Raw genomic sequence first — 576,716 nt, 5'->3', positions numbered from 1 at the left:
AAAAAAATATTGAAATGACCTTTTTAAGGTGTAGTTTGGTGGATGAAAAAAGAATCTCATAAGTTTTCTCAGCTCTAAAAGAAGCAAGGCTCTAGCCTGAACTGCTCTTTCAATTGTTGTCAGGAGCACACGTACTCACTAGAGCAAAACTTGTCATGCGGGCTGCATCAGAGTGGCTGGTGGAGAGTCTATACGGAAACCGCTCAGCCTTAGCAAAGACAAATATACACTATCGCCGGCTGTGTTCTGGCTACCCTGGGTAAACTGCGTGGAAAAACAGCCCTTGTGCAATATTAATTCCCTTGCTAACCTCTTCCCTTTGTTGAAATATTGAACAGAAATAGCTTCTCTTTATGTTTGAGCCAGTGGGAGTGGATTCATTGCAGATGAAATTCTGCAGACGTGACTCAGATGGTGGAAAGATCAACTTAGCCTAAAGCTGCATTGACATCAGTACAACTCCATTACAAGTTTTCATGTTTCTTAAAGTTGGTGCCTAGTTTAAAACATGCAACAGCGCTCTCTCTCTCTCTCTCTCTCTCTCTCTCTCTCATTCTCTCTCTCATTCTCTCTCTCATTCTCTCTCTCTCTCTCTCGTTTAATAGATGCCCTATAGATACTGCTTTCTGTGTGATAAAAAGAGAGAAAATAATAGTTTTTCCCAGCACTACATTTCTCCCACAGGATTCTATAGTTGTCCCCTATGCCATTTTGCATTTACCTGAAACTACAGTCATACCTTGGGTTACAGATGCTTCAGGTTGCGCATTTTCAGGTTACAGATGCGCCAAAACCCGGAATTACCAGTACCCAGAAGCACCGAATTGCAACCCGCATGTGCGCAGATGCAGCGCTGCAGGTTGCGGGCAGTGCAGGTTGCAAACGTGCCTCCCGCACAGATCACATTTGTAACCTAAACGTCCACTGTACTAAGTTAAGTCACTTGGAGTGTCATCAATATGTGGTTGACACCCAACTCTATTTTTGCTTCTCAGCAAATTCATGTGATATGGTAGAAGTGCTAGATCAGTGTCTGGTCACCATAATGAACTGGGTGAGAATCAATAAACCAAAGCTCAGTTCAGACAGGGTGGAAATGCTGTGGGTGGGTTGTTCATTTGACCGAATAAGCAATATTCGGCCCATCCTAGATGGGGTTGAACTTCCTCTGAAGGAACAGCTTTGCAGCTCGTGTGCCCCTTGTTGAGATCTCCTGGTCATGGGTTTGAGCCCCATATTGAGCAAACGATCCCTGCATTGCATGGAATTGGACTAGATAACTCTCAAGTTCCCTTCCAACTCTACAGTTCTATGATTCATTTTCTTGGTAGGGCCACAGGTTGCTTCTGTGGTACAGATAGCCTTTTACTAGATTTTGGCTGATTTGCCATATGCAAACTGTCCTATCTGGTCAGTCGTTCCTGCTCTGGCAGCTATAAGGTTAGACCACTGGAATGTGCTGCACTGGAGGATGCTCCTGAAGACTGTTCAGAAACTGGATGTTATGCTCATATTACACCAAGCTATGCCAAGTACATGTGCTCCCGGTCATTTCCTTTCAAAGGGCTGTTTTCACATTTAGAGTCCTTCGTGGCTTAGGACCTTGATACTTAAAGGACTTCCTACCTCCACATTAAGATCTTCAATCGTGAGCTTCATCATTTGAGGAGAGGCAGGTGGCTACAACTAAAATGTTGATAGCAGCTGAATGGTACACTCGTATTATCCCAACTGAAGAGAAGTATGGTGCTTTACCACTACGTCAAAATTTAGGGATACAAAGACAAGCATTTGAGAGACTTTGGCCCCCTTTTATTGATTAAATGCAAATAGTGCATAAACTACAACTGTAGAAGTTATCACATTCACACAGACACATACACAAAGAAAGGGAGATCAAAGCCAATATTATTTAGATTATGAATGCGTGAAAGATATATGTTATAAATTTAACACATATTATCATATAATTTGTAAATCGGGGTTGAATTCAGTGATAGTCTTACTAATAGTAGACCCATTAATTGAAATGGACATGACCAATGCACGTACTGAGTAGTACTTTTAACCTTTTTTTTTTTTAAAAAAAAGGATTCTATATCCTGATTTCCTCCTATAAGAGTCTAGGGTGGGGAAAAACAAAAATAAAAAATAGATAAAAAACGATTAAAACAGTATCAGCAATAAAATACAATGTAGCAGATAGTAATCAGCTCTATGTATTTCTACACTACAGTGGTACCTCGGGTTACAGATGCTTCAGGTTACTGACTCTGCTAACCCAGAAATAATACCTCAGGTTAAGAACTTTGCTTCAGGATGAGAACAGAAATTGGGCAGCCGCGCAGCAGCAGCAGCAGCGTGAGGCCCCATTAGCTAAACTGGTGCTTCAGGTTAAGAACAGTTTCAGGTTAAGAATGGACCTCCGGACGAATTAAGTTCTTAACCTGAGGAGGACTTCCGGGTTAGCGCCATCGGCAATGGCAGAGTTCCTCTGACAGAGAGGACCCCGCTCCGTGAGAATCGGGTCTTGCCGCCGTGGCGAAGGCGGGGACCCCTTAAAAATCCCAGGCGGAGGAAGTCTGGGAACGTGGGATTCGGCGGGCACCAAAAGCACCTCCCCTACTTGCGGGGAAACCCATTTTGGGGCTCTGAAGCAAAGTGGGGTGAGCGGCGCGGTGCTTCGAACTGATTGCTACTTTCACGGAGTGAAGCCGCACAGCTGTTGCCGGAGAGCGCTGACTTTTTCCTGTGGACAATTGGATTTAAAAGTAACTACCTGTGAGTAAAGTGAAGAATTGGAGTTTTAAAAGTTGAATTAATTTGGCACTGAAGCGGGAAGGTCTAAACAGGAAGTCCGCCTTCCGCTTTTGTAAATAGATTGAAGCAAAGACATTGCAAGCTAAAGTCTGGAAAGTCGTTTGTAAAGGACTAAATTTTCATCAGCTAAAAACACCAAACCCCCCTTGGAAGCAGGAGAAGAGGGGGGAAATCTTAGATTGTTTAAACCTGCAGGAGAGAGAGTAAAGAAAGATAAATTTCCACCGTCCTGAACCTGGGAACGGGGTGTCAGAGACAGACGCTTTGGGGAAGTTCATTGACTGTGAATAAAATGTTTTTTGACAGATAGTTAAAAAAGAGAAACATATTGATTCCAATGTTTCCTTCTGCATATAAAAAGGAATAAAATATCTGGAAAACAAAAGTAATTTTGTTGCTGGAGCTGCTTTCAAAAAGACGGATACAAACAGAAATTGTTTCCTCTAGAGGGAGCTTGTGATACTGTTGCTGGAGTCGATCTGGGGAATTTTACAGCTGCAGAGATTAAAGATCGTGGGAACCTGACATTGACCTTGAGCAAGAATGTGTCTAGAAGAAGTTTTAGTGCTTGCTCTTTGCAAGACAAGCGCTTTACTGGAACAGCTACATGAAAAGATGGATTTGATGACTGTTGCAGTTAGCAACTTTGGACAAACGGTGAATACCTACATAGAAACTACTCAGGAACCATCTCAGGAATTTGCTTTGACAGGGCAAGTTGTGCAGAAGACAAAGGAGGAGGTTGTTGCTGAACCTCAAGTAACAGAAATGGAGAGAGCCGCAGCCTTGCAGGAAAATAAGTTGTTGTTTCTGACGACTGAACCTGGAGAAAGTCAGATTGGGAGAGATGGAGTACGGTTTGGTTTGGAGATGGGAAGCTGGATGGATCCCCCTATGCAGGGATGTTCTGACTTTTGGGATCTGGTTGTGGGCCAGGGGGAGCTTGGAGTTGGGGGGGCTTAACTTTGGAGGGACTTTGAAACATGCCTTCAAATATCTTTTGGATTTCAGTGCTAACTGTGGAGAGTGGGCTGACCTGTCGAGAAGGGATAAAGACATTGTCAAGTTGGAGTCTCCCTGAGATCTACCCCTCAGTGAGAAAGGAAGGAAATTAAGAATAAGATCAGCAGAAGATAAAGTAAAGTGCAGGTATAAACATGAAGAAGACCTGCAGAAGGGACATGGAAAAGACTTAAGAGCCTCGGATAGAAGGTCACCAGGTTAATGGACTAGATGGAAGGGATAGAAAGGACTGACAAAACCCGAGACCAGGAAGAAGAGACGATGGATGAAGATTGGAATTTAAAAATTCATTTGGAGAATTAGTGTAAAATTAACGAGTGTTAGAAAAATGCTGGAATGAAACTATTTGGCTTTAGTAGAAATACTATAAGGAATTATGTATAAATAAGTTTTAAGTTTTAAGCTCTAGGGCTTTTTATGGTAAGATAAGGTTAAAATAAATTAAGGTAATTTAATGATAGAATATAGTGAAAGATGGAAAGGATTTGCTGAGATAATTAATAATTAGAATACAAAAAAAGGAGGTGTGAGGAGGTTGATGAAACAAGTTAACGAAAGATAAAGATTTGGGAATACTGGATTTGTTTTTAAATTTTTTGTTTTTCCTTTTTTTGTTGTTGGTTTTGATGTATTGTGTGTTTTGTATTTTTCTTTTTTTCTTTTTATTGACTTGTATTGCTGACTTGTGTGTGTGTGTGTGTGTGTGTGTGTGTATTCTTTTCTTTTCCTTCTTTTCCTTCTTCTTCTTCTCCTCTCTTTTTTATTCTCTGTAATTTTAAACTTTCAATAAATATCATTTAAAAAAAAAAGTTCTTAACCTGAGGTACCACTGTATTCGGGTAAGAAAAAGCTACACAGGTTGGAAGACTACTCTAAAGACTACATTTGCTTTTCAATGCCCTGTTTGCTATTTAAATGCTTCTTGGCTTAAAATGGAGCTTTGAAGCATGATTCTCTGTGCAACAACTTAGGCCGTCCTTGAGACTACTTGGCTCAGTGGGCTGTGTTTGAAACATATGGTCCTGGAGGGAGACAAAATTCAGAGAATTCTGAAAGAAGGGAACACCGACGGCATCGAATGTGAACTTCCCATAATGAAGTATGGAAGCTACTGAACCCTGTGAGTTTCACGGAAGATGCATTTTATGTGTCATATTAGACTGCATGCCAATCAATTACAGTACGGCCTATATAAACACATCATGTGAATTGTGACAAGGAGCTGGGGTGAAGCAGGGTGTCAGGGTAAAACAGAGGATAATAAAACCGCTTTAGATTTATTTCTCTAAATTGGAAACTTCATGCTTACACCTGACTAAATCATCAGCCTGAAACTTTAGCTTGACTCCCACAGAAAAAGCCTGAAACCTTATCCCATCTTTGTTTAACAGAGGCCAATCAAGGCTGCCTAATGAATTCCACAGATGGCAACCCCAGGCCTCGTTTGGCTGCTTAAATTCTATTGGGCTTTATCAGGCTCTCTTAGAACCTACCCATCTCATATCTTTAAGTCCTCCTGAAGGAACTTAAAGATTTGCCTCACAGAGCTATATTTTTCCTCTCCCTCTCTTGTCAGCTTGGCAGCAGGCATGTAACGGCAGCGCCTTCCTTGTCGAACCCTCATGCGGAACTGCGGACACGGTGTTTGTTATTCTACATTAGCCGCGGCCTTCATAAATTCTGGAAAATATTAAACAAACGTGGCAGGTGGTCAACAAATGGTCCAAGTGGACAGCAGAGAGCTTTCGGGGGGAGCTGCAGCACAGGCCCTTGCAACTCCCTCATGGAGCCTGGTCTTACTTTTGTCGAGATAATCCCAATTGTCATTTTACTGATAGTCAGCAATTTTCCTTGTGAAGTGCTTCTTGTCTTCTTACTCTCTTTCTCCACCCCCAATCTCCTTAAAGTGTGCCATAAGGAGCTGGTTAAAACACAATAAATCAACAGTGAAATGTGGGTAACAACCTTCTCTGTAAAATCAACATGAATTGCGTTCTTGCCGGGAGTCTTCTGACAGCACTGTTGAAGTCTTAGTGCTTGCAGCCAGACTTTACAGGCAGTGGGGAGTATCTCTTCCTTGCTCCCCCCCCCTCCCCAGTTTTCCCCTTTTCTCCCTTCTTTTTGCTATGCTTGAAAATTAGTAAGCAGGGCCTTGACCCTGCTGTGACTTTTTAGGTATCATTCACAACCCTTTTGTATCTCTCTCTCTTTCTATTTCTCTCTCTCTTTTAAAACACACACATAATGCTCCAAGGAGGTTGGGGGACGACAGCAATCTTGATTCAAGATGTGTTAAACTTGTTTGCAACAATATCCCTTGACAGGCAAAATCAAATTAAAAGATGAATGGTCCATGGGGCCTATAGAGCTGGGAGAATGGAACAGAGCTGGGGTTAGCTAAGGTAGAAATGAAGCAGGAAATCCTTAAAAAGAAACCATCTGGTGCAGGAAAGTCCTAGAGATTAATTTGTGAAATGTCATTCAGGTAAAAATAATTAATAAACAAGAATGTTCCTTCAGTTGTTTATTTGTTTATGTGTTGCGTGTTTGAATTTTGTTTCCTCCCCTCCAGGTCCTTCTTTTCCAGCACTGGGCTGTTTTCTGTAGGGTTTCTTTCTTTCCTTTTTTTTTACTGTGTGGCACAGGTTTTCCCTTCAACTGACTCCTCAGGCTGTCTAAATTGGGTGATTAAAATTTCGGACGGCCTCCAGTTTCCCCTCAGGACTGTATTTAATATCTGTAAAACTGCCACTTTGTCTTGCCAAGGTAAACATCATCGCATTCAGTTCAAAGGTGAGCAGGCCTAAATGTTTCCCTTTGCCTGAAAGGAATCTGTCTTGGGACTCTGCACACCAGGCCTGAGAGAGGCGAGGGAGCGGCCCAGCTCCACAGCATGGTGGCCAGCACTGCATCTGTGTACACAATGCTCACTTCTCCCACACAAATACTAAAAATTTCTCATTAAAAATTATTGCTATGTCAACATGTGGGGCCACCAGCCCCTGATCTGGAAAAGACGTTCTGGGGTTGGGTGGGTGGGTGGGTGTTTTCCGCCCTCCTTTCTTTCTCTTTCCTTTGCTGGGAAAGCAGCTCAGTAGGAGGGAGGAGAAAGAGATGCAAGACTGAAGGCAAATGCTGCTGGCGCTGGATCTCCACTTCCTCCCTCCTTACAAAGACTGAGATTTCCAAGTATCCCACCCCACCTATCTCAATTATTATCTAGTCATTTTTTAAAAAAAACAACAACCACATCCCTGTACACAGATGCTTCTGCGCAACAGTTTTTCATGTTATTTAATATCAACGAATGGCCTGTCAGCCTCACATGGCCCTGGCTCAACTTATATTGGTCATAGTCTCAAACACCTTTAAATCCTCACCTCAAATGGGAACAAATATACATATATATACATATATGTATGTATGTATGTTAAAGGAAATGTAAGTTGAACAACTGGTGCACATAACAGCTCGCCATTGTGCACATTCACTAGGCCTTGTGGAGAATGTGCACATAATCTTTCCATGTAGGGGATTATGCACATTTCACAAAATCTCCCAAAGGCCTTAAAAAATCTGCATGTAGCAACTGAATTTTGTACTATGTATTCTGGTCAGTATACATAGTTTCCAAGAAACATGCCTTTTTTCTATGTCTTACTCAGAAGTGTGCAAACTGTGTGCTCTGGGCTGTTTTTCACCCACTGTCTAATCTTACATGGTTCAGAGCAGCAGGGAGGGGGTGCTCCAGATGAAGAAAAATCCAGTCCAGCCCCCTTTTCACCATTCTCACTTCATGGGGGGAAACAGTATAAGCAACTGAAAAATAGCAAGGCGCTTTGGATCACCAGCATTTCATTTGTATGCCACCTTTCCACAGATAAAACCAGGCTCAAGGCATCTTACAACATGAAAAGATTTATATAATTACAAACATAACAAAAGTAGTCTTAAACAATCAATAAAACATCAAAAAGTATACAACCGTAAATGAACAATTTCCACATAAATTATAAGATCTAAAAATAAAGAAACAAAAAATTAATATCAATAACAGCAACAACAACAAAAACACTAAACAAAATCCCAAGCCAAGAGTATGTTCAGCAGTCTCAGTGTTTATAGCTGGAGTCTGTCAGGACCCCTCCATCCTAAGCCACGTGGGAAACGGCCTGCAAGGCAGGAGGGAACAGGTCTACCAGGACTGAAGGCCAAGACTGAGTACAATGTAACCAAATGGGCTAATGAATATATTGATTGCATAGGCTTGTGCAATGGGTATGTTGGGTGTGCCCAGGTACCCCAATGTTTGTTTAAAAAATAAAAAGATTGGGGATCAAAGGAAATCAACTGAGAGAGACAAAGGCAGAGTAAAAAGGCTGGAATGGAACTTGCATGGATCTGCAGCTACTGCCTGAGCCTGTCTCTGGAAGCAGCAGTGGGGTGGAGTCAAGGGGCAGAACCATTCTGGAACTCGGTGGGTCATAGTAAAGTTTTGTAGAATCTGGCTGGTCACACATGGAAGCTGCAGCAACACATATTTACTGGTCAGCTCAGTAAAGTAATGGACTGGCTGGCAATCTAACCAGCAACCACATTGTACATTCTAAGTGGGTGGCCACACACTACCACCTTGGTTGTCATTCATGCAACACCTGCTATGCAAGCTCAGCTGCCTTTCAGATTATAGATGGCATGCAGTCCAGCTGCTCCAAATTCGTTAGACTTATTACTGAGACAAGATAAAGTACAGCAAAATTGAGAGGGGACTTCAGCAGCGTTAACTGGCAGCATTCAAATTCACTCATGAAGCCAGCAGGAATTTGGGCTATCTGTGTTCTTTAGTCCTTTTTTTTTTCCTCCGGGGCTGTTTCAAATTTACATTTGAAGTAATAATCCCTGTGTTAGATTATTGCAAATAAATTTCACCAAGCCCCTTAACTGTAGTTAGCCACCTTCCATGTTTGCGAAAAGGATCTAAACCAGTTTTGTATGAAATGCCACATAGAGACATCATCATCTCTTGGTGTTATACCTACAGAATCTTATTAGACTTAGCAGGGCCCCTGTTATCTGTGTTTCCTATAATTCAAGGTGAGCTAAATTCATTTCATGCCCCATCACCTGGTGTCTAGATAGCATTGTTAGCATTCCCGTTCATCCAAACTATTAGTTGCCTTAAAATCACGTCCATGATCTTTCCCCAAAAGGCACAATCAAGCAAAGCTTAAGAGATTCCTCTTCTCTCCTCCGCTTAGCACATTGCTCCAGACCATTATGGGAAATTCTGTACCTGCCCGCCAATCTTTGTTCAATCCTTTCCCTCAAAGAACATGAGTTCAGACATCACTTTCCTTCACTGAACAGAGGAGTGGATTGGAGAGGGATATGGGAGAGTTAATATTTGACTGCCCTATTATTGCCTGCTAGCTTTAGGTTTAATCATACAGTATTGTTATTTTTTAAAGAGCAGACTGGGAAAGAAATACATTGGTACCTCGGGATACATACACTTCAGGTTACAGACTCCACTAACCCAGAAATAGTGCTTCAGGTTAAGAACTTTGCTTCAGGATGAGAACAGAAATCATGCTCCGGCAGCACAGCAGCAGCAGGAGGCCCCATTAGCTAAAGTGGTGCTTCAGGTTAAGAACAGTTTCAGGTTAAGTACGGACCTCCGGAATGAATTAAGTACTTAACCTGAGGTACCACTGTACTAATAATGATGGCATGCCCCTCTTGTCCCTTAACAGCCCGCTACAGTGCTTGCACATGCATATATCAAGCTTTGGAATTGTTATACCAACTGGGAATCCTTCCATGGGTGAATAATGTATATTTACCCATCTTTATCACAGGATCAGAAGTTCACATCAGTTTGTTCATAGAACAAGTATAGGTGGTAATCTGAATCAGCCTGTCTGGTACCCAGAAGCCACTGAGTGACTGTGCTGGTTCCCTGCACTGATTGCTGCTGGGACATAGACAGTGGAAGAATTTTGCCCTCAATGAATTATTCTAATTCCAAATATTCACTCTGGCTGGTGCCTCTTCTCCCACTCCCAGAGCAGGAATAGGGAATCTGGGAACGCCAACTCCCATCTGCCAGCATGTGTGGGATGAGTGCAGATGAAAGCCAGCTACATATGTTTGCATGTCTGTGCAGTATACAATCACTGTCCTCATGGGCATAGTCGGCAGGGGCAGCTGCCCAGCTGCAGTGGTGGAGTTAGCTGCATGAGTGCCCAGAGTGGTGGCCATGCCATGCACACCAGGGAGGGCTATCCACTGTGCAGGGGGCGAGGCGATCCCCAATCCATCATGCGCTGTGGCTGCGGTGGGGAGAGCTGTGCAGGGGAGTAGGGGGAGCCCTCCACAGTGTGCCTTTTTGTCACCCCCCCCTCAGAGGTGACACCCGGGGTGGACTGCTCCCACTGTCCCCCCTTCCTACGCCCCTGCCCAGCTGCCCAGCTGCCCCCTAAATCAATAAAAATACATAGCTAACTGGGGTTCTGCCCCCTAATAATAATCATAATTTATTATTTATACCCCACCCATCTGGCTGGGCTTCCCCAGCCACTCTGGGCGGCTTCCAACAAAATATTAAAATACCATAATGCGTCAAACATTAAAAGCTTCCTTAAACAGGGCTGCCTTCAGATGCACCCCCAAACAAAAATCCTGGCTATGCCCATGACTGTCCTTGAGGTACCTTGTCCCCAGCTCCCATTTAGGATTATTGTTGCTGAGGGAACATCATATCTAGAAGTCCTTACCCTATCTAGAAACATCTTAGTACAGTGAGATAAAATTTCCATTGCACTTTTTTTTTTTCAGATGGGACTTCTTTTTCTTATAGGTTTTTTCCCCATTATTGCTCAAACAGAGCTGAAGGGTTTGTCCAGTTTTTTAAAAAGTCAGTTCTTCAGAGACATGTTCTCATGATAGAGCTAAGGGATAGGGAGGTGCACTGGAGCATGAGAAAGGTGGAGGGTATTCTGGGTAATGGTAACAGCCGACACTTAGCATTAACTCAGGGAGGGAATGACTTGATTGTGGGTGGTCAGCTAAAAATACAAAACCTTTGAAACAGTAAATGTTTTCTGATCCATCAAACTGTGTTCTGTATGGCTCGTGCTGGGCTGATGTGAAATGCTGCTAATTCTAATGAACTTGATGTAATGCAATATATCAATAAGTTGTTTTTTAAAAGAAAGCTTTCTTTGAGGTCAAGAACTTGAACACACAAAGAGAGAGTCAGATTCAAACAGGGGATACCTGATCCAAATTATTGGCCTTTGTAACAGCTGGGTTTATGCCTCTAATGCCATTTTAAGGGGCTCTTTTAATAGTGAATTAAGTGTGCCATTTGTTAGCAGAAGTTGTGAGTATATTAAATGCATAAGCGGGGGGGGGGGCGGATATTCAGGTTTCTGACACAAAAGCTGGATGGCTGAACAGAACATACTAAAATATTGTTCTCTATGATTAAAATATATATGTATGAACTAGATGTCTGTTAAAGACCCACGGCAAAGGTGACTTATGCATTGCTTAAATGATATTCCTGCCACCTTTATGCACCTCAGCTTTTATACTGCAGGAAGCACTGAGACAAAGTAATCTACAGAGCTCTCCAAACCGCTATTCATCTGCCTGTTCTTCAAGCCTCTGTCTGCACATTTCCAAAATGTTCATGTCATTTGGTAGATTCAGAGTATGCACATATGCCACATGGGCCTATGTTCTGGGGGTGAACATATTGATCTATTTCTGGTCCATGTCAATTCACAGGTGCCGTTGCTGCACCAATCTGTAAATTTACAGTGGTAACTCAGGTTACAAACACTTCAGGTTACAGACTCCACTAACCCAGAAGTAGTACCTCGGGTTGAGAACTTTACCTCAGGATGAGAACAGAAATCGCACAACAGCACAGCAGCAGCGGGAGGCCGTGTTAGCTAAAGTGATACCTCAGGTTAAGAACGGTTTCAGGTTAAGAACGGACCACCAGAACGAATTAAGTTCGTAACCAGAGGTACCACTGTACTTAAGTTGCACTACTTCTAAAGTGTTTTTTAAAAACAAAATATACATTTTTTATACACTTTACCCTAAAACATATGCTTTGATACACCTTTTGAGCCAATGACCATATAACAAAATTCAGAGATGTGCAAACATTGAAGAATAACCACATTCCAATCTGCATATTATGCCAGTAAGACAGGTCAGTTTACCTAGGTGGAATCTACACACATATTAAAAAGCGCTGTGGAAATGTTTTTTTAAAAAAAGTTCAAAAAATATGTTGAATTTGCCATAGCTCACCATCGCCATCTAGTGTCACATGTGTATTGCACTTTACAACACACTTAAAACGTTTTATTTGCAGCTGTAGAGTTGAGTCCTTCAATATGCAGACTGGATTGAATCCTTGAGTATCCCTACTCTGAACCCCATCCACTTTAAACTATGTAAATAATAAAATATTATATTACAGTGAGAGAATGTGGCTGGGAGATCTGAAATAAGGACTGAGTCTTATCTACCCCTGATCCAATACCTTTTTCTCCAGTGGACATTCCAAAAGTCACTGAGACATACATAGACAGCTGCGTTAGATTACAACTCAGAAAATCATCTGCATGGAAACATTTTTGCTTCTAGGAGCTACTGAAAATTAATTTCTATTATAAATATGCAGAGGCACTATTTTGAACTGATTTTTATGATGAACTGGTTTTGAATTGCTGATTTTTTGTGGTCAAACTTAAATTGAAATTGAACACCACTAAGGCTAAAGAGGTGTTGTTGTTGTTGTTGTTTTTAAAAAAGGAGCAACACACTCACACACACACACACACACACACACAATAGAGATGGGATTAATATTTGTGCATCATGAAATATACCGGTAGCATCAGTGGAACATGAATAACATCCAGATGCTATTCCGAAAGTGTGCAGGTGATCAGATTTGGTACTGGGAACAACAGCAGCATCAACGAAAAGGGCAATCATTTCTTAGTTTGAAAACTTTTGTGTAATATATTTTTCTGGCAATCCAGTTTAGTAATATTCTGAAGAGATGCACAGATCTACAGATGTAATCTTTGTCTTGAGCATGACCAATATCATACATTTTCTGCACTTGCTAGAGAAGGTGACTTAACTGTCTGCTCGCAGTTATATCTTACAGGAATATTACAATGAATGCATACAGTGCCTGCCATCTATAGAGAGTAGCCTGTATTGCAGATATTCTGAAATCACTTACACTAGAGTAGCTCCTTAGAGAGCATTAATGGATTTAGGCTTATGATCCAGTGGAGACTGTGTGAGAGCTGGGAGAAAGTGTTTTCAGCAAGTAAATAAATAACAGAATGCATTTGAGCATGTCTGCAATGGATATCCTTCATCTTTCTATAACCAAATTTTACCCCCCCCCCCAAAAAAAAATTAATAAATATGGGATTAGGGAAATCTGGCTTCATAGAATCATAAAGTTAGAAGAGACACCAAGGGTCATCTAGTTCAACCCTCAACTAAAGCATCCATTACAGATGACCATTCAATCTCTGCTTTAGAACCTACAATGAAGCAGAGTCCACAATCTCCAGAGGGAATCCGTTCCACTGTTGAACTACTCTTAGTATCAGAAAGTTCTTCCTGGTTTTTAGCTGGAATTTCTTTCTTGTAACATGAAGCCATTGGTTCAAGTCTTACCCTCCAGAGCAAGAGAAAACAAGCTTGCTCCATCTTCCAAGTGACAGCCCTTCGGGTACTTGAAAATGGCTATCATATGTCCTTCTCAGTCTTTTCCAGGCTAAACATACCCAGTTCCGTCAACCGCTCCTCATAAGGCTTGGCTTCCAGACCCTTGGTTGCCCTCCTCTGCTTCCAGGTGAGAGGTTGTGGTTTTCCACTAGGTTTGAAAACAATCTCACCTATTTTATTTTATTTATTACTTTTTCACAACATCCCTGCAAAGTAGATCAAGCTGAGAGGTAATGACTGGTCCATTCTCAAAATCTAGACTGTCCCTCCACACACACCCCAATTGCAAATGCCATGTTTAATACTAAACATTTGTAGCTATTGCCTAGCTTCAGCTTGCTCAAAGGAGTTCTATCCCAGTGCAGTTTTCAACACTACTTGGGAAAGCATTGCACCATAAATTAAATTCACTCTATTATCGTGCTGATATGATCTGCTTTCTGACAAGTCATTTTTATCTTGGTTCTGTCCAATTTCCAATCAACAGTTCATTGTATTGTAGGGCAGACGTGAGTTATTAATGTTGACAAGCCTTGTAATGAGATCTCTTTTATCCAACAAGATATCATTTGTATCATTTCCTATTATTTTCTGCCCCTCTGGCTACTTCTGAAGGTTGAGCCAAGAATGAAGCAAACTGCATTAACCAAACTTTCTTGGAATCGTTATGAACCTGGATTCTGGGACTTTTCTTTGTTCTACAGTACATAGGCAAGTGTTATAGTCATACTGCACAAAAGGACTCACACAATTACTTATTAAAGGTTAAATACAGTACAACACTGGTGGAGAGCCAAGCTTTGATAAAATGACATAAAGCAAGCACATATTTTTACATAATTGAAGTGTGATGTAAGTTAATGATGTTAACCTACCATGAGTACTTAGGATGAAAGTTAGCAAAGCTGAAAGCCGCTGTCCTGAGGTTGAGACAACAGCAAAGTGATCCAGAGGAAAACAACCATGAAGTCTTTTATCCTGTTCCACAGCAGTCCTATCCTGTAATTTTTGGCTTCCTTTTTCTCACCCTTTATAAAAATATTCAGCCTTTTTTTTTGTCCCAAGCTTGGGTCCTTCCAGACCTCTCTTTTAGCCATGCTAAAAGTATTTCAAAAAGTCTTAGGAGGAAGCAGGGAGGAGGACAACTAATCCCACATCTCCTTTTCAATGTCCATCACCATGACAGAGCTGTTGGGGGGGGGACAGACAACCCTACAACCCCATTTATTGTCAGCCCTTACACTGCCAACCTATACATGTCCCTTCATGTAGTCCCACTTAATTTAATATGGCTTATTCCCAAATAATTGGGTATAGGCATGGGCGTAGCCAGGGAGGGCGAGGGGCAAATGCCCCCCCCATCATGTTAAACAATACTTAACTAACTGACCAGTCGTGTCAGTTCTGCCCCCCCACCCACACACACACACAAAAATCCTGGCTATGCCCGTGGGTACTGGATTGCAGTCTTGGCATGCAAACAGCTAATTTCAATTATCTGCATGTGGACCACAGCAGGGGACACACTCTGAGTATGGAAAGCTAAACATTCCGCAGGTTCAATTTTTTTTTTATGGTGGTGGTGCCAAGGGCAGGGGAGGGTGCATCTGGAAAATATTGGTTATCAATATCATCCTGCAAGTGGGATGAGAATCAAAATGTGCTCTGTATAACCCCCTCCCCAATAGGAGTGCTCCTGTTCAGAGTTCTAGCATGGCATGTTCCACTCTCCCCCCACTTTCCCCCCACCCCAGTTATCTTCCCACTGATGCCCAATATTCTCCATCTCTAGGTGTCCACTGAGCATGCTCAAAGCTCATTGGGTTGTTGGGTGAGGATGGGGTCAGTCAGATGGGCAGTCAGATACTCCTACTACTATTAACAATCTATTCTTGATCAACATATATGTCTCATGAACAAACCAATTTATATTGGTAAAGCAAATGAAGTTCTGGAGGGACTTATCTGCTGTATTAGCACCAGGTGCAATTACAGTCCGGGTCTGCGCAGACACAATCTCTCTTTCCCTCTTTTGACAGTTTGTGGTATCTGATGGCCATTACAAAGTTTCAGCAAATTTCTTGTGACGGCCAAATGGTCAAGCAGCTTAATTCCAAAGGCACTACTGAGTCCTTTCTTTTAAACTAAGGACCCCTCCACATTACCTTTTGTGTGCGTACATGACTCACAGCACCTCCATGCCTTAAGGTTTGCTCTACACCACCTCTACTTGCTTTCTTGATGAAAAAATTCGCATTCAGTTGTTCTGCAATACATTTGCCACTCTAATTACGCAATTTTCGAAGAGTCTTAATTTGGCTATCAGTCTGCTGTCAAAACATGAATTTTCAGTTTGCAAGATAAAAGGCTCCCTGGCTGCAGAATGTTTACTTCTCTGGGGCAGAATTTTTGAGGTGCTCATTGTCTGTGGGACAAGAGATTGAGCAATAAGTGATCAGTACTACAGGGTGAACAGAAAGACAAAGTATTGACTGCCTGCATTCTCTCTTACAGACTCACAAACTAATATTAAACAAATGTGAACATTCTTATGATCCATCAGAATGTTATAATAAAACAGAATTAGGCACCTCGTTTTCTGTGCATCTGTGTTTGCAAACCAATATCATATTGCATATTCAGATATTAGAATTCTACTCAAATTTTGTGGTCTCCAAACTTTTTCTTAATCAGAGACATACACCCTGTAAGAAACCATCGATGCTTCAGAATTTCCCTTTGTTCAAGATCTAAAGGCATCACTTTTACTTACAGTGAACTGAGTGTCCTGTCTCAACAGAAGTGGAGCCCAAACAGGGCTGCTGGAGACGGGGACATAATCAGCATGCTTGGGAGAACCCAGTGGCTGGACTGGACGATGGGCATGGAGACGCTCCTTCAGCTATACGAGGCTGAGGCCATTTAGCGCTTTAAAGGTCAGGGGATAGCACCCTGCTTCCATAGAGGGAGTTGCACCAAGTAACTCTTGCTTTCTTTTTTCAAACAAAATTTCCTTTATTCTCTATTTTGACTTGGCATCATTCCTTCTATTTCCAATGTTCAAGCTGTGAGTGCCATTGCTGACATACCTAAAATACCTCCCTCACATGGGTAGTGCTATCATCAGACTCAGTGGGGTGTGGGGAAGTATAGGAAATATTTATATATTTAAAAAACCCTAATGTTGGGGGGCACAAAGAACTGTCCAAAGAGGGCTACTGTTCAGCGGCCCTAGAATGCTGAGTGACTGTTGGGGCAAATGAAAGGTCATGGGTGGGGAAATAATAGAATGGAACAGGTGGAATGCTGAAAGACTCCATGCTGCAATGTTTTGTTGCAGCCCCCACCTTTCAGTTTTGTCATTAGAAGCCAGTTTTTTTGGCACAGGAGATGAAGCAAGTATAGTGGTCTACAAAAACCATTAACAGAACAATTTTTCATTAAATTGGATCCTGTGGAAACTCGGGTACAATTAAAGGATTTTTTTTTCACCAACTAACCTGATTCTAACTTAAAGAGCAGAGAAGCAGATGTGTGAATAAGTAACCTCATAATGCAAATATAGGGACCCAGAGGGTGTTGTATAACTTTATTGTCAAACACTGAAATAACAAGGCTGTCTAGTGAAATGACAAAACAGAGTTTGCTTTAATTAAAATCAAGAATATTTTATCTATCTCACTTTAGCTGTAAACTGGGGCAGCTCAGAAATCAACGGGAAAGCCATGTAAACACAGCAGGGGATACCATCTATAAACAGGATTACAAGGTATAGCTTGCTGGGCATGTCTGGCAATCAGAAAGAATTTCTTGTGAAACACGAAGTCTTGAGCATGGGGCAGAAATTTAGCTGTGGGCTATGATATCAAGCAATAAAGCCATTATTGCTGCAACATCAGAGGATAAAGTAGGGTGTTAATGGCAAAGAATAAACATTGTTTACAATCGCAACAAACAATTAGGAGCGCTTGATGCAGAATGGAAACCTGAGCTGAACCAAAGAACTCCTGTACAGTAGTGCCTTGGTTCTCAAACTTAATGCGTTCCGGAAGTCCGTTCCAAAACCAAGGTGTTCCAAAACCAAGAAGCTCTTTCCCATAGAAAGTAATGCAAAACAGATTAATCCATTCCAGACTTTTAAAAGCAACCCCTAAAACAGCAATTTAACATGAATTTTACTATCTAACGAGACCATTGATCCATAAAATAAAATAAATAAGACAGTATTGTAGATGACAAAAATTATTATCCACAGTCACAAAAACAAATTAACCGAAAAGTCCTCAAAAACAAAAACGCAAAATAAATAGCAAAAACAAAAGCACCAAACTTAATCCATTCCAGAAGTCTGTTTGACTTCCGAAATGTTTTAAAACCAAGGCGCAGCTTCTGATTGGTGCAGGCACCCCAAAAACAATAGCTGACAGCCACACCAGACGTTTGGCTTCCGAAAAACATTTGAAAACCAGAACACTTACTTACAAGATTTCGGTGTTTTTGAGAACCAAGGCGTTTGAGAAGCAAGGTACCACTGTATTATGATGAAGAATGCATGATGAAAAGCAATGAGTAGATTGTGCTGAAAACCCACTAGGTGCAACTCTGTGGCCTGTAAAAAAAAAAAAAAGAGGCCAGAATAGATTATCATGGAGTACCATGTGCTTCCAAAAATCTTCATAGACCAAAATAAGAATGAATACACAGCTGAGTGATCCATGCAAAGGGCTAGGAAGAGAACTATGGAACAAGCCTAGAACTTGGAACTATCAAACCATATGGCCCACTTTAGCCATATTCAGGCAGAATGCTGGGACCTTTTTCTTTCCCCAGACTTTTTAGAGGTATCTGGGTTGCACTGAAGGCATTAACTGCTATATTTTTATGTTTGGAGTGATATTTTAACTTTTATTATATATAGTGGTTTTTATGTTGTTGACTGCCCTGGGAGAAAGGGTGGGAAGATCTATGTCCAATGAAATAAATCAGTGGTTCCCAACAAAATTTCCCCCATGGGCCATTTGAAAATTGCTGATGGGCTTGGCAGACTGCTTAATGAGTTTTCTGCCTGTTGTAGAAATTGTAATATGTTGTGCTATATGCTGCATGATTTTTAATTGTATTTTATTGCTTCCTTTATTTCTTATATTGTATTTTATTGTACTGCAGTTTGAATGGAATTGCAATATATAAAATACAATATAAGAAATAAAAGAAGCAATACAAATACAATTAAAAATCAGAATGGATTTTTTATTGCAGACATACTGCAGATCACTTGAATTAAGCTTATGGACCACTAATGGTCCAAAACCCACAATTTGAGAACCCTTGAAATAATTTCCTGCATCAGCAGGAGGTTGAATTAGATTGCCTTTGAGGCACTTTCCAACTCTATGTTTCTATCAGCACTGAAATAATACTGTACTCTCCACAGTTTTCAAACTGAACAAATGGTGCAAATTAAGAACTCTCTGTGAAAAAAATGTTCTCCCAAGGTAGGCTTATTTCTTTTTTGTACCAAGTAAATACTCTTTTTATGTGTCCAGGCTTTAAAATATTTTAAACAGTTTAGCTATGACTTTTATGTTGTGATACTTTTATTGCTCTCCTGTTTTAACATTAATCTTCTGTTTTTCTTATTGTTTGTTTTACTTTCACCAGGAGACTTGAAGCCAATTATTTTCTCTGGTGACACACAGCTGTATCTCTCATTTATCCTCTGATTTGGGAGGCAGTGGATGTGGTGAATCAGTATCTAAGATCATTTTGGGAATGGATGGAGGTGGATAAACTGACATTTACCCAGATCAGACAGATATAGTGGCTGGTGAAGGTTTCTGATGAGCTGGAGGAGGAAACATAGCGTGTTCTTAGAGGTTGCACTGCAGGTGCACATTTTAGTCTTGATCCAGCCGTATCTGGAGTGGAGTGCTTTTTACCAGCTATGACTGGTTCACCAGCTGCAGCCTTACCTGATGAAGACAGGCCTGGAGACAGTTTTTATACGTGTCTTGGTCATGTAATACCTTCTACATAGGACTGCCCTTAAAAAGTAGTCTGGAAACTTCAAGTAGTACAAAACATGTCTCACACAACCTGGAGATCAAAACATATATCTCTAATCTTGTTCCATACATATTGACCGCCACTTATTTCTAGTAACAATTTAAAGTGCTGGTGTTGACCTTCAGTGCAGTTGGACTTGGTTAGGTCAGAATCCACCTACTCCTGTATGAAACCTGCCTTTAAGGTTGGCATTAGAACTCCAGCCATTTTTATGTCCCATTTTTATTTACTGTTGGGTTGGCAGGACCTTTTTGGTGGTGGCACCAACTTATGGAGCAACCTTCCAGTGGAAAGCCACCAGGCTCTCTTTTTTTACTTTTTTTTTAGTGGGAACAGCTGGTGAATTTTATTTTATTTTTTAATTCAGCTAGCTTTTAATGTTTGATCTGCTGCTTTTATGAATGGGTAAGTTTTGTTCTAACCTTATTTAGAACAAATTTAGAACATACCCTCCTGTATTTATTTAAGTTCAATAACTAGTAATATGCCCTGGGAGCTCTTCAGAACAAGAGGGCAGGTTACAGAAAAGATGAAACAAATAATATTTTAAATAACGGGTGGGTGGATGTGTAAATTTGGTTCCAGCATTCTGTCTGATAGCAATATTTTGAGTTTTCTGGTCACAGAGTTTGATGGTGCATTTTAAACATCAACTTCCAGATCCACTACCTCGAGTCCAACAATATTTGGATTCATGCCTTCATGTTAAATTTAAGAGGAATGTCTCCAAGCACACAGAGGAAAGATAAAACAGGAAAGGGGATGAGTGGGAAGTTTCCAAGAGAAAGAAACGGAATTATAGTTTTAAAATAAAGAATGTGTGCACTTGATAGTTCAGTCTAATAATAATCAGAGATATGTGTTTTTACAACTATCAACTTGTAATACTAGGGGAAGCCTAATTAAAGCCAATGATAACAATCATCATCATCATTAGATGATCCAACGCTACTTTTGTTCTTCCTCCCAAATTTCTATTCTCCTTCTGTAATCTCTGCCTCAAATAATACAAATAAATCTCTGCAACATAATACGACCATTTGGCAGGACAGGATTTGGCTTTCCACTCCTCAGAAGTAGTGATTTCATGTCAGGAATCTTTCCAAGTCAACATGGTGGAAACATTAGGGAGGGAGCCTTTGCTCATTCAGCCTAAGTGCAAGAAGGGTCAAATGGAAGCACCCCAGCTCATTTCAGCGGATTGGACTTGGAGGGGGAGAGGGAGAGGGTGTCTCTGCTTGCTTCTAAGTATTAAATAAGAAAGAGATACTTAAATTTAGGATTACAGTGCACTGTCACAGTGGTATAATGGAATGTTAACTAGAAGAACCTGTCAAAATATAAATTAAGCACAGTCTATGTTTGAGTCAAGCAGCATCGATTTTACATGTTTTTGTGCCCTAAGCACAATGCAGCTCTTTCTCCAAATCTCACCAGTCTCTCTTTTGTGGAGGACTGAGCTGATTTGCCAGTTATAAAGTAGCTGCCATCTGCTAGCTGTATATTGTAACATTGCATTGAGTTTATGGTGGTGTTCTTAGTTGATGCTGTGATTTTTACTCTTCAACCTGCCCTGCGACCAGGAGCTGATGAAGAGCCAAATTCAAATTTGAAAGGAAGTCGAGCTGGTCATCTTCTGCATTTGTAATGACCACTCTGTTCTCTAGGTAATGAACTGGAGGGCAGGAGTATGTCTTTTCTGCCCCACCTGAGCCCTTTATGGATGATCAGTCTCCATATTGTTTCATGTGGGATGGTGTATAAAAAAGCAACATGTGGGGGGTCAGGTTTGCCTTGTGCTCTTTGGTTTCTCCTGATCTAAATAGCAGCTGCAAGAGAGATTGATCCAGATTGGGACCACACTGGAATCAAAGGGTTAAAGTCTCCCTCCCCTATGAACTACTATTATCATCTGTTTCAGCCCCCCTGTCTACTGCGCTTTTCTTTAAAAACAACATTCACACAATTATTTAAGTAATGTTCTTGCTTCTTTTCCCCCTATGCTGCAGGGTATGCCAAAATGTGAAATAGCTCGGCTAGAGAATCTGTGTCTTTTGAATTGAAGATGTGGTGATTCACTCATCTTATGTTAAAAGTCATTGTTTATCATTTGAACTAAGATGCTCACCACCATCATATTTGGAAATTCAGACATAAATATGTGGCCATTTTCAGTCACGCACAGGAAACTGAGTTTATGGTCCCCATAACTGAAGACATGACTCATTCTCTGTGGCTTGAACAAATTTGTCATAGAGACTCAACAAAGCACATAGAATGAGATGAACGGGGGGGGGGGAGAGACATTTCATGTTGTTGTGGGTGTTGCCAATATTGTGGAAGCAATGGGACGCTGGGTGTTGAGGAGGACCATAAGTGAGGATGAGAAAAAAGTCTAGATCGTAGCATATGTTGCTTATCATTCTGTAGTTTGTACATCAGATTATAGAGAAATACTCAAATTCAGGAAACATGCCTCTGTTACCACATACAAGCTTAGGCACTTACCTAAAGGAATACTTTTTTGTTACTGGTATTGCTGCTATTCAAATTTCTCAGGCCACCCAATGTTTATCAAACATGCGGGACTTTGCCAGATTTGGTGCATGGGGTGTGGGGTTGTATCTAATGCTAACCTTATGCAGAGTAGACCCATTGGAATTAAGAGCTATGAGTAGGCCTTAGTTGGATACAGCCCACAATGTCTTTGGCAAAGAAGACCTATTGTTAATAAGTTGTCTTCCAATTTTACAATCATAGGTAAGAGATGTTTCAGATTTCTTCCGCCATTCCTTATTCCCAGGCCTTATGCCTGGGAAGAACCAACATGGCAGGATTGGGGAGCTTGTGCCTCTATGGTTGCTCCTGAACTCCAATTCCCATCATCCGTGACCATTGGCCATGCTAGCTGGTGCTGATGGGGATTGAAGTCCAGTAACTTTTGTAGGGCCACAGGTCTCCAGTCCATTCAACAGGCTTTGGTTACTTCGATCTTATGACCAACAGAGTTGGTCCCATATTAGGAAAAGCTGATCAGATTGTTTTCCTCAACTCTTCAAGGAGAATAATTGCACTCTGCCACCTAAGGAAATGTTCATCGTTGGGAATGTATCTCGTGCAATTATGGCCAAAATTAATATCCCACTCTATTTAGATGTCATAGGGCAAATCTCAGTACCTCCTAAGGTTCCTAAGAAGCTTTGGTTGGCACTGGCTTCCCCTCATGCCTCCTCATGTCAGCTTTGTTAAATTAAAAACATTCCTTTCTAGGCAAATCTGTGGGATCTGTGAGGGCTTCTGTGGGGTCCGCAGAACTTCAAAATGTTAAAATTCAGCACTATATAAAACATTGGGTAATACTTTCCTTCTCAAATGCATACGTACATGTATATATAACACTTTAATTCACCCTCTGTTGACTAAGAACAAAGCTAAAGGGGATTTTGTTCAAACGTGCTGAAAAGTAAATTGCTTTGGGGACCAAGATCAGGCATGGAAAAGTTTTGCCTGAAGATGAATGTTTTGAAAAGCCCAGATCATGTAAAAACTCAAATATTTTTTACCAAAACTCCCTTGAGTTTGTTCCAGCCCTGTGTTTAGGTTCCGTTGCATCAGGGCCCAGGTAGGGTATACTACTGAGTGTCCTGCTGACCTTATGATACTCCTTTAGGGACAATTTAAGTCCCTCATGAGGCAGAACTGAGGCTTCCAACCAGCACAGTGCAATGAAATGAGCCTCTGGAAATTAGCCAGTCCCAGGCTGCCTTCAGAATCTGGGATCTCAGCCACCTTTGCCCTGTCCTCCTTGCTTTCTTGTACTTTGCCAAGCTCAACTTGGCCACAGCCCAGAACTGGGGCCAGTGTTCTCATTGTAAATCTGGGTAACAAAACTGAGAAGCAAAGAGTGGGGTGGGGGAGGATTTAGTCAGGACCATGTGGTCATTCAGTGGCAGGGCGCAGCTTAGGCTTTAGACATCTCTGTTTCGTTGCCCCACAGTTAATTTATCTCCAAGACCACCCAGCTGCCTCTCAGACCACAGTGCCTCTGTGAAATGTGTGGAAATTTGCAGGCATTTTCTCCGATTTTTACAGGGATTTCTTTTTTCGCCACATTTGACTCACAGCTGTTTGCCAAAATCAAATTGCGGAGGTGTTTCTGCCTCTTTAAAACTCTGTAAACAGACACTTGTTCCAATGAAGAAGAAGAAAAGTCAGCCAAGTGCAGCAAGACTTAGAGGGATTCGCTGTAGCCGCGATGGCAAACTGCAAGCAGGAAACCTGAGATTCGGGGAAGGGAATGTGCATTGGGCTGGCATAAGTCAGTGAGGGCAAACTGAGAGTGCAAAACAGCAGCACTCCAGAAGGACAAAGAAGGATCACAAAAGAGTCAGACTTTGGACAAGTTGGGTTGTATCCAGCTAAGTTCTTCTCAGAGAAGAACTAACATGGAATACAGCCTGTTGTTTATGTTGTTCACTCCATAGTGCTATAACAATCCTCAATTATTATTATTATTTATTTATTTATTTACCACCTCCTTGACCAAGATGGCTTTTTAAGCCGTTTCCCAATATAAAACTGAATACACACACACACACCTCATTAAAATGTGCAATAAAATAATTTCATTAAAATGATGAAATAAACATTCACAGTTAAAACATGCAATAAGCAAGCTCATCAAAGCAGTGTAACAGTTAAAGCAGCAAATGAAACAATTAAATCATTAGCTTCAGCTCAGGAGATCAGGAGAATGCTCTTCTTAAACAGGTGTTATCTTCAAGAGCCAGGGAAATGCCAATATCAATAGGACCTCTCGTATTTCAGTAGGGAGAGCATTCCAGATCACTGCTGTCATCAGGGGAAAAGCCCACCTCCATGTTTCACAAGCCAGTGATCTTCAGGCCATGGCAAAGCTAACTGGCTTGAGCACTTACTAGTAAAATTAAATGTGGGGAGTTGCCATGTGGACACGCCACTGAAAGCTAAGCAAACTGCACAGAGGCGCCAGCTTGCAAGGGCCAATGTTGTGTGTGTGACATCACACATGATGTCAGGAGGAACTGGGGGTGGAGCCAGACACAGTGGCCACATGGCTTCAATGGTTGGCGGCTCCTCCATTGCTGCCTCCTGGCACTGCCACCAGAGGGAGGTTGCTTCCACACTCCTTCCCCTCTGCAGCAAGAGGAGGAGGAGCTGGCCATGGATCCACACCATGCTCTGCTCCACGCTCAGCCCCTTCTGCCCTCTCAACACTAGGGGAGGCGCCACCTCCCAAAAGATATTGAGGTAGCCTAAAACACCTCAGCCCCCAGGAGGTGGCACCCCTGAGGTTGCATAAAATCTAGGGATAATCAATGCATTCAATGGATAGTTGAATTACACCCACTTGCCCTACTTCTTACCTTAATCAGGTACTGTATTTTGTCCAGAATCTCCATATAGAAGCATGCTCACCTGGTGCCCTCCATCTGTTGTTGCACCACAATGTCCAACCCTGATCACTGATCATGCTGGCTGGGGCTGATGGGAATTAGAATCCAGCAACATCTGTAGCAGCCAGGATTGGTCACTCCAGACGTAGAGGTTCTCTCTAACCATTCAGTACATTAACTGTATATTGCACGGAGAAAGCCTGTGACTTGTGTGGGAACATAAGCGGCATTATACTGAGTCAACCATTGGTCTATCTAAGTCAGTATTTCCTACACTGACAGGCAGCAGGTCTCTGGAGTTTCAGGCATGCTGGGAATTGCCCTTCTGCATGCAAAACAGGTGTTCTACCACTGAGCCCTACTACTGAGCTACAGTAGAAGACCCAATCAACACATGGAGGTCAGAAGTGGCAGCAGCAGGGCACAACCCCTCTCCCCATCCCCAGTTTTCATGTTGCCTGCTCAGGGTTTTTTGAGTCTCTCTCAGAAGTGGTATTTCTTTTGATTCCTTGCTTACCACAAAAGTCTGCCCTTCTCATTTGCCCCCAGATGGTTTTTACTCGTGGGCTGTAATTGCTGGTTATGCATGACTTTCTGCACACTTTTTATTTTTGAAATCCATTCAGAAATCTTTTTTTTTTTTTCTCCTGCCCTCGCAGTATTTTCGTGCTTGCTCAGCAGCCAGCACTCATCTCCATCTGGGTAATATGCATGTTCCAAGTGCGATTTCCTTCCTGTTGCATACACCTGCTCCCGAGACCTCCTTCGATTCAGCCACCGCCCCCATATCACCACACAGCTCTCCTCTAGCACACAGAGATAGCTTCAGGGCAGATAAAAAAAGAAACAGAACTCAAACTCCAGTGCACTCGGTGATTGAGCGAGAGAAGAGATACTAAGGCTACTAGGAAAGCATGTGTTTTCCAGATTACTTGATCCACAGCATCCCATGACAGTTTCCCTGGTAAACAGAAGGTTAAACAAATGAAATGTGAGTGACGAATCACACTGTCCAGACGCAGCAAGTTCTCAGCCAGTTATGTTTCCCCTTCTCCAGCTGTGTAAGTTCATACTTTTAATTAATTTAGATGTTATACATAGATATGTTTTGGTGAATGTCCAAAGTTCACCAAACGTCAATATTCACATGTAAGAGTTAGGAATGCCAGGCAACATTCTGTGAGTGTTTCCATACTCAGGGAAGGGATGGTGCAAATCTAGTCGCCAAAATGAGTGTAATGTATATAAAAATGTAATCTGTGTTTCCACTAGTTTCTAAAGGCTGTTGTCCTGCACCCACGTGCCTGGGACTAAGCCTCACTGAGCTCAGTAGGGCTTACTTTTGAGCAGACTTTCTAAGATTGGCCTGTCAAAGGTCCAGATGTTGGCAGCTAATGGACCTTGATGCCACTTTATCCAATTACCATCCTGAGGGCTGTGGTTCTGAGAGATCACAAAGTCAAACACAGGTTAACACACTGGATGAGAATATTTCATGTTCTCTTTCAGCTCCTCCCTTACAACTGGCTCTTCAGCTAACAGTGATTTGAAAGATCACACACATATTCTTCCGAATCATTACCCTGGAAGGGAAACCTTTGAAGTACAGCTTCCTTTTCCAGTATGGGCTTAAGGAGCGAGAAGCCAGAAAGAGACTAATGTGGCACTCAGGACTTTTCACAAGCAGCATCTCTGCCATGAAACAGATTAGCAGTAATTTCTGCTATTATGTATGATCTGCTTTAGGAGCTAATGACAGTCAAATCCTATTAAGTAGCTGGCACAGCTTGCTCTCTTCCCTGGAGATTCCTTCTGCCTGGGATGTAGGGATCTTTATCCCAGAAAAGACTCAAGGCACAGGGCCGTGACAAAAATATGCATAACATTTACATGTGCTAATTTGTGTATATATATAAATTAAGCAAATTAAGATACTGCGCTCAGCAGCCTTGAAAGCAAAGAAGGGGAAATTTAGATTTATTTTTTTCAAGGGTGGGCAGAAGATCTGGGGCCCAGCACCATAAAAGTTTGGGTTTGAGCCCCCTGGGTCCCCCCCCAAAAACAGTGTCCCTGCTGGGATACCAGGTTTGGGGGGGGTATTTAAAAAAATCACAGTGGTAGCTTTTTGAAGAGATGTTGACTCAGCTCCTCTAACAAAAAGAAAATGTTTAACACCAGCTTGACCGTGACATGAGTGGCCTGGCTGCAGGCTGCAGTCAGCTGGCTGCAGGGGGCGGGCAGGATCCTTGGTGGTCTAGGAGAAAGGGAGGGTGAGAAGATGACTGGGGTGGGCTGAAACAAAAATGGAAATATTATCAGAGTGGCAGGGGCTGGCAAGAGCAAGTGCTGGCCTATGGAAGACTGGAATGTGAAGTGCCAACTTGGATTTCATTGAGTAAAATCTCACTAAAAAAAAAAAAGGGGGGGTGAGTGTGGCCATTAAATGTCAAGAATGGTCCCAGAACCAACTGTAACTAATGGGAGTTTTGGTCCAAATGAGACAAGAAAAATCCTGAAGAAAGCAATTTATAATGAGTGAAGTTCCAGTATGCCTTTAGAGATGGAAAACCAACTCCTCTGGATACCTGATCTACTTTTGTATCATCCTCATATTTCTATATGCTGATTGTTCCATGGTAAACTCTGTGTACACACACATATACACACACACACATGCACACCCCACTTCCCTCCTGTTGTGGAGCAGGATACTTTCCTCAAGTTACTATGGGAAGAATGGGTTGTGGCATCAGAAATTACTTCCTTTTCTCATCCCCAGCTTGTTTATTTAACTTTTCTTTTCTTTTTAAAGACTTTTGGGAGGGTACTTAGTTGCATGTGTCTAGTACATCATGAAGCTGCCTTTAACAGATCTGCTGGATACATTGTTAGATAGGTTTGAAAGACAACATTAAGAGTGCAGCTTCACCTCAACGTGAAAGTGCTGTTTATTTATCTTTTTCATTTTGTATGGCTATATAAAAAATGTGTTCTCTGGGCAGCTCAGAAAAAAATAAACAAAATATAAAACTGCAATACAGAACAATGAACCTGGTGGGGTAAGAATATTATAAGTCAAGGGAAAGGCAAATACAATCCAGTATTTGAGCCCATTGAGTTGAATTAGCTGACACGTTGCCTAATTCTGCGCTGTGTTGTGGCCAAAAAGTTAAACAATTATTAAGAAAACTTGCCTGTCATTGGATTTACACTCCTTCTCAGAGCTGGTCTATATGTTAAGGTTTACCATATGGATACTGACAAATATGCTACCCCAATGCCAAACTCTTCCCTTCCCTAAACTTGGAATGTTGCAAACTCGGAACATTTGCAAGTTTGCCCCACATGATTCCATCCCACCATGCACTGAGCCAAGTCATGTGACAGGACTTGTAAATTTTAGGGCAGGGAAAGAACTTGCCATAGGAGAAAGCATTCTTAAGTACACTAGCGATGGAATGGCTTCACTAGCTGAATACAATGAGGAAACATAATCTCTGTGACTTTTGGACCAATACAGTGGTACCTTGGGTTAGAAATGCTTCAGGTTACAAATGCTTCAAGTTACAGACTCCGCTAACCCAGAAGTAGTACCTCGGGTTAAGAACTTTATCTCAGGATGAGAACAGAAATCGCGCAGCGGGAGGCCCCATTAGCTAAAGTGATACCTCAGGTTAAAAACAGTTTCAGGTTAAGAATGGACCTCCAGAACGAATTAAGTTCTTAACCAGAGGTACCACTGTATATGTATTTATCAGGGGTTTTGTTTGTTTGTTTGTTTGTTTGTTTTAAATTACACATCTCATAATACTTGATCTCAGGGCAGGATAGATAATTCATTTTAAATGATTCTGTATATAAAATAACCCACATGATCAATGATTAACCAACATTAATCTTAGAACACTAAACAATAGTAGGCGACAGATTTAACAGCACCCACATGCCTGATTAAATAAACCTGGTCTTCACCTGGTGTTGAACCAAAGCTAGAGCTGGCACCAAGTAGACCTCAGTGGAGAGGGTATTCCATAGGTAGGCACCATCATGGAGAAGCCCTTCTCTTGGATCTCCATGTAAGGTGTTGCTCCTAAAGTTGGGGAACCCACAATAACACAAATCATGTGAGTTCCCTGTACACACCAACACTAACTTGAGACAGGGAAGCAGCACACCACAGTGTCACTTAGAAAGAGCATGCAATGAACAAGAAGTATTAGGAATGTCCAGAAAATCATGATGTAATAGTCATTCCACTGGAGGCAAACCTATCTTTCCAAATTTGTGCAGAGGTCCTAGCCAAGACAAAGCCAGAGAGCTGCCACCACGATCCTTGTTGCCTCTGGTCCAGCCCCTCCAAGCATCAGTGAACAATACCATACATGTGATTAAAATAAGGGCCAGACATAGGAACTAGAAAGGGAAAATGGAGGCACGGTGGGTGAAATATTTTTAAAGCCATATTCTGCAAGTTGACTGTGGTCTGGACTAAGAAACCAACCTGGGGGGGCCCGATTCCATCTTCAATTACAGGGCACATTCCAGCCAGCCAGCTATGTTCCTGCATTAATTTTACCCCACATGGTGAAGGCTGATCTGCAGTAAGAACAGCAGGAGAGAGGAACATACCAAAGGCGGAGGGGTGGCCAGAGGCAGCAACCTAAAAAGTTGACAGTGGCCAGGGAGCAGATGAGGAACAGTGCAGGCGCTGGAATCCAGGTGCTCCCCAGTGAGCTGTAGAATTGTATTCTTCCACTCCTCGCATCAGGACATAACAATTTCTTTCTGTTGGCAGGAATCTGAGAAAGGGAGAAGTCTAGTGGGGGTGGGGGGAAACCCAACCAGCTTCCCAAGCGCCACCACATGAAGAGATGTACTCTTCTGAAAATAGCATGACAATGTAGTCAAACCTCGAGACCAATAAATTAAAGCAGTTTGTATGGAAATTAATAGCAACATGTTTGATTCTGTTGTTTGACCTTTTTTTCTCTCCTTTTTTCTTTTTTGCTTGCTGTTAACTTTTCCATATATAACACAGACCTCCCATTAGGTGTTGCAGAATGAACTGCCTATTCCTCTGCCAACATTATTCCAATGAAATTAAAATCGCCTTTAGTCTTAATGAACATTTATTGTTTGTCTAAAGTGATTATTAGATCCAGCTGCAGTATTTGGGGGGTTGTGTGGGTGGAGGTGATATTTCTTTCTCCACTGAGGGTTTTAGGTTCCCCCTCCTCATACAGTTCCTAAAAAAAGAACTGTATAGAATTGTGTATACACTTAAGAGTTGGCTCTGTTGTTTTATGAGCAAAAGGTTCACACATACAACAGGCAGCTGACCATTGCAAGGATGCTAGGAATGCTTATGAGTTATTTGCACATAGTGGGGTTTCTCCCCAAAGTCCATGCAAACACTCAGTAGCAAAGTTCACATGTCATGGGAAACCATAGTTCATGGTTTACCATGAATATGGAGATCATTCCCACTTCATTTCTCCACTCTAGCCAGCAGAAGCAAGAAGCCATGCTCCCTGTCTTACTCTTATGTTTGAACTGGGGATTGTGGTTTGTTTTGCTTCAAAGAAACCATGATGCTAAGCCAAGGTTTGTTCATAACTTACCAACTGTGGCAAGGTGTGTGAGAGAAAATGAAACAAAGCAGTCTCTGGTTCTGATGTAACACCAAGCCAGGGATCTTGGTTTGACAGTCTGGTTCACACTAGGGAAAGAAGCAAAGTGGAATCCATCTCCATGTTCACAGTAAATCCTTAACTATAGTTTACCATAATGTGCAAACTGGGGCAGCACATTAAACAACCTAGGCATATTATCCCCTCCTTTTTTTCATCACACAGAATAATGCAAAAACGCATAATTAACTTATGGAATTTGCAACCACAAATATGGCGAACGCCACTAGCTTAGATAGTTTTAAAAATAGATTCATCTGTGTTGAACCATACAGCTCTCAAGCAGCAGTGGCCAGCCTTCGGGCCTCCAGATGTTGCTAAACTCCAACTCTCATCATCCCTGACTATTGACCATGCCACTTGGGGCTGATGGAAGTTGGTGCCAAAATCAGGCTGAGAGCCACTGACTGGCCCAGGTGAATTTCATAGCCCTGGACATGAGCCTTGGCCTCCTGGATCCTAGTCCAATATGCCATCTGCTACACTACACTGCTTTCCCCTCTTTTTTCCTATTCCACTTTTTCCTTCCTCACTTTTTTATAATTCCATTACTCCATCCCAGCCCCTATTCCTGCACCTGGGGAATGGCACCAAATTTTATCTGGCTGTATGGTAAATGGAGGTCTCAGATCACAACGCCTGTTGCTTCTTTCTGGGAAGCTAGAAATCATTCCTTGGAATCCCGAATTGTCTGTACTATCCCTCTGCCTCTGGTTCACATTGGAGGAAAAACTGCCCCAGGAGTCTTTGTTGCTTTCTACACACAGCACATGAGTCAAGGGCTGTGCTCCAGGCCCCCTGGCAAGGTTAGAGGATGCCACACAAATTACTTATGCTGCACACTGCACCCCTAAAAATAGTGGAGTGGCACTTTGTCAACCACTCTAGCTCACTCTGCAGCTGAGAGTTGGGTTATGTTGATCTGTTTCAATTTGTTGCTGCTACAGAATGATATTTCAATGTTGATATTTTTATTTCTGTGTTCTTTTGTGTGTGCTCCCATGATGTTCTTATTTATTTTAACCTATGAGTTGCATCGGGTTTGCCTTCAGCTAAGGAAAAAAGCAGGATGTGCATTATGAAATAAATAAGCATCCCTCCCCTTGCTCCTGTGCCCTCTCTGACAAACATCTTTCACTTTCATTAGCCTATGGTTATCATAAGCATGACCCACAGTTGACAGCCACCTCAGGACTGGGATAATTTATTGCCTTACAGATGCAGGTTGTGTGGCTTAAACTTCACTTCCTTATCCTTTACATGGACTGCCACAAATGCTGTGCCATGGGCATGCTGAACTCATTCATAAGCCAATACCAAAAAAAATCACTCATTCTGGAAAAGTCCAACCCATGGATTTAAGTGATATTAAGATTTCAATAAGAGTAAATGGCTTGTGTCTTAGATGGCCTCATACTTTGCACATGCATACATGATAGCACAAGTGCGAAGGCTTCTCCCTGAGTGCATTCATGCCCTCCGCCCCCTGGATATTCTTTGAAACTCTTTCACTCAAAGTAAAGCTCTTCTTTTAAAGCACTGCTTTCAGGCAAGGTTGGATTAATGTTTCCCTCCCTTATTCTGCAGTGCCGCTAATGTATCCAGCAGTACCTGTTATTACACTCGCTGTTATCTCCCTCCGCTAGCTTTATAATTTCCTTCAAGAGGTGGACAGTATAATGAGAGGATTCTTTTGTTAACGTTGCAGCTTGCAGTGCTTTTCAGTTAAGTTTCCCCATTCAGCTCTCCGGTGCTGTGGCAGCCGGAGGATTTTTTCCCCCCTTTTCCATGCATTAATATCGCGTTCAGTTAAGCTAGTAAAACCCAGACCTGCAAAGAAAGGCTTGCTTTTTGCATAGCATTCCACTGTACCCTACTTAAATATCACTGACATGTATAATTAACACTAGGTCAAACATACCAATCAAACATTATAAAGTGTCTGGTTTCAAAATAGCTGGGCTGCAGTACATAGATACGTGCCAGATACATGTAACAGATACAGGAGTCAGGAGCAGGGTCAAGGAAATCCTCTTTTACAAGGCATTTTCATCTATATTTCAAGAGAGAACTCACAGCAATCTAAGGGAAGGTCTTTGGCTGCCCTCCTATGTGCTCCAGACCTGGAAGTAATTCCTTCTTAGCTCTATGACACTTGCTTCTGAGTAAACATGTATACATTTGGAGTACAACAAAGGGAAGCCATCACTGGAGGAGGGGGGGAAAACAGTTTACTTAAAAATAGTAAGCACTGATTTGATTTGAAGGAGCATCTCCACCCCCATCATTCATCCCAGACACTGGAATCCAGCTCTAAGGGCCTTCTGGTGTTTCCCTCACTGTGAGAAGTGAAGCTACAGGGAACCAGGCAGAGGGCCTTCTTGGTAGTGGCACCCACCCATCCCATCAGATGAGTAACTATAGGGATGCCTTTGAATATGTAATGTTTTGTTATTTTTATATATGTTGGAAGCAGAGTGGCTGGGGAAACCCAGCCAGATGGGTGGCTTACAAATAACAAAATTATTATTATTATTATTATTATTATTATTATTATTATTATTATAACACAGACAAGTAAGCTACAGTGATAACATAACCATTTCATCTAAGGTCGAGTGGGGCCTAACATGTAGCCCTGCAGATGTTGCTGGACTACAACTTTCATCATTCCTGGTGGTTGGCCATACTGGCTGCAGCTGATGGAGCTGAACAACATCTGGAGCTGAACAACATGTTCCCCACCCCTGACCTAAGCCCATACTGTCCCATGCGCAGCATCTGACTGCTCTGTCCCATCTGTCACTTCCTCTAGCCCAGAATGCTATGGATGCTCCTGCAGCTGTAAGGCTGCAAACAGACTCTACCTTTAAAGCACATCACCCCAAAGAATCCTGGAAAGTGTACTTTACCTGCTGACAGAGTTACAATTCCCAGCAGCCTTTACAAACTACAGTCACCAGGATTCTTTGAGGGGGCGACCTAAAGGTACAAGGTGTCACTTTAAGTAATATTACAATACAGTGGTACCTCGGGTTAAGTACTTAATTTGTTCCGGAGGTCCGTTCTTAACCTGAAACCGTTCTTAACCTGAAGCACCATTTTAGCTAATGGGGCCTCCCGCTGCCGCCACGCCGCCGGAGCATGATTTCTGTTTTCATCCTGAAGCAAAGTTCTTAACCTGAAGCACTATTTCTGGGTTAACGGAGTCTGTAACCTGAAGCGTATGTAACCTGAAGCGTATGTAACCCAAGGTACCACTGTATTAGGTTATTGTCTTTCCCTGTCAAAGGAAATCACATTTGCTTAGATGAAAAATGGCACTGGATCCCACACACACAAAAAAACCCATATTCCCCAGGTGTGTTCTCTTGAGCTGTGCAGCCCGCTTTGACATGAATGGGAGCTGTGCAATGTGTTACCTGGAACACAGTCTTTCCCAAAACCAGAGGTGGGGAGTGAAGATTGAACCCTGCAATCAGGGGGCACCAGCATTTAGAGCTACAGGAGAGGGTTTCTCCAGCGGCTCAGCAAGGTGGTACTGAATGCCAAGTCACAGCTTGGAACAATAGTTGTGTGGTTTGGCTTCTCCAGTTGACCTTCATAGCTGCAAGGATGATTGGAGGGGTAAGCGGCTCTCTTCTCTGCAGTCTCTGGAGTAACCAAAGCCAGGAGCTAGACAAGTGCCTTGTAATTACAGAATGAAATCTGGGGCAGCCTGTTCTTCTTGAGCTGGCAGTATCTTGTCGGTATTCCTTTTCTAGTTTAGAAATCAGCACAATAAACCTCCTGGGGGAGCAGTACAGAGGCCAACATGGAGATCCATCCAACCAAGGCAGTTCACAGTCGACATTAACCATGAATGCTTTCACTGTGGGCTCTGAAGCCATAGCCAAACATTTTGTTTCCAGCAGGCAGAGGAGTCCAAGTCAAATTCTTCTTATCTCAAGTAATTTAACAGATGGGGATTTGGATTGCCAGTCAGAGTTGACACTTGGGGTAGACTTTGCTAGTTGACTTTTTTTTCCCCCTCACCTGAGACAGTTCAAAACTTAAGCCCAAAATGGATTTGCTGGCAACGCTGACTCCTTGCTGTCACATATCTCTTGCACCTAACTATGGTCCTGAGCAATAAAACCAGACAAGTGCCAAAAAAGAAAACAACTAGACAGCCTCATGTGGAAGCCTATAAAGCTTCGTATAAAATCCATGCAGTTTGTTTGAGAATAGGATTGATGTACAATAATCAATCCTAAAGTATGCTTTCGTCTTAGAGGAAGAGAATGGCTTGCAGATTTCTCCCCATTGGAGTGTTTTTCTTCTATTAAACCCTTTACCCACATGCCTGTTATTTCTAAATAGAATGTTGTTACTCATCCTAAATTATGTGTCTTCAGTGGCAGCAGCTGCCAATGAAACAGCCCATTTACACCATAATATCAACATTGAGATGCTTCAGAGAGTGAGCCACCTGCTCACTTTTAAACTTGTGTCTTAATGGTGAGTACTGACAGCAATTTTTGATGATCTCTGGTTTAGGTTAAGCCCTTTCTCAGCTTCAATGGATAAGGGACATATGACTTTCTACAGTTGTTCCCCGTTGGCATGAATTAATTCAAATAGATGCACACAGGTTTAAAGATGCCCACTCATTGCCCTCTCTGGCTGACCTAAGAAACAAAAATCCATCTGAGAGCCAAGAATCTCAGCGACAAGAGTCAACTCTGTTTGAAAATAGCCCTAGTTGTTTTCTTTCATTGCACAGAGTAGGTTTTAGGACCTAAAATGGTTCTCTTTCCTCCGTAGGTTTGTTGAATCATAGAATTCTATGGTTCCAGTGGCTTCTTTTCCACTGCTTAAGTCTGCTTCAATGTGTGCCTTCAACACAAAAAGCCAAGAAAATTAAACATGAATATAGCAGCTGGTAAGGCTTTCCAATTCTCAGCTTTTCCAGGGCTCAGGTTCCCTGCTCTTGATTTTCATGGTGCTCTTTGCATTTCCTCTTATTCTTTCCTATCCTGTTCCTGACCTGCTCATTCTCCATTTCCTACAGCAGGAAGAATAGTGTGCGCAGGGGTGGGGGAGAGTGGTCAGTTTCACTCTGCTTTCCATATAATCATGGTGGAAATCCAGCTGTCATTCCAAGCTTCTGAGTCATTTGCTCATACCTTGAAATGTCCATTTGCCATCAGCTTCTAATTCTTTTCTCACTTCAGCCGAGGCTTTTTAACATGTGAAATATGAAAATGGCCATGGATTCACACTGTAGGCAGGAACCTTTTAAAATTTAAGTTTTGTACAGTGTCCCTGCCTAGTACATTTCCTGATGCTTGAACGTTCTAAATTATGGCCAGGTTGTGATGGTAGTTGTCACAAAGATCCTGGCTTTGAAAATGCAAGAAGTTATGGCACAAGGGGCTACCTGTTTTTTTATACTATCTTTTATGTATCTTTTGGTTTTGAAGCAACTATTGCTTCTGTGTGTGCAGATGGATTTCCAATACTTCAGACTTCTAGCTATAGAATAAAATCATGTTAAGTGTCTTCATTTGATATGACCACTTTATCTGTGCTGCCTTTATATTATAAATATGTCTTTGCTTTGTGTAAATGTGAGGGATGTAGAACAGTCTCCATGATATTCCTGAGGTTCCCTGGATCGTATTCATTTTCAGTCATGCTTGCTCATTTGCAGAGGTCCCCCCCCAGCCGTCGCACCTAACTACTGAGTGGCAAATGAGTGGACATGACAACTGTCTGGGGTTTAAAATGGCCGCAGCTTTATTTATTTCAGTTGTAGGAAGCCTTGGCATAGGTACTGGGTGTGTGTCCCGCTCAGCGCCCTCTGCTGGTGGGGGACTGAGGTATGACAGGGTCTATCCAGGAGCGGTTCCATCGCAAAATGCACGTTTACACGGATGGCCCCCCCAAACACTGAGGGAAGTTCTATGGCCTGCTAGCCCTACGCAACTGGCTCTTTGGACAGAGACTTCCCTCCAGACCCCTCTAATGGGGTACCCTGATATCGCCATTGCAGAGAACAAGGGGTGAAAGACTGTTGGATTCTGCCCAAGGCCTAAACCACCAAAGTTGTCACTAGCACTATGGGGAAGACGAAACCTGCAGCGCAGGAGAAATTCCTTCCTGGCTCCAAATACAGCAACCATCCACAGACCAAGGCAAAGCCTTCATAGCTGAAAAGGAAATGGTTAGAGCGGTAATGTACTATTAATGAAGGAAGGGGAAAGGGGTGGGTGATGCTCCCAGCTGACTGAATGCTGCACTCGGGGGTCAGCCGGACTAAATAGAAGGCAGCAGACTTGAGAGAAGCCTGCCTCCCTCAGGTCCGCTCACCATGCCCTGCCCTCCCCTTAGGGCTGCCGCGGATTGGCCAATTTGAAAGGACAGGTTTGGCAGGAACTCGTAAGCCTCTGCAGCGGCTAAAGGGGACAGGGAATGTCTGGACATGCCTGGGCAAAGGAGTAGTGCTGCGTCAGGCAGCAACTGCTGCTCACAGGACGGTAAGCAGCCATTATAGCGCACGGGCAAAATTTGCCATTAAAATAGTGGTGCCAGGGTGACTGATAATCAGTGTGTGATACAAGTTCATTCCCCACATGCCAGTCACACCCGCATCTCCCTCTGCCATAGATTTTCCTGCCTGCAGAATACACACGCTGGACCAGTGCTGATTATTACTTCAAAGAACCTTTGCCTGTAGGATATCTTCCCCTGTTGAGACTAGGAATGATCTTATCCAGTTTAACAGCCTCATAGCCTGGTCTGCTTGTGTGGTCTCTTTTCCAGAGGTCCCAGGGTGCAATGTGCACTCTGAACAGATGAACGGGTGTCAGGTGCAGTAAACACCCCCATTGTCTTTCCTGCAACCTTGAAATGTCATTAAAGGCATTGTTGAATGAGAGGCATTCTGTCACCTATAACTGGATGGATCCAAGGGGAGTCTTTTGAGCATTGCTGTCTTTTAAAGAAAATCTGTCATTCTATAGACGAAACGTAAAGGAACTATAGAAATTACATACTTGGTGGGAATGGAGGGGGTGTTCTGGCCTGTCTTTAACATTACATAAGACCACAAATTGGGACCAGCCGCTTATGCCTCCCAGAACCAGTACCTAAGGGCACGTCTATAGCAAGAATTTAAAGTGGGGGTAAATTTCCACAAAATACAAATGAGAATTTATCAACCAGAATATTCAAATTCTGTATGAGATTCAATTATGCTGAACTGAATAGTTTGACGTGTTTCTAATCCATTTTTGAAAGGTATCACTTCTCCGTTGTACTACCTAGGGGTTTGATTCACTGATACTATTTTGAAATAGTATAAGTACTTACAGTGATACCTCGGGTTAAGTACGTAATTCGTCCCGGAGGTCCGTTCTTAACCTGAAACTGTTCTTAACCTGAAGCACCACTTTAGCTAATGGGGCTTCCTGCTGCTGATGCCGTGCCGCTGGAGTACGATTTCTGTTCTTATCCTGAAGCAAAGTTCTTAACCTGAAGCACTATTTCTGGGTTAGCGGAGTGTGTAACCTGAGGCGTATGTAACCTGAAGCATATGTAACCCGAGGTACCACTGTATAAGTAAAAAGGTGCAGAAGGACACAAGGAGAATCCTGTTGGATACAACCAAAGGTCCATCTAGCACAGCGTCCTGTGCTCAAAGTGGCCAACCAGATGCCTACAGGGAACCTGTAAGCAGCACCTGAGTGCAGCAGCACTCTGCCCTTTGTGATTCCCAGAAACTGGCATTCAGAGACACATTGCCTCTGACAGTGCAGGCAGAGCATAGCCTTCATGGCCAGCAACGACTGATGTCCCCATCTTCCACCCTGAATTTGTCTTATCCTCTTTTAAAGCCCACCAGGTTGGTGGCCATCACTACAACCCGAGGGAGCAAATTCTATAGCTGAATTAATTGTGTGAATTAATTGTGTGAAAAAGCTCTTTCTTTGGTCTGTCGTGAATTTTCAAACAGGAATCGCGAGCCATTCTAATGCACAGCACACAGGGCAGAGGAGAGGGTCTAGGGGTTCACATGGAGGGGAAGGAGATGGGCAAAATAGTGCAGGAATCCTTTTCCCTGGCCAAAGCAAACTTCACAGATTAATTCCTCATGTCTACTTCTTTTTCCAAACACTAAATACACAATCTCATTCTTTCTGACAGCTTTCAGAGCTATAATTTTTCCTTCATATTTTGAACAGTTTTTCAGTGCTTCCAGTGCATTCATGTTAAACAGCTACAGCATAATGGAAGGTGCCCTAATTCCTCTAGTTATAGACCCCCGTTTTACTTCTACATTCCTTGGTATACCAGGGTCATTGTGTGTGGTTCTTTGTTCATATAGCAAGATGGTGTGGTGAAAGGGTAAAACAAAATGGTAGGCTACGGAGGCAAGGTGAAGATCAGTGCTGAACAGGATGATGAGGTGAGTGCAGGTAGAGAAGCATGAGGTGGGTTGCCAGTGAGGAAAAAACAGAGGGGAATTCACCAGGGCAGAGTGAAAACAAACTAGGTACACACAGAGTCCAAGCAAGGAAGCGGCTGCCTACTGATTGCTATCAGAAAGGGAGTGTTCATATTATCAGCAAAAGGCAGTGGCCAATCACAGTGGAAAAGGTGGAGTAAGGCATGGATCCAGGAAAGCTACTTGTGCCAGAGGGACCCTTTTAAATACAGAGATGCCCTGCTTTGAAGGCTACTGCTGGTCTGTTTTAATTGATAGCTTCAGCAGTATGGAAGTGAGGCAAGACTTCGGTGGCACCCTGGAGAAGCTCCGTCCACAGCTCATGCTGGAGGCTCAAGAAGAGCAGAACTGGAATGTTGTTTCAGCAGCAGTCATTCTAGAATAGAAATTGCAGTACTCGGGGCGGTCCAACCTCCCAGACCAAGTGAGCCGCTTCAACACAGAACCCACAGGTTGCCCACTGCCTTGTTGCGTGGGGTGGGGACAACAAGGTCAAAATTTGATCCTCCCCCACTTTGCGCTGCCTTCCCAAAGCTAGCTAAGCGACGCCTTGGGCTTTGAGAAGGAAGCACAAGTCTCTAGTAGGGTTCCAGAGCCCTCACACCTTCTTCCCAAAGACCAACACCTGTCTTAGCTGGCTTTGGGAAGGCAGCATGAGGGCTGAGGGTGTGTGTCAAATGTTGTCGAGGGCCACCAATAAAGGCATTGAGGGCCACATACGGCCCTTGGGCTGTGCATTGGACCACACTGCAAGTAGTTAGCCCTACCTTCTGTGAGAGCAGCTTCTTTCTTACAAAAGGGTCCATTTATACATCTGGGGCTAGTTTCCTTTTTAAAAAACATATTTTTTATTAAAGATTTCTTGGTTTACAAAAGTATGTGCAATGTCTCTTTTTTCAGGTTACATTTTCTACGGATCAGTTTCATTTGTTGAAACATTGATGTTACATTAGGAAGAAAAGGGGGAAAGAGGTGGAGGGGGCATGGTGAGTGGGTTGGGGTCGGGTGGCAATGCTTCTATTCTACTTAATGTATGTGTGGGGCTTTGTGTCCACGTCGCTTGTACGGGTTCTCTTTACTATTCGCTTGTGTTCCTTTGGTGGTGAGAGAGGTTGGGGTTGGCCTAGGGTGTGTTTGTTTGTTTGTGATTGGCTGTGGTGAACTTTGTTTTCATGTGTGAGTGGGGTGGGTGGGTGTTTTTGTATTAGGTTAGCCATATTGATTCATATGCTTCTGGCGGATTCTTGTCGTTGTCTTGTTGGGCTGTGTATGTGATAAAGGGGAGCCATACTGGGGTGAAGGCTTCTTCTATTTGTCCCCATGTAAGTTTCATTTCATTGGTTAGTTTTTTGAGTAAGGCTGTTTCCCATTCTATTTGATACTGGGGCTAGTTTCCTGAGGACAATTCCCTCTCCCCTGAAGATGGGGGATCTGATCCTGGGGCCATGACACCAGCCTACTTCTAGGAAGGCCTGGGAATTGGTTCTAACCATAGCTAATGAGTCAGGTTAAAAGCAGAGTATGAATAAAGTATTATTATTGTTATTATAATTTATCAAATTTATATACCAGGGTGGTTCACAAGATAAAAGTAGATGGTGAGGAGGAGTAGCACTATAAACCCTGCACAGCTGTGAATAACTGAATTTTTTTCTTGTAGAAAAGACATGTGCTGTACAGTTTCACACATACACAGGGCGGGAATGCTTCAGATGTTGCTAATTTAACCTTGTTTTGATGCCTTCATTTTCACCCAAAACCTATTTGCCTTTCCACACTACCCAGCACTATACCCGTAAACAAGTTTCATAGTTCAAGCAGCTATTTGTGTGAATGAGCCAGGAAATGAAAGATGTTCACTTGGTGGCAGTGGTGGGGCTCTCATACAGTAGGAGGATTTAAGTTATCTGGTTTGCTCGGCTGCCCTGCTTCTCCTGGTGCAGGCTACAGTCTATGCCTTCAAAGTCACTAATGATATGGAATTGATTCATCATGAACCAAAAGGATATTAATCCAGATCCGTATACAATGCTGTGGGTGGCATCCAATGCTCATGAAACAACAAAATAACTTGCACCATGAGGCTTTCCTGGAGCATTCCCCAATCTACCTGGCAGGTATTGGGAGTGCAAAAGAGGTTGCAAGGGGGAGGAGAGGGAAGAGAAGCCCGTTGCATGAGCAGACACCTGTTCAAATTGCTTTGTATCTCATCCTGTATCTATAACCATGTTTGTGTTACTTATAATTCTGAGGATCTCTAAGTTTTCTTCGTGGTCATTTAAAATAATTGCAGATGATTTGCATGCCTTGTTATAGGGTTGGGATATATGGGAGCCAGTAGACTTTGGCAAGAGATTGTGCTTGCTTGTATCACTGTACTTCCAGACATAGTAAAACAGAAAGATATTGCTGGATGTGGCTACTCCTACACTTGAAACAGGAAATCAGATTTCGAATGGAAAGCATTCCAGCTTTGTCCCATTCCCTTCTAACGTTTTTATTAGTCGGGACATAAGGACAACTGCCGAACAGACAGACAAAACTTGGCCCATCAACTTCCCTCTGGCTACCATATAGCTATTTTGAAAAGCTGCACTGGAACAGAAGCTGAACAATCCTGTAAAAATATTTGTTTTTCATTCCGCTTCCCAATACTTTCTGCTTTGTGTGCTCTTCCACCCCCTCTCCCAGATGCCTATCAAGCCATTTGTCCCCCCCCCAAAAAAAAAAATCATTTGGGAGGTGTTCATAAAATGAAATGCAAACCAGGGTGCAAATCGGTTAAGTTGCCTGAACAGATGGGACATGACAGGGTGTCAGCGCCATCGCCTGCTCCGCTCTGAGCTGTGGTGCTGGTGTGTGGGAGGGCGCTCCTAAATTGAAGACTCAGCAAGCCGGGAGATAAATTACTAGGGACAGCTGAAGACGAGAGGCAAATGGCATGGCAGTCAAACTGAACAAGCCTCTCTATGCATGCTGTGCGATCCCAAATATTTGGAGAGCAAAGGTTAGGCGAACAAGACACTGTTCTCAAGGAAACCCTCCTTTGTCTCCCCGAGACTGCACAAATGTGTTGACCCTCCATCATAACTGAAGATCCTTTCTGGCATCCCAAGCATTCTGAAGGACTGGGGCTGTTAAAATAATTCTCAGGTAATAGTTTATCCAACAATCTAGGTCCCTCTATCCAGTTACACTAAGGTTGAGGGAAGATTGCATTTGGGCTATAATCAGTACAGTACTTAAATAACCTTTAATTAACCTTAAATGATTTGTGCCTGACCTACTGAAAAAGCCACCTTCTCCTGGGTTCTATGGCTATCCTAAAAGACCAGCTGAGAAGATCCTTCTAGTGATAGCAAAGGCATTATAATACCCTGGGAATACCCTTTTATAATCTAGCCTAGAGTTTACCAGAGCATAGACAGCAGTAGTTAGGTTGTCCCTGCACAGATAGGGGCACAGCTGGCCTGTGATTTTCCTCTTTATGAAGCAATGTGCAGTGATTCCAGGTTCTATGTCCAGCTATACTTCTCTCTAGCAGGCTTTTTCATGGATGGGTGGTCATATTTCTTGTATGATTTAGTTGAGATTCTTGCATTGCAAGGGATTGGACTAGATGAGCCTTGGGGTGCTGTCAAATTCTACAATTCTGTGCTTCAACAAATTATTCAGTTAATGTCACTTGCAGCTGAAACATAACAAATGCCACAGTCTTAACCCAAACTTATAACACTAGCTGAAATGAGGGGTTTGAAAATACAGTAATCTTTAAAGGTGACTTGATACCACCGACTCTCAGCCTAACCTACCTCTCAGGGTTGTTCTGAGGATAAAATGGAGAGAAGTAGAACCCAGCAGGCCACCTTGGATGAAAGTCAGGGTGCAAATGAAATCATCAAATTAAATAAATAGATGGGGAGAACCTTAGTAGGAGGATTTTTACTACAGCCTGCACGCCCATGTGGACCTACAATTTGAAAACCTATTCCAAGTAACGGAACATTAAATAACAAACTAAATCCAAGATTAATGCTGGGTTTTCTTTGAAAGAAAGAAAGAATCACAAGGTGGGGAGTATGAGGTAAGTCAATATTTGTACATGAAAATGGGAGTGGGGGCGGGGAGACAAGCTGTTAGGACAAAAGAATGTGCGGGAGGAAGACATGCAGCTGAATTGATCATTATTTGTCTGGCAGATATTTGAGAGCTTTCTTTACATTGCTCCATGCTGCACCCACAGATCACGCTGTGGAGGATGAGGATTTGGATGGAGATGACGGCAAGAGAATAATTGTTTTCTGCCTGCGCAGAGGCACACAGATCAGAGTGAAGGAGCCCAGCCCGCAGCAGAGATGGGGATGGTGGTTTTATGGAGGTTGTGCCAAGCCTGTGACAAGGGACGGTTCAGCACTTTTTCAGATGCAAGTTTAAAGCCAAATATTTACGTGTGTAAGGGGTCAGTGGCTGGAATGTGCCCGCTGTGGTGTTTTAAGTGTTGAAGACATTATTCAAGAAAGTGGATGGGCAGAAGGTCAGCAGGAGCATTAGGGCTGCTATATGAAAGCCAGGAAAGGGAGCAAGAGGGATTGCCTTGTTGTTTTTGAAAGGGGAAAAGAATCAGATTTAGTGGACTCCCTAGTTTGGGTTTGTTTTTCAAGGTGGGGAAAGGGAGCTAGGGAAATCATTTATAAGTCCAACCAGCACTCGGCCCAACTTCTCAGAAGGGCGGAAAAAGAACCTCACGGGTCACTATAGGAATCAACAAACTGGTGAGCCAGGACTGTGTGCCTTTGCAAAGCACACTTCTAGCGAAGCAGGAAATGGCTACTATGATAGGCTGGCAACAAGAGGCCTCAGGATTCACCACCCCAGAGAAGTATATTAGAAGCCTTTCCTCCTTCACCAGTAAAGTGGACAGGCATACTGCTCTCGCAGCTCCCCAAAAGGGCTCATCTCTTCAACAGACTACCTGTAGCCTCCTGGTACCAATCTATGAGAAGTACCATAGGAGTCTGTGGGGGTCAAGGATAAACAAATGAAGTGTGCATACCTTAATGGAGCTGCACAATCAGCTATTTTCACAGCCTGCTTCTGAGACCATTTCCTGAAAACTGCAGAAAGGCATGGCCTTGTGCTCAGGTCCTGCTTCCTGGTTTCGCACAGGCATCTGGCTGGGCACTGTGACAACTGGATTCTGGACTAGATGGGCCATTGCACTGATCCAGTAAGCTCTTCTTATGTTCCACATCCCTAATTCTTCCTCTCCTCTGTTTTTTCCCTTATATGTTTGCAGAACTAGGTGGCATTTCCAAAATACAAGAACATATTCTTATGTTTTTCTTGTGATAGGGAAATGCACTGGGAAAGGTGGACTAACCCTTACTTGATGAGCACATTTCATAACCTGCAAAAAAATCAGAATGTGATTTGCTTTTTGTTTTTGTTTATCAAGATTGGCAAAAAAAAAGCAGCTTGTAGTTTCCTGAGAGTTGTGAAACTGCATGTGCTTGGGGAAGTCTACAGAAACCTGTGCCATTATAAATGCATTCATCTTTAAGTTGCCACAAGACTTATTTTGTGCTACCTTATTTTATTGGTTACTTTTTCTCCCAAAAAATGGAGTTGTTTTACCCCTTTTTTAAGGAAAATCCCCCCAAAAATCAATACTTCTGATATGGTCTGCCATACGCCCAGGTTTTCCCAGACATTTTAGGCACTTTTTGAAAATTCCACCTGGATGCCAATTTCAACGGGCGAATCCCAGCTACGTACAGGAAATTCTGGAGTACTGCACCAGGGCCCCTAAGCACCTTAATCCATAATTCACAGTTATGGAAAGGCTAATGAACTCTTAGGGTTTTGTGAAAAAGTGATGAATAGCAACAACAACAGCAACAATAATAATAGAAAAGGAAGAGGAAGAGGAAGAGGAAGAGGAAGAAGAAGAAGAAGAAGAAGAAGAAGAAGAAGAAGAAGAAGAAGAAACATGGCCCTCCCTCTGCAATTCTTCAAGTGATCATTAGGCAGTGCCTTCCTTCGCATCTGCACTGAAAAGTATGCAACTCTGCTATGTTGCTTTAATAAGATGTCATCTCCAGACATGACAAATGTGAGAGCTTCATAAATAATAGGTTCGACATACAATCACATTCCAGCACCAACTTTCCATCTGCTGTACTAATCACTGCTTGTGTGTCACCTGCCACTCTCGCTCCGCTGCCCCACACTCTTGGCAGGCGCAGCCTTGTCATTCCCCTGGGGTTGCAGGAGAGGTTGCCTTCACCAGCTGCTTAGGAATCCCTCTAGCAGCTGTTCATTATGAGTCACAGCCTGGTGGTGGCCAACCGTTTCTTGCACAGGAAGACATTAATTTTAACATGCAGGTAGACACGAATAGTGTTGTGGTGTTTGTGTTTCAGGGTATGGCAATCCAGCAGCAGAGCGATGTTGTTTTCCTTGGCTTGGTGCATCAAGACCACAATACAGACAGTACTGCTTGATTGGGGATTTGAACTCAGGTCTCCTTGGTGGAAGACTGACAACTTGCCCACTACACCAGGCCATCAGGTCCAGTGGCAGAAACATGTTATGAAGGCAAACCTGAGATAGAGATAGTTGAAGAAATTCTCTACTGCATTCCCCTTCTGGTTGGGGAGGAAGGGAAGCTCCAAAGACAGCAGGGAAGCCTAGAATGAACAGGAGGGGCTAAGGAAGAAAGTTCCCATGGACCATGTGGAAATCATCCCAGGGCTGCATCCAGCTTGTGGGTCAGGGCTTCCCCATCTCTGCTGCCGCGTGATACTTCCTCAGCATGCTACTGACATTTGATACACACCTAGGCCCCATCTGCCCAATACATTTAAAGCAGTATCATAGCACTTTAAACAGTCATGGCTTCTCCCAAAGAATTCTGGGAACTGTAGTTTGTTTGGGGTACTGAGAGTTGTTAGGAGAGCCCTGTACCTCTCACAGAGCTCCTGTTTGCAGAGTTCCTTGGGGGAAAGAATGACTGCTAAACCACTCTGGGAATTCTAGCTCTTTGATGTGGAGTGAACAGTCTTCTACTCTCAGCACTACAGATCGTTTGGGGGAAGACATGACTGTTTAAAATGACATGGTGCTGCTTTAGATGTATAGTGCAGATTTGGACCCTAGTCTCAGAAATCCTACTGCTTTATACCAGAAAATTGAGTTTACTTGTGAATTGTTTTATCCACAAGGCTATATATATATATATATATATATATATATATATATATATATATGTTTCCCAGTCCCATCAGTTTCACCTGTACCCCTCCCTGTACTGTTTTAAGCAGCAGGTGAAGAAATGCTGTTCCTAAAGAGCCTTTGACTAAATGTTGCCTTTTCTGGTATTTTGATGTTTTGATTTTGATGACTGTTTTGTGACTGTGGTTTTGGGTTTTCTGCTAATATTTTGACTCAAGATTTAGCCTGTGGTTTCTGACTGTGTTTGCTATCTTGAATGTCTTTGAAAAACAGGATTATATGTTTTGAAAATTAATAATAATCCAAGATAGACCATTCATGGAAAGTAAGGCTATTAATAGCTGCTAGCCATGATGACCATAGGACTTGGGTGGCGCTGTGGGTTAAACCACAGAGCCTAGGACTTGCCGATCAGAAGGTTGAATCCCTGCGATGGGGTGAGCTCCCGTTGCTCGGTCCCTGCTCCTGCCAACCTAGCAGTTCGAAAGCACATCAAAGTGTAAGTAGATAAATAGGTACCGCTCCGGCGAGAAGGTAAACGGCATTTCTGTGTGCTGCTCTGGTTCACCAGAAGCGGCTTAGTCATGCTGGCCACATGACCCAGAAGCTGTACGCTGGCTCCCTAAGCCAATAAAGCGAGATGAGCGCCGCAACCCCAGAGTCGGTCACGACTGGACCTAATGGTCAGGGATCCCTTTACCTTTTATGATGGCCATGTGTTACCTCCAGGATCAGAGGCAACATGCCTCTGTATACAAGTTCCAGCAAATCACATGTCCTCCTTCCGGGCTTCCCACAGGCATCTGATTGGCTTCCATGAGACTAGAACGGGCCTTTGGATTAATCCAGCAGGGCTCTTCTTATGTTCTCTGTTAATCATCCCACACTTCCTCTTGTCAATCCAAGACCCTTTTGTTCCACAGGAGATGAGGGGTGAAAATATTGAAACCCATTTTTGAAAACTATGTTTTTCATTTTACAAAGAAATAAAGTCAGAGGGGAAAAATATAGGAGTTTTTGGCAAGAGTTCTTGGAATGGGATGCCCTTGCCCTGTGCACACAAAGAACTTCTCATAAGGTTCTAATTTCCTTTTTATTTTTATGTGGCCATTAATAAGATTCATAGCCTTAATGTACCGTATAGATCTGAGTAAAAAATTCAGGAGAATGAACCTAGTGTGGCTTAACTCTTTGGACGCTGCAGGCTTCTGCACACAATGCAATGTTCTTTTGGGCAGCTGAATCAGCGTGCATAAGAAGATCCCTTCTGAATCAGACCCAAAGTCTGTGCTGTCAAGCATTCTGCATGCCACAGTGTAACAGGAGTTTGGCTTTGCCCAAGTATCACTTCCGCATTGTTCCTACAAAGGAAACAGCTACACAAGAATATGTGCAGGTTACCATTTTTGGATAGTTGCCCTCCTATAGCAACCACATGTACCAAATGATGAAAAACACATGTGTTTCTCTGTGAACTATCATCCATCAGAGATAACAATCCTTCTATTATTTACCTGATCATCCAAGGGAAAAGTTCAGCCCACTTCAGCCTCAGATTTACCCCTTTGAACATGTAAGCAAATCAGAGGTTGATGGGAGTTCAGGGGTTGTTACCTCAAGGCAAATGACTGTTTGCACCAAGTGCCACATTTAGAAAGCCCTTTGGAAACCCCTGTCCCAATGAAAATTAGTACTAAAGAGAGAGTCACAGTATATTCATGCAAAACCATATGGAGTGACTGCAAGGATTCTACCATCGTTCTTATTGTAGCGTCCTTTAGGTGGAAAATAAGTTTTGGATCTGCAAGCACTACTCTATTAGAGAGTCTGGGTTTTGTTTTTCGACTTGGTACGTCGGTTCACCCACTCTTCCTGGGCAGCATATCAAGAAATATTCCTTCCTTCCCGGCAGTCTGAGGGGTGTTATGAAAGCTTGATTTATGCTGAACAGCCCTGGAGGGAAACGCGGGCTGCTGAGTCAGGCCCACATGGCCCAAGTGTCAAGCCAGGAATGGCTTGCCGAGGGTTGACAAACTCTTGCTGTGCATGTTGGTTTGAGATCCAAACAAAGCCTTGATGTGGTGCTGCTGCCTCCCCAGTGTTATGCTGCCTCCGTGTTAAGCCATCTTTAGCATCATGTTCTAAAATACACAAGGCAGGAGGGCAACAATAATTTGATCTCACTTTTCTTCTTCTTCTTCCAAAACCACAACTTGTTATGTGGGGTCAACAGCCTGCTAGCAGCTGGAGTTGTGAACAATGGACTTTTTTTGCTCTGGAACCAGGGAGTGGCGGGCAGGCGGGGGGAGGGGCATCCATCCTTTAGTAAAATGTTTAGGAACTACAGGACTAGGAAAGTCAATTCCCCCGGACAGGAGATTATGCTCGATTGTAATATGGTGTGAATTGAGCTCCTTTTGTGATGACTGTGAAAATGTCAGTAGTTGAACTCCAGGATGCTAACACCTGTAAAGCAAGCATTATAAAACCTGCCTCGACTGTTTAAACCTAATTAAGAAATAAGTTGCTCTGAATTCTGGCAGGGAATATGAGATGTCACAAATGAGAGCTATGGCGATGGGAACTGAATAGGGCTAGCTCTCCCTGAGGGCTCTTTGAAGCCCATTTACACAAGGAAGTCCCTTGCTGCTAAGAAATGAACTCTGCCACTATAATGAATAGATTCCTTTTCCCAGGATGAAGTGTGCATTTGAAAAACTGATGGAAGGCCTACAAATGCATTTGGGACAAAGAAATCCTGTGTTGAGGCAGACAAGGCAATGAAGGATACACCAGACCACTGCAGTTACATGGGATGTTAAAACTTCCAGGATGTGTGCAGTGTGTCCAAAGCTCTGAGAGAGTCAGAGTCAGACAGAAACATTTGGAAACATTTTGCTCATTCCCAAGTCTTCTTACCATGTGTAAATCTCTACTCAGCTTGTTCCTGGAAACCTACACTCCTAGCGTGCTCTTCGAAGACAGACAACTGGGAATATTCAGGTTGAAGGGTGCAATATAAATTTCAATAGTAATAGTAATAACTTTCTAAAGGTTTGTGCAAGTTTATTTTTTTCTTGCATTTCAGCTAAGCAGTAGTTCACAATGTGGTAAAAAAACACATGGTGGTCATCTCATTTTTTAATACTTACTTTAAAGTCTTTGTGTACTTTGCATGCAAATTTCAAATGTGGTTTGCAAATGCAAAGCGAAAAATAAAACTTCAAACTTAGTATGAAACTCCATCATGAACCAAGAGGCAGCACGGGGGGCGGGGAGCAAAAGTGCTGTTAATACTTGAAAACCAGGGAGAGGAGGGTAGACAAGCTTCTCTAAAGGATTGTAGAACGTTGCGGCTGCTACAGGAAAGGTTGGTGGTGGCTCATGGCATTGGCATTCTCATGGCAGTAGGACTGCACTCATTGGGATGGGGTGAAGCAGTAGCAGCAGCGAGGTCAGGGTTGTCATGGGTTGGCAGTAGCAATTCAAGATAGGGAGAAGTTCACATTTAAAGGCGAACCAACCAAATTCACACTTTTCAAATAACATTTGACCTGAAACACAGCTGTTCTTTGGAATTTGCAGTTCTCTGACCAAACGACGTTGATTGAAAATATGATAAACTTATTTTTAAAAATTGAGAATTAGATAAAATTAGAATTAGAGACAAAACTGTCTCTACTGGAATCTCCCACACACACACACACACACACACACACTTATGTGCATGTTACTTGTGTGTGACCACGTATACACATGGTATCAGTAAATAGATACAGTTTTCTAACGTCTCCGTAGATGAACTTTTCGGTTTCCAAATGCCGTAAACCCAGAAGTAAATGCTTCAGTTTTCGAACACGCCTTGAGTTTTCCGTTTTGAGGCTTCCGTATTGAGTTTTCAGTTTTTGAACGTTTCAAAACTTGAACAGTCTTCCGGAATGGATTACATTCAAGAACCAAGGTAACATGATAGATGATAGATAGATAGATAGATAGATAGATAGATAGATAGATAGATAGATGATAGATAGATGATAGATAGATAGATAGATAGATAGATAGATAGATAGAGATAGATAGATATAGATAGATAGATGATAGATAGATAGATAGATAGATAGATAGATAGATAGATAGATAGATGATAGATGATAGATAGATAGATAGATGATAGATAGATAGATAGATAGATAGATGATAGATAGATAGATAGAGAGAGAGAGAGAGAGAGAGAGAGAGAGATGATAGATAGATAGATATAGATAGATAGATGATAGATAGATAGATGAGAGAGAGAGAGAGAGAGAGAGAGAGAGAGAGAGAGAGAGAGAGAGAGAGAGAGAGAGAGATGATAGAACCATACCAGGAAATGGCAGGAGAGAGCTGGAGAGTCCTTGTGGCTCTCAAGGAGACCCTCCCCAGAGCCCGAAGAGGATGTCCGTAAGGGAGGAGGAAGCCCCAAAAAGACTGTAGTTGCAGCAGGGCTTTGTTTAGGCTGCTCGGTCTCCACACCTGACAGCTGACATGCAGGGTAACGCAGTGGCAGAAGCGGCAGGAGCTTTCCTGCGCAGCCTCCAGCCAGCCCCTGAGCTACAACTCAAGTTGAAGAGAGAGTTCTGTGGAGAGTGAGTGGGAGAGGGAGCTGGAGAGCAGGGGGAAATAGGCAGTTTGGGGCTTTACAGAGGCTTTTTAGGGGAGTGTTCCCCACTTTATGCAATTTCACTTATGCGCATGAGGGGGTATGCCTGTAAATTTACACAAAAATGCTGGATGACCCCAGATCCTAGCATTTTGGGGGAAGAAGGAAAAACCTATCTATCCACTTCCTTAACAACACGTGTAATTTTATACATGTCTATCACTTTCCTCCTTAGCTTTTCTTTTTTTTTTAACCCACTAAAAGTCCCAAATTCAGTAATATTTCCTCACAGGAGAAAAGCTCCAAAAAGGTGAACATTTGGGTTGCCCTTTTCTGCCAGAGCTGCATTTCACTTTCTCTCCCTCTGCCCTCATTGACATTATGCTGGGTGTTGCCATTGACAACACTGAAATCTTATAGCACAGTACTGACATCAGCCATGGTGAATGCAGAAGTCCCACAACACTCTTTATGGTTTCTCCACTGTTTTGCAAAAAAATGACTACCTATGTTTTCAGGTTCCAAGCTAAAAGAACAAGAAACTTATATAAAAAAGAGAAGATAATATTCTCACAACTCTGTAGAAGCAATGAAACCATTATTCACACATACTGCTGGAAGGAATTTTTGTTTGCAATTTTCTTACTTGGAGAACAGCAATCTCTTGATTGGAAGGCTATTGCTTATGCTGTCAGACTATCCCAAAATGGCAAAACTGACCGGAAAGCTGAGAAACCAAGAAGACCAAAACTTTAACAAAGAATGGGGAAATTTTATAATTTATCTTGGAGACCACTGTGAGCAGATGAAAACATTAGCAGGATTGCAGTAACACTTGTAATGCAGCAAATATTATGGAGAAAATGGAGTGATATAAAATAGGGACTACTGAATAACACGCAGTTGAAAAGATTGACAATAGGACCCATGGAGAGGAAGGTGGGAAGTCTAGCGATTTATGGATGTGTATGGTTGTATTATTATAATTTTATATTTGTAAAACCAAATTAAAATTATTTTTTTAAAAAAAGAAAGGCTATTGTTTATGGGCTTCAAGGGATGTTTCCTAACTGAGCAACTCACTGATCTCAATAACAAACTTTGTTTTAGCTACATGTGCTTATTTAGAATTTAATGTTAAGCTTTATGAGAATAAGGACAGCTGTGTTCTGCCTCCACAGCTAGTGGCAGTAATGCTTCTGAATACTTGCCGGAAACCAGGCAGAGTGCTGTTGTGCTTGAATCCTGCTTGTGAATTTCCCACAGGCCTCTGGGTGGCCACTGCGAGAATAGAATGCGAGGCTAGTTGGGCCATTTGCCTGGTCCAGCAGGCCCTTGCAGGGGCGGAGGAAGGGGGTGCAGTGGGTGCGGGCCACCCCAGGTGTCACCATTGAAGGGGGTGACAAAATGTCGCGTGGCACTCACCACGGGGCCTGTAGCGCACCCAAGCCACGTGTCTCTCCTGGGAGCACAGGCTCTGCGCTGCCCAAACTGTCCACCTGCTGCCTTCCCCCCCCCAACTGTAGGGCTGCTGAGTGGGAGGAGGAAGGCAGACTCCAGAGGCCTGGCAGTGCGCCCCGTCCCTATGGGCAGCTCACCCCGCCCCTGGGTGTGCCGCCCCAAGCGCCCAAGCAGCTTCCTCCATCGCTTGGCCCTTGTTCTTTTCTTAGGAGATGTCAATGCATTAGAAGGATATGAGAAATGGAGGAGGTAGGCAGAACTGACTGCTTCAGCTCACCATGCTTAATTATCCATAATACCCCAGAAATAAGCTAGTTTACGATTTGTTTTTGAAACACATACTCCACATTTCAGACCCCCAGGATCCTTTCGCTGGCCTACTGTAAAATTGTATTGCATTTTCACTTGAATGTCTGTAATGGAACAATGCCTTAATAAAATCTAATCAGAAAGATGGGCACACTTTTGGGTTCTTAATTGGTACCGATATATTTAGATTACTCCTGCGTTTAGTAATCGCATCCATCAGCGAACCGAGCAAAATGCAAGGGCATGCACCTAGCATTCCTTACATAGCCCAAAATCAAATGGATGTTTTAGGGCGAGATTTAATTCCGCCAACCTCCATATGCCCTAAGTCCTGAAATGTGGGAATCATTTAGCACATGCTTATGCTGGTTTCTTAAAAACAGGGAGAAAAATGTATTTCCCCAATACGATGAAAACCTCAATAACGGCAGTGTTTTTTCTCTCAGCTGGATATAGCTGTGGAATCCAGCAAACTGTTGCTAGAGGCCAGCCAATTCGAGATCAGAATGTGCCAATCTGATCCAAAGGTAACAGTGAAAGGTGGGGGGACTGGGAGGAGGAAGGCTATCAAAGTGCTCGTTTTTCTTTTCAGGTTCATTCTGCGCTAAAGCTGACACCCTGCACTTAAAAAAATAATAATGTAAAGGCTGTGAGCACGCCTCATACATGTTATATACAAGGGATGGTTGTCTTCCTTACAGAGAGAAAGGAACATAGGAAAGAGATCTTTAAAACCTGCATAAATGGACCATAATGGACCAGTGAGCAACAAAATTTGATGTTGTGGTTACGATTATTACTTTCAGCCCATATTGGTAAGATGAAGAACTTTAAAATCTGCCAGCAGTTACTGTAGGAGTCCCAGAAACAGAATTTGTTTGTTTGCTTGTTTAACAAAATTTACGTATCGCTTGATTGTTTTTTTAAAAAAAACTTCTTCATGATTTACAACAATATAAAACATTAAAAATTATTGATAAGGAAACCCAGTTCAAAACAGGTATTAAAATATTTAAACACTGGTTAAAATCAGCAGTGGCTATAAGGAAGTTTCTGCATGTATTTACTTGTCAAATTTGAATCTTGCCCATATTCCCAAAAAGGTGTGGTGGGTTTATTTTATGCTTTAACAAATCTATCAGGTAAGACAAAGCGTATCTCACCCCTCAGTGCTCCAGAGCCTCTCTCTGTCTCCTTCCTCCCACTTTGGTACCTTTACTTCTGCCAAAAATAGCAAACTTTGGAGTTTAACGCAAAAAGGAGATCAAAATTCCAGTCCCATCATTCCTGATCCTTTTTTGTCCCAGCAAATCTCACCAAGGAACACATTACATAGCATATCCCTGCCCTGTCACTTTGATCTTCAAGAAAGACACCCTCAGTAGTGCTGTATGCTCTTGAGGTCAGAGACTTTAGTGTGGGGGCCCCTGGCCCCTGGAATGTGCTCCCAGTGAACACCAGGCTAGCAACCACAGGAAGGAAGCTATTGGTATGGCCAGTCTAGGCCATGCAGCTCCTGTTCAGCTATACAAACTGGCAGCACCCAACCCTACTAAGCACCCCACATACCAGGCCTATAGGGTGGGGAACCCTTTTAATTCTGAGGGCTGTTTTCGAAACCTTCCAGGGGCCACATGTCAGTGGGAAGGCAGAGGTAAAAGTGGGAGGGGTTAATGGATGTACTGTAAATTTAACATGTGAAGAGTAGGCTAGTTTCTGCATGTACCCCCACTCGATCCTCTATCCAGGCAAGCAACAGGCATGGTGAGAGTTCAAGGACATGCCAGGCAAAATGCTCAAAGTAGCTGTTAAATGGGGCCAGGGTTTGGGTGTGGCCTAGAGCCCAACTAGAGAGATTTGGAGAGGCATATTTGGCCCTGGGCCTCAGGTTCCCACCCCTGGACCTTCTGCCTTTAGGCATAAAGGTAAAGGTAAAGAGACCCCTGACCATTAGGTCCAGTTGTGACCAACTCTGAGGTTGCAGCGCTCATCTCACTTTATTGGCCAAGGAAGCCGGCGTACAGCTTCCGGGTTGTGGCCAGCATGACTAAGCCACTTCTGGCGAACCAAAGCAGTGCACAGAAATGCCGTTTACCTTCCCACCAGAGCGATACCTATTTATCTACTTGCACTTTGACGTGCTTTCGAACTGCTAGGTTGGCAGGAGCAGGGACCGAGCAACGGAGCAACGGGAGCTCACACCATTGTGGGGATTCGAACTGCCAACCTTCTGATTGTCAGGTCCTAGGCTCTGTGGTTTAACCCACAGCTCCACCCGCGTCCCTTGCCTTTAGGCATACCTTGGACCAAATTTGCCTATTTGGTGTTGCTGAGCTGTAAATCTGGCTGTGGAGAACGTGTCACATTTAGCCTTTGTGGCTAACATGTGTCTTGCGCTGGCTCATTAAAAAGCAAAAACCTCTTGTGATTATCAGGAGAAATCTAGAGGTATAAATAGATACTTTAAAGTATGCAAGCAGAAAACCAAATCAAAATGTTTTGGCGTTCACCAAAAGCACAGATACACGAAGAGTTCTGTAACATTGTGATAAGGGGGAATTTGCTGCTTCTCCTTTGCCCTGCTTGCCAAAATTTGCCCTGTTGAGCCATTGGCTCTCAGCCTCGACCTGCCATCTGTACAATGGCTATATTTATTGGTCTCTTTGTATGACCATTTTAAATATGAATAATTGTAAAGCTCTGTATATGTACTGAAAGCAGAACAAAAGCGGTGAATAGTGGTAGCTTTCCGTGGCTCCTAGGCCTTGATTCAAAGGGAGCCATCATGTTTCCCCACTCAGAGAGGTCCTATGCCCTCAGCTGCTGCGTGACCTGCAAGAGTTCGGTGAGGTTTTCCTGACAAATGATGTGGGGAGCTGCACCCACTGAACTTCTTCTGTATTAATGATGCACAAGTCTTCCTATTAAAAAGGAGACCAATGCCCTTCATTGCTGTTCTTATCCTGATAGTGTCCCTCTTTGACCAAAATGGGGACATAATTTCCACTGAATTACTAGTCCTTAAAAATGGTTATCAGTTTTAAAACACTAGGGTGCTTTATATAAACCATTTTTTAAAACACCCTTAACTGTGAACAAAATGAAAAACAAGGGCTAATTATTTTGTCAGGCTTGTTAACAGCAGTTATCACGCAAGGCTGATTTTCATTTGATTTTGAAGTATTTGTGTTTCTATAACCTCCTCAACCCAGCATTTCACCTCAATAATTCCGGATATTGTGAAAAGCTCCGTCCACTTCAGGGTCTGGCATTTAAGATTTTGTTGACTGATCCAGCTAATTGCGAGCACTTAATTGCTGTTTCCAGCCCTAGGATGAGGGACAAGCATACTTTTTTTTTTAATGAATGAAATAAAATCACATCACTTCTTAAAGGCGGAACACTTGCTGTTGATTTAAGCTGCCTCTGGAGGAGAGAATCTAGCCAGGATTTAAGACTGCCGATCTGCATATAAATAAATCAGGGCAAACATGACCTGGGGTGGGGAGAGAAACTCTCTGGAGGACTGGGAGCTGGCGAGGGGTTGTGCGGATCTTTTGGAAGCGGCCTTGCCTTTTCCCAAACCAATTGCATCCCCCTTCCTTTTGTTGGCTAGATGCAGTCCGGAGAGAAGAACTCACAACCTACTGACCGCTTCAGGCTGCAACCCTAATACCTACTTTCCTGAGAGTAAGGCCTATCCAACTAACCTACTTCTGAAGAGGCAGGCCTACTATCATACGGTTAAAAGCCCCAGCTTGCTGCCTATTTCCAAAGTCTCCTCTCTCTCTCTCTCTCTCTCTCTCTCTGCGCACCCCGCGCACCTACTTCCATCCGAGACCTCAGGGGTGGAGAGTGTTTGAAGTCACGCCCACAGCATACATTTAAACCATACATATTACTTCCCCAAGGAATCCTGGAAACTGTAGTTTGTTAAGGATGCTGGACTTTGTAGCTCTAAGAGGGGTGAACTACAGTTCCCAGGGTTCTTTGCAAGGAGCCAGGGCTTTTTAAAGTGATATAAATGCGCCTCTAATGGACTGTGTGAATGTGATCTCAGAGCATTCCCTTTGCCCACCCCCATAAAATAGAGGGGGTAGAACCCCCCCCCCCAGTCGATGGGCATTGACCTTCAAATGGTCTGCGTGTCTTGTGATCAGTTGTGTGGGGCAGGGCTTACCTGTCCCCCCACCCCAATATTTTATTCTAGTTGGCACCCCTGTCTGAAACTCACAAGGAGATCCCAGCAGCACCACTGGTCCCTGGCCACGAAAAGGAAAGCAGACGGGTTCCAACAAGAGCATGTTGAGACAACAGGGGAGAGGAGGTGTGCGTTGAATGCCGCCTGACGCTTGGTTTTTCAGGTACCCGCCGAGCAGATGAACGAGACTTCCCCGCTCCCAGCTCAGGAGAGACTTGCTAGCCATCCCAGCAGACGAATGGCGTTCATGCTGTGGGCGAGAGCAGCGTTTTGCCTTCGAAGCAGCAGAGAGTCCAGAAAGCGGCCGGAGGCAGCGCCAAGTGGGGCAGAGTTGAAGTCCCTGCTTTCTTCCTGATTGATTTGCCTGCTGGTGTATTCCGGGGGAAAGGCTGACTTAAGACCAGGATGGCGCTCGCGTGTCATGCAGTGGGGAGGCAGGGGGCTGGCTGTTAGGAGAAAAGGTGGGGGACTTGGCCGGCCGAAACCTCACCCGCTGAAACGCCGCCGCCGCCATCGACGGCTTCTTTGGAAAGGAAGGGCAGGGGCGTGGGCCTGTACCATAGCGCAATAGGGAGCGAGCGCCACCTTGGAGAAGGTGGGAGGCTTGGGAAAGGGGTAGAAGTGTTTGTCTATAGCTAGAATAGCGCTATAAAGCCACTCTTCTGAGTTGTTGTTAGCACGCAAGGGGTGGCTTTTTGCAGGCGAGGGGAGTCCCTTGACACCCCTATCCGACCTCGCGCAGGTAGCTGGGCTGCTGCATAGATAAGAAGGGTTACTATGAGGATGGAGAGACTGGCCTCACAGGGTGGCGTTTCCCCCGTTGTGCTCAAAACGAGGCTCCCGGAACTGCAAAATTGCGAATTTGACAGCGGCCAATAGGCAAGGCTGGCTTTTGTGGTCTGGAACTGATACCTACAGTAATGGGGGGAAGAGAGGGTAAGGATGGTGGTGAAAGGGACTGAATTCAATTTCTGGTGGCTCCGAAGACATTCGTGTTGCGAATTCGAGATGAAGCGAGCGGTGTCGCTCAGAAGCTTGCAGAATCTCCCGTTCGGAGCTGATGCAACTTTAAAAGGAAAAAAAGATATAAAGAAAGATTGCCTTACCGTATTAGGTATCCTGAGAAGGGATTCGGATTTAGAACAGGCAAACAAGATCTTGCACAGGTGTTTTTTTTCCCCATTACACTCAAGCGGTATATAAGTGTTATGAACGAAATAAATAAATAAAAATGTCGCTCCAAATTGTAATTCTAATCATCTGAATTCCTCTTGTGGTGATTTGTTTTTCTAAGGAAGTGCGGGGTGTGCCATCCTCCGATTCATGTTAACTGCAGCCACAATAATACACTCACATTTTAAAAGAGTACCGTAAATTAAAGAGGTAAATCTATAAATCAGTTGCTATTGACCATTGGAAATAAATTATTGATCTGTACGCTGCCATTATTTATTAAAATTATAACTGATAGTGCCTCCCCTTTTTCATTGCATGTTGTTTGAGAGTATCTATTTGCCAATAGAATGTGGTTTTGTGTGAGTGTGTGATGGCAAGTGACGTATACTGCATAGATTATTGCTTGTGTGAGAAAGGCGCATCATGCATCCAGATCCTGGGCATTTTTACTCGGAAGTAAGCAATTGCCAAAAGTACCGGTTCATAAATACGGTACCCGGTTTGGCAGTCCTTCATAAATTCCTCCCCAACACCCACACACAATCTATTTATCGATCTATGTATATATCATACTGCTCATTCAGGTTTGCATTTATTTATTTATTGAATTTAGAGGCTGCTTTTTCACTAAAAGGCCCTCAAAAAGGGGTTAAAACAGAATAGTTTTAAACACCAACAGCATCCTAAACCAATATTTAAATTCAGCTTATACAGTTTGAAAATCTAAAATAGCAACAAAAATGTAACCCTCCATTTCCTGGGTGCAGCTTTGTTTATTTGAATAGTTTAAAAATTAAATAAAAGTTGCGCAGCCCACTTCTGTGCCTGTTTTATTCAGAAGTCCGACGGAGTTCAATGTGCAGCCTGGCTATTTCTCTTGTTCGTTGTTGTTCTTTTTAAAGCAAATGAAACTGACAAAAGGCTCCCGCTGCCTTTGTCACCAGCTGCACAGCTTTGTCCTTAGGGATATTTGTAAACCGAACACGGGATCTTATGAACTTTGTAAGATCTAGGAAGGTGGGGAAGAGTAAACTTAACTATTCATACTAGGCCCGATTCAAAGACATGTTTACATTATTCACAATCAGACTACTTTAGCGACTGTGATAAGTGCTGCAGAATGCAATATGTATCATGTGTCTATATGGTATAGATATTTATACCAATTAGCTCCAAGTGAGGCTCTTTTGGTGACCAGAGACTGGCTCCTCCTAGGCCGACCACCCAGAGTTCCGTCGCCCATTCTTTTTTGTGGCATTTACTTTGGAGTAAGTGTGCTTAGTGTAAGCCCTGGGGAAAGAGGCTGTAAGCTGACAATCTATATATCTCTATCTATTCAGTTATAGAAGTGTGTATTTCCTCAAGAGCTTTGGTTTCCCTTCATTCCTTTAAAGAGTGGAGCTTTGCAGGCAGACTGCATCCATGTTTAGTTGGAAGAACGCCTTGCTACCTTATGCCAAGGTGAATGTAAGTAGGATTGCAACACGAAACAACCTCCCTAAATAAGTGGATTTCCGAACCTTAACTGATTCCCCAGGCGAAGAGGTCGTGATGGTTGAAGGCATGAATCGACCGGCATGGTCGCCTGAATGCCCTGAGCTACAACCAGGGAAAACTTTGTTGAAAGGAGCACTGTGTAAACACCTATGTTTAGCGAGGCCCGACATCGAAAAAGACGTCTCCACCCATTAATTAGCCATGCGCTGCTGTTTAACCGAGAGGAACTACATCGACCTTAACGCGCATTACATGCATGCGCACGTCTGAATCGGCTAATTGCCTCCTGCAAAGGCGGCGAATCGGCAGCTTTCTTCTCCCGCGGCATTTCCAGGGCCCCCTTTCGGCGCGTCAAAACGCCGCGCGGCTCTCCTGCCCTTCAGCAGCCCCTGTTTGTTGTTGCAGCATCCAGCATTGTCCGCGCCTTGCTTAGACGCCCAAATAATGCGTAACGTGCGTTCCCCCACAACACACACACACACACACTGGTTTCAGTTACGGCTTCTCTCTAGTCATAATATCCGTCTCCCTCTCACGCACACACTGTGCTTGTAGTTCAAGGGAAGAACGAGGAAGGTGCTCCATCGCGGGGAGTTTCAAGGACTTCTATCAGCAGCGAGGCAAAAGGCGGGCGGAGGGAGGCTCATTGTCAAAGCCTGGGATCTTTCACATCAGCCTCTTCAATCTTACCCTGGAAAAGGGGGAGAGAGAGAGAAGCAGAACCCAGGCCTCTGTTTTGCCAATACTTCACAAAGCACCTTCTTAATCAGAGTCCCATGGGGGTGCTCTTTCAAAGTTCAGCATTTCTTTCTTTCTTCTCCCCCGCCCTTTCCCTGTTCCCTCATCCAGAGCGCGCCTGCAGACACACACACATTTATAAATATAGATACTATGTTGCACAGATTCTGCCACACTGTTCCTGCTTGGGCTCTGGTGCGTATGCATCTCGCAGGAGGCGGATAAGCTTCGTTGACAAGCCCATTTTAAGAGCGGTCATCCCTCGCCGGGGTCTGCGCTACGAAAGTGGAGTCCGAGTAGAGCTAACAATGTGGCCAAGATGGTTCCTGACATGAATGGTTTCTACAAAAGGTGAGGGAGGGAAGGGCAGCCAGCTCTGTGGGAAAGGACTGGGCCTTTTCTGTTACTCCAGACTTAAGGCCAGTGCTTTTTCTCCTGGGGGGAGACATACCCCTAAATATTTTGTGAATCTAAGTTTCGCCTCATTGAGTATTTCAATATGGGTAGGGAAATGAGAGTACCCCTAAACATTTTTTAAGGAAAAAAGCACTTCCTAAACTGCAGCTCCCATAATCCCTGGGCATGCTGGCCACGGGTTCCCCAACCTCCCCACCCTTGTTATCGGACCTCACTGTGCGGCTGAAGTCCAGGAATGAGGAACTTCAGACATGGGCGTGGCTAAGGGGGCAGGGGGGCAAGGGGGCAGGGGGGCAAGGGGGCAGCTGCCCCCCAATTCAATAAAAATCTATAAAAAAAATACTTAACTGAGGTTCTTCTTGCCACTAACAAAATCCTCCCCCCCCCAAAAAAAAAAAAAAAAATACTGCCTCCGTCCATGACCTCAGGCACAGGACCGAATGCGGTCCTCCAATCCTCTCAATCCGACCTTCAAGGTTTTCCCCAAGCCACACCCTTCAGGGGCCTTGCTCCCCGCCTCTTTCGAGTACTTTTGCCTGGCTAGGGCGGGTGCTTCAGCTGCGATCCTGCTGTAGGATGGAGAGATCTGGGGGCGGAAGAATCCTCTGACTTTTGCCTGGCGCGTAGCTTGCCGTACAAAGGTTAAGAGTCACATCCGTTGCTCCATCTACTTTTTCTGCCTCTGGCCCCCACACACGGCTGGCGTGCGGCCCCCGGAAAACTGTCCCCGGAGGGGGCTCAGACTTCGGGCTGAGAAAGGTTCCCCGCCTGCGCTACGGGCTGTCACGCGCCTCTTCTCTCTGGTATTCAGTTCAGAATGGCAATGCTGAAGCAAGCCAAAATTGATGGCCCCGGTATCAGCACTGCACGTCCAGGAGGGTTAATCCAGGGAAAACCATCCTGGAGCGGTGGACTTTTCTTCCTTGGAGGAGGTTTTTAAGCAGAGATGGTTTGGCCATCTGTCTTGGATGCTTTATCTGAGATTCCTGCACTGCAGCGGGTTGGACTAGATGACCCTCGGGGTCTCTTCCAACTCTACAATACTATAAAGTCACAAGCAAAGGATGAACTCGGGTTACGACCTCCCCTGATTTTGAGATTCCACATGTCGAGCTGGTGCGCTTTGCTCTACCTGTGCACCTGCCCTCGGTTCACTAGTTTGTTTGTTTTTTAAAGTCTTTTTTGGGGAGGGGGGTGCCTGTCAGTCAATTCTATTAGATCCGATCCCTCGATCTTGGTTTACATTTCTACTGCAAAGCGCCACCTTGCGTAGCCCACCAAATGCGTCGGTCTTGAACGTTTGTCGAGAGATCTCTATCCTGCAGCTGTGCTATCCCCGCCGCAAAGTTAACATTTTGATTACAAAACTCTCCAGCTCCAAAAGGGTCGAGGAGCCTCGCCTAGTGAGAAACCTCTGAAGCAGGACAGAAAAGCACAGCTCGCCATTTCTTGAAACCTCCCAAGGATTTCAGGAAGCTGATCCAAAACAAGCACACTGGGGAGCTCATGCCGGGCCAATGAATGCTGCTTTTTTCTTTTCTTTTCTTTTTTTAAAAAAACCGCCTGACTTTTCTTACCTTGTATTTTTCAACCTTGCATCCTTAACACAACCAGCAGTTTCTAATGGAGAACATGTGCCTAGGCTTGTCATGTGGTTTTTCTTGGGTAGGCGATCTGATAGAAATCCCTTAGAAAAATCAAGACCCATCCCCTCTCCCTTCCCACCCACCCACCCCTGGGCTCCTGCCGGTATCTGTCACGCTAGGGTTGGTGATTGAAACGTCCAAGAGCGGCGGCTGCCCGCGGGAGAAAAGAGACAGACAACTGTGGATAATTTCGGGGTCGAGGAGGAGGAGGAAACATTTACGTCGGGCCTCCAGCTACGTTCAAGCCAGAAGGAGACGAGAACTTCTGCAACCCCGCCAGGGGCTAAGCAAGATCCTAGAGTGGCCAATCTTGCCAAGCGCCCTTAGTGGCTTGCAAAGGGGCCTCGTTTTTCCGAAGAAGCCGCTTTCCACTATCCCGCAATAGAGAGTTGTAGGCAATACTAGCCCTACTCAGACTAGACCTCTGGGGTTAATGGGCACGACTAACTTAGGTTCATTAATTTCAGTGGGTAGGACAGGCGGTGGCGGGTGAGCGGTGTGATCCAGTACTCGGAAGGAAACGTCGCTGGATTCGATGGCATTTACTGCCAGGAAAGTGGATATAGGACTGCACCTTAACACGGGGTTAAAGGGTGAATGCATACGTTTAAAAGTATTTGTCCCTTCGCCCTAGAAGGAACACTTCTCATGAACACAATGCGGATTCAGTTCTGCAGAATATTTTTTGTTCAGCATTGGCTTAAAATATCGTGTGTGTACAATGCGTTTCTCTGGGTATCTGTAGAAGAGGAATATTTTAGCAGAAAAGTGGTTCTCAAACTTTTTTTCCTGGGCCACACTTTCAGAATAAAACTTTGCTCGTGCCACACCGATTTTTTTTTATTGGTAATAAATACATTGGAAAACAAAAAACACCGGCTAGCAGTACCTGCATTATAACATAGAACACAACACGATCATGGGACGTCCAGAAAGCATAAAACAATGCAGCTACATAAGAACATGAATCATTCCCAAAACATAATGCTGATTGTCCTTGAATCTTCCAGCCACACTTGCCATCCTATCTTGCCACAACAGTGTGGCGTCCTTTTGAGAACCACTGTGTATCAGGGGTGCCCAAACTTTTTTCAAAGAGGGCCAGATTTGATGAAGTGAACATGCGTGAAGGCAAACCAAAGTTGTTGAGCTTTTTTTAGGACTGAAGTTACTGAGCTTTTTTTTGGGGGGGGGGGGGTTTACTGCCACGGGGACCGGATTAAATCGACCGGCGGGCCGCATTAGGACTTTGGACATGCCTGGTGTAGATGAATAATGTCTAATCGTGACTGTTCTGTGTTTTTTCTAAAGCTTTTCTTTTGCAAAATATGTCCCTTAAAAGGTCAAAAGTAAGGAACTCTATTAGAAAGCTGGTGCGCTTATTTTACTCATTTGTTGAGACACTTGGAAAAGCAATGGAGAAACTCGAAACGCGTTGGGCCATTGCATCTTTATGGGGCATGTGATTTTTCTTTTTTCTTTTTTTCTCCCCCCTCCCTGCCCACAACCGCAAAGCCAGCCGTATAGAAAAGGGATTCTCTGCCTTTTGTTTAGTGTTCACAAGTAAAACCTTCCTCCCCAATAGTCTAGGATTTCGCGTGCAGGTTTGCGAATTCCAAAGGCTGAGAGTAGGTAGCAACACGGCTGGAGAGGAAGTGCAAAAAGCGAACGGTGAGCAGTGGCGTAGCGTGGGGGGTGCAGGGGGGCCGGCCGCACCGGGCGCAACATCTGGGGGTTAGGGTTAGGGGGCGCAAATTACTTGCCTTGTCCCGGGTGCTGACAACCCACGCTACGCCACTGACGGTGAGTCGGTCCATTTCACACATTGAATTAAAGTGGCCTTCAAATATTAACATTAGAATAAACAGTAGAACCTCAGATTTAGGAGTTCTGTCTTTGGCGGGGAGGCATAGAACAGGGACACACATGTACCTCCCTTACCCTTATCCAAATTAGATTTCCAGGTTTATTGTTGTTTTAAACCATAAATCTATAGCTCACGGGAAAGTTGAGAGTTTAAACCTCGCCTAACTTCGTTTTGGTTTTTTTATTCGAAAAACTTTTTTAAAAAAAATCTCTTCAATGCAATTCGAAATATCGGAGTGGGACTCTGATTTAAACCGAGTTTGACACATTGAAGTCAGGGGCAAGCCCCGGTCTTCAGTATATTCATTAACCCCGATCCAGCTAAAGTTAGCCCTGCCGTGAAACCCGATGCTCTACATACTGAGACAGAACGCCCAGTGAGCTCAGTGGGAGCCGCTAAGTAAGGGAGTGTGCATATAGTTGAATTAAACTGAAAGCTGTCTTGGAAGTTATGAGCTAGAGGAGCGGACACCTCATGTTTTAAATAAGTAAAATTGCAGCCCTGCAGCGCGATCCTAAGGACGTTTCTCAAAAGTAAATCTCATCATTAATACGCATGCGTAGGATTGCAGCCCGGCTCAAGCCGGATCGGGGCCCATATGTTGAGGATGGGGGTTGAATCCAGTCAGCCGCAGCTTTAGCTACTTAGGGGGTCAAGTATGTTGCATTAAAATTAGTCTAATACCCCATTCCTTTTTAAAAAATGAATTAAATCCTATTATTTCAGTGGTACTTGCTTCTGGCTAAGCGACCTACCTTTCAGGGATGTTGTGAAGATTACTAAAATAATGGATAGGGATTGCTCAGGACACTCAAAAACCCTACCTGAATGGTGCGCCGTTGTGTTTACAAGCAAAATAGCATGTGGGCAAAGTGGAATAGTGATTACAATAGGCAACTTTGGATGGGGAAAACCTGGGTTCCAATTCCCATTCACCCCTGAAGCTCACCAGGTGAAACTGGGCCAGCCACCATCTTCCAGCTTAGCCAACCCAATAGGGGTTTGGGAAGGATAGTGTGGTGAGGCGAACCAAGAAACGGGAATGCTGTCCTTGGAGATCGACATACATGGGACTTTGCTTCCAGGACGCTGAAAGGGATTGGGGCGAGGGGAGAGGCACAGAACAAAACTCCTGCGATGGCTCGGTGAAATCACCGTTGGTAGGCACCGTCGATGGGATCTCTCCAATAATAATAATAACAATAATTTATTATTTATATCCCGCCCATCTGGCCGGGCTTCCCCAGCCACTCCAAGACCAAGACGGCTAGTTCCAGCGCATCCAAAGGGAAGGCGATCTCTCTCTCTCTCTCTCTCTCTCTATATATATATATATATATATAATATACGAATATATAGCTAGAGAGACTGAAAGGTCAATTTCTGGGCGGGAGGTCCAAACGTGCGTTCTCCGTTGGGATTAGGGGCTTGCGCCCGCGGCTGCAAACAAGAAACCACTGGCGCAGTAGAAGAGGAACCGGAACCTCGACGGTCAGCCTGGCGCTCAGTTTTGTTCCTTTCCCTTCCTTCGCTTTGCCGACCTACCTCATCGATCTTCTAGAACGAAGAGGATTGGACTTTGGCTCGCAGCACCTTATGTTCAAACGTAGCCCAGGCAAAGCCGTCCCCGCCCCCAGCAATGCCAGGACTTTTCTTCCAGCCTCCCCGTCGGGTCTCTCTCAACGCTGATTATCCCTTGCTGGGTCAAGTTACGCGGTGTTCATTCCTAAACAAACCTAAATCAGCCACACACGCGTTTTGTTTTTTGGGTGAGTTTTGGAAAGCGCTTTGCCGCTAGCTCCCCCCGTCCTCCCTCCTCCCTCCTCTCTCCTCCTCCGAGATCCCTCTTTGAACAGAGGATTTCTGAGCGAAACGCGGAGCTTTTTTGCGGGGGGGATGCGTCGCCTTCCTGCCCGGTCCCCCTCGCTCCGGTGGTCCTTTCGCGGCGCGCGGGAGTTTGCTACGGCATGTCTGCAAAAGCCATTAAGGATCTGGCACAGGGGCACAGGCAAAGCAACGCAGACACCACTCACTTTTCTAAATAAACATTAGTCTTAAAAAGTTTGCACTATTGACCCCCTGCAGATCTGATTACTTGTAATTCTCTGAACCATATTTAAAGACGTACAAGTCCCCAACCCCGTCGGGCTGGAGGGCCAATCTAGACACCGAAAAGTCACTGTCCCTCTTTATGTGATCGCGGCCATCGCTGACTCTGGTGAGAACGGATCCCACAGTTTGAGGAGGCGCTGTGTGAGGATGGTCTTCCATTTGTCCAGAATCTTCCAACATTCAGCTTTGTTGAATGTCGCCAAGTTCTATTGTTATGAAAGGGGGGGGTGTATTTTCTCTATTCACTTTCGCCACACAAGGCGTCATTTTATGAACCTCTATCACGCCTTTTCGCTAAATGTGGCTCTAGCCCCTTGATCCTTTCGGTACCCCTTTTCTGCTCCTTTTCCAGATGCCCAATAGCCTTCTGATCTTCAAAGGCGCTGCTTTTTTCCAGTTTAAAGCTGGAAATTCAACATACTACGAATTCTCTCTCGTCCCTTGGCAAAGCGGTACCAAAGCGCTTTAGGATCAGGATGGTGTTTTTGCTATAGTAGTTACCCCTTTTCTAACTTTTTTCTCCAAATAAGCACTTCTTCCCTGACCAGTTTATGTGTATGGGAAGAGGGGGAATGTTGTCATAGTTACACGTTGTAGTTATTCACATTTGCCTTTCTTTAGACGCGAAAATTGTCCCGTTCCAGCTTCCGTATTTAAAAGGTCAAGGCCTCCGCCCTCTCAAACACGTTACTTTTACCTCGTACCCTTCACTGCCATGTGGAAGCTGTTATCCAGCGTAGTATTGGGCATAAAATATATTTAACGTGCAATCCTAACCCCACTTACCTGGGTGCTCTATTGGATTCAATGAGACTTACTTCTGAGTACAAATGACCATTGATTTCAGCACCACGTCCTTCTGAAATGCTGCCTAAGATTGTGAAAGCTTTTCCTTTTTCCCCTTCCGCAAAACCTTCTTGGCTTAGGTCGAGATGGAAAGCAGAAGAGAAGAAGAGTAGCTAGTTCTTGGAGCCCGAAGAACCCTGACATACAAAGTGAGGCTTAATTCTTTGAAACAATGTTTGCATTTTCGTAGACAGGCAGTCAGAAAGGTACTCTCCTACGAACATTGCCTGGATTAACAGACACCCACGGACGAGATCCTCGCTTACCATTGCGGTTGCCATTAACCGAGAGCTTATTCTGATTTACTCTTTTAATGCTCACCCCGAGCGGGCTAGACTGGTACCTGTCTCTTGCACACGTGCATCCAAGTGTCGAGTCCTCCCTCTGCGGTGTATGAGAGACTCCTCTTTACCTGCTCCATGTAGTTCATATCATTATATCGAACTTACACACGGTGTATTCCTTGCGTCAGAACAGATGAGGACCAGCACCTTAACTCACCAATGTGCCCTGAATGGGTGGAAATAAACATCCTTTTATTACTCTTTAACATCTAATCGGGCACATCTTAGGAGGACGCTTTTAGTCACTAAAGGAATAATTCATCCGTGTTAAGTGGTCCCCTAGAGACATATCCCCTCCCCGCATAGTTTGCAAAGGTGCATAAATATGTTTGCCAGTTTGTATGGTTCGTGATCATTCAATGTGTCCATATCCTGTCAATGCAGTCCGAGTTAAAGAGCTGGCGGGGGTTTTCAGCCCCCTGACACCCGGGCCAAATGCCCACCTGGCTCGAGTGAGGTACAAAATTAGTGAACAAGCATTTCTGGAGACGACTGGCGGCCACTGTAACCACGAGGACTGTTGTTTCCGCGTTTATGAGAGAGCCCCGTCGGTAGGCTGGAACATAGCTGGGCATCACACACGCTTTCAGGCATGGGGAAGTCTCAGGTTTCTTGGTCTCAAATCTGTCAGCAGACGAAGAAGGGCTTCTAAAAACAGTTTGTAGCATTTCTTGCCACGGGGAGATATTGGCATATGTCCTGAAGCACTAATTGTATCACTAGGGAATGGGACGGGGGAGGGGAAGAGAGTATTATTTTACTTGTGAAAATCGCAACCCAGTTTTTAAAGGTAGCTGTGGAGTGGGAGGGTGATAAATTGCGTGAGGATGGAGCGACGAGTCTGACCACGTTCAGACAGTTGCTGCAGATTAATTTATCGGGATTGGGGGGACCAGGATTGTAGGCAATGGTGTAGGTATAAGCTGAAATTACAAATACATCACCCCTGGAACCTTGTTGATGTTTAAATCTTTTTGACATTCAAAGAACGTGCCCTGCGATCTGAAACATGGTCAGAGTAAACTCAATGTGAAGGTCAATAGAAGTTCCTTAGTGTGTGTTGAAGATCACAGTCCCGGGTTTACTCCCGACCCTTGCAGGTATATAGAGAGACCTGGATGCGGGACATACCTGGGCTGACAGAGGCGGGGTGCTTGGAAAAGGCTTTCACTTATTCCCCGAAGATCCCCCAGACGGAAGCACGAATTATGTTCTCTGGAAGTGTGTCTGCTTCTGTCGTTATGTTGCTTTGGTTTCTGGCAAAAGGGGCAGGTGGGGGGTGGCTAGGATGACGCGGATTTTCCACGCCTCCCTAACGGACGCTTTTCCAGGGAATTAGCTTTTTAGTTTCTATTTGCTTTGCGTCCCCCCCCCCCCGTGGCCCACAATGAGCACGAAGCGCCCAGTCGGTGAACAGAACCTGCTTTAAAAAGAAAGGGGGGAATCTGCGCCCCCCTTCCTCCAGTTTCCCCTCCTCCTAATGCGCACAGAACCAACATTATCTCAGCGTGGCAGAGGCAGCTGCGCCAATGTATCATCAGTCTAATTGGAGAGGTCACATGTTAAACCCTCGCTGTCGTTCAACCTAATATATATGTGTCCCTCTGCTGCCCTTTTACTGATTTCCCTTAAACCAACCATTTTTGCAAGGTTCATTCCAAGAGCAATGATCCAATGGGTTGCCAAGGCAACTATAATGACATTAAAATAGAGTCATCCCACCCGCACCTTCATGGTTGGGCGGAGGGTGAATAGAGAGACATGACCAATCACGACTGTATGTTTCCCCCCAACAGCTTATGACAAAGACTTGGGGAAGAGGGGCTAGCCAGTTCCATCCAAATCAGTTAAGATTTATTTTCTGACTGAAACGCGACTGCGTTTAATCGGAAATATGTTCCGTTGATTTAAATGGATCCGTCCCAAGTAAGTGCATTCTAAAGATTTCAGCTTTAGTCAATGGCACAGAAGTGATTCAGGCCAGGGACCCATCTCAGTCCGCTTGTGGATCGCAGCACTAGCCCTGCCGACTCTCGGAGAAACCGGCACCAGTCCCACATCATTGAGAGGTGTAAATCGGCAGACATAGTTTCATTTCAGTACCTCGATCAAAAAAGTTATCTGTGGGTTGCGGAACGAACCTATAGAAGGAACCCGTTTTAGATCAGTGCTTGGGGAGAAAGTACAGAACTGAAAGGTGTAGGCAGACACCTCGCACCCCAAGGTGCAAATTCTAGCGAACCATGGAGGAGTACTTGATCTAAGCTTGCGATAAAATTAATTCGATTTTATTTCATTTCATTTCCCTGAAGAAGTGGTTCCCTGGAGGAAAACTGTAGATTTTCCTTTTCGGGATACTTGTGTGTGTTTCTGCCTCATCCGCTACAAAGCCACGTACTGACGGCTGGGTGGATTTTGTTCCAAAAGCACGCGCCTGGTGTCTGTGGTGGAGCATTGCAGAACAGAATGGAGAGAGATCGAGAATGGAGAGAGATCGTGGTTCCTGGTCTGATCTCAAAGTAAAATTCGGGAAAGTCCAAGAGTCCCTTCGCACCTGAAGAGTAACAAATTAACAGGCCACAGTTCCTTTCGCGAAGGGTTATGTATATATCGCACATGGTATCGATACAGGAAGTTATGAACATGGGGTGGGTGTAAAGGGAGCCGAGAAGGAAATGAAAGGCAGGGTGGGAGAAAAAGTGTGCTTCACCCCCTGGAACCAACAAAGTCCTGCCTTGGAAATTGGGTCAGGTCGGGCCAGGCATAATTTGCAAAAATCTCATATAATGACGACCTATTGTACAGTATAAAAACGTATCATTGTTCCGCATTACCTTAGATAGCTGTGTGCACTGCTAGAATGTGTGTTTCAGTGTGTCTATATGTAAAATGCAGGGTAGAAGTCAAGGTTGCTATTGTGACGTTGTTGTTTTTAAAAAAAACCTCATACCGCCCCCCCACCCCACCCACACACGCACACTCCCTTTCGGTATCTCGGAAGAACGAGCCCTTTAGTTCACTGAGTAATACTTTCCTTTGCAACATATAAATACATGCAGCATGTTAAGGGTTAGTAAAATTCTTTTCCTGGTTTGCCGATTCGAGTTTCCCGCCGGCCTTTTGTTGGTCTTCTCAGAAGAAATCTCTTGAAGACAGAAGGGAAGGACAGAATTAAGGAACCACCTTCCCGAAATCGTGAAAATTCAAACCTCTACCTACCGGCTCAAAAAATCTGTTAGCCCTATAAAGGCAAAATAGCATTGTTGTTTTGTTTTTGTTTTGAAAATCACCAGTGAGACATCTCAAACCCAGATCAGTTGAAAATAAACCTTTAGTTGATCCACCTGTGTCTTTTAGAAACACTGGAAGCAAGCTTTCGCACTGCAGTATTGTCCTCCCAAAGCCCGATCCTATGCACTGTTACTCGGGAGTAATTCCCTACTATGTTCAACGGGACTTATTCCTACTATGAGCTCTTACATGTTCAGAGGAAAACAAAAGCACAAGACAAGGCGCCAGTCCTGGGGAAGGCCCCTTCCAATTAAACGGAAATAGAAGTGGGGTGCATGGAAGGGGAGACTGGAGTAAAAGGAAGTAAGTTTTCTTTCTTTTGGTGAGAGTTGTTTCTGAGTAATTGTGCGTGGGTTTGGACTGCCAGGTTTCCCTCAGCCTAAATGCATCGACTTGGAGGCTAAGTTCATGGATTCCAGCAGCTCTTACCTCCCCCACATAAACCGGTTGTAGGATAGCAGCCTTGCGTCTCTATCCACTTTCTCCTAATCAGACCATGTAGGGTGTGTGTGTGTGGCTGGAGGCCCCAGATGGCTTGTTCTGGGTGAGTGTCATGGAAGGAGAACAGTTTGTCTCGGAATAGAGGCCACGACGAGCGTAGCAGCAAAGCAGCACGGAGATTTTCGACGTCTCGGGTGGTCCAGAGCAAAGGAGAGCAGCTGTGTGCGAGAGAATTTCAGCAGGTGTTGCATGCACGACATAAGTTTATACACTACAATCTGAAACACATCTTGGGGGAACTAAGCTCCATTAGCACCAGTGGATATATTCTTTTAGCTGAACGCGTTGAGGTCAAATCAGAGAGATGCGCGATAGGGACCTTTCTGCCTGCCCTGCCCTACCCGTATTCCCCGCCCCATGTAAAAGCTCTTAGGGGAGCATATGCAGCAAAGATTACTCAACCCGCATTAGTTAAAACTCTTCTCTCTCAAAGTCTGCTCTGCTCACAGACGAATTCCAGCTTCTGAGAGAGAAAACACAACTGCAAACTGGGCTCTGCGCTGATGCAGGATGAGGTTGATGTGGGATGTATTATTACTAGAGCAGTCAACATTTTCCTGTTACCTAGAATGGACACGCAGGGGAATGTGGCTCCAGACAGGGAGGACTTCCTGTCACATCTGCTCTGGAGCTTCCTCCCCCTGTGTGTGACCAGGTAGGTGGGCATGACCCAAGTTGACCAGATAAAAGGGCTGGCCACGCAACCATCTCTCCCTTGGACTCTTACTCTCTTATTCTTACTCTTGGACTCTCCTGGCTCTTAGCCAGCGCATGGCTCAACCTTCATAGGATGGAGCCCACAAGCAGAAAGTCTGAGATGTAGCTCAGACTTCTTTTCACTGCAACCACAAGACAAAGCCTGCCTTCAGATCAATGCTGTGAACTGAATGTGAGTAAAACTGTATTCTTACTTTTAAAGAAAACTGTGTTATGTTGTTATTATTTTAAGAGGGAAATAAAGGGGGAAATTTCCAGGAACAATCCAGACTGGACAAGCCAGACTGGATCGCTTAATTAAAGGATTTTAACGCATCATTAGCTTGCTTCCAATAAGTTGCAAATGGAATGTGTTCTGCTGTTTACTCACTAGCATGCGTGAAGAGGGATAATATCAAAACAATATATCCTTTCCTATCTTTCTTTACATTCCCACAAAGGGTTATGGGCCCAGAGTTGAGTGTTTTTGAGTATTTTTGGTGGATGACACTGGTTTGTGATCCTGAGCTGAAAAGTATTTTTCTGTGTCTACTTCCTGGTAAGAACATGACCAATTGTTCCATTCTGTGAGGGGTTAGCCCCCTCCCCTTCCCTCAGAGTTCACAGTAGCTGTGGCAGTGAAGAGTTATTATTGACTTTTGATATTTAGGGATTTTGAATTTTGGAAAAAAATTCTCAAGTTTTGAATTTTAATTTTTTTCCCAAATTTTGTTTTTGAGATGGGAAGTGGAATCTTTTTGGTGATGCAAGCTTTAAAATGCCTAAATTAGAAGAAGGAAATTTTATTTTGTGAAAAAAGTGTTTGATAGCAATTCTTCAGGCAAAGAAAGTTTTAAATGCAATTACTAATCAAAAGCCTACTGGTGAAGATGAATACTCCATTGCAGCAATTAATCTAAGGGGAAATCAGAATGACCAAGCAAGAGCTACCATTTTAAGTGAAATTACAGATGTGCCAAGGGTGCAGGTTAATACATTATATGATCACTCCAATATCCTTAAAGATATGGAAATTGTGTATGGAAGTACTAGCAAAAGGCCTCACAAAAAGTTGATGTGAAGCATCCTCAAATTAAAATTAGATTCAAAGACAGACATTCTCAAACATGTGAATGAATTTACAACAATCATTCAGAAACTTGAATTAACACAGTATCATTTAGGGACTTAAACAGGCTGCTAGAGCCTGGAATCAGAAGCTACATCAAATGCTAACACAGCATGGGTACAAGCAAGGCCACACAGACAAATGCTTGTACACCAAGTCTAATAATGGACAGCTTTCTTATATTCTTGCCATCGTTAATGATTTGATCATTGCCACAGTAAATGACAAAGATTACACACAGGTTGTGAAACATTTAAGCAAAGATGTAGAAGTCAAGGAACTGGGAAAGATCCAGTACTATCTTGGAATTCAAGTGAAAGAGAAGGAGGCGGTTCATTTCTGCTTAGGCAAAAGCAAAAGATGTCTGAACTGATCTAAAGCATGCACATATAAGAAGCATACCCAGTCGCCATACCCATGACTACTGACTTTTTTAAAAGAATAAAGATTATTCAAAGCCATTGCCAGACAACAATGAGTACAGGTCAGCGATTAGAAAGCTTTTGTATCTTGTTACTACATGTAGACCTGACTTAGCCAGTGCAGTGGGAGTTCTGAGTAACATAAGTGAATGCTCCCACTGAATATGATTGGGCGGGTGTAACAAGGGTAGTTCGGTACTTACGGAGTACGATAAACTGTAAATTAAGTTTACCAGCTGTTAGTAATCCTAAAATGATTGGTGTTACTGATGCAGATTGGGCTGGAAGTACAACTGATTATAAATCCACAGGTGGATATGTATTTATGTCTGGAAATGGTCCCATTTCATGGGGCAGTTATAAACAGAATTGTATAGCTTTATCTTCCATAGAATCTGAATACATTGCAGCTACAAAAGCATGCAGAGAGATGGCCTGGCTTGATCAACTAACCAAGGACTTGGTGAGAAAGGGGCCTATTAGTCTGATGGAGGACAACCAGAGCTGCCTAAAGCTGTCCCAGAGTGAGAAATTTCACACAAGGACAAATCACATTGGGGTGAAGTACCACTATGTGCATGAGGCCATCCAAGAGGGACTTATGGAACTATCTTACTGCCATACCAGGGAGATGAGTGTGGACATCCTGACAAAGCCCCTACCAAAGGAGAGTTTCCAGAACTTTTGTTCCATAAGTCCCTCTTATATACTCACAGTATATAAAAAATCTGACTGCTATTTCAGCACCACACTTCATACATTTGATGAAGTAGAGAGTGGGCAAGGAAAGTTCCCGTTAGACTACATCTGTCAGCCACCACAACACTCTTTTTTTGTGGACACCTGGAGGGGAAAGCTGGGACTCTGGGTGGTTGAATAAAATTTATGTGTATGTTGTATTGCCTGAGAAGGGGTATGCAGGATGTATTATTTACTAGAGCAGTCAAGTACATTTTTCTGTTGCCTAGAATGGACATACAGGGGGATGTGGATCCAGACAGGGAGGACTTCCTGTCACATCTGCTCTGGAGCTTCCTCCCCCTGTGGGTGACCAGGTAGATGGGCATGACCCAAGTTGACCAGATAAAAGGGCTGGCCATGCAACCATCTCTCCCTTGGACTCTTACTCTATTAATCTTACTCTTGGACTCTCCTGGCTCTTAGCCAGCACAAGGCTCAGCCTTCATAGGATGGGGCCCACAAACATAAAGTCTGAGATGCAGCTCAGACTTCTTTTTACTGCAACCACAAGATAGAGCCTGCCTTCAGATTACTGCTGTGAACTGAATGTGAGTAAAACTTTATTCTTACTTTTAAAGAAGTTAAAAGTTATTATTTTAAGAGGGAAATAAAGGGGAAACTTACCAGGAACAATCCAGACTGGACACTTAAAGGATTCTAACGCATCATCAGCTTGCTTCCAATAAGTTGCAAATGAAATGTGCTCTGCTGTTTACTCACTAGCATGAATGAAGAGGGATAATATCAAAACAATATATCCTCTTCTACCCCCCTTAACATCCCTACAGTTGAGACTTCGATCCAGGTCTCAGAACCAATTCCCTTACCTTTCCTCCCACAACTAATATCAGGCTTCAGGGCATAGGCTTCCTTCCCCCCCTTTGGCAGTAGATAAGCAGAACAAAGAGAAACAAGTCTCTTACCAGTTAGAAACTTTAATGATCACAGCGAGAGAACAAAGAATCCATTCCTAGGAATGAAGGTGCTCCCAATTAAGGGTCCGCCCACTTCCTCTCTAGTCACCCACATCACTATCGCGTACTGTAACCTGATTTCGCAACCGGTGTGCTTTTTGTGCTGCTACCTTATCTGCTCTTCTTGACTATGGGCTAGGCGGATGAACACTTTCAAGCAACAGTGAGTCGGTTAACTCTCTCTCCCCCAGTTCTTCTTCTCCTAGCTATTCCCCACCCACTACTTCTCAGCTTCTGCCTGAACTATGTCCCTCTACAAACCACTGTTCCAAATCTATACTGTCCTCCTGCTCCTGGGTAGATCCTGGGAAGATTCTGGGTCCTGATCAGGAGCAGGAGCAGGGGGAGGGGGAGGGGGAGGGGGAGGCTCCCACCATTCCCCTTCAGTGCAGCCCTCCTCAGCACAGTCCCTGACAATTAACGACTTTTACTAGTGCTACACTGCCATCGACCTCCTGTCGAAATAGGGCATTATAAATCTAATAAGATTCTCCTGTTTCTATTTTACTTGTTTGTTGCTGTTTGTTTTTTAATTCTATGCTTGTTGTTGTAGTTTTCCCTTCTTTATAAATTTAGCTCTTCTGCTTGTCAACCCTTAAAATAAGGATAAGGCTGGGCTTGGTTTGGTTTGGCTTGGTTTGGTTTGGTTTTTTTAACTTGTTAAGGAAGGAGGAAGAGACAAACCCAAGACAGTGAGAAATTGACAGGACATAGGCACTCTCCCGTGCAACTTCAGTTTTTATCCTACCTTAGAAAACTCACAATCCCCACCCCATGTATCCCAGAGTAGCCCATTTCAATTGTTTACTATAGACAAAAAGAGTAGTTCCAACTCCCAATAGGTGGGATAATAAAGTTACAATATTCCCTCATGTTAAGTTATACTGAGCCCAAAAGATCTGTATTTGGTGCCCTTTTAGTTTTATTTTTGATAACCATTTGATTAAACACACACACACACAATGTGAAAGAGAAAGTTTGAAAGAAAGAAGGCCACCATTCAAATTTTTTAAAGGAAATGAATTCCCAAACAGCAGCGTTTGCATTACAAAGCCACAGTTTTCTGAAATGTCAGTCATCCAGAATGTAAAAGGGAGAGTGGATTTCTCTGTTAATGGGCTGTTCCTCAAAACAAGGTATCCAGAAGCCTTAAGTGGACGCAATGTTAAAGTTGGACATCCATAAACTAAAGATTAGCTAGTCCTTTAAAGAGGCAATGCCCATGACCTTGTGATTAGTGCTTAAGGTGAATGAAAGCAAACCTTACACCAAGAGAAAGAGATTCCCCACCCCACCCCTAAACTGAGCTTATTGTGTTCAGCCAGAGCCCAGCTTTTCCCTCCAGGTGTCCACAAAAAAAAGAGTGTTGTGGTGGCTGACAGATGTAGTCTAACGGGAACTTTCCTTGCCCACTCTCTACTTCATCAAATGTATGAAGTGTGGTGCTGAAATGGCAGTCAGATTTTTTATATACTGTGAGTGGTTGGGAGGCTGCGCACACACACGCAAGATGGGGGGTTAGATGAGAACATGAGTGGATTCAGAGGAAAATTAAATGATGTAGTGGTTAAGAGCAGTGGACTCATAATCTGGTGAACCGGGTTTGATTCCTCGCTCCTCCACATGCAGCTGCCGGGTGACCTTGGGCTAGTCACACTTCTCTGAAGTCTCTCAGCCTCACTCACCTCACAGAGTGTTTGTTGTGGGGGAGGAAGGGAAAGGAGATTGTTAGCAGCTTTGAGACTCCTTAAGGGGAGTGAAAGGTGGGATATCAAGTCCAAACTCCTCCTCCTCTTCTTCAAAAGAAACAGTGACAGAAACTGTACGACCTTGTTAACTGGTCACTGTAACTAGTTTGCTTTCAGGTAATGCTCACTGTTTTTTTCTGCATTTCATTTCCCTTTGATCTCACTCCTTTATAGACACAGACACACACACACACACACACACACAGTATATATGCTTGCCAATTTAGGATTATGCGTCATTCACCCGATGAAGCGGACGTTGATCCAGAAAAGCGTCTGCCATAGGAAACTGTTAGTGTGCAAGACCCTTTTTTGCTGGTTTTCCTTACCCTTCGGCAAATGCAAGCATCTAGTGGCAGTGGGAAGGCACTGCATGCGTTCTGAGGCATCAGAAATATTTCACATGTTTCAGCCCTGGGAGATTTTGACGGATATTTTATTTTTGGCAACTTAAAACTGCAATATTCCTGCTTTGCATTTCCCGCCCGAAGTTCACATGCAACCGCAGCAGCAGCTCCACACCTCAGCTGAGCTGGTTGGCACCCCTTTCCGCACCACATTGACCATAAGTAGCGACGTTGCGTCCCACGGGACATATTTGCATGGAATGGGCTTCCTAGCTGAATGTCGAGCCTTGGGCCTAAGCGCAGTTTGTGATGGGACACAAGCAATCACAATGAAACCCTAAGACAAAGACTTTAAAAGATGCACATTTATTTAGCATTAACCAAGCGCAGGGGAACCGGAGGCTGTTTGGATGTTATTCGCCTCCCAACTCCCATCATCCCTAACCAGCTGAGGCTGATGGGAATTGGAGTCGAGCGGCTTCAGGAGGGCCACCGAGTCCCCACCCCGGAATTAACCCCATCGATTTCGACGGTATGTTAGGCTTTGATCTTTGACTTGTTTACTCCGAAGTAGACCATTAACGCAAACTGGATTGTTTCAGCAAGACAAATAATCTTAAATATTCTCAACTGCATTCCGGAACTCCAAAGAAAGTTTAGTGATCGAGTTTCTGAGGGGATGAGTTTCGTAGTTTTAGCGCATGTGTGTTAGAACAGTTACGATATTTAAATCATTATTATTGAATTCTTTTCCTGCCGCAAGTCTCCAAAAAGCTTGTGCTTCCTGCAATGGGAGAAAACACACTCGCTTCTCTACTAACATCTGAACAATTTGGGTAAGAGTGAGTGTCTGACGTTTGGAGTCCTGAGTTGCAGGCCTTTTGACTGCTTCCTTGCGCCGCTACCTTCTTAGTCCAGCTCTTCCGCCATTCAGACCACGTAAACCCAGGCGAAGGTCGACAGCTAGAGATTAAGGAGCCTGGGGGAAAAGTCAGGACTCTGGTTGATGAAAGTGGGTTAGGTACATCCATCCTCCCTCCTTTAGTTCGTTCACCTTAACGATTGAGGAACAGAACGCGGGATCTGTAAAATCGTTCAAGTTACTGGACCTGTTTGTGGAACCCCAAGAACGGTTAAGAGAGGCATGACTCAGATATGCCCCAAATGATTCAAGGAAGGATAGCGGCGGTGAGGTTACACTCGGAGCTTGCGTTTGACTCCAGATTTCTCCCCTCAAGTGAAGCTCTTAAGTGCACGTTCTTGTGGGCAACCACCTCCGATGAGGCTACCAGCCCGGTTATTAAACACAGCACTTTAAAACGAACACATTTTGTTTCCAGTGAAACTTTCTCCCGGTTAAACAGGCCCAAACTTAGCAGCCATCCCCATTTACCACCACCCTTGCTTGGCCCGCGAAGAGGACTTTATTGGAATATCAACAGACACGCACACACGTAAATCTCGCAGAGTTCAAAAGTGCCCAGCGCACAGGTAAAGGCTGGTAGTGGACCCCAGCTTGCTTCTGGCAGCAAGGCACAACCCACTCACAGTTCAGGGGTTCTCTCATCTTGTCTAGGGGATTACTCGGGAGAAAAGTGATTGTGCTTCGCAGCCACAGAGCTCTAGCCTCCAGCTCAAAAGTTGGAGGGGAGTGCATTTCCGCCCCCTTTAAAAAGCACATTCATTTGAGAACCGGGATTGCCATCCCAACACTTGCATTACTGGGAAGTGCCTCCTATTGAATTCAGTGGGGTTTGTGCCCCAGTAGACATGTTTCGGATTCTTCTATACGTCCATTTACTTTAAAAGTAAGGCTGAAATATACGGTACGTATAAAACATGTTTGTTCTGTCTGACCCAGCCCCACTGTTCGAGTAGGAAAATTCGAACTACAGCACAGGAGTGAATCTAGTCAACATTGGAGCGCTGGGAAGGCAGGTGATGAAATTTCCTACCTCTCACTGTTTGTTTGGGGGGTTTTTTTAATAAAAAAGTTGGTTTTTCCTGCGACTAGGTTGAGAGGAGGCATTCCACCCAGAGGAATACGTTTTACACGGCTCCCCCATCATATGATCAAGGAAAAGGGAGGGGGGAGAGTCACGCGACTGAGATTTATAATTCACAGAGGAGAGCCATTATGGACATTTAAACACTGGGGGATATTTTATTTGAGAGTGGAATCCTTTACTGGGTTCTGATCCAAAAACTTCAAAAGTCGGCCGTAGCTAAAGGATATAATAATGGTGATATCAAATACTGGGCCTCCTCCAGAGCAACCAACATAGGCCAATCCGCTTTCCAACAAATAGCCACGATTGGAGCTTGAACGCTTTTCTGCTGCTGCTGACATTCACCCTACATGATTCGCAACCATGTATTGTATGGCTCTCCCTTTGCCTTCAGATAACTGGGAAATCCGAAGCCAAGTTTAGACAATTCCAGGATTTCCAGAGATATAAACTGAGGAGCCCCAGCACTGATTCTTTCCTCATGCGTCTGCGACAAATTCCCCAGGGCGCAGGGGTGCCAATTTGAATAAAATATTTGGAGGGGGAAGGTGAGCCCCACCCCACATATTCGATCGCAAGACGCTGAACGCGCACACCTTTTGAATGGTAATAGCAATCAACTTTGGTGGGGGACCCGACCCCTTCAAATATTTTAGGCAGTGGCGTAGCGTGGGGGGTGCAGGGGGGGCCGGCTGCACCGGGCGCAACATCTGGGGGTTAGGGTTAGGGGGCGCAAATCCACGGGTTAGGGGGCGCAAATCTACGGGTTAGGGGGCGCAAATTACTTGCCCCGGGTGCTGACAACCCACGCTACGCCACTGATTTTAGGGGGGGCGGAGGGGCCTCGGCCCCTGGGAGTTGAACCCTATGCCAGGACGCTTCGAGAATCTTGCAACCCCAGCGCCCATAGCGCGTGAATACACCCAGAAGCAGTGTAGTCTAGCGGATAGAATGGTGAAAATCCTAGAAATTCCCCCGAAACATCTCACTTCGGGTGCAACATGCGGGGGTGGAGGGGCTGATGCAAGATCTGAGTTCGAGGCCCAGGTCTGTCAATTACTCTCCGCCTGGCGTTAAAACAAGCGGCTTGTGTCTGAGACTGGGTTCCCAAGGGTAAATAACGAAGACCGACCTGCCTGACCCAGGGACCCTGAGAGGGTGAGAGGATGGGCAGGGTTAGAGCCAGACAGACAGCATCAATGGGGGCTTTGAATGACATAACTGGAACCTGTTTCGGAAACCTGGCCAGGGTTGCAGCCTTCGTTCTCCGTCATTCAGGAGGACACGTTTGCAACAGGAAAATGCAGTGAGAGGCTGGAAGTCCAGCACTACAGCAAGTGACGCAAGATGAATTGCGAGAATAAACGCTTGGCGGATATTAGAAGTATTGTCCCAGAATCAGTGTTAGTTGGCGAGGTGTGTGTGTGTGTGTGTGTGTGTGAGAGAGAGAGAGAGAGAGAGAGAGAGAGAGAGAGAGAGAGAGAATGAAACGAGGCAGCTTGAGACGAGGGCATCTTTCTTAGAAAGGGCAAGTTATTATTATTAACCTCTTGGCCGGATCATGCGGGCCATGGTCCATCTCCGGGGCTGCAAAGGGCGCGGGGAGGAGGGCAGCCTCACTGGGCCGCTGATTCTTAAGGGATCTTTTCTATCCGCGGCGGCGGCGCAAACCAGCTCCTGCGAATCTGACAAGCGACTTTTCGCTGGCCCTTCCGTCCCACCCGCGGGCGCAGTTCACAAGGCACTTGAAGAAACCTTAATCTGTTCAAGTACTAAATCGCCGTGTCCAAAGGGACCCCGGACACCCGAATGCAGGACGCAGCTACTCGGAAGAGAAGGAAGCTGCTGGGTTGGCATCCGTGGGCCTCAACATCTCCAAGGCCGGGAAATGAGTTGAATCAAGCCCGCAGCGGCCCTGCAGCCGAAGGGTGTAGAATAGATGCATTACATCCCTGTATAGTAAATTCTGAAAGAGAGCCAAGCTCCAATAAATACGGGGTGAGAAAGAACTCAAGAACAGGATCGCTTTTGCGAAAACAGATTATTTTGAAAGCCATCAAGCGAGATTATCGCCGCCACCTAATGTGCCCACGTGTTTTTTTAAAATTATTTTTAAAAATAGGATTAGACCAATTCATAGAGGACAGCTAAATAGAACCTCCATGTTCAGCAGCTGTATATCCATAAACTACCAGATGCCAGGGACAATGGTCCCTGCAGGTTGACCGGTCGCCGGCGACTGGCCGCTGTTACATGCACTCTGCTCTTGTTATCATTATCAATTTAGGGGGTGGAGTAATTATCGTTCCACAGTCTTCATTTAGCAAGCTGAATCCTCGACTAGAAACGTTTTCTAAAAACCTGCAATCTTATCCGCGACGGGGTGGGAGTGGGAGGCTTCGGAGAGGGAACAGAGAGCATCTTTCAAGTGAAGGATCTCGGCTGTCTCCTAAAATGGCGTTTTCCACTGCATTTTACAAGACGGGGCTTTTTTGGGGGGGGGGAATGGGTTTTGGAAACCAATTCCCCAAATATATATATATTTAGCGCCTAGATTTAATATATTTCGCGCCAATAGCGAAGTAAATGATCTGCCAAAGCAAACACCACGCAATCAGAAAATTAAGCCAACGGGTAGTGACGTTTATTAAAGAAAAAAATTGATTACTTAATTTCAACACTGGAGAAAAAGTAGAGGTTGGGGAAGCAAACGCTAACTTCAAATTCCATTCCGTTCTAAAGGGTTTTGTTTAAAGCAACTTAACAGCTCCCAGGCTAAATTATTTGATCGATATTTCTCTCTCTCTCTCCCCCTTGGGGTTACCAAAGGCGATCACGAGCCATTAGATCTTGCATTTGAATTAAGCTGGGAGATCAAAGGCTCTGTTACATACCATAATTCCTCTTGGCACCTGTTGCCACAGCTAGGCAGAGGGCGAAAATTAAAAATAAAATAAAAGTTAAACGTGCTGCCGCTGCTCACTAAAGCTACGAGTCACGGGCGGAGAACAGGCCAAGTACTTAGGTACAAACTTTGCAGGTTTAAAAACGGAGGGAGGGGAGAGAATGTAATAGCCCACCCTGTTTCATACTAATGCCCTTCCTTGATAAACTTGTAAGTTTTCCACCCTCTAATTAAAATACATAAAATTGAATTATTTTTGCCTGTAGTAAAAAATAACCATTCTAGTTTCCTTTTTTAAATCACTCCTTCCTATTCAATATAGCTAGTCTGGAGTAACGAAAAGGAATCCGGGTTCGTAGCCCGAGTTATGCAAATATTAAATTAGAATGTTACTTTTATTTTTCTGAGCCAACTACTCTTGCATATATCTCCCAAAAATCAGGTAAAAGCCTGCACGCTTTGGGCTGCTGTCCCACGATCACTTGAAAAATTAGCTGATTCATAGGAGGTTAGAATCTACACTACCCGTTTAAACTATTTAGAAAATGGTTCCATTATCGTGGTTCCCGCTCCCTGGTAATTCTAGCAATCGTCAATTGGTGTGGTCCTGGGAATTATTTGTTAGAAATCATCCCCCCACATCCCTTCCCTCCGAAGAACTGCACTTCCCACGACCTCCTTCGCGGGGAAACTTGCAGGTTCTGAAATAGTTTAATACCAGCGGTGCAGACGACCTCCCAAACTAGAAGGTGTCTTGCCATATCTTTAGGACCGAGGCTCCTCGACACGCATGAGCCTTCCCCTCCATCCCGCTGGAGAGGAGCTATTTCTCCGACTATTCCTGAAGACCACCGGGATGAGGTCTGGGATTTAGAGGCCTTCCCCACCCCCAAGGAGCAGGACGGCTGAGCCGTACAGAAAGCATGCACGGCTTTTTTTTTAATCCGGTCCTGCGTTTGAAACGAATCTCTCAGTAATCAAATTCACATGTTCACAGCTCAGGTTCTACCCCGGACAGAAGCGTTTGAATTTAAGCCTTTTTAAAACTCCGCGTCAGCTTCAATGCCACCAAGGCAGCAGCAGCAGCACTACATCCGAGGACTTCTGTCCCACTTTGGGCTGCTTGGTACAACAGGCGTGGATAAAGTCAAGGAAGGTGAAACAGTCCAAGAAGATCAAGTCAGAAAGTGTGGGTTTGGGGGGCGGGGATGATCATCCCCTCCTAATTATCTTGTCAGATCAGAGGAGGGCAGCTTTATATTAGTGCCACACTTCAATTCCTCTCCAAGGGAGGCAAGGTGAAGCCCTGAATCGTATGGAAGCGACTAAACACCTCCACACTCCAGTCTTAAAACACATTGAAGACTATGGGATTCCACCCTAGGGGCGTGAGGAATCCTTGATTTACGACGGGCCCTTCCAAGACACCTGGAAGGGAGCCTCGTCGATTTCGAGTGAACTTACTTCCAAGTAAGAGCTCTTGGGACCCAGGCAGCAAACACTCAGAACAAACATTTCCTTTCTAGAAACACCGCGGGCCTTCACTCCCACCCCACCCCCTCCAATCTCCTCAGCCTGGCTGATGCTCTGGAAAAAACAACAGCACTGTGAGAATGGCACAACCCTCTTCGCCATTGTTTAAATCCGAACTTTATTGGGTTGCAATGAAGGAAGAGAAGGACCTGTAGCTAAAGTTTCCACTGGCCGTGCCAAGAAGTCCACCTATTTTCCATCTGCTTTAGTTGCATAAGAGGGAGGGAGGGAAATCGGCAAATGCGCTAGGGATAAATATGAGCACATCTACTGCAGAACCAACAGTGCCCTGGTTGTCCGAGGTAGCTTGCAATTTAATCACCACCTGACTTGACTTCAGTCCGCAAATCAATTGTTCCGAATGGTCTCCTTGATGTTATTAGAGACATTAGGTGGGGTATATGGGGCCTGCGGATCTGGAGCAGCGAGAACCAACTTCGCTTGGCCCTGACCAGGGTTCTGTGCTGCCCAGAAATAGGCGAGATAGAAGCGGATATAAAACCATACGATTGCTATCCTAATTCTTTGATCCGTAGTGCCTTCCTCCAAAGATGCCCAAAGATGGCAGTTGGGTGAAAAGCCAAATGGGGATGTTTGAAAGCAACTGCTTAGTAATCTACACATGCTCAGGTTCACCACGTGCCCAGGACTCAGATTCTAGGACTTTAACTGTGGTACAAATTAAGGCTGGCCACACTGGAGTCTGCTAAGTACAACAATGCTGTATTTCGTTTTGTTTCTGTCCTGTGTTCTCTATGCGTTTCCCACAAACGATAGCTTCAAGTGCAATCCTGTGACTACATGTTTACTCGCAAGGAATTCCCGTTAATACTAACGAAGCTGACCGCCAAGGGAAAGTGTGTAGCGGTTTGCAAGCCTACTTCCTCCCAGAGGACAAGGGGCAAAATGAAATACACTGTTATTATCAATAAATACCCTGGATGTGGTCCGCACTGGTATATTTCCCTTGGTCCTGCCCAGCTAACTAATTCACATCCCTCCCACACGGACAAGCCCCTCTCCTGAGCAATCCAATAAAAGCTTCACCACCATCCAGCCTCGAGGTATGAAAGAGCTTGAATCCAATCGCTTGGGAAAGCGGTTCTCTCATCCGGGATGCCCTGAAGAAGCACCCTTCAGTTCCCCCTCTCCTTAAAAAATAAATCAGCGAAACCGGTCCCTTAAAGGCGAACGCCTCTGCATCACCACTCCTGGGGGAACAAGCGCAGCAGCGGAATCTCCTTTTCCCGGGATGAAAAGATGCCCTGGGAAATAGCCAACTCCGCAAAACTTTCCTGCGCTCTCCCCAGTCACTCTCCCCTTTGTATCATTTTTATTCAACCCAGCTTGTCCCGCTTCCCCGCTCCGCCCTGCCTCAAAAACTGAAGGGGGAAACGACTGCTTCATCCTCTCTCAGCTACCGGCTCCACCCACCCCCCGAATCAGTGTTACAAACTTCCCTTTCAAAGTCTTCCTGGGAAGATGGACCGCATTTTAAAAGTTCTCTAAGTGGGTAATAACCCCCCTCCCCCGTGCGCGCACACACACCACACTTCCTAAGCCTTCAACCAAATCGTTAGGCATACTGAACCAAAGGGAAGAATGCGGCTTTTGATGTTTCCATTAAACATACACAGAGAGATTTTTTCCCTCTTTTAAATGTCCGCGATTTACTATACAGATGGAGATAGTGGGTGGTCGCCCTGCAGTTCCGCCCTCCCAAAACATCGTCGCTTCTCAGGCAGTACCTTTCTGAGAAAAAATGATCGTCCTTAATTAACAGCCCATCCACACTCCACTGAAGCTGAAGTACTTTTAAATCGGTTCATCTCCCTCCCCCGCCTCGCCCCGCTGCAACTTGAAGAATTGTTGCTGAAGATGAAGAGCTTAGAATTTTCTGGAGCAGTTTTCGATTCCTTCTGCGGCTTTTGGAGGGTGCCAAGTTACTGACTCCCTCCCCTGAACCTAATCTCCGGGCAGCACCGCTTCAATTTCTCCACCCCTGCTTTTACACCCCATGCATCCTATCCACACACAAATTTTTTTAAAAAAAAACAATAGGGTAGAGGTTAACATCCAAAAGACTCTAATTATGATGAGTTGATTTTAATTGGTTCTGAAGTGAAAGAATTGCACAAAAATATTCCAGAAGTGAAAAGAAAATTATGGTGAGGTGGTTTTGTTGTTGTTGTTTTTTACATACCCTACCATCAACAACAAAAGTCCTAACAACAACATTGTTATGCGGCAAGTCGAATGTAGTGTGTCCTTCCAAAGGTTTGTTTTGGTTTGGTTTTTAGGGGTTGTTGGTTTTAATAAACTGTTGGCTAATATAACTTTTCTCACTTGGTCATTAATGAGGATTTCTCTCTCACTTGGTCATTAAAGAGTGCGGGGTGCGGGGAGAGAAGCCTGTTCTGTCTAGATATCTCTTCAAGGGGAGGGGGGTCTATTGATAGGAAGAAAAATATCCCTCTCTGGTAGTGATTTTAAGAGTCCCAAGGCGAAGTGAAATAGCTCCTATAATTAAGGCCTTAAATGTACCGTGAAGATTTCTGCGCATTATGAGCGAAGGAGGGATACCGCCGGCTTAAAAAGAGAATGCATTCACTGCGTAGCGATTCTCTCTCACACAAACACAAACACACACGAGTCACGCTCCAAATATTTTCGTGATGCTGGTTAGAAACAAAAGATACAGTCAAGGGGGCTGCGATCCTGACCCTTCCTAATTCCCCAAGTCACTTTCAAACGCGCCTGCGGGCTCCTGGTGGTGGCAGTAATGGGAACCAGAAAAGGGCAAAAGATGATCATCCACTTAGGAGGGAGAAGGGCCCGATTGTGAGGAGGAGAGGCCGAGGCCGAGTTTAGCGCCAGAGCGGGAGAGAGGAAGAAGCACAGAAACCGCTCTCTCACATTTATTATTATTATTATTATTATTATTATTATTATTATTATTATTATTATTATTATTATTTATTATTATTATTCAGACCCGGACCGAACAAGACGATCTCTCTCTCGCGCTCTTCCACACGCCCTTCTCTAACTCAAGGCAAGATCGTTTCACTGACCTGTTTTTTAAAGCATCCTGAACAGCAACAACAAAATATTTCTTACCACGTTCGTGTTCCCGGTTCCACTTTAAAGGAGAAGTCAGTGAACAATGTGTTAGAGTTTGGGCATCCCATGGAAGGCGGAGTGGGGCAACAGAGCACACCTTAAGTCCGTTCTACAATATTCACCCAGCCAGCAGGAGAGTTAAGGGTCTGCGTCCCATTCAATCCACTGGAACCCCCAAATCCACAGCTTGGCAACAGTTCAAGGAAAGCGCTAGGAAGGAATTGGTCGAATCCAGGGTGGTTTCCTGGAGGCCAGCCCGACTAAGTTTTGGGGCCGTGGCTCGAGCACGAACGATCTTGAAGATACAGGTTCGTTTCGTGTACAGAAAAAGTAACCAGAAAGATACGACAATGCCCGCCAAAAATTCCAGCAGACTGGAAATCGTGGGCCTGGTCTCGGATAAATTTTGTTGGGCCAGGGTTTTGCAGAAAAACGATGGGCTGCGCGTGCCCGCTGACATGAAGCCCACCTCCACGCAAACCCTGTCACTGGATCCCACCGTGAGCAGCGCCTAGAAAGAACAGCAGCCCCTCCAGGGCATACAATCAGCACCTGGATCTTAAAATTTGCCCTTGGGAACGGAAAACGGAGAGCGAGGGAAGGGATGGGAGAGCTTTATTCGCCTTTCCCAGGTACCTTCTCTTTTACCCATCTAAACGCGAGGACCTCTTAAAAGTCCTGCGTTGTTCTCTTATTTTTAAGGCGGAGAAGCAGCTTATTCCAGGGAATGGAGGGGGAGGGGCTGCAGTTGCCTATTTCGCGCTGGTCCTCCTGCGTGACATTTAAATAGAGGCAACAAAGGAGAGAAGGGCGGTAAAATAAAACCTGTCGTACAACAGTCAAGAAATGTTTCAGTCTTCTACAAAACAGATCTATTCTGCCCCAGTGGGAAAAACCGCTACCGATTTTCTAGGAAAATATTTCGAGTTCGAGATGTTCTTCCACTTAAAAAAAAAAAAAGGAGAAACCAGAAAAATCCCCAGCGAGGTTCTCTCGCCGCGCTCACCCCGACCCGCTTGGAGATCCATCGGACTTCGATCCTGAGGCCGAGCCAGCGATTGTGGTGCGACGGGAAAATGAAACCGACTCTGGGTTCTTTACACGCAACGCGCTACTCTGCCTACATACTCCACGCGTCGATTAGGAAACTGGCACACTTGCTGAGAAGTTCACCTCGTGGTCCAAAGGACGGACATGCCTTTTCCCACGCCATCCTCACACCTGGCCTTCTCTTATCAACCAAGGGGAAAACTTGGACGGACTGGAGAAGAGGAAAGAAAGAGACCTAACAGCTCCCCTAAAGCAAACAGCATCACCTGATCTTAGGGGATGAGGGCGAGAGAGAGGAGCCTGGCCTCTTTTGTGACTCCAGATCCACCGCATTGGTTTCACATGCAAGGGAGAAGGACTCACACGCTCTCCCTGGCGCCGCACTCCTGCCAGGGCAGGAGGCAACAGATGCAGGCCAGGGCTGCTGCTGCTGCTGTTGCTGCTGCAGTCAGCCCCTCGGGCTTCTTACTTTGCGATTGTTCTAGTGGAGGCTCCAGCTCTGGAATAAGCTGCTTACGCATTATAACCTTTAACCTCTGAACTCTGCGCCTCGGTCCTGCCTTAACAGAGAGGAGGACTGTGCAAAGTTCGGTTTAATGTCGTAGCCGCGGGAAAGAGGCCAGGCATTTTTACGCCGCGGGATTCCGCCCTGAGAAATACGCGGAACTGCTCGGGAGTCCTTCGAGATTTCAGTCCCACGGAGGAAAGATTTGACACGGATTTGCCGACTTCTCTCCACGCGGGAATAGACGCTTTTCAGGGGCGCCGGTAGCTTGGAAGAGATGATCCAAACAAACCACCGTTGCGGGGCGGCTACACTATGTAACCCGAGGCACACACTGAGCGGCAAACCAGGGGCGCATTTCCGTGGGATTCGTTTCCAAGCGTTCCCGCAAGCGATGGAGTAAGCTCCATTGAAATCAATGGGATTTTCTTCGCAGTTGACCTAACCTAGAGAGTTTGATCCGGCCGACCATCCGCATAAAACCGAGCGCTTCAGGCCTACACGCGCGGCCCTTGCTAGTTTGTTACTCGTCCCCCACTCCCTTCCCCCCCTTTTCTTTGCCTAATCCGCAATAAATATCTGCACATTGGACCCAGAAATTGATTTCACGTGGCTAATGAATCAGATTCAATCCTATCTGCATCTTTGCAGCCAGCTGTTTGCAACTCAGGGCCTAATGATGGAAATATTCCCCTTTCGCCTTGTGAAAAGGCGCACTGTGCGGACAACTTCGCGCTCAGACTGCCCCCCAACCACGCAGTTACGGACACGCACTCTTTATTTACAACCCGAAGCCTATGCAGAAAAAACGAGAGCGCGGAAGCTGTTTACCCAACAGAAAGTATATCCTAACGTCATCAAAGCTTGCCTCTGGAAACGGGTAGGCCACCCTTTTTGCCGCCCAGGTTTACACAGCAGTTTTAACAATTTGGACAGAAGCGCAGGGTCGCAGGGTGGCGGCGGCGGGGGGAGAAGATGACGCGTCGCGGAGGTGGCGGAGGAGAGTAGAAAGAGCTACAAAGCTCCTTCGATTTGTAGCCATGTGCTCAGCAATCTGGAAAATAGATTCATTTTGCCTCATTCTCTTCTCCCCGCTTTCCACGTCCTGCCTTGTAAGTCTCTTTTGTGGGGACCCGCACATGAAAAGGGACGACTAAGTGTCTGACAGGGGATCGCTTTTCAAAAGCAAATGTGGGCCAGAGGGAGACGCGAGACCGCTCGCTGGGCCTGCAGGGAGGGCAGGACTCCTTTCAAGGAACAACATCAACAAACTCCGCTCAGGGCTTGTGGCCCGGGAGGGGTGGGGGGAGCGGCGGCAGAGGCTGGATGGAGAGACAGATGGAAAATGCTACAAGAATCCGCCTCTTTTCTCTCCTTCCCGCTCCCCCCACCCCACCCCTCACGACCCCTTTCATAAACCCACCTCTATGGGAGTCTATTAAAGCCGTGTAAAAGCTAGTAAATGAATATTTTAGAATGGGGCTTTAGGCCGATCCTTTCACTTACTCCTTTCAGGGTCATTTAAGTCATGGGCGGCGGGCAGAAACTTGACAAGGCAGTCGCTGCCTGAGCGATCCGGGCAGGATTTTGTTTATGCAAAGCGGCGCATTTTCTCATTTGGCCACAGATATGAAGACATTTCAGGGGAGGAGGAGGAGGGGAGTCTGTTTACTTTTGTAGCTTTTTTCTTCTCCTCAAAATTTAGGCAGGGATCTCGGGTTTCAGACGGTCAGTTCAACCCTTCAGGCTCAGGGGTTTCTCCGCCAGCCCCCACTCCACCGCCACTTCTCCGCACCCGCCTCCTCCTTCCATGTGTCAACATTTCCAACCAAAACAAAAAGGGGAGTGGGAGTATAATTTTCCTCCTTTAGGAACTGCCTTGGCAACTTCCAAGTATTTTCCGAAAACAAGAGTTCAATTGGTTGCCAAGTGTAACACCAGAGTTTAAAAGTATGATGTACAACTCATGGTTTAACACTTGAAATTTCAAAGAAACGCAGGAAACACTACCTATGTATTTGGAAGAGTGAAAATGATGAATTTAAGAGGGCATTAGCAGCGGGATGGGAAAAGTTTAGCCTCAAGTGAGCTTGCAAGGACATACCCTCCTCTCCCAACGGGAAGTTCAGTTCCTAACGTTGTTAACCTGAACTGCTCCTACTCCACTGATCTTACCCCTACTTGACTAGAACAATTTACTACATGTGCATAAGCATAGGCCATAATTCGGTTGCAGACTACATCCCTGTATTTTGCGGAAAAGCCAAATACCTCAGTTACAGCGCTATGGTAGACTGCTGCTCCAATGCATAATCTATTATTATTACTAGTAGTAGTATCACTACTACTACTACTACTACTAATAATAATAATAATAGATTGTACACTAATATTGTTACTGAAAGTACAGTCGATTAAGGCCCACCAAATATAGTTATTAGTTAGCTCTCCAGAGTACGTTTAATAGTTCAGATGCATTACTTTTTAATATTTGTATTACTTAAAAAATATCACCCAAATATAAAAATCACCGGACGCAGACACTCCTCGCTTAGGAGGACCTCTGGAGTCCTAGCTTTAGTCGTTAGTTTGCATTTCTCTCTCTTCTCTTTCTTGTGTTAAGAAAGCCGATAGCGAGACCCACTGGGTTTCTTTAAAAGACATCACAAACATTTATTAATTTACACCAAAGGTGGACAAAAAAAATTACGTTGCCTTTTCCACATCAAATTATTCACAATTCTTTCAATAAAATAGAAAGGATGAACAGCTATTAGGGAGAGCTAAGGAGGCTCTGGTGGGCGCACAATATATACACACACAAATAAGTCCAGATACACAAGAAACACACACGTTGAAGGGGCGGAGAGGAGGCGGGTGATTGGATAATAGGGGACTTCCTGATGTAGCACGGTCTTTTGAGATGTGCACTTGAAATCTCTCAACTTCTTTTAGCATTCCGGTTTCCTCTTTTGGGGGAACAGACTTTCAATGTTAACTACGTTCAGCAGACATTCTCCTTAAGCAGTTCCTTGGGGGCGGAGGAATAACAGGGGTAGGAAACCATATGGGGAATTAATTTTTGTTTAAGAGAAATGCTACTAGTGGAGTATTTCTGATGCTCCAGCCACTTAAGACGAAAGGTTTACGGTTGCTGACTACACACCTATCCGAGAGCAAGTCTCACTGAATCGCGGGACTTGTTTCTGAGTAAACATGCCTAGGATCTGCCCATCGTATTTGGATGGCGGAGCGGACTGCTAGGAAGCTACCGCCACCCTCCTGGGAGATCTGCACCGGGAAAGCACAGTTCTCCAGCAAGCAGCTGCACAGAATGCGGCAGAAAGACGATCTAAAGATCTCTAAAGAAGTATTGGGAGAAATAGGGCCATTCTGACCCCCACAGAAAATCCACCTGGGTAGCTTAAGATCCCAGCCTTAATAAAATAGGCCCTGTTTTTAAAATGAAATCAAGCTGCCAGAAGTCATTTGATAAGGAACACTACTTTTTAAAATAGATGCGTGAGTTGGTCGGTGGTTCTTCTCCGCCCCCCCCCCGTCCTCCCTCCACAGCAACCCTCCTCCTAATACACACTAAGAATCCTGAACACGCATGGAGAGAGAGAGAGAGAGAGAGAGACATACACACAGAATCGATCCAGACGCCCGAACAGTTCTCAAAAAAGGAAGAGTTCCTACCTTTTAAAACACAACGGGAGGGCAATTGTGAGAATGGAGGGGAGGGGGGCAGAGAGGCCAGGAGGGGCTGTGGGTTAGGATCTCGGGGGTGGGGTGAGTAATGGTGGCTGGTCGTTGTCGCGTTTTTAAAAAGGACAACTGTTGAGGTTTGTGAGTTTGCTGGAAAAGTTCTGTCCGGACTGCAGGAGGGACTCGTGGGTGAGATTCAAATGGTTCGGTAAGGGCGTCAGAGCCGGAGAAAGCATCGCCAAGACTTGCGCTTGGCCCCCGGCGTGGCCCGCCGGGAAGGGCGAAGCGGGGGCGCTGCTGGTGGAGCTACCGGACGGCGGGGGGGCCGCGCCGCCACCGCCGCCTCCGATGATGTTGTCTATTGAAAAGGAAGGCCTGCTGCCGGCTCCCTGGTCCGCCTTGAGGCTCTGCAGGAGGGAAGCGGTGGGGCTGAGCTGGCCGGCGGGGTAGAAGGCTTTCCTGCAACTCAGGTCGCCGCCCAGGAACGACGAGAGGCCGCTGGAGAAAACGGACGGCGCGGCCGCCGAGGCTCCGGGTCCCGGCGGCGCCGGCAGGGCGCAAGGAGGAGGCTGGAAGGGGAACGTCCCCGCCGCCCCGCCGGCCCCCGCCGCGGGGTGGTGGTGGTGATGATGGTGGTGGTGAAAGCTCTGCAGCTGGAGCCCATAGTTGTAGCCGTAAGGTCCGTAGGCGAAGCCGGGGAGGAAGGCGGCCGGGTCGGCGGCGGCGGCGGCGCGCAAGAGGAGCTCGGGCGGCTGCGGGTGGAGCTGCTGCTGCTGCCGCTTGAAGCGCTTCCTCCGGCGCAGGAAGGAGCCGTTGTCGAACATATCGGCCGACTCCGGGTCCAGAGTCCAGTAGTTGCCCTTGCCCGGGTTGCCCGGCTCGCGGGGGATCTTGACGAAGCAGTCGTTGAGCGACAGGTTGTGGCGGATGGAGTTCTGCCACGCGGGGAACTTCTCCCGGTAGTAGGGGAAGCGGCCGCTGATGAATTCGCAGATCTCGCTCAGCGTCAGCCGCTTCTTGGGGCTCTGCAGGATGGCCATGGTGATGAGCGCGATGTAAGAGTAGGGGGGTTTCACCAGGGGGTTCTTGCCGGACCCCGAAGCGCCCGACGACGACGAGGAGGAGGAGGAGGCTGGCGCAACTGGCGCCGATGCCGCCACCGCCGTGTCGTGGCTGTCCCCCAGCGCGGCCTCCGGGCCTCCCTGGGCTGGAGAGAGGCTCCCGCGGGCCGCCTGCTTGGGCAGCTCCTCGTCGTCGTCGTCGTCGTCGTCGTCCTCGCTGAACTTAGCCTGGCCGTGCTCGTGCGGAGGCCCCACCACGTCGATGTCTTCCACGTCGGACAGCGCCTCGTCGTCGTCCTCCTCCTCGGGAGAGGGCGCCGCCAGCAAGCCGCACGGCCGGCTGCTCCCGCTGCTGCAGCCCAGGGTCATGGCGACGGCGTTGGCGGGGTTGCTGCTGCTGCTGCGCTCTCTTCTGCTGCTGCTGCTGTTCGGCGCTGCCTCGGGCTCGGGCTGCTCGCCTTGGCCACCCCCTAGCGGCGGAGCGGAGGAGGAGTCCCAGGAGGAGGCGCCACCGCCCCGCCTCCCCCCCCCCCGGCTCAGCGGAGGGCGGCAGGCGCTCCCTCGCAGTTCCCGCCCCTCAGGCGAAGAGCGCTAGGTGCGGGGTGGGGGAGGCCATGGGGGTGGGATCCCTGGGGGTGGGCAGTAAGGAGAGGTGAGGGAGGGGGGACGGGGCAGAAGGGAGGGGAAGGGAAGACAACCTCCCTTCCAGCGCGGCTCCCTCCCGCCAGAACTTCTCACAGGCACTGAACGGCATCGGAGAGTGCCAAGAGCCTTTATAGCGCGGCCCGTGCGTCACGTGCTGGCGCGCGCAGACAGACCCTCGGCGCTCGCTCTCCCTCGGTCCCTCCCCGCCCGCGCGCGGTTATAACTCGCGCTCGGAGCAGCGCGCGACCTCGGACTCTTCCCTCCCCCCTCCTCCTTCCGCGCCGTTGGTTGCGCCTGGCGGGGTACCTGATTCGCAGTCCCGCCAGACGTTCCAGAAGGCGCCCTGTGGCCCGGCCGCCGCGCGCCATCTTGACTCCTGTCGCGCGCCGCTCTTCCCGCCCTAGAGGGTCCGAGGGTCTCGGAGCAGTGACTAATAATAAGGACAGTAGTAGTAGTAGCAGCAATGATGATACAACAACAGGGGCGAAGTCAACCTTAGAGTTGCCTGTCTCTTTTGGGAAGCTCTCCCTTCGCTTCCAGTCGCACGGAGGTTTATTCTCCCCTCAGATACGTCCTCCTGCGCCAGCCCCTCAACAAACAAGCGGCAACAACGCCACGAAGTCTTCCTCCTTCGGAACAGCCATCTCTTTCTGTAGAGATTGCCGACGGCGCATGAAAGGCCAAGGCTTGGAGAGCTGGTGTCGTGAGGCGACGGCATGTCTTCTGGCGGCGGCTGCGTGTCAGGACGCTTCCCCCCACCCACGGCAGTGGGCCCAGGACAGCCGCCCTGGTTCCATCGCGGGCTGGAAAGTCCAAGGTCGAAAGCGCTTCACAACAGCGTCCGAAACCAGGTGGACCAGGAAAAGTCTCGCGCTTTTACGCATTGCTGAATGTTCAGTGGAGATGAAGGAGATTTGCTCCCAGGGTTGGGGTACATAAGGGGTGTTCGTCTTGTTCAACCTGAACTAGTATGTGAACTGAAAGCAGTCTCAGAAACGGTACACAAACTGCAAAAGAATATTTTTAATTGTTTTGGAAGACACGTGCTTGATGCAGATCCGGGACTTCTTTATGCAGGGGAAGGTTCTCAAGAATGCAATCCAGAATTTATTCCCAGCGATTGTTCTGAAGGAATTGGCGTGGATTAACAGCCAGACCTGTAAAGCCTCCTTTTTCTCCCGAGCAAATTTTACTAACTTGGGTAATTAACTCCAAATAAATAAATAAACAAACCCAACTTCGCCACAAATGACAACTAAACGACCGAATGACAAATGACAACTAAGCCCGGGGGAAAAATCCCAGCAGAAAGCGATGCCTGGTCAACTCAGGCAATTGAGCCCTAAACCAGAAGAAAGTTCCTTCTAAATGCTTTGAACTTCTTATTTTCAAATCCGTTTAGGATCTGGAAGCACTTTCCCACTTCTTGGGTTGCCACGGAGGTAAGCAGGGCTTCCAAGCAAATATGTTAAGGATCCAGTTGTCACATCATCTGATCCGATCTGCAAGACTTCGCCGTAGGGACACCTACCGCGAAAAATAAGCACCCGCCAGACCCTGGCTGGATCTCAAACATTTCTGCATAGACAGAAGCCCGGCTGGCTTGGACAGAACTTAACTTCCCAAGTAACAAGGTCTTTTGAAAATGAAGCTGCGTCTACCTGCTTATAAAGGCCTATCAGCACCAGAATGTGAGAAGCAGACGATGCTCTTGGTTGAGCGAACCTAATGGGTCCCCCACGGGTGCTACTCAATAAAGCAGTGGCAAATAAGCAATGCTCGAATTATGGACAAAAGCAGGGCGAAGGTCGTTAATTATGTTCGCATGTTTCGCCCCCAACGCCTTCCACTTTATAACTAAATCATGCCCCCTCCACCTGAGGAAATTTGCACATTGCCAACTCGAACGATGGAATTTTACATAAGAAGCGAGCAGTTCATCAGTGTACGTTGATGTCCTTGCAATCTTCTATGGGCGCTGGACTAAGGGACTCCCCCTGCCCATGACAGGGCTCACCCGCCCTACTGCTTTCTATAGGTCTTAGCTAGCACAAGGCATTTGAATATTGCAGCTGCTCTTTGTTTATATCCAGCCCTGCATTAAAAAGCGTGTGTGTTGCGGGGTTGGTGTTCAAATTGCTCTGGGAAAGGGAGAAGCGAGCTTTGCAGAACCAGGCCCCTAGTGCGGAGCTGCCGACCACACACATCGCCACGTGTCTGCTTTGTTTTTCTGGGTTGGCTTTTTCACCAAGCGAAATCGGAAGACTCGCATATAGAAGCCGAGGTTAGGCTGAAATCCAAGCGAATCTTCGGCCAAGTCAACTTACGGCCCCCACTTAAATCAATGGAATACGCTGTCTGGTTTACTTTGGGGGTAGATCACATTGAAATAAATCAAAAGCTTCACTAGGTCGCAGCTTCGTTAGGTGTGGATCATGAGGCAGCGTAGGCACATACATACATAATATTATTTGTATGCCACCGTTCAAACCATGCTCAAGACGCCTTACATAACATTTAAGAATGCACAACCAAACTGAACAATTTCCACACAAATTATGACAATATGTAAAATAAAGATACAGAAGCCCAAGATTGTGTTCAGCAGCCTCAGTTTTTCGTAGCTGGAGTCAGTAGGGACCCCGCCCCCCCCCAAGCCAGGTAGGAAAAGGTCTGTAGAGCAGGGAGCAGGTATCCCGTGAGCCAAGAATGTCCACTTACACTCTCGCCAGACAAAAAAACCTCAGGCTTAAAGTCAGGACAAAGGCCAAGTGACACCCCCATTTTGCATCTTTAAAAGAGATTCTCCCACGTGTGGCTAAACTATGTCTTGAAGAGACAGCTTCAGAACACCTCGGATCGGCCTCACCAAAGCGTTCCTTTTTGGAGCTTGAGTCTCGCTGAATTCAGTGGGCCTTATTCCCGCATAATCCATAAAAGGACAGGATAGCAAGGCGACAAACTTTGTTGTCGCCTTGGAAGTAATGGACCTTCCGAATAAAGAAGGCAGGGTTGTTGGTGCTGTAGAAGAACGCTATTAGCACCTGACATGGGATGCCTGGAGAGTAGGGTGGGGCAAACAGAAATGGAAAAAGCGCCATCCACTTAAACCTCGAGATGGCTGATGCAAGGCTGGACTTGCCGTAGAGGTAAGCTCTAATGGGGGCAAATCCCCAGTTTCCCCCCCCCCTCATTAATTTCCTGACACATGAAAACCGTTTTCTCCTTTTGAGTTTACCTAGGCTAGAATCCGCGTTGGTGGATTAGCTCAAAGGCCCAACATAGTCCAGCATCTTCTTCTCACGTGGGTCAACCAGAAGCTTATTATGGGAAGCTGGCAAGGAGGACCCGAGAGCCAGAGCTCTCTCCATACTCGTGATTCCCAGCCACGGTTTTTCAGAGACATCCCAAAGGGCGGAAGCTAATAAGGCATCCCTAGACCCTTCAGACAGCCGAAGGCATGGCATTGCCGCAGAAGAGGAGCACGTCTGCATCCCATCGATTTCCGGGGAAGAGAAATAATACCGGAAGGCTTACCTCTCCCCTTGAAATCAATGGGTCACTGGGGCGGGAGATCGTGCGTTGAGGATCCGAAGGAAGGCTCTCATTAAACACAGCTGGTTCCCATCCACGGATGATATGTTCGGAAGTAAGATCTAACCAGAAAGACCCACAAAATCTACTTCCCAGAAGAAGTAGAGAGACCTTCCACTGCGGTGGGTCGGGGCTGCCCATCAGGAGTCCTGGGGGCTCCTTTTTTGTTTATTTGCAGCTGGGTCAATCTGGGATTGCAAACTGAATTTAGGTAAACCGGAAAGGTGAAAGAGGCTGACCTCCCGATCCTAAACAGCCCTGATACACTGTTGACAAGTAAAGGATTTAGTATCGGATAGGGTAGACATGTTTTCCCTCCTTCCCATGTACTAAATGCCAGCGAGTGTGCGCTAGGCGCTGCACAGAAAACGAGAGGTGGCAGGTGCTCAGAGAGCCCTTATAAACAGCTGGGCATAACTGGGATGATAGGTGGGAGGGCGAGGCTGCTACTGATTTGAAAGTGAAGCAAAGTGAAAGGGAGAGCCTAAGGGATTGGTTAGGTCTTTTTCTGGCTCTTACTAATACTAATAGAATCACAGAGTTGTAAGGGCCCCGAAGGTCTTCGAGTCCAACCCCCTGTAATGCCACCCCCGAGCCTTTACAATAGTGATGGGTTATGGACTGGTGAAAAAAGAAGTCATCCTCACTTATCAGGTTAAACCCAAGGATGGGCTTTATAGCCTGTTCCATAAAATAATTAATTCAACTGAAGGGATGAAATAGGTCATAGTTGGGGCCGATTTAGCCAAACCCCGTTGGCTTCTCTCCTCATCATGTGCCTGGAAATAGAGCAATTTCGTTATGTCTGTCTAATAGGCCAACTTTTTCATTCCCTTCTTCTTCTCCTTTAGCGTAGGAATAACATTTCAAACCAAATCCCAAAGAAGCTTCCTATCCATGCTCTGTCCATCTTTCCCTGTTGTGACACTCCCAGTCCAGCCCAGCCACAAATTGAGGAGAAGGTTCCCTATAAACGAGGCAACCTGGAGTTCAGAGCCCCTTTTACTTCTCTGTTGTTGTTTTTTAAATTTTGCATACATGGGAGGAGATGCTAATATTACCGCGCACACAGTGTGAATATGTCATGATAAAAAACCGAAGAGTGCTCCCCACAGAAGTCGGCCCTAGATGTAGATGATGCAAAACAAAAGCGAGTTGCATGCAGTATAGAGGACAGGATTTAAATACAGAAAGATATTGACGAATTGATTATTTGTCTTGAAATAAGATTCGATTCAGCAAAGATGGTGCTTTACACGTTGCAAGTAGGGATCACTTGTCAAACACCGGGCACTCCTGTTGTTCCAGAGGTTTGTATAAAAACATCCTGGTGTTCCCTTTCCACCGTTTGTGAACATCGTTCAGGATGAGCAGCCGGTACTTTCCAACTGACCGACCTCCCCTCATCTTGATTCTTTCTGCAAAATCTTTAAGGGTTTGGGTTTTTTTTAAAAAAAAAAATAATCATCATCAAGCGGTATATATACATTTCATGAAATATAAATAAATAAACATTGTTCTTGCAAGTAAGTGTAATCGATGTCCATTTAGCTTACTGTCGCGCTTATGTTTACTTGGTGGTACTAGGCAATGTCCCATGGTAGTGCAATACAATAGTAACTCGCCAGGGACTCAACCTTCATGTCCCTGGTACTTTGCTCCTTGTGCTAAAAGGAATGGGGGCTCTGTTCTTGGGAGTGTGTGTGTGACTTTTGTCAGAGCAGGAGAAAATGGTCCTGGGATTTAGGATACGGTTTTCCTCACTTTTTATCAGTGCCTTATAAGAACAACTTGGGGGGGGGGGGTGTCAATCCTCTAGCTGAAATAAAAGTCCAGCTCATCGCACGTGATGACTTAACTCTCTCTGTGTGTGCGTCTCTCTCTCTCTCTCTCTCTCTCTCTCACACACACACACACGGTACTGACCCACAAGCGGCGCTTGCGTGGGAATCAAGTCAATACGCAGGGATCTCAATTTTAAGCAGGCGCATATAGAGACATTAGGCACGGTATCCTGAAACAATTCAGATCTGCCAATGTTCCTGCAGCAGTTAAGATAATCGGATCCTCTAATCATTTTCGAAGCCTCATTTCTCTCAAGCCAAGCCGATCTCCTTCGCTAGCTAAAAGCCTACTCAGAAGTCCCATGGCATTCGCTGGCACTTGCTCCTTGAGGGTGTTTGGCGGAGTGAGGGTGGGTGGAAATTCTCTTAAACGTTTCCTCTTTTTTTTGTTGCTTTGTTTGGTGGGGCGAAGGAAAATGCGGGACTAGAACATAACCCAGCCCTTTGGAATGTCCAAAGTTGGTGATGATGAGAACAATAATTAATAATAATGCTCCACCCTATCCTTCACCTTTCCGTCAGGAGGGTGAGAAAGAGAATGATGAATTGCTGGTGGTGCCGCCGCCGCCGCCGCAAACAGGTGCTGGCGTTTGGTGATCAAATCACCAGCCCTAATAGTGACAAACTGGGCCAAGGCAGCTGCAGAAGCTGCTTCCAAATACCAAGCGCAGCTTTCCAAACGCTTAACGATTTCGGGGCAGGGGCGAGCTGCGCTTAGAGGGCTCTGGCAGAAAATCATCACCATCCTCTTCCTCCTCCTCGTCTAAAATCCCAGCGTTCGGAGATCAAAGTGACATTGACTTTCAATGGGACATTTTAATGCGAACATGCTAAAGGCTGGTTTAATGTTTACGGTTTGAGTTGCGTTTGCATTTTGTGTATATTGCTATTTTCCAAAAGGGAGACTTCTGCTGGTTATTTGCGGGGCATTCTTCCTTCGTTTGAAAGCAAGTGCTATTTCTTTATAGTTTCCAGCGAGGCAGCTGTGTTACAGCAAAAACTACCAGTAGTGCAATCCTATATGTGTCTACTTGGAAGTAAGCACCGTGAAATCCAATGGGTTTTACTCACAGGTAAGCACGTATGGGAGTGCACCCGAAGAATCTTGTGGCACCTTAGAGACTTCACTAACCCCCACCCTCAGCCCCTCTGCCTCAACTCCACTGAAATGTATGCTATAATAAATATGTTGCGGTTTGAAGTGCCGCAAGGCTCTTTGTTGCAATAATTCACATTATATTAACATTTTATTATTAACGCTGGCCTCTCTGCAAAAACGCATGCCGCGAAACAGCATTTTAAAACATGGTATGTATTCTCTCTTTCTCACCCGCGGTCGCTAAAGCCAATATCTGCCTCTCTGAGAGTAAACTCAGCACACCAATCCTTACTTGGAAAAAATGCGTCGTTTGGTATTCCAATTAATTTCAACACATTCCAATTAGGATCGGGTCATAAGAGGCTCCCATCGTCAACGCAGCCTTCGAGGCAATTTCTCCCGAGGGGCCTCTGTTAAAAGGAGCTGTAGAGCCGGCGTTTCTCCTGGAGCAAAAGAACAGAGGCAGGCGTCGCATCTTGGACCGGCGCGCCCCGTATCTCACTCAAGGCTTGCAGGCACAAGCGCGTTTGCAGGAGAGAAAGAGCGCCTGCCTGCATTCAGTAGCTCTTACTTCCGGGTAAACACGTTTGGGGATCGGGCAGAACTGAATAGCCGTAAAATCAGTGGGACTTACCTTCCACCAAACCCCGTAATGGGCGCGCGTGAGGACCCTGAATGGGGGGAATAGAGATGAGCACGGCGTCGCGTTTCTGTTGCGCTCTCATTCATTCACATCCATCAGAAACAGATAGTTTTGTTTTCAGGATAGGGAGCGATCGCCCTAAACTAGCAACAGGGCAAAATAACGGGTCATTTTTAATTATTATTTTTTTTTATTACTTTCTATAGATTCCTGACAGATTAAAACGAATCAGGTCTTTGGAAGACTGATAGGGAAATAATCAAGTGGCGCGGGTGGGGGGAGGGGGGAACGACGAGCAGAAAGTTCCCTCTCTCTTTGTACGTTTATTGCGTAAAATAATAGTTTGGCCTCTCTGCATAAACGCAAGTGTCATTAAAAAGAAAAGAAAGAAAACCCAGCCGCGTCTCGAGCAGCTGCAGCAGCCTGCGATTCCCGACCACACGCAGAAGGGGCGAGATCGAATTTCCACCTTGTGTATTTCAGGACTCCGGAGTGAACGGCCCCCTTGTGCTCCGGCGGCTGGGCGAGGGGCGGCTGTGGAGGTGGGGTGTGTGTGTTCATTTTGGAAGGGCGAGGGATGGCTACTGATTTACTGGAAAATCATTAAGCGAAGGTGAAAGCCTTTCTTTGTTTAAAGTCACCCCGAATTCGTTACCCCTGATCTGAAAGGCGGGGTGGGGGAGAGAAAGAGAATGGGCTCTCTCGTCGAGCAACGGACCGACGGAGTAGGCTGTGGTTTTGTTTATGCCATTTAAAATAATAAAAGCCCCTCCCAGCTAATTCCTCCCTGCTGCAGACACCTCCCCCCGCCTCGGTTCTCATAGAGATGTTCCCTCCCGTTTTATTCCGAAGTGGGGATGTCCTTCTCTCTTTCTAAAGCGGACTGAAATGAATGGGGGCTACAAAATGCAGGCAGCAGAATTTGCCTGGGGATCAGGCCCTTCCGGTCCTCTCAACAGGCCCCTGCAGCTCCATAAACACGTGGCTGCCGGCTACTTGAGGAGAGAGGTGTGCTCAGGGTGTAAGCGGGGAGGTTGTGTTACGACGGTCCAGTCTAGCAGTTGGGCAAAGAAGAACCACGACGTGGGGTTCCAGGCGCTCTCCTCCGCCGACGATTGTTGAGCCTCGCTAGTTGAACAATCGCCCACTCCAACAACAAAACTGAATAAATCCCAACCACATCCTGAAGTTAGCTTGACCTAATCGCACCCAGAGCCAGCAACAGTGGCGCTGTCCTAACGGTACCTCGACATTGTAATTCAAATGCACGCAGACGTGTGCGCGCCTAAGTGTATGTATTGCATATATTCCCCAAAGTATTCTGAGTGACACACGAAATATATAGCACTCTGTATACTAATTTTGTGTATGTGTGTGTTTAAAAATTACTGGCGGCAGGGCCTGCTGCGATCCTAATATTCCTGGGTCTCTGGTGTCACAATGTTTGACAGCAGATCGATCTGGTCCTTGCTAGGCATTCATTGCACTGGTTCTCCTGCCTCCATCTTTCTTTGCTTCACAAAGGCTTTATAGAAACCCACATCGGCATGGCTTTTTAATCCCATCCGGGAGGCTGCACTCCTAAGCACATCTTTACCTGGAAGTAAGATGGTCAGAGTTAGGCTTACTTGTAACTAAACATAGCTAGGAATTCTGTAAAGACAATTTAGAAAATCAGGTTGACTGAACAGGATTAGCCAGTTACATCTCACATCTCCCCCTCTAATATAGAAACTCTGATGATGAGCGCAGGCAGGATTGCAGCCAAATGGGGCCAAACTGGAAAAAAACCCACACACCAAGGATTATCGGTGTGCCTGGTTTTGGGGATTTTTGCAGGAGTACAAAGCATCTTGAAGGATTCAGTGTAAGCGGATTACTCTCCCTTCCCCAAAGTATGGGACTGTACATACTCAGTGACCACAGAATATTGAGTAGAGATGGAATGGGGTGGAAAGCCCGCTTGAGGTCCTTGCAGTTTACAGGATCCTGATAGAGAATATTAGCTGGCTGGTTGGCAGGCTAGCACCTTGAACAAGAGCACTCCTGCTAAGAGTTTTATTTCACCCAGGTTAAAGACCCAAGTTTGGCACCCCACCCCACCTGCATTTGTGTACACACACACACACACAGGCTGGTTGCCTCAATGGCACTCCTTGGAGGCTTCACCAGGGACAAAACACTCAGCTAGCTGCTCCCAGCTACGGCGCTGGTTGAAGGTAGAATCACATTCTGTTGCAGGTTCCTCTTCCATAAAATGGATCAACATCATGATATGAGTATCCCCCGGCTTTATGTGCTCAGATAAGGACAGCTACCGGTTTGGAAAAAAGAAGCTAAATATAGAATTATTCCAAAGGCCTCCTTTTCCACCCAGTTGATATGAAAACAAGTGCAGTCATTTTCATGGGACATGAGGTTCCAAAGTCTCCTGTGCTAGTAGAAAGCTCTGCTCACGTGTTCCAGCCACAAAGGAAGTTCTGATGAAACAGCTCGAAGCTGCAGATGGCCAGTGCTTCTTGTTGTATGTTTGAAGAAGGGAGGGAGGGGGGAGAAGAGTGCTTGTGTGTTAGTATCTTTCCAAAGGCCAATCTCAGGCCAAATAAATGTTGGGGGGAAAGCGTACTGACATGCCCCCAAAGGGTCTGGAAAGAGGGCATGTTTGAACCACCAGCATATATATATATATATATATATAGAGAGAGAGAGAGAGAGAGAGAGAGAGAGAGAGAGAGCTTAATTATGACAACTGAAGTAAGTAAATGAAATTCCTTTTAATAGGAAAAGCCTTTGCTTCTTTGGTCCAAGGTAGCTTCATTAAGTTATTCATAAATAGTTCTAAGGATATTTAGAAGTTCTATTCCTGCAGGGGTTGGCCACATGAGTAGGATGAAAGTTTGAAAGAACGCACTAAGTTTTTTATGGATCACTGAGAATCACAGCGTCCTTCTAGGCCAGGTATGAGAAGAAGGTGGCTCACGCCTTGGACCAGTGGCCCATTTCTAGTAGGCTACCTATTCTCTGCTGGCAAAGAGTACTGAGCTATATTGACCTTGATCTGATTTGGCAAGATGTTTTATGTTCTTAAGCAGCTTAGTAAAGTTTACTTAGTACATATTAGTGACATTTTAACTGTTAATATCACCTGCATATATACTCTTTCTTACCTGTAAGTACAGGCCACGTAAAACTGAAGTCAGTGCTGCCCTATGGAGGGCTGAGTTGCCATGCTTTTCGCCTGCTGCAGAGATAGTGGTGGCCATAAAAGTGGGTTGAAACAGCAGCAAACCTGTTACAGGTTGTGGCAGTGGTGCTCATCAGCATTCTGTGTTGGAAGTTTGGGTGAAATTCAGCTTGCACAAGATGGGTCTGCATAGGGTTAAGAAAGATAGAGCGAGGGACTGCCACATTCCTAGACAATCCCCACACTTTAACTTATCAGCTTCTTGTTTGTTTAGACTAGGGGTCAGCAAACTTTTTCAGCAGGGGGCCAGGTCCACTGTCCCTCAGATCTTGTGGAGGGCCGGACTATATTTTGAAGGAAAAAAATGAACGAATTCCTATGCTCCACAAATAACCCAGAGATGCATTTTAAATAAAAGGACACATTCTACTCATGTAAAAACACGCTGATTCCTGGACCGTCAGCTGGCTGGATTTAGAAGGCAATTGGGCTGGATCCGGCCCCCAGGCCTTAGTTTGCCTACCCATGGTTTAGACTTATACTGTCTTAAGCTGCATCCTGTTTACAACTTCTTCCTCCTCACATTTCTTTCTTGGACCTCCAGATGAGAGGTCATTTTTAACTATCCTCTGAGAACAAGCAATTGCTGCCTTTTTCTTTTCTAAACTAATTAGTCTGGAATGAGAAACTTTTCTATTCAAGTTACGCATTCTGACAATAAACGACTTTGTTATGTTCTTTACCTACAAGCATGCGTTTGTGTGTGATTGCCGCCAGTTACTCTTTAACCAAGATTCAGTAGCTGAGTGCTGCTCACTCTGGAGTTGGCAGCCACCATTCCCACTCACTTTCCAGCAGGCTGCAGGCTGAAAACAGGAATATGAAATGAACATGTGTTGCTTCAACTCCCCCAAAATCTCACTGGACCTGTCCAAGCAGGATACTGGCCACTGGGTGGGCTGGAAGCTTCAATGTGAAAGTTCAACCTCTTGCATCCTTTACAGAGATTAAGCTGCCTTATTGGTACTATTGCCCTCAGATGCTTTTCATCTTGGTTATTATGGTCATTTTATTTAGAACTGCTTCCTTTATAAGTGGGACACATAATTACCCAGGTACAATAGCTTGGAAGGAGCAGCATGAACATAGACACCTAGACACATTTATATGATCAGCCTGTTCAAATAGCAATGTATTTCCTCCTTTGTTTTCCCCCCAAATACGCCCACCACCTATGGCTCGCTGTTTGTATGGAAACATGCAGATATAAGTCTGAGCTGGAAAGCTGTTATTTGGCCAAGTCTAGAGATCATCAGCACATATAATGCATAGTCCTACTTAGAAGTGGGAGAAGAAACCATTTGCATTTCAGAAATATTATGAACCAACAGTCATCTATTGTTTCCTCCATGTTTTCTTCTAGAAAAAACGGTGCCGGTACTGTGTACCCTTCTGTTCAGTTTTGAAACTTAATTTCCCTCCACTCCTGCAAGCTTCAAAAATAGGATAAGCACTTCAAAACAGATATCCAGAAGGAACAATTTGCTCAGATGCAGGATAAAATAAAAATAGAATGCAATGAATTGGATGCAGGAGAACTGAATGGGGCAGCGAAAGGCAAGCCTTCCTCCTTGCATTCAGCAAAGGACAGCAGAAGTTATGCTCTTCCATCCAGGCAATGCGCTATGAGAAATGACTTCCAATGTGTGGGACTGCAGAATGTTGTTGTTGTTTAGTCGTTTAGTCGTGTCCCCCATGGACCAGAGCACGCCAGGCACTCCTGTCTTCCACTGCCTCCCGCAGTTTGGTCAAACTCATGCTGCTAGCTTCGAGAACACTATCCAACCATTTCGTCCTCTGTCGTCCCCTTCTCCTTTTGCCCGCCATCTTTCCCAACATCAGGGTCTTTTCCAGGGAGTCTTCTCATGAGGTGGCCAAAGTACTGGAGCCTCAGCTTCACGATCTGTCCTTCCAGTGAGCACTCAGGGCTGATTCCTTAAGAATGGATATGTTTGATCTTCTTGCAGTCCATGGGACTCTCAAGAGCACCATAATTCAAAAGCATCAATTCTTCGGCGATCAGCCTTCTTTATGGTCCAGCTCTCACTTCCATACATCACTACTGGGAAAACCATGGCTTTTACTATACGGACCTTTGTTGGCAAGGTGATGTCTCTGCTTTTTAAGATGCTGTCTAGTTTTAAGACACTGTCTACCTGAAAGGAAATAAGGCAGGAACTCACACAGGCTTAAATGAGGCAAGGCAGGCAATACAGGTTGAGGACAACACACAGTCCATTAAAGCAGGCTAGATGATGACCTTCTTGCACATAAAAGCACTAACAGGAAATGCTAGGGCTTTGAGACAACCAGGGAACAGGGATGGATTGACTAATGAGAAAGGTACGGCCAGAACAGGATTAGGATGGTGGTGCCCTGTCCAAACATGCACCAAGACAACAGTTCTTGTGTTCCACTATGGTCATCTCACAACTCGGCACTGGCTTTGAGTTCCATAGATCCTGGCATCCCTAAAGCATTAAGCCTTTCAGGATTATCTTTTTTGTCCTCTTTTTGTTCCTGCTTACACACTTGAATGATGGTTCTTTCTCTCTCCATCCAAGAGGTGTTATTAACCTGATTACAAATTTATGGGCAGAAATTCTCTACACTTTTTGGCTGTGATCCACCAGCCAATTAAGGTAGACCTTCCAATCCACATGGTACTTAAATGGGCACACTTGTATGTAAATTGGCTTAAGTCCATTGACTTCATCACCATAAAGGAAACACTCTAGCTTAAATAACCTGTTAACCCCCAGTGTCAAGCATTGCAGGTGGACAAACTAGAATTGCTACCATAATTCTTCCCCTGCCTTATGAGGACCTTTCTCTTTGTACAGTCCCCCAAACGTCTGTGAAGAGATGTTTGTTCACCTAGGTGGTAGAGTGGAACTTGGTGATCTCAACTCATAAATGGCCATGTGTATTTTTTTTTTAAAAAAAGACCAAGCCAGTTCACTCTTTGCCACTAAAAACATGTTAGCCAAATTGCACAAGGCCAATTATGACTTGGCACCCACACAGGCACACTGAAGGCCGTAGTGTGGGAACTGCACCTACCACAAAAGAAAAATAGTCTTGTGGACATCAATTGGTTCAAATTATTATTTTACGTCCCAAAATAAAATTAGAATATCGGGCAATGTTTTCCAAATGTAAGCAATTAAATTTGGGCTGTTAAAAATATGGCCTGGACTCTGCCAACCCCCCTCCAAAAAATATTGTCACACTATAACTCAGTCAGAATTTTGGCAAAGCTATCTAACAACTTGTTCAGATTTATGCAAGACTGTTATATGCTGATATTGGAGATATTTGTGCATGTGTTAGCAAAGGGGTCAACCGCATGATTAGGAGTATAATCTGTATCCTGTGAAGGCCCATAGCAAAACTTCTATAGAAAAAGCTTTGACGAGTTTTGGATTTTAATCCATGGGTGTTAACTTTTTGTTGTTCAGTATTTATCAGATCCTTCCAAAGCTGCTATTAACAGACAGAAGAAAGCAATTAATATTTGTAAAGGATCCTAACACAACAATTAAACCCAGATTAGATCTTGTCCATCCAAGTTGCACATGAATAGCAAATATTCCATAGTTCAGCAACCGAGTTGTCAAAGTGCTTCAGCTGACAGGCATCCAAATAAAGTAAATATGTGTTATTCCTGGATACATTATATATGTATGTATGTATGTATGTATGTATGTATGTGGTGTCTAAATTTCTGTGATCAGAAATTCTTGCCATCAAAACTTTTGTCATGCATATTCACAGTTCTGCATATATTTAATTTGCATATTCAAATTTTCTTTTTTTGCTGGGGTTAAGGACGGGACTCAAATATGTAAAATCAGGGATTTAGTGAGGATTAAGGAACAACGTGGAGGAAAGGAAATCCCATTATCTGAGCATGACAGTAGCCCAAGCACTTCTTTCGTTTGACGAAAGTATGAGCATACATTTAAAAAATAATAATTTTGTGTTAACGAGGAATATGAAAACCTCTGTCCCCCTCCCACCCTACGAGAAAGAGATTAAAGATAATTGGTATTGCAGTGTGTGTACCTTTGTGGTAGCTGTTTCAGTGACAACAAACATGAAATTTAATTTTGCCAGTTCAGTGATTTAATCATTGCACTCATATTTTCATTATTTTTTAAAAAAGAAAACTGCATATATCCCAGTACAAGAGTGAAGCATTCAGTCCTTACGGTCTCATGAAAATGTGTCCACCTGAATGTTTTTAAAAAGCCAGAAAACAATCCATTCTGAATCCCTCCACCTTTTATAGTAGTCTAAATTGCATTCAGAAAAATAACTTCAGACTCAAGTACTTGGTAGAGATTTGCATGCCTCCCCGCCCATATATTGTTAGTTCAGTGCTAAGCGTGCCATCTAGAGGCTATAGTGTTAGTTGCTAATGAAAGCCTTCAAAAGTCAGGGTGAAATTCAAACATTTGGTACAGTATCTGCTTTAGAAATGCAAGAAACGGAGTAAACAATACGTCTTGTGAACTTGGACTGGCCAGTGAGCATTTGAAGTTCCGGAAAGAAGTTTTAAAATATAACAGGAGTCTTCTTCAGGTTGGATATTTAAGTGGGGGAGAAGATGCAGCCAAACTAATTTACTGTGGTACAGGAGACTCTTAATCTCAGAATTGTAGGTTTGAGCCCCATTTCCTGCATTACATGACCCTCATGGACCAGATGACCCCTCGGTCCCTTCCAGCTCTACAATTCTATGAGTCATGAGAGGAAAAGGACCTACAGAGCTGTGGTCATTATTTACCCACCACATTGTCAAACTTTGCTTCAATTCACCACCCCCATCTGGTGCTGAAGATACGGAGGACCGTTTTGGACAAGTTCTGACCCCTACATGATGATTAGTTCTGTGTGGGAAATGGGATGTACCTCACATATTGCTTCACATGTTGAGCACATACATGTGTATTTGTCAAATGCCTAGGAAGCCCTGATTTTGTGGAGGGAGGGGGTGGACAGTCAGGTTCCCATGACATGTACATGTGGCAAAATAAGCGCATATGTGCTTATCACATGATGGTGTACATAAAATTTACTATGCACAAGGGATGCAAACCTCAGATAAACTACAAAGAGGGAATGCTGGAAAGCTTTCTAAGTATACACAAGGCTTTCAGGGACAGAGCACTAAATGAAATAGTCAGATCAGGAATAGGCCTCCAGATATTTTTGGACTACAATATCCATAATCCCCAATCATTAGTCATGCTGGCTGGGGATTGTGGAAGTCTAGCAGCATCTGGAACTTACAGGTTCCCCGTCCCTAATTTAGATATTGCCTTTCGGGAAATTTTAAATCATAGTTTATAAAATTAGATTGACTTAAAATGAGTGCTTGTTCTATGCCACTTCTGTGAGTAGGGTAGCAACCAAGGAATTAATACAATGAAAAATGTAGAATGGTGTACAGAACTTGGGGTTAAGCAAAGGTCCTCACTTTCAGTCTCTTAGCCTTGTGCTTTTAGAGTTTTCTATTATTATTTTTAGATCACGAAATGGTACGACTCACTGCCCACCACTCAAGCAGGCCCTTAATTCTTTTTATTTCTAATCCTCTAAGCATTTGGAGTTATTTCAGTTTCTCATAGGATATTATTTCATAGTCTCTTACAAAACTAAAATATTTGTTTGGCAACAGTATATAAGGAAGAGAATTTCAGGGACAGGTGGGCAAATCAGTGCAGATGATTTAAAAAAGATTATCGGACTATCAAAGACACTTGAAATATGAAATCTAATTGTCTAAATTTGGATGAAAGCAAACTTTGTGTATTCCAATTATATCCCATTTCTCAAAGACGCCTTCCATCTCCATGGCAGGATTCAAGTTCACAGGTAAACTTTCTGCATTGAGTCCATTAGTCCTAGAACAAAGATACAGGAGAACAGGAATCTACCCTATAAGGTCTGCAGTCGAAAGAACATTTCTGACAATTTCAGCCCAAGTCTTAAGGATTGAGGAAAGGGAAACCACCCACCTCTGGTGATACAGGTCAACGGATGCCTTACAAGTTAAAGAGATTATATAAATCAGGTCTTGTGAAAAAGCTGATCAGAGTGGGATGCTTATTCTAAGATGAAATTTTCAGTCCTCCATGCTAATGAAGGCTAGGTCAAATTCAGCACTTCAGCAGGTGTTGCTGGACCCCAACTCCCATAAAGCCAGCATGACCAATGACTAGGGATGATGGGAGTTGTAGTTCAGGAACTTCTGGAGGGTCACAGGTTCCCCAGCTCTGCTATACAAACTCACCTATAAGGCTGATTGAATTCAACAGGATTTACTTATGAGTAGACACCCATAGGCTTGTATTGCAAACCTATAGTCCTAAGCACACCTACCTGGGAATAAGCCCCACTGAACAAACTGGGACTTAAATCTAAGTAGACATGCATAGGAATGTTTGATAAACATTGAATTGTAGCACAGAATTTATGCAGATACTTAAGGCCTATTGAGCAATGGGTAGAAAGGAAGGAGAGGTCAATGCAACTACTTAGGCAGCTGAAAATCGACACACACAGCAAGTATGATAGACAAGCACTGCTGCAGGTTGCACTTGGTAAGGAAGGCAGCAATGTCAAACATTGGTAGCAGCCATGGACAAAACAGGCTGACTTCATCATACATGCCTATTTAAAATTCAAGCCATTTATCACCTCTACAGATGCTGAAAGAGGTTACAAATCTTGCTGAGTCCTAATGACTTTGGGTGACTAAGATCGCCCTCCTTTACATATGTACCTGGGAGTAAGCCCCATTGAGCTCAGTGAAACTTACTTCTGAGTAGATAGTTCACCTGCTGCATATTGATTCTTCTTGCAAAGCCTAAGATCAAGGGAAACAATGAAAGCACCTCTTCTTTCTAGATTCAGCATGAGGCACAAAGTATGTGGTATATGGGTGCCAATCCAATAATTTCCACCAACCAGTCTGTGAAAATTGTAAATATAATTACAGGAGAGCTCTTCAAGGAGATAATTTACATAGCCATAGCTCAGTGGTAGAGCATCTGCTTCATATGCAGAAAAATTCCTAGGGTAGGGCTGGGAGACACTGGCTGAGGAATGGGAGTGCGGAGGAAGCAGACCACCCCCGGCACCACTATTCCAGTAGGGTGCCATCATGGCGGGCCCCCCAGACACGCACCATGCGCACACACACTGCGCCTGGTGCCATGCCTCCACAGGTGGCGCACCAGAATGTGTGCCATGCCCCTGCGTGCAGCACGCCATGCCCTCGTGGGTGACTTGCCATGTCCCCGGGATGCGCACCACACCCCCGCCTGTTCTCTGCCCTGGTAGCAGAGCATGCAGCTTCCCCACTGCTGGGAGAGGACCCTGACTCAAATTCTGGAGATCCCTCTAGCAACCAGTGTAGACATACTGTGCTAGATGGTCCAATGGTCTGACTTAATATAAGGAAGCCTCATTTGTTCCTATCCACAGTTAATGCCCGCCTTTCCTTAGACCTCCAATGTCTTATAAAATGTTATTGGTGAAATAATTGTTGCATAAAGGGTGGGAGAAGCTCACAGACTGAGCCAAAGAAACAATGAAACATGATAATTCTGAAGTCTTCCTTCTAATGTGGAAGCCATTTCTAGTTTACACAGAAGCTAATAAAGCCCTCACTAAGAAGTCCCAAATGTTAACTCAACACTCTAATGGGTTTTAAACCCTCATTTTGGCTAGCATCAAAGCTGGATCCTAAATTGGTTGCATACAGATGTGGCGCTGGAAGCCTTAACACTAAGCGCCTTTCAGATTAATTTAAAATATTGCAAAGTGTTGCTTTAACTTTGCTTAATTTGTGTCACTAATTGGTTTTCTAATCATGGATTACGCATGGAAATTTAATTTGAAACGTCGTTCATCCAAGGATCTCTCATGAGACAATCTGGCTGTGTGCCTTCTTGGAAAAAGAATATTGGGAAACTAATGTGGTGGAGACTTTTGGACGAGGACCTGGGAGGCTTCCTCACGCACTGGGTGGCCTTGGGCCGCTCATTGTCTCTTTGCTTCACCTACTTCATAGGCTTATTGTGAGGATGAAATGGGGAGGTGGGAACCACATATGCCACCCCAAGCTCCTTGGAGAAAAGCCGGGGTCAGGAGCAGCTGGTGTACAGCACAGCCCCCTCCCAGCAACATCACTGCTGCCGCCCACCTGGATGGCCCCAGCCTGACTGCTCCCCTGCCCTCATATCACCCAGGAAAGTGGAAGCAATGCTGTTGTTGGGAGGGTGGTTCAACAGCACTGCCCTACCATGCTGGCTTCCCCTGAATAAATATAACGATAGGTAGATAGATCTGCCACTGTAATTTACCCATATTCCAAACTCCATTCTGGAGAAGGGCTATTGCTGGCTGAGCCAGGGGAAATGAGTGGGACTCATACACCCTTTTTGCCCGTGTTGCTTCCGTTGGGTTGCTAGGTCATGTGACTTAGCTGAATAGAGGTTGCTGTAATAAGCAAAACACCCTTCTTCACGTTGGACTTTTGCTATTATCTTACAGTGTGATGCTGAGCAATTTTGTGCCCAGTAGTGCATTCATTCTCCTATTAACAGTTCAGTATTTCTTTTTTGTAGGAAATGTATCGGTGTGTAAATTATTCTTTAATGAAACATCAGAAATAGAAAGCTAGCTGGCTAGCTGCACAAAATGAAATAGAAGAAAGTTGAATATATTTTATGTAAATATATAATAATGGGAAAGTCCACTAAAAATGCCCTTTCTTATTCATGTTACCAGGATTCCATTTTTTCTTGGCCTTGGTGCCATTCAGTCTTGCATATTCAGTTCCAGTCAAAATTATGCCTAAGGCACATTTCAAGAAGAAAAGGAAGCTGCTTAAAGATGGATGAGCTCACTGCCTTGTTCTAAAAGACAAGTTATTAACACATGACTTTTTCACTCAAAATGGAAACTTCTGCACTGTATCCAAATGCAAAACTATGCTCAGACACTGCACCAGCCCTTCCAAAGGAGTCACAAAGCTGTCTCCTAGTGTTCCACTGACATCATCCATTTGTGCAAGGAGTTCTCTTAATCTGGTGGTAATCCAACTGGTTTGCCACCAAAGATGTTTCTGGCCACACAAGAATTCCTGGACGAAATCCCAGACTATGCTCCTCTCTCTCTTAGGACCAGAGAAGAAGAGAGTGGAAGGAACTACTGAAGCTATTGGCAAGGTCTCTTTGTGTTTGCTTGAAGGGTTGGTTATAGGAAGTCTGGCTCAAATGTCTACATTGTGCAGAATAATGGAACACCAGCAACTGTGACACACTAGCAAGAAGCATGGCCAAACATGGTGACGCCATGTGCAGCCTGTGATGCCCTCTATTCCTTGCAGGGCTCAAGGGATGTCATAGGAGCATAGGAAGAGCTTTATAATAAATTTAATACAAAAATTTTTATTTATACCCCACCATTCCCGATTCAGGAAACCGGGCTCAGGGCGGCTAACAACAAATTTAAAACACTTAATTGATGCTTAAAAAAAAACAAACCAGCATAAAATATGGTATAAAGTGTAAATTACAATAAAATCAAAAATCAAAAATCAATTTAGGGGGGAAATCCATCCAATAAACATTAGATGATCCCCAGGGCTAGCTGGCTAAATTAGTCCCACTTGGGCCAGCGAGGAGACCAGGGGAGAACCAGCTGTGGGATCCCAGAAAAGGCAATCTTCACAAAAAGGGGAGGGGGAGGGAAGAAAGGGGAACAAAAGATCAGGCCAGGTTCAAATTGAAAGCCAGGTGGAATAATTCTGTCTTACAGGCCCTGCGGCAGGAAGTTAAATCCTGCAGGGCCCTGGTCTCATGGGGACAGAGCATTCCACCAGGTCGGAGCCATCACTGAGAAGGCCCTGGCCCTGGTGGAGGATAAACTAACTTCCTTAGGTCCCGGGACCTCCAAACTATGATTATTCATGGACCTTAAGGTCCTCTGCGGGGCATACCAGGAGAGGCGGTCCCGTAAGTACGAGGGCCCTAAGTCACAAAGGGCTTTAAAGGTCAAAACCAGCACCTTAAACCTGACCCGATACTCCACCGGGAGCCAGTGCAACTGGTAAAGCACTGGGTGAATATGCTCCCATGGCAGGGACCCCGTGAGGAGCCTCGCTGCAGCATTCTGCACCCGCTGGAGTTTCTGAGACAGTTTCAAGGGCAGCCCCACATAGAGCGAATGTCCGTAGTCAAGCCTATTGAGTCCACTGGTCCATCTAGCTCAGCATGTCTACACTGGCTGGCATCAGTGGCGTAGCGTGGGGGGTGCCAGGGGTGCCGGCCGCACCGGGCGCAACATTTTGGGGGGCGCGTTTGGCCGGCCCCCCTCGAGGAAGCGGGAACCTCTCCAAGGCGCAGCGCGCCGTCGGTGGAGGAAAAGAGCCGCGCAGCAGCAGCAGCAGCAGCAAAGCCGGGAGGAGGAGGAGGTGGAGCGAGCCTGCTAATTGCTTGCTGGGAATTACCGTAATTTTCGCTCCAAAACACACACTTTTTTGCTCCTAGAAAGGAAGGGAAAATGCCTGTGCGTGTTACAGAGCGAATGCACTCATGCTTGCTTTACAGCCAGGAGGAGGGGGTGGAGCTGAGGAGGAGGGAGGGAAGGAGAGCCATGCCAGCAAAGCGGGCAGCAGCCGCTTACACGCGAGGAGGGACAGACGGGAGCCATAGCGAGCCGGAAAAAGCGCTGCGTAGCCAGCAACAGCTGCTGCAGCCTCAGCTAGCAAAGGTCCGTGCGCTCTCTAAACGGAGCAATGAGGCTGCAGAGGGACGGCAGGGCACAGGAGGGCTCTGAGCCACGAGCGCAGTGAAAACCAGTAAAAAAGTTTTTTAAAAGGCTGCTGGGGACAGGAGGGCACGGGATGAGGGAGAGGGGGAAATTACAATTCTCCCAGCGTCTCAGCTGATCCGCTGAGCAGGACTTGGGTTGCAGGGGATTCACCATTAGCTGTGTAAAGCAGCAAAGAGGGAGAGAAGGAGCAAAGCGGGAGTGGAAAGGAGCTGCTTACACTGCTGTAAGTGGCTGCTGTCCGGTTGGCTCCTTTAAAGCAACAGTGCTCTTTCCCTCCCCCCTCCCCGCTCAGCTCTCCGAAAAGCTCCTTCTCCACCCACCCCATGCGAGCTCCTTTTCCCCTTAGACCCCCCTCCTGCATTATTAGCCACATCCTTCTCCACCCACCCCACGCGTGTTCCTTGTCCCCTTAGCAGTGGCGTAGCATGGGGGGTGCAGGGGGGGCGGCTGTACTGGGCGCAACATCTGGGGGTTAGGGTTAGGGGGCGCAAATCCACGGGTTTGGGGGCGCAAATTACTTGCCTTGCCCCGGGTGCTGACAACCCACGCTACGCCACTGGCTGGCATGATTTCGGACAGAGATCTCTCTCTGACCTACCAGGAGATCCTGGAGATTGAGCCCAGGATCTTTTCAGTGCAAAGCAGATGCTCTACCACTGAGCTATGTCCCTAGCCTAGCAGTTCTAGGGAGTAAAGTGTGATATTTTAGCTTCCATACAGGCTAGATTTCTGAGTGCCACACACACCACCTCAACATCTATGTGTCCTTCACCTCTCTGTGACTAAACTCTGATTGACAGCCTGTATTCTCACTTAGAACAAGTGAGTTCCAGTATTGGGGATTGTGGCAAAGGCGTTGCTCCAGATCTACATCCTCTAGAGTTCCGTTTCCATCCCACAATACTGATTCAACCTCCATTTTGTCAATGAAATGAGAAAGAAAATCACGGAAGCACAAGGAACTGCTAACGTCAGTTGCCAAAGAATATTACTGGAGGGCAGCGGCCTTTGAAGGATCAGTGCCAGAAGGGAAATCTCAGGTGGTTTGTTTCCATAACCAATTCATGTGACCAAATCAAGGGTAAAAGCCAACCAATTGATGTAGGAGCATCAAAGGAAGAGAACAAGATTCATCCAAAAACAAAACTATATGAAGAAATCTGCAAAAATTGGTGGTTTTGTTGTTGTTTAGTCGTTTAGTCATGTCCGACTCTTCATGACCCCATGGACCAGAGCACGCCAGGCACTCCTGTCTTCCACTGCCTCCCGCAGTTTGGTCAAACTCATGCTGGTAGCTTCGAGAATACTGTCCAACCATCTCGTCCTCTGTCGTCCCCTTCTCCTTGTGCCCTCAATCTTTCCCAGACGCTGCAAATATGCATTGTTAGGTTGCCACCTTGTGGCAATGTGCATGATGTACAAATGACTAAAGATGGCTGACCAGCGTGAATTAATTGTTGCTATGAAAAGTATCAGACAGACAATTCTTGTGCAATATATGTATTTTAACAATCCCATGAAAAGAAGCAGATATTTTGAGTGAAGGAAAACCATGTTTAACCCATTTCTTGTTCTTAAATATACGGACTGACAAGCTGCACATTTGGGGGCAAAAATGTTACATAACTGTTTTACCTTCTTGATGTGCTGAAATCACACAGATATCATGACACAGAAATAAAGAGATGGCAAAGGATGTACTTGAGCATTAAAGAAAACAAACCCACAAGAGTAGGGATGGCAATGATTTAACAATTTGGCATAGTCTTTCCAAGCTTTGTGCCCAGATACAAACAAACATAGATAGGATTCTAGGTGGTTGAACCTTCCATGTATTCAGGCAGTTTTCAGCTCAATATACACCAATAATGAAGTCAAGAAGGGTATGTGCCATTCAAATTCAAGATCATGCTGCCAGTTTGCAGAGCTTCTATTCTCAAAGGATATAAGTTGCTATAGGGTGTTGCCAGACTGTCACTCTTTTTGTAGTAGGAATTCAAGTGCATACCATAAAATTAGGCTTCCACAATTAAAGTGGATTAATTGCCCTAGAATGAAAAAAACCAAAACAAACCTCTACTTTTAAAAACTCCCGATATTTTGTGGTTTGGCAAATGACAGGCAAATGCATTAAAAAGTGTGGGATGAATGAGTACCATCATGGGAGGGGTGTTTTCAGCTACCCCACCCTTTGCCCTTGGAAGCCTTTAAAGAAATTGTTACAGGAGAGGGACACTGAACAACACCATGGGAGGAATGTCCCAGGGACTAAGGTGAAACTGAAGCTCCCTTGCTATTTTTGTTATTGGCTTCTGCATGCCATTTACATAATCTTGATATATTTATAGTATTGGAATGTGGTTTTTTGGTATGTTGTTATATTTGCTATTGTTTTGCTGTGTTATTATGAAATTGTTTTTGTAGTGTTTGTTGGAAATACATCCGTTTCTTTTTTTGTAGGCTGCTTTGAGCATAGAGTGTGAGTGTGGGTGTGTGAGTGGGTGTGTAACAGCAGCATACATATAAAATGAATGAATAACATGGAGAAGTGTTAACACCCTGCAAGCATTCAAGATGAATGCTTGTTGCCATATCACTCCATAAAGAAATTAGACAAAACGCTCCATAAAGACCCACAAAGACCCAACCCTTGGCTAACAAATGTAGTTTTCTTCCCCTCTTGCACCGAGGAACCAGTTTCCCCTTGACATGTGGTTAAATTCAGCACTGGATGTCTCTTATTTTCTTTTCTGAAAGAAATATGCCACATCGCCATACAAAGGAGATACACAGCACATCAGGGCTGGGGGCAGTTGATTGAAAGAGTGGTGATTACAAGCCAGATCAACAGGAAAAGGTCATAAACATTTAGCATGTATTTCCAGGACATCCTTCCCTCTGGCTATGATCTTGATGATAATATAAGGGAAGTCCATTATATGCTAGCACCATCTACTGGATATCAAAGAAGAAGCAGGTTAACCAGTCTCTGGCTGCAAGCTAAAAAGCTACCCTTTCCCAACCTTGGAGAGAGGACACAAAGGGCCAAAGCACAGCACTGGAGCATCTACTTTGCATGTAAAATCTCCCAGGTTGAACCACCAGCATCTTCAGGTAGGGCAAAGAATGACCCCTGCCTGAAACCCTGAAGGTCACTGCCAGTCAGGGTAAGCATTACTGAGATAGATAGATGATAGATAGATAGATAGATAGATAGATAGATAGATAGATAGATAGATGGGCTGACTGGCTATAAAACAGTTTCCTGTGTTGTTTTATTTATTTTATCTAACAAAAAATATAATCCACTCAACTGTAGTAACATCTCTAAGCAGTTTGCAGGAGATGTTCCGGAAGCCCTTTCCAAATTTGAGAATTGGAGCACTTGGGGGGAGGGATTTGCCAAGGGTGCCTTGCAATCATGAAGGCCAGTGGCAATGCCAAATGCAGTAACAGAACCTTCCTCCTTTTCCCCCCCAGGGGCTAAATGATTTCAGAAATGTATTATTTCCCCTTGCAAAAACAAAAACAAAAAACCAACCCTAACGTAAGATTATCTATATGCAAAAATCAATGATGATGATGATGATGATGATAATACCCCACCCATCTGTCTGGGTTGCCCCAACCACTCTGGGTGGCTTCCAACACATATAAAAACATAATAAAATGTCAAACATCTACAGTCTGGCAGTGCCTTTATTGTAGAACCAACTGAAATGTCATGAAATGGCAAGCAAGCTTACCATTTCTGCAGTTTTCAGCAGCCTGGATGTTAATTAAGCAATAAGAAGAACTCAAAAGCTTGCTCACTTTTTGTGACATTTTGGTTGGTCTTCATAAAAGTATTGCCTGCAGATTTTGTGTGTGTCCCCCCCCTTACTGGACCAGCATGACTCATGGCTTCTTACGCTTAACATCAGACAAGGAGGGAGAGTTTAACCCTTTCCTCCCTGGCTGCAGACTTGACAAAAACCACTCCTTTGAAGCCGCCATGTGCATTGGAAGGAATTTCTCCATTGGTGCTAATAAATGGAGCAATGAAATCTGAGTTATTTCTCTGCCCTTGCTTCTCCCCATCCCAACTTCTGACAGATCTACATGGCCTGTTCAAATCATGTTCACATAGCACGCTCGTTTTCAGTTCTTTGCGCTTAAGACGTTACCTGAGGCTCTTGGGACCAGCAAAAAGATGAGCTTGCATATTGCTCCAAAACTTCCACGCGTTCCAGCCAGCACAAAATGTAGGGTGTGCAAAAGTGTAATTTTCCATGTCTCTGGTACAGTTTCATTACAAACAATGGATCAGGGTGTGAAACGAAGGGAATAATGGGGTAATGGTGCGGAACATGTAGCTGGCTCCAGTGTGACACACTTCATTGGGCCCAGAGTCAGAGCCAACTTCCATGTAACCCTTTGTGGCTTAAACATTGTAGGGGGGGGGGAATGTCAGAGCGAGGAACATTCAATGCATTCATGCCGTTGATTTCCAAAAACCATGCTCCCACTGAGAGATAGTAGCTCAGTCAGTAGAGCACGAGACTCTTGATATCAGAGTTGTGGGTTCCAGCCCCACGTTGGGCAAAAGATCCCTGCATTGCAGAGGATTGGACCAGGTGACTCTTGTGGTCCCTTCCAACTCTACAATTCTATGATGTGTGCTTAGCACCATCATTTTACTTTGTTGTAACTTCTTCTTTAAGCAGCTTCATTGGCTCATCTACCCACAGCCACACCATCAAATTAGGCAGCAGGCTTAGGCTCCCAAACTCCTGGTGGTTCATTTGTCTTCAGCATACGCAGCGATTCCAGTGATTTGTGCAGGAAGGAATAGCAACCCTATAGAGTCCACATCAGAACAATCCATGGGCATCCATCCACATTCAACAACAGAAATGAGAGGAACTCAATACCCCAAACATAATTCCAAAACTGGCCTATGAAGGCTGGACTGTTTCTTCAAACTGGAAAACTTTGCTTTACCAGATTTGCATTTCCCCCAACAGTCATGAGGGTACATAAACAGGAATGGACAGGTCATTAGCAGGTCTGGCATTGAGGTTCACAGGCCATTATCACCTGAATTGCCACATGCCAGTTGTCTGATACTATCGGCCATCCTTTACCAATCTGGTGCCCTCCAATGTTTTGGACTATGATTCCTATGAGCCCCAGCCAGAATGGCTGCACTGGCTGAGGCTTATGGGATTTGTATTCCAAAGCAACTGGAGGGCACCAAGTTGGTGAAGGCTGCTATTGGTCAAAAGCCAGGACTCTGCCTTGAAAATGTGTTGGGGGTGGAAGAGATGTGAGTAGATTAAACTTCAACTTTCTTCATTCACAGGGGAAATTTTAGCAATCATCCTTTCAGTGCTCCCCCTGTAAGACCTAGCATAGAGGTGTGGACTACTTTTAGCCCAGTCTTCCAAGGGCAACTGTCTTCATCCCTGAACAGATCTCTCATTTAAGTGGCAGTGAGCACCCCTAATTCTACATTAAGCCCACAGATTAATTTGGGTTTACCATTCACAGAATAACACTAAGAGTGACAATGAAAGAAAACTAGTCCAACTAAATGTGGGCCAGAGTTCATCTTCCTTGACGGTGGTGACAAGAAAGAACTTATTTCTCCACCAACATTGCATTGCATTTTAGATCACATTGGGATCTTTTGATTAAAGGCAGAATGTAAATATTTTTGAGGAAATGAAGTGTTTGGAGTTTTGACCAAATGCGGTCGTACTGTGTTAATTTCTCTTTTCATACATGTGTGCGAATACCTTTCTCAGGGTAACAATAAAAATTAATCCTTGTTGGAAGAAATCCATCCATGCCAAAAGTTTATGAAATAAGATGGATATACCTTCAAAATACCTGGATCTATAGGCAGAGATAACGCAAAACTGCATCTTAATTGCTACTTTGCTACACAACAGCAGGGGTTGCACTTGAGCTATTCAGCCTCAACACCCGCCTTTTTAAGCAGTTAACCTTTCAGTACACATCTTCCTTCATATTATTTGAGCTTTTAGAATAGCAAGGGTTGGGTCGGTGAGGAGCAGAGAGAGAAAAGACAGGCAAGTCCTGTAATTCATTTTTGAGCTTGCACTTTGGAAAAGCAGATGCAGCCAGGGATGCAGTAGAAATTTGATAATTCACATGTATCAGAATTATGAGATGCTGTTCTCCAACCATCCTCATTTATAAAAATGCTGAAAAATGACTAAATAAATGCATTACAGTATATTATGGGAAACTGCCTGCACTAGTCAAAACTGCATAGAAAAATGTGTATTAGAAGAGGGCCACATTAAAATGTGGACAAATTTTCATGAGGGCTCTTTGCTTTTTAAAAAGTGCACATGCAATTGTAAATGGCTGCAGAAATGTGGAGAACTGAATTTAAGACTGGAAAAATGAGAAACTGAGAGAACGGATTTGCTCATCCCTAGATGAAACTCTTCTCCTGTCTAGATGCCCCTGGAAAGAGATGAATTTAGGTCTTTACATATATTGTCACCAAGGAATTATTAAGAAGTACAAAGAGTAGAAATACATATAATTTCACAATTTGTGATTATCAATACTGTACACAAATGAGGAGCAAATCATGCTCAAACACATAGATCAGTTACAGAAGAACCAGACTGTAAAGGGGATATTATTTTTTGCCAAAATCACTGGCGATACAACTAGTAGCTGCATACTTTTGAGCAGCTACTGATACTTTTGAAAATACACATAGATTGGGAAACGTTCTCCCTTCTTTATCCCACTATTTTCTCACCTTTCATTGACCACCTGGTACTCAGCCTCTCCCCTTGACAAGTGCCTAGGTCTTTCAGTACTGGACAAAACACCCATCATCTCCAAAACACCATTTATTAAAGCTCCCCACAAGATCCTGCTAGCTGCACACACCCTTTTTTGTGTACTAGATGAAGCTGCTCATAAAATACATCCCTGAACTAGAACCAAATTGTTCTAACACACATTCACGCTCAGCCACCATACATTGTGTTAGTTTCTGTTCATATTGCTAGGGAGAGGGATGAAATTCCCAGCATAATCAGGAGAGACATCCCATGTATCTGCACCAAAATGTTGGGATGAACTGACTCACTTTCTATGTATTCATTCAGTAAATTTGCTCCATTACATATCTGCTTGAAGAGCTCTCCAATGGAACCTCATTAAAACTCCTCAGGACTTTTGGAAGGTCATATCTTGCAGCAACTAGATACTGCAGGTGAATTGCAACCTGTTGGTAATGGCATCTGGGGCAACACCTTTTTTGTTCTTCTACGTCTTCACTTTTAGCTACACCTAATATATACATTTCTCATTGCCCATCAGGAACAGAAAGTCTTTAGGTAATTTGCTGTTGCCTCTTATGATGAAAGCTCAATTCAGTCCTCCGTAAGTATACCATTAGTTAAAACAGACTACATCACCTTCCTGTTACTAAGCAAAGGAAGGCTAACTATATATAATTTGCCTTTTCTTCTTAACAATAATTGCTTACGCTGGAGGTTCACCTACCTGGGGAAGCATAGCTTTACCCTACCAGCAAGGCAAACATAAACTTCCCCCTTAACCTAAATCCACTTTGGGCCTGCTAGGCTTTTGCCCCTCACGACACTTTAATCCAACTCATTTGCTTGATTCATCCCAGCTATAAACAAGCTTTTGAAACGAAAGCTTAAAAGACTAGTTGTGATACATTAAGATAATCATGAAGGAACTCCCCACAGGAGTTTAAGAAGGCCACCCAAAATATGTATTACTATATTGCTCACCTTCTGATTGTGCAGGAAAACTTACAACTTCTCCCACTTCAGCTTTCATCCTGAGTCTTTTTCATAGGTCCTCTGAATTCAGCAAGGCATATCTCTTTATTATTTTTAATTGGTTTGGATTAGCTTCATGGCGGATGCGCTAAGGATGTTTCTGAATGCACTCAGATTGTGAACAGAACCAAGTAAATAGGAGGCACCCACTAAATTCTTTATTTCATCAGCTCCTTAATTATCCCCAGCCCAGATTTCAGTGGTGATGTCTGTTGTGCAGATGTGAAAGCTGGCAATCCCGAAATGATTTAAATAAAAGCATTTACACTGAAACAATATAAAGTCCATTAATTAAGTATGAATACGACAATTAAGTGCTTTGTGAACTTTAGTCTTAACTTGTTGATCTCTGTGGTAAGAACTGTTTAAGAAGCAGTAACATATTGCCAATAAGGCTCCTGGTTACTATGTTGGTTTTGGGTGTGTGTGTGTGTGTGTGTGTGTGTGTGTGTATGTGTGTGTGTGTATCTCTGTGTGTGTGTGTGTGTGTGTGTGCGTGCGTGCGTACACACACACATACACACACACACACACTCCCAAAACCAAATCCAAAAGGCAGGTAGCGCTGTGGTCTAAACCACTGAGCCTCTTGAGCTCTTGAGAAGGTCGACTGTTCGAATCCCCGTGATGGGGTGAGCTCCTGTTGCTCAATCCCAGCTCCTGCCAACCTAGCAGTTTGAAAGCATGCCAGTGCAAGTAGATAAATAGGTACCGCTCCGGCAGGAAGGTAAACGGTGTTTCCATGCGCTGCTCTGGTTTTGGTGTTCTGTTGTGCCAAAAGCGGCTTAGTCATGCTGGCCACATGACCTGGAAAAACTGTCTACGGACAAATGCTGACTCTCTCGGCCTGTAAAGCGAGATGAGCACCGCAATCCCAGAGTCATCTGCGACTGGACTTCACTGTCTGGGGTTCTTTACCTTTACCTTTATATGTATGTATACGGTGTTTGAAATTCCCCAGGCGCATTTTGCCACTGGCGCAGGTCCAGTTGCGACTTTGTGGAGATTTCTGGGCCTCAGGTTGGCAACCACAGTTAAAAAACCTCTGCCTTAGTCCATTGTTAAAGCCATTTCCAATTCCACTGTATGTATTTCTCCTTCTTGCCTACTGAGACAAGTGATTTGTTGCAAGAGCAAGCTACAGCCAAGCAATGTAGTTGAGATCATAGAATCATAGAATTGTGGTGTTGAGAGGGATCCCAAGGGTCATCTAGTTAAACTCCCTAGCAAATAGAATAGACATTTCATAGTGGCAACTGTAACCTAGGTTTAAGGTGCTCATTTGGTGCCTAACTTATATATCTGAGTTTCTACACTGTTTGTGTGTGTGTGTGTGTGTGTGTGTGTGTGTGTGTGTGTGTGTGTGCACGTGCAGGTGGGTAGATATATAGTACTACAGTCGTCAGGGCTAAGTGAAGCTTTGGGAAATAAATGCTGCAACATTCCACATCAGGCTATGCTTGAAAATGCTAAGAGCCTATGAAGACAACTTTAAGTGCGCAAAGGAGGAGCCAGCTAAAAAACACCAGAGAGCGATAATGCACCTCTTCAGACAACCAGAGCCCTGCTGGCTCCAGGCACACTTCAACGGAAACCAAAGACTGCAGAGATCTTCAAGAGTCTTCTGAGAAGTTTCCCAGGCAGATCAAGCTTTCTTCTGACTGCCAGGGAACTGAAAAAGGCTTGAATAGTCAAGCACCATTTCCCAAAGACAGAGATAGGTACGTTTCACTGGCCTTAATGACACTGCCTAGCGAGAACCGTATCAAATGCATCACAGTCTCCCAAAATGTCATAAATGTATATTTATCTGAGCTAGAGACAAAGGAGCCCCGCTAAAGATTAAAATTTGCTGCTGGATATACTAACCTTCTGATCATTTTCCTTAGGTGAAAAAGCTCACCTGTTCTCCCAACAGCAACAGGTCAAAAATGAAGAAATGAAAGTTACTATTCTGACTTATCTTCCTCCCACATGTTTAAACCATTACAACAATTCTACAGTTTGCTCAGGCTAATGACTCTTAAAGGGAAGTGGGCAACTGCTTCCCACTTAGATCTTCACACAATCCCACTGGCTAGAGGAGTAAGCAAGTCTGGACCAAGATGAGTAACCAAGGACTTAAGGAGAACTCTTCTGATCAAGATGCACATGGTGTCATGCATTCACAGAAGTGGAAAGCATGCACTATATAGTTTAGAAATGCAGTAAAAATATTATAAACGTAAGACTTGATTTTTAAGAGTTTTTAGCTTTTTCTTGTAAAATGAAAATTATAAATAATCTGTTTCAAAAAAAGAAAGCATGCACTATTGCTTCTATTTGTGAAAGGAGACTAACATTCCAGGGCACCCCAGCCCTGCATATGCTACGCTCCACTATTTCAAAATGCAAAACAGAAGCCAAAAAGCTTCCAAAACAATTGACAGAAGTCCAGATTTGTGCTCCATTGACAATCCTTTTGATCTGACCATACATTTGGCTCTTCCTTTCAATACTTTTCAAGGCACAGGAAGGAAGGATAGTCATGTTTTAAACTATCACACCTTGCTGGCAGGTCACACGATCCACTATCAACTGAAGGGGATACACGATAGGGGAATTTTGATACACTGAAATTAATGGATGTGAAAATTCTGTATCCAAGTATTGCAATTTCACTGAGGCGGCAATCCTAAACCCACTTCCATGGGAGAAAGCACCACTCTGAATTCAAAGGGCTAACTTCTGAGTAGTGATATAGAGGATTGAGCTGGCAATTATTTATTTACATCTTTTGCCAAAATTATTTTACCCAATTTTATTTTATTTTACAGATTATGGACAGCCCTGTGCCATGCCTATTTCCTCAGAATTTAGCAATACTTGCCCTAAGGCTGTCACTGCAAACTTGCTTGTCCTGTGGAACAATAGATGTGTACTAGATCAAGCAATTAACCTCAAAGCCTTTGCCAGATTGCAACTCTGTATAAAACAGAGTGCAAGACTTGGTGTAACAGGACAGGGTTACTGTGTTGCAGAAGAAATTGTAGCTTAGACTATTTGGTTACTCTAGCTAGATCTTCCAAGCATAGCCTTCCAAGCACAGAACTTTCTGAATAAGCCCAAATAAGGTTGCTGGACACAACTGCCTTTTAGATCATTTCAGCAAATGAAACAGTGAAGTACTTAATACTTCTCTTTCCCCTAACGGAGACCACTCACTGATTTGACATACAAGACATGGGACATGATTAAAAAAAACAAAAACGCTTAAAACTCACTGATTTCAATGAGAGAAAGATAAGCACACGCTTAACTATCCATAACCGTCAATGAGACTCTACTGCAGAGCTTTCCCAACTTTTCACATTGGTGCCAACCTTTTTAGACAGGTATCATTTCGCGACACAGTAATTCAGTTTTAGTAGCAAACCGGAAGTTAAACTGACCCCTTTCCAGCTATTGGAAGAGTACGGGGAGTATTTGTACAACACGGCAACACACATGTCGCGACACACGGTTTGGATAGCTCTGCGGTACTGTGCATCAGTGTGAGTAATCCTTGCCTCCCAGCCTTTGCACAAACCACATGGCCCCCTGTAGTGCAGGAAGCTCTGCATGTATACTATCACGTGCAAATGCTTCCTTATGACCTGCCATCCCTGATCATGAAAAATTCCACTGTTACCAGGGTTCATGCACTTCAAAGGAAGACTAAGGAGCTAAGTGACTCCCCTGTTGACAAATAGGGGAGCAAAAACACACAGGTAAAGCTCATGTCACAAACAAGATTTGAAAAGCTTAAGAATTGTTCTTCCTTTCTTTTCCTTTTAAATAATAAATCATCTATTCAAGAGGCATATTCAAAACAGGACCAGCACACTTAAGCATGTCTAAAATGAGTATTTAATTTTTTTTCCTAAGTTAGAAAAATATAAATTTCTCCTACTTACAAAAAGAATTGCTTAATTTAATAAGCAGGACTAATTGTCACTGGAGTGTTAAAACTTGTACCTAGAACGTACCACTTTCCTACTGCAGGTAAGGAATGCTTCTCCATACAAAACAAAATATGTGTCAGGGAAGAAGGGTCCCAACCTTGCCTTCTTCCAAACATGCCACCTTCCTATGTGCAGCGATTGACTGATTTATGGTACATGGTTGCATCATATGAGACCTCACCAGCAGTATGATGTGGAATGGACCAGATAAAGGTTTATCATCTCAATGAGAACCAGGCTTTAAATGTATTAAATATTAATATTGAAATACTTAATGCTACTAATTCTTTAAGCATCACCAATGAATCAACAGTCCATTTAAGAGTTCAGATTTAAATCAATATAGGCTTTGATCCCAAATATATTTGCAATCTTTGACTGAAATCAGTGGAATCAATAGTATCCTAATTATTTTAATGAAACTGAATTTTTAAATGACACATTTTTATGACTGCATCTAAATATGCTTAAATCAAAATACACTTAACTAAGTTATGAACTGAGATATTTGGTTATAGGTTATCAAGAAATGCCACATCCTGGGATATTTAAATGCATTATACATGCAAAGCACTAACGTGCATTATTCCGAAGGCATTCTTGTTCATTATGCAATATGCACTACAAACTATGCTAATGCTATATATGCAATATGCACTATATACACTGTACATTTCATATGCAGCATGACATGTTGGTGTTGTAACATGATACAGTAGCCTAGCGAGCAACACTGCATAATGCATGCATCGTGCGGCGTGATGACGATTGTCCATTACCTGCACGTTATGAAACATTACTGACGGGGAAAGCAAACCACTTTCATACATAATGTATGGTAAAAAATGGAACTGTTATACATTTGAAATGTACTATACACTGCCTACGCAGTGATAAGGAGATACACAGGAAGTAAAAATGGTATGTCGTTGGCCCAACCCGTTGTGTAAAATTTGCCAGCTTTGAAAACTAGGCAGCTGTTTGTCAAGTGCAATTATTCACTGCCAGGATAAAGTAACATACAATCATATAACTGTAGAGCTGGAAGGACTCTAAGGGTCATCTTGTCCAATCTCCTGCAATGCAGGAATGTCATCATCCAATCTGAAACCATACCAGACTTAGCTTTGCAAATGGGCTAGCAGTTTTATTGCTGTGCCACTAGGTGGTCCGTAAAACCAAATGAGGCGCTACATACCAGCACATTACTACTGGCTCTTGGTATCTCCAAGACAGTGCAGTGTTTAGAAGATATAGCATTGTAGTTGACTGGAGGAAAGCTGGGATCAAAGCATCACTCAGACACGAAGCTCACCAGGTGACATTCAGTCAGTCACCGTCTCTCAGCCTAACTTTATCTCACACCAGTTATTGGGGGGATATAATGGAATTCTATCTATCTGACAAGGGAGGGGAAGCTGCCACCTTCCAGGTGTTATTGGACTACAACGGCTAGGATGGCAAGGGGTGATGGGAGCTGGTGCCTAATGACACCTGGAGAGTCACTGGTTCCCCATCACTGGTGCAAAAGGTAAAAAATATATATAAAAATACAAGCTCAGCCACAAAGCTTCCTGGTTGATCTTAGAAACCACAGGCAGCTGCTAAACATGGGAATCAAATCTCTGGTCCATTTAGCTCATTACTGTCTGCAATGAATGGAAGCAGCTCTCCAGAATTTGACAGGGTTCATTCCTGCCCTACATGGGACTTTTTAGATGCAAAGCATGTCGTCTGCCATTCTCTTACATAAAGGACTGAGAATGTCAGAACAGAGCCCACAAGGAGGAAAGCTCTGTAAAACCTGTCAGAACAAGTACTTCTGAGGGCAGACAGCAGGAATGCCACCTCAGCACTTCCCTCAGCAGAAACAATGGCAAGAAAGGGCCAATCTTAGTGCCAAATCAAAGAGGCTAACCTTTGCCAGCCCTGATCAGCTGCCTTCTTCTCCCCCTCCCTATCCTGGCTGCAGAAGGCTGAACTAGCAGGTGGCAAGTTCCTCTAAGCTGCCAACCCTAAATTGCAGGTCAAAAGTGCCACCTGAAGAGGTGGGATCTTAATTCTGTCTCATGATTCGGCTGCCACTGTGGAAAAAAAGTTGTTCTTGCCTGTGACCTGGAAATGGCACAATTGCAAACCTCTGTGGAACATGGGAATCAGATGACATTAAAAGCTCTTTAAAAATAAATAAATCACAACTTATTGGGCCAATCAACACATCATTTAAAAACAAAAAGCAAAACACTGTTCAGTATCTCCTATACTGTTGGACTAGCCAAACTGCAAGACTTGGATCTTCAAGCTCACTGCTCAATGTTGCAGCACATTTTCCGGCGCACTGGGCAACACCCAGAATGTCTATTCATGAGGGGCTCTGTTCCTCTCAAGCGGCAGAGAGTCTCTTATGTAAAAGTCCAAAATTGCAAATCCACGGATCCTATTGGAGGAGGGGAAAATATGTTACATATGTACAATATTCTCAAAAGACCTGTGGCAGTCCTCACTTTTTGCAAGGGGATGCCCCACCGCATGTTCCTTTGGACACGTGGGGTGGGGAGGCGCTGGGTAGACCCTTCCCTTGTGTTGTCGGCATGCTTCACGTGTAGTTTCCACGGGTTCCAAACCACGCAGATGCCGTTCAGACGTTGCTGTGGGCGCCCCCGTCGTGGGCTTCCTCGCAATTCAGGGGCACACGCGAGAAGGTCGCGCCGACAAGAGTTCCATTCAAGTACCAGGCGCGCAGCTCCCTTCCCACGTGACGATTCTTAAAATGTCCTAGGCGATTCACGTTGTGGCTTTGCCCGCCTGCCCAGCCAAGGCCGGCTTCCCTCCTCGGCTTCACAAGTATCTTTCCAGGCCGGAGTGGAAATTGGGCTGCCTCATGTATGAGTTGTTGGCGGCGCCTCCGAACTGCCCGAGCCCGTTGAGCTGCGAGGCCGCCAGGCCCAAAAGCTGCTCGGCGTGGTCGGCGCAAGAAGAGGCGGCGGGCCGCCCGGGCTGCAGGGCCAGCCTGTTGGGGGCGCCGTAGAGCTGCGCGCTGGGAGGCGAATAGGCGCCGGGCGGCAAGGCCAGGTGGGCGGGCGGCGAGGTCGAGTACGGGTAGGCCATGGCCGGGGGCTGCCGGCCCAGGAAGCCGGGGCTGACCTGCTGCGTCTGGAAGCAGGAATCGGCGTTGCTCCCGGGGCAGCTGCCCAGGTCCCCGGCGCCGTTAAGGCCCAAGGGGTGGTGAGCCAGCTCGGGCCCCACCGGGGAGCCTTGCAGGGCCGCCGCCGCGGCTGCTTGCTGCTGCTGCTGCTGCTGCTGGGAGCTAATGAGGCTGTCGATGCTGAACATCCGCGGCGGCAGCGCCGGGGGCGCCCCCGGGTACTGCGGCAGGCCGGGCAGCTGCGCGCTGTAGGCGGCGGCGCCGCCGGGGGAGTAGAGGGAGGCCCCGCCGCCCGGGTAAGCGGCGCCTCCGGAGCCTCCGCAGCCGGGCCCCGCTCGGGCCACGGGGCCCGGGTTGGGGGTGAAGGCACTGGCGCTGTGCACGTAGCCCGGGTAGGTGGTGAGGTCGGTGCGCTTGAAGCGCTTCCTGCGCCGGAGGAAGCTGCCGTTGTCGAACATGTCTTCGGCGGCCGGGTCCAGCGTCCAGTAGTTTCCCTTGCCCGGGTGGCCCGGCTCGCGGGGGATCTTGACGAAGCAGTCGTTGAGGGTCAGGTTGTGGCGGATGGAGTTCTGCCACTTCTTGGGGTTCTCCCGGTAGAAAGGGAAGCGCTCCGTGATGAACTTGTAGATGCCGCCCAGCGTCAGCCGCCGATCGGGCGCGTTGGCGATGGCCATGGCGATCAGCGCGATATAGGAATACGGCGGCTTGCCGCGCTGCACCGGGCGCTTCCTCCGACGGCCGCCGCCGCCTCCCGCGCCACCACCTGCGCCAGGGCCAGGTGGTTGCTCCTCCACCGGCTGCTCCGCTGCTCTCTCTGCCGGGCTGCCTCTGGGCTCCGCTTTGATGAGCAGCGGTTCCACTTTGCAGCCCGACGGGGAGGCCCTCTGCAAAGTGGGGGAGCCCGGGCTAGCCCCCTGACTAGGCGAGTGGAGGGAGTCCGCTGTCATGGTGCATATACCCGAGAAAAAGGAGAAGCCGGCCAGGTTCATATACAAGGGAAGCTCCCGGGAGGGAAAGGCAGATGAAACAGCACAGCTCCCTCGGGGACCAGGTATTGGACGGGCGACCTGCTTTATATAGATCAGGCCTGGCGCCACCCTGGTGCGACCCCCTCAATGGCTCGGCTTTTGCCCACCCACCTGAACGCTCCCCCTCCTCACTCGCATGCATTCTCTCTCTCTCCCTTCTCTCTCTCTCTCTCTCTCTCTCTCTCTCTCTCTCTCTCACACACACACACACACAGCTGTCGGAAAACAGTGTTCCACAAGCCAGTGCCAGCATTTCGTATGTGAAAAACTAAACCGGGGTTCCTTTCTTCGTCTGCACCAGGTAGAGGAGGATTTCGTTTCCAGCCCACGGTGTAGCGCGAGCCTATGCGTGCTAACTCGGAAGTGCGTCGCACCACGTTCAAGGGGACTTTTACTGCAAGTAAGCATGGCTGGATTATAGGATTGTAGCCTTAGCCCATAGCAGCTACGACGAGGGGATTTCTTTTCAGTCAGACGTTTGCGGACCGCACCAGCAACTGGCTCCTAAGGACAAGACTGTCCCCCGCATGTCAAGAGAACTTACTTGGAAGGAAGTGTGCTTTGCAGAAGCTTTAGCCAACGGGATGTAGGAAGACAGACGCGCAGACTCGGCCAGCAAGTCCTTCTGCTGCTGCTTCAGTTAACAGAATGGAAGTTGCGCAAGAGGGGGGCGGCGGCTGGCACAGTTCCCATTGATATTTGCGCAGGAGAACTTCCCGGTGAATAATGCCAATGGGCAGAAACAAATCTCATGGGATTCGGCGGGATTCGCTTTTGTTTCAGAGCCGGTAGCCACGGGAGTTCTGGTTCTCTGCTCGTCCACACATTCAGTTAGAGCGCGTATATCATTCTTTTGCGATGTACATACAGACTTCTCTCACACACGCCAGAAATGTTTGAAGGATGAGATAGGAAAGGGTGACATTAGTTATGATAAGCTTTTCTTAAGCAACACGCGGAGTTGTTCCAGCTGCCTCCAAATTACTTAGCACACCCTCTAACTCCTAGATCAAGGGACGGAGATCCTCCTTAAAACGAAAACAGAATGTATTCAACTCGACAGGCTTGCCAAGGGGATTCAGGATAAGGGAGGGGCGTGGAGGAAAATAGGCAAAGGAAAACCGCGATTTTATTTTTTCTCTTGTGTTGGATTATGAACACGTTTTCAAAGTTCCCTTATGCCATTCATGGGCTTCGTTTTCCTTTGCGAGTATAGCAGGGATGTGCTCCTTTTCTCAGTGGTACACATTTAGGCAGGAGCTTCCTCCTTCCGACCCAAGTCCTCCCCACCTGATGTCCTCAGTTAGCAAGTACATAGTACACCTGACTTAGTGTAGGGAATTCCGTGAATTCAAGGCACGCCTTCCTCTTTTTGCCCCTTCATATGGCGAAAGGAGAGGGTTGGGGGCATCGTCAGTAGCTGTCACCGCATCAAAACTGGGCTCGACTTTCCTGCTTATTTGAACTGGTTTGCTTGAACTGGTTGGAGATCATTATCTACTATCAGCATCGTTTCCAGTCCGCTCCATCACCCACCCGGTTTTAACATGCATCCTCACGTTCTGACATACTCGGTATCTTGCTCGCTATTATGTAATAGGTGGTCCTGATATGGGTGTTGGCCTAATGTGGATCTAGGTCATAGGAGCCAACTCATAGGGGCCGTGGGGGTTTCCGCCCCACAATAAAATATTTGAGGGGGCCGGGGCCCCCAAAATTGATGGGCATTCCCATTCAAATGGTGTGCGTGCACCGCGTTATGTGATCGGTTATGCGGGGCGGGGCTTACCTGGGCGCCCACAATATTTCATTCAAGTTGGCACCTCTGATCTGGGCCCTCCTGCGCTCCCCGCGTCCATCCCGCTCCCGTGGGCCAACGGAGGCTGCTTTCAATTTTTTATCTATAGGGAACCATTGCTTGTTCTTGGTCTAGTCTCTCCTGTCCTCTTGAGTTTCCCAGAATTGCCCGGTACCAAATCAAATATCACAAAACTGAGGTACGTATGCCTAAAATTCTCTAACTAGGATTGACTTAATAGTCCTAAACTCCCAACGGTATCTCGGTGCCTGTTGGTAGTACATCTCGGTCTTCTCAGTGATTCGTTTAGGATTGGGCTGGTCTGTGAATAGTCCAATCCCGACCTTGTGCGCTCGAAACCAAGCCCCACTTCTCCTCCCTCCCCCAGAGGGGCTTCCTTGCAAGGAAGTATGCTAAAATGGCCATCCTAGACCCATTTGTAATAGCACAAGGCTGCAACCGGAGAGCCACTTCTCTGGGAGTTAAGCCCCATTTGATTCAACAGGTGACTTATTCTGCGCAGTCAGTTCCAGTCCTGCGTACGATAGAGCTGCGCAGAGTTTGTTTTACGACCCACTCGAGGTTTCCCTATTTCAGCGCTGCTGAAGTCAATTGGGAGCTGTCCAGAGGTGCGCAGTTCCCCTTCAGATCAAAGATTTGCTCAGGAGAGCTTCCTAGCTGCTTACACACCGAGGCTGTAAATTCTATGGACAAGCGTTCGCGAGCAATTCGACTTCTCATTTGCAACGCATACTTGCAGTGCGAATCGAGGAGAACTGTATTTGCAACCGCTGGAATCCCATAGGATGGCAGCCTTAAGGGGCGGAATAGGTAACAGCCAGCTCCTTTGCAAAGCGCGAACGGCCGATGTTAGAGCCAACACGAGACCGCGGAGATACAAGAGGCGGCGGCGGGTGGGGTGGGGGTGTAAGCAAGGAACCCTCACATTCAACAGCAACATCGAAACAGTCCACGCGCAATAGTACCCCGAAATCGGGCTTGGCTGGCTAGTTAGAATCCAGAACAGAAACACTTCGCACAGCTGCGCTGCAACATATTGCTGCAGGTTAAGTCTAGTAGTTAGTGTGTCAGACTGGGACTTGAGAGAGCAGGGTTCACATCTCCATTCCTCCACGAAGCTCACCGAGTGACCTTGGGCCAGTCCCTGCCTCTTAGTTTAACCGACCTCGCAGGGGTGTTGCGGGGATTAAATGAGGAGGGGGAGAAGAGCTCCTTGGTGAAAAAAAGTGGGATACGAATGCAATAAATAATAAAATAAATAATCTACCTACGCACCTGCTTATCTACCTTTTCTCAAAGCGTTCAAAACACCTCCCACTGCTTCTTTAATGCTGGTTTACTTTTGTTTTAAACTTTTGCAAACGAGGGTGCTTAGTTAGGACACTACAGAGAGATCCTGCACGGTGCAAAACTGAAATTATTTGGGAGCTGTTTTAGTAAAGTTTGTTCGGGGTCGGGGTCGGTAAGTGATGGTCATTTCACTGCTCCAGAGAGGAGAACCGCCGCCACCAGGCGCGCTTAAACCTGCCCCACCACACTAAACCCGTCCCTTTCAGAAGTAAACGCCGCGGATTTCAACTGAAATGACTCCCCGGAGCGTAATTTGCTGCTCGGGGTTTCGAATCCTAGACTGTAGCTGCAATCCTACTAGAGAAAGCCCCATGGAACCCAGTGTGCAGGATTCCTTTGAGCGGGTTTCGGATGCGCAGGTCCCTAAACTGCTGCTCCAATGAGCAACAAGACTTCGACCTGAGCGACAGCCCCACATTGATCGGGACGATTGTGGATTGGAGAAGGTCCTCGGCGCTGCAAATGTTACTGTAAGAAGCATCCAGGCTTCTTGAAGCTGCAACCGTGTGCAGACTTCCCTGTGAGTAAGCCCGCCGAATTCAGTGGGACTTCTTTCTGAAGAAACTATTTGGAGGCTGAGCTGCAGCAGAGAGCGCTGCAACGCTGTTCAATGTCAGGAAACCAGGCGAGGGAACCCGGTCCCGTTGCTCCTCCTTGAACCATTCCTCACTTTGCCAGTGGTCGGACTTCTGTGTAATATCATGAAAGCGGGCAGGGGAGCCAAGGTGAATAAAATATTGGGGGAACCCAGGTAAGTCCCTCCCTGCCTAATCTATCACAAGACGCGGCATTTGCACACCATATGAATGGCAATGCCTGTCACCTTGCTGGGAGGCTGGCCCCTTTAAATATTTTAGGGGGGGCGAAGGGACCTCAGCCCCTAGGAGTCGGTCCTATGAAAGAGGGAAAGGCACGATAGTTTAGATCAGGAGTGGGATTTTTTTTGCAGCCGGAGAGACCCATTACAGTGGTACCTCGGGTTACATAAACTTCAGGTTACATACGCTTCAGGTTACAGACTCCGCTAACCCAGCTTCAGGTTAAGAACTTTGCTTCAGGATGAGAACAGAAATCGTGCTCTGGCGGCGCGGCGGCAGCAGGAGGCTCCATTAACTAAAGTGGTGCTTCAGGTTAAGAACAGTTTCAGGTTAAGAACAGACCTCCGGAACGAATTAAGTACTTAACCCGAGGTCCCTTTGTACTTTCTGGGGATCACGTGATACCAGTGATGATGCCTGATGCAAAGGCAGGTGGCGCAATGAATGTCAATATTACCTTTGTACAATAGGCTAGTAAGTTTCATACCCATGCTGGCGTCTCCATCGTTTGTGGCTCCAACAATGTCCTTCTCGGGAATGGCCAGTAGAACCACACGCACTACTCCAGATGTGACTCAGTGTATAACAGTGTTGTTGTGATAAATGCACTTTAATTTCAAATAAATATCCGAAGTAATTCCGTTTCTCGTTTCTCACCCCATATTTGCCATCGTGCCAACTGCAGCAAACAGTTTCCGAAGTGATTGCCAGTTGGCAACCCCCGTTGCGCATCGCCTTCCACTTCCTCAGAGACGAGTTGGAAAGGAGCTCCTTCGGGGCATCCCGGCTGATATGCCTGAGCTGTGAGCACACATTTATTTTAGGACGTAAAGAAAAGCTTCCATTCGGCAGACGATTTTATTTAGACTTCCACTCATGCACAGAAAGCATGGCAATCGTAATGTAAGGCACCTGCTTTAACTTCCGCGTACGGGCGCGAAGCACAATCTGCAGCAGGGGTTGCCGACCCTCCGGAGTTTGCTGAACTACAACTCCCATCATTCCTGACCACTGACCATGCTGGCTGGGGCTGATGGGAGTTGTTTCGTTTCCAAGGCTATTCCAAGTCCTCAGGCCACAACAGCTGGCTTTCACCCAACAAAATAAGGACCAGATGCTTCTCTGGACTCATCCGCAGACCGAAATGCCTAACCGGTGGTATTCTAAGTCAAGGTGGATGCAAGCGATTTAATCTTCGAAATGCTGTGCAGAAGAGTCATAGGGTTGTAGCCAATGCTAGCCCTACTCAGAGTAGACCTGTTGAACACCACCAATTTAAGGTCATTGATTTCAATGGGCCTACCCTGAATAAAACATAGTTGCCTAAAACCTAGACGGTGGATTGCTCATGTTTCCTTCCACTGCATTCCTCTGCAGACCAAGGCTCACTCAGGTGAACTCTCTTGGGTAGCACAGAGTGGGCCTGATGGTTGCAGACAACTATTGCTTCTTTGGCATGATCAGCACACATATAAAAAGACTCATTCAGTGGTGAGTTTTTACCTCTGTTTGCCCAGATTTTCACCACCACTTGCCGTTTCTTTGTCTGCTTCATTGCTCCCAGTTTCCTCCCCTCGTGGAAATGCAGAAGTCAAGGTACAAGGGGAGGGAATAGACTCCGTTCAGATGGGAACATATTTGGAGATTTGGCCATGGTGTGACCCTCCAGTTTTCTCAAGATTTGATGGGATGAAAAATATGGTTTATAACTACTGTTTCTGCTGTTCAGGACTTTTAAGGTTATCTCTTTCTACTGCTGATCAGAGTACCTGTTCCTCCCTCCCTCCCTGCCAGAACCTCCAGGGGGAACAGGGTAGGGTCTTCATATGCCCGGTTGCTATCAGTTACTGAATTAAGCCTCTTGCCATCCAAAGGTCCTGATTGGGAAGGAATATATTCTAACACATGCAGGGTTATGGACAGAATGGGATGCCCACCTGCAAAATTCATATGCAATTTATTTCAACTGGTCTACTCTTTTTTTTATTTGGTTTTATAAACAAGAACAATGTTATACAAACATTGAGCTCTGAGTATGACTGTTTGAGAACATCTCCAAGTGTTTTACAGTTCAGCAGCTAGACATATAAGAGACTGGTAGGCAGTCTAACCATTTGTAAGTAGCACATTTTATAAGTTTGCTTATTTGAAATAGTATATATAGCCCACACTTCAAAACTGAAACAGCATTCCAGAACAGGTTGACAATAAAACCAAAAGAAAAGAAAAGAAACAGCAAAAAAGGGGGGGATTCATCGCAGAAAATTATCCATAATAACTCATCTAAAGGCATGGGTGCACAGGAGGGTTTTTAACTGGTGCTTGCCTGCTGGAGAAGGAGGGGTGGGAGGGGCACCTGCACCCTTGGTGGGGGCCAAACTGACCAACCCTGAGTGTAATTCTTTCAATGCAGGTCTAATTTGTCCCACACCACAGACATACCACTGAGTTCTGCACCAGCTGAAGCTCCGAGACCAGCCTCAGAGGCAGCCCCATAGCAACCTTACGAAGCAGGTCACTCATCACTGTTTCGTAGATGGAAGCTGAAGTTGTTACATGGCTACAGTTGTGAGCAAGGGCTATCATTCCAGGTGTGTGTTTTTTTCATGCAAAAGCTTCTTGGTTCAACACCTGGCATCTTCAAGTTGGGCCAGGAAGGTCTCCTTTTTAAAATCTTGGAGAGCTGCTGCCAAATGTATAGGAGGCTGCCTGATATTTAGCCAGATCTTTGGTCCAGCCGATTCTGTATTGTCTACACTGACTGGCACAGCCTCCCCAGAATTTCAGACTGGGATTTCTCTACCCAGCCCTACCAGGAAATGCCAGGGATTATATCCAGGACTTTCTGCAAGCAAGGCAGATGCTTTGCCCAGTGTACCTAGATGGACCAAGGTTTGACTTAAAAAGGTAAAAGTAAAGGGCCCCTGACAGTTAAGTCCAGTTGTGAACGGCTCTGGGGTTGCGGCGCTCATCTCGCTTTACTGGCTAAGGGAGCTAATGTTTGTCCGCAGACAGTTTTTCCTGGTCATGTGGCCAGCATGACTAAGGACAAGGGAGTGGAACTCAGGTCTTTAAGAATCCTAGGTCACTTTCATTTTTAGTGGATTGATTGGCATATGCACATTACAGCATGGCCTCCTGATGATGCCAACACTCAAGTTTCTGGGCAGTTAGGCTGCTAATTAAGATATCCTCCATTGTCATCTTGGTCCTCCTTGTCTCAGTTCTTTGTCTAATTGTCTTGACAGTAGCGATATAGTTCATTTGTAACAAGATGGGCTCTTCCTGCCCCCAAGGCTGTGAAAATCTGTGTGTCAAGGTGCATTTCCTTCCCCGTCTCAAATCTTAAATGCAGTAAGCATGCAGCGAGTATTTTGAAGCTTGTATTGACATTGCTCAATGGTTTAGAAACCAAGATCCCAAAGCCCACCTATCTGGCTAGGTGTCTCTGTTGCTCTGTTTCCAATTGCGGACAAACAAAAACTGCAGGGGGAAGTTCGTTTGCATTAAACAAAATCCCCAAGAGAAGACTGGGACTTGCACTGCTTTGCAGTGGATAGACGGAGCTGTTAAAATAATACTGATGGGAAGATGGAACGCTTCCAAATTCATTTACTGCTCTGTAGAACAGTGATTGGCAAACGAGGATCTCTAGGATTTCATGGATTCTGTTCCACAAAAACTTATGCTGTAATATATTTGTTGGTCTTTCAGGTGCCACAAGACACACTATTCTATTCAGGATCTTCCACAGAGCTCTGTGTGTACCCCTATGGAGTGACAGAGGGGTACATCCTTCCAACTTTAATCATTTTAGCTTAAGGTTACCAGATTTTTCTCAATGAATCCGGGGACACTTTTCAACTTCCTACTAAATAGATGGATTTCATCAGGGGGCTGATTAGTAAATCCGGGGACTGTCCCTGGGAAACAGGGACGTCTGGTAACCTTATTTTAGCTCCTCATTTTGGGCAGCTGACAATAGCCCCAAATGAGTCTGGTGGAAATTACAGTGACTGCCCATCACTGGCAACATGGATTAAAAATTAACCTACTCATATTGCACTGGAAATCTGCTAATCTGTTCAATTCACCAGTATTCAGTATTGATATGTAAACAGGACAGGGTGTCCTTTAGATTTTACCAAACTCACAACTGATAGCATTGTTGAATTTTGAATTTCCTTAACAGGTAATAATAATAATAATAATAATAATAATAATAATAATAATAAATTTTATTTATATCCCGCCCTCCCCAGCCGAAGCCGGGCTCAGGGCGGCTAACAACAATAAAACAGTACAAAAGTACAGCATAAACAACAAGGTAGCATGGAAATTGCCCTAACTTTGTGCCTTAACCTGCCTGACCTTTTGGTAATATTTGTTCCAGACAGCAAGTACACAAGTGTAACTTAAAGGGAGGGCAATTAAGGACAAATAATAAATAATAATACTTAAGTGCAAACTTAAACTATTAATAATTTTCAGACAATGCATCCACTTTCATGTAAAGTATTACGGTACCCTGCATTGGGACAAGACATCAGTTCATATTTCATTTCTCTGTTTTCACTCTATCCCACTCTAACCACAGTTGCCCATTCTACTCTCCAATTTTTCCCCTTGTTGCAAACAGTTCTCACTTTTCTCCTCTACTCTTCTCAATACCTACCTTAGGTAACAGGTCCATCCCCTTTCGGGTGTTGTATTGGCTCTTTCAACGCCTTTGCACCAGTGTCACTGCAGCTTACCTGGACAGAGGTGGGGTGGGGCAGGGTGGGGGTGAAGTCAGGGCTGTGCAGATTGGTTCTGCCGTGAATCTGTTGGTGAGGATAGTGGGGTGCCACAGGTTGTATGATTCTTAGGCATAGCTTCACCCTTCAAGTAGGCAGCCAATCCATACTTCACATTCTTTTCTTCTACATGAGACCATATTCACTGACAGCAGTGTAGTGGACTGAGGAATTCAGTAGGTAGTGATGGGAATTAGGCAAGGCTTCATGAACAGGAGAGCCCTGGAATCCATCGTCCAATGTTTCATCAGGGGAGAAATATTTCAGTAAATAGAATATTTTTGAGCCATGAGTTTCTAGGAACTAGAGGTATGAGTTCCTTATAGGTTCTAAGAGTACATAGGAGCTGGGCTGGTGAGATTTAGTGAAGATGCTAGACTCAGAAGGACCCAGATAGCTGGGCTGGCTTTTTGCCTAGGGTATCAAAATACTTACAGACAACACTGCACCAGAGGTGGTTTTAGGGTAGCGTGACTGGCGCGGTCTCCCTGGGTGTCAGGCTGCAGGAGGCACCACAACAATGCACCACAATGGAGCATGAGGTGGGGGGCACCAAATTCTAGTGATGCACAGGGCCCTGCTGAAATTTGAGAGCCCAAAGTCTGCCACTGTCCACACCCCTCTTATTTCCAGTCTGCCCCCCATAAAATCTTGAGAGCTATAAACACAATCTCCTTTTAAATGAAAGAGCATGTTATCACATTTCTTTGTGAGCACCCAGATCCTTTATTAGATGGGCAATCTCTTGTAGCACCATGTTATTGCAGTTCCAGGCATTTTAGTTCCAGGCTAACCTGAAATTGGAAACTGAGAGAAGAGCTGTCTCAGGCAGCAGGAAGTCAGCATACAGAAACGTAACAGTAGATGGCCAGAATATTATTATCTGCTCAGAGCAAGGAAGCCTTGCCCTCTTTGTATTTGGCTGGATGTGCGCTGCTGAACGAGGCTGCCATTCACAATGTACCAGGTCCATGTCTCCTCTGAAACAAAGCCTTTGATTAGGCTGCCTTTGCCTGCTGGAAAATGATAGAGGGCTGTGAATAAGACTGGCTGACCTTCAAGTCAGATGTTAACAGCTTTGGACAAGTGTGGGATTTTTATACTCCTATCTGCAGGAAAATCTGGTGTTTAGTGCCCTAACCGCGAACAGGTCATCCTTAAAGCTCTGAACATCCTAGGCAAAAGAGAGAGAGAGAGAGAGAGGCCTGGGGGGAATTGTACTGGTCCTAATCCCTTCTGCCATTCTGCATATTCATGGAACATTGTCATAACACATCAGGCAGTTCAGTCGGACAAAAGATCTGTCGGCACCTCCCTCCCCATTCCTCTGATGAGCCACGAGACAAATGCTGAGTAAACACTTGGAAACCATTCACTGGGCCGTTCTCATACTGATGAGAAAGGCCTGGGTCTTTCTTGCAGACCCAGAGCTGCTCAACCTAATAAAGTACGGACCATGGCTTGTGAAAAGAGTGGCCTATGAATGATGAAAACATGGATTATCTCGTTGCACTCTCCTTGTAGCCAACAGTGCTTGCATTTGGAGTGCACTTGGTCTGACACGCAATTACAAAAAGGGGGGGGGGAAGGAAGGGGGGGAGAGATTTGGAGGACATAGTAATTATGCCTGAGTTTTCACACTGACATTTACCTAGTGGACAAAGGGTGTTTCTTAAATGGCATCCTTTCTGATAGGAAGTTGTCGTCCAAAACCGTCCTAGCAAGCATTGTTCAAACGGGAAGATTTCTCGGTGGATAAAGAACAACAGTGGTATTTCCTAATCCTAAATTGCAGGGTGTTTTACAATTTTCTTTTGCCGTGTCTTTTGCCTCCAGAAGAACCAGTGGAGGCTGCTCACTGTCATACTTGTTTCACAGATGGGAAAGGGAAGCAGAGAGATAGTGAGTTGCCAAAGCCAGTCAGGAAGTTCCTGGCAGTGATGGCATTTGAAATCGGGTTACTCCAACCCCTTCCAAATACAATGCTCCTAATAGTTGAAGGAGAAGGAGAAGGAGAAGGAGAAGGAGAAGGAGAAGGAGAAGGAGAAGGAGAAGGAGAAGGAGAAGGAGAAGGACGAGCCCTACAATGCTAAGTGCACACATCTGGAATGCTGCCTCATTCAAAAATATCTCTTCCTCTACAATCCTCTTCCTGTTGCTCTTCGGATCTGACTACAGATTATGCTCAAACACATGTAATAAGATCCTGAAGCATTATTATTTTTTAAAAAAGAAAAACCACTTAAGAAGTGCAATTTAGAGCAAAGAAGTAACAGGCAGGCAGGCAGGCAGGCAGGCAGGCATATGGCTAAGCGTTCCCTGCTTTCTCAAGCTGCTTTTCTTTAAAAGCAAAACACAAAATCTGGGATCTTTGTGTTTGTGTGGGAGAGATGCATATTTAAACCCCTTATATGCCCAATAACCTCAGTGTAAACTGTCCAGGTATCTTCTTCGGACATGTCCAGTGATGTGGGCATTTCCACTGATTTTTCTCCATGCATGTATGTGTGCGTGTTTTACAGCCCACTTCCATGGCATATCACAAACTTCAAAAGCTGTTTGCCATGCAGCATTCAGGGCAGTTTGGTAAATAAAAAGGTAAAGGGACCCCTGACCATTAGGTCCAGTCGTGGCCGACTCTGGGGCTGTGGCGCTCATCTCGCTTTATTAGCCAAGGGAGCCAGCGTATAGTTTCCTGGTCATGTGGCCAGCATGACTAAGCCACTTCTGGTGAACCAGAGCAGGGCATGGAAATGCCATTTACCTTCCCACTGGAGCAGTACCTATTTATCTACTTGCACTTTGACGTGCTTTCGAACTGCTAGGTTGGCAGGAGCAGGGACCGAGCAACGGGAGCTCACCCCGTCACGGGGATTTGAACCACCAACCTTCTGATCGGCAAGTCCTAGGCTCTGTGGTTTAACCCACAGAGCCACCCACATCCCTAGTTTGGTAAATAGGCAAGCCCAAAGTCCCATCGGTTCTGCAGGGCTAGCTGCATCACAGCTCATGAACTTACCCTCCTTCCCTGCAGACCCTCAGCAGAGAGGACCTTCTTGGTAGTTCTACTGCCCTCAGAGGTTCAGGCAAGTGAGGGTGGCCCAGGAGATGTCATCCCCTACAGCAGCTCCTAGGCTATGGAATTCTCTCCCCATAAAGGTGGGTTTGGCACCTTCATTAGTTTCCATTGTATGCTGAAGACAGACTTGCTTACCCTGGCCTTTGACACCCAAGATATGTATTTACAGGACCCACTCTATTCTAGGGACTGGAATTTGTTTTAAACTGTTTTTAATATTGAATTTCAAATTGTCATAATCTGCCCTGAGTGAAGTGTGGGTAAGAAATCAAATGAAGGAATGATAATGCCAGCAGCTTTCACTGGGCAAAGCTGGTAGCTGTGTATTTTAGGCACCATTAAGGAAAGCTACACCTGTGTCATCTATCCATACTTTGGATAACACCACGGAAGGCTACTACCATTCTCTAATTGGCATCCTTCTTCAAGGCTGTGTCTCACACTGTCCTCTTTACCCCAATGTTATATCACATGACAAGACATTTAGCCATCTGGACAGTTCTGGAGAGGGTGGTGGTGGAATCTACATTTATTAAACAAAATATTCCAAAACAACTTGGAGAATTCGCATGAGTCATTTCCAAATATGTTTTGAATTAATTTGTGGCTAGAGTTAACACTTCATTTAACAGAGGAGCAAGTCCAAAGGGCAGTTCACACCAGGTATCCATCAAGGCTTTGTGGTATTGGTTGATAATTTGTGGCACAATCCTATAAGTGTTTACACAGAAGTAATGTATGCTTTCTTAATGCAGCGTTGTGTGTCTGTTTGGAAGACTGCCTTGAGTTCTATGCAGAAAGGCTGGGTAGATATTTTAGAAAATATAATATACTATTGCTTAAGACATGTTTGTCACAGCCTTTGACTAGAACATTAAATAATAATAATAATAATAATAATAATAATAATAATAATAATAATGTAATGATAGCAATTTTTTGAAATGCAACCAAGCAAATAGCAGAGGAGAGGTTCACTGACAAATGAAACCTGGGGCCACAGTCCCCATCCCACCCCAATGCTACACCACTGTTCTGATCCACAGACCAGTGCATCACTCTGCCTAATGGTAGGGCCAGCCCTGAAGGTATAGGATTACAGCCTCAGTTAGTCACACATCATTCACATTGAAATCAGTGGGGCTTCACATTAGTCATCACCAGCACTATTTTACTATTTTTCTAAAAAAAAGAGGTGCTGGAACTATGAACTTCTCCCTTGTTTCCCTATAATGGCAGTGGTGCCCACCTGAAAGGTGCCAGAAATCAGTTCTGGTGAGTTCCTGCTGGGAAAAAAACCCCTGGGCATTATTAACTTTTCTCATAGATTTCCATGTGGCATAATTCAGTTTGGATCCAACCCTAATATTCCCACAGCTTTGAGCAGGGGTGCCAACTTGAATAAAATATTGGGGTGGGGGCAGGTGAGCTCTGCCCTTCATAATCAACCACATGACATGGCGCACACACACACCATTTGAAGGGCAATGCCCATCAGCTTTGGGAAGGCAAGCCCCCTCAAAAAATTTATTTGGTGGGGCCAGCCCCTAGGAGTTGGCTCCTATGGCTTTGAGACAGATAGGACAGAGAGGCTCTGAAGGTAAGCAAAGCATCAAGTCAGTTCCTGTGATGCACTGAAGTTGCAGCTCCCAGCGTAGAGCCATTAGTAGCATTAGCAACCATTCTTGTTTGCTCAAGGGAACCAGAGTTGTCTTAAATTCAATTGCCTGACTGTGAAGGAAAATAACATCCAAGTGGAGAGAGTTGCATTAAACACACACTTGTTACACACTGGTGTATCTCCCCCGGAAGGCTACCAACGCCTGAAATAATAATATTTATTTTCTTAAATAAATATCCAAATGGCGGGCTTCTCGTTTCCACAAACGTAATCCAGAGCCAGAAGGGGAAGGCTCGCGCTTAGCTTGTTTCCTGTCCTGCACCATGAATCACTTGTTTGTGTAAAAGATACTTCGCAGTGCAACAGGATTTTTCAACTATAATGGGGTCAACTTAACACGAAGCCGTTTTTGCATTATGTGAAAGCAATGGTCGCAGGAGAAACAAAGGATTAAATGGTAGTTAGTGAGTGTGTTCAGTAAGAACGGAGGGTTGGGAGAGAAACAAATGTGGCCTGATCTACATTCCCAAGCTATTAACAAGAGAACAAGTAGCTTAGTTGATAGAGCACAATGCTCTTAATCTCAGGGTTGTGGGTTCAAGCCCCCATGTTCGGCAAAAGGGACCCGCATTGCAGGGGGTTGGACTAAATGACCCTCAGGGTCCCTTCCAACTCTACAATTCTATGATTCTATGACACAGGGCTTGCTTGGAATGTGAAGACATTATACGTTTTATTGGAGTGGCATCCAAAGTCCTACAGATGACTGGAGATAATAATAGTAATAATAATAGTAATAATAGTAATAATAGTAATAATAGTAATAATAGTAATAATAGTAATAATAATAATAATAATAATAATAATAATAATAATAATAATAATACATTTATTTATTTATACTCTGGGTGGTTTCCAGCAAAATATTAAAATACAATAATTCATCAGGTAAGACACCCTGTGGCCACCAGCAGTAACTACAAATACAGTGGTACCTCGGGTTACAGACGCTTCAGGGCTTCAGGTTACAGATGCTTCAGGTTACAGACTCCGCTAACCCAGAAATATTACCTCGGGTCAAGAACTTTCCTTCAGGATGAGAACAGAAATCACGTGGCGACGGTGCGATGGCAGCAGGAGGCCCCATTAGCTAAAGTGGTGCCTCAGGTTAAGAACAGTTTCAGATTAAGAACAGACCTCCAGAACGAATTAAGTTCTTAACTCGAGGTACCACTGTAGCTCCTTTAAAACACATATACCTGCGTACAGTAAATGTATCAGGTCCTTCTTGATGTTGCGGGGAGCCATCATTCATTGTGTCTCAGGGATAGAGAGTAGCCCAGAATGGCCTGCAGTCTGTCAAAACAATCACACAAAATTGATTTGTCCCTTGATGAGGGTTGAAGTTGCCAACTTGAACACCGAGTGATAGCCACAGACAGTGGCGTAGCGTGGGTTGTCAGCACCCGGGGCAAGGCAAGTAATTTGCGCCCCCTAACCCGTGGATTTTAGCACTCGAGTCTCTTCCGCGCCCCCCCCAGATGTTGCACCCGGTGCGGCCGGCCCCCCCTGCACCCCCCATGCTACGCCACTGGCCACAGATACCCTGCTCACAGGCTTCCCCACTAGGAGGAGATATACAAATGTGCCGGTAGCTGTTATTGTTTTGAAACCTTGTCTTGGAGAGATATCCCAGCCTCTACCTCCATCCCCTTCTTCCACAACTCAAGCCTGTCTTGAGTCATCGGAATCACATTACTGGGCAGTGTGCCAATAATTTAGTGGGCATGAGTACATCTGTTTCTGCTTCTTCCATTTCCTGGGCGCGCATCACCAGGACCAGCTGTAGCACTTGGCAAAGTGGGGAAATGTGATTGTTTTTGGATGTTAATTGTTTTTTTAATGTTTTCAGATGCTTCTAATTCTTAGATTTTATTTTTAACTGTATTGGTTTGATTTTTGTGTGTGTTTGCTGCCTGGGGCTCCATTGATAGGAAAGAACGGATACAAATGTAAGAAACTATTAAATATTGCATATTGAGACAATCCCAGGGTTGTCATAACAGACGTCTGTCAAGACTGTCAGGCAGTGAGATCTCCCAAGACTAACAGCTTGTAGGTCAAGACTGCCTCTGTTCCCCCGCAGATAAGTTGCAAAATCTCTGCTGATATTTGGGGGGCAAAGCTTAATTGGAAGCAATACAGTGGTACCTCGGGTTAAGTACTTAATTCGTTCCGGAGGTCCGTACTTAACCTGAAACTGTTCTTAACCTGAAGCACCACTTTAGCTAATGGGGCCTCCTGCTGCTGCTGTGCCGCCGGAGCACAATTTCTGTTCTCATCCTGAAGCAAAGTTCTTAACCTGAAGCACTATTTCTGGGTTAGCGGAGTCTGTAACCTGAAGCGTATGTAACCTGAGGTACCACTGTACTGTCATTTCAATGCCTCTCTTGACCATTAACTGTTGTGCTTGATGCTAGCCCATCTAAGCATTGTTCTCAAGGACCTATAACTGAGGCCAAATGGCTATTATGATGCCTTAACTCCGCTTGGTTTCTGATACCTGAGCAAACATTTACAGCATGAAACGTAATAGACATGGGCATGTCTGCTATATCTCAGGTGGATCTTGGATAAACAAGGTCAGCTAATCTCGAATGCTGAAGTTAAAAGCTGCCAGTCAACCCAGGAGGTCTTGTTACAGGGTCACTTGTGTTCTAAAGGCTTTCAAGGCTGATTTTGACATGTCAGTCTCCTGACATGCAACAAAGCATTGTTTTCTCGTGTCGGTGTCAGATATCTAACATTTGGGATTAGTTGCCAGATACCGTAATATGTTATTAATTACTTTTACATCTTACAATAAAGTAAACAAGTAAAATGAGGGCATGCGCCTCAAGGAATATTCATTACACAGGAAAGCAAAGTTTGTGAATTGATTCCAACACTGGTTTTGATTGTATTTTACCTCAACATTGTATAAAGACGTTCCAGTTTGAATTAAGGCAATACACCTCCTTTTCCATTCCTAAATATGGCATGAATACAGTTCATCTTAGTATCCCATACTCATGTTAATAAGTGTTAGCATTCCCAATTCTTCTGTTTATGATCAAATTCTGTTCTTGCAATGATTCTGAGATTAGCTGTCAATTTATAGAGCTCATTTTGAACAACCAACACTGTCAGTAAATCACTACAGCCATACCACAAGGATTAATTTCCGCAGGAAAAATATATGACCTATTATCAAACTTACTTTCTTCCAGTATTTAATAAATAATAAATTCCATCTCAGAAGCTATTGTTTTCATTACTAGCATTGTGCCACCAGAAGTAATCTATTGATTTTACCCCCCTTCACATTTTTCTAGGGGTAATCTGAAACTACAGCTTTCAACACCCTCTGGAAGTACTCTGATAAATTTTAGTAATCCCATGAGTGACTAAACTGAGGTCCATTCTATCTATAAATGTGCAGGTACACTTTCCTCTTCCACATATCCCTTCTTTTGCTGCTCCCTCTCTCCTTTTCTCCCTCAGTCCCCAATAAGTTCCCTCCCTATACAACTAAATTGACAATTTCCTCCTATAATAAAAAAATCTAGACCTACTTTTGGTGAGTCAAGAAAGCAAAAACTTCTTTACAGAGCAAATTATGCCATCTTGGCTGTGAATCCTGGAAGACCTGCCCAGTAGCGTAGCGTGGGTTGTCAGCACCCGGGGCAAGGCAAGTAATTTGCGCCTCCTAACACATGGATTTGCGCCCCCTAACCCGTGGATTTGTGCCCCCCTGCACCCCCCACGCTACGCCACTGGACCTGCCCCCCTACTTTGCAGGTATTTTCCCACCTGGCCTGAGAAGCTGTGGCCCTGACTAACTCCAGCTACAAAAACCTGAGGCTACTGAAGATATTGGGGGGGGGGGATGCGTGGGTTTGCTGTTGCTGCTGCTGCTGCTGTGTCCCCCCCCCCATCTTTATTTAAGATCTTGTTGTGATTTATGTGGGAATTATGCCATTTGGTTGTGTATTTTTTAATGTTTCTGACTACTTTTGATATGTTGTAGTTATGTAGTTTTTCATGCTGTAAGCCATCTTGAGCATGGTTTGAACTGTGAAAAGGCAGCATACAAATAAAATTAAGTACATATGGATCGATGTATACAAAAGAGCATTAAGCTATTTGTCTTTTCTAGTACGTGCAAGATTGCAGTTTTTTGTCAGTCACCTTTTTGACACACATTTCCGAAGTGTCTTCAAGTATAAAACTAGAATATTGTGGCGGGGGGGGGGGGGAGACTTTTAAAAAGTGATCACAAAAAAGAACAAGCAAATAAAACAGCACAGCAGCCTCAAACTTCTAAATACATTTTCCCTATTAGAGAGAGAGACACTTGGCAGCCGAACCAATTCATCCTGCATCGAGACATGTGGGAATCCCTTGTTTGTTTTATTTTGTTTCTGTTAAAATAAGCCGTTCAATCAGAAATTTTGTTTGACAGAATTACCACAAGCAGGCGGTCAGGGAAAATAGTAAAAGAACAAGCAGCCCACCATAAAAGAGAAGGGTGACCTAATGCATAGCTCCTATCCCTCTCTCTCTCTTTTTTTTATTAAGCAAGAGAGACGACAAGCATTGAGGCAGACTTAAAAGATTCAGCAATGTGATGACAGCTCTCTTTCTGGAGAAGAAAGGAGCGAGGTGATGGGATTTGGGCCCAGACTAAATCTTTATGGCAGGTAAGTCTTCAATATGTACTGAAAGGTCAAAAGCACAGAGCAACTCATTTTAGAATAATAAAAAGCTTTTGACTTTATTAGGCTTTTATGGCATTTTTCTTCCCAGACACACAGCTAGAGAGAGCTTTGGTTTCTTCTTTTTATGGAATTTGGCTTGTAGAAACATGTGGCTCCATATTTTGAGATGGAGAAACAATTTTGCACTAGGGTCGCATCTTTAATTCCGTACTGGAAAGTTGGCCATACCCAGACCCAACTTGGCAGCCGTAGGGAATCAAATCCACAAGAAAGGTTGGATCTAAAAGCATTGGCATCATGTGAACTGCATCTTGAATGGGTGAGATACAACCTCATCTTGATTGGGATGGAGAACATCTCACCGACCAACAGTAGCTTCAGTTTATTAGCCTTTGTTCCGTCTTTTACTTTGTGAATTTTTCCAGGGCTTACAATGTGACATTTTGATTGCATGAAATGAAAAACAGAGTTGGGTTTTTATCAACATATTGACAGCACCTTACAGCAATTCTCCGAGTTGGTGAGGCTCATTTGACAATGAGAAAGCGAGCCTTTAGCGTTATCAGCCCAGTCCTGTGGCAAACCCTCCCAATAGAGATTCAGTGGGTGCCTCTGTGCCAACTCTTAAAAGCCTGCTGATTTTCTATCTATTCTGCCTGGCCTAAGCGGGCAGTTAAAGAGTACATGCCCCACATCAGTCTATTGATGTTCACTTTTTAATTTATTGATTTTAACTTCTTTTTAACTTTTATGATTTTATTGTCTGATTTTGGTTGTATATTGTTGTTATTTTTGTGATATATTTTTATGATATACTGGTATATAATTTTTTTAAATACAGTGGTACCTCAGGTTACATACACTTCAGGTTACAGACTCCGCTAACCCAGAAATATGCTTCAGGTTAAAAACTTTGCTTCAGGATGAGAACAGAAATCAGGCTCTGGTAGCGCGGCAGCAGCTGGAGGCCCCATTAGCTAAAGTGGTGCTTCAGGTTAAGAACAGTTTCAGGTTAAGTACGAACCTCCGGAACAAATTAAGTACTTAACCTGAGGTACCACTGTAAATAAATTCCAGAGCCAACCACATCCAGCAGCTTCATGTAGGTGCTAAACAGCATGAGGTGATGAGATACAACCACATGGAATGCCGTAGTTTAATGCCATGAGCCACACAAGTTTATTGGAACATGCAAAACATGGTGATCTATTCTACCCCCTGCCCCATGTTGCTGTATATATATTAAACCAGACAGCAGATGCACACCAGGAAAGTAAAAACAAGTGATGTAGACAGTGGCCCTCACATGCATGAGACATAAAGCAACATTACTTTTTCGGAATTGGCAGCAATACAGGAGGTAAAAATACAGCCTCCTGTCTCTCATGCAAAGCACTCAACAATAGCTTAAGTGGATCCTGGGATCAGTGGATCCAAGATGTTTCTATACCTAAGCCCATTCAACCACAGTGCTTGTCCCCCAATAAACCTCCATGTCCAGTCTAACCCTACTTGTGTTCCTTAGCCTGACTTGCATCAAATATAATCTCATATAAGAGTAGTTGAAGTTGGACTAAAATAATACAGCAATAAAAGGAAGCTGTACTGGCACATAAGGGGGGGGGGAATCTAAAATGGGCAATACCTTTAACAGGCCAATCAAAATGGCACAAAATAGGGCTCAAATTTTGAGTTTCCTTGAATTCTTCAGGTACCGGGAGAGCTTTAAAAGTCCACATGTCAGCAAAGAGAAGGTTCAGTGTAATCTCTGGTCACAAATTCCTGTTCTAAGATTACTCATCATTTTATTCCTCAGTAGCACTCACTCAAGGCAGTATAAGGGGAATAGTCTGTAGCAAAAGGCGCACAGGCGTGTTGTTGAATAACTGACCCAGTTGAGAGAGATTGCCATTATCGTGATTCATATATTTAAGAGCAAAAAGAAGAAGATAAGTTTTTCTAATGAATAAGGTCAATAACAAAATCCTTCATTAATGAACAATTGTCGACAGAAAAATAACAATTCAGTAACTGCCCTTATTAATAGAATCATAGAATAGAATCATAGAATCATAGAGTTGGAAGAGACCACAAGGGCCATCGAGTCCAACCCCCTGCCAAGCAGGAAACACCATCAGAGCACTCCTGACATATGGTTGTCAAGCCTCTGCTTAAAGACCTCCAAAGTAGGAGACTCCACCACACTCCTTGGCAGCAAATTCCACTGTCGAACAGCTCTTACTGTCAGGAAGTTCTTCCTAATGTTTAGGTGGAATCTTCTTTCTTGTAGTTTGGATCCATTGCTCCGTGTCCGCTTCTCTGGAGCAGCAGAAAACAACCTTTCTCCCTCCTCTATGTGACATCCTTTTATATATTTGAACATAATAGTTCCTTTGTGTTTCAAACTTCCATGCAAACAAGGATCTGGTAACCAGTAACCCACTTCAGCACTGTAGAAATCAAAGGTCTGAAACTCACAAACATTCAGTATTACCGTGAATGATCTCTGGGAGAGAAGGTCACATTCATCCCTAAAATGAGTAATTTTACCTTAATATTGATGAGACATTTTATTAAGGTCACCTGTGCCTTATCACTTTAATTAAGAGAGCCTTTTTAATTAACTTTTAACAAGCATGTCATCCAAACTATAATAAATCTTTCATTTTCATGCAAAGTAAAGCACTATATTCGCAAAGTTCTTACCCTTCCCCCATCCTGGGCACAATGTCTTTCTCCAGACACAAAAAGGAAATCACAGCAACAACAAAAATGATACTGTCTTTACAGTAACACTGACATTTCAAGTTCAAAGCATCCTTCTTCAAGCTTCCCATCCTAATGTCTCATAAGCATTACAAAAGAAAAGACTCTCCAGATTCATCAAAACTAATATTGTTAGTGACTGACCAAATTTCCTTTGCCTAAGCAGATTATTGTAGTGGCTAATGACCCTGAATGGGTGGGTTGAAATTTTCTCAATGGGAGCAAATAGTTGGGAAAAGAAAGGGCTATAGTTCAGTGATAGATAACATGCCTTGCCTGCAAAAACGTTCCAGCTTCAATATCTAGAAAAGGCAACAAAGTGAGCTCCTGGCTCCAAGTGGTTTACAAGCCCCGAGTTGCTACAGTTTACTGCAACAGGGCTGCACAGATGTAATGGCAGAGCCAATCTGGGATTCCTGCTGGTGCATCTGTGCAGCCCCAACACATCACTACTACTGTCCTGCCTGAAACAGATAAACTATAGTGGTCCTTGTGTCAGGAGGTTGGCCCTGCAGTGCTGTCACACCATCAAAACATAGGCGTTCAAAGCATTTCACATCCTAGGTAAAGGTAAAGGGACCCCTGACCATTACGTCCAGTCGTGGCTGACTCTGGGGTTGCGGCGCTCATCTGGCTTTATTGGCCGAGGGAGCCAGCGTACAGCTTCTGGGTCATGTGGCCAGCATGACTAAGCCGCTTCAGGCGAACCAGAGCAGCGCATGGAAATGCCGTTTACCTTCCCGCCGGAACGGTACCTATTGATCTACTTGCACTTTGACATGCTTTCGATCTGCTAGGTTGGCAGGAGCAGGGACTGAGCAACGGGAGCTCACCCCGCCGTGGGGATTTGAACCGCCGACCTTCTGATCGGCAAGTCCTAGGCTCTGTGGTTTAACCCACAGCACAACCCGCGTCCCAATATCCTTTTAAAAGTGCTTGTGGGAGAGGAAGGTTATTACAAAATCATAGAATTGAAGAGCTGGAAGGGATCACGAGGATGATCTATTGGTTTGTTTTTGCTGTTTTATATTGTATTTTTATGCTGTGAACTGCCCTGAGATCTTTGGATAAAGGGTAGTATACAACTTTTAATAATAACAGCAATAACAATAATTAAATTGTCTTACTGTACTTTTTGCAACAGCTTTGTAAGGTAGGTCAGTGTTATTAGCTGTGTATTGCAGAGAGGGACTGAGGTTCAGAGACATATTGGCTTTTAAAAAGATGGTAAGTTCATGGCAGTGGCAAGACTCAAGCAAGGGATCTTCATTTGAAGCTCAGTCTCATAAGACATGCAACACAAGATCTCTTATTGATTCATCACTCTGGTTGATGACTGCTAATAACACGGGGAGAAATTCAACATTGTTCTGATTTGATCATTCTGCATGCACAAGCATTTCTACTTCCCAGACAAAACAACACCCCCTCTCTGCTGCTCTGGAGGAGGGTTTGGAGGAAGTACTTGTACCTGGCCTGTTGCATTTGCTCTTGCTTGCTGCCGCGTAGTACACCAATGGATTTGGAGGCTCTGTAGGATGGAAGTCTTTAGAGCTTACACTGAAGCACTTGATTCTTCTTACTGATCTTGCATTTCTTATCTAGAGACTTCTCGCAGATTCCACAGGCAGCTTGAAAAGTCCGTAAAACCATAAAAAATTGTTCTTGGCTCAGGAAATTCACCCGCTTTGAACCACATGATTACTTTGTGATGATGAACACTTAAGACAAACTTTTGTTTAGCAGTAATGTACAGAGCCTAAACCTCTCACCTGTGAGCTTGAGCCATTCTATACAAAACAAGCACTCCTCCTTGTGGCAATCTGGAGTAATGAAGATGAGTACGGCCACATTCTGAGTCTTGTCATTTAGCAGGGCTTTCTCCCAAAATGCATAGCTACAAGTCAAACACTCTTCCCTCCCATCTGTAGTCAAGTACAAATATCACTAGGATGGTGTTTGGATTTTCAGACAGCCTTGCCCTACTTCCCCCACATGTCTTCCTACAAAAAACAGTGGTGTATTTTAAAGTAGAGCCGCTATGTTTTGCAGACACATAATGGCAATGATTCACCAGTAGGTTACTTGAGAACAAAATTTTATTTGTGTACACTTTAGAAGTTTTTTTTACAATTTGCTGCTCCGTGGAATTATACAGTTTTTTTTCTGGTTGCAGAAAATGGCGCTGGGAGGGGGGTTGGAGAGAAAAACACTGCATTCATAGCATCAGTAAGAGTGACAAAAGGAATTAATCCCAATTGTTTAAACAACACGATTAAACCCCAAATTCAATATTGGTAGCATGTTTTTAAAAAATAAAAAATACAGTTGTTTCAGTTTTCAAACAGCAGAATACATAGCAAGAAAACATACTCACTTTGATTAATATTCGTAAAATTCAAACACCGCAATATCACTACAATGAGGATTCTTATCTAATGACTAACTTTACGAAAGGACTTTCTAAAAGGTTTTGTTGGTAACACTTCAGGTCATTTGATACTATGTTGGCTTATTTGATAGCATACAGACAGGATCAACATACATAGATCCATTACCCCCAGCACATTGAAGTGCAGTAAATGCCACAATCAAAGCATGTGAGGCATTCTGCACACAAACTATGGTTATACAGGTTTCCTATCTGAGCATTTGAAGAAGTCCTTTGTGCACCATCCATCTTCAAGCTTCCTTTGACTCAGGCCTGAATTTAGTTCCACTGAATCCCTTTTTTGTCTTCCTGCTGTAGCAGACAATCACTACAAATAGATTACCTTTCCTTTTTGGGAGAGACAAATCCAAGAACACAGCTTGCTTATAAACACCAGGTTCATCCCCACTTCCAGGAAATGATCACTAGCTAGCTAGCTAGCTACCAACAAGAAGGATCCCAGCTCCCAAATTCACTATTTTAGGCCATAAGCATGTCTACTAAGGCATAAGCAAATTGCAGACATTGTCCTTCACAGCAGGAAGGGAGAGGAGGAGATTTTCCAATTTTCAAAGATGTATATAGAATGATTTTTGTGGGGGAAGGGGGGAATTGATGATGATTTTAATCAGCTTTAGTGATTGTTACTACAAGTAGGAGAAGTATGTTAATTTATAACAGTGGTTCAAACTATGGTCATAAGGAACCAAGAGTTCCATAGATGCTTATTGAGGGATCCTCAGTAAAACTAAACAAAACTGGTAACAATGGATCAGGAGAGGGTTTCCTGGAATGTGTGTCCTGCATGGAGTACTCAGTCTGCAAGGAGTAACAGCTGGGCTGCAACAGACCTTCCTAAAGTCCTTATGTGAGTGCACACCAAAATACTCCCCAGAATCCTGTGCAACAAGCAGATTCTATGGCAGATATACAGGGCTCTCTTTGCAAACAATCAAGGTTTACCTGTGGGGAAGTATCTGAAAAGCCAATTCTCTAGAATAAGACTATGTGTTTGTTTGTACACGCTCTGAGAAAAGTTGGCCATGATTCCCCCCACAAAGTAGCTGCACCTTTCAAAGTTTTTGCGACTAATCTTAATAACATGGTGTATTTTAATGCAAAAAACCACACATTTTCACTTAGGCTTCCTACTTCTTGTGAACACCAGTGAAGTCAAAGCACAAATGTTCAGCTGGCCAAAGTCAATTGCAGTTCCTTAATTATATTTTAATTAAAAGACAAAATATATCACTAAAAGCTATTCTGTGTGAGACAAAAATAGGAAAAATAATAGTTGTAAACATAGTTAAAATGGTAGCTTATGAAGCAACCACCACAAGAAACCTTAATGAGTGTAGTAATAAGTATGCATCATCACGTTTCTCAGATCCTATTCAATGGACATTTTAAGAAAAGAAAAAAGAATAATAACCCCACAGATTTAAGTAACCAGCCCCATATTTTTATGCCATTTTTAAATTAAAGAAATGTGCAATTAGAACAGTTGTGCAAGCATTTCAGTATGTTTTTGTCATCCAAATTAATCAAGTTATTAAAAACTCATTTCTGCCACCAGCAACACATTAAATTTAAACGATACAGATCTAGTATGCTTTTATGTTGGTCAAACCATTTCAAACGTATAACTGAGTCGAAATGTTCAAGTTATACAATTTTAGCGGAAAATATAATCATAAGAATTTCCCCTCCAACCTATCTCAAAACATACACTTCAAATCACTGAATAAATAATTTTGTTACAAAGCTTCTAGATTAATTTTATCATGCAGCTAGAGTTGTGTGGCAAGTGAACGTTACCATAATAGCTGCTTTCAAATATCTGATTTCTTAACCCTTGTGGGTACTGCAAATACAAAATGCCCATATTACTTGCAAATACACAGACACCTAAATGTGTGCAGCACCTACATAATCTGAATCCTCAGTCCTAAATGCACTAGGCTTGACCCAACTTAAGTTAGGCTGCAGTCCTAACCCTCTGAGATGGTATGTATTTGCCTGGTTTTACTGTGGTGGAGGCTTTTGCTGTGCTCAGGGGGATAGACAGTGCAAAACTCGCAAAATGGGATTATCAGGATGGATCCTGCAGGAGCTGTTAAGGATTGCTCTGCTGATTGCATTCTCCCATTAAAATCAATGGGATTAAAATTAATCATGACTAAACTTTTCAAATTGATTTCAGTGGGACCTAATTGCAACGTAGATTGAATCCAACCCACTGATTATAAACTATAAAGTATGCAATTTCCAGATACTGTTGCTCCTCATTATCTTTGGAAAAGCATGTGTGGGATACAGGGAGCACCAAAATGTGAAAGCAACGGGACAACTTCCAAGTAGTGTGGTTAATATTGGGGTGCCTCATAAGGGTCATTGCTTTATTAGCAACCAAATAAACAAGAACTATTCAATACAAAGGGGATACTCTGTTTAAAACTTTTGCTTACAGCAATTGTCTGTCATTTAAAACAGCAAATATCATTATTATTTTTAAAAAAACACATACGATTTCCCCATATTTGGTCCAAAACTAAAAGAAAAAGAAACCGAAAAGAAATTCAACAGGCCCTCTTACTTATATTTACAATTTCAGTATGCGGGATTCTAAAAAATAACATGGCTTTGGGCAGTAAGAAAAGAAAAATTAAGGGGATCACCAGATGCTTTCTGAAAATAGCTAGGATTAGCATTTAATTACTATTTTTGTTCTGCAATTAGGGTTCTTTACCAGTTGCAAATCTTTTTGACTGTATCTATCTTAATGACAAGCCACATCTAATTCTAACTCATATTTTAAACCAGGTTTTTGAATTAACCATTTTTAAACTGTTTTCAACACAAAAGTGTTTAAAAAGGCATATTTTATCACCATTATAAAATGAACTATAGTAGCAGCTCTTAAAGCAAGATTTAATCAAGTTTGAAAACAGTGTTCAAGTAGAGAACTAGCCTTCTTTATCAAAGATCTTCACAACTTTGCCAAAAACCTGCAAAAGAAAAGACATTGCATATTTTTTCTACATTATACCAACAAGAATGTTTCATGAATACTGCAAACAATTATTTATTGCACTTATTAGCTGCTTTTTAAAAATGAAAAATAAACTCAAGTGATGTATCAAAAAAGCACACACTACACATTAAAACATAAAATTAAAAGAGAGTAAAAGCTAAAAACGCATTCATAGTATAAAAAGGCAGGACAAACACTAACACAAAGTGTTCAGAGCCTTAAAAGTAAAGCAGGGATGGAACTGTGAGTTTCTTATAATCACTATGTTCAACAGGCCTATTCAAGTTACAATCTACCACCATGCACATGTAGCACCCAGCCTAAGGCAATTAGAGGTGATAACAGACGTAAACATTTTAGAGCAGTGATGGAGGCAGCTTGGAAATCAGGTAGTCAATGAAACACAGAAGAGACAGGATTGACAGTGAAATCAGTATTTTCTAACTGATATATCTGCCATTGAAGTTGATGTGAGGCCTGTGGACGATATTAAGTGTTGCACAAGAAAACTTACACTCGCACAATGGGACTTCTGTCCCCTCCTATTTATCTGCTCAAGGGTCCCCAATCTTTTGCAGATTTTGGGGGTGCATAGAGGATTTAAGGGGATAGAAGGATACTAATGATGTCTGTTCTCCTGACAGAAGGCCATAGTTGTATTTCAACTGCCTGTCTTCACTATATAAATTGTCCCCTTGATAATAATTTTTGGTTGCACTGATTTGAACATTTGAATGTCATCTGCAGTACAAAAATCAGAAACTATAATGGAGGGTCTCAAGGAGCTTCCAATCCTGGCAATCAAATTTATAGTGTGATCCCTGGAGTGCAAGCTCAGGATTCTGCAGCCAAGTCACTAACACTTACCAAGAAGAGGAAGGGCAAAGTGGCAAGGGAGGTCAGGACTGCATGGACACACTGGCAGAGAATCCAGCGCTCATGTCAATGTGCTCTCAAAATTCCAATCTCAGTGCCACCTCAGTGCTCCCCCTCATGGTAAGTAGAAGCAATGCTAATGCTATTGCTGCAGCTCTGTCTCACTGTGCCAACAACATCAACCATTGTGCCATCCTGTCTTAGACAATAAGGGCATGCCAATTGTAGGATGAAGTACACAGCACTTGGATCCATGCCCTATTCCTGTACGCATGGTGCCCTGAAGAAACCCCCTGCACACCTTCAATCTTATGTGCAGCCATGCTTGTGACTGGGATCTGGGTAGCTGTTTTGAATTGATGATCTGAAAATAGGTGTAAATTGCTTAACTGTTAAGACATTTCTGTTTTAACGCTGGCCACAGATTTACCTGGTATCTTCCCCATGTAAGAGAAAGAAGATAATTTAAAATGCAATGAAGAGTTGGGATATTTGAGCCCTAAGGAAATCCTGGCACTTGTGTGTGGTTAATAGGTCATGTAAAGAAATTCAAAACCAAACCTTCCCTCTTCACAACTTACCTCATCAACAGATTTAGAGGCATCTACTTTCCTAACTTTGCCCATTTTCTCATAGAGGTCTATTATGGGCTTGGTAGACTCTAGATACGTATGGATTCTAAGGGAAAGAAAGATACAGTAAAGTCATGAAACTGAAAAGCATGAGGAAGTCTAACACAGAAATTATGTATGGACACGGTACCTCTTTTCCAGACTTTCTCTGTTGTCATCACTTCTGCCACTGCTCTTTCCTCTTTCAAGGCAACGGTTAATACATACCTTCAAACAAAAATAAAAGGGTTATTGAAACATGAAGCCACTATCAAAACATGAAGCCACAAGAAGTAAACAAAATCCTTTGCTTTTTTAAGGTACAAGACTAAAACTATGTATTAAACATTTTGCATGAATATATTCAGCTTACGTTTCATTACTTATGCTGTATATCGATAACACCACTTTGGGAAACTTTTAAGTGAAATAAGAACTTAGACCTTATTCCAGCCACGTGAAATCTAACATTTCACAATCAGTAGAACAGAAAGGCATCTCCAAAACGGACCTAGCATATTGTGGTAAATGCCCTTGAAGTCTGATTATCCACTGAAATTCATTGTACCAGGCAAAATTAAACACATATACTGAACTATCGTTTATGTACAGCCTTCAAGAATGTATGCAGTCTTTTATTTCCTAAAGAGAATACCCTATCTAATGCAAAGGACAAAGTGATTTTTCAAGATGACAGAACTGGGGGAAAGAGGTGGTTGGTATAAGAATTAATTTTGCCTGAATACTGTAGAATATCAGTGCTCGCAAAGACTTCTTCACTGCTGGAAGCAAAAGAAAAAAAGATATCTCCCACTTTCTACAATTCTAATTGTGCTCTGGTAACCAATACTTCTTTCTGCTATGGGACAGTTCAAAAGAACTTTTTTCCACCATGTCAGTTAATTGTAATTGCAAGACAATTTTGCCACAAAATTATCTAGGCTTATTGTGGGAAGGAACCAATTAACACATACTGTAATTAGTATCAAAATGTATAGAAGGGAAAAGAGAAATGGAACAATGGAACATTTTTCATTGTCTCTCTTAATACAGCACAGAGGAAAGTTGCAAGTGTCTTGATATTGTGATTACCTCATTGTCACAATCAAAAAAGAGAACAAACAATACATCTGCTTTTCCATCCATGGTTTTGTTCCAGCCCTGAAGATTGTCTTCATTTCTGGGAAATCCATCAATTAAGAATTTATTCTTCTGTGCATTGGCTTCCATAGTTTCATCCATAGCCTGATAGGTAACAGAGAGCTTATATTAAACATGATTTTCTACAAGCACGGTATTGTGACATCTAAGTAATAATCCCCCTGTACTACAAATACACATGTGCTTTTCATGTGAACTGTTACAGGTGTACCAAATACATTTCTTGCAACCTTAAAGTTAATTCCATACTATCTTAATACCAATATACTTATGGTACAACTGGAAAAGCATTTAAATGAACAAATGTCTACCACAAAAATAAAATAGATGGGACATTCACACAGAAGGAAACAGGGGAGAGACAGTTTTCACTCATTCCTTGTTCACTCTGCAGCTTGGAGAGAAGATGTTCTGAAAGGCGGAGAATTTCATAAATCAGAATAGGAGATGGCAGTGAGAGCTACAAGAGGGATGAAAGAGAATTGCTTCTCCCTTTCTTTTCTCCAAAGGGAGTCCTTGCAGGATCTCAGCCACTTCCATTCACAGAATGGCAACTCTGGATCCAATCACAGAATTGGGACTCAGCAATACCCCTGCAATACAGGTAAATGCAGCTGTCCCTTACAGGGATCGAACCTGCAACCTTGACATTATCAGCATCATGCTCTAGCCAAATGAATCCTAAATATATACAGCCCATGTAGTCCAATTACTTGCAGCAACGGAGTACAGAACTTATTAATAAAAAACATACTTCGTAGATGAGTTATTTGCCTATCTCTGGGCTTCACAATCACACAAGACATAACCAGCTGTGCATTCACATAAACAATACTCTTCTGTATATTCTTATCACAATAGCAAATGTTTGTCTTGCACGTAGACAACACATAAAGTGCAATAATATAGAAGGAAGCCCCAATGGATCAGTGCATTCATAAAGACCAAATATCTACTGGTTTCTGTTCCACATAGGGTTCTAGCAACCCTAAAAAGCATTGTTTTTTATGAAAAACATACAGGTACAAAAGTAATTCATCTATCTGTCTTGCACAGCAGTGGGAAATCTCAGGCCTGGAGCCTGAATGTAGCCCTCCAGGCCTCTCTGCCTGGCACTTGGGCCTCTTCTTCTTATTAGTTCCGCTCCACACACCCCTTGAGAGTTCTTTTGCCTGACTGGAAAGTCCTTGAACCATGATGTCATATTGTCATCTCTTGCTTGTTGGGATGGAGAGATGTGCTTAGAAACTTCTGACTTTCACATGTCTAAACGTACCTTACCCAACAAAGTTAAAAGTCACGTTAATTGCTCTGGACATTTTTTCCTCTGGACATGCCCACAAACAGCATGTGCCCCTCCCTTGAAGACTACCCACAAGGGAATGCAGCAATCAGGCTGAAAAAGCTCCCCCCCCCCCGGCCTTGCATGTTTTTGTTAGCTACTAACAAAGGGAAAGCAAATTTTTATCTAACCACACTAAAGTTTTGTTGTAAGCTGTTTTGTTTTATTTTGTTTTGTTTTGTTATAGCTCCCCATGGAAAACTGTATACTCAGCACAGTGTTAAAATCTTACCCTCTTTAACAAGCTGATGGTTATCTCAACAGGAACAATTTTTCCATCTTTAATGTAACTTTCAATGAGCTCTCCATACTGAGAGCCCGGTCTCTTCCTCTCATCTCGAAGCAGGTCACCTGCTGAGAGGTGTGTGTAACCGTATTTCTAAAAGAAAAATATACATTTAAGTATCTTTTAATTAAGTATAAGCAACTTCTTAAATGAAATTGGTACGTATTCTTTTTAAATGCACCACATGCATCACTAAAAGACAACATGCAATCCACATATGCATAGAACATTTTCCTTTAGGCTCCCTCACCAAAGTTTAATATGTAACTTTGTAAGAACTCTAACATTTGTTGGAGTTATTTCCTCCATGGAACTTTGCAGAAACCTATTAGTTAATGTGTCTTCCATTTCCTCAACACCTTCACATAATCAACAGGATTTTTAAATACACTGAATTTCCCTTATAGCAAGCTCACTTGGACAAATGACTCACACTTCAACCCAGGTGCCAAGGAAAGCTGGAATATAAGGGCAGCCCCATCAGATCAGACAAGGGACCTATCTAGACCAGTATGCTGCTTCCCACAATGGCCAACCCACAAGTACAGTAGGAAGGACAATATAGGCAACAACTGTTTTGCACAAGGGTTGTGTTCCTGACTCCCCTGCTGTTGGTGAAGCACACATTAAGCCTGCCCCACTCCCTTTCCCAGCCACTTCCAGGTTGTGGGGATGCACATGTGCAAGGTCATGTGTCAACTGGACGCGCATCAATTGGCCTGTAAACCTCTCCAACATTGCTCTCCAGTGACTAGTATTCAGAAGCACTGTGCCTCGCAATTTGAAAGTAGCATGCAACAATCATAACTGTTAATAGCAATTGATAACTTCTGAACAATTAACTGAAAATAAGGTTATCATTTTGTTACAAGTGTTATCAAATACAACTGTCACCTGAACAGAATCATTCCATCAAGCTGTAGCAGAAAAAGAGAAAGGATGCAAGGCAACGGAGAGCAGTAGATTTTGGTTTCTCCTCTTCCTGAACTGCTTCCATCCTAACAAATCATTACAGTGGTGCCCCGCAAGATGAATGCCCCGCAAGACGAAAAACTCGCTAGACAAAAGGGTTTTGCATTTTTTGAGCTGCTTCGCAAGACGAATTTCCCTATGGGCTTGCTTCGCAAGACGAAAACGTCTTGCAAGTTTGTTTCCTTTTTCTTAACACCGTTAATACAGTTGCGACTTGACTTCGAGGAATAACTCATAGAACGTGGTGTGGTAGCCTTTTTTGAGGTTTTTGAAGACTTTGGTGATTTTTGAAGCTTTTCCAAAACTTTCCCGACACCGTGCTTTGCAAGACGAAAAATTTGCTAGACGAAGAAACTCGCGGAACGAATTAATTTCGTCTTGCGAGGCACTACTGTATAGGAACTTGTAACTTAGAATTGTTATCCAAGCTTGCTTATTTTCTCCTTCCTTCCTTCCTTCCTCTCCATTTTCTTTTTCTGATGCATCTTTTACATTGCAAGCCTGAGGGCAGGAGTCTACCTTGGATTTGGATTTGATATCCCGCCTTTCACTCCCCTTCAGGAGTCTCAAAGCGGCTAACATTCTCCTTTCCCTTCCTCCCCCACAACAAACACTCTGTGAGGTGAGTGGGGCTGAGAGACTTCACAGAAGTGTGACTGGCCCAAGGTCACCCAGCAGCTGCATGTGGAGGAGCGGAGACACGAACCCGGTTTCCCAGATTACGTGACTACCACTCTTAACCACTACACCACACTGGCTCTCTGCCTTGCTTTTACTGCTCTGTAAGCTACCTGGCTAAAGAGCAGGGTGTGTGTGGGTGTGTAATTGCACCATAAGTTTCTGCTTGTTTATATAATTACTGTTTACTGCTCTGAATTTAGAATGTTAATTTGGCTAGCACAATATGTAGATGTTACACCAACCCAACAGATGCCAAAGCAGGAACAATTTCATTGTATTGCTGTTCCACCAACAGAAGACTAAAATAAAGTTATGCTAGAAGACGACGTTAGGAATACTGTACACATTCACCTAAATCCCGGTGAAATGTATGTTACTTTGTAAAACATCAAGGCAAAATTTTGCATACTGATATCTCTCAAAGAATCCTAGTGGTGTGCTCCATAGCCTTACTATGTATTTTAAACTAATGCTGTATATAAATATTAAGTCCGTTATTCCAAATATTGCCTACAGAAGCTATAACCTAAATCAAAGCTTTTCATAAGAAGTTTTACCCTGAAAACCCTCACACCGGCATGCAGCTATTTCTGTCTGCAGTTGAGGATTATGGTTTTAAAAACATTTTCTATAGAAGAGAACGGGCAGAAATAAATCCCTATTTGGCACCCATTTATGTATGTGTAAATCTAACCCACAACTCAGTTAGCATATTCTGACTTAACTGCTTTGTACTATACATTAAACTTTTTTTTAAGAAAATCTTAAGATGCAATTTTATGTATACTTTCTTGAAAGCACTGCACTGAAATCAATGTGCCCTACTGCCTGTATAGAGCCATTTACTCAACTTCCAGAATTCCCTATATTTGAAGAGAGTGCAACTGTGAACCTCAATTTTTACAACCACCCAGATAATTGTAATGTGATGACTGTATGATGTACTTGGGTAAGTAAGGTAACAATCCTATATATACATAATCACATTTTGTGCAACATTTACGATAGGGCTGTAAAGGCAGCTAGGACTGAAATGAAAGATATGACATAGTTGTATATGGAATGTCTTGTCCTTGCTTCACTTATTTCAAAATAGTGATGTCATCCAAAGCAGGGAACAGATTGTATTCCAAAGTGCATCCCTTTACTTCAGGCATCACCAACCTTCGGCCCTCCAGATGTTTTGGACTACAATTCCCATCATCCCTGACCACTGGCCCTGTTAGCTAGGGATCATGGGAGTTGTAGGCCAAAACATCTGGAGGGCCGCAGGTTGGGAGTGCCTGCTTTACTTTATTCTATATACATCCAAGTTTTTTCTGGTCATACCTATTCAGACAAGTAAATTATTGCCCTTGAGGGCACTTTTGCAAGAAGGGCAAAATTGTGCTCTCTCCTTCATATACTGGATGGCAAAATCCTCAGTTACGGGGATCTTAAAAGGCTGGGGTAAAATGTGTACTGCATTTCTTGCCTTGTAAGACAAATCTTTTCTGGTCAGCATTTTGCCAATACAAATAATGGATTTTAGTGACGCAATGAAAGTACCAGTTTTACAGTTGGGAGCCACACCCAAGCTGTGAGTCATTACTAAGAATCATTATGACATGTGACCTATGCCTTATTCCTTCCTTTGCTCACTGTATGTGGTGTAAGATTACAAATGGTAGTACTGCAATGGTACTGAGAAACTAGTCAAACTCATAGTGCTCACATGGGGGTTGGCAACATAAACTTGGCTACATTCCGCATACAGTGGCAATTCGGTTTACAACTTAATCCGTTCCGGAAGTCCATTCTTAAACCGAAACAGTTCTTAAACCAAGGCGTGCTTTCCCTAATGAGGCCTCCGCCACCAGTGCCCTTTCACTGTTCGGATTCCGTTCTTAGACCGAGGTAAAGTTCACAAACCAGGGCACTACTTCTGGTTTTGTGGAATTCGTAAACCGAATCGTTTGTAAACCGAGATACCACTGTACTTGTGCAAAGTTCAAAAATACAATGGCAAAGGTCTCCAAAACAGAAGGTGCCAAAATCCATTATTTTTTGTTTCAACTGATTAAGGTGAAAGCTAAACTGAAGGATTAAGCACTGAGCTGCAATGTATGCTGTCATCATCACCACAGATTACACAGAAAAGATTACATTCAGAGTGGAATAAGGTATTAGAACACATAACTCAACATGCATTTATACCATTTATGACTTAATTGTGTTGCCAATTTGATTTCAGCATGAATTGGACTTTTAAGATTTTATATAGTGCCAGAAAATTTGTGACTCATACCACCCCCTATTTTTAACAAGTTATGTTTGTGGTCTCCAATCCTGCAAAGGAAACCCTGCCTGCCTCAAGAGAGAGAGGCTTAAATAGACCACTCCTTGGTTCTTTCCAGCAAGCTTTCTAAGGCAGAAGTGCTGTGTGTACTTGCCTCAACGTGTAATTGGAGCCTTGAAGTTGGACATGGTTTTGATGCGAGTGTCTAGAACTTAGGGGCATACTTATATTACAAACAGAAGTCAGTTTAAACCCAACAGCATCTCCCAACGAATCTTAAGACCAGCAGCTTATTCATTATGAAGATTCTTTCAATTAGTTGGAAGCCATGAGAGTTGAATAGCTCGAACCATTCCCCAGTTAAAGAATGAATGCAAAGGTTCACAAAATTGCTTCCCCCCCCCCTTTAACCTCCAAACATAAGATCTTCATAAGTTACTAACAGAAACAATCACGCCGGAGCTTTAGATGAGCATTGAACCCAAGCTTTTTCTAGCCCGCAATATAACCACCACCTCCTTCCATAAGCACCTGCTTAGTTACCGTGCCTGACTGTGGAATACCTTCCCCTGAAGCATCCCTGAGACGTCTACAGCTTTTGCTTATCTATTTTTTTTTCTGTTGAAAAGAAAAGATTCTTTTATTATCACGTGTATCTTATAAGATCCGTTGCCCTGCTTACCGTGCAACTGCTATTTCTAGCTCCGAGCCTCAACACCAGACTCGTAGCATATTTGATCCCACCGGTATCAAGTCGGGTCCAAACCATTTGAGAATCTCGAGGGCCACAAGCCAAGTCGGTCACAACTACAACCCCCATCATCCTCTGGGCGCCGGTTGACAGGGACTAGGGCGCTTCTACGGGCGCGCTGCTTGCTAGGCATGGTAGTTCTATCGCGGAGGGGAGAAAGAGGGAGAAGAGACGAGGTGCCCTTTCCGTCCCTTACCTCCACAACGCGGGCGCACTGGGTCCCCTTTCCGGCGCCAGGCCCGCCGAGAACGAACACGACCACCGGCTTCATGAGGAGCAGCAAGCGAGGGGAAGGGGCGGAAGAAGCCAAGGACGCCGCCGCCGCGCCCAGCCGAGGAGCCGAGGGACCGACACGAGCCGCGGAAGCCAAGAGGCAGCGACAGAACATACGCCGGGGGGGGGGAGCGCCGCGCCGGCAGGGATGGTGGGCTCGCTAACTGTCCCGACGCCACCTCACTGCTCCGGCTGAGGTGGCTGCTGAGGTGTCACCGGGAAGGGAAAGCGCTTCCGGGTTCCCGCCCGGTCACTCTCGCTGCTGCTGCTGGGGGAGGGGCGACATGGCGGGCAAGGAGGGCGGGGCCAGGGGAGAGGGCGGGGCTACGCGCCTGTGCCCGCGCGGCGTCCCGTGAAGGGCTCCGGAGGAGAGGCTGTTTTAGACGGGGGTCGGGTCGTCTTGTCTAGGAGGGATCCTACGTGGATGAGGAGGGGACACTTTCAGGAACAACTAAAAAAGAAACAAAGAAACGCGTGTGTGTGTACGCGCGCACACCCACACATATACACACACAGAGATAGACATCTATAAATACCTATTCTCGTTTGGAAGTATATATGGATTTATGCATGCGATACGCGCCCGAAAGGAGCTTCTTGTAGGTCTCTGTCCTTTCTGCGATTGCTTGCAAACTTTTGGCAGCAGAAATGCTACTATGCTGCCATTGTTTGGGAAGACAAAGCACCACCACGCCGAAGCATTGTGGGCCCCTCCTGCTTTTGTAGACAAGAGTCCACTTCCTCAGATGCATAACTAGTTGGCAGGTGAGAGTGTAGTAGAGGGTGTAGTAGATCTTGCAACCGGGGATGACATATATCAGCTGAAAGTAGACCAGTCTGCAGATGATGTCACTAAACCTGTTGTATTTAGGCTTCCATCCTCTATCCGCTTACCAACTGAAAATAGGACTTCGCTCTGAATAAGACATGCCGAATAGTTCTACCAACGACCTTCGGAGGTACTTACTGGGGCGAATCCCCTGAAATATAGCGGCATTTACTTCCAAGAAAACGTATACAAGATTATATGTAAGCTTGACTTGAATAGACCGTCCCCCAGCTATGTTTACCCAAGCACTTTCTGAAGCATCGCTCGAAGCTGTTATCACTAAGGTAACAAAAGGAATCACGCCCCTTCCTTTTTCCACTTTCAGACTCTGCGCTTGCGCAATGGCTCCCTAGCTGCGACCGTTTAAAACAAAGCCATGTTTTTTTAAATATCCCTCCCACAAGAGGTCCGCGCGCGCGCAACGGGCCTTAGTCTCATTTAGGGCTTTTGGATTGGTTACGGAGACCTGCTGGGCGGGCGCGACGGTTTTGATTGACGCGATGTCAGCGATTAATAGAAGGGGTCGCGAGCCACGATTGGCTGGGTGGACCTCGCGGGAGAGGGATCGCTGATTGGCCGCCCGTGCCGCCATCGGAGCCGCCACAACAGGGAGGAGGTAGGAATTCGGTTACAGCTTGGCCGTCGCGCCAGGCTCTCGAGCGCCGGGAGTGCGTTGGCGGCGCGTGGAAAAGGGGGCTCTGGCGAGGAGTCGTGAGGTAGGTGGGGAACCGCTGCGCCTGAGCTGGGTGGCTTTTCTCTGCCCGCGTCGCCCGCCGTTTCCTTTCCGCCCCTTCGGTTCCCTGTGCGCTTCCCTCATAAGTAGCTCCCCCACCCGCGCCTGTCTATTAGACCAGGTGTTTACCTTTTCAAATAAGTTGTCCGCCCCCCATCTTTAAAAACACAGAGCTGTGTCCACGAGCAAATCAGCGTTTCTGTCTCTTCCTGTCACAGCTTGTGGGCCTCGTGGACGTTCAATAGGTGAAGTCCCCTCGTCTCCCCACCTGCCCTCTGCCTGGCCGTGAGGTGCAGTAGGGGCTGGGACGCGGAGGTTGGGTTGGGGGAAACATGGCTCAGATCCGTGTTTTTCAGTGTATCGCCTTGGGAAAAATCCAGAGCCGCAGCTGTTTTATCTACTATTAAGGTTTTTCCCCCAACATCATCAACATCATTATTATTATTAGGTATAAACGGCTCACCGTTATGAAATAGCACAATAGTATACAAAAATAAGAATAAAAGCATATGCCAAGAATACTGGCAGTTGTAGCAGTGCACAACACCAGAAGGACTAGCACATGGGTAGACAAACTACCCAAACCTTGAATTAAATAGGTTTGGCAGGGGGCAGTCATAAAAATTGAGGCAGTTAATATTTGAAATTAGGGTGATGTTGCCTACCACCCAGTTATATAAAATGCTCATAAATTAATATTCCTCTAATACTGATCACTTTTGATTATGAATTGGCTCAAAAAAATGCCACTTTAGCCCATCTTTTGGTTGCTGGCTACCTATGAATTTAATAGGATTTCAATACCGGTAATTCACCACATTAAGCTGATGACTGCCAACTAGTATTTGACCTGTGGGGGATGGTTCTGGTGACCTGGTGGGAGGGAAATCTGAGAGCAGTGGTTTGAACTAGCATTGCTGTTTGCTTTCTTGAGTGCAGTGCTTCTTTCACTGGGCAAAATAGACAAAGCCCCCAAAGACCACTGAAGCACAATAAAAAGTGATGGTGATCTTAAAAAGTAGAAATCTTGGGCAGGCAGAAATGAGCAGGTCAGATGGATGGAGTTTTGACTACCAACTCTTGGGGGAGTGTAGAATCATTCACCGCTGATTTTCAAATACAGATATCTTTCTATTCTGAAAGCAAACTCTTGTTTGCTTTAAACAAAAAATTTTGTTTCATAAATTTTAAATTATGACTGTTAGTCACCTTAACTGTGATTTTGAGCAGTTGGAAGAAACAGTAGAACACAGTAGCAATAACTTATGCTGGGGAATGAGACGGTTATTGAATTTGTGCCTTTAAAATGGTGTTAGCCAATGTGCCCTCAGGATGCTGTTGGACTACAACTTCCATCAGCCCCAGCCAGAATGACTAGTACTAGTCATCAGGAATGATGGGACTTGTAATTCAAGAACACCTGGAGGGCACCACATTGACTACTTGTTATTTAAAAGTTCCATGGTCAATAATAGCCCTTCCACAAAATTGTGATAACCATGATAGAGGTGTACTGTTCATCCACTGTGAGAACAGGATGTTGAACTAGATGGCCCATTGGCCTGATTCAGCAGGCTCTTATGTTTTTATGTACGTGGGTATTATGTACATGGGCATACCAGACCTAGCACAGGAATAGTGTAAAAGTAAAACTTGAGAGCCAAGATACAACTATTTGACTAGGAAAAAAATGTTGCTGGTAGGTTGCAGATTATAGATGTTGCAAGTTAGACAATAAATAACTTCCCTTGATATATCAGAAATGGAGTATGCTAAAATACTGGTATCAGACATGATTACTTCACGGTACTTAACTGTATCTTTTATCTTATTCCTGTTCTTGCATTTTCTCAGAGGGTGAAGTGATCAAACGGATGCTTAAAGCCTCATGGAACTAATTTCACCTGTGTCTCAAAACCAAAGGTATTATTGTAGAAATTTTGATCTCTTCCAATATGAATATGATTTACAGCCTGTCACATGAGGGATCCAAGTCACACGTCAGCAGCGTTTCCTATTTGTTCAGGTGTTTTTATGTTTATTTCCTGAGGCCCTGATTCTGACTCAGTCACTGTAAAGGCAAATAGAACAGAGTACCCTGAAGACGTTGAAAAGTATGGATAGCTAGAAATTGTATCACTGCTTGTTAATTATAATAGTTCAGTCCTAAATGTGTCACTGATATTTATTTTATTTTTATTTTTTAAAGTTAGGTTCTGCCCTACCATCTAAGGAACCCAGGACAACATGATATGTTCCAGTAGCTTGGCTTTGTTTATGTGTGTAACAGTAATATGTATCTGGTACATGTTTATTCCTGATAGTCATACCTCGCGTTAAAGTAGCTTCAGGTTGAGCGTTTTCAGGTTGTGTTCCAGTGACCCGGAAGTAACAGAATGGGTTACTTCTGGGTTTTGCCGCTCATGCATGTGCAGACGCTCAAAATGATGTCATGCACAGAAGCGGTGAATCGTAACATGCGCAGACGTGGGTTGCGTTCTGCTCAGGATGCGAACGGGGCTCCGGAACAGATCCCGTTCGCATCCGGAGGTACCACTGTTACTATTACTTGCTGGTGTACTCCCTCCTCCTTTCCCCTCTACTACACCAGTTTGCCACTGTTGCTTGGGAAAACCAGAGGTGTGGGCTGTTTTCCTTGAGATAATCATATTGATATTCATATTGACTGTGCCACATGTGTTTAAAGCCTTGCATGCACTTGTAGCAGTCCAGAGCTCTCTGCAAGTTAGCTCCCAGCCTGGCAGCATTTCCTGACATGACCATGTGGGCAACTCAGGAATTGTTGCTAGTGTGGAAGACAGCATTAGAGCGCTGCACTACTTAAACATAGTGTTTAAAGAAAAATAAAGCTCCCCTCAGGTAACTTGTAATGTAAAATAAGGCAAACACAACCCTCTACCCCACAAAAAAGGAGAATTGTCCAAAGCTTTTTCCCATTGCACTGTTTTTGAGGACCTATTTGATTTCCTCAGCCCTTGAATGATTCTTTAAAAAGACTATTCAGCTCAGTCCTAGTATGCCCTGGAGTTTTAAGTTGAGTTTGTGTATGAAACATTCAGCGCTGCTTACACCTGGGTTGAATTAAGCTGAAAGTGTTCTGTTTGAAATGGCTTCTTTTGCAAAATACCATAAAAGTAGTTAATGGGTGGTATTCAATTAAGTCAGAGTAAGCCAATTGAAATTAATGCACATAACTAATTTAGAGCCATTTCAGGAGGTCTACTCTGCATAAAGGTTAAGTGAATACCACCCACTGCTTTTGCAATACATATATTTAAAGAGAATATGAAAAACCTACATTTTCCATCTTAAAGGAGCACACTCCTACCATGTTTAGGGAAACTTTTAATGTTTGATGGATTACTGTGTTTTAATATTTTGTTGGAAGCTGCCCAGAGTGGCTGGGGAAGTCCAGTCAGATGGGTGGGGTATAAATAAATTATTATTATTATTATTATTATTATTATTATTATTATTATTTTGGGAGAATTTGGTAAACTTGTCTTCTGCTTATCACCAACTGTACCCAAATAAAAAGTAGTAAATTTGTATGTCTTTTCAGAGGTGTTTTGGGGAAAATGGTGCCTTTCAGCTTTCCTGCATCAAAATGTTCACTTTGGAATCCAGCTCCTGTTGGAGAAAGCATTGTCTCTCACCTGTGTTATAGGTATGGCGTCTCATATAGATTAAGAGTTTTTCTTCCCTGAACTGTTTACTCATCTATCAATAACTCTTCCTCCAACTCTGAATCCAATTGTTATAATACCATGGAGGTCATCTAGTCCAAGTCCTGTTTAATACAGGATGCAACAGCAGTATTATTGACAGATGGATGACTACCTGCTGCTTATATACTTCCAGTAAAGGGAAGCCCAGTACCTCCATATGCGGTCTGTTCCATGTTTGAACAATTTTGTATTGTAAGGAAGCTTTTATTAAAGTTTTGCCAGTAACTGCTTTCCTTCAGTTTTACCCATTGGAACAACAAATCATACAGCATCCCAAGAAAAGACATTGGGCAAGTACAAATTGTATTTAGGGCGGAGAAAAAGGTGTCCCTAAGAAGCCACAGCTAATACTGTAGTTTGCGCTTTCTGTAATGTGGCGCAAGAGTGACATAGTTGATTTTTCTGCCATACATGGAGCAAGATAATTTCAGTGAAGTGTAATGGTTTTTTAAAATCAATAAACAACTCAGAACCGATTGACTCAACTATTTTCTATGTAGTAAAATAAATCCAAAATTTGAGCTTGGGAAAATTACTAAAAATAATTACAATGCATCATGGTTGCTTTTGGACTAATAACACATAAATGAACAATTTCAAACCTAAGCAACTTTTTCAAGGTGCTTCTCCAATTTTCTCCACATCAATTCTTGCTTTCCTTTTTTTTTGTAACATGGATCATTTGTATTTTGTGGCAGTAGTGAATTATTCTTTGAGATAACTATCAGTCTTTGTATACTTAGAAATAGTAAACTCAAGTACTGAAACTTTAATTTGTTTCTTCAGAAATCCTAAACTGATAATGCATGAGAAAACACTGCGACTGACCCATCGTCATGCTAGGCAGAGTAGAAGAAAACCCTTCACATGTTTTCTGATTGGAAATCTTGCAGTAGATGAAGGTAGGTATCTTGTTAGAGGCCATTGCCATTCTATTTGACTCAACAAATAAGCCTTACAGCAGCGTGTCTTTATAACATGATTATTTTGTGAATGATACCAAGGGGTGTAAACATGAGCCTGCCTTACATTGTTGGGCTATTGATCCTTCTAGGCCAGTGGAATCAGCATTGCTTTCTCCAGATGTTGCTGGACTACAACTTCCAATGACCCTTGCCACTCACAATGTTGGTAATCCAACAATATTGGGGGTGGGGGACCCTCTTGGTTACACATGTTCTATCTAAATACTGTCTCTCCTGACGGGCAATGGCTCTTCAAGGTCTGAGGTGACTTTCCCAACCCTGCTGCTTGAGATCCTTTCAACTAGAGATTACGTTCGACAACTGAGGTTGCACTGTACAGTGATGGCATGTTGATGACTATTTCACTGAACTGTGCATTTTGATGTTTGTGTTACTTTAAGTACATGCAAACCTGTTTACAGTGTTACCTCAATGGTCTACTAGTCTATTGTAACTGGCAGTGACTTTGTAACCTCAGGAAAATATCTTCTGTTCTGCTACCTTATGTCCTTTTAACTGGAAATGTTGAACCAGCAACCTGCTGTATGCAAAGATGACTATCAGTTAAATAAGACTTCATCAAAATTACAGCTGTCTAATTACTTTGGGCAGGGTTTGTGTGAACCTTGAAATGTGAGTGAGCATCATAGTGCTGGATAAGTCTAACAAACGGTCTTGTTTTAAGCCTTGGTGAAATTTGGGATCAGTGAGCCATCTTCATAGAATGCATTCTAACTTGCCTAACTTCTCTGGCACAGATGGTGAAGGTGTATCACTAACAATAGATCGTTTTGATCCGGGTCGTGAAGTAACTGGTGGCTTGGGGAAAATACCAACAGCATCGCTTCCTGGAGATTTTTTGATTCCATGTACTGTTAGTGCTTGGGGATTTTCATCAGGTGATGTCATAGTGCACAATTCTGAAGATTTCAGCTTGGCTTTTAAGGTAAGAAACTTGGGACCCTTATTTTAACACAAAGGTTGTTTATTGAATAGCTGCTGTCTTTCTATGTTAATATCCATTGGCTATTCTCAGTTTGTCCCGGACAGTGGTAGATGCTTAGACATGAAAAGCTGTATCTGGGTGTAGCTTTTTTATTCAGTATAAGTTTGGAAAGGGCGACTGTTTTTCTTTAACATTCCCTTCTGTTTATTTCTGTTTTCACTCTCTCACATCTTTTTCTCTGGAGCACTCTTATAGGAGAGGGGAAATAAAATAATTCCATATATCACAGCTCTGACCAGCTAAGTTTCTTTTCAGAAGTTTAGATGCCTAGCCTAAAAAGAATGCCATTGCTGTTCTTAAACTTTGAACAAACCCTGCTAACATGCTTGTGTCTGAGACTAATCCGGACATAATTTTCCCTATAGATACTGCAACAGAATTTGAACAGTCAAGATTCTTTGGAACCTTCGAAATTGCTGACTTTAAGAGTTCACATTTATTCCACAGAAGATATGGACAACCTAAACTTTGACTTTCACTGGGCAGCTGTTACATTTGCCAATGCCTTAAAATACACTCCTGTGAATTCTGTTCCAATAATTCCTACAGCTCTTGCTAGAAATCTGAGCAGCCACATGAGCATTACACAAGTTCAGGGTACCTGCAAATGTGGGTATGTTAAGCTTCATTGCTAGTCACTTTGGCAAATTTCAGTTGTCTGTATTGTTTCATTTGGTCTTGGAGTAAGATATATCAATGCATAATTTCTAAGGAGACATGGAAAGTAGCTTCCAGTCTCTTTAAATCATCCAGTATGATTTCCAGGTTTTCTATATAATTGACTAGGGCTAGGGGAGTTTCTTTGTTTTGAATATAATGATCTGGCACTATTTATAGACTCTCTTCATCAGTCACAGCTAAACTGTGCTGTATTACACGGACTCTCTTTTGTATTATTAACTGATGCAACCTTCTACATCTCACTTTAAATTACTGGCCTAGCATGAATGGATTTATTTATTGTCATGTGGAAGCTGCTGAAAATGCAGCTTAAGACAGTGTCTGTAACACACTAATATTGTCTACTGTGTAAATTGCCTGTTGCCCTGTGAACAGTTTGCTGGTCAGTATAGTATGTTGACTGGTATTGAAACTCCACACAGTGGGGAAAATACACTTAATAAGTCACATGAAATGCAGCTTTTACACATTGTGTCTCCACCTCGCGGAAGACTTCTCAACAGCTCTAGTGTAAGAATTGGCCTACACAGAGGACTCTTAGTTTCTATTGGATTTTGAAATTAAATCTGATGCTATACAAACAAGTTCAGTTATTTCTTTCAATTGATATATAAGTCAGAAGTTGAATTTGTGTGCCTACTCTGGTATTAGAAATCAGGTTTTCCTTGACACACATGTCAGAACATACCACCTATAGTTTTGTGTATCATTATAAGAGATGTCTTGTGTGTTAAGTTCTAGTATTACACTGTGGATATAAAATGGTTTTAAGATAGTGGAAGCGCTTCCACAAGACACCGTATTTTCACCAATCCCCTTTCTATCAATTGCAACCCTATGCTGAGGGTCCTTTAAACCCACAGAAGATTGGTGGGAGAAGGCACAGGGGGCTTTATTGTGTAGGATGGGTCAGTGAAAATCAGGTGTCCTCCTTTGCAGAAGCACTTTTTCTAGCACAAGGGCACCATTGGATACAACCAATATTTTAAAAGCATTTCACAAGTTCCGTGCATCAGTAACATGCCTGATTGTGACCAATGAAAAATGTAATCCTCAGAAGGATTTTATGGGGTTTTTTTAAGGCTAGCTTTTTGTTGACTCAAGTGACTGAGACAGGTTTTCAAACAGTTTGGATTTTTTTCCCTTATTTACAGCTATCTTACAATGGACCAGACAAGAAAACTACTGCTAGTTCTTGAATCTGATCCCAAAGCTTATACTTTGCCACTGATTGGCATGTAAGTATTTAGATGAAGTATGAACCTTTCCTCTGTTTTTCTTTGAGTTTGGCATTGTCCAGAAAAGCAGAATGTTTTAATATGTACTGCAGAAATATTAATCTTAAACTGGATAACTCAGTTTGAGTAAAATATATATGCTACATGAGAATGCACTGGCTTATAGCATCAAACCTATTTTTTTCTTCCTTTAGTTGGTTGAGCGGAATCTCTCACATCAACAGTCCGCAAGTCTGGACTTGCAGCCTGCACTACTTATTCAACTCTTCAATTCAAGAAAGGTGATAATAATTAAAATGAACTTTTCTCAATAAATGATAAGTACACACAGGTCCCACCACCTGCAAGCTCGCTATCAAAAAATCATTTATCCACATTTAGAGTTATGGCCAAACCTCACTATATGCCCCACAGATTCACTTATCCAAACAACTTCTTTACATCTTGGTTTTTTTGTACTTTGCTGGTCGGTGGCAGCCATTTTGGAGCAGAAACCACAGAGAATGGGTGTGTGAGAGAGAGATTAAACAAATCAGAGAGCAGGACAAATCAGGGAGCAGGAGATTGCTTGATTGTCCCAGTCAGATCTAAGTAGATTAATGTAGGAAGAGATAATGTTTAAGATAACCTGACTCAAACCATTCAAAGATGATCAGCAGCACTATCAATTGAGCCTGGGTTGTGAATTGGAAACTGTTGTACCTGCTAGCCCTTATAGCTTCTACAACAGAATTACATGCTCCCCAGAACTAAGTGAGCAATATGATTTTCAGGTAGTGAGCTGGGCAACTTGCTGAAGATATATGAACTGGACTTAGTTTAACAACAAAGCACAATTGCTGAATTATATTTGAAATATGAACTACCCCTTTGCTTCTTGTTCTTGTAGGTGATCTGATGGCATTTGTTATATTAAGCTTTACCATTTGAATTCAATTTAAAAAAAAATATTTATTTCCTTTGAATTCAGTACATCACATTGCCAAATGATTTTTTTATTTATTGTTTCTGTTTAATGAGTGTATTTTAATTTATTTTCTTCAGGGTACTTTCAGAATCAGGAAGTTTCCTTGTAATTCTTTATTCTCTGACGCATAAAGATCCAGAGTTCTATGAATGCCTTCCTTGTGGTGGACATACTAAACTAGGTTTCCAGCTACTTACAAGCAAAGAAACATTACGTTGCTTCAAAGTAAGTTGCTTGATTTCCCTACTTAAGTTGGCTGTGCAGCTACAAGGGGGTGCTTGTCAACGGTTGTTTATCACAGGGGCAAAGGTGGCCCAGCAAGCCATTCCTGACTAACCATTCCCCATCCCTGAAGTCATATGTGATGTCAGGTGTAGGCCAGGTACTGGCATGGCTTTAAAGCAACAATCAGGAGTTTATAGTGAGAACAGCCTCATAGGACTAGGAAGCAAATAAGTACTCCAATATCTCTGCCCATGCTTTTTGTTCAGGACTGTGAATGTGGTAAGCTTGTTCTAGCAGGCAGATTCTCTTTGTGAATTATTGCTCATTTCTCTGTGCGCCAAAATACTTGTGTACACTAGATCTGGTGCTATAGCTGAGGATTTGCTGTATCCAATGATCCTCTACCTCAGTGGTTCTCAATCAGCTAAGTACTGTGTACCCCCTGTTTTTCAGAAGCTAAGGCATGGACCCCCTACTTTTGAAAATGTCCCAGCACCAACATGTCCCAGAAGACCAAACATGTGTCTTCTGGGCTGTGCTCCCATGTGAGTCGCATGACCCATGTAAGAGCACAGTCCCCAAATGGGATGTCCTGGATAGTTGATGGGTATGTGCCACAGATGTCCGTAGACCACCAATTAGAAACCACTGCTCTTAACCTCTACTCTTAACCTCTACTAAGTACCTGCCTGTTTAACATTAATCTTTACTCCAGTCAAGGGTCCCCTGAATAGAGAAACTCACAGGAAGCAAGAAGGTAGCACCAGCACTAGGGTTTGTTTGAAGAGTTCTTACATGACTTTGGTTAGGATAAGTTGTGTGGTAATTGTTAAATGGAGCTTACTGACTACATCTACTTCATTTCAGAACGTGGAGCCATCAGATAAATACCATATTCAATTTGAACTAAGTTCAGAAAATAAAAATGCAGAAGTGGAGTTCTTCAGTAAAATTTCAAAGAATGTTTCCTTTAGCAGGTGAGACTTTTTTCAAATACTTAAGCATTTAATCAGACATTTTTGTTTTCTATTATGCAATCAAAACATTTTCTATGTAATACAAAACTCAAAACTTGATTATTATTTTTTAGCCCATCACAAGGTTCCTCAGCTAGTAAACTTTCTGTTAGTGATCATGACTCTGGTGTGGAAGAGGATGCATCCCCAAGACCATTTCCCCGTCCTCACCCAGTGAGTCAGCAGGTATCTCCAAGATTTAGTATCTTCAAGTTTTTAGAGAAAATATCAGTACCTTTGTGTAGTTGGTAGGAATTCTTAAGCACTCAGCTTCTGCATCAGTGCTGCCGGGATAGTTGTATTCCATGCTCATACCACCAGGTTGTGCTGTGGTGCTGTTAACCCTTTATTGCTGCAAGTACATGTTTCAGATTAACCTTATAAAGAAACCTCTTAAGGAGACTTCATATTCTACTGTGGGAAGCATGTAGACCAAATAAACCAGCTGACCCATAGCCCCATTGTTTGACTTAATTTAATAGGGAGGTCCTCTAAAAGCACATTGAAGGAGGGAGAAGAAATAATGGTTGAGCTGTACAGATAGGCTTCTTAAGAATGCAAATGTTGATTGCCTTCAATTTTTCTGCTTCCTAAGCTAAAGATGGAACCAATGACTGTCTGTTGATGTAGACAATAACTGTGCTGGTAGTGTTTTTATAGAGAGACTTCTATGCACTTTGACAAAATAGAAACAGTGTTTTTCTGCAATAGCTTTTTCTTTCCATTTGAAACACTTGCACCTGTGCATCTGCCTACAGTACATGTATAGTATCAATATTTGAGGTTCTATTAACATGGCACAAGGACTCCTATTTTGGCAGGACTTGGGATAATATCTTATTAAAGGTCTCCTGGTAGAAGTAGGTTTCCTTTACAATGGGGTATGACTTACATAGTGATGTCTGCTTTCTCCTTCTCCATAGTGTAGTGGAAGCTGCTACAACAATTTCTCAGGTGGGGGAGGAACATTCCAATTAAATTGGTAACATAAGAAATGCATAGATCAACACGTATTTTAAGTTTATATTGTCCTCGTTTCCAGATGACAGAGATCCAGCCTTCGGTTCCTGAACTGTCTATTGTGTTTGATGGCATCTCTACAGAATCTATGTCAACATCCAAAAATTTCATGGTGATGGATAAAAAACCCCAACCTTCATTGGGACATCAACCTGCTAAGATGGCATGTTCCATAGGGCATCCACCCCACCAACTTCAGAGCTGTGATTCTGGGAAACAAAGCTTGGGTTTCTGTGCCCGAGAGCCTTCTCCAAGGCAGTTACCAAACCAGATAAAGCAGAGAAACTCAGTTTTAAAATCTTCCAATGGAAAGAAACCTCCACTACAACAGCAGTCCAACTGTGGTGTAGTTGGATCTCAAGCGAGAAAGAGCTCTGGGTCTTCTTCCTCTTCTTCTCCTTCAACTCCTTGTAGCGGGTTCTCTCCCAACACCTCTTCCCACCAGCTTGGAACACCAGAACAACATTTGGCAAATAATGAGCCTACACAAAGCAAAGGAGAGCTTCCTTTTAATGGACCCTCAGGATCTAACTCTAAACAATCTCATTTAGTTTCCCAGCCTTCCTGGCACAGCTGTCCTTTGTCATCTCCACACATGAGAAGACCCATGGAACTTCGGATACCATCTCAGAGCTCACCTTGCTGTCCCCATTGTGTCTGCAGCTGCCAGTTACGTGACCATATGCAATACAGTCCAACAAATGTTTGGCAAGGGATGTCTACAGTGGGTTCCGGTCACACACCTGAAATCCAGTCAAGTAGTTCCCAGGAGAGTACACAATTAATGTTTCATCAAAATACAGAATATATAGATGCTTGCTGCAACCCAGTGTGTCCCACAAGTAGCCCTATGAACCTTGGCCATCATGGGATAGTGGGGAAGTTTTGCCCCCATAATGATGACATGTCAGCTACAGTAAAGATTTCTTCTTCAGACCCTGGCAGTGCACAATCACATGCAGTGTATCCGGCTTGTGTGCACACTCATGCATCAAAGTTGGGACCCAATAATGGAATAATGAACTTACCTTCAGATGTTTACAAAATTCTTGCTGAACAAGATAAGCAGATCAAACTACTACAAGCTCAGGTTTGTTGGGTTAAATCTATTGTGTACGTGCTTAGAATTTACTAGGTTCATCACAGGAACATGGTCTTTACACTCATGGTACTTATGATATTATCAGATTACAACTTTGGTCTTGTGTACTTGTCTGTTAATAAGTGGCCTCTTCAGAGCCTAGTAGAAATATGTAGTGGGTTAATACTATGTCTTTTAACAGTTTCACATAGCTCGTTAGCTATGCTTTCAGAATTAAGCTGGCTGGTTTACTAGTCAATTTAGTGAGCCATTAAGTTGTTTGGAATTAAGTTCAGTGCAGAATAGAAACCAACTAGGTTTTAAAACAATGAAACTCAACTGTTTTAATAGCAATATGTGCTTTTCTCCGTTCTACAGTTAGCAATGTTGCATTTTTATATAAAGAGGACTTAAAGATGCTGCATTTAATCATCTTAAAGAAAGACTAGTTCTGTATTCATAAGATATGAATGTGATATTGATATGACAGTGATATTTACTAATTACTTCTCCCACTTTTATTATCTTGGCAGTATAATTAACACTGATCTTACATGGTTACAGATTCAGCGGCTTTTAGAAGCACAAACTCTTCAGCCCTGCTCAACCAAAACTATAGCAAACAGTAGCATACAGTCTGAGAAGCAACTAGAATTTGTTGCCATGGAAACCCAATCATCCACAGGGTTGCACATGAAGAAAAGTGTCAGCATTGCAGTGAGCACAGGTATTGGTTTATTGTACACCTTATTGAAGTTACACTGGTATAACTCAGCAGTGGGAAAATACCTGACATGGGCGCCATTTTAGCTGTTCAGAGTCTGCTCTGCTGTCTTCCTATTTGATCCAGTAGTGTTGTGCTGTCTTCCTATTTGATCCACTCTGCTAACAAACTTGGGTCCTGTACCCAGACTGTTGTATCATGGTAGATTCCAATACAGTATAGTATGAGAACTGAATATTAATTGCTTGAAAGACTGTAAATTTTGTGGAATAATTAATGTGATTGAGTTGGTTTGCTCACAGCAGTGTTCAAATGTTAAAGTTGGGGGGGGGGGTTAGTGCAGTGGATCTTGTCTTGCTAAAGAGAAGTTACTAATGTGATCGTCACAGCCTCAAATCACACTTCAGTGTGTTGTGACTTCAACTACTTTTGTTTTGATGGCTGCTGCTAGAGTCCAAAACTGGTATTATCAAGATTACCAAATTTGTATGAAATGCACAAGCTCATCATGTTGTGAAACTGCCCATGAGAGGACTGCTAATATTTGTCATTTTCAGTTACTTAAACACTGAGTGTCACATTAACGAACTGCTAGTAATTGCAACAAGCTGTACCAGTGATTTGCTATAACGCATGAAGTTGATGGACATCTGGGACTGGGATAGAATACACAATACATGCAGAGACAGAGAGTGGTGCCACCAGCCTAGCTAAATTCAACCAAGGCTTTCTTCCTGTTTTACTTTAGGTGCTAGCTTGATGTGGAATGCTACTTTGGAAAATAAAAATGAGCATGTGAAACAAGATGATGTTGAAATATCCAATGAAGACATTAATATTTCTATGAACACTGAGAAGAACAGGAGTCAAGCAAGCATTGCCTCTTCATTAAATGCTGTTGATATACCCAGTTTTGTGGATAGTATTCATCTTGTAGAAGGAGCTAGTCAACCCTCTGGACTCCGGTAAAAAAACAACCCTCATTTAAATTCCCCATACTTTAATAACCTACATATACTATGTTGTGTGAAACCCATCTGATCTTTCAGGAGTACACTGGTGGAGGCATACAGTTCCACATTGGTTTGCCTCAGTTCTCTCCCTTTGCCTTCAATAATGCATATTTGTAGAAGAAATTGACCACAGTTGGCAGCCTTGTTTGCCTGAGCTGAAGTGGTTTGTATTATTCACTTAAGTTCAGTAATCTCTCATTAATGATTGTTTTGTTGTACATCTGTATTTCTCTGCTTAGCCTCAGAACAAGCCATTTTATGTGTGTTTGTCACCTGTCAGAACTAAAATGTTAATTCTAAGAATTTGGGTTGGTTTCAAAAAGGCTATTTTCATTCCTCCCCCACAAAAAAAGTGAGTCTAATTGACTTTGTATTATTTTCACTGTTTTAAATAAACAGTATAGCAGCTAAAACCATGTAGAACACTGACTGTAGCAATGAATTAATCAGCAAAGATTCTACAATATATCTACAGCCACTCAAAGTTGTGCATCTATAGCAGATGTTTTCCTCCTATATGACCAGATACTGCAGACAACTTGCTTGAAATGCTAGTGACTGAATTAAGTGGCAGCTACAGTGCAGCAGCCCCATTAATCAACCCTAACTTCACTTTTCATGGGTAAAAATGGATTGCTTATTTGTGGAGGCGATGAATTAAAAAAAAAGAGCATGCCTGCCTCACTGCATCTTCATGTGCAGCTTTACTGATGGCTAGGATCTCAAACTATAGAAACAAGTCATGGGCATACAGAACTTGATTTAATCAAGCAAGCAATCTCTTGATGAAGCTTGCATCCCAGTTGCTAAAAGCGATTTTTCACATATTGAGCTTTCAAAAATTTTCTGAGTGATGAAAAATCACTTCTCTGGCAGTAACTGATAACCTGTAATGACAGTACATGATTTAATCTTATCTCTTTCAACATACACAATTGATTATTTTCAGCTGCATTATTTGAATACCATTAATACCTATGTTGCTCTTCAGGTCATTTGATGATCTAGCAGGCATTAATTATCCATCTTTCTAGCCTTAGCTGTTAAAATAGCAAATCTTGTTGTGATCTGCAAATATGCATTAAGTCTTATTTAATTAAGGGACTCTGCATAATTCTTTACTGTGCAGTAAATGTACAGGTGTTGCTAACTTGGTTGCTTAGGTCGAAACTTCTTCATCAAAGAAGTGCTTGAGGTTTGGGAATGACAAGAGTATACTTAAGCGGCAACGTAGTGCTGTTTTTTCCTCCGTTATTGAAGTTATTGCAACTTGCTGTATAGAATATGGTTGAATACTCATCGTAATACAGCTTTTGCATTTTGCCATGGCATTGCTGATAATGACCATCCCATTTTATAGCCTTCACACTAGTATTGACCCACTTTCCCACTTCTGTTCAAAATCAACTCATTTGAATCTTCTCTACTAATTCACTATTCTCTACTTCTAGTAGTGGACCAGATGCTGACTCAGGACTTCCCCCAATTTCAACAATGAATGAAAGTGTTAGCATGTGCATGCAGACCAGCCCATCAGAGAGAGCTGACAGTCATTTGGTAGCAGTTAATGAACAAAATATTGAGCATGTTATCACTTACCTTCCAAATGCCCCACCAGATGACCAGAAGTTTTACCAGGATATATTGGTAAGTTATTTCAATGTATCATTCCTTAACCCAGTGCTCCTTAGTGGTATTAGCAGAGAAGCTACTAGGCTTTATTTTTTAAAAAAATGCAGTTCTTAAAAAACAGATTTGTGTTGTCCAACTGTTTATTGAGCCTTCATGTTTCGTTTACAGTCCATAGTAGGCATTTCTGATATTTTGCATGCCAGAATCGTTTTTCAATATGTAATTCGTGCATCTTTTAATTCAAATAGTATGTGGCACAACAATAATTTAAGATTGCAATGATTGGGGGTGATATCTAAGTCGTACTTTGCCAACTCTGAGTATGACTTAGTCAGATGTCACTCTGAGTATCTAAAATGAAGTTTCATTATGAAAAAAGTTCTGATCTGTGAATATTTGATTGGCCTTGACATACAAAACTATCCCCAAGCATGCTAAGTATAAGACTGCTAATATCCTATAGCTTTGATTAGCTTTTTCTACAGTTCTCTGTACCTTCCTTTCTACGTTTCCTTAGGGTCAAGTGAACCACTTCTTGAAGGAATCTTCTGAAGAAAACAGTTCCTCAGTACAAAAGGACATTACCAGCAGTGAATGTACCACAGCTTCAAAAATGAGCAAAACAGAAAGAAGAGGCTCAGTCAATCCTGATCCACTCCTGAGTGATAAAGATATTGTTCTGAATGCAACCTTGAAACAACTGAGGAACCTTGGAGTAAAATTTGACTCTCCTGACAAGATGATGAACAGTGCACACAAAGTAGAGAATGCCAGGTAGAAAGATTGCTCTAAATAAAGAACAAAAAAGTCTGACTGAGCTTATAAATGGCTTCATCCCTCTAAAGTGGGGATGGGAATCGGATATTCTTCAGCAGCACAGTCAGTGTTCAGAGATGATGGGAGTTGTAGACAACATCATCTGGAGGGCTTCCCATATCCATACTCCAAAGGGCCAAAAATATTGACTTTTGTGGGTAGGGATGGATAGATCAGTCAATTCATGTTGGTGTCCTTTTCGTGCTTGTCAGTTTCACATGTGTATGTTCAGAGGTCTATTCAGTCTCAATCCCACAATAATCTAAAGTCGTTTTAATCTGCATGGAGATTTTGGTTTTTCTCTTTCTAAATATGCATTTCTAATTGCATTGTATCCTAAAATATGCATTGATACACTTATGTATCATGTAACTCAGCATTTAGGCAAGAACATAATCTAAAGCAGGAGAGAGAAACCCTTCCACCTGTCAAAGTTGACCTATGTGGGAGGGGTCTGCTTCACCAATCCCAGTCCTACTCAGAGTGGACCCATTAAAGTTAGTAACTTAATAACATGAGTAACTTAGGTTCATTAATTTGAATGCTTCTACTCTGTGTAGGATTAGCATTGGATATAAGCATTGGCAGTTTGAATTGGCATGCAGTCTGTTTCCAAAGGACCCAAAAAGCATTTATCAATGTTGTCTGAGTTAGTAAGCCATAGTTAGCAGCTACTATATCTGTAGGTCAGAACTAGGCTTCCAAAGACTGACTTGTCAATCTAAGCTTTAAATACTGTCCTCAGCTCCTTAGCTAGTAGATGGCATGTCTTTAACATTGACATTTTGTGACCTGATGGCTACAAGCAGGTAGAATAAGGTACACCCTGTATACTTACTTGCATCAAGTTAAAATAACTTGTTTTTCTTTGTTTTCTTCTAGCATATTGGCCTGTATTAATCCTGAAGCTGTAGTCCCAGGTCTAAACTACATCTCTTTTGCTAATGTTGGCATGAGTGGCTTAACTCCCAATGGAGTAGATCTGAGTATGGAAGCAAATGCTATTGCACTCAAGTACCTAAGTGAAAGTCAACTGTCACAGCTTTCTCTGAGTCACACAAGCCAAAAAAATTCTATGGCTTCATCTGTACAGACTCTCTTGCACACTAATACTGATAAGACTTTGGTGGGCTTTGGCTTAATTTCCCCAAGCAATATGTCATTTGCAACCAAGAAGTACATGAAAAGGTATGGACTATTGCAAAGCAGTGATGGCAGTGATGATGAAGAGGAAGAACAGACTGACTACAGTAGAGGAAAGAACATAAAACCGGTTCTGCAACTCAATCTAAACCCTATTTTAGATGGCTTTAGCTGCCAGAAAGACCCCTATGAAAGAAGAAGTGAGAGACTTTCTTTTAATCCAGCAAATCATGAATCTGAACTATCTAGTACTCATCTGTCTAATCCAGAGGGCCCCATATTAAGAACTGTTACAAATGCAGTCATTCCACTTCGAATCCTTCACCAGTCAGATGAGAGTTCGTATCCATTTTTTAAAGACTTGAACCCCCAAATGAAACTTCTACCTGGAAAAGCAGAGTTTACTCAGCATCCTGACAAAGAGAATCTAGATAATCAAATTGTATCTGAAACTCATCCAGCTCCTATTGTTGATAATTTAAAGCAAGTGGACAACATGAATTCAGTGGGTACTTTCCTTGATGTACAAAAACTCAGACAGTTACCCAAGTTATTTTAACCTGTCTGATTTATTGGCAACCAACACCTTGCAGGACTTTTCAATACAAGTTGAACCAGTTTTCTGTAGTTCAATTTAATCAAGAAGCCACCAACTCTTTTCAAGTGGTTTTGGCAATAAACTAAATGGGAGGAAAGGGTTCAATGTGTGCCTGGTGTGATGGCTTGACTGTTATCTCAAATATAAATATTTGCACCTTTATGTTTATTGATGTGTCTTTATGCTCTTAAAGGTCAGCAAATATATACGTAATGGGACATACTTTTTAAAACATATGTATGAATTTTGTAAAATGGACTTTGGCAACTTAATCAATGCTGAAGTGGAAAGGGGGTTTAGGATGAGATTATTTTGGTTACTCAGTTTAAAGCATTAACCTTTTTTGAGTCCATTCAAGCATTGGAGTAATGCACTTCATTAGACAGCCCCAATTCTTACACAAATTTGAAATAAAATTTCATAATGTTTACTATGATCATGAAACAAAAACAAGGTCAACCAATGTCATCCTTATCTTTTTTTTGTCTTGTAGTATGAAAATAAAGAACAAATGCTGGATAAATTGCTGAACTGTTTATCTATTATTTGTGTTTGAAATCCTTAACATTTTTTGAATGTCTAAATAAAATGTACTTTACACTTGTAATATGCAGACTTGTTATACTCAGGGTTTTTAAAAATTAAATTTGGTTTATTTTATTTCTGTGTGTGTTACCATAATAGTTTTAATTCATTATCTTTCATGAAGGCCTTCAGGTCCTTTAGCCTGTTTTACATTGTTTTTTCCAATAAAAAATTTGGAATGATATCCATCATTATTGCACAGTGATGTCCCTCACTTCATAATATTTTTGCTGGTATATGCAGAGTGGGGACTGCTGAATGTGGTGGGGAAATCCATTATATTAGCTTAGCAGAAGTTACATAGGACTCTTGGTAATTGCCTAAAACAGGGTTCTCAAACTTTCCTAGCGCCACTTGAGAAAGTTGAAAATTACTGAAGCCCACTAGGCACAAATTGGCAATGCAGGGCCAGAACAAGCTACAAAATTTAGGTGGAGTTTGACATACAGTGGTACCTCTAGTTATGAACTTAATTTGTTCTGGAGGTCTGTTCTTAACCTGAAACCGTTCTTAACTTGAGGTACCACTTTAGCTAATTGGGGCCTCCTGCTGCCGCTGCACGATTTCTGTTCTCATCCTAGGGGAAAATTTCTTAACCCAAGGTCCTACTTCTGGGTTAGCAGAGTCTGTAACTTGAAGTGTTTGTAACCCAAGGTACCACTGTAATTAGCTGTCAACTATTGATATCCAGTCCCTCTGGAAATTACTGAATTCTTTGCCACAGCAATTTCTCTCTGGCAGGGAGTTCCATACTTCAGCTTTCCTCAAGCTAAATACAGACATTGGCTGTATTTCCCCCCTTTTCTGCAAAATCTGTTCCATAAGCTTTACCCCACCAGCACATCTCCGTCTTTTACTGTTCCTTTCCTTCATGCACTTTTCACATTCATTTTTCTCCTATGGCAACTTAATTCTCCTCTCCTTCCTCTGTATTCCCCCATATTTAAAATATTTTTTGAGACAGTGGAGAAATACCGTATCTAAGGTATCGTGTAAAAAGAACCTTCCTTCTCTTTTTCTAATTTCTTTCACTACTACCTCTGGCCCTGTATTCCAAGTTGTGTTCCATAGTGCAAAAAAGTGAGGTTGCCCCTTTGGGATGGGGAGCATGGATGTGAAAAGGACTGAAGTCTCTGGCAACAACATTTATGCACCTGAGATTCAGCCCTATTATGGCTGAGACTGGAATATTGATGCATGAAACAGTTGTCTATGGTTGAGGGGTGTGAGAGATGCTTTTTCCATTAAGACTGCTGTTTGCCATCTGTTCTGGCACTGACATTGCCTGTTCCTCTACCCCAATCTGTGCTGTTCTTAGATGCCTAATTGCCTTTTTCTTGCATATTTCCTGTGTCCCAAGAAATGTGTAGTGAGTGTTTTGTAGAGTGTAATGGGAGCTTGAAGACCCTGCCAAAGGGAAGTTTGGCAGGAGGTCAGTTAAGATGCCAAGTGTTTAACCACTGATTAATAAGCTTAGATTATGCGTTGATTATTCTATCATGGCTTCTTGTGGATATGCTGACAGACCCCACCCTACCTCTGCATCTTAAAGCTGAAATATTACTGCATACTGTACCAGCTCACAATTCTGGTGATCAGCAAGTCACCATGTGCCAGCTGGTTCCTTCTGTATAACAAGATATAGTGCAGCTCCAGGCGGTGCAGCCAAGTTCTGGGAGTGCCCAAATGTGACTTTTCAGGGACAAGGCTGCAGCACTCTGCACATGCTCGGAGCACTACTTTTGCCCATTGTGGCTTGTGGGATTATAGCCGAATAAAGTATTATCTATCTATCTATCTGCCCATTGTGGCGAGGTCATACGGGAGCGCAGACACCCCTCCGGCCTAAATGGAGCTCTCTTAGGATCTGTGCCGGGTTAAGGAGGGCGAGACGTGACTCTTAATTCATCCCCATCCCGCGATCGCGTCCTTCTGCCGCCTTCGTTTTCTCTCCTCTCTGGCGAGAGGAAGTGGCGCTCGTGTTTCCCGGATGCAGCGTGCAGGACAGGCCTGGCGGACAAGTCGTGACTGCTCTGAGGCTGATCTTCCTGGCTTCCCAGCAGCGTCGTGAGCGGCCTCCCTGGGGAGGGGGAAGCTCTTCCTCGGCCTCCTTCCTCCGATCTTGGAGCCTGGGTTAGAGACGTCAGGCGGCGGCTGAGTCCCCTTGAAGCAGCATCATTAGGGAAATCCTCGCGTCTAAAGGAAGCGGGCCTAATCTGCTGATCGGGCTCTTTGTACAGTATTTGCCTGGATCACGAAGCCCTAGTTCCCCCTTGATGTCCGGATGACTGACAGACGGACTCCCGCGTTTAACGTTTGCTCATTGCTACTTCGTCTTCCAGTCTCTCCCCTTTCGGTCAGCCACTTCCAGAAAGATAAGAAGCGCGATAGAAGTGGGAGGAGAGATTGCTGGCTTGTTTCTGTTCTCATTACAGTGGTACCTCGGGTTACAGAAGCTCCAGGTTACATATGCTTCAGGTTACAGACTCCGCTAACCCAGAAATAGTACCTTGGGTTAAGAACTTTGCTTCAGGATGAGAACAGAAATCGTGCTCCGGCGGCGCAGCAGCAGCGGGAGGCCCCATTAGCTAAAGTGGTGCTTCAGGTTAAGAACAGTTTCAGGTTAAGAACGGACCTCCGGAATGAATTAAGTAGGTAACCAGAGGTACCACTGTATTATTATATCACCATAGAATTGTAGAGTTGGGAGGGTCATCTAGTCCAACCCCCTGCAATACAGGAATCATTTGCCCCATGTGGGGCTTGAACCCACGACTCTGGCATTAAGAGTCTCATGCTCTATCAACTGAGCTATCCAATCCAATGTTTTTCCTTTTGTAATTTTATGTTGCGAAAGATCTCTCAATGTCTGAGATCTACAATAATACCTGATGAAAGCATGATAGCAAAGTTGTGGCGTGCTTCCCTGGGGAGCATTCCAAAAACGAAGGGGCTACCGCAGAGAAGGCCATAAAAACCACGCATTATAGCATAAGCTTTAGTGGACTGAGTGCATCTGATATGATGAAGTGGACTGGACTCCACCAAGCCTTATGTCACAACCAATGCGCTCGCCTTTAAGGTGCCACAATAATCTTCATTGGCTTTTGCGGCAGGAGACTGCCCCGCTAGAAGCTGGAAAGTAACAATATATGTTGTATTAAGAAGGACAATGGATGATTTCCAGCCAATCTGGCTGAAAGCATATTTTTTACGGGGCAGACGACCATTCTTTTAAGGTTGCTGCCACTTTCGGGTTTAATTTTCATGGGGGACCCAGTCGGAATCGGATTCACAGGACAAGGGCGCCTCTAGATTCGCAGCATAGCGCCTGTAGTTGGTGTGTCGTGTGGACGTAAATAAAAGGCCAAGAGGTTGTATTTCATACGGTGGAACTCTTCCAAACTGAATCGTCTGAGTGTAAACAGCATGATGATCTCAAATACATCATGCAGAACAGTCTCCTAAAACAATCAGCCTTGCCTTCCTGAGTCGCACCGTGTAGTCCAAAATAGTCTGAGGAGAGCAGGCTGAAGCCAGCTCCCCAAAGCTAAGTGGCAGAACACAAAGTAAGTCTACTCCTGCTCCTGCGTCGTCCCCTACCCGCTCACCCCGATTCCTGGACTGATTTAAAGAGCCCTTGTTCCGTAAAGGAGCTGCGGCAGCCTTAAAAAGAAACCTTGAGCGCATCCCTAAGTCATGTCAACGCCTATTAATGACCCCCGGAGTCACTTCCACTTTCCATCCTTTTATTTCAAGGCAGCTGGGACGGGAATGCTATATCTGCATCGATCCCGAAGGGAGGTAATTACTCCGCAGTAGTTAACCGGGAGTACACTTAAACGGCTTCCCACCGATTTGAGATAAATGCACCGACACAAAAGGGCTTCCATGTATTCCAGATTAACTGTAGCTGCTTTTCGCCTGGTTCGATGCAAATGAGAACGCGCCTTGCACACATACGACTCTATTGAAAGGGGAGGAAATTTGGTTTGGAAATGTGACATTTATTGCTCATCGATGCTCTGTTAAAAAGAATGGGAGGCACATCCTGCTAATACGTGCTTAGGATCCGAGAGGATAGACGGGAATAAAAAGGCTCTATTTGCTTTTCTTCCATCCATCAGCGCCTCTGAACTTTATGGATCTTAGCTCCGCCAACTCAATTCTGCATCTTTATCCAGTGATCGTTCTGAGTCCCTTCCCCAACCGAGCGCCTAAATGCCCCCCCCCCGGGATATTAGCCCATCTCCTTCCCATGAAAAGGTTACATATCTGACGGGTTATTAAAAAATAACCATAACTGCGCACTTCAATGAGCCTTTATTCCTAAATAGCACCCCCACCTCTGATTTCCTTAATTGCCCCCACTTCCCTCCGTCGAATATCAAATTAAACCAGCAAATATCGCTAGTTTATGCCCACACATTTTATTTAATTCTTTATTTATTGGCTAGGGAAGGATTTTTTTATATCCCTTCCCTTTGTTTACCCAGTTGTACCAGACCTGCTGCTCCCCTCAGCCATTTGGTTACACGCTCGCACACTCCCCCCCCCCCTTTTCAATATCTCGATCCATTTTATTTTGGCTCATTAAATTAAATTAAGAGCCGAGTAGGTGTTCCATATTTAATGCCGGGTGGGCGGTGGAGGCGGGTGGGGGGGTGAGGGGGGGCACGCAGAGGAAGCCGGTGGGGGAGAATCGTAACCACCAAGAAAGCTGAAAGAAAAGATCGTTATTCAAATGTGGGCAGTCCTGGCGAATATTTTATTCCTCCTCTTCCCTCCCACGTTTTTTTTCCTCTGTCTCTTTTTAAAGCGCATCTGAACGCGCGCCCCTGCGCGGGGGCGCGCGCACACCCGTCTAAAAAAGCAATCCGGCATGCATTCCAAAGTCCCTCTCTCTGCATATCCCTGCAATAATTTTCCGCTTTCCTTCGATAAAATTGCCAAATAATAATGAATCATTTCATAAATAATGGGTTTAGGGGCTTATCAGGGCAGGCGGGCCACTGCGAGCGCCTTATCTCTCTTGGCCACATTGCTCCGGTGTTCCGCTCTCCATACTAAATAGGAAACTGGACGTGATGTGGGAATGAGATCCCGGCGCTGCGAAGCCACCCAACACTCTCTTTCTCTTTTCTCCTTTTTTTTTTTTTCTTTCTCTTTTTTCTTTTTCTTTTTCTTTTTTTTACGGTAGAGGGAGGCGGGGAGAAAGGAAAAGGGGGAGAGGGGAAAAAAATTGCATCCATCCGCCATGAATAGGCCACAAAATGGCTCCAGTCATTTTCACCAATGAAAAGCAAATGGTGAGTAAAAGAGAGAGACGATCGAGACGCGCTCGATATTGTTTTCTCGCGGGTTATTTTGTGCGTGTGCGTGTGTTTTCTGCGGTATCTTCGCTCCGCAGCCGGCCTGCCAATGGGCCTGGATTAGGAAGCCTTGCCTCAGAGAAGAGGGATGGGAGGCGGCCAGAGAAGTAATAGAAATACATACATATATATAAATCCCCGCGCCATTCCCAGACTCTGAGGTCGCTCTTGTGTGCACGTGTGCATATATGCACACACACACACACACACACACACACACGCCCATATACACACTGAGGAAGGGAGGAAAGCAGGATGAAAGAAATATCAAATTATATGGATATGTATTTTCACTTTATTTCTTTGCCCGTTCGCTGCCTCGCCTTTCCACTACAAAACCCCTGGATGTTCTCAGGTTAGCAAATGAAACGAGCCAGCTATCCGTCAGGGCAGTTGCTGTTCGGCTGCTTTTGCTATCTGGGAGTTGTGGTTATTTTAAAAATTCTCTATTTTTCTTTGTGCTGGAGCCCGTTTCCACCCAGCAAACGGCCTGCTGTGAGTCCAGAAGCAAATGCGGAATAAACTGGAAGCGGGAGGCGGCTGGCTCCGTGCGAACCCGGTCCCGCATTCTCTGCACGTCTGCTCCCCGGCACGCGTGTACAGAAGACTGCAGCTGGACTTTATCCCTGTTACTGTAGATAGCCAGCACTAAGAAGCTCAGGCTTGGCCCTGTATTTTAAGGCGGGGGAAATGTCTACGGTGGTGCCTGCGGATCGGTAAAACAAAAGAAGCCAAGCCGGTCCGCAGGCGGCAAACCGAGTTAGCCGGCGGATTCAGGCGCTCAGACCCCAGGATTCAGACTCGTTTCCCGCTTCTCGTCGCCTCTCTTTTCCCCTGAGATACTTGGATTTGCAGGGATGGAAATGAAATGCGTTTTTTGCGCGGAGAGGTGCGAGGTATTAATAGGAGAGGGATGGGAAGCGTCCAGGAAAGACGGCCTGCCTGAGAAGGCGCAGAATCTCTCTTAAGCGGATACCGAAGTGCGTGGCAGCCTAACAGGCCGCGAAGAGAAGGCTTGGGCGGCCCTCTGTGCGCTGTTGTCCATGTTTTTCACGAGAAAGCTAAAGATTTGGGAACAGACAAGGTGGATTCTTTAAGAAAGCTCATTTGGAGCAGTGCAATTATTATTATTATTATTTTATGATTGTTATTTATTAACTTAAAACAGAACCTATTTGCAGATGGGCAATATTTCAGAGGGTGGGAATTTCGTTTCTCCCAATTCAGATGCTGTCAAGATCTACAGTGTTACAGTATTCAGCTAATGCACGTGTGCATTAAAAACAGCGGAAGGCTGAAAATGCAACACATTTCGAACTGGAATTTGTCGCACCCTGCTCCCTTCTTCGTCTTTTAGGAATTCCGATTCTGAATATTTCCTGTAAAACGGGTTCCTTAAAATAAAATTTAAACACTTCCCCCCTCCCCCACACGATTTTTAACTTAAAACGGTATTTCTGGATAATATAGCCCCAAAAGCCAAGGCGAGGCGCTAGCCTGCTCAAATGTTTCCTTTCTTTTCCTTTTTTCTTTCGGTTTCCTGAAGCCAGCATGCTGGTGCATACAGTCCTCTAATTCCTCGTGGTGCAAAGAATAAATAAAATAGACTATCATCTGCCTACTAATACAGGGAGCGTTGTGTGTCATACAGTAGGGCAGAAAAGTGATATATTTGCATCCTTCAAAATATGTACAGTACACCACAATTATGGCATCTGCGCGCTTAGGAACTGAAAGCAAAAGAATACATTGCATTTAGATGATAGATAGATAGATAGACGTTTGTGTGGGAATGTAGAAAGGTCGCCTAGGTCCAAATCGGGGGGCGGGGCCTTACCAACCAGCTCCTCCTCCTTCCCTCTGCGTGTATTGGCTTACACGCAAAAAAATTCCAGATCGTGTAGAAGCCGATACTGAGGCTTCCTCCCTGTAGACGTTTCCACTCGCGCTTCCGCCCTTGATTTATTGACAGACAGATCAGGTAAACACACAAGCAGGCTGAGCGATGTCCTGATGGTGAAACCCGCATCTCGCTTGAAATGCGTGATAACTTTGTAGGAGAGGACGTCCGCGGCCCCTCAAGGCTGCTAAGCTATGCTTCAGAACAGAATGACCTTTACAAGCCCATCGGCTCAGCAGCCTCTCTGCAACTGTGGCCAGACACATGGCGCAGAATATCTCAGAAGTAGGTTAGATTACTGCAATGCATTATACGTAGGGCTGCCTTGAAGACAGTTGAGAAACCACACCGGTGCGAAATTCCGCGGCCGCATTGCTGACAGGCGCAAGATGATCTGAGCGTGTAAAGCTAATTCTGACACGACTGTAAAGGCTGCCAATTAGTTTCCGAGCTGAATTCAAAGTGCTGGTTCCGACCTGTAACGCTTTGTGTCACTCGGGACCCCAGTACCTCAGAGAACGCCTCTCCCCAGGTGAACCAACCCCAGCCCTGTGATCATCACGGGAGCTCTTTCTCCATGTGCCCCCTCTGAATTAGGTCTGCGGGTTGACAACACAAGAAGGGACCTTTTCAGTGGTGGCTCCCAGTTTATAGAATGCTCTCTCCAGGGAATTGCGCCTGATGCGATTACTGGCTGCTTTTAGGAGCCAATCACGAACGTATCCCCGCCACCCGACCTTTAGCTTGGAGACTTTTAGCTATTGCGGCCCTTTTTAGTAGGTCAGTTGTGTTAGAATGCTTTTAATGTATATCGGTGTTGTTGTTGTTTTGAAACTTTATATTGGTTTTAGTTTTGCGATTACATTGTAAGTTGTTTTGAGTTTACAGTCTGTAAAAATGACTAATAAGTCCAATAGTAAATAAATAGTTAATGCAGCTGGATGCTACTCTAGTTTTCAACTCTCGTTTAATTCAATTTAAGCTTTAAATAGTGTCCTCTGCCATCCTTATTATGCCTTAATCATCTTTTTGTACCTCTTTTATTTTGTCTTTTAAAAGCAGCCCGTGCATGTAAATTTTAAATAATTAAATTTGGCACTGGTAATTTATTGTTAGAATAAAAGGCAAGACGAAAGAGTACCGCTCTCTTGCCTTTTGTTCTGGCATCCGGTTACCAGGGGTAGACTGCCTCCGAAATGGAAGCTCCGCAGATAACCGTTAACAGACGTCATCTTCCTCCACAAACTTGCGTCTCCTGGCCACCTCTCGATTTTGTAGCTGCCGGTGAATTCAGTATGGTGTGTGCGTGTAATCTACTTCTCTCGAACATTTCTCTCCCTATCCCCCAAACACACACATTTTCGCGTTTCATACATTTCTTTCTGGATACAGCGTGCGTACAACAAAACCCCAAACGCAGCTCACTCCTCCAGACCCTGCTAAGACGTACGCCGGACTTTTTCCGCCACTTATCTGCAATTTGCTGGTCGCTCGCTTCTCCCGCAGTTCCGTTGTTGGACAGACTTAAGGCTATTGGAGATCCAGGGCTTGTGTCAGGAGCAGAGCGAACAACTACCGCAGGGATCGTGGCTTCCTTCTAAGTAAGAGGAAGAGCCCCACACCTCTCCCCCACAACGATACAATGGGAAGGAAGCGTCGAAGGAAAGAAAACGATCGTTTCCTTTGCGCCCAAGAGCGAATACAAAAGGCAGGGTACAAAACAAGCTTCTGAGTCTCACAGGAATCTTCACCAGGCCTGAAGCTGCAAATAATAATAATAATAAGAAAATTGTGGGTACGGTTTTTTTTTGCCTACAAAAGCATACTCGATTAGAAGGAGGGGACGGTAAGAGATAGAAGCTATCCCGTTCCTTCAGGCTTTTCACATCCCAAAATGTGGTTCGGCAAACATAACATAAAGCGAAATTAAATTGTCATAGAATCATAGAATTGTAGAGTTAGAAGGGACACTGAAGGTCAACTAGTCTAGCCTCCTTAAATCCAGGAATCTCAACTAGATCATACATGATAGATAGCCACCCAATCTCTGCTTAAAAACCTCCGAGGAAGGAGAATCCACCACCTCTCGTGGGAGTCTGTTCCACTGTCGAACAGCTCTTACTGTCAGAAAGTTATTTCTGCTGTTTAGTCGGGATCTTGTAGCTAGAAGCCATTGGTTCGGGCCCTAGCCTTCGGAGCAGGAGAAAACAACTTTTTCCATCCTCAGTGTGACAGCCCTTTAGATATTTGAAGATGGCTATCATATCTCCTCTCAGTCTCCTTTACCAGGCCAAACATACCAGTGGTAGAAGAGTTCTCTCTCATTGGTGAGACTGACTTCTTTGAGACAAGATTGTTTAGTGGCGTGGGGAATGGAGAGATGCGAGTGAAGCTTCTTCCCCCCCTTCCTGCTGGACTCCTGAGGTTACTGGTAGGAAAGGCACTTCTCACATACACATGATAATTGACGCATGAACCGGAAATAGAAACCAGACTGCGAACCTTAACATTTCCTTCGAAACTAACCCCATCAAAATCAATTGTACTGTACTTATTTCAGACCGAGAATGCGTTTAGGATGTGAGCATTGATGTGAAATATTATGTTATGGCCCATTTGCACAGACACTCATTTCCCCCTGGCTTTCTAGTTAAATATACCCCCTACCCTGTCCAGATCTAAATATCTCTCCTCGCACCCCACTTCCTCGGCCCCATATCCGGGACTGATCCCTCCTGATCCGAGAGGCTTCTTCCTCTGCTTAAGCCGTGGCAGGAGGCAGCATCCTGGGCTAGCCCCTCCCTAAATGAAAGCCCCCTCGAGGTAGGAGGAGGAGGAGGAAATGTGGCCTTGACAATGAGAGGGGCTTTGTGGAGGCAAGAGGCGAGGGGCTGCCGCTGCTTAACATCTGGCAGAGGCGAATTCTACCTCCTTGTACAGTATCAGAAAGTCCAATTAAAAGGAGGAAGGAGGCGGCCGGATTGGGTGGGTGCTGCTGCGGAGGCAGCTGAAAGCAAGGGAGGGGTCGTGACTGGTCAAAGATAGAGTCGTGCTATTTTGATGGCGCTTCCCTCCTTCTCCACGACGCCCCCCTCCAGCCCCCTACTCTCTCCAAAGCTGCCATCCAAAGATCTCCTTCTTCCAACCCATCCCGGCAGAGGCCGAAGGAATGGAGAGGAAAGCCCCGGTCCCAAACGGAGATTCTGGCAACAAGGAAATCCTGCTGGTTTCGCGGGCGTTTAGGGCATTGTTGGTGGCGTGGTCCTTCACTGGTAGGGTTGGGCCTGGCTTGGGCAGGTCCGTCTGCCTACAAAGCCTTGAAATCGGCTTCAGATCCCTTGGTTTAAATGATGCTTTGCTGCCACAGCATACGAACTGATTAATTCCGAGCAGCAAAGCGGCAATCGCATATCTAAGCCACTTGTCGTATTCGCTGCTGGGTCAGCTTCAGGGTCTTTGTATTAATTCCCAACTTGGGTCGGCCCAGAGTATCAGGGATCGCCAGATCCATTATATCCCTGCTGGACTACTGAGGTCTTCAGGGAAGTCACTGTTGGGGGGGGGGTGCGTCCCTGGTGGCTGGGATGATGCTCAACTTGTAACCACAAAGAGTCCCCCTGCCTTCAACGTTGCGGGGCCTTATTTTGTGCAGCTCCCTCCCAGTTTAGGCCAGACAAGTCCTTCCACCCCTGAACTTACTGAAGATTGTCGTTTTTCCTGCAGGCTTTCTAACTGAATTATGATTTTATAGTTTTAACTCGCTTTCGTCTTTTTATGATAGGTTAGGTCTCCTGCACACAGAGACAACCGCAATCAAGCGCCATACCAATCGTTGAGATAAATGATAAAATACTATCGAGTTCATGGGTCTTATGGGCTGCCGCGTAAGTCTGGGGACAGTCGGGCAGGTCTGAATGCTAGATATGCTAAACGTTCTCCATGCTATCCTTACGGGGTATAAATCCCGGGCGGGATATAAATAATAATAATAATAATAATAATAATAATAATAATAATAATAATAATTATTATTATTATTATTATTATTATTATTATGCACTAGTAGCCAAGGCGTTGGGAATCCTTCTTTATGTACTCGAGAAACTCAGTGTGGTGTTTCGGCCTTCGAGGTCCAACAAGCGTAGGAGTTGGGTTAGGCCACTCGCCCTTACTAGTCTTGGGCTCCCCGCGTTAGCCGCTGGCCTTGCTTGCCTTTCGACGCGCCCGTGTTCGGAGGAGAGCCCCGCTGGGTGGGCAGAGACAACTCCTCGGCCGATCCCCGGGGGCTGTTGTGGTTTCAGTTCGCCAGCAACCAATTTAAGCCTCGGTTTTTCTATGCAGCCGAGCGAGGCGCTGACCGGATTTATGCTCGAGGCGTGAAATTAACAGCCCGCAGCTCAGCCGAGAAAGCCGGACGGGAATAATTCCGCTGCATTTATGCGATTTAAACGAAACACCATAAAATATGGATTTCTCCAGGCCCCTTCGCCAATCAGCCCCAATATATATTGCGTTTCAAACGCCTCTATTTCTTCGTGCTTTGTTTTCTTCTTGCTTTAAACGGGAGCCCTGAACTACTGCTTGCTTAAACGAAACCAACCCGTTCACTAACTAACCAGGACCGCCGGTTTGAGGCTGAAATCCTGAACATATTTCACTCGGTCCTCGGGAACCAATCTCCTTGGACTCAGAGGGACTCCGGGAAAATCACCCCAGCGATGTGTTGTGTGTGTGTGTGTGTGTGTGTGTGTGTGTGTGTGTAGTGTTCTAGGGCTGTATATTCGGAAGATAGCACCCCTTATTCTCGTGGGACTTGCTTCCAATTAAGTGCATATCGGATTGCCATCTGAAAGGGCTACATGGTCTTAAAAAACAACCCCCCCAAAAACCCAAGTATTTAAGCTGAAGCTTATGCCATAATAAATTTTAGTTTTTGAGGTGCAACAGTACTCCTTTTGGGGGGGGGGCGGGGAGAGGTGTCAAGATATCAGCACGGCTACTCCCTCTGCAAGTATTAAATGGAGATAGTTGGATAAACCGAGTTCGGGCTTATATCTCATAGACAGCTTCCTGTTGTTTGGCGTTTCTGGATCAAACCGGAAGCCATTCCCCACCCCAGCAGCAGTCTGTGCCACCAAATAGCCTTAGAGTTCATCGCGATCCCCAGAAATCTGATGGCTGCAAAGCGATCGAGGGGGAGGGTCTCCGTTCGTTATAATAAAACTGTGTTGGCGGCGGACAGAAGAGTTGGAACTGAGACACGTTTGGTTCTGCTGATCACAATACTATCGCCGATCGGAACATTTACTTGGAGAAAGGCCTATTGACGTAATCGGGAGAATTAGAGTTAAAATGTGTTGTGAAGCCCAAATATTCGAATTTAACTGGCTGTGTGTGCGCGCCCCCCCCCCCCGTTCTGGATAATTCATCTATTTCGTGGAGCGCTTGGAGGTTAAGAAATCTGGCTCTGTTCTCAGAGCCTGGGCGCAGCCGACTTTTGGAAAGTGACTTTAATTCGCGCTTTGTTGCAGCGAGGAAGGCAAGTGTTGGCTAGACGGAACATTAAGGACCAGAGTCCTATTAGCCCCCCAAAGTATTATTAGTTGAAGGCATCGATATGGCTATGCAAAGTTAATTTAAAAGCTGATATCAACCGCAGAGTCGTTCGCTACTGGAGTTAACTGTCAGGGGTCCTTTACCTTTTTATCCGCAAATACACCATAACCGAATACATTAGCACTGCGATTCACTCAAGAAACACCCGAGTTTTCATTTCATTTTAATTTTGGATCGGTAGAAATAAAAAAGGAGATGGGAATCCAGTTACAGCGCTGTTTTTTTAGAGGTTATTACAGACAGGTGAATTCCTTCCTTCCTTCCTTCCTTCCTTCCTTCCTTCCTTCCTTCCTTCCTTCCTTCCTTCCTTTTCACTCTTCCATTGTGATATGATTTCTTATTACACCCCCCCCTCCATTATCCCTGGCATTAATGTGAAATGAAAAAGTTTCTCTTCCGCGCAGACTGCTTCAGCGAATGGTGGCGATTTTCTTTTTATTTCAGCAACAAAGATGCTTTGCGGGCTTCCCTTCGTCTCCGTCCCCTTCTCCCCACTACACAACTCCTCCTCTTTTGGTTGACACTGTCACTCTGCCACCGTCCTCCTCTTCCACCAAATGGTAGATATCTGATCCTCCGGCCGCTCTCCCCACCCACCTCATATCTGTTAGAATGACTTCCCCGAGGCCACCTCACTCTCTTAGGAAACGCCACGAAGTCCGAAGGGTGCGTGTGTGGAATTAAAAAGCAAAAACGAGATAGGGGCAGGGCAGGCAAAGAGTTTTCCGCAAGAGGATGGAGGGCAGGTTGAAGAGAATCCTTTCGCTTTTCTGGGGCACAGGGAAGTCTCAGAGCCGGAGGTTGGGGAAGGGACCCCCTTTGCTCTGCCCTCTTCTCCCGTCTTAGATTCGCGTGGGGGTCCCCGCCCGAGCTTGCCCGGCCACCGGGCCACACAAGGACCGCGCTCTACGCGGCGCTCCTTGCTAGCCGCGCAACTGTCCTCCGCGGCTGCGGAGCGGCCCTGCGCCGGTGCCCAGCCCCTCTGGGCGCCCGCTGCGCTGCCAATGACAAGCGGGCGACGTCGCGGGCGGGGAAGGCGTCGCTTTCTTTCCCGATCCTTCCTCCAGCCAGTCTTCCAGCCCTTTTTTGGGTTGGAAGCTCGTCTCGTTCGCCCTTCTCCTTTCTTCACCCTGCGCGCAATTTTCCTCCCTCGTCTCCTTCCCCATTTCATCTTCCTTCCTTCCTTCCTTCCTTCCTTCCTTCCTTCCTTCCTTCCTTCCTTCCTTCCTTCCTCTTCCTCCACTTTCCCTTCCTCCTCCTTTCCCTCCCCTCCCCCGGCCCCCCTCCCCGCGCGCCCCTCCCTCCCTCACGGCTCTCCTCTCCCTCTTTCTCCCCAGGATGCTGATGGAGAGGCCCCCCAGTGACCCGCCGCGGGATGCCGTGCACGGAGCCGGAGCCGCAGCGGAGGGCGTCGGCGAGCCGGACTTGGGCTTGGGCTCGGGCAGCCACAGCGTCGGCGGTGTTGGCGATCGGCGGCGCGGGGGGATGGCCCTCCCGGGGGAGCCGGCGCTGCTCAATGGGGTTGCCAAGGAGACAGGCCAGCCGCCCCCCTCCCCCGGCCCGGCGCCCCCTGCCGCGCCGGTGCCCGTGATCGAGCTGGTGCGCGCCGGGCGCCCTATAAAAGCCGCGGACGCGCCGAACGGCGCCAGGCAGAGCCAGCGCGAGCGAGACGGAGGCAGCAGCACCACCACCAGCAGCAGCAGCAGCCGAGCGCAGCGCGCCGAGCCGGCCAGCGCCCTTGCCCTCGCCCTCGCCACCGCCGCGGGCACAGGCACGGGCACGCCCCCCGCCGGCGCCAGCCTCAGCAGCAGCAGCAGCAACGCCAGCAGCGACGCCCGCATGGTGCAGCTCAGCCCCACGGCAGCCCCTGCGCTCCCGCTCCAGCCACCTGCGCGAGCCATGCTCTACGGCCTCGGCCCCCCGCTCAGCACCGCCAGCAGGTCCGCCGCATCGTCGGGGGAGGGAGAGGGGGGGGAGGGAGGGACTTTTCTGCCTGTGCCATCCGTTCTCGGCTTGCTTTGCTTAGGGTCGCCTTTGTCATATGCCACCATTGTCGAGGATGTCCTCCGGTTTCACAGAATTGTGGAATTGGAAGGGAGCTCGATGGCCCTGCAGTGGAGGAATATTTCGCCCAGCGTAGGCTTCGAACCCACGACCTTGAGTTTAAGAGTCTCGTGCTCTGGTTTGGGGGCTTTGCCTTGCCCCCACGCTTCCCCTCTCTCCTTCATTTTTCTTTTTCAAACCAACATCTTTTTCTTTCCCGCTCTTGTTTTTCTTTCTTTCTTTTGTCCTCTCGTCTTCTTATGCCCCCTGAGAGCCAAACCTGAGCTGTGTGGGACTGTCTGCCTTTCCCTTTTGTCCGCTTGCCATAGAGAGAATTGATTTTTTTGCCGTACTTGCTACGAAATTAATAGCCACCACCTTCGTCTCTCTGGTGGATCGCCTGTTCTCTATTGACAATCAAATTCAGTGGCCCCTCTGTATACGTCATTTTCTAAGCCACAATTATGCATCATTTTTAAAATGCCAGGTCTTTTTTTTTTTAATGCCATTTGTTAAGTGTACGGGCTAGAACTGTAAAACAGGCTGTACCGTGAAATGCCATTGAACTAACTAGCATTACTAACTAGCAGACGTTGATAGCCTTAAAGTAACAAAGGTAATGCTAGCGCTCTGGATCCCTCTCCTACCCTCCCTCGCCGAGAAATTGTCTACAGTGGAATAGATCAAAAACAGAGAGAAAACATTTCCTCCCAGGGATTATTCTGAGTGTTTAATCAATGTGTTGCCTCCATTAGTTAGGAAATTGTTGAGGTTCCTTTTCACTGCCTGCAGAAATGCAATGCAGTTTAATCGCAATTCATATGTATATTAAAAAGCTCTGCCATGCCAGGGCCAAGCCTTCTTTGAGGTTAGTAGATGCTTCCACAATGATTCCCCCCCCCCTTGTTACACAAATCCTTTAACCCTGGTAAGCATCCCTTGGGCTTAAAAAAAGGTGCTGTAAAGTATACCTTAATTCTTCCATTAGAAGCACTCTGAAAGTGCTTCAGGCCCATGTGTAATACATCTGAATCCCAAAAGCATCTTATTTAGAAGGTGAATGGGTTTCAGGGGAACTTACATCCAAATAAATGTGCTTAGAATTGCAGCTCAAGGTTTCTCGGTGTGTGTGATGAGCATCTGTAATATGTGCATATATGTGCAATGTTATGAATGCTCATCACACAATGCCCCCCTTCCCACTCTCACTCTCTCTGCATATGCTCAGCTGAATGGAAGTACATTCAAAGACTGCCCAGTGTCTTCAGCAGAGATCTGCCTTGCAGTACTGTACTCTCTCTCCTCATTTTGTCCTGTATTCTGCCTCTTGCTTTGCAGTGGTTTCTTTGGAGAGCCAGATAACTTCTCAATGTACAGCAACAACCGAGTGAAAAGAAGACCGTCCCCCTATGAAGTGGAGCTCTCTGATGGTGAGGAAGCTTTTTAAATTTGAGAGTCTCAAGAACTGTGATCTGCTAGTTGATTTCCTGTTATTTTTGTGCTGGCAGGGGGACGGGGGACGGACAGATTATGATCTACAGGTGGAACTTGCAACGAAACGTTGCAATAGCGGTCCTTCTGCTCAGCGTTCCAGCCAGCCACACCTCCTGTCATGCTTCCTTTACTCCACAGCATTCCATAGCCATTCAACAAGCTGAGTTCTGCTTGGGTTGTTGTCCTGCTTTCAGGTTTTCTTCCCCCCTCCAAATGATTTTTGTACCTAGCAAACATTGAGGTTCTCCCAAGCCTGCTATCACTTCCCTCTTGTATGTGGATGGTGTGTCATTTTGGCGACTTAGGGATCTGCATTTGGTGAATATACGATGCCTAAGTACATAAATCGGAGGTAATTAACATGGTTGTCAGACTCCAACTCCCATCAGCCCCAGCCAGCATGACTAATGGTCAGAAATGATGGGAGCTATAGTCCAACAGCATCTGGTGTTGGCTTCATAGTGGTGATGATGATGGTGACAATAGCAATAATGAGAAAATGTTGGGATGAAACCAATTGGGTGGTATTCATTAAAGTTTTACTCAGAGCAGATCCATTGAAATGAATAGGCATGACTAAGTTAGGTCCATTAAGTTCAGTGGTTCTTCTACTCTGAGTAAAGCTTAGTTGATGACCACCCTAGGAGGGAGAAGACAATATTTGCCTACTACATTGCCCTATTTATTCATGTATTTGGGCAATATGCACTAAGCAAAACCAGTTTTTGGAAATCAAAGGAGTGTAGCCATCAGTGTTGGATGGGATTTGAGGGGGTGAGGCCTTTGGACCTTCAGCTGGGTCATGTGCCCAGATATTCTGGAGCTTTCAGGGCTGGACTTGGGTGCAGAAGCCCAGGGCCTCAATCAGCAGAACAAGAAGGAGGGTCCTCTAAAGCAGCAGGACTGGCTTACCACATTCTGAAGTAATACACAATATTGCAGCTGTGAAAAGTGCAAATTCCATGGGATTGAAAATAAAGCTGCCAATATTGCGATGCTGTTATAGGAACCTATTGTGTCCACTTCTGGCTGCCTTACCTCAAAATGGATATTATGCAGCTGGAAAAAGAATAATGAAAGGACAGCCAAAACGATCACAGGACTGGAGGAAGGGTTACAACACCTGAGACTTTCTTTGTTAAAAAAAAAAAAAAGATGAGTAAGACAGGTGGCAGGATAGAGGTGTGTATGGTGTGGAGAAAGTGGAGAGAGAGAAGTCACACTCCCTCTCTCTTCATCCCCTGAAACTGAATGTTGGAAGGTTCAGGGCAGACAAAACAATGTACTTGATAGAGCCTCATTGAACTATGACACTTGCTTCCACAAGAGGCATCGATGGGCACCAACATGGATGGCTTCAAAACAGGATTAGACAAATTCATGGAGGAGAGGGCTTATCAGTGGCTGCTACTGATGCCTATGTTCTACCTCCACTATCAGAGAAGGCATATGCCTCTGAGTACCAGTTGCTGGAAACTATGTATGTATATATACTGGCCTTGAAGTTCATGGAATAATTTAAAAGTTGCCCATGAGCAAAAGGTTGATTTTAGGCTTCTTTACACCTGAACCATGTGAAGCATCAGTGTATACTTGACTGGCGAGATGTTCCTTCTTGGTTTATATATACTTAAGACCCAGAAGTACTATTAGCCTGTCTGGACTGTGTATAAACTGGGCATGTGTTCTTGTAATCACCAAGCTGAACACAGCCCCATCCGTCATGTCCAGATTCTCGACAGCCCTTTTGTAGCCTTAGGTAGGCAGCAATATGACAAAGAGGGTTTGCCTTAGTGGGGCACAACTTGTGCAGGTCGAGAATCAAAGAAGCCAAAGTGAGGACGCAGAGCAGGTTTTATTGATGTGGCATAAGGACATGAAGTAGAAACTTTGTTAAAAAACCCCTGGAACTAATTCCATGAACGGGACACATGCTGTCAGCCATACCTCATTTGCTCAAGAACTGTTATGGAGAAATTGGGTTATTATGACCATAGCAGCCTGATAATCCCAGGATAATTTACTGGCAAAATGCCATTTGGAGGTCAAAACTCCTTCCCAGTGAGAGGTCGCCACTTACAGAACATGGTGAGGATTTGTAATGTATTTCAAAGCAATAGAAATATCTAGTGGTCATGATCTTGCCGCTTTTTCAATCATTTATGTTTAAATTAGGGATCAAACAAAACTAAAAGAAAATCACCTGAAAAGATTGAAATATATCTCCCCCCTTTTAATATTATATCTTAAATATCAGATTTGACATTTCCTCCATCCATATTGGCAAAGTGGTTGCTTGCTTGCTAGCTATGCTGCTTTACATATGCTTAGTAATCCTCAATATTCACATTAACAGTCGCGCTGGCTCTATTAATGAGTCCATTTTTATATTTCATCAAACATTTGACTTTGTCTGTTACTAGCTCAGTTGTTCAACTATTGATATTTCCACAATTTATAGAAGGACTGGATATAATTTGGATGCCTCATTGAAAAGACACAGGGACAAGCTATTTGACATGACAATGCAGCTGGACTAATCTTAAATTGTGGATTTCCTCAATTTAAGATTAGTCTTGCCTCACCATCTTCAGTAGGTTTGCAAGGATCCTCTGTCTTTTAAATGAGAGTTATCCTGTGGCAGTGAGGGACTTAGCTTCTGCCAATGTGTTCATTTAGACCAAACCAACAATTTACATGGAACTGCTGCCACACTGGTTCTAGAGCAGCCCTCATTGAGGCAAACATGTAAAGTGGGGACATGCAGAGGCATAGCCCATCTAACTTCGTATTGACATGTACACGGACTGACAGCATCTCTCCAGGGTTTCAGATAGGGGTCTCCTCCAGCTCTTCCTGGGGATTGAACCTGAGACCTTCTGCATGCAAAGCAGATGCTCTGCCACTAAGCCACAACCCTGGGTTGGGAGGCTGCTGGAAAAGCAGTACAATGAATCCACACGCTATTGAATTATTTTTACAGGCGTTTTCAAAAACTGGGATTAATTTTGTGATGGATTAACTCTGTGTGGTATTTCTGTGGTTCTGTCACCTGAACAAGCAAAGAAAACAAAGCAGAGAACGATCAACCCCAATGAGCCCTGTCTACAGAAGCCCAAACCAACAATGATCCTAATATATTTGATTTAATCCATTATAAATGCAGTTTTGCATTATGACAAGGGTGGCCTGTGGGCTGCTTTGACCTCTGGGGGACCTCTCCAAGGGCCTCGTGCCAGTGACCTAAAAAGTGTGGGGGGTGATTAAGAGGCTGCCCTACATTCACACCCACTCTCTCCAGTACACACCCACACACCCAGACCCACACACACCGCTGAGGTTGGGTGGGATTTGAAACCATGACCCTAGATAGCAATCTCAGGACAATTTTCCACGACTGAACACAATTTTCCCTGTACCCTCCTTCTTTTCACCCCTCTACAGCAGAAACCTATGGCGGGTACTCCTCCATGCGACAGCAGAGTCCCAATGCTGGTGAGGACATCATCATCATTTTTTGTTCCATTGCTGCCGCCAAATTCTCAGGGACCATAGGGAAGAACTTGGGGGAGGGGAGCTGGGCTTTTGGTGAACTACCCCTGCTTTACGTCCTCAAAGGCAAGACTTGGGAAGTATTTTTAGTCTAAAAGATGTGCACCAGTCAACTGGCAAAACACCAACTTGTTCAGGGACACTAAGGTAGAACTTTGTGATCTCTGTGATGCGGTAGATTGGATGTGGTACACTGATGGGACCAGGACTAAAAAGTTGGATTTGTATCTGTGGGATGAGAGTTTATATTCTATCTTATTTATGAACTGAGATTACTTCAGATGTGCCTGCAACACATGACTTTCTCCAAGGCCAGGTAAGATGGTTGGGGTTCCTGGAGCAGTTCTCCAAACAGAGACCCTCTTTCACCCCAAAATAAATGCATGAAATCAAGTCCACAGGATAAGGCTTCTGGTATATTAAAGAAGGTGGGGAATCTTTTTGGCTCAGTGGGCCAGATCACTATCTAGCTGCAACCCAATGGATCAACTTTGACAGTTGGGTGTGGCTAGTTGGGAATGGCTTTGCAGGCCAAACTGAGACCCTTGCTGACCCACCCTAGTTAAGTTTGTGGGCCAGAGATTCTCTACTGTTGCTGCAGTAGGTTAATCTGAAGTATAAGGTCTGGGGGATAGAGAGTTGCCTTCTCACAACTTTTTCACAGCTACCAAGTTGGTGATCCAATGAAAAAAGCTCAGTGCCATCACCCACTTTTGTCAATGCCCCTGTAACTTAAGAAAAATGTCTCCACAGTCGAAGAGTTTTTAGGGCTTAGTGCTTAGTTCAGCTATCAAAACTCAGGATATAAAATTTAGATTGGCAGATCAATTTGGATATTCTAGATTTTTATTTCTATTTTTTTTAAAAAAAGAAGTTTTGCTCATGGGTTGCGAAAAATATCCTCTCAGTTTGAGCGCTTCAGTGGAAGTAGATGTAATATTTGTTTTCTCAGTTATGACATGTTCTTAAGATAAGCCCTCAATATTTTTAAGCCATGCATAAATGGATCTGGAACAGGGCCAGTTTCCAGTTTTACTGCCACTCTTCTTGTCATGAAAACTGTTAGGCAGGTGGAGCTCCTTCTATTGAACCTCCTGCAAGGAGGGATTTATAATCTGTATATGCACAAGGGCACAAGGATCTCAAATACAGGGTCGCCATATTCCCAAAAGTTAAAATCCGGAAAAGTTGTTGACCTTTGGGGAGCATCTTCAAAAAAATAAGTGTTTTTTAAAGCATTTTTTTAAAAAAATATATTGCTCTAGTTGCCATACATCTGGGTTCCCCCCAACATTTGGCCGATTCTGTGAAAATCCACCCAGACGCCATTTTGGCAGTCCAATTCCTGGACATATGGCAGCCCTACTCAGATAGGCACCTCCTGGATTCCCAGGTCCTAAGAAATCCTTGACACATGTCTGCTTTTCTCTGCAATTGCCCATCTCTACCCCTAGTAAAGAGACAAACTATGTAATTTTGTATGCAGAGATGGATGCACTGGGCTATTTCTTCCTTGCAACATATACATCAGGAAGCTGGCCCTTGCAGAAGCACCCAGGCATATGTACAGGGTGGTCTGCTGGGGGAGAAGACAGCCACTCCAGGTTTCAAAATAATTGTATATTAAGTGTGGATTGTCAGGCGGGAATTGGCTCTTGGTGTGACTAAAAGCAGAGTGTCTGTGAGCATGTGAAGAATTGTTTTCCTTAAGCATTAATTCATCTCAGTCCAGGCTCGGTGTCAGCACCAGGCCACTGCCGAGGCCCCAGTACTGCATCAGAGGTCACTGACAGTGACGTCTGCCCTGAATTTGGCATTTTAAAATTTCCCACAATGCTGCCAATATAGCCTGACAACCACCATTTTGTGATTCCTTTAGTGGCCCATGACAATGTTCTGTCAGGGGCACTGTGTGAAATTTAAAATGGAGCCTCCTAGCAGGATGTCATTGCCACCACGTAAGTCTGCAGTGCCCACTAATGTAGAAGACCCGCCAGAGGGCAATTTGCAGAGTGCTCCTTGAGTCCTAGAGTTGACCCTGTCTCTGTCAGTTCCATTCACCTGGGACAAAGGCTTCTGGATCAGAGGGCAGGGGATCCATTGATAAGTTTTTTTGCCTTGGTGCTTATCCCTTTGCAAACTGAGAACCAAAGCCAGCTTTGAGCAACAGCTTCCTCCCCTTAATACCTATTGATTCAGATTTCCCTATTGCAACAGTTGACCTCATTACATCTCCAGCCCCCTGACTTGAAGAGACCCTTGATACTTGACTGCCCACTCAGTCCAGTTACCCTTCACCACTGCCACCAGTGCTGCTCATTAAAAAAAATGCCAAATTCATGCTGAAGTAAACAATGCCTATTAAGTCAAGTATGTGTAATCTCCTTCCTCTGCACAGTGCATAATTCATGCAGAATATAAGGGTAAACATTGCTTATGGAAAAGACAGGGGAATGACACTTGCTACTGCCTTCTGCTGTAACATGTGGTGATTCTTGCTCTTATGCACAGGGTTTTCCTGGTCACCTGGGTTGGCATCGGGAAGGAAATTCCCCCCGCGGCACATTGGCAGACACCGGGGCTTTTTCGCCTTCCTCTGGAGCATTGAGCAGGATCATCTGTTAGGATCAGGTGGGCGTATCCCACACGATCAATTTCCTGCTTCGATTGTTGGGTGGACTAACTTGTGGGGAACTGCTGGGTCCTAGGCCCCTTTCCCTTGGGAGGTGACTGCCGACGGGCTTTGCACTCAACTAAATCCACATTATTATTTTTAAAATTCTGCTAAAATTGAGTATGTGCAAATTGCTGGAAATGGGTTGTGAATTAAAGTTATTGGTCTATATCCATGGCGGTTTTGCACTAGTGGAAATCACCTCTGTTTGCCCAAGATGATTTTTACTGATCTCCAGGAGAAGCTGGTCTGTTTCAAGGAATGGGGCAATGCCCCATCAGCCCAAGTCGACCCTTAGTCAGCTCCTACCTGCCTGCCATCTTTTGTATAGTGAGTCCAGAGATGGGCAGTGTTGGTTGTCAGCTTCCTCCTCCTTACTCTCATGTGGACTCTACACATATAAAAAAAAACACACACTGCGAAAATGCTTTTAAAAAGTTTTGAAAAATACATTGAATTTGGCATAGCTCACTTTCGCCCTCTAGTGTCACATTTGTATATTGCACTTCACAACACATTTAAAATGTTTTATTTGCATCTGTATAGCCGAGTCCTCAGTGTCACGATTATGGAACTCAGCAATGAGGAGGATGGGGCAAAACTAGAATTAGTTGGCTCTGCCTGTTATTGGGCATGGTTCCACCTACTGTGAGCCACTCTGCCTTCTGCCATACCAGTCTCAATGGGCACCTCAACTGATCTCTCCTACCCACTGTAACCCAGGTGTCCCCTGAAAAGTTGCTTCTGATGGTTAGGAGACCCTCCTGATCAGTATGGAATATGAACCAGAGGGTTGCAGTAGATGGAGGTCTTTTGTGTACGTGTGACAAAAATTAGGGGCCCTGCCTTGCACAAGCAGAAGCTTTTTTTCACTGGAACAAAGTCAACTTGGGATGCATTCTGTACCAAGTTCTCTTTCTCTCTCTCGCTTGGCCCCCTCCTCAACACTGGGCCTCAGTTATAAGAGTGTTTGGACCCCAATACACATAGCATGTGTCATATCATGAACATCAGACTATCCAACTGGGTGTTATGAGTTTTTGTAAGATGAAACAATTCACAGTCTGCATAATATTTGTTTGTTTGTCTCATTTATATCCCATCTTTCCCTCAAGGAACTCATATAGCTTTCCCGCCTCCCCAGCATATCCTCACAACTACCCTGTGAGGTAGCTTAGGCTAAGAGACAGTAACTGACCCAATGTTGAAAAGTGTCAATTTAGCACCCACCACCACCAACATGCTATAGATGATAGATAGATAGATGATAGATAGATAGATAGATAGATAGATAGATAGATAGATAGAGATAGATAGAGATAGTGTCTCCCTGAAGTGCTGTATGTATATTCCTTTCTGTTAAGGATTCTCTGATTAGTAGCTAGCCAAGTTGCACTGTAGGATGAGGCCTCAGGTTATGTTGCTGCAGAAGAGATTGGGTTGAAATACAAACTGATTATAGTTTGTGTCACACCTTATGAGAAGAAAGAATTGGGCACCTGTCTAATTTCTGTCTCCTGTTCCAGTGATGAAAAGTGTACCTGGCTGGCTCTGCCAAGATATCTACAGTTTGTACTGTAGGAATGAAGGAGAAATCCAGTTTTTATGCAACCTTATCTAATTCACACTTCTGAAAAAATACACAAACTGAAACATGGCTGTCCTTCAAAATTTGCATACAGAGAAATGTATTTTAGGGGAAATGTACAGTAAAATGCTGAGTAATTTTTGTGAGGTTTTTTAATTCAAAAAATTGCAAACTAATGCAGAAATCTGGTGAACTGAATTCAAGATGGGAAAAATGAGAGATTCATCCATCCCTACTTGAAAGCCACACTTTAATAAGTTGTTTTGATGTGTTCGTGTTACTGTTTCCCCATGAATTCTGTCACTGCTAAACTTGCATTTCTCTTTATTTTTAGGTCCTCACACAAAGGTGGTCCGTCGAATATTCACAAATAGCCGGGAGAGGTGGAGGCAGCAGAATGTCAATGGAGCTTTTGCTGAGCTCCGCAAGCTCATCCCAACTCACCCACCTGACAAAAAGCTGAGCAAGAACGAAATCTTACGCCTGGCTATGAAATACATCAATTTCTTGGCCAAGCTGCTCAATGACCAGGAAGAAGAAGGAAACCAAAGGGGAAAAGTCAGCAAAGAGAGTGGCCTCGTGCAAGAGGACCTTCTTCAGGACATGTTGTCTCCAAACTCAAGCTGTGGAAGCTCATTAGATGGAGCAGGAAGCCCAGACAGTTTCACAGAAGAACACGAACCATTAGACCCCAAGCAGCACACAAGAGCTCTCCACCATTCTATTCTTCCCATTGAAAACAGTGCGCAGCGATGATGAACCTGCAAAGAGGCACAGGCAGGCCCTTGAATACATGGTATCTGGAATTTATGCATGTCCTTCACCCCCCCCCCCTCTTGAAAAGAAAATGGGTACTTCCCAAGTTTTCCTGTTGGCTTGAACAAGAGAGCTGCATAACAAAACACAGATGGATCAAGCACATCTTCACTGACAGAGCATTGATGGCCTGGGAGGATTGTCTTGTTAACTCTGTGTTTTTGAAAGAGTTTAACACTCAAAGGTGGAAATATGCAGCCATCTCATCTTGTATTCATACAAGGTTTAAAAGGGATTGGCCTGACACTCTGTCCTTCTGCAGAGTTATCACTGTTTCAGTATTGTGTTGCCCCTCGTTTCCTGTCATCTGTTCCAAGCATCTTCCATAACATTGTGCATCCGTGTGGCCATGAAAGCCCTTAAAAACCATCCTTGCAGTGTGGTTTTTCTCCAACTCACTTTGAGAAAATGTATGCAACTTGTCTGCCTTCACTCAAGAGCTTTGCCTTTCTTTTGGAAGAAAGGAAATAATCCCTTGCGAAGGAACAGCTGACTTTGTGTTGTGGGTTTCTCTGATTTTTTTTTAAAAAAATTAAATCTAGCTCAGTTTTGGGTTGTTTGAGGTCTTGTATTTATGATAGTGGAAATCTTTTTGTTTAATTCCAACCTGCAGTATCTGTTGAACTAAAAAGGTACATCAGTGAGGGTTTGTTTCCCAACGTCTGACATTTCATCACAATGATGATTTCTTCTAACCTGGGTGAGCAACAGCATTTCCTTGGAGTTCTTATCTTGGGGTTTCCTGGTTTTATTTTTCCTGAAACAAGTGCGACGAGAAATTGTGTGTGTATGTAAATATATATTTATATACAAAACTGGTATAAACAATGTTTCAGTAATGCACTTTGACTTGTTTGGATTTACTTACGTAAAAGTCAGGGGTCACATGAGCCACTAGGAGCTTCTCCTGCACAAGATCTGTGTAAATGAATGGGAGTTGCACAAAAGCATTTCCATGAACCATATTCGTGGTTCATGCTGTTGGTCATCAGAGTCAGGTTCTTGCTGGGAATGGCAAATGGCCAACTGTGCTATGTGCCAGACATGCTAAGGGTGCCTCCAGATGGAGTATTCACCCTGATTTGCTTGTGGTGAGGCTAGACAGCGTATCAGTGCATCCCCTCTACCACAGGTGGGTAGCTGTGTTGGTCTGCCATAGTTGAAACAAAATAAAAAAAATCCTTCCAGTAACACCTTAGAGACCAACTAAGTTTATTATTGGTACGAGCTTTCGCATGCACGGACACTTCTTCAGATACCTATGCATGCACGCGAAAGCTCATACCAATAACAAACTTAGTTGGTCTCTAAGGTGCTACTGGAAGGAATTTTTTTATTTTGTTCCCCCTATCACTTATTGCAAAAAGTCCAATATTTGGGGGTTTGTTGCACAAGACCTCCCAAGCAACTATAGTTGTGCAGCCTGCATTTATCAGTATGTGACTGAATCAAACCCCAAAATAGCGACAGTCTGGAAGTGCCCTAGGAGACTTTGCAGTAGAAGCCCCAGGAGGACAATGCTCAGGGGGTACTATTCTCAGAAGTTGTAGGGAGCCAGAGCTGGTGTGCATAGCCCTGTGATGTTATTTTTCCGATATCATGTGAGCTCTTTCCTGGGCATTTCCCCAATGCCAGTACTTTGTTCAAAACCTCTTCCAACTACCCCCCATCAGAATCTGCCCAACTCTCTGCAATCTCACCAAACCACCAATAAAGCCTAGGACAGTGTTTGAGAAATACTTTGAGCTTTGAAGGTTACAGGCAATGATTCTGTGGCGATTGCAGATCCAGGAAGTTTTTATACTTCTCAGGGCCAATTCATATACTGTACTGCATGTTCAAGACGAGCGTAGGAGATCTTCTAAGTGTGCAGATAAAAATGTAGCATGTGAATGTGCACAAAGCAACATGTTTGCCAGCACACCCATAATTCTAGGATGCACATTGGGAAGCTATAGTTGCTAAGACTGCTTCTGTTTTATGCACTCTCTGGAGCTACAGCAGTTTTACAGGTTCAAGGCACGATTCAGAAAACTCTGGGTGCTTCCATGACTGAAGGACAGAGCTTTGCAAACAAATGGAAGTCTACCTTTAATGGAGAAGGCCTTTTGGGTTTCTGTCTTAAGTCTTGTTTTATTTTTTAAAAAAACATCTCATAGATATCCAAACAGCTTTACAGAAGGCTTTTGTTTTGAATGCCAAAGGGTTTCTGATTTTGAGGGTTTGTGTTTTTTGGTGAAAGTTAAAGTATTTCTCTTTTGGACGATGTGCTTGCTTATGCATATGCGTGTGGACTTCATTTCCCCATTATCCCATTAACAGCCAAATGTATTTGTAGAGGTGGAATAAATAGCTTGCTAAACACTGCTTGAAAAAGTTTCTGTTTAAACAGTTGTTATGAACAGGAAGCATTGGCAGAAATCCATAGATAGGAAATGGAATCTGAAAGTCAGATTAAATGAACTGCAAAGCACCAGATTCTGAGTTTTGGGATGTCATCCTAACACACACATACTAGGGAGTAATCCTCATTGAACACATGGGGTTTACTTCTGAGTTAATACATATAGGATTGAGCTCTTAGTGTGTTTCATTCATTCACTAGTCCTGCACAGCCACCGTAGGTCAAATTTTGGGCATGTTCATCAGCCCCACATTTACTTTCTCCTATTTCAGTCTTTACAGTCTCTTTTCCTAGGTTGATAGTTAACTAGGAAATGGGATACAGCCTTCTCTAGTCTTTTGACCAATGAAAACTGTGGCATAGAGCTGCCTGTTCCTAAATAAATGACTGGATTTCATAGAACTGCTAAAAACAGGAGTGGCTCACCTGGTGAGTGGAGCTGCAGGAAGAGCCTCCCAGGACCAGTGTCACTGCTGCCACGTACTGTGTGGCATGAGGCCAGGGCTGTGTGGACACTCCAGTGGGAGCCTCTGCACAGCCCTGACCTTGCCACTGATTCATCTAGCCCACCCCAGTAATCATCAGTGAGGCCCCTGCCTCTGTCCCACCAGGCAAGCCCCTGAGATACCGCCTTCTGTTTTCTGAGGAAATGAACATTAACTATTGCTATGTTAAAATGTCTGTACGTATGTTTGTGTTGAGAGGTATATTATATGGAGAAGTATTTTCAAGTGAAAACGTTAAAAAAATAAATCCCAGTTTTTGGTATTATTGTTCTAGAGCCCAAAATGGTCTTGTTTGGTTTAGACTTGGCTTCACCCTTAGGCATGTCAGTTGGCTTTGGGAGATGTTAGCATAGATTTAATAAAGTTCAGACGCCCCCTCCCCAGCCACTTCCACTTCAGAATTAACTTCTGCAACTGATATTCCACAGGGGACAAATTCCTCTGACTTCACAATATTGTAGGTAAATGTTTGTGTGCGTCTAAAGAACTGTGCTCGGGGAAGTTGTGTGAGGAGCTCTTTAACCTCATTCCACGTCTTGCATTCTCTAGACCTCAACACCATTTCCGTGGAGCTCAATACCAGCCCTTACCATGGGTTAACATTCAACTGCTCCAAGTAAGTGATCCGTCCCCTTATGCTCTTGGTGGTACTGTCACTCTGCAAAAGTGTGGCGTGTCTCCCCTGAGCTGTTGAAGTAACCTATATTGTGTGAGCTTTCACAGTCTTCCGCAAAGGAGTTATGTGGGCAGTGTTGCATTTCCTAATGATAAAAATCCAAATGTACATTGTTTGATTTCATGTACACATTGACTTTCACATTCTCCCATTGAGACATTATAGGCAATGGGGTGTGTATGTTGAAGAAATTCCTCACTCCCAGGCTGCTTCCAATAGTCAGTGGCTTGCTACTGTTTCACAGCAGAGATGAGTGCAAACTGTTGTTTCATGTACTAAAATAGCAACTGAACTCATCTGATCAGTGAATGTCTGATCTCGCCATCAATGTGAATCTATTTGGTACATTTCACTGGATTTGCAAAAAATTAATAATAACGATGGCAGCTCAAGTCTGTGAACCACTAAGCCTATTGCAGCTCACCAGGTAGATTTATTGAGACCCTGGTGAACTGTTATACGTGTATGCCATCTCAAGAAACTGATTTTTTTCCTGCTTTCCTCACTGCTCATAAAAAATAGCTGGTGCTCAACTTGCTGGGTCCTGTCCCTCACCTAGATATTTTATATGTGGGAAATAAGGTAAAATAATGTGGTGTGAATTTCTTTAGACATGCAGAATGCCACTCTAGGTTGGAGTCAGACTAGGGTGAGTTTAGGTTCTATTGTAATCAACAGAATTAAACTAATGATGACTTGTCCCCTAGATTGTAATGGGAATGAAAAGTGCAGTCTTCTGCATGTCTGTTCAGATGTAAGCCCATTGAGTTCAATGGGATCTGCTTCCAGTTAAAGGCTGTAGTTATAGTGAAACGAGCTTAGTATGCATCTAACCTTCTTGTGTTTAACTTAGACAACAGCAATCTTGCATTCCTTTGTAATGCCTCATAGAGTTCCAGGTCATGGAAGAAAACAACAATATGGTATCTACTTCTATGATAGTTATAAATGTGAATTGTCGGGGAGGGACTAAGAGTGAGACCAATAAGTAATTCTACACCTGAGATGGAGATTATCATGTAGCCAATGAAGGTGGGGCAGGAGGAGGAGGTCTGGGTGAGAATGGAGGAAAGAATCACTGTGCCTGATCTTGAGTTTTGAGATGTGAATGGCCTATTAGGATGTTGATCAATAGTATTGCCCCCCCTAGTTAAACAGATGTCAGACTGTCTCTAGGTCACAGGATCCAGCCTTTGGTCTCTCTCCCTCTGCTTACCTTGCCTTCCTTGCATCACAAGTCATCTGAATAGTGCTGGTGTAACTGGGAGGGTCACTACGGATCGATGTAAGCTGCTTACATCTCAATTTCTTTAGTGGGTTCTGTTGCCCAGAAATTGGGGAGAATAAAATGTTAGGTGCTTTCCACACATCACATGCATTACTCACACTCTTCGACTGTTTTAATCCATATGGGAGAATGGTACAACTCATATCTTTTCAGCACAGTACAATTTCAGTATATCTGAGGTCTGTTCATGTGTACTTTAAATTGTGATTGGAATGGTACAACTCTGCTTCCCCATGCCTCTCCTCTCTTGCCTGCTCTGTGTCTTGGTGTACATAACACCCACAAAATTTAGGTTCCGAAGAAGCAGCACTTTCAAGTCAGTGTCGTACTGTGTGATGGATTCTTTTTGCCCCCTTTTGTTGTTGTTTTTTTCCTGCATTTTACAGCAGAAGTAAAGTATAACCAGACTTGGTACATTTTTATTCTGATTACCTTTGTAAAAGCCCACAAGGTGATGTGCTACTTGGAAAACACATTTGTTGTAATGTGTATGTATATATATATATAAATATATATATATATAATGACTATATGAAGGATATTTCTAAATAAAGGTTTAAAAAAACAACAACACCGTCCCCATGCCATCTTCTTTTGCCAAAGATTTTACTGTACTTCCACATAATCCAGATTATCTGAACAAGTCTGTTAGTAAGGACTGCAAAGCATACTTGGAGTGGTTGGGTTGGGATATTGGTATAAAAATATCTGTTTGGTTTGGTTGGGTCTGGTTGTGACTGATAATAAAAACAGGCAATGCCTCACCTATAGGCTAGAGAAAAATAGCCAAGTGATTTAGTTTTGTGCTTGCCCACACCCTTGTTACAGAACTTTCACTTACCATGAAAGGAAGAACTTGGTTTGGTGCCTGGGGAATGCTATGGTGCCCATTGAGAGACTACTATCTCAAGAAGGGATGCCTTTCTGAATTTGACAGATGAAGCTCCTTCACTAGGAACTTGACGGCTCACGTGTTTGCTGAATTTATACTGCGTTTATACCTGATACCTGTTTAAGTGCATTAGTCATGATGACTGATAAATACTATCTCCAGGCATCACCAGTTGCTGGGGAAAAGAATGGATGGCGACTCTTGCTTGTGGTTTCCCATAGGTATCTGGTTGGCCATTGTGGGAACAGAATGCTGGACTTGACAGGCCTTTCGTCTGGTCCTGGTGGGATCTTATGTTCTTATGCAAGCAAATTGTTTTTTAAAAGCAAAGAAGCTCCCCCCACAACCCTCCTAATTTTTATTATACTGAGACAAAGTAGGTGGGTTAAGGACAATTTGAACTCACAGTGTCAATTCCCATTCAGTTTTCCTTATCTGTTTCATTAATGGAGCTGCTATAGTCATGCATTAAATTAGGCCCCCCGCCTCCAATCACTCCCAATCATAATGACGCAAAGTGCTGCATCTCCTCATTAGTATACAGGCTTTGCAATGGGAACGGGCAATTTATTGCTTTCCGATCTGCTTAGTGCATCCCTCTTGCCATATGCCGGACAGAGACCTGCCAGTTATCTTGCCTCGCTGTGCTTATTCTCACGGAAGGACAAAAGCTGCTGTGAACCAACACCAGGCCCTAGGGAGAAATTGTGAGTGATTTCCTGGGTGAATCTAGAATACGAAAGAATTGGCATTATACACTGCTTCTATTCAAGACAAATTGGCTGGCTAATAAAGAGAGGGTAAAAAGAAAATGATAACATTCCATTTTTCGGACAAATAGGAACCGATTCTCAGGACTCTTTCATACAATGCATGAAGCAACAAAATGGGAAGTGCTTGCTGCATGGAGAGCTCAGATGCCTGATGCGTCTGCGGTGGGTGAGGGCAGGTGCTAGAAATGGGCAAATATGATGCTGGAGGTTAGAGCATTTTCCATGTTGATTGTCAAAGGCCCTTGCTTCCACCTGTCCCTTTGAGCACCTCAGTTTATGGTAAATTTTTCATTCAGTCCAAGGTACTGAAAATAAAACAGGAAGATGCCACCATGAATATCCAGGTAGACTGAATTTCTCAGGAGAGGCTTCTTTAAAGTTCCATGGGTATACTGACTAGTGCTGGCTCCAGGATATTAAGGGCCTTGGAGTACACAGTTTGGGAACTCCTGCCCTAGGCAACTGCAGATCTCCAATATATACACAGGTAGCGAAAGCATAGCTGTCAAGTGTCCCTTATTTGAAGGGACAGTCCCTTATTCCAGCGCCATGTCCCGCTGCTGTCCCTTATTGACGGATGTCCCTTAAATGTCCCTTAAATGATGTCCCTTATATTTCAAAGGAAGCAGCCGGCCAGGGAGGACAGAGGCTCCAACTGTTTTGCTTGGCTGCGTTGCTCACCCAATAAGAAGTCTAAGAACGACTGACGGGTGGAGCTTGCATGCCTTGTGTGTGGCTAGTTAATGCAAGCTGAGGTGGTTTTTGAATACTGGATGCCATTTTGTTGCACGTGCTGCTGCAAACTTTGCAGTGCAAAGCCAGGCCGGGGAGCCATCTTAAGTTGAGGCTGCATAGGCCTTGTGGTGCATGTGATTCAGATTCAGATTCTATTCAGTTGAACCTCTGGTTACAAAGTTGGTTGGACAGTGTTCGCGAAGCTACCAGCATGAATTTGACCAGACTGCAGGAGGACAGGAAGACTGGAGTGCCTGGAACAGGTGAGGCTGCAGGTCCCTTATTTTGGCTGCTGGTCCCTTATTTTCAAGGCTGCTGGTCCCTTATTTTCAAATCTGTAAGTTGACAGCTATGAGCGAAAGTGATGTGTACACAACAGGGGCAGCCCATCACATTTTGCCACCTGAAGTGAAACAGGAAAGAGCCCTGCACCCCCCACTTCTGCCCCATGCCCCATGTAATTTCATAGCATTTGTAGAACCTGATAAGTGAAGCAAGATGTACAAGAGTTCTCTCTCTCTCTCTCTCTCTCTCTCTCTCTCTCTCTCTCTCAACTAGTCTGCTCCCAACTTTCAATGCTTTACTTTCCCCCGTCCTTCTAGAAAAATTCTTGCAGATGTGCAGGCATCTGACCTGGTATAACCTAACCCAGTAGTTCCCAAACTCCCCCTCTGCCCCCATGGGCCCCATGTGGACCACAGTTTGGGATTCCCTGGTCCAGACTATGTTCTCATATCAGACTGAGTGGCAAGCTCACCTGCAACATAGCATGGAAGCACTAGCGGAGGAAGAGGAGTGTGGGGGGAGCACACTGCCCCCGGCAGCGTGATCCCGGTGAGGTGCCATCATGGCTGCTCCCCCACCAGCGCTGGGTGTCATGCCCCTGCAGGTGACGTGCCACACCCCCAGGACGCGTGCCCCACCCCGGGATGCATGCCAGCCCCGCCTCCGCCTGCTTTCCGCCCCCGGTGCCATAATAATAATAATAATAATAATAATAATAATAATAATAATAATAATAATAATAATAATTTATTTGTACCCCGCCCATCTGGCTGGGTTTCCCTAGCCACTCTGGGCGGCTTCCACAGAGACCAAAAAATACACTAAAATGTCACACATTAAAAGCTTCCCTGAACAGGGCTGCCTTAAGATGTCTTCTGAAGTTCAGGCAGTTGTTTATCGCTTTGACATCTGATGGGAGGGCGTTCCACAGGGTGGCCGCCACTACCGAGAAGGCCGTCTGCTTGGTTCCCTGTAGCTTTGCTTCTCGCAATGAGGGAACCGCCAGAAGGCCCTCGGCTCTGGACCTCAGCATCTGGGCTGAACGATGGGGATGGAGACGCTCCTTCAGGTATACTGGGCCGAGGCTGTTTAGGGCTTTAAAGGTCAACACCAACACTTTGAACTGTGCTCGGAAACGTACTGGGAGCCAATGTAGATCTTTCAAGACCGGTGTTATGTGGTCTTGGCGGCCGCCCCCAGTCACCAGTCTAGCTGCCGCATTCTGGATTAGTTGTAGTTTCCGGGTCACCTTCAAAGGTAGCCCCACGTAGAGCGCATTGCAGTAGTCCAAGCGGGAGATAACTAGAGCATGCACCACTCTGGCGAGACAGTCCGCGGGCAGGTAGGGTCTTAGCCTGCATACCAGGTGGAGCTGGTAGACAGCTGCCCTGGATACAGATTTGACCTGTGCCTCCATGGACAGCTGTGAGTCCAAAATGACTCCCAGGCTACGTACCTGGTCCTTCAGGGGCACGGTTACCCCATTCAGAACCAGGGAGTCCTCCACACCAGCCCGCCCCCTGTCCCCCAAAAACAGGATTGTCAGGATTCAACCTCAATCCATTAGCCGCCATCCATCCTCCAACCGCCTCCAGGCACTCCAGAGCATGAAGCTCCACCACTGCATGGAAGTCAACCAGGGGTCAACTTTAACCACCACCCTCTCATCCTCTGCTCTACCAATTTAACTCCATTTGGCTCCCCTTTGGCTTTATCCTGCTATGGTTTATGAACTAATGCAATAAATGCTATTCTATTCTGTTCTATTCTATTCTATTTCTTTGGCTCTCAGTGCACACTTTATATTCTGTATTTCTAATTTCACTCATTGATCTCAGGAACAAGGGCATCCAGCCATCCTGCCCCCCTCCTGCCCCAAACTGCAGGACTTGGACATCACCGGCTTAAGCCTCCCTAACCCTAAACAGGTTGTGCTCTGTTGCCTTTGCATGTGATTGCAATTCTGTTGGTGACTGGTGGGATCCTGGCAGAGCTGACATTTCCACAGCTCCCCAGGGGGGGGCCCTGCCATTTGTCAAAGGGGCTTCAATTATCAGTTCATTAAACATGGCCTGAGAATCTGACTATAGGGACTTGTACGCTATTTCTCAGCAGGGCAAAGTGGTGGCAGCTTATGATTTTCTAATCAGAAAGGCTCTTTGGTCCTGGAGGTCTGCCCTTCTCTTCTCTCCCAGGCCGGGGCAATCCCCCAACGGAATGCTTGTTCCCAGCCCCCACTTGAGAAAAATCCAATCCCCCCCCTGCCTTCATCACTTGCTGTCTGTTCTCAGGACTTGCCATCAATCTGTCTCTCGTTGTTTTTCAAAGGTAAGAAGCTCCCTTTAGAGGGTTGCATCCTTCAAAGATAGTCACACTTAGGCAGGTACCCTCACTATACTCTGCAGAAAACATTTTTGTTTTGGCAAGCCTATTTAGACACTTGATTCAGTTGCTTACATGTGTTTCAAAAGTTTTGTCGATATTATCTTTGATGTTAATGATGATGATTTTATGCATCCTTGGTTTGTGGATTGCTTTTAATTGGGTTCTGGATTATAGCCAAGTGTCATCTATAATTACATTTGGACACCGTTGGGAGAAATTTTTGATCAAGCTGTTTATCAAGTTTTGAACTGAATTAAAAATAAGAATAAATACTTGTTGGACTCAATGCAAAAACCTGTTCTGTAGCTCTAACTCCTCACTGCCATCCTGCCTGCAAAAGCATCAGCACATAGACTTGCACATAGTTTCCACTGGTACCTGCAGCTGCTCACTTGGGCTTTGGCCAGCAGCACAAGAACTAAAGCAGTTATGTGCCTCTGTCTCATTTCTTTCTTGTCTCTCTCTCTCTCTGTGTTGGTTTCTTTTTTTGATGGAGGCAATCAGACCAGTTGTTGTGGTGCGTTTGCCTGAGTAGCCGGGCCAAATCCCACCCCAGTGTTCTTATGGTAATGCAAGGAGCCCGTTGCCACTGCTAAGCAGATGCTGGGTGGCAAAGAAAGAGCTTGTTTAACAGATACCAAAGGGGAGAGGAAACCTTTTGTTAGGCACTTGCTGGGGTTTTGAGTGCACTTGTAAGGGGAACAACAGCGTGGAACTGGAGCTCGTTGAATGGAAGTGGAGGCGATTAGATTCATTTCACTGCCTTCTGATGGGTTCTTCCCTCCCCCTTCAGCTTCATTATGGAAGTGACTTGGATGTAATGTTTTGACAATCAGCTCTCTGGTCTAAAAAGAAAAAAGGGGGGAAAAGGAAGACGATGGCTGCCTTTCAGACATTGATCTGGGTGGCTGCTGGGGAAATTAATGGCTGCTAATGCATCCATGCCACCACCAGCTTTTCTGAGGCGATATATGTGGAGGAACAGATCTCAGAACCTTCATGGCTGAAACCTGCCAGGACAGGCCTGTTTAGCAGACACCTGGTGTCAAATGCAGAAATCCGGAACTTTCTCCTTACTTGCCTTTCAAAAATCAGGCTTTTAGTTCTCATCAGGATTAGTGGTAGGTGGAGCTTGAAAACTTACAAACCTTAACCAATTTAGGGGTTTTGCAGATGACCCCTCTGAATGCATTTATCACTGTTGACACTCAAATATCCTCAGTCCTCCTCAGACAGTGCTGGTGCCGCTGCATTCCTGAACCTCCATAATGGAAAGTGATGGAGGAATGGTAGCGTCACTGCCAGGGGTACCTTTTGTGAAAGAATACCTTTAAAAACAGGTTGAATTGGGCTAGTTGGGTTTGGGATGCAGAGTTTCACTGAATCTGGTGTGTATCCCTATGACATGCTGCCTTGTCTTATGCCAGACAGCCAGAGACATGGGTGTAATCCAAGGATGGGGAATCTGTGGACCTTCAGATATTGCTAGGATTCAGTTCCCATCAGCCCAAGCCGGTATCCACAATAGTCGGGGGGGGTGGGAGTTGTAGCCCCCCAAAATCTGGGCTGGGCCATAGTTTCCTCCTCCCTGGCATAGTCAAAGGGACTTAAAGAAACTAAAAGAAGACATCAGAAAATAATCCAGTTTTTCAAAATGGGGGAGAGAAGTCATGGGGAAGATGAGGGCCATTCTACAAGTTCTTACCAGGCATAGAGAAATTATTCAGGCTGCATGTCTATGTTCGACCAAACCAGGGCACAGAGACCCAAGATAGGCATCTAGCTGCCTTTGTGCCACCAGGTTGGTTCTCGATAGGTGCTGCTCCATATTTCTTTAGTGCCACATGATTCCTGCTTTCTGCCAAACATGTAGAAACTATTTAGAATTATTTTGCTAAACTAAGGAAGCTAAGAGTGTTTGCACTCTGCTTTATTGCCAACAATTCCTCTTTGGCTTCCACCTGCAACATGAACAAAGTAAAGCAGTGAGGGAGAGGATAAATTAAGTTTCCTCACCTGTTTAATTTTCAGAGATCCAAGGAGAACAGAGCTGGCTTGAATGATGTTGTTTCTCCAACGGTAATGGTTTGAACTACAGTCTACCCCCCCTTTTATGTCTCTCCTTTTCTCTGCCACAGGGTGGCCTCATTGAGCAAGAGAAAGGGAACACTCTAGTGGTGGCGAATCTTTGAGAGATCAAGTGCCCAAAAAGCAACCCAAAACCCACTTATTTATCACAAAGTGCCAACATGGCAATTTAATATGGGATAATAATGATTGTCTGAATGCGCACATACAGATAAATAGAAATAAATAAATAAACCCAGCCAGATGGGTGGGGTATAAATATTGTTGTTGTTGCTGCTGCTGCTGCTGTTTGATGAGAGTTTGCCTAAGAGCCCCATGAATGCTAACCTTGAGTTCCATGATGAATGAAAGGCAGGCTATTGGTGTAGGCAGGGGCAGCCAGATGTTGCTGGACTCCCAACCCCACCAGCATGACCAATAGGCAGAGGTTAGAAGTGTTATAATCCAGTAGCATCTGCAGAGTAACATGTTGGCTACCCCTATATTAAAGGATAATGCCAGCTGAAAGAAGGTATATGTCAGACCACATAGGTCACCTAGAGAAGGAAAAGCACAGGTCCAGGAGGTTTTGCCTTTCCAACCCGTTATTCAGCTCTAAATCAGGATAAGCATCATTCCACAGAAAACCCACTTGACTTTGCTCTGATCCAGAGGGAAACATTGGGTTCCCCCCTGGGGAAAGTGGTGGGTCAAGCGGATAAACCCTAAGTCAACCCTAAGTCATAAAGGGATGGAATCATTGCTTGCTAAACCATTTTAGCCAAAACTGTTGGATTTGAAACTGGTCTGTAATTTCCAAAATCACCAAGTTGAGAGGTGGCTTCTTCAGTAAAGGTGTAACTACTGCCCTTCTCAGAAAAAAATTCTTGCAAGAGAATGCTATCATTCTAAATTTTTGGAGCTGGTTGGCTAGAGGTACTGATACTGATTTTGGGGGCTGAACTTGCTTGGGAACTAGTAGTACCTGGCTGGCTTTATTTAATGTGTGCATCCACCTTCTGCTTATTATCTCCATAACAGCTAACAACCTAAATAGCCATCTGCCTCTTACCTGCACAGCCTGTCTGTTTTAAATTGCAGCGTGGGGGGGGGAGCTGGTTGGTGGGCACACAACTCTCCCCAATGCTGCCGCAGGTGGCACACACTCTAGGGAGCGTTTCCCGCTTGCAGGGGCGTGGGAGAGAGTACCTGCCCATTTTGCCAGCCCCCAGGAACGGCCCTGCTGGGGCTATGGTGCGCGTGCCCAAAGTGTGGGCCTTCTGAGTGCCCACTCTGGCATGCGTGCCATAGGTTTGCCACCACTGCTCTAGATGAATGCTTCCCAATTAGCTAATTACTGAGGACCCCTTATTTTAATAACTCTATGGTAGTTACCTCTGCAAAGCATTTTTTGAACAATATGGGGTGTAGCCACTAATAAACAAAGGATTTTAGGTATACTAAAAAAACAACAACAACCCATACTAGGGGCTGAGCAATATCTGGTTTTTGACATCACGATCTACCAGCAGCTAAACATCGCAATATTCCGATATATCACAATGTCAGAAATTGGAGATCTGGCATGTGGATGAGGGAAGGAGCAGTCACGAAGATCAGGCAGGTGGGGTGCCCTGCTCCCTCCCTGTGCTCACAGCAGCCCACCCTGGGCGCTACAGGCTCGTGCAATGCCGCTGGTGGGAGGTAATGGACATGGGGGTGTGTGCATCAAGCCACCCCAGTGGGGCAGCCAGCGAAAATGCATGTCCACTGTGGCTACTGCTGCTTTTCTGCTGGCTGAGAAAAGCTGCTGCACCTCAGTGCCAGGGGAAGGTAGTGCCACAGTGCCTTGAGGTGAGGGCAATCAGCTGCCCGGTTTCCCCTCAGTGTGAGGGAAGGCAGCTCAGATCAGCAGCATTATTGTCTGAGATTATAGTGCGATATCGGCGGTGCCTTGAAATCAGCTGCCTTGCTCTCCCTCCCGTGAGGAGCAATATATTGCTGCGCATTGCCAGGTCAAAATCGTTATCACGGTATGATTTCAAAACCGATTTTGGCCAATATATTGAAAAATCGCCTAGCACTAAAACAGACCATAAAATCTGTGATATTACCATGCTGAAATGACAAAACTTTAGCTGGAGAGAGGCAAGGGATGAGAACCCCCTGGATGTGTCCGCTGGACCCCCTGGAGTCTCCAGACCCATAACTGGGAACTACTACCCTAGACAAAGGAATGCAGAATAAGGCTTTCAATGGCTACCAGTCAACATAGATATGTTCTGCTTCCACAGTCAGAGGCAGCATGTTTCTCAAAGCCAGTCACTGCAGTGTTGCTGTTCCCAGGACCTGCTTGTGGGCTTCCCAGGGGCACCTGGCTGTTCACTGTGAGATGCTGGACTAGTCGGGCCATTGACCTGATCTAGTAGGGCTGTTCTTAATCACTGGCTGAGTGATTGCGCAAGGAGCGATTTTGGCACTGGAAGCTTTGAGTAACATGTCACTCTATTAGGACTTCTGTGTGTCCCGCTTTAGAAACAAACAAAGTACGCTGGATGTGCTTGTAGTAGGCAGATGTTCATTTCAGAAACTGGTGGCGGGAGCCGAGTGCTCATCTGCCTAGGGTGTGAAAGAATCATCAGAAACAAACTTGGCTTGTAGAAGTCAGTGGAGGGAAGTCCATCAGTAAGGGATGAGAAGAAACAGCAGTGAAGCATTAGGCTATGCCAGTTTGATCCTTTGCCTGGCTGCCTCTCTGTGTCCCTGCCATGCCCACATCATCCCTGTGTGCTGTCAGCCCCCAGCAGCCTCTGTTAATGCAACCAGCTTGCTAAGAACACTGATCCACCATCTCCAGCAGAAGCACAGGCATGCAATCCTTCCCCACTGTTTCGCTTGGTGATGTTAAATCTCATTAATTATTTTCTATCCGAAATTCAAATAAATAAGAGCTAACTCTTATTTATTTGGTTGGGGAGTACAATATAATTAAGGGATTTGACACAACCATGTGTGAAGGGAATACATGCCATCCAAAAATGAAGGCAGCGGTTCCAAGGGGAAAGGAGTCCAATGTCTGACATGGGAAGACCTTTCCAAGGTGAATGAAACCCCAACAAGCAAGCTGCTTCTTCAGAGCATCTTTCTAATGACAGAGAACTGGGAAATGGCAAGGCATCGCCCAATCTTCAAACTCTAAAGAGAGCTTACTGGACAATTCTGTTGCCAAACCTACAAGTGAAGTGTGGAAGGGTTCCAGGTCTCTGCCTTCTTGACATCTTATCTAGACCATTTCCTGCAATATTTGTTGTTCAATTTGCTCTACTCAGTTGCCTTCAGCTTTTCTTTTTTAATAATTTTTAAAAATATAAACATACAACAAAAAATAATTCAAGATCCAAATATCGAGATTACTCATAATCTCCTGACTTCCCCCCATCTCTTCCATGGATCCTAGTGATAATATTTACAACTGCATATCCAAGATTTATCCTTCCAAATTATCCATACTTTCCTTTAATTTACAAGTGTGATTAAAATCCTGCAAATGTTTTAAACTGCTTATAATGGTCTTGTAAATAAATTGTAAACTTTCCCCATTCTTTTTAAAAGTTATTGTCCTCTTGATTTCTGAGCTTCCCAGTTATGGTTTGCCATTATTCTTTGGTTCCGGTTGTTTCTTCCTTCCATCTCTGGGCTAGTAGGATCTGTGTGGCTGTTGTTGTGCACATAAACAGTCTTTTCTGGTCCTTTGGTATCTCAGTACCTGTAATTCCTAATAAGAAGGCTTCTGGTTTTTTAACAAAAGTTATTTTAAACATTTTTTTCCAATTCATTATATATAATGTCCCAATTTTTAAAAATTACTTTACACGTCCACCACATATGGTAAAAGGTACCTTCCTTTTCTTTACATTTCCAGCAGGTATCTGAACTCATTCTATACATTTTTGCTAACTTAACTGGAGTGAACTACCACTGATACATCATTTTCATATAATTTTCTTTCAGTGAACAACATGCCATGAATTTCAAATCTGTTTTCCATAGCCTCTCCCAATGTGAGTTGTCTTCAGCTTTGACCTTACCTTCCAGTAACCCAATATCACAGTCAACAGGATGCTCTAAACCTGAATTTCTTGCCTCTAGGATGGACTAGATGGACTACAACCCTGCCTCTGGCTCTATGATTAAGCCAGCACCATATATAAAAGCCTAGAAACCTTTTGCAAAGACAGAACACTATGAATGTATTGGCTTCAACCAAAGGCATCATAAGATCTCATAAAGCATTACTTTGGAGACCAGACATCTCCTTTGCAAGGCATAGACTTGGCCGGCCCCTCGCTGCTCCACCTTCCTTGAGCATCACCTACTAGTGGCAATCAGTAGACTCATAGACCCTCCCTCTTTTTGGATCTCAGCTCTCTGGCCGAGACTAGCCACTGCTACTGGAAAGATTGCTAGAAGAAAGAAGAAGCCTTCAGCATTAAATCAGCCTGCTATCACACAAGTCATGTTGAAACAAGTTTTCCGAGAGGGCAATGATGCTACTAGTTCCCAGCCTTGTCACTGTGGACCACTGCAGGATAAAGTACAGCAACCTAATCTACAAGCACATTAGAATGTGAAAAAAACAATAATCCTGCAAAGGAAACACATTATCTGGCCTTGTTACTTCACAAAGTAATTTGAATTAATTTTTCCCTAGAGTGGTTAGGGACCACTGCTGCCGGTCCTGTCTTTTCTCTTTGGCTAATGAAGCTTTACCAGTGACTGTGAGTGAATTTCTATTAAGACCTCATTTTAGAGGTTATTATGGGGCAAAACAATTCCTGCTCCTGGGAAAGATGCCTATGAATTTGTAATTGTAAGTCCATGTCTGGTAGGGATTAGCATTTGAAAGGAAGAGAATTTGTGTGTGAACCCAGTTGGGGTAAGGGAAGATAATTTCAGTTAGCAGCAGCAGCGGAATAAAGCATCATAATATTTGATTATAGTTTATCCATTTAATTTCCCCTTGCACAGACCTCCAACTGTGTACCTTGAACTGTGCAAATCAACAAGTGTACACTCTTTCACGCATACACTTTGACATGTGCGAAGACAGCTTGTAGCTGTGTTTAGATTTTGGGTGAAGTTCTGGATGAAGATGCAAAGGTATTGTGGTGACTGAGAATTTATTGGGACGGTGCCTGGGTTCATATTTACATCTTGGACAGCAGGAGTTGCCTGCCATCTCTCTTCCAACTCAGATGGAATGGGATAAACCAATAGGAGCAGTTCTACAAGCAGAGATGGCTGCTCGACTCTTCTTGCAAATGCAGAAACTGCAGTTCTGCCCCTGTTGTGCTTTGGTTGAAATACCAGTCGAATTGATGCTTTTGAATTATGGTGCTGGAGGAGACTCTTGAGGGTCCCATGGACTGCAAGAAGATCAAGCACATCCATTCTTAAGGAAATTAGCCCTGAGTGCTCACTGGAAGGACAGATCGTGAAGCTGAGGCTCCAATACTTTGGCCACCTCATGAGAAGAGAAGACTCCCTGGAAAAGACTCTGATGTTAGGAAAGATTGAGGGCACAAGGAAAAGGGGACGACAGAGGACAAGATGGTTGGACAGTGTTCTCGAAGCTACAAACATGAGTCTGACCAAACCGCGGGAGGCAGTGGAAGACAGAAGTGCCTGGCGTGCTCTGCTCCATGGGGTCACGAAGAGTCGGACACGACTAAACGACTAAACAACAACAACAAGTGGAATAGATAGGGATGTGGGTGGTGCTGTGGTCTAAACCACAGAGCCTAGAGCTTGCCGATTGGAAGGTTGGCAGTTCTTATCCCTGCGACGGGGTGAGCTCCCGTTGTTCAGTCCCAGCTCCTGCCCACCAGCAGTTCAAAAGCATGTCAAGTGCAAGTAGATAAATAGGTACAGCTCCAGTGGGAAGTTAAACGGCATTTCCGTGCGCTGCTCTGGTTCACCAGAAGTGGCTTAGTCATGCTGGCCACATGACCCAGAAGCTGTCTGCAGACAAACACCGGCTCCCTTGGTCTATAGAGCGAGATGAGCGCGCAACCCCAGAGTCATCCACAACTGGACCTAATGGTCAGGGGTACCTTTACCCTTTACCTTTAAGTGGCATGGATGGCATGTCACCGTGTCGGCTGTGCAAAAGCTCAGCCTTCAGCCTGAAATATAGAGACTACAGAAGGGATTGGAAGTTGAGCTGTGTCTGGGTTTGGCAAGTTGCAACCATGTGCAAACCAAGTCCCCCCCTCCCCCCAGATGTGGGCAGGTGGCTTTTTATATGCTATCACACCAAACCTTCTGACAGGCAGCACTAGATGGCATTGTACAAGTTTACTCTGCACTGAAAAATTGGAAGTTGTCACAGTGCCCCGCGTCTTTGCACACTCATCAACAATGACTGAGCCCATGTTTCTGCCCATTCCCCAGCTTGAGGCTTGTTTGAGGCAGTACTGACCATGGGTTTTCTCTGCTGCTGTTTTCACAACAGTGCCAACGCAGAGTGTCACAGGCAGCAGATTGTCTTTGCTGCTCCCTCCCATTTGCAAATGATAAAACTAATATCAATATAAGAAGCCAACATTTCTCTCCTTTTTCTCCTCCTGTGTGCTCGCTCTTTCTCTGCAGTGGCCCTGTGTTCCTCCTCATTGCTTTAGCCCCACATCTGCCACATAAGTTCAGGGTGTTCTGGAGCTTCCTCTGTTAGGAGAAGATTATAGACACCAAGATGGAGAAATTGGGCACTCAGTTGTGTCCAACTGCTTGCTCTCTGCAATATTTATTACAGTTTAAAACCCCCCCCCCCAAAACATTTGTTTACACACATTACTTTGGGAGCTTCATTGTGTGTGTGTGTGTGTCTTAAAATGACATTCCTGTTCATTTAAACTTTGCTTTATTTTATTGCATTAATCCATTAAAAAAGGCAGTAAGGCCCAATGGAGTGAATGATACGCTGATTACATGTTAAAGCAGGCACTTGACCGGAAAATCCCTGCAAATACACGTTTAAATAAAAATAAAGAAAGAGCTTTTACATTTCAGTGTATCCTCTGAGTGTGATGTATGGTCCCCTAGCTATCGAAAGTACTATGCAATGTCTTATGGCAACTGTCATGTGATGCTGTCAACCATGTGACAGCTGAGGTTGGAGGTCAGCACATGGGCAATGGAGAACAATGCAAGGCCAGAGAGGCCCATAGGCTCACGTCTGAAGTAATCTCACACTGCCATTTTAAAGGACCCCTTTCTCCCCTGCTTTGTCTCAAAGATGTCCCCACATGCAGGTTTTTGAAAGGCGAAAAGGCTAATTGCAGGTGGTCAGCTCTGCTGCCCAGTGGACACCAAGCAGAATGAATAATTGACTATTTCATTGTCCCTAATCTTCATGCTGCATCGAACTGGCAGTGAGATGGGAGCATATTTCTGGCTGAAAGCTGCACTCGCTGATAAGTTGCCAGGCTGATAGCACTGGAAGTCACATGAAAGTGATAATCTGTCACGGAAGCTGACCCACAGGAGAATTTTCTGCCCTCCTTCCACCATCTAGAAGTGACCTCAGATGAAATGGGCGATCTGCTTTTAATTGTAACAAGATGCTTGGTAGGTTCCCCCCTGCTTCTATCTCTGTGGCATTTCTGCTCATAAAAATCGCTTGCAGATCTGCCAAGAAATGGCTAAGCCCATTTTCACAGAGAAAACTGTTTAACCACAGGTCACGTTCTGAAGTGACTATCATTTGATTCCTCTTGAGCTGCCTGAGCCTCAAAGGTTTGGAAAGCAAAAAAAGCACCATCAAGATGATCCTCACCATGCTGGTTTAGTATGAAACAGGAATGTCTTAGGAAGCTGTTTCTACTGAGTCAGAGCCATTGGCCCATCTACCTCAGTATTGCCAACACTGACTGGCAGTAGCTCTTCATAATTTCAGAGAAGGTTCTCTTCCAGCCCTACCTGGAGGTGTTAGGGTTTGAACCTAGGATCTTCTGCATGCAAGACTTCTTTTTGTTTTAAATCCCCACAGGCAACAGGCAAATCCTTGAGCTGCTGGAACCACACCTATTACTGTAAATGACAGCCAAATTTTTAGGTTTAAACTAAACCTAAATATAATTATGGTCGTCCCCCCCCCCCCAGCAAAATGTAATGAAGCTTCCAGTGAAGCTCTGTGACATATTCTTGATCCCTTGTACATTCACGTTTCCAGAGGAGTAAGATGGCAGTTCCCATGCAAACCCAACAGCCTTGTTTTCATCTGAGAAATGGATGAGATGGATCCTGACACAGAGAGGAAGACATTTCTTTAAGGTGGAAGAGAATTCTCTAAAGTAGGGGTTCCCCAACTCTGGTCCAAACATGTCAGTGAAGAACACTTACAATTTGAATTCTATACAGTTCCATGGAAATCAAACTGTAATACAATAAAACACAATATAAAAATAAATATAAAAATAAAAGAAGCAATAGAAATACAATTTCAAGTCTTGCAGTATCTAGCACAACACACTGCAATAGGCAAACTAAACCAAACCAAACCCCTATGAAGTGGTCCACCAAGACCCACAACAAGTTTCAAGTGGTTTAGGGTGGGGAGAAAAGTTTGCTCTAACCCCTGCTCTAAAACTCTGAATTGTAATTTATGAGGACCTGCTTCATTTTTCAAAAATACTTATTACTATGGAAAGAACTGTGAAATCATAAATCAGATGAAGGGGTGAGATTTAATCTTAAGAGATAGCACTTCCTGGCATTATAGCTGCTCACCGCTTACTTCACAACTTGAAAGATTAAATAAAATAATCACATGTTTTACTGGACTAGTTTGTGTCAGTCATTGTAGCTTAAAGAAAATTTTCTTTAAGTACTGTTTCTCCACCACCAGAAAAAATTGTTGGTACAGTTCAGATGACTCAGCTCAGGGTTCAATGGATACATTTTAAAATTTGCTTTAACATCACAGTTATTAGCAAGCAACAATGTGTATGCAATCTCAGCCATCTAGAGCCACAAACCAGTGAAACCAAGACAGTTGCGTTTAAGCAGATGAAAACTAAAGATTGTTGCTGTTAAGAGTCAAGAGCCAATTCACATGATGATTCAGCTCATAGGTGGACTGTTTCATATCAATGCTTGGCTGTAGGAATGCACAGTGGACTCCTGACATTTCACATTACTGACCAACCGGGTCTGATTTTTACAAGATTATTAACAGATCAATCAGTTAGATGCAGGTGGTGCGGCAGTCTAAACCACTGAGCCTCTTGAGCTTGCCGATCGGAAGGTTGGTGGTTCAAATCCCCATGACAGGGTGAGTGCCCGTTGCTCTGTCCCATCTTGTGCCAACCTAGCAGTTTGAAAGAAGACCAGTGCAAGTAGATAAACAGGTACTGCTGTGGCGGGAAGGTAAATGGCGTTTCTGTGTGCTCTGACACTCGTCACAGTGTTTCATGCGCCGGAAGAGGTTTAGTCATGCTGGCCACATAACCTGGAAAAGCTGTCTGAGGTCAAATGCTGGCTCCCTTGGCCTAAATGCAGAGATAAGTGCCACACCCCATAGTCGAATTCGACTGGACTTAACCGTCCAGGAGGCCTTTACCTTCACCTTATTAACAGATCAATCAGTTAGAGAATGATGTGACATCTCTTTAGCCAGCTTAAAGCTCTTGCCTTTAGGTTAGTTTAACAGGGGTGCCCAAACTTTTTTCAAAGAGGGTCAGATTTGATGAAGTGAACATGTGTGAGGGCCAGCAAAAGTTGTTAGGATTGAAGCTGTTGAGCTTTTTTAAGGATTTTACCCCAGGACATATACTGCCACGGGGCTCGGATTAAATCGACCGGCGGGCCAGATTAGGCCCCCCAAAACGGACTTTGGACATTCCTGGTTTAGAATTATTCAATAAAGAATGAAGTGGCCAAGCCATTGTGACCTACATGGTTTGTCCATCAATAAACTATCATCTGTACCAAATAGAGAAGCAATTACAGCTCATTTATAAGGCAAGACTGGTAAAAGGAACCCTAACACCTGATACTTAAGAGCTATACTGGTAAATCAATGATACTCAAAGCACATAATAACAACCTTTTTTGAAATAGCTCCTCAAAGATAAAGAGCAGAGTCTTAGAGATAGCAAATAAGCCATTCATGCTTGACCAGAGCAAATAAGCCAAATTCCCATCCCACTTACTCCAGGTAGTTCAAATTAAGCTGCTTAACTTCATTGTGAAGCGGGTTGCTACCTAACAGCACAACTCTAAGAATTTCTACTCAGAAGTGCCCCATTTAATTCAATGGGAGTAACTTCCATGCAAGTATGTGTATGATAGCAGCATAAAGCAAGGAAAACAGTGAGGTGGCAATCCTGTACACAGTTGTGTAGAAGTGAGTCACAGGTAAGTCCACTGCTGTCTCCTGTGAATTGATGTGGCCTTTGAGTCAGCACAGAAATCCCGTTCCCAGAAATGACCCTTCCCCATTCCAGGGCTTTGGCTGTTATCTCAAGAAAATAAATAGTGGTTGTGGGCATTAAGGAACAGGAAAATGGCGCTGCTTTGTGAATGTTCCTAACATAGATCTTTGCAATGTCATAGCTGAGGCATGCAATATATGACCAGCTTTCCTCGTGTTTATCTGTGACAATCCACATTGTTTTATAATGCAATTTGCTTAATTGAAAACAACACTTACTTCTTACAAATTAAAAAACAAAACAACCCCTCCCCCCACCTCATTATTTCTAGGTAGACGTTTCTAGGCGTTTACCAAAAACTCTCTTTTAAATTTAGCTTCTGTTTGATCATAAGAAGCAATAAAGTAGTACAAGGTGTCTTTTGAGTTTCTTTTTTAAAAAATCCTAAACATATAAAGGTAGCTAGATAGAGAGTGAGAATACAAGTAAGAAGTATGTAATTTTATTTATGCATTAAAGCCACAAATACCCCCCACTCAACACTTTCCTGAGTGGAAACACAAATGAGTCCTGCTAGTGGCACCTTGTGCTATGCCTTCCACCAGCGCAGTGGCACTTGCCCCTCTCCTCCCCCCAAGTGTCCCCATGCCCCCACATTGGCTCGGGAAGTTGTGTTAGGAGAACCCCCAGAAGAGGGGGTACATGGAGGGGGGAGCAGGTGGGGGGATTATTTTGTCTGGCAAGCAGAAATTCCAGTCTTCAGAGGGGCTGATCAATCAGGTAGATGAATCTGAGCAAGTCGTTAAACTCACATGGGAAAACAGCTCAACGATGTTCATGAGTACTGACAAGAGAACATCTAGACACCAATACTTTATCATGCATGGCCTGTTAGAGCATCTCAAATGTAGGGACTTCTGCAGCTAGTCTTTGGGTCTCCCTCCCAGTCCCTCTGATGCAGTGCCAGACTCCTCTGCACAAGGCAGTTATTATCACAGCATGTTCTGCTTTGAGATAATCTGCCAAGCTGATCAATAATAAACCAGCACTGACAAAAAGATGCTGTTGCTGAGAACCAGAATGAGCAACTACGGAATTCAGAGCTGACCTTCAATGCTCTAAGGCAGCTTCCTATATCCCCTCCCACACCTGTCACTCAGGGGCTCCACAGCTGAGCACAACTTCAAAATTCTCTCTGCTCTGAGGCCAAACTGGTTACCTTGTCGCCTGCTTATTTGTTTATTGCATTTATTTCACACTTCTTTCTCCAAGGAGCTCAAGGCGGAATGGTTCTCCCCACTCTTATTTAACCCCCACAACAAGCCTGTGAGGTAGATTAGACTGAGAGGAAGTGACTGGCCCAAGGTGACCTACATGCCCAAGTGGGGATTTGAACCTTGGTCTCCCAGGGCCTAGTCCAGCACTCTAACCACTACACCAGACAGGCTCTTAAAGCCACTGTGTTGACCAAAGAGTTGACTGATTTGGGTGCACTGGAGGGATCATCATGTGTGGCCTGAAACACAGGTGCCTCTGATTCAAACTTTGTAGGGTGGGAGATTGGACAGCTACTTAAGTCACTTGGTTTTGTTGCCCTGCTGCTCTCATAGTTAGTAACCTTTCCCTAATGCCTAACCTGAATATCTTCCTTTAACTTAAGCCTTGTAAGTCCATCATCTGCTCTCCCAGTCTGGAAGCAGAGAACAATGCTCACTTGTCTTCTTCCGGCAGCTTTTCAAATATTTGGAGGTGGTTACCAAATCTCTCTATCTTTCTCATCTCAGTACACACAATAGCTGGTTTCCTCGTTGAGCAGCAAAGGATGATTTATCAGCACAAAGTTAAATACATGAAACAGTTTCCTAAGCAAGAGTAGGGTAATATTGTTGGTAGGGTTGATGAAAGTGGCAGAAGGCTTCCCCCATTTTTTACTCAGGCTGCAATTTATTTATTATTTTATTTTTTAAAAGCGGGGGGGAACAACAACTTGAGGAGAATGTGCTGGATTAGGCCAATGATGCATCTAGTGTCCGGCATCGTCTTCTCACAGTGGCCAACCAGATGTGTGTGGGGAAACCTGCAGTTTGTGTGGTGGGGAAATGGTGACACACTAGTTTGCAGTTTGGACTGGTGGAATGGAGGAGAGATTCAGTTTGATCATAAGCATGCTTGCTCAGGAACAAGTCCCACTGTATCCAGTGCAAGTAGCTAAACCAAGCATGCTATCTCTGGTAAATGGGTCAGATTACTTTCCTGCCAAAGGAAACCCTGACCTGCTTTTTGCAGAAAGGCATGTGCAAAGTGATGTTTACCTTCTTCATTCCTTAGGGGCTGGATAGCTACCAGAATGCCAAGTGGCAAGACCATTGTACTAGTGGAGGAATTTTGCTCCTGATAATCACTGAAGCCATGTACACTTAAAATGCAGCTACTGTATATTATTTTTCTCCATTTGGATCCAAGAAAATGCACCAAAATACACAATTTCCTAAGAAAGATGATAGGATATGGATTGTGGCTAACGTCACATGTTTGCTGCTTCTCATACCAGTGGTGGGAGCACACTGGATGCAGAGTAAATGGGATGGTGTACACAGCCTCATTCAATGATAGGGTACAGAACAGCAGGAGAGACTGGAATATGAAATGGTTGCTTTAACATCCCCTCTCTTTTGAAAATGTGTCAGGATATGGTCTGAAGGTACACAAGGACACGACCTTACTGAAGCTTAGCAGAGTTGTGTCTGATCTGTACTTGGATGGGGACTTTATCCCTGGGCAGCACCAAATGGGGGCATTGGGGTATGGGGCAAAGAAAGAGCCCCCTTTCTTTTTTTCTGGACTCTTTCCAAGCCATTAATGAGGTGCTGGAAAGTCAAGATGAAGTTCTGTGAGCTGCATAACAACCTGATGCGTGATGGAGCAAAGAGGCAGCAAGTAAAAACAATCCTCTCCCTCCTTAAGTTGCTAAAATGCGCTGGAATTGCTCCATTTGCATAGCTGCTGGTGCATGGCAACCCTCCAATTAATGGGCTTGATCATCCACCAGGCTTATTACCCGGGAGGGAGGCGTGCCCAAATACGCCTTGGGTCTTCGGATTTCACATTTTGCCTTCCTGCATTCCTCAGAGAAGGAACAAATCCACGGAGCCTCTGCTTACAGCAAACAAATCAAGGCGCTGATCAGCAAAGTCTCTTCCCACACCACTGAAATGAATGCTGCTCTGGCTGTGACCTTTTGTCTCTTGGTCGCTTTGGAACCTGTGAACTGCCAAAGAGGTAACAGATTTCTTTTCTGGCAGATGCTGATTCTTCTTCACCTTTCCCAGCTGATATTTGACCTCATTTGTTTTGACATTTATTCTGCTTCTGCAGTATATACTTGAATTTATGCCCTAAGTTTGTTTGCTTTCTATTACAACAATTATGACACCATGAAACCAACACCAGCATTGCTTAATGCTAGTCGTGTTTATTTGGACAAAATCTTCCATTGCTACATTCACTGGCCTGCTTTATTTCCTCCTTCATCATAGGCTTTTGATTTTTTAAAAAAAATCTGAATGTGCATAGCTGTCTCTTCACCCATATTCCCCTCATCTCATCTCTTTCCATCTCTTTCATCCATCCTTCTCCTTGACTGTAGAAAAATAGAATTTGCAGAGTTTTCTTCCCTTCCTTTAGTTTACCACTGAATTTCCACAGCCAGCCTCCACTCCACTGGAGTTTGGGGAAGCTGCTAGGGCACAACAGACCATGACTTCTGGGCAGGCATGAGCTAAGATGTCTCTGTTAAGTAAACCAAAAGGAACTGTGGTTGTCCAGCATGAACTAATGAAGTAACACTGGAGCATTCAGACAGCCTTATGTCCCTGGGCATGGTCTGAGGAGGGCACATGATGCAGCCACCTGCTGAACATAAGCAGCAGTTGCGGCCAGTGTCATGGGGGGGCAGAGCTGCAAAGCCACCCTCCCAACACTGGGCTCACTATAGCTGGGCTGGGGTGGAGCAGGGTGATGGCGAGGTCAGAGCTGCTGCAGCACAGCATTGGGAGTGCCAGATTAGTTCCACTGCCATTTTTGTTTGGTCACTTGCTCTGTGCATTTGTCAAGCAAGCGGAATCTCCAGGGGTGAGGCTGCTTTGCGACACAGGTGAACAATACACCACCCATGCTTGTCTTCTTCACCCATGCCTGACCTCCCTAACACCTTTGAATGTCAGCACCCTTCATGTTAAGTGCAAAATTAATATGGGAGGAATTTTTTAAAAACCCCAAAACCTGCAGGAAGAGTATTCCCAACATCAACGCAGGCAGACTTCTGTCCACTTCTATTTTGCACTGCTGAGTGAAATGTAAGGATCCCTGCAAATACTTCTGAGGAAAAAAAATCTGCAGATATATTCCACCTGACCATGAAAGCTCTCTTCTTTCCAGCTCTGATGCATGTGTGGGCTCCTTTGGGAGGAAAGGTGGGATACAGAATTAATCAACAAATAAATGCATATGCAAATCAAGAAGGATGCCACACACTATGAAAGATGTAAGTCAGAAACATCAACTGCAATTATGTATGAAAATGTTTTGCTGACGCCATGTCCTGTCCAATGAAACAGCTAGAATGAAGCTGTGGAGTAAGACAGCTTGCACTGAACACAGCCAGGCTGCAGTCTTTGTGCAGGATGTGTCCAAGCAGCAGTTTCCCATGCAGCTGGCTGGCTGTGTGGTTGAGCTCCAAACTGGAAAGGCAGGGCGTTTTCCTGCTACAAAGAACTGCAAGATTGCACAGGTTGTGGCTCATTAGTACTTCCACAATCTAATAGTCAGACTGTTGCCAATGCTGGTCTTGACAGGGCTTCTAAAGTCCTCTTTGGCTAAGAGGAATTTGGCATAGATTTTGGCGGGTCTGCAGGTGCTAAAGCAGCACATCACATAGCTTTGTTTATTGCACTTTTTCACCTACCTTCATTATGAAGGAGGTCTTTGCATTCTTTGCCTTGTAAATGCTGTTTCATTGAGTAGGTGGGCTGACACTGCCAACCCTTAAAAGGACTATTTACCTGTGTGCACTAATCAAGTAGAAGGCAGGTAGCTGCAGAGCCCACACTGCAGGGCACATGTCATTCTCTGGTTTGCAACTCCGGAAGTTTTTCAGCTGTATTTTTGCTAGAGTTGTGCTAAATTTACAAAAGGTTCTTTTAAAAAATAAATAAATGAGACAGTCTATCACAAATGGCATTTCATTCCACCCTCCCTCTCTCCCTCCATTGCCATACCCCATGCCTGCTCGAAGTCAATTTCTGTGACTTTTTAATTGTATGATCCATTCCAGTTAGGGATCACAGTGTGACATGATGACACCATGGTGCCACATAGACAATCAGCTTTAGCTGCAGGACAGTGTCACTGAGAGCAAATGGATCCCTCTCATTGTCCTTACTCAGAAGGGGGCAGGGGATGTTTTCTTGTTGCACAGATTGCTTGGGAACCCCCCCCCCGCCCTGCTCTACCACAATGTCAGTTTCATTCATAGCATCACCAGGAAAGCACACAGCAAATTTTCACTTTCTAATCAGACCTAGTTGCACATAACTAGTTGGGGAAAATGAGGGTGGGCAGACCCATGTAGATGCCTATGCAGATGCACATCTAAACGTGTTCTCCATCAGCATTCTGGTCTGCTGCACATGTCTAGGCGAGAGAAAGGAATTCTTGATTTGCTTTGCCAATGGTGGCATGTTCCTCATCTTTCTAGGCAGCCACCCCTCGCAGATAGCTTGCCACCCTTTCCCAAAAATATGTGGGAAATGGCCAAAAAATGGACCTGATTCACAATAAACTTTCATAAAAGCACCCCTCATTTCTGTTCTATATTTCCCCCTGCCCAGGAAGTCTTTTGCTATTGTAAACCATGAGACCTAATTCCCTCCCTGTTTTCTGTTTTCCTCATGTTTGTCTGCTGCTATCTTGGGACATTGTGGGAAAAGTAAATGGTGGGTGGGGGCAGGGGCAGGTTATCCAGGACTGGCATCAGTAGCGAGTGCTGCAAGGAAACAGCTGCCCAAGGATACCAGGTGTTGACACTAACTTGGTGCCGCCTGCCAGTCACATAGCTGTTAAACGTATATGGGCTCTGCTAGAAGCTGGCAATCCTGCCACTGCTTCCCTTTAGGTGCATTTACTCAAAACCCAGCTGTTGTCCTACAAGCACCTCTGACACAGTGCACCTTTTCCTTTCCTGTTGAACATTATCTGGACATTAATGGATGATCTGTTAGAACTGTTGGGAGACAAAACAAGAGGGTAGGATTTCTATAGGATGGTGGTGAGTGACGAATACCCCCAATGCCCTTTGATTTAATTCCAGTTCTATAATTCTGCATAAGGTGGTCAGATGCCAAGGAGAAGAGCTTTCTTTATTGCAGTGCATGTGTCAGTCACAGGGCAGAATGATGTTCTTCTACTTTCTAAAGGAAGGCAAGATGTAAAATGGCAGGAGAGACCTTTGGACTGTCTTTCATCAGCTGCTGTAGTCCAGCATTAACCAAGGGAGAACACCAGTCCTCACGTAGCCCTGTTTGGAGTTTTGAACCTCCTCCCATGGAGAATTCCACAGATGTTTGAGGACTACTGAGAAACCAGGCTCCTGAAATCTGATTTCAAACATGGGAGGGGAGGCCTTTGCCACTTCAGAAGGTATTGACTTAACTGAGCATTCAAAGCTCAGCGGTTCCAAACTGAGGAGAGTCAAGTGAGTTCTGTAAGGAGATGTTTGCAAATTTTAGTTTCAGTTGAACATTCCAGTCTGGGAACATTGGCCCCACTTTTGACAGGCCTATTGTGTACCAAGTCACCATCCTCCTCTTTGGAACAACCTAACAATTAGTGACAGATTACAGCATGAGGAGAACACAGTCTGATTTCTATTCAGGGTGAGGCAAAGGTTGGGCATTTTCTGTTCCAGGGAAGTGGTTTTGAGAGGGCAGCAAAACACGAATGGGCTGGGACATCTAGTCATAAGAAGCTTGCGAAAGGGCCACCTGCCCTGTTAGAGAAGAAAGTGTTTGTCAACACTGTCAGGGCCGGGGTTTTACCATAACACGGAATGCAAAGCACTTCCTTTTGGCAGAAAATTCTAGAGGAGGGATTACTTCCCTACCTCTGATCTTTTTATTTTCCTTCTGTGGCTGAATGGCTGCTTACCTGGGATATTGTAGTTGTACACTGGCCCCATTTGCATGAGCAATCATGGGGTGGAAATCAACTTTGAACTATGATGAATGTTCCAACTGTGCAAGCATTGCAGCTTGCCAGGCTGAATGATCTGCCCTCTCTTTCCCCTGTGTGCTATTCTGGCAGATTCTCCCAACACCCTTTAGCCAATTTCGGGGGGCACACATAGGGAAGAGGGGACAAGCCTGTTGCTCAAGCAGGGCTTCTGATCATGGGGCTCGTTAGATGAATCTCACCCACAGCTTCCTCCAATGACTGCTGTGAACTGTAGTTTGTTAAGGGCGATGAGAGTTTTTCAGAGACACCTAATCACAAAGCTACAGTTCCCAGAGTTCCCTGGGAAGAGGAATTGGCTACTAAAGCATTCAGAGAACTGTAGCTCTGTGAGGAAAATAGGGGCTTCCTAACATCAGAAGGTCGGTGGTTCGAATCCCTGCGATGGGGTGAGCTCCCGTTGCTCAGTCCCTGCTCTTGCCAACCTAGCAGTTCAAAAGCACGTCAAAGTGCAAGTAGATAAATAGGTACCACTCGGCGGGAAGGTAAACAGCATTTCTGTGCGCTGCTCTGGTTCGCCAGAAGCGGCTTAGTCATGCTGGCCACATGACCCAGAAGCTGTATGCCGGCTCCCTCGGCCAATAAAGCGAGATGAGCACCGCAACCCCAGAGTCGGTCATGACTGGACCTAATGGTCAGGGGTCCCTTTACCTTTAACAACTCTCAGCAACGTTAAGAAACTGCAGCTCCAAGGATTGGGAATTGGTATGGTGTTGTTTTAAATGTACAGATCAGATGGGGCCATGGGAGCTGCATTGCCATTGCTCAAAACGCTAGCTTAGATGACCTTTAAGGTAACTTCTATGATTTATTTATGTGAAATGAATTTCTATGGCCAACACTGAAGGCCAGCCAGGATTTTTATTTCTTTCTTTTTTAAAGTAGATTTTGCTCCTGCACAAATTCCCCCACAAGGCACTTCACTCCGAAAGTGAAGAAAAGCCAAATGAACACAAAGTGTGCTGGGGTCCTTGCTTGCACTCTGTGTTGGTGCTGCTCCACCCTCAGGCAGCAAGCCCTGAAGCAAGATTCAACTGCCCATCAACTGTTTCTGTGCATGGAGTTGGTGGGGGATGACCTTGTCCTTCCTCTTAATCAACAAAATACCTTGGGTCAGCCTGACTCTTACATACTTAAATCAGGGGGATGTAAATTTGGCTTTCCCCATGAAAGTCTGACCCAAGAGAATTTATTTAACACTCCCCCCCCAAATAAATGCTTTTAGTTCTACTTAATATCAGAACTACTGGGGGAAGGCTGGGGGAGGGGGGAGAACAAACACCTCACAGGTTGATTCAGAATTAATAACCAGGTTTCTTGATGAGCATGATACCTGGTGGAAGATGAGATGTGGCTGCTTCCTGAGAGATCTCTGCCAGCTTAGAATATGGATTGCATGTTGCCACTGTATTCACCATATTCAATTGCCTGGGGACTTGTCTAGGGTGTGAAAATATAACAAGGGGAAGAAATGCATCTATGGCAGAGGAAGCATAGATTGTAATCTTTTTGATTTATGCACATATACCGCTATTTAGATACTGCTACTTCTATTTAATTTGATTAGGCAGCAGCAGTAAGTTTGTTGCTAAACAGAAACAGACCCTGCCCAGATAAATTACAGTTGGGAACATAAGAAGCTGCATTATAGCAAGCCAGGCCAATGGTCTATCTGGCTCAGATTTGCCTACACTGGAAATGGAAAGTCTTTTTCAACCCAGGGGGCACGTTTTTTCTGGCCAACCTTGCAGGGCCCACATGGTGAGTGAGGATTTAAAGTGGCTTGGACAAATTCATGGAGGACAAGGCTAGCAATGAGTCCTAGCCATAATGTCTATTCTCTCTGCCCTCATGGTTGGAGGCTGTAGTGCTTCTGAAGACCAGTTGCTGGAAGCCACGGGTGATGTTGTGCTCAAGGATTTCACACAGGAGGGTGGAACGCAGGGCTGGTGAGGGAGATGGCCTGGGGAGAGTCCTGAAGGCCAGAGAAAGAGGTCCAGAGGGGCCACCTTGGTCCTGAGGTTTCCAACCCCCTACTCTACACTGGCTGGCAGGGACTCTGCACGGTTTCAGATTTTGCTAGAGATGACAGTAATTGTACTAAGGCTCTTCTGCATGCAAAACAGATGCTCCTTCAGTCAACTACGAACCCTTCCCACCAAGTTGGTGAGCATAGTGTTGCATGCCTAATACAGAACTAGCTAGACTACCAGTACTGGGAGCCACAATAAACTTGTTTTAATCTCTTTTCTTGACAGCTCAGCGAAGCCTTCAGCCATGGGTGCAGGGCACCATTGCAGTTACTGTCTTCTTGGTTTTGGCAATGGTTGCCTTTGTTGTCAATCGGTTATGGTGCCAGGACAACGAGTAAGTATCACCACCACCATCATCATTCCAGCCAAATATGGTTGTATGGCTTTCTGTGTTGATGCAACCATTCTGTATCGGGCTGCTTTGGGACCAAACAAGATGTGGTGCCAGTAGATACCTGACTGGATTTCACCCTTTTAAAAAATATGTAAAAGCAGGTGCATTTATCCCCCTCCCCCCCCAAAAATGTGTTGGGACTGCAGTGCTGATGGAGTAGGGTTGAAATCTTCCTTCTACTGTCCCCACTATGTTTAAATTACACCAACATTTATATTGGCTCCTTTGGGAGGAAGGAAGAGACAAAAAGTTAACAAATAAATAATAGTCAAATGTTTCCTTCCTTAAGTACCCCTTACCAGTCTGTCTGTATACTGAGATATTCCTCTGATACTTTTCTTCAGTAGTCCACGCCATCCAAGCTGAGGTGGGCAGTTACATGGGAGAAATACTTTCAAGTGATGGCCCCTGGCCTGTGAGATGCCCTCCCCAGAGAAGGAAAAATCTTTTCTACTTTGCAAGGCTTTTTAACCTTGATGTGTTCTTATACTGATGATAGTGTGTTTTCATTGCTGTGCCTTATTGTGATAGCTGCTAGACTTTTATTGCTGTTTATCATTATTTTATTATATAATGGGGATGCTTTTGGGTCCTGAAGGTACAGGTTAAATCTGAGAGAGAGAGAGAGAGAGAAAGAAGGGAGGGAGGGAAGAAAGAAAGAAAGAAAGAAAGAAAGAAAGAAAGAAAGAAAGAAAGAAAGAAAGAAAGAAAGAAAGAAGGTATTCAAGTGTAGGATTCGTGTGTTTGAATTGTGCACAACACCTACCCTTCTGGTCTCCTAGTGCACCTTCTGATTATTTCCACAGTGATTCCTTTGAGGAGAAAAACAAAGCATTCTCCACGAGCAGCAACAAAGAAGAGATGCCCATTTCAAATGGGTCAGAAGGGAGGTATTCAACAACTGCAGCAGACTTCAGGTTAGTTTCATATATATATATATAGCATAACTAAAAGCGGGATTCAGATTACTCCTTCCCCACATTTGCAGATTGCATGAAGAGGTGAAGAGGGGCCACAGGGTCACCAGAGCGAACTCCTCCACCACCAATGCATGCAGCAGCCACACCCTCTCTCTCCACCTGTACATTTTAACAGCACGTGAAAGGGGTCTATGCACACGCTCACCACCTTCCATTTGCATGCAGCCTTTCCATAGCAGACCATGCTCATGGCAGTTCACAGCAGGCTCGCATAATTCACTCACAGTTACAAGATGTAACGCCTTGCAAATAGACATGGAAAACTGGCCTCTGAAAATGCTCCCCACTTTCTGCTCCGAGGTGCCACCCATTCTCATTGTGCTGCTGAAATCTCTCCACTGATCCTAATTACAACCCTCCTGGCTCACTTCTGAACACTTGGTGTTGACAACTTTCCTTTCTCTTAGCTCCTGGTATCAATGGAGTTTTCTGTGTGATGCCACCTTTGTTCCCTTGCACCTAGTATGGTGCCATAGCACAAGGATGTTTCCCAGGGTCTCTGGTGTCTGAGAAACTGAAGGACCACCTTCCCCTACACAGACCCAGTAATCATTAAGCTCATCAGAGGAAACCTTGCTCATAACACTGTGTCTTACTGAGTGTCATGTGGCAAGTGGAAGTGGCTCTCATGCTGGTGTCTGCCAGTGGCGTAGCGTGGGTTGTCAGCACCCGGGGCAAGGCAAGTAATTTGCGCCCCCTAACCCGTGGATTTTAGTAGGGGCAGAGAGCTGCGAGTGCGAGCGCCCCCCCCAGATGTTGCGCCCGGTGCGGCCGGCCCCCCCTGCACCCCCCACGCTACGCCACTGGTGTCTGCATCTGAACATCCTCCTCACTATTATTCAGAAGACACTTCCACTGTTTAATAAAAGCTTTTTTGTTGTTCAGGCTTTCTTGGAACTTTAGCACTGTGCCCTTCTGCCCTATTATCTCTGTGTTGGTTTAATATGGATTTTACTTCTGCAAACCACTCTGAGAGTTCTTTTAATTTAAGAACATTATATTAAAAATAATAATCCCCATGTGTCACTGCTTTGTCTTTCAAAACTGTGGCCTCCTCCACCCTGCAAATCTGAAACAGCTCTGTAATCCATCTTGCCTTTCCCAATAACAAATCACCACACCTTTCCTCGTTCTCTTGTTTCCTTGACACGTGCCCAGCCAGTTTCAAGAACATGGAAGGAAAGCACACAGTATGAGCCACTTCTGACTCATTTTCTCTCTCTTTGTAGCCTGACTCCATTGGTTGACTCTGGACATCTGAAAAGAGTTTGAATAGCTTGGGGTGCAATAGGGGTGCCGTAGGCCACACTGGAAGTGGAATCCCAAAATGCATTGCTTGGCCTATGAGCCTCTTGTTTGACAGCCCTGCATTAACACCATTGTTTCTAAAAAAGGATGAGTGTGCATAGCCATCCTAAGTGCACCTGTGCATCAGACTTCAATTTTATAAAACAGATGCTTCAAACATCATGAAAACCACTTTTACTTGGCTCTGACTGGAGATGTAACAGTTACTTCAAGGGTTCAAATCCCTGCTCTGCTAGAAAATTTAACTGTGTGAACTTGGGTCTGCTGGGATCTTTCAGCCTGACTGACTGCACAAAATTAGGATAAAAATAAGGAAGAAGAACCATGCGTACTCTGCCATTCTCCTTGGAAGCTGGGTATGATTCAGTGAAGTATATAAATAATATGTATTTTCTGTCCCTTAATATTTCAGGAGTGAAGAAGGCCCCCATGTTTACGAAAACAAAGTCGAGTTGGAGTGCAGGAACACAACTGAATGTCATAGTGAAAACAATATTCAAGTTCTAACCACTTGCATGTAGCATCTTTATCACCACCATCCTCACTTCTTGGTCTTTTCTTATCCTGCCCATATTATAGACTCCATACAAGATACCAGTTCTGCACATCAGTTATTGTGCATGGATTTAATCACTTTACTACAAGGCAATGGCTGCTGGCTGAGTGAAGCCTATGTTTCATTTCTTTTTATGTTAAAATTTTTCCACACCAGATTTCATGTTGCTGTTTTGGTCCTGTGCTAAGTTTTGAGGTCATCTGTGCACCTCTCTTGGGGGGAATAAACTGGCACATCATGTCAAGTTCAACATCAGAATCTTTACCAAACCTGATTGTTAATGTTTTTCCATAATCAGCAGGGACATTCAGGGGGCCTGAAACCAAGTCTCTTGCACTAGGCCCTGGATCTTCTGCCCCTCTCCCTTTTGAGCCCCCCCCCCCCACAAAACAACCCATTTAGCTTACAGGGCACCTAGTTTTGCTGCAAAGTCACTCACCATCATCTGTGAAGACCTACAGGGTCCTCGGCCCAGAAGATCCTTCCTGGAAACCCTTAGAGCAAAGCAAGGGGCTGTGACACATGCAAACTTCATACAGACTTTTGCCCCAAGTCTTCTAAGTACCCAGCAATGCCCCTGAGATTAATTATTATTTCTTCTTAGCAGCTATTGCTGGATTGCCACAGACAGCAAACACAGACCTCCTTGAAAGTCCTCTGTAGCCCACTGCTATGTCCCACCTGGAAATTTCCTGGTGAGAAACTACTCTTTCTTCACAATAAAGCATCTACATGGGAACAGTAAATAGGTATTATCAACTCAAGCCTGTAATGCTCCACCAGATTGCTTCATTTGATTCTTGCTCTGCTATGGAATTGCCACAAGGACACACCAGCTACTAGGGCATGAATAAAGCCTATGTGACTCAGATGCAAGTCTTAGATGTGAATCATCTGCTTTTCTTTCCATGTATGTATCAAATGAGTGGAGGATTTGTTACCCGCAAGTGAGTGTTGGCTGATACTTACTGATTTTTTTAAAAAAGTCAACAGTTTTATTGTGGGAACAAAATCCCAGGTATAATTTTCCAATGTAAAATTGATTACTGTGTGTATTTTTAATTGTTTAAATAATCAATAAAGATATTTTTAATTACAGTATGGGTGTTCAGCTAGTCACACCAGCTAGCCTGCAAAGCAGAATGTAACAAAATCCTGTGTTTCAAAAGTCCGCAGGATTTCTTTCACCATTTCTTCCCCAGCAATTCAAACCCAAACCTAGTTACTATTCCTTCCTCAAAATGACTACAGTTCTGGCAACCCTACCAGATCATTGCTCTTTGGGTTGTCTCCAGGTTATCCCATAGTATGGGTGATTCTCTCTTCCTTAAGACCCAAGACTCTGTTGGTGCTGTCCACTACTTCTATCCTTGTGTGAAGCTGGGAGAGAGGGCATATAGATGGAGATGATGGACAAGGCTGCTGCCCATTCATACTGGGGGCTAGAAGTGCCCTTAAAGCCTCTTTCATTCAAATTTTGTGCAGCTGAAAATGCAGTCAATGCAGGCTAGACTATGGGAGAGAACTATTTCTAAAGTCAAAATCACATTGCATTTGAATTAATGATGTGGAATCTATTAAAAATTGTGTTGGGGGGACTTAAAATAGCTCAGGAACTACAGTCCTGCTCTATCCACTCCTACACTATAGCCTTTTGAAGACATGGCATGTCCCATTTTATGGGAATGCATGACCAAGATTCACCCTCAACTCATAGCCTGCAATTCAGCAAATTCTTCTTAAAGTGTGTGCTTAGCTGCGCTCTGTCAGAATAGCACTTCTGACTCCCCTGTCCTCCCTTTTGTTACAAAAGTAACACAGGATGATAGGTGAGAGCCAGAGTCAATTACTGCAAACAATTGATTTCTGTTTTGGCAATCGACACTTTTATGTAAGAAAAAATGTTTCCAGTTGTCCTTGGTTCAAAGTTACACTTGGAAATGTTTCAGTGGTGCATGCCAAAGCCTCAGAAACACGACAAGGGGTAGATGGAAGAAAACTAGATGCTGTAGAGCAGTGTTTCCCAAACGTTTTTGGGCAACGGCACACCTGTTTACCGGAAAAAAATCTCGCGGCACACCACCATTAAAGCCCCGCCCCCGTGACGTCATTCGGGGAGCCGGCGGCCCGGGCCTGAGCTGGAAGGAGAGGCGGTGCTTTTCGGCACAAGGCAATCGGCCTGGAATTGTTTCCCGCGCGCTGCGAAAGGGAACAGCTGCGGTCGCGCGAACCCTCCGGCGCTGGGAGGGGAAAGGGCGGAGTCGCAGAGCACCAGCTGGCCGAGCGGTTGCGCGCAGTGTTGCGCTTTTGGAGAGCGTGCGGCTGCTGCTAGGGGATCCGGGGACGTGAGCAGGCCTGGCCCGACCCGGGTTGAAGGAGGACAAGCCGGCAGCGCGCCAAGTGAGTTCGGTTGCGTGCGACGGCCCCCGCTCCCCCCACCCCTGCCGGATCCTCGCCGCCGCCGCCTCTCGCCCGCCTCCCTCCCACGGCACACCAGCCGATGTCTCACGGCACAGTAGTGTGCCGCGGAACACCGGTTGGGAAACACTGCTGTAGAGTACTCAGTTGTTGATTTGGATGGGAGGGTAAACAAGGTCACATTCTCTTACATTCTGTGTATTCTTGGTGGTGAACAAGGGTGGAGGGATCAGCCTATTTTCATTCCATGTCAGTTTTACACACACCAAATCATGGGTCCTTTGATTCAATTTTTGTGGACTTTAAAAAAAAAAGCATTTAAATTGCACCTGATAAATCTGATAAAAAATATACTTTTGTATTCTTTGCAGCGCATTGCCCCCATAAAATGTGCATTTTGTGCACACTTTAAACACGAAACCCATGCTTTTGGTCATATTTTTAGAGGGATCCAAAACTGCATCACACAATACAAGGAAGCGCATAAGCCAACTGATAGCTGCATCCCAGTCTACTGTACATAATAGGTTTGCGACCAGGCATCTGTTTGGCTTGCTGCGAAAAGTTGGCAAAACAAATTTCTCCTCCATCCCTAGCAACATGACTGACCTTTCCCCAGTCTCTGGAGTTTCTAACAGGCACTTTCTACTAGGCTGTTTATTAACCAGTTCTCCTATGGGAGACGTTTTATTGAACGCATTATGCTCAAGGGCATACTAGACATGACGCAGTCCTGGGACTAGAATTCCCAATCTTTTTTCTTGTCCAAAAATCAGCTGCGGGGACCCAAGATTTGCACCAGTACAAAGGAGATGGGTAACCCAGGGGCATAGCTAGCTGCTCCAGTACCCCAAGCAGTGGGAGTGGGGTGAGCTGCCCACGGGGGCACCGTGGTGATCCATGTAGGGGGGCGCCATGGCGATCCGCCCAGGGAGGTGTGCCATGGCGAGCTGCTCATGGAGTCCGCCTGGTGGACGCAAGCCCCATGTTGCCATTTTGGGCAGCGCGGGGCCCTGAGCCACTGTGTCACTCCCAGGAGAGACGCGCGGCTCGGGTGTGCCACAGGCCAGGTCCTGCGGTAAGTGCTGCCCCCACAGTGTGCCATTTTGTCACCCCCTCAGGGATGACACCCGGGGCGGACTGCACCTCCCTTCCTATGCCCCTGGGGTAACCTTTAGCTCCTATGGAGATCAGTCCCCAAATCTGCAAAGGGGAAAACATACAGGCACTTCCTGTGTCTTTGTGTGAGCTATATATCTGTATCTTCATTGTGAAATTGGCAAAGGAAAAAAATGTTATCCCCCCGCAACATGCTCTTGACCTAATTCAAACCAGTGAATTATGTGATATTTCATAAGCAATTTTCAAAAAATCTACAAACTTTGTGCACATCCCCGCCAGTCAATAAAGCAGTCAATACTGCTTTAATTGCCTTGGTGCTGTTTTGCCCAAAGGGGCATACAAGTCTGTTAAACAAGCAAAAGAGTACTCTTCTCTAGCCCATGAAGTAGTTGGTTCTACTCTAGAGAAAGGAGCTGGGTAGACAAAGAGGGTTCAAGTACTAAGGTGAGGTGGGATTTGCATCACAAATCACCAACTTTCATATATTTAGCCAGTTATATACAGAGAATGAATTGTCACGTGAAGCTATGAAGAGGCCATATCTCTAAAGTTTTCTTTATTTTTTGTAATCCTATGAGAAAGAGTGGGAGGAAGTCCAAAGTTCATGGATGAAAATATATATATATAAAGAATATTGGGCAGCCCCAGCGACAACACCCAGAATCTTAAAAAGAGTGGGAGTGCTGCCCTCTAGAGGCCAGAAAGGTGACTCAAATATCAAGGGTGTTGATAGATAACATAGTTCATAGAATCATAGAATCATAGAGTTGGAAGAGACCACAAGGGCCATCGAGTCCAACCCCCTGCCAAGCAGGAAACACCATTAGAGCACTCCTGACATATGGTTGTCAAGCCTCTGCTTAAAGACCTCCAAAGAAGGAGACTCCACCACACTCCTTGGCAGCAAATTCCACTGTCAAACAGCTCTTACTGTCAGGAAGTTCTTCCTAATGTTTAGGTGGAATCTATAAGTTTATAAAAGTCGCAGGACTGAGACTAGGTAACCCGAAATGACTGATCATATATGTAGGTCAACTGTGGGCTGGGAATCTAAGTAAGTGTGAAGTGGGAGTTCATTGTCTGAAAGCCACATGCATGAATTTTAACTAACCAGCCAAGGTATTTGGCTTCAGGATTGATCTCTTTATCCTTGCTCTCTCGCCACAACACGTCTTTTGAGTGGGGGTGATTCCATGCCATTTCCTCATGTGACTCCATTCCCAACCATTTCAGAAAGTGGAAGCCAATGCTGCAATGCAGGTTAAGAACAATCAGAGAGGATCACGCAACATAGATACATTTACTTGGGGTGTTGGGAGAACTTGGCACATAACTGATTTTAGGCTCCCGAAGTCATTTAATGGCATTGGTCAGCATCTACATACATATTGCTTTTCTTTTTCTTACATTTAGATGAAGAAGCCATTTAAATAAAGAGGTTACAGATAGACTTGCCTGTATGTTATATTGCAACTACAAATGCCACTTGAGGACTGTAGCTGGAAGCAGTAAAAGACAGCAGAACTACATGGCGTGGCTGCACCACACTCCTCTCATCCCAGTGCTGTGTGCCAGTTACTGAGAAGAGAAAGGGAAGGCATGTGAGGTTGCAGCACTGAAGCCAAACCTATGTTCCTGAAGCTGTGCTCACGGAAAGCCCACGCCCCTCCCGTTTCTTAACTCCCTTGCCCTTCTCCCTCTTGGTAACAGGCAGTGGTCCTTGGAGGGCAGGAGAGACAGGCAGACCCATCCGTGCAGCCCTGCCTGCTGCTACTGGTTGGAAGTAGGGATGAGGGAGTTATTTGCATTCTCAAGTGAACCCTCCTTACCCACACTTCCGGAAACAATGCACAGACCAAAACGCAACTATCCTTTGAAATTCATACTTCTCCAAATTTTGCAAAGCAGTTCTCCGACCAGATAGCATGCCTATAACAATGCTAGCTTATTTTTTTTTTACCTTGCTTAATAGGAGAGAAATTGGTGGTACAATATTGGGGCATTTCTTTTTCTTTTCTTGAAGATGTCTTCTGACATGGCTAGGATTTTACATGCTGCTATACCTTAAAGCAGCTGCCATTTAGAACATCCCTCTTTTGTCCTCCACTGCAGTATTTGTAGACATAATGACATTAATATAATAATAATATAAAATAACAATACTGCAATAATAATTTATTTCTACCCCGCCCATCTGGCTGGGTTTCCCCAGCCACTCGGGGCGGCTTCCAACAAAAGATTAAAAATACATTAAAACATCAGTCATTAAAAGCTTCCCTAAACAGGGCTGCCTTCAGATGTCTTCTAAATGTCAAATAGTTGTTTATTTCTTTGACAGCTGATGGGAGGGAATTCCACAGGGTGGGTACCACTACTGAGAAGGCCCTCTGCCTGGTTCCCTGTAACTTGGCTTCTCACAGCGAGGGAACCGCCAGAAGGCCCTCGGTGCTGGACCTCAGTGTCCAGGCAGAACGATGGGGGTGGAGACGCTCCTTAAGGTATACTGGGCCGAGGCCGTTTAGGGCTTTAAAGGTCAGCACCAACACTTTGAATTGTGCTCGGAAATGTACTGGGAGCCAATGTAGGTCTTTCAAGACCGGTGTTATGGGGTCTCGGCAGCCACTCCCAGTCACCAGTCTAGCTGCCGCATTCTGAATTCTGAACCCATGGGGGACATGTTCAAGAGGGGGGGAGAGCCCTAATATTGTACCACAGATTTCCCATGGAACCCACAAACCCAAACAATAATTTATTCACTAGATTTGAAAGTTGAGAGCTTTCCCACATTTTAAAAACAGTTAATTTAATATTTTAATGGAAAACATTCAGGTGGTAACTGCGTTATCACCAAAATGTCATGTTTGCCTACCTAGTCTTAACACTGTGCCACCTAGCAAGCATGGGGGATCCAATTGTCTCTGGTACACCAAATAGGAAAATCAGTTTGAACGTTTGCGTCTTCATAAACAAAAAGAGCAGTTTTGCAGCTGTGTGTGGTTGCCACTTTGTCAGAAAGCCTCTGCTGCTGGAGGCACATGAATCGCTCCCCCCCTGCCCAATGCCATGGAAATGGGCAAGACTGCTGGTGGCCCAGGTGGTCTCTGGGCAAGAACTTGGCCAGCAGCAGTGTGTGTTTACAGACACAGAGTGGGCATGAAAGTTTTCCTAGTTTCTGCTCGTGCCAAGGAAAGACAGAAATAAAATGCCATCCTTTGTAGTTTGTACACCCAAAAGCAGTCAAACAAACATCCCCTGAGCCTCTCCTTATCACTTTATTACACCTGCTAGAATGAATAGATTAAAAGGCAGTGGAGGGAGTGGAGGCATAAGAATCCTGCAGAAAGACTGGCTTTTGGGATTGTTAATTATTCTCTGGGGTCTCTAATCTTTAACTAGCAAACAGCATCACTAACTGTCTTAAACCTCCTCCTGGAAGAGACTGATAATAAACCATCTGCATGAAGGCACCCAATTATCTAGCCCTCTGCAGCCGCCTCTGACATGGCTGCAGCAAGAGATAATAAATGCACAGTATGTAATAATGACACGCCGCTGACGATTATCTCACTGATACACGACCTTTTAGCTCTATTGTTTGCACCTCTAAAAAAATGAGAGAGAGAAAGAGAAAAATTGGCGCTAAGCACTCACACACGCACATCCATCTTCCTCAATCCTGTGATGTAACCTTGTCATGAATGCAACTGGAACCTAGCGAGCTTGTTTAGCTGGATTTATGGCCCACCCCCTCAGACCTCTGTGAAAAATGGCTGCTTGAGTTGCAGCCATCGTTACCATGGTGATGCAGGGAGAAGGCGAAGAAGGTACAGAAATAGCACCAACCATGCTAAAAGGAGCCATTTGGGCCTAACACTTGAGTGATTAAAATTAGATGTATATCTCCCATTCCAACCACCTCAATCTCTCACCCATTCCTTGCCCACAATAAGCAGAAACTTTCCCCTCAATTCTATGAGAGGGAAGGGGAAGGAGAGAAGCATTTTATGCCACTTCTGGGAGCAGAGGCTAGACCTGACAATTGGCTCGCTCTCATAAATTCTAGACTTTCAGCAAGGTAATAATAATAATAATAATAATAATAATAATAATAATAATAATAATTTTTATTTATTTATACCCCGCCCTTCCCGGTTTAAAAATCACGCTCAGGGCAACTAACAGCAAATACAAAACATTGATTAAAATGCGACTTTAAAACAGCATAAAACAAAACATAAAATGCAGCATCAATATCAATAGAATTCAAAAATTCAGGGGTCATTTCTTTGGGAGGGGGGGCGAACAAAAACCAGTCAGTAGACATCAAATGATCACCAGGGCTAACTAGCCAAGTTGGTCCTACTAGGGCCAGCAAGGAAACCAGAGAAGAATTTAAATGTGGGGTTCCAGAAAGGGTTTCTTCATAGAAGAGGAAAGGGAAAAGGGAATAGAGGATCAGGCTAATTCAAATTGAATGCCAGGCGGAATAGCTCTGTCTTACAGGCCCTGTGGAAAGAGATCAAGTCTTGCAGGGCCCTAGTCTTGTGGGACAGAGCATTCTATCAGGTTGGAGCCGTCACTGAAAAAGCCCTGGTCCTGGTGGAGGATAGTCTGGCTTCCTTAGGGCCCGGGACCTTTAAGCTATTATTATTCATGGACCTTAGGTGTCTTCTGCGGGACATATCATTTCCTAATGGAAATGACCCTCAGGATCCTCTAGTCTAATGCAGGAATATCCAGCTCTCCCATTACAGAGATCAAACCTACAACCTTGGCTTTATCAGCACCACCTTCTAACCAACTGAGCTTGGGTTGCTCAGGTTTTTTGTTTTGTTTTTTTTAAAAAAAATATTATTCTCCATCAACTAATGAGAAAAGACTCAGCCAGCCAATGGCCAGGTATAAAAGCTAATTTTCTCATTAGACAAAAGGTATGGATGCACAGCATATGGGTGAAGGACCACAGCTTGGCATCTGTTTTGCATGAAAAAGGTCCCAGGTTCAACTCCCAGAATCCTCAGCGAGGGCGTGCCTTAAACCCTGGACAAAGGCAGGTGTTGCCCACCGCAAATTGTTAATCTCTCATTATATTCTTCCCCATCAGCTTTTCCCAATGCTTCATTTTAGAAGTAGCCAGCACTGCAAGTCCTACTGCAAGAAGGAATTCCTGGCTGCAAATTGACTTCCTTATCGATTTGGGAGCTGGCTTTTGGTATTCTTAAAGGCATGAATGTACCCCATAAGGTAAGGTTTGCTTGTGAGAATTTTCCAGCACCTGGATTCAAAAGAGCCTTTTCAGAAAGTCATAGTGCAGCCTTCAGAGAATGTCTCCCCCTCTGAGGTAAAAATTATCTTTACTAATATTGGTCAGCAATTCATGCCTCACATGAAATCTGAGGAAAAACAAAAAAAGATACCCTTCAAAGTTATTGGTTTTGTCGATGGGATTTGAAAGGAAAAACAGTACATTGACAACAACAACAACAACATAATAATAATAATAATTTATCATTTATACCCTGCCCATCTGGCTGAGTTTAAAACAATACAACATTAAATATTAAAAACTTCCCTAAACAGGGCTGCTTTCAGGTGTCTTTTAAAAATGGGATAGTTGCTTATTTCCTTGCCATCTGAATACATACTGAGGAACATTCTCATGCAGTACAATCCTATGCATCTTTATTTAGAGGTAAGTCCTATTCAGCTCAACAGGACTGATTCCTAATAAGCATTTTTAGGATTGCAGCCTCAGCTGAACAGTGTATTCTAGTGGGTTGAATCCAGAGATCCAGTGAGCAGGGGGAAAGAGAGATTTTGGCCAATCCCGTTTCCCCAACATTCACTCGGTGGCTGCCCTAGGGAGCTGAAAGGGCAGCAAATTATTATTTAATTTGTTGGGAGAGGTGCTTGTGGGATTTCCTGCCTCGGGTGCCGAAGCAAATAAGCCAACCTTGCACTGTTATTTGTGGGGTAGGCTGCGATTCTCTGCTCTGCCTCAGGGAGCAAAATATCTTGGGACAGCTCTGTTTGATTGACTAGAAATGAAAATGTAATAAACCCAGTTCCTCATTTGCATAGGTTTGCTTGGATTTGTCACTTATTAAGAGATCCAAACCACTGTCAGATTATAATATTAATGCTACAAAGAAGCAGCTGAGTTTCCTCTGACTGCATTTCGAATGTAAATCACAGGATTGTGCATTTTTAAGACAGCTGTATGTATCGTAGGCCTTCTGATCAGATTTTTAAGGGTGCTGAGAGTCGCTGGGAGACCCCTATTCCCCTCACAGAACTGCAGTTTCCAGAGTTGACTGGGATGAATGATTGGCTGTTAAACCACTCTGAGAGTTGTAGTTCCGTGTCTGTGGTGCAGAAGGGGTCTCCTAACAACTCTCACCACCCATAACAACTACAGGCCCAGGATATTTTTGAGCTTGCCAAGCCATGGAAGTGTAGAGCATTTAAACCTCATTTTATGCATGCAGGTATGTATTTATTTAGAGCATTTGTGCCTTGCTCTTCAGCCAAAATGGCTCCTAGAGTGGCTTACATACAATAAAAAACACATATGTATAGTACAGTATATACCATGAGTAGGCAAACTAAGGCCTGGGGGCCAGATCCAGCCCAATCGCCTTCTAAATCTGGCCCGCGGAGGCCAGATCCAGCCCAATCGCCTTCTAAATCTGGCCCGCGGACGGTCCGGGAATCAGTGTGTTTTTACATGAGTAGAATGTGTGCTTTTATTTAAAATGCATCTCTGGGTTATTTGTGAGGCATAGGAATTTGTTCATTCTTTCCCCAAAAATATAGTCCGGCCCCCCCACAAGGTCTGAGGGACAGTGGACCGGCCCCCTGCTGAAAAAGTTTGCTGACACCTGTACTAACTAATAGTATATATGTTAGTAAATAAACACAGAACAGATACAGGCAAGTTAGAAAAGAAAGCTAAACCTCAGCATTGGAGAGAGAGAGGGAGAGAGAAAGAAAGAGAGAGAGCCACGCACCCTGACAAAGAAGGCTGAGAAATGAAAATAGTTAGCCACATGGTTAAGGATCATTGCAGGAAGGAAGCAGACATATTTAGCTGTTTACTTAAAATATTTTAAAGTCCAAATTTAAAAGATTATAGCAGCATTCCTGCTGGGATTTTGAGGTTAGATAGGAACAGCAGTCCTAACTATTAGGGCGAGAAGGAGTGGAGTCTCCATCCTTGGAGGTTATTAAGCAGAGATTGGATGGCCATCTGTCATGTATGATCTAGCTGAGATTCCTACATTGCAGGGGGGTGGAATAGATGATCCTTGGGATCCCTTCCAACTCTACAATTTTTTTTTTTATTAGCCTGGCTTTTAAAAAAATAAGTCACATTATTTAGCACTACCTGTATCTGAAAACAGCTCTGAGTTTTCTGAGATTAACGTATCAAAGCATATTATTTAAAACTTAACTTTTTAAAAAATTGCACTGCCAGCTGGTGTGTGTATGTTGATAATGAGTGTAAATAAAAGCCATGCAATTTACAATCATCTTTGTTTATGGGGCTTAACTGGATTTTATATAGCAGTTATTATAAAATCTAGCCCAGAATTCTTTAAAGGGGAGAGAAAGGTGATGTGTGTGCTCATTGTATGGATCAGTCCAAATAATTTGCACAAACAGCAGGAGAGATATCTTCGTGTCTATACACAGAGTGTGGATGCAACAGAACCAGATTTCTCTTTATAAAAGAACTATATGTCAGACCTCTTGGGCTACATTTCCTCTCCAAAGCAGCTCAGCAGGAATATATCTTCAATAGCCCGCAGTAACGGAAATCAGTTGCCCATGGCCTCTGACTATGAAGCTCTTTCAAACACCTATCAGCCCCATTATGCCTTGCTGCAGGAGTTGGGTACCATGAAAATGAACCAGGGAGGGAGGAGGAAGAAAAGGAGCAGCAAAGCCTGCAATTGGTCATTCTGTCACCAGGGAAACCACTACTATCTGGCGAGTTCAGTGTGTTGGAGAGTTAACACACTCATGTGGCCAATCTGAAAACAGGGAACTGGCAGGAAAGGGTGGGGGGGGGGGAAATAAGTATGCAGTGCTGATATGAAAACTCTTCTCAGTCTGAATAAGCTAAGAGCATCTAGACCAGAGGCCAAGATGCGATGAGAGGGCCGAATGGTGATAATCATGGCAAGATGAGTGATGTGTCAAGCCACTGCACAGGAAAGCTGAAGTGAGAACCTTGATTCCAACCTCAAGCTCTGTCTCTCGACTAAGCCTGAGCTGCAACCAAGGTCTTGGTTTACAGCTCCTGATTAATCTGGGAGAGCTAAATCACAAGCCCACATTCAGATGACAAGCCATGGATTGACTCAGCTGACCAGCAGAACAACTGGGAAGGAGCAAAATGGCCACGATCCCCCACACCCCGAGAACCTGCCGTATTTTAGTAAGGTGTGGACCAGGCCGCTATCTGATTGCTTCTTTAGTTTGTATCTAGCTCAGGAGCAGGGAACTTCTGTTCCTCCAGGCAGGGCCCAAACATAATTTTGTGCAAATACTTCTGTTTGAGGGCTGCTACCAGTTTGAACAAACAATACTGTGAGAACCTGGTTACTGGACAGCTTGCTATGTTCCACCATCTCTTCCTCTCCCACCCATCTACACGGTGATTATAATTAGGAATGGCCTAACATGCCAGATTTTTGTGGTGCGACTCAACTTGCTAAGATAAAGCTTTGCATGGGGCAAAAACACACAGGGGAGATGTCCATTTCTAGACTGTCTCTGTTCTTTGATCTGTGCTGCGGACCCTCTTGCATCTCTCTTCACTGCCAAACCCCTCCTCACTTCTTCATTCAGATCTCGAGATGAGAGGTTATCTTGGGGACAAAAGAGCAAGAATGGCTTCCTTGGATTCTGGCTTAGCAGGTTAGCTTAGAAGCAGACAACTCTTTCATATCCAAGTTATGCATTTCCTATAATAAGCAGATTTGTTACCTTCCCGCCTACTTTTCCAGATTCACAAGCTGATAATTTCCTGTTTCAATGGCTCAGTAGCAGTGCAGTTCTCTTATAATACTCTAACTCCGACATTATATCGGGAATGACAACGGGATGTTGTTACAGGAAAAGCATCTTACTCTGTCAAAGGTTCTGGAGTTAAAGAATAAATGAAAGGTAGAATGCAAACCCCAAATATATTTTAGGCTAGGGCACAGAGCATTTCATCGCCTGGCTTCACTAATAAACCTCGTATATTTTTGAAATCCCTTTGCTGCCACCTTGTGATTTGATTGAACATAACCACAATTCTACCAGCTGCTGGAAAATTAACTATGAAACTGAAATTTTGGGATCTCTACTGCCCCTCCTTCCTTCTCCCTCTCTTTTTGACAGGAGGAAACATAGAAAGCTGCTTTATACTGAGTCAGATCATTGGTCCAGCTAGTTGAATATGGCACACAGCCTGGAAGCTATTTTTCAGGGTTTTGGAGAGGCGACATTCCCATATCTATGTGGAGATGCTGGGGATTGAATTGGGAATCCTCTACATGCAAAGCAAATGCTCTGCCCATGAGCTACATCCTTTCCCTCCATTGACCTGGAGCACATTCACACAGAACTTTGGAAATGCATTGTTCTGAGCACTCTCTGAATTATTGAATTGCTTTCAGCTATTACAGAGTGTGAAAATGCAAACTTTACATGCTTTCAGACTGAACTGAATAAAAGTAAAATTTATTGTGGGAGAGAAACAAAACAAAGAAGCTGTCCCATGTGAGCTGACCCTTAAGTTTTCAGAAGCAGGCAGAAATTCCACAGCATGACAGGGACAGACCTTTTCCCCTCAGTGACCCAGGATCCTATGAGCAAACATGGGGGTTCCAAACGTGTGGGGCTGCCAAGCCTCTTCTTTGACATCCGATCAACCCCTCCTCTCATTCCACATGACTACCATTTATTTATTTATTTATTGTTATATTTACATCCCTTTTAAACCGATGACAGCCAATCAACCGACAGCACATTACTGCTGAGTCTTTCTGACTCAGCACTTCCATAGAAAGTATTGCAGGCCGATTGTATCAGCCAGTTGCATCAGCTAGCAAACTCAAGCCTGCAGACTTGCTATCTCACACAGCATTCTGTGAATCCCGACAAAGTGGCCCAAGGTCACCCAGTGAGTTTCATGGCTGAGTGGGGACTTAAACCTTGGGCTCCCACATCCTAGTCCAGCACTCCATCCATTACACTCCACTGGCTGAAGTGCATTTGCTGGATGTACAGAAAGCTTCCTCCTCCCCTACACCTTACCTTTCACACCCAGCTCTGGTTTAATCCTTCATTAAATGACTTTTCCCCATATTGCCTTCTAAGGAGCTATATTCTTCTCTTGCCTTTGATGAATAGACTTTTAAAAAACGTTTTAAAAACAGGTGTGCCAAGTATTCCAATAAACTGGATGAGTAATGCATACAGGGGTGGAGGCTTGCTTGGAACAAAGACACATTGACAAAATGAGGACATCAACTTTCACCTAGAAGAACATGAAAGATACATTGATGTATGACTATAACGGCCTCACCACAGTATCAGGGACAGCCTAGGGACATGGACAAACCATGCACTGGGCATATTGGCTTAGATGGCTATAACAGGGAATTAGACAAATTCATGGAGGGTAAGTCTATCAGTGGTTAGGTGTCATGATGGGGTTTCCAACTTCAGGTATGCCACTAAATATGAATTGCTAGGGAGCAACAGAAGAAGTAGGCCAGTGCTGTCATCTCCTGCTGGTGGCCTTCCCAGAGGCATCTGGATGACCACTGTGGAGAAATAGGATACTAGACGAGATGAACCGTTGGTCTAATCCAACAGCGCTTTCCTTATATTTTTATGTACTCGTTCTTACAGCCACATCGTAGTGACTGTTTTTGCACTGGTAGATTAAAATGCGTTTCACATTTAATTAAGTGCACCAGTTCCAGGATCAATACTGTAGATTGACTCAGCAACCCACCCACTTTGGAAGATGAGGAAACACCACACTTTAATCTTCTTGATTGTTAATCAAGATGCTAATTATCATTATGTGAGCATGTGGACTCCACGCAACCCAACTGTTAGGGCTAGAAGAGTTGGTTAATTTATGAAAACAGAAAATAGAGTTTGTGGAATCGAGAAGGTACTGTTATAAGTGAAAATTGTACAAGGCCCTTCGTATAAACCCTCAACAACATGCAAACTAATTGTGGGTCAAGAAAGGCACTGGAAAAACTGGCATGGGAAGGAATGTACATAAATTCCTGCTCTGTTTTTGCAGGACTCTGCTGATTTCAAACAACATCTGATCTTCAGGATCTTCACTACAACAATAAGCCCTCATAGTACCATCAGCTCTGTAGCATGAAGGAATCACAGCTGATGCAATGCTACATTTTGTCAAGTTACAAATAAAGTAGGACTGTGTACTAGATTGGGTAAGGGAAGCTGGATTGGGTAAGGATGCAGGTTGCGCTGTGGTCTTAACCACTAAGCCTCTTGGGCTTGCCGATCAGAAGGTCGAGAGTTCGAATCCACTCGACGGAGTAAGCTCCCGTTGCTTGGTCCCAGCTCCTACCAACCTAGCAGTTTGAAGGCATACCAGTGCAAGTAGATAAATAGGTACCACTGTGGTGGGAAGGTAAACAGCATTTCTGTGCACTTGCCATGGTCCTCCATGTGCCAGTAGTGGTTTAATCATGCTGGCCACATGACCTGGGAAGCTGACTGTGAACAAGCGCCAGCTTCCTTGGCCTGAAAAGTGAGATGAGAGCTGCACTCCATAGTCACCTTTGAATGGACTTAACCATCCAGAGTCCTTTTACCTTTTACCTTTTACTGAACTGGGACAAAACTGGAATCCAAACTCAGTCGGGGGACGCAGGCTTGACCCAAGTTGGGAAGGTGCTGGTGAAGGAGCAGGATCAAATCCTCCTCACACCAGCTGGCGATTGGACGATTTGATCCTGCAGGCTGCAGCTCCTTGGCTAGGGCCTTCTCCATTCACCAGTCTTCCTTCTGTGAGAAAGAGAGAAAAAGACATAAAGAAGCTTCTTCCCATCTGCACCCCAGGTAGCAGCTCTCTTTTGCGCTAGGGCGAAGGGGGAGTCATGGCAGCACTTTCCTCACTACAGAAGCTCTTTTTGCTTAGGTTGTTTCTCACCTCAGAGTCACTGCTGTTTTCCTAACAGAGCCAGGAGTAGGAGTGGTCTGATCATGCAGGGTGCTGCTCCTCCACATGAAAGGTGCTTGTGAAGCAGCAGCACCCTACAGGATTAAACTCTCCTGCTCTTAGACCGGGGGGGGGGGGGGGACAAAGGATACACAGCGTCTCCTCCTTCCCCTGCTACATCCTGACCGCATGTTTAATTAGGGTTTTTAAAAACCCAACTTAAACAAATAGCCTTGCTCCCAAATTGATTCAGGCCTGTTCCATATGTCAGCTGGTGGACAGCGACTCCCAGGAATGAGCATGTTTTGCACTCCAAGGAACGACCATGCTTTCCCCTTCCCTTTGCAATGCATGCAAATGCACAAAGAAACTCTGTATGTGTCTCAGGGTGACTCAGTTTAACAGATTAATTCAGGCTCACTACACACATGCCATATTTGTGGATCTAGGAAAACAAGCAACCCAAAGGTCAAATGTTGCAATTTTCCTTTAAAATCCTGACTCAGGTGGAATACTTATTGGAATACTTTATTGCAGTTGTTTATGAGCTGCTTTCCCACAGTTAGAATTTAAATCCTATGCAGTGGAATGAAAGTTACACAATATTATTATCATTCAAGCCAACACAAGATCCAAGGTTGATCCTTGGGTTGATCTCTCTCTCTCTCACGCACTTGCACGCACACTGATTTCATATATACCTCTTCAAATGCTCTTGAGCCTTTCCCCTCAGTTAGTGTGCAGGTGTGAAAAACATAATGATCCTGTTCAGTTTTTTAAATTCAGTTTCTTTTTTAACTGAATAATGGCTGTAAAGAATGTTGGCTCCAGAACCCAGCTGCAGCCCTCCTGCATATTTTGTGTCACCCATGAACAGATGCATTCTATCCGAAGCACATTTTTAGTCTTCCAACCATCAGTTTTTCATATGGCTTTTTCATGTCTTAACGTTGTCTTCCTTTATAGAAATAAATTTAATTACCACTGCTAACAGACAAATCTACTTTACCCAATTTCTCCTTCTGTCTATTTCACTGACAATATTTTATTATGTTTTTAGATATGTTGGAAGCCACCCAGGCAACCCAGATAGATGGGTGGGATATAAATAATAAAATTATTATTATTATTATTATTATTATTATTATTATTATTACTATTACTATTGAATAGGACACCCCTGTTTTCATCAGAGAAATGTTGGAGGGTATGAGTTCTGGCAAGCAGAATTGAAAGCAAAAAATATTTTCCCCAAATCAAAGTATATCTCAACACAGCGCTCTTTACTATCCTCAAAACACTCACACCCTTCCATCTGAAGTTAGAGAGACTCCTGGAGATATCTGAGACAATTTCTTCTGGCTAATCAGCTTTCTGTACCACTCAAACGATCCCAATCCAAAAGTATACTGCTATGGCCAAGAGGTGCATCCTATCTATCTCCAGACATTAAAAAAAAATATTTCCAAAAGCTTGGAAATTAACACCTGTTCAAGACTGCAGTCTATCAGTGCTATGGTCCTATATACTCTCACATGTGTGTAATTCCAGTTGAACTCAGTTGGACTTTCTTTTGAGTAGACATTAGTATGGGGCTGCACTGTAAAACTACCACCCTTAACGCACTTATAGTGCAGCCCATATCATGTCTATTCAGCTTTGTTGAATTCAGTGGCGTAGCGTGGGTTGTCAGCACCCGGGGCAAGGCAAGTAATTTGCACCCCCTAACCCGTGGATTTGGGCCCCCTAACCCTAACCCCCAGATGTTGCGCCCGGTGTGGCCGGCCCCCCTGCACCCCCCATGCTATGCCACTGGTTGAATTCAAAGCGGTTTACTTCCAGATAAGTGGATTTCAGCCTTACTAAGGAATATATTTCATGAAAAACAGTGGGAGTTGCTTCCTTTAAATGAACAGATATGGGATTATGCTGCAAGACTGAAATCCTATGTACAATTACCTGGAAGTAAGTCCCATTGAAGTTACTCAGTCAGACATCTCAAGCTACAGTGTGAGACAGCCAGTGTGGTGTAGTGGTTAAGAGCGGTAGACTCGTAATCTGGTGAACCGGGTTCGCGTCTCCACTCCTCCACATGCAGCTGCTGGGTGACCTTGGGCCAGTCACACTTCTTTGAAGTCTCTCAGCCCCACTCACCTCACAGAGTGTTTGTTGTGGGGGAGGAAGGGAAAGGAGAATGTTAGCCTCTTTGAGACTCCTTCGGGTAGTGATAAAGTGGGACATCAAATCCAAACTCTTCCTTTTCTTCTTCACAGATGGAGATGCTTAAATATTTCAGTTCAATTGATTTGCAGATTGCACCCTTTAAGTATTTCCCTAGGGTTAAATAACCACCTACTTATTCCATGCAAGTCATCACATGGGTGTCTAAACAAAGAACAACTGTTTTGACTATTGGACACACTTGTATGAATCACCACTTTCTCAGTGTTATTACTTCAATGAGTTGCGGGTACAGGTTGAAAGCACACAGTTTAGGGTTGTAAGGCAAGAAATATGGGCCTATCTTTATAGCCTTCTGATAGTAAGTTCTTGTGGCACATAGACTCCTTGCTTATTGAAACCCGTGGTGTGACTGGCAAGCGGATCTTTTGCTTGGAAGATATCTTCTAGAGCACAGAGATGAGTTGTTACCTGCCTTGGAAGTTATGGCATGTTGGCTACTTTTAACAAGTTGGATGTTGGAAAAGTAGCTTGCAAGAGTCAGGACATGGGCTTATATTACATTTCCAGTGAAACACATTCATAGAAATGAAGCAAACACATCAAAGGATTGGGAGACCTAATGTAAAAATCTTCCTCTGTCACTGGCTTATTGTATGGTGTTGGACTCATTATTCTAGTACCCTTTCAATCCAAGCTACCTAATAGGTTGCCCACCAGTGATCCAGATTTCAAACAGGAGGTAGGGGATGATCCTTGAGCTGGCACCAACCCTCAAGGAAGGACCAGAAATACTGTGAAATGGTTTATCCTCTGCCCATTCCCATCATGAGAAGGATAACCTTGATTATCAAGTATTAAACACAGCTGAAAGGTCCAGCAAAACCAAGAAGGAAGTACTCTCCGTGTTCAGATCTCTTGGTGTGGATTGTCCAACAAGGTGACCAAAGTTTATGTTAGTTCCCAAATCAAATTTGAATCCAGATTGAAATGGATCTATGTGCTCAGCTTTCAACTGAGATTAAAATCTGTGACCTGTAAGAAGCCAAGGGAAGCTCAGTATTCCAACTGGGTGAAGGTCCTCCTTGTGAATCCTAGAATGTGATTCACAACCATGGAATGTATACATATTTCTGTAATTGATATCCAACATACAATGAAGTTTCACCTTTACTCGATTTAATTAACTCTCTTAATTGAAGCAGGTTAAAGGCTAGATGAGATGGTAAACTGAAAATTTTCCTTCAGGGCTTCTTCAAGTCAAGTATTATGAATGGGGTGATTATTATGGGAGAAACAGCAAACAAGGTTGCAATAGGAGGCTTATGCAATAGCAAGTGTGTGCTTGTCATCTCCCTGACTATTGGCTGCAGTAATTATTCTTGGAAGAATAAGAGGAGAAGGTGACACAAGACATCTCAAGCCACAGCTCTAGAGACGCTACCACCATGTTATTCACAACAGAGAAAATGGCAAGTCTCACTTTCCAGATCGTGCAACTATGTGCTGGCTTCTGTCTGGTTTATGTGGTGATTAAATCCACCCAGTTATATTTCAAGAGACAAAAACTGCTCAAAATTTTGGAGAGTTTCCCAGGTCCTCCCAGCCATTGGCTCTATGGTAATATCCACCAGGTAAGCAAAAAGATACAGTATATGTGCGTGGACAATTGAGCTTGGAAAAGATGCTAGATTTGGGTGAAATTTGGGTATAATGGGGACACAGTTTGACTTGTGTTTTAAAGACTTTTAAATTGGTCTCTTTTTAATGTATTTTTTGGTTTACAAAGTGTGTGCAATGTCTCTTTTTTCAAGTTACATTTTCCGCAGGTCAGTTTCATCTGTTGAGACATTAGTGTTACATTAGGAAGAAAAGGGGGGAAGAGGTGGAGGGGGCCATGGTGGGTGGGGGTGGGGCCAGGTGGTGATGTTTCTATTTTAAATTGGTCCCTTACATTATTGGAATTGTTGTTTATGAGTGGTTGTGGCTTCCCTGAATCTATCAAACGGAGAGGCTTCTTCAAACACTAGCAAGCATTTATGGAAAAAAAAACACCCGTATACGGAGAGACTGTGCATGGAAACTGGCAGACCTCTTTGAGATGTGCTTGGCACCCCATTCATTTCCTATTGAAGAGAATTAGGTAGATGAAAGGTCTCAAATCATTTCCCCAGCTTAGGTCACGTGTCACACTTGAAAGAGACAGGAGTGCAACTAAAAATGGAAATCCTATCACTGCAGATCACCAGTCATGCAGAGGACCAGAACATGATGGAGAAGTGGGCTGAAAAATTCCCTTACGCTTTCCCCAGATGGTTTGGGGGTTTTGTTCCTACTGTAGTTATCACTCACCCTGATTACGCCAAAACTTTATTTAGCAGAAACGGTAAGTGTGTTTCATTGAGGATAATTCATTTTTTATATGTAGGGTGGCCATTTGTGCATCAACAAAAATGATGACATGCATAAAACTTGCATGTGCAACTTTAGAAATAATTACTATAATTTAAATAGAAATACATTTTGTCATAGTGGGGGAAAATTGTGACCAGGAGAATTATGTGTCTGCTCAGTCTGCTATCCGGGTGCCAACTAATTCTCAAGATTCTTTGTCCTTAAACCACATTTGGACCAGAGAGCTGTTTAAACAGAGCTTGCTTTCAAATTAGGACTATCCTCTGTAAAGGTCCACGTGGCCATTTTATTAATAAGTTTTAATGTTTGTTGTTTTTTATTATTATGTTTTTAGTACTTTGTTGGAAGCTGTCCAAGGTTGGCTGGGGCAATCCAGTCAGCTGGGTGGGGTAGAAATAATAAAATTATAATGTTGTTGATGATGATGCACCTATAGATATAGAATGTTCTAGAGAACATGCTCCAGACTCTGCTTCATTTTATGAACATGTGTCTATAATACTAATACTAATAATTAATTTATACAGTAAACACCCCATTTATGCACATTTGATATGTGTGCAACTGTTCACATGCACACTGCACCGAACCTAGAAGTAACCTGAGAATATCACAAAACGGTCACAAAAGGGGTGGTGTGGAACGGGGTGTTTGCTGTTTCAAAGGTACACAATTTCACTTAATTGCACAATGCCTTGGAATGTAACCTCCATGTAAATGGGGTGCTTGTGCGTGTTTTGCCTGTACCCCACCTTTTCCCCTGATCAGTAAGTTCAAGGGGACTTACTGATAAAAACAAAATCCGATATGAATCTTAATCACAGATAAAAGATTTCTAAAACCTTTCTGTGGTTAGATTAATGGATGTGGAATTCCCATGATAAGGAAATGTCTCACAAGGCAAATAATGAAAGGTCTATAGTTTCTTGTGGTATCACAGAGGAGGAATACCACAGGCCTTAGACATGGCTTGCCGTAGCACATAAAAAGGTAAAGGGACCCCTGACCATTAGGTCCAGTCGTGACCGACTCTGGGGTTGCGGTGCTCATCTCGCTTTATTGGCCAAGGGAGCCAGTGTATAGCTGGTCATGTGGCCAGCATGACTAAGACGCTTCTGGCGAACCAGAGCAGAGCACGGAAATGCCATTTACCTTCCCACCGGAGTGGTACCTATTTATCTTCTTGCACTTTGACATGCTTTCAAACTGCTAGGTTGGCAGGAGCTGGGACCGAGCAACGGGAGCTCACTACGTCGCGGGGATTCAAACTGCCGACCTTCTGATCGGCAAGCCCTAGGCTCTGTGGTTTAACCCACAGCGCCATCCGCATCCTGCCATAGCACATACATACATCTAAATAATACTGATTGCCATGCGAAACGTGTAAATTTTTGTGGCTCAAGTTTACTGTATCTCTCATCTTTTCATTAAAAAAACACACAATTTAACAGATTTCCAACATGAGTGCTGAAAATGTTAACTCTTGCTGTAAATTTAAATTTGTGACACTGATTGTTATGTTTGACTTTTCTAATTTTCTAGATCCTAAAGCTAAAGATATCTATGAGCCCTTGCTTCCTTGGATTGGTATGTGTACGAGTTACTTGTCTACACATCATTGTCATTTACAGAATGCAAATCATGGCACCACAGCCTAACATTAGCTAATACCAATCCATTCATCTCTTTTTCTGCATAATAATAATAATAATAATAATAATAATAATAATAATACATTTATTGTAATTGTACAACCTGTGTACAATGAAATTTAATGAGCCTCCCCGCAAAAAACACTCAATCTCTTATTCAACAACACACCACCTTGCAAGTCAATTTCGCTATGTTATTTTTCATTCAACAGCCTAACAGCCCACGGATAGAAGCTATTTTTTAGCTTGTTGGTACGGCTGATTATACTTCTATATGTCCTGCCAGACGGTAGAAGATTAAAGAGGTGATGGCCGGGGTGTGAGTCTTCCCTGAGAATTTTTCTCACTCTCCTAAGGCAACGATCCCTTGCGATGTCATCTAGCGGACTCAAGGGACAGCCCATGATGCATTTTGCATAGAACATAATGGATTTATGATATTTGGTATCTCTTCTCTCTGCAATTTTTTGTTTCATAGCTCTTATTGGTATTTTGACGACAAACCTAAGTTTCTTTCTTCTGGCATTTCCTACATCTCTTGTTATTGCTGTTATACAGTTCTTGGAGTCATTGGCTTTTTCCCACTGATGAATTCTATAGCAATTAAACAGTATTCTACAGATCAGTGGGAGGTTCTTGCTACTTAGTACTATGCACTGCATAAAGGTGCAAAGGAAAATGACATTTTCTTTATGTTAACGAAGTTCTCTAGAATCAATCTGTGAATATGCTACAGCCCACAAATTGCTTTCTTAGGCTGTGATCTCATGCACATTTCCCATGAGTAAGACCCACTGAACACTTTGAATTATGGTGCTGGAGGAGAGTCCCATTGACTGCAAGAAGATCAAACCTATCCAAGGGGACGACAGAGGATGAGATGGTTGGACAGTGTTCTCGAAGCTACTGACATGAGTTTGACCAAACTGTGGGAGGCAGTGGAAGACAGGAGTGCCTGGCGTGCTCTGGTCCATGGGGTCACAAAGAGTTGGACACAACTAAACGACTAAACAACAACAACAACAACAACAAACATACTGAGCTTTGCACTGTGCAAATATCTTTGCAAGAGGATTTGAAAAATCAAAGGGGACAAATCATGGCAAGAGTCGGTGTAATAACATGAATCCTTTGCTATGTACACTCTAACTAGTCTATTGCTATTTGTACCCATAGGGAGAGGACTGCTTGTCTTAAATGGACCCAAGTGGCACCAGCACAGGCGATTGCTAACACCAGCTTTCCACTATGACATTTTGAAACCCTATGTGGCACAAATTGCAGATTCAGTCAAAGTTATGCTGGTAATTAACCTATTCTCACATTGCAAAAGAAATGATATTATAAACACTCAATTCTGTATCAGTTATTACTGGGAAGAATTACCCCAGTCCAGTTTGTGTGTGTATTCAGCCAAATGGTAGCATGTTATTCAAAATACTGAGCTCTGTCAATGAAATAATGGAGACTATGCCTTATCACTTCCATCAGTTCTGTGCCCAGGCACCTTAGACATGACCCGCATTCCTCCACATGGTTGCCAGCAGAGAAGTCTGTCTTTGCTTTGAATTTTCAAAGACTCATCTGTACCATGTGTATTGCATGATTCCCCCCCCCCCAAATACATTTCATATACAGTGCAGTAGCAATTTGTGCACAAGTAGCCCCATGGTCATCCTGAAACATAGTTGCACAAAAGAACCTAGAAATCTGTTGCACACATATATAATGAGAACTCAGCATATTGCATTTTTAAAGCATTAGGAGTTGTATCCCATGAGATTACCTTACAGTGCTCCTGACATGATATATATTATCATAGCAACCACCAGTCTCACTCATCTGTGGCACAAATCCAGTGGCATTGCTGTACACTAGCGCACAGGCGCATGGCTTGGTGCATGTTGCACAAGGGCACTTCACATTGCTACACAGGCGCAATGAAACTGAAGAAGGGATTTGGGAAATATCAGATATGATGCTTTCAAAGCACTTCCACCTTTAAGGAAAAGATACAGAGCTTTCAGGCGGTGGGTGGTACTCAATGGAGTGCAAAAGCAAATATTCTGCCTACACAAGGATTTCTCCTAGGGCAATGGCACATTCTCATCCTCTCCACCCCTGCCTTAAATTCCTCCAACCATTTGTAGCAGACTTGGGGATGATTCAGGGAATGTACAGGGGGAGGATAGTAATTGTTGTTCTAGCATGATTATTTACTTGAATACTGCCCAAAGCAAGCAACTTAAGCTTCCTCACCTGTTTCTCACACCAGGATAAATGGGAGAAGCTGATTGCAGAGGACCCCACAAAGTCTTTGGAGATGTTTGACCATGTCAGTTTAATGACTCTTGACAGCATCATGAAATGTGCATTCAGTTACAAGAGTAGCTGTCAGACGGACAAGTTAGTACTGTCAAATTAATACTATTAAAGGTTCTTGGTGGCATGGCCCATATCTGTTTGTCCGAAATATTCCTTTTTTCTTTTTCTCCAGAGAGCAGGATTATTATGTCAATGCTGTGCAAGATATGACTCTCCTAGTGTTTCAGAGAGTCACCTCAGCATTTCTGCGGAACCAGCTCATCTATTTATGCACCCCGTCAGGACGGCGCTTTAAGGAAGCCTGCAGCTTGGCACATCATCATACAGGTATCTTACAAACAATGGCAGGTTCTTCTCTTCTTCCTATGTGAGCTTTACCGAAATGGACTACTATAAGCAAGTCCTTTGGTTCAACAGGATATCTAACTGATAATGAGTGGCATAGGAGCCAACTCCTAGGAGCTTCCAATGAAATCTCTGAGCATCACCATTCAAGTGGTGTGCGTGAGCCACATCATGTGACTGATTATGTGCAGCGGGGCTTACCTGTCCCCCCCACCAATATTTTATTCAAGTTGGCACCCATGGTGAGTGATGCCAAGGGTGGTCCCAACTGTGCAAGAGCTAATAGTTCTGTCCTGTATCCATTGCTTGATGTTGAAAATCAGTAGTGTTGGGATTCAAGCAAACCTGCCTGAGAGCATCTAAGCTGAAAGTTCTGGAATCTCTTCCTCAAATACTCTTCCGTATAGGGTCACTAAGTGCAGGAAAAGGGTCTCTGCTGGTGTTCAAGAGCACCTCTTCATTGTTGCTTTATAAGTTCTCCTCCAAAATTATGCAGAAAGACAACTCAACCTTTGTAACCAGTATAAATTATGCAATTTAAGGACATTGCCATATTTTACTTCTTTTGCATAATTTACACTGCAATCCAGTACATGTCTACTCAGAAATAAAACCCATGGCATTCAATGGGATGCTATCAGGTAAATGAATATAAGACTGCAGCCTGATTTTCCTTCTGGTACTCATGGGACAAGCCTTGCTACTCCTTGATACACACCATGACTATCTAGCACCCTCTGTGCTTCTTCAGAGGCTTCAGTGTCCAGGGTGATTATCTGCAATCAGATGGCACCTGCTAAATTATGATTGGACCTAATGGAACATTTTAGGGTGCAATCCATACCCTCATGCTGGGAGAGCTGGATGGGACAGAGGCCTCCCTCCACCCTTGGAGGGGTGCAAGCATCACTCCACTGGTATGAGGTTCCCTGTTCTGTCCACTGAAGGTCCTTCTGCCACTCGTAGCCTGTGGTGGGGTTGAGCTGGCATAGAATCCACAGGATCCCATGCCAGTCCCACTTGCTAGCCTCAGGCCCAGTCACTAGGTCAACTGCAGTCAGGTGTAACCCAAATCAGGCTTCTGCCTTGTGCTTGAAAGACGGCTGTGGATACCATGGTGGCTACATGACTCTCTCATGCCCCTCCATTGCCTGATTGCACTGCCAGTTGTATAGTAGCTGCATTTTAAAGTAACCTTCATTTTGGATATTTTAAAATATTTGCCACCTGCCCTGAACTCAAGGGGTAATATGGGGTTAAAGAAATAATGAGAAAGAAATGTGATATGTTCTTGCTGATGTAATTTTATTTTGTAATGTAGAAAAAGTAATTGCAGAGAGGAAGGAATCACTTAAGAATGAAAGGGAACTTGAAAAGATCCAGAAGAAGCGACGCTTGGATTTTTTGGACATTCTTCTTTGTGCCAAGGTAAGAATTTATATGAGGCAGTTTAGCATCCTCTACCTTACACATCTTTTACAACTGGCTCACAAAGCAAACAGCTGGCCAGATATTTGATTAAATATAGTTCACCTTGATCTTCTCTTTACAAATTGCACAGAAAGGACATCTTTACCAGGTCCACTACTGTAGTACTAATGATGAGAAAAGGTGACAACTCTGCCCCTACTTTTCAGGGGACTACAGAAGTGTCAGCTTCCCCTTTGTCATCCTTTTGTATCATTTTATGGGCCTTTTGAGTCCATAAGAGTTACAGATTAGGGGGGAAATGGACAGTGAGGTTGAACTGCAAAATTGTTAATCATGGCAAAACCCAATGGCTGTGGTCACTTCCTGCTCAAGACACAGAGGAATAATCCACTATGTGGGCCACTGAAGCAGAAGCCAATCTGTAGAACAAATCTAAAAATTCCATTACTGTGACACTTTTTGGTCTGGTGTTTTCATTTACATTTCCTCTTCATGTCTATTGATATAAAACACAATCACGCTATTTTTCTTTGAATTCTCGAGTTAGCTGCTGATTACCTATCCCCTACTTTGTCAGGATGAAAACGGAGTTGGGTTGTCTGATGAAGACCTGCGCGCTGAAGTGGACACTTTCATGTTTGCAGGCCACGATACTACGGCCAGTGGAATCTCCTGGATCCTACATTCTATGGCTCAGCACCCAGAGCACCAGCAGAAATGCAGAGAAGAAATCAAAGACATTCTTGGGGATCGAGAGGACATCCATTGGTGAGATCAATATTGTTTGCCTTTGATCCCCCACCCCCGAGTGACTTAAACTGAGGGTCAAACTTGAAAACCTTGAGAAGAATGTTATGGAAAGTTTTCCTACTCTTTTTAAAAACAACAACAGCAACAACAACAACAACAACAACAACAACAACAACAACAACAACAACTGAAAAGCAGCTGGGGGAGGCTGCCAGTTTCAGAGAAGGAAAGTTGGGTGGGAGGCACTTCTTAATCCATGGGTGGGGAATTTCCCACCTATGGGCTTTCCAATTTGGCTTTTGAAGCCATTCTGCCTAGGCCAGATCAACCTGTTACTCACCTGACATCATCCCCCAAATCCCCAAGAACCCAACTAAGATATGTGATATGAACTCTCTCCAGTGACCACTTGAGTTAGTGGTTTTTATTCCTATTATACAAGGTGGCAGACATAGCTGCCAACTCCTTGGGGCCCTGGGTGCCTGATCAACCATAATATTCCCCATGAAGGTGCCAGGCACCCACAAATTTCGGTACTAGGGCCATGCATGCTGCATGGCACCCATGGCCATTGGCACCTATGGTCACGGGGCCAAGCTGCCACTCCTGGTGGTAGAAGGGAAAAGAAAACCCAAGCCTGGACATTTGATAAGGTTAACAGAATGCTTTCCAGATACCCAGTGTTTTGCCAGCAGAAAGATGAATGGCTTTATTTGCAACTTTCAGGGATGATCTTGGTAAGATGACCTATACCACAATGTGCATAAAGGAGAGTCTCCGACTAAATTCTCCGGTTCCGGTAGTGTCCCGACAACTGAGCAAACCCATTACTTTTTTCGATGGACGCACTTTACCTGAAGGTTTGCATATTTTCTTTAAGAGTGAAGTTCTGTTTTTCATTCCCTTTTACTCACTGTAGAACCTCTAACCCTGAAATTAGATTGCAGCTCAGAACTTCAGTATAAATCCAGGGTGACTAGGCTGTGAGCCTTCAGATGTTGCTAGACTGCCAACTTCCATAAGCTGCATCCATTATGGCCAGCCATGATAGGGGTTGCAAACCAACCAGAACTGGAGGATCGCAGATTAGCTACTACTATCATAGTAATACTGACTGAACTTCAGCAATTCCAGCTGATTTCAGATATCCCCAAGAAGCACCAAAAGAGGAAGTGCAAATAAATATAGATCATTTCTTCAATCACCACTTGGCTGGGAACATAGCAATGGACAACTTGTCTAAGGCCCTGTCATGGACTGGGCAGAGGAGAAATGGTGGAGACCGCTTCCCCATCCTGAACCTTCCAGGGAGGAGGAAGAGGACCACAATCTAGATTTACAACAAGGGTTTGAGGGAGGTCACAACTAAGAGGCAGATGAGGGTAAAAGTTGGGAAATCATGGGAAGAGCCAGAGCAACACCTGGCTGACACATTGTCATTAGAAAGCATTCCAGACCCACCATCTTCCAGAACCCAGAGAGCCTTAAAAGTAGGAGAGCAAAGAGCTCATAGAGGAGATGATGAGAATGACAAATGAGGAAGTGGGGGTAGGTGGGTGAAGAGTCACTCGGACACCACCATTATCCAAGAGGCTGGGTTCTATAGCCTCTGTAAAGATTGAAATAACAAAGATCTGTAAGAAACTTCCTCTTGTCTTTATACTTTCCTGGGCAACCAGCTGGCAGCCACTGACAGCATCCTGACAGTCCCTTGCAGGGGGATATGTGCACATACCAATACAATGGCAGAAGAAAGGTGGCAGAGGCAGGTGGCTTCCTTTCCCTGGAAAGGGGCAGGGATGCCTTCAGCTACACCACCATCCTCCTTGTGAGGAACCATATATGTGAAGCACAATAAAATGAGGTTTACCCATATTTATTAGTTTGCACTTTGATTGCAGATTTGCTAATTAACTGCTGATCCGTGCAGTTTGCATGGGAAATCCATTGCTGAAACCACTGTATGCACATATAATCATCAACAACAGAAACATAGGCAAGAATCTGAAGAGCTATTTTAATCAAGCCCCTCGATGATATAAGGTCCAAAACTCCTTGGGTGCATTGCATTCGTTGTTGGTCTGTGATCTTTTGGTGAGTTCCAGTTTACTCACAATTCTAAAATGATGTAGTCACTGTATTCTCCTGTTCTTTCTTTTACAGGATTTAGAGTTTCAGTTGCCATCCATTGTGTTCATAAAAACCCAAGTGTATGGCAAGACCCTGAGGTAAATAATTCCTTTTATATAAGGGAAAAGAATAACCACAAAACCTACCAATGTCTGGGGGGAAAGAGACATCTTGTTTTTCTCTGCAAGAGCACAGTGGCCATTTTGGGCATGATCTCGCACCATTTCACGCTGAGATCTTGCACCAAATAAGCATTTTGCGGGGCTGTGATCTTGTGTGGTGTCCCAAAATGCATTTTTGGGGAGCTGTGAGAGCACAGCCCCCCCAAAGCACATCTTTTGGGCTCCATGGTCTTGTGAGGGTCACGTGACATGCATGGGAGCACGTCCTGGTTTGGGGTCTCAACCTGTTGGAGGGTATGTAACTATATAGTTAAATTCAAGCATCCAACTATGTTCTGAAGTTCTACAAGGCTCTAGGATGCACATGGGCCTCTGTGTGATGCGGCAAATGCCCATTCACATAGATCTTCTTGTATAGTTTAATTGTGGATGGTTTGATTTTAATGTTTATATAACTGGCTTTTAGTCTCTGTAAACCATATGGAAGCCTATATTGCCATTAAATAGTGGGCATGTATTTGGTATCTACGTGCATTTCAAACTGCACTTCCCACAAGCGTGCTCTCAATTCTTTTTAAAGGTAAAGGTAAAGGTAAAGGGACGCCTGACCATTAGGTCCAGTTGTGGATGACTCTCGGGTTGCGCTGCTCATTTTGCTTTATTGGCCGAGGGAGCCGGCGTACAGCTTCTGGGTCATGTGGCCAGCATGACTAAGCCGCTTCTGGCGAACCAGAGCAGCACACAGAAATGCCGTTTACCTTCCCACCGGAGCGGTACAGTTACCGGTAATCACTAAAACAATAGGTATGCTGCTGTGATTAATGAAAGAGATTTATGTGGCAAAACATTTTGGCTTCCACCTTAGCAGCTGACAAAGGCAGAAGCTGAAGCATTTTGCCACATAAGTAAACCTGTTTTGTTAACCACAGTAACATATATCTAGCTGTGGATATAGATCATCATAAATATGGGGAAGTTCTGTGTGTTTACTAGCTTTTCAGATCAATTGATCTTGCTCTTATTTTAGGAAGCTCCAACAGCTGCCTACAATGGTGCAATGGAAACCTAGAGGATGCAAATATATACTCTTCCCCATCGCACTTGGAACAATGGTGTTTCTTTTTTATTGTTCCCTGAACAATATGCATTGTTTAGCTCTCCTGTAAATCCATCTCCTCTCATGTCAAAAGTAATGCTGCAATTTAGCAAGCAACAACCATTAATAAGGTACCCAAAACCTTGTATACTTTAGGTATTTGATCCTACAAGATTCTCTGCGGACAACCCATCTCAAAGACATCCTCATTCATTCATCCCTTTTGCAGCTGGATCAAGGTGAGTCTAAAACACACCCTTTTTAATAGCATTGACTTTTTTTGAAAAGGAGAAGAAAAGTTTGTGTTTTGTCCCCAGGCAAGGTCTACCAAGCATGACTTTAAGAATTACAGGAAGAACATGTGTGCAACAAATATAGAGAACGTTTTGTCTTTCAGAAAGCTTTACAATTCATACAGCTCTTTTCTCAGGTTAAGTGTGGGATTCGCAAGTTAGGCAGAAAGTAGGTGTCACCCATACTCAGTGTGCAAAAATCACGGACTACTACTTTGACCTCATTTAGTATAGACAGAGATGCATTTGAATTTGATCACTTGATGATATTCATAGCCACTTTCCTTTTCCACTCTGATTAGGAACTGTATCGGGCAACAATTTGCTATGAATGAGATGAAAGTAGCACTTGCTCTAACGCTGCTTCGCTTTGAAATCCTGCCAGACCCATCAAAGCTGCCCATTCCTATCCCTCAGATGGTCCTGAAGTCTGAGAATGGGATACACCTCTTCTTGAAGAAACTTGACTGATATTTCAGAGAATTCTATCAGGAGGTGCTTCTCCCCCCCCCTAAAAAATGATCTTTATTGGTTTTAGATATTTTCCAAATTTCGCCATCATAATACATAATACATAATACATAATACATAATACATAATACATACCTTATTTCTTTTAACCTTAATACTTTAACTCTAAACAAAATTGTACTTCCCTCCCTCCTTCTTCTAGCTTCTCTATATTTTCTTTATATTTGCACATTTGTCATGTTTACATTCTATGTATACTTAATACTATGGAATAATACTATTCAAAATTTCATTAATGAAACAAAAGACGAGGAGGTGAAATCAGTTATGATTAAATGGGCACAAGATATAGGCCATAACATAATGTTTGAAGATTGGGAAAGACTGTGGAAAACTGACTTAAAATTTACGGATTGTTCTTTATTGAAATAAAATTATATGAAAATAATGTATAGATGGTATATAACACCAGTTCAGATAGCAAGAACGTACAAAACCGGCTCAAATGTATGTTGGAAATGTAAGGAAAAAGAAGGAACTTTTTATCATATGTGGTGGGATTGTAGTGAAATTAAATTTTTGGGGGAAATAATATATAATGAATTGAAGAAAATGTTCCAATTAACATTTGTAAAAAAGCCTGAAGCATTTTTGTTAGGGATTGTAGGAAAAGACCTGCCAAATAAACTGAAGAACATATTTATGTATGCGACAACGGTGGCAAGAGTCTTAATTGCACAAGGCTGGAAGAACGAAGAAATCACAACAAAAGAACTGTGGCAAGAAAAACTGATGGACTATGTGGAACTGGTGAAACTGATGCATAAATTACACGACAAGGACAACTGTGATTTTAAAGAAGAATGGGAACCTTTTACAAAGTACCGGTAATTAAAGAAACAACAAAATGAACTGAACTCATTGGCAGGTTTTGAATAAACAAATCCAAATTTACTATTGGTAACATATAGATAGATAAATTAAGGATCATTACAATTTTAGAATATGCAGAAAATAACATGTGCTCAAAAACCAGAGAGAGGAACTGAGGGAAGTCAGGGAGGGTGGGTTCTTTTTAGGGAGGGGGGAGGGAAATTTATTGGGGGAAATAAGGTTGATATGTTTTTGACAAATTTTTATGCTGAAATGCTTAATAAAAATTTATAAAAAACAAAACAAAAACAAAACAAAACAAAATTTCATTAATGTACATCCTTCAATTGTTGTAATATGTTTGTTCAATATTCTTAAATACAAAACGAATGATTTCTTTATTTGTGTATAGTTCTTTACTATGTATGTTGTAAATTTCATCCAGTCTCTTTGGAATGCTTCGTCGCCCTGTTCTCTGATTTTTCCAGTCAATTTTCTTCGTACTCCATGAGTTTCCACTGCCATTCTTCAACTGTGGGTATTTCATGTTTCTTCCATTTCTGTGCAAGTAATATTCTCGCCGTGGTAGTAGCATAAAGGAACAGTTTCTGGTCACTCTTTTTTATATCATCTCCAATCATACCTAGCAAGAATGCCTCTGTTGGTTTTTTTTTTGAAAGTGTATCTAAAAATCTTTTTAAACTCATTATATATATTTTCCCAGAAAGTTTTAACTTTTTCACATAACCACCACATGTGGAAAAAGTTTCCTTCCTTCGATTCACATTTCCAACAGTTCTTATTTTTCATTCTATACAACTTTGCTAGCCTGGCTGGCAAAATATACCACCTATGCATCATTTTTAATATAGTTTCCTTCAAGGTCAGACAAGCGGTAAGTTTTAATCCTATGTTCCATAGCTTTAACCATTTATCCTTTAGCAGACTACCCTTCAATATGTGGGGCAGGTGATGGCGCTACTTCCCCTCTTCCATCTTCAGAACTAAACCAATGCCTAACTGCCAATACCCAGGAAGTTGTGACAAATTGCTACGAGGTAGGCGAAAACCAAGTGGCTGGTGCCAGTTTGCCAAGTGGAAAAATTCCTACCAGGCCCCTCAACAGTGACCAACCAAGGTCCATAGCAAGGTCAAAAAGAAAACCTTATAGGGCAGGAGGGTGGGAAAAAGCAGGAACAGCTGGCGGGCAGCAAAGAGGGAGATCCCGGGCCTTGTCCTGCCTTTATAGGGCAGGCTCCGCCCCTGAGCCAGCCGATTGGCCAGTTAGGGAGTGACACGGCTGGGAATCCCCGCCATCGCGTGGGGCTGCCGCATACATGGAGGGGCCGCGAAGCCCGCAACCCCACCTCCTTCTTAGCGCGGAAGTGGCTCTCTCATAAGCCACTATTGTGATTTGCTTTTCAGTTGCTTGAAGCATGGAGTGCATTCACCAAATCCTGAGAGGGCTAAGGTTATCCAGCTTCACATTTTTAGTTGATGGAGTCGGGGAGGTTTTTGCAACACTGTGGCCTAGGAGCAATCCCTAGAGCAATGTGACTAGTTAGATCTTGCTAGGAGAATGTGGTTGAAACTAAGAAACTAAGAATTTGCTGCCAAGGAGTGTGGTGGAGTCTCCTTCTTTGGAGGTCTTTAAGCAGAGGCTTGACAACCATATGTCAGGAGTGCTCTGATGGTGTTTCCTGCTTGGCAGGGGGTTGGACTCGATGGCCCTTGTGGTCTCTTCCAACTCTATGATTCTATGATTCTATGATTCTATGATTCTAAGACGGTGAGGATAAGTGTGTGTATGTGTGTGTGTGTGTGTGTGTGTGTGTGTGTGTGAGAGAGAGAGAGAGAGAGAGAGAGAGCTGCCAAATAGATACCCCCAACCCCCAACCTTTGCCACAATGCCGATTGGCTAAAGGCCAGTGGCATAACTGTGGCACCACCAGCTTGGAGCGGGGCAAGGCCCACCCACAAGCCAATTAGGGAAGAGTTTCAGGGGCTGAGCACAACTCTGTTAGGAGGATCCAACTTATCTCCAGATAGCATGGAAAGTAAACACAGTCTGGGGCCCATATACTGTAGATTTTTTGTCTGGTAATGGTGCTGAGTTCAAAAACCACTGAATCCCAAAGTTTGTTTACATACACACAATTCCACCACTGGTAGTAAGAGCCTTACATGTTGCAACCCCACCAACAAAAGGGGGGACATCCTTTTGGTATGCAAGGTTAAAAACCATTTATGTATTGTTTTAATGAATTTTCCCTAAGCAGGGCTGAAACAGAAATAAACGGTTTAGAGGATTAGATTCTAGACCACTGAAGGATCGATCCCCAAGACTCGATCAGCCTCCCATGCTAGTTGAAGGTTTTTGAAGGGGGGGATTGCAAATCTAGAAACAGAGCATAAACTGCCCCTTCTGAGAACCCTTGGGCACCAGAGGTTCAAACCCATGGATTGGGTTGAGCATCTTCTAGTGAAGATCTTCTGGGTAATGGCAGCCTGACCCAGCATCTCCAATACACATAGTTGAATGACTGCTAAATAAAAGCATTCTCCTCCTCAAATTTGTCTTCAGAAAGGTAATGTAATGGGAGATGGTGGGTCATAAAAGTAAGCTGGTTAAGGAAGATTTACAAGAAGCATTGGAAGCTGATTGCCTGGTGCTGTTTGAAGAGATTAGGAAAGATGACATGATGTCTGGCCTTCCGCATCAGAAAGGAGTAAGGAAAAATGGAGGATTTTATAAACAAATTAAGGAAGGTTTCAGCAACAGACTGGGCTGCAGCATTGCAGCTCTTAGAAGCAAATGAAGCCCTTAACATGACTTTATCTACTCAATCAGAATTGCAACTATTGCAAAAGGCAAATGAAGATCTTGAACTAAAGTGGGAGGAACATTCAAACTGGGACGGAAGAGAATTTTTTCCTCTTTGCGCAGTTCCGGAACAGGAGGAGGGAGCAGACATGATTTATTTTATAGTGGAATGGATAAAAAGTTCAAATATAAATGCATCTATTTCTCTGACTGATACAGAAAGAGCATACAGAACAGGTGGGCTATGCTCTCCATCAGCATTACCTAGAAACACAGTAATCCACTTTGAGAAATATCAAATGAAAGATGCAATCTTTAAAGCCATGCACAATTTCAGGATTCTGAAATATGGCTTGGTCACCCTAGAATTGTTTCAAGATCCAGAGACCCTCTCTCAATGGAAATCGTTCCTTATATATTGCTGCTCTAAGACAGCGGGGTTTCCTTTTAAGTTGCTGGTCCTAATAAATGGCAAATACCAGGCAGTTTTGATGAGCAACAAGTGGAGAGCATATTCAGAGATCTGAATATCCCGATTCCAGAAGCAACACTCAAAGATGGTGATGTCCCCACTTCCTGTTGTTTGGCAAACCCAAAGAGGCAAAGGCAAGATAAAAGCTTCCACACTTCAGGCCTGTAATAAAACCTGGCAAGACCAAGCAAATAAATAAATAAATAAATAAATAAATAAATAAATAAATAAATAAATAAGTACATCAGTAGTCATTATAATTTTTAAGCAAGACATTAGGCTACGTTAATGCACCCCTGGGGGTAGGGAGGGGGTGGAGCATGTGAACAAACCCCCACCTTCACTCCCAATTTTGTTTCTGGTGCACCAGGGGAGAAGGTTTTCACAGCCCTCCCAGCTCTGAGGTGTCGTGGGGCTATGCACTTCAGACTTTTTGTTTTGTTAAAGTTGTTATACTCTTTTACTTTTGTAGTGTCCTCTTCAAAGCAGTATAATGTAATGCATCTCCCCAGATTCAGCAATGAAGTATGCAAAAAGTCAAAGGACTCATGTCTCAAATGCCAGTGATATTTGATTGCCTACCCTTTGAATAGTTTTGCCCTTCTGAATCAAGGCAATATTGAAATGTTCCCTTTTCAGTAAAGCTTCAATTCTTGCTCTCTTAACTGGTGATCCTAAACTTCTGGCATTAAGTGACATTTTTTACACTCATCGGCATTATGTTATATTGCTTTGAAAAGCTGTGCACTCATTCAATTAATGCTCTTTTTTTTTACATCCTTCCAGTGTGCCTTGGATTCTGATGATAAAAGATGCATTGCATGAATTAATGTAGGGTATTATCTTCCCCTCCCTCCTATCCATATCCTTTCCCCCCTTTTGTATCAGTATGTTTGATGATGTTTGTATTTTGTCTTTATTTAAATTTTTTAAATAAAGTTTCTTTTAAAAAGAAAAAAGATCTTTGTTACCTCCCTCTAAGTGCTGCCTTTCATAAATAATTACAACTGGTCAACTACGACTGAAGGTAACAGCTTAACACTGTGATCCATTCATTGAACATAAACTTACTCAAGTTGTTGATTTCTCAGAGGTCATCAGAATCTTTGGTACTGAAAAACACGCGCTAAGTAATTTAGTCATATGTTGATGCCATTTGATCTACTTGGATACTGTTCTTTTTCAGAAAGATATAGGTATTGCTGAATATTGCTTTATTCATAAAGACTCTTTATTTCCCTATATGAACCAAGTTAGAACAGTTTGTTTGGCTGCTGCCATCACTTTTAAATGCTACTTTAATATATAAATGTTATTAACAATGAGTTGTTATATGCTCATGGTTTTTTGAAGTATTTACATGAAAGGAAGGTTAAAAATCTGTTCAATAAATACATCTTAAATTAAGACTGCAGTTTCAAAATAACTGTCCATATTTATAATATATGAGTACAAATAGCAGTTTAGAGCCAGGGTGGTATTCACATTTCCCAAAACAAAATGCAAACCAGCAAACAGGCACTTGATCGAATTTTACGATGCAGTTCTTCAATTTAAAAAGTTGTGCAGAAAATGCATATGGGTACAGAAAAGTGTATTAGCAACATGGTAAAACTGCCTGCAAAAAGTGTGTATATTACACAAAATTGCATATATAAAAATATGTGCACTAAAATGCTGATGAATTTTTGTGAGGACTTTAAAAAATAATAATAATCACAAACTGGTGCAGAAATGTGGTGAAATGGAAGTGACATTGGGAAAAAGAGAAAGTGATCGTCAACCTGTAAGTGAGACCCATTGAACTCAATGTGACTACATTTTTGAATGGACATGTCTAGGATTGTACTGCAATTTAAAACCTTTGCACACTGACCTGCCCATTTCTCCCACTGAAGTGGGAATGAACATGCACAGCGCTGGTATCAGTTGCACCAAGTATAGGGGGCAGAGGTGTCACCAGCCCCTTCAATATTCCTGAGCAGGGGGCTTAGCCCCCTCATATTGAGGTGGCAGAGGAGTCCAAACCACCGAGCCAAGTAGCAGGCTCCTCCTGAGCACGAGATAGGACAAGCATGTGATCTGCGTCATGTGTGTGCCATCACAGGTGCACGTCACACATTCCACATGTAACCTCACGCACGCGCCATGACATTGGCCCCCCAATCTTCAGCTCAAAGCAGTCAGGTATCACCTTACCAACACAGGCCATGGTATGTAAATATTCGAAGTACCAATGCTATTCCAACTCAGGATGTTTTTTTGGATTAACTAGGTGAAATGTTGTTGAATCACCTTTGTCCCTCCAAACTACGGAAGATATTTTGCTACCTTGCACAATTCCCTCTCAAACACTGGAGGGAAGCACTGGAGCGTTCTAGCCCACAGTTGTTACCCAAGAAGTGTCTCTGTGTGCATGTTAAATAGGAGGTTTCTCGTTACTTAAAGACAGTCTCTATTCATAGACATAACAAGGCAACACAAAGGCTGCTGGAAAAGGGCAGAGCCTGCTGAAGCATTATGCTTTCTCTGCTGGAAAAAATGGATACCCACTTTCTACAGGTCTTGCATCTTTTTATAGGGCTCATTATTCTTTTTGGGCTCCTGCAAATCATTAAGTTGTACCGGAGGAAGAAAGAACTTCTCAAAAACTTCAAGAGTTTCCTAGGACCTTCCAGTCACTGGCTTTATGGCCATAACAGGGAGGTAAGGAAGAAGGCTTGGAAAAGGGAGGGGGGATATTTATTTGCAGTTGAAGGGGCAGATGCAAACAAAGATTGGCTTTCTTTCTACTTGGCAGGCAGATATAGCTTTTCTCAGCCTTGAAATGGATGGGAAGCTTCACTTGGCAGAAAGAACCCCTCTCCTCCAGCACAAGTGCAAAATCACAATCTCCCTTTGCATCTGATCACACTATTGGTGAGAATTCAAGGAGAATGCCGTACTTTTCCGTGTATAAGACGGGCGCCTTATACACGGGGTGTGTGTGTGTTATATATGAGAAAATACGGTATTGGGTTAAAACACAGAATGAGAATTGTGATGGCAAATGTAAGAAGAGAGAGAGCGTGCGTGTGTCCATGTGCATAAGTAGAGTGAATAAGAGGTGACTCTTCTTACTGTCCTATTCTCCTTCTGCTTTTTCAGCAAGTCAGAACAAGATCACCTTGAAACATTTCCAGAATATTCTCCTTGAATTCTCACCAGTAGTGTGATTACAAGCTACTTATGGCTTTCCTCAGATTAACTGAAAACGTATTTCACTTGCTTTCTCTGTGCTTCTGTGTCTGATGTGTGTTTTCTTTTGCTTGTGTTTGTGCGTAGCTATCTTTTGTTTCTTCATCTTTGTATTAACAACAACAACAACCCTTCCTCACACGTAAGTTGTGCAATATAGTAGATGAACACCTTATAAAGGTGGCAGGAGGGGAAGAGAAGAAGAAGAGAAGAGTTTTGGATTTGATATCCCGCCTTTCACTCCCTTTAAGGAGCCTCAAAGTGGCTAACATTCTCCTTTCCCTTCCTCCCCCACAACAAACACTCTGTGAGGTGAGTGGGGCTGAGAGACTTCAGAGAAGTGTGACTAGCCCAAGGTCAGCCAGCAGCTGCATGTGGAGGAGCGGAGACGCGAACCTGGTTCCCCAGATTACGAGACTGCCGCTCTTAACCACTACACCACAGAGAGAGGGCAAAACCAGCACCACCCATAAGAGGCGACCATTGCAATGTCATGTTGATAAGATCTTCAGTGTACTTTCTGGGAAAATTTTGACTACTAATCTTATATGCCATGCAAGTGCCTTCTTGTAGAACTCTCTTCAGAAACAAAGTGAAAGATACATTTTCATTCACTGAATGAATGATTCTCCGGGATGGGTTCTCAGCCATAACATCTACACACCCAGGACATGATTTAATAAACATTTTATATGGTTACTTTCTGTCATTGCAGACCCATCGAGGACAGGAACTGAAGAAAAGTTTGGAATGGGCAGAAAAATATCCTTATGCCTACCCTAGATGGTTTGGTGGCTTCATGGCTGTTTTAGTAGTTAACCATCCAGATTATGCAAAAACTGTGTTTGGTCATGGAGGTAAGCTTACACACAGCTGCAAATTTCCCCTTACAGATGCCCCCAAAGCACAAATCCCGACTGCCACAGCCCACAGCTGCCTCATGCCCCATTCTCCCCATGGGACCCTCAAGGGAAGCTTCCTGCTTTTCTTGAGGAGGAGCATTTTTCCAGAAGTAAATAGGCAGGACAAATAGCAGAGGCTAGGCTACCATATGCAAATAGCAGCTACACTCTTAACACTTCACAGTGAACTGGGCACAATATATTTATTTCTAAATTGTACACTGATGCCTATTTCACACGAAGCTGTTTGTTTATAAAGACTGGCTCTTAGACTTTAAGGCAGTGTGTCAGGCGGCAGAGGAAGCAACTCCCACTGCAGGTTGCTAGGAACAGATAAGACAAGGAAAAGTTCTTAAAATCTGCTTTTTTATTCAATATTTACAGCCTCTTGGAATAATGGCATTGTCCCGAGTGACTCTCCACCCCCTTTTTCTCCCACTTACTCATTCGTCATCATCTCCCCTATGGGTGGCGCTGAGGGCCCTTTGTTTCTGAGCCCTGTGCTCTCCTTCTTTCACTGCTTGCCGGTTTCTGGGAGGGAGGGGTCTGGAATGCTTTCTAAAGACACAGTGTCTGTCAGCTGCCACCCCTATGGTGCTTCTTCTTCCTCCTCTTCCATTATTTCTCAGCTTTCCCCCTCATCTGCCTCTGAGCTGTGACCTCCGTCAAACCCCTGTTGTAATTCTGAACTGTCTTCTTCTTCTCTGGAAGGGTCAGGCTCCACCATTCCTCCTCTGCCCAGTCCCCGACACAGTGGTTGCGGGGGGGGGGGGCACTTTCAGCCTGGAGGCCATATTTCCTTGTGGGTAAACTTCTGAACACCAGGTGCCAGGAATGGAGATGGGGCCATGTGCAAAAGTAGATGCAGCAGCGAATGTAAAATTCCCCTATTGTAAAATAGACTACATTCTGCACCCCCCTTCTATTCTCCATCCAGACATGTAAGAGGCAAAAATACTGCAATGCAGGATCAGTGAGGAGCGTAACCTGGTGAAAGGGGTTGAGGCCTGGGGAGACTGAGATGCCATAAGGGCCCAGCCTGATGTTTCCACCCCTGTTTTAAGGTTTCAGTTGTGTTTCCTTTGTGGTCACATTCACTTTTTAGTCCCATAGGTCATGTCCTGAAACGGCTGGGCTGGATTTGCGCCACAGCACCTTTCCCTTAATGATTATTCTTTTTGCAGCTCTGGATTTTGCCGGTCATCATGATTCAGCATGATTCAGCTATAGAGAGGCCAAAGTCCAAGCTAACTAATAACAAGCTACTACTAGTGCTTGTGTCGGTGATGTAATACCAGCCTAGAGATATGAGAGCATGAGGTGCCTTTCAAGCTGGATTTGGCAAGGAGCACAATCTTAAAGAAATAAACAGCACCCTTGTCAGTTTTGTACAGGTTCATCAGTACCTCTTTGAAAACCAAATGCCGTCTCAAAACAGATTGGTCTGCTTAAAATTTAAAAATAGACAAAGTTTGGAATATTCACTATAGTTTACCTTTGATTTCATCCTGTTTTTGTTTTTGTCTTGCTTTGAGCAATGAGTGTGTATAGGATTGCAACCTCAAAACAATATTTTCTGTTATATATTTTTTCAGATCCCAAGGCTATGACGACCTATAAGTTCTTCCTCCCTTGGATTGGTAGGTAAAATGATAATTCATCATATATATATATATATATATATATATATATATATATATATATATATAAAATCTACGAAAGCATATATATATATATATGAGAGAGAGCGCGCGCTTGGCTATCTGCATCTTGGGTATCTTGTTTCCTGAACCTCAGTCATCCCACATATCTGATGATCTCAGTTCAACCTGTCACCTGAAGTTGCTTCACATCAGTATAAGCAAAGGCAAAGAGCATTTATCCCATTTATCCCAGGTTTTGCTTTTAAGTGTGTCTCACACAGGATATGTAGTTAAATAAAGGATGATGTTTTGCTCTTCTTTTTGTATAAAGAACAATCCTGTGCCTAAATATTTCAGTCTAAAGCTTGCTTTATTGAATCAAGGTCAAGACCCACTATCCATAGTGCTTGTTCTTTTTATGCAGTTCCATGCAGAATTTCATTCAGAACCTTTTACCTTCCTTTTTTTTTTTTAACTGAATGGTAAGGTAGAGATTTTAAACAAATTGAACAAATCAGATGTGCGACTTGGAGGGTTCTCCTGTCCAAAATGAGCATTTTAAAGTGCTGTTGCTTTCTATGGAAGCATTTATCACATGGTTAATTCTCTTTTGTTAAATCAGTGAGACTTAGAAGTGCTTGACAGGATCCTGTCTCTGGGCTTTCAGTCCTCATTAAGGTTGCATTCCTAGCTAGTCTTACCTAGGAGTAAGTTCCACTTATTTTGGACTTATTTTTGAGTAGACATGGTTCATTCTTAGTCCTGTCAGAGAGGTATAAAAATGTACAGAATGAGTCTCTGATTCAGGAAATATGGCTCTATTCACTCCATACCTGCCAATATTCCTGCCAGTATTCCCATTCTCAAAAAGCTATATGGCTCCTGAAATGGAATCTCTGTATATCCCCACCCACCCAAACCCTTCCCACAAAAAACCTTTCAGATTATGTAAACAGGTATTTTTGACTTGCAGAAACTGACATAAGAATAGTGCTGGTTTCTCCTTCTGCTTCTAGAGTAGTCCTTTTTGGAAAACCTGGTTGGACTCCCATCAGCCCCAGCCAGCATGTCCAACAGTCAGTATTGGCTGGCATTAGAGCAATATTTGGATGACCACAGATTCCCTACTCACAGGTTCCCTACCTATTGATATTTCCAGCACGTTGTCATTGCAAAGTCCTTCCCCAGTGGCCTCCTTCCCACTGCAATCCTCTCTGAATATGTACATGGATAGCTCAGTTGGCTAGAGCACGGTGCTGATAACGCCAAGGTCACAAGTTTGACCCCCATTTGGGACAGCTGCATATTCCTGCAATGCAGGAAGTTGGACTAGATGATCCTCAGGGTCCCTTCCAGCTGTACAATTCCATGTCTATAAACAGATGATTTTATTAGGAAAACTCGCATCCCAGAAATCCTGAGCTCTCTTTGGATCAACAGTCCTGCAATGTTCTGAATGGCATCTTGTTCTTTGTGCCCACAGGAAAAGGACTTCTGCTCCTGGATGGACCAAAGTGGTTTCAGCACCGCCGACTGTTAACTCCAGGGTTCCACTATGATATTTTGAAACCTTACGTAGCACTGATTGCAGATTCAACCAAAGTGATGCTAGTAAGTAGGATGGCTGATGCTGCTAAGGTGCTTGAGATGCTGGTAAAATGTTGATGATACTAATGGGATAGTTACCTCTCTCACAGTTGGGATTGGTCATAGTTCAGTGTAAGATGGAATAAGCGGCAGGTAAATGTTATGGTCTAATACTGGAATGCCCTGAACTTGAATGGCAAAATACTAACTGGCGATTTCTATATGCAGTGAGTGGGCTCATCCAATCCACTCTTATCCCTTCAAAACAGAGAGGGCAAGTTCACATTATCCACTGATGGTTAGCAAGGATAAATGTTATGGACACGTCATAAGTTAGGCCCTGTCTGCACTATACATTTAAAGCAGAATCAAAGTACTTTAAACAGTCATGGTTTCCCTCACATAAACTTGGGAAGTGGCGTTTCTTAAGGCTGCATAAATGTATAGTCCAGATGGAGTCTGCACTATAGAACTGTTCATATGATAAGAAAACTCTGATATTTGACCTGTGAAAGCCATTCAATAAAATGCTGTTCAGGATCTGGGAAGTTAACTCTCCTTATCTTTGCTTTCTGTTCTAGGATAAATGGGAGAAGATGATTGACAAGGATGCCACAAAATCACTGGAGATGTTTGAACATGTCAGTCTGATGACTCTGGAAAGCATCATGAAATGTGCCTTCAGTTACCAGAGCAAAGGGCAGACTCACAGGTTTGTGTCTTGTTTTATTTTTAATTCCACCCCCCCTATAAAGCTAGCCTATACAGTAGATTTTTTTTTTACGATGCCCATTTCCATTTAAACTGAAGGTGTTTTCACAAAACTGCACAAGCAGCAACAGCAGCAGCAGCAACAACAACAACTGTCTGCTTTTTCTTTCAGAGAGTTGGATTCTTACATAAAAGCAGTTTATGACCTGACCTATTTGATGTCACAGAGAGTCCGTACCTTGTTGTATCGGATTGATTTCATTTATAGATACACACCAGCTGGGCGCAGTTTCCTGGAAGCCTGTAGAGTGGCACACCAACATACAGGTAATACCCCACCATCAGTTTCCTCCTTCATTTACAAGAGAACTAGCTAATGACAATTTGAGAGATATACTTTCCTCTAGCCCTTTGAGAAGAGTCACCATGGCTGCCTGGAGACAAAACACTCACTTGCAGAGGCAGATGAACTTGACAGCAGCAAGACAAAGGAACAGTATCAGAAGGTTCTGGGGTTGGTAGTGAGCAAGGTGGGTGGGGCAAGGAGCCTTGGGACATGCCAGCTGTTGATAGAGGCCCTGAATCACTCCGTATTTGTCCAGTGACTTCTGACATGTATGGAGTCTATCATACCCACCCAGTGTTTACTTCATCTGATTGTTGGGAACTTGGGGCTGTATTGCCTTTGCAGAAGTGTAAAGTCTCAGAGACTTAATTCCTTAACATTTGTCACACAGACAAAGTCATAGAAGAAAGAAAGAAATCTTTTAGGAAGGAGGGAGAACTTGAAAAAATCAAACAAAAACGGTACTTGGATTTTCTGGATATTCTTCTTTGTGCCAAGGTAAGAAACTTCAAAATGGCAATGCAATGGACAGTTTTTGCTATGTGGCATCAGTAGACACATGAATAACACTGACACTAACTATCCTGCAATAGAACATGAAGCATGACATCCAACCGAATAACAAAAGTATGTTTAGAGATAATATTGAGAGCTAAAATTTAGAAACATTTAGCTGCTAACCAGCTCTAGAAGTAACTACATTGGCTTCCTTGTCTTCTACACTGGCTTTCTGGTCCTCCCTGTTCCCTTATAATCCTTGATGATGTATTAGTTTGAAGTAGGGATGCATCTGAAACTGCACCAATCACATAGGAATCTTCCAGACTGGCTGTTTACTGCAGCATTCCTCAACTTTTGGTTTCCAAATGTTGTTAGCCTACAGCTCCTACCCCTCCAAGTTTGCTTAGCCATTGTTTGGGGATGATGGGAGTTGTAGACAGGCAACATCTCTGGGGAGCCAAGGCTGAAGAAAATTGATTTATTGAGCCTTCATGCTGATATGTTCACAGACAAAAAATAAAATAAAATAAAAGCTCTGTTATCCAGTGTTATCTGTTTAATGGGCATTCATCCTGATAGGTTCATGTGGACGCTATACATCATTGCCTCCTAGTCAGGCTTTTGCAGTTTGAAACATTGAACCATTAAATTGTAGAGTTGGAAGAGACCCTGAGGATCATCTAGTCCAACCCCCTGAAATGAAGGAATATGCAGCTGTCCCATATGAGTGACAGGCTAGTTTCACCAGAAAGTGCAGAATAACTAGATTTTATATGAATAAAATTTTCCAACTGGAAGCACATGGAAAGAGTGTGGGGTATCTCAACTCTAGCAGCAAAAAGCATATGTAGGTGAAGAGCGATGAAGCCTTCCATCATCTGTGAATATTATACTCCTGATGAAGAAATAATCAAGTAAACGAGTAACAGGGTTCTTTTCTTTTTTTAAAAAAAGTTTCTTAAGTCCTATAACCATGGTAATCTTTTAAATCTCTAACCATTTCTAACTCATCAAATAGCTAATCTCCTTTTTTTCCTTCAGGATGAAAATGGTGTTGGGTTATCTGATGAAGATCTGCGTGCTGAAGTGGACACTTTCATGTTTGAAGGCCACGATACCACAGCCAGTGGGATCTCCTGGCTATTATATGCGATGGCCCAGAACCCAGAACACCAGCAAAGGTGCAGGGAGGAGATAAAGGACACTCTGGGAGATCGAGACACAATTCAGTGGTGAGACCTCTAACTCTGCTTTTTCTATACTTGTATGGCCAGTTTGGCGGGGAAGGATAATTGCTTTCTCATTCTAGAATCAGAAGATCAGTTTAATAGGCCAATCACAGAGAGTCCTTTATCATTTCCCTTTTGCTCCTTTCTCTCCGATAAACACTTAGACCCCCCAAGTTCTAAGTATGTTTACTTTCAAAAGATACAGGTGGGAGTTAGTAATTGTTGAGTTTTTCCATATTATTATTTTTTGTCTATTTATGTACTTAGGTATTTATTTTTATATCCCGCTCTTCCTCCCATTATTACGTGATGAGTCTGCTGGGATCTTGATTGCCCTTCTGTTTATATGCTTCCAGCTTTGATATGTAATGAAAAGCTTCCTTTCTGGGGGGGGAAACTTGACTCATATAATTAGAATGCTGATAAAATCATAACATCTACAGTGGTACCTCAGGTTACAGACATTTCAGGTTACAGACTCCGCTAACCCAGAAATAGTACCTCGGGTTAAGAACTTTGCTTCAGGATAAGAACAGAAATCACGCAGTGGTGGCAGTGGGAGACCCCATTAGCTAAAGTGGTACCTCAGGTTAAGAATTGTTTCGGGTTAAGAACAGACCCCCGGAATGAAGTTCTTAACCAGAGGTACCACTGTACTGAAATGAGTGGGACAAGTACGTCATAACTAATTTAGTGCATTGGTTTCAAAGGAACTAAAGCATCATTATCCAGGTGCCCTTCAGATATTTTGGACTACAACCATGCTAACTGGGGCTAGAGTTGTAGTTCAAGACATCTGGAAGGCACCACGTTGGTGAACGCTAGACTCAAGTATGACTAACTGACTTTGGATCCAACTCACCATTTCCACATCTAGAGACCTGTTTAGACAATCAGTATCTGCTGGTACTGCAGTGGCAAGGGAAAGTCAAGCCCATGATTCCTCACCATTTCTCTCATCTGTTCAGTACACCTAGGTACCAAATATCTGAACAGGGCTTAGGTCTTCTAGCCATCAACTCTATTAGAGCAGTGTTGTCACTGGAGATTTGTGATAGAGAGAGAACGAGAACCAAGGTGTATAACACTGTGATATATTTCACACCCTTGCTACCTTATTTGACCGGTTGCACAGCTGCTGAAAGATCCTATCATATTAGTTGGAAATGTTGTTGCTCAAATGTGGTTTCATCTGAATTTTTCAGGGATGACCTGGGGAAGATTCCTTACACCACCATGTGTATTAAGGAGAGTCTCCGTCTTTACCCTCCAGTGCCTGGCATCTCCCGGCAGCTTAGTAAACCCATAACTTTTTGTGATGGACGCAGCTTACCTGAAGGTTAGTTCAGATTGGCCCTTTTCTGTTGCCCATAGTCTACCTTAGATTGAATAAAACATTTGGCACAAGGCTCTTTCAGCTTTCTCCTGTTGAAATCAAGGAGACTTAAAAATGTTGCATTGTGTTCTTTGTAAACTGACTCAAAGTCAAAATTTGATGGTGAACTTCAGGTGTCAAAACCACATTCTAGATTACAGTAATGCTATGAAATTTTCATTTACAATGGAAGGTATTATTTGCAAACCAAAACAGAAAGGTTTGGAATATGTGCATTTGACCATTGTTTGCCCATTCAGAACTTACTGCAATGTCTCTTTCTAAATCAGCGTGGTGAACCTCTGGCCGGCAGACTGAATTAGGGTTATAAGATCCCAATTTGTCAGCGAGTCCACCTTTGCCAGCTTGCAGCTATGGCTTGAATTCAAACCACACCTGCAAACTGGCTGCTGATCAGCAGTTACTGCAAGCCCATTTGAACTTTGACAGATGGGTGCCGGCTGGATCCAGTCTGCCCTAACCCTGTTATAAATAAAACCACTCTACTAGCTTCCTCCTGTCACCTGTATATCTTCACAGAGAATATACACAGTGCAGTTTTGAAATTAGTTTTGAAATTAGTCGTTAAAATCTCTCTGTTTTGAAATGTTCAGTCCACTATCTTGATTCAAAATTGCATCAAATTACATCTAAGCAAAAACCAAAACCTGCTCCTTTCCATGGCACCCAAAATTTGGTTACTATATCTTAAGAGGCTCCATATGCAAAGTGAACGAACAACTTCCCAAAATATATAGATAACTTTCAGAACTCATGCCTGAGCTAGTTTTCCCCTCTTCCCTCTCCACCCCCCTTTCCTCTCATTTCATGAATTTATGAGGGCAGGTCTATGGATTTTTGTAAACTTTGGGAGCCTTTTCAATTAATGAACAAGGTAAAAATGCTTTAAATAACTAACACAGAAATGAATGCAACATTGACCCCATTTACTAATAGAAAGCAGCTTCAGAAAGTGCTCCTGTGAAGTGAAGTGAAGGCTACAATGGGAGGGTGCGCTTAAAACTTTTCCTGCCGCCATCTCTTGACTCTGAATTGCCCTCCCAAAATTTCTCCTCAGGTTTCCAAATATCAGGCTTGTTTGAGTAGAGTGCAATTTGGAGCAAAGAAGTGGCAAGACAGGAACATGTTAAGCATATGTGTTGCAGCTTTATATTTGCAGCCTTTACTTGGTGTGGCTTTTTTTTGCAGGGGAACTATGGTTATTGGTGTGTTGTGTAATCTCTAATTGTGTACAATGTTTATGTGGGCCCTCTCAGAGGTGTGACTAATATGTTCCATCAATTTGAGTAGGACATACATGCAAATCCATTTAGCTGGATCAGAACCATCAGGTCCTTCTGCCCCCAACATTGCTTCTTTGTCTTCCTTCTCTGAGTTGAAATGCTAGCTCTGAGATAGTTCTTCGGTAATGGCAGTGCTTGGATATTGAAATTAATAATGTTAACACTTTATGTTACAGGTTCCCTGGTGGCAATTAATATTTATTGTATCCACCGAAACCCTAGTGTATGGCAAGACCCAGAGGTAATAATTTGTTGTTATAGATAAAGGCATGTGACAACATCTGCAACTAGTTAACTAGTTTCAGAGCTGGAATACATAACTGGTGGATTTTAGCCAAACTGCATTTTTAAAAATAAAGGTGAAGTGATTGCATGGCACAGCAATTAGATAATCTCAGCTCTGAGGATGTTGCCCTTTGAGTCATACTAAGAGCTCATGCAGACTTTCTTTTGTGCCACTTTCCAGGCACAGGTCAGGGCTATAAAGCTCCATGTCTGTGTATGTGGTTTTTTGTCCTGGCGCTTTCCCTGGGAAAACCCATGTTTTACTGCTGAATTGAAGCAAATGGCAATCTGTGGGGAACCTGACTACCATTTCCTCAATTAAAATGGTACAATGTGGGCTTTCTTAGGGAAAGTGCCAGGACAAAACACAAAATAAAACAAAACAAAACATCTACTCAGATACGGAGCTTGAATGCCCAGACCTATGCCTAGAAACATGGCACAAAAGGATGTCTGGATGAGTACTAGTTGCTGGACAGCAACGGTGAGAGAGGGCTGTTGCCTTCAAAACCTGCCTGTAGGCTTCTCAAAGGCATCTAGTTGGCTACTCTGCAAAGCAGGATGCCGGATCTTTGGTCTGATCCAGCAGGCCTTTTATGTTTTGAAAGCAGAACTCTAGCATGAATAAGGGAACAATTTGTAATCATGTTCCCCCCTTGCCATTTTCTGCTAAAAAGAATCACTCCTAAATGCATTTTGACTGTTGGTGTGAAATTGTGTGCAAAATATGTGTACATAATGATAATGCAGATAAATTTTCAAGAGGACTCTTTTGTGTTAATGGTGTGCAAATGTGGAGAACTAAACTTAAAATTGGGAAACCGAGGGAAATGGTAATGGACAGATTCGTTCATGCCTTCTCTTACCCACACAAAATGTGGGGAGAATGGATGACAAGCAGGCAGAATCTCCTGACGCTGCCCTGTTGCTTGCCACCAGAGGCAGATTTAGGGCTGTGTGGGCGGTGTGCATACACTAGGCACGGAGCTTAGGGGGCGCCCTCTCAAAGCCTGGTATGTGAGGTGCTGGGCTTTGGGAAAGATGCATGAGACTCTTAAAGGGCCCTAGAGCCCCCAAACCTCCTTCTCGAAGTCAGACACCTCCTTATCTGCCTTTGGGAAGGCAGCACGAAGGCAGGGCACCAAATGTTGGCCTTGCACAGGGACCATAGTAGCCAGGTCTGACACAATTGCCAAAATGTTGCTGTTGTTACTGTTGCCAAAATGTGGGGTGACCAGATGGGCATGCCACTGCTACCATCACCATGCTCTTCCTCTGCCACCACTGCACAACTCTACTTCCTGCTCACCTGCCAAGCCAATTGGGAGAACTGGAGGAGGTGGGTCAAAACGACAAGGAAAGGTGCAAGTTGGCACAGGATGGTGCCCTTCTACCTTCTTTCCACTTCCACTCTTCCTTTCCAGCTCCCTCAGCAGTAGTGACAGCAGTGGGTGGCCTGGAAATTGGGCCATTGGCCCAGAGACATGAAGATTGGATATTGGTGCATCCAAACCTACAGTCGAAATTCTGGCAACCTTATAGGAAGCATTTTAAACATATATGTCTTAAGACTGGGCCCAAGATAATATAAAAGCTTCCAGACTCTGAAGCAAGACTATCAATTGCTAGAGATGCTAATAAAAAACACCTGCCTTCTTTTCCTCCAGGTGTTTGACCCCACTAGGTTCTCATCTGAAAAGTCATCTCAGAGGCATTCTCATGCTTTTGTGCCTTTTGCAGCTGGACCAAGGTGAGGATATAGACAGTTCAGTGTCACGGTCTGATTTACTCTCTGCTTAATTAGGCAGCAAGCAGACACTTTCGGTGTTTTAAACAGTTTATGATGTATGGTAATTGCTCTCCAAGCCGTTCACAGTGACTGACTGTCATTAACACATTGAGGCATCTGAACTATGTCCTCGCTTCCAACAGCATATCCTTCAGGAGCCCCCTCCCTCCCTTCTCTTTGATTGACACCTCTCTTTAACCCTCGTGAACCTATGAGCACGAGCAGATTCATACTGATATACTGCCCCTTCCTCTGATGTATTTTCCTCCTTCTCAGTTGCTACCTGATACTCCTTATCAACGTCTGGGCTTTCTGCCAGCCCTGGTTCACTGTCATGAGAAATTGTCTCTTCCTCTCTGACATGGGAAGCCAAGGAGGATTGAGGGGGGCTGGATTCAAACTGCTGTGGAAGAATGAGAGGTTCCTTGCTGCCTCTCTGAAGATCCCTGTCTCTGCAGATCTCCTCTTCTTCCTCCCCATTGTCACTCTGGGGCGCCATGTCTCTGACATTCAGGCCAGATGAGTGAGAGGTTGCTGATGAGCAATAGGGAGGAGAGAAAGAAGCTTGTCTATGGAGTCTGGTGGAGAATCTGTTGCTGGGCTAGAAGTTCCGTTGCCCCTGACCACTGGTCATACTGCTTGAAGGAAGCTGGAGTCTAACAACATCTGTAGGGCCACAGGTTCCCCACCAATGACCTAGAACCTATTTGCAGGTGGCTACAAAAAGATTACATTAATTGTCACATTTGAGTGATGTATTGCTACAGGAAGTAAAAAAAATAGCAGGGGCTTGGAAAGGGGCATGTATTTCTGTCCCACCCCTTCTGCTGGCTGGAGGCAATGTCCTCAAGAGGCCTGACTTGCTTTTTGGGAGAAACCAAAGCTATGATAATGGAGAGCCTATTGGGTTGTGGGTTGTGAGTGCTGTGAACCTTCCGCTACTGTAAAAAACAAAACAAAATAACACCTCACATTGCAGAAGTGCCATAGGTGTCCTGTGACCTTCATTCCAAGGAAACCAATCCTGGAGCAGATTCAGGAACCCCTGAAACCTTTCAACACACTCAGGGATTGGGGGAAGCATTCCAGCATGGATCAAGGTCCAAGGCTCCGAGAGGATTTGGGTTTCCTTGTTAATGGTTGGGAACCTATCCAGGCTGAAAGTTGGAATGAAAGTATTTTGACAGGCAGAGTCAGCATTTTCAGGTAAAGCTCCTGCATTATGATTAACTGCTTCTTAATAGATTTTCCTGACTTTTCTCTCTTTCCCCAGGAATTGCATTGGGCAGCAGTTTGCCATGAACGAGATGAAAGTGGCCCTTGCCCAAATCCTACTCCGGTTTGAAATCTTGCCAGATCCAGCAAAGCCTCCTGTTCCAATCCCCCAGGTTGTCTTAAAATCTCAAAATGGGATACACCTGTTGCTAAAGAAACTCAGCTGATAGCATATACAATTGTAGGGTTGGACAGGACCATGGGTCATCTGATCTAACCCTCTGCAATGCAGTAATTAATAAAATGACATATTTAAAGGCAAGCTGTGAATCATTTGAAACTTCTCTCAAAGAGGTGGGGGGGTCTGATGGAGCATATTAGGAGAGTTAATGAAGTAAACGCTCAGTTACAAAGAAGGAGCCCTGGGGTCGGCCATGCCTCCATCCTCTGTCTCCAAAAACCCATCACCAGGACTACCTCCCAGTTCAAGAGGGCACCACTGGTACTGTGCCACTTCCAGGGGCATCAGACAGGTTCCCTGCCCCTCCAGAGTGTCTTCAGAACAGAGCTTTGACCCACCTAGACAGGAGTGAGTGGCATGGCTGTGCTGGGCTTCGTTGGGAAGAAGGGCGGGATATAAATTCAAAAAAATAAATGGAATAAATAAATGCAGTTGAGCTGGCCTGCTGGCTAACACTCACAGATCATATCTAGTTTGGATCTTAGTCAACAAAGTAACTGGCCATGCCTGAATACAGGAACACTGAGATATTGTAGCTAAACATGCTGAGTAAGGCTTAATGATTATCCTAATCACTTCCATTACTCCAGAGCTATTTCAAACATGCCAGAAGGACACATGGCACATGCCTCATCTATTTGTGCCAAGGAGTGGTCAGCACAGCAGGGCAGTGCCACAAAGCCACCCTCACAACATACGTTGTGCTGCTACTTATGGGGCAGGGTTATGGCAAGGTTGCGAGTGTGCATTGTGGTGGGAGCAACAGATTAGCTCTGCCAATGTGGCTGCACAGTGCCAACCATGGTGCCTTTCTGCCCTGCCCAGGCACCATTCCAGTAAAGCATGCTATTTTTCTGGAAAAAGAGGTGCCAGAACTCACCATGAACACCTCCCTTGTTTGCTTATAATGGCAATGGCACCCGCAAGAGAAGTGCTGGAACAGAGTTCTGGTGAGTTCCAGCTGAAAAAAGCCCTGCCACTAAGTGGCAGCAATACCAGCGTTGAGATTGGCAGCCCCATGGCATTGCTCTATTCTATCAGCTGCTCCTGCAAATTTTGTAAAATATGCAGCAATTTATGTAAAATGAACCATGGAAAGAAAAGGGAAGTCACCGATATCTTAAGGATGTAAAACGAGTATCTTAAATTGCAAAACAGAAAACCTAATAGAAATTATATACAGAATGGTAAAAAGAAAAAGAAAGAAAAGGAATGAAAAGTAAAAAACCCACATGGAGGCTATGCCAGCAATGATAGCTCCACCCTGCCATTCTCGCCTTCAGCTAAATTCTTTTCATTCAGGTAATTTACCTCTGCATGCATACTTTATTCATCATTGCCAAATACAGCAGGCAACTGGATTTACCCCTGCAAACATGCCCTGACAAATACGTCTCAAGTTGTTCAATCAACAAAGAAGCAAAGCACTTTATGGACATAAAGTTTTCCAGTTTCATAGTGATTGCCCTACACTTTATTCACAACTGAATGGTGACTGGTAACACAACATTCAATCTATTTTCAGTTCCTTATTGAGAAACGCAGTTTTACAAAGAGACCCCCAACATCTCACTAGTTAAGTCAGAGAATCCCTTACCATGTGGACATGGCCATATAGTCAGTGGCTGGGGGGTCCTGGGAAACTCCTAAAACCCTTGATCAGTTTCTGCCTTGTTTGAAATAGCTGGATGGATTTCAGAGCGATGCAGGTGAAGATCAACGCCATAGTCCAATAGAAAAACCGAGAGGGACTCGCCGGTAGCCCATAAGGCATTGATTACAATTTCCATTGCCAGCTGCTTGCTTTGCTCCAGCATCTAGAATAAGTCCTGAAAACTTTCTAGCTTGCTTGGCTTTGCTCTGTGTGCTGTGTGAAAATATCAGATCAAATCCAGGTACTGCAGGAATCTGAGAACTGCTTAAACCTCCACCCACCCACTCTAATTAGTTCCACCTGCTGGGCGCTGAATCTTCCCCTTTCCCCCACTTCAGAGCTGGATCCAGATCACTGTTACTGGGAAATGTTTTAATTAACTGCATGCATCCCATCAGAAACTGAAGTCTTTATACCAGTGGCCTCAAATTCCCCAATAGGGATAGGGGACATATTTGATTCACTTTCCATTTAAATAAAAAATGACAAAATTCACAGCCTCTGAAACAATACAAGAACCGAAACAGACATTCTTTGAAATTTGCCCTTTTCCAAATTTTACTGCGTAATTCTTCAGAATACACTGAGGCAAAGTGTGCATTAAAAAATGCATGTATTAGTGAATATAGCATACAACAATATATTTTATTTACGGACATTGCTTTGCAAAAATGTGCACATTAGGCAAAATTGCATACTTTTGTATCCTAGGAAAAATGGCACTAAAATGATGGATTTTCATGAGGACAGAGTGCCAAGCTTCAACATTCTTCCACCTTGGGTCCACAGATGATGTTTGCCCACAACTGTTGATGTGAGATCAGCAACAAGGAGAAAGTCCAAAAGATCAGGCTTTCCCCCATACAATCCTTGGAACACAATAGTTATGACCTATATATTATAAAGCTGACTAATGCATACTTTGTTTTACTAAAAACAAACAAACCCCAAAGTATTCCTAGGTCTATAATATAAAACATATAAAAAATAAAATCCAGCCATATTAAGCCTTGATTTCAGAGTTTATATTGTAAATAACCAAAGCTCTGTAGTGGGCATGTTCAATAAGCACAGGAGAGTTTGCCATAAAATCACAGAAAGATAGCAAATAATTCATGACAACTAAATACCCATTATCCCAAAAACCCCATCTGCCAGGGGCAAATACTCATCTGGAGCTCATTGTCATTGGCTCATCCTACTCTCGAGTAGGACCCTGGCAGAGACACATGCCTGGCTGGCATGTTCTCTCCCTCCTGGTCAATCGTTCGGGAGCTTCAGAAGCTTTCTTCTGCCCTAACATCACAGCGACTGATGCCAACAGACACCAGCACACTCAGGGATCCACAGAGTTTGTGCAGTCCGCGTAACAGAACTCAGTAGCTCAGCATTTGGATAATCTATGTTTATTTATATATAAACACATATGGAGCATTCTGACTTAGCTCCTTCCTCTTTCTCATCAGGTAGCAAAGAGAAAAAACAATGGACAATCGTAACACAAACATCCTGTCTCCGTCACTTCCCACACTGTGGAGTCAAAACATACACCGTTATGTGATAGACAACAACCCCATGACTGCAATCATGGAGCAGGAATTCTAACAATTAACAGGGTCATATATAAGTTGGTCTCACATCAGCTGTTCTGTGGGAAGGGTCCTGAACACTTTTTAATATGTCACAACTATCTGCTGTGTTTTTAAAATGTGTAATTTACCTGTAAACCTTCTTAGAGAAATATTTATTGGCAGGAATTGAGAGTCCAGAAGCAAGCATTACTACTCTGGTAACAGCAGCCATCAGTGGAGAGCCTTCAGCTTCAGATATATCCCATTCATGGATCGGGTGACAATTTGCGGCATGGGAATTGGGAGGTTGGCAGGATCAGGAAAAAGCTCAAAGTGCAGGAGTGTCAATGCAAGAGCAACCTTCATCTCATTCATGGCAAACTGCTGTCCAATGCAGTTCCTGAGTAGAATAAAGGGCGACATTACATTGTGAACAGAAGAGCATTCTGCAGATGGTCAAATCAGGGCCTTTTCGGTTGTTGCTCCTTCACTTTTAGATTTCCCTTCCCAGAAATGAATGTCTGGCACCATCTTTGTTCTCCTTTGTATGCCCTACCCTTTTAAGCTTTTGAGTATATATTGTTTTATGCTGGCAGCTAATTCTGCCTTGCTGTGGACTCATTCACAATTTTATAAGCCTTGAACACAGTTGTGTCTTTCATGGAAGATTAATGTAAGTCTCCTTTTATGGAGGAAACAGTGCAAAATATAGGTGAGAAAATATTTACCTTGGCCCTGCAGAAAAAGGCAAGAAAGCATATGGGTGGCGATGCTTTGAATTCTCTGTGGAGAATCTTAGAGGATTAAATTCCTACAACAGAAAATAAGTCATGGAATTTTGGATTAGAATGGCAACTGATATAGTGGTAAAAGAGCTAAAGGATAAAGGGGCATTCAGAAAAAAGAATACTGTTCTATACCCACTTACCAGGTCATAATGCCCATTGAGCTCCATGGGGCCTAGTTCTGTAAAGGATTATAGGACTGCACTCTTAGCAACATGTTTTCCCCAATGTAATATGAAGGAAAATTCCTTCACATCTATAAATGCCTGGGCCAAATGAGACATGATGTTAATTGCATCAGTGTGCATGTTTTTAAAACTGTACACAGTCATTGGGGTGTCTGACCAGCAACAGGCCTGCAGGGCTTGGGAGGGAAATGCTAACCTTTCCCCCCTGTTGTGCTGCTGATGTTGCTCCTGAAGTTGCTCTTTGAATGGTGAGGGAAGCCTACACAGATTTTGTAAGCAGCACTTTAGGGACTGTTGGGTGGTGGATTTTTGGCAGAATACTTCCATAGCTCCTGACCTGGATTAGGAATGTTTTCTCGATTAGGATTCCACAGCAGCTTTGCCAATATATTTTGCAATGGTTTTCTTTTCGCAATAGATTTTTGCCATTTTGTAAGTGCGTAAGCAACATTTTAAGAATCATAACTACATAACATGTGGCCTGTCCTTCTACTTAATTAGTACAGTATCTTCCTCATACTGTTCTTATCCAATTCTGTAGAGGGACACACTAAGCTTGACATCAGAGTTGTACGAAGATATATCCAAACATTTTTCTTTTTACTAACAGCTGCTGGCAGGAAAGGGATTTGGATCAGAGTCATGGCATAGGGAGGAATTTAGCTCTACATGTGCACACATGCACAGAAACACACAGAGAGACACACACGTTTTCGCCAGCATCTCTCTCTCATGCAGACACTCTAGAGCTGGTAGTATCTACATAGGAAAATGCAGGCATCACTTGTGTTTATATGTTTCTGCTCCACATTTAATATCATATCAGGGGGTAGATAGTTTGGCATTAGGCCATTGATATGGGGAAATGGATTAAATGTGCCTTTCTCATCTCCAAACTGGAATACTTCTGGATGTGTTTAGTAAGCTAAAACAAGCAAGAAACTGGTAAAACAAAACACTGGGATAAATCCACACATCTAGTCACACAGTGTTAGTGTGACAAACAATTGGCTTCTTTTCTTAAAGAAATTGTATGCGTCTATGGCAATTATTCCACCATCTTTTTCTCAAAACATGTCAACTTCTCTCAGTCTCACCAGAAAAGTCTTGCTTAGGCTTTTCTTCTTTTATTATTACCTCAGGATTTCCCCAAACCTCAGGATTTCTGTGAAGACCATAAATATCCAATATAGTTAGAAAGCCTGTGGAAAAAAGAGACATCATCTAGTATCATTTCGTCACCAGTGATATTATGTAATGAGAATTAATTGTTATCCAGTGGCATTTACCAAAACATTCATTCTCAATAACTTGCTGCAAAGACAGGCAGATTTTCAGAGCTGTTGCACGGATAACCAGGATGATCCTGCACAGAGTACAGGAAGGCAGCTGGAAAGCATATTTCCTGGTCATATAATATTTGTTTGTTTGCCCAGAGAATTCATTTAGGTGTAGGTGGGGCCTCAAGAGATGGTCCATCTAAGGCCTAGTAGCTCCTGAAAGTGTCCATCTGAACACAGGGGCTGTGTACCTCTGTGTAGGCATGTACACCTGTGTGTGTCCTCCACATATTCCGTGTGCAAGAATGTGAGTGTGTGCAAGCAAGATTGTGCGGTGGCCGCATCACAGTTGTCAGTAACCCCACAAGGTAGGCCAAGGGTGAATGTGGTCCAGAAAAGGTTAGAAACCCTTGATGGAAGTTAAGTGACAGTGGAATTGAATAATGAGAACAGTGTAAGAATGAAGATGGAAGAGGAAGGGGTGAGTTCAAAGGAAGTCTGCAGAAGGGAGAGAGGGGAAACCTACCTTTTGGTAAGGTTCGTCCATCAGCAAAAATCACAGGAGAACCCACTTCTCGTGCTATAAGAGGTACTGGAGGATAAAGCCGAAGGCTCTCCTTAATGCACATGGTGCTGTATGTCATCTTTCCCAAGTTGTCCCTTAAAGACACAGCCCAAAATTGCCAGATTTAGGTCTCATAACTGTTTTTTAAGGGAAGCGGGTGGTGCTGTGGTTGCCTTGGGCTTGCCGATCAGAAGATCGGCGGTTCGAATCCCCACGGTGGGGTGAGCTCCCATTGCTCAGTCCCAGCTTTTGCTAGTGGTTCGAAAGCACGTCCAAAAGTGCAAGTAGATAAATAGGTACCACTCCAATGGGAAGGTATATGGCGTTTCCATGCGCTGCTCTGGCTTTGGAGTTCCGTTGTGCCAGAAGCAACTTAGTCATGACCTGGAAAAACTGTCTGCAGACAAATGCCGGCTCCCTCGGCCTGTAAAGCGAATTGAGTGCCACAACCCCAGAGTCATCTGAGACTGTACTTAACTGTCAGGGGTCCTTTACCGTTACCTTTTACCTTTTTAACCATTCAATAAGATGTAGCAAATAGGGTTCGAGAGCATAGGATTAGGCCAATTTCCCTGGAACCTAACGAACCTGAGACTTGTAGTCAGAGTACTCTGACCCTAAAACACACTGCAGTGTTGCTGTCCCTTCATCTTCTCTTAATTTCTGAGAAACCCATAAAGCAGGAAATAAACATTTAAGGTTGAACAAGAATTTAGCCTGACCATTGTATCTCTTCCTGTTGCCCAAGAAGCTCCATGATCTCTCTGCATCTCTGCTGATGTTCAGGGTTCTGGGCCATACAATAAAAGAGCCAAGAGATTCCACTAGCTGTGGTATCATGACCTTCGAACATGAATGTGTCCACTTCTGCACGTATGTCTTCATCTGACAATGGATTTCCATTTTCATCCTAACCACACAGGGAACATAGTGTTTTATAGGATTGGTGAGATCCAATATTTAAAGTTCTCCAAGACCCTCCTCCCTCTCCCAGCTCACATCAAACCTTTCAAAGAAGGTTAGTGATGGCTGGAAAAGCTCTTAGCAATATAGCATGGCAGGCATAGGTGCATTATTTCTACAATGTCCACCTTTGCGCAAAGAAGAATATCCAGGAAGTCCAAATGCCTCTTCTTCAGAATCTTTTCAAGCTCTTTCTCATTCTTGAGGGAATCCTTCCTCTCTCTTATTACCTTCTCTGCATTGAAAACATGCAGTATGAAATGAATAAAGCTATACATAAGAGGCAAGCAAATATATTTAGATTGTGTTATGCTTAGGGTAACAAATACTTTTATTAGCTGAGCTCTGAAAAGGAAGCTTAGAATGATCAGTAGCTTAAAGAGCTAAAAGTTTTCAGTCCAAATTTCAGTCCACAGTTGGGAGCATTAAGGCTTCCAAATGCTGGTTTCTGGGAACCACAGGAGGGGGAAGTTCTTTTGTGTTTAGATTCTGCTTCCTAGGTTCCCACCGGCATCTAGTTGACCACTGTGAGAAAGGATGCTGCACTAGAATGGGCTATTGGCCTGATCCAGCAGGCTATTCCTATGTTCTTAGAGAGAGTTATCACGTTGGGATTAAAGCTTCACATAAGGAGAAAGCTAAAAATGAGAAGAAGTCCCAGGATATAGGGAAGATGAGAATCCAGATGCAAACTCTGTGCCCTTTCACACACACACACACACACACACACACACACACACACACGTACGTTTCCTCAGGGTCTTTTGGGTGTTTAACAATTCAGTAAAGGTTACATGATCTCCAGAAATCCAGGGAGAAATCCTGAACAGAAATGATGTGGGAAAAGGACAATGAAATATTTCTCTGGGGACAGAGAGAAATTATTGAATTGGCTGCATTCATGACAATTGGAAGATTGGAAGAAATTCAAAATTTATCTTAAGAAACATTGCAAAATTAATGAATGTTAAAATGTCGAGGTTCTTGGGGAAAATGGGGGTTACAGCTGTAAAAGATTAAGTAAAAGAAAAGAATAAGGAAAAAATTTGATAAAATTAAGTTTTGTTAGGATTTGCTGAAATAACTTTTGAAATTGGGATGTGGAAAGGGGAGGTATGGGGAAGTCAATGAAGTAAGGTTTAAGGGAAAAAAGGATGTGAAATTATACATGTTTGTTTGTGTGTTTGTTTGTTTATGTCTATAAAAACTTTGTAAAACCAATAAAATTTTTATAAAAAAGAAAGAAAGATATATTCATTATGTTAGACAAATGATCAGATTTTAGGGTTCCAGAAAGAGAATTCATGTTATTAGGAAGCATGAGAATAATTGATAGGGAGGTAAATATAATACCAAGGTGCTGGTTGATTTCATTTATAAAATTTTACTTCTTATAAATAGAAAGTCCTTTCTCCTTATATAAATGATTGAGCACATAACTAGAGAGGAAGTTAAGTTGGAAAGGAGGAGGCAGTTATGTGTTTTCTTAATTTTGCTTCAACCTTTTTCATTTCTATTCTCTCTATTATAATAAGACCATTGTTAAATTAATTTTAAAAATTTTTTGTCTTGCTTTTCAAGTGCATCATACCAACACTTACAATTTTTAATTTTCCTAATGGTACTGAAACAATATCTTCTTTTATTTTGAATTTTTTTATTAGGAAATAAAATTATATATTAGCTCAGAAGAAGAAGAGGAGGAGGGGGAGCAGGAAGAAAAAGTTGTTGCCAGGAAGTAAAAAATACATACCTGTGTGATGGTGGGCTATTTTGCAAGCTTTGTAAAACTGACGCCCTTTGGAGCTCAACCAGTAAATGAGATCATTGTGATGCAATGGTGTTTTCAGTCTCTGATAAGCCAGGAACCCAAGATCAAAAACAGTTTGAATATAGGAATTTTCTCTGTGGACAGTGAGAAATGGAAACCAATATAAACACACACAAAAAAAACAAAGATTAGGTGACTTTGTAAGAGCCAACAAGCTGATGATCAATCCAGATAAGTCTGAGGTACTGTTGGTGCGTGGTTCCCTAGACTAGATGGATTGTGATGAAGTGGGTATGTAGTTTGGGGGTATTTCTGGCAGCCTTGGTGGCCTGTAGTGCCCTCAATCAGCTTTGGCTGGCAGCCCAGCTGCACTCCGATCTGGACAGCGATAGCCTTATTTCCATTGTCTATACTCTGGCTACCTCTATGTTCAATTATTGCAACACCTTATGTATAGGACTACCTCTGAAGACAGTTTCAGAAACTTCAGCTGGTGAATAATAATAATAATAATAATAATAATAATAATAATAATAATAATAATAATAATAATAATTTATTATTTATACCCCGCCCATCTGGCTGAGTTTCCCCAGCCACTCTGGGCGGCTCCCAATCAAGTGTTAAAAACAGTACAGCGTTACATATTAAAAACTTCCCTGAACAGGGCTGCCTTAAGATGTCTTCTGAATGTCAAGTAGTTGTTTATCTCTTTGACATCTGTTTGGCGGCCTTGAAGCTCACCAGGGTAACATGTTTTGAGCATATTGCACAAATTCTGGCCTGACTGCACTGGATGCCGATTAGTTTCTGATTACCTGGTACCTTCCATGGTGAGCTAGGCCTGGCAGGACAGCTTACTCTATGGCCTTAACCCCTTTGTGCATTAATTAGACTTAAGCATGCTGGTTATATGAGGCTGGTTATCTCAGTTGAAGCCGACAGTTGGAAGATTCATCACAGACAAACGAAAGTATTTCTTCGCACAGTTAAACTATAGAATTTACTCCCCAAAGATGTAGTGATGTCCATCATCCTGAATGGCTTCCTTAACCATATGCAGATCGCAGAGGTGACTGCAATCTTGGGCTTGCTTCTCATGACACTCCTAGTGCATGACACAGAAAAGAAGGTCTGTATCTGTCTGGGACTCCCACCTTCTCTGAAATGGGGATTTTATACTGACCTGTCCGTTTCAGCATTTTTCTGGTAGCTGAAGGCACATTTCATAATAGTATCAAGAGTCATCAGACTGACATGTTCGAACATCTCCACTGATGCTGTGGGGTTGCTGAGTACCAGCTTTCCCCATACATCCTAATATTTTAGGAAAGGGAAAGAAATGAGAATAGAGAAGTCTCCTGAATGATTAGATGATTCATTATTAGATATGATGCTGCATTTGTAGAACTCAGCAGGGAATAGGGGTTAAAGTAGGACTGGTTGGCTCTGCCTGTCATTAGCTCTGGCTCCACTTACTGATGGCCTCTTTGCCTTCTATCCTCCTAGTCCCAATGGGCATCAGTCACTACCGTCTGCTAAGCAGCTTCCTCCACTGCAGGGGTAGGCAACCTAAGGCCCGGGGGCCGGATGCAGCCCAATCGCCTTCTAAATCCGGCCCAGGGACGGTCCAGAAATCAGCGTGTTTTTACATGAGTAGAATGTGTGCTTTTATTTAAAATGCATCTCTGGGTTCTTTGTGGGACATAGGAATTCGGTCACCCCCCCCAAAAAAAATAGTCTGGCCCACCACATGGTCTGAGGGACAATGGACCAGCTCACAGCTGAAAAAGGTTGCTGACCCCTGCTCTACTGGCTGGTAAGCGTATCTCAAGGACACACATAAAGCCTTTTGATTCAGGGGAGATGTGGAGAAGAATGAGGAAGCATCAGACAGACAGAGAGAGGGAGAGAGAGTTTGTGTGTCATAACTAGACATTGGGGGGAAATGTATTTGTTCCTGCAAAAGTCATTGCCTGCAACATAAAGGACTGCTCAGCTAGCCTCATACTTTCACAGGTACTCCAGACTCAAACTTTTCAAAAGAACTTTGTGTTATGGAAGAGGAAGTAAACACGGTTTTGACATACAATTCTAGCTAATACAACACTGCACAACCCTTCAAAGTGATGCATTTAAATATTCCACAAAGAAAGCTGATGGTAGTCAGCATCTGTCTGTCCTGAAAATGTGGAAGAACTAATTAAGACAATATCAAGGGTCACAGGTTACGAAGGAATTTTAGAATTCAATACTGCTGCAAACTCATTGCCTGAGACCCAAAGGGCTGCTCAACTAGTTTCACACTTCGATGGGGGCTTCTGACTCAAACTTTTTGAAAGATCTTTGTGGTATGTCAGAAGAGGCTTTCAGGTCAAAGAAAGAGTCTGCTCTGGCCCTCTGAGTTTGCTCAAAGCAGGACTAAGAACATGAAGGTGGATGAGCAACTTCTTAGACTGGAGCTGACCTCCTGAAAGTAGCAATGGGGTTTCTTACCAGCATCTCCTTGACTGATTCTGCCATAAGAGTCACATAAGGCTTCAGAATATTGTAATGGAATCCGGGAGTCAGCAATTTCCGGTGCTGCTGCCACTTTGGCCCATTCAGGACGAGAAGCCCCCTTCCTGCCAAGGAAAGGAAGGAAAATGAGGAACAGAAGCCAAAGATAATGTTGTCTTTCTTAGGCACATACACCAGGGCCAGGGTCACATGGTAAATTATCCACCACAGATGGCAGGGTTTATAGTAGAAGGATCCCCCCAGGACCCATTGAAGTAGGCACTTAATTGCTGGAATAATTCAAGTTAAGAATCTATTTACCTACTAAAGGATTTCTGAAACATGGAATGCAGTGTGTATATTTCCTTACAACCCGAGAAGTCCATCTTCATAATCTCTATAAGGACAGACTTTTGAGATTGTAGGAAAACATACTATAGAGTCTGCAGAAATCAGTTGGCCAAAGGAATAAAGCTGGCACTGAAGTCTCCTGGAAGGCACCAGAGGGGAAGTCACCAGCTTAACAAATACTAGCAGCTTCCCGTAGACCCAAAGGAACTTTGAACTTTGTAAAGCTGAGAATATATGTATATGCTCGATACAAGAATATCACAGTAAATTCAGGAATACATGAAATTAGTGAGAGAAAATACATACCAATCCATGGAATTAGGAAGTCCTGTGTTATAAGAGGTTTAGGATCTGAATAGTGTAATAAATGAGATAAAATGAGTTTAGCATGAGATGGTAAAAAACTATTTGTGAGAACAAATTTAAATGTTTAATTTGCTGAATTGTACTCTGTTGCCTCAATCTAGGGGATTCCTATGGGCACCCAGAACTCCCTCACTTGCCTCTCCTTGCTTTTCAGCAGCCAGATCAGATCCAATGCACACTCCCACATCTTTGCACATGAGAATTAAGAGGAACAACCTTTGCAGGCCAAGCTTGCCCAGCCTTGGGGACTCCAGCCATTTGTTGGGCAAATAGTTGTGCTTCCCCCAATTTCCAAAATGAAATATCCAGTTCTCTAATGTACTTTTTGAATTTTGTAGTCTGCTGTGTGCCTTCTCCACCAATCTGATTTGAGCATTAAAGACTTGGGTAGAACTAGAGCTGGGAGCTGGGAGTTCTTTGCCTGGCAGTGAGGGACTGATGGGAATTGGAGTTCAAAACATCTTGAAGGCATCAGGTTGGGGTAGGTTGCTTTAGGATGCCCTTGAAATATGAATCACTTACATTTATTTCTTACCTTACAAAGAGCAGTGCAACTTACTGCATGAATAATGTTGACAGCCTTCAGCATACAGTGGTGCCTCGGGTTACAGGGTACTTCAGGTTACAGATTCCGCTAACCCAGAAATAATGCTTCAGGTTAAGAACTTTGCTTCAGGATAAGAACGGAAATCTTGCTCCGGCGGCACAACGGCAGCAGGAGGCCCCATTAGCTAATGTGGTGCCTCAGGTTAAGAACAGTTTTAGGTTAACAACGGACCTCCGGAACGAATTAAGTACTTAACCTGAAGTACCACTGTATTCCTGTAACTGCACAATGAGAGGGACATAAGATACAAATTTCTTACCGCCTCTGCTGTACACGGCCTTTGCATATTCGGGGTGGTTAATGGACAGGAAAGCCAAGAAATTTCCATACCAACGTGGATAACAGTGTGGGTACTTTTCTGTCCATGCAGCTGCGTTCAGGAATTCTTCCTCAGGTTTCATCTGTATCGGTAACCAATTTACCGATTGTAATTAAATGTTTAGTTCAGGATGAAAACAGATAATCAGGTAATGTAATAGTGTATAACTTTCAGCTGGGATGCATATGTAACAAAGGAATAATTCACCCACTTGGCTCAATCCTAAAACCACAGTCTTATTAAACCTGTTTCTTTCTATTCTGCATTGGCCTCCCCTTATCAATTTCATTTCAGGCTCTCAGGTGTAGAAGAACACACACTGGTTGAGCATGAATAAGCCATTGAACTATAAATGTTAAGGGGGGGGGCAGCTGCCAAAGAGTACATTTAGAAAAGCATTTTTTCTTGTTGGAATAAATTGAAACATTATACACAAAATTATAATATAATATTTATGCCTGAATCTGTGAATCATTCTTCAACTTTAGGTAAAATTGGATAAGAGAAACAGGTCCATCACAAATGCAAACTGTTGCATGCCAAATATGGGAGTCAGGGTTAGAGGCTGAATATGGAACTAGAGATCAGCATATTAGGGAGGCCACAATACGTGGCAATGCCCTGTTCAAAATTTCAGCACTCCAACAGGAAAATGAAATGGATATAGATGTGAACCAAAGTCCACCTACACCTGTAATCAATAAAGTTGTAGCCTTCCCTCCTCCCAAATTGTTGTCTTATCAGGTATGTTCCTTTATACCATAGCTATTGCCTTCACACAGTGGGGGGGGGGGGGCTATGACTAGGCCCACAATGGCCATGTATGCTGCTCCTAGTGGGCGGCAGTTGCAAGCCCTTGTTGGCGGTCCTCCATTCAGAACGTGCCAGGAGTCACGTCCCAGTGACTAGCTAATGTAGATTCCTTGGCCAAATCTAAAGTTCCAACTGTCCAATCATGTGCAGCCAATGAGTGGAGCCCAGTCTGCTGAACCCGCACAGCCGTCCCCAATCCATCTCCCTTGCAGATGTCAGCAGACTGATTGACAACATTAATGAAGCAGCACATTTGATAGAAAATATCCTTTCAGAATGTGACATGAAGCTGAGAAAACGCTGCGCTGGATTCTTCTGATTGCGCAATATGAATTGGAACCAATGCTCAAGAAAGTATTTAATGTGTGTCACACCATAAAGTTTAAATTCACTGATTTCATCTATCATTCTGTGTTCCTGATGTAGTCTTTGCAGGCCAACAACAACAAAAACAAGATTTATCCCTGTTTATGGTTAGCCCTGCAACACTTCCCTAGTTTCTCAATAGCTTTGATAGTGTGGTAATAGCTTCACTTGTGGGTTTAAGAAAACAGCTGTATCAGCAGTTAATAAGCTAATGTCATGAGTATGTTGCACAATCTTTGTATGATCCTTTTAACTTCATTTACTAATGCACTACACCAAATAAAGTTTCTTAGTTTCATAATGATTGCCTTACAGTTTAGGCACAACTGGATGGTGACTGGTAACACAACAATTTTCAGTTCCTTATTGAGAAACACAGTTTTACAAAGAGAGACCCAACATCTCACCAGGAAAGTCAGAGATTCCCTTACCATGTGGATATGGCCATAGAGCCAGTGGCTGGGAGGTCCTGGGAAACTCCTTAAACCCTTGTTCAGTTTCTGCCTTGTCTGAAATAGCTGGATGGCTTTCAGAGTGATGCAGATGAAGATCAACGCCACAGTCCAATGGAAAAACTGAGAGGGACTCGTTGGTAGCCAGGACCACAAGCTATTGATGACAATTTCCATAGCCAGCTGCCTGTTGCTTGCTTTGCTCCAGTAGCTAGAATACGTCCTCAAAAGGTTTGCTGTTTTGCTGGCTTTGTCTTGTGAGCTGCATTAAATTACCAGAACAACTTTGTGGCAGCTGGTTCTGCAGGGACCTGGGAACTTTTTAAACCTCCACCCACACACTCTAATTAGTTTCACCCACTGGGTGCTGAATCCTCCCCTTTTCCTCACTTCAGAGCTGGACCATATCACTGTTATTGGGAAATGTTGTTTTAATTAACTGCATGCAGGGTAATAATGTACTTTATCAGCGGAAGCATTTGGTATACCCAGAATTCACTGATATTCAAAGAAGATATCACAGTGACTTCAGGGAGGACTGATATAGAGAAGGGCAATTGATAGAGAAGAAAATTTTCTTTCGGTTTTACGTTTGCCTCTTATTTTGTGCAGTGTTTCTACTGAGCAATAGCAACTGCTTCCAAACTTCCGGGGTGGCGCCATCGGTAATGGCGGACTCCCTCTGATCTGGAGGGACCAGCTCCACGGGAAACGGGTCTTTTCCGCTACGGCGAAGCGGGGACCCTTTCAAAAATCACAGGCGGATGAAGCCTGTGACCATGTGACTCGGCGGGCACCTTTAGCGCCCCCCCAACCTGCAAAGGAACCCACTAACGGGCTCCGGAGTGAAGAGGGGGAAGTGGCGCGGTGCTGAGAGTCAACTGCTTCTTCTGTGGAGCGAAGCCGCACAGCCGTTGCCAGAGAGCGCTGCCTTTTTCCTGGGACAATTTGGCTTTTAAAACAATCACCCGTGAGTACTTAAATTTCGGACAATTGGACTCTAAATAATGATTTGCGAGTAGAAAGGAAAATTGGACTTAAAAGTTTATTTCAATTTGGCACTGAAACGGGAAGGTCTAAACAGGAAGTCAGCCTTCCGTTTCTTTGTAGATAGATTAAAGCAAAGACATGGCAAACTAGAGTTCAGAAAATCGCTTGTAAAGGATTAACTTTCATCATTTAAAATTGTTGAACCCCCTTCGGAAGCAGGAGAAGAGGGGGGATTTTTTCCGGACTGTTTAAACCTGCAGAAGAGAGTGTAAAGCAAAGTAACTTTCCACTGTCTTGATCCTGGAGCGGGGTGTCAGGACTGACGTTCTTTGGGAAGCTCATTGACCAGAGACAAATGTTTTTGACAGATAGTTAAAAGAAGAGAAACATAGTGATTCCATTGTTCCCCTTCGCATTTTATAGGAATCAATATTGACAAAATATCTGAAAAAGGAAACTTGGTTGTTAGATCTGTCTTTAAAAGAAAAGAACAAATAGAAGTTCTTCCCCTAGAGGGAGCCTGTGAAACTGTAACAAATTCTGAATCGGGGAGCTTGCAGCTGCTACAGATTACGATCGTGGGAATAGACTTCTGACCTTGCAGGACAATGTATTCAGAAGCTCTGTTGCGTGCTTTCTGTAAAACAAGTGCCCTACTGGAACAGCTACATGAGAAGACGGACTTGATGACTGATGTGATCAGAAATTTTGGACAGGCAGTGGGAAATTATATAGAGCCCACCCAGGAATCAAATCAGGAGTGTGCTCTGACAGAACAGATGAGGGAAGAGGATGTTGCTGAACCTTGGGCGCCAGAGATGGAGGGAGCTGTGGCCCAGCAGGAACATGAGTTCTTGGATTTGACAAATGAACTTGGAAAAAGCCAGATTTGGAAAGATAGTTTGGTTTGGTTTGGAAATGGGGGGTTGGATAGACCCCCCTATGCAGGGATGTTTGGACTTTTCAAGTCTGGCAATGGGCCGTGAGATGTTTGGGGTTGTGGGGGCTCTTAATTTTGGAGGGACTTTGAAACATGTTTTTAATTACCACATGGAGTTTAGTGTGGACTATGGAAAAGTGGCTGATTTGTCGAGAAGGGTCAAAAACATTGTCAAGTTGGAGTTCCCACGAGTGAAAGGAGCAGGAGACAAAGGAAAGTACAGCTATAAATATGAAGAAGAGCTGCGGAAGGGACATGGAAGGGACTTAAGGGCCTCGGACATAAGATTACCAGGTTAATGCGCTAGATTGATGGGATAGAAAGGACTGACAAAACCCGGGACCAGGAGGAAGAGACGCTGGATGAAGATTGAAAGAATTTTTTTTTAATTAAGATTGATTTATAAAATTGATGAATGTTAGAAAAATGTTGGAACGAAATTATTTGGCTTTAGCAAAAATGTTTAAAGAATTATGTAAGAATATCATGGTTATGAGAAATTGGTAAAAATAAGATCTAAGTTTTAAGGTTTTTTATAGTAAGATAAGATTAAAATAGATTAAGGTAATGTAATGACAGAATATTAGGAAATATGGAAAGGATTTGCTGCGACAATTAACAACTAGGATACAAAACAAGGGAGGAGGAGGAGGACAAAGAAAGAAGGTAATGACAGTTAAGGATTTGAGAATATTGGATTTGTTTTTAAATGTTTGTGGTATATTTTTGTCTTTTGATCGTGGTGTGTTATTTTTTGATTTTGATTTCTATTAATTTGTATTGTTTGATTGTGGTTTGTTTTTCCTTTGTTTTCTCTCTCTCTTTTTCTTTGTTTTTTTTGTAATTCTAAAATTTTCAATAAATATCATTTTTTTTAAAAAAACAGAATAGCAACTGCTTCCAGTTTGAATAAATATTGTCAGCCAACCCCTGCTTGAGTTGAGCTTCCCTCATCATCTGCATGGACTGAATCCTATACTTCTGGAAAAGGGTCTATCAAGCCAGAGGCATCCCATGAACCAGTCTCCCCTCAGGAACTGAAGTCTTTATACCAGTAGCTGCAAATTCCCCAATAGTGATAGGGGACCTATTTGATTCAATTTCCTTTAAAATATATATATATATATATTTAAACAATACACAATCTCTGAAATGATACAAGAAACAAAGCGCATTATTCAAAATTTGCCCTTCGAATTTTGTGGTGTAATTCTCCAACATACACTGAAGTAAATTGTGCATAAAAATGCAGGTATTTGTGAAAATGAAACCGAACAACACATTCTATTAATGACATTGCTTTGCAAAAATTTACATATTAGTCAAAATTACATACATTTGTATGCTAGGAAAAAAATGGCACTAATATTATGGATTTTCACGAGGACAGAGTGCCAAGTTTCAACCTACTTCCACCTTGGATCCCCAGATGATATTGGATCACAAATCCCCAGATGATATTGGATCACAAATCCGCCATCTTAGTCAATGGTCAAGGATGATGGGAGTTGTAGTCCAACAACTTCTGGCTACCCAGGGTGGAAAAGAGCACTGCTCTAGGTTTGGTTGAAGGAAATTAGCAGCTTGGAGCTATTCGCGGCCCTGCTACTGGACTAAGCCACCCTAAGAAGCACTGCATGCAATGGGCTCCCAGCTGGGGTTAGGTTAGCTCAAGAAAGGAAAAAATACATGGGTTATGTAATGGTTCTAGGGGTTGCTCGTGCGTAAATTGGCACCACCACTGGCTGGGTTACCTGGGTGAACTCTTACTGTCCGGACAGCCATTCACCCGTGGCTGTCTCAATCGCTGGCAGAATCCGTCAGTGCGCGTTTCTTGAACTTCTTCCAGCATAAAAGTTCTTTGACACCTAGTCGCCGCCTACTCTCCCTGCGCGGAAGCCTTCTGCGCAAGGAGGGTGTGGGCAGCGGAGGACCAGTGCTCTCCCCGCTGGTCTCCGGCGAGGAGTCATGGAGCCACCTCGCCGATTCCCCCATCTGCCCCCCTTCTCCACTGGTGCTACGCTGATTTCCTTCCCCAGAAGATGGGCTGCTTCTCTCCCTCCCGGGACGCTCTCCGGAATCCCTCTGGACCCCTCCCTCTCCCTCTGGCTCCGATGACAGTTCCCTGACAGGTTATATCTAAAAAGTGTCTCCTTTTCTATAAAATTATTGTTTTATTTATATGGTAGTGTGTGTAAATTTAAATTGCTTGGTTAACCTTTTAAAAAAATGGTTAATATATTTCCATAAATTATACAAGAAGTCAATACAGTATGATATTTTTTCTTATTTGCAACTTCTAGATTTATTACATTCTTCTCTTATCATAGCAATTTATATTCCATAGTTCAGGAAATAAATAGGCTTACAATTAAATTACACATTTAATAACTACAACAAATATTTGTTACATATTTAAAAAGTCTTCAGGACCCTTCCCACAGAACAGTTCATGGGAGATCAGCAAAAGGAGGGGGCATGTGTAATAAGAATTTTGAGGTCTTAGATATATAATAAATGTTCATAAATATACCAAGCAAACACGTACATAAATATATAAACCACATGTCTGAAGCAGCACAGGAAGACAGTCCTGAAACCATTTTGACTCCCAAGCCAACCAAATGTTTCTCTGCAAGGAGGGAGGAGGTGAAAGAAACCTTCCTTGTTACAGGAATTGGGTAATCACCATTTCAAAAGAATGGGCAGACTACCAGGAAAGACAATCAGATAAGGCATTATCAGATAACCTGGCAGACAGGAAAAACAACAACATTCAAATTTCTTTTGTAGACCACCTTTTCTGTGATGTAGATATGATGTTTGTGGTCTTGGGTTACACCCCTTCTGTGATGTATGTATGATGTATGGAGAGGGTGGTCTTGAGCTCCAGGGCAGGGAATTTAAAATGTCTATATAAGGGCAGGCACACCTCTGTTCTGGGTCCTCCTCTGTCGTCCTGCATGTGAGCGGAGCACCCTGTTGCAAAAGCTTTAATAAAGATCAGGCTTACTAGCTGCTTTGCTTCTCAATATTATCTGGCTGGTCTCTGTTATTTTCTCCTACCAATAGAGAACCCACTTAAGGACTACAACACATGAGAAAGTCCAAAAGATCAGGATTTCTCCCTGTACAGAATAGTTATGATCTACTTATTATTAAAAAGACTGATGCATACTTTGTTTTATTAAAAGAACAACCCCCAAAGTCGACAATGTAAAACATATAAAAAGTTAAAATACAGGCATATTTGTAAATAACTGAAGCTCTACAGTAGACAGGTTCAATAGGCACAGGAGATAGTTTGCCATAAAATCACAGCAAGGTAGCAAAGAATTCATGACAATTAAAAATCCTCTATCCCAACATCCCATCTACCGGGGCAAATACTTGTCTAAAATAATTAACAGGGTCTTGGCTGGATAATGATTTGCTACCATCTTCTGGTAGCTATTTGCTCAACTAGTCTGATAGGACTGAGAAGAAGAAAGCTGCTGATGAGCTAAGATAACTCCTAGTCTATTACTGTTTGAGGAGGTCAAATGAAAAAGAAAATTAACAGTTGCCCTTATTTGCCACTGTGTGAATTTTTCCAAGAAGGTAACTTATTTTAAATGTTACAGAAGGGGATTCATTCATGACCACATAATGTGTTTTCATGATTAACAGTAGGAATATGGCCACTGTCCTAAGTCCAGCCCCCCCAAATGAAGGTGACAGCCCATGCCCCATACATAATGTTCTTAATTAGAATATTAAGGTGTAATGGACAAAGAAAGGAACCCAAATAAGCGATACTCAAAGGAAATATCTTGCAAGTTGTGGACTTAAGTTAATCCGGTTCATTTATTTCAATGATTCTATTCTGAATATGACCTGGTAGGTTAAAGGAAGCTTGTTGGGTTGAGAACATAAAAGTGATTACTGAACGTTTTTATTGCAGTAATAGCTGACTAAAAATACTGAAAGAATCTATATTTGGAAATGGTGCTGTATTTTGAACCAGCTTCTGTATGCCTAGAGAGGACAACAATTCCCTTCAGAAGAAAAGCAGAAGTACACTGCATAATATTAATATTCATGGCCTTCCAATATTTATTGGCAGGAATTGATAGTCCTGAAGCAAACATTACTACCGTGGAAATAGCAAGCATCAGTGGAGAGCTTTCAGCTTCAGATAGATCCCATTCATGGACTGGGTGACAATTTGCAGCATTGGAATCGGGAGGTTGGCAGGATCAGGCAAAAGCTCAAAGTGCAGGAGCGTCAGGGCAAGAGCAACCTTCATTTCATTCATGGCAAACTGTTGTCCAATGCAGTTCCTGAGTAGAATGAAGGGCAACATTACTGTTATGTACTGAAGTTCTCACCCTGGGCCAGCAGGGGGATACTGTAGATAGTTATGCAAATGAAGGATTGAAAGTGACGTTCAGTGATTGGATAGTTTGTATGCAAACGAAGGATCAAAAGTGACGTTCAGTGATGGGCTAGTTACAGAAAATGGTTACTGTTGCATTCTAGTGGAGCTCTATATAAGCAGGCTGACTGAGCTCCTCAGTTCAGTTCTGTTCCAGCTTACAAATAAAGAGCTGCTTTGGAAGAATCGCTGTGTCATCTGATATGTTCGCCCACAACTTAACAATTACATTATGAACAGAAGAGCATTCTGTAGATGGTTCAGTCAGGGCCTTTTCTGTTGTTGCTCCTTCACTTTTAGGTTTCCCTTCTCAGAAATTAATGTCTGTCACCATCTTTGTTGTCCTATCTATGCCCCACCCTTTTAGGCATTTGAGTATATATCATTTTATGCTGGCGATTTGTTCTGCTTTGCTGTAATATGCATTGTCAATTATTTTCATTTCATATTTTTATCTAGCATTTCAGTGTTTTAATTCCAAAGCTATTCTGAGAGGCTCAGCTAGGAAGCAGCTGATACATAAAAGTTATAAATTGAAAAATAATTAAATGTACTTAGGCCAGGCGTAGGCAAACCCGGCCCTCCAGATGTTTTGGGACTACAACTCCCATGATCCCTAACTAACAGGACCAGTGGTCAGGGATCATAGGAGTTGTAGTCCCAAAACATCGGGAGGGCCGAGTTTGCCTATGCCTGATTTAGGCAGAGGAAATATTAATCCTAAAAAGTGAATCCAGGTATTGATTTGCATAGATCTGAAAATATTGGGCATCCAATAGTGTTCGGACTGATCCACAATTTTATAAGCCTTGAACACAGTTGTGTCTTTCATGGAAGATTAATGTCAAAGTCTCCTTTTATGGAGGGAACAGTGCAAAGTATAGAGTGAGGGTATATTTACCTTGGCCCTGTTGCAAAAGGCAAGAAAGCATATGGGTGACGATGCTTTGAATTCTCTGTGGAGAATCTTAGAGGATTAAATTCCTACAACAGAAAATAAGTCATGGAATTTTGGATTAGAATGCCAACTGATATAGTGGCTAAAAGAGCTAAAGGAAAAAGGGGCATTCAGAAAAAAGGATACTGTTCTATACCCACTTACCAGGTGATAATGCCCATTGAATTCCATGGGGCTTAGTTCTGTATAGGATTATGGGATTGCATGCTTAGCAATATGTCCCCCCCCCCATGTAATCTGAAGGAAAATTCCTTCATCAATAAATCCACATCAATAAATGCCTGGGCCAAATGAGACATGATGTTAATTACATTAGTGTACATGTTATTAAAACTGTACACAGCCATTGGGGTGTCCATGTCTGACCAGCAACTGACCTGCAGGGGTTAGGAGGGAAATGCTAACCTCCCCCCCCCCCCGCTGTGGTGCTGATGTAGCTCCTGAAGTTGCACTTTGAATGGAGAGGGAAATGGATACAGTTTATGTAAACAGCACTTTAGATGGCAAATACCAGTCTAGGTGTGCATGTGGAATTTTGGCAGAACACTTTCATAAATCCTATTCTGGATTAGGAACGCGTTCTGAATTAGGATTCCTATGTACTCTTTTGACAATCCATCACAATAGAATATTACCTCTCAAAAGTAACTATTAAACCATTGTCAGAGGGGCACAGAAATTACATAAATCAACCAATATCTTTAAAGGAAGTACAAGAAGCAATTAAAAAATTAAAACCAGGAACGTTTCCAGGGCCTGATAGACTCCCAGGAGAATAGTATAAAGTTTTTAAAGTAGAATTGTAACCATGGCTAACTAAGCTCTTTAACTCAGTGCTAGAGGGTGGGCAAGCTTGACACACATCAAAATTAACTTCGATATTGATGCCTGAGAAAGACTCCACCTTACATGATTCATATAGGCTGATTGCTTTAATAAATGTAGACGCGAAACTATTCACAGCTGTGATGTTTAAGAGATTAAGATTAAGAAATATAGCAGACTCAATGTAATCTATGACTTGCAGCTACAAAATGTTCCAAGCACAATTCAAAGTGTTGGTGCTGGGGACTTCCGGTTTGGAATCGCAAGCAGCAGGGAGCGCGGAGAAGCCGCTGAGAGCTTTTCCGAGCTTCACGGGGGCTTGGGGGCAACGCAAAGGCACTGCGACCCCCAAAATCTCAAGGGGGACACCCTTGAGGGTTAAGCTATCCAGCAGCGTTGGAGTGGTTCCGATGTTTTTTCGGGTTTTTTTTTTAAGGACCCGAGAACGACGGGACTGAGAAACGTGACTGGTAAGCTCTGTGGACCCCGTGTTGCAATGCCTCTAGCTCCTACTGGAAAAGCGACAAACCTCCGTAACTTTAAGAGCAGAACCCTTAGTGTTTCTGGAGTAATTCTGCGTTAAAATTTTTTGATTATACACTAAGTGAGATCTGGATGTAAAAGGATTTAATTGAGGAACCCGACCCGTTTATCGGAGTGAAAATGGCGCAGGATACATAGTTGTAAGAGTGAAGAAAGGAAGTGGCTATTCACCCGCTGTAGAAACAGAAAAGTGAAAGTCCTCAGCAATCTTTAAGCGAGGCGAAGGAAACTAAGTAAGATAAAAGTAACGAAAAAGACCTTTAGAGACTTTGTATCTTTTTTGGGGAGAAGGCACTAAAAATAAGAGAATGAACTGAACAGAGTGGTTACAAAGAGATAAATACTCGGGAGCTTTAAACTTCAATACGGAAGCACAAGGGGGAAGGAGGGGAGAAGAGAAAGGACGAAATAAAACAAAGGCTTTAAAACAAAATAATAACTTCCACTCATTGCCCTTTTGTCTTAAATACTGAACCCTCTATAGTACAGCTAGGGCAATTGACTAAGCAAGAGTGTAAACTTTTGTTTCTCTTTTTTAAAAAACCTCAATTCTGGACTCTAACCCCCCCCCCAAAGAACTTGGATTTTTGACTTCTTTTTTACTTCTTCTCTCTGAGTTGTTGGGAATTCTACATGAACTGAGCCAACAGGAATATAGACATATTTTTATTTGAACACCTACTTCCTCCTTTCAACCGAGTGGATTAAAGTTTGAATACCCCGGATTCTTAAAGGTTTGGAGATTTGGATCTTTCTGGAATTGAACTATACTCAAACTATACTTGAACTGAGTCACTTAAGATTACTGGGGGATATATTCCTCCCCATCTCATAGACTGGATTTGTTTTTTGGATTTTTGGACCTCAGGATCTTCTTTAATTACAGCCCAATATTGGATTAAGCCAGCAAGTGGCTGAAGAGCATAGAACCTAGAACTTAGAACTTAAGTAAATAACTCTCTCCCCCTCTTTTTCCTATTTGTGGAGGCCTAACTGTGTGGATCCCATCAGACTGTATATTAGAGATTATGTTTATTTCTTGTTTTTTATCTATCCATATTTTTTCTCTCTACGAACTGCTTTGATGCTCTTTGTCCTCTCTGGCCTCACAGATTTATTTATTTAGATCAATCTTTAAATACTGACGCACTCTCCTGGTGAAATATTGGAATCGGACTAAGCTGACCAAGTGGGCTGAAGTTCAAATAGAAGAAAAAACAGGGAGCCTCTATATAAAACAAAATCAGATATACGTTAAATTTATGTTGCTATTTTTATTGTTTATTTGTTTGTTTGTTTTTTGCTCTTTTCTTCATTATAAAGGCTTCCCTGTAAGATTAGTATGTTATTAATGGTCTTTATATAAGGCCTTTATCTCTACATAATTAACAATCTCCTAATAAATTTATCATTGAATTAATTTGGATTAACTTGTATTAATTGTGAAGTTATGTTGGATTTTATCCAAATTTGGAGTTTATAGATTGTAAGTTTATCAACTGGGTCTTTAATTTGGGAAATTAACTGATATCTGGGATCTTAGAATTGGAGTTGGAAATTTTATAAGTTAATTTTGTATGAATAACATCTTAGTGTATTTGTAGGAACCTAAAGGGACTGAGAATAATTTGATTTATTACACTTACAGAGTCATTCTATATGTATCCCTTTTGACTCTAAATGGTAAAAATTTGCAATTTGAGTGTTTAAGAAAGTGCCCTTGAACACACTGTTTGATAATTAATTAGAATTGGTTAGACTGTGGGGAGAGAACAAATATTGTAAGAGATTTAATTAAAATACTGGAGATGGAGAAAATGTCTGGGGAAAACAGGAAAAAGATAGGAGGAACACCATCGGATAGGAAAACATCCAGACAAGAAGAAATTAAGGACCTAGATATTCTATGGTTAAAAATAAAGGAAGAATTCAAACAGAGCGAAATACATATGGAGAAAAAACTAGGAGAGATGCACGAGCTGATAGATAAGAAAATAGAGGGAGTAGTAGGAGAACTGTCAAGTAAAATTAAAGACTTGACAGTCCGGTCAAAGACTATAGAAGAAACAAATAAAAAAATTCAAAAAGAAATGAAAGAACAAAGAAAGGAGACAGATAGGATAAAGGATGAGATAGGAGAACTGAATAGAAATCAAGATCAAGTTTTGGACAATTTAGCGATGATTGAAATGAAACAAAAACAGCTAAATTTGAAATTTAGAGGAGTAGGAGAAGAAATAAATGAAAATATTAAAGAAAAAATGACTAAAGAGTTAGCAAAATGGTTAGAACTGAAAGAAGAAGAGGTTGCATATACAATGGAAAACGCTTTTAGAATAAAAACAAAGACCAAACAAGTAAAATCAAAAAAAGTCGCAGGAGACTGCCTAGTTATATTCAATTCGATAGAGATGAAAAATATGATATTAAGAATAAGCTATCAAAAGAAATTAATAATTGATGGCAGACCAATCATCATCTTTAAAGAGATACCAACCAGACTCCTGCGCAAAAGAGAAGGTTATAAACAGCTGGCAAGTGTTCTAAAAAAGAATGACATACAATACAGATGGGAGTTCCCTGAAGGGATTTCTTTTTTTTTACAAAGATAAAAGATTTAGGATTACTGAGACCCAAGAGGTGAAGAAATTTTTGCGTAGATATGAGAAAGACCTTGGAAAAGTAGAGGAGAGATATGAAGGAAGAAATGGAGATCCAGAGGAGAGAAGAAGGAAAAAGGAGAAAGGAAAAGAACAAGAAGATAAAGGAAGGGAAGAAGGAGTAGACGAAGAAGAAGAGGAAGAGGTAGCAGTGGAAGAGGAAGAAGAAGAAGAGGAAGAGGATATAGAAAACAAAACCACTCGAATTTAAATTATTAGTTGTCTGCAAATTGGAAAGTAGTCATAATAATGAATTTGAAAGTTTTGTCATGGAATGTGAACGGTTTGAATGAAAAAACCAAAAGGAATAAAATCGTGAATGTTTTGAAAAGAAAGAATCTTGACTTAATTTGCATACAGGAGACACACGTGACTAAAAAGTATAAACATATTTTGATACACAAAAAGCTGGGGGTTGAGTTTATAAACTCTATCGCGGAAAAGAAAAGAGGGGTAGCAATATATGTCAAAGAAAAATGGGAACCCAAAGTGATCTGTAAGGATGATGAAGGAAGGATTTTGGGGGTACAAATTAACTTCCAGGGTGAAAAACTTAATGTGATAAACATATATGCCCCGAATCTGAATAAACCAGATTTTTTTATGAAACTGGAACAAATTTTACTGGAGTTAGAGTGTAATAAGACGATATTATTGAGAGATTTCAATGGAGTGCCGAAACCAGAAATAGACAGACAATCAGAAAAGAAAAAACGTAACCAAGGGAAACTGCCAAGATCCTTTAACAATTTGGAGGAAAACCTAGATTTAATAGACATCTGGAGATACAAACACCCAATAGAGAAGCAATTCACTTTCTTTTCAGAGCCACATAAGAGCTGGGGCAGAATTGATCTAATCTGGGTCTCAAGGGAACTTACATTAAGAACTATAAAGTGTGAAATCCAACCTAGAACCCTCTCTGACCATAACCCGATAGTTTTTGAAATAAAAGGAACATCAGAAGGCGGGTTCAGATGGAGAGTGAATGAATACCTATTGGAGAATGAAGATGTTGTTGAAAAAGCCAAAGCCACCTTAAAAGATTATTTCAGCCTGAATCTTAATAAAGAAACAAGTATGGATATAGTCTGGGACGCCAGTAAGGCGGTTTTAAGAGGGTTTTTTATTCAGCAAAACAGTTATAAGAGGAAAGTAAGAGAACAAAAGAAAGAGGAAATTCTTAGTCAGCTAAGAGAATGTGAGAAAAAATTAACAACAGATCCAAAAGATGAACAAAACATACAAATAATAAAAATGTTATAAACACAGTATTCAATGTTAACAAGTCAAGAAATTGAATGGAAAATTAAATTAATGAAACAAAAATATTTCGAGTCAGCTAACAAAACAGGTAAACTATTAGCTTGGCAACTGCGAAGAAGGCAAAAACAAAACGTGATAAACAAGATAAAAATAGACGAGCAATTGATAGAAGACCCAAAAGAAATAAAGGAAAATTTCCTCAAATTCTATGAGAAGTTGTACAAAAAAGAAGACGAAGAGACAACCCGAATAGAAAAATATCTAGAAGATTACTGTGGGAAGACCATAACAGAGGAAGAAAGAATTCAATTGAATAACCCCATAAAAGCAGAAGAGATCCAAGAAGCGATAAGGAAGATGAAACCAGGGAAAGCCCCAGGACCGGACGGATTGTCAGCTAAATATTATAAAGTATTAGAAAACCAACTAACGCCAGTGCTATGTGACATCATGAACAACATATTAAAAGGAGGAAGGGCACCAGAGACATGGAAAGAGGCTCACATTACGATGATCCCTAAACCAGACACGGATAAATTAAATATTAAAAATTATAGACCCATATCACTATTAAATAACGATTATAAAATCTTCGCGGAGGTGATGGCAAGCAGACTCAAAAAATGTCTAGTAAATCTAATACATAAAGATCAAGCAGGATTCCTTCCAAATAGGTTACTTAAAGATAATGTAAGGCATACCATAAACATCATTGAATATTTGGAATGTAAGAACAAAGTACCTGCGGCGCTGATTTTCATCGATGCCGAAAAGGCATTCGACAATGTTTCATGGCAGTTCCTACTAAAAAGTATGGAGAAAGCAGGGCTAGAGGGCGAATTTATGGAAGGAATAAAAGCAATCTACTCGAATCAATCTGCTAAACTGATTATAAATAACAATCTAACAAATTCATTTAAAATTGAAAAAGGAACAAGACAGGGATGCCCTCTATCCCCGCTTTTATTCATTATGGTACTAGAGGTAATCATGAATAAAATAAGAGTAACACCAGAGATTCGAGGGATCAAAATAGGAACGAAAGAATACAAGCTAAAAGCGTACGCAAATGACTTGATGCTATCCTTAGAAAATCTGCAAAAAAGTGTTAGTAAGGCCTTGGAGATGTTAAAAGAATTTGGCAAGCTATCCGGTTTCAAATTAAATAAATTAAAGAAAAAAATGTTGACTAAAAATCTGGGAAAAGATGAAAGAGAAAAATTGGAGACACAGAATGGAATTAAGGTGGCAAAAAAAATAAAATATTTGGGAATCTGGCTAACTACAAAAAACATAAATTTAATTCAGGATAATTATCTTACAACATGGAAGGAGATTAAAAAAGATCTAGATATGTGGAATAGAGTGAAACTTTCATGGACGGGAAGGATGGCGGCAATAAAAATGAACATACTCCCAAGAATGTTATTTTTGTTTCAAAATATCCCAGTGATTAGAGGCTCCAAAATGTTTACTGATTGGCAAAAAACTCTTTCAAAATTTATATGCCAAGGGAAAAGACCGAGAATTAGATTTAAACTACTAAACTACTTACAGATCGGAAAGAAAGAGGGGGATTCTCGGTACCTAATCTGAAATTAAACTTCGAGGCCTCCTGCCTCTGTTGGATCAAAGATTGGATTAACACTGACCTACTAGACCTAGAGGTGCTGGAGGAGACTCTTGAGAGTCCCATGGACTGCAAGAAGATCAAACCTCTCCATTCTGAAGGAAATCAGCCCTGAGCGCTCACTGGAAGGACAGATCGTGAAGCTGAGGCTCCAATACTTTGGCCACCTCATGAGAAGAGAAGACTCCCTGGAAAAGACCCTGATGTTGGGAAAGATGGAGGGCACAAGGAGAAGGGGACGACAGAGAATGAGATGGTTGGATGGTGTTCTTGAAGCTACTGGCATGAGTTTGATCAAACTGCGGGAGGCAGTGGAGGACAGAAGTGCCTGGTGTGCTCTGGTCCATGGGGTCACGAAGAGTCGGACACGACTAAACGACTAAACAACACTAGACCTAGAAGGCTTGAACAACAGATTCGGTTGGCATGCCTATTTGTGGCTAAATAAAGAAAAGGTACACAAAGGTTTCTCAAACCATATTATTAGAGGGCCACTATATGAAGTTTGGGAGAGAAATAAAAAACTTTTAGAATGGTAAACACCATGGTGGTTATCGCCAATCGACATTTTAACTATCAAAAAAGCAAATATGGAAGGAGAAAGACTGACCTATGAAGACCTACTGATAAGAGCAGAAAGTGGATGGAAGATGAGACCATATGAGGAGCTGAAAGACAAATTAACAGGCTGGCTGCAATTCCATCAAATAATTGCAGCATGGAAGTAAGATAAAAAAGTAGGGATGAATGAGAAAAAATCTAAATTTCAGATAGAAATAATTGAAGGCAAATCCAAGTTATTATCCAAAATGTATAACATATTATTAGAATGGGATACCAAAGATGAAGAAATAAAGGAGGTCATGACAAAATGGGCAATGGATTTGGGATACAATATAGAATACGATAAGTGGTTGAAATTATGGACTAGTGGAATGAAATTCACGGCATGTGTCACACTCAGAGAAAATTTGGAAAAGATGATGTATAGATGGTACATCACACCGGCAAAATAAGGGAAAATGTATAAAACAGGAAATAAGGCCTGCTGGAAGTGTAAAATCAAAGAAGGCAATTTCTACCATATGTGATGGACATGCGAAGAAATGAAGAAATTTTGGGAACTTATTTATAATGAGTTAAAAAAAATATTTAAATACACTTTCCCCAAAAGACCAGAGGCCTTCCTACTAGGAATAAACGGGGATGAAATTAAAAAAGAAGATAAGACATTATTCCAGTATGCTACAGTTGCGGCTAGAATATTAATTGCACAAAATTGGAAAAGTCCAAACACCCCAGTGATTAGAGATTGGCAAATAAAATTTTTTGAATTTGTTGAATTAGCAAAAATGACACAAAAAATCAGAAACCAAAAAAAAACAAAGTTTATTAGTGACTGGAAAAAATTTATGGTATACATTGAAGGGAATTATAAAACTTAAAAACTATAGCAGGTTTGATATAGATCTTACGATGTATAAACCATTAACAATTATCAGCTGCAGGAAAAAGAAAGTATTTTTTACTAAGAAACCCGAAATCAGGAGGGATGGAGGTCAATAGGTGTGTAGGGGAAAGATTTAAATATTTGAAGATATAAAGATCTAAGTGTGAAGACAAAGAACGGTAACGGAAACTGATGTTATTTTTATGTTATGTTTGGATATTTCTTTTGAAATTGTTGATTTGTTTTCTCTTTTGGTTATCTAAGTGAAATTCAATAAAAAAGAAATGGGGGAAAAAACACACACAAAAACACAAAGTGTTGGTGCTGACCTTTAAAGCCCTAAACAGCCTTGGCCCAGTGTCTCCATCCCCACGTTCTGTATGGACACTGCAAAGAATGATGTGGAATCTAAAGAGCATATCTGCTTTATATCAAGTCATTCCTTTGGCTTAGCTATCCCAGTATTATCTATGCTGACTGGCAGAAGAAACTAGCAGGGCTTTTCCACAGCCCTCTTGGGCTGAGATCCTCTGGATCAGGAATGGGGAGCCTATCCAGATGTTGCTATCCAGAGAGCCAGTGTGGTGTAGTGATTAAGAGCGGTAGATTCGTAATGTGGTGAACCGGGTTCGCTTCCCCGCTCCTCCACATGCAGCTGCTGGCTGACCTTGGGCTAGTCACACTTCTCTGAAGTCTCTCAGCCTCACTCACCTCACAGAGTGTTTGTTGTGGGGGAGGAAGGGAAAAGAGATTGTTATCAAATCCAAACTCTTCTTGCTGGCCTCCAGCTCCCACCAGCCCCACCCAGAATAGCCAATGTGATCAGAGACTGTGAGAATTTCAATCCAACAGCAATCTGTAGGGCCCCATGCTCCTCATCCCTGCTTTGAAAGAAGAAGGCAGGCGTTGAACCCGGAACTTTATTCATTTCATTTGACAATATCCCACTTTCCCTCCAAGGAGCTCAGATGAGATCTCCCCTGCATTTTATTGCCAGCCTGAGCGATAGCGACTGGCCCAAAGTCACACACTGAGCTTCATGGCCAAGCAGAAATTTGAACCTGGGTCTGCCCCATTCACGTTTATCACTCTAACCACTGCGCCACACAGTCTGCCCAGTGATCAATATCAGAGCTAGAAGCCCTTCGAATAAAGGGAACGCCAAGTATTCCCTTCACTTTTGAGTTAAGCACATCCACTCGCGCAAAAAGAAAGATGGAAGTCTCAAGGTGCACAGAAAAGCAAAGCGTGTCCATCCCCATCGTTCTGTATGGACACTGAGGTCCAGCTCCGAGTGCCTTCTGGCAGTTCCCTCACTGCAAGATGTGAGGTTACAGGGAACCAGACAGAGGGCCTTCTTGGTGGTGGCATCCACCCTGTGGAACACCCTCCCTTCAGATGTCAAGGAGATAAAGAATGACACATCTTTTAGAAGACATCTGAAGAAATCCCTGTAGTGGGTTTTTAATGCTTGATGTTTTTATTATGTTTTTATATATGTTGGAAGCTGCCCAGAGTGGCGGGGAAACCCAGCCAGATAGGCGAGTTGTAAATAATAAAAATTATTATTATTATTATTATTATTATTATTATTATTATTATTATTATTATTATCATACCTCAGGTTTGTCCCAAACCTCAGGATTTCTGTGCAGACCATAAATATCCAATGCAGTTAGAAAGCCTGCAGAGAAAAGAGACACACAATGTAGTCCATAAAAGGTTAGCCACCTTTTATGGAACGTGGAATTAAATAGTGAAGACAGGGTAAGAATGAAGATGGAAGAGGAAGGGACGAGTTCAAAGGAAGTCTACAGAAGGGAGAGAGGGGAAACCTACCTTTTGGTAAGGTTCGTCCATCAGCAAAAGTCACAGGAGAATTCAGTTCTCGTGCTATAAGAGGTACTGGAGGATAAAGCCGAAGGCTCTCCTTAATGCACATGTTGCTGTACGTCATCTTTCCCAAGTCGTCCCTTAAAGACACCGCCCAAAATTACTGGAGTTAAGTCACATAAAGTTTTATTAAGATGAAGGAAAAAGGAGACAGGGTGGAATCCAGTACCTACTCTTTCCTTGCTCGATACAAGTGTGTGGGTGGCGTGGGGTGGGGTGGGGGTTTGATTCAGTTCACATTTAAAGGAGTACTTATCTAATTCATACTTTGTGAAACAAGATGTGAATTGAAACACAGCCAGCCTTCAAAACTTGCATTTCTCCAGCCAAATAACAGGTGCAAAAATAGACATTCTAGTTTAAAGTGTACAAGAAGATGCATATATTAGTGAATAGTGTCATGGTCAGATCACTTCCTGGTGCAACTGGACTTCTCCACGACCCTTCCCTTTTGCAGGGAGGTGGGAGTGATTCAGATGGTCCCCACCCCCACTTAATGGATCCAAATGGTTTCCAGAGAGTGGTAGGGGACGTTTTATCCCATGTTGATGGCCTTTCAGCTGATTCCCTGGTGGCCTGCTGGAATGCGGAGTTAACCAGGAGTTATTGACTGTCAAGCTCCGAAGCGCCCTCTCCGATTTCATGGAGCCTGGACAGCCCTGTGGTTGTCCCTGGAGCTGAGGGTGATGAAACAATAGCTGAGATGGCTAGAGTGTTGGTGGTGGAAAACTCACTCTGAATCTGACCGGACACAGGTTAGAGCTCAATGTTGAGCCTACCAAATGGTGATAGTGATGGCGAAGAGGACCTCCTCTATTGCATCTGCAGAAAACAGCAACAGGAGACCCTTTCAGGTGGTTCACAATTTAACGGAACCACCTGTGTCACTGGGGCCTGATAAGGACCCCAAGATCGCCTGCAATGATTTTGCAAAGTTGTTTTTTTTTGCAGATAAAGTTGCTCAGATTCAGAAAGAGGTAGGCTCCACCGTGGGAGCAGGGCCAGGGCAGGAGAGTGCTAGATGTCAAGAAAATAAACAACGATTTGACTTGTAGAAGAAATCTGAAGGAAGCCTTGTTTAGGGAAGTTTTTAATGTTTGATGTTTTATACTGTTGACAGAATTACAAGCCTGGTAGATGAAGGGAATGCAGTGGATGTAGCCTACCTTGATTTCAGCAAGGCATTCGACAAGGTGCCCCATGATATTCTTGTAAAGAAGCTGGTAAAATGCGGACTTGACTATGCTACCACTCAGTGGATTTGTAACTGGCTGACTGACCAAACCCAAAGGGTGCTCATCAATGGTTCCTCTTCATCCTGGAGAAGAGTGACTAGTGGGATGCCACAGGGTTCTGTCTTGGGCCCAGTCTTATTCAACATCTTTATCAACAACTTGGATGATGGACTCAAGGGCATCCTGATCAAATTTGCAGATGACACCAAACTGGGAGGGGTGGCTAATACCCCAGAGGACAGGATCACACTTCAAAACGACCTTGACATGGGCCAAAACAAACAAGATGAACTTTAAGAGGGAGAAATGTAAAGTATTGCACTTGGGCAAAAAAAAATGAGAGGCACAAATACAAGATGGGTGACACCTGGCTTGAGAGCAGTACATGTGAAAAGGCTCTAGGAGTCTTGGTTGACCACAAACTTGACATGAGCCAACAGTGTGACGCGGCAGCTAAAAAAGCCAATGCAATTCTGGGCTGCATCAATAGGAGTATAGCATCTAGATCAAGGGAAGTAATAGTGCCACTGTATTCTGCTCTGGTCAGACCTCACCTGGAGTACTGTGTCCAGTTCTGGGCACCACAGTTCAAGAAGGACACTGACAAACTGGAACGTGTCCAGAGGAGGGCAACCAAATTGGTCAAAGTCCTGGAAACGATGCCTTATGAGGAACGGCTAAGGGAGCTGGGCATGTTTAGCCTGGAGAAGAGGAGGTTAAGGGGTGATATGATAGCCATGTTCAAATATATAAAAGGATGTCACATAGAGGAGGGAGAAAGGTTGTTTTCTGCTGCTCCAGAGAAGCGGACACGGAGCAATGGATCCAAATTACAAGAAAGAAGATTCCACCTAAACATTAAGAAGAACTTCCTGACAGTAAGAGCTGTTCGACAGTGGAATTTGCTGCCAAGGAGTGTGGTGGAGTCTCCTACTTTGGAGGTCTTTAAGCAGAGGCTTGACAACCATATGTCAGGAGAGCTCTGGTGGTGTTTTCTGCTTGGCAGGGGGTTGGACTCGATGGCCCTTGTGGTCTATTCCAACTCTATGATTCTATGATTCTATGACTGTTTTTAAGCTGTTGGGGAACTGCCCAGAGTGGCTGGGGAAACCCAGCTGGATGGGTGGGTATAAATAATAATTTATTATATTATTATGAATATATTCTGTGCTTTTTAACAGGGTTGTACACTTATTTTTAGCTGTAGCTTTTTAAATTTATGTCGTTAGCCACCTTGTGTCCTGTGCTAAGAGAAAGAAACAAGTTAAATAAATAAATGAGATATGGCATACAACCCTACATTTTATTATGGGAAATCAAACCAGATGTTCTAAATCATGCAGGGAGCATACATGGATAGAGGAGGCGTCCTTCTTTAGAAGTTATCCCTCAGGACATTAGGGACCAGGAATATCGGTGAGACATAGGGCCCATCTATTGTAACTGTGTTACCTCTTCATCTGTCTGGTCCAATTCCAGTTTAAGAACATTAGGAGAAGGACCTTGTAGCTGCAGCACCCTGGTGAGGCTATATTTGTTTAAATTCTAAGAATTGCTATTCAGTTTGCATCTCTACATATAAATCTTCACATGACAAACTTATATAAATCACTGTCCCCCAGTGTTACCTCTTTTTTGTGATATATTTCATTCCTTTATTATTTTTAGGCAATGCAGACCTGACCACACTAGCTACAGTATATGAGTGTAACAGCAATAGCTGTGATTTAAATGTAGAAATAGAAATCAGAGCTTCTCTTTCTACACTATAGGATTGGCCCATCTTTCCTGCAACTTAAGCAAGCTGAGGCCTGTGGTCAGACTGCTTTGATCCTAAACTACCCTGCAATATTGTTCTGTCTCATCTTCTCTTAATTATTGACAAGCCTCATAACATGACCCAGGAAATACACATTTAAAGTTGAACAAGAATTTAGTCTGACCATTGTATCTCTTCCTGTTGCCCAAGAAGCTCCATGATCTCCTCTCTGCATCTCTGCTGATGTTCAGGGTTCTGGGCCATACAATAAAAGAGCCAAGAGATTCCACTAGCTGTGGTATCTTGACCTGCAGACATGAATGTGTCCACTTCTGCACGTATGTCTTCATCTGATAATGGATTTCCATTTTCATCCTAACCGCACAGAGAACATAGTGTTTTATACAATTGGTGAGATCTATTATTTAAAATCCTCCAAGTCTGTTCTCCTTCTCACAGCTCACCGCAAAGCCTTTCAAAAAAGGGGAGATGCTTCAGAAAGCAATTTGCCAAGCTGCTCTCTGAAGCACCATCCCCTCAATTAGACAGCTCACCTGGGCCACCTGCCACCCATGGTGCTTGCTCACTCACGTGCCCACCATCCATTCTGCCATCATGCTGGAGTTAACATGGCCACCTGTCAGCAGCCACACAAACTATAGTGTGATGACAGTCTTACAATTTTATGTATATATTACAGCATGGGAATTTTGCTTGGGCTGAACTGATTTGAACTGATTAGTGATAGCTGGAAAAGCCCTTAGCAAAATAGCATGGCAGGCATAGGTGCATTGTTTTTACAATGTTTACCTTTGCGCAAAGAAGAATATCCAGGAAGTCCAAATGCCTCTTCTCCAGAATCTTTTCAAGCTCTTTCTCATTCTTGAGGGAATCCTTCCTCTCTCTTATTACCTTCTCTGCATTGGAGACACACAGTATGAAATGAATGAATGAATGATGATGATGATGATGATTATACCCTGCCACTCTGGGCAGCTTACAGCATATATAAAAAACCGTAAAAGAGGTAAGTGACCCAGAAACTACAACTAATCCAGAATGCGGAAGCTAGACTGGTGACTGGGAGCGGCCCCCGAGACCACATAACACCAGTCTTGAAAGACCTACACTGGCTCCCAGTATGTTTCCGAGCACAATTCAAAGTGTTGGTGCTGACCTTTAAAGCCCTAAATGGCCTCGGTCCACTATACTTGAAGGAGTGTCTCCACCCCAATCGGTCTGCTCGTGTACTGAGGTCCAGTGCCAAGGGCCTTCTGATCGTTCCCTCGCTGCAAGAAGTCAAGTTACAGGGAATCAGGCAGAGGGCCTTCTCAGTGGAGGCACCTGCCCTGTGGAACACCCTTCCACCAGGTGTCAAAGAGGAAAACAACTACCAGACTTTTAGAAGACATCTGAAGGCACCCTGTTTAGGGAAGCTTTTAATGTTTAATAGATTATTGTATTTTAATATTCTGTTGGAAGCCACCCAGAGAGGCTGGGGAAACCCAGCCAGATGGGTGGGGTATAAATAAAAAAAATATTTTTATTTTTATTATCATCATCATCATCATTTAGATGGTGTTGTGCTTGTGGTTATGAAACCTTTTATTGGCTGAACTTTGAAGAGCTAACCACTTTTCAGTCCAAATTTTAGTCCACTAGGGCTTCTGAATGCCAGTTGCTGGGAACCACAGGAGAGGAGAATTCTCTTGTGTTCAGGTTCTGCTTTCTGGTTTCCCACAGAAGTTGTTGCCAGAAAGAAAAGATAACATACCTGTGTGATGGTGGGCTATTTTGCAAGCTTTGTAAAACTGACGCCCTTTGGAGCTCAACCAGTAAATGAGATCACTCTGATAAAATGGTGTTTTGATTCTGTGATCAATGAGGGAGTTGAGATCAAATACAGTCTGAATGTAGGAATTTTTCCTGTTAACAGTGAGAACAGGGAAACCAATATATTCACAGAATGAGGACAAAAAAGTGTAGGTTACATATTTATTAAAAATCCGATTTCTAGCTCCTTTCAGTCTGAGATCTGAAGTGGGTGGCACAGTTCTGGTCTTACTTTTATGGCTGTTTCCAGGGGGTGATGCAAGCTTGGGGAGCTCCCCAAGTTCCTTTTCTTTTCTTTTTATTTCTTCTAATAGTTCTGCTTTCTTTCTTTTTCTTTTCTTTGAATAGAGTTTTGGCGTATAAAATAACCCCTAATCACTGCCTCTTCTTCTTCTTTTGCATCTTGTACTATTTTCTCATCATTTAACAGAGATTCATTAAGTCTCTATCTTATTCCTTTTGTCCCACCTCTTTTTAAATTTAAAAACACTGGGTTATGATCTGAGATAGTGTTTGGTAAAATCTCTGTCTTATCTACTCTCCCTAATAGTGTCTTGGAAATCCATATAGCATCAATTCTGCTGGCAGATTTATTTGGCTTTGAAAAACAAGTAAAAGCTTTTTCTGTCAAATGTCTAAACCTCAATGAATCTTTTAATTCCAAATTTTCTATCAAATCAAAGAAACTTCGCGGGAGCTTTCCTTCTTTTCCTTCCTTTCCTCCTGAGGATCTGTCCAACTCTGGGTTGGTTACCCCGTTTAAATCTCCCAACAGTATTATTTTTTCCTCCATGTATTCCAGCATTCTATCTTCTAATTCCTTGTAGAATTCAGCCTTCTTTTCATTTGGTGCATATGCTCCTACTATTATCATTTCTTCCCTTTGATTTGCTATTATTATTATTATTATTATTATTATTATTATTATTATTATTCCGTTGAAATCCTTATAATAATTTTGGTTCTAGGCTTGATTTATTCATAGGGCTGCCTCTGAAGACAGTTTCAGAAACTTCAGCTGGTGTAGAATTTGGCAGCCAGGTAGCTCTCCAGGGCAAGGTGGTTTGAGCATATTACACCAATCCTGGCCAGACTGCATTTGCTGCCAATAGGTTTCTGATTACCTAGCCCCTCTCATGGTGAGCTAAGCCTGGCAGGACAGTTTCCTCTATGATCTTAACCCCTTCATGCATTAATTCAAGCATGCTGGTTACATGTGGCTGCTTATCCCACAATAAGGACAAACAAATTGGTCCAGAGGCTAGAGGCAGGAGATTCAGCCTAGGCAAAAAAAATATTTCTTCACATTTAAACTATAGAATTTGCCCTTCAAAGATGGAGTGAAGGCCATTATCTTGAATGGCTGTGTTTACCATATGCACATCTCATAAGTGACTGGAATCTTGGGCATGCTTCTCATGTCACTGCTAGTCCACGGCACAGAAAAGAAGGGCTGTAGCTGCCTGTGGCTCCCACCTTGTCTGAAATAGGCATCTTATACTCACCTGTCCGTTTCAGCATTTTTCTGGTAGCTGAAGGCACATTTCATAATAATATTGAGAGTCATCAGACTGACATGTTGAGACATCTCCACTGATGCTGTGCCATTCTTTGGTACCAGCTTTCCCAAAACAAACAAGATGAACTTTAAGAGGGAGAAATGTAAAGTATTGCACTTGGGCAAAAAAAAATGAGAGGCACAAATACAAGATGGGTGACACCTGGCTTGAGAGCAGTACATGTGAAAAGGCTCTAGGAGTCTTGGTTGACCACAAACTTGACATGAGCCAACAGTGTGACGCGGCAGCTAAAAAAGCCAATGCAATTCTGGGCTGCATCAATAGGAGTATAGCATCTAGATCAAGGGAAGTAATAGTGCCACTGTATTCTGCTCTGGTCAGACCTCACCTGGAGTACTGTGTCCAGTTCTGGGCACCACAGTTCAAGAAGGACACTGACAAACTGGAACGTGTCCAGAGGAGGGCAACCAAATTGGTCAAAGTCCTGGAAACGATGCCTTATGAGGAACGGCTAAGGGAGCTGGGCATGTTTAGCCTGGAGAAGAGGAGGTTAAGGGGTGATATGATAGCCATGTTCAAATATATAAAAGGATGTCACATAGAGGAGGGAGAAAGGTTGTTTTCTGCTGCTCCAGAGAAGCGGACACGGAGCAATGGATCCAAATTACAAGAAAGAAGATTCCACCTAAACATTAAGAAGAACTTCCTGACAGTAAGAGCTGTTCGACAGTGGAATTTGCTGCCAAGGAGTGTGGTGGAGTCTCCTACTTTGGAGGTCTTTAAGCAGAGGCTTGACAACCATATGTCAGGAGAGCTCTGGTGGTGTTTTCTGCTTGGCAGGGGGTTGGACTCGATGGCCCTTGTGGTCTATTCCAACTCTATGATTCTATGATTCTATGACTGTTTTTAAGCTGTTGGGGAACTGCCCAGAGTGGCTGGGGAAACCCAGCTGGATGGGTGGGTATAAATAATAATTTATTATATTATTATGAATATATTCTGTGCTTTTTAACAGGGTTGTACACTTATTTTTAGCTGTAGCTTTTTAAATTTATGTCGTTAGCCACCTTGTGTCCTGTGCTAAGAGAAAGAAACAAGTTAAATAAATAAATGAGATATGGCATACAACCCTACATTTTATTATGGGAAATCAAACCAGATGTTCTAAATCATGCAGGGAGCATACATGGATAGAGGAGGCGTCCTTCTTTAGAAGTTATCCCTCAGGACATTAGGGACCAGGAATATCGGTGAGACATAGGGCCCATCTATTGTAACTGTGTTACCTCTTCATCTGTCTGGTCCAATTCCAGTTTAAGAACATTAGGAGAAGGACCTTGTAGCTGCAGCACCCTGGTGAGGCTATATTTGTTTAAATTCTAAGAATTGCTATTCAGTTTGCATCTCTACATATAAATCTTCACATGACAAACTTATATAAATCACTGTCCCCCAGTGTTACCTCTTTTTTGTGATATATTTCATTCCTTTATTATTTTTAGGCAATGCAGACCTGACCACACTAGCTACAGTATATGAGTGTAACAGCAATAGCTGTGATTTAAATGTAGAAATAGAAATCAGAGCTTCTCTTTCTACACTATAGGATTGGCCCATCTTTCCTGCAACTTAAGCAAGCTGAGGCCTGTGGTCAGACTGCTTTGATCCTAAACTACCCTGCAATATTGTTCTGTCTCATCTTCTCTTAATTATTGACAAGCCTCATAACATGACCCAGGAAATACACATTTAAAGTTGAACAAGAATTTAGTCTGACCATTGTATCTCTTCCTGTTGCCCAAGAAGCTCCATGATCTCCTCTCTGCATCTCTGCTGATGTTCAGGGTTCTGGGCCATACAATAAAAGAGCCAAGAGATTCCACTAGCTGTGGTATCTTGACCTGCAGACATGAATGTGTCCACTTCTGCACGTATGTCTTCATCTGATAATGGATTTCCATTTTCATCCTAACCGCACAGAGAACATAGTGTTTTATACAATTGGTGAGATCTATTATTTAAAATCCTCCAAGTCTGTTCTCCTTCTCACAGCTCACCGCAAAGCCTTTCAAAAAAGGGGAGATGCTTCAGAAAGCAATTTGCCAAGCTGCTCTCTGAAGCACCATCCCCTCAATTAGACAGCTCACCTGGGCCACCTGCCACCCATGGTGCTTGCTCACTCACGTGCCCACCATCCATTCTGCCATCATGCTGGAGTTAACATGGCCACCTGTCAGCAGCCACACAAACTATAGTGTGATGACAGTCTTACAATTTTATGTATATATTACAGCATGGGAATTTTGCTTGGGCTGAACTGATTTGAACTGATTAGTGATAGCTGGAAAAGCCCTTAGCAAAATAGCATGGCAGGCATAGGTGCATTGTTTTTACAATGTTTACCTTTGCGCAAAGAAGAATATCCAGGAAGTCCAAATGCCTCTTCTCCAGAATCTTTTCAAGCTCTTTCTCATTCTTGAGGGAATCCTTCCTCTCTCTTATTACCTTCTCTGCATTGGAGACACACAGTATGAAATGAATGAATGAATGATGATGATGATGATGATTATACCCTGCCACTCTGGGCAGCTTACAGCATATATAAAAAACCGTAAAAGAGGTAAGTGACCCAGAAACTACAACTAATCCAGAATGCGGAAGCTAGACTGGTGACTGGGAGCGGCCCCCGAGACCACATAACACCAGTCTTGAAAGACCTACACTGGCTCCCAGTATGTTTCCGAGCACAATTCAAAGTGTTGGTGCTGACCTTTAAAGCCCTAAATGGCCTCGGTCCACTATACTTGAAGGAGTGTCTCCACCCCAATCGGTCTGCTCGTGTACTGAGGTCCAGTGCCAAGGGCCTTCTGATCGTTCCCTCGCTGCAAGAAGTCAAGTTACAGGGAATCAGGCAGAGGGCCTTCTCAGTGGAGGCACCTGCCCTGTGGAACACCCTTCCACCAGGTGTCAAAGAGGAAAACAACTACCAGACTTTTAGAAGACATCTGAAGGCACCCTGTTTAGGGAAGCTTTTAATGTTTAATAGATTATTGTATTTTAATATTCTGTTGGAAGCCACCCAGAGAGGCTGGGGAAACCCAGCCAGATGGGTGGGGTATAAATAAAAAAAATATTTTTATTTTTATTATCATCATCATCATCATTTAGATGGTGTTGTGCTTGTGGTTATGAAACCTTTTATTGGCTGAACTTTGAAGAGCTAACCACTTTTCAGTCCAAATTTTAGTCCACTAGGGCTTCTGAATGCCAGTTGCTGGGAACCACAGGAGAGGAGAATTCTCTTGTGTTCAGGTTCTGCTTTCTGGTTTCCCACAGAAGTTGTTGCCAGAAAGAAAAGATAACATACCTGTGTGATGGTGGGCTATTTTGCAAGCTTTGTAAAACTGACGCCCTTTGGAGCTCAACCAGTAAATGAGATCACTCTGATAAAATGGTGTTTTGATTCTGTGATCAATGAGGGAGTTGAGATCAAATACAGTCTGAATGTAGGAATTTTTCCTGTTAACAGTGAGAACAGGGAAACCAATATATTCACAGAATGAGGACAAAAAAGTGTAGGTTACATATTTATTAAAAATCCGATTTCTAGCTCCTTTCAGTCTGAGATCTGAAGTGGGTGGCACAGTTCTGGTCTTACTTTTATGGCTGTTTCCAGGGGGTGATGCAAGCTTGGGGAGCTCCCCAAGTTCCTTTTCTTTTCTTTTTATTTCTTCTAATAGTTCTGCTTTCTTTCTTTTTCTTTTCTTTGAATAGAGTTTTGGCGTATAAAATAACCCCTAATCACTGCCTCTTCTTCTTCTTTTGCATCTTGTACTATTTTCTCATCATTTAACAGAGATTCATTAAGTCTCTATCTTATTCCTTTTGTCCCACCTCTTTTTAAATTTAAAAACACTGGGTTATGATCTGAGATAGTGTTTGGTAAAATCTCTGTCTTATCTACTCTCCCTAATAGTGTCTTGGAAATCCATATAGCATCAATTCTGCTGGCAGATTTATTTGGCTTTGAAAAACAAGTAAAAGCTTTTTCTGTCAAATGTCTAAACCTCAATGAATCTTTTAATTCCAAATTTTCTATCAAATCAAAGAAACTTCGCGGGAGCTTTCCTTCTTTTCCTTCCTTTCCTCCTGAGGATCTGTCCAACTCTGGGTTGGTTACCCCGTTTAAATCTCCCAACAGTATTATTTTTTCCTCCATGTATTCCAGCATTCTATCTTCTAATTCCTTGTAGAATTCAGCCTTCTTTTCATTTGGTGCATATGCTCCTACTATTATCATTTCTTCCCTTTGATTTGCTATTATTATTATTATTATTATTATTATTATTATTATTATTATTCCGTTGAAATCCTTATAATAATTTTGGTTCTAGGCTTGATTTATTCATAGGGCTGCCTCTGAAGACAGTTTCAGAAACTTCAGCTGGTGTAGAATTTGGCAGCCAGGTAGCTCTCCAGGGCAAGGTGGTTTGAGCATATTACACCAATCCTGGCCAGACTGCATTTGCTGCCAATAGGTTTCTGATTACCTAGCCCCTCTCATGGTGAGCTAAGCCTGGCAGGACAGTTTCCTCTATGATCTTAACCCCTTCATGCATTAATTCAAGCATGCTGGTTACATGTGGCTGCTTATCCCACAATAAGGACAAACAAATTGGTCCAGAGGCTAGAGGCAGGAGATTCAGCCTAGGCAAAAAAAATATTTCTTCACATTTAAACTATAGAATTTGCCCTTCAAAGATGGAGTGAAGGCCATTATCTTGAATGGCTGTGTTTACCATATGCACATCTCATAAGTGACTGGAATCTTGGGCATGCTTCTCATGTCACTGCTAGTCCACGGCACAGAAAAGAAGGGCTGTAGCTGCCTGTGGCTCCCACCTTGTCTGAAATAGGCATCTTATACTCACCTGTCCGTTTCAGCATTTTTCTGGTAGCTGAAGGCACATTTCATAATAATATTGAGAGTCATCAGACTGACATGTTGAGACATCTCCACTGATGCTGTGCCATTCTTTGGTACCAGCTTTCCCCATATATCCTAATATTTTAGGAAAGGGACAGAAATGAGAAGTCTCATTCTGGGGAAGTCTCTAGAATGATTAGATGGATCATCAAATATGTCCAACAATGGATTTTGCTGCTTAATGTAATAGAATGAATGTTTACTGTGTCTCCCCCTTCTTTCTCCTTCCCTAATTCCATACAGCCCACAGCAGTATTGTCTCACACTGAACATAATGCACCTCCATGCTGCCCACTAATGTTCCCCTGAAATGACCACTACATTTGGGAAATGGTTTTGCCAAGGTGATGTGTGGCTGTCCTCTGAGAGAGACTTAGCTGTGTGCTTCAGAAGTTGCTGACTGAATGTGGACTCTCAAGGAAAGAAGACAGTTCAGGAGGTTCTCAGGAGCTAATGAACTGTTCATTAATTCACATGGCTATAGAGCAAAAAGTGATAGCACATAGCAGGCATCCCAGTCCCAAACTCTGGCTGAAAAGCTAATACAACACTGCACATCCTGTCAAAGTGATGCGTTTAAATACTCAACAAACAAAGCTGGTGGTAGTCAGCATCTGTCTGTCCTGAAAACGTTAATGAACTAATTAAGACAATATTAAGGTTCACAAGTCTGTGCATGAATTTTAAAATTCAATGCTGGTGTAAACTCATTGTCTGCAACCCAAAGGGCTGCTCAACTGGCTTCAGACTTTGACAGGGGCTTCTGACTCAAACCTTTCAAAATATTTTGGGATAAGGCAGAGGAAGTCTGATCAAAGAAAAAGAAAATATTAAAGGCCCTATGAGTCTACTCAAAGTAGGACTATAACCACGGCAGTAGATGAGCAAATTCTTAGACTGGAGCTGACCTCTTGAACGTAGCAATGGGGTTTCTTACCAGCATCTCCTTGACTGATTCTGCCATAAGAGTCACATAAGGCTTCAGAATATTGTAATGGAATCCGGGAGTCAGCAGTTTCCGGTGCTGCTGCCACTTTGGTCCATTCAAGATAATAAGCCCCTTTCCTGTCAGGAGAAGGGAGAAAAATGCAGAACAGAAGCCAAAGACAGCATTGTCTTTCTCTCTCTTTTTTAAAATAATATTTATTACTTTTACAACAATTTAAACACTACAAAAAAAAAGAAGAAAAAAGAAAAAAACAGTACATTACAATACAAAGACACTACATAACACTAAAACATTAAACTAACAAGACAAAACAAAAACAATTTGAAAACACATAAAAAAAGAGATTTCAATATATTATCTTTCTTTCACATATTTCCACGACCTCCTTACACCTCCCTTTTTGTATTCCACTTCTATTAATTATTTCAGCAATTCCTTTCCATCTTCCCCTGTTTTCTATCCTATAATTGTCTTAACACATTTTAACCTTATTTTACCTTTAATACTCTATTAATCTATTTGTACTTAATTCCTTATAACCTTTCTACTAAAGCCATATCACTTCATTCCAACATTCTTCTAGCATTCATTAATTTTACAATATTTCTGTAAATAGTCTTTAAACTTTTCCCAGTCTTCTTCCACCGACTCTTCTCCCTGGTCTCGGATTCTGCCAGTCATTTCTGCCAATTCCATATACTCCATCAACTTCATCTGCCATTCTTCCCTGGTGGGTAAATCTTGTGTCTTCCAATACTTCGTGATGAGTATTCTTGCTGCTGTTGTTGCATACATAAAAAAAGTTCTATCCTTCTTTAACACCAATTGGCCAACCATGCCCAGGAGAAAGGCCTCTGGTTTCTGCAGGAATATATATTTAAATACCTTTTTCATTTCGTTATAAATCATCTCCCAGAATGTCTTAATCCTTGGGCATGTCCACCAAAGGTGAAAAAATGTACTTTCAGTCTCATTACATTTCCAACATTTATTTATTATTTCGACAGTAAATACATAACAAAAAATTAGTGAGAGAAAATACATACCGATCCAAGGAATTAGGAAGTTGTATGCTACAAGAGCTTTAGGATCTGAATAGTGAGATAAATGAGAGAAAACTATTTTTGAGAACAAATTTAAATGTTTCATTTGCTAAATTGTACTCTGTTGCCTGAATCTAGGGGATTCCTATGGGCACCCAGAGCTCCCTCACTTGCCTCTCCTTGCTTTTCAGCAGCCAGATCCAAGGCACACTCCCACATCTTTGCACATGAGAATTAAGAGGAACAACCTTTGCAGGCCCAGCTTACTTCAAAGTGTGACTATTTCCTTGCCCAGCCTTGGGGATTCTGGCCATTTGTTGGGCAAATAATTGTGTTTCCCCAATTTCCAAAAGGTAGTATCCCAGTCTCTAATGTATCTGTTGAACTTTGTAGCCTGTAATGTTCCTTATCTAACAATCTGATTTGAGCATTAAAGATTCGGGGAGAACTAGAGCTGAGAGTACATAAAGAAGGCTGATCGCCAAAGAATTGATGCTTTTGAATTACGGTGCTGGAGGAGACTCTAGAGAGTCCCATGGACTGCAAGAAGATCAAATCTCTCCATTCTGAAGGAAATCAGCCCTGAGTGCTCACTGGAAGGACAGATCCTGAAGCTGAGACTCCAATACTTTGGCCACCTCATGAGAAGAGAAGACTCCCTGGAAAAGACTCTGATGTTGGGAAAGATGGAGGGCACAAGAAGAAGGGGACAACAGAGGATGAGATGGTTGGATACTGTTATCGAAGCTACCAGCACGAGCTTGACCAAACTGCGGGAGGCAGTGGAAGACAGGAGTGCCTGGCGTGCTGAGGGCTCTGCTAGGAGTGCCACGAAAGATGGCTGATAATACCATCTCTCCAGCTCCCATGAGGTAATTTAGAGGCTGAGATGGGAGTAATCAGCCTCCCAAATTCTTCCCGGTGTAAGGGAAGAGGCAGTCTCATCCGCGGATGCCCAACAAGCCACCCCCAAGTTTGTAAAGAAGGAGGGGGTGGGGGCACTGGATGGAAAGCCCTCGAAGGAGTTCGGATCTCCTTCATGAGTGCTCCTAGTTCTATTTCTTAAGATAAAAAAATGGATTTAAGACCTTGGACACGCTTCAGGTGAAGAAAGGGTAATTAATCTGCCAATTAAGCCAGCCACTGAGGAGCCAAGAGTGACGGAGAGGAAGAAAGATAACACCAAAGAATAACATCTAAGCCAGTATGTTGGAACGGAATGGAAAGGAGGGGGGATAAAACTTTTTCTTTTTCTACTACGATAATACCTAACAACCCACCCCCCAGAAGAACTGTCTACATTACTTATAGCAAGTGAGATCAGAAAATATAAACTGTGTGGAAATAACAATACTAACTAAAGCCTTTGTTCTTTGAATATTGGGAAGAAAATAAAAGACTCTCCTGTGATGCACTATTTAATAGAGATCCGCCATTATGGGATAGACCGAGTTGCAGAGATAAATAGTCATAGGGGGAGGCGAGCTCTTAATTTGTTATTATATCTGTACCGATTTGGCAAACCTCCCCTGGAAAGACTAATGTTTGATGCAACCTGTCTGAGAAAATTAATGAGCAAACGCCTAGATTTTATTTCATTGGAACTGAGAGAAGATGGCGTCTGCCACCAGAGAAGGACTTTTGGATTGATTTGGGATAAACACCAGTGTGTGAGGACATACTGCTAATAATAGACTTACCAGCTGCAAAAGAAAAGGAGAGTCATACAAATTTCACACAGAAGTATATTATTGTTCACTTCAACTCGCCTATGGAAACAACTCAGAGGCCATAAAAGAAAGAAGGATAACAACAGGAGGATTTAAAGAAAGAACTTTTGGAAATGGAAGGCAGTAGAAACATAAGATGATTGGACCCCACTGAACTTGAAGCATGGGAAGCCCCAACAAAAAATTATAATTTGGCAAAATATTTGGACTTTATGATATGTATTTGTATAATTTGGAATATTTAATGTGATCTGATTGGATTGTTAAAATGAAAAACCTAATAAAAATTATTATATATATATAAAAAAAGGAGTGCCTGGCGTGCTCTGGTCCATGGGGACACGAAGAGTTGGACCCGACTAAATAACTAAACAACAACAAGAGCTGAGAGTTGGAGCTCTTTGCCTGGCAGTGAGGGCCAGGCCACTGACTGGGACTGATGGGAGTTGTAGTTCAAAACATCTTGAGGGCACCTGTTTGGGGAAGGTTGCTTTAGGATGCCATTGAAACATGAATCACTTACATTTATATCTCGATAAAAGCAAAGAACCATGCAACGTACTGCACAGAGAGAAGTGCATGGATAATTTTGACAGCCTCTAGCATACTCATGTAACTGCACGATGAGAGGGACATAAGATACAAATTTCTTACCGCCTCTGCTGTACATGGCCTTTGCATATTCAGGGTGGTTGATGCACAGGAAAGCCAAGAAATTTCCATACCAACGTGGATAACAGTGCGGGTACTTTTCTGTCCATGCAGCTGCCTTCAGGAATTCTTCCTCAGGTTTCATCTGCATAATTTTATTTTCAAGATCGGTAATCAGTTTACAACTTGTTCATTGTGATTAATAGATGTGGTTTCAGATGTGAAAACAGATAAGTTTACAACTTTAAGCTGGTATGCACATGTAACAGTTGATTTATTGACCTGCTTGGCTCAATGCTAAAACCACAGTCTTTTAACATCTGCTTTCTTTCTGTTCTGTATTGGCCTCCCCTTACCAATTCCAACTGAATTTCTCAGGGAAAGGGGGGGAAAGGCCACCAATTTTTACAGTTCAAAAATCCCCCCCCCATACATTAGAATAAATTAAAACATCAGACATGTGTGCAAATCTGAGAATCATTCCCCCCTTTTCATAGGATTAGATAAGAGAAACAGATCCATCACAAATGCAAACAGGTGGAGGCCAAATAAGGAGCCAGGAAGTAGAGGTTGAATGTTGTGTTGAAATAGACGACAGACGAGTGACAAGTGTCATATGGGAGGCATCTCCCGAGCATGTCTCGGGGAGTCCCTTTTATTCAATATTACAGCATTGCCACATATGTGCTTGTTGCTGATTGGTTAACACAAATACAATGCAAGGGTTGCATATAGGCATTAATCATCAATAGATTAAAGGTTGGGAAAGGGAACACAGAATTGGACAGGCGTGAAGACCTCATATTAAACAGTTACTAGTGATTGATATAGCAAGACTTAAACTATAACTAGTGATTGATATAGCAAGACTTAAAAGAGCATAACCATCGCATACCGTAGATGTGGTCGACCATGCATTAAGAACAGGTCAGGATACAATGTTTCATGAACTCAATGTGAACTAAACATTCTAGGAAGGAATGTTTCAGCTTAGAGTGGTTTGCCAGACTCATGTGCAGAAGGAAAACTTCCCATCAGTTGAATGTGGGACTACAGATTACCCTGTTCAAATTGTCAGCCCTCCAGAAGGAGACTGAAATAGATATACAGTGGTACCTCGGTTTATGAACTTAATCCATTCCGGAGGTCCATTCTTAAACCAAAGCGTTCTTAAACCAAGGCATGCTTTCCCATAGAGTAATGGAAAATGGATTAATCCATTCCAGACAATGAAAAACAACCCCTAAAACAGCAATTTAACATGAATTTTACTATCCAACAAGACCATTGATCCAAAAAATGAAGGCAATAATCAATGTACTGTACTATAAAATAAATAAGACTGTATTGTAGATGATAAAAATTAAAATTATTATTTTTTCTTATGTGCACTGATGATAGTCATTGTTTGGATGGGGGGCTTTTATCCATTTCTGCAGTCACACAATCAACCAGTAGCTGAACTGGGTTCCACACAGTTACAAAAACAAGTCACAAGCCACAGTCACAAGTCAGTCTCATAAAATGAAGAACAAGTCACAGTCAAAAAAATGAAAAAGCAACACAAACAAAAACACAAAAAAGCAAAAACAAAAGCTTCAGATATCACCTCTGTGTTGTGTGGGTGCTCAACAGCCGACAGACTCAACAGGAAGCCTCTGATTAGCAGTGGGGGACTCAATTTACAAATGGAACATACTCAACAGGAAACGGAACATGTTGTGCTTCCAAGGAAAAGTTCACAAATCAAAACACCTACTTCTGAGTTTGCAGTGTTCTTAATCCAAGTTGTTCATAAACTAAGCTGTTCTTAAACCAAGGTACCACTTGAGGAGATTTCACCCCTCCCATACCCAAGAATCTCCTGATCATCTCCTGATGGTCTCTGCTGACTCTACAGAGAGGAGGAGGCGTGTCCTGCCTATCTACTTATTCTGCCCAGCAACATGTCAGTGTGTGTGAGAGAGAGAGTCAGTCAGTCAGTCAGTCAGTCAGTCAGTGTATTGGAGAAAGTGAGAGTTAGAGATTCTAGAGATAAGATTGCTGCTAAGTGCAGCTGCAGACTCTCAGTGTAGCATTGATTTATGCTTAGAATATTCAGCTCTGTATATATTTTGTATCATAGTTGTAGTTACAGAATAAAAGGAAGATATTCTACAGAGCTGCTCTCCGAGTGGTTTATACTCTGCAAGACTCTGCAAAACTCTGCTGTGCAACGACTGTATTATTGAGACAGTGAATCCGCTGCTCTCAGCTCTAAGCTGTGAGTCCACAGCACTGTGACCTGTTCCTGTGAGAAAGGAGGTCTCTGGCGGTGCTACCCAGCTCGCCTAGCCCAGTCAGGGTTGAGGTGCATGAGTCCAGTTGGTACACTGGCTCTAGGGCGATGCTGACATCGGTTATGGGCCCAGTCGTCGTTCCAGTCGTCTGACCTGACGTTGTTCCAGTCATCCCAGTCGTCCCAGTTGTCCCAGTCGCCAGAGGTTTCTGTTGCTGATTGCCGGACGGTGGAACGGACGCTGCATGCTGGACTGAGTTGCGGTGCCCAGAAGCAGAGCTGTTTTGGAGCAGAGTGTTCAAGCTGCCGCTGCTGCTTGATTTATGGAGGTATGTTGCTGACTGCCAAAGGAAGAAGATAGCATCCCTGTTTGCCTGTTAATTGCGCTCTGAGTGGGAGAGAGAGTGGCTGAAGGAGTCAAGGCTTTATCTGTGTTGCACGAGGGAAGTGTCTTGCTCTAAGTAATAGCAGACATGGCCTGTGCACATTCTGGCCAGATGGCTCTGTCCTTTCCTCTCCTCACGCCTGAAACCTATGCAGTTTGGCAAGTAAAGATGAAAGCACTTTTACAGAGGGAGAAGCTATTTCACACGATAGAAGATGACCCTCCAGATAAGGATGATGATGATTGGGCTGAGTGGCATGCTGCAGATATGAAAGCCCGAGGGACAATTGTTTTGAGTGTTTCAGACCACTTGCTGGTGAACTTAGAGGGTCAAGAGACTGCACAAGCTGTTTGGCATAAGTTGAAAGATATGCATCTGAGGCAGAATGCTGGTTCCAGTGTAATTTTCTTTAAGAAGCTGTGCAGGCTGCAGTTGGAGAAAGGTGGTGATTTGCCTAGCCATCTATCTCAATTAAAGCGTCTCAGACAGGACCTTGTTCAGCGAGACCTGGCTATTTCAGAGGCTGTATTTGCAATGCTTATGATCAATAGCCTAGATGAGTCTTATGATGGAATAGCTGCCCAGATTTCCACAATGCCTTCTGACCGGCTAACAGAAGATTATGTGTCTAGCGTGCTCCTGAATGAGTGGGATCGCAGACAGGCTGTTAGAGAAAGCCGGGACAATGGTGCTGTTAAAAATGTGCTTGAAAATGTGCCTGAGTCTTCAGCAGGGGAAAGTGAAAGTGAAACTGCTGCTGTTAAAGCTTTGAAATTGAAGCGGTGCTTTTCGTGTGGAGCACAAGGCCACAGCTTAAGAGGCCGCACGAGGCACCGGAACACCACTGCTGCTGCTGCACCGTGAGTTGGGAAGGCCGCTCCCTCCCCAGGCTGATTCCACCAGGCCCAGGGGGCGGGGCCAGACTGACTCACCACTGCCACAGCTTAAGAGGCCGCACGAGGCACCGGAACACCACGGCTGCTGCTGCATTGTGAGTTGGGAAGGCCGCTCCCTCCCCAGGCTGATCCCACCAGGCCCAGGGGGCGGGGCCAGACTGACTCACCACTGCCACAGCTTAAGAGGCCGCACGAGGCACTGGAACACCACTGCTGCTGCTGCATTGTGAGTTGGGAAGGCCGCTCCCTCCCCAGGCTGATCCCACCAGGCCCAGGGGGCGGGGCCAGACTGACTCACCACTGCCACAGCTTAAGAGGCCGCACGAGGCACCGGAACACCACTGCTGCTGCTGCATTGTGAGTTGGGAAGGCCGCTCCCTCCCCAGGCTGATTCCACCAGGCCCAGGGGGCGGGGCCAGACTGACTCACCACTGCCACAGCTTAAGAGGCCTCATGAGGCACTGGGACACCATTGCTGCGGCTCCACCGTGGGGGTTGAGGAAGGCCGCTCCCTCCTGTAGGCACACTCTTCCAGGCCTAGGGGGCGGGGCCCACACTCGCCACCGCTACTGTTTTAAGGACACTGATGTTGCCGCGGCAAATGCTTAATATGTTTTTATATATTTTAAAATGTTTTATAGGGGTTTTTATTTTTTATTTTGTTGTCCCACCGTGAACGGTGGTTTTTATTGATGTATTTTTATTTTGTTCTGTTTAGTTTGGTTTGGGGTTGGTTATTGTGTGGGGTGGGGATTTGTTGTGTTGGCACAATTGTTTTTGATTTGATTTGTTTCTATTCTGTAAATGGAGGTTGGTTTGAGGCTTGGGATTGCTACCGTAGTGGGGCGAGGGAGGTATGGCGGTGGGGGCAGATATCATAGGCGAAGGGGATCGAGATATGGATATGCTCGTACCCCTTCCAATCTGCGCCCCATCCCGAGGGACGAAGGTAGGGTGAGCAAGGATTACTCACCTCCGTCACTGGTGTTGTGCAATGCCAGGTCTATAGGCAAAAAAACCGCCACCCTGCGAGACTTCTTCACCTCGCAAGGGGTTGACCTGGCTTGTGTGACGGAGACCTGGGTGCGCGAAGGGGAAACTGTTACCTTACGAGAGATGGCGCCCCCAGGTTTCTCCGTCCTCCACCAGTCGCGGACTGTGGGCCGGGGGGGAGGGGTGGCAATATTAATCCGGGAAAAGTGTTCTTTCAGGGCTCTACCATCGCCATCGATCCCCGGCATTGAATGTGTTGGCCTAGTGTGGGGCTCCGAGGAGAGCTTGGCTGTCTGGCTGGTGTACCGGCCACCTAGCGCACCAGCAGCCACCCTGTCAGGCCTGCTGGAGGCGGTGGCCGGCTGGGCCTTGGAGTTCCCCAACCTATTGGTACTGGGGGACTTCAACATCCATGCTGATGCCACTCCCTCCTCACAGGCTCTGGACCTGGTGTCTTCCATGGCGACACTAGGGCTCTCCCAGTTTGTTTCGGGCCCCACACATCAAGCAGGCCACACGCTGGATTTGATCTTTGGCGCCGGTATAGATGTGATCATGTCTCCCTCGATGAAGGTGCCATGGTCTGATCACTACGCTCTGAAAGCCAGGATTGACTTTCCACCCCCACCCTGCTTAGGTGGCGAGCCAATTTGGGCTCGCCCGCAGAGGCTGATGGACCCTGATAGATTCCGTCAAGCCTTGCGGGACCTTGCTCCCCCTGGCGACTCATTGACTGAGCTTGTTGAGGGCTGGAATACCCAGCTCCTGGCAGCCATCGATGAGATCGCACCTAAGCGCCCTCTGCGACCCCGCAGAAACCGGGCTCCCTGGTTTACCGAGGAGCTTCGGAAAATGAAGCGGGACCTCAGACGGCTAGAGCGAGTATGGCGGGGTGCCCGTGACGGAGCCTCAAGAACATCTTATAGGGTTTTTATGAAAACCTATGAGATGGCAGTGAAGGCCGCTAAGAAGTCTTACTTCTCGGCCTCCATTGCATCCGCTAGCTCTCGCCCGGCGCAATTATTTAGTATAATCCGGTCTTTAACGTCCCTTGAAGGACAGCCAAATTTAAATAACAATCTGACACATAGCTGTGAGGCATTTGCGAGCTTTTTTGCGGAGAAGGTCTTGTCGCTCCGCCATGACCTCCCTGCCAATTTGGATACAATAAAGGAACTGGAGGCCCCTCGACTGTCCTCGGGTCCAGTATTGGACCACTTTGACCGGATATCTCCAGCCGATGTGGACAGATTCCTCCAAGCTGGAAAGCCCACCACCTGTCCTCTTGACCCGTGCCCGTCATGGCTGATTAGAGCATGTCCAGACGAGGTGCGGGGCCCCCTGGGGGATATCATCAATCTGTCCCTTGGCACCGGGATATTCCCAGGGGAACTGAAGGAGGCGGTGGTGCGTCCGCTCTTAAAGAAAACATCGTTAGATCCCTTAGATCTATCCAATTACCGCCCGGTCTCGAATCTTCCATTCCTGGGTAAGGTGATTGAGAGAGCGGTTGCTGAACAGCTTGGTAGGTTTCTGGATGAAACATCTGCTTTGGATCCATTCCAGTCCGGCTTCCGTGCTGGTCATGGGACCGAGACGGCTCTGGTCGCCCTAACAGATGATCTCCGCAGGCAGCTGGATCAAGGCGGGTCGGGGCTGCTGATTCTTCTAGATCTGTCAGCAGCCTTTGACATGGTCGATCACGAACTCCTGGACCACCGCCTTGCCGATGTGGGGATCCAGGGCACAGTCCTTCAATGGCTGCGCTCGTTTCTCTCTGATCGGGGACAGAGGGTGGCGCTTGGGGGGGAATTGTCATCGCGTCACTCCTTGGTGTGTGGAGTGCCGCAGGGTGCGATTCTCTCCCCGATGCTTTTTAACATCTTTATGCGCCCCCTCGCCCAGCTTGTCCGGAGTTTTGGGCTGGGCTGCCATCAGTATGCTGATGACACCCAACTCTATCTGTTGATGGATGGCCATCCTAACTCGGCCCCAGACACACTGACCAGATGTCTGGAAGCTGTGGCTGGATGGTTACGTGGGAGCCGGTTGAAGTTAAATCCTTCGAAGACAGAGGTCCTCTGGCTGGGGCGGGACGATATGGGATCGAGGGGGCAACTCCCATCTCTTGCGGGGGTGCAATTGGTGCCAGCACCGTCCGTTAGGAGTTTGGGTGTAATCTTCGATACCTCCCTTTCTATGGAGGCACAGATTACAGCTATAACAAAGGCGGCATTTTTCCATCTCCGCCAAGCTAAGCAGTTGGCCCCTTATCTCTCTCGCCCTGACCTAGCCACTGTGATCCATGCGACGGTCACCTCCAGACTGGATTATTGTAACTCGCTCTACGTGGGGCTGCCCTTGAGACTGACCCAGAAACTCCAGCGGGTGCAGAATGCCGCAGCGAGACTCCTTACAGGGTCTTCGCCGCGGGATCACATTCATCCGGTGCTATACCAGCTGCACTGGCTCCCGGTGGAGTACAGGATCAGGTTTAAGGTGCTGGTTTTAACCTTTAAAGCCCTATACGGCCTAGGGCCCTCGTACCTACGGGACCGCCTCTCCTGGTATGCCCCACAGAGAAACCTACGGTCTACAAATAATAACACCCTCAAGGTCCCAGGCCTCAGAGAGGTTAGGCTGGCCTCAACTAGAGCCAGGGCCTTCTCGGCTGCAGCTCCAACCTGGTGGAATGCTCTGTCACAAGAGACTAGGGCCCTGCGGGATCTGACATCTTTCCGCAGGGCCTGCAAGACAGAGTTGTTCCGCCAAGCTTTTGGTCAGGGCGCAGCCTGACTCCCTCCTCTGGCAACCGGCACAGAATTTTGTTTAATCGGTTGCCATCAATTTGATTTTAACTAATTTTTATAATGAAATATTTTTAGAATGTGTTATTATTTGATTGTTATTTGATTGTTGTTAGCCGCCCTGAGCCCGGCTCAGCTGGGGAGGGCGGGATATAAATAAAATTTATTATTATTATTATTATTATTATTTGAGTTTCCAGTGCAAGAAATCTTCAAAGAAGAAGGGAAACTTCAGAGGCAGAGGGGGAGGAGGAAGAAATCCCCAAGCACCTGCTACTTCAAAGGCCTTGATCTCTCGCTGTTCCAGTCAACGTGGGCGGAGTTTCTTCGTGGTCGACTCTGGCTGTTCAAACCACGTGGCCAAAGACAAGAATCTCTTTGTTCAGCTTGAGAAGCAAGAGAAAGAAATTCATCAAGCAGATGGGAGAGTTCTCACGAGTGTGGCTCAGGGAACTGTGTTCTTAAAGAGCCTGAATGCAACTATTAAGAATGTCCTGTATGCGCCTGATATTCAGGACAATTTGTTGAGTGTTTCCCAGCTTGATCGTCAAGGGTTTAAGGTGGTGTTTGCTAAATCTCGCTGTGAAATTCTTAGAGATGGCAAGCTCATTCTGTATGCAAAATGTGTAAATGGTTTGTACCAATTGCCTTTTGTTTCAGGTACAGGCACTGCAGAAGCAACTGAGAAAGAGTGTTGCAATTTATCTGTTGATAAGAATGAGAAGTTGCATGACCAATGTATTCATTATTACCACCGTATTTATGGTCATTTGAATTTCCAGGCTGTGGCAAAAATGCCTGATATGGTTCAGGGTATGAAGTTGAAAGAATGTCCCTACCACATGAAATGTGTTTCTTGTGCTGAGAGTAAGGCAAGGCAAGCTCCCAAAGGTACAGAGTCTGGGAGAGAGGCCAAGAAACCATATGAAGTCATTCATGCAGACTTAGTGGGGCCCCTAGCACTCTCTAGAGGCAATTCAAGGTTTTTCATGGTTCTGATAGACTCCTATTTGAAATATGTTTGGATCTATATGCTGCAGAAAAAGTCTGAAGCCTTTACCAAGTTTCGCCAGTTTTGTAAATGGCTCAGAAATGTACATAATGAGAATGTACGTTGTCTTTTCACAGACAGGGGTGGAGAGTTTTGCTCAGAAAAGTTTGAGAGTTTTCTTTCTGAACAGGGCATTGAGCACAGGACGGCCACGCCCAGATCACCCTGGCAGAATGGTTTATGTGAGAGAGTGAACCAGACCCTGCAGCAAGGAATCAGAACACTGTTACATGATTCGGGGCTGCCCAATCCCTATTGGGCTGAAGCTCTTTCGTTTTTCTGTCATGTGTATAACAGGAGGTACCAGTCTAGTGTAAATTGCACCCCATATGAGATGCTTCACGGAAGAAAGCCATGTGTAAAGCATTTTAAAATTTTTGGTTCGGAGGTTTGGGTGCACACCTCGCAGGGTGACAAACTGAGCAAGCGTGGAGAACATGGTGTTTTCCTAGGATATGAGAAAGGGTCTTATCGTGTTCTGATCACAGACACGAAAACCATAAGGCTGACCAGGAGTATTGATGACAATCCACAATGGGACAGAGTTGGCGTTTTTCAGTTCCATCCCATTTGTGATGATGGTGCAAAAGGGGCAAAGAAAGTTAAGAGGGAGGCAAGTGTTGTTGGTGGTGATAATCCTGATGCCAATGTAGTTCCAGATGATGGCACAGATTATCAGAGCCCAAAAGCCTCAGGTGAGTCTGACGCTGACTCAGACTTAGCAGCTTCATATACTTTAGCTCCCCATTCTCCCAAAGAGGAGGAAGCACCAGAACAAGAGGATCAGAGAGTTTTGCGCAGATCCGAGAGAACAACCAAGGGTGTACCACCGAAAAGGTTTACTGAAGAGTTTGCAAAGATTGCGGTCACGAGCAACTCTGGTGGGGTTTTTAAACCAGGCATGAAGTGTGCTGAGAGTAATAGCACAAAACGCTGCATTTATTTCCTTACCTGATATTTGAAGGAGCAAGCGTGTATTTGAGTTCTGAAAAGTGGTTTGTTCAAATCTGCCTAATTAGAAATGTCAATTTGCATTTGAGAGGAAGAAATGTGTGTGAATATTTTTCCAGAAGCTGCTTATTCATTTGTATTGTCACAATGTGTAGTGTGTGTAAATTGCAGTTATGTTAAAGATTCTTGAATGGTCGGATGAAATGGGGGAGGATGAGGAGATTTCACCCCTCCCATACCCAAGAATCTCCTGATCATCTCCTGATGGTCTCTGCTGACTCTACAGAGAGGAGGAGGCGTGCCCTGCCTATCTACTTATTCTGCCCAGCAACATGTCAGTGTGTGTGAGAGAGAGAGTCAGTCAGTCAGTGTATCGGAGAAAGTGAGAGTTAGAGATTCTAGAGATAAGATTGCTGCTAAGTGCAGCTGCAGACTCTCAGTGTAGCATTGATTTATGCTTAGAATATTCAGCTCTGTATATATTTTGTATCATAGTTGTAGTTACAGAATAAAAGGAAGATATTCTACAGAGCTGCTCTCCGAGTGGTTTATACTCTGCAAGACTCTGCAAAACTCTGCTGTGCAACGACTGTATTATTGAGACAGTGAATCCGCTGCTCTCAGCTCTAAGCTGTGAGTCCACAGCACTGTGACCTGTTCCTGTGAGAAAGGAGGTCTCATACACTGACTGACTCCACTGTACACGCAATAGCTGAGCCAAGGTCCAGCTACATGTGTAATCAATAAAGTTGTGTTCCCCCCAGCTCATTGTATTGCCAAGTTGGTTCCTTTACACCATAGCTTTTGGCTTCACAAAGGGGTGGAAGGCGCTACGATTTCCACAATGGTTGTGTACCCTGTTCATAGTGGGCAGTGATTGTGGCCTCCTCTCCAGTCACAAGGTGAGATGAGTCACATCCCAGCCACATTGCAGGGTGGGATAGCCCACCAAAACTAAAGTTCAAAGTGCCCAGTCATGGGCAGTCAATAAACTGGAGACTGGTCTCTCAAACCAGCACGATGGTAACCAAGCCAGCTGCCTTGCAGGCGCAAACAAACTGCATGACAACAATAATGAAACAGCACATTTCATAGAAAATATCCTTTCAGAATGTGATATTAAGCAAAGAAAGCACTGTAGTTGGATTCCTCTGATCACACAATATGAATTGCAACCAATGCTCCAGAAAGTTATTCAGTGCCCTGATCTTTAGACACAACTGAATGGTGGCTGGTAATACAGAATCCAGTCAATTTCCTTATCGAGAAATGCAATTTTACAAAGAGAGAACCAACATCCCACCAGGAAAGTCAGAGAATCCCTTACCATGTGGACATGGCCATACAGCCAGTGGCTGGGAGGTCCTGGGAAACTCCTAAAACCCTTGATCAGGTTCTGCCTTATCTGAAATAGCTGGATGGCTTTCAGAGCCACGCAGGTGAAGATCAACATCACAGTCCAATAGAAAAACTGAGAGAAACTCCTGGGGAGCCAGGACCACAAGGGATTGATTAGATTCTCCATCGCCAGCTGACTGCTGCTTTGTTTTGCTCACTGTCTAGAATAAGTTCTGAAGACTTTCTGATTCGGCTGGCACTGCTGGCTCAAAATGCTTTGTGGCAGCTGGTGCTGTAGTTGTATGTGAACAGCTGGAGCCTTCGCTCACACATTCTAATATGTTCCTCCCTGTGGGTGCTAAATCCTCACCTTTTCTCCACGTCATGGCTGGATCCAGATCAATGTTTTTGGAAACTACTGTAACAGTAATTATGTGCATGTAGGATGCTTACCATATTTTATCAGGGACAGTATTTACCTATTTATAGGCATGAATTGAGAGCCCTGGAGCAAGCATTGCTACTGTGGTAATAGCAAGCATCAGTGGAGAGTCTTCAGCTGGATTAGGTGACAACTTGCAGCATGGGAATCGGGAGGTTGGCAGGATCAGGCAAAAGGTCAAAGTGCAGGAATGTCAGGGCAAGAGCAACCTTCATCTCATTCATGGCAAACTGTTGTGCAATGCAGTTTCTGAGTAGAATAAAGGGCAACATTACATTACAAAAAGAAGAGCGTTCTGGAGAGGGTCAAATCAGGGCCTTTTCTGATGTTGCTCCTTCACTTTTTTATTTCCCTTCTCAGAAATGAATCTCCGGCACCGTCTTTGTTCTCCATTGTATGCCCAACCCTATTGGTTAGTGGTGGGTAGGTGTTGTTGTTTTGTAGTTTTCCCATTCCTACTTGGTTGGTTGTTTCCAGAGTGTGATGCTTGGGGAGTACTGTTATATACTGAACTTGGATCATAGAACAATAGGCAGGTAGGATTCTAGAATTCAACAATCTGATTGGCCTGCAGGAGCAGACCAATCAGGCACCAGGAGGAAGTGAATCAGCCTATTAGGGCAGTAGGATCCTAGAATACAACAACCGATTGGCCTGCAGGTGCAGACCAATCAGGCTCCAGGAAGGAAGCAAAACCAGCCAATTACAAGAGACCCATTGTGTAAATTATGTATATACAGCCAGAGGTTTGGGGGGGGGATTACTATTCCTATAAGCTGAAATAATATTCCTATAAGCCCCCCATTGGCTTACAGCTAGACCCTGCTCAAGGTCCACTGTGTCCTGTTCACCCTGAAACCCTGCTTAAATGAGGAATTGGACTGGCTCGTGGAGCAAGGAGTGCTCAAGCCAGTGCCTAACGCCCCCTGGGAAACCCCAAGCATCACGCCCATCAAGTCCAACGGCTCAGTCCGCATCTGTGCAGACTACAAATGCACCCTAAACAAGGCCCTTATGGCCCATGCATACCCGGTGCCAGTGGTCTGCCACCCTGGCAGGGTCTAAGATTTTTGGCAAGCTGGACCTGGCCCAGGCTTATCAGCAGTTGCCAGTTGATGAGGCCACCTCCGAAGCACAAGTGATTGTAATGCACAGGAGCGTGTTTCGGGTCAAGCAACTGCAATTTGGCATCAGTGTGATGCCAAGCATATTCCAAAATCTAATGGACACTCTCCTCAAAGTGATTCCTGTTATCACTCCCTTTTTTGATGATGTGTTGATCACAGAGCCATGCCAAGGGAGTGCAAGAAAGTATTTATTCATATGGTTAAATTATAGAATTTACTCCCCAAAGGTACAATGATGGCCATCATCCTGAATGGCTTTCTTAACCATATGCAGGTTGCAGAGCTGACTGCAACCGTGGGTTTGCTTCTCATGCCACTGCTGGTGCATGGCACAAAAAAGAAAGACTGTATCTGCATGGGGCTGCCACCTTGTCTGAAATAGGCATCTTATTCTGACCTACAGCAGCTTCCTGTAGACCCAAAGGAAGTATGAACTTTGAAAGCTGGGCATATATGTATATGCTGGATGCAAGAATATCACAGTAACTAAAATAAAATAAAATAAGTGAAAGAAAATACAGGCCAATCCACTGAATTAGGAAGTTGTATATTGCAAGAGATTAAGGAACTGAATAGTTTAATGAATGAGAGAAGATGAGAAGATTAGAGAAGATGAGGTTGGCATGACATGGTAAACAGTATTTGTGAGAACACACTTAAATGCTTTGCTAAAGTACACTATGTTTCCTCATTCTGGGTGATTCCTATGGGCACTCAAAGCTCCCTCATTTGCTTTTCTTTGCTTTTCAGCAGCCAGATCCAATGGACACTCCCACATCTTTGCAAATGCAAGTTAAGACAAACAACCTTTGCAGGCCCAGCTTACTTCAAGCTGTGCCCAGTTCTTTGCCCAGCCTTGGGGACTCCGGCCATTTATGGGAGAAATAGTTGCACTCCCCACACTTTCCCAAAAGAAGTGTCCAAGTCTCTTATGTACCTGTTGAACCTTGTAGCCTGTAATGGGCTTTATCTACCAATCTGATTTTGCTGAGCCATGGCAAGAATTGGAGGTGCAATAACATACTTGCCAGCAACGAGGGAGTGGCAGCCTCAATTACCTGCCTGCGAAAGTAGCTGCATGACAATGAAAAGAACAGCAAAAGATTGTCCAACGCACCTGGACCGTGGCTGGCTAGGCTTCATCCACCAGAGAACTGAGTTTCATTACATTCTGAACTGGCTTTGATATTATTCTCATCCAGGAATCCTGGCACACTGGGGAGGTGTCATTAAATGGCTCTCATACTTTCTCCCATGGGTTAGTGAAAAGGGGCAGATTTGGATGAGCAAGAATAGGGCTCTGAATTCTCATTTATTTGACTTCACGAGCTCTTTCTCCTCAGGTTTCATCTGAATCATTAATCAGATTTTAAACCTGCTTTCTTTCTGTTTCTTTCTGTTCTGCACAGTTTTACGAGAGACCCAACATCTCACCAGGAAAGTCAGGAAATCCCTTACCATGTTGTAAAGTAATTATATAAAGTTTTTGTTTGCTTATGCTCCGTTGTGGGTGCAAATCTGCAAATCTTTCCCCAGTTTTAGGTAACATTGGATAAGAGAAACAGATCCATCACAAATGCAAAGAGTTGAATGCCAAATATGGGAGCTGGGGAGTAGAGGCTGAATGTGGGACTACAGAATATCAGCTTGGGGAGGCTACAGGGCATGACATTACCCTGTTCAAAATTTCAGCCCTCCAGCAGGAGGGTGAAATAGATATACACCCAACACTTGAGCCAAAGTCCACCTACACCTGTAATCAATAGCCTGCAAATTCCCCAATTTCCTTTTTTAAAAAAATAAAATAAAATTGAAATAATACACAGTCTCTGAAACGATACAAGAAACAAAGCACACTATTTGAAATTTGCCCTTCTCTGAAATTTGCGGTGTAGTTCTCCAACATATACTGAGCTAAATTGTGCATTAAAATGCATGTATTCGTGAAAATGAAATCGAACAACACATTATATTAATGACATTGCTTTGCAAAAGTGTGCATATTAGACAAAATCACATACATTTGTACGCCAGGAAAAATTAGCACAAATATTATGGATTTTCATGAGGACAGAGTGCCAAGTTTCAGCCTGCTTCCACCTTGGATCCTCAGATGATGTTGGATCACAACTCCCATAATCTTCCGCCATCTTAGTCAATGGTCAAGAATGATGGGAGTTTTAGTCCAACAACGCCTGGCTACCCAAGGTGGAAAAGAGCACTGCTCTAGGTTTGGTTGGAGGAAGTTAGCAGCTTGGAGCTATTCAAGGCCCTGCTATTGGACTAAGCCAACCTCCCAGCTGAGGTTAGGTTAGCTCAAGAAAGTAAAAATACATGGGATATATCTAAAATGACTGCTCCCTGCTTAAAACGGGGGCGCCCTTTGCATGGACGCACACAGCCCCTAGATCTGGAGCGGCTCCATCAGCATAGGCTTGGCTTTGCCTTCCCTCAGGTGGGATACCTGGAGGTCTCCGCCTACCTCAGTCAGTTGTCCAATCCCACCTGGGGGAAGCATTGCCAAGGAGACCAGGCCAGGTAGGGGAGGGATTACCTGCCCACACAATAGAGGGAGGATCCTACCTGGGAATACTCACTTGGCTCCAGAGCTTCTAAAAACTTTTTGGAAATGATATATAATGAATTGAAAAACATGTTTAAAATGACATTTATAAAAAACAAACAAACCCAGAAGCCTTTTTGCTAGGCATTTCAGGTCAAGAGCTACTGAAAGAAAAATTGAAAATATTCTTGTATGCTACCACAGCGGCAAGAATCTTATTAGCCCAAGGTTGGAAGACTGAAGAAGTACCAACAAAAGAACAATGGCAAGAAAAACTGATGAACTATGCAGAATTAGCAAAGTTAACAGATAAATTGCACGAAAAGGACCATAGAGACTTTTAAAATGAATGGGAATCTTTTATAACCTATTTACAAAAACAACATAAAGAAATGGACTCATTGGTAGGTTTTGAAAAAACATCCACAAATTTATTTAATTAAAACATGGAGGAAGACATTGTAATAACATTTAAAGTACATTAACATGCAGAAGGTAACATTTTTTTTGTAACAAACCAGAAAGGGAAGATGAGGGAAGTCACAGGGGAGGGGAGAATGTAAAATTGGATAATTGCTATTCGTAATTTGTTATGAAAGAGGATATTCAATAAAATATTTATTTTTTTAAGAAGAACATTATAGTGTAATGGACAAAGGAAGGAGCCCAAATAAGTGATGCTCAAAGTAAAACTTTGAAACCCGTGGACTTAAGTTAATCCAATAAATTTATTTCCATGATTCTACTCTGAATATGATCTGGTAGGATAAAAGAAAGCATGTTGGGTTGAGAATGTAAAAGCGATTACTGAACATTTCTGTAGAAATTTCTTCTGTAGAAGTGTACTGCATAATATTAATATTCATAGTGCCTTCCAATATTTATTGGCAGGAATTGAGAGTGCTGAAGCAAGCATTACTACTGTGGTAACAGCAAGCATCAGCGGAGAGCCTTCAGCTTCAGATATATCCCATTCATGGATCGGGTGACAATTTGCGGCATGGGAATTGGGAGGTTGGCAGGATCAGGAAAAAGCTCAAAGTGCAGGAGTGTCAATGCAAGAGCAACCTTCATCTCATTCATGGCAAACTGCTGTCCAATGCAGTTCCTGAGTAGAATAAAGGGCAACATTACATTGTGAACAGAAGAGGTGGTCAAATCAGGGCCTTTTCAGTTGTTGCTCCTTCACTTTTAGATTTCCCTTCCCAGAAATGAATATCTGGCACCATCTTTGTTCTCCTTCATATTCCCAACCCCTTTAGGCATTTGAGCATATATTGCTTTATGCTGGCAGTTAATTCTGCTTTGCTGTGGACTCATCCACAATTTTATAAGCCTTGAACACAGTTGTGTCTTTCATGAAATATTAATGTCAAAGTGTCCTGTTATGGAGGGAACAGTGCAAAGTATAGGTGGGAAAATATTTACCTTGGCCCTGCAGCAAAAGGCAGGAAAGCATATGGGTGGCGATGCTTTGAATTCTCTGTGGAGAATCTTAGAGGATTAAATTCCTATAGCAGAAAAAAGTCATGGAACTTTGTATTAGAATGGCAACAGATATAGTGGCAAAAGAGCTAAAGGAAAAAGGGACATTCAGAAAAAAGAATACTGTTCTATACCCACTTACCAGGTCATAATGCTCATTGAGCTCCATGGGGCCTAGTTCTGTATAGGATTATAGGACTGCACTCTTAGCAATATGTTTTCCCCAATGTAATCTGAAGGAAAATTCCTTCACATCTATAAACGCCTGGGCCAAATGAGACATGATGTTAATTGCATCAGTGTGCATGTTTTTAAAACTGTACACAGTCATTGGGGTGTCTGACCAGCAACAGACCTGCAGGGGTTGGGAGGGAAATGCTAACCTTTCCCCCCTGCTGTGGTGCTGAGGTTGCTCCTGAAGTTGCTCTTTGAATGGAGAAGGAAGCCTACACAGATTTTGTAAGCAGCACTTTAGGGTCTGGTGGGTGGGTGAATTTTTGGCAGAATACTTCCATAGCTCCTGACGTGGATTAGGAATGTTTTCTGGATTAGGATTCTACAGCAGCTTGGCCAATACATTTTGCAATGGTTTTCTTTTTGCAATAGATTTTTGCCATTTCGTAAGTGCTTAAGCAACATTTGAAGAATCAAAACTACATAATATGTGGCCTGTCCTTCTACTTAATTAGTACAGTATCTTCCTCATACTGTTCTTATCCAATTCTGTAGAGGGACACTCTAAGCTAGATAGTTTGGCATTAGGCCATTGATATGGGGCAATGGACTAAATCAGCCTTTCTCACCTCCAAACTGGAATACGTCCGGATGGGTTTAGTAAGTTAAAACAAGCAAGAAACTGGTAAAACAAAACACTGGGATAAATCCACACATCTAGTCACACAGTGTTAGTGTGACAAACAATTGGCCTCTTTTCTTAAAGAAATTGTATGTGTCTATGGCACTTATTCCACCACCTTTTTCTCAGAACATGTCAACTTCTCTCAGTCTCACCAGAAAGGTCTTGCTTAGGCTTTTCTTCTTTTATTATTACCTCAGGATTGTCCCAAATCTCAGGATTTCTGTGAAGACCATAAACATCCAATGCAATTAGAAAGCCTGTGGGGGGAAAAGAGACACATCATCTATTATCATTTCATCAGCAGTGATATTATGTAATGAGAATTAATTGCTATCCAGTGGCATTTACCAAACCATTCATTCTCAATAACTTGCTGCAAAGACAGGCAGATTTTCAGAGTTGTTGCACGGATAACCAGGATGATTCTGCACAGAGTACAGGAAGGCAGCTGGAAAGCATACGACTGTGCTTTCCTGGTCATGTAATATTTGTTTGTTTGCCCAAGGAATTCATTTAGGTGTAGGTGGGGCCTCAAGAGATGGTCCATCTAAGGCCTAGCAGCTCCGGAAATTGTCCCTCTGAACACAGGGGCTGTGTACCTCTGTGTCGGCATGCACACCTGTGTGTGTCCTCCACATGTTCGCTGTGTGCACGAATGTGAGTGTGTGCATGCAAGAGTGTGGGGTGGCCGCATCACAGTTGTCAGTAGCCCCACAAGGTAGGCCAAGGGTGAATGTGGTCCAGAAAAGGTTAGAAACCCTTGATGGAAGTTTAAGAGACAGTGGAACTGAATAATGAGAACAGTGTAAGAATGAAGATGGAAGAGGAAGGGGTGAGTTCAAAGGAAGTCTGCAGAAGGGAGAGAGGGGAAGCCTACCTTTTGGTAAGGTTCGTCCATCAGCAAAAGTCACAGGAGAATTCAGTTCTCGTGCTATAAGAGGTACTGGAGGATAAAGCCGAAGGCTCTCCTTAATGCACATGGTGCTATACGTCATCTTTCCCAAGTCGTCCCTTAAAGACACCGCCCAAAATTACTGGAGTTAAGTTGCATAAAGTTTTATTAAGAAGAAGGAAAAAGGAGACAGGGTGGAATCCAGTACCTACGCTTTCCTTGCTCAATACAAGTGTTGGGGAGAGGGGAGAAATTTGATTCAGTTCCTATTTAAGGTGAACTTACCTTACACTATCTGGAACAACATGTGAACTGAACACAGCCACCCTTCATAATTTGCACTTCTCCAGCCAAATAACAAGTGCAAAAATGCACATGCTAGCTTAAAGCATGCATGGAGATGCATATATTAGTGAATATCTGTGCTTTTAGGGCTGTTTTTAGCAGGGTTATGCACTTCTTTTTTTAAAAAAACATTTATATTGATTGCGGGGATTTTAGGTGTATTTATTTTAATTTATTCTGTTAGACACCTTATTTTGTTATAGTGTGAGAAAGGCAGTAAATAAGTTAAATGATTGATTGAATGAAATACAGCATACAAAACTGGGTTGTTGTTTTTTTGTTATGGGAAATTAAACCATGCAGGAAGTCTACCTGGAAAGCAAATCATGCAGGAATCCCACCTGAATAGAGGAGGCTCCCCTCTTTAGAAGTTATCAGGACATTAGAGACCAGGCGTATTGGTGGACTCAGTCCACAGCCCATCTGTTGTAACTGTGTTACCTCTTCATGCAAGTAATGGGTGGGGGAGGCTAATTGTGTCCTACTTTTTGAAGAGCTGTCTCTTTTTGATAATAGATTTTGATTTTTGCAGTATTTTTGGCAATACAAGCATGACCGCACTAGCTACAGTACATCCGTGCAGCAGCCATAGCAGTGATTTAAATATAGAAATCAGAGCTTCTTTTCCTACAGTATAGGACTGGCCCATCTTCCCTGGAACTTACTCAACCTGAGGCATTGTGGTCAGACTACTATGATCCTTAACTACTCTGCAGTATTGCTCTCCTTCAGAAACCTCATAACATGACCCAGGAAGTAAACATTTAAAGTTGAACAAGAATTTAGTCTGACCATTGTATCTCTTCCTGTTGCCCAAGAAGCTCCATGATCTCCTCTCTGCATCTCTGCTGATGTTCAGGGTTCTGGGCCATACAATAAAAGAGCCAAGAGATTCCACTAGCTGTGGTATCATGACCTTCGAACATGAATGTGTCCACTTCTGCACGTATGTCTTCATCTGACAATGGATTTCCATTTTCATCCTAACCGTACAGGGAACATAGTGTTTTATAGGATTAGTGAGATCCAATATTTAAAGTTCTCCAAGACCCTCCTCCCTCTCCCAGCTCACATCAAAGAAGGGGGAGGTGCTTCAGAAAGCAGTTTGCCAAGCTGCTCTCTGAAGCACCACCCCCTCAATTAAACAGCTCACCTGGGCCACCTGCCACCCATGGTGCTTGCTCACTCACGTGCCCACCATCCATTCAGCCATAATGCTGGAGTTAACATGGCCACCTGTCAGCAGCCACACAAACCGCAGTGTGATGACAGCTTTACAATTTTATGTATATATTGCAGACCATGGGAGTTTTGCTTGGGCTATGTCATCTGAACATTATAGTGATGGAAAGAAAAGCCCTTAGCAATATAGCATGGCAGGCATAGGTGCATTATTTCTACAATGTTCACCTTTGCGCAAAGAAGAATATCCAGGAAGTCCAAATGCCTCTTCTTCAGAATCTTTTCAAGCTCTTTCTCATTCTTGAGGGAATCCTTCCTCTCGCTTATTACCTTCTCTGCATTGAAAACATAGAGTATGAAATGAATAAAGCTATGTGTAAGAGGCAAGCAAATATATTCAACCTTTTTAGTTTTCTCATTTCTCTAACTTTCCTAATAAGTCCATGTGTTACTAATCATTTAACCCATATTAAATTGTTTTTTAATTTTTTCTTCTTTTCACACCTACGTTTTATATGCCCTTAGTGCATCATACCGACACTGTTACAATTTTTAATTTTCCTAATGGTACTGAAACAGTATGTTTTTGCTTTTGAATTTTCTATTATGAAATAAATTTATATATTAGCTCAGAAGAAGAAGAGGAGGGAGACGAGGAGGAAGAAGAAGTTGTTGCCAGGGAGTAAAAGATACATACCTGTGTGATGGTGGGCTATTTTGCAAGCTTTGTAAAACTGACGCCCTTTGGAACTCAACCGGTAAATGAGATCATTGTGATGCCAAGGTGTTTTCAGTCTCTGATAGACCAGGAAGCTGAGATCAAATACAGTTTGAATGTAGGAATTGTCTCTGTGGACAGTAGGAAAGTGGAAACAAATATAAGCACAAAATGAAGACAAAAAAGGTTAGATGACATGTTTATTAAAAGTCCCATTTCTAGATCCATTTCTATTTGAGATCGGAGGTAGGAATGAGTGGCATTATTTTATAGTGGTTCCACTCCTTCTTCAGTGGTTGTTTCCAGAGGGTGATACTTGGGGAGTTCTTCTCAGCTCCACAGAGCCTTTAATGTGGGGTTCATCAAGGTTGAATGTTATCCCCCACAACATCTGCATGACACTCCTGAGTGGAGTTATCCAGAGTTTTGGAGTATGTTGTCAGCAATATGCTGATTAAACACAGTTCTGCTTCTCCTTTACAGCTGCAGGTGTGGCAGTGCTTGCCTTGGTATGAGCACCAAGAAATTGAAGCTCAATCCAGATAAGACTGAAGCACTGTTAGTGAGTGGTTCCTTGGACTGGATGAATGGGAGGCTGTGTGCTCTTGATGGGGTCACACGCCCTCTGAAGGAACGGATACATAATTTGGGGGTATTTCTGGATCATTTGCTGTCACTTGAGGCCTAGGTGGCATCAGTGGCAAGTATTCCTTCCATCAACTTCGGCTAGTGGCCTAGCTGTATCCCTATCTGGATACACAACTTCTGTTGTGTATACTTTGGTAACCTCTATGTTATAATATTGCAACACGTTATACATATTTCTACCTCTGAAGACAGCTTGGAAACTTCAGCTGGTGCAGAATTCAGCAGCCAGGTCACTCATGAGGACAAGATGGTTTGAGCATGTTACACCTGACTGCGCTGGCTGCCGATTAGTTTCTGATTACCTACTCTCTTCCAAGGTGAGCTAAGCCTGGCAGGACAGCTTACATTATGGTCTTAACCCCTTCATGCATTAATTAGATCCAAGCATGCTGGTTATGTGAGGCTGGTTATCCCACAATAAGGACAAACAAATTGGCCCAGGGGCTAGAGGAAGGAACCCAGGGCCATCCATTGAAGCCGACAGTTGGAAGATTCATCAGAAACAAAAGAAAGTATTTCTTTGCACAGTTAAACTATAGAATTTGCTCACGAATGATGTAGTGATGGCCAACATCCTGAATGGCTTCATTAACCATATGATTGCAGCCTTGGTCTTGCTTCTCATGTCACTGCTAGCCCATGGCACAAAAATGAAAGACTGTATCGGCCTGTGGCTCCCACCTTGCCTTAAATAGGCATCTTATACTCACCTGTCTGTTTCAGCATTTTTCTGGTAGCTGAAGGCACATTTCATAATAGTATCAAGAGTCATCAGACTGACATGTTCGAACATCTCCACTGATACTGTGCCATTCTTTGGTACCAGCTTTCCCCATGTATCCTAATATTTTAGGAAAGGAACAGAAATGAGAAGTCTCATTCTGGGAAAGTCTCTAGAATGATTAAATGATTCATTATTAGATACTGGAACAATATATGATCTGCTGTGGTCAATATATGAAAACTTTAGATTTTCAAGTACATCAGTGGCTGCCCAACTATGGATTTTGCTTGTTAATTGCTGAATAAGTTATATTTATTTTCTGAGGTGCTTTGATTATTTCTTATTCTGGGTCCTTTCATGTACTCACATCACTGAAGGTGAAATTGCACATTACAAGGTAATGACAGTGATCCTTACCCCATAATACTAAGGCATGGCATGGCAGAGAGGATTTCCAAAGGAGAATCATTGGGTGAGAAGTACAGGTGCTTAACCCTTTCCCCATACATCAATTTGCCTAGACCCCTCCTAGCAGTGGAGGCTAGTTCATTAGGATGACTGGAGCACTGTCCCATCAACCTCAGGGTGACCCCACCCACGTGCCTTTTTACGTATAACCAGTCAAAGGCATGCCTGTGTCCATAGCCTCAGTGTTGCATTTCTAGAACTCGGCATGGAGTAAGATTAGTTGGCTCTGCCTGTCATTTGCTCTGGCGCCACTTATTTTTGACCACCCTGCCTTCTACCCTCCTGGTCGCAATGTGCATCAGCCACCACTGTCTGCTGGGCAGTTTCCTCTACTGGCTCATAAGCCTAGTTCAGGAACACACATAAAGCCTGTGGGGAGGAAATTTGGTGAAGAATGAAGAGGCGTGAGACAGAATTGAGCATTCTCCATGCTGCCCATTAACTTTCCCCTGCAAATGATCCTTGCATTTGGGAAATGGTTTTGCTAAGATTATGTGCGGCTGTCCTCTGAGAGAGACTCGACTGTGTGCTTCAGGACTGGGTGGCTGAATGTGTTCCCTGAAACAAGGTTAGGAGATTATCAGTAGCTAATGAACTGATCATTAATACACAGGACTAAAAAGGAAAGGGTGATAGCAGGCATTCCAGTCAAAAACACTGTCTGCAAACGTAAACACAGTTTTGACATACAATTCTAGCTAATACAACACTGAACAACCAACCCTTCAAAGTGATGCATTTTAATATTCCACAAAGAAAGCTAATGGTAGTCAGCATCTGTCTGTCCTGAAAATGTGGATGAACTAATTAAGACAATATCAAGTGTCACAGGTTATGAAGGAATTTTAGAATTCAATGCTGCTGCAAACTCATTGCCTGCGACCCAAAGGGCTGCTCAACTAGCTTCACACTTTGGTGGGGGCTTCTGACTCAAACTTTTCCAAAAAATCTTTGTGGTGTATCAGAGGTGGTTTTCAGGTCAAATAAAAATAAAAATTTAAAGGCCCTCTGAGTCTGCTCAAAGCAAGACTGAGAACATGAAGGTGGATGAGCAACTTCTTAGACTGGAGCTGACCTCCTGAAAGTAGCAGTGGGGTTTCTTACCAGCATCTCCTTGACTGATTCTGCCATAAGAGTCACATAAGGCTTCAGAATATTGTAATGGAATCCGGGAGTCAGCAGTTTCCGGTGCTGCTGCCACTTTGGCCCATTCAGGATGAGAAGCCCCCTTCCTGCCAAGATAATGTTGTCTTTCTTAGGCACATACACCAGGGTCAGGGTCACATGGAAAATTATCCACCACAGATGACAGGGTTTATAGTAGAAGGATCCCCCCAGGACCCATTGAAGTAGGGACTTAATTGCTGGAACAATTCAAGTTAAGAATCTATTTACCTACTAAAGGATTTCTGAAACATGGAATGCAGTGTGTATATTTCCTTACAACCCGAGAAGTCCATCTTCATAGACTCTATAAGGACAGACTTTTGAGATTGTAGGGAAACATACTATAGAGTCTGATTCCTGAGCAAAATGGGCAGAAATCAGTTGGCCAGAGGAATAAAGCTGGCACTGAAGCCTCCTGGAAGGCACCAGTGGGGAAGGCACCAGCTTAACAAATACTAGCAGCTTCCCGTAGACCCAACTGAAGTTTGAACTTTGAAAGCTGAGAATATATGTATATGCTCGAGGCAAGAATATCACAGAAAATATAAGGGTGCATAAAATTAGTGAGAGAAAATACATACCAATCCATGGAATTAGGAAGCTGTATGTTACAAGAGATTTAGGATCTGAATAGTGTGATAAATGAGAGAAAATGAGCTTAGCATGAGATGGTAAAAAACTATTTGTGAGAACAAATTTAAATGTTTAATTTGCTGAATTTTACTCTGTTGCCTCAATCTAGGGGATTCCTATGGGCACCCAGAGCTCCCTCACTTGCCTCTCTTTGCTTTTCAGCAGCCAGAGCCAAGGCACACTCCCACATCTTTGCACATGAGAATTAAGAGGAACAACCTTTGCAGGCCAAGCTTACTCCAAGGTGTGACCATTACCTTGCCCAGCCTTGGGGACTCCGGCCATTTGTTGGGCAAATAGTTGTGCTTCCCCCAATTTCCAAAAGGAAATATCCAGTTCTCTAATGTACTTTTTGAACTTTGTAGTCTGCTGTGTGCCTTCTCTACCAATCTGATCTGAGCATTAAAGGCTTGGGTAGAACTAGAGCTGGGATCTGGGAGTTCTTTGCCTGGCAGTGAGGGACTGATGGGAGTTGGAGTTCAAAACATCTTGAAGGCATCAGGTTGGGGAAGGTTGCTTTAGGATGTCCTTGAAATATGAATCACTTACATTTATTTCTTGCCTTACAAAGAGCAATGCAACTTACTGCATGGATAATTTTGACAGCCTCCAGCATACTCATGTAACTGCACAATGAGAGGGACATAAGATACACATTTCTTACCGCCTCTGCTGTACACGGTCTTTGCATATTCGGGGTGGTTGATGCACAGGAAAGCCAAGAAATTTCCATACCAACGTGGATAACAGTGCGGGTACTTTTCTGTCCATGCAGCTGCGTTCAGGAATTCTTCCTCAGGTTTCATCTGTATCGGTAACCAGTTTACATCTTAGTTATTGTGATTAAATGTTTAGTTCAGGATGAAAACAGATAATCAGGTAATGTAATAGTGCATAACTTTCAGCTGGGATGCATATGTAACAAAGGAATAATTCACCCACTTGGCTCAATCCTAAAACCACAGTCTTATTAAACCTGTTTCTTTCTATTCTGCATTGGCCTCCCCTTATCAATTTCATTTCAGGCTCTCAGGTGTAGAAGAACACACACTGGTTGAGCATGAATAAGCCATTGAACTATAAATGTTAACAAGAAAAAACAGCCACCAAAGAGTACATTTAGAAAAGCATTTTTTCTTGTTGGAATAAATTGAAACATTATACACAAAATTATAATATAATATTTATGCCTGACTCTGTGAATCATTCTTCAACTTTAGGTAAAATTGGACAAGAGAAACAGGTCCATCACAAATGCAAACTGTTGCATGCCAAATATGGGAGTCAGGGTTAGAGGCTGAATATGGAACTAGAGATCAGCATATTAGGGAGGCCACAATACGTGGCAATACCCTGTTCAAAATTTCAGCACTCCAACAGGAAAATGAAATGGATATAGATGTGAACCAAAGTCTACCTACACCTGTAATCAATAAAGTTGTGGCCTTCCCCCCTCCCAAATTGTTGTCTTGTCAAGTATGTTCCATTACACCATAGTCATTGCCTTCACACAGTAGGGGGGGCTATGACTAGGCCCACAATGGCCATGTACGCTGCTCCTAGTGGGCGGCAGTTGCAAGCCCTTGTTGGCGGTCCTCCATTCAGAAGGTGCCAGGAGTCACGTCCTAGTGACAGCTAATGTAGATTCCTTGGCCAAATCTAAAGTTCCAACTGTCCAATCATGTGCAGCCAGTGAGTGGAGCCCAGTCTGCTGAACCAGCACAGCCGTCCCCAAGCCTTGCAGATGCCAGCAGACTGAATGACAACATTAATGAAGCAGCACATTTGACAGAAAATATCCTTTCAGAATGTGACATGAAGCTGAGAAAACACTCGGAAAGAAAGTAATTATTCTGTCACATCATAAAGTTTAAATCCATTGATTTCATTTATCTTTCTGTGTTCCTGATGTAGTCTTTGCATGCCAACAACAACAAAAACCAGATTCATCCTTGTTTATGGTGAGTCCTGCAACACTTCCCAAGTTTGTCTATAGCTTTGATAGTGTGGTAATAGCTTCACTTGTGGATATAAGAAAACAGCTATATCATCAGGAAATGCAATTTTACAAAGAGAGACCCAACATCTCACCAGGAGAGTCAGAGATTCCCTTACCATGTGGACATGGCCATACAACCAGTGGCTGGGAGGTCCTGGGAAACTCCTAAACCCCTTGATCAGTTTCTGCCTTGTCTGGAATAGCTGGATGGCTTTCAGAGCGACGCAGATGAAGATCAACGCCACAGTCCAATAGAAAAACCGAGAGGGACTCGCCGGTAGCCAGGACCACAAAAGATTGATGACAATTTCCATAACCAGCTGCCTGCTGCTTGCTTTGCTCCAGTAGCTAGAATAAGTCCTCAAAAGGTTTGCTGTTTTGCTGGCTTTGTCTTATGAGTTGCATCAAATTACTAAAACAACTTTGTCGCAGGTGTTGCTGCAGGAATCTGGGAACTGTTTAAACTTCCACCCACACACTCTAATTAGTTTCACCCGCTGGGTGCTGAATCCTCCCCTTTTCCTCACTTTAGATCTGGACCAGATCACTGTTATTGGGAAATGGTGTTTTAATTAACTGTATGCAGGGTAATAATGTACTTTATCAGTGGAAGTATTTGGTATACCCAGAATTCACTGATATTCAAAGAAGATATCACAGTGACCTCAGGGAGGACTGATATAGAGAAGGGCATTTGATAGGAATGACCGCTCCCCGCTTAAAACGGGGGGCGCCCTTTGCGTGGACGCACGCAGCCCCTAGATCTGGAGCGGCTCCATCAGCATAGGCTTGGCTTTGCCTTCCCTCAGGTGGGATACCTGGAGGTCTCTGCCTACCTCAGTCAGTTGTCCAATCCCACCTGGGGGAAGCGTTGCCAAGGAGACCAGGCCAGGTAGGGGAGGGATTACCTGCCCACACAATAGAGGGAGGATCTTACCTGGGAATCCTCACTTGGCTCCAGAGCTTCTCCCACCCTGCTCACCCTCAGTTAATGTCTTATTTTGCAGGTTAACTTTTCTTCACAGGTTTTGCAGGTTAACTTTTCTTCACAGGTATGCGGCCGCTGCTACGTTAAGGTCGCTGTTAAAGGGCCGGAAAGGAATTTCCATGCATTGGCAGGTTTCACCTTTCCCGTAGCAAAACGTCACAACTTTGGCGGTATCAGGCCTTGGGCGGAATCCTTTAGTCCATCTTCCTCTTTGCGATACCAGGGTTCCCCATTAAAGGGGGTTTCTGAAGGGAGGCTTTGACTGTACGCCGAAAGGTCGTCATTGCTCTCCCCTGTGGCGTAACAGGGGCGGCTATCTCTGCTTGAACATATGTTCTCCAGAGCCAGCCCATCCCCCCCCACACACACTGGATAACCCTGATGATCCCAAGGTCCCCGACTGGGGACTGGGGAGGGAGAACTCCCAATGCCTGAGCCAAGGTCTACCCACATTTGAAATTTAATAAAGTTGTGGCCAATTTAATCCCATAGCACGTTGTCTTGAGTCATTATTCCACATGACGGGGGGGACCGCTCGGGATCTGGGGACTCTGCCTGTCCACACAAAGAAAATATGTTTTCGGTTTTACGTTTGCCTCATATTTTGTTCCATGTTTCTACTGAGGAATAGCAACTTCTTCCAGTTTGAATAAATGTTGTCCACCAACCCCTGCTTCAGTTGAGCTTCCCTCATCATCTGCATGGACTGAATCCTATACTTCTAGAAAACGGCCTATCAAGCCAGAGGCATCTCCTGAACCAGTCTCCTCTCAGGAACTGAAGTCTTTATACCAGTAGCTGCAAATTCCCCAATAGTGATAGGGGACATATTGGATTCAATTTCTGTTTTGTTGTTGTTGTTTTTAAAATTCAAACAATAAAATACAAGAAACAAAGCACATTATTCAAAATTTGCCCGTCTCCGAATTTTGTGGTGTAGTTCTCCAACATACCCTGCATGTATTTGGGAAAATGAAACCAAACAACACATTCTATTAATGACATTGCTTTGCAAAAATATGCTTTGGGTCCCCAGATGATGTTTGCCCACAACTCCCATATAATTTTCTTTTTTTTTTTAATAAAATTTTTATTGGTTTTACAAGATTTTTAAAGACAAACATGTAAAAAGACATACAAACACACATAATTTCATAACATTTTTTCATAAACTTCTTTTCTGGGACTCCCCCATACCCCCCCTTTCTGCATCCCAATGTCCAAAATACTTTTTTTAGCAACTTCTAAATATTCCTTTCCAACCTCTGTCGTCTTAATCTTTTCTATAATCTTATCTCATAACACTGTATCCCTTTCTTCATGAAAATCTCAACATTCTAGCATTCATCGAGTTTATGATAGTCCTTAAGGTAACTTTTAAATTTTCTCCATTCTTCTTCCGCCGTCTCTTTTCCCTGATCTCGGATTCTGCTTGTCATCTCAGCCAATGTCATATAGTCCATCACCTTCATCTGCCATTCTTCCAGAGTGGGTAGATCTTGTGTCTTCCAATACTTTGCGATGAGTATTCTTGCTGCTGTTGTAGCATACATAAAAAAAGTTCTGTCCTTCCTTGACACCATTTGACCGACGATGCCCAAGAGGAAGGCCTCTGTTTTTTTAGGGAAAGTACATTTAAGTACCTTTTTCATTTCATTATAAATCATTTCCCAGAAGGCCTTAATCTTCGGGCATGTCCACCAAAGGTGATAGAAGGTACCTTCAGTCTCTTTACATTTCCAACACTTATTATCAGGCAAATGATAAATTTTTGCCAGCTTGACTGGGGTCATGTACCACCTCCCATATAATTTTCCACCATCTTAGTCAATGGTCAGGGATGATGGGAGTTATGGGCCAACAACATCTGGGGCTCAAGGTGGAAAAGAGCACTGCTCTGCGTTTGGTTGAAGTAAGTTAGCAGCTTGGAGCTCTTCAAGACCTGCTACTGGACTAAGCTATGGATTCCGAGCTGGGGTTAGGTTAAGTTAGCTCAAGAAAGGAAAAATGCATGGGTTATATCTAAAAAGTGTCTCCTTTTCTATAAAATTATTGTTTTAGTCTTATGGTAGTTTGTGTAAATTTAGATTGCTTAGTTAACCTTTTTTAAAAAAATGGTTAATACAGTCATACCTCATGTTACGTCCGCTTCATGTTACGTTCTTTCAGGTTACATCCCGCGGCGACCCGGAAGTACCAGAAAGTGTTACTTCCAGGTTTCGCTGCTTGCGCATGCACATAAGCGCAAAATAACATCATGTGCATGCACAGAAGCGGTGAATCACAACCCGCATATGCGTAGACATGCCACTGTTGGTTGCGCTCTTTTCATGTTGAGAAGGGGCCTCCGGAACGGATCCCGTTCACAAACACAGGTACCACTGTACATTTCCGTAAGTTGTACAAGAAGTCAATGTGATAATTTTTCTTATGTGCAACATCTAGATTTATTATTCATTCTTCTCTTATCACAGTAATTTATATTCCATAGTCAAAATAAAAAAATTCCTTCCAGTAGCACCTTAAAGACCAACTAAGTTAGTTCTTGGTATGAGCTTTCGTGTGCATGCACACTTCTTCAGATACCTGAAGAAGTGTGCATGCACACGAAAGCTCATACCAAGAACTAACTTAGTTGGTCTTTATTTTGACTATGGCAGACTAACACGGCTACGTATCTGTAACTTATATTCCATAGTTCAGGAAATCAGTATTTCCAAGAAGGCTTACAATTAAATTACATATTTAAGAGCTACAACAAATATTTGTTACATATTTAAAAAGTCACGTAGAAGACATGTAAAGGTAGCCCTGTACAGTTTTTATTGATAGATGTTTTATTATGCTTCTGTATATGCTGGAAGCTGCCCAGAGAGGCCGGGGTGACCTAGTCTGATAGGTGGGTACAATTATTATTATTATTATTATTATTATATTATTATTATTATTATTATTATTAAAGCTTTATGTTAGATTATTGTGACATGTTATATATAGGGTGTATCTCTGAATACAGTAGCTTCAGCCTGTGCTCACCAGGTTGCAACCATATTGCAGCAATCCAGGCCTGACTGAACTGGCTGCCAATTAGTTTGGGATTACCTAGTCCCTCCCAATGTGAGCTAAGCCTCGCAGGACAGCTAACATTATGGCCTTAACCGATTCATGTATTAATCAGATTTAAGCATGCTAGTTATATGAGGCTAGTCATCCCACAATAAGGATAAACAATTGGGTCCAGGGGCTAGAGGAAGGAACCCAGGCCCATCCATTGAAGCTGACTGTTGGAAGATTCATCACAGAAAAAAGAAAGTATTTCTTCACACAGTTAAACTATAGAATTTACTCCCCAAGATGTAATGAAGGCCATCATTCTGAATGGCATCCGTAGCCATATGCAGATTGCAGAGCTGACTGCAACCGTGGGTTTGCTTCTCATGCCACAGCTGGTGCATGGCACAGAAAAAAAAAGACTGTATCTGCATGGGGCTGCCACCTTGTCTGAAATAGGCATCTTATTCTGACCTACAGCAGCTTCCTGTAGACCCAAAGGAAGTATGAACTTTGAAAGCTGGGCATATATGTATATGCTGGATGCAAGAATATCACAGTAACTAAATTAAAATAAAATAAAATAAAATACAGGCCAATCGACTGAATTAGGAAGTTGTATATTGCAAGAGATTAACGAACTGAGTAGTTTAATAAATGAGAGAAGATGAGAAGATTAGAGAAGATGATACACCCTACAGCAGCTTCCTGTAGACCAAAAAGCAGTTTGAACTTTGAATGCTGGGCATATATGTATATGCTGGATGCAAGAATATCACAGTAACTACAGGGATGCATAAAAGAAGTGAAAGAAAATACAGGCCAATCCATTGAATTGGGAAGCTGTATATTGCAAGAGATTAAGGAACTGAATAGTTTAATGAGAGAAGACGAGGTTGGCATGACATGGTAAACAGTATTTGTAAGAACACACTTAAATGCTTTACTAAATTACACTATGTTGCCTCATTCTGGGCTATTCTTATGGGCACTCAGAGCTCCCTCATTTGCTTTTCTTTGCTTTTCAGCAGACAGATCCAATGCACACTCCCACATCTTTGCAAATGCAAGTTAAGACAAGCAAGCTTTGCAGGCCCAGCTTACTTCAAGCTGTGCCCAGTTCTTTGCCCAGCCTTGGGGACTCCGGCCATTTATGGGAGAAATAGTTGCGCTCCCCACACTTTCCCAAAGGAAGTATCCAAGTCTCTTATGTACCTGTTGAAACTTGTAGCCTGTAATGGGCTTTATCTACCAATCTGATTTTGCTGAGCCATGGCAAGAATTGGAGGTGCAATAACATACTTGCCAGCAACAGAGGAGTGGTAGCCTCAATTACCTGCCTGCGAAAGTAGCTGCATGACAATGAAAAGAACAGCAAAAGATTGTCCAATGCACCTGGACGTGGCTGGCTAGGCTTCATCCACCAGAGAACTGAGTTTCATTACATTCTGAACTGGCTTTGATATTATTCTCATCCAGGAATCTTGGCACACTGGGTGGTGTCCTTAAATGGCTCTCATACCTTCTCCCACGGGTTAGTAAAAAGGGGCAGATTTGGATGAGCAAGAATAGGGCTCCGAATTCTCATTTATTTGACTTTACGAGTTCTTTTCTCCTCAGGTTTCATCTGAATCATTAATCAGATTTTAAACCTGCTTTCTTTCTGTTTCTTTCTGTTCTGCACAGTTTTACAATGGGAGACCAAACACATCACCAGGAAAGTCAGGGATTCCCTTACCATGTGAACATGGCCATATAGCCAGTGGCTGGAAGGTCACAGTCCAATAGAAAAACTGAGAGAAACTCCCTGGCAGCCAGGACCACAAGGGATTGATTAGATTCTCCATCACCAGCTGACTGCTGTTTTGTTCTGCTCACTGTCTAGAATAAGTTCTGAAGACTTTCTGATTCGGCTGGCACTGCTGGCTCAAAATGCCAGAACAAGTTTGTGGCAGCTGGAGCTGTAGGAATCTGGGAATTGCTTGGACCTCAGCCCCCAAATTCTATTTTTTTTCTCCCTGTGGGCCCAGAATCTTCCCCCATTCTCCACTTTACATCTTAATTAGGATCACTGTTATTGGGAAATGTAGTTTTAATTGTCTTCGTATAAGATGCTTAAGATATTTTATCAGAGGAAGTACCTAGTATGCCTAGAATTAACTGATACTCAGAGAAGAAGCCACAAGGACGAATGGTACAAAGGAGCGCATTTGAGGCAGATGTTAAACCTCTCATAGGGAAGAAAATAGTCTCTGGATTTTTAAAAAACAGTTAACACATTTCCACAAGATGTAGAAGAAGTCAATGCATTTTTTTTTTTTAATTTGCAACATCTAGAGTTATTTATTTATTCTTCTCTAATGACAGTTATTTATATCCCATAGTACAGGAAATAAATCCTTCCAAGATGATTTACAGGTAAATTACATATTTTCAAATACAAGAAATAATCGTGACATATTAAAAGGTCTTCAGGACTCCTCCCCCAGAACAGCTGATGTGATAACATGGAGAGGGAATGAGAAAGTCTAAACGATCAGCCTTTTCCCTGTATAATCCTTGTAATACCATAGTTATGACATATATAGTATTAAGCTGAATGATATATATACTTTGTTATATGGGGGGGACCCAAAGTATTTCTAGGTCTGTGATATAAAATGTGTAAAAAAATAAATCCATTCATATTAAGCCCTGGTATCAGAGTTTATATTGTAAATAACCCAAGCTCTCCATTCCAAGCCACAAAGTCAGTGAAACCAATGGATTTAAGTTAATCAAGTGTATTTATTTCCACAAGTCTATTCTGAATATGACCTGGTTGGACTGAGAGCTTAAAAGAAATTGCCAAACAATATAATAACAATCACAGCAGTCTCAAAATACTGAAAGAATCTATATTTGGAAATGGTGCTGGATCTTGAACCAGCCTCTGTATGCCTAGAGAGGACAAGTCCCTTCGTAAAAAGAGCAGAAGTGCACTGCATGATATTAATATTAATGGTGCCTACCAATATTTATTGGTCCCTCACAGGTGGTGAGAGATGTCACGTCCCAGTGTCTGGCCATTCTACGTTCCCTGGCCAGCCACATTACAGGGCAGGATAGCCCACCCAGACTAAAGTTCTAAGAGCCTGGTCTCTCAAACCAGTGCTGTGGTACCTAAGCCAGTTGCCTTGCAGGTGCAAACAAACTGCATGGCAACAATAATAAATAGCACATTTCATAGAAAATATCCTTTCAGAATGTGATATGAAGCAGAGAAAGCACTGTGGTTGGATTCCTCTGATCACACAATATGAATTGGAACCAATGCTCCAGAAAGAAGATATTCTGTGCCCTACTCTTTAGGCACAACTGAATGGCAGCTGGTAACACAGAATCCAGTCAATCTCCAGTTCCTTATCGAGAAATGCAATTTTACAAAGCGAGACCCACCTTCCCACCAGGAAAGTCAGAGAATCCCTTGCCATGTGGACATGGCCATACAGCCAGTGGCTGGGAGGTCCTGGGAAACTCCTAAAACCCTTGATCAGGTTCTGCCTTGTCTGAAATAGCTGGATGGCTTTCAGAGCCATTCTGGTGAAGATCAACATCACAGTCCAATAGAAAAACAGAGAAACTCCTGGGGAGCCAGGACCACAAGGGATTGAATAGATTCTCCATCGCCAGCTGACTGCTGCTTTGTTTTTGCTCACTGTCTAGAATATGTCCTAAAGACTTTCTGATTCGGCTGGAGCTGCTGGCTCAAAATGACGGAATAACTTTGTGGCAGCTGGTGCTTATAGTTATATGGGAACAGCTGGAACCTTCACTCACACATTCTAATATGTTCCCCCCATGGGCGCTAAATCCCCACCTTTTCCCCACGTCATGGCTGGATCCAGATCAATGTTATTGGAAAATACAGTAATAATAATTCTTTGCATGTAGGATGTGTACATATTTTATCAGGGACAGTATGTATGTATTTATTGGCAGGAATTGAGAGTCCAGAAGCAAGCATTACTACTCTGGTAATAGCAGCCATCAGTGGAGAGCCTTCAGCTTCAGATATATCCCATTTATGGATCGGGTGACAACTTGATGCATGGGAATCGGGAGGTTGGCAGGATCAGGCAAAAGCTCAAAGTGCAGGAGGGTCAATGCAAGAGCAACCTTCATCTCATTCATTGCAAACTGTTGTCCAATGCAGTTCCTGAGTAGAATGAAGGGCAACATTACATTACAAACAGAAGAGCATTCTGGAGAGGGTCCAATCAGGGCCATTTCGGTTGTTGCTCCTTCATTTTTAGGTTTCCCTTCCCAGAAATGAATGTCTGGCACCATCTTTGTTTTCCTTTGTATGCCCCACCCTTTTAGGCATTTGAGTATATTGCTTTATGCTGGCAGTTAATTCTGCTTTGCTGTGGACTCATACACAGTTTTATAAGCATTGAACACAGTTGTGTCTTTCATGGAAGATTAATGTAAGTCTCCTTTTATGGAGGGAACAGTGCAAAGTATAGGTGGGAAAATATTTACCTTGGCCCTGCAGCAAAAGGCAAGAAAGCATATGGGTGGCGATGCTTTGAATTCTCTGGGGAGAATCTTAGAGGATTAAACTCCTACAACAGAAAATAAGTCATGGAATTTTGGATTAGAATGGCAACTGATATAGTGGCAAAAGAGCTAAAGGAAAAAGGGGCATTCAGAAAAAAGGATACTGTTCTATACCCACTTACTGGGTCATAATGCTCATTGAGCTCCATGGGGCCTAGTTCTGTATAGGATTATAGGACTGCACTCTTAGCAACATGTTTTCCCCAATGTAATCTGAAGGAAAATTCCTTCACATCTATAAATGCCTGGTCCAAATGAGACATGATGTTAATTGCATCAGTGTGCATGTTTTTAAAACTGTACAGTCATTGGGGTGTCTGACCAGCAACAGGCCTGCAGGGCTTGGGAGGGAAATGCTAACCTTTCCCCCCTGCTGTGGTGCTGATGTTGCTCCTGAAGTTGCTCTTTGAATGGAGAAGGAAGCCTACTCAGATTTTGTAAGCAGCACTTTAGGGACTGGTGGGTGGGTGGATTTTTGGCAGAATACTTCCATAGCTCCTGACGTGGATTAGGAATGTTTTCTGGATTAGGATTCTACAGCAGCTTTGCCAATACATTTTGCAATGGTTTTCTTTTCGCAATAGATTTTTGCCATTTTGTGAGTGCTTAAGCAACATTTTAAGAATCATAACTACATAACATGTGGCCTGTCCTTCTACTTTATTAGTACAGTATCTTCCTCATACTGTTCTTATCCAATTCTGTAGAGGGACACACTAAACTAGATAGTTTGGCATTAGGCCATTGATATTGGGCAATGGACTAAATGTGCCTTTCTCACCTCCAAACTGGAATACTTCTGGATGTGTTTACTAAGGTAAAACAAGCAAGAAACTGGTAAAACAAAACGCTGGGATAAATCCACACATCTAGTCACACAGTGTTAGTGTGACAAACAATTGACCTCTTTTCTTAAAGAAATTGTATGTGTCTATGGCACTTATTCCACCAACTTTTTCTCAGAACATGTCAACTTCTCTCAGTCTCACCAGAAAGGTCTTGCTTAGGCTTTTCTTCTTTTATTATTACCTCAGGATTGTCCCAAATCTCAGGATTTCTGTGAAGACCATAAACATCCAATGCAGTTAGAAAGCCTGTGGGGGGGAAAGAGACACATCATCTATTATCATTTCATCAGCAGTGATATTATGTAATGAGAATTAATTGCTATCCAGTGGCATTTACCAAAACATTCATTCTCAATAACTTGCTGCAAAGACTGGCAGATTTTCAGAGCTGTTGCATGGATAACTAGGATGATTCTGCACAGAGTACAGGAAGGCAGCTGGAAAGCATACGACTGTGCTTTCCTGGTCATGTAATATTTGTTTCTTTGCCCAAGGAATTCATTTAGGTGTAGGTGGGGCCTCAAGAGATGGTCCATCTAAGGCCTAGCAGCTCCTGAAAGTGTCCATCTGAACACAGGGGCTGTGTACCTCTGTGTCGGCATGCACACCTGTGTGTGTCCTCCACGTATTCCCTGTGTGCACGGATGTGAGTGTGTGCATGCAAGAGTGTGGGGTGGCCGCATCACAGTTGTCAGTAGCCCCACAAGGTAGGCCAAGGGTGAATGTGGACCACAAAAGGTTAGAAACCCTTGATGGAAGTTAAGTGACAGTGGAACTGAATAATGAGAACAGTGTAAGAATGAAGATGGAAGAGGAAGGGGCGAGTTCAAAGGAAGTCTGCAGAAGGGAGAGAGGGGAAACCTACCTTTTGGTAAGGTTCGTCCATCAGCAAAAGTCACAGGAGAATTCAGTTCTCGTGCTATAAGAGGTACTGGAGGATAAAGCCGAAGGCTCTCCTTAATGCACATGGTGCTGTACGTCATCTTTCCCAAGTCGTCCCTTAAAGACACCGCCCAAAATTACTGGAGTTAAGTCACATAAAGTTTTATTAAGGTGAAGGGAAAAGGAGTCGGAGTGGAATCCACTGTCTAAGCTGTCCTTGCTCAATACAAGTGTTGGGGAGAGGGGAGAAATTTGATTCAGTTCATATTTAAAGGTGAACTTACCTTACTCACACTATCTGGAACAACATGTGAACTGAAACACAGCCACCCTTCATAATTTGCACTTCTCTAGCCAAATAACAAGTGCAAAAATGCACATGCTAGCTTAAAGCATGCATGGAGATGCATATATTAGTGAATATCTGTGCTTTTAGGGCTGTTTTTAGCAGGGTTATGCACTTTTTTTAAAAAAAAAACATTTATATTGATTGTGGGGGTTTTAGGTGTATTTATTTTAATATATTCTGTTAGACACCTTGTTTCTTATAGTGTGAGAAAGGCAGTAAAAAAGTTAAATGACTGATTGATTGATTGATTGATTGAAATACAGCATACAAAACTGGGGGGGGGGGGTGTTGTTATGGAAAATTAAACCATGCAGGAACTCTACCTGGAAAGCAAATCATGCAGGAATCCCACCTGAATAGAGGAGGCTCCCCTCTTTAGAAGTTATCAGGACATTAGAGACCAGGCGTATTGGTGGACTCAGTCCACAGCCCATCTGTTGTAACTGTGTTACCTCTTCATGCAAGTAATGGGTGAGGGTGGCTAATTGTGTCCTACTTTTTGAAGAGCTGTCTCTTTTTGATAATAGATTTTGATTTTTGCATTATTTTTGGCAATACAAGCACGACTACACTAGCTACAGTACATCTGTGCAGCAGCCATAGCAGTGATTTAAATATAGAAATAGAAATCAGAGCTTCTTTTCCTACAGTATAGGACTGGTCCATCTTCCCTGGAACTTACTCAACCTGAGGCATTGTGGTCAGACTACTATGATCCTAAAGTACTCTGCGGTGTTGCTCTCCTTCAGAAACCTCATAACATGACCCAGGAAGTAAACATTTAAAGTTGAACAAGAATTTAGTCTGACCATTGTATCTCTTCCTGTTGCCCAAGAAGCTCCATGATCTCCTCTCTGCATCTCTGCTGATGTTCAGGGTTCTGGGCCATACAATAAAAGAGCCAAGAGATTCCACTAGCTGTGGTATCATGACCTTCGAACATGAATGTGTCCACTTCTGCACGTATGTCTTCATCTGTCAGTGGATTTCCATTTTCATCCTAACCGCACAGGGAACATAGTGTTTTATAGGATTAGTGAGATCCAATATTTAAAGTTCTCCAAGACCCTCCTCCCTCTCCCAGCTCACATCAAAGAAGGGGGAGGTGCTTCAGAAAGCAGTTTGCCAAGCTGCTCTCTGAAGCACCACCCCCTCAATTAAACAGCTCACCTGGGCCACCTGCCACCCATGGTGCTTGCTCACTCACGTGCCCACCATCCATTCAGCCATAATGCTGGAGTTAACATGGCCACCTGTCAGCAGCCAGACAAACTGCAGTGTGATGGCAGCCTTACAATTTTATGTATATATTGCAGACCATGGGAGTTTTGCTTGGGCTATGTCATCTGAACATTATAGTGATGGCAAGAAGAGCCCTTAGCATTATAGCATGGCAGGCCTAGGTGCATTATTTCTACAATGTCCACCTTTGCGCAAAGAAGAATATCCAGGAAGTCCAAATGCCTCTTCTTCAGAATCTTTTCAAGCTCTTTCTCATTCTTGAGGGAATCCTTCCTCTCGCTTATTACCTTCTCTGCATTGAAAACAAACAGTATGAAATGAATAAAGCTATGTGTAAGAGGCAAGCACATATATTCAACCTTTTTAGTTTTCTCATTTCTCTAACTTTCCTAATAACTCCATGTGTTACTAATCATTTAACCCATATTAAATTGTTTTTCCCCCTTCTTCTTTTCACACCTACATTTTATATGCCCTTAGTTTATCATACTGACACTGTTACAATTTTTAATTTTCCTAATGGTACTGAAACAGTATGTTTTTGCTTTTGATTTTTCTATTATGAAATAAATTTATATATTACCTCAGAAGAAGAGGAGAGGGATGAGGAGGAAGAAGAAGATGTTGCTAGGAAGTAAAAGATACATACCTGTGTGATGGTGGGCTATTTTGCAAGCTTTGTAAAACTGACGCCCTTTGGAGCTCAACCTGTAAATGAGATCATTGTGATGCCAAGGTGTTTTCAGTCTTTCATAATACAGGAAGCTGAGATCAAATACAGTTTGAATGTAGGAATTATCTCTGTGGACAGTAGGAAAGTGGAAACAAATATAAGCACAAAATGAAGACAAAAAGGTAAGATGACATGTTTATTAAAAGTCCCATTTCTAGATCCATTTCTATTTGAGATTGGAGGTAGGGATGAATGGCATATTTTGTAGTGGCTCCACTCCTTCTTCAATGGTTGTTTCAAGAGGGTGATGCTTGGGGAGTTCTTCTCAGCTCCACAGAGCCTTTAATGTGGGGTTCATCAGGGTTGAATGTTATCCCCCACAACATCTGCATGACACTCCTGAGTGGAGTTATCCAGAGTTTTGGAGTATGTTGTCAGCAATATGCTGATTAAACACAGTTCTGCTTCTCCTTTACAGCTGCAGGTGTGGCAGTGCTTGCCTTGGTATGAGCACCAAGAAATTGAAGCTCAATCCAGATAAGACTGAAGCACTGTTAGTGAGTGGTTCCTTGGACTGGATGGATGGGAGGTTGCCTGCTCTTGATGGGGTTACACGCCCTGAAGGAACGGATATATAATTTGGGGGTACTTCTGGATCATTTGCTGTCACTTGAAGCCTAGGTGGCATCAGTGGCAAGGAGTTCCTTCCATCAACTTCAGCTAGTGGCCTAGCTGTATCCCTATCTGAATACACAACTTATGTTGTGTATACTTTGGTAACCTCTATGTTATAATATAGCAACACGTTATACATATGTCTACCTCTGAAGACAGCTTGGAAACTTCAGCTGGTGCAGAATTCAGCAGCCAGGTCGCTCACCAATTAGTTTCTGATTACCTACTCTCTTCCAAGGTGAGCTAAGCCTGGCAGGACAGCTTACGCTATGGTCTTAACCCCTTCATGCATTAATTAGACCCAAGCATGCTGGTTATGTGAGGCTGGTTATCCCACAATAAGGACAAACAAATTGGCCCAGGGGCTAGAGGAAGGAACCCCAGGGCCATCCGTTGAAGCCGACAGTTGAAAGATTCATCAGAAACAAAAGAAAGTATTTCTTTGCACAGTTAAACTATAGAATTTGCTCACGAATGATGTAGTGATGGCCAACATCCTGAATGGCTTCATTAACCATATACAGATTGCAGTGGTGATTGCAGCGTCATGTCACTGCTAGCCCATGGCACAAAAAGGAAAGACTGTATCGGCCTGTGGCTCGCACCTTGCCTTAAATAGGCATCTTATACTCACCTGTCTGTTTCAGCATTTTTCTGGTAGCTGAAGGCACATTTCATAATAGTATCAAGAGTCATCAGACTGACATGTTCGAACATCTCCACTGATGCTGTGCCATTCTTTGGTACCAGCTTTCCCCATGTATCCTAATGTTTTAGGAAAGGGACAGAAATGAGAAGTCTCATTCTGGGAAAGTCTCTAGAATGATTAGATGATTCGTTATTAGATACTGAAACAATATATGATCTGCTGTGGTCAATATATGAAAACGTTAGATTGTCAAGTATGTCAGTGGCTGCCCAACTATGGATTTTGCTAGTTAATTGCAGAATAAGTTATATTTATTTTCTGAGGTGTTTTGATTATTTCTTATTCTGGGTCCTTTCATGTACTCACATCACTGAAGGTGAAATTGCACATTACAAGGTAATGACAGTGATCCTTACCCCATAATACTAAGGCATGGCATGGCAGAGAGCATTTCCAAAGGAGAATCATTGGGTGAGAAGTACAGGTGCTTAACCCTTTCCCCATACATCAATTTGCCTAGACCCCTGCTAGCAGTGGAGGCTAGTTCATTAGGATGACTGGAGCACTGTCCCATCAACCTCAGGGTGACCCCACCCACGTGCCTTTTTACGTATAACCAGTCAAAGGCATGCCTGTGTCCATAGCCTCAGTGTTGCATTTCTAGAACTCGGCATGGAGTAAGATTAGTTGGCTCTGCCTGTCATTTGCTCTGGCTCCACTTATTTTTGACCACCCTGCCTTCTACCCTCCTGGTCGCAATGTGCATCAGCCACCACTGTCTGCTGGGCAGTTTCCTCTACTGGCTCGTAAGCCTAGTTCAGGAACACACATAAAGCCTGTGGGGAGGAAATGTGGAGAAGAATGAAGAGGCGTGAGACAGAATTGAGCATTCTCCATGCTGCCCATTAACTTTCTCCTGCAAATGATCCTTGCATTTGGGAAATGGTTCTGCTAAGATTATGTGCAGCTGTCCCTTGAGAGAGACTCAGCTGTATGCTTCAGGGTCGGGTCTACCATTTGCCCGATAATAAATGTTGGAAATGTAAAGAGACTGAAGGTACATTCTTTCACCTTTGGTGGACATGCCCAAGGATTAAGGCTTTCTGGGAGATGATCTATAACGAAATGAAAAATATATTTAAATATACCTTTCTGAAGAAACCAGAGGCCTTTCTCCTGGGCATGGTCGGCCAATTGGTGCCAAAGAAGGACAGAACTTTCTTTATGTATGCCACAACAGCAGCAAGAATACTTATTGCAAAGTATTGGAAGACACAAGATCTACCCACCCGGGAAGAATGACAGATGAAGGTGATAGACTATATGGAACTGGCGGAAATGACTGGCAGAATCCGAGACCAGGGAGAAGAGTCGGTGGAGGAAGATTGGAAGAAATTTAAAGACTATTTACAGAAACATTGTAAAATTAATGAATGTTAGAATGATGTTGGAATGAATCTATGTGACTTTAGCAAAAATGTATCAAGGATTTAAGAAAAATAGACTGTTAATTGGTGAAAAGAGGGAAAGTAAACTTATATTAAGATCAAGATAAATTTTCAGGATAAAAATTTTGAAGAGAGGGAAAGGATTTGCTGAAATGGATAATTGACTTAGAATACAAAAAAGGGAGGTGTGAGGAGGTCAGGGAAACAAGCAAATGAAAGATAAGTTATGGGAAGGCTTGATTTGTTTTTTCTTTTCTTTTTAATTGTTTCTATTTTTCTGTTTTTTATTGTGATGTGTTGTTTTGTCATTGTTTAATTTGGTGTTTTTTCTTTTGCCTTTTTGTAAACTTAAAACCTTAATAAATACTATTTTTTTTTAAAAAAAGAATGTGTACTCTGAAACAAAGAAGGCAGATCAGGAGATTCTCAGGAGCTAATGAATTGATCATTAATTCACAGGACTATAAAGGGAAGGGTGATAGCAGACATTCCAGTCAAAAACACTGTCTGCAAACGTAAACACAGTTTTGACATACAATTCTAGCTAATACAACACTGAACAACCAACCCTTCAAAGTGATGCATTTTAATATCACAGAAAGAAAGCTAATGGTGACCATCCGTTTATCTTGAGAAAGTGAATGAACTAATTAAGACAATATTAAGGTTCACAGGTTTATGAAGGAAATTTAGAATTCAATGCTGTTGCAAACTCATTGCCTGAGACCCAAAGGGCTGCTCAACTAGCTTCACACTTTGATGGGGACTTCTGACTCCAAAAAATCTCCATAGTATGTCAGAGGAAAAAAAGAGAAATTAAAGGCCCTCTGAGTCTGCTCAAAGCAGGACTGAGAACATGAAGGTGGAAGAGCAACTTCTTAGACTGGAGCTGACCTCCTGAAAGTAGCAGTGGGGTTTCTTACCAGCATCCCCTTGACTGATTCTGCCATAAGAGTCACATAAGGCTTCAGAATATTGTAATGGAATCCGGGAGTCAGCAGTTTCCGGTGCTGCTGCCACTTTGGCCCATTCAGAATGAGAAGCCCCCTTCCTGCCAAGGAAAGGAAGGAAAATGAGGAACAGAAGCCCAAGATAATGTTGTCTTTCTTAGGCACATACACCAGGGTCAGGGTTGCATGGTAAATTATCCACCACAGATGACAGGGTTTATAGTAGAAGGATCCCCCCAGGACCCATTGAAGTAGGGACTTAATTGCTGGAACAATTCAAGTTAAGAATCTATTTACATACTAAAGTGTAATGAATATGGGTTGCTCGTGCGTAAGTTACCGCCACTCCTGGCTAAGTTGGCTTGTTAAACCTTTCCTGTCTGGACAGCCCTTCACTTCGTGGCTGCCTCAGTTGCTAGCAGAATCCGTCAGTGGGCGTTTCTTAAACCTTTTCCAGCATAAAAGTTGTTTGACGCCAAGTCTCCTCCTACTCTCCCTGCGCGGAAGTCTTCTGCGCAGGGAGGGTGTGGGTAGCGGAGGACCCGTGCTCTCCCCGCTGGTGTCCAGCGAAGAGTCCTGGAGCCCTCTCGCCGATTTCCCCATCTGCCCCCCTTTATCCCTGGTGTTGCGCTGATTTCCTTCCCCAGCTGAGCTGCCTCTCTCCCTGCTGGGTCCCTCTCCAGCATCACTTGAGAGCCTTCCCTCCACCTCTGGCTCCGATGTCAGTTCCCTGACATAAAGGATTTCTGAAACATGGAATGCAGTGTGTATATTTCCTTACAACCTCAGAAGTCCATCTTCACAGACTCTATAAGGACTTTTGAGATTGTAGGGAAACATACTATAGAGTTTGATTCCTGAGCAAAATGGGCAGAAATCAGTTGGCCAGAGGAATAAAGCTGGCACTGAAGCCTCCTGGAAGGCACCAGTGGGGAAGGCACCAGCTTAACAAATACTAGCAGCTTCCCAAAGTTTGAACTTTGAAAGCTGAGAATATATGTATATGCTTGATACAAGAATATCACAGTAAATACAGGAATACATAAAATTAGTGAGAGAAAATACATACCAATCCATGGAATTAGGAAGTCGTATGCTACAAGAGCTTTAGGATCTGAATAGTGTGATAAATGAGAGAAAATGAGCTTAGCAAAAGATGGTAAAAAACTATTTGTGAGAACAAATTTAAATGTTTAATTTGCTAAATTGCACTCTGTTTCCTCAAGTCAGGCGATTCCTATGGGAACCCAGAGTTCCCTCACTTGCCTCTCTTTGCTTTTCAGCAGCCAGATCCAAGGCACACTCCCACATCTTTGCACATGAGAATTAAGACAAACAACCTTTTCCTTGCCCATTGGGCAAATTGTCATGCTTCCCCCACTTTCCAAAAGGAAGTATCCAAGTCTCCAGGGTTACCGAGTGGGGGAGCAGGTGGCCAGGATCCCCAATATTGAAAGGGCCGCCCCCCAAATTCTGCAGGGGGCGCACCCACCCACCGCATAGCATGCCATGCTGACATCATGTGCACACGCTGCTGGGCATGCGTGCACAGTGTGCTGACGTCACATAGCCCCAAGCCCACTCAATCATAGTGCAATGCGTTGCGTGTGCAAGTCTCTAATATACCTGTTGAACTTTGTAGTCTGCAGCGTGCCTTCTCTATTAATCTGATCTGAGCATTACAGACTTGAGGGGAACTAGACCTGAGAGTTGGAGCTCTTTGCCTGACAGCGAGGGCCAGGCCACTGACTGGGACTGATGGGAGTTGTAGTTCAAAACATCTTAAAGGCACCACCTTGGGGAAGGTTGCTTTAGGGGGGCCTTGAAATATGAATCACATTTGTATCTCAATAAAAGCAAAGAGCAGTGCAACTTAGTGCACAGAGATAAATGCATGGATAATTTTTACAACCTCTAGCATATTCATGTAACTTCACGATCAGAAGGATGTAAGATACAAATTTCTTACCACCTCTGCTGTACACTGCCTTTGCATATTCAGGGTGGTTGAGGGCCAGGAAAGCCAAGAAAGTTCCATACCAAAGTGGATGGCAGTGCGGGTACTTTTCTGTCCATGCTGCTATGTTCAGGAATTCTTCTTCTGGTTTCATCTGCATCATTTTTTTTTTAAAAAAATCAGTAGTCAGTTTATATCTCGGACACCGTGATTAAACACTTAGTTCAGGATGATATCAGACTTAGATGGTTATATAATGAAATGGTTTATAACTTTAAGCTAGGGTGCATATTTAACAATGGAATTATTCACCCCCTTGGCTCTGTCTTAATAGTCCAGTCTTTTAAAACCTGCTTTCTTTCTGTTCTGCACTGAACCTCACAGCTGTAGAAGAACATACACTGCTTAAGAATGATAAAGCCACTGATGTCTAAATTTTAAGAAGTAAACAGCCACCAAATAATACAGTTAGAAAAACCATTGTTTCCTAATTGAAATAAATTGAACCATTATAATAACGTTATTATATAGCATTTATGATTGATTATGCTTCTTTATGTGTGCAAATCTTTCCTCTGTTTTAGGTAAGATTGCATAAGAGAAATAGATCAATCACAAATGCAAAGATTTGCACGTCCAATAGGGGAGCCAGGGAGTAGAGGCTGAATGTGGGACTAGAGATTCATGTCTTGGGGAGTCCACAATACATGGCATGACCCTGTTCAAAATTTCAGTCCTCCAGTAGGAGGCTAATATAGATATGCACCCAATGCCTGAGCCAAAGTCTACCTATACCTGTAATCAATAAAGTTGTGACCACTTTTTACCCCAGATGATTGTCTTGTCATGTTTGTTCCTTTACACCATAGCTACTGCTTTTGCACAGGGGTGGAGGGTGCTGTGACTAGACCCACAGTAGGATTTTACAAAGAACATAATAGGACAAGTGCAGAGAACCTTTGGCTCTCTTGAATTTGCTGAACTACAACTCCTATCAGCCTTAGCAAGCATGAGCAGTGCCTATGGCTGATGGGAGTTGTAGCTAAACAACATCTAGCAAGCCAAAGGTACCTTGGAACTGTTGTGGGACATATAAGTGTATAGAAACTAACAAGAGAGAAGCTGGGATATGCCTGTGATAAATGTGTGCACACATTTTGAGTTTTCCATCATAAGCATGGGTATTAGAGGAGAGAGGCTCTTTTAAAACTAGGGTTTTCCAAGATAACTCTCTCTCTTGATGAAAGAAAATGTGTTGTTTCCCCGCCACCTGCCAAGCAATCATCTGAGCCAGCAAAAGATTGCAGAGTGCTCGGCATACATGAACAATGTCTCAGGTGGTATGTTGAAGCTGCATCATTCATTTTCAATTTTAAATAAGCAATGGTAATTTAATAATTGCTTGTTGGCTGTCAGTTTCTTGACCTAGTTATGGATCAGGCTTTTATTTTCAAAGTAAAATAAACTCTGTATGCCAGTCTTGTGTTTAGGAAAAAGAAAATATGGCCCCCCTCTGAATTTAAAAGCTTGAGATTCCATAACACATGAGTCACAACTGTGCAATTTTGCACTCAGAATCCTTCTCATTTTTTCACAGTGGAATGGCATTCCAAATTGTCACTTTGCTGAAAGTGTATTTCTCCCCCAACCACAAGTGCCTAATGATAAGAAAATATTCAGCAGGTATCAGTCAAGGCTAAGTTAATGTTATACTTCTAGAACGTACGATGGGTGTGGAATAATCATATCATCATAAAGTCCTTAAGTCATGAGCAGATAACATGCTGTTTATGCTGCTCTTCGTGTTCAGCACAGATTATATGAGGTTCTCTATTATTTTCCTTCAAAGTGCTCTCAGGAAGAAATGTTTGTTTCTACTGGCTGAGTAGATTCTTTGGTTTCTGAATGTTGACTTAAATGTTCGCAGTTCAGCCCTGTATCTGGCAATGGCTGAAAGCTTTTAGTACAAACGTGTTGAGAAATTCCATCATTTGTCGCTTGCTTGCATTTCAAAAAGTGTGAAACAAACAAGATATGAGGAAGTAATGGCATGAAGCACTCCTTACAGCTTGGCTTAGCATAATGGCTGGCAGATCTGCTATAGCTGATCTCTAGTGCTGTTGCTGCAGGTTGCAATCATTTACCTTGGATCTAATTACAGTCAGGTAGCTGTGTTAGTCTGCCGTAGTCAAAACAAAATAAAAATAATCAATTCAGTAGCACCTTATCTTCAGATAACAGAAGTGTGCATGCACACGAAAGCTCATACCAATAACAAACTTAGTTGGTCTCTAAGGTGCTACTGGAAGGATTTTTTTTTTATTTACCTTGGAATATGACTTAGTTTAAAGTTCAGCAATGTTCTGAACTGAGCACAGTGTCCCCCAAAAGCTCTTCTCTAGCTTGGAATGTAAACTGAACTCCTGAGTAGGGACAGCGGCGTAGCGTGGGTTATCAGCACCCGGGGCAAGGCAAGTAATTTGCGCCCCCTAACCCGGGGCAAGGCAATTAATTTGCACCCCCTAACCCGGGGCAAGGCAAGCACAGTAATTTAATCTCCCAAGCAGCAGCAGCGAGGCTTCTCTTTCCCCCGCGCTCTCCTGGAACTGCCTCTTTTCTTTCCTTTTTTCGCTTTCTCCAAGGCTTTTCGCTTTCTCTCCTTAATTGATTCCTCCTCCACACCGCAGCGTTTCCTGGCTGCTTCCCCCCCCTTCCCCTCTCTCTCCTCCTCGCTCTGCTTGCCTTGCCCTGCCCTGCCTGAGGGCGCCCTGAGGAGACTCCGCTCTCCTTTTTGACCAGGCGAGGTGGAAAAGTCTCTTCCCGCCCCCTCGCCAGACTCCCTGCTCGGCTCGGCTCACTACCCAGGCGGCCAGTGGAGAGAGAGCCGCAATTACCATAAAGCTCCTCTCCCTCCGCTTCGCCAAGCTGCCAAAGCCCCGGCAGCAGCGGCAACGGCAGCAGCAGGCGCAGCCAGACCCCCGCCAGCCAGCCAGCCAGCCAGCCAGCCAGCCCGCCCGCCCGCCCGGCTTCCTCTCCTTTTTTTGCCCGCGGCAGAAGGCTTCGCTCTCCCCCTTCCGCGACCTCCTCGCCAAGCCGAGCGAGCGCGGGCTCCCTAACCCGTGGATTTTAGTAGGGGCAGAGAGCTGCTAGTGCGAGCGCGCCCCCCGCCCATGTTGCGCCCGGTGCGGCCGGCACCCCTGGCACCCCCCACGCTACGCCACTGAGTAGGGATACTGATTCAGTTCACATTTAAAGGTGGATATGCAAAATTATCATGTTCCAAAACAATATGAGAATCAAAACACAATCGTCCTGTGAAATTCACACTTACCTGAATTTTGTGGTGCAGTTCTCCAAGCAAATAACGTTTAGAAAAATGTATATATTAGGTAAAGGTGTGCATAAAACAAACATACGTAAAAATAATGTACAAAGATGCACAGTATAGGGGAAAAAGTTTGCAAAAATGTGTGTACAGTGGTACCTCTGGTTACGAACTGAATTCGTTCCGGAGGTCCATTCTTAACCTGAAACTGTTCTTAACCTCAAGTACCACTTTAGCTAATGGGGCCTCCCGCTACCACCGCCGTGCGATTTCTGTTCTCATCCTGAGGTAACGTTCTTAACCCGAGGTACTACTTCCAGGTTAGCGGAGTCTGTAACCCAAAGTGTTTGTAACCCAAGGTGTTTGTAACCCGAGATACCACTGTATTAGTTAAAAGTGCATTAAAAATGTGTTTCTTAGGAGACATTTACGGTAAAATGCTAAATAATTTGTATGAAAATTTTATTTTTTAAAAAATATATATAATCTGCAAGTTACTGCAGAAATGTAGAGAACCAAATTTAAGTTTGGACAAATAAGCATAGCTGTCAACGTTTCCCTTTTTTAAAGGGAAATTCCCTTATTCCAAATAGGATTCCTTGCAAGAAAGAGAAAAGTTGACAGCTATGCAAATAAGAAACAGACAATACTGAGACTGAGAGATTATTCATCCCTATTTCTGAATATACATAGTCAGTATTCAACAGACCAGGTACAGTACCCCAAGCCAGCTGTCTTGTAGGTTTAAACAGACTGAATGACAGCATTAATGAAACAGTGCATTTGATATAAAATATCCTTTCAAAATGTGACATGAAGCTGAGAAACCGCTGTGGCTGGATTCCTCTTAGCACAAAATATGAATTGGAACCAATGCTCAAGAAAGCAGTTAAAATTGTGCTGATGTTGTTTTATGTCTCTGTTTTGTTTCTGGACTAACAGGCAGCAGAAGTTCACAAGCATCCTTAGACTCTACCTGCCTTGGTACAACAAACTGCATTCTGCAAGATGGCTCTTTTAGCCAGGCTGTCAAGAGTGTTACACATGTTTTACAACAAATATATGGGGCCAATGGTTTGTCTTGATCACCTACCACAATACCAAAATAAAGTGTGCGTGTCTTTCAAACAAGTGGAGTGAAACTTCGTTTCTGAGATTTAAATGTTAATTCTCCACACACATAGCAGAAACTTTTTGGGTGATTTAACGTATTGCTGTGGTATGAGGACAAAGAAAGTACTATGTGGAGAAGCCATATTGGAAAAGGGAATGTTTTGCTTCCTTGATACAGCAAACATGTATGAAATAATCATAATTAAAATACAGTGATAAAATCACTAAAACTTTTTTAAAAGATACAGGTCACTAAATCATATGGTTGAGTAGGCTTGGTGAAATAAAGACATGTTCAGTCAGTGTCCAAACCACTGTGGTGAGGGAGCCTGCCTAGTGTCAACAAATAGGGAGGCAGTCCCAAAGCACACAAAAATATTTACTTCTTGCAAATGTGGACAAACATTACACAGCACTTTTAAAAGTGCAAGCAGACTTTTCCTTGCATTTGAAAGGGTTAAGACCTTCTCCTAAATCTCTGTTAGTAGAAAAAGCAAGCGAAAAGCACTTTTCTCACTATGTTTACATAACACAGAAGAATGTGGGCATCAATCCATTACTTTCTTAGCATAAAGCTTAGCAAATACATAGATAAAGACACTTTCTCCAACACCTTCGCTCTGCCACACACATACCGCCTGCACAGCCACCTTACCATTTTGACATGGCCATATAGCCAGTGAGCGGGAGGTCCTGGAAAACTGCTGAGAACTTTGACCAGGTATTGTTTTTTCCGATACAGCTGAACAGCTTTCAGGGCCACATAGGCAAAGCTCAAAATAATTGTCAAGTGGAAAATATGAGATAAATCCCAAGGCAGCCAAGACCAAGAAGAATTTAGGACCATCTCTGGAAGAGTTTTCACACTCCCACCTTGGTTTACTGTGCCTTCTTCCACTGAGCTGCTATTGCTAAAAGTGCCAGGTCTAGAAGGAGTTCTAGTCCTAATACTGAACACTATCTTTTTGCAAATTGCTGTAATCTCTGGTACATTACTAGGGAAATCAGAAGTATTCGCCTGCAAGAACCACCCACGTACTTTTCCCTCAAAGATTAAACTTAGTGACTATAGGAACTGTAATTTGAGTCCAGCCAAAGTCTACTGGGTGGGACCAACAACCAATAACATTCTCCCTTTCAGCTTTCCTTTTTCTCTGCCAAGAAACAGTGTAACAACTATTGTGCCCTTTAATATCTATTCTGTCATAAAAAATGCAGTTCCTAGATGTGACTGTGTTGGATGTGTGTGTGTGTGTGTGTGTGTGTGTGTGTGTGTGTGTGTGTGTTGAGGTCATATAATTACACTCTGCAAGCATTAACCTGAGTTTTATTGTATGAAAGTACAATTATTTATCTAATGTATTGCCATGTCACAAGGTCACAGATCGCACAGCTCAAGCTTCTGATAGCAGGAGCTGAGAAGCACAAGATTTATGCAGTAGAAAACAAAATAAAAATACAGAAATTATGCAAATTTGACTGGAGCTATGAATCAGGGTAAGGGGACTTCGGCTTTTTCCATGGGACATTCTGCCAATCAAAATCACTTCCCAAGGATATATACAGTGGTACCTCGGGTTACATATGCTTCAGGTTACATACGCTTCAGGTTACAGACTCCACTAACCCAGAAATAGTGCTTCAGGTTAAGAACTTTGCTTCAGGATGAGAACAGAAATTGTGCTCCAGTGGCGCAGCGGCAGCAGGAGGCCCCATTAGCTGAAGTGGTGCTTCAGGTTAAGAACAGTTTCAGGTTAAGAATGGACCTCTGGAACGAATTAAGTACTTAACCCGAGGTACCACTGTACAGTGCTATTTTTCTAGAAAAAGAGGTCCTGGAACTCACTATGAACACCTCCCTTGTTTTCTTAGAATGGCAGTGGTGGCGGAACTGAGTTCCTGTTAATTCCCTCTGAAAAAAAGCCCTGGATATATGGAACCAGGGGATCCTTAAGGTATCCTGCGTCCATGTTGTTTGGGGCCCTGTAAATTAATGCAATAATTTTGAACTTGGTCCAGTGGGGTATGGGCACCCAGTGAAAGCTTTTAAGCCCCAGAGTTATGTGCTGGCTGTAGTCTGTCCCCACCATCAGTCTAGCTGCAGCGTTATGCTCCAGCTGGGAGAATTTCCAGATCAGGAGCAACGGTAATCTCAGAGACGTCAACAGGATTTCCTGGGCCTGGTACATTGTATGTGGATTGGGCCCCCTGCTGCTGCTTATGTATCTATATTAACATAACCTAGCCCACCTCACAGGGCTGCTGCAAATATAGAAGCAGGTAGGGGAGGAAAATGTACACATTTGAGCTGCTGGGTAGAAAAACAAGTTACAGATATGCTACACAGTGCATAGTTGTACTTTGGAATCAAACATGCCACCTGGCGATTGAGGGGGCAAGGGCCATGTGATGTCTTGACTTGTTCTTACTGATGGTGGCTTAGATGGTCATTGGAACAACTGAAGTCATGTCTGATTCCTAAAGAGGAATGGTTCAATAATGTCCTGGATATAGCCTTATCTGAATGTCTTACACAACACAGATGAGTGCTGAAAGAAGTGAAGCAAAGAAATATTGGCTCAAGGAAGTTTGGGTTGGTCCCCCCCCCTTTATTAGTAAGGACACAAAATTCTCAGGCCCTCCCAATATCCATGCTTCACTGTGGGGCGGGGGGGGGGGAAATCACACAATACAACTCTTCTAAGATAATTTAACCATTTAACCAGCTACTTTGGCACTGTACTAGGTATTATTATAATCTGTGTCTGTAACTGGATTCTGTCGTGCATGTTTACTTGAAGTTGTTCAACACCACGGATGCTTCTAATAGAGGCTTTTCCTTCCTTCCTTCCTTAATATCTTACCCTTCCTCCCAATGGAACCAAGGCAGGAAAACACTCAAGCAATTTTTAAATTGGGGGGGGGGATTCCAATACAAGTGCAGGCTAGGAAAGATTTCTACTTAAAAGGCTTGTTGGAAGAGGAAGGCCTTTGACAGGTTCTGAAAAACAGCAGGGATGGCACTTGCCTAAATTGTGGGGGGAAGCTATAGCTGTTTGAATTGGTATCATAGCTAATCTGTTCCGGAAGCCCATTAGGCTTCCGAAACATTCAATGACTGAAACATGGCTTCCAATTGTTTGCAAGAGCTTCCTGCATTCAAGTGGAAGTCACGTCAGACATTCGACTTCTGAAAAATCTGTGAAAGCCGGAGCATTTACTTCCAGGTTTTTGGTGTTCAGGAGCCGAAACATTTGAAAATGGAGCCGTTCGGGAGCAGAGGTTTGACTGTAATATATTTCTCCTGATCTACCAAATAGTGATAAAGATAACACATCTTAGCAGCTCCACAAGTTTTATTACTGACAAGAGTCATGTTCTGTGGTTGACAGAGAATCTATGCAAGCTTCTTTAAATATAAGTGAATCCCATTCCAAGAGCGCATTATGAGCTGAGGTTTCTCAAGGGGAGGATTAGCAGGATCTGGTGCAACTTGGAAGCGCAGCAAAGTCAGAGCAACCGCCAGTTTCAGCTCCATCATAGCAAACTGTTGCCCAATGCAATTCCTGAGGAAGAAAAAACATTCAAGCTGAAACTTGAACAGGCCCATAATATTTTTTTATTTAGTATTTCATGTCATAAGAATCATATATAAGCATCGCCACACTTACACGGGGGGCCCTGCATGCATAAGGCACAGAGCCCCCGAAACGCCTTTTCGGTCACTCTTCAATCCATACCAAAAATACGGTATCCAAAAATATCCTGGGGCTGGCAGGAGGCTGAAGGACACACAGGAAAGCAGCAGCTACATCAGCTGTTAGGCGGAGAGGCTGGGCAGCACAAACAAAGCCTTGCTGCACCTCTGGCCTTCTTTGAGGCTTCCTCTGCCCTCGCTGAGGGTCTCCTCATGAACTATGAGGACTCTACAGCTCTCTCCTGCCATTTCCAGGCATGAATTGGATTATTTAATTATCTCCCGGTACTTCACGTATGGGGAGTCACCTGTTCTGCTTGCTTGTAGAAATAAATCTCAAAGTGGTTTACATACAAGATAAAACAATAAAAATTTACAACCATGATTTAAAACACACAGGAAGCTAGCAACAGAATAGCCCACAAACAAATTAAAACTCATACAAACTTTCTAAACACTTCAGTACGTGTGTCTGAACAAGAATGCAGGTGCTGAAAACCCATAAACCCTGAACCTGTGTGGTTTCTGCAATTTGCAACCAGCTCCTCAGCTGTCCTTGTTTATTCCAGCTGCAGAACTAATGGGTAACTAGAATATGAAATGAATGAAGAAGTGATGGTACATGGGAAATGGGATATTTTGGTGTGGGGGTGGGAATACCTCTAGAGAAGCCTTCCCCAATCTACAGCTGCCCTACAGCCGCTTTGAACCTCAGCTCCAGGCAGCAAATTCGTGCTGATGGGAACTGTTTTGCCAGCTTGGCGAAACCTGTTCTGAAGCAATGGGGCGTTTCCACAGAGGGCTTAAATAAAGAAGAATTTGGATTGAGTGCAGGATTCCTGATCCTCAGTTATGACCATCTAAGTCCTTACAATAATCCATTCATACTAACCACATTTTGAGTTTATTTTTAATCTTGGGATTTTGTTGTCATCACAGACAGAATATATCCACAGTAAAACTATTTATTAAGGATCCATGAATCCATGTACTAAGTGCAATAGTGTGCTAAATTAAGAGCAAGATCTGTGGTGTGTTCAGACAACTGCTTCACTATGAATGCATTTAACCCATAGAAAAACCCCCACATGGATTACCCTGGACTTGGGGGCACGGGCAACCCAAAGAGTGTGGATTGGTCCTAAAGCCTCAGTAAACAGAACACTCACACAGGGACCCCTTTATCAGGGGGGAAAGCTAATCTTTCTGGAAAGATGGCTCTGCTCATTCCTTAAAAAAAGAGAGAACAAACCTTCTGTCCCATGGAAGGGGGCTGTTCCGTTCTCCTTGTCACAATATCAGTGAGAATCAGACACAGGTAAGCAGCAATCCATAATTCTGAGGATGAACTTCACTCATTGATCATATAAATCAAGTTTTGCTTTGGCTGACTATCTTTCATCTTGCTTCTGTCTATTTTCAGTGAACAACTTTACATCATTAGCTGTATTACCTGGGTCCAGCAGCAAACGGCAAAAATGCATGGGAATGTCTTTGAGATGAATTATCGGGTGAAAACCTTAGAGGATCAAACACCTGAAAGAGAGTAAGACTGTAGCTATCAGCAGCTTGCATCAGCAATGAGATGTACTTGGACCTGCTTCATGCATGCATGCTGATCATTGGATCACTGCAGTATCAAGTGATATTGCACAAGTGAAGAGACCATCACAATCACAACACCACAAGAGGAGCTTTCACTCTTGTAAAGCACAGTGGTTTTCACTGAGGTCACTTGATGCATTCAGATGCCACTGCCAGACATCAAAGACAGAATTCAAGTGATGTACATGTATATGTGGGCTAGCCTTCAGTTTGGCAACATGGATGTGCATTGACATGTAGAAAGTTGCCGGGGGTTGAACCCAGCATGTACTGCATCCCAAACTTGTGATCTGAGGGAGAAAATGAGACTTCAGTGCCCTAGATAAATGCTCCCCATGGCCAACAGAAGCAATGTACATTATGCAAGTTAAATTAAGCAAGAGTACAATGTGTATCATTTGCAGAAAAAATAAAGGTTGCAGAATTCTTCTTTTGTGGTCTAGAGAGTCAGTGTGGTCTAGTGGTTAAGAGCAGTAGTCTCGTAATCTGGGCAACTGGGTTCGCTTTTTCTCCTCCACATGCAGCTGCTGGGTGACCTTGGGCTTGTCACACTTCTCTGAAGACTCTCAGCCCCCCACACCTCACAGAGTGTTTGTTGTGGGGGAGGAAGGGAAAGGAGAATGTTAGCCGCTTTGAGACTCCTTCGGGTAGTGATAAAGTGGGATATCAAATCCAAACTCTTCTTTTCAGAGTTACTTTGGCTAAGAATTTTTATTGTTATTTATTTTTCCTTCCTGTATTTTCGATCACAGAATGTTCATTGCTCTGAATATGCATCCATATGCATCTGCTTGATATTGTCTGTACATCAATATAGGGCAATCAATGCAGACCCGCCAAGTGTCCCTATTTTCCAGGCACATCCCTGATTTAGAGAAGTTTCAGATTTTATCCCAGAATGTCCCACTTTCCCTTAGGATGTCTCTATTTTCACTGGAGAAATGTTGGAGGGCATGGAGTTTTCTGACCCCAGAGCCGTCTGAAGGCAATCCTGTATAGGGATTTTTTTTTAATGCTGAATGTTTTATTATGATTTTATATATGTTGGAAGCTGCCCAGAATGGCTGGGACAACCCAGTAAGATGTGTGGGGTATAAACAGTAAAATTATCATTATGGAATAGGATGTCCCTATTTTTATCAGACAAATGTTGGCAGGTATGTCAACATTAGGCTGTGGAATGCTAAGTTGTCCCAAGTTGCAGCAAATTTTCATGCTCCAACTCTTGCCATTTTGCACAATTCTCAAGGGATCCCCCCCCCAAAAAAGTGGGGCACAATTCCAGAAGCCCAGATCCTAGAGCATCCACAAAGTCTCCACCTCACACATCAGGAACTGAGCAACTGTACATTTATCCCATTTTGCGTGCAACGCTGCTGTGGTACTGTGATTCTAAGTGCACATCCATGCTATACATTTAAAACATATTCAGTGCACAGTCAAAGCACATGATTTCCCCCAAAGAATCCTGGGAGCTGTAGTATGTTAAGGGCTCTGGAAATGGAAGCTCTGTGAGGCAGAAACAACAGTTCTCATTATTCTTGGGGGAGGAGTCAGCTGCTTTTAGTGTGCAATAAACACACTTTAAATGTGCATTCAACATGCTCTAAACCATTGACCAAACAATGCTCCAGAGCATAAATACCTGAGGATTCTCCCACACGTCAGGATTTTTGTGAAGAGCATAAATATTCAGGGATATCAAAGCACCTGTTAAGGATTGGAGGGAAAGGAGAGAAATATCTGATTAGTAAATGGAAGGTGGAACACACCATAAAGTTGTGTTTTCAGTGCTGCATTGCTGGATTGCAGAAAGGCCCCAGGGAAGGATTGCTTAAGATGCAGCTGTTATGGCATCCCAATGCATTTTGTGGTATTTGTTGCTGAGTTACTTGCATGTTGGTTACAATGCCTTAGTGAGGAATTGAGTCTGCGTTCATTAAGACATGGTCATTCTCTGAGGTGACAAAGAGTTTTGCCAGAACTCATGGAGCAGATAGATTAATCTGGAAGTCCTCAGGGTGACTTTATACTTCATTTTTATTTATTTTGTCATTCCTTGACCACAGACAGTTTTACAAACTGCCTCCGAAGTGGTGCATAGTTTAATATGTAAATATATCTGCAGAGGAAGATATGAAGATGCCTTATCCTGGCATTGGCTTGTCTAATTCAAACTTGTCTTCAGTGAGGCAAGGATCTTAGCCAGCCATACTTTAAAATTTGGATATGGCATACTTAAGAGCCTGACAGAGGATGTGTATTTCCCACACATGGATATTTCCTATTCAGCTTAGAAGTTCTTAATGTTGTAGTTTAATGAAGTTGCCCTAGTAACATCCCAAACCTTGTGTCTTGCCTCGTTAGTTCCAGTGTCCTAACACAAAGAACTTTTGTAGTACAACTTCTAAGCCTCTCAACAGCCTTTAGGGGCACATGACTCCAAAGTCAGATAGAGAATTATATCCTTCAAGACAACTGAGCAAGTCAACCCTATCACCCCATCATGCCAGATACTTGTCACAAAACCAACAATCGGGACACCGGTGCCACTCTTTCAGTTTCCATCCTTCATGTCTGTCATTGAAAATACTGTGAAATGTAATCAAACATAATGAGGCAGACCTGCAGGCAATGTCTTTCCATCAGGAAATGTGACTGGTTTGTTGAGCTCTCGGTACACCTGAGAAACAGGAGGATAAACACGGAGGCTTTCCTTAATACACATCGTAGTGTAAGTCATCTTACTAAGGTCATCCCTGGGAGAAACAAAGAAACAAAACTGTGAGGAAGATTCACAAGTGACAAGAAGACAAAAATATTCCACAGAAAGTGGAGTAGAATATTAAAAGACGTGACAAAAAAGGAGATTTGAGCATCCTTGCATATTCTGCATTTATGTTGTTGTTGTTTAGTTGTTTAGTCGTGTCCGACTCTTCATGACCCCATGGACCAGAGCACGCCAGGCACTTCTGTCTTCCACTGCCTCCCGCAGTTTGGTCAAAACTGCATTTATACATGCAGTGAAATAACTGAGGGGGAACTTGAATATGAGACACATGTACCTCTCCCAAACAAATTAACCTTCAGCGTTAACTATGAATCTCAAAATGCTGAAGCGTGACACACTCTCACATTCATGGGGGTCAGCACTATTTGCAATTTCTGAAGCAAACTGAAACTTTTTGTGGCATCTTACCTCTCCAAAGAGTTCCCATGTATTAACCAGGGTTTTCAAAAATCTAAAACTTTTCCACTTCAGCTCTGACAAGAGGGTCACATATTTGCTTGGAAAACAGTAAAACTTGCCCCACTTCAGCAGGGATCCTCACAAAAGAAAAACAGATAGCGAGTGAAGGACCTTCTCACCAGCGCAGAGTCTCTCGCTCTCCAAGAATCTCCTTTATCTCCTCCCTGCATTTTTGCTGGTGTGCTGGATTCTGGGCCATGGCATATAAGGTCCAGGAAATCCCACTGGTGGTGGTATCGTGACCCTCAAAGAGGAAAGTGTCCACCTCAGAACGTATGTCTTCATCAGATAATCCCTCACCATTTACATCCTGAAAAATGGAGAATGATCAAGGTCAAAAGCCACAGAGGACTTGCTTTGTTTTCAGTCACATGCAGTCACTTGCCTCCTTCATGGGATTATTGATTATTTTAAGTAAGCCACTCTGGAAGCCCTTTTTGGCTGGGCAGTGAGACAGAAACACTGTAAACCGATGTATCTAAGGGACAGGACTGTTGGCTGCATACATGCATATATCCCTTATCTGGAAATACATGATGTGGATTTTACTCACCCTGGCACAGAGAAGAATATCCAGAAAGTCTAGATATCTCTTCTTTTGGATCTTCTCAAGTTCCCGATCATCTTTGAGGAGTGCCTTTCTTTCCCTAATCACATTTTCTGTGTAAAAAAAAGTAATAAATTTAATAATTTTCCCAAACAGATGTCATGACATTCACTGCTTCTAAGTAATTTTCTGTATGTTACTAACTTTAAAAGGATGAAGAAATTCCCATAGTAGGACAGGACTTAAGGGTGAAATCTACACACATATAAAAAAAATTCTGAAAATGTTTCTTTTAAAAACATTTTTTAAAATACATTGAATTTTCCATAAGGCTTGCCATCATCATCTAGTGTCACATTGTATATTGCACTTAAAACATTTTCTTTGCAGCTGTATTGCTGAATCCACGGTTAGGACTGTTGTTACTAGACCTGCTGAAACAAATAATTGCAAACAAATATTGGCAAACATTGCTATTTAACTTTAGATATGGCATTTTGAGTTTGAAATGTAAAACATTAACCTAAAAATTGGAAACTCACATACTTTAGACTTGCTTGCATCTTTTGATTGACTTGATTTTGTCAGAAATCATATATGAAACCTGACATGTTATCAACTATCAAATAGTCTTTTTTAAAAAAGTCTACACATCAGTTTATTTTGGGTGGCATCTAACTTAGCCATTCTCAGAGCAAACTCAGGGTTTTAGGTTTTAGACAGAGATAAAGACATCCTTACATAAAGACAGCATAAAATAGTTTATGGTCCAGATTTACAACACAGGTAAAAAATGTGGGTGAATAAAAAAGATCTTCTGGTATTGAAAAGACTGTAAAGCAGGTGCAAGGCGAGTCTCTCTGGAGAAGCTATTACATATCTGAAGTGCCACTGTTGAAAAGTCAAGGGTTTAGGAAACCCCTGAGAGGCATCAGAATTGCTCAGCATCCCCCCACCCCCCAGGAGAGCCCAGGTTGACTTTCTGCAGATTAAATTTTGCAGTTGGGTTCTGCTTGGGGTCTGGTAGCTGGCTATCCATGCCCTTGGGGTGTTATCGCACAAGCCTAACCATATCTGCTTAGAAGTAAGATCCATTTAATTCAATAGGGCTTACTCCCAGGTAAGTGGGGTTAGGCTTGCTGCCTTAGCTATGTACGTACAGGTGTAGATCCCTCCACTGAAGAGAAGAACCAAAGGAAATACCTGTGTGGCGATGGGCTATTCTGCAAGCCTTGAAGAAACGGTATCCATGAGGACAGATGCGATAGATTAGATCATTGTGATAGAGAAATGTCTGTATTCTTTCCTGCATCAAACAACTGAGGTCACTAATTGCTTGGACATATGTATTCTTACTAGAGGAGTCAAAGAAAGAGTTTAATTGAGAGGTGATAATTTTTAACAGGCACAATACAAAACAATGTAGTTTATTTATCACATTCAGTCTAACCCCACCTGTCCTCTAAGAAATAGATAGTCTTGCCCACCATCACCATTTTATACTCATAACAACCTTCTGAGGCAAATTAGTCTGAGAGAGCAAATTATTGTGGCTGAGTCCTAACCTAATCACTACACCAAGGAAGTGATGCCTCCTGTCCCTAAGGAGGCAGAATTGTGACTACACCTGAAAAAAACTACCCTGGAACCAACAGTTTCTAGACAACTTCTTTCCGGTCACTAAACCCCATTTTTGTCCAAAGTAACTGTTAGTACAACTGTCAGTAGTGGCAGCACAACTGCAAGCATTCTTGGTGGATAGTGATTAGTTAGACCCATTCCACTCTGGATTGTAACATGGGACTTGTGAGAGACTGCCCATAGGCCTGGAAAGAACAGGTGCAGGGGTTTCAAGCGGTTTCTGTGCACCTGATGCTCACGTGAATTGGTTCTCACTAAACAATGTTTTATACGAGAAGTGATTCCACACACACCCAATGCTTCTCTGGTTTATCTATAAATTGGAGTTAAATTTTCCCTTGCCTTTACTATAAGTAATAATAATAATAACAATTTATTATTTAGACACCGCCCATCTGGCTGGGTTTCCCCAGCCACTCTGGGCAGCACCCAACCGAATGTTAAAAACACAATACAGCATTAAACATTAAAAACTTCCCTAAACAGGGCTGCCTTCAGATGACTAAGTAAGATAGTTGCTTATTTCCTTGACATCTGATGGGAGGGCTTTCCACAGGGCAGGCGCCACTACCAAGAAGGCTCTGTAACTTCACTTCTCACAGTGAGGGAACTGCCAGAAGGCCCTTGGCACTGGACCTCAGTGTCCGGGCAGAACAATGGGGTTGGAGATGCTCCTAAGTCTCCCCCCCCCCCAGTTCTCATGATACCTGTCAAGCTGGCAATTGCTTTGATAACTGAAGATACACTTCAGCATGCTGTCCAGTGTCATGGACCCAACATGCTGGAAAATATCCAGTGATTTATCTTCTGAGATCAGCCTTTCCCATTTATCCTAATGTAAGAGAGAAAGGTTTCACATGTCAAAAGTAAATTCCTCAGATGATTAGATTTCTGGCATCCATATTTGAGCCATCCACCCACGCTGCTGCAATGTCCATATATCCATACGTAGAATGAGCAGGGCACACCATCCATTCCTTTATTTAGTACATTTACAATTCACGGTAAAAACACTTAGGCAGATCATTCGACACCCAGGTGATTTCCCCTACAACTACAAATACCACAAAATCCCTTGTTGCAATTATAGATTCGAGAGAGAACGTGGCAGTCATCTAAACACTAGTGGAGCAATCAGATTTGGGTGATTATGATCCTGTACAAACCAACCTAGCATGTGTAGTAAGCAATGAATTCTTATTTTTATATATTGTGGTAGGGTGGTTTCCATTTATTTCTAATGTGGAAGCCCTTTAAACCTTTGACAATCAAATTCCAATCAGTTAGGGTGCCTATCAGGGGTGCCAACATGAATAAAATATGGGGGTAAGCCCCGTCCCACATAATTGATCACATGATACACCATTTAAATGGCAATGGCCATCAACCTGGGGTGCATGGCCCCCTCAAATATTTTATTGGGTGGGCCAAAGGGACCTGTGCCCCTAGGAGTTGACTCCTCTGGTGCCTATATTTTTTCCTGTCTATGATTCCCTGCCGCCCTGAATCTTATGCAACATACAACGTACATATGGCCAGTTAGTGAGTTAATAGATTATGTTTATGGCACAAGTAAGGATGGCAGCTGGTGACCTTGTTGTGGTGTTGTTTGTGTGTGTGTGTTGTTGCCTGTATTTTTAATACTATGTCTAAATATAATTCCATGAGACCTGGTTAGGCAGATTAGGCAGATTTCTGGATAATACTCCATGACTGTCAGCTTTTCCTCAGTGAGAGCTAATTGAGAATCAATGTTTGTGCTTGTATGAGGTACCCAGCTCAGCTTGGAGGTAGTGGTGACACTCATCCTCTAGCTAAGGGAAGGGGGGGTGTTTGTGTGTGTGTGTGTGTGTGTGTTTGGAAGAGGCAGAGGCAAAGCTATGAATTTGTTGAAGGCAGAGTCTCTTTAGGGTGATCTGACGTGGAGCCACATATATGGTACCTTGTAGGACTGTCTCATTGCTTTCCCTGATGTTTTACTTATGTATTTGAAAATAAAGCAAAGGATTTTGAAATGTAATTGAAAATAAAGTAATGCTTGAATCCTTTAATAGTGCTAGTCCAAGACATTTTGCTGAATGAAATAGAACTCTAGAACCCCAAGCCAAACCTCAGGGCCAATACTAAACAGCTACAAATTCAAGTCTTCATCTCACCATCAGGTTGATGCCTGAAGCAGGTACATTCATCTTGCTGCATGAAAGTGCTGGGCTTGCACTCCCTCATCCAAAGGAAATCAAACCTGGTGCTGCTGCGCCTGGAAGTTCCCAAGGCTCAGAGGAGTACAACAAGATGGTTTAAGTTTCTGAATAAGCTATGAGTAGGATCAACATTTCTGATCAAGGCTTCCAAATTCTAGGTTGGTTGGTACCTGGGCACAAAGTGCAATTGCCATGCTGGAATAGTTTAACCCAGTGCTTTTTTCCCTTACAAAAATGTTTTGACTCAAGAAAATGACCATTTTATAGTTCGAAGCAAGGAAAAGAAATACAGTAATGGACAAAAGTGCAAAGATTCACAAAATGTTTAGGGGTATGTGTACCCCTGCATACCCCCCAAAAAAAGAACTGGTTTAACCACAATACTATTAGTTTAGATCTTCTATTAGATATAAGAGAGAGGTATTTGGGGGGGGTGTTTTTTTAAAAAAAGCCCTTACCAGCATCACTTTGGTGGAATCGACCATCAGTACCACATATGACTTTAAAATATCACTGTGAAATGCAGGAGTCAGCAGTCGCCGGTGCTGGAACCATTTGGGCCCATCTAATACCAGTAGCCCTTTCCCTAATATGGAACGAAAAAGCTAGTCAAATCTCTTTTTTGTTAGTAATCTCTGCAGAACATGTCTGAACAGAGGCATGCTAAAAGGATTTAAAATTCCATGCCCAACCCCATCTAATCCTGCAACTTATACATCTGCATTTTGTACTCTCAATAAATGACATACAGAGATTGTTGGCTTTAATGCGGATCATCACATTGATCTCCACCCTACTACCACAAAGAATTCAACCCTGGCAATTTTGTGGGATTGCAGAATAAAGGAGTGGCCCAAACAAAAGGAGACACAGCAGTCGTGATGGCGGACTTTAACACAGAAAACAAAGGGGTATACTTTAATAGGAATTGGATCTATGCTTGCATTGCAGTAGGGGCTTCAATCTGAACAGGGCATTATTATACAAGATACTTAGCATAATGGTTAGTGACATGCACCGTAACCTTATCCAAAGTTGCTCATACGTTGTCTTCCCAAGAAGATTACTCAGTTCTTTAGAATAGATGCTAGTGGTCTAACATAAACAAAACACATTGTGTTAATGGAATGTGAATAGCTGCCCTTCCCCTAATGAGGTCAGCCAAGGGACAGAATGTCCAATATTTGCTTGAAAGAGCAATAAGAGCTTAAATCCCCTTGACACCTCTGGGGTATGTTGCTGTCACTTACATTAAATGCAAGGACCAATGCAATAACAAGTTGTACATATTCACAGCAGTGACTGGAGGAGGAATGACTGCAGGGAAGAGTGCAGAAAGAAGAAAAGCCATTGTACACCTGCATCAGCACAACCGGACATCTTCGTCTGCCCCAGCTGCAACAAAACATCTCTCTCCTGTTTTGGTCTCTACAGCCACAGCAGGCTCTGTAACTCCAATAGTTTGACTTCCATTGCCTCCCGAGACAGATGGATCCCAATCAACGTTTCTCTTATTTGGCTGTTCTTTGGAACTCAGTGTTCTGATTTTATGATATAGATTGATGGTATGCCATGGGTAGAGTCCATCACATGAGGAAACTCCTTGTTCACATTTAATCAGGGATAGCACCACAAGAAGAATCCCTAAGTTAAGTTAATTCATCTAACTCTGGAGTCCCCGGTGTGGCACCTGTGGGCACTATTGGACCATTGGTGCCTGCTAGAGCTCCCTCACCATCCCATACTTGCTTGCTTTTTTTTTTTTTTAAAGGGATAACCCCCCACCCTTTTCTTTGTGTGTTCCTTGTTTTAGGCTCTGTGCAGGTCATTATAAGGTTGTTCTTTTCTTTTTGGAGGGACTGTTCTGAGCACCTTCAAATTTTTCTTCTGTGAAATGGGTATTTGGGAGCAATTCCTTACCATTTCCAGATGTGCCCCAGGGCCTAAAGAAGTTGGAGATTCCTGATCAAAATGTAATAACCAAAAGCATAATGCTACTTACCGATCCATGGGAGAAAAAAATTGTAGAAATCAAGAGCCTTCGGATCTGCAACATTCAAAAAGGATGAGTGCATTGAGCAATGCAGAAAAAGAAAGCAGGATATTTTAATATATTTTTTTAAAAAAATTAATCAGTGGGTCTATTCTGAGTATGGCTAACATTGGTTGGATGCAACCATTAGCAAACAAGTAGCCCAGGGAAAGCATAGCAAAATGGAATGATGGACACAAAATGCTGAGGGCTGGCTAAACTAGTAGAAATATGTTTATTTTTATTTAAGGAACATTTACGAAACTGCAAAAAAAAATTATCATGGAAAAATAATGGCTTATTATTGCCTTTCCCCCTTTTGTTATTGTAGTTTCATTCCCCCACCCCTTATCTATATGTTGTTGTTGTCCTTAAATCTATTTTTAAAAGTTTTTTTTAAAAAAACAACCACACAATCATATAATTTATAATTAATACCCCTCCATCTTAACATTCTATTTGGGGTTGCTTTCTAAATATCACGTTGACACACACGCTGAATTAATGACTAAGGATATGACTTTTTTTTAAAGCGCACACACATGATGCTGATCATGATGCTCTTGCACATCTCTTTTCATCAAAAGGTGGACAAGCATCAGAGCCAGAAGCAGGGAGTTCTGCTTCCAGAAACACTAACTCATTTTCCTCTTCCACACTCATACATTATTTCAGGCATGTCCAAAGTCTGTTTTGGGGGCCTAATCCCGCCTGCCGGTCAATTCAATCCGGCCCCTAAGGCAGTTCCTCCCCGTAGCAGTGGTGGAGCTTCATGCTCCGGCACCGGGGGCGTAGAGCAGGTGGGGGCAGAGCTGGCGCGCGTCCTGGGGGCGTGGCGTGCCACCCACAGGGGTGTGGCGCCCAGCACAGTCGGGGGGCAGCCGCAATGGCACCCCACTGGGATCGTGCTGCCAGGGGCGGTGCCCTCCCCCTTCCTGCGCCAGTGCCCTGTGGTTCAAAAAAAAGGTCAACAACTTCTTTGGTCGGCCCTCATGAATGTTCACCTCATCAAATCTGGCCCTCTTTGAAAAAAGTTTGGACACCCCTGCATTATCTCCTCCCTCCCTCTCTCACACACATTCGAAATTCAAGAAGGACACTGACAAACTGGAATGTGTCCAGAGGAGGGCAACCAAAATGGTCAAAGGCCTGGAAACGATGCCTTATGAGGAACGGCTAAGGGATCTGGGCATGTTTAGCCTGGAGAAGAGGAGGTTAAGGGGTGATATGATAGCCATGTTCAAATATATAAAAGGATGTCACATAGAGGAGGGAGAAAGGTTGTTTTCTGCTGCTCCAGAGAAGCGGACACGGAGCAATGGATCCAAACTACAAGAAAGAAGATTCCACCTAAACATTAGGAAGAACTTCCTGACAGTAAGAGCTGTTTGACAGTGGAATTTGCTGCCAAGGAGTGTGGTGGAGTCTCCTTCTTTGGAGGTCTTTAAGCAGAGGCTTGACAACCATATGTCAGGAGTGCTCTGATGGTGTTTCCTGCTTGGCAGGGGGTTGGACTCGATGGCCCTTGTGGTCTCTTCCAACTCTATGATTCTATGATTCTATGATTCTATGATTCTATGAAATACTCATACATGCTGTCACAGGCTTATGCCACACATGCACTTCCAAGAATAAATAGGGAGAATGAAATGCTGTGTCCAGATCTTTAACAATGCTTCTCCCTCCCTTTGCATCTCCTCAGTGAAATGAGGAGATCAAAACATCGCTGAAGATAAACAGAGAACCTTTCTCCTTTCCTCTCCTGCAAAACTTCCATACTGAGAAACACATAGAGACCATGTTTCCCTTCCTTTCTAACCATCTCCATGCTGATATGAGGAGGAGGAAATGTCATTGATTGATCTCCACTGAAGATCCCCTTTCCTCTGAGGGGGCCACGAGGGGCGCATTGGAAGATGGCTGGCAATAACATCTCTCCGACCCACACGGGGTAATTAAGAGGCTGTGATGGGAGTAAACAGCCTCCCTGCCCCCCCCAGGGAATGGGGGGGACTGCCCTTGCCTGCTGTGCCCATATATATCACCCCCGAACTTGAGGGGGTGGGGGCACTAGGCAGAAAGCCCTTGTGTGGATTTCGGTTCTCCTGGACGCTGTCTCTGATTTGCGCCACTAGCTGCAGCAACTTCAAAAGAAACAATTAGGAAGAAGCAAATGCACATATTTCAAGGAAGAATGGGGAGTAAAGACTGCTAATTGAAGGGATCTCTGAGAAAGAACACGGGTCGGATAAACAGGAATATATCATGAGAAGACACACCAAGGCTCGGTATGTCGGCAACGGGACTGGATGGGGGGGGGGACTTTCCTTTCTTTCTTCTATGCGATTAACCAATAATCCCCCCCACAAGTCAGAAATGCCGCTTAAATGACCTAAGCTGGAAGATTTAAGACTGTGTTGAGATAATTTCTAACCAAAGCATGTTTTAAGGAGATCGTGGAAAAGTACAAGAGCTTTGGGATGACGCAGTAAAAAACAGCGTCGCCATTTTGGCAAGTTCTGTCGAAAGATTTATGTCTGGGAGGAGGAATGCATTTGTTTTCATACTGCGGGCGAACCTCTTCAGAGGACTAAAGAAGGCGATAGATTTGTAAAGATTAATGATGGAAAGAGTGCTTTTATTTATGGAAGTGATGATATATGTAAACCATCTTGATATGGTTATTGGACCGAAAAATCCACACAGGATTATAATTTGTGTTTACCTGCTTAAGGAGATTATCAGAAGAGATCACAAAGAAAAAATAAAAATATATGAAAATAACAAGATGAGATGTGGGAACAGCAAGATAGGACTGGATAGAATTGTGAACATTATTTGGACAGATTTGTGGACATTAATGCAGCAGCAAGAAGATGATTGGAATCCCCTTCGGAACTTGAAATATGGGTACCCCCAACAAAAATTTAAAATTCGGCTTTGTAATTCGGAATTTGTGATGTGATTTGATTTGATTGGTCGGTTAATAAAAAATATTTTTTTTAAAAAAGAAGAAGATCTCCTTTCCTCCAGTAATCTGAAATGTAGGCTCCAATAATCAATCTATGCTCTCTCTCTTTTTCCATCTTTCCTCTCTGGCCTTCACTTTTCACATTTAAATATATCTCTGTTACATTCCTGAGTTCATTTCGGAATTTTACCATCAAGTTTAATCAACTTAAGCTGTTGTTTTTAATCCCTGGGATACTTAGAAAAAAAGGTTTTGCTTTTCAAAATGGGCTGTTCTGAGTTGGATGGGGTCTCAGCTCTGCTACTACTTCTGCCGGCTAGGGAAGGAAGGATCTGTCAAGTTTGGTTCTCTCCATGTTTCATTTTTCCAATCTGACTTTCAGTTATCCACACATTGCTGCTGTTTGTATTTTAATTTTTTAAATAAAAATCCTCACGAAACGTCATCAGCATTTTAGTGCAAATTTCTCAGAGTAAACAAATTTTATATGCAGTTTTGATGAATGTACACATTTCTGCAAGCCATCCCGTAACATTATGCATCCTTGTTGTTATGTTCACTAATACCTTCACTTTTATGCACACTTTCCCCTAATATATATTTTTAATAAACATCTGTTAAGACTACTGCAATGCAAAAATTCAGATACCTGCAAATTTCAAAGGATAGTCATGTTTTGGTTCACAAATTCGGAAACTGCGAAATTGATAATTTGGTTTTAAATGCCTACAGAATCCAATTTCTCCAGCATCTCTATAACTAGCTCCCACTGTTTTGCTAGAATGATCATGCAAGATCTTATCAACCAAAGGCAGAAGTAACAGTGAAAACAGCCGGAGACAACAGAGGAAGGTGCCAACTGCTGCTGTTAATTAAGAACTAGGAATTGAAACCAAACAGAATTTGGGAGACAGCTCTCCAGAAGCTCCTCAGAATACATAAGAATAAATAAGGGGCACCTGGAAAATGCAAGGAAGGCTGTGTTGGTTGTTGTTTAAATGAAAACGATTTTGCCACCCCATATATTTAGTAAGGAGCTGAAAACAAACATATGAAGCCCACTGATTATTCCTACAAATAAATGTTAGGAATAATAATGTTGTAGAAGGTATAAAAGACTCAAGAGCTGAGGTGACCTTCAGCTAAAGTAGTAGGTTGGAATCCTTCTGTTATCACACCACTTCATAACAGAGTCAGGTTTCTTCTCAGAAAACCTTATTATAAAGCTTTCTTTCAAAAGCTGTTGAAGTGGTCTGGCAAACATTTTCCAAGCACACAAAGTATTAGCTTTCTACTCAGGGCCAGAGGCAGCAGTTGGTATCATTGGAGAACTCACACCCCAGTAAAAGGCCCGCTGCCAGTTCCTGGAGCCTCCTGGCCATCCTCCTCCTCCTCCTCCTCCTCCTTGCTATTACTGCCTGATCATCTGATATCTCCAAACAAGCAGTTTTTCTATTACTGCCTGATCATCTGATATCTCCAAACAAGCAGTTTAGGATTAAGGACAAGGAACATGCCTTGTGTTCTCTTTCTCTGGAAGATGGTGCCAACTGAACCCAGAAGCACAGGGAAGTGAGAGGACAATAGTGAAAAGGAAGAGCAGGTGGGCACACTCAGGGAGCAAAGCCCAAGGGTTCCCACAAAACCCAGAACTGGCACTGATTTTACTGAGCGATATAGCAGATACAAGAGGCATATCAACCACATAAAACATCAGTCTTCTGTTGCTCTAGCCAAACCCACTGAAGGCCTAGTCAACCTGGTCTGATATGAGTGAAGCTCTTGCTCTGAATCTGTGTAAACTATTATGTTTTTAGCTAACATGGAGGTAGAGAATGGTGGAATATGCGAGTTACACCTTGATTAGATGCCGACAAGTTGAACCTAAAAAGGCCACACGGCATTGGCATGACCTGGAAGGAACCTTAAGAAAAAGACAAAGTACCATCAACAGGGGGAAATGTCAGGAGAATGACAGGATGATATTTAAGCCAGGCAAACTGATGTTTCAGTACGATAAGTTAAGAGCATGGCTTTGTTCCATGTTTTAGAGAGACTTTCCGCTTTTAGCCAGATGCTTAAGAAAAACATTTTCCACATGGCATTTATGTAGCAACTATAGCATGTGTAAACAAAGAAAGAATGCAAGGGCACACTGGAACCACCAATCATTTGTTTTGCAAGCGCAAGAGAAAAAAAATTATTGCATATGGAGAAAGGGGGGGGGGAGCAGATGAGAACCATCAGACACAGTTAGCTCCAACTGTGCTAACTGTAGACAGAGCTCTAAATAAGAACTCACTGAACAATAAATAGGCAGCAGGATGCATAGCTCAGCTGGTTAGAACGTGGTGCTGATAAGGCCAAGGTTGCAGGTTCAGTTCCCATATGGGACAGCTGCATATTTCTGCATTGCAGGGGTTTGACTAGATGATCCTCAGGGTCCCTTCCAACTCTATGATTCTATGATCAGACTGGTGCCTGTTCCTAGGATGAAGCTTTGCCTTGGGCTGATTTCTGGCTTGTTTCCACCTGGAAATTGAAGGGCTGGTCATCACCCCTCCTCTGCTGAAGATGTCGCATTTGGTTGTCATAGGCCCTTGCTGATCTGTAAATATTTTTCCTGTTGTGGCTGACACCCTATGGGCAGGTTTTTTAACTATAGGCATTTACATTGCCTCTGTAATGACTAAAATGGAATTGCAGCTTTTCAGCTTCAAGGTCTGGATTTCTCTTCCTGATTACACTATGTGTACAATCCTAGTCAACCTTTCATGCTGAGCTGTGTTGGGTATGTGGCTTTTCATAACCATAGGCTGGTAGGAATACTTGGTAGTTCTACCATTGACCTAAACCAGGGAGCATCGATGCCAATAGAACAAATTAGAGGGTTGCGATAGAAGAGTGCCAGGCCTATTCTTCTTTTATTATAAAATACCAACTTCTATGCCTTTCAGCTAAGGTTGGGCTTACTGCAAGTTTAAGGCAAGTTTAACAAGTAAAAACCTGTAAAATGGTATGAGAAAATATGATAGTAAGTGCAAAACACAGAGACTAACACCTAGAATGATTCAAAAAGTGACATGGTTATGGCTTCCCCTGGACAACGAGCTCTTTCTGGAGTTTCAGCACCATGTGCAACCCCTGTATCTCAGAAGTAATTTCCCTCTCAATCAATTAGCATTTGTGAGACAAATTAATGTTTCTATTTCACATATAATTCTATAGTGATACTTGCAATACTTTTCACACCTTCCTGGGTTTCCTGGGCTATAATGGCTGTTGGTTTTGTTTTATTTGGTTTTGTTTGGTTTACAATATAGTTGTTGGTTTTGTTTGGCTTGCCAAATAGAGAAACAAGTCAGTCAGGCTACTGGCCTAAAGGGAACAACTTCAGAGGGGAGTGATGAGTGCAGACATACCTACGGGAAGGGTAATAGCTCAATGGTGGGGTATCTGCCTCACATGCAGAAGGTCCCATGTTCAATCCTTGGCATCTCCAGGTAGGACTGAGAGAGACCCAAGTCTGAGACCCTGGAGAACCACTGACAGTCATTGTAGACAATGCTGAGCTAGGTGGGCCAATGGTCTTACTCAGTATAAGCAGCTTCCTATGTTTCTACAGCTAAACTCTTACAACATAACAGTGATGAGAAACCTGGGCTGCTCCAGATGTTGGACTACAACTCCCATCATCCCTGACCATTGGAAATGTTGACTGGGGCTGATGGCAACGGAAGTCCAAGAGCATCTGCAGGGCCACAGGTCCCCCATCTACAGAGCTTAGCTACCAAATGACACTGAGTGTACAGATAGGAGATGTACAGATATTGCCTTAAAATGGGCCATTTTGTTACCTCCTCTGCTGTATACAGCCTTGGCGTAATCTGGATGGTAGATATTGAGAAACCCCAAGAAAGCTCCAAACCACAAGGAATGACCCTTGGGATATCTCTCCGACCAGGACACCATTGTGGCAAGTTCTCCAATTCGACCGAGCTGTGGCAATTGGGGACAAAAATCAAATCAATGCTATTATAGTCAACTAGGTGTGGACTTCCCACTGTCCAGGCCATCTCAGAGTCTTAAGTCAGTCTGATAAACATTACATAAAAAGATGGTCTCAGAAGCTTTACACTGGTATAACCAATTCTACCCAGCCTATATCCACCAAAAAGATTATGAAGTAACAAACAAGTTTTTTAGTTTTCCAAAGTCTTTGATCAGGCATGAGATGAAGCTGATTCCTAATTTCCAGCTCTGTATCTCATGCAGATCCGCATGAGCAATCAGAACAAAGAAGTACATACGCTCTTAGACCCCTAAACAAGTTTTGGGCTACTGCATAACATAGATCTCCATGACCAGGGCTCCATTTCCTTGGAGACTCAAAAACATTTCAAGCCTGCTTTAAAGCACAAAGTCCCCAGGCCATCGGGGATCTCTCTCTCCACAATAAGCATTGGGCTGCTTCATAGCAGGCTTATCAGATACCTTCCAAAACTATCCCCTTCATCCTGTAATTTGTACCCCATTTAAGTTTCTGTCCTAAACCTGGTAAAGGTAAAGGTAAAGAGACCCCTGACCATTAGGTCCAGTCGTGACTGCCTCTGGGGTTGCAGCGCTCATCTCGCTTTATTGGCCAAGGGAGCCGGCGTACAGCTTCCAGGTCATGTGGCTAGCATGACTAAAGCCGCTTCTGGCAAACCAGAGCAGCGCACAGAAATGCCATTTACCTTTCTGCCGTTGCGGTACCTATTTATCTACTTGCACTTTGACGTGCTTTCAAACTGCTAGGTTGGCAGGAGCTAGGACCGAGCAATGGGAGCTCACCCCGTCGCGGGGATTCAAACCGCCGACCTTCTGATCGGCAAGTCCTAGGCTCTGTGGTTTAACCCACAGTGCCACCCAAGTCCGTAAACTTAAACGTAGTACAACAGCCTGGAAGCAACCTCAGGGTCATGGCGACATATCCCTGTGTTAGAATCAAATCACCAAATTCCTATAATGTGAGAAATAGCTGATTTCAGGTAGTGTATGGGTGGGTTGAATAGGAAGTGGGTGCTGAACCAGAAGGCGACAGCACCATGGCTAGGGACAAGCAGCTTCTTGTGTAAAGTACAGACAGGCACTTCTAGCATTCATCTCATGTCTGCTTCTCTGTACGTGAAATTACATCCTGCTTTATAGGAATCTAGTTCACATTCTAACACATAGGTCATGGCACCATAATGTCTACTTTGCCCTTTGCCACCCGCATTGTAGTTGCTCACGAAAAGTCTGATGTACCAGCAATGGCAACAGCACTACATTTGTTTGACACAAAACATTACAATCACTCACTTTTTTTCTGAGTTCTACTAGATGGAATGAAGAAGTCCTACCTCTTTGGTGTGTCCATAAAACCAATGCTTCGGTGGCCCTGGGAAGCTCTCCAAAGATCTGATCAGCTTTTGCCTCCTTTGGTATAGCCGGATGACTTTCAGGAGCACGCTGACCAGACAGAAGATAGCAGCTGCATAAAAAAACAGGTAAAGGTTTAACCCCAGTCCAGGCAAGGCGAGTTGCATTTTGCTCAGTATGAATTCCCGGGAAGCAGCTTCTGGGTCTCTTGGTGGAAGTATGGCTGGATGCAGCTTGTATGCAATCCTGTAGGTAATGCTATATATGAAACAAATAGGCGGGGACACCATAGATATCATATTTCAGCAGGCTGGAATGAAGTGCAGCACCACTTCCAGAGTGAGCAAACAAACGGGGGGGGGGGGACACAGGGGTGGAGATCAGCATTTTACCGATTATGCTATAAATAATATCACTACAGCTCAGCTGATTAACCTGAGTTAATCCATCAGCCTTTACAAAGCAAGGGCTCTTGGTGGCTATGCCTAAGGTATGGAATCTCAGCCAGTGAATCAGACAAGAGCTAATTGCAAAAGCATTCTGTTTGCTTTTAGGGTTCAAGTTGGTGGATAAACGATCTATTGTGATCCAAGGCTCTGCTTAAGGTCTAGCGCAGTGTGAACGAGCTAAGCAATGTAAGGTGCAAGAGGCTGATCTCTATTCTTAGCATTTACCATGCCTCCCTCCACCCAAGAATCAGACTGGGTGGGTGTTGGAGTGTGGTTGCAAAGGATACAAGTGCATCCATCCGTTAAGGCTGAACTCAGCAACATTGCCTTATAAGTCCATGCCTATGTATGTGTATGTGTTCTACCTGGAATGCCAGAGGCATTAATCTTTCAGGGGCAATGTGTCTGTTATCCCATTAATAACACTGGGCAACAATTTTTTACTTTTTGAATGTTGTCTAGATTTCTACAACTGATTTAGGGTATTTTTGCACTGCTGAATCAGGAAATGGCATCCATTTCTCTCCATCAGGTCAGATTTACTGTAAAGTGAATGGTGGGCATTGATAAAGGTAAGTACACGTAAATTGCATGTTGCTTCACCATTTTTCAAACTTCAGGGCTTGAACTTCCATTTCTTGCAACTCCAGGAATGCTCAGCGGCAGGGAGGTCTCTCTTCAGAGTCCAACAGTAGTCAGCCATCATGACTGCATCCCAGCGACCCTGATACCTGGTCTCCATCTCTTTCATGTCCTGATGGAATCTCTCCCCCTGCTCGTCACTCATTGAACTCAGGTTCTCAGGAAACCTGTCCATATGTGAAAATAGTGGTGCATCTTGACGCTCATGTTGCAGCCCAGGTTTCTGAAAGCACTCAGCATGTTGTTGACAAGTTCTGCGTCGTTTCTGGCCTTATTGTTGCCAAGAAAGTTCTTCACTACCAGAACAAATGCCTTCCATGCTTCCAGTTCCACTTCGTTCACTGAGTTTCCGAACTCTGGATCTCTGATGAGCTGACGGATCTGAGGACCGTCAAAGATGCCAGCTTTCAACTTCTCCATGGTCAATCCTGGAAAAGCCTGGCACAAGTAAGTGAAGCAGTCACCATCCTTGTCCAGAGCCTTTGTGAACTGCTTGATTAAGCCGAGCTCGATGTGCAGCAGTGGGAAGAGTATTCTGCCTCTGTCCACCAGAGGGTCGTTGATGACGTTCCTTTCTTTGCAAGGCACCAATTCCTCCCGCACAGGCCAGTCCTTCTTCGTGTAATGCTGAGCACGGTCCCTACTATCCCACATGCACAGAAAACATGGGTACTTGGTGAAGCCAGACTGTTGTCCCAACGAAAAGTTCACCATCTTCAGGTCAACACAAATAAACCACTTATGCTGATCATAACCAATTTTCTCCAGCACATACTTCACCGCTTCATAGTTCTCCTTCAGTGTACTCAAGTGAGCCAGGGGTATAGAGGCAAACTGGTTGCCGTTGTGTAGCAGAACACATTTCAGTGATCGCTTGCTGCTGTCAATGAACAGTCTCCAATCTTTGGGTTCGTACTGTGGCACTCCAAGCTTGAGCAGAAGCTGCGCAATATCTGCACAGTACACCAAGTCCTTCTCTTCCGAGAAAAAACGGAGGTACTCTTGATGCCTGTTGCGGAAGAAGCTGATGCGAGCACTGTCAGAGAGGAGGTTTTTTTCCTTCAATCTGGATGCCAACAGTTTGGCAGAGTCCTTTGACAAGCTGAGGTCGCTAACTAGATCATTCAACTCCTTTTGGGAAAATGGATGTGGAGCATCATCTTCAAGAACCACTTCTTCTTCATGTCCTTCAACACTGGAGGCATCTTCGTCACTAATGTCAGGAAGTTCTCCGAAGATAGGCACTGGAATTTCAACACAATGAGCTACAGGACGACGTGCTGATTGAAGATCAGGATACTTGAGGCTGCCCCGGTTCTTTCTGTTGATCCCAGTCAAATCAACAGCGCAGAAGTAGCAGTCAGTGACATGGTTTTATGACTTCAAACTGATCCCTTTTCGACATAATTACCCAGAACTATTGGACCTGAATACTTCTTGTCATTAAAATAATCATTTCCAATCAAAACAATTATTCAACATGGCATTTTACCCCCACCAACTTCTTCTAAAATGCTCCACACAAGCGTACATGTGAACAAAAACATAAAAAAGACATTTGGCAATAGCTCAAAAACCTGACCTGATTGAGCAAAACCAATGTGATTTTTGGATTCAACGCATCAGATTTGTCCTAAATCAACTGAAAAAACTCAGACAACAAATTTGTTGTTGACCAGTGTAATGGGTTCAACCTACCTTTCTGGTCAAATGATTGCCAAAGTAGCCTTCTTTTTATCTGGATTGAGTTTCAGTTTATTGGCCCTCAACCAGCCTATTAGTGGCTTCATTGCAAATGAGACATGGAACTGGATATAATCTGCATATTGATGACACCTCATTAAGATTTCTGACCTATTCCAAGGGCTTCATGTAAATATTGAAAAGCATGGCAGACAAAAATAGAATCCCATTGAACTTCATAGCAAGAGATCGAACACATTACCACTTTCTGAAACTGGACAAGGAAACAGGAATAGAACTACTGAAGGCAGTACAGTGGTACCTTGGTTTAAGAACAGTCCAGTTTAAGAACAATTTGGTTTACAAACTCTGCAAAACTGGAAATAGTGTCTTGGTTTGAGAACTTTACCTCGGTCTAAGAATGGAATCCGAATGGTAGAAGGGCACCAGCGGCGGGAGGCCTCATTAGGGAAAGCGTGCCTCGGTTTAAGAATGGTTTCAGTTTAAGAACGGACTTCCGGAATGGATTAAGTTCATAAACCGAGGTACCACTGTATTTCTAGTTCCCAAACCAGCCAATTTGTCAAGAAGGAATGCAGCTGATGAGAGACCAAGGAGAAATTTCAGAGCCTCTTTTTCTCCTGTTATAAGTCATCCATCAGAGCAGCTAAACCAGTTTCTGTGCTGAACCCAGACTGAAATAAATCTAGATTATCAGGTTCATCTAGCAGTTTTACATAGGGTTGACAGGTTTGAGGATGTAACATGAAATTTCAGGGCTTTATCCTCTTTCATCTTACTGCTAGAGGAAGAAGGAAAAGCTTAGTTGAGGACAAAAACTTTGAGGACAGAATAGTTTTGTTTGGCTTGGTGATTTTTTGCTATATCTCTGTCCCCATGTTCATAAGGCTCTATCCTGAGCCACTAGACTCTGCTCCCTGACCCAATAGCTGCCATATTCCAAACACATTAACCAGGATATGCCCTTGGATTGATTGACTGGTTGGTTGGTTGGTTGGTTGGTTGGTTGGTTGATCCACCCTGGGATGCTGGTGTTCCCAGGCTCCAATGATGATTCTCAGAATCTGAGCCTCAGGGGACAGGGTGACCTAATTTCATACCAGGCTCTAGCAGTTTTCAAAGCAATTTATCCTGCGGTTTCTCCTGAAGAACACTATTTAGACAGCATTGATCTCATGTTGTTAGTGTGTAGGTAAACCTATAAAGTTATCTATAGTTCGTTGAGGATGAGGTCTTGCCTGCTTAATTCATGAAAGGAGGCCAGAGAGCTCAAAACAGATGAGAAAAAGGTTTTACAGGAATATGCACCCAACACCCCATATGAGCTATTAGAGCTAGTGCTGAGCAGGCTCTCTCTTGCTTCATGCAGAAAGTCACCAGAGCTAATTTGGCTCACACTATTATCTCATTTAAGATCAGCACCATTTTAAGCAAAGGCCAGGGGAAGTAACCTGGCGGCCTGCTAATGCTAACTTCCCCCCACACTTTTCAAAAACATGGGGCGGCAGCTTTTCTCTGTTTAATGCTATCAGTAGTAATGGGTGCATGGAGTGTTAGGGGATGGGCAGTACCTCTGGTGGGGGATATGTTGTGCTCCTTCTAGGGTAGTTTGTCTAACTTAGGTCTCCATCCTACACTCAGCTCCTAGAAGCTGTCAGCACGAGACAGTGGCCACACCCCAGGAAATAGCTTCAACTGGCCAGCTAAACCAGAGGAAAGTAGCCAATGAGTCTCAAACCCTCTGTGAGTTAGGGTCTTCGCCTGCATGCAAAGACAGGCTCCAGTGGATTGAGCCAATGAAACCAATAATATGTTCAATGGTCAAGAATGTGGTTACTGCACGGGCCATAGAGGGAAATGAGGGGAAGAGGGGGCTTATCGATCTGGGAAGATATTCCATCTTGGAGATGGAAAACGCTGATCCTAAACCTCCACTGCCTTCTGGCTATACTCATTCATGAGAAAGACCCCAAGGAAAAACCCATACCTGCTGCCTTGCACAACCTCTTCAGGAGAAGAAAAGGCTAAGGAGTAAACCCTACACAAATCCAGAGTGGAGTCCCTAAGATGATTGAATGGTGTATTGTCTACTTCCTTCTGGCAATTCCTGCAGCCAAACTGGTGCTCTGCTTTCCTTTGGGCCATATCAGTGAGGCCAAGGGGGTGGGTCTTGTTGTATGAGCAGCCCAGGACCTCCATACACACTGCCCAGGTTTGCGGCCCAGGAGGTCACTTCAGTGCTGCTAATACAGCAAAAACAACATGGTAGGCAGCAGTTAAGAGTTACTGGTTTTAGCAGCCACAGCAAGTGCTGTGATTCTCCAGCCGTTTGACTTCCCCTTTGTCTCTTGAGACGGACTGATGCCAATACAGCAATAAAACTATCAGTACAACTCAGCTAGTTAACCTGAGTTAATCATTAAGCCTTTATAAAGCAAGTGCCCCTGATGGCCATACCTAAGGTATGGAATCTCAGCCATCTGGTCCAATTGGACAAGAGCTAAATTGCAAAAGCTTTCTGTCTGCTTTTAGGGTTCAAACTGGTGGATAATGTGATCCATTGTGATCTGAGGCTCTGCTTAAGTTCTAGTGCAGAGCTAAGCAATGAAAGGTGCAAGAGGCCATTTTTTATTCCTGTCATTCGCCATGCTATGAAGAATATACATGAATTTGTAAGATAGGGCTGAAGACAGCAACACTGTCCTCTTTAGAATTGCAGCATTGTGGTGCAAATCACCAATGGGAAGTACATTCCATTAAAATCGAGAAGGTTTATTTCTGAGTCACATCCTTAGGAGGATAACAAATCATGTGAAAAGCATGTTGTTGACTTTTACTGGGAAAACTGCCAACCTCTCCAAACAGCCCAATATCCTCAGTTCCAGAATTCTGGATCTTACACAAGACTTTTCTGGCAACCGTTTCAGAGGCAAATACAAACAAAACAAAAAATAGGCTAGGAGTTTAAAGGGGTGGGGGAGTGAGCTTGTTTGTGTGTGTGTGGTTGCTTGCCAATTATAAAGGGTCGGGTTCTGGCATTGTCTTCTAATATTGAATCAGATTTCATGTCTCAAACAGAGGGCATATTTCCACACAAATTCATTCCAGCCATGTACAGTCGTACCTTGGAAGTTGAACGGAATCCGTTCCGGAGGTCTGTTCGACTTCCAAAACCAAAACACAGCTTCTGATTGGCTGCAGGAAGCTCCTGCAGCCAATATGAAGCCGCGGAAGCCCCGTCGGATGTTCGGCTTCCAAAAATAGTTTGCAAAGCAGAACACTCACTTCCGGGTTTGCGATGTTCAGGAGCCAAAACGTTTGAGAAATAAGCTGTTCGGAAACCAAGGTACGATTGTATCTCAAAAGGTTAATTGAGGGTATTGGGTGGAGTCATCTAGACTAACTCCCTGCAATGCAGGAATCCTGCCCACAGCTGTCTCCAGGTGGGCTTGAATCACCAATGTGTCTGATTAACAGCTTTGTAAAATGCAGTTATGTATGGAAGTGAGAGCTGGACCATAAAGAAGGCTGATCACTGAAGAATTGATGCTTTTGAATTATGGTGCTGGAGGAGAGTCCCATGGACTGCAAGAAGATCAAACCTATCCATTCTTAAGCAAATCAGCTCTGAGTGCTCACTGGAAGGACAGATCGTGAAGCTGAGGCTCCAATACTTTGGCCACCTCATGAGAAGAGGAGACTCCCTGGAAAAGAACATGATGTTGGGAAAGATGGAGGGCACAAGGAGAAGGGGATGACAGAGGACGAGATGGTTGGACAGTGTTCTCGAAGCTACAAGCATGGGTCTGACCAAACTGCGGGAGACAATGGAAGACAGGAGGGCCTGGCGTTGTCTGGTCCATAGGGTCACGAAGAGTCGGACACGACTAAACGACTAAACAACAACAAAAATGCAGTTATTATTTGCATATTATGGATTGAGAAGAGAAACCAAATGAATATGGCTTGGATACAATTACCCATGGAACATCTGACAATAGCATATTCCTTTCAAGCCAATCCTATACATGTCTACTCAAAAGTAAGCAGCACTGAGTTCAATGGGACTCACTCTCAGATAAATGCGTAGAAGACAATGTTCTTTGGTTGGTATGCAGCCAAATCATACTTAGAGTAGACCTGCTGAAATAATAGACTGAAGTTCAATTGGTCTACTGTAAGTAGGACTTAGTTGGACACCAGCCTCTCAATTCTAGCCTCAACGTGGTCACATTAACTTACATGGAAACAAAACTATAGCATTTGAATAGCTTCATTCCCCTTGAATGCAGTGGGAATACAGCTCTACTGCATTTCCATTGCTCTGCAAGAAGGAAAAAATTCAAAACATTGAAGCCTTTAACATTGCTCCGTTCAAAAGAATAACTGACACCTCTTCATATATTCTCTTGTACAAACATGTCCAGCTGTTTGTTTCTCTCTACTCTGTTGCTTCCAAATGAGATTAAGCATTTTTTTCATTACAGCAGAGTAAAATTGGTTTCGTCTGCTTATCTTCTTCCTGAGTGTTTTGTTTTGTTGCAGTGCATCACAGCACAGCAGAAGTACACTGGAAGAACTGCTGAAGAAGAGACCTCAAAGGCCTAAAAGATTTCAGTCATCAGACTCTTTTTCAGGGACAACTGTAAAGCAAAAACACATACACAGCTCATGTAACAGATCAGGGACCAAACTGCTGGGAAAAGAAGAGAAGGGTGGGGGGGGGGAAGCTAACCTGGCACACTCCAGATATTGCTGGACCACAACTCCCATCATCCTGGACCTCCTGGAAAGACTTGCTGAGACTACTAGGCCTAGGCTGTGGTTTGTTTCCTTCAATAAAGAGTTAACTTCACTGGCCTCAGTAGATTTATTGTTTCATTGCTGACCTACTCCTAGCTCCAACCCTGACAGATGGCTTTTGTGTAGGAGAAGCCTGTTTGGTAACATGCACCCTGTCAATTGAGAATACATAAGTTCGGGAGGGGGGTGGTCTATCTGTTGCTGTAACCAGTGCTATTTTTCCTCTTAGAAATGTTTAGGGGTACTCTCATTTTCCTACTCATATTGAAATACTGCATCTCAATGTGGCCAAACTTAGATTTACAAAATGTTTAGGGGCATGCGTCCCCCCCAGAAAAAAAGCACTGGCTGTAAATGCTCTGCCGGGAACAAATCTGAGGACAGCCGCCTAGAGGCTATTAGTGTGTGCACATTAGTGAGTTGCTGTACATGTGTGCTTTTGTCAATAATGACTTAAGCATTAGACATGTGCCTTCCTAGGTTGGGCGTGCCTAGGTCAAGGGATACATCAAAACAACAAAAGAACAAAAACAAAAATTTAGAATTAGGAATAATTCCAAAGGTCAAACTGAGATAATTCTGACACACGTACCAGTTTCACTTTATAAAACCAGGGAGTCTTTGACTCCTCCAAATATAGTCCATTCCTTCCCCTACACATGCTATTGGGTGTGCATACAGCCTTCCTGAAAATTCAGCTCTCCATGAACAGAAAGGCTAGTGATGATGGATGGGGAAGTGTGGGAAGGTAGGGAAGAGGTGAGTCCCAGATCTGCCCTTGGGGAGAAGCTTGGGTAAATCAAAAGAGGAATTTGAGCACTATGCCGCAATCGTCAGTTTTATTGTCAGTACATGTCTGTTTATTAAACAGCTGAGTGAGCTACTGTAGAGCCAAACCAGATGATATGCAAGTGACCCACTCCTGGATACAGGTAGGTAGCCTTGTTGGTCTGCCGTAGTCGAAACAAAATAAAAAAAATTCCTTCCAGTAGCACTTTAGAGACCAACTAAGTTTGTTATTGGTATGAGCTTTTGTGTGCATACACACTTCTTCAAATATACCCTCTCACTATATATAAGGGCCTGGTGACTTTTGTTTCAGTGTATCTGAAGATGTGTATATGCACACGAAAGCTCACACCAATCAATGTGCTCAGCCACAAATGGCTTTTATTGAAGCACCAAATGATTTATGCGACGTCCTGCTCCAAGTCTTCCACTGCACATTATTCCCACCGCAGCTTCAGATTTGCGCCACTTTCTTCATGTGAAGGTGTATCCCTTTGTGGGAACGCAAGACGATCTGAGGGGTGGGGATAGGCGCAGGCCGAGTCGGGTCAGGCGAAAGCTCGAACCGAAGCAGAGTCAGGGCCAGAGCCACTTTCATCTCGTTCATGGCAAACTGCTGCCCAATGCAGTTCCTGGAAGGACAAAGAGAGCGGGTTACAACAGAGAACCTCAGCTTGCGGAGACTCCATGCTAAACCTGAACCTTCCTGCAAATGCCCTTGACCCAAGGCTGGAGAACATCCCTGGACTGTTTGATGTGGCCCATGACCTCCCCTGCAGCAGCTGACCCCCTAGGTGTGGCAATTTGGCTTGCCAAAAAAAGTCTCATTTGCACAAATAGGTCCTTCTTTCCCCCCTAGGTCCTGCAGGGGATTTTCAGGGTATGGGAGCTGGAGAGGGAAGGAATAGCCATCCTTTCCCCCACCTGCTTCCCTCCCCTGAAAACTGTCCCGGGTAACAATTAGACATGGGGCAGGGGCGGAATTCCACTGAGGTCAATGGAAGCTTCTTTCTAACTATCCTATGAGTGGTGGATAGGGAGGCTGCTGGGAAAGGGGAGAGATAAAGAGAGGAGGGAAGGATGAATAGCAAGGAAAAGAGAGAAAAGCTGGGTGTGTGCACACATCCAAACAGGTGCATGTGTAAATACAGGTGGGTGGGGATAATGCTGGGGGATGCTTGTGTGTGCAAATGGAAGGATGCTGTGAGCATGGCAGAAGGGGGAGCAGCTCTACCCCCCCCCCACACACTTTTGGCATCATTTCCACCTTAGGTCAGGGGTGGGGAACTTCAGGATCTGGCCACACCTACTGCATCCTATGCAACTGCCCCCCCCCAATCACTGGCATGCAATTCTCATCAGATTATCCATAATGGACTCTGGTCCCCAGGCAGAGGGAGGATGTTCTCTCCCCCCCCCCCTACTGTAGGTGGGAATATATGTGCAGAGAGCATTGGGGGATAAGCCCAAATTAAAGCTCCTGTTGGCCAAAGTCAGGGGTGGGGGACCTCTTTTCCATGTGACTGTGCCCAAAGGAATTGTGAAGTAGCAGGGGGCAGTGCAGAGATTCAGGACAAAGTGCTGGGCCCTGCAGCCCAGGCAGGGGATTGGGGGGCGTGGGGCATGATGAGAGAGAGAGCAAGTGGTAGTGGCAAACTGATAGTAAGCCACCTTCCCCTTCATTTCCCCAGAAACGACTCTGGGCCACAAGCAAGGCGGAAACTGGGGAGGAAGAAAGGAGCAACCCAGATGCCAAAAATCTTCTTTTTTAAAAAAGTGGGCAGCAGTGGCAGGGAGAGAGGAGAGGAGCATCTGGGGCAAAAGAAAGCAGACTAGTGGAATGGCCCAAGTAGCAGGGGAGGGGTGGAAGTAGCAAGCATGCCCTGCACCTGGATGCCACCTTACCCAGGACTCCTGCATGATTCCCCTCACCTCCCCCATAGATGGAAGATACTAACGACGACCTCTCTGCAAGATTGGAGCTACCCAAAAGTGACTTTGTTGATATCCCCCATGCTAAAAATGCATTTTAAATTCATCTTCACTATGCCAAGCTTACAGAGTCTTCAGAGTTTAGCTTTTCCACTACGATTTAATATCTTAAACACTGCTCTAGTTTACATCTATATTATATAAACGTCACCGTGACCCAGCAGAGAAAGGCAGGAAGGCATGAGAGTTTCTGTTGGATACATTCTCAGGAGAAAACCTCAGAGGATCAAACACCTAAAATGAAAGCATTCATTATTTAAAAAGAGAAACAAACCCCAAACATCAGTTTGACATTTTAAAAGCCATAGAATGTTAATCAGCCCAACACCTGGTGGAAGAGAAACGTTTTTATTTGGTGCCTAAAAATATGCAATGAAGGCACCAGGGAAGTCTCCCTGGGGAGAGCATTCCACAAGCCAGGAGCCACCGCAGAAAAGGCCTGTTCTCTTGTTGCCACCTACTGAACCCCTCGTGGAGAAGGCAGCCAAAGAAGGGCCTCAGGTGATGATCACAGGGACTGGGGTGGTTCTTATGCAGAGAGGTGGTCCTTAAGGTATTGTAGTTTTGAGCCATTTAAGGATTTATTGCTCAAAACCAGTACTTTGAATTGGGCCTGGAAACTAATTGGCAGCCAGTGCATTCAGGCCAGGAATGGTGTGCTCAAACCAGATTGCCCTGGTGAGCAACCTGGCTGCTTAATTCTGCACCAGCTGAAGTTTCTGAACTGTCTTCAGAGGCGACCCTAAGTATAGCTCATTACAGTAATCTAACCTAGAGGTTACCAGAAGATAGACAACAGAAGTTAGGCTATCCCTATCCGGATAAGGGTGCAGCTGGACTACCAGTCAAAGCTGATGGAAGGCACTCCACACCATCTTGGCTGTGAGTCTTAGGGGACCTGCTCCCTGCCTTGCAGGCCTCTTTCACCTGGCCTAGGAGGGCAGGGACTGGACTGACTGCAGCTACAAAACTGAGGCTGCTGAGGATGTCAGAGACATCTTGGCTGCAAGGCTTGGGGGACTGTTTGTGTGGGTTTGTTGTTGCTGTTGTTATTTAGGGAGGGGAGATGTATTTGGGAGCAGTGGAGCTGTGGAGAGAAATGGGAACCAATCACAGAGGTTCAGGGTAGAGGGGGGGTATGGTGTGGGAGGTGGGGCAGGCCAGGTAAGGGGCACAGGTGACTATGCCATGTGTCAGCCTCTCCTCCAATATGGGGAATTGCAGTTAGTCTGCAGCTGGTATTGCTGAATGCCTGGTCGTCTTGGAGCAAGACCTCACTCATCCCTGAACTGATTGTGGATGAGAAGGACCTTTGCTGCATTAAAAGCTTGTTTTTGCAGAGTGAATAGCATTTAGCAATGACTTCACACTAGCAAACTGAAGGAGCATTGTTGCCTTAAAGTGAAATAGCTAGAATACCAAAGCAGTACCATACCTCAGGATCCTTCCATATGCTGGGATTCTTGTGGATGAGATGAATGCTTATCGCAACCCAAGTTCCTGGGAAGAAGTCAACATGGAAAAAATGTCAAGTTGTGTTACAAGACCCTGGGTTATTTGATTGTTGAGGGAGTAACCATAGTGTTAAAGTGGGTTTGAGGCAGCAAAGCTTCAGATTTAAAGTCACGAATATATTTTTTAATGAATTTTATTAGTATTTTCCACACAACAACAACACGAAAGATATCAAAAGATAACAATACACAACACACAAAAATCAACATTCGAAAACTAAAAAAGAAAAACAAACAAATCCATATCTTACAAGTTAATATTATAAACACTAAAACAACAAGTCACGAATATTGTAATGACCATTTTGAATTCACCTAGGAGAAGTGATTCATTGATAAAGCGCTCTTGCTATAATCTATAACTCACTTTTACAATGGAAGACAATGTGGATCACATCTATAAAGACAAATTATGGCTATGTGAGCGAAACAAAATGAAGCAAACCTTCAGGTAAAGTCCGTCCATCAAAGAATGTGATAGGTTTGCTGAGCTCTCGGGACACTCCTGGCACTGGAGGGTAAAGGCGGAGGCTCTCTTTAATGCATAGGGTACAGTAGGTCATCTTGCCAAGGTCATCCCTGAGGAAAAAGAAAGGCAAGTCAATAAAACAGGTGAAAGTTCATCCCCAGCAGCCCAGCTCTGTTCCTCAGACAGACCAGTCCTATCTTCTCACTGTGCCAGGAGCTGTTATGCTGGTGCCACCATAATGTTGTTGAGAGTCCTACGCTCCCTCAGCAGATGGAGCACAATAACTGCAGGAGAACCAAATGCTAATGCAATGCCACCAACACAATGTGAAAATGCAATGTGGGCAAAGGGTGGGGCCGACCGGAAGAAAGAGATTTGTAGCATTATTATCAATTTATGATAGGGTGGAAGGTTCACAGGCTATGAAGGACCTGCTCACAAATTTATTGACAGCTGCATGAATTACTATAGCTAGGAAGTGGAAGGGGCAAGCAGAATATAACATGGAAGAATGGTATAAAGAGGTGTGGATTATAGCTATTAATGATAAATTAACATGTGCCATTAAGGTAAGACGGGGATCTGAGGAGATATGGAGGGGATTTGTAGAATCTGTATTGTTAAAACGGAAAGGGGTCAAACCATTGCAAGAAGTGTTGAAATTTTGGGAGGCTGGATAGTTATGACGGAATGGTCTTGGTGGTAGAGTGCACATATTTATTCTTATTTATTTATGATTATTACTTTGTCAAAATAAATAAATAAATAAAAAGGGGGGGAGAAAGGGATTTGTTCCTTTGCCTTTGCCTTTGCCCCTCTCTCACACAACTTACAGGCAGCAATGACAAAGCAATGGAGACTGGTGGGGATAATCAGGAGGCAATGTTTCTGGAGCCCTACTCACTTTACGGTTAAGGATCAGCCAAGTACAGTGGTACAGTGTCTGGAGGCGGTTGGAGGATGGATGGCGGCTAACAGATTGAGGTTGAATCCTGACAAGACAGAAGTACTGTTTTTGGGGGACAGGAGGCGGGCGGGTGTGGAGGAGTCCCTGGTCCTGAATGGGGTAACTGTGCCCCTGAAGGACCAGGTGCGCAGCCTGGGAGTCATTTTGGACTCACAGCTGTCCATGGAGGCACAGGTCAAATCTGTGTCCAGGGCAGCTGTTTACCAGCTCCATCTGGTACGTAGGCTGAGACCCTATCTGCCTGCGGACTGTCTCGCCAGAGTGGTGCATGCTCTGGTTATCTCCCGCTTGGACTACTGCAATGCACTCTACGTGGGGTACCTTTGAAGGTGACTCGTAAACTACAACTAATCCAGAATGCGGCAGCTAGACTGGTGACTGGGGGCGGCCGCCGAGACCATATAACACCAGTCTTGAAAGACCTACATTGGCTCCCAGTACGTTTCCGAGCACAATTCAAAGTGTTGGTGCTGACCTTTAAAGCCCTAAATGGCCTCGGTCCAGTATACCTGAAGGAGCGTCTCCATCCCCATCATTCTGCCCGGACGCTGAGGTCCAGTGCCGAGGGCCTTCTGGCGGTTCCCTCATTGCAAGAAGCAAAGCTACAGGGAACCAGACAGAGGGCCTTCTCGGTAGTGGCACCCGCCCTGTGGAACGCCCTTTCAGCAGATGTCAAAGCGATAAACAACCACCTGACATTCAGAAGACATTTTAAGGCAGCCCTGTTCAGGGAAGTTTTTAACGTGTGATATTTTACTGTATTTTTGGTTTCTATGGAAGCCGCCTAGAGTGGCTGGGGAGGACAAGCCAGATGGGCGGGGTATAAATAATAAATTATTATTATTATTATTATTATTATTATTATTATTACCTTGGGTTACATATGCTGCAGGTTACATACGCTTCAGGTTACAGACTCCGCTAACCCAGAAATAGTACCTCGGGTTAAGAACTTTTTCTTCAGGATGAGAACAGAAATCGTGCTCTGGCAGCGTGACGGCAGCAGGAGGCCCCATTAGCTAAAGTGGTGCTTCAGGTTAAGAACAGTTTCAGGTTAAGAACGGACCTCCGGAACAAATTAAATACTTAACCCGAGGTACCACTGTACTGAGGCAAACTCTGGCCAGAGCCTTGAGATGGGCTGGGCGGTCTCTCCTGCAAGCTCAGGGCTATCCCCCACTGTACCCATGCTTTGCTTGGCACATCCTTGGGAAACTGGGTGTGTTCTCCTAAATTCCCTGTATTGTGGAGAACTGTCCAATAAAAATGCGCACTCACCAGTGGATGGTGTCACGTTCCCCCAGAATGGCCTTGATCTCCTCCCTGCATTTCTGCTGATGTTCCGGATTTGTTGCAAGGCAATACAGCAGCCAGGAGATCCCACTGGCTGTGGTATCGTGGCCTTCAAACATGAAAGTGTCCACCTCAGCACGCAGATCTTCATCAGATAGCCCACTACCATCTTCATCCTAAAGATGGGTAAATGTCACCTGGGGTTCATTCAGGGATCCACTGTTTCTGACCCTTTGCACAATGCATCTGCAAAACTGCATGATTTGCAACATTCATTTTCACAGAATTTGGGTTTTCTTGGCACAGAATGAAGAAGTAGCAGCATTCTGCCATGCCAAAAGGCAGGATAAATATGATGTCACCATTTGTTCTTTGAAGACAAAAAGAAGTCAGTACAGATGTTGAAACACTGGTGCAATATTTTCCTTCAATCATATTTTGTTCCTTCCCCTCTCCAAAAAGAAAAAGAGTTGCGCACTGCTTTCTCCATCATATGAAACTTCCAAACATTCCAAGGAAAGCTCTGGGACAGTGAATTAGTGAAACTTCGCCTCGAGTATGCAAAATTATGAACGATGGTTGCAAGATCCTACATTCAAGTTAAAAAGTGTCACCAGTATTACAAGTCACTTGGAAATCACAGCTATATTTGGTGCAACAGATTCAAATATTGAAATGACTATGCCCCCCCCCCCCGCCCACTACTCACTTTGGCAAAGAGAAGGATGTCGAGAAAATCAAGGTGCCGCTTTTTCTGGATCTTCTGGAGTTCTTCTTCATCCCTCAGAGATTTCTTTCTCTCTTTGATTATTTTATCTGTGTCGGAAAATGAATACTATAACAGCTCATCAGAAATTACTAGCTCACTGATCAGATTCGTTAAAATGATTATGTTTAGTCCCTTACACATTTCTGGATAAGTGAATGTTTGCCATAGAATCATAGAACTGTAGAGTTGGAAGGAATCCTTAGGATCATCTAGTCCAGCCCCCTGGAATGCAGGAATATGAAGCTGTCCCACCCAGAGACTGAACCTTCAACCTTGGTGTTATCAGCACCATGCTAGTGTATTTTAATGTGCATGAACCACTAATATTCTTTTTTAAGACTCATCTCTTGCATACTTTATCAAGTATGTTCACATCTACTATATTCATTTGGAGCAAGGACTCTTACACCACATTCAGGGTTTCCCACAAAGACTTATGGGAACTGAAGCTTGTTAGAATTCTTGCTGAGAATTGTTAGGAGGCCCCCACTTCCACTTGAGGCGCCACGGAAGATGGCTGACAATACCATCTCTCCAGCTCCCACAAGGTAATTAGAGGCTGAGATGGGAGTAATCAGCCTCTCAAATTCTTCCCGGTGTAAGGGAAGATGCAGTCTCATCCGCAGATGCCCAATAAACCACCCCCAAGTTCATAAAGAAGGAGGGGGTGGGGGCACTGGATGGAAGGCCCCCGAGGGAGTTCGGATCTCCTGGATGCTGTCCCCGCGAGCGCACTAAGTTCCATTTCTTAAGATGAAAAATTGGATTTAAGTTTTGGACATGCTTCGAGTGAGGAGGTGAAAATTAATCTGCCAATTAAGCCAGCCACTGAGGTGCCAAGAGAGACGGAGAGGAAGAAAGAATAACATCTAAGAATAACATCTAAGTCGGTATGTTGGAACGGAAGGGAAAAGGAGGGGGGTAAAACTTTTTTACTATGATTTATTACAATACCTGAACCCCCCCCCCAGAAGAACCATTTACATTATTTACAGCAAGTGAGATGGGAAAATATAAACTGTGGAAATAACAATACTATATAATTAAATCTTTTGTTTTTTGAAATGCTTGGAAGAAGATAAAAGACCCTCCAAATATTGATATTAGAAAGAAGCAGGATCTCGTTAGCCACTGGAGACACTTCAAAAAACTTTGGAAAGACTGAGCTGCAGAGATAAATAGTCATAGGGGGAGGTGAGCTCTTAATTTGTTATTATATCTGCACTTCAAGTCCGATTTGGCAAATCTCCCCTGGAAAGGCTAATGTTTGATGCAACTGGTCTGGGAAAATTAATGAGCAAATGCCTAGATTTGATTTCATCGGAACTGAGAGAAGATGGCGTCTGCCAGCAGCGGAATGACTTTTGGACTGATTCGGCATAAACACCAGCGTGTGAGGAGACACTGCAACAATAGGCTTACAAGCTGCAACAATAGGAGAGTCAAGCATACAAAATTCACACAGAAGCACATCATTGCTTACTTCAACTCGCCTTCAACTCAGAGGCCATGAAAGAAGAAAGGTTAACAACAGGAAGATTTAAAGGAACTATTGGAAACTCAAGGCAGTAGAGATATAAGATGATCAGAGCCCCCACCCCAAACTTGAAGCATAGGAAGTCCCCCCCAAAATTTATAATATGGCAGAATATTTGGACTATATGATATGTATTTGTATAATTTGGAATATTTAATGTGATTTGATTGGATTGTTAAAATGGAAAATTTAATAAAAATTGTTTTTTAAGAGAGAGAGAGAGAGAGAGAGAGAATGAATGAATGAATGAATAGTTAGGAGGCCCTTAATAAACTATAGTTCCCATGAGCCTTCGGGGAAATCCCCATCTGATAAAGTGATATACGAGTGCTTTAAATGGATGATGTGGATGTGATATAGGCTTTTATTTCATGACAATTTTAATGTTTTGCATGCTAAACTCTGGAGGATTCCCATGACCTTCACACAAGAAAGAGCTGTATAGGGAAACAGGAGGACTATAAGTAACATATGGTAATCAAAGCTAATCACTATGTTCAAGCTAGTGGCCTCATTCACACGACCTTTTAAAATAACGTGAACCCCCTCAGAACAGATTTAGGGAGACATGCAGGGGAAAGAGAGGGAAAGTCCTATTGTGCGAGCATCTTTTTTTGCACTGACTGGATGGTTCCTTAGCCACTGCATTGGATACAAGCTTAAATGTGTATGGCCGCTTCTATATTCTCTGGGTCAGTAGCAGCCTGGCATTGCTTGAATCAACTTCTAAAATCTAAGGCAGAAAAAGAAAGAATGATTCAGGGAAATTACCTGTATGATGATGGGCAACCTGGCAAGCCTTCCGAAACCGATATCCTTCGGGGGTAAACCAGTAAATCAAATCACTCTGACCCAGGATTGTATGCAGTCTGGTGTACACTAAGCAACACAGATCCATGACAGCTTGGACGTAGGAATTCTCCCTGAAAGTCAAATGATGAAATCCTGGTTTTGATGCCAAATCTTACCAATGAACATTGTTCTTACAGTATAGTTTTAAAACATTAAATTAACTCTGTGCCACCAAATCAGCTCTGTGGCACCAGATCGTACAACAAAGCACATGAATAGGTGAATATTTCAAAATGTGAAAAGGGTGTGAGAAAGCTCTGGCTTTTCACTTGCTAATACTGCTGTTACCTCTTATAAATACTATATTAAAAGTTCAATTTTATTTTATTTTTGAGAAGGAAAGGTTACTACACTAATATAAACAACATTTTCTCAATGACATAATGTTTATGCATAATAAGAAAAATCTGGTTATTTTTGTAAGCTACTGGAGTTTTCATCTAATTACATAAGCAATCAGTGCTGAATCAGATCATAAGAGAATCCCAAACATTTGTGCAAATAGCACTGAATGTTATGTTGTTGCCACATGTGGTAGTTTAAGTGGGCATCAACTGTGTATTTCAGAGCAGTGAACTATGGTGTGGAATGCAGAAAGTAAATTCAGGAGAGCCAGATGGATCTTTTAAAATTACCGCTCAGTACATTCCTAGTCTGTGAGAGGAGCCTTTTCTCTCAGAGCTAAAAGACATTAATACTACTAACCTGTCCATTTGGCAGTTGCTGTTATAACTGAAGGCGCATTTCATGATGCTGTCAAGAGTCATCAAGCTCACGTGTTCAAAGAGCTCCACTGATTTACCTTGTGTGATCAGCTGTTCCCATTTATCCTAAGACAAGAGATGAGAAATGGTTCATAGCTAATCTCACCGCTGATGTTCTCAGAGTGCAAAACCGAATCCAGTTTTTTTTAGACCATGGAAAAAGCACATTGCGCAAAGCAGAAAAGAGGGGTGTCTTTGCAAGATCTCCCTATACTGGTTGGTGGGCCTAACTCTGAAAGAGCCTAACATCCAAAGGACTTGGAAAGATTTCCTGAATATTTCTGGTAGAGTAAGGCACATAGAGTCTAGTCCTTATGGGGGATTTTTAAGTAGGAAAATATTAGCATGAAGACAGGTAAGTTCCAAATAATGGACCTCTCCCTTTTGCGTGTCTGGAGCCTGTCTATTGCGTTTTCTCTTTGTACTCTGGGTCTCAGCAATTTCTCTTCCAGCTTTTGAGAATCCTTCATTCCCAGCTCTGGGGCACACACTGCAACTATGTCTCAATTAAGAATGGACTTTGGGCACATCCAACTTTACTGTGACTTTATCAAGTGGCAGAAGAATCAGAACTCTCCTTTTTCTGACTCCCGACACACAGATTTGAAGCAAACTTTTCTTGAGCTTTGATTGTTAGCAACCTGTCTGATATGCTTTATACCCTGAGACACATGGCCCTTATTCATGGCTCCCATATAGGCTGCAGCCCCTTGATAAAATAACGAGACAATGTTTTAAACTTGTCTCTTGATGGCTTTCATTGCTCCTTGTTCCTTTTCTATGTTGCTGTTTTTGAAAGCCACCTTGAACTGCGGAAGATATTTTAAGTAAATATACGGTAAATGGTATGGAAAAATACCTGGTGCATCCTTCACCAGCCTGGTGTACCCCAGATGTTTTGGACCAAACTCCCAGCAGCCCCAGCTAGCTCAGCGACTGGGGATAATGGGAGCTGCGGCCTGGAGGGCACCAGGTTGACACAGCCTGATCTGGTGTATAAAACAGGTGTAATCCAGCTCATTACTTTAGAATTCTACCAATCCTGCTGCCCGCTAACAACAACTTTCTCAGCAACTGTCCCAAGACTTTGGCATTGTTTCCTAAGGGAGGCCCAACTGTCTTCTTCCCTACTGATTTTTGAGTGGAGGGTTGTCAGGGGTTCAGGAGCAGAGGTACAGGGGAGAGAGGAAATGGAAAGCGAAGGGGAAGAATCTGAGGGCAGCGTAGGGGAATACGACAGTGACCAGAGAGATTCCATGAGCTTCTCCAGCGAATCAGAAGATTCCCAGAAGGAGGCGCCCATGGTCAGGGCAAGGGGGGTCCCGGGGGGGACACACCAGAAACAAGGGGCCAGCGGGGACTCACAAAGTAGCAGCTGGAAATCAGGACCAGCTTCCCCACCAGAGCGTAGTGGGGGGGAAGAGTCCCATGGGGGAGGGCCAGCGTCTCCTCCAGCAGGGAGAGAGGATGAGTCAGGGCTGACCACGCCTCCAGCGGAGAGTGAGGGAACGGAAGGGAGGTCGGGTCCAGCTAGCCCCCCCGAAGGGGGAAGCAGTGACAGGAGCAGTGTAACGGTCAGGAGGAAGGTTGCCGGCTGGGCGCGCGCACCAAGTTCAAATGTACAGGCGCGTGGGACAGCAGAAAACCCAGATTGGGAACCAGGTCCTAAAGCCCGCCAGAGGCAAGGAGAAGAATCAGGGGATTCAGCGTCAGAAGAGTCTAGGAAGATGGAGACTCCAGCTGACAGGCGGAGCCAGAGGCGGAAAGAGCAGCGGAAAAGGTGGAGCAAGGCTAGAGTCTTAAATTGGTGTCACGGGGGAGGGGATTCAGATGGAGCTTCAGCGGTCTAGAGTTTCAGACGTAGAGCTGCACGCTGCTGATGTAAAAGACAAACTTTAGATTAGCTGTTCCTGAGACTTTGCTATGGACCTCTGGTTGGTCGCCCTGTTTAACCAGGGGGCCTGGTAGGAGTTTTTTCCAATTGGCTAAATTGGCCCGACCTCTTGGTTTTTTCCGCCTACCTCGTAGCAACTGTCACAACTTTCGTGGTATTTGGCGGTTAGGCATTGGAATGTGTTGTTGGTGTTTTGGGGGGCAAGGTGTGGCCATCGCCTTCCCCGACAATTTTGGGTATTCCGCTAAAGGAATCCGGCGGTCGTGGATCCTGTCCGATGCCCGTGTGGCGGGGGGCCATGGCATGACCCTCGGTGACATCAGGAAGAGAGCCTATAGTTGGATTAGCATCAACAGGCTTCCCCTACTGGTGGTTAACCCCTCCTCAGACTCACCCCTCTACGAGTGGGTGGAGTCTAATGTTCCGTGGTCCAGTGCCTAAGCCAATACCTTCTCACATGCTGTAATCAATAAAGTTGTGGCCTTTACCTTACCCATTAACCTTACATGCTGTGTCCACATGTCTTTATTCCCCAAGCGGGGATCGGGTCCTCGAATCACAATATAGTATTAACAGAATGCTAGTACAAATCAAGTCAGCCTCACAAACAGTGGAAGTATTGCTTTGCACTTACAGCAACAGTAGACGGCAAGCAACATTTTATGGCATGAATTTAGGGTGCATGGAGGGGAGAAGAGGAAGTTAGAGAGGAAGCTAGCTTAGATCAGACAGGGAGAGAAAGACAAGTAAGCTTTAACACACTAAGATAGAGTACCGCTCCACCTACTGTTGGAGCAGACTAACAACTCCTTCAGTAGCCAATACACGGATCTAGCTATGCATTGTTGCTTCACTCCACCATATAGTACTATCTCATTTTTATATTTCAACTCTTGGTTAAATATTAATTGAAATGATTTTAACAAAGCAGCATCAGCAACAACAGCATGTTCCAACAAAGCCAAGTAGTTACCGCAACAGGACTTACCAACATTGTTTTTGTAGACTCTGCTATCAGCGTCACATAGGGTTTCAAAATGGAATAATGGAAACCTGGAGTGAGAAGCTTTCGATGCTGTGCCCACTTTGGCCCATGCAGGACGAGCAAGCCTTTCCCTATAGGAATACAAACATTTTCTTTCAATTGAGCATCTACAAACATAAGAGTCTTGGTATATCAAACAGAACAATCTTCTCTAGCCATCAGAATTCAGCTACAATTGTTTTCTTTCTCTCTCTGTTTATTTCCTCCAGTCACTGGAGAAACAGGTACCTGATACAAGTAGATGGGAGCTTTTGAGATGTCGATCAGAACCACAGATTGCTTGGATTGAGGATCTAGTTGGCAGTTCCATTGTAGCCGGGGGGGGGTGGCAGGGGCGGGCGCTGTGTGTCTAAACCACTGAGCGTCTTGGGCTTGCCAATTGTAAGGTCGGCAGTTTGAAGCTGTGCAACGAGGTGAGCTCCCATTGCTCTTTCCCAGTTCCTGCCAACCTAGCAGTTCAAAAGCATACCAGCGCAAGTAGATAAATAGGTACCGCTATGGCAGGAAGGCAAACAACGTTTCCGCGTGTTCTGGCTTCCGTTATAGTGTTCCGTTGCACCAAAAGCAGTTTAGTCATGCTGGCCACATGACCCGGAAAGCTGCCTGCAGACAAGCGCCGGCTCCCTTGGCCTGAAAGCGAGATGAGCACCACACCCCATAGTCGAATTTGACTGGACTTAACCGTCCAGGGGTCGATTACTTTTTTTTACATTTCTATTGTAGCCAATATATTGTAGTGTATAGTAAAAGCCATGGTTTTCCCAGTAGTGATGTATGGAAGTGAGAGCTGGACCATAAAGAAGGCTGATCACCGAAGAATTGATGCTTTTGAATTATGGTGCTGGAGGAGACTCTTGAGAGTCCCATGGACTGCAAGAAGATCAAACACATCCATTCTTAAGGAAATCAGCCCTGAGTGGTCACTGGAAGGACAGACCATGAAGCTGAGGCTCCAATACTTTGGCCACCTCATGAGAAGAGAAAACTCCCTGGAAAAGACCCTGATGTTGGGAAAGATGGAGGGCACAAGGAGAAGGGGACGACAGAGGACGAGATGGTTGGACAGTGTTCTCGAAGCCACAAACATGAGTCTGACCAAACTGTGGGAGGCAGTGGAAGATAGGAGTGCCTGGTGTGCTCTGGTCCATGGGGTCACGAAGAGTCGGACACGACTAAACGACTAAAAAACAACAAATTGTAGCCAAATGGCAAAAAATAGACACATTTTGTCACAATCTGCCCTAAGGTTCTTGATTTTGTAGTATCAATCAGGCCTTTTCAATATCATGTTTGCATTTATGGCTTACTTACTGTCTGTCTGGTTGTGAATTTTCTATACTTGCTCCTTGCTCTACAGGTCTCTGTCTCCCCCCCTTCCTTCCTTCCTTTCTTCCTTTCTTTCTTTCTTTCCTTTCTCTCTCTTACTCTTTTCCGCCTGTAGCAGCTCTATAAAAATAGGTGGAGGTTCATGTTTGAGCTGGGATTCATGTTTCAAACACAGCAAGTTGCCTTAAGCATGCCTGCCACCTGTCGTTCTGATGCCTCAGTGCTCAAAGGTGACACTGCATTACACAATAGTTTACTCCCCACCCTCTTCTTGAAAATAAGTATGGGGATTGATGTGGAATTCAAACCTGAAACGTAGAATTGTGCTGTGGCCGTGTGTATAAAATGTCATTCCAGTATCTAAAGTTAAATGTAGCTAAAGTATTGCAAACAAACAGGGTGGTATCCCACATTCCAATTCTGCTAGTGCAAGAGGCTTCTGCTTGTGCGAAGGAACTTTCCCCTCCTCTCCTCTGCAGCTTCCCACACACTGTCAAAACCAGATCTGGTGGTTGGAGACCCCGAGGAAAGATTTTGAGGGCACATGAGGGCTGCAGGGAGGAGGAGAGGATGGTGAAGTCCCACTGCATGAAGAGAAATCTGCTCACAAAACAGTGCATTTCCCCCTGTCTACAATTTTATTAGTTCATAACACTTTGTAGATTTTACTTCTAGTTTTCAGAAATCACACCTAAATAGCCCAGCTAGTATCTGGATCCAATTCACTATCCTATTGGATTCTATTTATTTATTTAAATATCTTCCAAAATAAATGTCATGGGCAGTATACTTAAGAGGAAAGTTTTAAAAAACAAAACCCAAAACATTTAAAATCTAGATGTGGAACGCCCACACTGACAGTCCCAAAATGTACACCTTTTTAATTCCTAGAGAACCTATGCTATTTACAGTATTTACAGCCTGTTATGAACTTACATTAATTCTTCTTCATAATAAAGGCCTCAAACATACATACCTATCCATGGAGTTATGTTCCGATAGGCCAAGCTGTCCTTTGGTTCTGTAAAGGGCAAGAGAGAAAGTGAAGAAGGGCAAAGAAGACAAAACTCAGTACTAACTCATAGCACTCACCTGTATTTAGAGAAGGGACCATAAAGCTGTGAGTGGTACATTTACTAATGTAGCGAACCAGTTCCCACATGATTCAGGATGATGGTACATGTGAAAGAATCACACAGGATATTGCATGTCCATCTAGATAGGAACACAGGCAGACCTTTTGCAATTCTAACTGAATAAGCTAGCAACTAAATGCTGTTGTGCATTATTGCGCTGATTTAAATGCCTGCTGGAAACAGCCAATCCCCCTAGCCTACCTTTATCCAGGGGTGTAGCCGGGGGGGGGGAGTAAATAAGTAAAAATAACAAACTGACCAATTGTGTCACAGATAACTTGGTTCTGCCCCCCCAAGGCTGCCCCCCATAAAATAAAACCTGACTACGACCATGCCCCCTTCATTGAGAAGTCCTACAAGGGTCTCCTGCTTTGAGTGTGTGGGTTACCAAAAGCCAGATAAAGCAACCATCAGCTCCCCAACTCCTGATGTTCCATTCCACTCCTTTGGGGAAACCTGGTTTTTCTGCTGCATAGGTCAGATTTACTTATGGGCAACGTGGGACACCATGCAAATCTGTTGGATAATATAGCATCTGTGACTTCCCTTTTCCCCACTGTGGATAACTGGAACTTATCATTGGCATCTGCAACTTGTTGTATCAGAATAACTAGGATGTCTACAATGCACATGTACCCCAATCAACCAGATATCAATGCCTTTTTTTTTTACCTGCTCTTGCGAGTAATGGTTTTGCATAATCAGGGTGTGTGATAGTTACACAGGCAGAGAAGTTCCCAAACCACAAAGGAAAGGCAAATGGATACAGAAGGCTCCAGTTTTCTACCTTCTGGAAAACCTTGGAAACAGGTAAGAGCTGCAACAAATTAAGAGAGCAAAGAAGGAGGCGAAGGTGGAATATTTTCCTGAAGGGATCAGAACAAACATTCAATCTAAATTACGTTTGAGAGTGATAGAACTAGGATCCAGCACAATACGGGAGAAAGAATAAACCTGGAATGTTTAACTATAAAACTAAACTATAAAATAAAATTTCAATTAAAATGTCTGCTGAAATAAAAAAAATATGTCATCACTAGGTTGGTAAAGAAAAAGCATTTTATATGTGATGGAGATTGTGTAACTGCACAAGGGGAACATGAACATGGAAATAATGCCTGGAAGAATAAACAGAACAAAACTGAACAGAAAAGATATAAACCACAGCAAGACCCATGGACTTAATTCTCCAGGCTATTTCCTGAAAAACTGGATTGGCCTATATTTTGACATTGCTAAATTCGGCATCTGGCACCCAGAAATGAGAAGGGGGTCCAGGAATTAGAAGGGGAGACCAGGAACACCACAAACTTTAACAATATATTGTCTCTGGTCTGCTTCATCTGAGCAGAACTTTATCCCAATCGCTGATCAGAGAAGTGTGGGAAGACAAACCCCATGCCGCAAAATGTGGCTGTGGCTGTTAATGTAAATGGCTCAAGGGGTGGTATTAAACTAAGCCTTAATCAAAGTAGACTCACTGAAATTTATCAAACTAACTTAATCATCAACATTCATTTCAATGGGTCTGGTCTGAGTAGAACTCACTTGAATGCCACCTAAGGTTCATAAACATGCAAGGTGACATTGGTCAATCTAGATAAACAAGTCATTTTGTTTTCAGGTCACCAGGTAGGTTCAAAGGTCTGCTGCCTTTCTTATTCAGGTTCGGCTTCATACTTCAGAAATTTACAATGTAACCTTTTCCTCCAGGCTGAGTTGCTACCAATCTGAGCTCCATGGGCCAGTGGTCTGACTCCATATAAAGGCATCTTCCTTGTTCTAATTGCTTCTGTTAACTTAATAACAATAACAATCTATTATTTATACCCACCCATCTGGGTGGCTCCCAAGAGATTATTAATAATAATAATAATAATAATAAATAAAAGTGATAAAACATCAAAAATTAAAAACTTCCCTAAACAGGGCTGCATTCAGATGTCTTCTAAAAGTCAGATAGTTGTTTAATCAAAGCACATGCCGGTAAATAATGCGTGTTTTTATTTATTAATAAATGATACAATCCCTTAATAATAATGTCTCTTAATAGTTGTGAATTTTACTCAGATGCAAGCAACACCTCTTTGGATCGGGGACGGGGAAACTTTTTCAGCCACATTTCCTTGTGGGCAAAGGTTTCACCAAGGAGGGGGAATGGGCACAGTAATGAATGTAAATGTCACCTTTGTACCGTAGTAGGCTAGTTTTTACGTGCACTCACACGCCCCTGGGACGGGTGGCCCTGGGTGGAGGATTCAGAAGGGTGTATCAGGTTCTCCGGATGATGCTGGACCCGTCCCTCACCCCCACCCCACCTCGCGATGCTTTGTGCGCTGCGGCGGCGTCCGGATTTGAAGCTGCTTTTCTCCCATGCACGATAAGTCTCCTCTCTTTTCGCCTACCTCAGAGATGTGCCCATACAGCCAGTGGGTGGGGGGGCCCGGGAAACAGCTCAAAACCTTCAGTAGCTCCTGCCTCCGGCGATGCAACTGGATGACTTTGACCAGCACGCACGTTAGGCAAAAGACAATCGCCAAGTGCCAAATCCGCGACAGATCCATTGCAACAGCAGAAAGGCTTGGAGCAAGTGGGCTTCAGAGCAGGACGCGGCCTCGATCAATGTGCCTCCCACGGACAGACGAAGGCGGCGCTTCCTGCATATTATGGATGACCTCGGGGCAAAGTGTATTCAATCGCGCAGTTGTCCAACCTACCGGGTCGCCGTCAGAAAGGAAGAAGCAACCGAGGCCTCTGGGAACCTGGGAGATCGGAGAGATAGGAGCAGCTTTCTGCGGCGGGGGCGCGGGGCTGTGTCTGCAGGGAAAGGGTTAAAAAGCGTTGCAATTGCTGCTGCTGCTGCCGCCGCTGCCAGGCGTAGAGCTCCTGAGGCAGACTGCAGCCTCCGTGGTTGCATTAAAACTAACCCAAAAAAACCCACGTCACTTATATTGTTGCCGCTGTCCTCGATCATGAAAGTATTCAACCAGAATTAAATATAAGATGATCCAAAGGTCCGCCCATTCCAGCATCCTGTTTCGCAAAAACGGCCGACTGGGATTTAGATACACGCTTCATATGATCCTGGACGCAGTATACACCTATCAGTAATCAGCAGCCCTGGATAGACTCTATATCCATGAATTTGCCTAATCCCCGTTTAAAACTGTCTAAGTGAGTAGCCATCAACACCACATCTTGTGGCAGCAAGATAATATAATGATGATGATGCAGTATTTAACAGCCAAAATATGGGAGAAGAATGATGAACAGGTGATGTAGATGCAAATGATACCCCAATGATACACCTGCACCTCCAGGATAGAATCATCAATGAGATGGCATTGAGTTGCATCATCGTCAATGCTTGGCCAATGACAGCCAAAGAGGGAAACACAAATAAGGAACTGGTTTAGTTTTCTTTTCTTCTTACATATTTTGGCTATTACTGGCATAGATTCCCAAACAAAATGCTGGACCCCACAGTTTACTGTCAACTTGCAGAAGGCAATCTTCAAAATGTATGGTAGCAGCATGGTGAGGCGGTGGCACTCACCTAAACATCTGACAGCTGAGTTGCCACTGTTTACTAGGCAGGAAAGGGAGAGGTGGCTGTGAATCTGGTGGTCTTGCTGGTGTGTTAGCATTGACCTCCCTGCTGCTTCATCCTCTCCTCCTCAGATAAGCAGCAGTGACTCAACAGCCAGGAGATCAGATGAGTGATGCCACCCCACCACACTGATGTGTGGGTAAATAATTTGTGATAGCCCAAAAATTATTTTCAGTTGCTTACCAGCAGTTTCTGATTCTGGTCTGCATATTCTGGTTATTGGCACAAGGGCATCATGCTTGATAATGTTCTACCCTCAAACAAAGCATTGGACCAGATGCAGGGGATTCTTTTATGGTGGGCCAAAGATTTGTAGTGCCCCAAAGATTATTTTAGGGTGCACACCCCAGGCTGCTTAATCACTATATGTTTTGATTACTATTTGCAGCATCTTGTGTCCAACGAAGTATTGGACTCAGTTCAATGCCATCTTGTAGAGGACAGTCTCCTGGAGATGTGGGTATATATTTTACCTAGTTTATTTTGGGCTGCACAGCCCCAGCTCTATAGTCTCTTATAACAATGTTATATTACATTACACTGGCTATTATTGAAACATTTATAATTTGACATGCCCTTTATGGATGTAGGTGCTGTTCTTCATAAGAGCGTTACTGGTGGTTTTTGAAAATTGTTTCTGCAGACTTATGCTAACTTGCGCATGATGCCCACTTTTTTATTTTCTAACCTTTCCAAACTATGTTTACTAGATCATCTAGGTGAAATTACCATCAGTGACCATTTTCCGATGGATATATATTAGAGGAACACTGCTATTATTGTTAGCTCAGATTTATTCACAACTGTCTCAGATGGTTGCTTAAAGTTAAACCATAAACAGAACAGAACATGTTAACAAAAGACTATGAGAAGCATCTGCTCCAATGAGATTCAAGGAGACCGAGTCTGAGCCCCAAGTGCATCTTGGTCAATGGCCGTCTCACTTTCCGACCGGAAGCTGCTCAGTACGTTTCGGTCATTACTGTGCTTAAAACTGACCTAATACCACAAAGCTATATACAGTACTGGCCCTTTAATAATTTCTCTACGTTCTCGCTGTGGGCTGGCATTAATTGGCTCAGCAGCCAATGAGAATCCCCGAATACATCTACGGTTGAGAGAGGCGTTACAGGCGAAGAGGAGTTGCCCTTTTGTCCAATAGGAGCGGCCGATGCTGGTAGGCGCCAGAGCAAAGCCGTCCAGCCAGCTTCCTCAACCTTTTCCAGCCAATGGCAGCGCCTCGTATTGGCCGGCAGGCGCTGAGGGCGAGGAGGAAGCTGCGCCCGCTCAGCTGCCATGGGTCGGGCGGTTGTGGCGGGAGGAGCAGCCGATAAGAAAGAGCAGCAACGGCACCGCCGGCGTCTGAGGGCGCCGCGCCAGCCCCGCTGAGGCTGCTCCAGGGCGGTCGGGGAAACCTCCGAGACGCTGAAGCTGGCGAGCCGTGGTCCGGAGTTGGGAGCCCCTCCCGGGTTGCGCTGCTGCCCGGCTTCCCCGGCTCCTGCCCCGGCCCAGCAGAAAAGGATGAAGAAGCGCAAGGAGCTCAACGCGCTCATCGGACTGGGCGGCGGGAATGGGGACCGGGGAAGCGGGAGCGGCGGCGGCGGCGGGCGCAAGAAGAGACACCCGAGGAAAGGCTCCGCCTCGGGCCACCGGCTCCTCCGCACCGAGTCCGCCGAGAGCAGCAGCAGCAGCTCTTCCGGCCCGGAGTTCGGGGACGGCTTCGGACTCCCGGGCGCCCGCTCCCGCTTTGCCAAGTGAGGCCCGCAAGAGAAGCAGGGAGCGGTTGCGCTTGGGGAGGAGGGGGCGAGGGACCTCGGTCCGTGGAGGGTCGGGCATGGCTCGGGCAGGACGAGAGGAGTGTGAAATGTAACTTTAGATACGATGTGTTATTAGTCGGGGGCTGCCCCATGCGGTATTTGGGACTCAAGAGTGGGTTGGGTGGGTAGGGATGAAGGGACGGGGTTGAGGTGCATGTGGAAGAGTCACGTACTAGCTCCATCGGGAGTATGCTGAGAGGAGAGGGGTTGGGGCGTTGGGAGTGTAAGGTTGACATGATTGCATCTGAGTTGGAAAGTTGGTGACTGGGTGGGTAACATTTGGGTGTGCTGGGGTTGAAAGTGAGTTAAGGCTACTGAGGATCTGGAGCAGATTGTTAACACAAACAGTGAGTTTTTGTTCTGAGAGGGAAGCTGTCTGCGACATAAATAGCTGGGTGTGTTTCTGGTATAACTTGTTGCTCTTGCACTAAGCCCAGGTGTGTGGGTGGGACTACTAGTGCCATTCTTTTTGCTTGGTTATTGTCGTTTTGTTTATTTCATTTATTCAATTTATATCCCATGCTTCTTCCTGAAGGAGCCCAGGGACTTTTCTGCTAAGCTGGTTGTTGTTTAGTCGTATAGTCGTGTCCGACTCTTCGTGACCCCATGGACCAGAGCACGCCAAATATAGATCTCCTGAATATAGCTTCGGGTGCTCATAACCATGCTCTAATACATTTGATCTTGATTGATCTATACCTCTGGTTAATGCCTTTCCTGTGGTCTTTGGTGTACTTTCTACTGGTCAATGGCAATCTGATGTATTAAGTCTTCAGTGCAGTTTGTTGTGAAACAAGATTCTGTTTGAGTTCTGGAAGAAGGAATCCTCAATACAGATGTGGGGAACCTTTGGCCCTTTTAAATGTGGTTGAACTACAACTCCTGTCAGCCCCAGCAAGCATGACAGTACTTGTAGTTCAGCAACATCTGGAAGGCCAAAGGTTCCCTGCACCAGTTCTAATAAGACTTATCCCTAAATTCTGCTTTGTGGGTCATTGTGAAAAAAGGTCAAATTCCTTCAAGCTTATTAAAACAGAAATAGTTCTCACAGTACTTCAAATTTGATTATAACTCCCCCCCCCCAAAAAAGCTGGTTGTAGTAATTTGTAATTAACGTTAAGACCAGGGAAGTGTACAGAGTGCTAGATATTCTGATCCTGTGCTATTCTGTGCAAGTACCCTTTTGCCAATGTTTCCATTGTTGGATTAGGATACTAATCTAGAACATCATGACAAATTCTCTTCCTTGAACATTTGTATCAAAAAAGGTAAAATATCAGCAAGAACTTGGATTACTAGATACTGAATAATTAATGCAATTCCTACAGTCAAGAATTAATAACAACCTCTGGTCAAGGGATTTAGGTGAAGGCCCTTGAATAATAAACTAGTTTTGAATTTATCTAGCTGTTTTGCATTGGATTGAATTGTGAGAGAGTAATATATTGCATTAATATTGAATACAATGTAAGTGCCAATTTTGTGTGATATTTAGCCATTGTGATGTAGCTGAACCATTTATTTATTCATTTAGGGGTGACTACCTGCGATGCTGCAAGCTTTGCTACCCATTATGTGCTTTTGTCATTTTGGCTGCTTGTGTGGTAGCTTGTGTTGGCTTGGTATGGATGCAGGTTGCTCTCAAGGAAGACCTGGATGAATTAAAGGAGCGGTTTCGAACTAGTAAGTACTGATCTTTGGTTTTCCCTTTCTTTATAATAACTTGTGGGATATGGGACAAAGTCTTATATAGCTGGTAATTGCCAAAAACACTCTTTATAGTCTGTTTTAATATGAAGCAAACATGCTGACAAATGGTCATTTGTGTACAAAATACTATAACTCTGTTACTAGGTGTTGTAACAAATCTTTTGCCATCCTCTATAAGCCACAGGTGATTAAAAACACATGGCCATACATGTATTTTTAAAAGGCAGAAGCCATATCTATTGGCATATGTCTTATTTGAACTATTTAATGCTTACAAATAATGTAATTAGATTTCTGTGATCCTTGGTGAATGTGTTTAAAAAATTCAAGTACTCAAGAATATTTTGAAAGGCTGAGATGCTAAAGTATCCTGAAAAATTGCAGCTGCTTTGTCTTGTGGGTGGCAGTGGGTAGACAAGTTCACATCTCTGTGTCATCTGATGGTGATTGTGAACAGGAAAGATCCATATTGATTTGGTCCCTTGCTAATTTTACTAGAAGTATGAGATAGAAATTGCCATACAAAAATTCCAAGGAAGGCTAATACCATGAGGTGAAGGGAATTGCTTAGGAGGAAGTGATTTTCTTCAAAGCTGTTGATGCTATATAGCTACGAAAGATAAACAAACTACCAGTTCATTTCTAGCCAAGCTTTTCTTCACTGTAAACTCCAAAACACGATCTGTTAATCTTGGAAGGTATACATGCATGTATTGATCATCACAGCAACTATAATTTGCCTTTTTGATATAATTTATATACATACCTGGATACTTGGTCCAGGTGATTTGTGAGACTATATACTGGCATATAACAAACCACTTTTGCTGTTGATCCAACTCTGTAGGGGAGAGGATTTCACAATTAATTGGCGTGTTTCCAGGAGGAAAACCACTAACGGCAATGGTGAAATACTATCTTGTTTTTTATTATGACACTTTCAGGTCACCCATCAGCTTTAGAGCTTAATCTTCAAAGCGCTATTCATTCTTCAAATAGGTTACTTGGTTTTATGTCTGTTAATGAACTGTCTTGAAAACGTACTGTGTTGAATATGACAGTTTTTCTTATAGGCTGAGCAATTACTGCATTTCTCAGCTGTATTTGTCGCTTTTAAGACCTGAATTCTCTACTAAGAAAAAAATTAAAAACACAGTGTACTTAAAAGAGCTCTCTGGTGTTTGTTCTAAAAGCTTTAAATAGTTCTATCCAATCTTGTAAGTTTTGACAGGCATTCAGAATTCAATTTTATTTCATTTTACTGAGCTAGGTCCAAGGTCCATCAATCTAAGGTTGTTGTATTAATCTACAAAGCTCTGGACAACTTAAGTCCAACGGTACTTTAATGACTTCCTGAACCCTTATATCCTAGCTCAATCAGTTATATGATCTGTAGGAGCATTGCTAGTTATCCTTTGAGTCACTGAGGTTCAAATTATGTAGCCAGTAAAGCAAGCTTTCAGCATCATTGGCGCAGTCCTGCGAAATGCTGTTCTGGTTGAGATTCAGCAGACATCTGCTTTAGTCTTTAAACTTTTGCTGAACACTTTTTATGTCACTAGGCTTATGTAGGCAATTAAGAAAAAAAGTAAATGTGATAACTGGTAGTTTTAGATTTTGTCAGTTTTAAGCTGCCTTGATATGTGTACACTGATAGTACACATATTTATGAAAAAAATATAATAAAAATATTCTTGAATAAAACTATGTTTCTAGATATTAACAGACTGTTAAGCTTAATGGCATAACTCTGTTACGAAAGAAAATTACTAAGGAGAGCATGCTTGGAAGCATATTTGAAACTTGAAAGAAAGAGGTTATATTATTGTATATACACTTCATAAAGTGGTAGTGGGAGTCCCATTATACTTAGTGGGTGAAATTCAGCGTTGTGCTCTTCCAACAGCCAGTATGGTATAGTGGTTAGTGTGCTGGAGTAGAACCTGGGAGACAAGAGTTTGAATCGCTGCTTGGCCATGAAGATTACTGGGTGATCTTGGGCCAGTCAGTCTCTCAGCATAACCTACCACACAGGGTTGTTGTGAGGATAAAAATTGGGGAGGGACTATATATGCCACCTTGAGCTCCTTGGTGGGGTATGAATGCAATTAATAATAAACAAATGTACAAGCAGCTTGGGTATTGCTTTTTTCTTGTTATGTTGCTGAAGCATATGACACAGCTGAAGTCGTAAGGACATAACAATGATTGAGTAAAAATGGAATTCAATAAAGATTACTAATAGTACCTTAGCATCATATTGTCTGTTCATCAAAATAATTCCAATGGTTATTTAGTCATTAGTGTATGTAACTCATTTCCTTGACAATAATAAACTGCCTATTTAATTCAACTTCTCTCTCTTAAGAGCAGACACAGATTACAGGAAGGTGGTTCCTGCAATACATTTTATGATGTCTTTCACATATGTCTGTTAATCTACAACTTTGTTTAGCTTACTCTTTGTTCCTAAATGCACAGTGTGGAAGCTTGGCTAAAATCAATTCTAATATGGTTAGAATTCAGTCCCAAATTACAAAGCAATGAAGGCATACCTATTAAAGAATTCATGCTTGTGTTCTCAGATCTTCGTGTTGATGGATAACTATTGCTTCTGACTTTGTGTTTTAGTGGAGTCTAATCAAAAAACCTCATTCCAAGAAATTCCTAGATTGACTGAAGATCTGCTTAATAAACAAAAGGAACTGGAAAAGATTGAGAATGGAGATGCGGGATTAAGCAAAATATGGGTAAACATCACTGAAATAAGCAAACAGGTAAAGTAAGTGACCATTCAAGTAAAGTTATAATCTAAGCCATTTAAAATATGTCTTATAACATCTTAGTTGAGCCATTTGCTATTATTGGTATGATTGCTATTGAAGAGCAACATTCTGGGTCAACGTGTATGTTGACATTTTTTAAACTGGTAAAAGTTATTAATCCATCCTTTTTACTGTCTGTGATAGTACATAATGTTAAGCTATAAAGTATGGTTCCGTAAGCCACACAGTACATTAGTTGTGTGCTGGTTCATCCAACCCAAGGGCTCCTGCTTCACTTCTCCTTTGTGCAAGCAGGTAAACAAGCCATAATATAGGTAGGTTACAATAATTACCAAAGTTGGGGCCATGGTTTGCTTTCTCCCTGACAAACCATAGTAACTAAGCCACCAACAAACTATGATTTAGAAGTGGCTAAAGTGGTCATTTGTTTGGAGAAAAAAACACGATTTCATGTTCAGATGTTACTCAAAGCTGTTGACTTTGTGGTTTATTCATGTGCTTGTGTAAAGCAGCAGGGCATAAGCTGCATGCTCCAGCATGTGGCTTGCGCACAGTATGGATTTCTAAATATAGTTTAAGTCTTATGTGCAGTTGTGGCCATTGGCTTAGCTTGAGTTCTGACAATGCAATAAACCATGGTTTTTTGTGACAGTAACAAGCATGCTGCCCTCTCCCTCTTCCTTTTGTGCTGCTGCTAAAAGGAAATAAGAAATTTTACTTCCACTTCATTTGCACTTGACTTGTTAATATTTGTTGCTTGCTTGAAACAAGGCAAATCATTGGTTATGAAATTAGCTTGTTTCAACAAATCATATTCAAAAGGAAACTGAGAAGCGTTCTCATGGAAGGAGTAAACATAGAAAGTCTCTGCACAATTGGATTGTTCCTAATTTTTTAAAAGAATGTTCAGTGACTCTAAAAGCTGGGAAGGAAGTGTGTGCTTTTTGAATTTTTGCCTGTTTAGTGTATTTCAGTAGTTGGAAAATGTTTCCTTATACCCCACTTCTCTTATGATAGAAGAGTTAATGGTGCTTAGAAGTTAGCAGTGAGCTAGCAACCTGCTTAATCAGTAGGCTGATACTGACGAATCCACCAGTAGATTCTGAGCAAAGTGTTACCATGGTTGTGCCTAGTTGTATGTAGTACAGACTCAGGAGGCTTCCCAGTATTAGGTGCTGTGCCATTTATGTTTAAATGATTAATCTGTAACCTCTACTCTGAGAGAGAATGAAATAACATCTTCCTCTCGTTTTAGATTTCTTTGTTGATGTCAGCTGTAAATCACCTCAAAACGAACATTAAATCTGCTTCTGATTTGATTAATCTTCCTGTCACAGTAGAAGAGCTTCAGAAAGTATGTACTACACCAAGTATATTGTGTTTATCAAATTCTGCAAGCTAGAAAAGTATTTTGAATCAGAGTTTTTTGAACCACTGCTATCAGTGTACAATGGTGTTAATCACTTGTAGGAAGTATGTAGGTGGGAAATGATACTGCTGCACTGGGTCACATTGCATAATGTCAGGATGTGCGCAGTTTGTTCAGTATGACTCTCCCATGTGGTTTTTTGTAAGGTTATATGGGTTGTTTGTATTGTATTGCTTGGTATTTTGGGTTGGGGTTGCATGTTCGTGTTTGCATTGTTGTATTATATTACAAGTTTCTAAATGTAACCTGCCTTGGGATCTTATGTGAAGTGTGGTGGTTATTATTATTTATTAGCTACTCTTCTGGAATTAATACATTTGAGTCTCACACTTTTTAATATACCACTGATACTACAAGATTATGATTGGGTTTTTTCCCCAGAGTGTTGCTACTATAGGTAGCACTGTAACTAGTGTTCATCATGATGTTGAGAGTATGCAGGCAGCAATTGAAGAACATAAGAAAACTATAGAGACACTCCAAAATGAGATGGTAAGGACTTGTATTAATCTGATAGTAGTTCATTCTGTGATAATTCCCATATGAACTTCATTTTGGCTATGTCATTTGACAGTAAAAAAATGTCTTTTTAAAGGCAATCAATGTTTTGGATGAAAATCTGTATTCTCCAGTTTATTGTTGCAGAACTCCATGTTAAAGTTTAACAGGGATGGGAAGCTTAAGTCTTTCAGATTCCTAGATACTATAAACAAATTTGTAAATATTGGTCATCTTTGAGGATGTCAATAAGTTAACGATTAATGCCCAATTAATAGGGGATTGGGTGTCTAGCCTCAATGGACTTTCCTGATCCACCCTCTTCATATGCTCCTTGTACTATTTCTTAAATCAAGCAAAGCAAGTAAATGTGACTTTAATTATAACAAGAACCTTTTGAGTAATCGCATGCTGAGGGAGCATCACATATCTCCCATGTTTCCTAACTGCTTTCCATCCATACAATACTTGTCATATTGCACTTGTTTATTTATTTTGAATCTCTTAAATACATTTACATGGAGCACCAGTATATTTGTGTATATCACAGTCTGCTACCCTCTGTTTTCCTAGTTTTGTGTTTGTGAAAGCTTGGTTCCCATGTTCAAAGTTTAAATAACTGGTTTCAAAAATTCATTTTTACTACTTTTATTAGAGTGAACTCGCAGAAGATGTTAGAGGAAAGCAGCTGCCTTCATTTCCCTCCTCTCCAACCCCCCAAATAAGTGAGAAGAATCTGACAGACAGTTGTAAACAGGTACAGCTTGTTGCTGCTTTAGATGCTTTGCAAATCAGTATTTCAAGATTTCTGTAAAACTATTTTAAACTAGGATTCTGGGACAAAGAAGAAACTGTCAGCCTCTATTTTAAGGAAACATGGGTTGATATTTAAGATTAGTTATACTCGGAGTAGACCAGGGGTAGGCAGCCTAAGGCCTGTGGGCTTCTCAGTCTGGCCCGTGGGTGGTCCGGGAATCAGCGTGTTTTTACATGAGTAGAATGTGTGCTTTTATTTAAAATTCATCTCTGGGTTATTTATGGGGCATAGGAATTGGTTCAATTCTCCCCCCCCCCCAAAAAAAAAAAGCCTGGCCCACCACATTCTCTGAGGGATGGTGGACCGGCCCACGGCTGAAGAAGGTTGCTGACCCCTGGAGTAGACTGATTGAAATTGGTGTCGTGGTCATTAATTTCACAGGATCTATACTGAATAGAACTTCATAGAATCATAGAATTATTGAGTTGGAAGGAACCATAAGGATCATCTAGTCCAGTGATGGCCAAACTTGGCCCTCCAGCTGTTTTGGGACTACAGTTCCCATCATCCATGACCACTGGTCCGTTAGCTAGGGATGATGGGAGTTGTAGTCCCGAAATAGCTGGAGGGTCAAGTTTGGCCATCACTGATCTAGTCCAACCCCCTGCAAAGCAGGAATCTTTCGCCCAGGTCAGTGTCTAACCATTAGTGAAATTCAGTTTCCTAGGCAGAGAGCAGAAATAAAAGAGAATATGACAGTCTTCATAATAAGAAGCTGGATATTAATTTTAGGTTGTGATTTGTGTAATAGTCTCTTCCCTCAATCCCTTGTATTGCATAACATCCAGCACAATGTGGAGTTCTGGAGAACTAAGAAGCTTTCTCACACACTATTTTGAGGCAATTTAATTCATTTTAATTAATTTATTGTCCAACTGTGAATTCTGAAAATTGAGCAATATGTCTTTCTTTGCATGTTATAAAGGAAAAACATTCAATTTCTTTGAAAGAAACCATCAATATTAAAACAGTCAACAACATGGCAGTTCTTGAAATAGATCTCCTAGCTTTGTGGTTAGTCATTTGCCCTAGTTAAGTACTTAATTAGTGAGTAGTAAATTGCTATGCCCACTTGTCAAACTGCCTTGCAAAACACTGGCAAAGTGTATTTATTATAAAATAAAGGTATCAGTAAAATATATTAAATAACACAGTGGTATTAAAACAACATGTTGGCAAATTATTTTGTTTGATCTGTTAGGCTTTGTACTCTTTGAAGGTTGCTTGCACTAAAACAACTGAACATAAGGCCTGTGAGATTTACCACACCTGTTTTCACAGAGGGTAGTTGCTGAAACCCAGCTTTCAACTTTCAAAGAACTAACAGACCTCCTTCATTTAAGGATTTGTCAAGTGGCTCTAAACCCTATTTGAGCTGCAGTCCAATGACTCTTGGGAATACTCTTTGCTGAATTTAGGGATTTATTTATGCCAGCATAGAGTCAAGCTGCAGATGAATGACAACAATTGCATAAGTATGAACTGCTTTCTCTTAGTTATTGCTGTTTCTATAATGTAAGAACATTTTTTTCTGTGTTGAACAGGATAACCAGTACCTACATACCTCTATAGAAGAGGTAAACTCTACCCTAATGTTGTACCAGAAACAGAATGATTTAAAACTTTTCAATATGGACTCCACAGTTGGGAATCTAAGTTGGAGAGTTGCTTCATTAGAAAATCATATGACAGTGAATAAACTGGAAAAAAGAGAAAACCTGACCCTTGGCATGGTAAGTGCCTAGCTATTGTGGGTGTTTGAGAAACGAATTTTTGCAAAATAGTTATGTTTGCTGTATGCTATATGGATTAGTTGTACTGCATAGTGGTTGAACTGATACTGGGAAAGCCACACTTTCCAAAAAGAAATTGCAATTTACGCTTGGTGTGTGGAGTTGTAAATGCTAACTATAGTGAAAGAGGCCATTCTCTTGGTCACCTTGAATTTCTAATTTGCTTGTACAGCTTTTGTTGACTGATAATTTGAACAGTAAAATCCACTATACTCTTAATGTCTATGAGAACTGTGCTTCAGTTTTATTACAAAGTTAAAACTGCAGTCCTACACACTTCTTAGGAAGTAAGCCCCATTTATGTCAGAGGGAGTTGTTTCTGAGTCGACATGCATTGGATTGGACTTGGATTGCAAGATTGTATGGATGCAGTAGTAGTGTTTGCATTGCAAGTAAGAGCCTACCTGAATCAATTAATATTTGTTGCAGCATTTTGTGTAGCTACTCTCATCTGACTATGCACTGAGACTCTGCACCTAGAAAAATCTTGTACGTTAATAAGTAGCCTGAAATGTTGACAAAGCCAGATTCTACATGCCTACTTCAAGTTTTCTCACCGAAAACATTTTTCTTTCCATGTTCTGCAAGATTTTGGGACATATTGGGATGAAAAGAAAAGGAGCTGTTGGAACTGGCTGTCAGAATGGCAACTTGGCTGGGCACTAGACAAAATGATATTTTTCTGTGATTCTGTTCTTTTTTAAAAAATTAAACACAGGAGTGGAAGTACTATGGTGAAATGGCAAACATCTAGAGCAAGTGTAATAGTTGAATGTATACTTTAATGCTTTTAGGGGATTAGAAATCTCAAATAATGAAGCTGGAAATCTTGGCCATATGTAGGACTGAAAACTGTATAATGCAATTGCCACCTGAGATGGCAAATGTAGAAGGAAGGCTAGGAGAAACTGTATTGATCAGACTGTATTGGACATTGGCACTAAAATGTGTAACTCTCATTAGATTTTGGTTGTTCAGCATATTGGATCCCCAGCTTCACCTTTCTGGCAGCACTGCTCTCTGTGTGTTCCTGTTGTACAGTTATTATACAGTCATGCTGATGTAATTACTGATGCAGTGGCAGCCTTATTGATATGCTATTTCAACCTCCAGTGTACTTCTCTTTCTATTTTCTTAAATAGCCACTGGGTTGTGCTAGTTGCAGACTAGGACTGTCTGAGCTTCCATTGATCTCAGCATGTCCTGGTGAGCCTTGTATATTAACTTTTCTCTCCAATATAGTTGTTCAAATAATAGGTCTTGCTGCTTACTCACACAGCTACATTTTAATATATTTGTGCTTACTAGCTAGTCCTAGGGTGTTCATTTCTTGTATCGCTTAAGGGTAAACTATATTTTAGAAGAAGACACAAACATAAGCCTTTCTTTTGGTTTTGCTTTTTGCAGGTGGGCGACTTAACTACCTCGGTGAAAGTAGAAAATGAACCAAGGAATGAAACTACTACTGAAAAGGTACTGGGCATGGAGGTAATTCTAGGGAAACCAGAAGTAGTGTTTAAAAGCAAGCCATATCATATTAGTACACATTTTTTTCCTGCTTTCCCTAATTTACCCGTAAAGACTGGAAGGTGTGATAACAAACTCCAACTAAGGAAATATGCAAAATGGTACAGCTTCAAATTAGAATAAATCTATTCTTCAATGTATTAAACTATATGTGCTGGAGATCTCTCTGGCTTGCTCTTAAAAGCAAGCTACATGTTGCACACCAGAGAGACACTCTAAGATCTTCCTAGGTAATAAGAACTTACTAAGGATAAACAAGGTTATGCAGATTTTGATAAAAGTAAATGACCATTTTAAATGCTGGCTGGGTGAGGTTGGTTGGTGCAGAGTATCTTATTTTTCACAAATAAGGTATTCACTCGTACAGAAAATGCTATAGTAAACTGGTCCTGTTGAATATGTTCTTGTTTTGTCAGGTTAGTGGGCAAGTGAAATTATTATTTTATTTTGGCCTTATTGGTCTATGGAAAAAGTGTATTGTAGCATCTTAAAGATTATGTTATCTAATCCTATGGCCACCATAATAGGTCACAGGGGTTCTGTAGAACATATGGGTGATATGATGCTTATAGATGAAGTACTTAGACTTCTGAACTGTGGAATCTTGCAGTTTATTACAACTTAGTCTGAAATTGGAAGTGTTTTTTCATGGAAATATTTCTGTTGGTATTGTACAGAATATAGAAAATGGGGATTCTCAGGTATCTATGTTAAGAGAGAAGCTGCAGCTGATCAACGCTCTGTCAAGCAAACCAGAAAGTGATCGATCTGAAGCACTGAAAAAAGGTGAATGTTGCATATAGTTTTACTTCCTACACTAAATTACTATACTGCTGCTTTAGCTTATTTAATCATGAGTCACTTGCACTACAGTTCCTTGGACAAACGAGCAAACCGGGTGCTGAAAGGAGTGGAAATATGTCTGATAGCTGGTCTCTAGTTACGAGCTTCTGACCGAAGCCTCTCATAGCTCATCCTTTATGCAAAGACAAATAACAAGAAGTGTAAAAATATAAGTGCTTACTTTGGAAGGAAAAACTATTAACAGAACCACATTATTAACAGGAACAATTGAGGCATGTACAATTCAGTTCCAAATTTATCAGTTCTATCACTTTCAGCATATGAAATGCTTTGATCATTCAAGTGAGCATTTCTACATGTATATCACTCTTATTGTGCTGTAATGAAAAGGCAAGGTAGTTATCATGTCAAAGTCCCCAGTAAATGATCAGTCAAAATATTTTCCTTTGCCTTACTGAGTTAATACTCTAGCATAGAAACACACGTGCCACATCAGTAAGGCTAGGTTATACATTTGAAATGTGCTTTTCCATTCAAAATGCACAAGAAGAAGCAAGTTGGAAAAGACTGGGCCATTACTTTTCCATGTTCAAAGGGGAAAGCCCTCTGCCTCATTAGAAGATACTTTCTATAAAATGTTAAAGTCTGGGGTTACCAGTGTGACACCCACAAGCACCAATGTGTCCACCAGTACCAGTAAATATACTCTCTGAAATCTGCATTATGTGAGTGTCTGTTTGCTCTTCTGGCTCAGTTCCTGTTTGCACTGGCTCAATCTCTCCTACATTGAACATGCTCCCTTTAAAGATACCCATGTTACATTGGATGCCAGAATTGGACACCCCCTTCAGTTGGAACAAGGGGAGAGGTGCAATGAGCTTCTTTATGAGAGAGTGCAGTGGTAGCTGATGTAGATGCCTTTCCCCATAGGCTGGGGGGGGGCATGATTGCACCACTTTGCCCTGTTGCCTTTTCTGTTCTTTTGGATATGGAAATCCTTTTGTGACTGGCACCGATGGCACTTTTTCAAAATTTCATAGATACCCACTAGCCCAAAAATGTTGCTGCCACCTGCACTGATTTTTCCACTAATGACATCTCTGGTATGTTACTGTGTTGAAAGTGCCAAATTATGTTGGATACCATCTTCATGTATCCCCCCTTTTTGAAGCATAATTGCCTTCCGCCTACTCTTGCCAGATAATTAGCAACAACTACTGTAAAATTTCTTGACAGGAGGAAAACTCCAGAGCACTACATCAAAGCCTACAAAGCTTCCAAGACTTTCTTCAAGATCAGTTGGCAGCAGTTTTGAGGGGAATAGACACCCAAGAGACTTGTCATTACCTGGAATATCCAACATAGAAGGTAACCACATATGGTTGGAAATGAATGGACCATAGAGAACATTTTTCAAATGTAGCATAAACAATCCCAAAGGACCTCTCCAAGCTGAGTGAATGTGCAGTAAAACAGCAAATTGATTCAGTGCAAACAAGTGTAAAGCGATGCATGCCTGGGTAAAAAGATAATTTTATGCACTTACGGAGTCTGAAATGGCAGTAGGTGGCCAGAAACAAGACCTTGAGGTCATAGTGGGTAGCTCAAGAATAGCATCGCAATTGCAGCCAGTCTGAATCCTTAAGATTATGGAAAATGCAGTGGTAAACATTTATGCCTGCTTAAAAGCCTGCAAAGATGGGTAACTTAAGGGAGGTAGATTCTTGTCTGGATATTTTTTAAAGATTTGTGCAGTTGCAAGTTGCATGCTGTTCAGCCATAAGTGTTCAAAAGTAGAGAAAACAGTGGTGAAGATGTATAAAAGATATACAGGGTGAACTGAAACACTGACCAGGATTTATTTGGCAGAGGTACAATTTACTTTGTAATGTTCTCAAGCAAATCTGAGGTTTCTGGTTCAAACTGTTGAGAGAGGTCCAATATTTTAACAAATCAATGTTGCTTTTGTTTAAATGTCCACAGAGAATGATTCTCTTTTGGGCTGATTCACATCTAGCAATCTGAGAATGAGTCATGCCTCACTTACCCCCTGTTATCACTCCCCCTCCTTACCTTACATGCTGAGAAAATATTCTGCTGTGCTATGTTTAAGCCACAGTTTCCTGTTAGCTCTGAACTGGGAAACTGGGTGAATTTTGACTAACAACCTGGTTTCATATCCTGATTAGTAATGAGAAACTGGTTTAAACAAATGGCAATAGAAGCAGCAACGTTGGCATGCAAGGGGAGGAGGATTGTGCAGACCCAGTGCTAGTAGTTCTTGGCTTAAAAAAACGGCTCTTTATCTACCGGAATGTATATTACAGACCATATAGTGTGTATTTTGTGTGTCTCGTGGAAAAAGCTACTGCTGCTGGAGGAAAGTGTTAATACTTCTTAGCTACTGTCTGTTCTTTAAAATTATTTGTTCCTTCTTGCAGACCTTCAGGATTTATTCAGGACCATCAGCCAAGACTCTGATGGCAAGCTATCCTATGAAGACCTGCAAAAACTGGTTGGATCTGCAGTGTATGATTCCCAGAGCTTTAAAGAATTTGATACAGATGGAGATGAGAAGTATTCCTTACTGGAACTAAGGATGGCTTTAGGTTTATAGTATCTCTACATATATAAATAACAGTATTGAAGGACTACAGTAGCTATACAAGAAAAACTGATAAGTTAAAAGCTACATCTGGCACTTTCTGAATTATATACTAATCTTTGCAGCTAACTTAGTGTACATGTTGACACCGTTTTAATTTTGTGTTCTTTGGAAAATATGGAAAGCTAATTTTTGATTTAATTTAAGAGATACAGACTCCTCAGATTTTCAATTTTGAACCTCTAATCCCGAGATTATTTGGTAATGCCTAAACTCTGTTGACAAGTAGAGGGCACATAGGTGCAACTAAATTTTCTCTGGATTGAGGCTTAGAGGATTATATTCTGCCATGGTTTTGGATAACTGGGCTGCACCTTAAATTGCACTAAGAATTTTAGCTCAAAGTTTTTATTTCCCTTATAAGGGAAGCACTTGTCTTCAAATTAGAATATGTGTGTATATATTGACAGACATGTATTTTATATTTCAAATTTGCCTTAAATTAGCTGCACTTTAGAATAAAAAAATAAAAGCATCTATCTTCACAGGATGGGGGCTCTTTTCATTGTAAATATTTAAAACTGAATCAATTACATCTGAGTCAACTTGGCAATCTATTAAAAGTAATAAGGATCCCAAAGTAAGTTGTGTTGGAGGAGGCTGGAAATACATGTTTCTCCTTAGGACCACACTTTGGGGATCTGCTTTTCCCATAGTTGCATGGGAATCCATGGATAACTTTCAGATACTAAGATACCTGTCTACCAGACTCTCAGAAGGACTTTTGTCCCTGAAGATGAGAAGAAATAAAGTTCCTGTTTATTTTATACTCAGAACCATGGGAGTTAGAATAATAACTAGATCTTTCCCTCTGCCATTCAATTTCATATGGATTGTTTAGTATTAAAAACTTTTAGAAGAAGTGCAGTTACTAGCCTTTCTGTAGACTTTCCCTCTTATTTTGGCTAACATTTATTGAATTAAATTTCCTCACCTTAATACAAATCTCAGCAAATCAGAGGTTGTTTTACATGGGGGTTATGTTCCTGGTCAGGAACCCCTGGAACCAGGGCCCCTGCAAGTTGGAGGGCTGCTTGCCTGGCTTGGGGAAGGCTGTACAAGGGCTCTGACAGCGTCCTAGAGTCCTCCCATCTCCCTTCCAAACCCTAGTATGTGCTTGCCCAGGCAGGAGGGCTCTGGGACCCTGTAAGCCTCTAATGGATAATCCCACAATCACAGCTCTGCACAGGTGTGTGTTGGGGTAATAAAGATTGGGATTCTGCCACTCTCCATGTATTTATTTCCCCACTGACCTGCGCAAAGCCGTAATTGCATTAGTAAAATAAGCATAGGTTACTTTCAACACAGTAACATACCAGAGATGTCATTAGTGGAAAAATCATTTTACTTCTTTCTTGATTTATGTGAGCCAGGAAAAGGTTGGGGATATTTGGGGCCAAACATGGAGTGTATCTTTGCATTTGTACATAGTGTTGTTTTTTTTTAAATAGCAGTGTGGTGTCCTGATCCAGGTTGGCAATGTGGCATGAGTAAAGGTTAAAAAAAGGGATGGTAAAGGAGCCCTGGATGGATTAAGTCCAGTCAAAGACAACTATGGGGTTGTGGCGCTCATCTCGCTTTCAGGCTGAGGGAGCCAGCGTTTGTCTAAAGACAGCTTTCCGGGTTATGTGGCTTGCATGACTTAAATCACTATTGGTGTATGGAGGAGCATGACGAGTGCCAGAGTGGGGATTCAAACCACCGACCTTCCAATCGGCAAGCCCAAGAGGTCCAGTGGTTTAGACCACAGCGCCACCCGCGTCCCTTGTGGCATGAGTAAAGGTAAAGGTATCCCTGACCGTTAGGTCCAGTCGCGGACGACTCTGGGGTTGCGCGCTCATCTCGCTCTATAGGCCGAGGGAGCCGGCGTTTGTCCACAGACAGCTTCCAGGTCATGTGGCCAGCATGTCTAAGCCGATTCTGGCGAGCCAGAGCAGCGCATGGAAATGCCGTTTACCTTCCCGCCGGAGCAGTACCTATTTATCTACTTGCACTTTGACATGCTTTTGAACTGCTAGGTTGGCAGGAGCTGGGACTGAACAACGGGAGCTCTCCCCATCGTGGGGATTTGAACCGCCAACCATCTGATCAGCAAGCCCAAGGCTCTGTGGTTTAGACCACAGCGCCACCTGCGTCCCTGTTGCATGAGTAGAAGAGGGTTAACCCTCCCCGCTCCCAGTATCATTGTTGTGATGAAAATCCTGCCTTCTGAAATTGTCTCATAGGGCAAATAGCTTGTGGGAGGGATTTCCATTGGGATCACCACACAGAGAGTAAAGATTAACCCATTGATTCAGCACCGCAGTTCATATCTGGATTGGGGACTCCACATGTGCTGTTTTAAAAAGTGTGTGCAAATGTGAAGAGTCTTTTGATGTATACTGCAGCTTGGTCCTTTTTACAGTTCCCTTGCTTAAACTTAAGAATTCTTTGATATTTTAAAAGGATTTTACCTTTTCACTTTTAATTTGATCAGCAAAGTAACACAACAAAGTACAGACTTTACAGTCATCTGAATATGCATGCCATGGACAATAATAATAATACTTTTATCTATATGCCACCTATCTGAGTTGCCCCAGCCACTCTGGTCGCTGTTAATAGAAGACTAGTGTACATGGAGGTCTGATATAATGTTGGTTTACTCTAGAGTAGATGGAAACGATTCCTCCAAAAACATTACAATAATGAAAAGCCTTGAAAACCAAATTTCTCTCATAGGTTCTCTAATTTTTTACTACCAGTTTCCTACCTGGGCAAGTTGACCTTGCCCAGTGAAGTAGAAAAATATTTCAAGATTACTGAAAACCAGTGCTCTCTCAGACAAATATCAATCACTTTTTTAATCTGCTTTCTGTATAAAACTGTTGACCAAATTAAATGAAGCAATAAAAATAACTTGGCTAGTATTTATTTGTACCTATGTAATATGATTGTATGCCAAATTGTTGAAGGTATTTTTGGAAGATTAGTTTGTATGGTTAATATGGAAGGAAGCTCTTTTCTAGCCCCACTCTTAAGCAAATAACTGACAATTGTTTAATTTTTCTTTGAGGTGTATGCCATAATAGGGAATCCCATTCAAATACTTTGGAATATTCATGGCTGGCTGGATGCTCAACTACTAAAGTGATAGTCCTCCGGAACTCTACCATCTCAGTTTTCATGAAGGGAAACATTTTTGGAAACCATCTCACTTCAAAGGATGCCTCTCATGCAGAAAGCTTTCCAAAGCCCAGTTCATGTTGCCTGAGCAGCAAGGGAATTGTACAGAGACTTGTGTGTTGTTTTAATTACAGTATATGGCTCCTTCCCACAGTAGCATTTTCCAGCACCTGAGTGTGTGTGTGGGAGAGAACCACATCATTCAGCAAACTCACATGGGTCCATTTTGCTGGTGTGATGTGGGGACCGATGATAAAAAGTAGGTCTCCACCCATCTCTGATAACATGAACTGGGTCTAATTTCTTCTCTCTGAAGAAGAAACCAAGTACTGTGGTTAGAACAATAGTTGCGTATGTTAACAGGAACATCCATGGGGCTGTGAAGACTATAACAGCAGTAACATACCAAGCAGAACTAAATCATGTATTCTAGGGAATACTGTTTTAGCTCAAGTTGCTAACGGTTTGCTGCTTGTGTTTTACAATGCAAGTGTTTTGCTATATTTTGTAGGCTGTGGAGCACACAGCCCCGTGCAGTAGTGCTAATGTAACTTCTCCCAGCAACATATGGAAATAAAGGAGGGAAATGGGTTTGAGCCACAAGCTTAAATCCAAGCTTCTGTTCAATGTTTAGTATCCTCAGCATTGTGATGTGGCATTCTGTGTTGGGAAGAAGCACATAGATGGTTATAGCTATGGTTAACTTTTTTACCTGCTTCTTCAAGAATGCCAACGAAACTGGGATAGCCACTTTAGTGCTGCAGTACTGAAGGTCTTTGGGTGAATACTGAGTTTCTTATTTTAACACTTTTGGAATGCTTCCAGTGAAGATGAGGCATTCTCTGAAAACTGAAGTGATCCCTGTTGCCCTTCAGCCAAGATTGAAAATATGTTGGTTGAGAATTAATACACAATAATAAAATTTGTTTGTAGCATCTCTTGTGATGGCAGAAATGAAACTGATGAGTATTTATAAAACAAATGTGTGACTTAAAACATTTGGTTTGGAGTGGTCATATAAAAAGAGGATTTAATAGTAAGGACTCCACAGCATTAAGAGCAAGAGACAGTTTATTTTTCTCTGAAGTATTTAAGACAGCTGCGTCTTTGGTGCTGGAAAGGTTGTATTGATCTTGTCCTTTGTGTGTTTTAGCTACAGTGAAGAGAACTAAAACTATCCAGGAAAAGTTGAGCTATTCCATGTTCATATCCGCCAGTGTTTCTTGTCTTAGGAGAAGCTTTTCCGCATAGGAATAGCCAGTCAGTTTTGTGGGGGGTTTTTTAGAATTTTGAACAGAATTGTTTGCTAAGATTCTTAGCTTTGCTTTGGTTTATTTTCTTTATAATTTGTGTTGGCCTACTGCACTAAATATTTTAGTTGAGCATTGTGTAAATAATTTATTTTAAGCTGGCCTTCCATATATATTGGCTGAATTGCTGACATCTTATAAGCAAATTGGATATCTTTTAGAACTGTAGAAAAACTTGTATGAATTAAAGCTGGTTTTAGCTACAGAATTTTGCACCTATCATGCATTTGTGAATGTCAAATTTAAATAAAAACACTTTGTTTGGGGTGTAATTGGCATTTTATTTTCAAAATCAAATTTTATATTAAGGAAATGCTTTGCAGCATAAGCTGACAAGATGTTTATTGCTGTTCAAAGCTTGCAGCCGGCTCAGTTCAGAAATGTTAAAAATTGTGTGGCTTTCATTCCATTATGCACACTGTTGGACAGATTAATCTTTTCCTGTGCTAATAATTCTCCACATTGACACTCATCTCATCCAATTCACTTGTTCCATTAGTGCAAGGATTTACATTGGTGTAATGGAACTTCCGCTCTTTTACCTGTGTGTGTGTACCCTGTACCTACCCCCTATCTGCTCTGGAGAGTTGGGGGAACCATGGGGATAAGTTTTAGGGGGCATACAGGGAAAGGAGAGAGGGAGAGGAAGAGAGTTCCTGCCGGTGGAACATGGTTGTAGCACTAGTTTGACTACAACCCAGAGACTTCATACCATTTTGGGATTGGACCCGAGCAGCATACTCCTGGGGTTCTTACCTGAATGCCAGGGATTGAACCTGGAACTTTTCTATATCCTAAGCATGTTCTGTCCCACTGAGCTGCAGCCTTTCACATACAATAGAAATCAGAATGACAAACCAACACAGTCGGTTTTGAAATTGTTCTGCATCTGGTCTTTATTTGGGGTACAATTAAAATCATGAAGACTTGCTGGTTCATCTTACTGCTAGGCAGAGATGCTGCTACAGAGATTGTATGCCTCCTTTGTCAATGTGGCAGATTTCAGAGGTGAGTTGAATGGCATGCTTTTGGTTCGGATACTCGAGCAAGGGTAAGAAGCTGAATGCTCAAGCAGTGGCGGCATGTGAGAGAGCACGCAGGTGCATGGTATTTCCTGAAACACTGGCTTGTACGGCTCTTGAGCTGATGGGATGGAATCGCCACTGCTATCTATGGTGATCTCACTGGCCGAGAAGCTGTCTTGTGGTTTTCGGATGCTATCAGACTCGGGACTGCAGGCTTCTGCTTTATTTCCAGGTTCAGCTTCCTTGTGAGCCAATGCGCGCTGGAAATACGATTCCGTTTTCAGCTGTTTCACCCAGGCTTTTGCACGTCGCTTCTGCTGGATTCCTTTCCTCCATTGAAGAAATAGCATACAAATGAATACCAGCATGTAACAAAATCCTAGACTTCCAAAGTAGATGGGCAGCAGACCTGCAGGTAGTCAGAAGAGTAATGTGTACTATAATCTAGTCTTGTAAGACTAAAACACATGGCAAAGGCATATACTTAAAAAAACAACAACAAACACACTTCTAGTATGTAATATTACAAAAATGATTCCAAAATTCTGTTTTGATTGAAAGGTTTGTCCACATTTTACCTTGGGAAACGTGTGTATTTGTGTGCATGTTAGTGTTAAAACAGCTAGCTCACAACCCCACTCAGTATGGGCTGTTTTTTAATACACTTCCATCAAAATAGGGGCATAGCAGTCCATAGTTGGTTTCACTACAGTGCACCAACTTTTGGCCTCTGACATGGAATTTAGGCTTTTGGGGAGGTAACTTTTTCAAGTTTGTGTGGTTTTGGAGAAAAGTGAAGGTGGTGTTTGCAGAGAGCTTTTGGAAATTCTGCGTAATGTTTTCCCTAATTTTTATAGAGCTGATTCTGAGTTATGACAATCAAAGCTATGCAACTATGGGTTGTGATCCAAAAAGGGATAAAGATTAGAATGACTATTGAACTTCTTCAGATGCTGCTACAGCAGCTGAAGAAACAAATATGTCAATCCTGACTACTTGGTTAAGCCTTCAACTGTGGAAACTGATAAACACATTAAAAGAAGTTATGTTATGAGTTCCTCCTTTTTTATCTACTTCCATTATAAGATAGCAGAATACTATGTTATCAAGTTTATAGTAGAATTAATGTCCAATAGTTTCCCAAGATATTTCACATTATCCTTATTGGATAACCTGTGAGGTCAAATTGTGATTAACAACAAAGCTGCATTCCTCCATCCTTTCTCCCTGCTCTGTTGTGAGCATGGGGGGGGGATATTTGGAGGTTGTACTGGATATGTATGGATCATATATATCTCAGTTAAGAAAATGGGGACCAAATGGTAGCAAGGTCATCCTGCCACCTACTAAGGAAATGTGATGTTGTGTGGCCACCACAGGGCTTGCCAATTTTGTTGTTGTTGTTTAGTCATTTAGTCGTGTCTGACTCTTCGTGACCCCATGGACCAGAGCACGCCAGGCACTTCTGTCTTCCACTGCCTCCTGCAGTTTAGTTAAACTCATGCCAGTAGCCTCGAGAACACTATCCAACCATCTCGTCCTCTGTCGTCCCCTTCTCCTTGTGCCCTCCATCTTTCCCAACATCAGGGTCTTTTCCAGGGAGTCTTCTCTTCTCATGAGGTGACTAAAGTATTAGAGCCCCAGCTTCAGGATCTGTCCTTCCAGTGAGCACTCAGGGCTGATTTCCTTAAGAATGGATAGGTTTGATCTTCTTGCAGTCCATGGGACTCTCAAGAGTCTCCTCCAGCACCATAATTCAAAAGCATCAATTCTTCGGATATCAGCCTTCTTTACGGTCCAGCACTCACTTCCATACATTACTACTGGGAAAACCATAGCTTTTACTATACGGACCTTTGTTGGCAAGGTGTTGTCTCTACTTTTTAAGATGCTTGCCAATTTATGGCCCTCCAAATGTTTTGGACTACAGCTCCCATCATCCCAAGCCAGCAGGGCCCATGGTCAGGGGTGATGAGAGTTTGAGTCTACAGCACCTAGAGCGCACTATGTTTGCTATATCTCATCTACCAAATTCAGTCTTGTGGATTCTGTATGGAGGATGAAATGGGTCTGCTTCTCTGTCCGTGCCTCTTAAGTGCTACACCATAATTCCAAAAGTTTTAACAGTTACTATTTAAAGGGGAGAGTTTCCACAGAGTTCAACAAGCATTGGCAAGCAGATGCCAGAATGACATAACTCTGCTTTGTGATTCTGGAGTAGAAATTGGCATCATCATTCTCTTCCTCATACACAAACACACACACACATACCCTAATGCGCCAGATACAGCTGTAGCCAACCAGTCTGCCCATGAACATGCCCTAGAGCAATGCCATGCACACAACTGATGCTTGTACCACCTGCAGAAGAAAAAGTTAAGCATGCTTAATGCGTTAGAGACTAGACTTACCACTGGAGATAATCATTATTGATCCACAAACACTCGGGAATGTGTAAAAACTGTCTTCACAATGTTAGGCTATTTGTTTTTCCAATTCTATGGAAGGAAGGAAAAACGAACTAAGAGAGTATATGGATGAAGTGATTGGTGTCGTTGGAATAGAACTGCAAAGAGCTGAACACTCCAAAGCCTTATCATGAGACAATGGCAGCTAGGATACCATTCTGGGAGGGCCTCAAAACACAGGACAGCCAGGCAGACAAGCAGGAGAAAATGAGGATGACCTCCTCCTCAGGTGGAGAAGGCCTTCCTTCCCATCCTGGGCTTCCCTTTGCAGGCTCTTGGCCACAGTCTGCTCCAGCCTGGCTTTCTTCCTCCTCTTCTACCTGCTTACTCATAAGGACGTGCCCCTAGGATTAGATTCTGGATTTTGTTTATTATTGGTACTAGTAGTCAGGGCTGTACCCCATATTAGTCCTACTCAGAAGTATTTCAATTGAAATAGATGGGCCCTAGTGGGTTTGAGTAGGACTTGGTTAGATAATCATCCTAGTTTAGATCCTTGGTTAAATAATCGTCATTGTTATCCTTTGTAATTGTAATACAATTGTAATTGTTTTTTCTTATTATTTTTGGAACCTATATCTTTAGTTTTCTCTTGTTTTTTCATCTTCAAATACGCCACATCAATAGATTCTGGCTGTAAAACTGCTTATAAATCTGTTAATGTCATCATCAGTAATATTTCTCTTCCTCCCTTCCCTCATCATCATTTTGGGCCAGCTGTAGGTGATGGGAACCCTGAGCAACCTCCAAGAGAGCAGTACTACAATAGCATGAGACTTCTGCCAAACCTAAAGGGCTGGCAGGAGGAAGGGGGGAGCAGGCATGCCCTATGGTGGCAAGGTTTTGGGAACAGATGATGGATTGCATCAATAAAATTGTACGTGTCACCAGAACCCCCGAGCTGGCTTCACTGAATTTGTATTTGAAAGAAAACCAGGACCTTAACAAACCCTTAATCCATGGAACGTATCATCACCAAATTTTGGAAGGACCTTCATGCTGCCACCATAGCAACTTCAAACAAGAGAGTGTGGTAGATAGCTGTCTTTGTGAAAAAAATTGTGAAAAAATTAGCACAAAAACCAAAATTAGCAAAAGGAATAATGGTGAAACTTTATCACATGCACAAATATTCCAGAAAATTAAAGACCACCCCAAAGGCAATATGACCACTTGTGGATAGTGTAATAATCCTCTGTATTTTGTTACCTGGTCATAAAGCAATATACTGCCTCTGTAAGGGGAATTCCAGCATCACATTGGGGTCTCCAAAATGGAAATTGAGGTGGAAGTTTTGTGGGTGGGAATTTAGGGGAGGGCCAAGGTCTGGGGGTCTGCCTGAAAATGCCCAGTGGCAACAGTAGCCCTGGGACAGAGAATCCTTGGTTCAGTTGAAAGCGTGGGCAACTGCCACCTTCAGCTCAGTTTCAAAGTGCAGTTAACTGCCATCTTCAGTCCAACTGAATGCACAAACAACTGTCCTCTGCACTTTCCACTGAGCTGAAGAAAAGTGTGCCCTACTTAATGGGCGAGGTTTTTGATTTGATTGATTTGATTTTCACTGTTTTGAATTTTAAATCTACCTCAGAGGAGGAGGATAGGCAAGGCTTGGCTGGCTGCACAAAGTGTCTGCCCTGGAATAAAACAGCTTCTTGTGTGCCTGACCACTCCATATAAATGGCCTCCTTCAACCTGGTACCCTCCAGTTGTTGCTGAACTACAAGTAACATTGGCTCCCATCCAGCAAGTGAATCAGACTGGAAAGACAATCAAGGAGCGTCTTAAAAAACTTGTCAGGTGGGAGTGGGGCATCCATCTTCAGGATGGTTCCCCCTTTCTGCCCTGACTTTGCCTGTGGAAATAGGAGAAACAGCTCCTCGTTATGCAACACAGGAGGAATAAGACAGTTGCCTGCACTTCCAACTGAACTGAAGATGGCAGTTGCTCACACTTTCAAGTGAATTGAAGATTCTCTCCCAGGCCTGCTGTCGCTACTGGATATCTTCAGGCAGCCCTCAAGGCCTTGGCTCACCCCTTAATTCCTAGTCCCAGGAGGGCAAGGCAGCTGGACCCTTATAGTTCCCCATGACACCCCCAATCTCACATCTCTCTGGGACAGTGAAAGAAATAAGGCAGGTTGTGAATGTGATCAAAATTTTAGTGCATCCTTAAAACACGCTTGTTCACCTGGGCGTTGGCTGGCAGTTCCTCACTGGGTTATTGTACTGGTTGCAGTGGTTTGAATTTTATTTCATTTTAATTCGGGGGGGGGGGGCTTCATTGCATTATGGAATCACCTCTCTCAACTTGGGTACCCACCCACATTCATGATCTCTTGGCATTTAAAAGAAGAAGAAAAACATTTGTGTTCCCAGGGGACTTTTTTTAGTGCTTTATTTATTTATTATTTATTATTATTAATTGAACATTCACCAGACCACAACAGCAGCAGACCTCTCCCTTCTCAGCAACTGGTTTTCAGGAGTATATGGCCTCTCATATATCATTTAAAATCATTCTTTATAGTTCTTTTCCAGTAACTCAGGACTCATAATTCCATCCAATACAGTTTGAACTCAACTTCAGTTTTGGAGACCCTAATGTGATGCTAGCTTTCCCCTTACAGAGGCAGTATATTACTTTATGACAGATGACAAAATACAGAGGGTTATTTATTACTATACACAAGTGGTTGTATTCCTTTGGGACTGGTCTTTAATTTTCTTGAATATTTGGGTGTGTAACAAGGTTTCACCATTATTCCTTTTATTCCTTTTTCCCTATGAAGGACTGCCGTCAGACAGCTCGGGGGCTGGATAACTCCATACTCCATACTTTCCAACATTTTCCCATTGAAAATAGGGATATCCTTGTTGGGATACTGCCATACCCTCCAACATTTCTCCAATGAAAATAGAGACATCCTAAGAAAAAGTGGGACATTCTGGGATCAAATCAGAAACTGGGACAGCTTCTCTAAATCAGGGACGTGACTGGACAATAGAGACACTTGGGAGGGTCTGTGTTGATTGCCCTGTGCTGAAATAGATGGTATCAAGCAGATGCAACATGATGCATTTTCAGAGCAATGAACATTCTGGGACTGAAAAGACAGGAAGGAAAATATGGTTGGAACTGCAGGGGCATGAGCGGAGGAGACATGCCTGGCTTCAAGTGTTCCCTTTGTTTCCACACCTGAGGAACTGCTCTCATGGAAGCTCAAGTGAACTTCAAGCTACTTTGAACATCTTTGTTAAACAAAAGGCATTGCCTGTGTGGATGGCATTATTTTAACAAGGTGTATCATGTGTCATCAGCCACCCATATTTCCTTTTTGGAAGGGCAGTAAATGTCTCCACTGGGATGCCTCATAGCATCTCCTGAGGGTGTGGCAAGGACAGGGCCAGATTTAAGTTTGATGAGGCCCTAAGCTACCGGGGCCCTTTATATGTCCAGCTGTCGTTTGTCAACAACAAACTGTTGCTGTTTTTTTGTGTTGAATATATGCTATGTGGTAATTTATGGACCTAATAGTTATCTAAAGCCATTTGCACATGTTCCCATGCAACCAGTCCACGCAGAATGTAGGCACCCTATATACAGAAATGAGCAAACCAGTGATATTTTGGCGAGCAGGCGGGGCCCATTACTTCCATCATAGGAGCCTACACAACACAAAACACTGTTGCTGTATGTAGGTTTTATTTTATTTGTTTTTTTTATCTTATATATTGGAAATGTACATCCAGTGGGTTTTCCCTTTAAATTTTTTTGGGGGCCCCCAAGAGAGTGGGGCCCTAAGCTAGAGCTTGTTTAGCTTACACGTAAATCTGGCACATATAGACCATCCTGTGCTCCACACCTTTGCCGTGGAGAAAGGATTTAGCAGTCGGAACCGGTCTGGGGGAGCTTCCTCCGCACCAAAACTGCACAGGATCGACCTGTAGCAGCAGCACCAGCGCACCCTCAGAGATTAGGGGGCTTCCTGCACTCTCCTTCGCCGCGTCCGCCGCCGCCCATTCAAAAGGAATCGCTGCAGCTCGCCCGCCCGCCGCCTGCCGCCTCCGCCTGTTGTTTCTTCCTCCCCCGGAACTTTTGTGCCGGGCCGCGGCGGCGAGGAGGGCGGTGTTCCGCGTTGCTCTCCGCGGATGTGGGCCGACAGGAGCGGGATGGCGGCGGGGCACCTGCAGCAGCTGTGGTGGGGGGCGGCGGGGCTGGGGCTGTCCCGAGGGGCGCTGGTGGGGCGCTTCGCCGCCTTGCGGCCTCTGGGCCTGCTGCTGCCCCCGCAACCTCGACTTCTGGCGGTTTCGGTTCGCGGGGCGGCGGGCGGCGGGGGCCTGGAGGCGAACCCCTTCTTCGCCAAGTACCAAGGCAAGATCCAGGAGCTCCGCAGGTAACAGAGGAGGCAGAGATGTCCCGGGCAGAGGATCGGGGAACATGATGGGCCCGACTCCCTCCTGAGTTACTATTATTTTGAGGGGGGGGAGAGAGAAGCGGGGATCTGATAGCAACCTCCAAGTCCCAAACTGAGCAAGGGTGCCCTTTCCCCCTCTTCGCTTAGGCAAGCTCTTTGTGTATGGCAAGGGCAGTGCTTTTTTTTCTTAAAAAAAAATATGTTTGGGGTACTCTCATTTTGACTCAAGAAAATCACCATTTTGTAGTTCAAATCCGGGAAAATAAAGGCAGTAAATGGAGAAAAGTACAAAGATTCACAAAATGTTTAGCGGCATTTCCCTCCCCCAGAAAAAAAAGCACTAGGCAAGGGTATGTATGCAACCCTGGGTACACTTGTAACTCCATTGGACTCGCAGTGGGACTCGCTTCAGGATCAGGCTCTCACCCGCCTCTCCCGTATTTTAAAAACTTTGCTTTGCCACACCTCCTCATATGGTTGTTTACTCTCCGCCCCAACCTTGTGTGGATTCAAGGTCCCCTGATTTAGGAGCTGCTATCAATCAGAAAGAGTTGCTGCTTGTAGTTTTACTCTTGCAGGACTTCCGATTAGCTCTGCGCTTATGGGTTGCTGCTCTCCTGCCATCCTGTTGTCTTGCTCGCGGGGATTGAAAGGAAAGCTAAACGGATATGTTTTTGGCCCACTCTGAGCTGCTTGGGATCGGGCGGGAATGAGCTGGAAATGAAACAGCCGCGAGTGCCTGGCAGCTATATAATCAGTTCGAACTTTGATTCAGATCCAATCCAGAAATTTTTGAATCCCGACTGGATCAAAGAAGCGAAGTGAAAAAGCAGCCGGTGGGAGATTCGAAGCAAGCAGAGTTTGTCAGACTGATGGAGGAAAAGGCAAGGCCAATATCCAAACTCCATTTGTCAGATATTTTATTTATTCCTGACTTCTGTTTACATGTGTGTGAATGTGTGTAGCTGTGCACAGATGGGTTCCTGTCTTGTTTATTTTATGCTAAATGCTTTTCAAACAAATTGATGAAAGCCTTTGTGATGTTTGCTAGATTTTGCATTCCAGTTAGCTTAACAAAACGTGTTTGTTTCGGTATACACACACATTTTACATGACAACACAGAAAATGTAACTAGTGCAGGTTGGCCGCTTCTTTCCTGTATAGCTGGGGTGATAGCTCAGCTGGTAGAGCATGAGGCTCTTAAATTCAGGATCATGGGTTCAAGTCCCACATGGGACAAAAGATTCCTGAGTTGCAGCGGGTTGGACTAGATGACCCTTGTGGTCCCTTCCAACTCTACAATTCTAGGATTTGATAGAGCAGGAACTCCATCAAAGACAACGAAACCCTGCATGATATCTGAATCTGCATATGTTGGCATATCAATAAAACACTGTTTCTGAAGTAAAAAAGTAGGTATTCAATGTTGTCAGATGATTTTTATATGTTGTAAAAGCCACCAACAGTTTTTGTAAATGCTTGTGTTAAAATGATTAGCAATTGGCGGGACGGGATGGGGGGAACCCGCTATCTCCTTAATTTGGTGCTTAAAAAAATATTCTTCGGTAATACAGTCCAGTGCATGTCTACTTAGAGGTAAGCCCCATTAAGTTGAATGAGACAGTCTTAGGTGGGTGTGTATAGGGTTGCCCTGTAAAAGTTTTTAAAAGGACTTTATTATCCAATAAACTGACATTGCTGCCCAGTTGTTTTTGTAACAATGTATATTTTTATCAGAAAAGCTCTCAATAATATCAAAAAAGGTTTTCCCTATAAAGGATTGGAAGTTTTTTATTTCGGCATCCCCCCCTCCAAATCTGCAATTTCACATTATATCATCAGGAAATCTGTGTTCTACGCTACCATTAATTGCAATGTTTTCCGCAGAATGCCTTGGCCTATGTATTATTTTTAACTATCTGGGTATGTGTGTATGTGTCTAGATTGCTCTCCTTCCTTGATAAATAGCTTTAACAATTTTTTCTTTAATAAGGTTATGATGGCATGAAGGGTATCTATTTAAAATAAGTATTTTTATGTTTAATCTTAGTTCAAAGAATCACTTCATGGGTTCACAAAAAATAAGGTAAGCTGGTATTTTTGTAAAGTAGCCTTTCTTTTCTTATTTATCTTACTTGGGATTGTGTATGAAGGACTTGACTTTCAGTTCATGTTCAGCCTTTGGCTTATGTGTGACTGCCAGCAAAGTTCTCCTTCTGAGGATGCAGACAGGCAGCTGTTTTTTAAATGAGATCTTCTACATAAAGTCTTGTGAGGAACCAGCAGAGTCTAGTTCTGCGACCGCCAGCCAGTTGCCTTCAATCTATTTGGACTACAGCTTCTTGTGCTGGCTGGTGCTGATGGGAGTTGTCATCCAAAACAGCCAGAGGGCATCAGGCTGGCAGAAGCTGTGTTTGATTGCCTCTCATGAGCTGTCAGATTTTGTGCTCTGTTTCCTGCCTCCCCCCCCCCTTCTCCCCTGACAGCCCATTAGGTTTCACAGAAGTCTTATAATTACTATTATACCTTATTATTGGGCATTGCTGCATTTTTGTCTTTCACAATGGATTTGTCCATGTTTGTATGTGCAATAATTCAGACTTTTTGTTTCTTTTCCTCATATCATATGTTTCAGTTTATGTTGTTAACTGTTGTCATTTGTTACAGACACTTGATTCTATCCTTAATGTGGAGATGATGAAACGGAAGAAGCCCGACGAAATAAAACAGGTGACCCAAACTGAAGTGGTAGAAACATTTTCCATTTAGCTTTTGTTAATCTTTTATCTCAACAGAAAGTATTTCTTCATGCTAACTTGTGAAAGTAGATATGTAGCTATAGATATATATCCAGCGGCTCATAAGACACTCTGGGCCATTTCACACATGCCTGTTTCTTACATGGAGACACCAGCTGTGAATAAAAATAGGAGACTGCTATCAGGTGTGAAATACAGGGAAGTGTCTGTTATGGATCAGGCAGCTGCTATTCACTACACTTCACTCATAATGATAAACTCATGGTTGTTATGCAAAGAGATAATTTCCTTGTGAGAACAGTCATGGGCAGAAGTCTGTTCCCATATACTGCTTGCCTGTTCACTGAGATCTTCATCAGATGCTGTTTGAGTGCCCCTTTCTTTCATTGTGTGGTGTGGTGGGTCCCTACCAAGGATAGGGTCTTTTTTGTAGTAATAGCCCACTTTTAGAATACTCTCTGGAAGAAGGGTCACTTAGTACCCACCTTGGTGTATTTTTAATATCAGATGGAGACCTCCCCCCCCCAGGTCCTTTTAAACATCAGCTGATGCTTATTTATTTAAATAGAATAAAACCACCACACACACACACACACTGCCCGTTCTGATGGCTAGGTTGTATCCAGCTAAGTTCTACTCAGTTAAGCCCATTAAAATTAATGTACTTAAGTTTGTCATCCCCATTAATTTCAATAAGTATGCTCAAAGTATGACTACCATTGGGTATAACCCAGAGAAAACAAGCAAGAAGAAAGGGAGTGCGCATGGGGGAAGGAGATAAGATGCATACATACTGATTGATGACATTTTCAGATATTCCAAAGGGTATCTTGTCAACCTGAAGATTTTTTTGTTTGTTTTATACTTCTGCATGCTATTTTATTATTATTTCTTTTATGGTTTCCATATGTTGTTTGAGTTGTTAGCTGCCCTGAAAGCCCTGCTGATGGATAGGATAGACATCCATGAATGGCTAACTCCCCATTCAGAAGCTTGATCCAGCCTCCCCACATCAATTTTTCCCTATGCCCCTAGACTCAATGGCTTTATTTGATGGCAGTAAAAATTAAAAACATCAGATACTGTGCTGGGATGGTTGTAGCCCAGCACCCTGTTGAGGATTTAACTTAGCCCCTCCTAGAGCATCTGATCAGTCAGTGATGAGCAGAGAGTGGGCCATAATTTCCACTCCTCAGCACATTACCTGAGGAGAGGGAGGCTATGTGTGGGCATGCAAAAATATGTGCTATAGTGTTGGGTGGCTGCACCCACCCCTAGCATGTGACCCCAGATGCTTGGCCAAAGGTGAATGTGGTTGGGGGGGGGGAAGGTTAGGCAGTAAATAAATAAAATAATTTGTGCAGTGATCCTCTGTTTATTCCAAGCAGATAGCTTCCATTAGTATTGACTAATCATATAAGTAATAATGTGAATATAGGACTATTGCATTTGTGTGGTTTCCAACAAAGGCTGCAATTCTAAACCTACTTACTTGTGAATAAATTCTGCTGCATTCAGTAGGACTTACCTTTGTGTAGACATGGTTCGGATTGTAGTGTTAGACACCCTCAGGGTAGACCGATTGAAATTCGTGGTAAATAACATAAGTTCATTGATTTCAGTGGGTCCACACCAAGTATGACTTAGGTTAGCCATCACTAAGTCATCTTAGGTGATGGTCTATGAAGTTAATGTACTTTCTTTCTTTCTTTCTTTTCTTTCAGATATGGAAGCAGTATTATTCTGGAGAAGACACAGTTTATGCAGTTATTCCTGTAAGTACAGTCAATACACAACAGTGTGAGTGCTGTCGAGTTGAGGGCACACAGGTCTGCTAAGCAGGATATCTTTTGCTCTTAGCAGTTACAGTTCAGTTCAGTAAGTTTATTGTGCTAGCTGAAAGCCATGACAAACCATACAAACACTATAAAAATATAGAACAAATCCTCTACTTAAGCCAACAGAACCGTGCAATGGAAGCGAGACTATAAATGGGAAGCTACCATGAAATACAGTGTATTTCAAATTATATATCCTAATCTTCCTTGCAATTTACTGCTATTTTGTCCAAATCCTTCTTTTTTGCTGCCAGTGCAAAAAGGGCCACTTTATGAGTCACCGAGGTGTTTGAGTTATTCAGCAGCCACAGAACCCTCTCCTCCAAGAAGGGACTGCTTTCTTGAAGAAACGGGATTATAAAAGTGTCTCCTAGGTTCCGTGTATAATGGGCAATGTAACAAATAATGAAGAATGTTTTCTACTTGCGGTTGCCTACATATACAGAGTCTATCTGCATATGGAATCTTCTTATAAAGTCCCTAGATATTGTAAGTCGCAATTAGCTATTCAGACAAGAACACTCAAGCACCTCCGATGGATTGATCTAAACCTGCAGCAAAATTGAATATTCTTAGTACTGACTAGAAGGTGTTGGAATTCTTCAAAAAGTATGGCATTGTATTATTATTTTTGCTGAATTTTCACACACATGAAAATCAGTCTTATTGATTTTAAAGGCCTTCAGAAGTTAAAAGGAGGTGTTTTAATGTTGATATGTACTGTGGTTTACTGTCATTTTTAATATTTGATTTTTTGAGTTAACCATTCTTAATGCTTTGTTATTTTGCAAACCACAGCAAGCAATTGGAATGATGGGATGTAAATAAATGTTTTAAATAAACAAAAACAAACCCCAAACCCCTAAGCTTTCTTTACTAGCACTGAGAGTTAGTTAAATATCCTTTCTCTCTCCCCCCTTCTTTCTACAGGGTAAGACCTTTGATCTGATATGGAAGCGAGTTCAGGACTGCCCATCTGTAAGTATAGCACATGTGTCTTGATTGATTTCTTTTGGAATGAAGCTTTTTATCAAGGTTATCATGCTTCCTACCCACCTTGATTTATTGTGGCTGCAAAATTTTATTCTTGAAGCTTCTATGTTTCTGATTTCATCCTGAGCTGGGATTTATTAACCGCCCAGAGATCTTATGATGAAGGGCAGTGTATAAATCCAATAAAGAAAGAAAAATAAATAAATTAAATTTAATTAACCTATTTGATTTCCCCACCAGTTTCTATATCCACTGCCAAGAAAGGAGGGCTATGAATTTTTTGTGGGACATTGGTCAGGACCAGAACTCCACTTCACTTCTCTGATAAACGTTCAGGTAGGTGAACTTTGGCAAAACTGATTGCCAGAAACAGACTTGGAAGTAGAAAGTGTGTTTTTTAAATTACATTTGCTCCTGTGTAAAACATTCCATAAAACACATGGCAATTCCTTGTTTCACGTGGACACTTCTTAATGCAGTATTACTTGAGCTGTGGGATTTCAAGGGGTGTCTTTTCTGTTATGAGGCTTTCAGAAGATTCCTCTAAAATGGAGGCTAAGGCAGATATTTGCAGATACTGTTGTTCATTTGTCCTTACTGTTAGCATTATAAAAGTGTCTAACCACTTCAGAGCAAGGCAAGATACTCAGCCACGTTTCAAAGTCAGCTTCGTGCTTTGCTTGTTCTAAACTCTTCGTCAAAGATTCTGGGTTTGGATGAAACAGGAATCCCTAGTTAATTGAATACTTACCTGGTTTGGTTTGCTCTGGCTGTGAAGGGCTTACCATGCACGGCCACAAGGTTCATTCTTATCTCAGTTTATTAAGCTGAGATATTATTGTTCAAAGTCTCCTGGTACAGAGGTGTGTACAGTACAGACATGGGAAGTTAAACAGTTGTTGGAGCTAACTGTGTCCTGTACTAAAATACTTCCTTGTCTTTTCCTATTGAAAGTTCATTCAGCTTCTTTTAGAGAAATCCAGCTTCCCATCACAACTTTCTCCTGTTTTCTTTGTTTAAGTTTCCCTATTCTTTGCATTGCTATGTGTCTTTTCTGTGCTCTCTTGACTTTGTAGTCCAGAATTCAGGGAGTCCTTTAATTCAAGGGACAGCCTATGAAGAGGAAGGTTGCCCACATACTGTGCTAACATTTCAAGCTACGTTTTAAATTTAACATGGTGAGAAGGACACAGTTAGGGCCCAGAATGCAAAAGTCCTACAGCGTGTCCTGTTTGGATCTCTCCCCGCTTTTTCTCTGGATGGCAGCTATCCTCTGTTTTAAGAGAAATTGTTTTTAACTTTGGAAGATTGAGAGTTGGAATATTTGTGTTCCTACGGGTTGAACATGGGTTTTGAGAGGCTGACGAGCAAGGATATCTTCGTAGATGTTAACACATTGGTCTCACTAAAATAATTGTGAGAAAACCTTGCCTGGAAAAACAAAGTAGTTCAGAGTTTTTCAACTTTAGGCTCCTGCATGACCCATTCTAAAATAGTTTCATATTGTTGTTGAGCAGAGGTTTCCAAACTTTTCATGCTTGTGACACTTTTTAGATCTGCATCATTTCGTGACGCAGTGATTCAGTTTCACTAGCAAACTGGAGGTTAAATTAACCCCTTTCCAGCCCTGGGTGGAGCCACACTAATGTGTCATGACGTGTGACACTAACATGGAAAGCTCTGTTGCAGAAGCTTCAGATTCCTAAATATCAGCATAGTTTTCACATGCAAACCTGGAATGTTCATTAGGACTATTAGTTTTGATTTCCTATATCTGGTGGGTGACTTTTTGGGTCTGGAAGGTTTAAGATGCATTGAATTAAGTTTTGAAATGATTAGCTCATTATTGAAAGTTCTGGCTTCTGATCTTTTGTTTGAAGGACCACATTGCATATACTTCTTAATAATATATTTTTATTTCCTTTAGTCTCGAGGAGAATCTGCACCCACCCAGTTGGTCCTGTATCATTATCCCGAGCTACAAGAGGAAAAGGGCATTGTACTGATGACAGGTGAAATGGATCCTAGATTTTTGGTAATTATCTTGGTTCTCACTGTCAGATGAAGAACTTGAACTCCCAGCTCTGTTTCTGCCAAAAGCTTTAAAATGTAAATCAGATCAGAACATAGGTAAGACACCAGGTTGCTAGCACAGGTTCATTCCCACTGTCATAAGCTATGGTTTATAGCAGGCATGGCCAAACTTGGCCCTCCAGCTGTTTCTGGACTACAACTCCCATCATCCCTAGCTAACAGGACCAGTGGTCAAGGATGATGGTAATTGTAGTCCCCAAAACAGCTGGAGGGCCAGGTTTGGCCATGCCTGGTTTATAATGTCCAGAACACAAGCAGCATGTTGTTCCCTCCTTTTTACATTCTTGTTGGGTTTTGTTTTTGCAGCTGAGAGTCTCCTCGAACCGTTCTCTTTTCCATCTTTGTTTTTCAAATCACTGGGAGGTATTTGGATTTGAATTTTGACATGAATGAGCATTCAGTCTTGAAATTGCTGCCATCCTTCAATTGTGAGGTGTAGTAGTGTTGGGGGAGAGCAGTATCATGGTGGTGCGACATTCCGTTTCATAACCAGTGTTGCCGTGGGGCCAGGAACCTTATTGGCTCTGCACCACAAGCACGGGGCTTTTACATTGCAGCTGGATTAGCCATCCCTATGACACAAAACAGGATAGTCACAAAACATGGATCTACAGTCCATTCCTGGACTTGGGTCAGCTGGTGAAAACAGGGTGGTCTTTGGACTGAAGAAGGGCTGTCACTGACCTGACAACTTTAATTGTGTGTCTTTCTGTTTTACATCTTACAGACTGTCACAGAAGCCCAGTGCCTAGCCAGCCAGGTGCAGCTCTTTTATGCCACGGACCGTGAAGAGACCTACCGTTTAGTGGAAGAGTTTAACCACCGGCCAAATGAGTTTAAGTACATGTCTGTAATAGGTGAGCTTGAACAGAGCAGGCTGGGAGAAGAACTCAGGCCCCAGCAAGACCCACCATCGTCCACTGCTTGAGTGGTGGGAGAAGCCTTGAAGAGACATGACGGGTATCGGAAGCGTTCTTGCCTTGAGTTCTGGAGCTGCTGCTTCCGACTGAAATAATCTTGATGGGAAAGGGGTGACATTGACATCTGATGGGGAGAAGAATATCTTACCAAGTGACCTATACATCTGGGAGCATGGAGGTACTTGCACAGCCTTTGTTTCTGGCTGGTAGGAGAAAGAAGGAAAGCATAACCTTGATATCCACTTGATGGTGTTTGGCATTTGCTTCCCCCCCACCCAAAAAACGTACACAGACTAGCAAATTTCAGCATTTATGAAGGTTTATTTAAATCTCTTCATTCAGCAAGGGAACATAATTGGACGGGGGGAGCTAGGAGACACTACTGTAGATGGATGCGGTAAGTTTCCTGACAAAAAATACCATTATTTACATCATAATGTGCTACGTTCTTAGACAAAATATATATTTTTATTATTTACACTAAAACACCCTTGACATACAGGAAACTACAGCCCAAGCAAAAAGGACAATTTCCAGCCCCAGAGAGCTTAAAAATCTGACAGTAGGACGTGAATAAGCACAAAATGGAAATCTGTTTAGGGCGACCGTATTTTGCAGTCATCTGGTACATCTGGTACATTTTTTTCTCTTTTTAATCAATGAATAAATAAATTTCATCTGAGGCTGTCCTCCATGAAAGATGGTTGAATGTTTTCCATGATGCTGCTGGCAATTCTTAGTACTGGAAAGCTGTTGAGCCTATTTCACCAACACTGACTAGAGCTGGGGAAATGCCCTGTTGCCTTCATTCTCTAAAAGCGCCTTTATGAGATAGAACTACATATTTTTAGAAATGAGAAGGATCTTAAGCTATTCCTAGCCCCATAGATGTTGAGGAACTGGGCCATGCGTGATTTTACTCGTCATTCATCTGTGAAATGGAGATAATGCTTTGTTATCTTGTGTTTCCCCTCTTTCTTGCCGCTTCTGTGTAACGGGTTCAGAACCTTATTTGGCCCAGATGTTTGATGCTGAACCTGACAGGGATGGGGTGAGAAGGGGGACGAGTGGCAGGTTCAGGAAAGCCCAGGTGCAGATGCCTCTGGTCTTGCAAGCGCTAGGCATGACTCTCAACCCACAGAGTTGTATCCATCTCTGGGTTGCATCCAACACTACTGTTTCGCTTAAACAACGTAGCTTTCCGATGCTCTCCTCTCTCCTGCAACCCCACATCCTCAAAATCTCCTGAGGGTTGTAGGATCCTCAGGAGCAGATTTGGGAGGCAGGGGCAAGGGCACACAGAGAAGAGAAGAAGAGAAGGTCATGTTTCAGAAGTAGACCTCCCACATGCACAGCATTTGATGCATCCCTAAGTCATGGCATGAGCAGAACAACTTCTCCTTCCCCTGCTCCAGCGGCTTGGGGGAACCTTCAATAGCATTTCTTTTGGGGAAGGGGGCAAATTCTGCTCGTACCATGACTTAGCTGCATACCCCCCATAGACAGCAGGAAAGAAGGAAGGAAGGCATAAGACAGTATCTGTGAGCCTAATTAGCTCCCTTCTCAGGCTGGGATCAGAAATGAGTATCTGTCAGTCCCTTCAATCTACAGTAAAGGGGCAGTGGCAACTAGTAGGCTCACTGTGGTCAAATAAGGGGAGCAGGGAGAGAACTTGCAATTTTGAGAATTTTTTTTGAAGTTGCAAGTTTGAATCTTTCAATTTTGTGCCTGTCTTCTCTGTTCTGTGATGTGCTGCCTGCTGAGAAAACCCCAGTGTTCCCCCCCCTTAGTTGAAATGATTCAAGACCTTCTGCTTTGCATATCACGGGCTAATTTGCATATTGTTGAATACTCCGTTATTTGAAAACCAAAGCTTTGCGATACCTTGGAAAACAGGTGAAATGGGGCAAGAAAGAAAGGGAGAGAAGCAGGATTGCTACCTGATTCCAAGAAATTGCTTGATTAATCATGTGTGTTGACTGAATGATTCTGTATACCTTTGCATATGAATAAAAACAATATTCTGAAAAAGCATACTACTTTTATTTTAGATTATATGCACATGTTACACTAGGCACCTCTTGGGAACTTTTGTTCAGAGGACTAAACTTCTTGTGCCTCTTCTATTATGGGATCTGCCACTGGTAATTTTTTCTACGTACTTGTATTGCAAACAATTCATCTTAAAAAATAATAGTAGTCTGTACCCAAATAATAAGGATACCTTTTTGGTCAATGAAAAGGGATTAATCTAACTGAGGCCACATCTATACCATACGTTTTAAAGCACTATTATACCACTTTTTACAGCCATAACTTTCCTCAAAGACCCTGGGAACTTTTGCACTGCAAGTTGTTAGGAGACCCCTTTCCTTTCATAGAACTACAGTTCCCAAAGCTGTTTAACAATGAGTCCTGTTTCCCAGAGGACTCAGAATTGTAGCTCCTTGAAGAGAATACGTGTCTCTTAACAACTCCCAGCACCCTTAATAAATGACAGTTCCCAGGATTCTTTGGGGAAAAGCTATGACTCTTTAAAAAGTTATACAGTGGTGCCTCGGGTTAAGAACTTAATTCGTTCTGGAGGTCCGTTCTTAACCTGAAACTGTTCTTAACCTGAGGTACCACTTTAGCTAATGGGGCCTCCCACTGCCTCTGTGCCACCGACGCACGATTTCTGTTCTCATCCTGAAGCAAAGTTCTTAACCCGAGGTACTATTTCTGGGTTAGCAGAGTCTGTAACCTGAAGCATCTGTAACCCGAGGTATATTGTAATAGTGTTTTAAGTGTATGATGGGCCTGCCAACCTAGAGACAAGATCTTGAGAGTAGTGCTGCATGTGGCCCTCAGCTTAATTAAATGTGGCCCTTCAATTCTTACCAGTGATGAGGGGAGACAGGAAGAAGGGTGTAGTCCTACCCACCTTTAGCAGTAGCCTTGCCCACCACTGGTGTGTGGGCCTCATCTGATTACCCTCAAGGGAAGGAGACTCATGACAGATCAAGGGTTCCCACTCCTGTCTTAGTGGATCCTTCAGCCACAGAGGGGCAATTAGTCAGAGGGTAAGCCTTGTTTCCAAACTTTCACTTGTGCATCCTCCCACAAATATTAAGGTTGGAACTTAATCTGGATTGTTACGAACCAAATTCTCTGCCATATGTTTACCTATAGAATTCAAGTCTCAAAAGTTACCCTCTGAAGCAAAGTTGTGCTGGCTTAGATGAGGAAAGGTGAGGTGCTGCTGTGCATTACTCCTGGCTCTGGCTCCAGGGGAGGAAGCGTGTTAGATCTTACACATTAGGTTGTCCCCATTCCTCCTCCTCAGCCCTGTTGCTCCGCTTGTCGCCATGGGAACAGTGAATCACTGTGACCTGGAGAGGCCTAGAGAAGCAGAGTGGAATGCACTATTGACAAGACCGTGGGTGGGCAACGGCATCTTTCTTTATCAAAAAAAAAAGAGTGGTGGGTTGGGTGTGGGAAGTGCAATTTTGCCGACTTTTGGGAGCCTTTAAACTATGAAAGAGCTGCAGTCCTTCATTTAAATGACATTGTGAAAGCAGAGCAGCTAGCCATGGCTCTTCAGATCTTGTTGGACCCTTCCTCCCATTAGCCTCAGCCAGCAGGACCAGTGGTCAGGGCTGATCAGAGTTGTAGTCCAACAGCATATGGGCAGCCACAGGTTAGCCAGCTCTGCTTTAAACGTTTTGCGGTCTTTGTGTTTTGGAACAGTTATTCAGGGCAAAGATAAGTAACTGTTAACACTGAGCATTTTTCAGCACTTTCAGGTGTCCAAAATGGTTTGCAAACATTAGCACAGTAACCTTAACCCTGTGAAGTAGATCAGCATTTTTATCCCCGTGTTGCAGATGTGCAGCTGAGGCTGAGAGGGAGCTACGTTGGCTGAGTGCATGGGTGAGGCAAGATTTGAACCAGTAGCCTATTCAAGATACCAGTTCTCTCTCTCTTCCCCTCCGTGTGTGTGTGTGTGTGTGCCTGTGTGCGCGCGCACTTGGGTGGCCTACTCATAGAAGAGCCTGCCTTTCATATAGAGATTTTCCTTGAAGGTCCTTCTCTGGGTCCTACAGGTGCTGACCAGAGTGAGATAGCCTTTTTAGTGGTGGCACCCTGACTTTGGAAATTTGTGTGATTCTGATCCTAGCATATTTTCTTCTTATGAAATCAAATAAAAAATAAACTTCCCTCCTAGGAACTATGACAGTTAGTTACTCTGGTTATAAAGTGTCCAATCTGGTAAAAGCAAGTGATTAAGGATATGCACTCAGTATGCAACTTATTTGATTAGGATACTCTTGCAAACATTGGTTTCCGTTTCGTTTAATGTTACATTCCTTGTCAGCATCAAGGTGTATGTTCGGTAGTTGGAATTTTTTAGAAACCGGGCTACAAGAACCCAGCTTCCCTTTGTCTGATTTCAACAAGGTTTACATTAGAGTTATTAATCACAGAATATGGAACTTGTCATTTCTAGCCATACCTCAGCGATAGGGTTGCGAACCTATAGCCTAAATGTTGCTAGACTCCAGCTCCTATCAGCTCCAGGCAGTCGGGGTTAATGGGAATTGTAGTGCATCAATGTCTGGAGGCCCGCAAGTTCTCTGCCCCTGCTCTACCATATCATTGCAAAATGTATATGCTTCCACTGCAATCCTTTGAAAGCTGGAGAAACAAATGCTCATCACACAGACAGCCACAAGAGGGCAAAATTGCCCACTTCTTTTTAGATGCTCTTCAGCCAACGTCCCACACCACTTTTCATTGCTCTGACTTGTTTGCAGTCTCTTGTTCTAATGCTGGTGGGGTCCCCCCCCCCTTTTGTTTGTGTGTTGCATTGTAAATGGACAACTATCAACACTGGAATAAATAAGGAACAAGATATGCAGTGAGGGACGTAACAATAGGCAGCAAGGGACCTTCCTTGCAAGTAGACCTGCTAGAGAGAGAGAGAGAGAGAGAGTGCGTGCGCACACGCTTGCTGCCTGGCTTCCTAAGAAACATGACAAGGCAATGAAGACCTTTATAGCATAATGACCATCCCCCTGCTCTGTGCTTGAATATGTGAGCTAAACACAAGTCACTCTTTCCAGACAGGTAGTCAGGCAGATCTTTTTCAGGAAAAAGAGTTTTGTGGCGCTGACCTACAGGTTGATAATGGAATAAGCTTTTGCATACTGCAGTCCATCAGATGCATGAAGCATTATCCTGAGTTGCATGTATATAGAAGCAGGGGGGGGTGTTGGGGGAGGAATTTGGTTGGACCAGAAAGAGGCAGTTGTAAACGGTGAGGTCAGAGGGAAATGAGATGCAGAAAAGTTAAGATGTGATAATGACTCAGGCACACACCTTGTTCTTAGCCAAACCAAAACAAGTCATATGCAGTGCTGCCTAGTGCCCACTGGGACGGGTTGGGCAGAAACCAGGGAGATCAACAGTAGATTGCGCCACAGCCAATGATAGGCAGAGTGAAGGCCAACTGTAGTTGGTGGGGCAGTCCGCATTTGCCCTAATACAGGCACCCCCAAACTCGGCCCTCCAGATGTTTTGGGACTACAACTCCCATCATCCCTAGCTAACAGGACCAGTGGTCAGGGATTATGGGAATTGTAATCCCAAAACATCTGGAGGCCCGAGTTTGGGGATGCCTGTCCTAATACATGAAGCTCTATTGGCTCATGTTTCAAACAGTTTTTGTAGGAGTGTGTAAACTGCTTAGAGATTTCTGTGGAAATATAAAGTGGCATGCAAGTTAAATAAATCTGAGAAGGTTGGTTGGCTATTGGGCAATGCCAGACTTTGATTTGTGGTGTGCTGACCACATTTGTCCAACAACCTTCATTATTTTGTCACTAGGTTGAGTGAGTGTGGCTAGCAGGAGCTGTACCCAAAGTATCTAAGCTTTTTGTCATTTAAGGTGAAAGCAAGTGAATCTTAATGCTTAATAATGTATGACGTGTGGTGTTTATCTTTATCATCTTTAAGCTGCCAAGGGTGCCGTGTGGCAAAAAGATGACCTGGAAATTCTATAGAAATAAATTGCTTTTGCTCTGTCTTAATGCTCACATCTATTTCATGGGGAGTGTGTTAATAAATATCCCTAGGACTGTCCTTGTGCCATCAGCATTTCTGGTCAGAAATTCATAGCTCAACTGACTGTATTAAAACTGAAGAGATGATGTATTCCTTCTTCTCCCTGAAGGAAAAGAAATCATTTGAATGGAAATGAATGAAGCAAAACTCGACTAATGCCAGATCTGAAAGAAAATGCTGCCTGATGAAGAGGTTTGCTGGCTTTGATTTTTCTCAAAAGGCAACATGAATCTAATTTTGAAGCCATAAAAAGCAGATGAGCTTAATTTTGTACCATTTTAAGAGTTACTTGTTAAAAGCTCCCCCCCCCCAATCCCCAACTTCCCACCATCTGGATATTGAAGTGGGTAAAAATCCTTATGTGATTCTACATTTTTCTAATCCAGTCTGATAATTCATTTTCTTGAAACAGGGAGGTGAAAAGTTTGTTAGTTTAAAAGAGCAACAATTGATTACAAATCCTCGTTTTTACACGCTATAGGAAAACACCCCCCTTTCTCTTTAAACAGGAAGGCCCATTCTGCTGAATAGCAAAAGTGAAGCTTCACCAGGCCTACTTCTTGATGAGGTTGCAGATCTGTTTCTGGGTTGTACCACTTCAGACCGTAGGTGAAGGCTTACACAATGGAATGCTCTGCCATACAAAAATTTCCCTGCACAGGAACACCACCCATAGCATAATTAGCAAGAAGCTTTCACTTTGACATTTACTTTGCTATGTGCAGAGGGTTTTTAAAAAATGTATATATATATCGTATGGCAGAACATTCATACAGTTTTGTTGTTATGTATTTAGTGTTTTTATTTTGTATACAAATAATAATAATAATAATAATAATAATAATAATAATAATAATGGCATCAGTGCCATCCCATTCTCATATTCTACCTACCTCAAAAGTTGGTCAGCATTCCATGATCACTTGGCATGCTCAGTCCACCTTGAGCTGTTTTGGGGCCTCCCTCTTAGGATTTTTCACACCAAAGGTGTGGTTTTTTTTGGGGGGGGGGTACTTCTTCCAGCCTTGGGTCTTCAGAAGTCTGTTGATATCTCCCTCTTGTGTGGGGGTGCTACTGTTTTAACTACATAAACAATGACACAGCCTGAACCTTGGAAATCAAAGGAATAATGATAAACCTAGGTTGCCATTGGCTAAAAATCATTGAAGTTCGCCATGACTTTCCTGGTGCGTGTACTTAAATGATGGAATAAATCAGTGATGAAGTGACCCTTTTACAGACATAAAAGTGCAAATCTAGAAGGGCCACAAGATTTGAGGCACTTTTCATATTTGTGATTTTTCTAGTTCCATGGCATACCATGGTACTGAAAGCTGATTCTGGGCTCCAGTGTAAATTTAGCCCTGATAATTTGTGTAATCTTTCTCTTTTTCATATAATTTGAATAACCTATCTCTGTGCATAGTATTAATCAGTGCTATTCTTCTATAAAGGTCTGGAGCATACCATGAACACCTCCCTCGTTCTCTTGGAATAGCAATGGCACCACCTGAGAGGGGCCAGGATTGAGTTCTAGCTGGGGAGGGAGGGAGCCCTGGTATTAATCTTTATTTTTAGAATGCAGTTTTATTCCCTCTGTGACCAGTTTGGTTTTGCTTAGACCTGACACTTCCAGCCACCTCTCATAAAATAGATCTTCAATTGCACAATTGCACAAGATATGCCTTTGGGAAATGAATAAGCACATATATATATTTCCCTTCCAGGAAATGACAGAATGACACAGGAGGGGGAGGAAGGAGGAGAGGTTGGGACTGGATCAGCCACAGGAGCCACAAAGGCAACTAGCTTTGGGGAAGAGAAATGCAACCACAGCTCAATCCTGTTTATGGTTTTCTTATAAAGGGGCTTCTGAGTTCTTTGGGACAGACTTTCTAGCAAGTATGCTTAGGATTGTAGCAGCTCAGTGAAGGAAAGTGTTTCAAGTAAGGTTTAAATATTAACAGTGCTTTTTTTCTGGGGAGACTCAGGGGGACACATACCCCTAAACATTTTGTGAATCTAAGTTTGGCCTCATTGAGGGGCAGTATTTCAATATGAGTAGGAAAATGAGAGTATCCCTAAACATTTTTTTAAGAAAAAAAGCGCTGAATATTAATAATGATATTCAGCAAATGGTTATGGCCCTGTTTGAATTACTATTTAGAATTTTCACCCGCCTTCAATAAGGCAAAATTGAAATTGGATCAGGGAAATTGGCTGGGAACTGCAGCTGGAGTGATTGTAGAAATGGAAGATGCTCCTTTGATCACGAGGTCAAGCAGTTCATACAGCATAATGTCCTTGGTGTCTTCATTACTTTCCATCACCCCACTACTGCTGCTTCCTTCTTTCAACTTTTGAATACTTTTGCTTTCATGGACTGATCATTGAAATAAGAAAAAATGAACATCAATACTGAGGACCTCAGGAGGTTTTGCCCTTTTCCCTTCACTGCCCTGTAGGCTTGGTGCTGTCTCCTAGAACACATTTGAGATGCCAGCTGTCTTCCTTCAAAACCCATCTTATCTATGAAGCCCTTGACGAAACGTCTTTGTTTCCATTCCCTTCTGCAGCTAGACCTGTAATTAAGGCTAAGCACACACAACTGAAATTTAATTGCATGTTGCTTTCCCTGTTTACCTCTGCCACCCCCTTCCTTTATTGTTTTACATGTGTTGAATTTCAGACTGAAACAGGGACCAGTCCTCTTGTACTTGGTAGAGCAGGGGCAGGCAACATGGTGCCCTCCCTGTGTTCTGGACTATAGCTCCTCTCAGCCTCAGCCAACATGGATTATGGGATATGTAGTCCGAAATACCTTGAGGGCATCATGTCACCTCAGTAGAGCACCATGCTCACTGAATGTCCTATATACATGATGAATAAGAATAATGTAAGAAAAGTTATTTCCGTTGTGGTATTGCATCAAATATTCCAGTGAAACTCAGTTTGGGGGTTTGAAAATATCCAGCTGTGCTTCCCTCTGACACTAGTCTCAAAACTTGATCTCATTTATCTGGCATGATTAGCCTTAAGATCATATATTACATCCATCTGCCATTTTCCTTCTAGAACTTTTAACTGATTTTCTTTTAACTAGTAACCAGGTATTTATGCATCATTGAAATTATGCTAAATAAGCTTCCTGAACAAAAGCCTAAAGGTGACCAACCTAGAGTTGAACATTATTTGCTATTATATTTTATAAAAAATGGAGAGGAAATGTTTGATAAGTATTTGTGTCCTAAGTTATTAATTACTTCCTAAACCTTTAGAAACTCATTCTTCCCAAGATCCTATTTAAACAGTTCGAAGTCTGGAACTTTTTCTCACACATTTTTCTGCCGAACTTTGCTAGCAGACAATCTATGCATTGTTGATTCTATAACTTGACTTCCCCTAAAACTTTGCATATTGGGTATATCCTGTAGAGATCTATTAATAGCAGCTTCAAAGTCTGCTAATCAACTATGCGTTGGCTTTCAGCCAGTTACTGTTCTGGTTGGTGCCACTTTTATTCTTGTTGTTTATTGATGGCAGATTAACTTGTAATAACAAACTTGGGTAATTGAGTTTCTGTCAGTTAGGAAGTAGAACAAGGCTATCCAAAAATTAAGGTGTGTGTGTGTGTACCATTATATCATAAACAATATCAAAGCAGTTTAAAACACTGTCTATATACCAGTGATGCCACAATAAAACTGCTAGCACGTTTGCAAAGCTAAACAGGGTCCATTATGGTTTCAATTTTTTTTTAAAGTAAGCATTCAAAGCTGGAGAGCATTATGGAAGGATGTTTTCTTAATTACCTACATAAGCAGGTATTTGAAGGTTGAAACAAAAGGCATCTGCTGAATTTCTGTTGGCAGAGCATTACACAGGACTGGGTGGGTGACACTAAAGGCTTGGTTTCTTGTTGCTGTCAGATGAGCCTCACCAGCTTGGAGGGGTAAGCAACGTTACTTGTGCAGATGATCTCAGTGACTGAGTTGGAATATAAGCATTTAGGAGATCCCTAAATACAGTGGTACCTCAGGTTAAGTACTTAATTCGTTCTGGAGGTCCGTACTTAACCTGAAACTGTTCTTAACCTGAAGCACCACTTTAGCTAATGGGGCCTCCTGCTGCTGCTGTGCTGCTGGAGCACGATTTCTGTTCTCATCCTGAAGCAAAGTGCTTAACCTGAAGCACTATTTCTGGGTTAGCAGAGTCTGTAACCTGAAGCGTATGTAACCTGAAGCGTATGTAAGCCGTGGTACCACTGTACCCTAGATTTCATTGTTCAGGGCTTTGTAAATTAACACAAAGGCCTTGAACCTGGCTGGGTAGCAGATGGGCAGCCCGTGCAGATGTTTTAACAATGGCATCACATGTTATTGGCCCCATGGCCCCATCAACAGCCTGACCTCCACATTCTGCCTCAGCTGGCCCAAGGACAGCCCTGGATAGAGTGCCCATTTCCTGAGACATCCCTGATTGGCACCTAAACAAATTTTGCCTCATACAAGACTATATATTACAATGGAGCCCTGTTACCCGGATGGGCTGCTTTCCATTGCTGAACATCCTTGGGAAGCAGTAGCTTTCTCCTTTATATGACAAACTCCCCACTTGGCTCCCTGCTTTTGAATCATTGCACTGTAGAGTTGGAAGGGACCACAGGGGTCATCTAGTCCAGCCCCTGAAATGCAGCAATATTTCACCCAGTGTGGGGCTTGAACCCACAACCCTGAGATTAAAAGTCTTGTCCTCTTTCCTCAGTGGGATTCCCAATGGGAGGTAAGCAGGGATGTAGAACCCCAGCAGGTGAGAAAGGAGCCTAGGGAAGGAGTTAGAGAGCTGGAAAGGAGAAAGGAGGAGGGAAGTTGGATGGAAGGTTACTCACCTCTGCCCCACTGACATTCACCCAGTGGGGGGTAAAAGTTCCCTGCTCCTGCAGTAGTCAATCCTAAAATCTGTAAGTCATGCTGATGCACCCCATACCTGCACATCCAGAAACAGCCAGACCAGTCCTGCTTCAGAGCAAGGTATTTTCTCTGGAATGCAGGTGAACCTGATGGACTTTGCTCACAGGTGTCCTTTGTGACTTATCGTTGTCCTTTGTCGTTTCCCCCATAAGCACAATGTTACAGGAACCTATGAGTAATACTTCTCTCAGTTTGCTCAATCTTGGCAATGTGATTGAGCCGCTTTCCAATTCTTGCTTTCAGCAGCTTGTATAATATGCAGGATCTTTTCCAGGAGTCTCCTGGGCAGATTGTCTGTATTGCATCAGCTGTCTGGGGGGGGGGGGGGACAGGACAGACAGATCAATAGTCTACTCTTGGAGGTCCTTCAGGGGGGCACATCCAGACATATGGTAGAGGCAGCAAGTTCTGATTCTGGAGAATGAGCAGCTAGACGTCTGCCCACCCATAGGAAAACAAGCTTCTGCATATTGGATCAGTCTTATGTAGATAGGCCATTTCAGTGTTCTGTGCTGATTTCACTGTGAAGCCAGAAGATCTTCTCTCAGTGTCCCAGCCAAGTGGGGCACAGTGGGTTGAACACACACTCTAGAGATGTTCACATGGCACCCACTTTATACTCTTTCCAGTGCCTGGTGAAGACCTTTTAAAGAAATCCTACAGGGTTGGATGGGAGGGAGGAATGGTTGTGGCAGAGAAACCACCAAATCCAAAGATGTGTCATTACACCTTCAAAGAAGATTGGGCCCAGGGGTCAGCAAACTTTTTCAGCAGGGGGCCAGTCCACTGTCCCTCAGACTTTGTGGGGGCCTGGACTATATTTTGGGGGAAAAATGAACCAATTACTATGCCCCACAAATAAAAGCACACATTCTACTCATGTAAAAACACCAGGCAGGCCCCACAAATAACCCAGAGATGCATTTTAAATAAAAGGACACATTCTACTCATGTAAAAACACGCTGATTCCTGGACTGTTCTCGGGCCGGATTTAGAAGGTGATTGGGCTGGATCCGGGCCCCGGGCCTTAGTTTGCCTACCCATGGATTGGGCCTTTAATCTTTAAAACTATTTGAGTCTTGGTCTTTCAGAGATGCTTTGTTGCTGCTTTGTTGACTTTACTCTCTGCTGAATTTTATTGTGCTACTTGCCATTGTAAGACATCCAGATGACTTTGCTATCTGGAGATCTGTAAATATGGTAAGGTAGCTAAGTAAATATAAAACACAGTGACACATTAGTTTATTAGTTCCAAGGAGATTTCGGAATAAATGCTCAGATAGTACAAATTGTCTTTGTAAGCTCTGCTGGTGGGCATCAAGCTGAAGATCTCGCCCGAGACGAGACCTCCTGGAGGTGGGAACAGCATGTTAGCACGATGCAGAACAGCAGATGAGCCAAGTCGGACTGTCAAGGTCCCTTCCCCCACAAGCTCACCAGTGCCTAAAGGAAGTGAAGAATACTCAACCTTCCTCTAGGTTTCTTCCTCCTCCTGTCTCTCAAATTGCTTGATCTGCAGATCAGGAGTCAGCCCTATGCTGTGCTGGAATGCAAAGGAAAGTGTGGGGGATCTTTTCACTGGTAGGTTTGTCGTTTTTTGTCCTTTTTGTACTGCTTGGTTGTTTATCTGCTTCACATCGGCCTAAGAGGAAATGTTTGTCACTGTTCAGTTTGGTTGTAATGGGGAAAACTTATAAGAGTGTTCTGCCTTGCCCACTTTGCACCGGAGAGGCTATTATGGCAGCTAGTGAGAAAAGACACCTTCTTCGCCTCTGTACAGATTTGGCACGAACCGGGGTGGGGGGTGGGATGGCAAACTCGCTACAGGTAGATGGGGCCTCTGACTAGAGCGAGAGGGCAGGGAGATATGAAACCAGATCTTTCCTCTTTGTTTTCATTCACCAACTGCCTTAAGCCAGCTGGATTTTCCTCTGCTTTTGCTGCTTCAGGTTCTCTTTGTAGAGGATGTATTTTTTTGCTACATGGTTGTAGGAAAAGCCTTGCACAAAACTTGTATGCACCATGGGGAATGGGGGCATCATCATCATCATCATCATCATCATCATTATTTTACTTTTTACAAGGGTTTGGAAACCAGAGAGCAGGATATATCAATGTAATTTTCATGTCTGTCGGAGTGCACATTTTTGCACACAGATTCTCCAAGAGGAACGCTCGACAGGATTAGATCAAGGGAAGTAATAGTGCCACTGTATTCTGCTCTAGTCAGACCTCCCCTGGAGTACTGTGTCCAGTTCTGGGCACCACAGTTCAAGAAGGACACTGACAAACTGGAACATGTCCAGAGGAGGGCAACCAAAATGGTCAAAGCCTGGAAACGATGCCTTATGAGGAATGGCTAAGGGAGCTGGGCATGTTTAGCTTGGAGAAGAGGAGGTTAAGGGGTGATACGATAGCCATGTTCAAATATATAAAAGGATGTCACATAGAGGAGGGAGAAAGGTTGTTTTCTGCTGCTCCAGAGAAGCGGACACGGAGCAATGGATCCAAACTACAAGAAAGAAGATTCCACCTAAACATTAGGAAGAACTTCCTGACAGTAAGAGCTGTTCGACAGTGGAATTTGCTGCCAAGGAGTGTGGTGGAGTCTCCTACTTTGGAGGTCTTTAAGCAGAGGCTTGACAACCATATGTCAGGAGTGCTCTGATGGTGTTTCCTGCTTGGCAGGGGGTTGGACTCGATGGCCCTTGTGGTCTATTCCAACTCTATGATTCTATGATTCTATGATTCCCCATGCAGAAAAAGTATCATGCAGGAAGTGATCCTGTGCATGCTTACTCTGAAGTCAGCAGCGTTGTGTTTTCATGGGACTTATTGCAGCTTTATCAGTGGGACTTTATTTCTAGCAAATATGCATAGGATTGCTCCAGATTGTGGCAGTTCTCTCTTCTTGACTATTGCGTGTTTAGCTATGTTAAATGTGTACAAATGTAACCTGTCTACCTGATCTGTGCTGGAGTAGTGTGTTTGGTTGTGGAAGCCATATATTAAGAAAGGTTTGGACAAACTAGAGAGTGTAGTCTGAGAACCGAATCCTGAGGACCAACTGAAAATGCTGGGTATGTTTAGCTTGGAGAAGGGAAGTTTAAGGGGAGATGTGATAGCTGTCTTCAAATATCTGAAGGCTGCCATGCAAGAATTCAAGCATACTTATTTCTCCTGTTGCCAGCCAGATGACAACTCCTGAATCCTGATTGTCTCTCCAAAATTATTGTTAGTAGAGGTTTCAGATTTATTTGCACTTTCGGTTGTGGTTCCAGTATCCTTTTCAGTATCAAGGGCATTCTTCTTGTAAACACCGGATCCAAGTCACTCTTCCTCACCATGCATCGCTTGTGGTTTTTCAAAGTACATGATTTTCAAAGAAATAACAAAATCTTATCAGGCTTCCTCTCAAGCTAGTCACAAAGCAAGACTGCTTTTGTACCCTTTGCAGTGTTTTCAGGCCAAACATTGGGGTGTTGGGGTCAGACAGGACATTGAGTTCTGATACAAATAAACAGCATGTTACGAATACGGCTGTTGTTTCTGCCTGACTGCACTGGAGATAAAGTCAAACTAAGGATACAAACAAGAAAAAAGAATTCATTCGGCCGGGGGGCGGGAGGGGCACAGCCATATTTCTGTTGATTAGATTTATCTGTACATCCAGTTGCGCCTCCTGATCTCATTTTTGCTACAGACGCAAATGAGCTGCGGTGAAATTTCTGGGGTAAGCTAGGTTGCTTTGAGTTGCCTTCAGCAAGAAAAAGCAGGCAATAAAAATAATAAATGAAATAAAAAATAAAAAGGAAGACTCCAAGGCCATCTCCCTGGGGAAGCCACTAGCAAAAGACTTAGTAAGAATGCAAAGTAAAGCCCACCTCCCACTAAAATGGCCAGCCTGGGTCCCAATGGTTGGGTGGCAATATGATTGGGTCAGGTCAGCGCTGGGCTCTTCTGAGCTCCTAGGGACCTTGGCCAGTGCATGAGTTGGCCGACTGCTTTCAATAGGCCTGATTTGCATCTCTTAATGGACTCAAAAGACGAAACAAGTTAGGTATGAAGATGAGGACTGAGTGTGTTCTGTTGAGGGGGAGTGGAATGGAGTGTCCTGGAAGAGGGCATGACTGGATGGCTGGAAACAAGAACAGGAGCACCCCACACAACAATGTTTTGTTGCAGGTCCCGCTTGTAATCCACAATACCTAAGTGTGTAGAGAAACCCTATGGCAGAAATTAGGGCTATGCTCTCTCTGCAGTCCTGATGGCTCAGAGCAGAATCAGGCATGCTTAGGGTCAAACCACACATTTCATTGGAGTTCTGGGATTGGAACTCCTGGTGGGTGGGGATTTGGTACAAGGCTCAGGTATGGAGACAAGGATTGGGCTTTCCTTTCCTCTGCACCCGAGCCCCAGTCTAAATCCTCCATCACTCCCTGTTCACTGTCCTGTTCAGCTGAGTTTTTATAGGGGCAGGCGGTGAATGCATTTGGAAGTAGTTTAAGTTAAGGAATTTGTAGTTGGGCACTGAAAGGCACACAGGTGTTGCTTGGCTGCCGCTCTTTCGTAAGTGGGATCCAGTTACATCCCTGTAAATTCAGGTTGCGCAGTTAAAGTGGACTTTGAACTCTTGCACAATAAAACCTCCAAACAACAAAAGCAAAACAAAACCAGACTTTTGACAGTAAGGAAAGTGATGGAGATCTTGGAAATTAGGAGATAACAATTGCCCAGTCCAATGCCATAGCACCTCTCTGCAAACAAATAATATAGCAATTCAGAATGAATTCTCGGCAAACAGCTAACACTGTGTAATCTCCCTATAAACTTTGTGCAAACTCTTCAGGATAAATGCTCAATGAGTAGAATGCCTGGGGGTGACCGCAAGGCTCTTTCCTTTGCTTTCTGGTAGCATGTTCTACAACACAATGTGTTCTGCAGTGTGATCACTCCACACATGGCATGGGTTGTGGCATGCATTATGATAAAGAGGGGTGGACCAGCTCCATCCTCATTCACACATACAAGTCCCTGGTGTCACAGTCCTTTCAAGCTGAACACACCTATTGAAAGACAGCTCAAAGGTTGTTTTTAGAGGAACACTAGTTGCAAGTCGCTGGTGTGTCTTATTTTCACACATACACACGCAACCTCATTTTGTGTAGAATGTGCATTTGATTTTTGGGCTTTTTGTTCCATATGAAGGAAAGGGCTGTAGCAGAGTTGTAGGACACCTCCTTTGGATGCAGAAGGCCCCAGCTTCAGTCTTTGACACTTCCAAGACAAACTAGGATTTACTCCCGTCTGAAGTGAGGAGCAGCCAACGCTCTGTGTCGCCCAGGGATGGGGAACCTGAGGTGCACACATACTGTTAGCTGTAATTCGTATCTCTTCTGTTGTGAAATACTGCATTTTCTCCAAAACCAGCTGTAGTTCAAACTGAGATAAGAGTGACTTAGCTGCATTTTAAATGCCTACACAGCTCGTGAGCTCAGCACATGCCTTTTGCCAACTCCTCCACATGATTCTCTCCCCCCAACCCCGCCTTGCAAGGAATGCTCTTGTCTCCTGAGATGGCAGGGAAACTTGGACTGGGGTCATTTATTTGCTTTCTTTGGCTGCCAGATAACATTGGCTATTTCTCAAGTGTCCAGGGCAGGATAAATTCATTCTCTTGGGCTGGCACTTGTGAAGAACAGGAGGAGTCAGGGCAGAAATCTGAATTACGCTGCGGCGTCCGCCCGTCCCCGTCCCCCCCATTTTTTACTACGGAGAATTTTCATGGGACCTAAAACTCCCGTTTAATCGGGAGCCAAGAAGGGGGGCGGGGAGAAAGAAGAAAAAAGGAGAAAGAGAAAGAAAGGATAAGGGGGGGAGAAAATGGAGAAAAGTAAAAAGAAAGAAAGAAAATAAAAAGTTTTGATTGCACTCAGAGAGAGGGAGAGCGAATAGCAGCCCCCACTCCCGGAGTGAGTTAGGGAGGCGTAGCCCGGGAGGCTGAAAGAAAGGGTTGGCACGCTGCTGCTTGCAAGGACAGCTGTACTCTTCTATGGACACCGTCAGGATGTGACATCACTAACGCCGAGAGAGAAAAAGCCCCGAAGTTTCTTTAATGAAAACTCCTCCAGCCAAGGTTCCTTGCGTGGGATTCTTCACTGCAGCGCTCTTGGTAAGCCGCTGGCACTTTTAAGGAGGGCGGCAGGGATCCTTCTCCTTGGCTCCAGAGGGAGCAACTTTTCTTCGGCTCGGCTGCGCAGGAGGCGGTGAGTATCTCTCCCTCCCCCTCTGCCCCGTTTCACAAAGAAGTTTGATCGGCGCGTGGCAAAGCTCCAGGCCAAGCCTCTCTCTTGGAACCTTTCGCAGCCCTGGAGTTTCTGAACTTTTCAACCCCGGTGAGTGGGGGAAATGGCTCGAGAAGGCGTTTGCAAATATTTGCAAGAGAGGCTCACGGCTGCCGGAGGAGCTGGTTGCTGGCGAGAGAAACAAATGGGAGCAGAGCGGTTTTCTGGAGCAGAAAACATCCAGGAGCGAGTTTGTCAGCGCTATTCCGGGCGGGGGGGGGCTGGGGGGCGCTTGTTGGCGCTGGAGGCCTGCCAGTTGCCGCTTGGCAACGGCACCAAGGAAACGGGAGAGCGCAGTGCCCGACCATCCTGGTAGGTAGACGGACTGAATCAGCTCGTAATTGTGCGGACTGAGAACTGGTGCCTCTGCGTTTGAGGCAGAGAATAGGCTGGCTGAGATGGCACGCTGTGACTGTGTGCCCCCTGGATTTATAATTTCCTAATCTCCAGTCACTATTCTCAAGGTTTTCTTTTAATTATTTTAGTTCATGGAATTTATGCAGGCAACTCTCAACTTATGTCAGGGTTAGGTTCCAGAGATAGCGCATAAAGCCAAAATCGGGCATAGCCAAAACACATTAGGTGGGTGGGATTGCCAAAGTGCCCCCCAATGTCTGTCCTCTTTTTGTCACCATATATTTATCCAAGGGCATGAAGCTGAACACACACAAGTTTAATGTGTGCAAGTTGCAAGTTATCTGTACACTGCTTGATTTCAAAACAAAACTAAAAAAGTTAATATAATAAAATTATCACTAAGGAAAAGTACCGTAACTGCAATAATTTAAGCCTTTAGAAAAGTTAACAATAAGAAAGTTACTTTCTAAACAGCCGGTAGGCTTGTCTAAACAAAAATGTTTTTAGCAGCAGCCAGAAAGAATTCACCTGCCTGATATGAATAGTGTTGTTGCTGCCCCACTAAAATATCAAGTTCTTACAAATTCAGAGTGGGTATTATGTGGGCCCTGTAACACTGCCAGTTCAGGCTTCAGGGATTCATGAATTTGCTGAAGTGTTGCAGCAGACAGTTCAAACGGTGTTTCCTAACCTGGTGCCAACCAGATGTTTCACACTACAGTTCCCATCAGCCCGTCAGCGTGGCCAATAATCAGGGGTGGCAAGTGTAGTCCAACAACATCTTGAGGGCATCAGGTTGGGCAAAGCAAAGGTAGGCCAGAGCAGGGAGGGGAGGTGCGTTGTGCATGCCTTTGTTCACCCCTTCCTTGGTCCCCATAATTGTGAGGCTGGTGAAGGTGGCAAAAATCTATCCTAGCTGACCTATTGCTCCTGTATGCCAGGGCTCAATCCCTTAATCTTTTTTGTATACAGTGGCAAAGACCTATCATAACAGTGCCTCTGGTCATGTGCAGAATTTTACTATTGGGGAATCAGAGCCCGCTGTTGGCATCTGTCTGTTTTCAGAAAAAAATTGAGTGCAGCTTTGGGGCTCAAGTCAACCCGCTGAAGAATCACAGCACCTGCTGTAGCTGCAAAGACCAGTAACTCACAACTGCTGCCTCCTGTGTTGTTTTTGCTGAGTTACTAGCACCGAAGTGACCTATTTAGGGTGCAAGCCTGGCCAGCGTGCTTGGAGGTCATGGGCTGCCTGGATGACCCCCCCCCCCAGCCTCACTGATGTGGTCCATTGGAAAACAGAGCAATACTTTTGGCATCAGCTTGGCGGAAGGAAGTGTACAAGACACCATCCAACTGTCTTAGAACTATTACACTGGGGGGGGGGAGGGGACTTCAGTGCCACCCTCCTTATCATTTTCCTGCTGATAACCCAAAGCTGCTATTTGCTTGTTAGGGAAAGCACACATGAAACCAAGTTTTCCCAGGACAGCTGATTGTGAACAGCTCCGCATTAGTTCCAGTGTCAGAACCATCTGGGAACCAAATCCAAACATGAAGGCGTTTTCAACACTCTCTGTCCATTTGCTGTGAAGCTCTCTCGCAGCTTTGCTCTTTGCCATGAATAACTGCATTTTCCTGCAGTTCCTTTTTCAAGACTTCCTGTCAGGCAAGTAGACTGGCCTATACTCTGCAATCTCTCTATGTCTCTGTTTTTCTCCCCCCCCCCCCACACACCGGCCAATGACCTCTTTTTACAGCCATTTCCTTGGACCAAACTCTGGAATTTTCCATAATATTTAGATAGCTGAAAAGGTGGTCTCTGGAAAGCAAATGCTTGCGAGTGAGTTTTACATCATGAATAGTTCTGAACTGCCCTGTGATCTTCAGGTGAAGGGCAGTATACAAAATTAATTAATAAGAGTTCGGGGGAACACTTGGAATCCCTCAATCCTCTGCTACATCCTCATTTGTCAATATTTATATTGAAGATTTGCTAAATATTCAGTGTTAATATATTTTATTTCTGTATAGAATAGTCAGTTTCAACATTTGAGAGCCATTGGCAATTGATATTTAAATATCAGAATAGTTAACTTGTAGTCGTATTAAATTGCTGATGTTATCTGAGAACTTTTTGGAGCTCAGTATTCCACAGATGTCATTTGATCTTTGGAACTGGACAGTATTTGATCAGCAACTCTATTTGATATTATGCTCTTAGGACTTGATATTTATCTTCTGGAATCTTTCATGCCTTAGACCTTTACTGCTAAAGGCATTAATCTTCCAACAAGCCTTCTAAAATCTATATCCCAGTTGCTTTCTGTTTTGGATTTGAATTGATTTTGTGTGTGTGCTGTTGCTTCCAACTGTTTTTATATTTATAATTTTAAAAACTGTTTTTACATATGCAGTTTTAAAAAACTGGTTTTATATATACCATTATATTGTAAATTGCTTTGGGATGCCTCACAGGTAGCGAACCACTACCCAAACTGTGGTGTCCAGTGTGAAACCTGGCAGTTTAGATTGGACACAGAGTGCTGTGGTACTATTAAGTTTTGGAAAAGTAATCCCTGTTAAGATTTCACATTCCCATATTATCAAAGGCAGGTTGCAGAAAAGAAAGGGGGGGACCTATTCTGCCATAGTTAAATAAAGATTAGGCCTCTAAATTCTGGTCTTGGGGGAGTATATTTGGATTTCTTTCTGATTTACTGCTGCTGAACACACACTCACAAACCTATAGCCAAGCAGTTATGTATTGTTGTAAGAGTTCACATTTGCCATCCAAAGTACAAGTCTGGCATTGGAAACTGTAATAAACTTTGGTTTGCAGTCAGTGTTTGTAGTCAAATGTAGTCTGAATCAAACTTTGATTCAGAATCATAGCAGGCAATTTGTCAAACAATACACCAAGAGGACATTGGTTGGGGGGGGGGTTGGTGCCACAAAACGCCATCTCTGGTAACTCTTCCCCATGTCTTAGAAAGGGATTTTTAACTGAGTTCCATGGACTGGCTGGATGCAGAAGAGTGATCTGAGCCTTCCCAGGAGAAGAAGGCTCAGAGCCAGGGGATTGGTGGTGGGATGTCAATGAGCAGGCAGAGGGAGAAGAGGGAGCAGATTGGGAGGAGTAGGTGTCAGAAGCTGAAGAAGTAACAGGGTTTAGTGAGCAGGAAGAGGCTGTGGCAGAGAGCGGCCCAGACTCAGAGGTGGAAGCAGAGGCAGAGTGGAGGCAGGCTACCAAAGAAGCCAGAGAATCTCACCCTTCTGCTGGGGCCAGCTCCCCTCTCCCCTGGTCTCCCAGAACACACATAGAAATTAAGAGGACGGAGCAAAGAGAGTCAAGATGAAGGAGTCTTAGGCTGTTGGGGAAGGAACCAGGAGAGGAGCATTAGAGAGTGGGAACCTTCAGTCCTCACAACTGCCTCACTGGGCCAAGACCTACTGGGAAGAGTAGCTGTGATCACTAGACCTGCGCTGTTCTGGTTTCTTTGGATAAAGAATTAACTTCATTGACACCGGATATTTTATTGCTGATCTGCCCCTGACTTTGGCTCCTGACACTGAGAAATGAAAGGAAACTGCAACTTGAAACAGAGACAAACCCTATGCTGTCCAACCAGAGAAGAACTGAGAATTTAAGATCTGTAACTGATATAACAATTAGAAGCCTCAAGGAGCATAGGAATCTAATACTGAGTCGGACCATTGGCCTATCTAGTTCAGTATTGCCGACACTGGCTGGCAGTGGCTCTCCAGGGTTTCAGACTAAGAGTCTTTCCCAACTTTACCTGGAGATGCCAGGGATTGAACCTGGGACCTTTGGCAAGCAAAGCAGATGTTTTATCACTGAGCTATGGACCTTCTCCTAGCCTTACCATTCCTGATTACACAGAAGGCCTGTTCTTCTTAAGGGAGCAGTTACCAAGTGATAAGCTTTTATCATTTGACATGCCTTTTCTCTGTTCATGGGAACAGAATTAACGTGAGAAGAAAACCATTGCAGCTCACTTGTATTAGCAGTTTTTTACTCAGTCCAATTAGATGGAAGTTGGTGTATGATAAAAGATGGCTGTGTGAATTCTGCCCTTAATCCGCTTGCCCGGAATCTATAAAAAGCCATCTAATGCTCCCATGTCAGCCAGATGTTTATGGAAGGGAGAGCTGCACATAAGACTTGTGAACTAGATAAAGTGCACACCTCAGCAAATGTCTGTAAAAGAGATGGGTGTGCAGTGCAGTGACCATGAACAATGTGCTGCTATCTGCCTGGCAGATAAAGTGAAGGCAGAGCCAGTTTCTCAACAGCAGCTTGCCATAGGCATTGGGGGCATTTTCTTCAGTGTACATGCAAATATTAAAATACTTGATAAAGTCAAGGATAAGGTCAGGAGATGGGAATCACCCGTCAGATTAGCAGTCTATCATTTACCCCAGTAGTTTGTGCTGAAAGTAGCCCAATCTTAATGTCTCACTTGTTTTACTACAGACTAACTGCAGTGCCCCAAACAGGTTTCAGATTGTTTTTACACCATACTGTATTGGTATACTTGTTTTTTGCTGTGTGCTCCCGTCCTGCTTTGGGGTTCAAGTAGAAGGCAAATCCTAACGATTAAAATGGATGCCTGGTATGCATTCCACACAGGTTTGCATGGGCCTTGACTATACCAACTCTGTATATCATTACAATTAGTAGTCTGATATGATTACATCCTATTAATCATTATTCTTGCTTCATCAGATGGCAAAGATGAATTCAAGTTCCCCAGTATTTTATATTTTTAGATGTTTAGAATTGTAGGAAACAATCTGGTATTGCTTAAATGCATACTCATATTGAAATTTTATTAACATTAATCAATTGTTATTATACCAAGTAACACCTTTTTTGCGTGTGTTGGGGTAGCAAATGAAGCAATTGGTGTTTCAATGTTAAGGAGATGGGGGCTGTCAAAGCATGGTCCAGAGTGGTCCAGCTTTACTGATTGACAACCTTCTTTACTGACCTTGTGAATTCAGACTTGCTGGGAGCAACATGGTTTGTCCACCTCTGTGATACGGAAGCCAAGTGATAGGTCTTTAGGTCCTACAGGCTGGCTGTAGAACAGAACCATGCCACAAGGCCCACAATTGGGCACTATCCAGCCCAGAGTCAGCCCTGTCTGGAATCTCCAGATACCAAAAAACAACAACAAAAACACACCTTCTCTAAAACCCTTGAGAGACACTGCCAGTCCATGCAGACCAGGGTTACGCAATGTGGTAGCCTCCAGAGGTTGTTGCTCTACAACTTCCTTCAGCCCCAGGAGAGATTATGGGTGTTCTAGTCAAGCAACATCTAGATGTTGTCTGTCTCTGATTGAGACAATCCTGAGCTAGATGGAAGAATTGTCTGACTGGCTGTGTTCTGAAGTACTGTGATGAATAGTGAAATTTGATGAGTGTGCCTAATTTTATCTGGGCCTGCCATTCTAAGACAGTGCTCCTAGTCACATTTACCAGGAAGTAAGCTCCACTGAAGGCTGAACGACTTACTTACGGCTACTCATTCAAAGAGTTAATCTACTTCTACTTTCTGCAGAGTTTGGAATGTTACAGTGATGACTGGAAAGGGGCTTGAGAGTGTGCATCTGAGAAATTACAGGGGAAGTGGACAGTTAACGTGGAAGAGTTGGCCCTGGGCATGGAGGTTTCAGAGAGGAAGGGGAAGTGAATCACAGGCATCTGTGGCTCTCCGTCTGCAGTGCAGCTAGGGAGATGAGTGTCCTGCTAGCCAGAGGCTCAGTTCTGAGACAACTACTGAGTCTGCCTCTTCCTGCTCTCTGATCATGGCTCTTGACAGCCAAGGCCCTGGTTTCACTTCTAGCTTCAGCTGTAAGGCACAGTTCATCTGAAATTGGGTTGGAGGCAGGGTTAGAAATTCAGATATATAAGCTAAGCACCAAATGGCTCTTTAAGGAGGTTCTCCACCCCCATCGTTCTACCCGGACTTGGAGGTCCAGTCCCGAGGGCCTTCTGGCAGTTCCCTCACTGCAAGAAGCCAAGTTACAGGGAACCAGGCAGAGGGCCTTCTCAGAAGTGGCACCCACCCTGTGGAACGCCCTCCCACCAAATGTCAACGTGAACAACAACTACCAGATTTTTAGAAGACATCTGAAGGCAGCCCTGTTTAGGGAAGCTTTGAATGTTTGATGGACTATTGTATTTTAATAGTTTGTTGGAAGCCGTCCAGAGTGGCTAGGGAAACCCAGCCAGATGGGCGGGGTATAAATAATAAATTATTATTATATTATAATAATATTATTATTAAACCAGGGTTACAGTTGCCAGAATGGAATGCCTCATTGCCATTTTGGGGGCAGATGGCTTGAAAGTTGTATTTTTCAATACAACATTTTGGTTACTGAGGTTCATTCTGATTGTGCAGATAAAATACAGTAGATAAATTCTACAGGATGTGTTGCTAGTGTACGAAAACAGTCAAGATCCAAGCATCCCCAGGCATACACCTCCAGATGGTGGAGCCATCAGGGCCATCCTGGTACCCAGGCATCTTCACTTGGTTGCAAGTGGCTGATAACCAGGTGCAAAATGCGCCTGGCAAATTTTGAACACTGCTTGGAGGCCACATTTGGGCAGCATGAAAGGCAATGGAGTTCAGTTACCATGTGTGGACTGTAATGGCTTGGAATTTTAGGCCCTCTGAATCTTTGGCCCTCTGAACTCTCCTCAGGCCACAGCCCTATGCCTTTTTGGAAAATGTTATTGAGCTCTGATAATGCTTCTTGCCTGCCTGGATGGAGAAATGTGTGGTGTATGGAGCTGGCACACAACTCTAAGATTTACAGAAGCACTAAGGCCCAGTCAGAGAATCTTAAAGTGTATGGGCTATATGTAACCATGGTACCTCTGTTTACTGTGGTTGCTGGTCTCAGAACAAGAAAGTACACAATCAAGCAAGCTATCTTCGCTTTGAACTGTATTGACTCAGTTGGTGGAGAGTCAGTGTGGAAGGGAACAATATTTGTTGCACTCAGACCCCACCACAGAATAGCAAGACAGACGACAATGGCTCTTTACACAGCAACTCATGATTCAAAAGCACGCTGGTACCTTTAACAATAAAGTTGAGTTCATGTAACTGGATTTCTCCCCAGTGCGGTTAAAAACAGCTTTGAAAGCACAGAAGGGGTTAAGCACTCCCAGAGCCATTGTTCTGGTCAATACCAGAGCCTCCAATGGATGCTTTAAAGTTTCTCTTTTAGAAAACAACCACCTCCACACATCTCGCATCTGTTCTGGCCCTCAGCATGAAGGATTGCAGAGATTGTTACAAAGTGGGAAGGAAATCAATTGTGTGATTCAGTCTTCAGATGTTGGGATTTTCAAAGTGTTCAGCTGGCTGCATTGTCCACCCCACATGAGAATATATTTTTATTCTTAAATACATTCTCATTATCTGGCAGCTGCAGAAAAGATCAAAGGAGAAATTTCCAAGTGACTTTTTTTTTTTTTAAAAAAAGGCTTGTATTGTATAATAGTAAGTGCTTAATGAATGCACCAAAAATGACACATTTAGGGTACAAATATAGACCCGAGACACTTGAAGGGCTTCAGAATCTGCCAGAAACCCCACTGTGCTAGCAGAACACAAGATATCCCATGGTCATTTTTACATTTTTCTTCTTTGTATTTTCTGGTTTTGTATTTCCCGCCTCTCGTACTGAGAACACATTGGATACAGTGGCTATTATCACACCATAGTAGGGGCACATCTAAGAGCATAAGAATAGCCTGCTGGATCAGACCAGATCCTGAATCCACAGTGGCCAATCAAATTCCTTTCAGAAGCAGGACACAGCAGGACCTAAGTACTGTATAGGATTTCTCTGTCCAAGTTCCATTAAATTTGTGTCTTTCTGAAAACATATGTTGTACTTTGCATGTGTATAATATACACTTTGAGGCTCTAGTGGCATTTTAATGAGGGAGTAGAGGCTTAACTCGAGTCAGTTGAGGATTTAGAGTAAAGATATTGCTTCTTTTTTTGGGAAACAGTAAATGTGGAGATTTTGGGAGTATAAAGATTTGGTGCTGGCATCATGATTATCAGCTTCCAAAGCAAAACATTCCAGGTTTGGTAGCCATAGTGATATATGACAGGACCAAAATGTCATCCAGCACTTGGCTGGCTGGGAAGCAAACCTGAAAAGGCAGGACCGAGAGGACAAGCTCATTTTGTCTTGCAGCTCTTTGACAGAGACTCAAGTAGCTGTAGACTGTGTCCAGGATCACCCTTTCTACCACATTCTGTTTTGAAGTAGCATATAGGAGTGCAAGTTAAGTTAATTTTAGACTCTGGACTTAAATATCTGGAGGGTCACAGTTTCCCTACCCTTAATGTAAGAACAGTGTCTTGTGTGAAGCACCACTACTGCTTACAAAAGCTTTGCATTCTTTAAAAGCAGCTTGCGAAAGTATCCTAGATAACTTTTGTCTTTACTGACTTTCTTGACTGTGGGAATGCAGAACTTATTTCCCCACCAAAACAATGCTAAAAATAGTGTTCGAAATGTGCACAGAATGAAGAACAGTCTTGAAGCAGCAGCAGGGAAGCAAGTGTCCGGGGCCCATATGCTTCCCCCAGATAAATGCCTTAGCTGATGCTTGACAGCTCTCTGCTGTGCTGATGTGCTGGATGCAGATCTGCGTGCACAAGATAATGCCTGAACTGAAGAGGACATGAAGTTTTGTTACTGAAACACAATGAAAATCTTCTGTGGAATGACAGAACTTGAGGAGAGGCTTATCCCTCAGGTACAAGATACATAACACACGCACATCGTAAACAGTGTCTACGTGCTGAAATGGCTTTCCCTTCAAATGATCTATGGATAGCAGCCAGGAAAGCATCAGGCCTCTGTTATTATTTTTAAGGGGAAACCTAAGATTAACAGCTTGCACATGGTTGTCAACATATGATCACAAGAGGAGTCTTGAGTGGTGGTACCTCCGAAACCAGAATGGCGGGGGAAATTATGGAATGTACTTTTATTAGTCAAATGGACAGTGTTCCATAAACCTTCAAATGCCCAGCAGTTGTTTTTATAAAGAATCTGTGACACTAGTTGAATAGTTAAACCGCGATACAAGGAATAATTTTTCGGTCTGTTGTAGATGGGTTTGATCTTACAGGAAGGTGGCTTTTATATAGGGATGAATTCAATGAAGTAATTGCATGAGCAGAACGGCATCCAACTGAGCAGTGGAAATTCCTCTCCTTCACCCTGTGTGCCCTCTGCACACACCAAATCTGCTCCAGAGGGCTGAGGAGGACCCCCAGAGCAGATTTAAGAAGAGCTTGCTGGTTCAGGCCAGTAAGGCACCTCGTCCAGCATCGTGTTGTCACAGCACTGAAGCAGATGTCCATGAGCAGCCAGCCAGCAAGACCCGTTCACAACTGCATTCTCCCCCTCCTGCAGTTATCAGCAACTGGCATTCAGAAACAGTGGAAGTAGAACTTAGCCTTCAGGGTCATTAGCCTTGTCCTCCATGATTTTATCTAATTCTGTGTTAAAGCCATCCATGTTGCTGGCCATCATGGCCTCTGGTGGGAGCTAGTTCCATACTCCGTGCCCCGTGTGGTACTTTCTTTGAGGACCTGCGGTGTTGTGAAGAGGGAAAAGGGAGGGGAAGTTCTGTTGTACAGCTTTGTTAGATACAACCCACAGAGCGTATATTTCAACTTCTGTGTGTTTTGATACTTGTCTCAAATACAGTGGTACCTTGCTTGTCAAACTTAATCCATTCTGGGAGTCTGTTCGACTCCTGGATCTGTTCGAAAACCAAGACGCAGCTTCTAATTCACTGCAGGAGCTTCCTGCACTCAATTGGAAGCTGCGCCGGACGTTCGGCTTCCAAAAAACGTTCGCAAACTCACTTCCGGTTTGTGGCATTCGGCAGCCAATTTGTTCGGGAGCCAAGCCAAGGTACCACTGTAATTTTTTTTTTTAAAAAAAGAGATGGATCCTTTCCCCCAGATGACTGTGCAATGCTGCCAGTATTAGGCATGTACTGCATCATTTTGAGCGTGGAGTCTGTGGTGTGCCTAAGCGTAGTGGCTTCTTCACAGCTGAATGGCAGCTGCACAAAAGCAGTGCCTGCTGGCCTTTATGCTTAAGAGTCTTCCCATGGCTCAGAACTTTTTTGCTTCCTCCCCTGGGACACCATTGAACTTGAAGCTGAAGCCCCAGGGTCTTTTTAAATATCCTTCACTGTAAAAGGAGCATTATGAAACAAGAGCCACAAAACGATGTGAACTGCCAAACATCTGTATTCCCAGTAGATGTGGACTGAACGGCCACACCAGTGACAAAGCAAAAGGAATGTTTTCTTCTAGGGGTAGAAATGGCCCAGCTGCTGAGGAAACTGCCCCCCTCCCTCCAGAAGGACAGATGTATTTTTAGAATATGCCTTGAGGTGTCACTTTGATATTCTTTTCTTCTTTAAAAGAACTTCTTGGCAATGGCATAGAAATAATAAGAGCATTTTCCAGTTTTCATTCTCTAATCATCATGGAGCACAAGTCACTGAAGAGTAAGGATTCCGTTTCTGGTGAGGCAAGGGCTGGGGAGGGCAAATATTTGGTTCAGAAACACAACCCAGAGAATCTGGGAGAAGTGTGAATTTTATGAGAAGGACTGCAATATTTATGTTGACCCCATCAGTAGCCCCTTGAGCGATAGTTTGCCTTGCCATTTCTATGGCTGGAATTTTTATTTATTTTTTAATCTCTGCATAGTTTTAGAAAGTCTCACTAAGAATGGTGTTGTGCAACCTGCTTGGCTTGATGGCCTGAGTTGCCAATAGCACTGGGGCTTGATCGTGTAACAAGCATCGGAGTTATAAAGCATGTACGTTCATATTGTGAATTGATACCTCATTGGAAACCATTTATGAAATAAATAATGCCCATGGTTGACCGCAAGTTATCTATACCGCATCCTTCCTTATTATTCCTTTAGAAGGATTTTACATCAGGCTAGAGCACTTCTGCCAATCATTTTTCCAGAGTGATGAAAATGGGAGATAGAGATGGGCAAAATGGTGGGCACTGAGAGATTGTGTAGACCAGGGGCTGCCAATGTGCAGTCCATGAGCACACACTGAAATTGGGCTGGAAAGAAGCAGTGTGCTGTATCAAATAGAATAGGTTTTTTGAGTGGCTTGTCTGTGGTGTGTTTATGTGGGGGGGGGAGGGGGAGAGTGATACCCATAATCCAGTTTGCAAATGTGTCCAGAGGCCCATAAAAGTTTCTGAAACCTGGTGTGGATGCTACGGGTCATTTTTGTGAGGATGCAAATTTATTCCGGAATGCATCTGGTGGTGGTTGTTTTTGCCTGAATTGAAGACCTGACCTAACTAAGCAGTGTTAGAAACTGAGTTATGAAAGTTAGGAGCTAAATGGCACCTTAAACCTAGGTTATGGGTGCATACTTTTTATAACAAGAATACAAAGCTGAAAATGAATGAACTACAGCTAAAATATTATGTTCATTTTTCACATGGTCTAGTCTTTCACCTGCCCACCCTAAGTGGGTCTCTTCTTCAGACTTCAGAGAGTAGCTGGAAGTGGGGAGGCAGGAAAAGGTCCTCCTTTTCTTCCACTCTGCAGTTTTAATCTGAAATCTTAGGCACAGTACTGTGCCCAGAGCTTAGAAACTGCTTGCATTTATGAAATTCCCTGTTGCAAAATGTGCCTGGAACAATGGAAGTTTTGAACACTGTAACCAAGGTGTACATTGTAAAACAACTGACTTAAATACTTTGTGTCCATTTTATCTTTTAGGAACCATCCTGATTTTTATTTTTGTCCTTTGGAAAGACTGGTCCTCCTTGTCATCACCCTGGCTGGTTCCAGCCCAGAATGGCTTTGTGCCTTAAGCAAGTTTTCAACAAAGACAAAACCTTCCGCCCCCGGAAGAAATTTGAGCCGGGGACCCAGCGTTTTGAGCTGCACAAGAAAGCTCAAGCCTCTCTGAAATCGGGACTCGACTTGAAAGCTGTGGTCCAGCTTCCCCCAGGGGAGAACATCAACGACTGGATCGCGGTGCACCTTGTGGACTTCTTCAACAGGATAAATCTCATCTATGGGACCATGTCAGAATTCTGTACCGAGAAGAGCTGCCCCATCATGTCGGGTGGCCTCAAGTATGAGTACCGGTGGCAGGATGACTACCGCTACAAGAGGCCCACCAAGCTGTCGGCACCCCAGTATATGTGCATGCTGATGGACTGGATTGAGACCTTAATTAATAATGAGGACATATTTCCTACCAGGATAGGTGAGTAGGCAATGGGGTCAGACTCTTTGTCCATCCAGTTCAATATACAGTGGTGCCTTGGTTCTCAAACACCTTGGTACTCAAACAACTTGGAACCCAAACACTGCAAACCCAGAAGTAAGTGTTCCGGTTTGCAAACTTTTTCTGGAAGCCAAACATGATCCGTTTTGAGTGCCACACTTCCATTTTGAGTGTTAAGCTGAGGTCTGTCTGTTTTTCTCTATTTATTTTGCGTTTTTGTGGCTCTTTTTTGTTTGTTTTTGTGACTGTGTGGAACCCAGTTCAGCTACTGATTGATTGATTGATTGTGTGACTGCAGTACATTGTTTATTGCTTTCAATTTATGGATCAATGGTCTCCTTAGATAGTAAAATTTGTGTTAAGTTTCTGTTTTAGGGGTTGTTTTTAAAACTCTGGAACGGATTAATCCATTTTGCATTACTTTCTATGGGAAGTGCGCCTTGGCTTTGGAACGTTTTGGTTTTGGAATGGACTTCTGGGACAGATTAAGTTTGAAAACCAAGGTACCACTGTACTATCAATTGGCCATGGCTCTCAGGCGTTGCTGCTCATCTGGCCTCTGGTTGGTCACATTGCTGCTGCTCACCAGGATGGGGAGGGGCAGGGGGGGCAGTGAGGTCAGTGGCACAGTGCAAATGCACTGGTGTGATTGGCTCTGTTGGTGTGTTCTCAGTTCACTGACCTTAACTGCCCCCCCCTTCACCTCCTAGCAGACCAGCACAACTGACGGTCAGGTGAGGGCAGTGGTGTCCCCACCACACTGTCTCCTACTAGTTTTTCCCAGATATGCAACTGATCCTTTTAACTGGAGATGCCAGAGATTGAGGCTTCTGCACGCAAAGCATATGATCTGCCAATTGAGCCAGAGCCCCTATTACCGTATTTTTCGCTCTATAAGATGCACCAGACCACAAGACGCACCTAGTTTTTGGAGGAGGAAAACAAGAAAAAATATTCTGAATCTCAGAAGCCAGAACAGCAAGAGGGATCGCTGTGCAGTGAAAGCAGCAATCCCTCTTGCTGTTCTGGCTTCTGGGATAGCTGTGCAGCCTGCATTCGCTCCATAAGACGCACACACATTTCCCCTTACTTTTTAGGAGGGAAAAGTGAATCTTATAGAGCAAAAAATATGGTAATTCTTTCTAAAGATACAAGGCAGGTGCAAGGCTTGCGGCTGCCACCAAGAGCCTGTACTGCACTCCCTACTACCCTTAAGGCTGCAGTCCTGTGTTCACTTATTTGGTAGGACCTCGGAGGCCAGGGTTCAAATCTCCACTCAGCCATGAAGCTCATTGGATGACCTTGGGCCAGTCACTGCCTCTCAGCCTACCTTGCAGGGTTCTTCTGGGGATCAAATGAGGAGGGGGAGTATCATGTATGCCACCTTGAGCTCCTTGGAGAAAAAGATGGGATATACACTCAAGCAGTGAATTAATACATAAATAGGAAAGTTCATTGAACTTACAGTGGAACTGTTAATCTAGTTTTGGCCTATGTGCAATCTCATTTTTTCAAATATTAATACAATATTGCCTATATGGTCATTGTAAGGTGAAGTGATAGTGTAGGGCAATTTTGCTCTGCCTTCTGCAAGCTGTGGGAACAGGCGTTTTTCAAATAATAGCAAGGTGTTGCTATGGGTCATCCTAAAATGAAGCAACTGTGCAGGGCTCATTTGCATTGCTGTAATCCTCCTGCATGTTGTGGGATGTGACTATGTGATGGTTTCCACAGAAACATGATGTTGAATCCCATACTATTGAAATGAATGGACCTACGTAGCTTAGTCATGTTCATTCATTTAAATGTGCCTACTATGAGTAAGGGACGCGGGTGGCACAGAACCTAGGCCTTGCCAATCAGAAGGTCGGCGGTTCAAATCCCCACAGCAGGGTGAGCTCCCATTGTTCCCTCTGCCAGTAAAGCGAGATGAGTGCCGCAACCCCAGAGTCGTCTGCGAATGGTCAGGGGTCCCTTTACCTTTACTTACTGTGAGTAAAACTTAGTTGAATACCATCCTTACTTTTGAATCCACCTGCCTAGGATTGCATTGTACTGTTGACTATTTGCAGTTTCCATTTTCAGTCCCCAAGGCCCTTTTGCAAAGATGGCAAAGGATTTGTGTGTGGTGTGGGGGAAGGATAATATGATGCCTTTTGGGTTATTCTCCCATTGTAACCACTTTGACACAGCATGTTTCTCGTTGTTTTTGCAGCTGGCTGGTTTCGTCAAGGCTTGCTTGTGTTATTGCCACCCCGTCTCCTTTCAGAATGAATGCCGTGCAACAATGTGCAGCTGTTCTTGTACCATTCCCATTAAGTGCTGGTTTAACACACACACACACACACTCATAAGGAGAGGCTGTTAACAATGCCCATGTCTCATGGGGTTTGGGGAAAAAAATTCACTGTATATGTGCCGTTGTTTTGGATAATTGCTAATTCCTACAATTACTTTGTAGTGATTAATAATAAGGAATCCCATTACCAGGCTTCATTTGAACGCATCGGGGGGACAAAATCTTGGCTTGGAGAGACAAATCCTTTAACATTCTGTCCTGTAATTTATTTGCTCTTATTGCCTCTCATTTATAATGCATTAATACACCACTTCTCATTATTTCCTTGTTGGGTTAAGTGATGCTGTGTGAAAGCATCTGTCTTCAAAAGAGAACTCCCCATCCAACCAGTACCATTCTGTTACCCTGTTCCATGTGCGAACGTGGTGGTAGACGGACAATGGTTTCTTTCAGAGGATGATACGATGGAGGCATTGCTCCCTATTGTAGGCACACTCATCCAATTATCATCTTTCTTTGCAGGTGCTTTAAAAAAAAGTATACAAAACCTGATTGAGATGACCAGAGTGAGACAGAACCGACTTTCACAGAGAATAAGGTTCTCAGTGGCTACTAGGCCATAATGACTATTCTCTGCCTCACTGGTAGTAGGCAGTATTGCTTCTGAATAGCCAGGTGATGGAAACCTCAGGAAGAGAGAGTGTATAGGTTGCAGGTGACTCACGGGCAGCTGGCTGGCCACTGTGAGAACAGAGTGCTGGGCTAGATGGACCACCACAGGAAATTCAACAAATTTTTAAAAAATAATTTTTTTTGCCCTTATGGGAAACTTCATTTCATGATGGAAATCGTTGCCCCAAAACACAATCTCAGTATGACATCTAGCCAAACAACCAGGTGGCAGGATCTAGAAAACCTATTAACTTCCAGGTGAACCTGGAGTTGGCTGGTCAACCACTAGCTGAATTTCCTGAGCAGAATGGTTGTGGGTGGCCAGCAAACCATCATACATCAAAAAGGATGTCTTGCTTATCAGATTTCCACCACACTTCCTGGCTCGAGGGAAGCCTTTATCTGCATCCAAGCCACCATGCCAGGCACTTCCTGCCTGCTCGTCTACTGTTGACAGTTTGCTTCTTGCGTTCACAATGTATGGCAGAAAGGCCTCCCACTGGAATAGAGAAGTCTAGAATGATGTACCAAAGCTCACTATAAAGTTCTGAAACTTGAATAACTTTTCACAACTGTGCATAATTATTCATTCATTGGGGGGAAACTGTTATCTATGGAGATTAGAGTTAATAAATAGTGGCCAACGGGGGGTGGTGGCCAGAGCTGCCTTGCCCCTCCCCATGGCAGTGACATGCAGCATTGAGAAGTCAGGTCTCCAAACTGCTACTCACATCAGTGTATTTTCAGCATACAAAGTGCTGTTCAGCTGTTATTTCATCTTTACACTGTACAGTGTAAGAGAAATCAAGCTGGGGACCGCAGACCATGTAGTAGTGGCACAAGCATGTGGCGGGCATGTGCCTATTTTAAAGAGACACTGTTCAGAAACTGATCCCCCAGGATGTAATATGGACTTTATGAGCCCACAATTTGACAAGACTAGTCTGGTACATTATTCCAGTCTAGTGCCTATAGCAGCGTATGCACATGCGAAAACGGTCTGGACTCCAACAGAGCCTGACTAGACTTTATTCATGGCAACTAGAGCATCAGAATGACTGCTTTCCATCTTTCACAAGAGGTCTGTGGATGCATGAAAAGAAGTCTTTCTGATTCTTTAAATGAGCATTTGCACTCTCCACTTTTAATTCAAAGTGCTTTCAGTTTGTACTCTCAAGAGGAAGAACAATCCTTGAGTGTCCTGGAGCAGCCGTCTCAAGGTTTTTGTAGTTCTGTGATTCTGTGATTCTGCTGTAGTTATTTCCACTCTACAAGCCACAGCAAAAAGAGATTTTAAGCTCCAGACAGCACGACAACAGCACTTGTTGACTTCCCAGTCATTAGCACATCTGAAACCTGCATGTCTTATTGCAGGTGCAACTTCGTGTCTATGAATCCTGCCAACAACTCCAGACTTCATTAAAATCAGGTGCATAATTGGCTCATTAGGCTTGTCTTCAGACTCTGGAATGCATTGGTGGGAAACACGGACGAGCTGAGACCCGCTTGAAAATAAAATGTAACTGCCAGACCCCTTAATTGTTTGTGGTTATTCCTCTTTTCATCAGTGCAGTGTGCATGGCAATGGAACACATGTGGTGGATCATTTAGGGGGCTGTTTCATCTGTTTCCCATTACTGTGATCAAGTTGTATATACCGCAGTTGTTTTTATGAGAGTGGTAACAGAGTGCTGCTCCATTCAGTGCTAAGAATATCCTCCAGCTCCCCCTGCAGGTCTAGTGGGTTTCATGTATTCAGTAAACACTCAAGCAGCTGTTTCGAAACTCCCCTTGTCCACTTCTATGGACCACTATAAAATTGCTGTGGGTCTTGGTGGACCACTTACTGCTGTTTTTGAAGCCCTATAAATTGGTACCTCAGGTTACGAACTTAATTCGTTCCGGAGGTCCGTTCTTAACCTGAAACTGTTCTTAACCTGAGGCGCGCTTTTGCTAATGGGGCCTCCTGCTGCCGCCGCGCTGCTAACACACGATTTCCACTCTCATCCTAGGGCAAAGTACTCAACCCGAGGTACTACTTCCAGGTTAAGGTAAAGGTAAAGGGACTCCTGACCATTAGGTCCAGTCGTGACCGACTCTGGGGTTGTGGCGCTCATTTCGCTTTATTGGCCATGGGAGCCAGCGTACAGCTTCCGGGTCATGTGGCCAGCATGACTAAGCTGCTTCTGGCGAACCAGAGCAGCACATGGAAACGCCGTTTACCTTCCCGCCGGAGCGGTACCTATTTATCTACTTGCACTTTGACGTGCTTTCGAACTGCTAGGTTGGCAGGAGCAGGGACCAAGCAATGGGAGCTCACCCCGTCGCAGGGATTCGAACCACCGACCTTCTGATCGGCAACTCCTAGGCTCTGTGGTTTAACCCACAGCGCCACCCGTGTCCCTCTACTTCCAGGTTAGCGGAGTTTGTAACCCGAAGTGTTTGTAACCCGAAGCGTTTGTAACCAGAGGTACCACTGTATAATATATTTTTTCAGAATTGAAAAACTACAAACATGTGACTGTACCAGGGAATTTAGGGAAGTGGGTAACAAACCAAATCAGTTATCTCTGTACTATTTGAGGAATCATCTCTGGGCCATGCTACCTCCCAGGGGTAGCCAACAAGGTAGTTTCCAGATGCTGTTGGATTGTAGCTCCCATCAGCCCCAGCCAGCATGACCAATGGCCAGGAATGAAGGGAGCTGTAGTCTACCAATATCTGGAGGGATACCATTGAGCTACCCCTGTTGTGCACACCAGAACACAATAGCTGTTGTCCTTAAGAAAGCCAGGGTGTTGGAGTGGTTAGAGTGTTGAACTAGGACCTGGGAGACTAGGGTTCAAACCCCCCACTCAGCCATGAAGTGCATCGGATGACCTTATGCCAATCATCATCTCTCAGCCTAGCCTACCTCACAGGGCTGTTATGAGGTTAAATGGGGAGGGGGATAATCATGCATGCTGCCTTGAGCGTCTTGAGGCCTAAATGTGAAAATAAATAAGAATAAAAGGAAGGATGCACAGATGCAAGGCCCTAAATAGAGCCTAATGTCCCACAGTAGTATTGAAAGCTCTAAACACCCCCCCCTTGTCTTGCAGGTGTTCCTTTCCCCAAGAACTTCCAGCAGGTCTGCACCAAGATCCTCACCCGCCTCTTCAGAGTCTTTGTCCATGTCTACATCCACCATTTTGACAGCATCATCAGCATGGGTGCCGAAGCTCACGTCAACACCTGCTACAAGCACTTTTACTACTTTATCAGCGAGTTCAGTTTGGTCGACCAAAGGGAATTAGAGCCTCTGGTAAGAACATAGGTACTGTTATTATGCACCCTGCTTCTGATTGGTAGCGATACCTTTTGGATGAGGGAAGAGCACTGGAGACTTAAAGTGTTCCAAAAACTCTTTAAGTTTGCACTGCGAACTACAGGTAAGCGCTCCTTTAGGTGGCCAGGAGGGCTGTCAGCATCTCCAAGCTCTTATGGAGATCACATTCCAAAGGCTTGAAAGAGATTCCCAGCTGTCAGGAGACTGCCCTGTTGTTTTTTTAAACAGAGTTCAGAGCAGAGTGCTGGCCAGGCAACCTTAAGAAGAATGCCATATGTGTATGTGCATCACATCAACTATTTCACACTATAAACACAAATTTTCCACTGTCTAGGAATTATTCTTAGAAGGCTCCATTTAAGAATCAGCTAGGATGGATGAACCGATGACGATGATTAGCGTTTTGAACTGTTTTTAATGGTGTGTTTTAATTGTTGTAACCTACCCTGAGACCTTAGGGTGAGGGTGGGTAATAAATTGTAATAACTTAATGGTATCCACAAGCGCCATGATTGTTAACAGGCGAAATCCTGATCTCTCTAAACTTTGGCAATATAGTCAAAATTAGTCACTTCTTAACAGATGAGGGAATGGGTACAATGTTTCACATCCATAAGAGCAGCTATAATTCAACTGACCCTAAAAGGTAATTAGAGATCAGGAAACTGAAGAGGCTGAGAAGAACAAAAAAAACAAAACAAAAAAATCGATTCTAATCCACTTCCCTCCTTCCTGCTGCTTCCCTTAAGACATAATAAGAGGAAGTTTCTCCCCAATTGTCCTTGCAAAGTGACAATAACTCCCAGTTAGTGTTGCTTGCTGGCCGTGTTTCCGAGTGTGAATTTATATGCCTCTGACCTTGTGCCGTCTTTTCCAACCATAATATATTCTAGAAAGAATATATGGATTTATCTTAATTTCTAGTACTGGGATATTATAACATGCACAGCTGATTCCCACTTTCAAAGTGATCCATGTGCAGCAAGCATTGTCTGTCTAACACATTCACTATGAAATTGATAGAATCCTAGAATTGTAGAGCTGGAAGGGACCACAAGAGTCATCTAGCCCAACCCCCTCCAATGCAGGAAGCTTTTGCCCAATGTAGGGCTCAAACCCACAACCCTGAGATTAAGAGTCTCATGCTGCACCAGCTGAGCTATCTCAGTCGTGTAACACAATCACAAAAAATCATTTCCCCTCTGTCAGGAGTCATGATTATATTATTATGTATGCTAGGGAGCAAGGATACTGAAATGTCCTCAACTAACAAGTAACCATCCAATATGGTATTGACATGAAACGTACCATCATCACTAAGTCAGGAATGTAAACCAGAATAATAAACCATGGTAGTGCAAACCATGGTTTTCCTAACTATGGTTTCAGGTGCTCTCTGAATTGACAAACCTATAGGCATAGCTACATCTCTAAATGATATTACAGCATGGAGACAGAGCTTATGGCTTCTTATGACCTTGAGGAACCATGCGAGCTTATGAATAAGAGGAAGAAAAGTGAATCCTTGTTTTTAGCATCAAACTTCACTGCATTTCACAAAGGCAGATGAAAGATTTCCTTTTTTTGAAATCCGAAATTCTTCCTGGCCCTGGTGGTTGTGGATGAAATGCTAGATCAGCATGAAATGGAAGCACCACATCCCAGAGGGTAGGTGAGACTTCAATAGATTGGAAGACTTCTGGAATCTGGGCATCAACCGACTCCATGTCTCTGCAGTCCTTTTCCCTCAATATCTCATGTCATGCGTTCTTTAAGGAAAGGGGAAATAACAGATGCAATTCAGCTGGTAATAACCTCAAATTATGTCATTATTTCTCCATTTCACAGAAGGGAAAGTAGAGCTGAGATAAAGTGACCTCTTCAAATCTCTCTCTCTCTCTCTCTCTCTCTCTCTCTCTCTCTGTGTGTGTGTGTTTGTGTGTTTGTTTCATGGCTACATTCTCCCCCATCAATTTACCAGCTTTGGAATACTTTAAAATTAAACAGTCAGGGCTTCTTTTTCAGAACTGAGCCTCTAGGTAATTTCCTTCATTCTACTTGGTTGTATAAAATGAATGGTTTTACTCTCTTGGCCTGAGACTAATTTTAGAGATGTGTCTCCTAAGGAAACAATAATTTGTTTTGCTAGTGTAAAACAGATTTGTTGCAACAAGTAATAACATTGGCAAAGCCTTGGATTATTTCTGGGAAAGACAGGAGCTGCTGTGGGGACCTTCTCAGCATAACGAATGTTGTCTGATGTAGAGATGGGTCACTGTTTGTGTCAGGAAGAAAAATTAAAGGACTTAAACAAGCTGATGTGGAGGTGGTACCCAGAAGGTAGGAGAAAGTGTGAACAAAAGGTGGGGAAATTGGAAATCTGAAGTGTGAAAAAAAAGGTAGAAAATGAAGCAGCATCAGAAGCAACTGAATTTTCAGACTGGCTTTCACTTTAAGCCAAGAATAATTTTATTATTATTATTATTTGCTTAAATAATTATTCTTGGCTTAAAGTGAAAGCCAGTCTGAAAATTCAGCTGCTTCTGAGCCACAGTAGAGAGGCATGATTTCGCGCATGCACACCCTGCCAGGCCTGCGCCCTTAGCTGGGGCCAATCTAGCCAACCCATAGATATGCCCCTGCTTTCCTCGGCACAAATTTGTTGCTTTTGTTTAGGAGATTATTTAGTCTTTGCCACACACACACACACAGCTGCATGCGTACACACTCGCTCACACATATTCCTCCCTAAAAATGAGTGGGAGATGAATACTTGCAAATAATATACTTCAACTCATTTTTTTAAGTTTTCAGATCTGTGGGCGGAATGACTAGGCTGTGGGGGTGGGAAATATTGTTTTAACAGGGGCGTTAAGAGATCTTGATTGGAAAAGCAGAAACTCTCACTGTGTTCCCCAGGAAGACAGAATCCTGGAATTGATGTTTCTGTTTTTTTGTTATCCTTCAGAACTTGAAGGTGGTCATGAATGTTTGGACTGCACAGGCAAATGTTACATAATAGAACATGTTTTCAGTTTTCATTCAGCTTAAAACAAGAATAAGCCCACTAGCTAGAATGGGACTAATACAAACCAAGTGCATTCAAGATGTTAGCGACTTGTCTTTTCCAGCTTCTCATGCCGTGGGCTTCTGCTTCCAGGGCTTAACCCTTTGTCCTCAAATCGAAGCCTTCTTCAAAAGAATCTATTTGGCACCAGCTGGCATCACCTCTTCGTATGTGTTTGGCTGTTTCTCCACCCCTCCTGCTGCCCTTACTAACTCTATTGTGGCAATTCATAGATGGTCTGACGTATTTTCAAAGTGTTGTATCCAACACTACTGTTCCGCTCATGCAGCAGAATTCTGTTTGTGCAATTGAACTTCCCCCTCCTGTCCCCTGCAGCCCTATGCACTTGCTCAAAATCTGCACCAGAGAGTTGGGGGACCCGCCGGAGTGGGTCTTGTGGGAGCATGGGGGAAACACTGTTGCACATGTGGACTTCTGCTTGTGCAGTGTAGAATGCAACCCAAAGACTGTGAGGTTCAGATTTGCTCATTCCTACTTCCATCGGCATTTGGAATGTTTGTGACAACAAAGAAAATGCCAGCTTATGAGCATGGCAGAAAACCCAGGAGACTGGTTTGTCATGACCATGGATGCCCCAGGAGCAGGACTGAAACCTGGAGGTCTAAAAAGCTGTTAGCAAAATGGCTTTCAAAGAGCCCCGCGCTGAGATTTGGCTCTGCGAGCCTGTTCCCAACATGAAACAAGCATGCACAGCCAAACTGAGCAGGATTTAACCCCTGCCCATCAGCTGATGAGCTGGAGTTAAATCCTACTGCTATGGCTGCATGCATGATTTACCAGAAAGGGAAGAGAATCAACTGCTACCAGCCTGCTAGCCACTGAGGTCACCCACCCTTGGAGTGAAATCAGCTGATTGGCAGGTGGGTGTGATTTCTTTAAAAATGACCTTACAAGCCAAATTTGACCACCTGTCAGGCCAAGACTGGCCCACAGGTTGAAGGTTCCTCACTCCTGATTTAGACAAGTGACTGATCACATGCCACAACAATGCATTTATATTGGTGCCTCTATTACCATGGATTTGTGTCTGGTGAATTCACATGAGCAGTTCACCTGGTGATTATCAGATGATAAGCTTTCATTGAGTTGTGTAAGCTTCTCTTTCAATACTGTACTGTTCAAATATCATAAAGAGACTCTCTCCATTGTCATTCACAAATGATGTTTCTTCCCATGCTCCTCAGTCCTTTGCACATAAAACACATGGCTATATAAATCCAAACTCAGGAGCTCTTTATATGTAAATGTCACTCACCAGTTCAACCTCTTTTCTTCTTGCCAAGTGATATTTGATAGGATGCTGTTTTTAACTCCCTTTTACACATATTGTGCATATTTCCTTTTGTTACCTATGCTTTCTTCATGGTATTAAAGGAAAACAGCGAAGATGTCGAAATTGGATTCTTTTCAGACCCAACACAACCCTTTGTGGATTATCAGCTTCTGTTGACCCTTTTGGTTATCACCAAGGCAACTCAAAGAGACACTGAAATTCTGTCCTATTTTTTGCTTCCCGTGTCTTGCTTCAGAATCTTATTTCTTTCAAACCTAAATGCTTTAGGCTGTTTTAAGTTGAAATCAATTTAGAAATGTAATAATGTCTACCAAGAAAAAAAACCCACTGCATTGCCTCAGATTTCTTACAAAACATTAAGAGTTTATTGTGAAATAAGTGAAGGGGGGTTTATTTTATTTTATTTTTTATGCAACAGATTAATCCAGAATCTTGAGTCATATATTTCCCCTGGATTAACTGACACATTCAATGAAATATTGCAAACATCCATCAGTTCAAACTAATTTAATTTAATCAGTCTGGAATATTGTGCATTGGTTGAAATCATGAATTTATTTAGGTGGTGAAGGGCAAGTTCCTTTCCCTCCTATGCGCAGTATGGGGATACGAAAGGAACCCTTCTAGCAAAGAAACAGTCTGTTGGGGGAAGGGAACCTTTGCACCTAATTCATGCTATATGCTGAAGCAGCATAGGCTGTCCTTAACAGCAGTGTGTTGACTTCCCACCCTGGGACCCTGCAGTTGGCAATAACTGCTGTCCATTTATCTTGAGTATGGTAGTAGAGAATGTGGTGGCAGAGCAGTTGCAGCAGTTCTTAAAGGGTACGGACTCTCCGGGTTCAGCCGTGGTTTTGAGACTGAATTAGCTTTGGCTAATGGATCACCTGCATTGAGAAAATGCAAAGCAGGGGTCTGTGAGTCTGCTCTTGCTTCTTATTCTGTTGGCAGCTTTTAATACCGTTGAGCAAGGTATCCTCCTAAGACGTGCTTTGTGGGTTGAGTATCAGAGGCACTGTTTGATACCAGTTAGAAATTAGAATAATTCAGGGGTATAAAAATGAAATAAACAAACATATATACCGGTACATACTACACAGGGGACCCTCAGTGGTAGGGTTGGTCATCCACTGATAATGTTTATAGACTGTTCACATTTTGGAATCCCCTCTCCATCAAAACATATTTTGGGAAGAAGGCCTAGCTGTCTGACCAATTAAATATTGTTTCAGTTGGGGGGGGGGATATGTTGGGGGTGTGGGTTGGAGTAGGCTCCTATAGGCAGCAACCATGCTTTTCAAATGGACCCCTAAAAAGGTGGACTACAAAACAGATTCTTTGTTTGGTTGTAGAAATGCAGCATATTCAGATAAATTTTAAGACTTATTGCCTGGAAGATGGTATAAAACACCTGCCACATATATTTTTTTTTTGTCCTATCTGCTATGAAAGCTAAAATTACTGTGTAGAATAATAAAAGGATATAGCTATTACTATGCATTAGTAGGCTATTTTCCACTTTTGTATGCAATGATTAAATACCCTGGATTATAACACGGTAGCAGAAAGCCTCTTGATACCGTACCCATTCTGCGTCACTGATGGGATGAGTGGCTAGACCATCCGTAATCACTTTCAAAGGTCCCAACCCTATGAGAGATTCAAGGTCCTTTGTACAACATGTTGAATCATACGGTTGTTTTCCTAAAGGTTTTGTGGACACAGACTACTTCTTCAAAAAAAAAATTACATTTCTTTTCTTTTTTCCCTCACAGAAAGAAATGACAGAAAGGATTTGCCATTAAGATCATCCGGGCATCATTTGAACGGACAAACTGTCCTCATGAGGGCCTCACACGGTGATCTGAACGACTACTGCTGGGAATATGAGGAACTTTGTGTTCCAGGGACTGAAATGTTTGGAAATAGTGGACCCTAGTACATCCAGTAGGCATATGGACCCAATAACATGATGTTCCTGCCTCTTGTACTCTGCCCTAGTGGCTGCAGCTGTGTGTCATTTTGCTTTCATTTTGTCCTCCAGAGACCCACCTCCTCCTAAGTTGTTTCGCAGTTTTTTGAAGCGCAAAGGGGGAAATAACCTGAGAATTCCTCCGCCGAGACCCGAAGAAAAATGATGAATGTATTCCACACAGAAGACTACGTTCATCCCCTTTAGTCTATCAAAGTGAAGAAGGTTCACAAGCAACATGCCCTGCCTTGTACTGGATTGGGGGGAAATGGTTCACTATCACCCTACCCTCCTCCATTATTATTTTTAATGAACTACTCATTATTCCTCTCTCTATATGCTTTCGTCAGGAGAACCAGAGATGCTAGGAAGATACCAGACCACTGGGAATGCTGAATTGGAAGAACATTTCCCCCCAGTAAGATGTCATTTGTAGAAAATAATATTAGGATTAGAACTGAGTGGAATGAAACAACAATTTGCTTCAGTTTTTCCTCAGCTTACAGAGCATCCACACAACAGCCCACATGCAAATATTTGCAGTCCAGTACATCAAAAACAGAAGGCAGGAGCATCCCAGTAAGGTGCCAGCAGAACACATCTCTTCACGTTGCACAAGTAAATGAGCCACTGTGTGTGCTGAGGGGAAAACACAGGCCCTATGAAGACTGATACCAATCCCAGAAATGGAATCAGTGCCATAAAACAATCAACAGTTGCTAAAAGAATTGAAGTTATGGAGCATGCAGATCTTGTCCTTTTGAGGAACTTTGATGCATTTTTTTAACTATAGAAAATACAGACGCTTTAGAAGGAGTCAAATTAATGGTTCCTCTAGCCCAAGACTCCCAACCCCAGCTGGTGGTGACTCGACAGCTATTTATGATACTTTAGCTGCAACCCTAAACGCACTTTCTAGAAGATAGCCCCCCCCCCTTGAACACAGGGGGCATTATTTCTGAATAAGCATGTATAGAGCTGTGCTATTTAACTGGAGGTGCCAAGAATTGAACCTGGGATTTTCCTACATTCAAAATGTGTGGTCTACCACTGAGCCATGAGTCTTCCTTCCCCATAAAACCCAGTGATCATTTTCCCATTGACTGTGACTCTCTTCTTTTGAGAAGGGAGGGAACAATATTTTTTCTTCACTTTTTCCTTAAGTGACCTGAGCCACATGCATCGATGAGTTTTATTAGTCAAGATTTTATACTTTCTACAACAATATTTATATCTTGGGTTGTCCTACTTTTTCTGTCAGTGAAGTTTAAATATTAAAATTGCACAGATTTTTTTTTTAAACTGACAGCACTTATTGTGACATTTAAAATCCTTATGCTATATTTTCTCCAGGTAAACAAGCAGATAAAGAAAATCATTACTTATTTGTGTCATGAAAAACCTGTATCTTCTATGTGTCTTCTCCCAATAAGAAAAGAAAGAGATGCAAGGAGATAAAGACCAATGCATACAAGTGCTACCACAATAATTTCTGTTAAGAAAAGAAAAACTAAAGTGTTAGATGTTCTTATTCATATTTCTTTGGTATTTTCCCTTGCTTTAATTTTTTCAACAGCTTCACCACCCAAAGGTCATTGTCAGCTTTTTTGTCGACCGCATTTCAGCCTTCCTTCTTTCATGAGAGCGTTGAGATGCTTAAAAATATTTGTGCTGAAACTGACATAACCCAATCGGCCTAGTGATAATGTGGTTTGAGTTATTTGTTGTGCTACCCTTCAACATGCTTTCGGCAGACATGTTCTGAAGCAATCATAAATTTTCTGTTCCCTAGGGATTCACTGATCCTCACTACGGTTTCTTGATAAGCCACCCAAAATGGCATCATGGGTTTCTCTTGACAATGTCATTTCCCATAGACAAAGAATGGTTATTCTTTTTCAGCCTGAAGGTGTTATTGGTATGAAGGCATTATTGGAAATCAGCCAACTTCACCAAGGGCCACAAGGCAGTGGAGGGTGTGCCAAACATATATTACGTGTGTATGCATGTGCCCTCACCACATATACAGAACATATTTAGACCACAAAGAAATACACTCAACATGCACCATTAACTTTCTCTCTCAAATGCTGAGAAAGGTATTTCAGTAAGACAGAGCTTACCACCACCACCAACTGCAGCACTGTGGTGAGGAGGGGGACATTATCTTTTTCACTACAGCAAGAAGTGAGATGTTTCCCAACAGTGCCTCTTCCTGACCTTTCAAAGGCACCTCTTCCTTTTGCACACCTAGTATATGGTTGCTCAGGAAACAGGAAGGACCACTCCTTTGGAAGATACCCACTTGGCAGTGAGGGCACTTGGCAGGTCTGAGCCAGCCTATAGGCTGTGGACTTGCCACACTTGTTGAAATCTGAGTTGATCAGTGGTTTGTTTGAAACAGGGAAATGGTTAATACAGAGTTTGCTGCAACACATACACAACCCACCAACTCTTCTCCCAATTAACAGATACTTATTACAGGAAGAGGACGCGGGTGGCACTGTGGTCTAAACCACAGAGCCTAGGGCTTGCCGATCAGAAGGTAGGTGGTTCGAATCCCCACGACGGGGTGAGCTCCCGTTACTCGGTCCCTGCTCCTGCAAACCTAGCAGTTCGAAAGCACGTCAAAGTGAAGTAGATAAATAGGTACTGCTACGGCCGGAAGGTAAATGGCGTTTCCGTGTGCTGCTCTGGTTCGCCAGAAGCGGCTTAGTCATGCTGGCCACATGACCCGGAAGCTGTATGCCGGCTCCCTCGGTCAGTAAAGCAAGATGAGCGCCACAACCCCAGAGTTGATCACAACTGGACCTAATGGTCAGGGGTCCCTTTAGCTTTATTACAGGAAGAGAATCACTCTCGCTTGCTTGCTCTTTCTCTAGTAAGGTCACAAAAGAAATATGAAATGAAACAAAAAAAGCTCCTCAAAATAGAAAACACTCCATGTTGCTTCTCTGACCTTCAGAGAAACAGCTCTGAGCATTCTCGGAACTAGCGCATGCTTCTGATTGCCTGATGCTACTACAGTGGACTGTTTTTGAAACAGTCCTGACTCTTCCCATACCTGCCACAGTAGCTGTGCTGGACAGGCCTCCTAAGAACAGCTTTCTGGCAGCCCAGTCAGTCATATGGGTTTTTCTGCTTTAGAGACACATGGAAGGAACCTCTTTGTCATATATGTCATAATTTGTCATACTTTGGGATTAGGATTGGCTGTGAAGAGAGCTGATTGACCAGAGAACAGTAGATGGACAGAAATGTTTGCAGAACTTCTAGGAAATGTAAAGAAACTGAGGAAATGTAAAGAAACTGAAGGTACATTCTTTCACCTTTGGTGGACGTGCCCAAGGATTAAGGCTTTCTGGGAGATATATAATGAATTGAAAAAGGTATTTAAATATACCTTCTTGAAGAAACAAGAGGCCTTTCTCCTGGGCATAGTTGGCCAATCGGTGTTAAAGAAGGACAGAACTTTATTTATGTATGCTACAACAGCAGCAAGAATACTTATTGCAAAGTATTGGAAGACAAAAGAACTACCCACCCTGGAAGAATGGCAGATGAAGGTGATGGACTATATGGAACTGGCTGAAATGACTGGCAGAATCCGAGACCAGGGAGAAGAGTCGGTGGAAGAAGATTGGAATAAATTTAAAGACTATTTACAGAAATATTGCAAAATTAATGAATGTTAGAATGATGTTGGATTGAACTTAAGTGGTTTCTAGCTCTAATGGTATAAAAGAATATGAAAAAATTGGATTTTTAACAGGTAAAAATTTAATGTTATAATATATTAAGATTAAAGATCAGGATTTAATAAGGAGGGAAAGGAATTGCTGAACTAATAAATTGAACTGGAATACAAAAAAGGGAGGTATGAGGAGGTCCAGGAAACAAGCAAATGAAAGATAAGTGACAAAAAGATGGAATTGTTTTTAACTGTTTTTTTATTTTGTATTTTTTCTTTTTTTCTTTTTCATTATGTAATGTTGTGAAACCTTTAATAAATATTTATATAAAAAAAATGTTTGCAGAACTTCTCTGAGCTCAATTAGAATTATAAAGTGTGTGTGGCACAATAAATAGTGTGTAGCTTTGAGATTTTGTGGGGGATTTTAGAAAACATTTCTTGTCATTCTTCTTGGGAAGACCATGCCCTAGTGGACCAGCCTCCACTGCTTGTATCTGCCCTGTTGTTTCTTGTGGAATAGTGTGGTTTGATGTGTTTCCCCCAAAACCATGTTCAATCCAAGTTAGGGAAAAGAATGACCTAACTGCATTTTAAGCCAGCAATGTGTAGACAATAACAGTGTTGTGCGGTGTGTTTTATAGAACCCTGACTTTAACCATTAGTGTTTTATGACCTAGTTACAGCAATCAAAAGGTATTCACATTGGATGAACTGAACTACTAGACCTGGGTGTTGTCGGAGGACAATTCTGATTCATTATAAACAAGCTAGATTACCTGACTTCCTAGTTTTCCCAGCTCTACCATTCCATAAGTCAATGTCAGTGGGAGAAAAGCAAAATGCTTTTTTTGAAAACGTATCATACTTTCCCTTGGTACAGACATGTTTCAGCATAATTGACTCAGTCCTTAACTCAAAATGTGTCATCCTAAATTGCATTGGACGTCTATGATTATATTGATTGGGAACCATTTTTCCCTCTTCATGTTCTGTGCTTTCCCCCTGAGACTTTGTTTATGAGGCTTGGATGCTGATACGATCATTTTTCTTGCACCATTTATCAGCAACTACAGATAATATAGTGTTATTAATTTCTGTGTGTATCTTGACAGAAGTGCTTTGATGCAAAGGGACCACAACTACAGTTCCCATTATCTCTGTCACTTGGGTATGCTGTCTGGGATTGATGGAGTCAGACCCCCAGCAACATTTGGAGAACCACAGGCTCCCTATCCCTGCAACAGGTAGCATGAATAGAAGATAGAAAGAATCTGCTTGTAGATTGCTGGATGATGTGAAGTAGATGAGCAAGGGATCTGGACTCCCAGTGATCTAGTAACAGCAGCAACAAAAGACTCTTTAGCCTGCAATGTAGGCTGTTAGACTCTCCTATCTATAGCAACTCAGATGTAGGCCGTTCCAGTGTTTGTCTCATGAAAGTAATTGGCTCTAGCCTCTACGCTACCATTTTCCAGGTGACCCCACTCCCTATTTTGTGATGGGTGACTCTCCCATTAGTAGACTTTGCAGTTCTTGGAAAAACCCAAAGTAGATTCCCTAAAGCCTGAAATCTGCCCACACCTAGCCTATATGATTCCTTGAGTCTCTCTCATTCTGTGATGCCAGCAGAACTTATTTGGGACTATACATTATATAACCATATACATAACCATATATTTCTACTTTTGTCCCAATAAATTCCTGTGTCTGAGAAACGTTTGTCTTCTAAAGCTCTGAATTCTTCCTCCTTCTGAATTTTCTTATCTAACTGCATGTCCCTCCATTCATAAAGCTAGGTAAGAATCTGGGAGTGAGTGCATTCTGTTGTTTGCAGGATGTGCTTACACAACAGACCCTGCTTCACATTTCTTTGTGCTTCCTCTCCTGCCTCAGCATCATCCACTTCCCGTTTAACTTCCCTTCTGCCTTTAACCAGGTCACTTTAGCAACACCCCACCTTTGTCCACACCCTTCTTCAAATAAAAAAGGGCAATTGCCACTTTCTCTCTGGTGGAGTCAGTTGGAAATGTTTTAGGAAGAAATGCGCTATTGCAGGTTGGGGAGCTCTATGCTGAGTGGGGAAAACACTGTTGCACAGGTCAAATCACAGCAGAAGATGCCTTGGAGTGTTTTCTGCTAAACTCCGCATATGAAGCTTTACGCTGCACCTTTCAAAAAACTTTCAATGTTCATTTACTTTTCTATTTCTTTGCAATTTCCTGAGTGTTTTCCCCCTCTGGCATCACCACACCTGGATAATACTGTAAATAATAGTGTCAGTTTAAGTAGCCAATTTAAAACCTGGGCCACCATATGCAATGAATGTATGGAACTTAAGTAGCACTGCTTTGTGCCTTTAGTCTTTTGTATACACAATACAACAACTTGAGACTTGCAGAAGGTTCCTTTTAGGCTGCAGGTGACTGGTTGTGGACGGCACTAAGCACTATTTCCATATTACTACTTTTGCTAATGTGTTATATTAAGATCACAATAAGGAAATGTTTTTAACATCAGAACTATGCTAGATTAATGCCGCAAAATATAAAATCAGTCTAAAGTTTCTTAATACTGTAATTCTTGGAATCGGCTTTTGAGCATTTGTGTGTACATGTACACACATGCGTCTGATAGTGGCTGTTCATGGCTAAAATGGAGTGGTTACACGGATGGCTTTGGGAAAATACTGCAGACCTTTTCAGAAAGTTTGCCCAGGACCAGTCCATGAGGTAAAGAACAATCAATCCTCAGAGAGGTCTGACTTGCTCTGATCTAGCTGAATAATGGTCACAATCCATAAAACTATGGCTCATTTTTGCCCATGGACGAGATACCTTAGAATGGCCAGGCATCCTCCTGCACAGCTAGGCTGCTTCTACCTCTCCTCCTCACCATTAAGGGATTCCAGAGCAGATTTGTGGGGAGGGGAATGGGGAGAAAGGAAAATCGAACTCTTGTGCAATTTATGGGTTATAGCCAACTAAGTTCTTTTCAGATTAGACCCATTGAAATCAATGGACCTAAGTGAGTCAATGCCATTTATTTCACTGTGCTTTCTTGAGTAGAGCTAATGTTGGGTGCAACCTTACATCTTTTCTTGGCGTTAGTTGCAATGAAACAAGAGGCACATTCTTGCTTCCTCCTTAGGTAAACACTCATGATGGACTTCAGATTTCCTTCGTAATATGAGGATTTAAGTCAATAGAGCTAGTGAGATCATAGCTGACCAAGGATCATAACACAGGCTTGGATTTCCTCCTCCTTTTTTTTAAGTTAAAAAACCCCCACATTGATTGGAAAGCCACTTTAGAATTGGTTACTGCCTTCAGCAAAGCCAGCTGTCTTTGTGTCAAATAAAGTAAGAACACATATAGTATCAAGCGATTTATTACACAGGATCTTGACACTAGAGTCACAAGTCTGTCGATTACATTTCTTCCTCTTTAGTTCATAGTAGCTATTTCTGGAAGTGATCTGGAAGTGATCACATACACCCTGCTGGAAGAGATGCTATCTTTCATTGGATCAAGACAGGCTTCGGGTCATTTTCCAAGAGTGATACGTGTGTATATTTCAGAGAGTGAATTGAAAAAAAGGAATTCTACAGCAGTCAGGGGTTGTGACACAGCAAACAAAGTTGAAGACAGCATACCAGTCTTATTTCTAGTCAAATTAGAGGGAGCTTATTTATAAACCCCTTACTCCTAACTGGAATCAAGTTACATATGGCTAAGCTGGATGGTTATTCCTTTCCCAGGTGCTCTGGGAAAGCTGACACAGTGAGTAAGCACTTGCTCCAGGTCCTTGGGATGTGATGCTTTTCCAGTGAAGATATCCTTGTATATTATTTCACTACAGTAAGTTCAAAGTTATTGTTATTAGGAGGAGATAAATGGGCAGAATATGCTCTGTGGTCACAGGGCTTGCCAAAAGAGAGGAATGGGTTATAACAAGATGAAATGCAGGATTCAAATTTGGAATCTTTGGTGTGGACTGTACTATTAAGATACTATTAAGAAGAGGGAAACATCTAGTGAATGTGAACTATTAGGCTTTCATACAAGCAGAATGAAGGAAAAGAAATTATTTTAGAAATGATAATTTCCAAACGGATAATTAATGATAATTAGTTGACTAACCTCACTTGTAGATATTGTAAATGTTGAATATTGTACATGCAGGAATTGGCAAGTGGATAGCTGGTGGTTAAGGATAATATGTTTTTTAAAAAACACTATTGTAATATAAGGTTAATTGTAAGGGATGGGATGTGAATTAGAAATAACTAGGGCAGCAACAAGAAGAACCTTCGGAAATATCAAGAATGGAACATGGGAAAACACTTTTTGGGAAATTTGTATTAAATTTGTTTTAATGTGGCTGATTTGGTAAAAAATTGGAAAAATCAATAAAAATGATTCAGAATTTTTGGTGCCAGGATATCCATTTTGCTTCCTCACATGATCCAGAATGAAGCCTAGCACTAGGTAAGCTGGCTTCAAATCAGGAGAGAATCACAGTCTCCTACAGTAATAAATAACACTGTTAAATCCCAAACAAACAAGAGGTCCTGTGAGGCTTAATATACCATGGGCTTTTTCTTGGTACAACCTCCTAGCCTTGATTGCTTAACTCCACTCAAGCACTTGGCTGGGTTAGTCTGCTATCACTATTACTTAATTGTGGTCAGAAACAAAATGGATGCAACTGTGTCATGGGCATAGCCAGGATTTATGTTGGGGACGGGGACAGAACCTAAAAAAGGGCATTTTTATTTATTTCCTTAATGGGGGGGGGCAGCTGCCCCCTGTCCCCACCTGGCTACGTTCATATTTTGATGTACTGATTTGTTGCCTTTTCTTGGACAGCATTTAGATGCACACAGGTTTCCCTCTAGGCATCAAGGTAAAAGTCAGTCGACTGGCACTTAGGGGTAGAGGTAGGGAAGGAGGGGATGTTAACAGGATGTTAACCTCAAGGTCTCTCCTGCTGGAAGTCAAGAACATTTCAACTATCCTTGAGTAAAGCATGACAGACTGTAGCATCAGAGTCATAGCTGTCAAGCATCCCTTATTTGGAGGGACAGTCCCTTATCCCAGCGCCATGTCCCGCTGCTGTCCTTTATTGATTGATATCTCTTAAATTTCCCGGGTTTCAAAGGAAGCAGCTCCTCTCCCTCCCTCCCTGCCGGCCAGGGAGGAGGGAGGCTCCAACTGTGTTGCTTGGCTGCCCGCCCCGCCCCCATCCGGCCTCCTCTCACCAGCCTTGGCCCCCGAGAACCCCTCCCCGCCGGGACTGGTGGGAGCCTCGGGCCCTTCTGCCACCATCCTCCTCGCGGCTGCCGAACTGGGCGTCTCTGCCTAGGGCCTCTCCTCTGCTCGTCACCACCGCTCCCGCTGGCCGTACTGTGGCTGTGCCGCCGAAGGACCCGAATGAGATGGGCAGCCTGGCATGGTCTATGAATTGATGAGGAGCCTTGAGAGGAGAGTGAGGGCAACCATAGAGAAAGTAGTTCAGAGAGAGGAGGGAGAGGAGGAGGCGGAGGCACGGGCAGGTGTTCCAAGGGCTACAAGGGAAGGACCACAGGCGCTTCTCCCATAGATTTGTAGTGGTAGACTAGCATAGATGGTCTGATCTGCGGGTTTACTTCAGGCGCTATTCCCCACCCTCCTCCCGCCCCACCTGATGGAATTGAGAGCTGCAGATGGAGCACGAGAGAAAAGATAAAGAACTGCAGCAGCATCTTCGTAGCTTGGACTTCATTTTGCGTGAAAAGTGGTTGCTGCTTGTAGTTATTTAATTGCAGTGTTTCATTGGCTGGTGTCTTGAGCAGCAACCTCTGGAAACAAAGGGCTAAAAACCGGCGCTGCTCTCCAAAATTGTCTGGTCCCTTTAACTGGTTGACTAAAATCCCTTATTTTGGCTGCTGGTCCCTTATTTTCAAGGCTGCTGGTCCCTTATTTTCAAATCTGTAAGTTGACAGCTATGATCAGAGTCTCGCTTTGAAAGAAAGTACTATAACATACCCACCCAAGTAAAGTCCTTCCAATAACAAAAACTTGCAGTGTATATTTCACTGTTTATTCAGATCAAGGCTTAACCTGTTAGCATCCTGACCCCCCCCCCCCAAGTTGCAGTAGCACAAAGTGTTACATTACATTACATCCCACTCTGCTAGTTGTTAGTCTTGCCCACTGGAAAACAAAAATTGCTTATATGGAGACTTGGTTGAAGACAAAATTTCCTGAGGACAAAAACCAATAGTGAAAACTTCCATTTGCATGATAGGCTGGTAGGCAGCTGAAATCCTGGAGCCCCTTGCTGATTTTTTTCTTCTTCCTGGCTTGCAAATCTCTAAGAAATCAATGTGTTATGCAATGTATCAACCTTGATTAAGTGAATCAAGAAGAGAAGAGAAAGTAAGCAGGGAGGTGAAGAAATTTTCAAAATGCAAGCTGTCAGCAATATGAAAACTAAACGTTGCTGAGGGGCATACATATAGCACATATTGCTTTTTTTGGGAGGGGTAAGTAGCATGAGCATGGTATGATAAATTTTCAAGGGTGAGGTTGTGGGTGTAAAAGTTTGTGGTCTTGACTCATAACTAGAATGGATGTCATTTCACATCTAAGATAATCACATTTTCAAAGGTAGGATCATAGAACTTGACATATACTCCGAGTCCTGTAGTGCTTTCATGCTCTTTGTAGCAGCTTGGAAAACAGTGATTGAATTGCCCCCCAAACCTCAGGCTTTTATATACATTATTTACAGAATGAGTCCCGTCTGATTGGCTGGCTCTGCTTCCCTCCTGGAGCCTGATTGGTCTTTTCCTGCAGGCCAATCAGTTGTTGCATTCTACAACCCTACCAGCCTAATAGGCTGATTAACTTCCTCCTGGAGCCTGATTGGTCTTTTCCTGCAAGCCAATCCGTTGTTGCATTTTAGGATCCTACTTGCCTATTATTCTAGAAACCAAGCTTAGTACATAACAGAACTGTAGAGTTGGAAGGTACCACAAAGGTCACAGAGTTCAACTCTGGCCTGTAATGCAATGCAATACCTCATGGTCCCAACCTTTGCCTTGCTCTGTTCCGTTACTCCTTGCAATGGGTTTATCTTAATTAAGCTCATGGCTTGCTCAAGAGACAATTCCTAGACCATTTGCACTGGCCGCCTTAGCCACACCCTAGATGCCCAAGTCCCTGATTTAGGCGGTTTCTGGATACTTCTGCACGGGTATGGTTTTTGTCATGACAATTAAGCATAGCCTTTGAACTAATTTTTAGCTCTCCCATGACTTCACAGGCCAGAGCTTGAGCAGCAAGCGGGGATCCAAATTTGGGTGCGTGGGATCAGTGTTCATGTATAACATCTTTTGGACTATGAGGAACCAACGGCCGAAGCAGCGTTTCTGGCATCCCCGCTGCCATGGAGAGTTCGCCTGCTCTCTCAACGCAACGCAGCCTTCCTATTGCGTCCGCCATCCGGAATCGAGAGAGAAAACCCCCACACACAATAAAAGAGGGACCCAGCCCGTTTCGGAATGTTTTGCGCATGTGCACAGACTTCTCCCCACCCGGCCTGCCCTTGCGCGCGTGCGCCGTTTCCTCCCGCGACCGGCAGAGCATTCCTTGGGCATGCGCTGGCCCGGCCTTTTAAAGTCTTTAACCCTTGAGGGACGGCAGCTGGCCGGCGAGCTTCTCCGCGCTCCCTCGCTCGCCCTTCCTCCCCGTGGCTAAGCGGGAGCCCTGTCCGACGGGGCGGGAGAGGGCCGCGGCGTGGCAAGCGCGGAGGCGGGCGGAGCGGGGAAGCGCTCGCTTCCGAGGAGCGGCCGGCGCCGGCGGAGGGAAGGCTGCTGGGGGGAAGCCCTGTCCCTCGGGGGGCCTCCCAGCTTCTTCGGAGCCCGAAGGGATGGGTGAGTTAAGAGCCGCTCGTTATTGGTGGAGGAAAGGAACTTTTCACATGCTCAGAGGTGTTCTGCAGTGATGCTCCTGTGTCTTGGGGATTTCACCCGAGCTCTGTCAGAAAGTACTTTCTGGACCTCCCCGGGGATGAGCGTGGGAAACAGGGTGGGCGCAGGGATAGGGACCGTCCAAAGAGCAGAGAATTGTTTTCTTTTCTTTCTTCCTTCCAGGAATGGGGAAAGTGGGAGGAGAGGAGTCCTCCCTGATGAGGAGATGCGTAAAGTGGCACAACAAATAGGAGGAGTAATTGGATAGAGTAGAGGTGCTCCTTTCCCCTCCTCTTCCTCACCATGTTGGTTTTGTGGTTTAGTGCACTCTGCACGTCCCCAGTTTCCTTTTGGAGTGGTAGACTGTATGACTTCCCTATATGAGTTGTAAGTTAATGCAGCAGCTGGAAGGTCTTTCGAACTCGAGGCATCAGAAAGACAAGTCATTTCCAACTTGTCAAACTCACAATGAGATTTGAGGTTTGGTTTTGTAGGCGGCTGTTACTGTGCCTGCGCTAAGCTGAATAATACTAGATAAGGTACAAGGAGATAATTATTTAGTGGACTAACACATTGAGCTGAGAAAATAAGACTATTTGAGTTCTTTTCTAGCCCGCAGAGTCTGCTTTGTAGTGCTCTTCTGGGAGTACAGGAATTTGTCCAGAGTTGTATGTAAGCTTTTTTTTGCAGCCTAGGGTTGTTGCAGCCTAGGAGCACTAGCCATGCTAGAGAGCTGAAGCACCCTGTACACAGGTATTGGGAGCACTAAGTCATGGTTCCTTTGCCCTCAAAGTTTAGAATGTAAGAATTGCCTCACTGGGTTACATCATGGTCCCTCTAGTTCTGCAATCTGTTGCTTCTGAAATCCTGCCAGGAAAATGTGAAAGTAAGCGTTGGCCTTCCTTGTATATTGCTACAGCTAGCAGCTGTAGATGTGTCCTCTCCTTAGGACAGTGATAGGGAACCTGCAGTACTCCAAATGTTGGACTATAATTCCCATCACCCCATACCATTTACAAAGCTGGTGGAGTCCAACAACATCTGGAGAGCCACATCTTTTCCATCCTGCTCTCATAGGAGTTCACCTGCTCATTCCTCTGAACGGAGACTCTATGAAAATTGGATTCAACAGATCTTGGGGTTTTGTTTTGTTCTTTGAGAAAATAGTCCTGTGGAGATTAACTTTCCAATTCACACAATTTCTTTACACAATCATTCAGTGCCTTTGCTGGGGTTATATTTTTTTTCACCTTCTGAATAGTGGTGATGCTGTGTATTCCTATGTTTACATTCCAATGCTGTTTTATACTTTGTATGCATGTATTTATTACTACTACTACTACTACTACTACTACTACTACTACTACTACTACTATTAATACCAGGCCTCTGTGTATTTCTTAAACAGAAAAAAATTGCCTGACATACAATAACATCTCGTCCATTGGCTGAAAATAACTCATCAATTGATGTAGTCAAGGCCCTCCTTTTCTTGTCAATGAAACTACAGTAGATGTTCTTGGAGATAGTTCTGTATATGGTCCTGGAAATGGCATAGCTCCTTGTAGTTATGCATTTGTTCTGCACTACACACAGGGCCGGATTTAGGTTTGAAGAAGCCCTAAGCTACTGAAGGTAATGGGGCCCTTTACATGTCCAGCTGTCCTTTGTCAACAAAATTGTCACTGTTTTTTGTGTTGATTATATGCTATATGGTAATTTATGGACCTAATAGGTACCTAAAGCCATTTGCACATAACAAAATATGTATTTTATCAAAGTAATTGATATAGAAATGAGCAAACCAGTGATATGGGCGGGGCCCATTACTTACATCATAGGAGCCTACACAACACATAAACACTGTTGCTGTATGTAGGTTTTATTTTATTTGTTTTTTATCTTATATTTTGGAAATGTACATCCAGGTGTTTTTTTCTTTCAATTTTTGGGGCCCCCCAAGAGAGTGGGGCCCTAAGCTATAGCTTGTTTAGCTTATATGTAAATCCAGCACTGACTACATGGCCAACTAATGTTGACAGATATCGTGGGATATTCTTATATTCTAGGGTGCATACTCGAACCCTTATTTGGGGGCAATGCTTTTTCAAGTACTAAGTTCCATTGAACATAGTGGGACTTACTTCAGAGTGAACATGCACAGGATTATTGGTATTGAAGGGCAAAGTATTTGTTTTTGTTTTTAAATTGTGTATCTGTTTGCTGCCTTGGAATCCTTTGGGGAAGAAGGGTGGGATATATAAATTCAGTAAATAAATAAGGAAGAACCTTAAAGCATAGTTGTTTTTTTTTAAAAAAAGCTTGTGTTAAAACAGTCCTAATTAATTTCAGAAGGATTGTGTAGAAGACTTCTCTTACCCCAGGACTGGATTTTCCTTTTTTAGGCCTGGGATTTTAATGTGTTTAGAGGGTTAATGGGGACTCAAAGGTAGTATAATGATAAAGTGCTGGGAGTGAAACATATGCTGTGGACATCTTAATGATTGAAGTATACGGCCTTATCTTGTATAAATTTGGCTACCTCTATTTGCTCTGTAACAATAAACCAGTTATTTCTGATCTTATGATGCAACCCATCTAATATTTTAAGTCAGTCTTGAGTGGGTTCTGATGAGATCCTGTCAGTGTCTCTCATGAGAGGTTATTACCCTTTGTAGCTTGGACATTTAAATCAGGTAGGTGGCAAGTGTTACTTTAAAATGGCTTGTGGATCGACTTGCAAGTCCTGTGATTGTCACATAAAGAGATGGTGTACAGAACTCTGAGAATCTCAGCAATTATGCTTGTTTTGCATGTCAGGGATAATTTTGCTGCTTTCAGTCTTTCCACACATGATGAATCAAAATAATATTTTGGAATGGAAGATCTTCCCTTCTTCTGCTGAGGTAAAATGTGAAGAGCCTCTGATTAAGTCTTCATGTTCATGAGCTGTTAATTAATTAATTAAATGTGTATCCTGCACTTCCACCCAAAGGGAGTCTAGATTTCTTGATACATTCATGTCCTATAATGTATATACTGTATATTTAGAAATAGCTATGATATGGCTTTAGGAGGAGGTTTTGTCTTAAACATGTCGTTGACTATTTCATCTTTCTAGAAATGAGGTCTACAAAGTTGGAAGAATCCTAACATATTGCGGAGGTTTAGAAACTGGGTTCCTAACCAAACCTGTCTTTCCCCCCCAAAGGGCTTCAAGTTGACATCTGCAGGGATGGACTACCTCCTTAGTGAGCCATTGTTCAGTGCTTCTATTCTCAGTACTGAATCTGTCTATACAGTGGTACCTCGGGTTACATACGCTTCAGGTTACATACGCTTCAGGTTACAGACTCTGCTAACCCAGAAATAGTACCTTGGGTTAAGAACTTTGCTTCAGGATGACAACAGAAATTGTGCTCCGGTGGTGCGGCAGCAGCGGGAGGCCCCATTAGCTAAAGTGGTGCTTCAGGTTAAGAACAGTTTCAGGTTAAGAACGGACCTCCGGAACGAATTAAGTACTTAACCCTAGGTACCACTGTAACATGCTTTAAAAACCACCCATGTTGGAAAATCCACTAAGAATTATTTTTAAAAATCTTTTTATTCTAGATTCCACCAGGCAGATGCAATGGCTAAAAGGCAGCCTATAAATATAATTAATAACTGGCAAGACAGTCCAAACCCTGGATAGGGAGGCAGTTCTGCATTTGCAGCCCCATTGCTCTTGCTGCCAAAAGGCAGTAAGGTAAAGGTAAAGGTAGAGGCCGGGAGCCAGCGCTGTCCGCAGACACTTCCAGGTCACGTGGCCAGCGTGACAAGCTGCATCTGGCGAGCCAGCGCAGCACACGGAACGCCGTTTACCTTCCCGCTGGTAAGCGGTCCCTATTTATCTACTTGCACCCGGGGGTGCTTTCGAACTGCTAGGTTGGCAGGCGCTGGGACTGAACGACAGGAGCGCACCCCACCGCGGGGATTCGAACCGCCGACCATGCGATCGGCAAGTCCTAGGCGCTGAGGTTTTACCCACAGCGCCACCCGTGTCCAAGGCAGTGGCGGCAGGCAAATCACCACAGAGTGACTGCAGTGGAACTGAGTTCAGAGCCAGAAGATCCTGGCTCGGCTCTTTTCCCTCCCTGCAACCAGAATGTCCTGGTTTGAGGGTTCTTGCAGGCCAGCACCAGTGGGGTATTCTGATAGTGGTCCTTCCATCCGCCTGTTTGGTGGACAGAGTGGGGAACAGTCACCCAATCCAAACCCTCTTTCCCTGCCCTCTAGCCCAGTGCAAAAGGAGTTTGGGTTGCAGCATAAATAATGCAGCCTGTTGCTGTGCTCCAGCATTCCTACATTTAGAAAGTTGTTCCTAATACCCTGCCTAAATCTTTGGATGCAGTTTGAGCACATTCTTTCTTGTCATCTGTTTTAACCAATAAAAACAATTCCCACGCTTCTCAAGGCAAAAACGCTTCTGAAGACTCTTAGTTGTATTTTCTCCATTCTTAGCTCTTTTGGTAGTTCTCTGCATGTCTTAATTTTTCATGTTTGTTATTCTTACATCCAGCTGCTTCATATCTTTAAGCATGTTGACCAGAACTGAATGTACTCCTCTTGCCGTTGCCTTGCCAATGCAAAATAAATTCCAGCGTCATACATAGTACCATATCATTGCAGTCCAGCATGGCATTGCCTTTCTTTGCAGTGGCACTACAGTACACTGCTGAGTCGTATTTATCTTGTCATTAGCTACAATTCTCAATTCTAGACTCTTGAAACTTATACCATCTTAGTGCTACACTGTGTCTCCATCAGCACCATACATTTAAAGCAGTATCATCAGCAGTCATAGCTTCCCCTAAAGGATCCTGGGAACTGTAGTTTGTTAAGGGTGCTGGGAGTTCCCTATTTCCCTCACCAAACTTGTTCCTAGAGTGATTTAACGGTCAATCTCTCTTTCTGGGAAATGCTGGGAATTGTAGGCCTGTGAGGGGAAATGGGGCTTCCTAACATCTCACAGCACCCGATAAAAGCTTCAGTTCTGAGGAGTCATTGGGGGAAGCCTTGACTCTTTAAAGGGGTATAATATTGTTTTAATTGTGTGGATGGGATTTGTATCCCAATATCCAATCTGCTTATCTCTTCCATAGGTTTGGTAATTGGGGAATAATCCACAAAACGCTTTTCAGATTGCCAGACAGTCAAATACGTTGACCAAAATGCCTTGCAGCAGGGTAACTCTGAGCCTGATGGCAGAGGCAGCTTTTCCAAGAAGAGGCGTAGATAATCAGTGGCTGCACTTTAGATGCAAGTACTGGAAGTACTGGTTCCATTTTGCATTGTATGCAACACCGTGAGCAGCTTAGAAAATGTGAACTCGCCCCTTACCAGCTGAGTGAGTGAAGAGTGACTCACAGAATCGAAGGAGGAGTCCAATAGAGTTTCAGGGAAGACAAGCTTTTTTCTTCTCAGAAGTTAGGGATATTTTATTGGGTAGTGTAGAACACTTTTTTACCCTGCCCCCAACCTATCATTTTTATTTCCTCCCTCCTTGCTTATTCCAGAGAGAGAGAGAGAGAGAGAGAGAGAGAGAGATGAAGGAAGGGAGGAAGCAAATCCTTGCATGCCTTCTGTTTGGTCCTTAGTTTCAAAGAGTGGACCTTTCAGAGTCATTTTCTTCCGAACCCTTCACAGGATATTTGGAGAGCTCTTGGGAGTCTTCTGGGAGGAGGAGGGGAAAAATCCATTTGCACAACATTGGATCTTGCCCAATGTAACTTTTATAAAAGCTTCATTCTTAATTCTCAACAGACAAAGCTGTCAATAATTATAAAATAATAAGCACAGATTACAAGTGTGTGTGTGTGTGTGTGTGTGTGTGTGTGTGTATATATATATATATATATATATATATATATAATCAATCTTTATTACGGTCCAGAGACCCAACAAAACATTACAAATTAATACAGAGTTCATACAGTCTACCTCCAGGTTAATCAAGCATTTTGTTTGGAATATAGGGCTCGTTTGTTCTTGCAACCACTGATAAAAACTTTGCCACTGCCAACGTTCTAGCTTTTGTCCGGTCTTCCAGTAGGAACCTGACATAGTGAGCCTCTGACTTTCCCGGGAAAGGCACCAGCAAGGGTAGTATCAGTTCAGCCCTGGCCTGAACAATGTAACAAAATATGATCTATGGAATCAATGTATTGAGCACACGAGCAAAGTCTGTCCTGGTAGGGAACTCCTTTCAACCTACCATCTAGCACTGCAGAGTATATATATATTTATTAGCTAAGACTGTATGGAAGCAAATGCATTAAACAGGTAGACTGCTTCTATTAAATAATAGTTGGTGACTCAGCCCAGTCACAGTTCTAGGCTCTCTCTATAGAAAGAAATATATTCATTCACTTTCACTGTTATCTCTCTGAGGCTTCTTACATTGCATTTGTTTTAGTACTAAGAATACAAAAATAACCCAGCTTGTTTTTGTGAATTTTGTTGTATTGGTCTACTTTGTTCCTACTGACATGCTGCATTTTTCTTGATTATTTATTATTTGCTTTATTTCTGTTTATTTCTAGGAGCATGTTGTCAGTTTGTACTCCACCCTTACTGGGAGGATATATAGTAAATCTAAAATGAGGTTTATAATCTAAATAGCTCATTACTTACGTTGAACACAAATCTCCAGGCAGTGTGAGGTTTTACAGTTGTAGACTCTGTCACTCTCTTTTCCTGGACCTCAAAGGTATATGTGGTGTGAGAGGCAGGCTAGGAGCTTCTTTTTGTTGACTACATGGCAAATTCAGACTGTCATTCTTGGACTAAACTTCCCTGGGAATTAGTCATTTTGGTTTTCGGGACAATGTGTGCAAAGAAAAATGGTTCACGCTGGTGAGTAAATCTTCAATTAGGGATTGTAGTGATTAAATATGATACATGTATGAGTGAATGGTTGCTTGGAGGGTAGATGAGGAGGAAGAAATGTGACGTATATATAACAAGATACAGTGGTACCTCGGGTTACATACACTTCAGGTTACATACGCTTCAGGTTACAGACTCCGCTAACCCAGAAATAGTGCTTCAGGTTAAGCACTTTGCTTCAGGATGAGAACAGAAATCGTGCTCCTGTGGCGCGGCGGCAGCAGGAGGCCCCATTAGCTAAAGTGGTGCTTCAGGTTAAGAACAGTTTCAGGTTAAGAACGGAACTCCAGAACGAATTAAGTACTTAACCCTAGGTACCACTGTATAACAAATTTAATGTCACACTGCCAAATAATTTGTGGGTTCTCTTGCAAAAAGAGATGCCTACAAATGTATATTATTAAAACATACTTTCCCTGGAAAAATTCCATCTTTATATTAGGTAAGGAGACAAACCCCAAATTTCTGAAATGAGTTTGGGAAGCTTATTCATAGATCCTTTAATGTCTGAAATAACTGTTCTCGCTTGGGGAATTGTAAAATGTTGATTCACATGCTATATACACTAAATGTAGGGGAGGAAAATAACTTTTTAAATCTGTTTAAGAAAGTTGTTGCATTTGACCTGCAGTATCACTCATCTTTGCTGTGTGTGCACTCTCCCATTAGAAATTTGAGACTGGGGGGAATATGGTGTCCCGTTCTCAATGACATTATTCTCTTTATAAACCTGAATAGTCTAGTCTGTCTATCTATCTTGAGCTGTGTTTTCATCTTTTGCTGCTCCTAATGACACAATGCTTGGAGTCATCATCCATAGCTCAGTAGCAAAGAACATTCTTGGCATGCAGAAGATCCCAGGTTCATTGAAACCGCATTGCAAATATACTGTCTGTTAAGAAACTAACCAAACTCATAGCACCAGTGCAACAACGCAGTTTGAAAAGCCATCCAAAGGACTGTGCTTTTTGAAGGCAGGCACCTTTTAAAAGTCTGTTTAATAAATAGGTGGGGCAGTGTAGATTGGGATCGGTGAGGAGCAGAACTCAGTTCCAAGTGTGCAGGTGATGGTTCCTCTGGACCTGTGCTCAGGAGACAAGAGGAAATTAACTTACAAAATGGGGCAGAACCTGCTAAGCTGTGAGATTCTTACAGGCAAAAGTACAAGTGGTTGTCTTTTTCTAGTAGTATTGATTGTGCATTACCATACATGCTGAGAACAATTGTGCTTTTTTAAAACGTGCAGAAGAGTGCTTGAATAAGCCCTTTGTTTGTTCCATAAATCTTGACTTATCCAGGGCTCGGCTTTAGAATGATTGCTTTGTGTTTCTCTGTGTTTTGCGGAGACAGTGGAGTCACCACTTAGTCTGCCCAGAGATTCCTTTTGCCTGAGTGTACTCCCTGCACCAGGGAGCCTAGGACTTTCCAATCAGAAGGTCGGTGGTTCGAATCCCCGCCACGGGGTGAGCTCCCGTTGCCCAGTCCCAGATCCTGCCCACCTAGCAGTTCGAAAGCACGTCAAAGTGCAAGTAGGTAAATAGGTACCGCTCCGGCAGGAAGGTAAACGGTGTTTCCGTGTGCTGCTCTGGTTTGCCAGAAGTGGCTTAGTCATGCTGGCCACATGACCCGGAAGCTGTACGCTGGCTCCCATGGCCAATAAAGCGAGATGAGTGCCACAACTCCAGAGTCGGCCACGACTGGACCTAATGGTCAGGGGTCCCTTTACCTTTACCTTTACTCCCTGCACCAAGAGATCTCAAGTTCTACAAAATCAAAATCAGCATATATAAATTAAGCAAATGTGTGTAATTTGCGATATTTGGCACAATTCTTCCATTCTTACTATTTCACATAATGCATTATCCTTCTTGATTTGGGAATGGGCATCTGACTACTAGAAAATATAGTCAGCATCTCTTGCATGTTACCGAGCACTGCAAACAGACTTCAGAACCATACCAACAGAAAGATTGCTCTTTTGATGAAAACTAAATTCTGTGGGCGTGCAAGACTGCGTGGCATGCATCTAGTTCTGCAATCTGCTGTGAACCACATGTGTATGGGGAAGTATGAGGTTTTTTTGTCTGCAGGAACCTGCAGCTTGCTTGAGAATTGTAGTTGCAGTGCCCAGTTGTTCATGAGAAGTACTCTGCTTTAGGGAATTGAGAAACAGAGAGAGAGTGGAAAGGTTTACTTCTCAGAACATAAAGTCTGCTCAGTCAAGATCAAATGGCATCATTTACTTTCTGTCCTTGGGAAACCCTGAGTGCTACCCCCATAAACATTATCCACCCCTTGCCCTTATATAATCTTCACCAAATGAAGAGTCTCTTTAATGGACTGCTAGGAGTTAGTGTTCCCAATTAATGAACCTTCCCTGAGTTCAGTTTGCCCTCCTGGAAACATGCAACTTTGGCAAATGTGCCTCTGGTGAACTAGTTTATTAAGAAGCTGGATAAGAACTAGGACTAGGAGGTAGTAAATGTCTCCAGTTGCCCTATTTATTTTATTTATAGTGCCATGCAGAGTTTCATGTGGAAAAACAGGTACTGTACATCTCTCCTAGGAATTTGGCTTAAGATACACAATGGGGAAAAGAAAGGGAAGGAGTAAGGAATATGCACAAATGCAAATGATTGGGCGTCAAGAGAGAAGTGTTAATTCTGTCTTCTGAGTTTGCTTAGCGTGTATATGCATGTATTAATTCTGCAGCTGCAAATAAGGGATAAGCTTTCTTTTGTATGTGCAAATGGGTAACCTCTGTTGCTGAGGGTTTGCCTTTTGTTATATCTCCCTGTACTGTATAGTGCATAGTGGGTATTTTCTAGGCGCTAACCTGCAAAAACTAAATAGGGTTTTGTTACTTTCAGTCACAAAGCCAACCTTCACTGAGCTCGCTTGTGGGTGAAACGTGTTGCCAGGCTACACCAACCATCTTTTCAGCGAAACCAATCCAGCATAAACCAGGTATCTTGCTTTGAATATTAAACTGCTGTGCTTATATTTATCCCTGGGGTACACTTGTCCTTAGAATATTCAAAAGGACAAAATTATCCATGGTTGCCTACCGAGCAGGTGGGTGACAAGATACCCTTTGCTCTGACCATTGTAGCCTTGCTTAACTATATGGATAAATATAGGCTAGCTATGTATATACTGCTGACCTACTTAACTGAGCATTAGCAGTTAAGCAATAATTCATAGAATATTAGAATTGTAGAGTTGGAAGGTACCCCAAGGGTCATTTAGTCCAACCCCCTGCAATGCAGGAATCTCAACTAAAGCATCCATGACAGATGGCCACCCAACCTCTGCTTAAAAACCTCCAAGGAAGTAGGGTCCACCACCTCCTGAGGGAGTCCGTTCCACTGCCAGACAGCTCTTGCTGTTGGAAAGCTCTTCCTGATGTTTAGTTCTCCTTTCTGGTAACTCAATTCCTTCATCCAGGTTGTTTATAAAAAAAATTGAAAAACTGTGGGCCCAGGACAGAACCCAGCGGCACCCCACCCGTCACCTATTTCCAGGAAGACGAGGAACCATTAATGAGCACTCCTTGGGTTCATTCAGTCAGCCAGCTAGAAATCCACCTAACAGTTACCTCATCCAACCCACATTTTACCAGTTTTTCTGCAAGAATATCATGGGGGACTTTGAACTTCTTCACTGAATTTGAAGTTTACAGTTTTCCAATCCTTTGTTTTACTCCCTAAATATTGGTATCTTATTGGACAGTGCAGTCTAGATTGCTCATAGCTTTCTTTAGCCAGTTAATTAAATATAAATATTGCTAAACATTTTGACATTCTTAAATAAATAGAACACTCCCCTGCAAATACATCATTTTAATACTTGAATACATCTGCTATTCATCATTGAGAAATGCTGCCTTTAATATTTGTTTTCTTGTCAGATTATATACCAGAGCTAAATACTGTTTCAAAAATGAAGGCCTGAGACCCATTGCTGATAAGTGGAAGGCCCAGATTTAGAAGGCACATCAATGTTGATTTCGGTGCACACTGTCGCTAGTGGCACTGGAACCCATGGTTGTTGTACCATGAATGGACAGAAATCTGCTCGCTTTCAATAAAAACTAGAAGGGAGAAATCTTCTTGAAGTTTGTCAAATTTGGCTGCAAGAGGCTAGCAGGACTTCAAAGTCTCTTCATTCTGATGTTTCCAAAATTACAAGTCTCTTCTCTTTTCTACTCCAAAGTTCTCATGATTTGTTCGAGGTGACCAAACAAAGCTTGTAGTTGTATTAAAACACATTTAGTTGAACGTTACCCCAAACAACTGTTCAAACTGAAAATCCAAATGTCATTAATTAATCAATAAATCTAGTTTGAAAACATAAAAAGCAGATAAGCTACAGCCCTCCCCTATCTCTGCATTTGTATCACAGAAGTTGTTTAGACTGAGCCAATGTCTCATAATTAGTCATTTCGCAAAGCTGAACTTGCATCATTTCTCTCTTTTTCTTTTAAACTATATATTTATATGCTTTACAAACAGAAAAATCACCAACACCGTTCCAATGCAGCCAATGATCTTGTATAGAGCATTTCTTTTCTGCATCTTCTTTTCTGCACATAAATTTGATACATCTAATAGATGTCAGTATTATAAAACAGACTAATAAATAAGCAACAGTGATCATCACTCAATTTTATTAGTGTTGAAATTTATAATCCTTAATTATTTAAATTGTTTAACTTTCCCTAGCAAAGTAGATGGATTTGATGAGTCCTGCACTATATTATTCTCATATTGAACGAAAAGCCTCGGCTTCTCTATAATTACATTTCCAAATTGTCTGCCCTGTGTACCTCTAATTAAGTTTGTCAGCTTTCCCATGCATGTGAAGTCCTAAAGCCTTGTTAACCAGACATCTAAAGAGGGACAATTAGTATTTTTTCCAATTTGGCAAACTGTCATCCTTGCTGCAGTTAACAATATATTTGTTATACAATATATTTAAGATAGCCAAGCAGTATTGCTTACCCCAGGATGCTGTTTATTAATGCCAAGGCTGAGTTTTTGTGCATGTCCACAAGATCTTAGCATGTCTTACAAATATAAACTCTTCTCAAGGTTAATTAAGAAAGTGATTTGCTGTGAGACACTCTTGACAATCTTGGGCATTGGAAGATTTGCTCATTTAAAGTAGATGAGTGGGATCGCTTTTAAATGTAACTGTTTTACTAAAGTGGACTTTAAACCAGTCTTCCCCAAGCAGGTGTCTTCCAGGTGTTTTGGACTACAACTCCCATCAGTTCCAGGGAGCCTGGCCAATGGACATGAATGATGGGACTTGTAGGCCCTACATAGGAAAGGCACCAGCATGAAGAAAGCTGTTCTAGAGCGTAATGAGTGTTTATTTTTAAGGTGCCATAGGGCTCTTTGTTTTTGCTGCAGCAGACTACACCCTTTATAAAACAGTGAACTGTAGATTGGCTAAGAGAACTTTCAGAGGTCATTTGTATGCACATGCACATATACAAAATGACATTAAAACGAGCAATGTGTGTTTCATTCTTGCAAAGAAAGCATCCTTAGAAAGCCTGAGGTCATGCAAGGATATGTCACGCATTTCTGATTGCATACCTCAGGCTGAATAACCTGCCAAACTAACACCTCTTGTATGCCTGCCTGAACACAAGTTGGAGATATCAACAAGCCCAGTTATTTTCTGGTGTGAAAGAAAACTCTTTAACCTCTGGTGTGTCAGACATGGAAGAAACTGATAGAAGTCTGGCTTGAGAAGTTAGCCAGCCAATGGGTAGCATATGCTGGCTGACCCAGTGCAAAATAGACAAAACAAATCAATTATTTGTACTGTTGCGCAGGAAATCTTAAGTTATTTTTTCCTGGCTTGGATAAGGTCTTAATTTGCTACTGTTGACATAAGGATAAAACAATAACAAAAAAATGAACCATGATATGTTTTCTGTTGAGTTGATGGATGACAATTCATCCATTAACAGTTGAGGGATCTGGGTATGTTTAACCTGGTAAAGAGGAGACTGAGCGGAGATACGATAGCCACCCTTAAATATCTAAAAGGCTGTGACATGAAGGATGGAGCAAGCTTGTTTTCTCCTGGCCTGGAGGCTAGGACCCGAACCAATGGATTCAAGTTGCAAGAAAGGAGGTTCTGGCAAAACGTCAGGAAGAACTTTCTGACATTAAGAGCCATTCGACAGTGGAACAGACTCCCATGAGAAGTGGTGGACTCTCCTTCCTTGGAGGCTTCAAAGCAGAGGTTGGCTGTCTGTCATGATCTGGTTGAGATTTCTGCATTGCAGGGGGTTGGATTACAGGATCCTCAGGATCCCTTCCAACTCTACAATTCTGTGATTCTATTAATTTTATTTACATAGTTTGGTTCATTCCAGGAAAGTACTCTCCCCTTCTGCAAATAGAAACCTTTAGACACTAGCATGGTTTCTACAACATAGTAGCATTGTAAGTACAGATTCAGAGGCTGTTAGTAGGGATAAAAAAACCCCTGCATTTTTTTAAAAAAGGATAATATTGCAGCCCTGTAGAACGGATTTATTTGGAAGTCTTAGCAAAAGCAGTAGAGAAGTCAGACTGACACTCTAGCTTCTAGTCTCTCTTCATTCTGCCCATACATCATGGTGCATTTTCCTTGAGCATTTGTTGTTTGGAAACATACAAATAATGCTTAATTACTTTGTTTTTCTACAAATAAATGAAGATGAAATAGTCTGCTAGTATTTGTGAGGGTGATGGAAGATAATACTTAAATATATATTGGAAATATTATTTATTTGTTACGGTTCATAGGATATAAAGGGGAAATCTTTGCAGTTCTCTTAAATCTTTGCAGGAACAAATTGCCCCCAAAGTACACTTGGTCAAATATAGGCGTTCATACTAATAACTCCATTGCTGTCTCTTGAGGCACAGGTGGCCTTGGTGGCATGGGGTGCCTTCCATCAGCTTACGCTGGTTACCCATCTATGACCCTATCTGGACAGGGATAACTTGGCTGCAGTTATCTATGCTCTGGAACCTCAAGGTTGCAATGCACTTTATATGGGGCTGTTGGAAAACTGTTTGGAGGCTTCATTTAGTGCAGAATGTGGTTGCCTCACTGTTGCCAGGATCAAGACGAACAGATTCTGTACCACCAGTTCTGTTCCAACCACTTATACATTTCTGAACCCAATTCACAGTGATTGGTTCTGCTCACAAGAACTCTGGATTCAGCCCAAGGTGTTTAAGTCAAAAAATGGCCAGGGCACTACAGTAAGGTGTGTTATGGCCTAGTATAGTGATTTCTTGTTAGTAGATTTGGCCTGAATTCTGCTGCCTCCTTGCCTTGTTAATACCCTTTAACATTCTTCTCTCCACCCTTATTGTTTTGTTTCAAGCATAACAAAGATGGTTCTACTTTAGTTTTGAAAACTGAAATGGTGAAGAAATAATACTGTTCCTATTAAGAACAGACCAGTAACCTGCGATTTGGAGATCCTGCAACTGGGCACTCTTAAAACAGCATTGGTGGTTCTGCTGAGCCAACTTGGTACATAAACTAATTGCCATAGTAGAAAAAGGCAGTGCTGCTTTTCAGAATAGATTCTCTATAACTACTTCTTAGCTTTTCTTTTCTTTTTATGATTTGGAAAACAGCATTGTTCCTTTAGTGTAAACAAAAATTGCTGGGTTTTAAAGACTCAAACACAGAATGATTAAAAACAAAATCTGAACACTGGAATCTTTAAGAGCACAATGACATAATATCTCCCTCTACGTATACATATGTTAACTCTAACTTTCTTCTGCTACGTAGAGATGGTCATTAGCCAGCCTGTTCCCATATCAGACAATGGGAAAAGAAAAAAGAAAAAAAGAACCAGAGCTACAGACCATGTCCCTGGAAGGTTTGAAGGTCGGTCCCATGTTCTGCATTCCTTTTGTTTCCTCCTGATTTTTCACAGTAGTTAAGCAGTTGCTTCAGGGTTGCTCTTTGCTTCATGGCAAAAATTCTTTTTGAGCCATTGCATTTCTGTAGCCCCTTTTGTGGGGGCTGCATTATGCCTTTGTGGTTTTGTTGTGTGGCTTCCCTCTTAGTGCTTTGCTTTCTTTGAAAGGCAGCAAAGTGTTGAAATTATATGGGATTGTATAGTTTCATTTCATGGGGAGTAGTCTTTCTTCTGCTGTCATAGGATTATTTCAAAACAATTTGGGGGGAAGGAAAAGTTATCACTTGAGCCTGCAGTTCTATGAACATGTGTATGAGGGTATGCTCCCTTGAGTTCTTTAGGGCTTATTTCTATATAAATGTGCATTGGATTAGGCTGCACTGAGCATGTTGAATTCATTGAGGCTTAATGGGCACTCTAGATCAGGGGTCAGCAACCTTTTTCAGCCGTGGGCCGGTCCACCATCCCTCAGACCTTGTTGGGGGCTAGACTATATTTTGAAGAAAGAAATGAATGAATTCCTGTGCCCCACAAATAACCCAGAGATGCATTTTAAATAAAAGGACACATTCTACTCATGTAAAAACACGCTGATTCCTGGACCGTCCGTGGGCCGGATTGAGAAGGCGATTGGGCCGCATCTGGCCCACAGGCCTTAGTTTGCCAACCCTTCTCTAGCTTGTGACCCATCTGTTAAATACCTTCATTTACTGAGTTATTTCTTTGGTGCAGGATGTTCTCACTGTAGATACTGTAAGATGTTATCACAAAACTACTCTAATGATTCAGATTTCCTCTGGAGACACCCTGCTCCCCATTTCAAAGCAATCTTGAAATATCTTGGCTTATATTAGTTAAGTTATCTTATCTCTATCTCATATTTTATTCTGTTTGTTTTATAAGACAGAAACATAGGATCACAGCCTTCCTGGGCATAGTCTAATATTTTTATGGTAAGAAGGTCTCAACTTCACTCCTTTGCTTTTGTCTAACTGAGAACAGATTGATAATAAAACTAAAGCTGCTGTTTCAACTCAGTTAATTACCAAGGGAGCACCTGTTCTTGTTTTATTATTGGGGTAGTGATTAGCTCAGTTGTTTATACGTGCAGTTCATAGAAATGTTTTCTAATAATGATTTCTGTATACTGGAATTCTTTGGCAGATCTGTACAAACTCACTGCAGAGTTACTTGGTGAAGGATCATATGCCAAGGTTCAGGGAGCAGTTAGCTTGCAGAATGGGAAAGAATATGCAGTTAAGGTAAGTAAAGTACCCCAATATTATTTTCATTCATTAAAGGTCTTCGCTGCCTGAAAATGTTCTTCACAGATGCTGCTGTGCTAATGTATTCTGTCATAAATCATTGATATTGCTAACATGGAATTTAGATTCAGGTAGGGAGCTGTGTTGGTCTGACATAGTCAAAATAAAAATAAAAAATAAAATAAAATTGTCCAGTAGTACCTTGTTGTTGTTGTTTAGTCGTTTAGTCGTGTCTAACTCTTCGTGACCCCATGGTCCAGAGCACGCCAGGCACTCCTGTCTTCCACTGCCTCCCGCAGTTTGGTCAAACTCATGCTGGTATCTTCGAGAACACTGTCCAACCATCTCGTCCTCTGTCGTCCCCTTCTCCTTGTGCCCTTCATCTTTCCCAACATCAGGGTCTTTTTCAGGGAGTCTTCTCTTCTCATGAGGTGGCCAAAGTATTGGAGCCTCAGCTTCAGGATCTGTCCTTCCAGTGAGCGCTCAGGGCTGATTTCCTTAAGCATGGGTAGGTTTGATTTTCTTGCAGTCCATGGGACTCTCAAGAGTCTCCCCCAGCACCATAATTCGTAAACATAAATTCTTTGGCAATCATCCTTCTTTATGGTCCAGCTCTCACTTCCATACATCACTAATGGGAAAACCATTAGTACCTTATAGACCAACTAAGTTTGTTCTGGTATAAGCTTTCATGTGCATGCACACTTCTTCATTGAATTTAGTTCTTAGATTTCTAACTCTTTAAACCATGGTATGGGGGATTGTGAATGAGCCCTGTGCTTGTGCATTACCTCTTCCTACTTTGCCTGCTTTGCTTAGTTTAATGAGTATTGTCCTAGCTTGATCAAGCCATTGTTGCATCTAAACTGGAAAACTATGGTTTGGTCAAACAAAGTAGATTGTCTTTTAGCTGAGTGTGTGAGGAGGGAGCATGCAAGAACAAAACTCTTCCCCTCTTGTTAGACCATGGTTTTGAGGATTGGAATTGTCTGATTCATCCCAGTAAATTATTAACAGATGGAAGCGGCTTCAGAGAGGCATATTTTCCATTGTGAAAATACATTTATTTTGTCCGATCAAATAGGCTGTGCTAGTTTTCCAAACAATACAGAAGCCTGCTCACCAAGGGCAAAACTGAAAGAGGGAAAGCTGGTTGTAGTGTGTATGCTCATCCAAAACAATCTACAAATCTTTGAGAAAACAGTGGCCAATTTCCAGTTTAAAATAAAGCTTGCTTTCTATCCTATGTTTACTAAATATTAAATAATCATTCAGAAAGTCTTATCAAAAAACATTTTCACTAATATAGGCACATTGCTTTTTAAATCTACAGCCATGCATATCCTATGAGACTGCAGTGTTTGTGACTGCCAGGACTGTGCCCCATGTCTTATCTCCCACGATATTATCTCCCACTTCCTCTGCTCCTCTTTCTAGGTCGAAATTTGATTTTGAGAGGGTTCTAAATGTCATCATTTACTTGTCTTCATTTCTTGTTGGGAAATAAAAATTTTGAAATAGGAAAACTTTATTCAACATCACTAATTTTATTCTTTAACCTTTGGCCATGACTCAAGAAGGGAGATGGGTTGCATTAGAATTACCAATGCAGAAGTCTTGTTGATTTTCAGTGAGAGATGGGCAGAGCAATCCTAGTTCCCTAGCTGCTGGAAGGGTTACAGCCTTTCTCAACCTTGGGTCCCCAGGTATTTTTTGGCCTACAACTCCCATCATCCCTGACCACTGGTCCTGTGAGCTAGGGATCGTGGGAGTTGTAGGCCAAAAACACCTGGGGACCCAAGGTTGAGAAAGGATAGCTTAGGATGAGACAGAGGTGTTTCTTGGCTGTGTTCCTCTGCTGTGGATCTTCCCACTGTGCCCAGCAAAAGTGCAGTAGGCTACATGCTACTGCCAGCAGTGTTTCCTGCAGTGGTAGCCACTGTAAGATCTTGAAATGGAAACAGGGCATTATGGGGGCTTGGTGGATGTGGAACATGCAAAATCTGTATCATGCCAGTAAACATCTGTTATCAAACACAAAGCAAAGAGTGTCTAATATTTATATGGACACTTTTTTTGAAAGGTGACAGATACTAACAGTAGCTGCTCAGCATGATGTTTCTTGTTTTTTTTAAAAAAAACACTGGCTTTTGTTTTTATAACAGATAATTGAGAAGAACGCTGGACATAGTCGTAGTCGGGTATTTCGGGAAGTGGAGACATTGTATCAGTGTCAGGGTAACAAGTAAGTAATTGTTACAGCGTTTAACTATACAATTATGTGTTGTAAGTCTTTAGTGTAATCATGTATTGGATGTGCTTTGAACCCAAAACAGTGTAGTTCACTTAGTGAAACTTGGAAATGTGAACAGTTACACTGTTTTTATGTTGATTAGAGCACTCCTCCATGTTTAGCAGAAAACGCTACCAAAATATTAAACACGTTTCCCAATGATACCTTTTTGTTGGGTACCCCATAAATATTTTGGCTTATACAGAACAACAAATTTAACACAACTGTCTTTTTGTTTTTTTTAAAGGAACATTTTGGAATTAATAGAATTTTTTGAAGATAATGCAAGGTACTACCTTGTCTTTGAAAAACTGCATGGAGGTATGTATGTACGTGATTTCTTTAATCTTCTTGTAATAAATTAGCTTGATAAAGATAGCAGAATTGTTTCCCCCCCCCCAATGTGGGTGGGCTATTTTGTGTGGGAAAGGGTTCAGGTTCATTCCCTGGAATTTCCAGCTAAGGCTAGGAAGGACTGCTAACTGAAACCCTGGAAAGCTGCTACTGGTCAGAACTGAGACTTGGGAAATGTGTTTCCTGTGATAATGCATGCTTCTCTTACATCAGGGCTTGCATTTAGTTCAGCTCTACATAACTGTCCCATCACTGCCGCTTGTGTAATGGGACTTCCTCCTTCTCCCCTTGTGTTCCCCCTAAATATGTTATGCATCCCCCCCCTCCAACACTCCAGAGTAGATTTGGGGATGGTGCAGCACATGTGTGGGGTGGGGAGTCCCATGACACAAGTAGAAATCTTTGCGCCAATGGGATAATTACCTAGCACTGCATTAGAAACAAGCCAAGGCATCTTAAAAGACAGTGGATACTGATGTGTTTGACACATGCATCTGTAAAGACAATTTTATTGCATTGGACATTATCCTGATTTGAGCTCTTGGATGTTCTGATTACTGCTTTGCTTGTAAAAGAGATCTTGTATTTTATTATCTACAATTATTTCGATTGCATATATTGAGTATACCTCAGCACAGAAGCTGGGGTAGAAATTATTTTAAAAATACTTCTTCAGAGGCATCATTGTTAGCATTTATTAAAGAAGATGAACTCAAAATATCTGGGTTTGGGAACTGAAGATAATGTTGGCTTATATAAAGTGGATTTGCTGGGTGTTATGTTGAGTAATTTTCTATATATAGCTGACAGATGAAGAATTGGAGGTTCTCTTTTCTTTTAATTTCCATTTTTTCATTTTCCTTCATCTTTTTCTTCTCTCCCTCTTTGTGTGTTTTTATCAAGGTTAGCTTTTTAGTTTTGATTAAAAGATATCTGACATTTATCTCTTCAATTTTTTTTTGACACGTTGAAGCTGCGTAGTATCTACATAGCTGGTGTGTGTGTGTGTGTCACATGTGACCTTTGGGGGCAGTTATTTTAAAGGGAGGATGAGCACATAGTCTTAGTATTCATGTAACTGGAAACCTATTAAAAGAACGTGTAAATGGTTTCAGAATTCTAACTGCAATATACATTGACTCAAGCTTCTCAATAGTAGTAGTAGGAATGATGGTGATGATGATGATGAGTAGTTAGTATTTCACCCTGTTTAGTCATTGGACAACTTGGATGTAAATCTGGTTTTTAAATAACTGTTTTTTCATATTGAAACTTTTAACAGGCATGTAAAGCTTTACCCATCAAATGAAATCATAATAGTCACTTGTATAATTACAAGTTGTTACAGACTTCTCTGTGGATAAATGAATAGACAAGTGTATAGGACAAATCTGAGAACTTGATTCATAAGAACATCTTAATCTGTCACCTCCTACAGAGGCTTTGCCTGATTTTCTTAACATGCTGATAATCTACCACTAAAAGCCCATGCTCTATTCCAGGAAGCTTCAAGTCTGGAATGTTTGTTGGCAGGATCCTGAACCCATTCAGGAAATTGTGTTCACAACTCATAGTGAAAATTTGAATAGTATCGTGTAGCACTCTGGGGAGGGAGACAATGCTTTTGAGCACTAGAGCAAGCTGCTGTACGAAGCCATTAAAACAGATTAATTAATGAACCATTGCTTCCCCCTGCAAATAGCTGGAAGTCCATAAAATGTCACAGGTCCTGGTGGTTAGTTCTTGGGTCCTTTGGATGCTTGTTTCACACTGGATGTCTGCAACATCACCTCTGAAAATTGTTTTCTGTGCTTACGGATAGCAGTTGGCATTTTGCCAGTTTTCCATTAATGCCGATAGGATGTTAAGTGCACAGAACTAGGTGGGCCTAATGGAGAGGCCTTCAAAAACCCAGACTATTTTATGTTATTTGCTGCTTAGATGTGTGTTTACTTGCGGGGGACAGGCAGGGGGAAAGAACTTGAATGCATGAATTTCAAAATCGCAGGAACAAACATATGAGCTCTTGGCCTTGTGCCTCTCTGAAGTTAGCATGTTCCAAAACTCAGTGAAGTCTATTCTACATTACTGTTTAAAAATTTGCTTTGGCAAATTCTATAACTAGATTTATCACTTTATGGATCGTATCCTCCCTCTACTTCAAGGCCACTTTGGCAGAGATAATCCAAGCCCTTTTTGTGCCAGGCTTGGGGGGCTGTATTGGGAAAAGGATTCCTTCTTCCCAGCCCTGCTGGCCCCTGTCGGCCTGCTGCCACCTGGGGAGTGATGCCAGTATCACTGCGGACACAGAGCTCCCCTCCCACCCACCCTCCCACCCACCCACCAAACATGCCAGCAGACAGAAGTGCCACTGGTACCAGACATCAGAAACTGCAAAGTGGGCCTTTCCAAGGAGAGGGCAGGGCTGAGCCAAACCAGAATCCATTCATTGGGTCCTGCGTTGGCTCTCCCGAGATGTGCCAATTGCTGAATGCCACCCCCCACAACTTCACCCTGGCTTTAGGCAAGGTGCAACCATTTGCTTCAGGTTGCGGATCCAGCACCCGTCCCCCAACCCCGTGCTGCCAACACAGCCCTGTTACTTTCATCACTGCTACTGTGCCCTTGCCGCCATGCTGTGGTGGCAGCGCAGGTGCAGCTGCAGGTGAGGGTACAGTTGTGGTGATGGGGCTGACAGCAGCATGGGGGCAGAGAGACAGCAGGGTGGGGAACTAGATCTGTAGCAGGGTGTGGTGTGGAGGGGTGTTCTGTCTACAGTGGCACAATGTCTCGAGTCAACCCTGGCGGCGGATGTGGTTGTGGCCTTTTCACCCCGCAAAGCACTTCTAGGAAAAATTGGGTTTCTTCCACGTACCAGGCCGATACACACCTAAAGTCAGATTGGATTTCTTCTTATAAGAAGAGTTTGGTGCATTCTGGCAGCTAGAACAGTTAAACGATAGTAACGTGCTCAGGATTTGTCGAGCCTTTGGTTTTGAGAAATGGACAGAGGGGTAGAGACAAAGGGGGTGGGGGATCTGCTTCTTCTGTGCTGTGACAAGGATCATAAAGAACTTCACATCAAGTGGTTCTGAGTATGCCCCAAATGCATGGAAGGGCTTTTCCTAAATTCCAGCCAGGCCCTCTCCCAGGGATGATGGGAATTGTGCTCCAGCAACATCTTGAGGGCAACAGGCTCCTTGCCCCTGTAGTATATGCACTTAGATTTGGAATAAGTCCTATTGAATTTAGGATTTGCTCCTAAAAAATCATGCATAGGTTAAGCTGTGTGTTCTCTATTACAGAGCTGTGAAATTGTTGGCTGCTAAAAGCAAATACTTTACCATAGTTACCTTTGGCCCTGTTCATGTTGAGAGGAGAACCGTGCTATTCAACTTGAATCTTAGCATGTGTGTTCACACTACATAGTCTTTTGGATGCTTTGAGTCTAGCATAGTTTGCTTTCAAGTCACACTGTATTTTTCAAAGCAACCTGCTTGCCTTTTTCTCCACAGGTTCTATCCTGGCCCACATACAAAAGCAAAAACACTTTAATGAGAGAGAAGCCAGCAGGGTGGTGAGAGACATCGCCTGTGCTCTGGATTTCCTCCACACAAAAGGTGAAAATGTGTTTCCTCCATTTTACAGGCTCATTAGCCAGCAGTGTTCAAACCAGACAAGGTCTGCTAACATAAATACAAGATCAGCATGAAAAGCAGGGCATTTCTGTGATTTACTCCCTTTCTCCCCACATGTGACATGCCAACTAGCGCTGGCCGTTGGCTTTGTGCCACAGTGTCTGTGATTAGCAAGAATTGGTTGACACGGTGATTCAGGGTACATGTCATTTGCAAAAGCCTACTGGTATTCATTCTGCACTTAAAGGTAACTATTGTGTCTGGTAGCCAAATAGGTTTGGGCTTTATGAAGGAAGCTGGTTGTTTGATCAAGCTATTGAGTTAGGGATAATGAGCAAATTAAGGTTGATAAATACTTCTGCAAGCTAACTGCTTTTTTTGCAGTAGGCTTTTAAAAGTTTAAGGCTCCAGTTCATTACTACAAATGTTCCTGAGAGCAGGTATCAAGGGTTTAGTGATAAATGTAAGCTATATACATCTGGTTCTGGAGTGGCAGAGGATCTGCCATGTTTATTTGTTGTGGGAACTGCCTGCAGTGCCCCCAAAATCACTTTGCTATCATTTTGCCCATGTAAAATAAGTGTCAATGAGAGTGTTGCTTCAGGAATCATAAAGCAAATTATACATTTTCCTACAATTTTAAGCATGGTTTTCAGATTCCTGCATTTTATTAGGATTGGATCTTACCAGGGTTAGATTTAGTTCCCATTGATTTGAAAGGAAACTTAAGTAGAAGTAACTGTCTGGATTCATCCCTTAGTAATAGTAGTTTGGTTTTGCTATACTGATATTATTTGGGTGTGATCTGCATTGGCTCCCAGTACGTTTCCGAGCACAATTCAAAGTGTTGGTGCTGACCTTTAAAGCCCTAAACGGCCTCGGTCCTGTATACCTGAAGGAGCGTCTCCACCCCCATCATTCAGCCTGGACACTGAGATCCAGCGCCAAGGGCCTTCTGGCGGTTCCCTCACTGCGAGAAGCAAAGCTACAGGGAACCAGATAGAGGGCCTTCTCCATAGTGGCGCCCGCCCTGTGGAATGCCCTCCCTTCAGATGTGAAGGAAATAAGCAGCTATCTTCTCTTTAAAAGACATCTGAAGGCAGCCCTGTTTAGGGAAGTTTTTAATATTTAATGCTGTATTGTTTTTAACACTCGATTGGAAGCCGCCCAGAGTGGCTGGGGAAACTCAGCCAGATGGGCGGGGTATAAATAATAAATTATTATTATTATTATTATTTATTATTATTAATATTATTATTATTATTTATGATGATGCATTTTTTAAAAGAAATCTGACATTACATCACAAATGAGCAGCTGTTAATTTCCAGGCAAGCAGTTTAATTTCAGAGAAACTGGTGGGAGAAACCATCTCCATTTATGCCAGAAATTTTAATTTTGCTCTTTTAGATCTCCAGAATATTCTTTTTATGCTAAATTAAAAGTTAAAAGCCAAGTAAAACCTAAAAGAAAGATTGAGGGAGTTTTCTTACTCATAATTTGATTAAAAACTGATGTAACTACTTTGGTATGTTGTTTTCTGGTGCCACCATAGCAACAACTTACCAGTGTGCTTTGAAGGTGGCAGAATTCCATTTGAGGGCTTAGAATTGGAGGGGCTTGAATGGCTAGTCAGCTAGAGAAATTGATTTGTGGAAATAGCATTGCTGAGTTGAATAGCTTGACTTGAGATGGAGAAAGTGAAAACAAATACTGAAGCAGAGATGTTTTGTTTAGAGTGGTTAAGGACTGAAGCTTGGAGTCAGACACAAGTTGGGTGGACTTGAGGTGAAAACAGAAGATGAAGCTATTGGTTATAATCTGCACTGAATAATCGTTGGTAATGACTTAATGAGGTGTAACAGGGCTATGAGGACATCCTTTGTTTCTTGAAGTAAATAGAGGGGGGATGTCTGCCTGCCTACGCAAACTAAATTTGTATTATTAGCTTCTATCTGAAACCACTGAGAGGTCATTGGCATTTTGGCAGTGGGGTGTGTGTGTGCTATCCTCAGAATGTTGATGACATATAGCTCTAGTTCCCCTTTCTATTTGACTCCAGGGGAGCAGTGGAAGTCCTAAATCAGTGCATGGTATCTTTAAATGCTCTGGGCTGACCTAAACACCATGGAGGGTTTAACTTGGCGCTGACAACCAGGAAGGAGTCCCAAGGTCACGATGAATGACTCGGTGACAATGCTGGTCCAGTGTGTGGCAGCTGTGAAAACAGAGAAATTTATGTTAGGGACCATTAGGAAATGGATTGAAAATGAAGCTGCCAGTACTATATTATATTATGTGAACCTGTGGTGAAGCCACTTGGAGTGCTTTGTATAGTTCTGAATGAATATTGCAGAGCTGGAAAGGGTTCAGGAGAGGGCAACCAAGATGATAAAAGGGTTTGAGCAGCTCACCTATAAGGAAATATTACAGTGTTTGGTGCATTATCATTTAGGGGAAAAAGTTGACTATGGGGGAGAGATGATAATAATGATAATAATAATAATAATAATAATAATAATAATAATAATAATAATAATAATAATAATAATAATAATAATTTATTATTTATACCCCGCCCATCTGGCTGGGCCTCCCCAGCCACTCTGGGCGGCTTCCATAAAAACCAAAAATACAATAAAATATCACACGTTAAAAACTTCCCTGAACAGGGCTGCCTTAAGATGTCTCCTGAATGTCAGGTAGTTGTTTATCGCCTTGACATCTGCTGGAAGGGTGTTCCACAGGGCGGGCGCCACTACCGAGAAGGCCCTCTGCCTGGTTCCCTGTAGCTTTGCTTCTCGCAATGAGGGAACCGCCAGAAGGCCCTCGGCGCTGGACCTCAGCGTCCGGGCAGAATGATGGGGGTGGAGACGCTCCTTCAGGTATACTGGACCGAGGCCGTTTAGGGCTTTAAAGGTCAGCACCAACACTTTGAATTGTGCTCGGAAACGTACTGGGAGCCAATGCAGGTCTTTCAAGACCGGTGTTATATGGTCTCGGCGGCCGCTCCCAGTCACCAGTCTAGCTGCCGCATTCTGGATTAGTTGTAGTTTCCGAGTCACCTTCAAAGGTAGCCCCACGTAGAGTGCATTGCAGTAGTCCAAGCGGGAGATAACCAGAGCATGCACCACTCTGGCGAGACAGTCCGCAGGCAGATAGGGTCTCAGCCTACGTACCAGATGGAGCTGGTAAACAGCTGCCCTGGACACAGATTTGACCTGTGCCTCCATGGACAGCTGTGAGTCCAAAATGACTCCCAGGCTGCGCACCTGGTCCTTCAGGGGCACAGTTACCCCATTCAGGACCAGGGAATCCTCCACACCTGCCCGCCTTCTGTCCCCCAAGAACAGTACTTCTGTCTTGTCAGGATTCAACCTCAATCTGTTAGCCGCCATCCATCCTCCAACCGCCTCCAGACACTCACACAGGACCTTCACCGCCTTCACTGGTTCTGATTTAAAAGAGAGGTAGAGCTGGGTATCATCCGCATACTGATGAACACCCAGCCCAAACCTCCTGATGATCTCTCCCAGCGGCCGCATGTAGATGTTGAAAAGCATGGGGGAGAGGACAGAACCCTGAGGCACCCCACAAGTGAGAGCCCAGGGGTCTGAACACTCATCCCCCACCACCACTTTCTGAACACGGCCCAGGAGGAAGGAGCGGAACCACTGTATAACAGTGCCCCCAGCTCCCAGCCCCTCAAGACGGTCCAGAAGGATGCTATGGTCGATGGTATCGAACGCCGCTGAGAGATCCAGCAGAACTAGGAAACAGCTCTCACCTTTGTCCCTAGCCCGCCGGAGATCATCAACCAGTGCGACCAAGGCAGTTTCAGTCCCATGATGAGGCCTGAATCCCGACTGGAAGGGATCCAAATGGTCCGCTTCTTCCAGGCGTGCCTGGAGTTGTTCGGCAACCGCTCGCTCAATCACCTTGCCCAGGAATGGAAGATTTGAGACTGGGCGATAGTTGGCCATCGTGGCCGCATCTAGAGATGGTTTTTTAAGAAGCGGTTTAATAACCGCCTCTTTCAGCGGGTCTGGGAAGGCCCCCTCACGGAGGGAAGCATTCACCACCCCACGAAGCCCATCGCCCAGCCCTTCCCGGCTTGCTTTTATTAGCCAGGATGGGCAAGGATCCAGGAGACAGGTGGTTGGTTTCACTCGTCCAAGCAGCCTGTCCACATCCTCGGAGGTAACAGATTGGAATTGATCCCACTCAACTTGACCAGACAGAACTCTTGCACTCTCCCGCCCCGGCCCTGCTCCCACGGTGGAGTCTACATCTTCCCGAATCTGAGCGATTTTATCTGCAAAAAACTTTGCAAAATCATTGCAGGAGAACATGTGGCCCGTACTGGGCCCCGATGTTGCAGGTGGTTCCGCTAAATTGTGAACCACCTGAAAAAGTCTCCTGCTGCTGTTTTCTGCAGATGCAATAGAGGCGGTGAAGAAATTCTTCTTCGCCGTCGCTATCGCCACTTGGTAGGCTCGACGTTGAGCTCTAACCTGTGTCCGGTCAGATTCGGAATGAGTTCTCCGCCACCGGCGCTCTAGCCGTCTCAACGATTGTTTCATTGCCCTCAGATCCGTGGAAAACCACGGGGCTGTCCGGGCTCCATGCAATCGGAGAGGGCGCTTCGGAGCCAAACAGTCAATAGCCCTGGTTAACTCCACATTCCAGCGGGCCACCAGGGAATCAGCTGAAAGGCCATCAACATGGGATAAAGCATCCCCTACCACTCTCTGGAAACCATTTGGATCCATTAAGTGGTGGGGGCGGACCATCCGAATTGGTCCCACCTCCCTGCAGAGGGGATGGGTCGCAGAGAAGTCCAGTTGCACCAGGAAGTGATCTGACCATGGCACTTCTTTCGTTTCGCTTTTACTTAGTGTCAGATCACCAACATCCATAGAGGTAAACACCAGGTCCAAGGCATGTCCACGGCTATGGGTTGGGCCAGACTTATTCAGGGACAGCCCCATGGAGGCCATGCTTTCCACGAAGTCCCGAGCGGCCCCTTGTAAGGTCGTGTCGGCATGGATGTTAAAATCCCCTAGGACGACCAAGCTAGGTGTCTCCAGGAGAACATCCGCCACGACCTGAAGCAGCTCGGGCAGGGAATCCTTGGCGCAGCGGGGAGGTCGGTACACCAAAAGGAATCCTGTACTGCCCCTATTGCCCAACTTCCAGAACATGCACTCAGAAAACTGGGTCTTCCCAATAGGACGCCTGGTGCAAACTAATGACTTCCTAAAAATCACTGCAACCCCCCCTCCCCGCCCACATGACCTGGGTTGCTGTGCGTAAGAGAAACCTGGTGGACAAGCAGCGGCAAGAACAGGCCCATCTGCTTCATCCAACCAAGTCTCTGTTACACAAGCCAGGTCAAATCCTCCATCCATGATCAAGTCATGGATGGCAGTGGTCTTCTGAATCATTGACCTGGCATTGCACAGCAGCACCTTCAGGCTATGTGGGTATCCCTTGCTGATTCTAGTATCCGTCCGGACAGGACCAGACCCAGAGGCAGGGATAGTCCTCAGACAACGACTAAACCTGCCTCCTCTGTAATGACATGGTCTGGTCTTAGCGTAACTCCTCCTCCTACCCGTGATCACTGAGATCGGTTGTCCCAGTGCATCCCCCCCTGTGGAACATGCCCCAGCCATTTTGTGGGCTGGGGCCCACTCCCCGGCAGCCCTGACCCCTCCCCCTAAAAACAAAATAACACCTTAAACAAACAAACAAAACCAATACAACAATACAAACAAAAAATATAAAAATTACAAAAACATCAAAATAAAAAAATAATAATTCCCCAAGCCCAACCAAACATCAATCCCACCCCCCACATACAAAAAATCCAGAAAATTTTTTTTTAAAAACATTTTAAAAACACTCTGTGCCTCTCCGGCAGTAACAACTGTCCTAGTGAGGCCTGTCAGGCCCCGCCCTGGGCCAGGTGGTAAGTGGCAGGGAGGAGCAGGGCCCTCAGGCACTCACTCAGGGAGTCTTCCTGGGCAGCAGGCCGCAAGCAGCACACAGTCCTTATGAGGCCCCAGGCCCCGCCCCAAGCCAGATGGTAAGTGGCAAGAGCAGGGCCCTCAGGCACTCACTCAGGGAGTCTTCCTGGGCAGCAGGCCGCAAGCAGCACACAGTCCTTATGAGGCCCCAGGCCCCGCCCCAGGCCAGATGGTAAGTGGCAAGAGCAGGGCCCTCAGGCACTCACTCAGGGAGTCTTCCTGGGCAGCAGGCTGCAAGCAGCACACAGTCCTTATGAGGCCCCAGGCCCCGCCCCAAGCCAGATGGTAAGTGGCAAGAGCAGGGCCCTCAGGCACTCACTCAGGGAGTCTTCCTGGGCAGCAGGCCGCAAGCAGCACACAGTCCTGATGAGGCCCCAGGCCCCGCCCCAAGCCAGATGGTAAGTGGCAAGAGCAGGGCCCTCAAGCACTCACTCAGGGAGTCTTCCTGGGCAGCATATCTTATGCTGGCCGCATGATATGCATAAGATCAGGTATGATGTGAAGAAAGTGGGCAGAGAGGTGTTTTTCTCTGTCTCATAAGATCCCGGGGCCACCCAAGGAAGATAAATGTTGGAGAATTCAAGAAAGACAAAAGGAAGTATTTCACACCACACACAATTAAACTGTGGAATTAGCTACCAGAAGATGCCGTGATAGCCACTGATTCAGACAGCTTTGAAAGGGGACTGGACAAATTCATGGAGGATAAAAATTCCAGTGGTTCTGTACAACCTCCAGTATTGGAGGCAGTGTGCCTCTGAGTACCACTTGCTGGGGTCATGAACAGGAGAGGGCTGTTGCCCCTGTGTCTTGGTTGCAGCTTTCCCATAGGCTTCTTGTTGTCCACTGTGAGAACAGAACGTTGGACTAGATGCTCCTTTGGCCTGGTCCAGCAGGCTCTTCTTATGTTCTTATGTTCTCATCCAGCAAGTTGAAGCTTAGACTGAAGCTTCATCCAGATGAGATGGAGGTGGAAATACTGTGAAGCCAATCTGGAAGAAAGTGTTTGACACGTTCTAGGTGTTCGAGGGAACTGTGTTTAGTCTGCAAAAAGAGTACCCTAAGAGTCTCAGGGTACCTTAAAGACTAAGAGATTCCATATGACGTAAGCTTTTGTGAACTAGACAGACAGGTGGCTGCAGCCAGGGGCACTTCTTCTCATCTTCAACTGGTGTATCAACTGCAGCTTTTCCTAGAAAAGGCTGACCTTGCCACAGCTACACATTCATTGGTTGCTTTGGAATTAGGCACACTCTTTTTGGGTTTGCCTTTCGAAAGGGTCCAGAAATTTCAGTTGAAACAAAATGTTATAGGGGGCTCAGTCCTATTAAAGTATTGCACCAATAGGAGTCGAACAACATCCAGGGTAGCAGGGAGGAAGCACAGGTCCCATATCATTGCTCTAAATGATTTTAGACTCGGATGTTTGAGGGATTGTGTACATAATTGCACACTGAGGTCATTAAAAGAGGCTTTCTACCATACCTCTGCTGTATTGGATCTTCTCATTAGGAGCATTCAGAGTACGGAATTCACTGTTCCAGGCATGCTTCTCCACTTCTTTCAGCGTGTAGAGATAGCCAGTTAAAAAGATTACATTTCAATATTTTATGGTGCTGTTCAATGTTTTGTAGTTTTATTGTGTTTTATTCTTAAATCGATACTAAGCCATAGGGAGACTGTGATTTCAGTGGAAGATGTAGGGTATAAATATTTTATATAAACCAAATAGTGAGTTAGGAGTAGTATGAATGCTTGCTGATCGCGAATTCTGTGGCTTGTTTCTTTTTAAACTGTCCATGGAGCTTGCTGCTCACTGGAGGAGAGAAATGGCAAGAGTAGTGATGCCCTGCAAAAGACTTTACATGCAGAGCTGTTAAAATTATGTTTTGGGAAAGAAGCCATGCAGTGGGAATATGTGTTTCTGGAATCATCTACTGCCATATCTCTTGCTTTTTGTCATTTAGTTTATGGTTCCACTGTGTACTATTAACATCTTTATTAAACAATAGCATGCACAATATTAAACAGGAAAGTGAAGCAATTGTTGCAATTCAGCACTTAATCATTTTGCTGTTTAAAATTATAGAAATCTCAGAAGGTGAGAGAGGCTTGTTTTTCATCACCTTGCTGCAGTAGAAAGCTTGTTTTTTCCCCCTTGCTGCTTTTTAGACGTAAGACACTGTATTAGTGTTGTGCAGAAAGTTCCAAAGTAAACTTTTTTTTCAGTACATATTTTTCTTAAACATCCGAGCAGTGCTACATACTTTATACAACATGAGGATTTCCTGTGGTGGGTTCAAGCCTCCCAGCAAAGCCCCTTTCTATTTAATTTAGTGTCATGAAAACTACTGCAGCGTGGCTCTTTTCCATGCTGCTTGGAAATGTCAGAAGCCTCTGGTCACATGGAAGGAGATGATGCCCTGTCCTCATCTTACATTGGCACTGCCCTTCTCAGAAATATTGATCAGTGCTGGCAGGGAAGGAGGCATGGCGTGGGCTCCATCCCCATGTGACTGTGGCCATTTAGGGCTGCTCAACCTGGTTGACTGTACCCTAGTATCCTGGTTTGGCACACAGTGCAGCTTGCAACCCGCTTGATTACAGCTTCAGCCTGTATGTTAACACCAAGAAGCAAATGCCGTTCTTTTCTTTTAAGTTTGACACAACTCACTTCTTCTTGTTTTATATGTTAGGTATTGCTCACCGAGACCTAAAACCTGAAAACATATTGTGTGAATCTCCCAGTAAGGTACATCATTCTTTTGTGATACTCTTTTGGTTGTTGTTAGGTGGATTTCAGGGTTGAGTAAATTAGTTTCTGGTTTTTCTCCTTCCCTCGTTTCAGGTGTCGCCAGTGAGAATTTGTGACTTTGACCTTGGAAGTGGGGTGAAACTCAACAGCGCATGTACTCCAATCACTACTCCTGAGCTGACCACTCCAGTATGTAGACTACTATGTATTAGATATACTCTTGAAATGCAGGGAGAAGGATGGGCATCTTATCTGTGACACTTAATCTTTTGTGCCCCAAAGTTGCACAAATGTGCATAGTAATCAAGTTGCAGTTCAGCAGCATTGCCAAAGGTGGAACTTGCAGATACCATATGGTTGGTGCCCCAACAGCTTCATATTTTTTAAAGGGCACTCAAAGTAAACTAGTCTTTTGCAGGGCAATTGTTCTTAAGTTATGTGAAGTGTGTATAGCAGACCTCACCCAACTTTCAAATCTGCATGCTCAATTTTTGCAGCTAAAGGAGACAGTTTCCTACATAGTAATAGTTCTAGTATGTATGACGTTGCACAAAGTCTGGCTTCAAAAGAGGTGCTTGAGAGGTGTCTTAAATGTGCTTCCTCTCTCCCTCTCCCTCCAATCTCTGCAAAGAAATGTAACATCACATTCATGAGATCTGCTTCCAGTTTATGGGACCAAACTGCCGCCCAGCCATTTGCAGGAGGGCCTCTGGGTCACAAGACTGGCGTATGTGACTGGTAGCATGTAAAAATGACACATTATGGAGAAGGACTTAAATGCTGCATAGGAGAATAGGAAGCAGCATTAGACTAAGTCAGACTTTTGGCCTATCTAGCTCAGTCTTGCCCTCACAAGAAGTAGCCAACAATGGTGCCCCTCCAGATGCTGTAGGACTACAGCATCCATCATACTTGATCTTTAGTCGCTGTGGCCAAGGCTCATGGGAATTGTAGTTTAATAACATCTGGAAGGCACCGTGTTGGCTACCCCTGGTCTGCACTCACTGGCAGCAGTTCTCCAGAATTCAGGATGGAGACTTTTTGCAGTCTCGCCTGGTGATGCCAGGGATCAAATTTGCATATGTAACCCGTGTGCTGTACCATGGAGACTATGGCTCTTCCTCAAGCCAACGTTCAAGGCTGCATTTAATTGGTAGACATGGGCATGTGGGAAGTTTCTGCTGCACCATAACACAGTTTTACTGGAGGCAAGTTAACCAATCATTAACATTATATTGATAATGCTAATATTTCACCATCCTTTTAGGGGAATATTGATTTTAAGGGTTTAAGAGAACCAGCTGCAAAATGAACGTGTTTGATCTGAAAGGCATTAACTTCGTTAGTATTAAATAATACATGTGTTAATATAGCACCACCAATGTGTTGGGTGTTTTAACAAAAAGAAAGGCCTTGAGGAACTTGCAATCTAAAGTTTGATATGGGATAAAATAGAGGGAAAAGGAGAAAGTTATAAATTTGGGTAAACATGGGGGGGCAATGAATATGCATTCAATTACATTTCAGCTTATGGCTTCACAGCATCAGTGGTATTGAATGAGAGAGAGAGAGAGAGAGAGAGAGAGAACGAGCAAGCTGTTTGGGGAGGTTGTTCCAGACATAATGGGCATGAAAGAAGAATGAATAGAATGATTTAAGGGAGCAGGAAACCTGAAAAAAATGTAGAATTGCGGAAGCAAATATATACACACTTCATATTTGCAAGTCCAAAGTATTGCAAGAATGGATTATGTCACCACATTAACAATTTCTTACTGTGCAGAAATAGTCTAAAATTGTGCTTTTTCAAATACCAATGTGATGTGAAATAATTGTATTCACACTTTCGTACACTGCCCTGGAATCTGTTGATAAAGGGCAGTTAAGCAATATTTTTAATGAATAATTACTGAAATAGCTAAGAATTAAAATCCTTCATGATATCATTTGCTTCTGCATAAGTCTTGCTGTTGCCCAGCAACTGTTCGGTATTTTATTGCCAGAGTTGTGGGCGGCAAACCAGCAATCTCATGCTTATTTGCAAGGAGTGTGAAATTTGCAATGAGTGAAAATCATTGGTTTTAAACGTGTTGGCTTGGTAGTGTGTTATGAGTGTGAATTAGACTTACGCTACAGATTTGTTCCTGGTGTTTTGGAGTCTGCGTTTGCCTGCCTTGGAGTGAATGATTTGCAGTAGATTGAATTTCCAGATTGTTAACCATCTGCATCTGTGGTAAAGTAGGTGGTTAACAGGGCAAGTACTGAGTACTTAGTTCCCTCCTGACCACTATCCTAGCATCCACCTATCACCTGGCCATTATCTTGCCTTGGATTTCCTCAACTTTGTATTCAAAAGTATAAGTAGAAGAACTCCCTGTGCTGGGTTTATACTCTGCCAGCTTTGTATGAAAAGGCTGGATATTCAGAGAGCCATGAGGTTTCAACAGTTTTGTGAAAAATAATAATCTAATATGGTAACATTAAAGAAAAATGTATTTAAATGGTCTAAAAACAGCAACCACCAAGCACAGGAGCATCTATTGATCAGTATGTTTTAGATGCTCCTTTGAAAACTAAAGACCTGGGGCAGTTAGCAGACGTTTTTCTGTCACTTTCATTTGGCTTGGTTTTTGTTTTTGTCTTAACTCTCTCATATGTGCTTTGCTAGTGTGGTTCTGCAGAGTACATGGCCCCCGAGGTGGTGGAAGTCTTCACAGAAGAAGCCACATTCTACGACAAGCGCTGTGATTTGTGGAGTTTGGGTGTGATCTTGTATATCATGCTCAGTGGGTACCCGCCGTTTGTGGGGAACTGTGGCGCAGACTGTGGCTGGGACAGGGGAGAAGCCTGCAAAACTTGCCAGGTAACTAGAGAAGTATGTTGGGCATGTGTGGAGGAAGGTAGCAGCAATTTCCACCCCTGCACATCTTCAGAAGTGATTTGATTGGAGAAGGGCTATATGTTGTTGCCCTCGAGACATGCAGAGTTCAATTCTAAAGCTGTGATAGCGAATACTGTTTGCTGCCCATAACTCCTTTGTCGCAAAGGGGTGGGATATGGATTCAGTTAATAAAGACCAGCGATGCTAGTCTTCCATCAACATTCAGGAATATAGGGCTGTAAGGATTTTAAGGTGACTTGGGTCATTCTGTAAAAGGTTGGAAATGAAAGTTTTAAGTCGTCAACGTAGTATATATATGTATGTGTGTGTGTTCATTCCAGAGCAAGCTGTTTGAGAGTATCCAGGAAGGCAAGTATGAGTTTCCTGAAAAGGACTGGTCTCATATTTCCAGTGATGCTAAGGATCTCATCTCAAAGTTACTGGTCCGGGATGCCAAGGAGAGGCTTAGTGCCGCTCAGGTTCTACAGCATCCATGGGTACAAGGTGTAAGTACAAGGTGTAAGCCTTTCAACAACATTTATTTATATAGCATCAGTAATAAGCGCAGGTTTCTGCACAGGATATATCTTTGTCATGTACTAGGCTATAAAAGTGAATAGTGGTTGAGCCTTGAGCCACGTGGCTCATGTTTTAGCAGCCGCTAGTAAAGGCCTAAATTATTTCCATGCATCCTCAATATCCACCGTAGCCTGAATGGGGATTTTAGCGAGAGACTAATTCTAGGTTCAATTTAGGAAGAACCAGGTTCTCCTTATGTTGATATGGGCAAAATGCAAAGTCTTACGTATTTTGTTCTTGTGATCTCTCTATTTCTATGTTCATTGCCTGTACCTGACTATCTAATTCACCTGAAATTTTATCTGCTTATAAATGGTCATTCCATATAGTGAACTCTGTAAGGATCCATTTTTCTGCTAAGGATCCTCAACTAATCTTGTATCCTTTCCATTGTGTGCAGCATGCTTCTGAAAGAGGACTGCCTACGCCACAGGTTCTCCAAAGGTAACCTTTCCTGAGCTTCTCACACAACTAGATGAAAGGGTGGTTGTCGGGTGGATCCAATCAAATCAGGGGAGTTTAGGGACAAAGTAGTGGGCTGCATTAGTCAGAAGAGCTCTTTGCCAAGAGCACGTGACTTCCATTGTCTGAAGGACTACCGCTTACTGTGGTTCTTACTTTCTTTGGAAATTAATCACAGAACTTAACTTAGTTATGTATAAGAGAGGCAGTGAAGAGACAACCTGTACCTTTCTGCCAGTTTTAAGGTCTCAACTGAAATTTTCCTTCCCCACCTACAGGAACAGCAGCACGAAAGAGCTGACTCTCTTTGCAGCTGAGGCCATTGCCCTGAACCGTCAGCTCTCCCAGCACGAGAATCAGCTCAGTGAAGAGCAAGAAAGCATCACCCAGGCCCTCTGCTCCATGAAGCTTTCTCCCCCCTCCAAATCCCGCCTTGCCAAACGCAGAGCCATGGCTCAGGCCACGAAAAGCAGCGACTTCCAGCCTGCCCCGCATGCAGCCCTTTGATGTACATTTCCTGTTTGCCAGAGTTGGGGGTCAGCTTTTGTATGGTCATTTTAAAGAACTCATGGGTGCATCAGTGTTTTAAAAAGACTTTTTTCCCAACGAAGTTTATGATGAAGTGATTTAAGGGACTATTTCCTTGGGATTTTATTTTTATTTTTTAATGAATGTGTTGAATTATATGATGTTCTTAAATGACATTGCTGCTGTGTTACTGACACAACAAACCACAAAAGGCAATGTTTGCACACAGTGTTCTGCAACCAGAAGATAAATCTCTGCTACCAGCCCTGTGAATAGTGGAAATATGGCTTGGAGTTCACTGGCTCCCGAATGAGCTTAAAATAGTTGCACAACACCAGATCTCTACCTACAGTCACCAAATAATTATGTGGACCATCCTTTAGGAAGCTTTGCTTATCTGCATTTTTAGCTTTCTTTGCTATAAATTCTGAGTTTGAACTAAATGAACAAACTACTTACCTTTGGTGGTCACTTTCTGTAGTACTTGTAACTTATTAGGGGCCTTATACTTGCCTGGATGTCTGCTCATGTGACATTCAGAAGGTTCAAAGCATGTTTATTTCATGCAGAGATAATATCATCAGAACTGGGTCATTTCCACCCTCACATCAAAATAACGTTTTGACCTGTTACAGGTTACATCTTAAAAACTGTTGTCAAAAATGAATTTTGAAACCAGCCCTCGGGATGTAAATACTTCCTATCCTCAGTAACACCTTCCTTCCTGTTTCGTTGTTGACATTTCCAGGTGATCTACTTTTGCAATTGCTTGAAGCGATGGGTTTAATTCTTTATAAACCATTTCCACAAGGAATGTACCTTTTCATTATAAGCTACAGAAAAGATCAAAATGTTACTACTCCTGTGTGAGCACCACTGCAAAGCTTCCTGTGGTGGTGGTCTACACAGAAATGGGAATGTCTGAAAGCTTGTAATTATGTGCACTCTAGTGGCATGTAGCACCGTGACAGGGCACTGCTTGTGCGGTCTGCTTTGTGTGTTTGGACGGGTGTTAGCAGTGGTGTCAAAGCTTCTATGTGCAGTGCCACCACAAGGAAGAGCTTCCTTCACAGTGCCCACATCATGACCGCAATTTGGACTGGTCCTGATTTGGGGAGTGATGAGGTACTCCCCTAGCTCCTTGCTTAGATATTTCTCCTGGCTGGCTAAACTAATCCCATGATTGTTTGCTTCAAATGAGGTTTGTGTTGTAGCATGCTCTAATTTTAAACTTCGTCATCTTCCATTTGTGCATAATTGTTTTCACCATCTCCAACCACCTTAGAAGCACTTAATTGTTTGCTTGTACAGTGTTCCTCCAGGTTAGCAACGTAATTTCTAAGTGCAAGTTTGGTGAAAAGTCTTTTTTTAGTAAGCAGAAAGATAAACCATTGAGATGGGTAAACCAACATGGGGCTGCCCTTAATTTGGGTCATGGTGGGTTCTAGCTGTCGAAATATACATTCCATACTTATTTACGGATATATAGTTGAAGGTGGAACAGGGGAGTCTGCAGGGTTTGTATATGCCATTTTTTGTAGCACACATTTTCTCATGGTCACCTGTGACTTCTTAGCCAGCTGTTGCTCTGTCTGCATCCCTTCCCATATTATCTCAGACAAGAGAATTTTTTGGAGTAGGCTTGGATCATCTCAAGCCTTGCAGGCTCCAGTGCAATGAGCTTTTGAGTGGGTTTGTGGCAATATAAGTGATGGGAGTAACATCAGATTGTTTTTTAAATTAAGTATACCACTGAGGATTAAGTTGGTGGTTTGAAAATCACCTGTGGTCCCACAATAGTCTTATTTTAACACAAAGCTAGTGACTTCATCTTCAGTATTTTAAGAAGCCTTGCTTTATTGGAAGTGCTAAGGCTGTTCACCTCAGGAAATTCAAGAAGATTATTTAAATTTGCTTGTAGCTGCTGAAAATTTAGGCCAGGGAATTGTGAAAAGTGGGAAGAATCTAACTTTTAAAAGATCAGTGTTCATGTTGAAGGAGCAGGAGATGGAACAAAGTCAACATGCTAAAAGGATCTGAATCTCAGTTATCCTAACTCAGCCTGCCTATCTTCACGTTTTGCCTTTAAATAAAAGTTATGTATTTATATGCTTTTATTATTACTGCCTATGAAGAATGGCTACACTTAAGGTCTTTTATACATTGTACCATTAGTGAAGGTTATTAATTATATTATTATATACTGTGGTTTTTAAATGTACTTTAAGCTGTTACAGTTTTAACGTGCTCCATAGCTAATGGTTTTTAAAGGCATTGGAAAACTCAGGAAGAAATCTCCCTATGTATGTGACACATTAATAGCGTACTGAGAATTAAACTTACCTCATCTCTAAACTGGGTTGTTGTGGTTTGTTTCCTTTTTACTATTTGAATTACTCTACAGATCCCCTTTTCTCAAACTGGATGTAACGTTGCAGTCCTATACAGTAGTATGTGCCATTTAGTTCAGTGGAGCTTAATTCTAGGTGTAGAAATGTTGCCTTAGAAATGCAGAGATTCTCTCACAGTAGAGTAGATGTCTAAACAAAGGGAATAATCCCTCCTCACAAGCAGCCCAAGGAGCACTGAACATGCTAAGTGACAACCTGGAACTCGCCGAGTGAATTGACCTCCTTGGACCCCTTATATTTTAAACTATCGTGGAGCATGTTGTGGCTGGCTGGCCAGAATCTTGAGCAACAGGAGGTAAGGATACACTGCAACACTTTGCTTCTGTTTCTGTTAGTTTCAATCACTATTTTCAGCCCTGCAGATGAAATTATAACTTGATTATATATTGCTTTCTTCTTGCCTAACTCACCCACTAAAACATTTCTTGCTGTGTGTGAGAGAGGGAAAGCAAGTGCAAATAATCCAACAAATAAATATTGGAGTTTGTATTCCCGCAGTGCAAGAATTCTGCAGTGTGTCTGCATGGGTTCTTTACTATCAGTATTCTTAAACTGGATAATTCATTCTTTAGCTTAAACAAAGCTCTAAGAAAACTCCCTTTCCTCCTCTCCCCTATTGCTGGTATAAAAATAATCTATTGATCTTAGACCCATGTGGGTATATTTCCCCCAGAGACACTAATTTTGTGTATGATCATTAGAAAAGGGGCTGTTTTGCAAATTAGTTTTTTTAGAAAAGATCTGCCTGTTTAATTCTCAAGGCTTTTCTTTTGGACTATTGCTGTAGTAAGGCACAAAACATCTTTGGTTTCTTTAGGAACCTGCTACCATGGCAACTGAAGGCTTGACAATTCTGAAGAAGCATATGTTGGTGCCCACTCTCAGAGCTTCCACTTTACTGCTTACTATTTCATTTGTTCCTTTCATTTATTATTTGCCACTAATCCAATAATAGAGACACTGCAGTTTTGGGTATATGATTAAGAAGGCTCAGTCTTAGAAACGGGTAGCCTTCCATCTCTTGGCATTACCTCTTCTGCCAATAGGAGCAACAGCACAACAATGAATTATTCACAGATGACAGAGCAGTCTTGAGTGGGGCCAGGGACCACAGCATCCACAACCCTGCTGGACAGGACAGAAGAGGCAGTGTTTACTTTTTTGCTGCACCAGC

General features: G+C 43.4%; 19 protein-coding genes and 5 long non-coding RNA genes across 47 annotated transcripts; 10 read left to right on the top strand and 14 right to left on the bottom strand.

Annotated features, from left to right (window-relative positions):
- Positions 1-91,413: 91,413 nt before the first annotated feature.
- FOXD2 (forkhead box D2) lies at positions 91,414-94,275 on the bottom strand. The gene has a single exon (XM_083509684.1). It carries the CDS (start codon positions 93,901-93,903, stop codon positions 92,590-92,592), a length of 1,314 nt encoding a protein of 437 aa, XP_083365810.1. The 5' UTR covers positions 93,904-94,275; the 3' UTR covers positions 91,414-92,589.
- Positions 94,276-130,128: 35,853 nt separating this feature from the next.
- On the bottom strand, positions 130,129-131,424 carry FOXE3 (forkhead box E3; the record flags this gene model as incomplete). The annotated part of the gene is made up of 1 exon (XM_083508652.1): positions 130,129-131,424. The coding sequence occupies one exon, from the start codon at positions 131,422-131,424 to the stop codon at positions 130,129-130,131; it is 1,296 nt and encodes a 431-aa protein (XP_083364778.1).
- A 23,129-nt stretch (positions 131,425-154,553) lies between these two features.
- Positions 154,554-168,354, bottom strand: CMPK1 (cytidine/uridine monophosphate kinase 1). 2 transcript variants are annotated; one of them, XM_083510024.1, is made up of 6 exons: positions 166,827-168,354; positions 162,160-162,306; positions 160,517-160,669; positions 159,576-159,652; positions 159,395-159,491; positions 154,554-157,911 (listed from the first exon to the last, which is right to left on the bottom strand). In XM_083510024.1, exons 1-6 carry the CDS (start codon positions 166,965-166,967, stop codon positions 157,870-157,872), a joined length of 657 nt encoding a protein of 218 aa, XP_083366150.1. In that variant the 5' UTR covers positions 166,968-168,354; the 3' UTR covers positions 154,554-157,869. The 2 variants fall into 2 exon arrangements, with proteins under 2 accessions (XP_083366150.1, XP_083366149.1); XM_083510023.1 differs by having other exon boundaries at positions 167,092-167,454.
- A 181-nt stretch (positions 168,355-168,535) lies between these two features.
- Positions 168,536-187,371, top strand: STIL (STIL centriolar assembly protein). 5 transcript variants are annotated; one of them, XM_083510021.1, is made up of 17 exons: positions 168,536-168,613; positions 170,585-170,653; positions 172,314-172,418; positions 173,266-173,381; positions 174,203-174,390; positions 174,816-175,063; positions 176,286-176,369; positions 176,564-176,650; positions 177,414-177,561; positions 178,429-178,538; positions 178,652-178,763; positions 179,620-180,687; positions 181,243-181,405; positions 182,151-182,367; positions 183,867-184,062; positions 184,565-184,821; positions 185,746-187,371. In XM_083510021.1, the coding sequence occupies exons 2-17, from the start codon at positions 170,619-170,621 to the stop codon at positions 186,563-186,565; spliced, it is 3,954 nt and encodes a 1,317-aa protein (XP_083366147.1). In that variant the 5' UTR covers positions 168,536-168,613; positions 170,585-170,618; the 3' UTR covers positions 186,566-187,371. The 5 variants fall into 5 exon arrangements, with proteins under 5 accessions (XP_083366147.1, XP_083366146.1, XP_083366145.1 ...); XM_083510020.1 differs by having other exon boundaries at positions 168,551-168,713; XM_083510019.1 differs by having other exon boundaries at positions 168,576-168,713; positions 178,652-178,751.
- Positions 187,372-192,059: 4,688 nt separating this feature from the next.
- TAL1 (TAL bHLH transcription factor 1, erythroid differentiation factor) lies at positions 192,060-213,087 on the top strand. Of its 4 annotated transcripts, none has more exons than XM_083509709.1 (5): positions 192,060-192,498; positions 201,415-202,017; positions 203,459-203,550; positions 207,059-207,109; positions 211,763-213,087. In XM_083509709.1, exons 1-5 carry the CDS (start codon positions 192,485-192,487, stop codon positions 212,182-212,184), a joined length of 1,182 nt encoding a protein of 393 aa, XP_083365835.1. In that variant the 5' UTR covers positions 192,060-192,484; the 3' UTR covers positions 212,185-213,087. The 4 variants fall into 4 exon arrangements, with proteins under 4 accessions (XP_083365835.1, XP_083365836.1, XP_083365838.1 ...); XM_083509710.1 differs by having other exon boundaries at positions 192,287-192,498; positions 207,062-207,109; XM_083509711.1 differs by lacking the exon at positions 192,060-192,498 and adding an exon at positions 200,819-200,929.
- LOC310709266 lies at positions 195,538-196,865 on the bottom strand. Its single transcript, XR_014527435.1, has 2 exons — positions 196,762-196,865; positions 195,538-196,223 (listed from the first exon to the last, which is right to left on the bottom strand). It is a non-coding gene; the product is annotated as an uncharacterized lncRNA (long non-coding RNA).
- A 24,690-nt stretch (positions 213,088-237,777) lies between the features above and the next one.
- On the top strand, positions 237,778-248,344 carry PDZK1IP1 (PDZK1 interacting protein 1). Its single transcript, XM_083509767.1, has 4 exons — positions 237,778-237,967; positions 244,234-244,342; positions 245,209-245,319; positions 247,103-248,344. Exons 1-4 carry the CDS (start codon positions 237,901-237,903, stop codon positions 247,209-247,211), a joined length of 396 nt encoding a protein of 131 aa, XP_083365893.1. The 5' UTR covers positions 237,778-237,900; the 3' UTR covers positions 247,212-248,344.
- LOC310709719 lies at positions 248,219-250,141 on the bottom strand. Its single transcript, XR_014527625.1, has 2 exons — positions 249,795-250,141; positions 248,219-249,252 (listed from the first exon to the last, which is right to left on the bottom strand). It is a non-coding gene; the product is annotated as an uncharacterized lncRNA (long non-coding RNA).
- A 16,454-nt stretch (positions 250,142-266,595) lies between these two features.
- On the top strand, positions 266,596-278,308 carry LOC310709668 (cytochrome P450 4A2-like). 3 transcript variants are annotated; one of them, XM_083509658.1, is made up of 12 exons: positions 266,596-266,812; positions 267,420-267,564; positions 269,136-269,180; positions 270,422-270,549; positions 271,521-271,651; positions 271,743-271,897; positions 273,237-273,343; positions 273,924-274,114; positions 274,823-274,956; positions 276,260-276,324; positions 277,601-277,683; positions 278,040-278,308. In XM_083509658.1, exons 1-12 carry the CDS (start codon positions 266,627-266,629, stop codon positions 278,206-278,208), a joined length of 1,539 nt encoding a protein of 512 aa, XP_083365784.1. In that variant the 5' UTR covers positions 266,596-266,626; the 3' UTR covers positions 278,209-278,308. The 3 variants fall into 3 exon arrangements, with proteins under 3 accessions (XP_083365784.1, XP_083365785.1, XP_083365786.1); XM_083509659.1 differs by having other exon boundaries at positions 267,353-267,564; XM_083509660.1 differs by having other exon boundaries at positions 278,123-278,305.
- Positions 278,309-284,292: 5,984 nt separating this feature from the next.
- On the top strand, positions 284,293-298,823 carry LOC310709669 (cytochrome P450 4B1-like). The gene is made up of 12 exons (XM_083509661.1): positions 284,293-285,083; positions 286,330-286,471; positions 288,112-288,156; positions 289,643-289,770; positions 290,328-290,458; positions 290,630-290,784; positions 291,195-291,301; positions 292,346-292,536; positions 293,739-293,872; positions 295,389-295,453; positions 297,165-297,247; positions 298,560-298,823. Exons 1-12 carry the CDS (start codon positions 284,898-284,900, stop codon positions 298,726-298,728), a joined length of 1,536 nt encoding a protein of 511 aa, XP_083365787.1. The 5' UTR covers positions 284,293-284,897; the 3' UTR covers positions 298,729-298,823.
- Positions 298,824-301,786: 2,963 nt separating this feature from the next.
- LOC310709663 (cytochrome P450 4B1-like) lies at positions 301,787-313,584 on the bottom strand. 5 transcript variants are annotated; one of them, XR_014527617.1, is made up of 12 exons: positions 313,272-313,583; positions 311,602-311,743; positions 310,676-310,720; positions 310,016-310,143; positions 308,706-308,836; positions 307,502-307,653; positions 305,877-305,983; positions 305,508-305,695; positions 304,747-304,880; positions 304,038-304,142; positions 302,696-302,778; positions 301,787-302,367 (listed from the first exon to the last, which is right to left on the bottom strand). XR_014527617.1 is itself a non-coding variant. In XM_083509642.1 (12 exons), exons 1-12 carry the CDS (start codon positions 313,467-313,469, stop codon positions 302,199-302,201), a joined length of 1,542 nt encoding a protein of 513 aa, XP_083365768.1. In that variant the 5' UTR covers positions 313,470-313,581; the 3' UTR covers positions 301,787-302,198. The 5 variants fall into 5 exon arrangements, 4 of the variants coding, with proteins under 4 accessions (XP_083365768.1, XP_083365770.1, XP_083365769.1 ...); XM_083509642.1 differs by having other exon boundaries at positions 304,078-304,142; positions 313,272-313,581; XM_083509644.1 differs by lacking the exons at positions 301,787-302,367; positions 302,696-302,778 and adding an exon at positions 302,898-303,018 and having other exon boundaries at positions 304,078-304,142.
- LOC310709723 lies at positions 303,009-363,792 on the top strand. The gene is made up of 2 exons (XR_014527637.1): positions 303,009-303,769; positions 363,632-363,792. It is a non-coding gene; the product is annotated as an uncharacterized lncRNA (long non-coding RNA).
- Positions 317,502-357,611, bottom strand: LOC310709718 (cytochrome P450 4B1-like). Its single transcript, XM_083509770.1, has 12 exons — positions 357,261-357,611; positions 346,575-346,716; positions 344,194-344,238; positions 343,136-343,263; positions 342,143-342,273; positions 340,579-340,730; positions 339,615-339,721; positions 338,989-339,179; positions 330,811-330,944; positions 330,591-330,655; positions 320,541-320,623; positions 317,502-319,544 (listed from the first exon to the last, which is right to left on the bottom strand). The coding sequence occupies exons 1-12, from the start codon at positions 357,456-357,458 to the stop codon at positions 319,376-319,378; spliced, it is 1,545 nt and encodes a 514-aa protein (XP_083365896.1). The 5' UTR covers positions 357,459-357,611; the 3' UTR covers positions 317,502-319,375.
- LOC310709662 (cytochrome P450 4B1-like) lies at positions 361,809-380,158 on the bottom strand (the record flags this gene model as incomplete). Of its 6 annotated transcripts, none has more annotated exons than XM_083509639.1 (12): positions 361,809-362,511; positions 362,832-362,914; positions 363,940-364,004; positions 364,625-364,758; positions 365,777-365,967; positions 366,395-366,501; positions 366,864-367,015; positions 368,243-368,373; positions 369,829-369,956; positions 370,473-370,517; positions 371,189-371,330; positions 380,033-380,158. In XM_083509639.1, the coding sequence occupies 12 exons, from the start codon at positions 380,156-380,158 to the stop codon at positions 362,343-362,345; spliced, it is 1,473 nt and encodes a 490-aa protein (XP_083365765.1). In that variant the 3' UTR covers positions 361,809-362,342. The 6 variants fall into 6 exon arrangements, 3 of the variants coding, with proteins under 3 accessions (XP_083365765.1, XP_083365764.1, XP_083365766.1); XM_083509638.1 differs by lacking the exon at positions 380,033-380,158 and adding an exon at positions 372,640-372,993; XM_083509640.1 differs by lacking the exons at positions 362,832-362,914; positions 380,033-380,158 and adding an exon at positions 372,640-372,992.
- On the bottom strand, positions 378,855-396,526 carry LOC310709667 (cytochrome P450 4B1-like). Its single transcript, XM_083509657.1, has 12 exons — positions 395,931-396,526; positions 390,850-390,991; positions 389,950-389,994; positions 388,854-388,981; positions 386,468-386,598; positions 385,135-385,286; positions 384,671-384,777; positions 384,053-384,243; positions 382,878-383,011; positions 382,194-382,258; positions 381,087-381,169; positions 378,855-380,760 (listed from the first exon to the last, which is right to left on the bottom strand). The coding sequence occupies exons 1-12, from the start codon at positions 396,120-396,122 to the stop codon at positions 380,592-380,594; spliced, it is 1,539 nt and encodes a 512-aa protein (XP_083365783.1). The 5' UTR covers positions 396,123-396,526; the 3' UTR covers positions 378,855-380,591.
- Positions 396,527-398,613: 2,087 nt separating this feature from the next.
- On the bottom strand, positions 398,614-418,891 carry LOC310709658 (cytochrome P450 4B1-like). The gene is made up of 12 exons (XM_083509632.1): positions 418,604-418,891; positions 417,077-417,218; positions 410,219-410,263; positions 408,675-408,802; positions 406,723-406,847; positions 405,578-405,729; positions 404,381-404,487; positions 403,947-404,137; positions 403,203-403,336; positions 402,223-402,287; positions 400,426-400,508; positions 398,614-398,841 (listed from the first exon to the last, which is right to left on the bottom strand). Exons 1-12 carry the CDS (start codon positions 418,787-418,789, stop codon positions 398,673-398,675), a joined length of 1,527 nt encoding a protein of 508 aa, XP_083365758.1. The 5' UTR covers positions 418,790-418,891; the 3' UTR covers positions 398,614-398,672.
- Positions 418,892-427,037: 8,146 nt separating this feature from the next.
- LOC310709671 (cytochrome P450 4B1-like) lies at positions 427,038-445,532 on the bottom strand. The gene is made up of 12 exons (XM_083509664.1): positions 444,973-445,532; positions 443,240-443,384; positions 442,408-442,452; positions 440,049-440,176; positions 437,108-437,232; positions 436,322-436,473; positions 433,954-434,060; positions 433,230-433,420; positions 430,961-431,094; positions 430,437-430,501; positions 429,153-429,235; positions 427,038-427,641 (listed from the first exon to the last, which is right to left on the bottom strand). The coding sequence occupies exons 1-12, from the start codon at positions 445,129-445,131 to the stop codon at positions 427,464-427,466; spliced, it is 1,512 nt and encodes a 503-aa protein (XP_083365790.1). The 5' UTR covers positions 445,132-445,532; the 3' UTR covers positions 427,038-427,463.
- Positions 445,533-447,335: 1,803 nt separating this feature from the next.
- Positions 447,336-466,770, top strand: EFCAB14 (EF-hand calcium binding domain 14). Of its 2 annotated transcripts, none has more exons than XM_083509663.1 (11): positions 447,336-447,931; positions 449,529-449,677; positions 452,336-452,481; positions 453,746-453,844; positions 454,301-454,411; positions 455,073-455,174; positions 456,779-456,967; positions 458,435-458,500; positions 459,232-459,340; positions 460,595-460,726; positions 461,800-466,770. In XM_083509663.1, exons 1-11 carry the CDS (start codon positions 447,699-447,701, stop codon positions 461,973-461,975), a joined length of 1,512 nt encoding a protein of 503 aa, XP_083365789.1. In that variant the 5' UTR covers positions 447,336-447,698; the 3' UTR covers positions 461,976-466,770. The 2 variants fall into 2 exon arrangements, with proteins under 2 accessions (XP_083365789.1, XP_083365788.1); XM_083509662.1 differs by having other exon boundaries at positions 447,407-447,931; positions 458,435-458,515.
- A 598-nt stretch (positions 466,771-467,368) lies between these two features.
- On the bottom strand, positions 467,369-469,842 carry TEX38 (testis expressed 38; the record flags this gene model as incomplete). The annotated part of the gene is made up of 3 exons (XM_083509846.1): positions 467,369-467,932; positions 469,552-469,621; positions 469,795-469,842. The coding sequence occupies 3 exons, from the start codon at positions 469,840-469,842 to the stop codon at positions 467,445-467,447; spliced, it is 606 nt and encodes a 201-aa protein (XP_083365972.1). The 3' UTR covers positions 467,369-467,444.
- Positions 469,843-469,969: 127 nt separating this feature from the next.
- LOC310709738 lies at positions 469,970-472,133 on the bottom strand. The gene is made up of 3 exons (XR_014527660.1): positions 471,575-472,133; positions 470,932-471,036; positions 469,970-470,021 (listed from the first exon to the last, which is right to left on the bottom strand). It is a non-coding gene; the product is annotated as an uncharacterized lncRNA (long non-coding RNA).
- Positions 472,134-473,857: 1,724 nt separating this feature from the next.
- Positions 473,858-485,041, top strand: ATPAF1 (ATP synthase mitochondrial F1 complex assembly factor 1). Its single transcript, XM_083509730.1, has 9 exons — positions 473,858-474,384; positions 475,181-475,289; positions 476,457-476,492; positions 477,074-477,136; positions 478,890-478,940; positions 479,934-479,981; positions 480,237-480,332; positions 481,924-482,031; positions 482,818-485,041. The coding sequence occupies exons 1-9, from the start codon at positions 474,140-474,142 to the stop codon at positions 483,016-483,018; spliced, it is 957 nt and encodes a 318-aa protein (XP_083365856.1). The 5' UTR covers positions 473,858-474,139; the 3' UTR covers positions 483,019-485,041.
- A 3,243-nt stretch (positions 485,042-488,284) lies between these two features.
- On the bottom strand, positions 488,285-494,135 carry LOC310709734. Of its 2 annotated transcripts, XR_014527655.1 has the most exons (4): positions 494,004-494,135; positions 491,296-491,498; positions 490,009-490,225; positions 488,285-489,218 (listed from the first exon to the last, which is right to left on the bottom strand). It is a non-coding gene; the product is annotated as an uncharacterized lncRNA (long non-coding RNA). The 2 variants fall into 2 exon arrangements; XR_014527656.1 differs by lacking the exon at positions 494,004-494,135 and having other exon boundaries at positions 491,296-491,805.
- Positions 494,136-512,720: 18,585 nt separating this feature from the next.
- On the top strand, positions 512,721-527,114 carry MOB3C (MOB kinase activator 3C; the record flags this gene model as incomplete). Its single annotated transcript, XM_083509759.1, has 3 exons — positions 512,721-513,138; positions 519,232-519,434; positions 525,616-527,114. The coding sequence occupies 3 exons, from the start codon at positions 512,721-512,723 to the stop codon at positions 525,643-525,645; spliced, it is 651 nt and encodes a 216-aa protein (XP_083365885.1). The 3' UTR covers positions 525,646-527,114.
- A 6,136-nt stretch (positions 527,115-533,250) lies between these two features.
- On the top strand, positions 533,251-575,486 carry MKNK1 (MAPK interacting serine/threonine kinase 1). Of its 3 annotated transcripts, none has more exons than XM_083509694.1 (13): positions 533,251-533,363; positions 547,261-547,357; positions 552,212-552,310; positions 553,509-553,606; positions 555,775-555,854; positions 556,150-556,223; positions 559,772-559,876; positions 568,623-568,678; positions 568,775-568,870; positions 571,350-571,544; positions 571,904-572,068; positions 572,542-572,585; positions 572,882-575,486. In XM_083509694.1, the coding sequence occupies exons 3-13, from the start codon at positions 552,214-552,216 to the stop codon at positions 573,108-573,110; spliced, it is 1,239 nt and encodes a 412-aa protein (XP_083365820.1). In that variant the 5' UTR covers positions 533,251-533,363; positions 547,261-547,357; positions 552,212-552,213; the 3' UTR covers positions 573,111-575,486. The 3 variants fall into 3 exon arrangements, with proteins under 3 accessions (XP_083365820.1, XP_083365819.1, XP_083365818.1); XM_083509693.1 differs by lacking the exon at positions 533,251-533,363 and adding an exon at positions 537,172-537,424; XM_083509692.1 differs by lacking the exons at positions 533,251-533,363; positions 547,261-547,357 and adding an exon at positions 537,178-537,424.
- The last annotated feature ends 1,230 nt before the right edge of the window (positions 575,487-576,716 follow it).

This window comes from Podarcis liolepis, assembly GCF_965112155.1.
Source record: "Podarcis liolepis genome assembly, chromosome: 6".
Classification (NCBI taxonomy): Eukaryota; Metazoa; Chordata; class Lepidosauria; order Squamata; family Lacertidae; genus Podarcis; species Podarcis liolepis.
The sequence above is the reverse complement of the archived record's forward strand: the minus strand, read 5'-3'. Positions and strand labels throughout refer to the sequence as shown.

Excerpts from the sequence above, each read along its gene's own strand:
- LOC310709718 (XM_083509770.1), bottom strand. The coding sequence starts at position 357,458 with ATGGAGAATCTAATCAATCCCTTGTGGTCCTGGCTCCCCAGGAGTTTC. Across the intron at positions 346,717-357,260 it reads TGTATGGCCATGTCCACATG|ATGAAACCTGAGGAAGAATT; the intron begins GTAAGGGATTCT and ends AAAATTATGCAG. Across the intron at positions 339,722-340,578 it reads AATAGCCCACCATCACACAG|AGAAGGTAATAAGAGAGAGG; the intron begins GTATGTTATCTT and ends TCTCCAATGCAG.
- TAL1 (XM_083509709.1), top strand. Across the intron at positions 202,018-203,458 it reads CCGCTCAGCACCGCCAGCAG|TGGTTTCTTTGGAGAGCCAG; the intron begins GTCCGCCGCATC and ends CTTGCTTTGCAG. Across the intron at positions 203,551-207,058 it reads TGAAGTGGAGCTCTCTGATG|CAGAAACCTATGGCGGGTAC; the intron begins GTGAGGAAGCTT and ends ACCCCTCTACAG.
- LOC310709669 (XM_083509661.1), top strand. The coding sequence starts at position 284,898 with ATGCTTTCTCTGCTGGAAAAAATGGATACCCACTTTCTACAGGTCTTG. Across the intron at positions 290,459-290,629 it reads AGCAAAGGGCAGACTCACAG|AGAGTTGGATTCTTACATAA; the intron begins GTTTGTGTCTTG and ends TTTTTCTTTCAG. Across the intron at positions 293,873-295,388 it reads TGGACGCAGCTTACCTGAAG|GTTCCCTGGTGGCAATTAAT; the intron begins GTTAGTTCAGAT and ends TTTATGTTACAG.
- LOC310709671 (XM_083509664.1), bottom strand. The coding sequence starts at position 445,131 with ATGGATCTGTCGCGGATTTGGCACTTGGCGATTGTCTTTTGCCTAACG. Across the intron at positions 437,233-440,048 it reads AGTCTACAAAAACAATGTTG|GATAAATGGGAACAGCTGAT; the intron begins GTAAGTCCTGTT and ends CTCTTGTCTTAG. Across the intron at positions 430,502-430,960 it reads TGGACGGACTTTACCTGAAG|GAACTTGGGTTGCGATAAGC; the intron begins GTTTGCTTCATT and ends ACTTCTTCCCAG.
- LOC310709668 (XM_083509658.1), top strand. The coding sequence starts at position 266,627 with ATGTTATTCACAACAGAGAAAATGGCAAGTCTCACTTTCCAGATCGTG. Across the intron at positions 267,565-269,135 it reads AACTTTATTTAGCAGAAACG|ATCCTAAAGCTAAAGATATC; the intron begins GTAAGTGTGTTT and ends CTAATTTTCTAG. Across the intron at positions 270,550-271,520 it reads ATTCAGTCAAAGTTATGCTG|GATAAATGGGAGAAGCTGAT; the intron begins GTAATTAACCTA and ends TTCTCACACCAG.
- LOC310709663 (XM_083509641.1), bottom strand. The coding sequence starts at position 313,469 with ATGGAAATTGTCATCAATAGCTTGTGGTCCTGGCTACCAACGAGTCCC. Across the intron at positions 310,144-310,675 it reads CTTCCTAATTCCATGGATTG|GAAGGGGGCTTCTCGTCCTG; the intron begins GTATGTATTTTC and ends TTTCCTTGGCAG. Across the intron at positions 305,696-305,876 it reads ATATTCTTCTTTGCGCAAAG|GATGAAAATGGAAATCCATT; the intron begins GTGGACATTGTA and ends CTGTGTGGTTAG.
- ATPAF1 (XM_083509730.1), top strand. The coding sequence starts at position 474,140 with ATGTGGGCCGACAGGAGCGGGATGGCGGCGGGGCACCTGCAGCAGCTG. Across the intron at positions 474,385-475,180 it reads AAGATCCAGGAGCTCCGCAG|ATCCAATCCAGAAATTTTTG; the intron begins GTAACAGAGGAG and ends ACTTTGATTCAG. Across the intron at positions 475,290-476,456 it reads TCAGACTGATGGAGGAAAAG|TTCAAAGAATCACTTCATGG; the intron begins GCAAGGCCAATA and ends GTTTAATCTTAG.
- CMPK1 (XM_083510023.1), bottom strand. The coding sequence starts at position 167,283 with ATGTTCTGTCGCTGCCTCTTGGCTTCCGCGGCTCGTGTCGGTCCCTCG. Across the intron at positions 160,670-162,159 it reads CCATCAGCTTGTTAAAGAGG|GCTATGGATGAAACTATGGA; the intron begins GTAAGATTTTAA and ends GTTACCTATCAG. Across the intron at positions 159,653-160,516 it reads TTTTTGATTGTGACAATGAG|GTATGTATTAACCGTTGCCT; the intron begins GTAATCACAATA and ends TTTTGTTTGAAG.
- MKNK1 (XM_083509692.1), top strand. Across the intron at positions 568,871-571,349 it reads CTCCTGAGCTGACCACTCCA|TGTGGTTCTGCAGAGTACAT; the intron begins GTATGTAGACTA and ends GTGCTTTGCTAG. Across the intron at positions 572,586-572,881 it reads ACGCCACAGGTTCTCCAAAG|GAACAGCAGCACGAAAGAGC; the intron begins GTAACCTTTCCT and ends CCCCACCTACAG.
- LOC310709667 (XM_083509657.1), bottom strand. The coding sequence starts at position 396,122 with ATGGTCCTAAATTCTTCTTGGTCTTGGCTGCCTTGGGATTTATCTCAT. Across the intron at positions 389,995-390,849 it reads GGCAGTGTACAGCAGAGGTG|ATCCTAAAGCTCTTGTAGCA; the intron begins GTAAGAAATTTG and ends CACACTATTCAG. Across the intron at positions 381,170-382,193 it reads AGATTTGGGACAATCCTGAG|GAGTTTAATCCTCTAAGATT; the intron begins GTAATAATAAAA and ends TTTCTGTTGTAG.
- LOC310709658 (XM_083509632.1), bottom strand. The coding sequence starts at position 418,789 with ATGCAACTCGCCTTGCCTGGACTGGGGTTAAACCTTTACCTGTTTTTT. Across the intron at positions 404,138-404,380 it reads ATATTCTTCTCTGTGCCAGG|GATGTAAATGGTGAGGGATT; the intron begins GTGAGTAAAATC and ends TCCATTTTTCAG. Across the intron at positions 400,509-402,222 it reads ACGTGTGGGAGAATCCTCAG|GTGTTTGATCCTCTAAGGTT; the intron begins GTATTTATGCTC and ends ACTCTCTTTCAG.
- FOXD2 (XM_083509684.1), bottom strand. The coding sequence starts at position 93,903 with ATGACCCTGGGCTGCAGCAGCGGGAGCAGCCGGCCGTGCGGCTTGCTG.
- EFCAB14 (XM_083509662.1), top strand. The coding sequence starts at position 447,699 with ATGAAGAAGCGCAAGGAGCTCAACGCGCTCATCGGACTGGGCGGCGGG. Across the intron at positions 453,845-454,300 it reads CAGTAGAAGAGCTTCAGAAA|AGTGTTGCTACTATAGGTAG; the intron begins GTATGTACTACA and ends TTTTTTCCCCAG. Across the intron at positions 460,727-461,799 it reads TGGAATATCCAACATAGAAG|ACCTTCAGGATTTATTCAGG; the intron begins GTAACCACATAT and ends TCCTTCTTGCAG.
- PDZK1IP1 (XM_083509767.1), top strand. The coding sequence starts at position 237,901 with ATGAATGCTGCTCTGGCTGTGACCTTTTGTCTCTTGGTCGCTTTGGAA. Across the intron at positions 244,343-245,208 it reads TTATGGTGCCAGGACAACGA|TGATTCCTTTGAGGAGAAAA; the intron begins GTAAGTATCACC and ends TTATTTCCACAG. Across the intron at positions 245,320-247,102 it reads ACAACTGCAGCAGACTTCAG|GAGTGAAGAAGGCCCCCATG; the intron begins GTTAGTTTCATA and ends TTAATATTTCAG.
- STIL (XM_083510021.1), top strand. The coding sequence starts at position 170,619 with ATGGAACTAATTTCACCTGTGTCTCAAAACCAAAG. Across the intron at positions 173,382-174,202 it reads AAATCTTGCAGTAGATGAAG|ATGGTGAAGGTGTATCACTA; the intron begins GTAGGTATCTTG and ends TCTCTGGCACAG. Across the intron at positions 177,562-178,428 it reads AAACATTACGTTGCTTCAAA|AACGTGGAGCCATCAGATAA; the intron begins GTAAGTTGCTTG and ends ACTTCATTTCAG.